This window comes from Triturus cristatus, chromosome 2_2 (assembly GCF_964204655.1).
Source record: "Triturus cristatus chromosome 2_2, aTriCri1.1, whole genome shotgun sequence".
In the NCBI taxonomy this organism is placed as follows: Eukaryota; Metazoa; Chordata; class Amphibia; order Caudata; family Salamandridae; genus Triturus; species Triturus cristatus.
The window spans coordinates 493,791,455-494,368,170 of NC_140582.1; the positions used below are offsets into that span (position 1 = coordinate 493,791,455).

General features: G+C 45.0%; 1 protein-coding gene and 1 pseudogene across 1 annotated transcript; both read right to left on the reverse strand.

Moving 5' to 3' along the window:
• Positions 1–143,504: 143,504 nt before the first annotated feature.
• Positions 143,505–373,275, reverse strand: LOC146862410 (FRAS1-related extracellular matrix protein 2-like). Its single transcript, XM_085641607.1, has 24 exons — positions 368,126–373,275; positions 363,973–364,062; positions 257,009–257,155; positions 248,483–248,713; positions 246,879–247,004; positions 239,555–239,806; positions 216,705–216,854; positions 215,185–215,394; positions 213,721–213,918; positions 207,530–207,694; positions 203,300–203,482; positions 200,364–200,494; positions 195,549–195,707; positions 190,247–190,550; positions 188,495–188,626; positions 181,859–182,190; positions 176,465–176,657; positions 174,231–174,335; positions 170,635–170,762; positions 163,734–163,868; positions 162,815–162,941; positions 159,154–159,341; positions 149,262–149,408; positions 143,505–146,603 (listed from the first exon to the last, which is right to left on the reverse strand). The coding sequence occupies exons 1-24, from the start codon at positions 373,143–373,145 to the stop codon at positions 146,073–146,075; spliced, it is 9,384 nt and encodes a 3,127-aa protein (XP_085497733.1). The 5' UTR covers positions 373,146–373,275; the 3' UTR covers positions 143,505–146,072.
• A 7,102-nt stretch (positions 373,276–380,377) lies between these two features.
• On the reverse strand, positions 380,378–382,627 carry LOC146862411 (FRAS1-related extracellular matrix protein 3 pseudogene; annotated as a pseudogene).
• Between the last annotated feature and the right edge of the window lie 194,089 nt (positions 382,628–576,716).

Below are 576,716 nucleotides of genomic sequence, written 5' to 3' on the forward strand. Positions count from 1 at the left end.
GACAGTCGTCTCCCACCTCCAGACTACGGCGGATCTCCTGCATTTGCTGGGATTTTCCATCCACGTGCCGAAGTCACACTTGAGTCCCTCTCAGGAGCTCCTCTTCATCGGAGCGGTTCTCGATTCGGCGCAGTTCCGGGTATATCCGCCGGAACAGCGGGTCCGGGATATTCAAGCCCTGATTCCCATCTTTCGGCCTCTATCCTGGGTTTCGGTCAGGCTAGTGTTGCGGCTTCTGGGGCTGATGGCCTCCTGCATCCTACTAGTGCATCACGCCAGGCGGCGCATGCAGGCTCTGCAGTGGGACCTGAAGTTTCAGTGGGCCCAGCATCACGGCAACCTGTCCGACCATGTCTTGATCTCGGAGGGCACTGCACGGCAGTTGCAGTGGTGGCTCACGGACCGCGATTGGGTCAAGGGCAAGAGCGTCTCCCTTCCCCAACCGGAGCATGTCGTAGTGACGGATGCGTCCCTCCTGGGATGGGGTGGCCATATGGGAGAGGCGGAGATCAGAGGCCTCTGGTCTCCGGCGGAGTCTCGTCTCCACATCAACCTGTTGGAGTTGAGAGCGATCCGACTTGCACTGAAAGCCTTCCTTCCCTCTGTCAGGGGAAGTGTCGTGCAGGTGTTCACAGACAACACCACCGCCATGTGGTATTGCAACAAACAGGGCGGGGTGGGGTCGTGGACCCTTTGTCAGGAGGCTCTGCGCCTCTGTACATGGCTGGAACACCAGGGCGTCACCCTAGTGGTTCAACATCTGGCGGGCTCTCTGAACGCCAGAGCAGACTAACTCAGCCGCCGGTGCATTATGGATCACGAATGGCGTCTGAACTCCGAAGTGGCGCAAGGTGTCTTTCAGCAGTGGGGAGAGCCTTGGTTAGATCTATTCGCCACCGAAGAGAACGCGCAATGTCAGCAGTTCTGCGCGTTGGAATTTCCAAGGCGGCACTCGCTCGGCGACGCTTTTCGTCACGAGTGGAGTTGCGGTCTGTTGTACGCCTTTCCGCCTATACCACTTCTGCCCAGAGTGCTGAAGATCAGGCACAACCGGGCCCAAGTCATCTTGGTGGCTCCGGATTGGGCACGAAGGTACTGGTATCCCGAGCTACTCAGTATGCTGACCGATCCCGTCTGCCCCTTCGGGAGGATCTTCTGTCGCAGCAGCAGGGGACGGTCCTCCACCCGAACCTGTCCAGCCTCCACCTCCATGCGTGGAGATTGAGCGGCGGCAGTTGATGCCATTTGACTTGCCTCCTGAAGTCTGCGATATCATTCTGGCAGCCAGGCGTCCCTCCAAAAAGACGGCATACGCCTGCCGGTGGAACAAATTTGTGGCATGGTGCACAGCAAAGGCTGTGGATCCCCTTTCCGCCCCTCTTTCTGAGGTTCTCCTCTTTCTTCTTTCTTTGGCCCGGCAGGGCTCTGCCCTGGGCACCTTGAAAGGTTATCTTGCTGCCATCTCTGCCTTCTTGCGGCTTCCTGATCAGCCTTCTCTTTTCAAGTCCCCTGTAGTTACACGCTTTCTAAAAGGCATTACTCACATGTTCCCTCCTGTCCCTTTTGTAATGCCTCAGTGGGACTTGAATCTTGTTCTCACATTTCTCATGTGCGCTCCCTTTGAGCCTCTTCATAATTGTCCTCTTCGTCTGCTGACGCTTAAGACTGCTTTTCTGGTAGCCATCACCTCGGCTAGACGGGTGAGTGAGCTCCAGGCTTTATCTTCAAAGCCTCCTTTTCTCTCTGTTCATCCGGACAAGGTTGTCCTTCGGCATCGTCCCTCCTTTCTTCCGAAAGTGGTGACTCCATTTCATCTTGGGCAGTCTGTCACCTTGCCCACCTTCTTTCCGCATCCTTCCAAAGAGGAAGAGAGGCTCCACCGTCTGGACCCAAAACGTGCGCTCTCCTTTTATCTGGACCGCACAAAGCAGTTCCGGGTGGACGACCAACTTTTCGTTGGATACGTGGGTGCTAAGAAGTTGAAAGCTGTGCACAAACGGACCATCTCTCGGTGAGTCGTTTTGTGCATCAAAATTTGTTATTCCTTGGCAAAAAAGGACCCTCCTGTTGGGCTGCGCGCCCATTCTACTCGGGCCACAGCGGCTACTACTGCTTTGGGACGGGGTGTCCCTTTGCAGGACATCTGTCAGGCGGCGACGTGGGCTTCGCTACACACGTTTGCCAGGCATTGCCTTGACAGCCAAGTCCGGAGGGATGGCTTCTTTGGCCGTTCTGTCCTCCAGGACTTTCTGGTGTGATCTTGGTTCGCAGACCCACCGCCGGGGATGGTATTGCTTGGGTATCTATTCTAAGGTGAGGAATCTAACTAACGTGTTTCTTTCAGATGAACAAGTTACTTACCTTCGGTAACGATGTATCTGTAAGAAACATTAGTTAGTTAGATTCCTCACCGACCCACCCATCCTCCCCGTTCTGCGAACTGACATCTAGGGTTAGGGTTATCCTTTTCAGGCCCCTAGATTTTATTTTTGGTACCAGTGTCGGTCTTTGCATGGCTCTGCGTTCCTGGCGCGGAAAGCTATGTACAAGAACTGACGTCAGCGCGCGAGGGCGGCGTCTAAGTACTCCGACGTCATTCCGGCGCACGACGCCGACGACGGACGCGGAGCCGCAGACGACGCCTAGCGACGCGCAAGGGGTATTGCTGACGAAAAATCTTCCGGATCCAGTCTGACGCCTGGGGATATTCTAAGGTGAGGAATCTAACTAACTAATGTTTCTTACAGATACATCGTTACCGAAGGTAAGTAACTTGTTCTTCTGCCACAGTGATTCAAGGGCTATTCAGCTTTTTCCAGAGAAGGATGGACAGCAAAGACCCAACCCGTGCCCCTGTGTCCCATCTCAATGCCTGCTGCAGTGTGGCGCGGGTTTGAACATTTATGCCTCCTCTGTCACTACAAGCTGAAAAGATTGTCCCCTTACTGCACACACACATCTGTTTACACACTGGCATACAAAACAATCACCCCCACACACTATAGACAACGCTAACCTCTAGATTGTCACACAAAGCTTGGCCCACCTCGTCTACACAAAAATGCAAAACTGTACCACATAACACTGCCCATCGCGTATAACCAGTACCCGCAAGCATATATCAACACGTTTCTCTACACATGACCCCTCTAAAGGCCTCAAAACACTCACTCCTGAGCTGGACACAAGTACGCTGCCCCTTTCCAGAGGAAAAGGACTGTCGTTCCCGCCCACACAAAACACTTCCACTTCCTCTGTTTTCAATCCTCTCTCGAAAACAACACCAATCTCTTATATCTGCATGCGTGTCTTTCATGTCTTTTTATATGGAGAGCGACAGGACGTTTGGGGCCGTTTGAAACACCCCAGCCGGTGCCTATTCTACACATACACACTAATCTCCCATCCTTCTGTCCAACAGGCGTCGTCGCTCCCCTCCGCCACCAGTCTGCTGCTCCTGGCTGGCCCCAGCATGAACACTCCTTCCCCCTCCTGCCTAAACCTGCTCTCCAGGTTGTGCTCTCGCAGTGTGTATTTACACCTCTCCGCCTCCCGCCCATTAACATTTTTCTCTTTTTAGCTCGTGCTCCTGCAGAGGACACGAACTTCGCTGTTGAGTCATCAGACTGTCAGGAAGCGCTGTCTCTCTTTGGAGCGCTCCCAAACCCGTTCCTAGACAGACGTGTATTTTAAGGTGCAATGCAATAGGTCTCGCATTTATACGAGTTTGAGCTATTGGCATTGTAAATGACAATGCTTTTTATTTAAGTTTGTTTTTTTTAAAACATAAATAAAAGGCGCTATCATTTACAATGCCAATAGCTCAAACTCGTATAAATGCGAGACCTATTGCATTGCAAATGCTTGTTATCTATTCTATCTCGAGACATCTAGTTCTCGCGATATCGTCTAGTTATTTCTAGGATGGCGGACGCGGGTTGCATTTGGTACTCTCAAACAGCGTTTATCAGGCATGGGCTGTAATACGTGCAATTGACTATACGGTAAGAAGATGTGTGAAACGATAGGAAGTTGCATATTTGCTCCGTGACTTAAACATAATTCAGGACTTTTTGTTTTATGGGGCTTATTGCCAGTCATGAGACTACTAAGTGGCATTAGACATATTTATTGTCTGAATGCAGCATGTTATACTACATATATATGCATATAGCTCTAATTGGGGTCGGTCTCTTTTCAGGTTCCTCCCTGACTAGTCACACCTTACTTAAGTGTGAATATAGACGCAGGATTGGAAAACAGTCAAAATTATAAATAACACTGATACACGATTGATCTGGGTGTGTGCTCATTACATTGATATTTCAGATGCACCATTGAGATATAATCTCTAGCCAGATGGTTCGCACTAGACGAGCGGGGATTGCTTGTGCTATTGCACGAGTGGGTATCACTCCTATTGAGGTTGATGCATTGGGAATTGGATACACGAGATAGTTCTTACCCTGAAGCAACCCTTATATTGAGGAGTGTGTGTTTGTGTATTGCATTTTTTGGATACTTTTGAGACTTTTTATACCATTCCTATATTTTCTCTGTTACCAGGGATGTATTATTGATGCATATTATGGTGGATGCACTGTGGATACTGGGTCTTGTCCGTTGGGTATTAGCTAATTATGTTTCTATTTATATAGGAATGCTATGAGCAACCCCTATGCTGAACGATATAATAGGGTTTTATTGTTGAACTATTCTCTTATATTTTACAAAACACCTTTGTATGGCATTGAACTAGGTTTACACATTTTTCTTACATAGTCGCATTCTTTTCACCAGATTTTCCGCGAATTTTGTTTATACATTATGGAGATGTCTTATTGACCTGATATCTTATTGTTGATATCGTGCATTGAAGTCTGGAAGCAATAAACCAACAATTAGGTGGGGTTTTTTTTATTATACACCCCGTATTTCTTCTTTCATCTTACTTTTTATGAGTATATGTCTTATACTCATATTGCACGTAGAGCTGGGACATCACATAGAATATTTAGGGTGCATTACTAGGTAAATTTATATATATCTTTTATCATTATAGGATTTTATAATGGGTCTTTATGACGAACTTCGATCTTTTTATCTTGTAACACACCACCACCTGTCTACTATATGCTTGTTCTTTCCCTTTGATCTCTTTCTCCTCTGGTTATTTGCACTTACTGTCGGACTGCTTTGGGTGATATACTTGGTCTATAGGATTTTGTATTTGAGCACTTTCACTATTATTCGGGTGTTTCTTTTTACTATCGGTGAGATCTTCTCTGCTCTGTTTTGTTTTAAGGTAACATTTGAGATGTTTGCTAGTATAAAACATTGTTTTCTTCAAGTTCTATGATATTACTTATGTACACATCTTTATGTCCACAGCCATGAGAAAGTCATTGTGCATATTATGCACGGACGAAACACGTGTTGGCTGCTTTGGATATTTGATGGCTGTTTTGGATATTGAATATGGGTTTCAAAACCAATAAAAAGAACATCTTTCAGAAGCTTTGACGATTATTTCATCCTAGCCGGTGGAACTGTGGAATATTTTGAATCCTCCAAGAACTTTTTTTGAATTGCCCATCTATTTATCAGGAATACTGGTCTTCCTACAATGTGCTGTGTCTAGACCTATTGTACTTTAAATAAGGGTGTGCGTTATTAGCTGGTCTCTCTTTTGATATTTGTACGGATGAGTTGATTTATCAACTTGCCAACGGCACTTCTGGGTAATAAGTGTTTACTGTCATATCGGCACCCCGTGATACTAATAGCATTTGTGAATTTAAAAACGCCATTGACTGATTCTATATGACATGTGTTTATATTTGATGTGCGGTTCTAAACCCATTTTGGGAACACTACTACCTTGTATGTAAATGAAGTGCTTAGTATTGGTTTGATATGGCCTCATGCCATCCTATTTACCTGGCTTTGCCTTCCTTCAGCTTTTCTGCGTGCACAGCAGCGCTTGTAAGTTGTTTGGATTATGAGGGTTATGAAGTGCTTACTATTGGCTTTGAAATGGCCTCATGTCATCCTTTTTCCCTGGCTTTGCCTTGCTTCAGCTTTTCTGGCTGAAGAGGGGTGAAACCCCGAAACCGGTCCTAGGATGCTTGTTTCCAGTCCAGGGAGGACCTGGCTTGGCAGTTTGGGCTGGACTGTTCCCATGAGGCACAGGGTCAAGACTGATTTGCATATGGCTGGGTTGAAACTGGAGTGGCATGGTGAGCAAAATAATTATGGATTTAGGCCCAGATCTCTGTACTGGGGTGAATGTATGACATTGTTCTGCATTCTGTCCATCAACTGTTTTTGCATTCAGCTTTTCTGCGTGCATAGCAGCGCTTGCAAGTTGCTTGGGTTATTCACGTTCAAGGTCTTTCTGTTTTTGTGAGGGATTGTTTGTGTGCTCTGAAAGGCTTTGTGAGCTTCGGCAAGATAAAGGCTGGAACATGAGATTTGGAGAAGGGAACGTGAGAGCTGCTTCCTGCCGTGGGAATGCTTGCTTGGAACCTGGGCAGGTCTGGTAAGATTCCTCTGGCCCAGGGGGGGAGGTCTTTCTCAAACCTTCTAGTGTATTTAAAGCTGAGGGTTGTGGACGTGGAAACTGGTAGTTTGGAATCTGAGCGAGGACGGACGCGTCTATCTCGGAGTGTGAACCCTGATTGCTGAGGCTCTCAATCACGGCTGTTGACTTTCCCATTCTGAGATGTGGTGTTTTGCACCAGGTGATGTATTGAGTTTTGGTTATTGCCATTGTGATGTGAGCCAGTGGCTGTCATCATTTGCTGTGTGAGTGTGTTTTCTTTGTGATGAGTGAGTCAAGGTGCATCTTCAAAGTGATCATTTGATGTGTATATATAGCTTTCTGATCTCTTGCAGGACGTCCAGTATGTTTGCTTGAGTCTTATCTCATATTATTTGCTGCTTGTTTATTAATCCGTATTATTCATGCATTTAGGTTATTATTGCTTGCATATAAACATATATTCACTGAAAAAAACATAGGTTTCAGGCCCGTTATAGTTAGAAATTAGAATTTAAAAAACCTTAGAAATTCACTGAAAAAATCATAGGTTTCAGGGGCGTTATAGTTAGTTGGACATTTCACTCGTACAAAACCATAGAAATTTCCCTGTTTATAGTTAGTTCAGCTAACTATAACTAGCGCCCCCGCCCCCGTTTGGTGCACCTCTCCATGTCCCTCCTGTCCTCTGTTATCCGAGTCCATGTCCCTACCCCAATTCCTCCTGCCTACCATGATCCAATGTACCATACTTGCGAACATTTTGAACTTGGTAAGAGGGAGATTTTGAAAAAAAACTGGGGTATTGATTTTCCCCTTTGAGTTACATTGAAAGAGAGGAGATTGTAGACAGGAGACAGATCAAATAATGCCTATTTGAGCTTAAAAACATTGGACGTTTCCTGGCTGAATCGGGTCTGTTGGCATGTATGGTTGTACTACCACTGCCTCTTCCTTCTGCCCACAATGGTCTATTATATTGCCACAGCCTCTCGTGCAAGTCCTGTATTGTTGGTTTGTTGCCCCTGCCCCCCTTTCCACTGCCCTCCATAGTCTGTTGTGCTGCCACTGCCCTTCCTGCCTGCCCAGTGTGGTCAGATTGTTGCCTCGGCGCACTCCTACCTGCCTTCAATTTTCAGAGTCCGTGCCCCTGGCCTCTGCCTCTCAACAGTATCCCAATGAACAACTAGATTGCTAACATTCTATATTTATTACAAAAGTGTGGAACGCCTGACGTCATCTTGATGTAATCAAAACTGTAATACCTAGAGCATTTCCTTTAGAAATTACATATATGAGAGGGTCTTATTTGCATCAAAATTATGGTTAGTGCTCTAAAAAACTAAAATGAGGACATATTTTCTGAGTTTTCAAATAGTGACAAAGAACATTTAAATTATTTGTAATCTTTGTTTTTTTATCCAGTTGACCACTTGATTAAATGTTGCACTTAGGGGAGAGGATGTGGTGTTACTTCCAGAGCTGCAGACTTTGCAACTGGGGAACCAGGTTGGAGTTTCTGCTTCAGCTCAACATTCTGTGATTCTGGTCAAATCACTTAATCTCCCCATGTCTGCAACCAAAATGAATTTGATCTTGTGTGATGCAACCAATGCTCATGTAAAGCACTCCAATACCTGACAGGTCTGCACTATATAAAACTGAAAATACACAAACAATAAGTGTGTTGGACACTTCTGTCATTGGGCTACATGTGGGCTACATCTGGGTGATATTTGTGCTGCATTTGGGCTCTTTTGTCTCTGGTGGCCATCTTGGGAGATTTATTTGTTATGAAGTTTCCTAATTTCCTCATTTACTGCAGTCTCCTCAGTAGGAAATGCTTTCAGTTTTTTACTTTGATTCCATAAAGAAGGTATTCAGATATGTCACACATTTGCCATAAATTCAGAATGTTAGCACTCTAGTTGCTTATTAGATCACTGTAGTAAAGCTACTGCTCACCAGGGAAGTCTGCTGCTGGTATTGAAAGTGCATGTTTCAGTCTGCATGTCAGAATTTTTTAATGAAATAGAAGAGGATTTGAGAAGTCACTCAATGTGCCCTAATTTTTCTTTCTGCAGCACTAATCATACTTTCTATGGCAAAATGAACCCCCTCATTTTGTTCCTTTTTAAATTAAATGTTTTAAGAGTTACCACTTTATTCCAATCAAGATGGCTTCAGGTGTGCAATACGTTTGTCATAAGTAGGACTGTTAGCGCTCTAGTTGTTCTTTAGAACACTCTGGGAAGCTGCAGTAGAACACAAAGGAATCAACTGACAGTCTCTGCCCTTGTTGGAAGTACATGTTTTACTGAGAATGTCAGACTTCGTTCTCACATGACTGAGAAAGATAATGTGAATGTACAGAAAATATGCTCTCAGTTTAGCTTATAGATCACCTTCCAAACCTCTGTGGGAAAAGCATGAGAAAATAGTTTTCTCTCAAACATGATTCATGATATCACAGCAGAAGGCTTTTTCACATGGTAAAATCACCTTAGAACACACCACAATTCCTAAAATGAGTATGGTACCATCAAAAATGATTTATAATGTAACTAAAGTCTTGAAACCTTCTATTAACTGCAAAGCTTTTTAATGAGGTGCTATCATGTGTATTGTTCCCAAGATGGCTGCCAACACTTCTTGGATGAAGTACTGACAGCCAATCAGATCTCATGATGGGATGTGTGGTTAGGCTCCGCCCAGATATATCTATCTTTTTAACTCTAATTTTCTCAGGAACTACTGAACAGATTTACACCATTTAAGCAAAAGGCACGAGTCTGAACTGAGGACTACCTCTTTGCCAAATTTGGTGTAATTCCGTTCAGCAGTTCTGGTTGTAGCTGCGTCAACAGGTCCTATGGGAAAATGCATGGGGAAAACTCGTTTTGGGACCCCCCTTTTTTCTCGGCCCCCGCTTGACGAATCACCGTGAAATTTTCAGGATAGGAGCGGACCGGAGCTGGCCAAAAGTTTGGAAAATTTCGTGAAGATTCGTCAATCGGCGCCAACATTGTTCTAAATAGAATGTTGCGGATTTCCTATGGAAAATAGGTCCTAACTATAACTACCTACTGGCAACTGCCAGTAGGTAGATTGTGAATAATTTTTAATTTGGAAAACTATATTCATTTTTTTGATATTACACAATAGTCGCGCGCCCTTCGCGCTTCCTGCATGATGGCTACGTGCATTCCGGTAGCCGTTTTGAAAAATTGCGCTGGGGTCACGACTTTGCCGGAATTTGTTAATTATAAATAAAACTTTTTTGAGTGTTTGTCTAAAATTAATTATACATTGTTTTGAAAGTATTATTTGTAATATAATTTTGACCAAAGTAAAGTTATGAAATTCGCGGTGTATGCGCGTACTGTGTGCAAACTCTCCATGCACGTGTTTCCAGGGGTCGCGCCGCGATCGTGCCGACATCGCACCGAAGTCGTGAATTCGGCGTAATTTGAAAGTTGAAAAAATGACTATAGGAAGTTAGAATATATTATACTGAACAGTTTTGCTAATATACTTATTAAAGGTTTATAGAATTTTCTATTTATAGTATATAATGATAAATAAATTTCGCGGGTGCGTGATGGGTGCGCGCACTATACGCAACGTCATGTCTGCAAGAGAAGAAAGGAATCTGATTGGTTTAAATCAATTCAATTATGAGAGAGGGAGGATCGATCCTTCTGATATTTCCCTTATTCTTTGAACTTCATAGAGAGAAGACCTGTTTGTTTATTCTCTATATAATAGTTTTTTGTGTTTCTTTATTGTGAATGCACTATGGCTTCAAATTTTGTAGAAGTGGATGCACTTGCAGTGCAGGAGGAGGAACAGAGACTGCAGCAGAAGAGAAAGAGAAGAGAGTATTATTTGGGCGTTTTTTAGTGTTCCGGAGGGACAGAAGAAAGTCAATGCTACTAAAGTAACATGCATAATTTGCCAAAGAGTGCTGTCCAGAGGGTCTGATAAAAAGTACTCTTGTGTAACCAGTAGCACGAAGAAACACATGGAAACCATCCATCCCGTGCACCTTGCAAGAGGAAATGAGGAGAAAGTTGGATGCTGATAGTCAACAGGACCCCGGTACACCCTCAACTTCTGCGACTCCACCTGCAGCAAGGTCTCGGGACCCCAATACACCTTCAACTTCTATGACTCCACCTGCAGCAAGGCCTCATGTTATTCCAGAGTTTTTAAATGCATCTGTCAGCTGCGTGAAGTGCGCCACTGAGCTCTGCTTTGGTGAACAATTTATAGACGTGATCTCTGCTGCTCTGAAAGCGCACAAATGTTCTTACGGAACCACATCTCCTGGTTAAAAAAAGAAAAATTATCAGTGATTGCATGAGTATGGACTGCATGGATAGTGCACATGTTATTGTAGCAGTGCATGTGTTAGGGCGTGAAGCATTGCATGAGTACATGGGTAATGACTGGATGATTAGAGTACTGCAAGGAGTGTGTACGGTGAATTTGCAAGTGCTTGGGTTTTGGCGGAGTGATTGGCTAAGTGTAGGGTACTGGCTAGGTGACTGGAGGTGTGCATGGGGAGTAACTGTGTTTGCTGGACTGCATGAGTAGTAATGAAGGTGTGAATGAGTAGCGTGTAGATGGTTAGAGGACTGCATGGATAGTGCACATGTTATAGTAGTAGTGCATATGTTAGGGCGTGAGGCATTGCATGAGTACATGGGTAGTGACTGGATAATTGGAGTTCTGCAATGTGAGTGCTTGGTGAATTTAGAAGTGCTTCGGTATTGGCGCAGTGATTACATAAGGACATGATACTGGCTGGATTATTGGAGGAGTGCACGGAAAGTGACAGTGTGATTGCTGCTCTGCATGGCTACTACCTGAGTTATTGCAGGAGTGAATTAGTAGTGTGGAGGGGGTTAAGGTACTATATAAATTGAACACATTTGACTGCAGCAGTGCTTTGGATAGACTGGAGAATTCCTAAACTGCATAGGTACTAACTGGGTATTTAGAAGACTGTATCAATAGTATGTAACTAGTTAGAGGATATAGATGTATACATTTGTTTTGTTGAGACATCTAAAGAAATTGATAAGTGCTTGGGTATTGACAGAGGTATTGAATTAGTACATGCTACTGGTAGATGACTCAAGAACTGCATTGTGAGTGACAGAGTGATTGGTGGACTGTATGGTTAGTACCTGAGGTATTTAAGACATTAATGAGCAGTGAGTAGGTGGTTACAGGTTTGTATGGATAGTGCACAGGTGAATGTACTAGTGGATGGATAGTGTTTGGATTACTTAATCTTACCTTTACAGTAGTAGATATCAAAATATTCTAAAAAGAATTTGCAGTTTCTTATAATTTATAGTTTAAAAACTTTCAAACTTTAGAATTAGGATCTGTAAAAGAGAAGAAAAAATTGTTCTAATATATAATATAATATAATTTTTAAAACACAACATAATTTTAGCATTATATAAAGTATTTATTTTGCCTTTTTTGCTGTTCTCAGAATATATTGAATATCACTATAGATAGTGATATCAATGTTACTCCTCACATAACAGCGGGCAAAAAAAAACAATCAAAATTGTTTTAAAAAAATCAAAAACATCTGTCAAATATTTTCAACATAGTCAACTATCTCTGTACATTGCATAAAAACATCCTCAATAACAGCATATAATACAAATCTCAAATATATAAAATGCTTCTTTCTAAGAGAATTTTGTCACTACAATATGAAAGAACAAACAATAATTCAATCAACAATTCTATATAATTTCCATATTCTCTAAATGATCTTTAAAATATTTGCTGTCAGAATATCCAAAAAAAACTGCTTAATCCATATTAATATCTTTCCTTTAGGCCAAATGATATTCCTGAAATCCTTCATACTGAAATTGTCCAAAGTAATCGTACCAATACATATTAACATATTCCTAATAGGCCGAATTATGTTCTTAGAACGTTGGCTTTAAAAATATTAGGTATGAATTTGGTAATTCGTTAAGTAAACGATATCTAAAAACCAAATGAGTGTCATTACAATATGTCCATCCTTTATTGCATTTTAAATACAGTGTAATGTCCAGATGTTGTAGAAGGACCATCATGGAAAATATTTGCTACTGCTACAAAAGTTCTTCCTGATATTGATAGTTAACTTGCTACAAAAGTTTTAATTAAAGTTTCCAATTTTCTTCCATCAGGTGTACAACATATCATTAAAATTATATATTGTCCAAATCTTTGTATAAATAATGTTGACAACATTTCTGATTTGCATTTGCTACACCATGTTTTGATTTGTTGCTTTAGCTAATTTGTTGAAAGACACTGTTTTACAGTCTGGTACTGTCAAATATATGAATCTTTCAGTGTCTGTTAGTGGTAGAATTAAATCTACAATTTTCACATTCATGTTCCCATTTATAACGAACTCCAAACAGATTTTAAATTTGTTTTCCTTCATCTTCCAATACTGCAAGCATATACATTAGAAATTCCTGAGCATCTTGTTGAGCATTCTGTATAAATTGCATAGAACCAGAACATATATCCAGAAGATTTCGAATATCAGAAACATTTTGGATTTTGCTTTTATCAGTTCTTAATTTTTCAAAAATAGAATGCAACAAGGAACAAAACCTTTTTTCACGATTCTCCTTAATTTGTTGTTGCAGATTTTCTACAAAAATATAACATTTACCACTACATTAGCATAGCAGTTGATACCTGAACTATTTTCAAATTGATATCCGACAATCTCTTCAATAGTGTCCTTTTTCTTTTTGGTTGGAATCTCAACATTATATTGATTTTTTTTTTTCTTCTCTAACTTCAGTACAGATATTCTCATATCTCCGTTTTCGACCTACTACACGCTTTTCATATACAGGATATTCACCTAAATTGGGAGCATACATTCTTCTTAACCGATTATACACAATTTGCATCTGCACTAATCTTTCTCTCATCAAAATCAATCAAATGCAATCTAGATAAAGTTCTGACTCGAGACAAAAAAACATATGCCATACCCTCTTTAAATACGGTACTTCCAATGTTTACCAAAGCACTGTCTACACTTAAACCTTGAGATTTATGAATAGTCACAGCATATGCCAAAGAAAGAGGAAACTGTTTTCTACGAGCATACAAATCTTTAACAAGCAAAAAAACGAGCAAAACAACTAGCAATTTGTTTTACTTCTTCAATGTGATCAAATTGGATTTTCAAACATTCAATTCCATCTTTTTTTGATAATAACAAAATCAACAACTTTTCCCATCGCTCCATTTACTAAACCTTTTTCCACATCCAAAGTATGCCGTAAAATTACCCGACAGTTTACACATGCATATAAATTCTTCTTCTAAACCAGAATCCAATTTTGTTTTCAATTTTTCCATCAAAATAATAGCAATTCCTTCATGCTTTATTTTATGAATGGCTTCCATTTTTATCAATTGTTCATTTTCCAGCTTTAAAAGTTCTTCATTGAATGTAGAAACTCTCGTAGTGTTGGCATTAGGCAGATTATAGATTTAATTTCTGCTATTTTTTTGTATATTTTTTCTGGAAGTATATTTTCATTTGGAAACAAGTTTGTAAGTAGCCGACTTTGCAAAGCTTCTTTGCCATGTTCTGTCAATACTCCAATTCTTATATCTTGAAGAATGGTCCCATAATCTACATCATTTGACCGTCGCATATTTTTAATAAGTTCTTTGTATTCAAAATATGACCAAATGTTAACATTTCCAACACTTCCCAAATACTTTCTGGTGTCTTCATGCACAAGCGTTTTAAATTCTGGTTGCCCTTTTACAGGAGTAAGTTGCAGTAGATCACCAAAAACTATCACATGTTTTCCTCCAAATAAGACATCGTATCCTGTTTTTAGAATTTGCTTCATTCTTAAATGCACGAAGGCAAGCATTAAGTTTGAGACCATGCTCACCTCATCAATAATCAGAAGTTTAATTTTTTTTAGTACTCTTGAAACTTCATAACAAGCTTCTCCAGATAGTTTGTGATATTCCAATTTATTTTCATGCTCTTCAGGTATCATTAGTAAACTATGCAATGTAATTCCTTTAATGTTGTGTGCTGCCAACCCAGTTGGAGCAGTTACAACACAAGACAAATGTGATTCAGTTGTTTTCTGTTGGTAACAGGTCAAAACTTTAATTAAGAAACGTATTCCTGTACCAGCTTGACCACTGATATACATTTGGATAGGTTGAAATGATGTGCATGTGCATTCTTTTTTTTCATGAAGAAAACCATGGTCGATCTGTTTCATTTGCTCATATATTTCTTTCTGTTAAATATTCAGTTGTTCTTCCAAGTTTCCCAAGTCCATAATGTCTTCTTGAGCGTGATGCATTGCTGTTTACACTTCAGTCATAGCAATTGCTGCTTCATTTTCAAGTTTTCAAGAATTGGTTGTCCCAGTGGACCTTGACTCAGTGAAGCAGAACTTTGACTGTCTTGAGAACTGTCTCTAGCAATCTCAGCTGCAATAATAGCCTCTTGATCAATTTCTTCATTCAACATTTTGAGATGATTTGCAAAGGCAGTGCATTCAATGCTATCTTTACATACATTGAAAGAATCTTCATAGCACAGAAAATCTCCAAGTAATTCCAGTTCTGTACGCCAAGGCTTGAAAAGTTGCAAAAGTGCTAAATAGTAAAATTCTCTTATCAGCAGTATCACAACTCAGTTTACTGTGATTAATCAGATTTCCTTTACTATGTTTCACCAATCATCCTTCTGAACCAATCAATGCATATTTTTCTTCATTTATGTTCTCTGTAGTATTTCTCTTAAAACGGTAATATTGCAGCACTTCATAGAGACATATGTTCTCAAGATGAGGACTTCTATTTGGATAGTAAGCATCCAACATGTTTGTTTTGACAATATCTGTGCTTTCTGGTTCATTTAATGCTAAATATTCGATTTCTTGTATAGATTTAAGTACTCTATTTCGCTTTGCATCAAGACCTAGACTAACCCAAATAATTCCTCTTGACTTTGAATATAAACTTGCAGAGGACAACCGATCTGAGCATTCGTACACTCCAATCTCTCGATGGGACAGAAAAACTAAACTATACAATTTCTTACTAAGACTCTTCTTGTGGGATATTTCTTCCCATATTTCTTTCAACTCCGTCTTTTCTGATTTTGTTATGTATGATATTATATACCGAGCAACAGCAATGGAATTATCCGCAACATACTGAATATCCATATTAGCATTCCACATCGAGAGAATAACTGGATTTTAATCATTGATATACTTCGATTCTTCATTTATTTTCAAATTGTAAGTATTTTTAGGTGATTTTCTAGTGATGGTATGTCTCACTGCTGACATGAAACTGTTTACTCTTTGGATATTACTGGACGTGGAAATCAAAAGACATTTAGTAGAAAACTTTTCCTTCGACTTGTATTTCCGTCGACAGTATTTGCCACATTGATGACTTTGGAATCGTAACACTTGTTGCCTTAAGGTGTTTTCTTCTGTTCTTTTAGGTATAGCACATGTAACATAATCTTCAATAAAAGATAAAACACCTCTAGCTTGATACTCCTTTCTCCCAAAAGAATCAATAACTTCTCCAAGAGGTTTCTTTTTGTTGCAGATAAGACATCATAGCTTCAAACCTATGATTGAAATATCTGCATATATTTACAGGATCCAAAGAACACAATTCTCCAGAAGTCTTGAATTCAATGTTTTTAATATTTGAATTTGCTTCTTGAAGAAATTGAAGTAAATCATCGCATGCATATTCAGCACAGCTTTGGGCAATAAACCACGTAGGAGTTCCTTAGCATGCATTTAAGTTCTTCATGATGATGATACCAACACTCATAAGTACCACGCTGACATGCCATCAAACTAATCAGTTGCGATTCTAAATGAACATCTCTCTGATGTACTTTTTCCATAAATTCCTTTGCAGAATCATTTCGAAGATGTACTTGTGTTTTTTATTTGTGGTTGACTGCAAATGAAAGTCCAAACAAATCACTCTCAAACAAAAGATGAAATATATATGGAATACATTGTTGAAATCTTAGATCTTCTGCATACAATCTTGTTGTCCGATATTCTGATGCAGGAATCTGTACTGATCGTTCATCATATCATCCACCTTTTCCAGTTGGGAACAGCTGGGGAAAACGAGCTTCCAAACCTTTTCCCCAAACACTCCTAGGACTCCCCTTCGCTTTCTTCATTTGGAATAATTCAATAGTATTTCCCATCACTTCTTTCGAATGTAAAGGATGTACACTATAATGTTCATAAATTTCTTCAGTTTTGGACATGTCCACTTTCTCAATTTGACCAATTGACATTTCTCTATCATCTCCTAAAAGTATTTCTTCTTCTTCCATATACACGTTTTTGTAGTAATCATTGTTTTTTGTAAGATACAATGTTGCCTTTTGCACTTTCCTGACATCCACTAATTCCTGCCAGATCTTCGTACTCTTAGTAGGAATACCATTAACTAAAATAATTAGTGGTTCAGTTTCTTCTTTCTCTACACCAACAGTTTCAATATTTTACTTTAAATCTAGAGGTAAATATACAACTCTTCCTCTTAATCCTCTCCGTAAATCTGTGGGAGGCAATTTACCTGTTTTAGGCTCCATACGAGCAATAGCCTGAAATGGGTGTACAGATTGAATCCGAATAGACTCCTACGTGTTTAAATCTATCAGTTCTGCAGGAATTGCTACCAACTCTAGATTATTATGGGCAGCTCTAGCAGGCATTTTATTATTGTCTAATTTGTTATAACAATATTTACAAATATGCTGATTAGTACCCAAATCAAAGCAATCCTCTACCAACAAATAAGTTGCAAATTCCTTCCACTTATCATTATTTTCTCTTTCACTTTTTAACTACAGATCAACAGTCCTAGTCTGATTATTATAGAGTTAGTCGACAACAAATACAAGTATAATTTGGTCTTTCACACGAAATTACCTTAAACTTTGAATTTGTTCTTCAAACTTCTCTGTACTACTATTTTCCACATTATCTTCAACACGTTCTTCTAGCAATGTCTCACTTTGTCTACTCTCTTCTTCAGGACCAAAGTAACAAAACTCTATTTCATCACTAACTTTTTTTTACATCTGATACTGACCCATGCAAAACAGCACTGTTAAATCATTTAAAAATATTGCTGGACTTTTTACGTAATACAATCTTCTGACTAACTTTCTCATTTGAGAATGATGTACTGCTAACATTCTAAAATGATGAAAAACACTTTGACATACTTTTCTAGAAAGGCAAGCCAGAGAATGACCTTGCAAACCAGTATTTTTTCTCACTCTGCAAGGATCTAGTCCTTGCAACATCTTAATCTTTTGTTTAACACTTTTTTTTAGTATAGACTCATAACAAATTATGTAAAATATGTATCTATGTATGTATGTATGGATTCCGGTCGTATACTGCATATACTACTACAATCCCAAGTATAGACTGGGGCTTTAGTACGTCTCCCTAGAACTTCATCAGCTATCACTTCTTCTACATTTCTGGGAACCATATTTTCTTTTTCAATTGGACAACCGTTTTTAACCTCATAAGCACGACCAGAGGTTATCAACTGCATGCAATAAAGTATTGGTTTGAAAATAACATTCTTCATTGAAAAAAGGCTCTGAACTTGAACTGTATTTCCATTCACCCAAAAAAATATCACAAAAGTTAGTTCTGTTAATTACTCTCTTATTTTTACTTTTGGTCTTCATAAAATGTATTGGCTTATCTAGTGATCGAATTCTGTTTAAAACTAAAATTAATAATTTCCTTTTTAAATCAAAAGTCTTCTCAACAATAGTTTCAATCTGTTTCTTCTTTTTTATAAAATGCTGATCTTTTTTTATATTTCTTCACATCTTTCCACAAATTAAAGACAACTCTGTTGTAAAACATTCTCTTTATTATTTCTTCAAACTGATTCCTTCTCCTTTTACCATACATTGTTTCTTCTCCTTTTTTCTTATTCTTCTTCTTTGTTGTTGAGCCATTCTTTCTACTTTGCACATTGTGCACACTGTTTTTAGCCTTTGAAAGCTTTTTAATAAATTCTTTTGTTTTCTTACCAGAAGACGTTTTCTTTTTTCTCACATGTTGTTCATCTAATTCTTGCTGTTGTGTTTTCTTCAAATAATAGTCCTTTTTTTTGTTGTTTCCTCTTTTCTGTTTTTCTAGCCATGGTACATTTTTCGTAATGATGTTGAACAATATCTGTTTGAAAAAATATATATATATAATCTCATTAAAATAGATCTATAAAATATACTATTATATTAGTATACAAACATGTTCTACATAAAATCCATTTAAACACTTTGTTTTCAAATCACTATCCATTTACTGCAGTACACAGGTACTAATTGGATAATTGTAGCACTGAATAAGTGAATAAGTAGAGTTTGTGTATAGTGGACTGCATCAATACTGGATCGATAATTGTAACACTGGGTATTAGTAGCTGGGTCGTTGCATGAGTACATAGCTACTAACTGGATGATTACAGTACTGCAGCAAAAGAGAATAGACTAATTATTAATGCTCGTGCTTTGCACAGTATGTTTTGCCTGAGGCATTCTACAGGTGTATGGACAGTGACTAGATAGTGAGAGTGCTGGTGGTTGACAGGAGGGTGAGTTTATAAGTGTTTGTGATTCTGCACAGTGATTAGATAAGGTCATTGTTCTGTCAGGATGATAGGAGTGGACCGAGAGTGACACTGTGCTTGCTGATCTGCATGGCTACTAGTTGGATTTTTGCAGGAGGGAATCAGTAGTGTGCATGGGGTTAGGGGACTGCATATATTTTGTTAATTTGACTGCAGCGCTGCATGTCTTAATGCCTGGGGCATTGTACAGGTGTATGGACACTGATTGGATAGTGAGAGTGCTTGTAGTTGACAGGAGGGTGAGTTTATAAGTGCTTGTGTTTTGGCACAGAGTCGATATGGACATGGTTCTGTCACGATGATAGGAGGAGTGGACAGGGAGTGACAGTGTGATTGCTGATCTGCATGGCTACTGCCTGGATTTTTGCTGGAGTGAATCAGTAGTGTGGATGGGGTTAGGGGACTGCATATATTTTGTACATTTGACTGTAGCACTGTGCGTCTTAATGTCTAACTACAACATTGGACAATATAGAACCACTAAATCACTACTTGTGTAATTACAAAATCACATATTCACTACCTTTGCAATCCTCTAATCGGTCTGTCGCCTCTCATTAATTTAGTAAATATACATACAACTATATGTCAGGTTGATAGCAGGAGTGGACAGAGAGTGACAGTGTGATTGGGGCACTGCATATGTACTATCTGGATTATTGCAGGAGTGAATCAGTAGGCTGCAGGGGGTTATGGGCCTGCATAGATTGTGCACATTTACCTACATACTAACTACGAAATTAGACATTATAGAACCACAAAAACACTTCTCATGCACTTATAAAATCACATATTCACTACTTTTGCATTCCTGTAATCTTTTGGGTACCTCTCATTAATTCAGTAAATTTAGATACAACTATACAAATACAATCTAAACAAATACATGGCTCATGACATACTATCTACTTAAAGAGACAACTACTACATACCATAACGAGTAACGTGGTTTTATCTTGAACTACATATTGCCAATTAAATCTAGAAATATGCAACATCATCAAACTGAACCTCTCAACAGACTTAATTAAGAAGAGTAATCAACAACACCTTTTTTAATGAGGGTTTCTAAAACCACACAAACAGTACAAACTAATAACAGAATTGTAATCATTAACACCTTATATGATCATCTTGCAAACACAGTTGCACCTCATTTTACCAAACTATCTGAAATAATGCCATTTTATTAAACTATACCTTTTTACTGAGAAGAAATATGCATGCCTATTAAACAGCACCTTATATGAACATTTTTGAAAATACACATTCTTTGTGCATATTTAACCAATTAATAATAAATAAGAAGCATCATTCAACTATACCTTTCAAGACACTTAATAATGTATATATATATTAGTGTACATACTATTTTTTTAAACAAAGTTCAAATACAATAGAAATTATCCCAAAATCTGTTGAATGAAAAATCTCACACACTCGGTCAAGGATTTTCTTTTAGTCACAGAGAATGTAGATGAGCACACTCTCCAATGTAAAACCAGTGATGGCAAACGTTCCCTCTAATTTTCCATACATATACACACAACCCACAAATGACATTGCTTCCCAGTGTTTTTCAAATTGAAAAATGAATTTCCATTGGTCATAGAGAATAATACTTTTCCTTAATGTCAGTTTCCATAGCAACAGGTCATACAACATTCAACTTAGCTGCCAGGTCACAAGTTCACCACACAATGTTGCAAATGACAACAGCAGGTGTGGTTGGCTTTGCAAAGCATGCTCTTATCCTTTCTGCTGTACCTTTCAAACATTTCTTAATAACCAATAAGAAACATGCTTTCTAAACAAAGTAAAATGCACCCTATATTTGAATGTAGAGTGTTCTTAAACAGCTAATCAAATCTCTACTTTCTCAAAAACAGCATGTTGTCCACCATTTTAGATAGATTTCATTCTACCACCTGCCTACCTCCGCTGCAGACATCTTCTGATTACCTGCAGAGATCCCTTCAAGATGCTTTCTGTGTGGATTATTGGACCCAGCTATGTTTTCTGGTGCAAACCGTATGCTGAAAGCAGAGGTATTGACAAAGACCTAGCTTTGCAAAATGTAGACATTAAATGGATTGGACAGAGAGGATTAAAGTGGCACCAATTGATGCCATTGATTAAATCATTTTTGCATCTCAAACCCCCTGACCTCATGATTGTGCACTGTGGTGGCAATGACCTAGGCACATTGACTGGGGTAGGTCTGGAAATGCTAATGAAGGACACCTTTGCAGAATTGATGTTGCTTTTCCCTCAAACTGCCTTTGTCTACTCTAACATAAGCCAAAGACAGAAATGGAAGTGGTCCAATCAATTTTGTCCACAGATTGAGAAAGCTAGAACAAATGTCAATAAAGCTATTTCTGCTTATCTCAGAGACCTTAGTATGGGGTCTATTTACAACAACAAGCTGTGTTTTGATATGGATGGCATCTATAGGAGTGATGGTCTACACTTCACAGATAAGGGAAACCGAGTCCTTCTCAACAACTTAAGACTCTGCATCGGCACTTACATGTAGCTACAAAAATCTCCCAATAAACACAAAGAGTCGTGCACCCAGTGTGATTGGTAGTCGCGCACACCTCGCGTTCACACCAGGGGGCCGCGCTGGGAGTCTCGCACCCCTCGTGTTCACACCAGGGGGTTGTGCTGGGAGTCACGCACCCCTCACGTTCATACCAGGGGGCCACGCTGGGAGTCACGCACCCCTCACGTTCACACCAGGGGCCGCGCTGAGCACCGCGCTGGGGACGCGACTCCAAATTTGTTATAAACAAATTCAGCTCCTACCACTAATTTTTATTTGCCCCGGGTACACCATCCCCCGGGGCCTAGTCACTTCATTGGGGACTGTGGGGGGAGCCCCTATGGCCCCACACTCCCGCCAGCTCCCCGCGTCCTGCGAGAGCCGGCATTGTTTTTCCAGCAGCTTCCCGTGTTAAAAAAGCAATTCTGCAAACCGGAGTTTGCTATGGTAGGGCGGGAGATTTACTCCCACCCTACAATAGCAAACAGCAGTGTCCCGGGGGTGGGCACCCCCGGACACTGCAGGAGCCGGCCCCCCTCCCAACATCTGAACAGCCCCAGTAGGTGGTGGTCCCTGGGGCTCGGGGGTCTGTTACGGACCCTCAAATTTAAATATTAGTGCCCCAGGGAGGTGGCGGTCCCCGGGGTGTGTGCCTCCCCACACAGGAATATATATATATTTGTTTTTTAAAAGCCCTGGGGGTGGCGCTACCCTGGGCTGTGGGGGGGGCAGTGTGCCCCCGTGATTATAATTAATGAATGCCCCGGGGGGTGGCGATCCCCAGGGCTGTGGGGGACCATGTGCCCTCCGCAAATATTTATGCAAAGCCCTGGGGGGGTGGCGGTCCCCGGGGCTGTGTGGGGGGCATTGTGACCCCCCCACACATTTTTTATTTTTACTGCACCCTACACCTAGCCCCCCCCCCACCCCTCCCGGAGGCTTCAATTAAACCAAGCGCTGATCAAGACAGACACATATATTACAGTTCATAGTTTTAAAGAAGAGATTACAGGATTGAACACAGTGCTGTCTAAAAAACTAGAGTATGTTTGTATAGGTTGTAGATGCACTTACTAGAAGATTTAAACACAGACTGTTGACTTATATTTAACAAGCATTGGCATAGCCAATAGGTCTCACCTTTGGGACCTTAAACGTGTTTAGCCATGCAACAGTTGATGTTGTTGCACCAAGGATATTTTGCTGGATAACTAAACACTTATAAGGTCCCAAATGCAAGACCTATTGGCTATGCCAATGCTTGTTTACTTATTTCTTGCAAGGACTTATGCACTAGGGTGCGCTTGAGATCTCTACGAGCTCCTTCTCTTGAGACTTCTCATAAGTTTCTTTATTGACTGGACAGCTACGTCACAGTATAGGAGCGTCAGCTAGAACGTAATCCTGCAAAAGCCAATTTGGAGAAGAGTTGCCGCGAGCGTTTATTTAGTAGCAAGTTAATTTGTTGTATGCTCTGACTATTGCTGTAATGCGCTCACCTTATGGCAAGCTAGAAATACAGTGCTAGTGTTCACAGCGTTGGATACCATAGCGCACTCCTGATTTAGCGGTGACATGCACATCTCTAGTTCAGCTGTGACTTTTGTGTGCATCAGACTCCTACCTTTGTCAGGACGTGCTATCTGCGCCACAGTGATTTGCACAAGTCAGTCGATTTAACTGAAATGTTTTAGTGTTGCAATGGTGAGTCAAGAAATTTGCTGTAAATGTTTGTATTGTAGTGGTATGCATGGTGATTGTATGTGTGGTAATGGCATTTACAATGTGCCCCTATGAATGTGCATTGTGACGACATGTGTGATAATGGGTTTTGTGATAGTGGGTCATGAGTGGTAGTATCCTAGATGTAAAGGCATGCGTGGTAAATGAATGAGTTTTTCCATCATACAACCCTCCCCTGTACTCAATGTTGCCCTCATTCCCCCTACCCACACAATCCTTTGTTTCAGCCTTTAATCCTCCATGCTGCATACCTGTACCTGCTATAAAAAATGCTTGTGTTTTTATTAACTTACCATTCCAACTCAGTTCATTAAACAAAAAGAAAAAATAGAGTGCCTGTGTCACTTTGTAGACAAGCACATGGTTCGTGTGCGCACTGACAAAAAGACAGAGACTGCATCATTGCACCTACAAAAAGACAAAGACACTGCATCATTGCACCTACAAAAAGACACTGCAACTTGCACCTTGTATTTTTCTGGGGTGGGGGTTCCACTTTAGCCATGCTGCACACCATCACTTAAAACATTGGCAAAGCCAGCAGGTTGGTTCAAATGCAAGACCTATTGCCTTTGCCAATCCTGGTTTTCTTATTTTGCGTCTCCCCGTCAGCTAGAAGCTGAGAGGTCAGCCTGCTCCCACTCTCTTCGGTGCCTCCGGGGACTGTGGGGGAACACCTGTGTCATCAGATACGTCACACAGTTCAGCAGACCGAACAGGTCAAGCACGTATTTTTGAGTCACGTCACATTGCATGCCCCTCCCTGTAGCGGTCTAGTTGTCATAGCGTCACGCTGACGTGACGCAGGCGGCCGTGCTGGCGCTGGGGTGCGCGCGCAGATTAGCGCGCCGGGCAGCCAGAGCGGGAGTGCCGGCCGACGCTCCTCGGTACATGTTAAATTGAATGCTAAATAAATATAGCGATAGCCCAACACGTGCCTCGTGTGATCATTGAGCAACTTTACAGTGGCGACGAGCGCGGGATACAGACCTGACCGACGCGGGAGCACAGGAGAGGGCAACACTCCACGTGGCCCCCACGAGGCGAAGGAAGACACGCAAACAGGGCACCAGGCCCAAAACGGAACACCAGACAGGCCTGCCTGGAGCGGTGGAGTCACGGGAAACGCCCTAGTCAACCACGTCGGACGATCCGAGGTACGGAGCAACCGAGGAGCGTGGCAGTGCCACAGTACAGCACACGAACTGCATATAGGCCACAGAGACGACGCTATCCACAAACGGCCAAGAGCACACGCGCCACCTTCACACATAGCCACGTACAGGGAGCGCTGCGCTGGCTACCAAGGAGGAGGAAGTGGGGTCTAGTAACAAGAGCCCCCAGAGAATCAAGCACACAGGGAACAACAACAACACCCCAGGCAGCCCCCCGAGCAAAGCCACCGACGGAACGAGCGCCAAGGAAGGGAAGATGAGTACCCCGGCAGGGTATGCGGTTGCACCCGTGCAATTCCTAACGAAACCCGGAGACCCACTGATGAAATGGGAGGACTGGAAGGAATACATAGACAATTTCATAGGGGTTCTGGAGGACGAAAATGAAGAGCAGTTCACTCCTCAGAGAAAAAAACGCATCCTGCTACTAAATCTGGGCCCAGAAGGACTGAGAATATACAAGAGTCTGGTACCAACGAAGAGAGAAGACACAGACGACGATGTGTATGCGCATGCAGTGGAGGCCCTAGATGAGCGATACCGCCCCACCATCTGCGTTTCAGTGGATAGATATAACTTCCAGCAAAGGAAACAAAGGGTGGGGGAATCCATCGAAGAGTATGTAGCAGCGTTGAGAAAGCTAGCAGCCCCGTGCAAGTACGCACTGTGGGAAGATGAATTCATAAAAGACCAGGTGATCATGCACACCACCAGTGCAAACGTGCAAGACAAGCTGTGGGCGAGTGGGGACACCACACTCAAGGAAGTAATGGTCATAGTGAAGAGGGCAGAACTCTCGAAGAGGTGCGCCGACGCTACCAAAAAAGAGGCGGTCACCCCAACCATGGTGAACAGGATACAGGAGGGAGATCACCGCAAGGACCAGAAAAACAAACAACCCATAGCCAAAGGGACTAGCAGATGGCAAGGGAAACAAGCGGACAGTGAGAACAAGAAAACGTGCTACAGATGTGGGAGTTGGTCCCACGAAGCCCACGACAGACGTTGCCCGGCGTTCCGAGCCAAATGCCTACACTGCGGTATCATGGGTCACTACGAGAAGGTGTGTCGGAAGAAACAACAGAAAGGAGTGGTGAAATATGTTGACCAAAGCGCAGAAGACCTGGAGGAAGCCGCAGAGGAAGAAGTGGTCACCGTCTTATGTATATACGATCAGGTATTGAGCGTGGACGCCGAGAGATCAACAAAACCCGTCCTAGAGATGTCCATGGGCGGCATCACCATTTCAGTAGTGGCAGACACCGGATCCCCATTTACCATTATACAGAGAGCAGTGTGGGAAGAACAGTTCCAATCCAAGTTGGGCCCTGAACTGGAGAAACTAGACATACGACCAGTTACCTATAATGGGGATCGCATTCCCATGCTGGGTTTCCGACGGCTACTGTTCGAGTTCAGAGGCCGATCCGCGTGGTGTAAACTGTATGTGGCCGAAAAAGGACCCTCTGTCCTAGGATGGTTAGACCAGGGCGACCTAGGCATAAAACTCGACCCAGGAGGAAAGGAACAAATTCTGCTCACAGAACAGGAGGAATGGCCGGACATGGACAGATGGAAGAAGAACTACCCAAAAGTGTTTGGGGGCACCGTAGGAAAAATGGAGAAATTTCAACATAAAATAGTGCTCAAGGACGGAGCCACGCCAGTGGCACATAAAGTGAGGAATGTGCCCATTGCAGTAAGGGAAGCCGTCCAGACAGAACTCCAAGATCTGGAGAAGAAGGGCATCATAGAACCCATTACATGTGCCGAATGGCTGGCGCCCTTGGTGGTCGTGAGGAAACCCAACGGGAAGGTCAGGCTCTGTGTGGACCTGAGAGAACTCAATAAAAACATTGTGGTGGAGAAATTTCCCCTTCCCAAGATAGAGGAGATGTTGGCAAAAACCAGAGGAGTTCAGTGGTACTCCACCATTGACCTTACATCAGCTTACCACCAGGTAGCTCTACACCCGGACAGTAAAAGCCTGACATCGTTCATCACCCCGTTCGGGTGCTACAGATTTTGTCGCATGCCGTTCGGGCTAGCCTCGGCGGCAGCTGTCTTTCAGAAGATGATGCACAAATTGTTCAGAGACTGCGAAGATGTACAGTACTTCCAGGACGACATCCTAGTGATGGGGAGAGATAGGAGAGATCATGACCGGAAACTAGAAAAGGTACTACGAACACTAGAAGCCAAAGGTCTCACGGCAGAATGGTCGAAATGTCGGTTGGGACTGCAATCGGTAACCTATTTAGGCCATGAGATTGGGCGACAGGGGATCACACCCAAGGCGGGGAACGTGAAAGCCATCGCGGAAGCACCGCCCCCCAAGAACAAGGAGGAGGTCAGATCGTTCCTGGGGATGGCGGAGTACTATAGAAAATTCGTGGTACATTTCGCATCCAAGACCTACAACATGAGGAGGTTGACGAGAGAGAGCACAGTGTTCCAGTGGACACCGGAAGCCCAAGTGGAATTCGAAGTGATCAAAAAGGGAATCCTAGAAGCCATACCACTCAAGGGGTACGACCCACACGGCGCCACCATACTCATCACCGACGCCAGCGACAAGGGGTTAGGCGCCGTACTCATGCAAGACCGTGGAAGAGGGGACACGGAGACAATCAGCTTCGCCTCCAGAGCACTGACGGAGACAGAAGGCAAGTACAGCGTCATCGAGAAGGAGATGTTAGCGGTAGTGTGGGCCATGACGAGATTCCGGCAGTTCCTATGGGGTACCCGATTCCTACTCAAGACGGACCACAAGCCGTTAGTGAAGGTATTAACATCGAGCGGGCACGCCAGTGCCACACCCCGGATATCGAAGATGTCCTTAAAACTGTTAGAATTCAGATATGATGTGGAGTACATTCCTGGAAACAAGAACCGAGTGGCGGACTACTTGAGTCGAGCGGCGGCCATGGAGCCGGGAGAAGAAGACCCAGCGGACAAAGGAGAGATGGTAGCTCTCATAGAGGACCAAGAGAAGATAATCAGCATACAAGAGTGGACGGAAGCCTATGAAGAAGACTCTGACCTTATGGAAGTAAAAGCGCACATCACACAAGGGTGGCCTGATAAGAAAAAGGTGAAACCCAGCCTCAAACCATTTTATGAAGTGAAAGAAGAACTGACAGTAGGAGACAAGGGCATATTCATCTACCGGGGAGACAGAGTAATTCCCCCCACGAATCTCATCAACAAGCTGCTGGACTTATTGCACGAAGGCCACCTTGGCATGGGGAAACTCCAGGCCAGATCGAAACAGAACTACTGGTGGCCAGGCATGGATGTAAGAGCAGAGAGGCATGTCAGGGAGTGCCCCCAATGTCAAGGGGCCGATAAAACACTGAGACCACTACGTCCAGCTCTTGGGAAATTCGACACTCCCTCAAACCCGTGGGAAGAGTTGTCAATAGATATTCTAGGACCGGTGCTGGATGACCAGAGCATACAGAAATACGTGTGTGTCCTCATCGACCGTTATTCTAAATGGCCCGAAATAAAGGTGAGCGAATCCATGGACACGGAGAACATCCTGGAGTTTCTATCGGAAACATTCACCCGAGAAGGAATTCCCAAGTCCATCTTAAGTGACAATGGACCACAGTTCACGTCGGAAAGATGGAAACAATTCATGGGAAGAAATGGCATCTCTGTAAAGCACACGGCCATATACCATCCGGCAGGCAACGGTCTGGCGGAACGATTTAACAGAGTGGTGATGGGGGCCATACAAGCGGCCATCACCTGTAATAAAGACTGGAAGAAAGCGTTGGAGAACATGATATGGGCCTACAGAATAACGCCCACAAGCACGGGGTATAGCCCGTTTCAAATTTTGAGAGGACGTGAACCCTTCACGCACGACAACAGAATCTGGAAGGAGAAGGTGGTGACCAGCGAATGGTCCCCGGCGGTAGTGAGAGCGAATCTGGAGAGAGCACAAGCCACCTACACCAACAACTACAACAAGAGGAGGAACGTGAAGGACACTCAGTTGGAGAGAGGAGAATGGGTGAGAGTAAAGCTGGCGACCCTACAAAGAAAGGGAGACAGCAAGTACAGCAAGCCGATGCAGGTTAAGGAAGTTTATGATCGAGCTGCCCTGCTCAGTGATGGAAACGTGTGGTCGCAGGACCGCATGGCCCGGTGCAACAAGATATTGAGATGGGAACAGTGGGATCCGGAAGGTGAGGACACGGAAGACGGGGATGAAGAGAACAAGGAAGGCGGAAGTGAACAAAGGGAAGAAGCAGGTACAGGCGAAGAGCAAGAAGGTGTGTTAAGGGGTGAGGCCCCAGTGGTAGAGATGGACAGGCCGAGAGGCTATATGAACAGCGAAGGAGCGATGAGTGGAGGAACAGAAATCGAGGAAACGCAGAGCCAAGGGGCTCGAGGGAACCTTGGTAAGGTGACCAGGAGTGGGAGACAAGTTGTAAGGCCTTCCAGGTTCCAAGACTTTGAACTAACCTGCGAACTGTAAGTGCCTGATTTTTGGTTTGGTAAAAGGGGGAGATATGTAGCGGTCTAGTTGTCATAGCGTCACGCTGACGTGACGCAGGCGGCCGTGCTGGCGCTGGGGTGCGCGCGCAGATTAGCGCGCCGGGCAGCCAGAGCGGGAGTGCCGGCCGACGCTCCTCGGTACATGTTAAATTGAATGCTAAATAAATATAGCGATAGCCCAACACGTGCCTCGTGTGATCATTGAGCAACTTTACACTCCCCTCCCTGCGTCTTATAGGCCTCACTGACTAGACTCTCCATTGAACACTTAAAAAGGCTTGCCGCAGTGGTTGCTGGGTAGCGGCGTTAGTTGCCCTCTGCTGCGACAGCTGCAGCTTTGGCTCGTTCCCGTGTTTATAGTAGAAGAGCGCGAAAATCAGAGGATGTATGGAGGGTGGCGGGGGTGGGGCTGCGCAACACAGATTTCATTGAACTGTGGTAGGATTGCAAGATCGGGGAATAAGCATGTGTCTGCTAGTTCCAGGCATACCTTGCAAGTGCAACATGATTGCTCTGCAGAACAGAAATGCATCTTCATACTTGCGTTATGTAATGCATTTCCGCTATGCCGATTGCACGAGATGTATGCGGAAATGTTGATTAGGGTGCCAGTTTAGGATCAGGAGGGGGGTGATAACACCAGCAGCCACGACGAACAGGTGATTTATAGACACGTTGGTGGGCATGCTTCCAATCTTGGGTTTTCATTTAGCAGTTGCGGCTTTGGTAGATTTCAATTGCACGGTATGACACTATGGCCTGAGCCAATCCTAGCTTTTTAGTCAAAACTCAAAGCCCCGTTGTCTAAAAGCCGGTTCTAACTGGGGGTGTCACTTGTAATAAGGGGTCGCTTAGCAGATATGACCCAATCATTGCTGTGAAATGGTCTCATGACACATGTGACACTTTCAACCACTTATTGTTTGTAGACAATAATTTGCAAACATTTTTCGGACTACAGTTGCAATCTTAGGTGCGAAACTACAAGTCCCACAATGCAATCTTCTGTTTACTTAAAGAGTTAGACCTTACTGAACACATTACATGGGTCCACTTGGCAGCTACTATGATTGGAATAATGACCCTGATAAATTAGATTTGTGCAGGTTAAGCACAGAACTAGATATAATGGTTTCCTATCCACATGGAGCTATCTGCTAATCTTGAGACAGGAAAATTTGGATCAAGCAGGAGGAGACATGGACAGGACGACAATAAGGTATAAGTAGAACAAGCATTTGCAATGCAATAGGTCTCGCATTTACGGGAGTTTGAGCTATTGGCATTGTAATTGACAATGCGTTTTATTTATGTTTTACAAACAAAAACTAGTGACACCACGACAATGTTACTGCTCCTGAGTTTCAAAAAGAGGCACAAGAATCCAGAGCAGACATGGCGAGTAAGTTGGCTGAAGAGGTGGGGGTGGCAAATGGTGTTCACGGGCGCTTTGATGTCCTCAGTGGCCGCGCGGCTCACTGAAAACATCAAAGCGCCCGCGAAATGTAAGTGATCGCAATCGCGATCACACTTCAAAGCGCGGCTGTGTGACAGGCGAAAGTGAAAGACAACGAGTGCTTTCAGGCTGCCAAATGGTGCGCGCGCCCGGCACACATGAGTGGTGAGCTGTTAAATTTTGTGGCACGATGTGGAAATATGCGGTGTGGATTGGGGATATGTAGTGTGTTGTGGAATTGTGTTGTGTATTCGATATATGTTGTTTCGTATGGAATTGTGCGGTATGTATTGGAAATGTGTGGAGTTGAATTGTGTGGCTTGGAACTGTGTGGCGTTGAGTGAAATTATGCTTATTGGAATTATGTGTCATGGTGTGGAGAGCATTTATGTGGATTGCTGGTATGTGGGATAAAGTACATTTATGTGGGGTGTGTTGTATTGAGTAGAGTGTTATTATGTGGAGTGTAATTATGCAGCGCTGAGTGGCATTGTGTGGAGTGTAATTATGTTGTGTGATGTAGAATTGTGTGGCATTAAATAGTGTGGTGTTGTGTGGGATTATGTGGCATGGTGTGGAGTAGCATTATATTGTCTGGAATTATGTGGCATGCTACAAAGTTGAATTTATTGTGTGCAATGGCCATAGGTCTCACTTTTGCGAGAGTTAGAGCTATTGGCGCTGTAAATGACAATGTGCTTTACCCATGTGTTATGGAGCGGAGTGCATGAATGTGGAGTGGAATTATGTGCGTTAGATTGAAATTGCTAATTGTGGAATTGTGTGATGCGTAAATGTGTGGTGTAGCGCAGATGTGTGTACTGGAATTACGTGCCATTGTGTGCAGTGGAATTATGTGGATAGTAATTATGTGGTTTTGAGTGTACTGGAATTATTTGTAGTGGGATTGTGCATTGGAAAGACTGGAAGGGCTGGGGCAGTATTAGTGAAATGGCAAACTCTGCTTTCACGTGCAACTCACTGCCACTGTAAAAGGTGAAAACAATGGCGCCTGTTAGTTAAAGTAAAAAAATCCATGTTACCACGTTGGATACACTGGAAGGGCTGGGGTCGTGTCAGTGGCACGCAAAGTCCTGCTTAAAGTGCAGCTCACTGCCACTGTAAAATACGAAAAATAAGGTGGCTTTTAAAGCTAGATATGCTATACATTTGTGTCTCCGCACAGACCGCACATATGGAGGGCCCATATTCTGTAATCAGTCGTTGCACATAATATATCTCTTAATGCAAATACTATATCTCTTACCACAGCTGTTTGCTGCATTCATGAACCACAAACTGTCCCGTGGCCAGTGACTCTCATAACGTGCATCGCTGAGGGCAAACCATCGGACTTTCATGTGCTAACTCTTGGAAGCTGCCTTTGCGCCTGACTAGATGTGTGTGTGTGTGCTATTTCCAAGTCACAAAATATAAACTTAGTCACTCATAAAAAATAATACATTCATATCATTAGCAAGTCGTGTTTCGGACCATGTTTCTGGAAGCACAGCTGTGTGTCCTCAAGGCCTCCCTGGTTGACACAGGCGCTCTTACAACCTTTCATCCTTAATGAAAGACTCAAAGTTGCATTTATTCAATTTATTTATGCCCTACTTTTAGGAACACATCCATTTCGTTTGTGTGCACAAATTGAATGCAAGCACGATTTCACATTCAGAAATAAAGTGAATAGAACAGCCCTGGGCACAGCAGTTTGAAACGAAAATGTTTCTCTTCCGGGCAGAGCTGGGAGAATTCAAACTGGAAAATACCCATTAAAGTGAAGCATCACTTTAACATATGGCCACTTTGGGTGATCGACGGTGTTTAGGGCCCATTGATGGTGGAGACATTATAGCGCCGATAAGATCTCTGCAGACCACAGAGCCGGCCAGCCTGCTTTGTTTCCGGATTGTCACTTTCATGTGCACAACACATGCTGTGGGCTTTCAACCACACCATTTGCACTGTGCCCGCCCCCACTCCCCCCTCCCACTCCCTCCTCGTCAACTTCAGTGCGCGCTTGTTTTGTTAGATATTCTTTTAATTTTTGGAAGGGGGATAAAAACCTCACTGGAAGTGCCTTTACATGATTCTGGTATAAATCCATTCAGAGCTTTTGAGAATGATTGTTTAGAAAGTGTTTCATTCAGGGCATGAAGAGGTTCAAATTTAGGGTTATCTGGACCTTTAATCCACGGATCCTCTGCAGATTTGCGAATCCACGGATGTGTGCAAATCTAGTTCATTAAATAAAAGCACAGCAATGAACAAGGTAGCTTTTTCTCCTGTCCTTCCATTGGAAATTTTCAAATCCAGGTGCCGATTTGTGAGTTGCTACACTCTGATTGGCTGTCCAGCACAGAAATATTTCTGCTGCACATGCATTACCCACTGAACACCGTGTTGGGAGCAGTTAAAACAAAAAGAGCATAAGTGGGTAGGATATGCCTATCCTAATCCCCAGGCCTGTGTGAGGGAGATTTCAAAAGGACCTCCCTGCATTAAAATGGATAATTAAAAAAAAAGCTTTTTCATCATAGGATTCGCGAAATCTGTGCACGTGTGGCTATCCCCTGGCGGGAGCGAGCAAGGACACCATATGTTTGTAATTAACTTGCAAACATATGGTGCCCCTGCTCGTTCCCACAAGGGAAACATGCGCAGGCCCCCTCCTGTCTCCCCTCCCCCTGCTGCCTCCTTTAGCGCGAATCGCGCGCAGCATGCATGTTTGAAGTGTTTTTTTTTTTTTTACTAGGGTTTCCTTTTCCAACTATTGCAGTTTTTCGTTCTGTCCATTTGTTTAAACTGACCATAATGAAGACTACCACTACGCAATTTTTACATGAATAGCTTTAATAAATGTTTTTGCCCGCGTACGCGTGTTTTCTTTTCTTTCATGGCGGTGAAATAAAGCCAAAGTGCCTTAAGCTTTTTCACTTCTTTGCGCGCGTGTTTGTTTTATTTGTACCGGTGGCACACGTTGAAAAATACAACAATGAAACTGTTAACATAAATTTAACATGATGTATTTGCCCTCACGCGTGTTTGTTTATTTTCTTTCATGGCGGTGAAATAAAGCTGAAGTGTGTGAAGCTTTTCTACTTTTTCATGCCTTACATCAGTCGGTATTGTTTCAAGACTACCTCCTGTGTCGCTTCTGTTTTAAAACATCCATATATGCGGTTTCACTGTTGAGGACGGTTCTGTAGCATCTCTTTGTCGCTTGCTTTGTTGTCCGAGATGTTTGGCCGTTTATTCCATTTATGTTGAAGATTGTTGAGTTTATACCCTTATTATAAGAGTTCCCCAGCATGTCCGTGGGTGGCAGAGGAGAGGACTGGTGGCACTGCTAGGAGAAACGTGTGGTACTGTCTTGAACTGACTTTTCAGCCCCCGCCTGCCTGCTGGGTATGCAGAATACTGAAGTACCAAAACATCCCGTGCCATCCATCCTGATCACGTGCGAGCCAAGCCTCCCCTGTCCGTGTTTTTAAATGCAGATGACGGCTTCGGTCTAGTCCCCTTGCACTCTGGGGAGTCAATTGCCTTAAAGCTGGCTTTTAAACAAAGTAATTAAAACAAATAGTCAGAGAAAAGGCAGCAATTTAAGAAAAATACAGACATTCCCATGGGTGATACGTTCGCCGATTAACCCTGCGAAGTAAAAGCTATTGTTATTTTCAAAACACACGGAAATGTAATTCACAATACGAGGTTGACAAGCTGTGACCAAAGTGACAACTCCGCACTTGTGTGGTCTAACAAGCGCGCACTGAAGCTGACGGAGTGGGAGGGGGAGTGGGGGCGGGCACGCAGGCTGCCAAATGGTGCGATGAATCACGGCTAAAGTGAAAGCAAACAAGTGGTTGCAGGACTCCAAATGGTGCGCGCGCCCGGACGGGTCACATGCACTGTAGTTGGAGGCCTGCAAAGCCACTGTTTGCACTTCCAAAACGCGCTTACTATAAGTCTCGCCAGAGCCAGCGCTAAAGCGCTGGTCAGGCGAGACCTAAAAAGGAGACATGTAGAATGCAAAGAGGTGGGGTTAATTAAATAGCATCATTTTTCCTAGGTTCATGTGTGAGTAACTTACCCAGTCCTGATTTTTATTTTTATTTCTGAGATTTGTAGTCCAGGAAACTCGACCATTCTGGATGGGACGAAGTAGGAAGACAAGAGCCATGACAACAGATATGTGAAGGAAACTGGGTCTGGGCGAGACATGAGAGGCAGAGAACATCGAGAAATGAGGAGCATTAGAAAGAATGGAGAGACGTGGATGTCTGGGAACAAAATGGGGACTGAGATGTTGCTAAAAGAGGAAGAAAGAAAGACGCTGTGGTTTGAGGTGGCTAGTCTACACGCAGTGTATAATTCTTAAAAATACACGAATATGAGTGTACAGAGAAGGAGGGGGTGGGAGGAGGAACGACTAGACTTGTTACTTGTCACCATAATTAGTGCACCTTCCACGCTCTGTGCGATAGTGTCTCTGGACTTGCTCGGCGCACAGAATATTGATTTTGATGCAAGTAGGGGGAGGGAGTAACAAGCAGCAGCTGTTTTGAAGCACTCGCTCTTGTGCTGGCATCCGCCTTGCGGGAGCGAGCAGCAGCGACGCGAGCGTCATTTGTTTTCAATTACCACGCGCGCCGCTGCTAGCTCTCGCAAGGTGGATGCCAGCACAAGCACGAATGTGCTTGAAAAGGAGCAGACTGATTTCTAAAGGTCACCTCCTAGGGTGAAAGCTAAAAAGTGAAAAAGTTAATCATGATAACTGGCAAAAGTTACCTGTATATTTATTTGTAGAGGAACGGTTTGACTTGTCTGTACAGCAGGTTATATGTAGGTAGTGTTACAATAAATTAGAAGATAATAAAATGAACAACACACAAATATTAGATTTTTTGTAAGATAATAAAATGCCTGCTAATGTAGAAATACATTGAAGGGCCAAAAACTGCACTTGCTACAACTACACAATCCATGCATTATGATGCCATTGGGGAAAACTGTGGAGCCAAATCTTGAATTAGAGATTGGACTTTTGAATGGACTCTCTGCTTCGGTGTTGGTTGTGCTGCTATTGAAGTCAAGGGTTCTTCAGCTTTGTGTTTCCTTCCTGCTGCACACTATAAACTCCTCTTATGAAATGTGCAAAAAATATAAAAGGGGGGAAAAAATTACCATATACAATTTTTTGCATACTACAGTCTTTGCAATACGTGGCCATTCTTGAAATCTCTGGAGCCATATCTGTTGTAGTAGAGTTTAGAGCAGACCAAGAAAGTGACTTTGTGGCCGGGAATTGTTGCTACTGCCACTGATTTAGATGGTCCTCCAGCTTCCTTCTGCTTGATCAGCAGTTGGAAACGTTTTCTATGATAACGTTTAAGATGATATAACATGAACGTCGTTCCACAGAAGTCCATAAAAAGTCTTCAGCCAAAATCTGCCACCTGCTCACAATAAACCTCTGGAACAGGAGATTCAAGAAGGAGTGGGTGTATACTTCCAATTCATTTTACTGAACAGTATATTTTCCAATGATATTCTTTACTTTCCCAGTCGTGATGTTTTCAGATTGTGCATTGCACCAGTTTGGCAACAGTTTTGAATTCCCTATGAGTTTGGGTAACAATGGGTATTTTGATGGGTATTTGGTAGTTATGTTTTATTAGTGAGTTCAGATGTTATGTTTTTTAAACTGTTCCTCTTTTATAAATGTGTAAAAATAAAGTTAAACCAATAGGTTACTAAAGAGCTAGACTCAAACTTTGTGTAAAATAAGTCTATATATCTGTTTTTCACTTTGTCATTTGTATTCGTGACTACAGATGTCATTGTGACCTCTGGTGTTGCTGTGAAGAAGGAAAATGCATTTTTGATATTTTTACAAATGAATACAAAGGGGAAAGTTAAATTAGTATCTTTCTAAATAGCTACACTGAAACCTTATGTAAAATGTCTATATATGTATTTTGCACTTTGTTAAAAACACCCGGTAGTCGCAGTCTGTCCTTGGCAATGGCACTCATAGAAACATACAGGCACTACCTGTGCAATCATCAAAGATGTCCTTTCTCCATCACTCTGCAAACGCGCCTCCAGGCATAGTACTAGCTGGGCGATGAAGTCTCATTGGCTATTGAGGGTATTTGGGGGCCAAGTATCCCTTTTGTTACCTCCAGCAAGTTCCACACAGTCAGTTTGCGAAGAGGTATTTGGAGGCCACACACCCTTTCCGCACCACTCTGCAAACACATCTCCTGGCATACTACTGGTTGGGGGATGAGTTTGTCTTGGATGCTAAAGGACCTTTGGGACCAAGAAGCCCTCCTGCTACTTTCTAGAAGTCCTACTCAGCGGGATTTCAGAGATCTGGTAAGAGCCCCACCGCCTTTTAACACCATTCTGCAAAGACCATTGTTACTTTAAAAACCATGGAAATTCACTGACAAAAATCAAAGGTTACAGGTAAGGTATAGTTGGGAATTAGCATTTGAAAAACCTTAGAAATTCACTGAAAAAAACAAAATTACAGGGCTTTTATTAGTTAGCAAATGGGATTAAAAAAACCTTAGCTATTCACTGAAAAAACCAAAGGCTACAGGGACGTTATTATTAGGCTAATATTTCACTTATACAAAGTCAGAGAAGTTCAGCAGTCATAGTTAGCTGAGCTAACTTTAACTTGCACCCCCACAATGCACTGCTTATGACCTCCCATATTACATCACTCATGACCTGGTCCGCGACATCACCGATGACATCTCAAATGACATTACTGATGACATCTGTGATTATGTCATCCACAGAATCTCTGATCAGCTACTCGCACCCCCATGTAACCTTTCATACACCCACTCCAATTTTGACATTACCATTCTGAAACCATTGACACACCCATAACACTACTTACATACCCACTCCATGATTCTTCAGTCTACACACACATCCCCTCACCCATACAGCTACTCACACACCTACTCACCCATAATCAAACACACAGCCACTTACTCACCTAAACAGTTATACACACACCAACTTTCTTATTCATACAGATACTAACACATACATACTCACCTATACAGTCACTGACCCTAGCACACACTCCTCCATACAGCCACTCTCATGATCACTCACTGACAGTCACGTATATACTCCAACACTCATGTATATTGCCTTTCACATGCAGTTACACACCCATATACCACTGACCTCCATCTATTCGTTAACCAACACAGCTATATGCACACTCACTCACCCATACAGCCCCTCTCAGATGTACTCATGAACCCATACAGTCAGTGATTCACCTACCAACTCACTCATCCATGCAGTCACTCATACACCCATATAGGTACTCAGACAACTAATCAATAACCCATATAGGCACTCCTGTACCTACTCACCAACCCATGCAGCCACTTACACACCATCTGACAGACTGTAACAGACATTCACACAGATTAGTCACTCACCCATACATTCACTGAGACATGTATAATCACTCACTTATGCAGTAAGTCACACACCCACTAAATCATCCATACAGGCCCTCATACACCCACTGATTCATCAATATACCTGAGATAAGGGTTATACCTTTTTTCAGTACTGTTTTTTTTTTATACCAGTGACCACTGTTTCACATAATGTTGGGACTCAACAGACCACTTGGTCTTGGCACATAGGTATTGTTTAGATGATGCCATACCATCCATTTCCAGTAGTGAATGGTCAGTAGAGTGGGGGGGGGTTCTCTTTTACACTGGATTAAACACCCGTGGGCTGAGTTGATTCATTTGGTTCTTTCTTTGAAAGCCTTTGTCAGGTATTATCATATCTTTTATTGCCACTGTCACTATCTTGCGTAATGGTGTGATTCAACAGTATGGTGTTTTATAGGTTTTGTAACCGTATTACCATGCCATTCATTACCATTGGTGGATGGTCTGTAAAGTGTATGGTATTTTCCTTTGCATTCTGGTATACAGCAGGGTTCGGGGTTTCAGATAAACTTGAGCTTCATTGATTCTTTTTGGGGTTTCTTTATAATCCTTGTCCGGTATTAACATACCATTTGATGTTACTTCTTCATTAGTGCTTCAAAGATTTTTGTTATTTTTGGCACAGTTTCCACAACCAGTTTCTAGAGTGACGCCACGTTCTGGCATGGAAGGTTTCACAGAAGAAACTGACGTCTGCGTGCTGGAGGGGACTTATATGGCTCCACTGACTTCATACCCGCAGTCGACGTCATCACGGAGCCATATGGCAACGTCCCCTGTTGCACAGAGCTACTACTGAAAAATTTCCAGATGCAGTCTGACGCCTGGGGAGAATTCAGAGTTAAGGAATCTGCGGCTAGATTGTCTCTACCAGATAATTTGTCACCGAAGGTAAGTAACTTGTTCAATGTGTACACCAGCACGCTGGTGACTCAATGTGTGTATCACATGAGTCCGTGGCAAGAAATCTTTCACCTTTGCCACTTGTTCCCAAAGCAGCTTGTGCAACCCTTTGAGTCTCTGAATCCATTCTGGTTCCAATAATGTAGATATATATTATAAGACTGGGCACATTAAACAAATCACACACAGTACGTGTGGGGAACCCTGGATCTGTATTTTCTAGTGCCAGTATCAGAGCCCTAAGTTCGGCATCTGCGCTGTGCAGTCAACAAGTGTCTGCGTGTAGGTTTTTTCACGGTGGAATTCTCCACCGAGCATGAGCCATTTCGGAATAGCGCACGCTGTTGAGTATTGATGCTTTGTCCCTACAGCCGGCAGGGCCGAACCATCAATGTATAAATGATGTATTCATGGTTGTCTAGAGGCATTATGTAATTATACAAAGGATATTCCTGTTCATACTGCAGAAAGTCTTGTGTTTGTAGTGTAGAATCAAACTTGTAGTCTACATCTGTTGCAGTGAGGGAGTTGGCCCATTGTATCCATTGTGGATGTAGTGCCTTAGCCTTTGGAATGCTTGCTCTGGCAATGGACTCTAGGTTCGGCAGTGAGGTAACAACCATGATGTGTTTTCCCTGAGCTAGGGCGTGCTGTCTCACCACAGCAGTCTGTACTACTGTCAGTATTTTTTCTATAGGTGAAAAGCGCATTTTAGCATTGGTATTTAAATGCGATTTTATATGCAATTAGTACTGTCACTTTCATTGAATATGTATACCCTGATGTTCCTGCGATGACGCGGATCACCAGGTTTGTTGTGATTACACGTGTGTGTTTTGAAACCATCATGTCAGCTTGTACAGAACGTAAGCTATTTGTATGTTTCTGAATTCAGTGTTTAATGGGAAAATCTGGATTTATTAGTTCGCGGAATGACAAAGGGAACAAGATGGCGGCCGCTTGTGTGGCTGTGTGAGTGGTTGCTTTCTTACTCCCGGTGACTCTCCCCGTCGGCACCCACCTGCAAGCCTCCAGTTGGATCGAGGATGAATTCTTACCTGAACGGTGAAATCAGTATACTAGTTTCGTAATTTTATGCGCAATACCCATTACGTGAAATACCGAGTGGCGAAGGAGAACTGCTGGGGTGAAGCGCTGACGGCTGCGGTCTACGCAGCAGTAGTGGCGGCAGTGATTGATGCGGATGAAGTGCCTGAAGCGGTGAAGCGAGGTAGCGGTGAAAAAAAGCGTTTACACAGGCAAGTTTGAGCTATGCTGTAATAGCATACGAACCAACGATAACAACCGCAACAGCGTATTGAATGGTTGAGTGAACAGTAAACTCTGAGCAAAAAAAAAAAAAAAACCCCGTACCACATCTGACTTGTGGAGCCAAAGACACGGAGATTAGTTGATAGTGGCTTATCACTGGCTGCTTGGGGCATTCTGCGGGGAGACATAGCCGCGATATCACTTGCTCTATACGGGGAGATTGTTTAGATATTTACGAGGTATCTACGAGGTACGCTCACCGCTTGTCACTGCTGAATTAATAAAGGTGGACAAAAAAAAAACGGCACTGCAAAATAAAAAAGGGGACGTGTAAAGATTGTAAATATACTATCAAATTTGCGATAAACGGTAGTGCGCTTGGGTATTGATCAGTTTTCTTTTTGCTGCGGCAGTGCCAATCATATCAGTAATCAGTATGGCAAGAGGAAGAGGCACAAAACCTCGCGGCGGGGGTGCAACCACTACTGTGAGACTCGCTAGTGGTTCCACTAAGGATGTCGATTTAGATAGCGTTATGGATCAGGGTAATTCTATACAGGAGGCAGCCTCTAGTGCTGGAGCTTCTACAAGCGCTGATATCCCTCTTCAGATGCCAAAGAAGAACCATAAGCAAACAGAGCTATCTGTGAAAGATCGAGTGGTCCCAGCTATCTTCAATAAGCGTGTATCAAATAAAAGCAAGACCGATATTGACCACTCAACACTGCAGTTTCAAGTCTTGGAGAAGAATGCAACTCCTGACCAGCATAAACTGCCTGATATTCAAATTCATAAGGCTGATGATGTAGCTTCGAATCTGGTCATATCGGTAGATAAAGGTGCTGAGGTTGATGTTGGATCAGATGGCAAGTTTTACTCCATGTCGGACTTGTCTGCGGTATCTGAATTGGATAATGATGAAAGTGATAAAGAAACGGAAACGGATGATGAGATAGAGGGGCTTAGCACTACAGGTGACTGGGCCAACGAGGAATGTGGGATTGAGCAGTTATTCAATCATGAAACTGTGAAAAAGTTACAAGGCCCTGATGAACACCCATCTAAGTTACTGTCCAGAGGGATTACCCAACCCAGTTGGGAGATTTCTGTCAGCAAGGATTCTGTGTCTACATCCGCATCTCCTGCTGAAGAATTACTATTATCAGTTAATTCGGATAGAACTGATGGCATGAATACTAGTGATCAAAGCTCTCCTGTAACTCTGGAATTAATCTATAAGAGCATAATGGATCACCGTGCCGACACAAAGTCTGAGAATCTTCGCATGCAGGGCGCAGTTCGCAAATTGCAAAATTCAGTATGAAAATTGGTAAAAACATCTACAGAAATTAACACGAGTTGCATTGGTCGAGGATCGGATCTCTGGAGCTGAAGATACCTTAGTTAAACAACAATCAGACATTCAGCTATTGGTTAAATCAAAACAAGATGTTGATTGGAAATTGTCGGATTTGGAGAACCGATCCAGACGTAATAATCTCCGAGTGCTAGGTGTGGAAGAATCAAAAGAAGGGCAGCATCCACGGAAATGTATTGTGGCTATGTTCAAAGAGGCTTTCCCGGAGCTTCAGGATTGGAATTGGGACAAAGAGATAGTGCGAGCGCACAGATATCCTTTTGTATTGCGTAAAAGGAAAGGAGATTCACGATCAGATACTAATAAATTTCCTAGGGCTATTCTTACCTGTATTAATATCTACTCCGCGAAGCAGTATACAACTTAGCTCGCCCTGATAAGAGACGAAAAGGTATTGGATCTGAGTTTTTTGTACGTACCGATTTCAGCCCAGATACTGTTCAGCTAAGATGGCGATTGCGCCAAACGATTCCATTATTTCAGTCTATGGGAGCGATGGCTTTTCTCCTCAATCCTGCTAAGCTAAAAGTAATATATAATGATCATACACGGTATTTCACCTCCGAAACTATGGCACAAGAGTTTTTGAAAACGCTGGATAAAATATAATTGTAATTAATCCTTTTTTTCTACTGTATTGTACTGTATGACACTATCCTAATGGTTATTTGAAATGCTGGAAGACAAGTAGCAGTGGCGAATCAATAAGAGTTAATGGAGCATTAATGTCTTGCTAGATTATCTTGCCCTCTTTCAGGATTGAATGAAATAATCCCCCTTTCCCTTTCTTTTTTTTTTTTTTTTTTCTTTTTTTTTGGAATCTCTGTGTGTATTACTTTGGTTAGTAAAGCTAATAGAACCTAGGATGTTTCATGTGGATCACTATTGCTTGGTTTGTAGGATATGAAAATCCAAGGATCGGCTCACTAGTTAAGAGGGCATTGTCTAGTATGGTATAGCAATCGGAATGTTATAAAATAGCTAAGTGTGATAATGATTAAAGGATAACTGATGTATACATGTATAGGGGCTGAATGTGTTCATCATCTGATTAGACACAATTATAAAATTAGCAGGTGGAAAAATATCTCAAATGTATTAGTTAGGGTAGCCCATTTTTTTTTTTTTTTTTTTTTGTGTTCTCTTTTTCTTTTCCACACAGTGTAAAGGGGGAAATAAACGCTAAGAAGAAGAAGTAAGAAAATAAGGGGGAGGGGGTGGTAAAGAAAGGGGAAGGGAAAAAGGAGGAAAAAGGAGGAAGAAAAGAAGGGGGAAAAAAAAGGGATATAAGGGGGAAGGAAAAGGAAGGAAAGAGAAAAAGCTCAAAGGAAATGAAGGGGAAAAGAGAGAGGAAGGGAAGGATTAAAGGGGAAAAAAGAAAAAGAAAGGTTGGTCTAGTCATAAAGTGTTTTGGTATGGGTGCTGTGCAGGGGGGATGCCTGGGGTGGGTCTTTGCAACCATTTTCTCCATCACAGAGGACAGGATCCTCAGTTCCCGCGGTCGGTGGTGGGGGGAGGGTGGGAAGGGGGGGGGGCACTTGGCGGGTGTTGGGAGGGGGCTTCAGGGGGGGATCCAGGGGGGAAAAATTGAAAATAATACATGAGTCTAGTATAGATATTTGTTTTCCGTTAGGTTTCTTTTCTAAAGTTAATCTGGTCTTTATGACTAGTGATAGAAGTACAGGCCTATTTTATGGCAGATAGGGGTCTTAGGATTGGTACATTGAATGTTAGGGGCCTAAATTCCTTAGATAAAAGACGTCAAGTGGCACAGGAGCTGAGGCTGCTATGCTGTGATATAATATGTCTCCAGGAGACCCACATTGTATGGGCAAATCGGCGATTGTTGGAAGAGCTGGGATTTGCTTTAATCGCTTGTACTAAATACACCTGTGCAGTGAGGGGGGTTGCAATACTGGCCAAAAATCATATAAGTACTACTGGCAGGATTCTAACTGATACAATGGGTCGATGGGCAATAGTAGAATGCATTATAGGTGGTATGACCTGTACAATTTGTGGACTATATGGCTCTAATAGTGATGAGGAGTCTGTTCTAGACTATTTGAATGTTGAGCTATCGACTTGGTCTATGCCCTTGATTTTTTGTGGGGATTTTAACATAAATCTGACATTAAATGGTTTCAAAGAGACTACTCAGTATAGGGGTAGAAAACCTCGTGTCTTTAAAGCTATACAATCAGTAATGCAGTTACATGGCTTAGTAGATGCCTGGTCCTTTCTGCGGGGGGCAGAGCCAGGATATACTTTTTACTCATCTTCTCATCAAAAGTTAGTTAGACTGGATTATTTCTTGGTTCCTCAATCTATCTTGCATCAAGCATCTTTCCAGGTATATCCACGAATTACATCTGATCATGGCCCAGTTGTTATATCTATAAAATGTTCTTTATCAGTTAGGAAGCCTAGGCCGTTTTCTTTTGATCGAAAGCTATTATTTGACCAGCTATTTGTAGAACAAATGAAGGAATGGATCACCAATTTTTTCAGAGTGAATCGAGAAAGCACCCAACCTGCTTTTGTTTGGGATGCTTTTAAGGCTGCTTTTAGGGGAGAAGTCTTGAGCTACGGGTTATACAATCAAAAGCAACAGGCGGCGAAATTTCAAGCCCTTTATAAGGCCTTGATTGGGGCTGAGGAATCGCTAATGCAGGGAGTCCGTCCTGGGAGTGATATAAGTCAATTTACAGCAGAGGTAGCTCGTTATAAAGCAAAAATCAATCTCCAGTGGTCTCAGGAAGCTGCGAAAAAGTTTATGATTAAACGACAGTTGCAATATGAGTATGGGGAGGCAAGTGGCAGGTGCCTCGCCCTAAAACTTAGAGCAAGAATAGCCGCCCAAAAAATTGATAATATCATAGATCAGAATGGAATCTTGGTTGAAGATGCAAGTGGTATTTTAGAAGTGTTTAGACAATTGTATAGTAACCTTTACCAAGGCGAGGCTCATGATGATGACAAAGTGAATAACCTTCTTCGACAATACTGCATATCGGAGCTTTCTCATGAAGAGGCAGCAAGATTAGACGCTCCAATCACACTCGAGGAATTAGAAACAGCGGTGAATGGGTTGACTAATGGAAAGGCGGCAGGTCCAGATAAAATACCACTGGAAGTCTATAAAAGGTTTTTTTGTGTATTGAAATTTGATTTCCTTGCTACAATTATAGCCGCCCAGAAGCAGGGTGCCCCTAAGTCTTGGGACGAAGCCGGAATTGTTGTGTTTCATAAAAAGGATAAGCCGAAAAATTTCCCTGGCTCGTACCGCCCAATATCACTTTTAAATGTAGATGGGAAAATCTATTCAAAGATATTGGCCGCTAGGCTATCATCAGTCATTACCCCATTAGTCTCTAATATTCAACATGGATTTATTCCACACCGGGGTACGACTAATCATGTTAATCGAGTAATTACACTCTTTGACTATGCTAATGTATCAAGAGAACCGCTATCTTTAATTTTGCTAGATACCGAGAAGGCCTTCGACCGAGTCTCATGGAATTTTTTATGGGAACTATTGAAGCTACGGGGTTTTGGCCAGGAGTTCATAGCTTCGATACAGACTTTATATCGCTAACCTGTGGCCCAAATTAGCACCATGGGACTCGAGTCGGAGGTTGTACAGATTCAACGCGGTACTAGGCAGGGGTGCCCATGCTCTCCTTTACTTTTTTCTTTATATATTGATCCGTTTTTGAAGATGCTTGATTTAAGTGTCAAGATACAGCCAGTAAATATTCAAAATTATCAGTTTAAAGTCCTAGCATATGCGGACGATGTAGCTATTGTTTCCCCTAGACCGCTGGCCGCAATGCAGGAAATTGAATACTTAGCTTCGGAATTCGGCGCAGCCTCCGGATACAAGTTGAATACAGCCAAAACTCAGATCTTGTGCACTAACTTACCGGATTACTCTGACTCGAGGGTTTACGAAGAGGTTAATTATTTGGGTGTCAAGATCAGAGCTTCATCGACAGATCTTGTTAAGGCAAATTGGGATGGTATTATAGTCGGTGTACAGAAACAATTAGATAGAGCCGAATGTTTACACCTCTCCCTTGTAGGGAGATGTAATTTACTTAAAATGATGATTCTCCCTAAAATTTTATACCCGTTTAGATGCTTACCTTTAGAAATCTCCCATATAAGTTTAATGCAATTACAATCTATCTGTATGCGTTTTTTATGGTCTAGGGGAAAGGCCCGGCGGGCTATGAGATATATGGTTTTGCCACGGTCGGTAGGAGGGTGGTCGGTACCGGATTTTACCTTGTACTGTTATGCATGTATGCTACAAAGAATGAATATACTTCTCATAGGGGTGGGATCCTTAGATATGGCGGAGTCTCCTTCTATTTATGAGATGCTCTTGGGTGTTAAAGCAAAAAATTGTCTCTTTTTAAATTTGGATTGGAGCTATTACAAGCGTACTAGATTTAAGGTCATAGGGGCAGCCTATAAAGTGTGGAAAGCCGTTAGGAAAATGTATCATTTTGGGAAAATTTCTTGGTATACACATCTAGCTGCTACAACTTTTTTCCCAACGGTGTTTTGGGACCGGGTGGTTTATAATTGGAGAATAAAAGGTATACGTTTGGTGGGCGATTTATATTCTACAGAGGGGCTGAAGTCATTCGATCAATTGTGTGAGCATTATCACTTGCCTAGGGCAGATTTTTACAAGTATTTACAAATCAGACAGTATTTAATGCAGCTGCCTGGTAATATAATGATTAATCCTTTGGTGGAAGCAAATCGGAAATCGGCAAGAATAGGCACTTTATATAGCTTAATGCTTGGCACTAAGTTGGATGATTTAGAAGAGCAAAATCAAAAATGGGGGATCAGATTGGGAAGATCCAACATAAATTTAGAGGTCTCTATTAATTTGGCAATCCAACTATTTTTATCTGCTAAATTGTCGGCTCAACACTTCAAATCACTCTTTAATTTATACTATACTCCAGATAAAACCTCAAAATGGAGTGGGGCTCATACAGGGGAATGCTTCCGATGTGGGCATTCTCCCGCAGATGATATACATATTTTTTTTTCTTGTTCTTCTTTAGCTAGACTTTTACATCAGGTGCAGCAGCTTTTAACAAAAATTGTTGGTGCTCCTATACAATTAACAGCTGTGCAGATTTTGTTGGGGTGGAAATGGGAACGGAGGTAGAAGGGATACCAAAGAAGCAGATATATCTAATATTTCTTGCTACTGCAGTTCTTAGGTTAAGTATAGCTTCGTACTGGCTCCAGAAAGAACCGCCCACATTCGAGGCATGGCGGGCTTAGTTCTATCAGGTTTATAATATGGAGTATAGTTTATATGCTATTAAAGGCCAGCGTAAGAGGAAACTGGGATGTCAAATTTGGGGCTCAGTTGAGCAATATTTGTCTTCAGATCTCTGAATATAAATTCTATTTAGTGTTTATAACCACGATGTTTTTTTTTTTTTTTTTTTTTGGTGTATGAAGTGGTGCCATTTTTTTTTAATTGTATATTATTCTGTCATTGTATATGCTATTTGTTTTTTAAAAGGACCATATACGTACGGTTTGTATGTACATTATGTTCTATATTGACTATCTCGAATGTACTGACTCATGTATTCTCAATAAAAAAAATTCAACAAAAAAAAAAAACAGCAGTCTGTACTACTGTCAGTATTTTTTCTATAGGTGAAAAGCGCATTTTAGCATTGGTATTTAAATGCGATTTTATATGCAATTAGTACTGTCACTTTCATTGAATATGTATACCCTGATGTTCCTGCGATGACGCGGATCACCAGGTTTGTTGTGATTACACGTGTGTGTTTTGAAACCATCATGTCAGCTTGTACAGAACGTAAGCTATTTGTATGTTTCTGAATTCAGTGTTTAATGGGAAAATCTGGATTTATTAGTTCGCGGAATGTTTAAACCCGCTCTGTGTAGTCTGGAATGTAAGTTCTGCCAAAATTTAGAAATCCCAATATAAATTGTTATCTCCAACGTTGTCGGAGGTTGAAGTGACGCAAAAGTGTTGTAAGGTTTTTTGCCTTCACTTGACAGCTGGTATCCCAGAAAAAGGCCATTGAGATGGGCAATTTTCTTTTTTTTTCTTTATATTCAATTCGTAGCCCATGTGAGCCTAGCACAAAACTATGCGATCTACTCTGGTCAAGTGCTCTGAAAGGTAATCCGTTAAGTAAATGTCATCGACATAGGACAATGCCTGGTCATTAAAATTTTGCAGTAGCTCTGTTACTCTGGCTGACAACAGCCCAGGATAGTCTTATACCCTTGGGGTAATCGATAGTCGCCTCTGAGTGCTGAGCTCGCTGAATTCTGTCATGTATCTGCTTCCAGGCGCTATGTTTTGGCAGACAAATCCATTTGACATATCAAGAATTGTTTTATATTTCTACCGCACTGTTGTTCCTTACTGCGGCACTGCATGCATTTTGTACTGCAAATGTGCGAGTAGCTGTGTTTGTGTCTGTAGTCTAATACTATATGATATGAATGATCAGGTTTCATTAGAGGAAACCAGGGCTTATTCATTAAGGTGTAACTTTCTATTAAACCTTGATATTCAAGTTGTTGGAATATTTCCCTAACTTGTGTTTTTAGTGTCCTGCTTTACTGGATATTGTGTTTGAGGTTTTGGGGTTGTCCTCAGTGGGGTTTCATGGTAAGGGGAACAGTCATCCCAACCCACATAGTTACGGAATAACGTAGGAGCTAGCTCCCACTCCTTGGCGAATGAATATTTTACAGATTCTGGAACGAGGTTGGAGAAAGCAGGTAAAATTACTGTTTCTCCATTTGGGCACTCCATTGCAAAATCAGGTGGCCAATCTTTTTCAGGCAAAAGAATATTTGTCCTCCCAAAACAGAACATTGATGTTTCTGGGTATGAGTCCTCAATATCCAGGGCATGCCTGGCTTTAAGTCCAGACACCTTCTTCTTCCGATCTGCACTCTGACTGTCTACCTCTTTCCGAACGACAAACGTGTATCAGTATCCTGACACCTGTCAGGCAGTCTAATAGTCTCACAGTTATGCAGCATATAGTGTTTTTCAGTGGTTTCCTGTTGAGGAGACCCACCCCGTGACCTTGTTTTGTCTCTGTTACTTATTCTACCACTTCTTCTTTGTGGAACAGTCGGGTGATTGCTTAGAGTTATCCTTTTGAGAATTACTCTTTAATTGTGGTTCCCAGTTCTTGCTCCCAAATTATCTCTACCTAGCGTAGCAAAGGTTTCTTCTATAATTTTGGGTAATTCACACTCCTGCTGTGTAGAGACAAGTCAAATACTGTATGCGTTGGCATATAGCAAATGCTGCTGCTTCCCCTTTTATGTTGCTTGACATAATGGTAGTTACTGTTGCAAAATTGCTCAATAGTTTTGTCTCCAAGTATAGGGCAGGTGCTGCCCCTTACTCATTTTGGATCTGTTTTTAGCACTTAAGGCAAAAGAGCCAATAAAAGGGTACCTTGTTTTCTGGTATATACTACAAATAGTGTTCAGTGTTTTTCCTGCGGCTCCCATATGGGGAACACCGCCTCAAGCTGACTTATTTTTGTGCAATCCAGAACGGAATCTCCTCCCATCTGACAGGAACGTTCCCCCTGACTGCATTTAGTGTTGGTGGGCTGATAACCCGAGTAGCCAATTGTGGTTCTACAACTTGAGAGGTCCATGCAGGGTTAAGTGTTAATGTTCCCATAACTAACTGTATAAGACATCTGTAAATTGTTACTAGATCTTTGTATAGTGTTTGCACCTCTGTTGCTTGTAATCTATCAATCTCAGGATGTGGTGTGTAGCCGGCTCGGACTGGCCATGTTGCTTCCTCATTGCTGAAAGGACCGAGTCTAACGTTTGCTGTTGTGTGTGGAAGGGCGCATTAAACCAATTTTTGTTCTTGGTACATGAGAAGTATTTATTTTTTTGTATGGTGTCTAATTGTCTGGTACTTCATTCTGTTCTGTTTGAACGCGTGAAGTGACAGTGTGGCGCTTTTTGCACCCGGGAATGTAACTCAGGGATAGAATACCTCTGCCCTAAATGCTTAACGAGCCTCAACCACGAAGACCACAACTCCACTTGTAGCTGCAAGACCATGTTTTAGTAATTTCTGAGTAACTGTATGTCTGCACTTCTCAGCGATGTTAAGTGCTGCTGTACCTTCATCCCCAGACATTACAAAAATGTACTCATGAATTACAGAATAACTCAATGGGAAATAGATACTTTGATAAGTTCAAGCTTGAACGACCTACAGCTAATACATTGGTTTACGTACTCAGCTGAGGAGGATAGTCCCTACCACCATGGACATCTCCAGTTAGGAGGTAAGTATGGGTCTATGAAAAAGCATGATAGAACAACTTAGATCCATTAAATAAGAACCAATTGAACCAACATTGGTGGCTCCATGTCGTGTAGTTCCGCACTTCCCAGTAGGAGATGTGTGTTTGTTGGATAAGATAAATGTAGGGATGGTTCCAGACTGATTCTGTGCACCCCCGCAGGATAAGTTGTCCTAGAGATCTGCTAACCTACAGTGCCACCATCTGCACCCCTAAACCTAGATGGGTAGCAAACTGTTTTGGCAACCACAGAATGACAACCCTGATCTCTCTCAGGGTTCCTGGTAACAGATCTAGTACCCTCTCGCTCAGTCTCTCGTGCTCTTTCTCTCAGAGAAATATACAAGGAAAAGAGTGGGACGTTTTCAATATTTATTGAACCAAAGTGATTCTTGTATACAATATATGTGCTGCAATGATTAATAGACAGAAGCAGATGAAAATGATTATCAATATCAGGACAGTGAACAGAATGAGAAGTGCCACTATCTATCTAAGACAATATATGCAGGTATGAAAAAATAAATCTATATATATATCTAACATACTCCTACTGTGTGTCCCCTAACATCAATGCCTAGGGTGTATTTATTTTTTAAGTACAGATGTATTAAGAAAGGATGTTTGATACCAAGCATCATAGGTTTTAGTAAAGCCATCATGTTACTGGGGAACTCGTAAGGACCAGTACATATACTGAAGATGGCTTTCCTGTTCACTTGCACTATCTAGTAATTGAACTAGGCAGCACAGAGGCATATCTGCTCATGCAGATATGTCCTTGCATGTAATATAATGCACCCTGCCTTAGGCCTACAAGGCCTGCTGTAGGGGTGGCTTACATATATAGCCTGCAGTGAGTTTGGCATGGCACACAGCGAGTGTGCAAGGTCTTGTTTTCACTCATGGTTTACACCATGAGATGCTGTCTGCAATGACAGCCTGCATGCAATTTGTAAAGGGGGGTCTTTTAGGGTGGCATAATACATGCTTCAGCCCTCAGGGTCCCTCTTTAGTACCCAGACCCTAGTTAATGGGGTACCACATAGTATGGACTTATAGGGGTGCTAAAGTGTAAGACAATCAGGTTACAATTAAACAATTTTTACCTTGTTAGTAAAAGAGCACTGGCACTGTGGCCTGGTTAGCAGGGACCCAGTGCACATCAATCGAAAAAATCAGTATCGGTGGCAAAAAGTGGGGGTGAGCATGACAAAAAGGGGTACTTTCCTACACAAGTCAACTGCACCCCTAAACGAAAGAGGATAAGACTAACCTTTCTCAAGAGAGTCTTCATTGTCTAAGTGGAAAGGCATCTGCATTGGCATGGTCAGTGCTAGGTTTGTGTTCCACTGTAAAGTCCATACCCTGTAGGGAGATGTACCACCTCAACAGTTTTGGATTTTACCCCTTCATTTGTATCAACCATCTGAGAGGCCTGTGGTCAGTTTGAAGGAAGCGAGTCCCAAACAGGTAAGGTATCAGCCTCTTCAGGAACCAAAACACAGCAAAAGCGTTTCTCTCAATGGCTCTTCAAAGTTGTTCCCTTGGAAGTAACCTGCTAATAAAAGTAACAGCCTGGTTCTGGACAACATCATCGCTGGTCTGGGATAGACTTGTCCCTATACCATGCTGAGAGGCATCAGTCTGCACAATAGACTGATTTTTATAATCTGCAGCTTTTAGTATGATGTAAAGGTGTGCTTGCAAGCCTGGGAGCTTCTTGCGGATATGGAAGATTTAGAAACTGCGATAGCCATTGGGAAATATATGCAGGGTGTATATAAGTTTCCAAATTCATTAGAGGCTTAAGGACAGAAAAGCGTATCGCTATATAAAATTAAATATTACTGTTTTTAAAATTTTAGGTATGAAGTTTTAAGGTTTATATGATGGTTTTTATTGTTGGGAATAAGCATTTTTAATGCATGAACTATTTTAAATACCATTGTATGATTTGTGGTTTAAAGACTTAATGGTCTAAATAAACTTTGTTTGAACTGAACTGCAGCTTTTAGAATGGTGTCAGCCAGACAAACTCATCAGGATCATCATGATGCTAGAAAAGTTCCACCTCTTGATATCCCCAGCTGCTGAATGCTGGGATAGCACAGTCAGTGGAGGTGGTCAAGTGAGGGAAGGGAGGACGGGAACGGGACAGCAGGGAGGGAGACCTAAAAGAGATGCAAAACACAATTACTTGCATTTCTCTACAACTTAACTTCCCTTCTCCTCTGTTGATCTTTTTCTCACTGTACCCTACTAGCATGAAATAAACGTCGAGTCACTTATTTTGTTCACTTGCATTCAACTGTGGAATACCAAAATAATACAACATACATTACTATGCAGTTAATGCCTGTAACCCACACTTTGGGAGATTCCGATTAATCACTCAACCTACCTATGCATCAACCACTTGTACATCACAGGGAGATTTTCTTATTCACTCTTCCCCTGTTATAGAAACAAAAGAAAAGGTTGCTGCTTCTCGAAGAAAAATTCACTGTTGCCTGTTAACGTTATTAAACTGGTTTGCCTCATCTGGTGAAGTAATTATACAGAGCACTATAACATAACATAGCACGAGTTATTTCACTCTTGCTTCTTATACGTTTTCAGTCTTGAAAGATTAACATGAAGTACTTTTACAGTCTTGTATTATTGAAATGAAATACTCTGTCTTGCGATATTGTATGACCTTTACAATACAAAAATAAAATGTGAACTGCAATTGAATATTTCTGTCCCTCCCTGCAAGATGCTGGCCTGACGCAGTATTGCCTACAAAATAACAAGGCTTCAAGGGAGTTGGAGTTCATTTGAAGCTTCACACAATTTGCCTATTCCATACTGCATCATGTAGGCATAGAAATACTGTAGGCTTCCCATGCAGCAGAATTGAGACATAAAACGCTGGTATGATGAAGAGCTTCAGGTTTATTCCAAAGAACAGAAGGACCCATCCAAGCCACAGCCAGTCTGGGTAACAGCTCCAGGCATTTGAACAAATACATTCTAAAACTCAATATAGAACATGGATACAGAAGGATGGTAACCATAGCTCCATGACATCAGGGACTAGCAAGTCACAGATGCCACACATACAAAAACACATAACGTTTGTTCAGGAACACTTTCGAAGGACATAACAAAAACCACCTGTTTTAAGGCCTTAAATGTCGTCCTAACCATGCACAGGACAGACATGGTGCTGAAAACAGCAGTGGAAGAATGACCAACAGTTGGGCAGGTAGGTAAAGGTGTTGGTAGGCACCATCTTCAGGGCTCCCCAAAGTCGGGGGCGGAGGATGGAGAGGTGCCTTCAGGTTTCGGATTTTCTTTACTGGAGCTGGATGCAGTCAGGGGGACCCTTCGTGATGAGGCTACTGGTGTCTTCGTGGAGTCCGGAATAGGTCAGCCACCGATGGTTTTGAGTTTAGGATTGCTATGGAGACTTCACATAGATTAGGGCTGTGGGTGCTGGGTGCAGAATGGAGCCACGGTTCCGGTTGGATCCGGATACCCTGTAGTTGGATTCTTCTGGACAGGGCTGCTGTCCACGGGAGATCTGGTCTTTGTTGAAGAGTAGGCAATCTTCCTCTGGGTTCTGGAAGTGTCTGGCCACAGGACAGGCGTCCTCTTCTTTGTAGGGACTTTAAAGCTGGAGACAGGCCGGTAGGGCTGGGATCGAGTCAGTAGTAGTCTTCAGGCTTTGCTGGCCAGTGTAGTCTCCTTCCATCATAGGTTGCAGGGATCTGAGGATCAAGGTGCAGGGGTGCCCCTAAATACTGAATTTAGGGGTGTTACAAGTACTGGCAGACGGTAGCCACAGGGCTACTTGCTTTGAGGGTGACTGCACCCTTTGCATCTCCCCTCCCTTTGGGGAGGGGGCATCCCCTATCTTGACTGGCTAAAATCCTTCCATTGAAGATGAATGAATGAATGAATGATTACGGTCTTATATAGCGCATAGCTACCCGGAGGCAGCCCAGCGCTTCAACTCGACTAGATCTCGGAAGAATCAGGCAAACAGGAAGGTTTTCAACCTCTTCCTAAACCTAAGGTGGTTAACTTCCATTCTGATAGGATCGGGAAGGTTGTTCCAAAGGGTGGCGGCTTGAAGGGAAAACGCCTGCCTCCCATTCGCACTCTCCTGGTTTTAGGGATTGCAAGCAGCTACTTGTTATCAGATCTTAGGGCGCGTCTAGGATGATATAAGTGGAACATTGATTGAGTCAAGGATGGTCCTATTTTATTAATTGCTTTATGGACCGTAATCAAAGCTTTAAACTCTACTCTCTGCTGGACAGGCAGCCAGTGGAGTTGACGCAACGCTGGCTTAGCCGAAGTCCGGCGAGGGACATTCAGCAGCATTCGAGCAGCGCAGTTCTGCACTGTCTGCAAGGTTTTAATAGTTGCTTGTGTAGTGCCTAAATACAAGTCATTCGAATAGTCCAGGCGTGAAAGAATCAACGCCTGCACTAGTATTCTCCTGGCCTCAAACGGAAGAAGCTTAATTATCTTCCTAAGTAGTCTAATGTTGGCATAGCAAGTTCCTGCCACCTTGCGAGCCTGAACACCAAAGTTTAGGGCTGGGTCCAACCAGACCCCTAAGCTCTTAATTTGTTTGAAGGCGGAAGGCCAAGATTAGACGGCCACCAGCCCTCTACCGTATTAGATGGTTTATACCCCAGCAACATCACCTCAGTTTTTGCTCCATTCAGCTTTAAGAACGATCGATCAATCCATTCTTGTACTTTGTTGAGACATAAGGAAAGATTCTCAAATGGAGCATCCTGGGAGGCCAGGGAGATAAGCTGCGTATCGTCTGCGTACGTTACCAGCTGTACTCCCCAGGGCAGCACCACCTCAGCCAAGGGCCTTATATAAATTTTAAATAGGGTAGGGCTGAGGGATGAACCCTGGGGAACACCGCACTGCGGACGCATTTGGGGAGAGCAGGCATCGTCCTCAAAGACCGCAAAGGTCCCATCAGACAGGAAAGAGCGCAGCCATTTTAGTGCGCCTCCCCCGACACCTACTTCCATCAGTCTGTGAATCAAGATGGAATGATTCACGGTGTCGAAGGCGGCACTAAGATCTAATAACAGAATGGCTGCGCTGTTTCCATTGTCCACAATCTTCCTAGCTTCCTCCACAACAGTAATTAGGGCTGTTTCCGTGCCCTGCTTAGCTCTAAATCCTGTCTGAGTGATATGGAGGGAATTGCTGTTTTCAAGGTAAGATCCCAGCAGACGTGCTTCTCCGCGAGCTTACTGATAGTTGGCAGGTCCACCTCGGTCCAGGGCACCTTAGGTGTGGTCCTGGTAGAGATGGCACATACCTCTCCTGACTACTAATTTTCCTGCCGACCTTGCTGTCAAAAGTGGGGTTTGGTCAGGGGGTGGGCAGCTCCACTAGCTGGCGAGGCCATGACTAGCATATCAAAGTGCAGGAAGCCTTTGAGGCTCACTGCCCTGAATGCTGTTCCTACTTGAGGGTAGGTGTGACACACCTCCACCCCAGCGGACTTTGTCCCTGACCCATGAGAGGACAAGGGCTCCCACCTCAGGGCGTCAGTAACAGGTCTGTGTATGGCAGGCTGGTGCAGATCAGGCAGCTGGACACAAGAGAGTTGGTCTATTTTCAGGGGGCATCTCTATGATACCCTCTGAGTGCATTTTGTAATAAATCCCGCACTGACATCAGTGTGGGCTTATTATTTTGAGACGTTTGATATCAAACTTCTTAGCTTTTAGTAAAGCCGTCATGAGCTGTGGAGTTCGTAATGACAAACTCCCAGCCCATGTGCGCAATATGGCTTCACTGCGCTTATGTCTAAGAATGGACTTAGACACTGTAGGGGCATATTGCTCATGCAGCTGTGTCCTCTCCTGTGATATAGTGCACTCTGCATTAGGGCTGTGAGGCCTACTAAAGGGGTGACTTACCAATGCCATAGGTGGTGTTTGTGGGCCTGGCACACAGGGAGATGTGCCATGTCAACTCTTAAGTTTTATCTGCACCAAAACCGAGTGGCAGGGTATTTGTGTTTGGTGAGGAGTCTCTGATTGGTGGCACAATACATGCTGCAGCTCTTAGAGAACCTCTCTGGTCACAAGGCCCTTGGTACTAGGGGTACCTTTTACAAGAGACTTGCATCTGGGCCAGAGGTGCGCCAATTGTGGAAACAAAAGTACAGTGTTGGGAAAGTACACTGGCACTGGGAACCTGATTGGCACGGATTCAGTGCACATTCACTCAAAATGCATCAGATATCGTGCAAACAGTGAGGAAACTGTGTTAAAAGGGGCACTTTACTACATTGCCTTGACTTGAGTCTGGGTTGTTGGAGCTTCCCAGTCCGGAATTGTCTTGATCTTGGGTTGTGAGGATTGAACTTGGACTCCACCTACAAGGTGACCCAGGTATACAACAGAGCCCTGCCCTATCAGGCACTTGCCTGCTTTGATAGTGAATCCCGCATTCTGCTGGCAGGGCCTCAAGGACCTTTCCAAGGTGGATAAGGTGGAACTATGGACCGCAATATCAAGATATGCTACACTAAATGACCCCAGCCAGAATTTGTTCACCAGTCTTTGGAAGAGGGCAGGGGCATTCTTTAAGTCGCACTAAACTGGTAATGCCCGTCTGGGGTGCAATAATGCAGACTTCTCTTTAGCTCCTGGGGTCAGTCCAATCCTCCAGTACCCTGATGTCAAATCAAAAGTACTGAGAAACGTGGCTGCCCCTAGCCTGTCAAAGTGCTCATTTGCTCTGCTCCAGGAATGGGGTGTGCATTTGTCTTGATGACCTCATTGAGTTCTCTGTGGTACACCCAAAGCCTCAGCTCTGGTTTTCCTCCCTTGGAATGAGGTGGAGTGACTAAGACCACTGGGCTGGCCTAGGGACTCTGAGGATTCAGTCACCTCTAGTTCCAGCATCTTGCTAACTTCAGCTGTGATGCTTCTTTGTCTTGGTCAGACTGCCTGTTAATTTTCTTTTTGACAGGTAGGCTGTCCCCAGAGTCCACATCATGTGTACATATGGTTGTCTGACCAGGGTTCAAGCAAAAGAGCCCAGCATACTGACTTAGGAATTGCCTGCAGTCACTCTGCTGTTGGACAGTGAGGGTGTCTGAGAACACAACTCCCTCAACAGGCCTATCCTGTGGATTATTGGAGAGGAGTTCAGGGGGAGATTCACACTCTGCTTCCTGATGCTTATCAGTTACCATCAGCATGATCACATCAGCCCTGTCATGATTGAGTTTAAGGCAGTTCACATGGATAACCCTCTTGTCTTGGGGAAGCTGGAAGTGCCAAGGTCCACTAAATACGTGTCCTACCCTTTTCTTTCTAGCGTAGGGTAGGGTCCACTCCATGTGTCCTGGAGGACCGTAGGTCCCACAAGCTCCAATACCCATGCTTTCCTCCCTGGTTGGAACTCCAACAGTGTAGCTTTTTGGTCAAAGCATTGTTGCTGGAGCTCCTGGCTTACCTCAGTTTTTATTGGCTTTCTCCATGTACTCAGCCATCCTGGGATTAAGGACGAGTACATAGTCTACTATGTCTAGTTTGGGTTCTTTGAAAGGCTTCACCCAGCCTTCCCTAACCAGATTTAGTGAGCCTCTCACTGGATGGCCAAACAGAAGCTCAAAGGGACTAAAGCCCACTCCTTTCCCTGGCACATCTCTGTAAGCAAAAAGCAGGCATGGCAAAAAGACACCCAATCTCCTGAGTTTTTCAAGGAGTCTCATGATTATACCTTTCATGACTTTGTTGAATCTCTGAACCAGACCTTTTGTTTGTGGGTGAAATGGGGTGGTATACATCACCCCACACTAAGCCCACATGGCTTTTAGGTAACCAGACAAAGTTACTACCTCTGTCTGACAACACTTCCTTAGGAAAGCGCACTCTGGTAAAAAGAATACTTATGAGGGACTAGGCAACTGTATGTGCAATCACAGTCCTAAGTCTAATTGCTTCAGGATACCTGGTTATTATCGAGAACGGTGGTCCCTAGACAAACAAAAATGAGGTGGGGAGAATGAATATAGACCCGGTCAGTGCTATATTTGTAAAACCTGTCCAGCCGAAAAGAGGTTTAATATTTAATGTTTTGATCAAACAAGGATAATACAGGAAACATTTCAAGTGGGACACACGCCTGCATCCTACTAAATCAGGAAAGACAAACGGTGGGGAACAGAAAAAGGCTGAGACAGAACTGTATGTTTGTTAGAAGCACACTTTTCAATATGACAAACAAATCACGAAGAAAACACCTATACACAAAAATTAAAGCAGTGCGTAAGGTGTTAAGAGTGTCGACGGTGTTTCGATCCATACAGAACATAAATGGACCATCATCAGGACATTTAGAAATAGCATGCCTGTGTATAATTGCCTGTAATATTCGTTGTCAGATCCAGCGTAGATCGAAATAAAAGAACAGCAAAGGGCACAATGGCGATCAACTGGACCACGAGGGAGCCAAGACTGTATTGTAAAGGAACCGGACCGCTTAGGGGCGTCTGTGACGATGGCGCAGAGTCTGGTCGGAGGACCCATACATTGATGGGAGAAGCTGATGCGCTCGGTGGCATGTAATAGAGATGGGAGGTGGGGGAGCCATGTAGGCAGTCTACGGAGTCCAGGATGGGAATGCCTAGGTCCGTATTCCTAAGTGGCCGACAACGTTTACTGGCGTTCGCAAAGCCAGGATACCTGGTGGCATGATCCACTACCACCAATAAGAATCTGTTTCCTGAGGCTGTCTGGGGGTCAAGGGCACCAGCAATCTTGATCCCTACCCCCTTAAAGGGAACCCCAATCACTGGTTGTGGAAATAAGGTGGCCTTTGGTTTGCTACTTGTCTTGCCGCTGGCTTGACAGGTAACACCAGAGGCTGCAAAACTCCTTTACTTTCAGGGACATTATTGGCCAGTAGAATGGGGTGAATAAACTACTCCAATTTTTTTTTCTGGCCAAGATCCCCGGCTAGGGGTATGGCATGTGCTAGAGAGAGTAAGAACTCTGTACTGCTGAGTCCCTACCACTCTCCTAGTGGCACCAGGTTCGTGGGTCTCTGGCCTCCATGTACAGGAATCCCTCCTCCCAATAGGTTTGGTTGGAGCCACTAACATCTCCCCCAGAGGGTCCCTCATGGGCCTAGAAGCTCTGCCGTATGAGGTCCAAGTTCCTGGGGGCAAGTACCTTCAAGGGCTGACAAGTCTTCTCCATGAGGAGAGGGGACCTAAGCTTTTGTCTCTTCAGAAGGTGGTTTCCCAGCCTTCTTGCTTTTCCCTTGGAGAGTCGGGCCACTATTCAAGGCTGCAACTCCTCTTTTTTCACCCTGAGCATGAGCTCTAGTTCTCACTCACACCCATTCAGGTATTCTCAGCATGGCTGCTTTGGATCTTAACTCTACCTAAGCACATGCGGAGGCCTCTAGGTCAATTCCTAGCAGACCTTGTACTGGGATTGCAGAGGACACCACCACTTTCTATTGTCCAATAACCTGTCCCCATTCTAAGGTCACCATTGCCCTAGGATGGACCCTGATGGTTATCAGCATTGATGACTTGGATAAGTTTGTCCAGTCAAGTGAAGGCTTGGGGATATCAGTTTTTCGGTCGCCATGATGACAATTACACCTGTATCCCTCAGTGCTTCTACTTCAACCCCATTGATATGTGGTTTTTGGCTGTGCATCTCTAGGTTACCGGGCCAGTCAGCCTGGGTGGTGCCGCCTGTCTGACATTTTTCCTCAGCTCTCCGTGGAGCCCCCTCCTGTGTTCCTTCTGAGGAACATGATTTTGGGGGTGATGGTGAGGAATTGGGATTTTCCCACCCCATCTCTGACACTGCCCAACTTCCTCCGGAGGACAGCTGCCTCACCGAGTTGGGTGAAGCTTAGTGGCTTGGATACTTCCCCAGCCTCTGGCCTCCTTTGCCCTCCGCCCTTGCTACAGAGGCGAGCTCTTTTCTGGCTGACATACTCGGGCGAGTTTCTGTGGTTTTGGATTTGCCACTTCCTTGTGTGGAAATGACTGATCACTTACTTGCCGTCCTCCATCTGGGCCAAACAGGTGTACAGATGGTTCTTCCTCATAGTGAAGCTCTATTTGAGTCTCTGTTATGGGCCTTGAGCTAAACCCTATAGAAGTGTCCAAGTAAATGCTCCCTCCGGTGCATTTGCTTACCTGGCTCCGTTATTCGGAGTACAAAGCTCCGATTCTAATATACCATCACTAATGGCATTCGGGATTAGACCACGTCCTCCTCCATAACCTGCTGCTTGGGCCTCTAAACACCACGTGGGGGGGCGAGGTGTGCTAGATCTTGACTCTTAGTAAGGCACATCGTGGTAGCTGATAGTCATAAGAGGGGTTATTTTTTTGCCCGTTTTTTCACCCTGTCCCTCCGGGTCGCCACATTACACGGGCCCCTGGTGGTTACCGAGCACGCTGTACATTACGGCGGCCAGCAACACTAGATGGGGACATATTATGTTCAGGTGTTTTGGGAGAAAGAATGTTGCCCTACTGTGTGTAACCAGAAATAGACGGGTAACATACACTACAGCTGCATGCAAGAGTGGAGAATGAGCCTTCCCGTGCTGACCCGGGGGACAATTTGCTAAGAGAGGACAGGATTAGAGCAAATACAACTGCTGACAATGCATGAATATCTGAAGAGCACGTATACGGTGACTCCCTTCACCTGTATCATTCCAGCACTCCAGGTGATTTTATATTAAGATGTATGTCAGTCACTAACATGTGGGTGATTGGATAAGCATGATCGAGCAGCTATGCACTTTTGAATTCGCAAGCACTTATGAGTTCTAAGGGAAACTGTTTCGTGGATGAAAGTTATTACAGTGGTATCCTTTCAACTTACTATTACATAAGAATGCTACACTGTTATTGGTGACTCCTGATTTTTGCCTGTCTATCTTGTTTTGTAAACTATTTTTGTATTATTACTGTGTGACTATGAAGGAGACATCCCCCACACTTTTCCATGATGCCCGTAGTATAATATGACTAGGGTAAGTGGCAGTATACATGTGCATGCATTATGAAGCTGCTAGTGACTTGGTGAGGGTGCCGTCTGAAGCAAATATCTTAGTGGTCCATAATAATTGCATTTTTTTTGGAAACTTTTTTTATTGGCATTGTGTAAATACCAAAACTTGGTATTATCAATAACTTCAATGGTACATACATGTTGTTTCTTTACATTACTTATCAAGTGTATGACAGCTACTTTTTACCGGCCACAGAGGTTATTTATGCTACACATATCATACTGTGGTATTTACTTCAGTCACTTACATCCAACGACAAGTCCAGACTTGGGGGTTCACAGATATGTCCACAGTAAGCGTTCCACTTACCCCATATCAGAGACCATTTCTTGGGGCATCCTCTATGGATATATACCGATTTTTCAGCCACCATTATATGGTCCATGTCACAACACCATTGGGGAAGGGCAGGGGCTTGTCGGGAACCCCAGCGTTGAGCTACTGTTATACCTAGTGTCACCCAGTCCTGAGTCACATGATTGAGATCTGTGGGTTCCCAGATGTTAAGAATGCACCTTTTTGGTTCTGGCAGAACCGTGACTTCCGTGACTTGCGAGATGGTACGCATAACTGCCTCCCAGTACCTTACAATCTTGCGGCATTGCCAAATCATACGTAGGAATGTGCCTGGGTCACCACATTGATGGAGGCAGAATGGTGTGTCTGACCTACCTATTTAATGAAGGAGCGTGCGTGTGTAGTATGTACGATGTCGAATTTTTAGTTGTATTAATTTGAATTTAGAAGATATCGCCACTTCTTTGGGGGACGCAAGTGCCTCCTGCTAGTCTGTGTCATCCAAGTCGCCCAGCTCCGATTCCCACCTGGCCTTTAGGGCTGCTACGGTGTTCGGTTGATTATTTATTATTTTTTGATATGTGTGGGAGATGGCCTTTTTTGCCAGATGGTCCGTCAGGAGTCTATCCTCCAACGGTGACGCCTCTGCGAGTTGTGTCCCTGGTGCAATCTTCTCAGTGAGTGCATTTCTGATCTGTATATAACGGAACATTTCCTTCTATGCTAGACAGTAAGTTTGTTGTAGTTGGGAAAATGTGAGTACCTCGCCTTTCTTCCACATATCATTGGTGTCCCATAGTGGTGTGGCTTGTGTTATGACCCCTTCCCAGCCCAGTGCTCGCTGCGCCTCGAACCATACTTGCACGGTATGTGCCGTAGGGCCTGTGAGAGCGGTCCTTTTGATCTTATTGTAGAGTGCTCCCATAATCCCCCCAGGCTCCAGAAGGTGTCTGTCCATGGAGTACGCAGGATCATCTTGAGGGGCATGAAGCCATTGATTAATGACGGTTAGTTGTGAGGCCCAGTAGTAGATTTTTATATTGGGGAGGGCAATACCGCCAACGTACCAGCTCTTTACTAGTATATTCGTGGCGATCCGGGTCGCTTTTCCGTCCCACAGCAGGGCGGTCACTTCAGCGTTTATCGCTGTGAAATAGGACGAGGGGACTGAAAACGGCGTATTCTGAAGAGCATACAAAAATCTGGAGAGTGCCATCATTTTAAAGAGGATCGCCCTCCACAGCAGTGCGAGTGGTAGGGAGCGCCAATATTTGACATCGCGTCTAAATCTCATTAGTGATTGTGTGAAATTTTCTGCCGTGAACTTTGCGCTGTCGTGCGTTACATAAATCCTCAAATATTTGAACCCTCTGCTTGTAATTTGAATTTCGATAACCTCTTGGGAGTCGCAGTGGGGGACCATATAATAAATATAGTAGCGATTTTCCCCAATTAATGGTGTATCCAGAGACCCGCTCGTATGAGATAAAAATATCCAGTAGACAGTTAATGGAGCGTGCTGGGGATGTTAGATATAGCAGTATATCATCTGCGTATAGGGAATGCCAGGTGCCCACTTCATGCCATGGACAACCGGGTCTTGGTGTATCCACACCACCAGGGGCTCCAGCACCAACGCAAAAAGGAGCGGGGACAGGGGGCATACCTGTCGCGTTCCTCTGCCCAGCGGGAAGTCAGTTGCAATATGGCCATTCACCGTCAAATGGGCCAATGGCTGCGTGTACAACAACTGTATCCAAGCACAAAACTTGGGACCGAAACACAAGTATCTGCGGACTGGAAAGAGAAAAGGCCATTCGACAAAGTCGAAACGCCATTCGTGCGTCTAGTGATAGGATAACTGCATCCTCCTCAACAGTGGACTTACACGCAATGAAACTGTGCAACCTTCGTGGATTAAGTGCAGTATTGCGATTGGGCATAAAGCTGAACTGATCCGGGTGAATCAATGTGGTTAAATATGGTTGCAGTCTCATGGCCAATATCTTCGCAAGTATTTTGGATTCTGCATTTATAAGGGAAATCGGCCTATAGGACATGCAGTCCTGCGGTGGTTTGTCTGGCTTGTGGATTGTCACTATCGTTGCGAGGCGTTGGTCTCTGGGCTGGATCCCTTTCTCTAAACTGTCATTGTACATATTAAATAAATGTGGTACAAGTTGAGTTGAAGCTTTCCTAAAAAATTCTACGGGAATCCCATTGGGTCCTAAAGCTTTTCCCGTGTGTAGTGCACCAATCGCTATGGCCATTTCATTGGAGGACAAATCGCCCTCTAGAGCCTCACATGCGACCGGGGACAATTTATGCATCCTTATGTCTTTAAGAAAGTCAAGATTTTCAAGGACAGTGTTGGTGGCCTTAGGCATGTATATCTTTCCGTAATGGGCTGCAAATGCCTCAGCTATTTGGTGTGGCTCTGTTACAACCGTACCATCTGCAAATTGGATCTGCGCTACCCATTTACTAGCCCGTTTTCGTTTATCAAGTCATGCTAAGAGTTTGCCTGCCTTATCATCCAGTTCATAAACAGTGTGCTGTGTTTTGGTAGGTCTAGTTTTAGCCTCCTGCCACATGGAAGCCTTATATTCTTGCTGCACTAAGTGTGCCTTGTGTTGCGACTCCTCATTCGCGTCTATGGCATGATTGGTCTCCGCCAGTGACACCCCCCGCTCTAAGCTGTCAATCTGTTGTTGCTGAGCCTGCTTGTGTCCTGTGATCTGGGAGATGGCCTGTCCAAGTAGCACCATTTTATATGCTTCCTATAACATCGTAGGGGATGAGACTGAGTGCTGGTTTTCAGCAAAATAGTGCTCGGTCGCCTGTAGGAGGCCTTTACTAATCTTGTGATTTTTGAGGTAGCCGGAATAAATCGGGAATAGTCGGCGTTGAACTCGAGAGGTGGATGTGTATGTAAGGAGCACCGGGGAATGAACGGAGATGCCCCTGGGTGAATGCGAGATCTCCGAGATTTTTTCTAAACCGTCAGCTATTGTAAATATGTAGTCTAATCTTGAGAGACTATTGTGGACCTCTGAATGGAATGTAAACATAGTCATTATTTTACTAAAAAAGATGATACTGTTAGTGATGGTGCACTGCTTTTAACAAAAGATTCACTGGCCTAACGTCATACATTTGGCAACCAGTCAGATGATAGCGTGACCTAGGTTAAGGGACCATGCTGCCATAGATCACACTTTTTACTGTAGTTAAGGAATAAATGGTGCACTAAGATTATACATTTTTTAAAATATATGAGTGAATATATTCAACACCTTACAGATTCGACGTAAAGGTGTGGGTCACACAGATTTAATTCTCTGTCCCTCTTGTACTTCTTTCTTAGGTTCTCTAACTCGAGTGAGGGACTAGGAGGGTTTTAATGGTTACCTTATTTGCATGGTTTGACTGTATTACATAGCCTTTGAACTCCTTTACCCTGAAGAAGACCTGAGACGTTTACAGGTTACCAAAGGGGTCGAACATTGTCTTAGGTTAGGTGATCTATTGTATTTCACATAATGACCAACAGTTCATGTTTTTAACCATACATTGGGTACTCACCAAAAAATGTAATCTTTGAGTTTACCCCTAGGTTTATTTTATACCTTTACAATTCCCCAAAAAACAAGACATTGACTTGAAAATCCCATGGCCAAAATTAACATCCCTCAGCTGTGGTGACATTGTTCCTACCCCAGTGTGAGAGGTCGTCCAATCATGAAGCATTCCGTGATCAGTTAAGGGTGAGACGACTTCTCAAAAATCTTTTGATGACCCTCTGATCAGATGAGTCTGAACTGCAATTTTACTTCAGCTTCCTCAAGTAGTTTACTTTGTTTGCTCTGTACGTCCGCCTTCCCAGTGGACTTGTTTTCCTAGCTCACCATGTAATTAGTTAGTCGGGGTGCTTTTCTTTATTTCTAATGAGCCATTGGCAGGCTTCTGACTTCCATTTCATTTTAACCATTCCACTTTCGGGTGGCACCTGGTGCGGTGTTATTTTTTCTTCCGAAACCGTCAAAGACTGATTGTAGTTCCAGCTCTCCAAGTGATTTTGTTTTGTGGCCCTCAGTTTTAATCCCTGATGGTATAGGGGTTTTTCTTCTTTCCGGGCTTCATGCAAGTAATCAATATTATGGTAAATTGTACGCTTTGTGCGGATGCACTATTGGCTTGTTCCGTGTGGAACATCTTCTGTATGCCTCATAGGTGTTCCTTGGAGATATATATATATATATATATATATATATATATATATATATATATATATATATATATATATATATATTCACTGAAAAAACCATAGGTTTCATACATGTTATAGTTAGCTGTACATTTCACTCGTAAAAAACCAATGAAATTCCCCCATTATAGTTAGTGCAGGCAACTATAACTCACGCGACCGCAATCCTCTGCTGATGCTAATACTGTATTTAGACACTTATTTGCCCATGTCTTCTTCCATTAAATTTTAGCTATACATATATTACACATTTTTTTTTTTCATAAAGACACATATGTCATCAGCAGAGGATTGCGGTCGCGTGAGTTATAGTTGCCTGCATTAACTATAACGGGGGAATTTCATTGGTTTTTTACGAGTGAAATGTACAGCTAACTATAACGTGTGTGAAACCTATGGTTTTTTCAGTGAATTTGTACGGTTTTTTAAATGCTAAGTTACTTTACGCCATTCGTGGCGTGCGCGCCCTGTTAACGCAGTTCGTTCCGTGCGCGCACGGTGCGCTTCGCGCACCGTGCGCGCACAGTGAGCACGCGGTGCGCTTCGCGCACCACGCACCCACTTTACGCAGTTAGTGCCGTGCACGCACGGTGGTCACGCGGTGCGCTGCGCGCACCACGTGCACACGTTACGCGGGATGGGCCATGTACACACGATGCGCTTCGCGCACCGTGCGCACATGGGGGACATATTATGCGCATCGTTGTGAAAGGTATTCATTTGTACTTTTCATTCAGTGATATGCCATGCACAAATGGTGCACTTCGGGCACCATTTGCACACAGGGTGGGGATAGTGTGGATAATTTTGTTTTTTTAAATAATTGTAACCGTACGCATACGGTAAGCGTAATCGGCGATTTTTCGAAAAAAAATAAAATTGTTTTTTTGGCCTTGGGGGTTGTTTGGGGACACCTATATCAATGCTGGGTGGTTAAGAACTGAATATACTGCCCCTTTAGATGTTTTTTGTCTTTGTTTTTGCTGCCCCCCTCAGAGTGCGAGAGAGAAAATGACGGCCGCCGCTTCCTGGTTTCGACCGATTCGAATGTTTACTTAGATCGAACAGCCAATCAGAATCGCGCTCGCGCATGTCACCGTACGCGTACGGTAAGCGCACCGTAAGCGCACCGTAAGCTGGCTCAGATATATATATTGATTTAAAGGCTATTTTCTCAGAATCTACTGAACAGATTTACACCAAACCTACAAAAGGCACTTCCTTGACCTGTAGACTACCTCTCTGCCAAATTTCAAGGAACTCGGTTCAGCCGTTCGGGCTGTAGCTGTGTCTAAAGGTCCTATGGAAAAATGCATGGGAAAAACGCGTTTTGGGACCCCCCTTTTATCTTAGCCCCCGCTTGACGAATCCCCCCGAGACTTTCAGGGTAGGAGCGGAGCGTAGCGCCCCACCTATTTTGAAAATTTCGCGAGGATTCGTCGACCGGCGCCAAAGTTATTCAAAATAGAATGTTGCGGTTTTCCTATGGAAACAGGGTCCTAACTATAACTACCTACTGGCGACCGCCAGTAGGTAATCTATATATATATATATATATATATATATATATATAACCACTCTTCGCTCACAAGTTTCTCCAGGAAAAAGAACGAACGTAGACCTCAATGGATGAATTAGAATAATGTATTCCTCCTCGCCTGCCATTACGCGTTTCAGCCGTCAAAGCGGCCTTGATCACATGACATATATATATATATATATATGTTTCTACATATATTTATACACTCACATATATATTACCTACTGGCAGTCGCCAGTAGGTAGTTATAGTTAGGACCTAGTTTCCATAGGAAACTCGTTTTATGTTTTCCCAATAACTTTGGCACCGGTTGACGAATCTTCGCGATATTTTCAAAACGTATGGCCCGTTACGGTCAGCTCCTATCTTGTAAGTTTTGGGGTAATTCGCCAAGCAGGGGCCGAGAAAAAAGGGGGGTCCCAAAACGTGTTTTCTCCATGGTATTTCCCATAGGAAACTTTAGACACGGCTACAGTCCGAACTGCGGAACGGAATTACACAAAATTTGGCAAGAAGGTAGCTCTTGGTTCAGAAAGAACTCTTTTTGTTAAATGGTGTAAATCCGTTCAGTAGTTCCTGAGAAATTCAAGAAAGAGGTGAAAAAATCAATTTCCCATAGGAAACTTTAGACACCGCTTATTTTTGTGATTTTCTCAGCAACTGCTGAATGGAATTACACTAAATTTGGCAAAAAGGTAGTGCTTGGTTTAGAAATCACTCTCTTTCTTAAATGCTGTAAATCCGATCAGTAGTTGCTGAGAAATTCAAAAAATAAAAGTTTTGATATCTGTGGCCACGGTGGCTCCGCGGACCCTGCCGACCACGAGCTGCATTCTAATTGGCTGTCAACACTTCAAACCAGGAAGTGTTGGCAGCCATCTTGTGCCTCGGTAGAACCGAGGCACAAGAAAACAGTAAAACAAACGTGCAAAACAAGAAAAGGGGGCAGTGTAGAAACTCCCTGACCCCCTAGGCCTGCTCAGGGAGTCCCACAAAAAAATAATGTAAAAGATAAATTGGCGAGGTGCGTGGAGGATCTGCAGATTTGGCCGCGAAAATCAAAAATAAGAATCGCGCGCTTCATTATTATTTAGCCCCCGGGTGGGCCAAGTCCCAGGGGCAGGTTAAAAAAGAATTGCGGGGGACCCCTGCAGCCCCAGGGACCGCCACCCCCTGGGGCTTTTCAGAAATATTTGCGGGGAGCACGCAGCTCCCCCCCACAGCCCTGGGACCGCCACCCCAGGGCTTTTATTAATTAAATAGCGGGGGCATACGGCCCCCCGCTGCCCCGGGGACCACCACCCCCTGGGGCTTTTTTAATAAAAAATAAATACACCTGTGTGGGGGGGCTTCAGCCTCACCACACTCACCAGGGACCGCCACCTCCTCGGGGCACTAATATTCAAATTTGGGGGTCCGTTATGGACCCCCGGGGACCACCATTCCCCGGGGCTTTGCATTAAGTGGGAGGGGGGCCGCGCAGCTCCCCTCCTGGAGGCAGTGATGGCCCTGGGGACCGCCACTCCTCTGGGCCGGCTCCTGCAGTGTCCCAGGGTGCCCACCCCCGGGACAATGCTGCTTGCAATGACAGGGCGGGAGCTTCGCGGCTCACGCCCTGTCATTGCAAACTGCTTTGCTTCATTGAAGCAAGAGCAGGGAAACCTGCTCTTGCTTCAATGAAGCAAAGGAGATTGCTTTTCCACAAGGGGAGCTGCATGTTAGCAGCTCCCCACGTGGAAAAGCAATGCCGGCTCCCGCAGGAGGCGGGGAGCCGGCAGGGACCATGGGGGCATTGGGGCTCCCCCCACAGTCACCAAAGGAGAAGGCCAGCCCTGGGGAATGGGGTCCCCGGGGCTAGAAGTGGCCCGGGAGGGGGGCCACGCTGCCCCCCTCCCCTGTGTATTTAAAAAAAAAAAGGAGAGGCCAGGCCTGGGGGATGGGGTCCCCGGGGCCATATTTGGCCTGAGGAGGTGGGCCACGCGGCCCCCCTCACATAAAATAAAGGATGGCCAGGCCCGATGGATGGGGTCTGCGGGGTCAGAAGTGGCCTGGGAGGGGGGCCACGCGGCACCCCTCCCACAAAACAAATTAATAAATAAAGGCGGGCCCCGGGAGATGGGGTCCCTGGGGCCAATAGAGGCCTTAGGGGGGCCATGCAGCCCCCCCTTCCTATAAAAAAACAATGTGTGGCCATGCCCTGGGGGATTGTATTGTATTGTATTGTATTGTAATTTGTAAAGCGCGATTGCTGCCCAAGGGCGTCCAAGCGCTAGAGTGCAGAGAACAGAGCTAGGGGGGTAACAGAGAATAAGATTTAGGTGGGCCTGGCAAATAGATAGGTCTTCAGTTGTTTACGGAATGAGAGTAGGTTAGAATTGGACCTGATTTGTAGCGGGAGTGTGTTCCACATCTTTGTGGCATTTAAGGAATACGACCTTCCTCCGGTCCTGGCTCTCCTTACTCTCGGGACTACGGCCAGGAAGGCCTCCGTAGACCGAAGGGTTCTGTTGGGATGGTATTGAGTAACCAATTTGTTAATGAGCGCTGGACCTGACTTCCAGAAAGCTCGGTGCGCGATACATAGTGCCTTAAAAGCCTCCCAGGGCTGGAATTGGCCATGGGAGGGGGGCCCACGTGGCCCCCCTCCCATTCAAATAAAAAAAAAGTGGGCCAGGCCCTGGGGGATGGGGTCCTCAGGGCACAAAAAAAAGGCAAGAGAAGGGGGGCCACACAGCCCACCTTCTTAAAACAACAAACATTTTAAAAAGCTGGCATAGCTGCTAGGCCCCACCCCCTCCCTGCAACACTCACCAAACGCGCCCCATGGCACGTTTAAAGTTTGGGAATTAATTCCCCTTGAATACTGAGGGTCCCTGGGGGCCAACTAGCCCATCAGGAACCTCCAGTATGCGCCAGGGAGCTGCGCTGCAGAGAGGTGTTCAGAGGCCACGCTCCTTTTTACACCTCTCTGCAACGCAGCTCTGCGGCGCTTACTGGAGGCACCTAGTGGGCTAGTTGGACCCCAGGGACCCTCAGGATTCAAGGGGACTTAATCCCCCAACTTAAAACGCACCACGGGGCTCGTTTGCACAGTGGTGAAGGGAGGGGGCGGGGCGTGAGGTGACATGTGTGCAAATGCGCCCTGTGGCGCTTTTTAAGTTGGGGAATTAATTCCTCTTCAATCCTGAGGGTCCCTGGGGTCCAACTAGCCCACCAGGTACCTCCAGTAAGCGCCACAGAGCTGCTTTGCAGAGAGGTGGCCCAGGCCACGCCCCTTTTTACACCTCTCTGCAATGCAGCTCTGTGGCGCTTACTGGAGGTACCTGGTGGGCTAGTTGGACCCCAGGGACCCTGAAGATTCAAGGGGACTTAATCCCCCAACTTAAAACGCGCCACAGGGCGCGTTTGCACACATGTCATATATACATACACACATACACACATATATACATATATATATATACATATTCACTGAAAAAACCATAAGTTTCAGGGACGTTATAGTTAGAAATTTGCATTTCGAAAACCTTATAAATTCACTGAAAAAACCATAGGTTTCAGGGACGTTATAGTTAGTTGGACATTTCACTCGTACAAAACCAGAGAAATTCACACGTTGTAGTTAGTGGAGCTAACTATAACTCGCGCCCCCGCAATGCACTGCTGATGATGTCATGACATGGTCAGTGACATCACTGATGACATCTCAAATGACATCACTCATGACATCATCCAGTGAATGTGTGTCTCTGTAAAGTTTAAATATATTTTATACATGTTAATGCCAAGGTGTATTGAAGAATGAGTTGGTGTATAAGTGTGTGGGTGGAGGATTTAATTTGTGTGTGACTGGCTGTAGGAGAGTAGGTTCTGCTTCACATGGGTACCCCCACTTTTTGCTGGTGTTTCACTGTTTTTCGACCTTAATCTGGCTGTGGCCCTGCTAATCAGGACCCCAGCCTAGCTGCTTCCTCTCTAAAATGGTTTCCATATACATTAGGTACATATCTAATTGGATTCTGGAGTATGGTATACTATGTACCTAGGGCATAGGTACCTCAGAGGCCTACCAGGGGCTGAAGCATGTATTATGTCACCCCTGGGAAGCATTCCAAAATGACACCACAGGTCTGCTACTGCAGCCTGGGTAAGGTGGTGCTTGCACCCCTTACAGTGGTACAGGCTACCTATATCCCTACCATTGCACACATATATAAAATCTATAAGTCACTCCTATGGCAGGCCTTAACAATCCTGAAGGCAGAGTGCTTGGTTTTTATGTGAGAGGGTGCCCCTGCATGAGCAGAGCCCCTCTGCAGTGTTCGGAGTACCTCCTCTGATGCTGTTTGTGGTGCAGCCTGACCATATACTCTCAAGTGCATTATAACCTCGCAGTAAATGCTAACTTTGGGATGGCTGCACGGAAATATGTCGTGTTTGGTGTCAAACGCTTTGGAATACTACCCCCCCCCCCCCGCCAGTTCTGGTGGCGGGGGTAGCATTCCACCCTTCTAGAGGGAGAGACATGTTCACACTGGTCTAACCCGGTAGGACTTTCTACAGCCCTGGCATCACAAAATGGATGCCTCTGCCACAGACACGGGTCTGGCCTCCTGCTGCTGACCGAAACTCCGGCAGGGAAGGCCTGGACAATAGGTTTCCTGTCCCAGGGAGGTGTAACCACCTCCCCAGACAGGCAGATGTGTATTGGGGCTGGGCGGGAGCACTTTCTGGTGCTTTGAAGTCCTGCACTGGGGGAACACTTGGTGTCCCTGTGCATAGTCCAGTTCAAGCCGGGTGCAGGGGCTACCTGCCCCTGCTCTGGCGTGAAACTGGACAAAGGAAATGGGTGTAACCACCCCTCTTTCCAAACCCTCCCATAGGTAGGTCCCTAGAGTATGTCCAACCCCCAAACTTTGTATAAGTATGGGAACCCATTCCTTGCGACTTGAGATTACCCTGGACGAATCTCTGCAATATATATCCTGGACCTTCGATGTTCTACTTTGCTTAGAAGACTGAAGAAATCTCCCTTGGGGTCAAGGAGTGACTCCCCTGCTTGGCAGGCACCAAAGAAGCAACTGTCTGGTCTGCATTTCTGAAGCTCCCGCCAGACGCCGAAGTCTCTGCATCCCCAGAGGAAGATTTCCAGACTTCACCAAGGCTATCCTGAGTCCACAGCAAAGCTGAGGCCCGTGGCTATTGTGGTTGATGTGGAACCGTGACCCCTGGACACCGTGAACTTTTGCAACACCATCATCTTCCTGGTCTTCCTCGAAGTTGTGCTTTGGGCTCTGAGTAGCCCCAGCCTTGAGCATCTCCTGCATCGAAGATTTCTGGCCTCTACTCCACGAGTGACCCGTGGGCCAGTTTCCAGTGCAACTGCTTGAGGCTCCTTCGTGATCGCTAGCCCATTGGCTAGTAGGTCCTCACAAAGGCAACTCCTCTTCTGCTTGGGCTTTCCTGGTTGCTCCAGACGTGCCCTGACTTACCGTTGCTGGCTGAGTCCCACAGACCTTGCTGGTCTGCACCGCCGTCCTTTCTCTGATTCCAAGTGACTTGCCGTTGCCAAGGCTTGTTGGGTCCAATCTGGTCGCCGACACCACAGCACTCGACAGACTTCATGGGAAAGCTCGAATCCAGCTCTTGGTTGTCATCGGCGCCTCCTGGACCTCGTGGCTGAAGAGTCAAGACACCCATCAACTCACCTGAAGCACCCGACATCTGTGGGAATTGGTCTCTCGTGCCCTTGGTCACTGGTAAGTGGCCCAGACTCTGTCCCCTCTGCTTTCAGGTTCCTTCCATCATAGATCCAGGCTTAGAGCACTTCAGACACTTCTCCTCTTCACGGCAGCAGTACTTCTTCGCCAGCTTCCATTGAAATCGACGACGCGACCCGACACCAAAAGACACCTATGCACCCGGCTTCCCTGGGTGAGGTAACACGAGTACTCCGGTGCTCCCGTTGGTGCTCGCCCTAGAACTTCCTAAGTCCAAAAGGGTTTGGTCCTGACTCATTTCTATGTGTCCCTAATCTTTAAATTTCCAACCACGACATTGCACATAGAAGCTAACGGGAACCCGCGGCTGTGTTCACACACTGCACAAGGCCCCCGTGGGTCCCCTGAGTCACTACCTTAGGTGGTTCCTTGGGGTCCCAATGATTCTACAGGTTCTAGGCCTTGTGTCTAGTTCATTCGTGGTTCTTATACCACTTTATTGGTATATGGTTTGGTACGCCCCTAGGGCCCAAACGTGTATTTGTGCTATTACTGTTGATTGCTAACTTGTAAATTAAGTACTTTGAACTCCCAGTCTCATAAAGAGACTAGAGGGGTGTGTTTTATCTTAAATACATATATTTTAAATATATACCTGGTATGGTTGCCCTTTCATTTGATCATTCAGGAGATTATAAACTGGTAAAACAAGCTGCTTTACATTCCTTCAAGACTTATCCTGAAGGCTGCTCGCCATAGCTACCACTAGGCTAGCTTTCAATAAAGGTTGTCTTTAACCTATTCACCATAAGGGGTTGTTTGGACTGATACAGGGTGCCCACTATAACTAGTGGACAGCATATATCAGGCCAACTTCTCACACTAACAGTATAAGTTAGTTATTAAATGTGTCTGACTGAATGCATGGGTTAGTGACTAAACTGTGTGAATGTCTGTATCAGTCTCTCAGTTGTTGTGTAAGCTGCTGCATGGGTTGATGATTAGGTACATGACTGTCTACATGGGTTACTTATTAGTTGCATGAGTATCTGTATGGGTGCCTCAGTGTTTGTGTGGGTGGGTGGGCGGTGTGTGACTTTCTGCCTACATGTGTGAGTGGATAATTTACTGGGTGTATGGGTTCAATAGTGCATGTGGAAATACCAGTATAGGTGAGTGAGCATGTCTATCAGTGTGTTGGTGAGTGAATGTATGTCTCATTGGTATATGTGTGAGGAACTACATATGTGAAAAGCAGTATTTGTGAGTGTTGGAGTATATAAATGACTATATGTGAGAGTGAGTAATTGTGAGAGTGGCTGTATAAATGTGTGTGCTTGTGTCAGTGATTGTATAAGGGCGTAAGAATATGTTAGTATCTGTACGAATAGGTTAGATGGTGAATGTATAACTATAGGTGAGTAAATGGCAGTGTTATTGATTCTTTACTTGACTAGCTAGGTGTGTCAACTCTATGGATGAGTGACGGTGTATGAGTGCATATAATAGTGCTGTATTGATGAGTGACTGCATATATGAGTAACTGTATGGGTGAATGAATGAATGTGTGTGTATAGCTAGGAATTAGTCAGTGGGTATATAGTAACTGCTATTGATTTGTCTATGGTTTCGAAAATGTTAGTCTGTATTTTAGAGTGGGTGTATCAAAGGTTATATTCTGTACTATGTTTCAGATGAGTGAGCTTGGGCGCTCCACTATGTCCCGGCACGTGGTTGGAGACACACCGGTGGCGGAAAGGTGAGCTGTGAGGGTTTTGTCCACAGTGTGGGCACTCACTGTCCCTCTCCATCTCTTCATTTCTCTCCCTCACACTTTCTCTCTCTCTCTTCCTCTCTCTCACACTGTTTCTCTCTCTCTCTTCCTCTCTCACTCTTCTTCTGTTTCTCTCTTCCTCACACTGTTTCTCTCTTTCTCTCTCTCTTCCTCTCTCTCACTGTTTCTCTCTCTCTTCCTCTCTCTCTTCCTCTCTCTCTCTTCCTCTGTTTCTCTCTTCCTCTTTCTCACAGTTTCTCTTTCTCTCTCTCTCTTCCTCTATCACTCTTTCTCTCTCTTCCTCTCACTCTTTCTCCCTCTCTTCCTCTTTCTCACACTGTTTCTCTCTTTCTCTCTCTTCCTCTCTCTCACTGTTTCTCTCTCTTCCTCTCTCTCTCACTCTTTCTCTCTCTCTCTCCTTTGATGGACGCATGACGCACAATCTTATCTTGCTTTTTGCCTAGCAGGCCTGCGATGATGTGTGGCCACCCTGCAATCAACACCCACCCTGAATTGTGAGCTCGGCTTGACTGTGTGTACGCAACGGCTGAGGAGGTTGCTTCGGCACGTGGTGGACCCTCTTACACAAACGCCGGTGGCGGACGGTGAGGAGAGAGGCTTGTTTCTGCAGCAGTGGGCAGTCACCTGGGAGTGGATAGTGTGCAGCAGCCTGGGTGCACAAGAGCAGGCAGACACCTCCGAGCAGTGGGAGTGGATGGGGTACAGCAGCCTGGGTGCACAGGAGCGGGCAGTCACCTCCAGGCACTGGAAGTGGATGGGGTGCAGCAGCCTGGGTGCACAGCAGTGGGCAGACACCTCTGGGCAGTGGATGGGGTACAGCAGCCTGGGTGCGCAGAGGCGGGCAGACACCTCTGGGCGGCAGGAGCCGATGGGGTGCAGCAGCCTGAGTGCACAGGGTGGACAGAAACCTCTCGGCGGCGAGAGTCGATGGGGTGCAGCAGCCTGGGTGCGCAGGGGCGTAACAGAGAATTACGCATGTGCAGTTGTATGTACTCCGCCATTACTGATTCTATACTATATTTCAAATGACTAAACTTGAGGGCTGCACTATGTCCCGGCATGTGGTTGGAGACACACCGGTGGCAGAAAGGTGAGCTGTGAGGATTTTTTCCACATTAACACTCACTCTCCCTCTCTTCCTTTCTCTCACACACTCTTTCTCTCTTTCTTCCTCTCTCTCTCATTCTTTCTTTCTCTGTCTCTTCCTCTGTCTCACTTTTTTCTCTCTCACCCTGTTTCTCTCTTTCTCTCTCTTCCTTGTATTTCACTTTCTCTCTCACTTTCTCTCTTCCTCTCTCTCTCTCTCTCACTATTTCTCTCTTTCTCTGTCTTCCTCTCTCTCTCACTCTTTCTTTCTTTCTCTCTCTCTCTTTCTCTCTCTCACTCTTTCTCTCTCTCTCCTTTGATGGACGCATGACGCACAATCGTATCTTTCTTTTTGTCTTGCAGACTGTGATTCACAAATTGTAGAGGATGACACGCCATGCCTATACCTAATTTTATTTTGTTGTTTTGTTTAAATAAAATGTTTTATATGTAAATCCACAGATGACTGAGATTCTTATTTGTCCAACCTCACATGCATGTTCTTAATTCTAATTGTGCGGCATCACCCAATTTGTTACGTTCCAGATTTCCTAAGGTTGCTCTCACATTTGATTGTGGGGGGTGGCGGTGAGGGGGGGGATGACAGACAAGGGGCTGGTGACGTAGGGTGTCGGAGCAGTGTTGGGTGACCGAGCTGCATGACCGTTGGCTCCATTACATCTGTTGTCATTCAGGTGTGGCTCTGGGCTGGGCTCCCTTTCATGTTGCAGGTTGTAGTCCGACTTTATACCAGCTCGGAGCAGGTGTAAACTTCCTACTACTAACACACCTTATCGCCTGTTTTGTACTCTCTTCGACAATCTTGCTGGTGGTTGAGAAACTTGCGAAGTGATGTGTTCGCTGCTTTTTGCATGGGTACGCATACTCTACATCCCATTCGCAATATTTGACGGGGTCATCTGTGACGATGCTTTTTGAGGCTGCTATCGCTGGTAAACTAGTGATATGGGCTGTTTGCTCCAGCTTCTGAATGGTGCGTTAAATTTATCACTATTTTGGTTGCGATAAAGTGCCGTTAACTCGGCGATGTGTCCTTCAGAATGTACCCCTCGGTGTTTGAAAGACCTAAGAAGTACTCGAGTGCCGCGCAAAAATTAAACGAGAAGAGGGCCGCGTCGGAACCCCTCCTGAGGACCCCGTCACCCGGGGCCTGGCCTCACCGTTTGGGACCGTGGGGGGAGCCGAAAATGCCCCCACGGCACCACTGGCTCCCCGCGTCCTGTGGGAGCCGGCATTGCTTTTCGACACGGGGAGCTGCTGACATGCAGCTCCCCGTGTGGAAAAGCAATCAGCTTTGGATTTTGGAAGCGAGAGCAGGTTTCCCTGCTCTCGCTTCCAAAATCCAATGCAAGTTTGCTATGACAGGGCGGGAGCAGCGCGGCTCCTGCTCTGTCATAGCAAACAGCAGTGTCCCGGGGGTGGGCACCCTGGGACACTGCAGGAGCCGGCCCTGGGGGTGGCGGTCCCCAGGGCCATCACGGGCTCCAGGAGGAGGTTCGCGCCCCCCCCCCCTGAACATGAGTGATGCCCCGGGGAGGTGGTGGTCCCTGGGGCTGCGGGGGCCCCAGGTGGCCCCTGCTATTATTTTTTAAGAAATGCCCCCGGGACCTAGCCCACCCGGGGGCCACATTAAGATAAAACGCAGGAACCCGCGCTTCATTGTTTTTAAACAATTCCGGCAGAATTCGTGACCCCAGCGCGTATTGTGCCAATTCATTTTTTTTTTTAGCCCTGGGGGTCCTTCTGGGAGCCCCTGAGCAGGCCTAGGGGGTTAGGGTGTTTCTATCCTGCCCCCTCCTCTTGTTTTATGTCTTTGTTTCTCTGTTTTCTGGTGACTCGCTTCTACCGAGTCACAAGATGGCTGCCAACACTTACTGGTTTGGAGTGTTGACAGCCAATTAGAATGAAGCTCGTGGTCGGGAGGGTTCGCAACTCCACCGCTGCCCTAGATATCTCAACTTTTATTTTGTTACATTTCTCAGCAACTACTGAACGGATTTACACCATTTAAAAAAAAAGGTTGCTTTCTGAACCAAGCACTACCTGTTTGCCAAATTTGGGGTAATTCCGTTCAGCAGTTTCGGCTGTAACCTTGCCCAAAGTTTCCTATGGGAAATTGATTTTTTTTACTCTTATTTTTTGAATTTCTCAAAAACTACTCAATGGATTTGCCCCATTTAAAAAAAAGGTTGCTTTCTGAACCAATCTCTACCTTTTTGCCAAATTTGAGGTAATTCCATTCAGCAGTTCGGGCTTCCTAACATTGAGAGAACTCGTTTTGGGACCCCTTTTTTTCTCAGCCCCCGCTTGACGAATCACCCCCAAACTTTAAGATAGGAGCTGACCTGGATAGACTTTTTTTTGGAGAATTTCGCGAAGATTCGTCAAACAACGCCAAAGTTATTAGCAAAGCAAAAAATGCTTTTCTTATGGAAACTAGGTTCTAACTATAACTACCTACTGGCGACCGCCAGTAGGTAATATACATATATATATATATACACTGAAAAACCATAGGTTTCAGGGGCGTTATAGTAAGCTGGACTTTTCACTCGTACAAAACCATTGAAATTCCCCCGTTATAGTTAGTTCAGCTAACTATAACTCGTGCGCCCGCAATGCACTGCTGATGACGTCACATATTACATCACTCATGACATGGTCAGTGACATCACTCATGACATCACTGATGACATCTCAAATGACATCACTTATGACATAATCCAGTGAATGTGTGTGTTTCTGAAAATTACATATGTTTTATATATGTCTATCTCAAGGTCGATGGAAGAATAAATGGGTATATAAGTGTCTAAATGGATAATTTGTTTTTGAAAAATTGATTGTATAACTGACTGATTAAGTGTATCTTAGTGAATACATGGCTTAGTGAGTAATGTTTAAATGTTTAAATGTGTAAATGTGTAAATATCTGTATCAGTCTCTCACTTTGTGTATAAGTAGCTGCATGGGTTGGTGAGTAGCTACATGAGTGTCTATATAGGTTATTAGTTGGTTTTTTGAGTATCAGTCTGAGTGTCTGTATGGTTCGGTGGGGGGTATTACGTAGTGCATAGGTGCATGAATGAGTGACTCACTGTATGTGTTGAAGACAGCATGTGTGCAGGACTGTATGGGTGGATGAGTGTGTGCATGGGTGTGTAAGTGAGTGAATGACTGTCTCAATAGTGTCTTTATGAGTAACTACATATGTTTTAAACTAGTATATGTGACTATTGGTGTATATAAGTGAGTATATGTGAGAGTGAGAGATTGAAAGAGTTCCTGTATGAATAAGTATGTGTTTCTATAAATGATTGTTTAAAAGACTAAGTATGTGTAAGTTTCTGTAGAAGTAAGTGTGGTGGTGTGTGTATAACTGTATATGCAAGTAAATGGATGTTTGATTCTTTATTAGCATGAGTGACTGTGTGTGAGTAACTCTATGGATGAGTGGCGATGTATAGGTGTGTAAGTACATATGATGAGTGAGTACATGTATGAGTGACTGTATAGGACTGTTGGTGAATGAGTGGATGTGTATGTGGATCTTAGAATTACTGAATAGGTTGTTGTAACTGGTATTGGTATGTCCATTGTTTTGAACATTGTAGTTTCTATTTTTGAATGTGTGCATCAAAGGTTATATTAGGGGAAGAGGAGGTCTGCCACTCTATCACAAGGATGATGTCATCAGTGATGTCATCAGTGATGTCATCAGTGATGTCATTAGTGATGTCATTTGAGATGTCATCAGTGATGTCATGAGTGATGTCACTGACCATGTCATGAGTGATGTAATATGTGACGTAATCCGCAGTGCATTGCGGGCACGCGAGTTATACTTGGCTGAACTAACTATAACGGGGGAATTTCAATGGTTTTCTACGAGTGAAAAGTCCAGCTAACTAGAACGCCCCTGAAACCTATGTTTTTTTCAGTGAATTTCTAAGGTTTTTTAAATGCTAATTCCTAACTATAACGTGCCAGAAACCTATGGTTTTTTTCAGTGAATTTCAAAGGTTTTTTAAATGCTAATTTCGAACTATGCCGACAGAGATAGGACATGTGAAGAAAGAAGAAAAAACGCACAGAAAGAAAAAAGAGAAATGCAGAAAGAAGCAACAGAAGTCCTCAAAGACGAAGAAAAGTGCAGGAAGAAGGATAACGTGCAGAAAGAACAAACAGAAGAGCAGAAAGAAGCCTTGTTGCAAAATCATCCTGTACCCTCAACTTTTTCAGACGGATACTGGTGGTAACTGAGTCTGACTAACCAGTCCTAGAGCCAGTGCTATGTTAAAAGACACTCAGAATACAGTGAAAACACCTACATACACTAGGGAACACTATGCGTTGGGGTCCCCCTGTGATCAGCATGACCTCCTCTGTAAGCCCCTAGTATATAATAGGGCAGGGGATTAAAACTACCTCTTAAAACGCGCCACAGGGCGTGTTTGCACACGTCACCTCAAGCCCCGTCCCCTCACTTCCCCACTGTGTAAACACGCCCTGTGGCCGTTTTAAGTTGGGAGATTAAGTCCCCTTGAATCCTGAGGGTCCCTAGGGTCCAACTAGACCACTAGGTACCTCCAGTAAGCGCCACAGAGCTGCTTTGCAGAGAGATGTAAAAAGGGGCACGGCCTAGACCACCTCTCTGCAACGCAGCGGCGTGGTGCTTACTGGAAGCACCTGGTGGGCTAGTTGGCCCCCAGGGTCCCTCAGGATTGAAGGGGAATTATTTCCCCAACTTAAAACGCGCCACAGGGCTTGTTTGCACATGTTAACTCAGGCCCCGTCCCCTCCCTTCACCACTTTGTAAACACGCCCTGTGGCCATTTTTAGTTGGGAGATTAAGTTAATTTGAATCCTGAGGGTCCCTAGGGTCCAACTAGCCCACTAGGTACCTCCAGTATGCGCCACAGAGCTGCGTTGCAGAGAGGTGTAAAAAGTGGCACGGCCTGGACCACCTCTCTGCAACTCAGCTCAGTGGCGCTTACTGGAAGCACCTGGTGGGCTAGTTAGCCCCCAGGGGCCCTCAGGATTGAAGGGGAATTATTTCCCCAACTTAAAACGCGCCACAGGGCTTGTTTGCACACGTCACCTCAGGCCCCGTCCCCTCCCTTCACCACTGTGTAAACACGCCCTGTGGCCGTTCTAAGTTGAGAGATTAAGTCCCCTTGAAGCCTAAGGGTCCCTAGGGTCAAACTAGCCCACTAGGTACCTCCAGTAAGCACCACAGAGCTGCGTTGCATAGAGGTGTAAAAAGGGGCGTGGCCTCAGAACACCTGTCTGCAACGCAGCTCCCTGGCAAACACTGGAGATACCTGTTGGGCTAGTTGGCCCTCAGGGACCCTCAGTATTGGAGGGGAATTAATTCCCCAACTTACAACTGGCCAGGGGGCGCGTTTGCAGAGTGCTGCAAGGAGGGGGCGTGGCCTCCAGCACGATGTCGGTCTTTTATTTATTTTATTTTTTTAAGAAGGAGGGCTGTGTGGCCCCCCATCTTTTTCTAATTTACTGGCCCTGGGGACCCCATCCCCCAGGGCCTGCACCCTAATTTTTTTTGTTGAAAATTTTTTATTTGGCCCTCCCAAGGCCTTAATCGGCCCCGGGGACCCCAACCCCCGGGTCATGGCCTTTTTTTTATTTAAATTCTTTAGGAGGGGGCTGCGTTGCCCCCCTCCTCAGGCCACTTATGGCTCCGGGGACCCCATCCCCCGGGGCCGGCCTTTGTTTTTTATTATTTTAAAAATATATATATTTATAGAAACACCTAGGACATGCTGGACAAACCGTATGTACCTATCACCATGACGATTTGTGTGATATCCATTAAAAGGCGACTATGCATAGAATTAATCCACATGGAATGTATTTACACAGCTAGTGAAGCTCTGACGTGTCTGACGCCCTACAGTGCCTAATCCCGGCGCCCCCGCCGGTGGGTACTCTCCAAGTAGACACCCTTGTCGTTTATTTATACAAACATGGGTAGCTATTGATGGGCACATTTAATATACACGCACACCAAGCCATTCAAAGGGGATTCGACAAAAATTCGACCAAACTATGCAAGAAACCCCCCTCACGGTTAATAAAAAACACATCCACCGCCGGATGTGTAATACTTTTTATTTTACTCTCTGGAAAGGAGACGAACCTCACTTGAGAGTCACGCGTGCTCCTGGCTGAGCCCAATGCTGTGTTACACCCACCAGTGCCCGCCGATTGCCTCACACCTCTGTGTTGTATTCCACCAGCTAGTGCGTATGCTATGACACTGTCTAGCCCCTGTGCACTGTAACACCACCCCGTGAATATGTCATGCCACACTTGCCTTCGCACGGGTTATATTGCCCCATCTAACGTGCCTTCCTCGATGTGTATGTTATAACGCACAGCGCTATGCCATACATATTACAATCTGGGATCCATATCTTTGTCACAGTGCATATGCAACGTTACACTCCCCAGCACATATTTTATATTACAACTTTAGAGACTAGTTATGTTACACAACACTGCCCTGTGCATATTACACTCCAAGGCGCATATCGCATAGCACGCGCTAGTGCCTGTGCTATCTCGCGCTCTCCAATGAATCTGTCACTGCGCACAATGTATTGCATATTATATTTCACGCCCCGGTTCATCTTATATCACACTTTTTGGTGCATAGTTTATACCATATACTACATCTAGTTTTCATTTTCAATCGTGCTCTCAGGACTATGTTCTATATAACACTGCGTCCACCTACCCTTTTCACGGGCATTACATTTTGCGATGGGGGTGGAGGGTCAGGGGGTGAGCCCGGAGTCACAGTCACAAACGTCCTCTTCTTCCTGAATAAAAGTGAGATTATGCTGTATACTTGTTCATATTTTAAGTAGTTCGCCAAGACACACATTTTAAAAACAATAAAGTTCCTAATACCCACCTTCTCTGAACAGTTAGCTTGCTGCCCCATCCACCTCCTCCCTATCCTCTGTTGTCTGAATCCATGGACTAGCCTCCTCCCTCCTGCCATGCATGGTCTGATGTGCTGCCACGGCCCTCCATTTAGCATGATGTACCAGTCCACTCCTCCTGCCCTCCATTGCCCAATTCTATGGCCCATCATTGACCTCCTGCTTAGCCTCTGTGCTTAGCTTGCTGCCCCTATTCTCCTTCCCCCTGACCTCCGATGTCTTTGTGCATGCCCCTGCTCCATCCTTTTTGCCCACTATGTTCCATGGACCTGCCACTCCTCTCTACTCTGAGTTTTCTGTTGAGCTGCCACTCCCCTCCCACCTGCCTAGCATTGTCAGATGACTGTAACCTGTCCCTGCCACCTCCACCCTGCCTGTCCACATGCCATGCCCCTATCCCCTTCCTCCTGTCCTCCATGGTCCATTTTACTGCCACACCCTTCTGCCCTCCCTGATCTGTTGTGCTTCAACTGCTCCTCCTGCCTACCCCGCGCGGTCTGTTGTGAGGCCCCTTCCCCTGAACTCTCTTGTCGGTACCCAGGTCCTGACCCTCCCTTCTATCCTCCATGGTCCTTTGTGCATGCCCCAGCACCCTCCTTCTTGCCCATCATAGCCATTGTGCTGCCACTAACCCTCCCGCTTGCCATGCATGGTCTTCTGTGCTGCCATGGCCCCTCCCACCTTCCCTGTTTGGTCAGCTAGCTGCCCCTGACCCCCTCCCACCTTCCCTCCATGGTCTGTGTGTATGCCACCATAGTCTCATTGTTGCTCTCCATGGTGTGTCTTGTTTCTAGTGCCCATCCTGCCTGACCTCCATGGTCATCTTGCTGCTCCTGCCCTGCCACCTTGCCACCAGCCCTCTGTTTCCATGTGCAGACCCCCTATTCCCTCCCTCCTGGCTTGTCTGTTCCATTGTAATGCCCCTGATCCGTCCCTCCTGCCCTTTATGGTCTGTTATGCTGCAGCTTTCTCTCCTGTCTGTCCATTATGGTCAGCTAGCTACCATTGCCTCTTTCCCATCTGTTCTCTGTTGTCCATGTGCATGGTCCTGTCCCCTCCCTATTGCTTTCTATGGATTGTTGTGTTGCACTCCCGTCCCGCATGCGCTGTGTGGTGTATTGTGCTGCTGCAAACCCTGATGCCTGCCCTGTAGGGTCAGTTCGGTGCACCTCTCCATGTCCCTCCTGTCCTCTGTTATCCGAGTCCATGTCCCTACTCCAATTCCTCCTGCCTACCATGATTCAATGTACCATACTTGCGAACATTTTGAACTTGGTAAGAGGGAGATTTTGAAAAAAAACTGGGGTATTGATTTTCCCCTGTGAGTTACATTGAAAAAGAGGAGATTGTAGACAGGAGACAGATCAAATAAAGCCCATTTGAGCTTAAAAACATTGGACGTTTCCTGGCTGAAACGGGTCTGTTGGCATGATTAGTTGTACTACCACTGCCTCTTCCTTCTGCCCACAATGGTCTATAATATTGCCATAGCCTCTCTTGCCAGTCCTGTATTGTTGGTTTGTTGCCCCTGCCCCCTTTCCACTGCCCTCCATAGTCTGTTGTGCTGCCACTGCCCTTCCTGCCTGCCCAGTGTGGTCAAATTGTTGCCTCTGCACTCTCCTACCTGCCTTCAATTTTCAGAGTCCGTGCCCCTGGCCTCTGCCTCTCAACAGTATCCCAATGAACAACTAGATTGCTAACTTTCTATGTTTATTACAAAAGTATGGAACGCCTCACGTCATCTTGATGTCATCAAAACTGTAATACCTAGAGTATTTCCTTTAGAAATGACATATATGAGAGGGTCTTATTTGCATCAAAATTATGGTTAGTGCTCTAAAAAACTAAAATGAGGACATATTTTATGAGTTTTCAAATAGCGATAAAGAACTTTAAAACTATTTGTAATCTTTATGTTTTTTTATCCAGTTGACCACTTGATTAAATGTTGCACCTTGGCGAGAGGATGTGGTGTTACTTCCAGAGCTGCAGACTTTGCAACTGGGGAACCAGGTTGGAGTTTCTGCTTTAGCTCAACATTCTGTGATTGTGGTCAAATCACTTAGGGGCATATAAACAACAACCGGCGATAATTATCGCTGAGCGCACTTAGCGCTCAGATAATTATCGCCGGCTAGCGCCAATTTTTATCGCTGAGATAGCGTGCTATTAGCAACGCTTATCTCATCAGCGATAAAAATCCTAGCGCTAACTGGCTAACGTGAGATTATCGCTGGAAACCCAGCGATAATCTCACGGTAGCTAGTTGATAGGGACTCACAAACTTAGCCATGATATCCACCTTCCATAGGATATCATGGCTAAGTCAGTCCTGAAGCAGGTGTTATGAAAGTAGCGATAACAGGTGTTATCGCTACTTTTCCTGACGCTATGCTTCATAGCGTGGGGCTTGATGATAGGAGAAATGTCGCTTAGCGACATTTCTCCTATCATGTCAGGTCAGGAACGCCCACTTTGCATCTCATTAGAGATGCAAAGCTGGGCGTTATACATTCCCACGCTAAAGCAAGGTTTCACGCGTTAGCGTGGCCTTGCTAATATAGCGATAAAATTATCGACGGTTTTCGTCCGAAAACGGCCGCTAAAGCGGCGATAATTTTTTATCGCCTCGTTGTAAATATGCCCCCTAATCTCCCCATGTCTACAACCAAAATGAATTTGATCTTGTGTGATGTAACCAATGCTCATGTAAAGCACTCCAATACCTGACAAGTCTGCACTATATAAAACTGCAAATACACAAAAAATAAGTGTTTTGCACACTTCTGTCATTGGGCTACATGTGGGCTACATCTGGGGGATATTTGTGCTGCATTTAGGCTCTTTTGTGTCTGGTGACCATCTTGGGAGATTTATTTGTTATGAAGTTTCCTAATTTCCTCATTTACTGCAGTCTCCTCAGTAGGAAATGCATTCAGTTTTTTACTTTGATTCCATCAAGAAGGTATTCAGATATGTCACACATTTGCCATAAATTCTGAATGTTAGCACTCTAGTTGCTCATTAGATCACTGTAGTAAAGCTACTGCTCACCATGGAAGTCTGCTGCTGGTATTAAAAGTGCATGTTTCAGTCTGCATATCAGAATTTTTTCATGAAATAGAAGAGGATTTGAGAAGTCTCTTAAAATGTGCCCTAATTTTTCTTTCTGCAGCACTAATCGTACTTTCTATGGCAAAATGAACCCCCTCATTTTGTTCCTTTTTAAATTAAATGTTTTAAGAAATACCACTTTATTCCAACCAAGATGGCTTCAGGTGTGCCATACTTTTGTCATAAGTAAGACTGTTAGCGCTCTAGTTGTTCGTTAGAACACTCTGGGACATTCTGTCATTGGGCTATACTTGGGCTACATCTGGGTGTTATTTGGGCTACATTTGGGCTCTTTTGTCTCTGGTGGCCATCTTGGGAGATTTATTTGTTATGAAGTTTCCTAATTTCCTCATTTACTGCAGTCTCCTCAGTAGGAAATACTTTCAGTTTTTTACTTGGTTCCATCAAGAAAGCATTCAGATGTGTTACACATTTGCCATAAATTCTGAATGTTAGCACTCTAGTTGCTCATTAGATCACTGTAGTAAAGCTACTGCTCACCAGGGAAGTCTGCTGCTGGTATTCAAAGTGCATGTTTCAGTCTGCATGTCAGAATTTTTTTATGACATAGAAGAGGATTTGAGAAGTCACTCAAAATGTGCCCTCATTTTTCTTTCTGCAGCACTAATCATACTTTCTATGGCAAAATGAACCCCCTCATTTTGTTCCTTTTTAAATTAAATGTTTTAAGAATTACCACTTTATTCCAACCAAGATGGCTTCAGGTGTGCCATACGTTTGTCATCAGTAGGACTGTTAGCGCTCTAGTTGTTCTTTAGAACACTCTGGGAAGCTGCAGTAGAACACAAAGGAATCAACTGACAGTCTCTGCCCTTGTTGGATGTACATGTTTTACTGAGAATGTCAGACTTCATTCTCACATGACTGAGAAAGATGATGTGAATTTACAGAAAATATGCTCTCAGTTGGCTTATAGATCACATTCCAAACCTCTGTGGGAAAAGCATGAGAAAATAGTTTTCTCTCAAACATGATTCATGATATCACAGCAGAAGGCTTTTTCACATGGTAAAATCACCTTAGAACACACCACAATTCCTAAAATGAGTATGGTACCATCAACAAATGATTTATAATGTAACTAAAGTCTTAAAACCTTCTATTAACTGAAATGCTTTTTAATGAGGTGCTATCATGTATATTGGTCCCAAGATGGCTGCCAACACTTCTTGGATGAAGTGCTGACAGCCAATCAGATCTCACGATGAGATGTGTGGTTAGGCTCCGCCCAGATATATATGTGATTTTACTTTTGATTTTCTCAGGAACTACTGAACGGATTTACACCATTTAAGCAAAAGGCACATGCCTGACCTGAGGAGTACCTCTTTGCCAAATTTCAATTAATTCTGTTCAGCCGTTCGGGCTGTACCTTTGACTAAAGGTCCTATGGGAAAATGCATGGGGAAAACGGGTTTCGGGACCCCCCTTTTTTCTCAGCCCCCGCTTGACGAATCACCCCGAGACTTTCAGGGTAGGAGCTGAGCGGAGCGCCCCATTAGTTTTGAAAATTTCACGAAGATAAGTCAACCGGCGCCAAGGTTATTCAAAATAGAATTTTCAGATTTCCTATGGGAACTCGGTCCTAACTATAACTATCTACTGGCGACCGCCAGTAGATATATATATATATATATATATATATATATATATATATATATATTACCTACTGGCGGTCGCCAGTAGGTAGTTATAGTTAGGACCTATTTTCCATAGGTCTGATGAAGTAGGACACCTGAAAGCATTGTTCATATTCTTGGACGATTATGATGCAAAGAATGTCACACCTTATTTTCTTTTACTTTTTGGCGATTTTAACATTCACGTATGTCATCTTAATTGTTACGGTTTTAGTAATCATGACTTTTGCCGCCAAGAGGCTATTCATTTAGAACACTCTAAGGGTGGGATATATATGGAGAGTATCATTTCTGCCCTTCATTTATATTCTCCGACTCAAGATTCTTTGTTTTGTGTTCCTACGTTCACTGGTCAGGGTCATTATAGTACGATTGACTATATCTTTATACCTTATCCTCTGAGGGACTTAATAGGTTCCTTTTGCGTTATACAAAACCTCCTAAGCGATCATAATCCGCTTACAATGGAAATCAAAGTAAATGCCTTGACAAAGGAAATCTCACTGCCTTTGATATCCAATACAAATTTAGTTTCTACTAGCCAGGATATACGCCTGAGATGGGATGTTATTACTCCGGCTGAATTCATTGAGAACTTATATAATAATAATAACGAGGATTTCAGTCTATGTCTGTCATCTGAGGCGCTACCAATGGAAGTTCTCAGTGCCTTCGATAGGATAACTAAACAAGTTGTGGGTAATCTCTCCACTCATGGGAGACCAAGGCCCAAGAAATGTAAAAGTTGGTTTGATCACGCTTGTTCTAGTGCTCATTTTGCTCTTATGTCGGCACTGAAAGAAAGTGACAAAGATTTAAAGAAGATTGCAGAGGCTAGAAGGTCGTACAAAAAATCAATTAAGGACAGGAAAACCCAGTTAAGAAATCTGGCATGGGATGAACTCTCAGACGCTAGTGTTCTGACAAATAGTACCCAGTTCTGGAAGGTGATTAATAGCCCACTTTTCAATGAGCTGGAGAACACCAATAAGGATTGTCTCATCCCACCAGAGAGATGGGTGGTCCACTTTAGTGGTCTTTATTCGGAAATTCATGATCCTGACCCAGTGAACTATGCGGATAGTAACTTTGCCTCAAAAATTCTTTTTAATGAAGAAGTTGTTCATAAGGCCATTAATACAATGGCAAAAGGTAAAGCCCCAGGCCCGGATGGCGTTCCGGCGGACCTTTATCGGGCTGACCCAGGGTTTTGGGCAAAACTTTTAACTATCGTTTTTAACGCTGCCTCTAAGGCTGGTGCCCCTAAATCATGGGGCAAAGCTGTTATCGTCCCATTATTTTAAAAAGGGTCAAGAGAAGACCCGGCATGTTACTGGCCTATTTCTCTTTTGGATTCCGCCATGAAAATAATGGGTAAAGTTGTCCTAGCTCGTCTAACAAATTGGTTGAAAGATAAATCTATAATTTCCGACCTACAATACGGGTTTAGACAAGGAAAGGGTACAGTGGGTCAATGCCTTAATTTGGACCTTATTATCAGGAAATACACGGTCGCGAAGCAGGGGGACCTTCATTTAGCATTCCTGGATTTGTCCACTGCTTTCGACCTTGTTAACCGTCAAAAATTATGGGCTTTATTAGCTGTTCTGGGGCTTGACCCAGTATTGATATCCTTTCTGGCCGTCATTCACGAGGACACTACCGCTGTCGTCCGCTACAGTAAAGACGGGAGTTTATCAGAGGCTTGGCAGGTAAAGCGTGGGGTTAGACAGGGATGTATTCTTGCCCCCTGCTTTTTTCGCTTTACATTAATAATCTGGGTGAGGTTTTAAGTTCGTTTAGTAAAGATATCCCTAGAGCCGGCTTAAAATTAATTCCCGCGTTATTATATGCTGACGACACTGTTTTATTGGCGAGAACCGCAAGAGGTTTGCAAGCGCTTTTAAACGGATTTAATGATTTTATGGTCTCTTTAGACTTATTAATAAATTTTAAAAAAATCACATTCCATGTCAATAGGTGCTGGGAGGGCTAAAAGGGTTAAATTCTACTGTAATGGGCAGGAACTTACAAAAGTGCAGTCCTTCCCATACTTGGGGATTTTATTCGATGACAGAAGTTCTTGGGTCATGCAACGCACCCAGAAAAAGAACATTCTTGCTAGAGCCACAGGAGCGTTGTTGGGCTTTGCAAAACGTCTGGGGTGTAAACCACTACCTGCACTCATGAAAATCTACAGAGCGAAGTGTGTATCAATGGCCCTATATGGTAGTGAGGTATTGGGTTATAAGGCCTCGCCAGAAATCCAAACAGTGGAAAATACCTTTTTTCGCAAACTGCTGTCCCTTCCTCCTTCTGCACCAATTTTTAATATACATGAAGATCTGGGGGCGGGTTATCTCACTGATAAAATCTCTGTGGCGCCGTTACTAGGGTGGCTTAGAGTGTGGGCCCAGCAACCCTCGAATTTAAGCCAACTTATTTTCCAAGATTGTTTGTCCCTTGATGAAGCTATGTCTATCCCTTGGTTTCGATACATCAAAAACAACCTGAAGTCACTCGGATGTCCTGAATTGTTTGATAGGCCATGTGCATTGAGTAAAACGAAAATAAAGGCCTTTAAGAGCCAATTCTTGAGCAAAGCCATGTCACTGAGGGAAGAAGAAGAACTGGGAAAGCCGGCAGTTAGGAGGTTTGTCATGCTAAGTACAGGTAGTGGGATTCAGTTTTACCTGACCTTTATAAACAAACCATTCCATCTGTTTTTGTTAATAAGGTTTAAGCATGGCATGGCATGCTTCCCTGGCTTTTGGCTTACCCTAAGGGTTTTTCAAAGAGGGAACCCTGGGGCCTTGCCCCTGTGATAATACCTCTGATCAAAATATGTTGCACATGGTTTTCTTTTGTAAATTTTACTCTTTACTCCGAAAAAAATATATTGTGCCTATCCTTAAGAATTATAACTTTGTACAAGTGAGGCCTGCACTGGTCTATCTGCAAATGCTTGAGACTCCGTTGGTATGTTTTGGAGTAGCCAGCTTCATTACAGGGGCTATTAGGCGCAGAAATAGGGTTCTATCTCATTAGTATTTCTCGCCAGGTCCTAGGAGCATTGTTTTTTAACTGTGGTACATGGAATGTTGAATTAGAAATGGTTTTATGGATTCATAATTAATTAGATTTATTTAAATTGACATACTTTTATTGTGTTTGGTGCCAATGTATTGTATTATATCTTTTGTGAATTTCTTGTACCTGCCCGTACAATGAATTATTGTATCGTGCTTTGATGGTTTTAAATTTTAACCGAATAAAGCAAATTTCTGACTCTGACTCTGACTCATAGGAAATCCGCAACATTCTATTCCCAATAAGTCTGGCGTCGGTTGACGAATCCTCGCGAAATTTTCCAAACTTTTGGCCAGCTCTGCTCCTACCCTGAAAGTTTTGCGGTGATCCGTCAAGCGGGGGCCGAGAAAAAAGGGGGGTCCCAAAACGCGTTTTCCCCATGCAATTTCCCATAGGATCTGTTGTCGCAGCTACAGCCCGAACCGCTGAACGGAATGGCACCAAATTTGGCAAAGAGGTAGTCCTCAGTTCGGACTCGTGCCTTTTGCATATATGGTGTGAATCTGTTCAGTAGTTCCTGAGAAAATTAGGGTAAAAAAGTTAGTGATATCTATGGCCGCGGAGGATCCGCGGACCGTACCCGCACTGTAAGCGCACCCTCCCCGAACCAAGCGCGCACCCTCCCGATCACATGCTGAATGCTAATTGGCTGTCGAGTGTCTCTCCACATTCAAAACCAGGAACTGTTGGCGGCCATTTTCTGCCTCGGTAGAAGCGAGGCTGAAGATGCAAGGGGAATAAGTGTGTAAAACATATAAAGGGGGCAGAGTGGAAATTCTCTGTCCCTCTAGAGGTGCTTAGGGGGTCCCAGAAGGACCCCCTGGGGCCCCCCTTTTTAAAAAAAAAAAAAAAAAACGGCGAAATGCGTGCACGGTGCGCGCATCCTATCGCGTTGGATGCACGGATTCTCTCGCGGTGGGTCCGCGGATCCACGGCAACGTTTTTTGAAAAACGACAAGACATTGGTTGTATGAGAACTTTCTACACTGAAAGGTAGGGTGTATATTTCTGTTTTTTAAAGGTATGATTGTTATTGGTTAACAAAAACAGATTGTAAGGAACATTATATATGATAAGCTGATATGTTGAAAAGTCAAGTCTTGTGTAGGAACATTGTGTGCTGAACTTGTGACCTGTGAGCTCAGTGCAGTGTTCCATGACCTGTTTCTATGGTAACAGGCAGAAGGCAGATTGGGGGCAGGGATGAAAATTTCAGTTGGAAAGGCTTTTGAGTTTATGTGTGAAGGATTGTGATTTGATGTTTACATGTATATGTGTGGAAAATGAAAGGGAAACTTTTCCATTCTTTGCTTTTGCTGAGAGGTGCAGAGTGCAGAGATTCTGTAAAAGAAAATATGGTGAGTGATTGATATACTTCTTAATCTACAAAAGAACTTGAATGAGGAGTTATTTAATTGTGAGGGGATGTATGTAGACTATTTTGATTTTAATCAGACTAATGTATTTTTCCTGCTAAAGTGTAGGGAGTACTTTTTTTCTCTACAACGTGTGTATGTAGAAACCATTCTGTGATAAGCATTTGTGTTTTTCATGTGTTTGTAAATAGATAACTGTGCTGTTTTTATATTTTGGTAGAATTAGAAACCAGTCATTGTTTATGAATTTGTGAAATGAGTTATGTTATGTTTCTATACTAAAATGTAGTACTACTTCTAGATGAAGAAATGTGTTTTGGTATAGTGCAAGGGATAGTGTTGTTTGTCTAAAATCACACAGTGAGTCTGTGTGCATTTGGGAACCACTGTGAGAGAAGCATTTAGTAATATCTTGTATTTTCTGACAGATAACTTTTTTTAAACCTGTCATGTTGTGAAGTTTTAGTAGCATTAGAAGCCAGTCTTTGCTTATGTGTTGATTAAATGAGTCATGCTTTGACACTAAAGTGTATTCGTGAATATGTACACTTGAACTGTAGTGAATGAGTTTTGGTAAACTCATAGGGATAGTGGTGCTTGTCTAGAATCACACTGAGCTAGTGTGTATTTGGGATCACTGTGAGAGAAGCATTTGGTAACAGCATGTATTTGCTGATAGATGACTGTTTTAAAATCTGTCATGTTGTGAAGTTTTAGTAGGATTAGAATCCAGTCTTTGCTTATGCGTTGATTAAATGAGTCATGCTTTGACACTGATGTGGTGTACTTAAATATGTAGATTGTGTGCAGTACCATTAACTCTTCCAGAGTAGTGAATGAGTTTTGGTAAACTCCTAGGATAGTGTTGCTTGTCTAAAATCACAATGTGAGTCTGTGTGCATTTGGGTAAGGATTGTGAGAGAAGCATTTGGTAACATCGTGTATTTGCTGACATATACCTGTTTTAAAACCGGTCATGTTGTGAAGTTTTAGTAGCATTAGAAGCCAGTCTTTGCTTATGCTTTGATTATATGAGTCAGGCTTTGACATAAAAGTGCAGTCCTGAAATAAGAAGATTGTGTGCAGTTCGCTTACCACTTCCACAGTAGTGAATGATTTTTGGTAAACTCCTAGGTAGAGTGGTTGTTGTCTAGAATCACACTGTGAGTCTGTGTGCATTTGAGAACCACTGTGAGAGAAGCATTTGGTAACATCGTGTATTTGCTGACAGATAACTAATTTAAAACCTCTCATGTTGTCAAGTTTTAGTAGCATTAGAAGCTAGTCTTTGCTTATGCATTGATAAAATGAGTCAGGGTTTGACACTAAGGTGCAGTACCATGTACTATCCTCTTCACTGTGACAGAAATGAAAATTTAAAAGTTTTACCCAAGCACCGTCCTAGAAGTAGTCTGATGATTTAGTCAGTTTCTAAGTACCAAATTGACTGCTTCAAATGTCTATGCAGTATGCATGTAGTGTTCTAACATACTATACACTTGTCTTTCACACCTTCAATTCCCTAGTCCTTATCCATACACTTCCAGGAAACATCCTGTCAATTCCTTTGCAGTCCTCTAGGGAGCCATTCAACAGCATGTACTAATTCATTCACTGTGCCAAAACCCAAACACTTATAAATTCACCAAGAGACTCTCTTTCCAGTACTCTAATGATTCAGTCACTGCCTAAGAATTCATGCACTGAGTCAGGTCTTAGCACATGGACTTTTTCAAACCCCTATCCACTATGCATGCAGTCCTCTAAGCACCTACACACTTGTCTTTCACACCTTCAATTCCCCAGTCAGTATCCGTTCACTTCCAGCAAACACCCTGTCACTCCATTTGCACTCCTCTAGTGACCCATTCAGCATCATGTACTAATCCATTCACTGCGCCAAATCCTAATAAATTCACCCAGGCACTCTCCTTGCAGTACTCTAATCATTCAGTCAGTACCTATGTACTCATCCAGTGACCCAGGCCTTAGTATATGGACTGCTTCAAACCCTTACACAGTATGCATGCAGTCCTCTAACTACCTACACAATTGTCTTTCTCACCTTCAATTCCCTAGTCAGTATCCATACACTTCCAGGAAATACCCTGTCACTCCCTTTGCAGTCCTCTAGTGACCCATTGAGCACCATGTACCAATCCATTCACTGTGCTAAAACCCAAACACTTATAAATGCACCAAGATACTATCTTTGCAGTACTCTAATGATTCAGTCAGTGCCTAAGTATTCATACACTGACCCAGGCCTTAGCACATGGACTGCTTCAAACCCCTATGCACTATGCATGCAGTCTTCTAATCACCTAGACACTTGTCTTTCACACTTTCAATTTCGTAGTCCTTATCCATACAGTCCAGCACTTGTCACTCCCTTTGCACTCCTCTAGTGACCCATTCAGCACCATGTACTAATTCATTCACTGTGCCAAAACCCAAACACTTATAAATTCACCAAGGTACTCTCCTTGCAGTACTCTAATCATTCAGTCAGTGCCTAAGTATTCATGCACTGAGCCAGGCCTTAGCACATGGACTGCTTCAAATGCCTATCCAGTATGCATGCAGTCCTCTAACCACCTACACAGTTGTCTTTCACACCTTCAATTCCCTAGTTAGTATTCATACACTTCTAGCAAACACCCTGTCACTCATCCAGTGTGTCTCCTTATAGTACTGTAATCATTTAGTCAGTTAGCATGTAGTCTTTTAGTGAGGTAGGCTTTAGGGCATGAACTGCTTCAAAGTAGTATGCACTATGCATATAGTGTTTTAACCATCGTCACACTTGTGGTTCAGGGCTATAGTTTCTTAGTCAGATTTTATATAAAATGTGTTTGTACAGTAATGGAATAGTATAAATTTGAAAGTTATTAATATACATTTATTTGTGATTCTTTTTTACAGATACAGAACAGGAGTGTTTCTCATCTGTTTGCACTCTTCTCGTGCAAGATTGTTTGGATGAAGGGTCCTTAGGTGTTTCATCATACTTGCTGTGCCGCACAAGTATTTTTTGTTAGGATCCCCTGGTAACAGAACTCTTTGGCAAATCTTGTGAATGAAGAAGGTGGCATTGGTCTTTGTTTGCCCCTTGGAAAAAGTTAAAAATTTCTTCACCACTGAAGAAAAACGTTGTGGGCGTGGTGCCTTCTGCAAAAAAAATTCCTCAGATTCGGTAAATATTTTAAAGCGGCAACATTTACAGTTTTTGTAAGTTAAACTTATACAATTTTGTTAGCTGTATGCATTTTATATATCTGTGATTTGTTTCTTGTGGTATTTTGTTGAGAATACCATATTGGTCTTTTTTTAACAATCTTTCTGATTTTCCAGGTCTCTCGTCGACATCCGTGGTTCCCACAGGAGTGTTCCGCCTTGTTGTTTTGTATTATTGTTGTTACATTTTGTTTATTAGTTTATTGTTTATATTTATGTTAATAAAAAAATAAAGTTTGAAAATAGTTTATCGTTTATATATTATTATAAAAAATAAAGTTTGGAAAAAAAATTAATAATGTTTTGGTTGTTCTCTTCACTGCTGTGTGACTCTTTCTTGTTCTTATTACTGTTATTTGATGGAGTCCACCATGGTGTTAAATTTTGGGGCACTTATCGCTGGAATACTGGTGATATCTGCAGTTTGCACCAACTTGTGAATAGTGTGTTAGATTTATCTCAACTTTACTTCCGTTAAAGTCCTGATAATGAAATGGAGAGTAGCCGTTCCCGTGCAAAAAGACACGAGGTGCACCTTTGCGATTTATTCTAAATACTTAAATTCTGAATTGTATTGCACTGAGGTATTGGCTGCACTTACAGTGTACACACAAAATCTATTAAGAAATGTCATTGTATTTATATTGATTGGGAATAGTGCGTCACGTGCTGGATCTTGACGAGATACACTGCTCAGTTCGTATATTGTTGTGCACACGAAAAAAATCACATCACAACTTTCACACCAATTGCAATGCGACACAAATTCCGGCGATAAGACACGTTAGCACCGGGAATTTTACACCTGCTTTCTGCTGGTGTTAAGCAGGACAACTACCTGCACCATGAAAGGGAACACAGCCAAGAGCCACACCAGAACACCCACAGGTGCCATAGAGTCAATGAGCATGATACAGTGATACCCATGAGGGCCAGAAGACTCATCTCAACAACTCCAGGACCGCCAATGCCCCCCAAACCCACATCTTAGTAAGTGTGTCCCTGTGGTCATTGTCTTAGCATGATAGGCACGAGCCCTGCAACATCACAGTGTGCTGTCACCTCAGCGTTGGCAGTGAGGCTGGATGTGGAGCTACGTACGCATCCTCCTGCATGCACAACTGGCGTGTGCTGGTCTGTCGTTCACAGGTCAGTGCAGGGGTGTGCCTATCCGTGAAGGGGAACGGAGTTTCTCGGACATGTTCGTGTACAGGAAGTCCGGTTAGTGTGTCTCTGTGCTCTGGTGTGGCCTGTTACAAGAGCCGCAGTAGTCGATGTTGTAAAGTGGCATGCACCACCTCCAAACGGCACTGTGATGTTGTAGTTGGAATGTAGCAGGACATGCGCAAATAGGCATTACTATGGCGTGCCGTATGAGTGCACGAGATACAACAGCTCACCGTACAAAAGTGTGGGGGCTCGTGGGAGGGAGGAGCAGCCGTTTGGCACCATAACACACAGTGAACTCGACCATGTGCCACATGCTGGGCATCTCATCCATGATGACCATGGTCTCTGACATCCCACAACACCAACAACTGGCCTTTGTACACATCCTGTATGAATGCAGCGTGGTTTTAACTTCTTTGCTCATTCAGTGGTGTACTGTTGGCAGGTTGTGTGAATTGTGCTCCTTGTTGGTGTGTTTCATTTTGGCCATTGTCAGTCTATATGTGCGTTGTACTTAATTGTGCATGTGCCATTCTGCCCATCTCCCCCACTCCCCCCACTCCCTGCTTCTTCCTCTTCCCAGTGCTGTTGTGTCTATAATTTTGTTGCTGCACACATAAATACATGTAAAGAATAAATTAGAATAGTTTATTGATTCTTTTAGGTTTCAAAACTTCCCTATTGGTTTCTTTTTAATTTTCCATATGAACCGTTTTTTTTAATATTCAACAACACATAGAAGTCAGAAGTGCAATGTATTCTATCAACACACTTTCTAGAACATTCTACAATACGTGCAGCTTAAAAGTTCATACATTTTTTTAAACTTAACGATATTTTTTGTAACATTTTCTTGAACATTTAACGACACGTGCAGGTTAAAAGTTGACGATTGTTTTAAGTTCGAACAGTGCCTTCTAAATGCAAGTAGCAGGTGTGGTTGAGCTGAGCAAATTTTATCCTATGATATGTACTCCACGTTGAAACTGTTTTTTCTTAACCAATCACAAAGATGCTTTTCCACAAAACTAATGTGCACCCTACTTTTAAAAAAGAATGCTTTTCATGAAATCTTCAGAGATAAGTTATTGATAGGAATTAGCATTTAAAAAACCTTTCAAATTCACTGAAAAAACCATAGGTTTCATGCACGTTATAGTTAGGAATTGGCATTTAAAAAACCTTTGAAATTCACTGAAAAAACCAAAGGTTTCAGGGGCGTTATAGTTAGGAATTGGCATTTAAAAAACCTTAGAAATTCACTGAAAAAAACCATAGGTTTCAGGGGTGTTATAGTTAGCTGGACATTTCCCTCGTACAAAACCCTAGAAATTCCCCTGTTATAGTTAGTTCAGCTAACTATAACTTGCGCCCCCGCAATGCACTGCTGATGACGTCACATATTACATCACTCATGACATGGTCAGTGACATCACTGATGACATCACTGATGACATCATCCATGTGATAAAATTAGTGCATCTTCTCACACCCTAATTTAACCTTTGATACACCGACTCAAAATTTCAGGCGGGTATTTTGAAAACCATAGATACTCCAATACCAATAACTAAATACCCAATCATTAACTCTTAGGTCTACATACACCTCCACTCACTCACCTGTACAGTCACTCCTACTTACAGTCACTCCGTACAAGACTATCATATGCATTTATACACCTATATAAACACACACACACCGCCAATCATCCATTGAGGTACTGACACACCTAGTCAGTCGTGCAAGTAATTAAACAGTCGAATTTACTCACCTATACAGTTAAACACACTCAAGTTCACTTACTCATAAAAATAGTACCACATTCTTACGCTCTTATACAATCATTGATACAAGCACACACTCATCCATACAGCCACTCTCACAATCACACACTCTCCATATACCCACTTATATACTCGTACAAACACATATATACTGCCTTTCACATATGTAGTTAGTCACACATGTACCACTGAGATATAAATTCAATCCCTAACACACCCATACATACACTCACCCAACCATACAGTTCATCACAGATGCACTCTTAAGACCATGCACCCATAGAATCACCCACTCACACATCTGTGCATAGTCACACACACCCTACCCACACAAACACTCAGGCACCCATACAGATACTCAGACAACCAATCAATAACCCATATAGACACTCATATAGGTATTCACAAAACCATGCAGCCACTTATACACCTACACACAGACACATACAGACAGTCACACAGTTTAGTCACTAGTCTGCAGTAAGATACATTTAATAACTCACTTATAGAGTCAGTTACGCACCTAGAAATTCATCCATTCACACATTTGTACACCCGCTCATTCTTCCACAGGTTCTTTCACTATAAATATATAGAACATATTTAAACTTTACAGAAACACACAGTCACTAGATGACGTCATCAGTGATGTCATCAGTGATGTCATTTGAGATGTCATTTGAGATGTCATCAGTGATGTCATCAGTGATGTCATCAGTGATGTCACTGACCATGTCATGAGTGATGTAATATGTGACGTCATCAGCAGTGCATTGCGGGGGCGCAAGTTATAGTTAGCTGAACTAACTATAACAGGGGAATTTCTAGGGTTATGTACGAGGGAAATGTCCAGCTAACTATAACACCCCTGAAACCTATGTTTTTTTCAGTGAATATATATATATATATATATGTATATATATAAATAATCTACTGGCGGTCCCCAGTAGATAGTTATAGTTAGGACCGAGTTTCCATAGGAAATCTGAAAATTCTATTTTGACTAACTTTGGCGCCGGTTGACGAATCCTCATGAAATTTTCAAAACTAATGGGGCGCTCCGTTCAGCTCCTACCCTGAAAGTCTCGTGGTGATTCGTCAAGCGGGGGCCGAGAAAAAAGGGGGATCCCAAAACGCGTTTTCCCCATGCATTTTTCCATAGGACCTTTAGTCGAAGGTACAGCCCGAACGGCTGAACAGAATTACTTGAGATTTGGCAGAGAGGTAGTCCTCAGGTCAGGGAAGTGGTGTCAATCTGTTAAGTAGTTCCCAAGAAAATAGCATTTAAAAGCATATAAATATCTATAAGCGCGCACCGTGCGCGCACCCTGACGTGCGCTAGTGTAATTCTGATTGGTGGTTACATGTTAGTCAACGTTCGAATCGGTCGAAATCAGGAAGTGTCGGCCGCCATTTTGTTTGTTTTCAGTGCGAGAGTGAAAAAGGAAGGTGGCGAACGTGAAAAGGGGGCAGGGTAGAGAGTTCCTGACCCCCTAGCCTTTGTCAGGGGGTCCCTGAAGGACCCCGAAGGCAGAAATTAAAAAAAAAAATTAAATTTAAATCACGGGGGTGCGCGCACCGCGCACGCACGGTGATACCCCCCCCAAAAAAATAATTGTTTAATACGTAGTTTATTGTAAAATAAATATATAAAAAAAATAATAATACATAAATAAATTAGCATTTAAAAAACCGTACGAATTCACTGAAAAAACCATAGGTTTCACACACGTTATAGTTAGGAATTAGCATTTAAAAAACCTTGTAAATTCACTTAACCCCTTCGACGCCGATGACGGAACGGTTCCGTCATGCACGTCGGTTGGGCTGTGCTTATGACGGAACCGTTCCGTCATGGCCCCGCCCGCGCTCAGAACCTTCAGCGTGGCGCGGAAATCCGCGCTGCGCTGAAGGGGTTAAAAAACCATAGGTTTCACACGTTATAGTTAGGTGGATATTTCACTCGTAAACGACCAATGAAATTCCCCCGTTATAGTTAGTTCAGATAACTATAACTCGCGCGACCGCCACTCTATCAAAAGGATGATGTCATCAGTGATGTCATGAGTGATGCCACTGACCATGTCATGAGTGATGTAATATGTGATGTCATCAGCAGTGGATTGCGGGCGCGCGCAAGCTTGCAGGAGTTAACTCCAGGGGTCATAGAACACGTTTTTGAGATGGTCTCAAAGACCAAGTTACCCGTAAATTTTACAAAATTGCCAATTAGACCCTTCAAACCATTGGCAGTTTGTGATATTGAAGCAGCATCATCTGCATACAGCTGAGCTGGGACAGGGTTGAATTAATCTTCGGTATCTCCTTCACTGATTAAAGCAGAAAGTCATTGAGACCATCCGTATATAAAAGAAACAAGATGGGGGCCAGTATGCAGCCTTGGCGAACAACCCTCGCAAGCTCACAATCGCCTCTGCTCCATACCTTACTGTTGCAGAAACCCCTGAGTGTAAGGCAGAGGTCTTCAAACTTTTGGATGCCGAGACCCCCCTGTCAACATTTTGAGGCGTAAGGACCCCCTCTTGACAAAAATGTCTAAACCTGTTGACTAAATTGCGTGGGATGAAAATGTAAATAAGGTTATGTGATGCCGCGTATTTTGGGATAGCATTGCTTCATTATTTTGATATTTGTTACACACAGTAACGCTGAGGAAAGATTTCACCCAATCAGTACCCATTTATAACCAAAATACAGCAATTATCATCAAAGATTTCAAGTCAACGTTTGTGAAGGGCCTTCCACTCTGCAGCAATACGTGCTGCCACATTAGAAGCTCACCTGGCCCTGACCGGAAGAAGCAGGGGTCCCTTAAAACCCTGGCGGTTTTGTGTAGAGTTAAGCCTTTTACCCATGCAGCTTTCCTCTCACCCCCTCCCTTCCATCCCTCTCTCCTCTCCTAACCCCGGATCCCTCTCTCACTTTGCAGGTCATTTTCTTTCACCCCTTTTTACAACTTCTGAACTCTCCCCATTCAACCTCTCACTTCACCTTTAATCACCTCTTGCCATTCTGTCCTTTCACTGCCCTCATCTCTAACAGTCTCTCACATTTATCTCATGGCCTCTCTGGCCCTGTCACCTCCCGTGCCCCTCAGTACTTCTCATTCACCTCGTCTCTTCATTCAAATTTTTGTCTATTTGTATCTTACACCTCTCCAGTCCCCCCATTCCTCTTTCACATCTCCCCTTTGTTCTAACAGAAGCCCTCACCTTTGGATCACACTCACTTCTTGCGTGTCCACACTTCTCTTCGGCAATTCACATTTCTCCTCATCCCTGACCTCTTCAATCAAATTCTCTCACTCCCTTGCTGTCCTCTCTCATTTTGGGTGCGGATGCAAGTTCAGAATGGGATGAATGAATGTATGATTACTGATGGGCTTGTTTGAGTGAGTTGCATATTGAGTAGTGAGGGGGACAGGTGAGTGAAGTGTCACATGAGTGCAGGATGAGTAGTGTACTCGTGTGACTGCAGGTTGAGGTATAGTGTGAGCAGGACAAGTGCATTTTGAGAGCAGAGTGATCACTGTGAGTGCAGGGTGAGCGGGTGAATGGTGCAAGTGCATGGTGATCAGTGTGAGTGCATTGTGATCGCTGTGAGTGCAAGGTGAGCGGGTGAATGGTGCAAGTGCATGGTGATCAGTGTGAGTGCATTGTGATCACTGTGAGTGCAGGGTGAGCGGGTGAATGGTGCAAGTGCATGGTGATCAGTGTGAGTGCATTGTGATCACTGTGAGTGCAGGGTGAGCGGGTGAATGGTGCAAGTGCATGGTGATCAGTGTGAGTGCATTGTGATCACTGTGAGTGCAGGGTGAGCGTGACAATGAAGGGCGAGAATGAGGAATGAGTTGTCTGAATGCAGGGTGCATTCCCAGACCCATGAAGTAACTCAGCATGTTATTGACGGGGCGTAGACTTTAAGATCTAAGTTAAACTATTGCGGCATTAATCGGGGATCGAGGGTGAAGAAAATAAATAATGTGCTGATCCTGCAACAAACTTCCAGTCCTATGGTTAGGGTTGCCAGCAGATTATTTTGGTGGCCCAGTCGGTACAAAAAAAAAAACAGTCACCTAAAGCGGTATTTTCAGCGCTTATCTGTGCATACTTCCCAGGGCCAGCTTTAGTGCTGGTGGTGCCCTGTGCGACCATGTTTGTTGGTGCCCCCCACAATGACCACCCCCACCACGGATTCTCTCACTAGCACCCTTTAACAGTGACCAAGTCTCCATAACCCCACACTCTCAGATGCATTGAATTAGTTATATAGTGCCACTCATACCAGTGTAGGGTGTCCGAGCACTTTGCATCACACACACAATACACAGAGACAATCAATCATAAGTGTGTAAATCAGTGTATAGGAAATGTTACATAAGCCAAAGGACTAAAAGTATAGGAGTCACATGTCATCCATACTGGTAGGCAGTATAGTTAAGAGTGCTTGGTGTGGAGAAACACAAACTCAGAGTCGAAAAAGAAACAGCATAGTTGGGAGTTTCCTTTAATAATAAGAATTGATTTCTAGCCAAATTAACCCTTTTTGCAACATTAATCAATGGTCTAATAATGTATACTTTGTAGTGTGTATGCTGTTCTAGGATGAAAGTTAATAGCTCACTATTCTCTATTAGGACTTTAAGTTATAAATTGCAAGTAACAAAAGGATGTCTCTTTTGAAAGCAGTAACCTGCTGATCTCTTCACATCATATGCACTCTGTAATCTACTTGGTACACGTTCTTTGCAGCAGGCATATTAACCCTCTGCACTAACATCACCCAAGTCAAAACCTCAACTATACAACATTCTGATCTCTCTCCAGGAAGATAATTAATCACACAAGTTATCTTGACATTTATGTGAGGCCTGGTAATTGCCGGGGAAAGAAACGCTGCAGCAGGTGCTTCAAAAGCACAATAAACTTTCACACACGGCGCCCCCAGGAAGCCAACTTTGTATTCCTTTCCATGAAATGCATTCTCACACTATGGCAGTGTATGTAAAATCCAAATGTAAGGAATAGGCACAGTGGGGACCCAGGGGGTACTGGAACCAGCAAAAAAACCTAAGCCTCTGTAAGCAGTTTACAAAGGCATGTTAAATGGTCTTTAAAGACCTGTGAAAAAACACAGGGGTGCCGGAGATAGGAATCCAGACACTGCCCAGCTGAGCCCCCAGCAGCTCAAGTTTCACTGCAGCAGCCCGGGCTGAGACACAGGACGGGGGAAGGGGGGGGGGGGCTGAAGCCCTTGGGCCTGGGCAGAAGTGTGACTGGGAAGGCGCGACCCCCTTTGCATCACTCCACGGCCCCCCTGGGGGTCGCGCCCCACAGTTTGAAGACCCCTGGTGTAAGGCATGAAGGAAATTAACCAAATCCAGAGAGAGCCCCATTTTGGTCAGAATGGCCCACAGCTTTGATCCATGAAAGACAGGTAGAGGGCCCTCCTCTTGTCTATGCTATATTTGCTGATAATCAGGTGAAAATTTAGACTCTGTTTCTTGTTCCTCCTGACCTTCCCTGATGCCATACTGGACAGCCCAAAGGGCTTTGGTGACTTCAGCCCAAACTTCAATCCTGTGCGGTATAATTCTGCCAACTACTTAGACAATGGAATTAAGCAAAGATTAGCAGGTAACATTGGGGATATTGCCTATTTCTGTTTTTTAAAACAGTTGTGATAACCACAGCATGCCATGAAGGTGGTCAGAACTCGACATTTTCCTTATAAATGTCTGTTGGAACCCCATCAGGACCAGGGGCCCTCCGTGGTGGACTGAGAGTGAATAGCAGTGTTACCTTCATGTAACTCAAACTTGATATCCAGCAGGAAGCTTAGGAGAAAAAAAGAGTAAACAGATCTGAAATGTTCCACATACTTGTCAACTGCAATATCAGTTCCCAAGCCTTCATATATGTCAACGCTGCTTTTATTTGAGTTAATTACTTTCAAGAAGGAACTTGGGTTTTTGTTCGAACAGGCTGCAACTCATTTTGCCCAGGTTTCTTCTTTGATAGCAAAATTCCTCTTCTTGGTCGCCATTTTGGAAGCAGACCTAGCCCTCATTATTTCAGCCTGGACTCTGGGGTTGGTGTTTAGGGCCATCCTCATTTGTATGTTGGCTTCCATGCATTCTTTGTCAAACCAGCTGGGATTGGCGACTCGTTAATTTTACTATCGAATAAATGCACCAACAGTTGTAGTTTTAGGATAGGATTCAGATAGAATACAGCTGTAAAACAGATCCAAATGATCTTTCACAATATTTAGAAACATGCTGGGACCATGAGCAGCCCATGATCTGCAAGGGCTGAACCAGTTCACCCCTGCCCATGCAGTCCTTTGGCAATATCTGGTAATCTAAATTCTAATTCATTGGGATTATGATCACTATAACTGCTGGCTTTGGGGCCCTCACATAAAACATACATACTTAGTGGTTGTGATATTAAGATATAATCAATAATAGCACCACTGCCCCTTCCAATAAAAGAGGCATATTCATTACCTCGGTCCCCCACACCGTCAACGGTATTGCGGGGGTTAAAACCCCTTCATTTTCCAGCTAACCTGTCCCCTCTGCTGTCCATCTCTCGCCTGAGCGACACTGAGTCGTCAAGCTGGAAGGGATCCCAAAGGGAACAAGCATTGGCATAGCCAATAGGTCTCGCCTTTGGGACCTTGTAAGTGTTTAGCAATGCAGCACATTATCCCTCACTGGCATGCCCACACACTGCGAGCCTTAAATAATATAGCACCACATACCTCGGAAGAGCGACGAGAAGTATGTTTTTTTGCCTCCGCTAGGCTCGACCTATTTGGGCAGACACATAAAATGGGGGTGGGTGTGTTTGGTGGGGAGAGGGTTGTGCCAGAATAAATCAAAACATTGCCTGATAATGTGGAGTCTTATGAGCACGCTGTTTCTGCGTGTCATGTGCCCAGGCATCACAGTGAACACTGAACATATGTGGACTGCATTACGTCACCCATCCGACTTTGTGTAACAGGGCCTATTGGCGTTTCATTTGTTAGGTGATTAAACAAATAATAACATTATCAATGTCTAAGCCATGTCAAAAGCCACCATATGTCTTATATGGGAATTGAAATAAAAAGAACCTGGATTTCACCGGTATACGATACATCGCGTTTTGAGTGAGGAGAAGTGTTTAGAGCGTTCGAGCACGCTAAACTGCCTTTGTGCTTGCTGCAGTGCCCAGTGGCACGTAACCCTGGCACTCACCCTCTTTGCAAGTTCCCCCAAATGTTGGTGCAAATTGGAAAATAAATCAAGAGAGAGAACGTAATTTGCCCAAGATCACACAATTTGGTCTAGTGGTTAAACTGGGAATAGAATTCAGATTTCCTGGTTTCTATAGCTACTAAACAGCATTCTTCTTGTGCGAGTAAGTGATGTAAGACATTTACAGTATCTGTGTCTGGGCAATGACCTAGTTCATAGCTGTGTAAAAAGGAATGAGGTGTTTAGTCAGTTTCTCACACCTTACGTAGTGTATGGCGGACATAATAGAAGACATGCCTCACCCACCCCCGTCCTTGTATAATAGGCACCTAGAAATTTAATTGAACCTTACCAAACTTTCTGCTAGGGACACCTAGTAACAGCCTGCGGTAATGCGCCATTTCCTTGTGAAAGGAATTTATTTACTTATTATGCTACTTCCGGCATAATTTGAAACGGGGAATAAAAATTGCATGCGCAATGCCAATAGCCTAAGATACAATGGATGGTATCAGTTCCTTTGGGTGAAGGGGAACACAGCCACTAATTATGTGGTGTTATAAAGAAGAGGGGTGGTCTCCTGGGATAGGTGAGTGTGTGAAGAAAGAGGAAGGTACTCCTAGGTTTTGTACGTAGTGCCCTCACACACCCTTTCGAGTGTATAGCATCATCATCGGGCAATGTTGCTCCTCGTGGGGGTGGCGCTGCAGTCCCTCACGGGCCCCAAGGGGCTCTCTAGCGGAGATCTTTTAGGAGTTTGCCACAGTGGTGAGTGCGGGTATGTGGGAAAAAGGTGTCAGTGAATGTGAATTAAAATGGAGCAGGAGGCCCTGTCAGTTTTATTCGTAGGACCCCTGCTTCAGAGTAAAAGTCAACGGGGATGGAGATGCACGTATGTGCCGTAGTGAGAGGGGAAATTAAAACAAATAAATTCCCACTTCTCTCAACCCGAGTGTCAATGTGATAAGGTGTAGTTTAAAAAAAGGGGGTCGACATGTTTCGCGCTACAGATTGGTCCCTAGGGGATCCTTAGCGCTTCATCAGGACCAGTTAAAGAAAGAACCCCGGGATCAGGAAAAGACACACTGTATCCCTAGAAAGACCTGATTATGGTAATGATTGGAAGGACCCGTTCTTATACTAAAGTCCTACTTCTCATCCTAAAAAGGAGACAAAAGAGAGGGGGGGGGGGGGGGAAAGAGAGAAAAAACACAGAAAGTTCAGAGCCCAGTTACATATTAGTTATATATGTTCCTTTAAAAAGAGAGCTCAAAGTCACAAGTGCACTGGTTGCGCCCAAGTGTCAGATGCATGGGACTGGTGAAGCGTCAGTGCGTCTTCGATGTGACATGCATAGCAAAGTGAAAAAAAGGGTGTAAGGTAGGTACTACCTGGGTAACGATGATTGGCAGTACCAACCACGTACTGTTGTGACGGAGGTGCATAGAATAGACGATGCTGCATAATAGACTGGTATGGTAACATCGTGCGTTGAGTAGTACAACTATGCCACCCAGTGCCATATATGTTGATAATAGGTGGCCACAGGTTTGGTGATACACACGGTGGGAAGAGGTAGTGGCGCTGGTTGCAATCACGACCCTGTGTGAGTCCGCTAGAAACGAGACTTACCTAGAGAACAAGGAACTAGATCCAGTGCAACTACGGTGCTCATGTGGGGTCTGGAGCTTAACTAAACCAGACCTGGAGTGAGATTCTCGACCCTGTGAGAATTAGAAGGAGGAGACATGCCTGGAGAGCAGGGAGCTTGGATCGAGTGCAATTGAAGGCCGCCATCATTTGGATAACCACTGAGGACCCCCCTTCACGCCGCGTAATGTCGTCACGGCCTCCACTTCCCGCGCTGCTTCCCGTATTTAGGGAAGTTCGTTTCCTGACCAGGTATGCTACCGGCAGTACCGCAGGACGGGTAGGTTTCCGGTTCCGTGAAGGAAGAAAAGAAGTAAGTAACTTTTTGTCCATTAAGAATGATGCTGGGCTGGTTCCCTCGTTATCCGCTGGGCCCTCCCGATGTAATCCAGTCCTGTGCTCTGTTTGTTTCTCTTAGCTTCACAGCGCGGCACTACCGACGGAGCCCTTCTCAGACGAGGGGAGGGTAGGCGGGATTTTCTGTCTCGAATTTTATCTCTATGTATAGCATTTCTGCATTCACATCGGCCTCGCCTAACTCCGGGTCCGGTCTAGTCACGCTCCAGACCCCACACGAGCACCTTCAATTGCACTCGATCCAAGCTCCCTGCTCTCCAGGCATGTCTCCTCCTTCTAATTCTCACAGGGTCGAGAATCTCACTCCAGGTCTGGTTTAGTTAAGCTCCAGACCCCACATGAGCACCGTAGTTGCACTGGATCTAGTTCCTTGTTCTCTAGGTAAGTCTCGTTTCTAGCGGACTCACACAGGGTCGTGATTGCAACCAGCGCCACTACCTCTTCCCACCGTGTGTATCACCAAACCTGTGGCCACCTATTATCAACATATATGGCACTGGGTGGCATAGTTGTACTACTCAACGCACGATGTTACCATACCAGTCTATTATGCAGCATAGTCTATTCTATGCACCTCCGTCACAACAGTACGTGGTTGGTACTGCCAATCATCGTTACCCAGGTAGTACCTACCTTACACCCTTTTTTTCACTTTGCTATGCATGTCACATCGAAGACGCACTGACGCTTCACCAGTCCCATGCATCTGACACTTGGGCGCAACCAGTGCACTTGTGACTTTGAGCTCTCTTTTTAAAGGAACATATATAACTAATATGTAACTGGGCTCTGAACTTTCTGTGTTTTTTCTCTCTTTCCCCCCCACACCCCCCCCCCACGCTCTCTTTTGTCTCCTTTGTAGGTTGAGAAGTAGGACTTTAGTATAAGAACGGGTCCATCCAATCATTACCATAATCAGGTCTTTCTAGGGATACAGTGTGTCTTTTCCTGATCCCTGGGTTCTTTCTTTAACTGGTCCTGATGAAGCGCTAAGGATCCCCTAGGGACCAATCTGTAGCGCGAAACATGTCGACCCCCTTTTTTTAAACTACACCTTATCACATTGACACTCGGGTTGAGAGAAGTGGGAATTTATTTGTTTTAATTTCCCCTCTCACTACGGCACATACGTGCATCTCCATCCCCGTTGACTTTTACTCTGAAGCAGGGGTCCTACGAATAAAACTGACAGGGCCTCCTGCTCCATTTTAATTCACATTCACTGACACCTTTTTCCCACATACCCGCACTCACCACTGTGGCAAACTCCTAAAAGATCTCCGCTAGAGAGCCCCTTGGGGCCCGTGAGGGACTGCAGCGCCACCCCCACGAGGAGCAACATTGCCCGATGATGATGCTATACACTCGAAAGGGTGTGTGAGGGCACTACGTACAAAACCTAGGAGTACCTTCCTCTTTCTTCACACACTCACCTATCCCAGGAGACCACCCCTCTTCTTTATAACACCACATAATTAGTGGCTGTGTTCCCCTTCACCCAAAGGAACTGATACCATCCATTGTATCTTAAGTTATAATTTTGGGAGCATTGGTTCAGGACCTTCTCTAATTGGCTCCTAGTCCCCCCTCTTCATTTTGTGATTTGCAATGCCAATAGCCCACATTTTGAGTAATGTGAAGAGTATTGCATTGCAAATGTTTCTTTTCTGAGCAGCCTCCTGTGCGGCTTCAGCAGTAAAGAGGTAATTGAGGAAGGAAGCAAAGAACAAACCTTGAATCTTCAGAGTCTAAGTTAAAAGGTCAGACCAAGTAAAAGGAAACCAGCAGTGACGACCGTAGAATCATTAAAAACAAGGAAGTAGTCCCTAAATGACAAGATAAGAGCCAAGATAACAGCCCAGTGCAACTAAACAGTAGTTAGTCAGTGCCGCTTCCTGCACAATGGAAGGAAAACTGAAATGATGTGACGGATCACAAGCCAACGATAAGCCAGCTAACAAGAGCAATGACAGAGGTAACAAATGGCAAGCAGCAGGAGAATGGCAGGCGAAATTACCATCGATATTGTGTTTAATATAGGTCTTGCAACAGCGCATGCTCTATCTTGGCTCGACCTAAAAAGGGGAGGCAACGTATTATGCACACCTGCCAAGTCACATGGTGCCACCGTGTAGCACACAATAGCACCTCCCATCGCACGGTCTCCCGGTGAGGAGCCAACATCACACGGTGGCAGGGAAAACAAGCAGAAAACCACTGTATATAGTGGTTTTCCAACTCGTTTTTGAGGCTTTGAACTGCTCACGTCCATTAAGGGGTGTGAAAATAAAACAACCTACCACATCGGCACCAGCCTCAGCAAGCATTTTTTTAGGGGTGGAGAGGGGTTTCAAAAGTGCCTTGTAGGTATTTCTCAGCACGAGGCCCCACCCCTTTCAAGGCCCCGTCCCCTCCTCACACCGTGCGTATGTTCTGCAAGTTGGCAGGTATGATATTATAGGACCATCTGAATGTCAAGGTAAAAAGTATTAAGAGCTCCATGAACACAGTTTAGATGCCACTGATGAGACCAGGAGAGAGGGATGTGGTGACCTTAGTTGGGATATTTTTTCAGGGAAACTAAAGGCTGCAATCGATGAAGGTATCAATCCCCTGCTGAAGCGCTTGTCCTCCTTAGAGCTGTCTATCTCAGAACTGTCTACACAAAGTGCTCAAAGTCACCGCTCACTACTAGGGTGTCAGTCAACATGTCTTTGACAACTCTAGCCTCAGCTCCCTCCCAACCTTTGAATTTGAACTCTGCTAACCATGCGAACCTCCTACCATGTGATGGCAATGATACAATACACATTACACAGCATCCCACTAATGTTCCCCATGATGGGGGATCCTGTGAAGATGCCAGCCAATGTTCAAGGCCCAGTCACTTGAGCCCCCAACCTAGGCAGGTCTCTTGGGCCCCACAAACATGCCTCTTTCTCCCTTCCGGAGCATGCTCCTATGTGGTTATCATGGCTAAAGTTTCCACCCTATCCACCAAAAATATGGACTCGCCCTTACAGCTTCAAAAATCAGATGTGCCACTGGCTTGCCAAGCACACTGACTTCAACATTGCAGAATATACAAACACTAGCTCTGTCATAAAGGGGCCTAGTTTGATCATCTTTTATAGGTTACTGAAGAAGGATGCAAATCACTTTGCAGAGGCATCTGGGGCCCTAGAGGCCTGGAGAGCATTTAGCATAAGCACCAAATAGAGCAGTGATGGCTTTTGGTTTTGTTGGAAACCTCTTATTTAGAGCACAGCTGATCCTAACTGCTAGGAATTCATTTAAGTGAATGAGGTCTTAGTAGGATGTTTTGTTTAGGCTTTGCTCTGTTTTGTGCAAGGCTGAGTTGAGTTTGGAGCAGGTCTGTTTATACTTGATTAGGAAGCCAAGGAATCAGGTGTGTGTGTGTGTGGGGGGGGGGGGGGGGTGGTATTGTTAGTTTCTAAGGCAAGACCTTTTTAAGTGAGATATAGAAATTGATGCCTGATTGCAGTTGTCTGAAATGGGGAGAGAAGGAGGACACATGACCTTGAAGCCCTCTGACAAGGTTGAACTTGAATAGGGTTTATTGGTGTATTCTCTTTCTGGTGGGTGGGGGTAATTAGGACAGGATGACGTAGAAAATTAGGAAATTGCTATCCATGTCTGTAGGATTGAGCCAAAGCTGTGGGCTGTGACCCTTCTATAGAAGGCAGGGGTCCAGGCAATATTTGAAGGGGAGTCAGGTTGAGATCATGTGAGAGGATGTTTAGAAACTCAGTGGCTGATTACATTTCTTGAAGGCCAATCCTGAAATGAAAGCTCTAGTGTAACATATTGCATCTGTGAAAAGGGCCCGATAGATGGGAGGTTGACAAAGAACGTGAGAAATGTTTAGCTGTTTCCTGTACGAAATAGAAAAGGAAGGGATTGAATCTGGTGGTGTGTGAAAGAGAGATTTTTATGTTGCAGGCTCTTATGTTGACAACTGTTAAGGGTTGAGATCGCACTGCAAACTATATGGCTAATGACTATTCCACCTATCACCTTTTGTCTTTATAAGTGTGACTAGTGTGCTCAGATGCGGGTCATAGGGATCTAACAATAACTCACTGTTGAGGCCTGTAGTATATTTGCGTTTTCTGCATGGTCTCCACAGATTTTGTGCCTTTCTCAGGACCTTCTTTTTGCTGGCTTTAGGACTTTGTGTACTTCACCAGTGCTACACAGTAGTTAAGTACCTGTGCTTCCCCTCTAAATCCTGTGTTGTTCATTGGAACTGCCTATTTAACTTCCCTATATTTCTATTATACATGGTGCCTTAAGTACACCTAATGTATGGAAAGTTAACTCTTATATGTGCACTGCAGTTTGTATTTCCTCACCCGCTTTTATGACAAAAATATATCTCTGCCAGGATTTCCTCTGCACTCCAGCTAGACTGCTGTTTAAATGTGCTGTAGTGATACATGGCAGGCCTTTGCATCATGGAAAAAGCGTATTATATAAAATATATTCATAAGTTACCCCGATGTGTGCCTAGTAAGCCCACAGGGCAGGGTGCTAATATATAAAAATAGGGCACATTACATAGTGAGGTTAGTGTGCCCTCGATGTGAAATGAAAGCCAAACGCTATTACACTATGTAGGCCTGGCTAGACCTTTCTCTAGTAGCCGTAGGTGGAATTAAAATCTATATTTTCACCTCTGCTTTAGAAAGGAATAGAAAAGTGTTTCAAAGTTATTTCCTACTTAGGCCCAAATTGATCAAACTTTGACACAGCGCAATGTAGCAAGACAACTTGTTGCGCTGTGTCAAAAGAGAAGGCAGGAATGGGCCATATCTATCAAGATATGGCACATTCCTGCTCTCTCCTTGCGCTGGCACACTTGTGGCTGTCTAGCACCAATGCCGGCTCCCTTGCACCATGAAGCAAGCGTGCCTGCATTGCAGGCAGGATTTTTCTGTGCAAGAAGGGACATCTTCCTGCACAAAAACAATCCTCGGAGGCATTTTTATCTTTCTAAGAATGCAGCACACTTAGAAAGAAGAAGCAACAAGGAGAAATAAATATATTTCTCCTAATTATGCATCTATCAGTAAGGCGTGCATTTTTTATGCATTCCCAGGTATATCAGTCTTGGTAAATCTGGGTATGCGCAAAAATACATGGATAGATGCACGAGAAAACCCACGCTTCAACCATGTAACGTCTTTCTCGCACAGGGTAAACCAAAGTAGCGACTTGCGCTGCCTTGGTAAATCTGACTTAAGAATTGCATTTCCCTTGCACCACCTTGTGTGTTGCAAGGGCAACACAATCCTATGGTCCCTACGATAAATCTGGGCCTGAGCTTTAAAAATCAGGGGGAAATTAGATTTTTGATAACTTAAGTGGTAAAGTAACTTTGTAAAAGTATACTTTAGCCTGAGCAAGAACTGGCTTTAAACTAGTACTGCGACACATCTCGAGAGCTGGACTATACATCTTTGGCTGGGAGACTTAAAGCCTAAGTGGCTTTCCTCTGTGTCTAGAAAAGGTCAGTGCTGTTCACTGCTGACCGGAGGGGGTTACTATCTGGGAGTGGACAGAAACAGCTGGCAGAACAAAGGGCAGCCTTAGTACGATCTCTTTTTTGACTTGGCGATGTGAAAGAGGGCTTCTCCTATTCACTTCTATTCAAAAGTCACTCTTAGACAGCCTGCCTCTAGCCACGGTAGGAGAGAAAGTCAGTTCCTCCCCTATCAGACTGATATAGCTAGAATATGTATCTTTGGCTGGGAGAGATAGCGACTCTGGCTCAGAGGACTATGGCTTGCCTCTGGAACCAGGGCAGGCCAAGTGGTGTTAACTGCTGACCATTTAGCAGGGATTAGCTTTCTGGTAGTGGACCTGAACAGCTGGCAGAATTAATTGCAGCATCTGATGGAGTTCTAGCCACAGATTCAGTACCTTAGAATATACCCCAGACATCACACTGGATCAGGAATCTTTTAGAGCACTACATCTGCGCACCGGTAGTTGGTGTCGATCAGCTCCTCATCGCCCACACTGGAAGTGACATGCATTGTGCCTATATAGGTGCCACTCCAGCGTGCTGACATCAGTTCTTTTTTTTCTGTGCCATCAGAGCTCTCTGTCCATTTTTGGACAACACTTATCTATGTTTTCTTGAATCTATTTGAGACTTTGTCTCCCAGTGTGTCAGGGATGTTCCCAGAATAACTGGTGGGGTTTAAACCCTGTGGTTCCGGTCATCCTGTCATGAACCCCAAGGCATTGAGTTAGCTCCTTTGACTTGGAGATGCCAAGTAGGGCTTCTTCCATTCATTTTCAGGACCCTCCAGTTACAGTAAGAGAGAACCAGTTTTGACCCTGTCAGGTAGGGGAGGATCAAGAAGCTGAACAGTGGCCTAGCTGGTGGCTGCTGGGTCTCACCATTTTGAAAACGGGGGTTTCCTGGGAAAGTTTGCAGTAAGGCAAAGAGTACGTTTTGCAAAAGGAGGTGGGGGAGTGTGACAACATTGAAAGAATTCTACATCCCAATCCTAACAATCACTAGCTATTGCACAGGATAAATCTGGCACCCCATCACCATCTCTGCAGTACTTTCCTGGACCTGGGAAGACTCCATCTAAATTAGACCCTGCTGGAAGAAGAATCCTGACCTCTGACTCCTGGCTCCCGCTGGAAGAAGAGAACTCACACAAGGAAAAAAAAGAGCACCTGAGTTGCGCTGGCACCCATGGACTGCAACTGCTCTTTGAGTGTAATCTGGTTAGCCTCCTGTTCACCTGATTCAGGGACACCAAAGGTACAAGATCTCCTCCTGACTCCAAAAGAGCCCAGCTGACTCAAGAGGACTAGACCTGCAGGAGACCTGGCTGGAGATAGACATGGTACTCTGGTACCTTCCCTGAGGAGCTAGGGCTGCAGGACTGACCAGAAGAAACATGTTCTGTAGTTGGTAACTTAGGGCCTTATTTAAAATCTGGCGGACAGGGACAACCTTCCTGGTGCATTCGAACTCTGCTTCATTGCCGTAATCCAGTTGTGTACGAGAAAAAAAATAACAAGGACCCAATTGGTAGAAAAAGCTGTCACTGCTTACCACGTCTGTTGTACAATGAGGCCTGCCAAGTAAAGGAGATGCTGAATAATGGGTTTAATAGTCGCACCAGTACCTAGTGAAATTGTTAATGTATACTTGAAGGCCAATATAAAACCCACAAAACCATAGAAATTCAGCAGTTATGATTATACTCATCTGAAGAATCTTTCAATCGTGCCTAAGGTAACTATAATTCTTGCCCCCGCCATGCACAGTTGTTGAAATGGACACTTTCTGGTTGCCTAAGGCAATGCTCTAGCCAGGCAGAACCTACTACTACCATCAGGGGTAGGTGATTACACTCACTGTATAACCTGCGCTCACCCTTGGCTAACTTGGTACTGAGCATTCAGGCTTATCAAAGAGGCAGTGTGTAAAGCATTGGCACAGCGTTCTCACACAATAAATACACTGAGCGTCACAAAAGAGACTTCACACTTGTGTGTAAATAGTTTGTATTCAACACACACATTAATTACCACAACATCATATATTTCTGGACATAAATCACATTTGGAAATATCACTAACAGGATTAGGCCCAAGCATGTTAAAATGACATCAGTGGTATGCACACTTGAGAAAGATCCTACTTTACTCCCCAGCACCCTTATGCGGTGTGAAACATTGTCAGAACTAGGCCGACCCTGGCAATTGTTACAATTCAATACTACACAGTAAGAGGGTGCACCCCAGATCACAATGATATAAAAAATGTGTACACACAGATAATTAGGCCACTTTTAAACAGCACCATGTGCCAAGGCTGCACGAGTAAAGCCCAATGTCAAATGTAGTACTCTTTAGGCAAGGAATCAACGTGTATATCAACACCACTGGGTGGTGTAACTGGTAACAGGCGATCCTCATGCAGTCACTCCACACACTCGCACAGCACCGATACGCGGTGCAACGGATATCAGATAGGTCCTTAAGAAGCACACGCACACAGCACCGTATTGCGGTGCAACTGATATCCGACAGGTCAATTGATAATACACATACGGAGTTGGTGACCCCGTGGCCCAAGCCCCCCTCCACTTTTCTGCTTACCCTGACTACCCTTCGCCCACGTGTTGGAGATAAAAACTCTCCCCCTTATACTAGGCCGATTGCAGCTGGAGTCACGTTCCCAGGGAAGAAGGTGGGCTAATTAGGTGGGAGCCTACAATTGGGGGTTTGGCCACCACTCTGGAAGTTCACACACAGGTTGTGGAGCAATAGAGGGCAGAGGGCGATAGTCGTTCAATCAAAGGATCCACACTGTGTCTTCCGGCACCAGCCCAGTTCTGCGAGGCACGGGGGGGGGGGGGGTCACGCAGTCTCTCGACCCGCTTCCAATCTCTCTTAAGCATTCCTCAGCCCAGTCAATTAAACTCACACCCATGCCGGTTCCGGGCAAAACTACCTAGCAACACAAAGTCGTCAGGGCCGGATGAGGAGAGGGCAGTTGATCCACCACACTGAGGACACCAAAGAAACAAACGATGAATGGGGGGCGTGAAGCAGGGGTGCCTCTCCAAAGGAAGTACCCCGTTAGACACACGTCAATCAAAGTAGCACCCAGGCAATCCGGGCACAATGAAACACAAATTCACTCCTCCACACTTCCCTGGAAAAGAGGCACAACATCTAGTGTGGATTAGTACGAGTCACAGCAGAGCGTTTCAGTCATGCGCAAGGAAGAGTTGCAAACTCAGCACTTCCCTAGAAATGAGGCACAACGTCTGGTGCACATTGATCTGAGTCGCACCAGACAGTTCCGGTCACAAAACAACGAAGAGTTGCAAATTCCATACCTCCCTGGAAATGAGGCACAATGCCTGGTGCGTGTTGATATTGGTCTCACAAGACAATCCCGGTCACACATACAGGCGCAAGTTTAGCTTTGTCGCACAAGGTAGAATGAGACACTACTATTGGTACATCTTCTCTACGAAGGTCACAATCTGTGAATCGGACACCGCACGCAATGAGCATTTAGTCACCGTGTCACACGAGAGAGATGCAGCCCTATCGATGAAGTGGGCCTCACTGGATCCCACAACAGGTGAATCTGCTCACCTCCAACAAGACGCTTATGCAGGTTGAGGCCCCCACAATGCAGGGGCCACACTCACTAGATGCAGGCAGTACATTTGGAGCTCCACACAAGGCAATCCTGTCTCCAGGCACAATACTTAGTTCCACACTCACGCTGCACTACCTGTTGGGATCCAGCAGACGATGTCGGTACTTAAGAGGGCATTGCTCTCTGGGTGTCACAAGTAGGTGGTCTTTGATGTCCCTGAGACCTCCACAAGAGAACAGCCCTTGGAGAGAACACTTCAGGTTGCCACACAGCAGCTCAGCCCAGCCACTATTCAGAAAGGGTGCACAGCCCCTTCCAGTGGCAGTAATCCTCATTGTGTACAACAGATTCCCCATGCAGTGTGCACCACGCAGTTCCATGATGTCCTGTCCCATGTCCCCACAAGTGTATCTCTTCCCTGAGGGGGTATGGTGACAATAGTTATACTGTAGTGTGCCTTTGAAGTTGGGGGTGGTTCAGGGGATTTCCCTTTGAACCACAGATGTAGCCTTTAATTTCAGTCTTGTCTGCCACGGGGCCGTGGAATGCAGATCTTAATTTTTAGTGGGTCCATAATCTGGCTTCCCAGAGGCCAAGTGTCAAAACCTCTCCCACCAATCTATCCAGCCAGGCCCTCAAATAGCAGAGGTCTGTCGTTCTAGTTGCATGCCTAAGTTTATAGCTGTCGCTGAGGAATGCACAGATGTGCTCCCCCAGCTTCCAGTGTGGACTGGAGTCAAGCTGAAAGGTACACAAAGAGTTTTAGAGCAAAGAAATGGCCACTTTCTAGAAGTAGCTTTAACCTGGACCAGTGTCCAGGAATACCAAGTGCACTAAACCAAGGTGACCAATGACGATGTACAGAAATTTTAAAATAGATTCATACTCATAATAAAATGTAATCACATATTTGACAAAAAAAATCCAAAAAGAAAGATTTCAAGAAGTCCATTAAATGTAGAAAATAACTGTCTGCTTTATTCTTGATAGTAGCAGATGCATTAAGATTAATGAAAAAAATGAAAATGCTTATAAACAGCAACAAAGTGATCACTGTGGATCCCAATGCATTTCGGACTATAACTCTAGCCCTTCTTCAGGGGAATCTGAAATAAGTCAAACTCAATTTTACAACATCATCGTATTATGTAATGGTGAACATTGAAAATATATGGCTCAATCAATAGAAGGCGACGGATGTGAAATTAATCTACAATGAAGATACAGTCAAAATACATTCAAAAAGAAATGCCATGACAACAGCAGAATTCAGAGAGACCAAATGAGTCCATCTGTATTTCATGCTCGATTCACTATTGCTCATATCCATGCAAAAACCAGCCGAAAACGACCATACACTGAAAGATATAATACTTACTCAACAAACGGAGCATACCTTTAAAACTCAAGTACATGCGCCAGCCTCATTCATGCCGAAAAACACAACATACTAATGTGAACAATCTAGTGTCACCAAAGCGTGCCAACGTGAATTACCATGCCGCCACCTGGTTTAAACCGAAAAACAAATCCCAACAGTGCAAAGAGTGATCTAAAATCCACAAGGCATCCCAGCATGAATAGTGAACGCATAAAAGTGAACCACATACCTCACATATATTTACGTCCATACTTAACATGAAAATGTGACAACCCCTACGACCGCGTTGTCCATAGAAATAGGACTAACTCGTGAAAATAAGTGAGTGAAATAGAAACGAGCGAAAATAAACTAACCAGGTGGACTATATAAATAAATGACTGTTCTAGTGGATATGATTCAAACAAAGCAGCTGCCAGACGGACGCGCTTGTGCCAGATCATGTAAATCACTTGAATGGCCATTACAAAAGACTCCAACCGACGGGTGGAAGTTGAGTAAAGAAAACCATTAAGGCTCCAACCGGCTGGTGGAGAACCGAGACATTTTGTTCATTAACCCTACTGTGAACAAGAGGCCCTTGATATTTGCAGACATACTAAAGAATTTGCACTTTGGCTGCCAACTCCCCCCTCCCGTCCTGAGGAAGACCCACCTTGACACACTTTACATTTGTGCTACTCACAGAGTCGAAACGTCGACATACCACATATGTCTACACAGCGCTAATGATCACAGTCTAACTTACCAATGGATCTTGTAGCATATGTGCAAAAATAATAAGGACAAACAGAAACTCTTTTCCCCTCTTTTTGATTGCACGTTTATTTGTCTTGTATATAGTGTACTGTCCACTTCACGAATCACTTCATGTAATTTTTTCATCATAGTCACTTATTCCCTATTGCAATTGAATTTGTAAATTGCGACAGCCATGAATATCTGATATTTGTTTCTGAATACATTATTGAATTCTAATTTAGGTGTGTGTTATGTTATTTTACTCTTCTTTCTCAAATCATCGGTATGTGTTGCAAGTAAGCGGTTGCTCCTTGAGTACTCTAAGCAATTGAAACCCCGGCAGAACCAATTGTTTTATTTAATACTATCAAGAATAAAGCAGACAGAATTCTTTCCTACATTTAATGGACTTCTTGAAATCTTTGGTGAATTGTTACTTTTTGAATATTTGTCATCAAATATGTGATTACATTGTATTATGAGTATGAATCCATTCTAAAATTTCTGTACATCGTCATTGGTGACCTTGGTTTAGTGCACTTGGTATTCCTGGACACTGGTCCAGGTTAAAGCTTCTTCCATCTTGAAATAGATGGCTATCATAGCCCCTAACTAGGTGCACATGTGAGCGAGTTTATCATTGTAGCAATTGTTAATGTTGTATTGAATTTGTCTAATTGAGTGCATTCTTGCTGCATATCGTTTTGTTCTTTAAACTCTTTCTAGAAGTGGCATTTCTCAGCTATTAATGACAAATCCACCTTTACCACAGGAGAGGGTTTGTCATTGCGAATCCAGTGATAGGAAACCTTATGAGGCAGCTCCACTTCAAACCACTATTGCAGCTTGAAATAATTTCAACCAATTCCCCCCCCTGTTAATCTATGGTAAGAGCAAACCTCATAGGTAGTGGAAACACACATGGGTATTCTTCACTACCTGGGCAGGGAACACCCATGTGTACCTGCCCTGTCTTTCGCCTACCACTTGTTTCATCCCTTAAGACTTACCACAGGGGTGCTCTAGTGGTAGTGAAAGGTTCCCTCAGAATTTGCCAGTGGTTTAGAAAGGCCAACCTGAGCATAAGTGCACACACAGGCCTGCAATGGCAGACATGACACATGTTTAAAAACACCATAGGTGCACGTGCGCACCAACAGGCCTGCAATGCAGGCTTGAGACATGTTTAAAAAAACATCAGGGAAGCACCACTCCTTAATTTGTATAGAAAGGGCGTGTGCACTTTCACACTGCATTTACTGTGAGAAAATGCCCAGAGCGCTGGTACATGTTTCACAGGCTATTCTAGTGGGTGGCACAATCCGTGCTGCATCCCACTATCAGCCAGTGCAGTAACTACTCTGGGTAAGTGGAGTACTTTTTTACAGGGCACTCACAGGTATAACACCTAAACCAATCAAGTAAGCACCACTTCCTAGCATGTGTAGGAAGGGCGCACGCACTTTCACACTGCATTACAGTGGGAAAGTGCCCAGAGTCCTAAGGCTACGAAACGACAATCAGCAAAATCCAGGAGAAATAAAACAAAAAGTTTTAGGGAAATCCCCTGAGAAGGGCCATCTCCACCAACTGTTTTTTCATCAATAATTTTATAGCAAATGTTGCACTGATATTATTAATTATGTCATAGAAGATGACAGGACTGATGTAATATGTGGGGCAATTAGCAGTGCATGGTGATGGTGCAAGTTATAACGCGTGGATTCTTCTGTGTTCAACATTGAGCAATAAAGACATGGAATATTTCCCGCTTTAAGTGCAGGCTCTATTTTGATAAAAGGAGGGTTTTTTTTTGTTTATTATAAGCGCTTGCGGTAGTACTCTACCCTGCACCACCTGTGATTAGGCAGCAAGCCAGGAACGGCAACTTGGTATTGTTATATATATATAGGTAGTTATAGATAGGACCATGTTTCCACAGGAAAAGCGTTTTTTGACTATCTTTGGTGCCAGTTGACGAATCTTCACAATTAATTTTTTTTAAGTGCGCTGACAATTCTAGTTGTGCATGGAAAGTTTCAGGTTGATCCGTCAAAAAAAGTGTTTCCCATGTTAATTCCCATAGAATCTTTTGACACGCGTAAAGCCCGAACCGCTGGACGGATTTACACCAAATTTGTCAGAAAGGCTGATTTTGTTCCAGAAATCACACTTTTTGTTATTTGGTGTTAATCTGTTCAGTAGTTTTGGAGATGTTAAAGCAAAACCAAATTGGTATATTTGGGCCGAGCCCTAAGCACAGATCTCATTGTGGGATCTGATTGGCAGCCAACACTTCAACCAGGAAGTGTTGGCAGCCATCTTGGTACCAATATTCATGATAGCACCCCATTGAAAGGCATTGTAGTGAATGGCAGGTTTTGAGGGTCACAAAAAGTTGACTGTAAAAAGGGTGATAACAGATTTTAGTTACAATATAAATCATTTGTTGATGGTACCATACTAATTTTAGGAATTGTGGTGTGTTCTAATGTGATTTTACCCTGTGAAAAAGCCTTCTGCTAGGATTTCATGAATCATGTTTGAGAGAAAACTGTTTTCTTATGATTTTCCCACAAAGTGTATGTGCTCCAGAAGCTAAAACGAGAGCATGTTTTCTGTAAATTCACACTATCTTTCTCAACTATATGAAAAGGTAGTCTGACATTCTCCGTAAATCACGTACTTCCAACAGGAGCAGCATGTCGGTTGATTCCCTTCTATTCTACTGCAGCCTCCCCAAGTGCTGTATAAAGAATGGCTAGAGCACTAACAGTGTTACTTATGACAAAAGTATGGCACGCCTGAAGCCATGTTGATGAAATCAAACTGGTAAAACTAAAAACATTTAATTTAGAAAGGAACAAGGGGGTTCAGTTTGTCATAGAAATTATGGTTACTGCTGTACAAAGAAAATTAGGACACAGTTTAAGTGAGTTTTCAGTGAGTTCTCAAATAACTTTCTCTCCTAGTTCATTAATAATTCTGACATGCAGACTGAGACATGCACTTTCAACACCAGCAGCAGACTGCAAGTTAACTCCCTGGCGATCCGCAGCTTTACTACAGTTTTCTAATGAGCAAGTAGAGTGCTAACATTCTGAATTTATGCCAAAAGTGTGGCACAACTGAGTGCTATCATGTTGGAGTCGAAGTGGAAAACTGAAAGCATTTTCTACTGAGGATACTGCAGTAAATGAAGAAATTAGGGAGATTCATAACAAATAAGTCTACCAAGAGGGCCACCAGAGATGAAAGAGCCCACAAATAGCCTAAATATCACCCAAATGTAGCCCAAGTATAGCCCAATTACACAAGTGTGCAAAACACTTAGGAGGATATTTACAAAGAAATGTCGGAGTGCGGAGCTGTGCCAAATTAGGCAGCGCCGTGCTCCAACATTTCCAAAATGCATGGATGTGCCGTATTTATAACGATATGTGCACCCCTGTGTTTTCCCTAGTGCTGGTGCTAAAATTAGCTGCCTAGCGCCAACTCAGGCACCCCTGCACCATAGTTCAAGGGTGCCTGCATTGCAGGGAATCATTGTTCATGTGCAGGAAAGTGTCCTTTTCTGCACATAAACAATCCATAATGGCGATGTGTTACTTCTATATGTGCTGCATTTTGCAGCACACATAGAAGTAGCAAATCATCATTATTTAATGATTGTTTAAACAATCCATAATGGTGATTTGTTACTTCTATATGTGCTGCATTTTGCAGTGCACATAGAAGTAGCAAATCATCATTATTTAATGATTGTTTGAGCGGGAAGGGACACCTTCCCGCACATAAACAATAATTAATGGCATTTTGCCATTCTATGTGTGCTGCAGAATAAGAAAAAAAGGGCAAGCCCTGGGGGTTGGGGTCACTGGGGCTGTAATAGGCCCAGTGAGGGGGGGGCACGCAGCCCCCCCCCCTCGCCATTATAAAAATACCTGGCCCCGGGGATGGCCCCCCTTCCTTTATCATTTAAAAATAAAAAGCTACTGGCACCTTGCCGGAGACACTGCCCCCTTTTTTGCACCACTCTGCAATTGTGCCTCCTGGTGCGCTGCTGGTTGGGGGATAGAGTCTCCTTTGCTGCCGAGGGTCCTTTGGGGCCAACAAGACCTCCTGGTAACTCCAGTAAGTCTTACACAGTGGGATTGCTAAAAGGTGGTCAGAGGGCACAACCCCTTTCTCCACCACTCTGCAAATGCGCCTCTAGGCACACTGCTGATGGGTGTATGAAATCCCTTTTGATGATGAAGGTCGTCGGGGGCCAACAAACCCTCCAGTTACCTCTACTAAGTCCCACAGAGCGCAATTGCTTAGAGGAATTCGGAGGCCACGCCCCCTTTCACCACCACTCACTAAACTCACCTCCTGGTGCATTGCTGGTTGGGGGATGAAGTCCCCTTAGCTTTAGAGTGTCCTTAGGGGGCAACAAACCTTCCTGTTACCTCCAGTAAGTCCCATACAGCAGAATTGCTGAGAGATCTTAGGAGGCCATGCCCTCTTTTTCCACCACTCTGCAGTCACACTTCCTGGTGCACCACTGGTTGGGGATTTAGTCCCCTCAGCTCCTGAGGGCCACAGGACTTTAGTGGTCTTCTTCCACCAAACAGTAGTGTGCCAGGAGGCGCTTTTGCAGAGTGGTGGAGAAAGTGTGGGGCTTACTGTGGGTAATAGGAGGGGTAGTTGGTCCCCAAGGACACTCCGGAGTAAAGTGGACTTCATCCTCCAACCAGTAGAGCGCCAGGAGGCGTGTTTGCAAAGTGGTGGAGAAAGGAGGCGTGGCTACCAAAGACCCCTCAGCAATCCTGCTGTGTGGGAGTAAACAGAAGAAACAGGAGTGGTAGTTGGCCCCCAAGGACCCTCAAGAGCCAATGGCACTTCATCCCCATCTAGTAGTGCACCAGGCAGCGCATTTGCAGAGAGGTGGAGAAAGGGGCCATGGCCACTGGCAAACCTCTCAGCATTCCCCCTGTGTAGCTTACTGAAGGTAACAGGATGGGAAGTTAGCCCCCCCAATGAGCCTCAATAGCCATGGGGACTTCATCCTCCTACTAGTAGTACACCAGGAGGCGTGTTTGCTGAGTGGTGGAGAAAGGGGGCATGGCCTCCAACCACCTCTCAGAAATCCTGCTGAGGGGGACTTACTGGAGATAACAGGATACCCTGAAACTTTCAACACAGCATCTGAACCAAAAAGGGGAAATTTTGTGAAAATTTTGTGGATATTTGTCAAGCGGCGCCAAAGTTATTGGTACAACAAAAAATGCTTTTCCTTTGGAAACTGGTCTTAACTATAACTACTGACTGGCGACTGCCAGTAGACATATATATCCACTAGCGGTCGCTAGTCGGTAGTTATAGTTAGGACCTAGTTTCCATAGGAAAAGCGTTTCTTGTTTTGCTAATAAATTTGGTGTAGTTAGACGAATCTTCACTAAATTTTCAAAACTTGTTCGTCACTCACTTCAGATGCTGTCTGGAAAGTGTTGGGGTGATTTGTCAAATGAGTTCCAATGAAAAAGGTGGGTCCCAAAATGCATTTCCCCCATGCAATTTCCCATAGGGATTTAGACATGACTACACCTTGAACCACCGAATGGAATTACACCAAATTTGGAAGAAAGCTAGATCTTGCTCCAGAAAAAGTGCTTTTTGTAATTTGGTGTACATCTCTTCAGTTGTTTTGGAGTTATTAAAGTAAAACATTTATGTACATCTAGAGACGCAGATCCACGCACCAACAGCAATGCTCTGATTGGCTGGCCACAATGTGAGAGAAAAGTTGCTGCCACCATTATTTTGTGAATCAGAACACAGTACCCGGGGGGGCATAATATATAAATAGGATATAAGGAACTGATAGAGAGTTCTGTGAGGGACCCCTCATGGGGAGCAAATAGTGGGGGGGAAAACATTTTGCACGCACAAGGACCTGTGAATCTACTGTGGCGATCAGAGTTGTCCTCGTGGTGCTCAATGTGGCCCCAGTAGGGCTCAGCGTGGCCCCCTTCTGAATCCTCAGCAGATCCAGGGATCCAGACCCTAATGAAAAAAACATACCCCCACTCATATGCACTCTCACATGCCCACACAACCACTCACACACCCACACACATCCATACACCCACTCACACACCCATACAGTCACACACAGACTCTCTCACATATCCATACAGTCACTGATACATTCACTCTAAGTCCCAGAACACCACTCACACACCCACTCACACACTCAATCACAGACCCACACAGGCACTCACTTACCCAGTCAGAGATCCAGAAAACCACTCACATACCCATTTACACACACATAAAGCCACTCACTCATTCATACAGCTACTCACACACCCATACAGTCACTGATACATCCACTCAGAGGCCCAGAGAACCACTCACACAAGCACTAACTCACACATACCCAGTTATACCCACACGTCCACTCACACATCCATAGAGCCACATACCGGCCCACATAGCAAGTGACACACCCACTCACAGACTCACAGAACCACTCACACACACACAAGCACTATCAAAACCCACTCATTCACCCACCATACACTCAAACAGCCAGTTACACATCCACACAACCACTCACACACCCATACAGCCACTTACAGACCCACACAGCCAGTCCTGCACCCACTCTCACTCCTACTCCCAGAAACAAATCACTTACATACCTACACATCCACTCACACACCTACACAACCACTCACACACCTGCACAACCACTGACACACCCATACAGTCACTGAAACATCTACTCAGCCAGAGAACCACTCACACACACCTCCTCACAGACCCACACATACACTCACACATACACTTACACAGCCATGTACATACCCATACAGCTACTCACACACTCACTCACAGACCCACACAGCCACTCGCACATCTGTACAGCAAAGCCATTGACACACCCACTCACACACCCATACAACCACTCTCACATCCATTCAGGAACCCAGAAAACCACTAACACACCCATACAGACACTCACACACCCATACAGTCACCGATACATCCACTCAGAGAACCACTCACACACCCAATCACAGACCCACACAGGCACTCAAACACCCACTTGCAGACCCAGAGAATCACTCGTACATCTACTAACAGACCCACACAGGCACATACATATTCATGCAGATAGTGACACCCACACAACCACTCACACACCCATCCAGAGACCCAGAAAACCACTTGCACACCCATTCACACAACCATATAGTGACTAACACGCCTGCTTATGTACCCAGAGAGCCAGTCATACATCTACTCACAGACCCACAGAGGTACTCACAGACCCACTCATACACCCACTCACACACTCACACCATGACATACACACTTATACAGCCAGTCACACACCTACTCACAGACCCACACAGTGGCTTACACACCCACTCTCTCTCTCACACACACACACACACACACACACACACACACACACACACACACACACACACTTACTCACATAACCACTCACACACTGACTCACACACCCATACAGCCACACACCCATTCAGAGACACAGTAAACCACGTTCACACTCATTCTCATACCAATACAGCCACTCACACACAGACCCAGAAACTTACAGACCCAGAAACCACTCACACACTCATTTACAGACTCACACAAGCACTAACTCACACACCCACCACACACATACCCATGTATACCCACACAACCACTCACACACCCATACAGCCACTTACAGACCCACATAGTCAGTGACACACCCACTCACACACCCACTTGCAGAACAGGCCACACACCCATTCACAGACACACACAAGCTCTAACAAAACCCACTCACACACCCACCATATACTCATACAGCCAGTTACACATCCACACAACCACTCACATACCTACTCACACCCCTATACAGCCACTTACAGACCCACACAGCCAGCCACACACCCTCTCTCATTTCCACTCACAGACTCAAATAAATCACTTATACCCACACATCCACTCACACACCCACCCAGCCACTCACACACCTACTCACACACACGTACAGCCATTTACACACCCACTCACCAGTCCAGAAAACATCTCACACACCCACATGGGTGCTAGACAGCTACTCACATACTCACACAGTCACTCTCACACCTACACAGTTACTTACACAGCTACTCACATCCCCCCACACAGGCAGTGATAGAATTATATAAATTATAATAGGATATGTCTATTAAATATGTTGTATTGTATTGAATGTGTGCTTTTGGTTGGCAACAACTCCACAGACCCATCATGGAACCACCTGGCATACATAGCCAGCAGACCCTATATTTGGCCGTGGACCCACAGTGGATCCACGGATTTGAGAGAGGAATTAGAAAACAAAATAAAAAAACAGTGTTTGGGAAAAGGGTTGGCTCTGAAAAGAGCCTTTGTGTTTATGGTGTGTAGATGATAATTATATTTGGCACAGGATGCAGTCTTTTATGTTGTTGAGGAACACCCTGTTGCCTGTGTCCGTGAAATGAACTCAGTTTTTCGATATAGTCTGTCCATGTTGAAGCATAAGTTGTTATGGTATATATCGCCCATGTTGTGGTCTCAGAGAAATGCAGAAACAACTTCTTTTTTTTGTCCTCATCTCACCAATAAGCTTCTGCAGATCTTAAAAAGCCGTCATTCTCCAGCTGGGCACCCTACGGCTTACTGCACTTACTTAGGTCAACCCGACTGGCCCCATTTGATGAAGAATTGGTGTAATCATAGGACCATGAGGAAAGCCAACACAAATTATATTATTCTCAAGTCTCGGCCCCAACTCGTTTGGGGCTGCCAGATGTTCATCGAGCTATCCCCAGTTTCATCCTGATCTAAGCGAGCCATGGCAAATGTAGCTTTAAACCAATCTTCTCTCTTCGGAGGGTGAGGGTCTTTCCACTTCATACAAATCTCTCTCCGGGCGAGGAACACCAGGTATAACAGCAACCCACTATAAGACTGTGGTGAATTCAGACTAAATTAACCATCATCCCCAAAAAGCACTAATGATAGATTAACCTCGATGTTGACTTTAAAAATGCCACAAAGAGTGTCTCCCACGCCTTTCCACAAAGTTCTTAATTCGAGACACTCGTAAAAGATATGGATGTCATTGGCGTTAGGTGTCATACACCTGGGGACATTTTGAGATAGGCGACGGAGCGAACTTGGCTATCCAGGCTGGCGTGTAATAAAGTCGATTGATTACAAAAAAGTGATTCTTCTTTAGACTGGCCGGTTTAATATATTTATAAAGTAATTTCAGGGAGGGCTCAAACAGGTCTACAATATTAAGCTCAAAGGGGGATTGGTTCCAGACCAAAGATTGTGGTGGGAGTTCCATGTCTTCTGCATCTAGAAACTTCTTATAACAAATAGAAATCTCTTTCTTTTTTGGCTGCACTGATTGAAGTAAAAGCTCTGTTTTCCACTCTCCCCTTATATCCCCCTTTTCTGCTTCAAACCAGGATTTAAGTTGTAAATACTTAAACTTAGAAAAGCCAGAGCGTATCTTAGCTCTTAATAGCTGCCAAGTGTGGATTCCTTCTGCGTCCAACAAGTCAGACCATATAATCATACCTGCTCTCTTAATTGGTACAGCCAAACTGTCTTTAAGACAAAGTGGTGTCCCAGGGGAGTCATCACCTCAGTTTTGGAAGAATTGGCTAAGTAGCCCGAGATAGAGCCAAATTCTTCCAGAAGGGAATAACCGCCCCCGGATTACTAGTTATAGTATTATATCGTCTACGTACAGGGCTAGCTTACATTGATAGAGTTGGGATTTGAAGGGATAAATTGAATCATCCAGTCTAATGGCTTGCGCTAATGGCTCTATATAGACATTAAACAGCAGAGGGGAAATAGGACAGCCCTGTCTTGTTCCCCTCAGGATATCAAAGCTGGAAGTCAGCATACCATTCAAAAGAATCTTTGCAGAGGCTCCCTGATAACATTTTCTCAGAGTTTGAATAAAAATGGGGCCAAAACCCATTGCCCCTAGTACCTCCCAGTGATACACCCAACAGACCCTATCATATGCCTTGGCCGCATCCAAGGCAACTACTGCCAAGGGGTCTGATCTTACCACGGCCAAGTCAATGTTGCCTATCAGCAGTTGTGTCTGCTCCTGGATAGATCTCCCTGTTACAAAGACATTCTGATCGATGTTAACCAGGTTAGGGACCAGTTTGGCCAATCTCCCCGCCAGAATACCCATAAAGATCTTATAATCAGCATTCAGCAGGGAGATCGGACGATAAGAATCAGCTTTTAGTGGGTCCTTTCCTGGCTTTAGTATCAGTACAATAGTTGCTTCCTTCCAGAATCTGGGGGCCTCGCCTGTTGGACTATATACTGAATTAAACAAGGTACCTAGTACCAGGATCAATTCATCTGATAGGAGTTTGTAAATCTCGTTCGGAAGTGCATCAATTCCTGATGCTTTATTATTTTGGGATTTCTTTATTTGATTTTTAATCTCTTCTGGAGTAATGGGGGCATCAAGTCGTGGCTAGCTTCAGTTAAAGTTGACAAAGATTTACCCCTTAACCAAGTTTGTATTTGGTCTAGGGAGGGGGCCAAGTTCTCTTTATAGAGGTCCGAAAAGAGAGAGAGGAGCCAGGTTTGCATGTCCTCTACACTGCTTGATTTTCCCCTATTGTTATTTATTATCAGTTCATTGATATTATTTTTTGAATGGTCAACTCTAGCTTTCCAGGCCAGTAAAGCACCGGCCTTCTCCCCATACTCAAAGTTTTGCATGCTCTTAATGAGCCATTGAGCCCTACACCACCTTATTGACTTGTTTTCTCTATCTGCAGACAAACTTGGGTTGACCACTGCCACTTCTGTCTTTGGAACATGTTGGAGAACGTCAAGGCAGCATGTGGGAAAAGTAACATTAATTTGGCAAAGGTATCCTTCATTAGGATTTCCAGTCCTGCCCCCACAATTGTGACTAGGTCATTACCACCACAGTGCACAATCAAGAGGTCTAGATGTTGGCAATCTACAATGCTTTCAACCAAAGGCAACAATTGATGCAACCTTAACCCTCTCTGACCAACCCAAGTAATGCCTAGATTAGGTAGACCTAGGTCCCTGTCAATGCCACTCTTTCTAGCACTTTCTGTGGCCCAAAATTATTGCCCAGAATCCAGACTGACCATTTTGGAGACAAGTAGGAGTAGCACACAGGAAAAGGCTGCAGCAAAATGAGGTAGTTTGAAGATGAAGGGCAGTTACAATGGAGGACAGCAAGTAAAATATAAAAGAATATATTTGATTGGATGGTGAAGATGTGCTGGGAACTAAAATTAGGTGGTGACTTTAAGAAAGAAAGTAACCAACTCTGTGATTGGCTTTGGAAAAATAAAATAAAAGTTTTGGGAAATGCTTGGATTTGCAAACAGTCAACCACACCTGCTACAGTTAATGTGAAGCTAGTATGCTGTTGAGAGAAAGTCTTGTGAACTTTTGAACTATTGGTAGACAGAAACTTTTGGAAACATGGTTACTATGGAAACAAAGCTAAAAGAGTGTGGGGGAAGGAAGCAAAAGAGACTGCAGTGTGAACAGAAAAGCATACTGGTGTAGAAACAGTGCTCAGTAGAGAGTGTATGTCTTGTAATTGACAATATTTTACAAACCAAAAGATAAATGAAAAACATTAACAACGGATTGTGAATGCTTTTAAGGGCTTTCGTGTGTATTCGCAGGTCCACTGCGCTCCACACTGAGGGGCCGTGCTGAGCACTACGGTGGATCCTCAGATCTGCAAAAAACTACCAAATTGGGCTTATCTACAGGAAATATGGAAAGGGTTACATAATAGAGACAAGTTAGAAGTGGTATAACAAAATTTAAAGATGAAAAGGAAGAGTGTGATGTTCTAAGTACAGGAGTATGAGTGAAATCACAGTGGGATAGGTAGCCATTTGTTCTGAGAGTGAAACAGGATTGCCAAATTTTAGATTTGAGATTTGCAGTGGAAAACAGATATTAACAGATATTAAAATAAAAGTTGGACAACAGCAAAGAGATTTTACAGGTATCTTAATTAGGTTGTACCATAAAAAAGTATATTTAAAAAAACAACTATGAACGTATATTAGCTGAAAGAAAATGTATAGATTCTAGACGCCACAGTAAAAAACAAAATTGAAGGGTGGTTGGATGAGAACATGAACTAAAAACATAGAGGCAGATTTTCCACTTTTTCATGCAGTGTAGCAGTGCAAATGCTGCTCTGTGCGAAAAGGACAGATGAGGAGAGCGCCAAATTTACTGAAATATGGCACTCTCCTCCCCTTTCCCTAGCGTCGGCGCTGAAATCAGCTGCTGTGCATTACTGAGACATCCTTGCACCATGGTGCAAGTGTGTCTCCGTGAGTCTAGCATTTTTAGTACAAAATTACTATGCATAGACTGACTTAAACCATTTTCCTTCTTTGTATGTGTGCTGTACAGTGCAGCACACGTACAAAGTCGGAAAAGGAAGAACGGAAAGCATTTTTCATTCCTTGCGCCTACTTCAAAAGTGTGCAGTTTTCGTACACTAAACCCTGTCTACTTTATTTAGTAAATTGGGTTTAGCTTCAAAAACCTTCTGTGGTTGCATTGGAATGCCCATGCTCTACTCATGGTACCCCTTGGCACTATGTAGTGCAAAGCAGTGCTTTGCATTACTTTCACGTTCCTTCCACATTATTTCCAGCGCTAAACAAGTTTATCGCTGAAAAGTAAATCAGAAAAAAATAGATTTTGCCCCAATTTGCATTAAAACACGGCATAAAATCCTAGTAAATCTCCCCCAAGTGAGCAGCAAAGGAGGAAGAGGAATTGCGATACTGAAAATAAAGTTATTTTACTAAGCCAGTATGAATACATGTTTTTGAAATTAGATTTGGGTGCTTGCTTATAGTATGTAATTTAATAGTATGTAATTTGCACCCACTCACACAGTCAAGCAGGAATATACACACCCAGTTATACCCTTACAAAAGCACTTATGTACTACCACTATAGCCAGACAGTGACTGATACATTCAGTCAAACACCCATAAAACCATTCACACATCCATTTACACATCCATTTACTCACCTATATCCACTTCCATAGTCATTCACATACCCATTCGAACAATGTAATACCCACTCACACACCTATTCAGCCATTCACGTGCCCATCACTCAGACAGTCTGTTACACACGCACCCATACACCCAGTTATACACCCAGTCACCCCTCTATACAGCCACTCACATACCTATTTACAAATTAATATAGCTACTCACACACCCAGCCAGACAGAGACACTTACACAGTGACTCACACACCCAGAGAACTCTTATGTATCCACTATTAACTGAGCCACTTGCACATACAGTTACACACCCAAACACCCACTAACACAGCCATCCATACAGCAACTTGGATACCTATTTAGACACCCATACAGTCCCTAACACACCTTGTCACACACCCACACAGTTACCTACATATCCAGTGACACACCCACAGAAGCACTGATACACTCACTCACATAACCACTCAACCACTCACACACCCAGTCACTCACCCATACAACTACTCATATACCCTTTTTTACACCCATACTCAGACACTTACAAAGCCTCTTACACACTGCCTCTCCTTCCACACCACCACCAGACATCACCACTCTGCCCAACTGGCCCTGGTCACTGTCCCACGGATTCACAAGACCACGGTTGGAAGAAGATACTTCTCCTACCTCGCTGTGAAGACCTGGAACTCCCTACCTCTGAACCTCAGGCAATCACCATTGCTGCTGCAATCTCGGAAGGCTCTCAAGACCTGGCTCTTCGAATAAGCCACAGACCCAGCCCCTCCACCCCCTTGATACCTTCAGGGGTGAGTAGTCACGCTTTATAAATCCTTGATTGATTGACTGACATGCCCACCTATATAGCTATTCACTTGCTTATATTATGTAATCTAATCGTATGTAATGTAAAGTTAAATGTATTCTATATTTGCTTTTAAGATATCTACTTGTGTTTAAAGAGGAATAGAAGGTATAACGGTGAGTTGAAAAAAAAATTAACAAGTATACTTGTTGACAGCATACATAAACTGGGCAACAGATGACATTTTTTGTGCCACTGGCAGATGGCATTTGTCACAGTGAGTCACTATGTCGTGCAGTTTTGGTGAATCAGCGGGGATGGTACCCATCTGATTGGGTCCCACAGATGGTCCAGCTGCTGCTGCTGATGATGATGCACCACCTTCCCTCTCTCTCATTATCTTGACATACGTCCTTGTATGTATGGTTTTCAGATATTTCCACATAGAGGATGTGCCGTGTGATACTTCTTCCCCGTACCTCTCGACAGTTTTTTGATGCAGATCTTGCATTGGACAATTTTTGCAACAACTTTCTGTTCTTCTGAAAGGAAGGAGAAATATTTCCAAACATCGGTATTTGATGTTTGATCTCACCCTTGATTCAAAAATAATTATTTGTGAGTGCTATTTCGTCTAGCACCATTATTAATGATATAGGTGTTTGGAACTGCTAGTTTGTTTTTCTCAACATCTCCTCCACCATCCTCCAGGTTGCATCTTGAGGAATGTCAGTGTATAGAGCTTCTACATCTAATGTTAGCAAGATTTTTTTCCTCGGTTTGAAATGTAAATCCTGGATCAAGTTGAAGTGCCTGTTATCGTTTAGGAACTAAGATATTTTCTGGATCTCTGGTCTTTGAAAGAAATCACAGAAATGTGATGAAGGTTCCAAAATGGAACCAATGCTGAAGATTATAGAATGTTCAAGGGATGGAATAGTACCTATGTACATTTGTGGGTGAATGCAGAAGTACGATATTCTGGAACTTTCAGCAATGATAAACTAACCTTCCTGTAGTGCAGCGCAGCAAGTCACCTTGCTGCGCTGCACTGCGTGATAGGTAAAGGGCAGGAATGCGCTGTATTTTTTTAAACTATGGCGCATTCCTGCCATTTCTTCTACGCTGGCGCCCTTTTGGCAACCTATTGCCAATGCTGGCACCCTTGTACTGAGGTGCAAGGGTGCCTCCGTTTCATGTAGGAAGGGGTACCTTCCTACACAAAAACAATCCTAAGAGGCATATTTGTCTATCTATGTGTTCTGCAGAATGCAGAACACATAGGTAGAGGAAGTTGTTATTCCTCTCCTGTGAAAGCGTATCTTTGACGCATTTCCATGGTTTACCAGTTCTGCTAAATTTGGGAATGTGCCAAAAACCATGGGAGTTGTGTGGAAACACTAACGTAAAATGCATGGAACACCTCCCTAACATAGAGTATGGCAATGCAGCGATTTGCGCTCCAGGGCTTTACTCCAGATTTTTAGAGCCACTCAAGGCAATGCAAAGTGGTCTTGCGTGGCTTCATAAATTGCATGTAAGGTTTGCATTGCGCATGTACCACATTGCGTGGTGCAAATGCAATGCAAACCGGCTCATAAATATGCACCCTAATTTCTAAAAGAATAGGTGCCATTGTTCAAAGTTTTTTTGTAACTCCACTGCCAGTACTGATTAATGTAGGTGTTGTATTGATTCTCCCTTATCCCTCTTTCAACCACCGCCATGAACTCTCTGCCTTTTTATCTTACTCTTGCAGGGTCGTTATCCCTACTTTCTGCTTTAGTCACTGTTTACCATCTTCCTCTTCCTGATGATGTAAAATAAAACCTGTTCCCCAAAAATGAGTTCAGGTGGACCCCACCTACACCCTCTGTCTCACAATGAACACTGTGAAAAGCATCCCATAAGGACCCCTTTGTTAATTGAATCGTAGATTTCAAATCTGATCTCATTTGTGGGGTCATATTGCAATTTTTGGTAATGGTTCACATTACTCAATAAATTGAGAGTTTCCATTCACTCCTACAATTAGGGTTGACGAGCTGTCTGAGTCAGACATCGCCGAAGCTCTCGAGAAGGGCATGGTGTTGGAGTTGGCTTTGAGATGAATGTTGAGGTCGGTGAGTAGTAAGACGATATTGGATCTGATGTTGAAGGGAGTGATGAACGCAGTGAGGAGGTTGCTGAAGGTGGTGCATGGTCCTGGTGGTCAGTAAGAGAGGGTGCCTGTGATGGTCGTAGGGTGGCTGACTTGTAGTCGAAAATGCATGTGCTCCACAAATGCAGTGGGTTTATCTGTAGAGCTGGTGCAGGTGATGGTTTATATGTGGATGATCGCAAGACTTCCTCAGGGTTCATGGTGCCTGCCTCCTCAGGCGATCGTGTAATGACAGGGGTGGATGACAAATTGAGCTAGGTTTACATGAGAAAAAGGATGTACAGAGAGTGTGTCGATAAGGTCCCAGACTTCGGTGGTGTGCTTGCAGAGAGATCTGGTGTTGAGGAGCCTGAATGCGATATGGGGTGAGGCGTGCGTCGCAAGTGGTGTGGGAGTGATGCTGCATGAGAAGCGTCAATGAGTGCATGAGAACAGTGAGTTGTGGAGCAGGGGTAACAGTTATGGTGATGTCTGGTGTTGAGTGCTTACAAGTCTGAGGAGGTGTAGCGGCAGCAGTCGGATGGACTGGTGTCCATGGTGCTGGGTGTGGTGCTGGTCTGAATGGGCTCTGACAGGCTTGCTTTTGGAGCACCCGCTGTGCCACACTGCCTTTAAGTAGGTCCTGGGAGGGGGAGGAGTGATGGGCTTGGAGGGGCCGGAATCATAGGCGGGAGAAGCCACGAGAAAGACGTGGAAGAAACAGGTAAGGTGGAGAGAGAGGCAGGAAAGCGCGGTAAGACGAAGCAGGGGAGTGCCTGGAGCGAGGGAGAAACATGCAAGAAAAGAAGAGAAAACAGTCACGGGCACAGAAACGAGACTGAGGACAAAACAGGCAAAAAAGATGAGACAGAACATAAAACGAGCACAAGAACGGGGAGAAGTGAGAGTGAAAGGGAGCATAGGTGAGAGTGAAAGTAAGCCAGATCGAGACTGCAAAGAATCAAAGAGGGAGTGAGAGCAAGAGAACAGTATAGAACAGCAAGAGGACAGCAAAGAAGAGTCAATAAAGTCAGGAGTGAGTGAGAGCAAGAGGGCAGCGGGGAGAGAGGAGGAGTGCAATGAGGCAGCACTTTGAGGCAGATGGCAGGGTACTAAAGGGCCTTAGACTGGTCAGAGGACCAGACCCGGTAAATAGAAGCTGGGGCCTAGGCACCCAGGGACCTATGTATGAGACTGTTTGCGTTACTCTTGCACCACACAACATCGTGCAAGAACGACGCAAACCGTGAGACAGATTTTTGAAGCCATGCAAAGCCACTTTGCGTGGCTATGAGTGGCTCCAAAAATCTGTAGTAACGCAGAGCAAATCACTGCATTGCGTTGCTCTGCCCTGGGAAGGCATTACATGCGCATTGCGTGGGTGTTCTCATTCAACTCCCATCGATTTTGACGCATGCTCAGATTTACAAGAACTTGTAAAACTCAGGATGTGCCAAAAAGATACACCTCCCTATGTGAGGTGTAATGAGGATAAACATCTTTATTTCTCCTCTTTACTATCTCTTTTTATGTGTGCTGCATTCTACAGCACACATCGAAAGAGGAATTTTTCTCTCTGGATTGTTTTTGTGCAGGAAAGTGCTCCTTCCTGAACAAAAACAATCCTGTTTGCTGCACAGGCACCCTTGCACCATGGTGCCAGGGTACCTGCATTGGCACTAGGCAGCCAAAACGCCGCCAGCACAGGGACAAGGACAGGCATGCATCTTATTCTTTTAAATGCAGCACATTCCTGCCCTTTCCCTGTAACGCAGCCCAGCAAGGTGAATTGCTGCACTACGTTGCATTACTTTGCCATAAATATGGCTCCTAGTCTTTTATTAAGGATGCTCAATTTCATCTTCTTTACTAAGGATGCTCAATTCCATCTCTATTAATGTGAAAGCAGTAAGATTCACCACCAGATTGTTGTCTAATTTTGCAATGCTTTCTGATCCCTGCCTTTACTCTGTGTTCTTATTGGTGATTCATGATTCCACTGGACCTGCAACCCGCCCTTGTTCTGCCTCTGTTTTCATCTCTACCGTGGTTACAACATTCTGCTCATTCTTGGGGAAGGAGCCGCTCCGTTGAAAAGGTATTCAGCAATGTTCAGCCTAACATATGTTACCACCTAAAGAGATTGATGCTTCATCCCTTTTACTTCCTTTCCTGGAACTGAAGGTCCAGGTCTTAATGTTTCATTTATTATTCAACATTCAAGGAGGACTGTTATCCAGGAAGTGTACAAATGCCACATTTTCAAGTGTGTATCTGTGCATCCATATGTTTGCCCTCAGTATTCATCCATATAATTGAAATGCTACGTTTGGTGAACAGGTTCAAGAGATACATTTTGGGCCTCATTTGTGTTAAATTCCTCATAAATGAGGCCCTTTGGGGCATATTTTTAAAAGCCACTATCACCACTACAACATCACTTTTAGTGACGTTGTGGTGTCGATAGGGGCTTTGCCTTATTTACAAGGCAGCGTTAAGCCATTTAACGTGGCTTAGCTCTGCCTTGTAAATAGGGCACCCTTTTACGCTGTACTTAACGTGAATGGGGAGGGCAATGGGTGTTGTGGTGGGCGTTCCACTGCAATACCCATTGATTTTGAAGCTGCCCCCTATTTACAATGGTGGCGTAAATAGGAGACAGCGCCAAAATTAAGACCAGGGAAAACCTGGTCTTACCCTGGCGAAACGAGGAGAAATGCTTTATTTCTCCTCGTTTTTGCTGTTTCCATGTGTGCTGCCTTGTGCAGCACACATGGAAGCAGCAAATTTCCATTGATTGTTTATGTGCTGGAAAGTGACCCTTCCTGCACATAAACAATAAAAAAAAATGAAGTTTTGCAACTTCTATGTGTGCTGCATAAATAGTTCTCAGAACCAAGGGACAGAATAATACTGGGAAATTTCCAAATACTCGATACTATGCTTGAAGGGTTACTTATTTTTTCTAGCTACTGTTTTATAGTTTCCCTATAATATTTTTCAAACTATTTTCTCTTTTTTGATCCCTTCACCGTGGCTGGCTCTTGCAAATAGCATAGTATCGAGTATTGGGAAATTTCCCAGTATTATTCTGTCCCTTGGTTCTGAGAGCTATTGTGACAATCTTACTGATTGACCTTGTCAATTACTGTGAATTGTGCATAATGAATGTTGAACTCACCATTTCTTACTGACCTAGACATTCACTATTTCATACTGATTTTGATAATCACAATAATTTGTGCACAATGGGTGTTGAACACACCTTTTCTCTTTCCTGTATATTTTCTGTGACGGATAAAGATTCCTTATCTCTTGTTACTGTGTGGCACCATGATGGGTGATGGTTTCTTTAGAGTTATGATGATCCTTCTGATAGTATGTATTTTTAATAAATTACAGCTCTGAAGTCGAGGTATGAATTACCGATCGACGAAACACATGTTGACTGTATTGAATCAAAAACTAATATATGCTGACTGCATAAATTGGAATGAGCATTGGCGGATTTCATGTGACCCGAACGTATGTTTCTGGATTAAAAGTGGACATTGATAACATTTCTGTTTACAACATTATTGACTTTTGGACTACATAAGTGTGCTCAGATTGGATTTTTGTTGTCTGTTTGCTCCCCTCTTGAGGGGTCAATTAAGGTTGGTAACCGATCCTTCCTTCCCTGGAAGCACCAATTGAAACCACTGCCCCCTTTACTGTCCCCAACACTCATTGAAGAGCGCCTATTGCTGTTCCTATATCTGGTTACCAACTCTTTTACCCAATTTAAAGTAGTTTTTCAAAGAACTAACCTAGTCACTCACATATGCCAGATTTTCACCCACTTAAGGCAATACAGAATGCTCCCTGTCTACTATCCAGATTCTTTAAATGTCTCTAATATAAACTAAAAAAGGTTTGTAAAAAAAGTGATGAGTGAGGTACTTGAATTATTCTCAGTCAATTGGCCATATCCCAGTCCAGATTTTTTTTCTCCATCATACCATCTCATATTAGACCCAGACATATGCAAATCAGCCTTGATCCTGCTCCAAAAGGAACACTCCAGTCCGAAATGTGAGGTCAGGTTGTCTCCGAACTGGAGCACAAGCAACCCAGATGAGGCTACTCTGTCTGGTGCAGCTTGGTTCCAGTGGCAAAGTGAGCAAAGACCCATGTCTTAGGGCATTGCACTTAAGTATACAAACAAGTGATGGTAGAATGCTTGAATTCTACTCAGCCACTGATAATCAATCAGGGCTGCATTCCAACCCATTGTTCTTTCTGCCCACCATGACACCTAAGTTTGGTCCCAGCCATATGCAAATCAATCTTGGTCCTGCTCCAACAGCAACAGTGTAACAAGGTGGCATTACAAGAGACCACACAGGAGTTGTAGATAGGTGTGTCTCCTTTATTGAACACCTCAGCCATCAGCTTCACAGCAACGGTCACTTTTGATAACGTTCCAAGTTCCCCAGCATACATCTGGGATTCTGTGATAGAACCTGGTGATGCACAGTTGACATCACAAGCCATCACAAATCTCCCTTCTTTATAAACACCAACACAACTAAATGAAAGATCTACCATAGCATAAACATTAAAAAACGGTGTAACCAGCACCCTTACAGAAAAACACGATAAAAGATTCATGTCATGGCATTTGTGCAAATGGCAAAGAGAAGCATACACTTTATTAACTGTTGACATATATATCTAGATAGACATGTATTCTATGAAATCTCTTACTCCTCTTTGCATCATCTGTAGGGGAACTTTTACTCTTTTCACCCATTTTGATATTATCTATTGTATACTTGCTTACTCCCTTTTTCGACCTATCAGAATTGAGAACCACTACACGATTATTGTTCCAAATCCTGGCATCATTAGTCTTTATTGCATTTGTAAACACCTTCATGACCTTTTGTGCCTTGGTACATACATCTGGAGTCCTGAGCACAACTGACTAGAGCTCCTATTTTGACCCAATCACCAACATGAACATCAATTTCCTTGCCACATTTCTTTGGGTCAAGATCTTTTTTCTTCTTATGTTGTAAATCAATCTTACAATTTCTCCAAACATTCACACTATGGCATCTCACACCTTTTCCACAGTCCATCCAACCAGGATAAAGCTGTATTTGGAGTCCTCCCTTTAAAAAGTTCAGACTTTTACCAGTGGAGAAATGTATGATCATACAATATGCAATGATCCTTGTTGTAGCTCATTACTCCACGCTCGTAAATTTTGTTCAGGATGATAGATAGAACTTCTCTTATGAAGAATACCAGAAGAAGTAAGGAATCCATTTCACTGAACAAATCTGAGGTCGATTGACTGAGAGAATACACTTCGAGAAACTCTCTCCAAAATACGTCTTCCAGAAATTTCATTATCCATGAGGAGGTAATATCTTGTACACAAACAACGTCCACCCACCTAGAATAAAGATCCAACAAAACTACTAAATAGGGTATATAGTGTTCACCTCTAAGTGGTCAAACTATGTTAATCACAACTTCTTCCCATGGATGATCAGGAAGTTGCTTGGGTACCTGTCTAAAGGTTAAAATCTTATCTATATATTGTTACATTCACATACAGCCCTTTCCACCTGCATATCCATACCTGCCTGCTAAACATCTGCATGTAATCTCTTCTTGTTCTCAACAATACTTAGAGGACCAAAGTGAGCCTGTGCTATAAGCCTACTTCTCAAACTTAGAGTGTGAACCAAACGAGTGTCCCTTAAAAATCTGCCTCTGTCAACAGACAATTCATCATTAATCATAATACATGGTTTATCTAACGTACTAAATGTATCCCCTTGGCAAGGTTTTTAAACATCCATTAATCACAAATCATTCACCATTTCTTCCTTCGACTCCTCCTCAGTAATAATCCCCAATGGGGCCTCAAACACATTCACTTCCTCTTCTACAAATTCATTCTGAACCTCCTCCAAGTCTGTATCATCAATAATTCATAATAATTAAGAAACACATTCTTGGCTCCAGGAATATACTCCACTTCAAAACAAAAGTCTACCCCATCTCTTTTTTGCAGTAGAACCACTCCCAGTCTTTTAGAACTAGCATTCATGACAATCATGGTCTCCTTACCAGGAACGAAGGCTTATAAACTTGGTGCATTCCTCAACTCAAGTTGCAGAGCTTTTTTCGATGCAACACCCTTCCCTGAAACATTATGCCCAGAGTAATTTATCTTGCACATACCAAACTTGCATCTATCCCTCCTAAGTGTCAAATCTGCCTCCAAGAGCCTCCTCAACACCTTATGTACAGGATCAGCATGTTCTTTCATAGTACTTCCATAAATTAACACATTGTCCTGATAACATGCACTCTGCTTACTCCTTTCATCACCTTAACATCACCCATTTGAATACTGAAGTAGCAAAAATAAGCCCAAAGGGCATTCTCTTAAATGTATAAGCTACTATAGGTGTTAAGAATGCTGTAAGTTCCTGCAAGCCAAAGTCCAGCTCCACCAGATGGCAGGCTGCAGTCAAGTCTAGAATGGAAAAATACTTTGAATTTGCTAATGTCGATATGATCTCATCTATGTTGGGTAAGTGAAATCATTCCACTAGGACTTTCCTATTGAGTGCTCTTAGGTCTACACGTAAGCAGATATCCCCCTGGGCTCCCTGGCAACCACTATGGGGGCTAGCCATTCAGTGGCCTTAATAGGTTCAATCACATCAAGGTTCATTAACTTGAGTAATTCTAAGTCAACACTGCTTTGAACTCTGATTGGAATACGCCTGGCGTTTGCTGTCACAGAATAGCTCCTTTTTTAAGCCGAATGTGATGTTTGTAACCTTCAGGCATACCAACTCATCAACAAATAACAGTTCAGATTTATTGACAACATCTGCTATATGTGGAACCACCTCTTGTACCTGGACCTGGGGTTAACATTAAAATTTAAGAAGACTCCCAATAATTTCTGATTTGGCCAACCTATCAAGTCATCCCCTTTCTTGTATATATACACATTACCAACAATGTACTTGCTGCCTAATTCTATACATGCATTGAAAGAATGAACATCTTAATAGGTTCACCAACATAACTCCCCAGGTTGCACATCCACGCTTCTCAACTTGACCTTGTCATGAAACATAAGAACAAATGTTCCGTTGGAGATTATAGTCAAATAAGAACATGAGTCCAATCTCATTAGGATCACAACACCATCCACTTTCACCACATCACTCGGATGATCATCACATTGACCTTTGATTCGAAATATGATCTCCTGCGACACCTCTTTCACTTCTTTTTTCCTTTCTCTTCTTCCTTTGTTCCTGTACCACATTACAAAATGATCATTCTTCCTACAACCACTACAATATGCATTATGTGCAGGACACTCTCTTTCATTAGCTCTGTGTCAACTCATACCACACCTAAAACATTCTCCAGGGAATTTAATTAACAAATCTTTACTCTCTTCCTTGCGTTTGACATCACAAACCCCCTCTTCCACCTTTTCAGGTTGAGATTGAAGTTTGTTGTTATCATTACTTTACTCACACATTTCAGCATATGCTCAACTCTTTTTGCTATTACCAACACCTCTTCCGAAGGTGGCTCATCTTTAAGCCACAACTCCTCTCTCATCTTCTTACCCTTGAAATTGAGTACAGATTGATCCAGAATCCTTTTGTCAGGTGCAGCTCCAAATTTACAAGTAGCAGGCAACTTTCGGAAACATGTCAAATAATCCTCAACTGATTCCCCTTTTCCTAGTTCTCTCAGGCCAAAATGGTATCTCTCCAAGATGGTAATCACACGGGGAAGATAATGTTGACCAGGTTGAAGTAAAAAGATTCATACTCATTGAGATTCATCTTCTCTTCCAGATCAGGCAACGTCTCTAAAACTTCTTGACCCGCTCCTCAAAGGCAAAACATCAACAAAGAGTACTTCGAGTACTTCCTTTACGCACTAAGATTTGTTCCACAAACCCTAGCCTAATGACTAAACAGCTATAGGTGGATCACCAGGGCTGCTCATGAAAACTGCCAGGTCAGGTCATCCCCAATCAGGAATACAAGATTTTCAATAAGAGGATCCTTAGACAGATGCATTTTTCTCTTCAATGTATGAACCAGTATTGAAGTGAATTCAAAAATAATTTCTTGGATGAGATTAACCTAAACCTCCATTGTCAGTGTGTATTGTGGTTTGAATTAAATAATAGCATACAGAAAGGTTAAACCTAGGTGATTAATATTTGTTGCTTGTTGATCAAACTCTTTTAGCCCCAACAGTGTTTCCCCAGAAACCAGCAGATACCATTTCACACTCACAAAAAACACTGAACCATAATAAGGGTATTTATGGAAATCGTTCCAGCTTTGAGAACTTGTGAAAAGAAATAATCTCTAAACAGGGTAAAACATTCAGTGGTTTCAGTTTATAAAAATACAACCATAACAAATAAATGATGTATGGTGCAAGATAAGAAATTCACCAGACATTTTTGTTACAAAATCAACTATATTGCAATTGTCTTGGAAATTATTTTGAGAATGCACAATGTACAAAAGTACAGAAAATATAGTCAACAGAATGGCGGGACAGTGGCAATAAGATTGTATTCCAGATTTCATAACTATCTGTTGTTGAGCACATTCAGGACGCATAGTATCTTTCAGAGAACGTTCCAGAGTCGTCCTGATTCCATTCACTTGGATTGGCATGTGCACATTTCATATGTTCACAAATCTGATTTAGTAAAATACACTGCTTGGCACTTTTGGCAATTCAGCTGTGCTACACAAATAACTAGGTGTTACTTTCCTGTGCTTCTAGTCAAATGTTCACTGTCAATCCGAGGTCTCACCAGCGTGCATTGAGATTCATGCACTAGAAGTGCTTTTTCTGAGATTCTATTAATACTTGAACCCTTGATTCTTCTGGTTCGACAGCCTCTTTTTCAGGAAAACATCACTGAATACATGCCAGGAGTGAGCTTGTCCTTTGAGCTTGCAGCCACTGAAGCCAAATACAGTTCTACATCCATCCTCATAACACATCCAACACTCCACTGTACATGCTGAATGGTGGGTTAGCAAAATAAGAGCAGTTCCTAAACATGAAAATAAATTCTGAGAAAAGGAAAATACTTTTCAAAATGAAAACGCTTTGTTCCACTGTTTAGATGAGGTGCATTGCTAATCATACAAGAGTTGTCTGGTACTTGTAGAGATTAGTGCAGACTCTATCTTAAAATTAATGGATACATTAGTAAGACTGCACCCCATGGCATGAATGGAACATGTTATATCTAGGAGTGTCTAAAATTATTATAATTCGACAATTTGTGAAGGTGACACACGTCGCTACTTCATGAATTTATGGAATATGTCGCCTTTGCAAAACTTTAACTGTCTGAAACATCAAGCAGAAAAAGATTCTGTACAAGGTACGTTTAGCAAAAACGTTATGGTAGGACTGTTCTCCAGCAGAAAAAGTAGAATAGTGAATTTTTAATCCCTCAAAATATTTTAGCAGGAATTCTCACAACAAAAGGCAATGTTACAATTTCAGTTACATTATTGGTAATTGTACAGTTGACATCTATGTTAGCACGCTGTTGCTCTCAGTGGGCTATCCTTTTTGTATAAAATTGTATTGTTTAAGAATACTTCAAATTACATTTTTTTCCTAAATAGTTTTGGATGAAGATCATCAAGAGAATCTCTGATCTTGAGTGTTCCTAATCTGGTTACGTTTTGGAACTTTTCACTGTTCAGAAACTCCAGTCATTTATAGCAGAACATATATCCGGTAGCTACTACATATTATATAATCTGCTTCGAGGCACAGGGACCAACTCCAAGTAAGAGATGATGCAAGAATAAAGTGTTCAGTACAGAAGGGTCAGACATGAAATAAACAACACAAAGTTGATTTTGCAGCATAAAAGGTGCATGAGAAGTGAGGCTAGTCGTAACAGTAGGAAAACAGGAAAGGCTTAAAAAATAGAGATCACTGCATCGTATCACGTTCAAAATAAATTAGTGATTATGATAATAGACATTAGAGAAGAGCAGAATGATGCCACTCTCAAAGGAACATCAGATACGTGTATGATACAGTCCCAAACAGAACGGATATATGTAATCCAGAGTCTTGCACACATGAAAACTCACATTCACAAACAGTACTTGAATGATTATTCCAACTAATACCAAGCAGGCACTGCTTTTCAAGTGTCACCAGGCAATATTCTGTTATAATACCTGTTGGTTATGAATTTGTGTCTTCTGATTGAAGTAACAATTCCTCCTATGATTTGCAGGATTGTCATTGTCAATATCATCTACGATCCCGTCTACCCAGGCCCATGCCATAATATAAAAAGATCAAACAAAGTACTAATCTGTACAAATAACAACGGACGGACCTGTCTTTCCCATAATACCTAAAAGCAACTGGGCGACCCTACAGAAGAGCCACCGGTATTGAGTGTGTGAAGCACATATTCTAGAAAGTTTCACACTTGGGCATGACATGGAATATAAAATATCTTACTGTATGATCTACCTACTGCCTTGCCAGCGCGCAGGTCTTGCACAATGAGTTATATAAATACATCATTCTCATTTTAATTGAATACTCACAACTTATTGGACACACCCTTTTTCCAAAATCAAAAACAAATACATGATGACCTATGATGTTGATGAAGAGGCCGCCAAACCCTTATCAGCACAAAGTCATTCAGTGGCTGAACAGAGCATCAGTCTTGGTTCACTGAATAAGGCATCTCTCGGCACAGGGCGATCTGAGGCAAAAGGGGGACAGTAGAGGAAAGAGATAGCCAAGGAGGCAGCACCAACATCTCTCGTTTTGGGACCCCTTTGCAAATCGACCAAGCACCTAGGTTCCAAATTTTATCAAGATTTGTTGCAGTAGGTACAAAACGAAGAATGAAATAACTGACACGTCGAGCGTCTAGACTTCTGAGCTGTCACTGCCGCTGTGCCTGGTTGTCATAGTCTCACTACTGCTGCAGTGGCTGTTGCCTGAGGACTTCTTCCCCTCAGATGACCGTCCTCTACGTTTCAGAAGTACCACAACAATGACCACAGTGCAGATGAGAAGCAGCAAGGCTGCGGCCCCGCCTATCACTGGTATCATGTTGTTCTCAGAGTCTCTGCCAATGGCCTCTAGTACAGGGCGCTGGTACTTTCCGCCCACCGGCAACAGCTCCTTCTGCCCTACACTGATTTTGTTGGTGCGGTCCAATGCTATGTGCTGAATGTTGGTGCCCCTGCTTTTTTCGGATCCAATATCCTGTGCGAGAGGTGGGGCTTCCAGGCTGTCTCTGCGGCTCCGCCTCAGAGCCAAGGAATTGGGGCTGCTGCCAGAGCTGGACACTGCATGGTGATACTCCAGGCTTCGTTTTCCAATGCCTCTATTGGCGTTCTCCCTTGAGCGGACTGTATAAATGGTATGGATATACCATTCTCTGCCCCCAGCCACCTAAGAAAAGAAAGGAAACTTCTAAATATGTGTACAAAAAATAACTTCAAACATTTGCACATATTTACATTGAAATCGTAGTGCAGAATACCCCATTAAACATCCATTTTTCAATAATTCAAACTTAATCATTCTCTTCCCTCACAAACAGCAAAATGAGGGGAACAGCATAGACTCAAGAGGTAAGTAACACTATCCCTACAGCATAGAGACTAAGGGCTAGGAGCTAAGCCAGCATTGTCCCTACATGGTATGGACAGTCTAATCACCCCATTCGCTGCCTTTCTGCAAGACGAATTAAAAGTTTACTGTACCAAAATCCTTGTATAAAACCTAACAAAACTGAATAAACTTGTTTACAATGCAATAGATTTTAGAGATAAAAATATTGAAAGAAGCGCATAGTTTTCGACATCAATGTCTTGACACTTTTTGGTCATTTTTATCAAGTATACATGATCAAAGCAGCTTAACATTTTAAAAAGTCGTTTGCCTTGCATGAAACAGAGTTTAAAAAAAAATCCCAGTAGCAACTTCTGTATGCCTAATCAACATATTTATGTCCCCAGTGTTTCATCACCACGTCAACACCACCGTGTCACAAATCCACCATTTACAAACAGTCGTTTTCAGAAAAATCCTACAGGCACATGCATCAAAGCTTTTTGCGATCGCAAACGGTGCGATTCGCAAAAATCGGCCATTTTCGATGAAACAACTTGCCACTCGCAATGTAAGAAATCGCAAATTTTTGCGATTTCTTAAATTGCGATTGCATTTAAGGGATCGCAAATTGCGATTCCTTAAATGCAATGCAAGATGCCTTTAAAAATAGCGATTTCGCTATTTGGGCCCACTATTTATCGTGGAAATCATACCACATGGTAAATAGCGAAAACTTTGAAAAATGCACTAAAGTGCATTTTTCAAAGTTGTAGGTTACACACACACACATGTCCTTGGGACATGTGTCTGCGCAACATATGTGCACGGATCAATTTCAGGGGTGCAACAGGGTGTCCTTTTGACCCCCTTGCACCCTTGAAATTGCATGCGCAATTTGCGAGTACCTATTGGTACTCGCAAATTGCGCTTGCAATTTCCCATTCATTCCTATGGGCCTGTTGGCAGTTCAGGCTGGACTGTTCCCATGAGGCACAGGTTCAGATTGATTTGCATATGGCCATGTCCGAACTGGGGTGGTGGAGTGAGCTAAAGAATGATGATGGATTAAACCCAGATCAGTTGACTGGGGGTGAGTGTTTGATTTGCTCAAACACTCCGTCCATCATCCCCTTTGGTATCACTTGGCAAAACCAGGCAGACTTCAGACTGGGACACAATTTGATCTACCTCATTATTATGCATGAGGTAGTCCACAAATCGTGACTCACTCCGTCTGGAGGCCTTCACAGATATGGTGGCCTGCTGGGACAAGCAGACCCCTATGCCTGTGCTAAATAAAGTAAACCTTTTCTTTCTTTTTAATCGAGCCCGTTTTCATAAAAGGAGTTTTTTTAAAGTTTTTTAAGTTTCTTTAAGAATTGTCACTGGTCCTATGGACCACTGTTTATTTCTAAACAAACTTTTTCCAACATTAGGGAATTGGTAACTTTTCAAAGGTCAACAATCTAAATTGCGGTTGCGAACCACTGATTAATTGCATTACGAATCATAATTTGGAAGGGAGGTCCTAAATACACTCCTCACGGTGAACCAAGCAGGAGTCCCACACCTACATTGTTTCAGTTGCTGGACACACCACATTGGAGTACATACATGTTTAGATCAGTGTGCTAAGCTTTCTTTTATAAAATCAGCAGAGCTCCAGGTGGTCCACAGGGGTACAAAGTTATGCATAAGGGCTGATCAGAGTTTTTGTTGAGTTGCTCTAACTCTCAACTCACATGTGCAGCCGATAAGAATTTGAACTGGTGATAAAGTACTCGGTAACTTGTGCACATGCACAATGGCAGAAACACAGTGATCCATGCAAGCGGCATAGTATCATAAGTCTCAGGGTGCAGTAATCTCCAATAAATTGCAGAAACTTTACAAAGGTGGCTACTGAATGTTTTCACATTCATTATGTCACCACCTTTTCTGCAATAATAACACTTTGAGAGATTGTTTGCATACCAAGGATACGCCAAATATTTAACAAAACGAATTGGAAAATGTTATCACTTTTTTTCCTGAATTTGTGGCATGGTTCAAATGAAGCCCGCCTTGACCACAAAAAAAAATACTCCATCGCTCCATGCTACGATGGAAATTAGTTGCAGCCTGTGGGGAGAACCCTTTAAATAGTTCAAATGGAAATATGAAAAATGAGCAACATTTTAAATTAGACCCAATCGTTTGCAAAGTCAAGTAAACTCTATATAAAAGTTGCACTAAAGTCTGAAACAGTTTGAATTTTTTTTTTTCAGATTGTGTGTTATGACCATCTTTAATGTTCATTATTTAGAAAGCTGTACAATTGGGAGCATAATTCCTAGATTAGTGCACTGAGCCCTGATTTTAATTTTGGCCTCGCTGGTGCTTCCTGCCCTTAGCAGGAGACCCATCCACTGAAGTCCCCGATGTCCATTGCTGGAACAAAATGAGCAGGAAGCAGCCCTGTACTGGTGCAACTGGTGCATGCACTTCGTTTACCTGGAAGAGCGGATCGGATGCCAGGCTGAACCCATCGGATCCAGGTTGGCTGGCAAGCGGCAGGGCATCGGGGCTGTCGATGGCGAGCTGAGCCTCAAAGGCGACATCACCAAACACTCTGGCTTGCGTCTCAGGTTGAGCCTTGTCCTGTTAAAAAATACACATGAATCAGTGAATGGTGGGAATGAACAAGTGCGCATCCATGTACCCTCCAATAAAAGGAAAACTGTTGTTGCATCACGAGAAAACCAACAGTGGCGTAGGCCAGTGTGTCTTTGGCCCAAGTGTAAAGAAGAAAATGAGCTGTTTGAACTGTGAAACACAGCCATAGTTATGTTTCAGCAAGGGCAACTCCTACATTTAAGCGGAGGAGCATCTCCCCACTGGTTAAAATGCCCCAGAATAAAAAATAAAATGATAATATATTTGATTTTTACCATTTTATTTTTCAAAAACTAGCATCTCAAGCTGAGCGTCAGGACGAGGTGGGCTGCTGCTGAGTGGCAGCAGCAGGGAGAACTGGTGGGCTGGTTGCGTCAGTTTAAAATGTGCATGTCTGGCTCGTCGTCTTGTGACGGGCAGCCAGACATGCGCATTTTAAACCTTTCAACCCAGCAATGGCAGCTGATACAATGAAGTTGTGGTGCGGGTGGAGGGAGCTCGGGTGGCGGGAGGGTTAATAATCTAAAAAAAAGACTTACCTGAAGCTGCCAGCTGCCTCGTGTCTCGGTGTTCCTCTTCTTCATGGTCCTAGCAGACACTGGGGCAGCATCATAGACTCCCTGTGCAATCCCCGCGCTGCTCTCATCCTAGTAGAGCAAGGCGGGGATTAGCCTGAGTGGGCTGGTTTGCCGCTCTGCTCAGGCACAGGGAGTCTGTGCTGTTTCTCCAACCTGGCTGTGCAATACTGCTGGGTAGGAGAAACCTAACTGCGCATGTCTGTTTGGCCGACCCAACCCTGCCGACTAAACAGACAGGCACACTTAGAAATGCACTCCACTCCTCCCTTCCATGGCCCAGCCCCGCTCCTCCCTACACACGCTGGCTCAGCTAACAAGTAAAAAATATAACAGTCATAAAATATTGTTTTATTTTTCAGCTGCTGGCTCTGAGCCAGTGGGGTGACGCTCCTCTGTCACTGCAGAGGTGTAACGCCCTGAACGTCTCAGGATCGTTTAACAGACACGATAATGAGGACGCAGCCACTTGTGAAGGGTTAGTTATTTTAATGAAGGCAAAAAGAATACAAAGAATAAACAAAAGTTATAGTCACTGGAATCCTCCAGGCTAAGTACGTTACCAGCCCACCGCACGGATGGTCCTAACCGTCCTCTGCATATACGCCGATCCCGGCGTATGCCAACAGAGGGCAGAAATGAAATGGCCGACAATGCCAATCGGTAGGCTGTGAGGGGCACGAAGAGTGTTGGGGAGAATCGAGGAGTCAGGGAAACACCCAGCCGGGGTCTCTACCTGAAGGGAGCTGCCGCTCAACCTCTTCCTCAGACTGCACCGGGACGCGGAGTCACCTCCTGGTGATGCGTCACCGATACCCCAATCAAAAGCAAGAAGACTGAACCGAGAGCAGCCGCTCGATCGATCCTGTGGACTTCCGAGTCTGTAACGCGGCAAACACCTCCTGGTGTGCGTTACAGCTGGCAGTCCCTGTATCTCTGGTCGGGCTGGGAGTTACGACTCCAACCAGCAAAAGCGCCACTGCGCTTTGACTCAGCCGAGTCAAAAAGCGAAGCTCAATGGTTGACCGGTAGAGCTTCCGGGTCCTTCACAGGTGACGATGGGGCAAGACACGGCCCAGGGAGTAACGACTCGACCTACCTCCGTTCTTGCCTTACTGGAGCACCACTCCGGAACACTGCTCTTCACGAAGCAGGTACGTCGGTGTAAACACAATATCCGACAGCGTTGTACCTCCCGGTTCCTCCCTTTATAGGGCGTGTTTTCCTTGAGTTATGTAACAGCTCTCCTGTTTACATAAGGGCGTGTTTTCCTTGAGTTATGTAACAGCTCTCCTGTTTACATAAGGGCGTGTTTTCCTTGAGTTATGTAACAGCTCTCCTGTTTACATAAGGGCGTGTTTGCCTTGAGTTATGTAACAGCTCTCCTGTTTACATAAGGGCGTGTTTTCTTCCCCTCGCATGACAGGAATTCTTGACAGTACATCCTCCCTCTCAGCGGCTCCCCACGGGTCCAGCGCTGGCAGGAAAACGCCGATGGAACAAGGAGACCAAGCGCGGAGCATGAACCCCTTCAGCCGGTTCCCATGATTGCTCCTCCGGGCCATAGCCTTTCCACGCAACCAGGTACCACAGCTTCCCCCTGCGCCATTTGGACGCCCGTATGCCCGATACTTCATACTCCACCTCCGACTCCACGCATACCGGCCTAGGTGTCCCAGACGGCTTGGAGGGTGCAGGTTTGAGCAATGATACATGAAAGACAGGGTGTATCCGCAATGACTGGGGCAAGCACACCTTCACGTTCACGGGACCCATACACTTGGCAATTCGATAGGGGCCCATGTACTTGGGATGGAACACACTGTTCTTTCGAAACCTCATGTTTCTTGTGGATATCCAGACGTAGTCTCCAGTGCGGTACAGTGGCCCGGGCCTTCTCTTCCTGTCTGCCGCAGCCTTGTATTTTCTCTTGGCCTCTATTAGGACAGCCCTTGAGCGCATCAACGTGTCTTTTATGTGTGCCACCCTGTCCGCTGTGGCGGGAATCTTGTCCTCTCTGAACGGATGTAGAAATGGCAAGAACCTGGGATGTTGGCCATAGTTGCTATAGAACGGAGATGACTGTGTGGAGCTGTGAGTGGCGTTGTTATAGGCTATCTCTGCAACCCATAGCAAGTCGACCCATTCTTCCCTGCCCTGGTCCACAAAACATCGCAGATACTGTTTGAGCGTTTGGTTCAGGCGCTCGGTTTGGCCGTCCGTTTGAGGGTGGTAGCTGGTGGACAGGGCGGTCTTAACATGCAGCGCAGTGCACCAAGTCTTCCAGAATTGCGCCGTAAACTGCGACCCCCGGTCCGACACGATCACCCCAGGTAATCCATGCAGTCGTACCACATTCTTTAGAAGTAGTGACGCCAATTCCCCGGCCGTAGGGACTCTCTTGCAGGGGATGAAGTGCCCCATTTTCGTCAAGTAATCCACCACCACCAGTATTGCCGTCATCCCCTGGTCTACCGGTAGGCCCACCACGAAGTCCAGTGATATGCTATCCCATGGTCTATCCGGGGTCGGAAGTGGATGTAAGAGCCCTTGGGTTCGGCCATGGTCGGCCTTCATGGTAGCACACGTAGGACACTCCTGTCCCCACCTCCTGACATCCACTCTCATGGTTGGCCACCAGAAATGCCGTCCCATGCTAGCCACCGTTTTTTCAAAGCCCAAATGACCTGCGCATGGAGAGTCATGGCACCAGATGAATGCTTGTTTCCTTAGCCTAGGCGTGGGTATCAATAGGCACCTGCCCTTCAGGGGTATCCCGTCCTTCAGCTGCCATTCTCTGTGACTGAGGAGCCACCTCCGCCATGCGAACGACCTGATCCCTCTCTTTATTCCCCTCAGGAAAGTATCCGGTTGGATAACCCCCAATACCATCCTCGGGGAAATGATGGAACGCTCGGTCGCAGGCAATGGTTCCTTAACTGCAGATTGACGGGACAGGGCGTCCGCCTTCCGGTTTTCCGTCCCCGGCCGATATGTGATGCGGAAGTTGAACCCCGCAAAGAAGATCATCCACCGCAGCTGCCTGGGAGAAAGGTGTCTTGCGGCCGTCATGAACTGTAGATTCCGATGGTCCGTGTACACCGATACCACATGTCTTGCCCCCATCAACCAATGCCTCCATTCGGTGAAGGCGTCCTTGATTGCGAGAAGCTCCTTCTCCGCAATATGGTAGTTGCGTTCGGCGTCGTTGAGTTTGCGGGACATGTACGCAACGGGATGAAGCACCCCTGTGTCGTGGTTGCGTTGGGACAAGATAGCCCCCAGCGCCACATCCGAAGCGTCCGCTTCCACCACGTAGGGGAGATCCGGATCGGGGTGAGCCAACACCGGCGCCTTACCAAAGGCGCTTTTCAGGGCCTCAAAGGCTGTGTTCGCTTCAGGGGACCAGACAAACTCCTTGGACTTCCTCAGTAGCTGTGTGATTGGGGCCACCAATCCTGAAAATCCATCTATAAACCGCCTGTAAAAGTTGGCGAAGCCAATGAAACTTTGGACGTCCTTCACGCTTTGGGGCACCGGCCATTCTTTCACCGCCTTGATCTTTCGTTCTGCCATCTCCTGTCCCTCTGGACTCAGCATCACTCCGAGGAATTCCACGGACGTGACGTGGAAGTCACACTTGCTGAGTTTACAAAACAGCTTGTTGTCCCTCAGCTTTTGGAGCACGGCTTTGACGTGGTGTACGTGCTCCTCCACACTGGACGAGTAGATGAGGATGTCGTCGATATATACGACCACGTAGATATCCAACTCCTCTCTGAATACCTCATTCAAAAAGTACTGAAAGGCTGCCGGGGCGTTGCACAGACCGAACGGCATGACGAGGTACTCAAAAAGGCCGAACCTGGTCTTAAAGGCGGTCTTCCACTCGTCTCCGTCCCTCATGCGCACCAGATGGTATGCCCCTTTCAAATCCAACTTGGTGTAGATACGAGCTTTCTTGACCTGTTCCAGAAGGACACTGATAAGAGGCAAGGGGTACCGATTCTTTATGGTTATCGCATTCAATGCCCTAAAGTCCACACAGGCTCTCAGCTCCCCATTAGCTTTCGGGATGAAGAAGAGTGGCGAGGCGGCCGGAGACTTGGACGGGCGGATGAATCCTAGCTTGAGGAGTTTATCCAGGTACCCCCGGAGATGCACGTTTTCAGGCTCCGTCAGGGCATACAGCCTGCCGCTGGGAACGCTGGCCCCTGGCACCAGGTCGATCTGGCAGTCAAACTGTCTATGTGGTGGTAGCACTTCCGCCTTCACCTCATCAAATACATCCTCAAAACTGTGATAAGCCTGGGGGAGAGCCACATCTTTTTCTGCCGCTGTAGCCACCGTCTGACTCCCGCTCTCATCTGCGTCAAGGGATTCCGTTCTTTTTCCACAATGCAGGATGCAATACGGTGACGTCATTTCGACGCGATGTGTTGGCCAATCCACAGAGGGGTTGTGTTTCTGTAGCCACGGCAATCCCAATATGACGCCATATTGGGGCGCTCGGATGATGTTAAAATCGATTTGTTCCAAATGGTTCCTCCCATATCTCATCGGAAGGACCCCCGTGTGCTGCCCGATGGGCCCCGTCACCAATCGCCTTCCGTCTACAGCATAGACGTCTTCGGGTACAGCTTTGGGAAGAAGCACTAGCCCTAGCCTGCATGCCTCGTTGTGGTCCATAAACATGCCAGTGGCCCCTGAATCCACCATGGCCACAACGGGTATCCACTGGTCATGCACTCCCACGTGCACCGTGAGAAACAGGTGTCGGTGTCCCTTAGTGACCGAGTTGGAAAGTGAAGGGATGGATGAGTGACTCCGAGATGCCCCTTCTTTGGTCTGGGAGTCCTCTAGTTTTCCGCCGGTATGTCCACCACGGCTGTTACCGACCGGTTGGCCCGATAACGTGACGTCTTCGGTTTGGCAGGGCATTCACGTACGTAGTGGCCTTTTTTGCCACAATATAGGCACAATCCTTGTTTACGGCGTGACTCTTTCTCCGTGGCTGTGAGGCTCGCTCGTATTGCGCCGATGTCCATGGGTTCTCCCTTGGATGCGGTGGAAGTTTCAGGACTTCCCACCGTCACATAGGATGGAAGGGATTTTCCTTTTCTCCCATGATCCCCTTTTCTTTCACTTAGCCTATGTTCCAGCCGTAATACCAGGTTGATAAGGCCCTCACATGTCTTGGGTTGAGGGTCAATATGAGCCACGGCGTCTTTGAGCTCATCGCACAGCCCGTGATGGAAGAGCGCCGTCTGTTTAGCAACAGGCCACTTGGTTTCCGCAACCAGCCGTCGGAACGCGTTGAGATACTGCACCAGGTCGTTGGATCCCTGTCTCAACTCAAGCATTTCACGGTCCGCCGTGTACGAGTCAGCCCTTCTGTCGAATACCTTCAGGAATTCCTCGCGAAAAGCACCCCAATCACATAAGATGGGGTCGTCCCTGCTCACCAGAGGTACGGCCCATTGTGCCGCGTTTCCAGCCAAATAGGAAATAAGGAAAGCCACACGAGCCTGACTCGTGGGGAACGCCTTTGGTTTGCACGATAAATGTAGCGCCACTTGTGTGAGGAATACCTGCACTGTGTTAGGATCCCCACTGTACCTCTCTGGTGTTGCCAAGGGGATGGCTACCGGCATTTCCACTACTACAGCAGGGGTCTGGTCCGTGAGGGAGGTGCTGGGCGTGAGCGGGTCCAAGTGGATAGCATCCAGTCTGGCTTTTACATCGGCTGTTTCTTGCCTAGAGGCAGCCAATTCAATTTGCACGGTCGCTAAAGCAGCCAGCACATCATCAAGTGTTGCCATGTCTGTTATCGACCGGGAGACAGTTAGTGTAGTAAGGTCGGATATTTTGTAACGCCCTGAACGTCTCAGGATCGTTTAACAGACACGATAATGAGGACGCAACCACTTGTGAAGGGTTAGTTATTTTAATGAAGGCAAAAAGAATACAAAGAATAAACAAAAGTTATAGTCACTGGAATCCTCCAGGCTAAGTACGTTACCAGCCCACCGCACGGATGGTCCTAACCGTCCTCTGCATATACGCCGATCCCGGCGTATGCCAACAGAGGGCAGAAATGAAATGGCCGACAATGCCAATCGGTAGGCTGTGAGGGGCACGAAGAGTGTTGGGGAGAATCGAGGAGTCAGGGAAACACCCAGCCGGGGTCTCTACCTGAAGGGAGCAGCCGCTCAACCTCTTCCTCAGACTGCACCGGGACGCGGAGTCACCTCCTGGTGATGCGTCACCGATACCCCAATCAAAAGCAAGAAGACTGAACCGAGAGCAGCCGCTCGATCGATCCTGTGGACTTCCGAGTCTGTAACGCGGCAAACACCTCCTGGTGTGCGTTACAGCTGGCAGTCCCTGTATCTCTGGTCGGGCTGGGAGTTACGACTCCAACCAGCAAAAGCGCCACTGCGCTTTGACTCAGCCGAGTCAAAAAGCGAAGCTCAATGGTTGACCGGTAGAGCTTTCGGGTCCTTCACAGGTGACGATGGGGCAAGACACGGCCCAGGGAGTAACGACTCGACCTACCTCCGTTCTTGCCTTACTGGAGCACCACTCCGGAACACTGCTCTTCACGAAGCAGGTACGTCGGTGTAAACACAATATCCGACAGCGTTGTACCTCCCGGTTCCTCCCTTTATAGGGCGTGTTTTCCTTGAGTTATGTAACAGCTCTCCTGTTTACATAAGGGCGTGTTTTCCTTGAGTTATGTAACAGCTCTCCTGTTTACATAAGGGCGTGTTTTCCTTGAGTTATGTAACAGCTCTCCTGTTTACATAAGGGCGTGTTTGCCTTGAGTTATGTAACAGCTCTCCTGTTTACATAAGGGCGTGTTTTCTTCCCCTCGCATGACAGGAATTCTTGACAAGAGGAGCAGCCGCTGCAACCAAGCTGTCTTAGACAGCTGGGTTGAGAGCAAGCAAAGGCCTCCAGTGCTCTTTAGAGCGCTAAGAGAGCCTGCTTTATCCAATCCTGGCGCTTCTCTCATGCTGGTCTACGGCATGAAAGCAGCACCAGGATTGGATAGGGGAGTTGTCTGGGGCTCACTTGTAGTAGAAAAAGACACCAGAGCATTAATGTGCCGGAGCGAAGACGTGCAGCAAGGTAAGTTAATTTTCATTTTTTTTTAATGTGCATTTATATTTGTAATGTGCATAAATCGCCGACATGCATTACATTACTTTTTTACAGTTTTAACTTTAAAACGATAATGTAATGCATGTCAGCAATTAAATGTCATTTTGCGCTGCCGTATGTATGCCCCCACCACCCATTTGCCTGCCCCATCACTCTCGCCTCTGGGCTTCTGTGCCAATGCAACGCCCTGATTGACAGCATATGTCTATAATAAAGTATTCTGCTTAATCCAGCCACTGTGGTATTCTAGGTCAGCAAAAACGTTCCAGATTAAAGTGTTGCACCGGAGAAAACACTAAGCACTTACAGCTGTGGATAATGTAATATTTCAGCGGATAGTAGTCAATTTTTGTTTACACCTACAGCACTTCATAAACTGTTCCTTTTACTAAGTAAACAATCGGACAACGTTCACCAATTAACTCACTGATCTTCAACCTGCTTCACATATCTACGCCCCAAACATGAGGTTGTATCGTGTTTGGTCCTCAAAACTGGCTGCTGGTGCCTAATATTCAATGCTTGGTCGCTTATAGGGCCTGATTACAAGATGAGGCGTTATGTATCACCCCTGATAAATTACCATACCACAGGGTACATTATTTATCAGGTGCGACAAATAACTCCAATTACAAGTTTATGGGTAATAACGTAGGGGCATATCAAGCACGGCGTTAAAATTATCACCGATTTAGCGGCAGAAAACTGCCGCTAAAGCGGCGATAATGGGCTTGATAATATGCCGCAGAGAATTCCAATAGTAGCCCATGTTGACACCAGAACATGGGCTCCTATGGGAATTCTTAAGGACATATTATCAAGCCCATTATCGCCGCTTTAGCAGCAGTTTTCTGCCGATAAAGCGGCGATAATTTTGACGCCGTTTCTTGATAATATGCCCCGTAGATTTTGGTGTTTAACGCACCAAAATCTGCATGCTACGGTAAATACCGTATATTTTCCCCTGTTAAATTCGGCAGTTGTGACCCACCGAAATTTTAAGAAAGTTTTGTCATTTAATGCATCCGATGATTATCGGATGTGTTAAAACACAACTCATAATTCCGTCCCGTGCATAAACAGGGGTGTGCGCACAGGACAGAATTAACCGCCCAACTTGTAATCAGGCCATAAATATTATTCCCTGATACCATCCAAAAAGCAATACTCAGACAGTGGAGGAGGTCACTGTATTGGAAACAGGCTGTCATCTTCTGGTCCCTTAATAAGAAACGCTAATATGTATTATGTACATTTATTTCACGGATAACAGTAGTATTAGAATCATAAATATCAATTAATAGAATAATATTTATCTTTGGTATGATGAATGTGTCCTGCACGTTACAGGCTATTGATTTACTGGAAAGGAGAAAACACAGAAGGCCTGCAAATAAAACCTATAGTTTCTCATGTGCCTTCCGAATCTATATACGTCGGTTGGGCTGGCAAATTTAGGGCCTAATTTAGAGATCGGCGCTCAGGTTACTCTATTGGATATAATGCACTTGTGATACGGCGGCCCGGGATATCTGTCACATTTGTGGCAGAGTAACTCGTCAGCCGAACTTTAAATGAGGCCCTTGGTACCTTAACCATTAAATCAACCAGCATTACCAGCTTTAGGGGTTCCTCTCAAACGGTGCAACCCTATCTGTACCAAAAACTGTGCTAAGTGGCATTCCTAGATTGGGTGCAACCGTTCATGTGTCACTTGCTTACTGAGTGCTTGCTCCATCTCTGTTCCTGCTCAGCAAACCAGTCAACACCGCTTTGCCTTCCATTGCTTCTGCTTCAGCGTTTAGCATCTGTATTGGTTTAAGGTCCCGCAGCAGATGCTGCTGTTGAAGGTCTCTCTGCTGACGGATGCGGAGATGTCTGAGGGCATCTCCTACTCTAAAATAGCTTTTGACTTTAGTGATAGCCTGGTCATGGTTGCATCTTTAATCCCATGTTCCTGCCAAGCCTACCACTGATTGCATACATACCAGGATTTTGAATCTGTAGAGCAGGGACGGGGAGTCAGCCAGGCACCCAAACTCCTTGTTGTCTGGGTTATACTTGGGGACATAACCGTCCGCCCCGGTGCAGAGGAATACTTTCTCGATGGTGCAAATAAATGACTTCCCCAAGTTCTGAACAGGATCCACCATGACTCGTCCATAAATGGAAGAACCTGTTGAAGTAAATACAACGTGCAGTTTCAGCTGTGTGATGTCATTACTTAAACGAACATGCTACATGTTTACACTGTAAAATTCGTTTTTTAGAATGATTTATCAGTTAGTTTGGACATTTTCAGTTCTCACTGAGGGCCTAATTTATGAGAAAGTCACACAGTGCAGCGCAGCAAGTCATCTTGCTGCGCTGCACTGCGTGACAGGGAAAGGGCAGGAATGCCCGTATTTAAGGCAATATGGAGCAGTCCAGTCTTTTCCTTGCACTGGCACCCTTTTGGAAGCCTAGAGCCAATACAGGCACCCTTGAACCATGGTGCAAGGGTATCTGTTCTGCATGCAAGATTGTTTTTGTTCAGGAGGGGGCACCTTCCTGCACAAAAACAATTCTGTGAGGCATATTCCTCTTTCTATGTCTACTGCAAAATGCAGCACACATAGAAAGAGGAAGAACCAAAGAGTAATAGAGATATTTCTCCTTGTTACACTACGCCTGGAAGGTGTAAGATTTGCTGGATCCCCAGGTTTACAAGCTCTTGTAAATCTGGAGATGCGTAAAAAAACCATGGGAATCCCACGCAAGGCCCATGGAACGCCTACCCAGGCAGAGTAACGCAACGCAGCGATTTGCGCTGCATTGCTTTACTCCAGATTTTTGAAGCCACTCAGAGCCACGTAAAGTGGCTTTCAAAATCTGACTTAGAGGTTTGCGTCATGCATGTAGCACGTTGCGTGGTTCAAGCCTGCCGCAACCCTCTCATAAATAAGCCCCAGAATGTAATACGACAGTAAATGGAAAAAACATAAGCAACATATGTGGATACGAATGAGGAAAATTATTGTATTAACCAAAATGGATTTTCATTCATGTGTGATTGAATAAACAGTGTTGTAATGATTCTAGATATGAGCATGTATTATTAAATGCGTTAAGAACTTGGAATAGAGGCATATATATTTCATTTAGTTTTGCAAAGGTAGAACACAACAGAATGGTTATTCACAACTGGTTTACAGAAATCTGAAGTAAAAATATATATAACTAGCAGTCATATTTCTGATTTGTAGTAAAAAAAAACCGGTGTAAATAGGCACCTACCTTCCTGTCATGCAAGTGACATGTCTTTGGATTATCTTACCCAGCCTGACCACAGAGTATCTTTGGGTAATAGATGTGTCCTACTTTTGCCTTAGGAGTGGCTTACACCTAAATTTGTAGGTTTAAGACGCTCTCGCTCATGGAAAAATCATTTGGTGCATTGTTCCTGCAGCAGTTACTTAGAGTGGAGCAGATTAAAAAGGATGTAGTACTGACTGTTATGTACTGAAATAGAACAGCATGTGCATGTTTGAACAATAAGTATACTTTCAGTGCATTTTATATGTACCTATTTTTAAAATGATTGGCATGTTTATTTCCCACAATAATTCTTAGGATCAGTCTGCAGAGTTTAGTGTTACTGGTAGCGCCTGATTGGTAGTATCGGTGATGGTGGTTATTTTGCTGAAGCTCTCCATACCATTAAAGGGTATCTACTCTTATATGAATGGGTTGTATGTATAGACTTTGGGGCAGATGTACATGCCCCCTGCGCCACCAGTTCCTCACTTTTTGTGACATACTGGTGGCGCATGTTACTGCTCCATATTTACAAGGCCACCAGTACTTCACTTTTTGTGACATACTGGTGGCGCATGTTACTGCTCCATATTTACAAGGACAGGAAAAGCCACACTGCGTGGCTTTTCCTGTCCTTGTAAATATGGCCCCTTTACACGCAGCACTTTGGGTGAAAGGGGCATTCCATGGGTGTTGCTATGGGTGTTCCCACGCAACACCCATGGAACAAGACACATTTTTAGATTTACAAGGAATCGTAAATCTGGAAATGCGTCTGAATGCTACGCCACCCTAGGGGTAGTGTAGCGATGTTCAACAAGGAGAAATGTTTTCATTTCTCCTCGTTTTTTCCTCTTTCAATGCGTGCTGCATTCTACAGCACACATTGAAAGAGGAAAATGCCTTTAGTGATTGTTTTTGTGCAGGAAGGTGTCCCTTCCTGCACAAAAACAATCTCCCCATGACGCAGGCATCCTTGCACCATGGTTCAAGGTTGCCAGCGCCGGTGCATGGCAGCAGTTTGAGCGCCAGCGCAGGGGAGAGCACAGGAATGCAACATATTATTGTAAATATATCGCATTCCTGTGCTATGGAAGTGCCAAAGCGTGGCGCAGTCAAAGGGCTTGCGTTGCCGCGCTGCGGCACTTCATTGTACATCTGCCTCTTGGTGTCCTTTTTTCTTCCTTAAGATGACATTTGGATTTCTCAGTGTAAGGACCCCATTTCCGACCTTCCTAAGTCTCAGCAGAATGTTTCAATGGGGCTCATTTGGCAGCTCGAGCGAAAACTCAAGTTTAGGTTTTCGGGATTTTCATGTAGAAAACATTTGAACCAGCACATTTTTTTGATGCACCAGGTGAACTTCAGTGCAGAGACCAATCGTGTGTGTCAATCAAGCGATTAGAAGAAATCTTACAAAATAACACGTGAAAGCTGTCTTCAAAAAACCCTCTGCGCCAATCAGTATGAAGCACTCTCCTAATGTACACTCCACTATCATAAGCCAACTGTCTATCCTTCAGTGTTCAAAGAAAGTGATTCTGCTCTCACACCACATCAGTGCTTGGGGCCAAATAAAACAGATTTTGTAACATACAGACAAGTATCTTTTGTTGTAGAGCGAAAACCCAATGTGACATGTCCAGGCTCCCAGACGGCTAGCAGCAAACATTGACCCCCTGGTATCACTGCAACCAAGGTGGGTCACTGTGAGCCCCTCAACAAGAAAGGATGTTATGGTGATACTAAAGAGCAACTTTGGAGTTGAAGGGCCGGAAGGGACTCTGCGAGGCCCAACCCACGATAAATGCGTACAGGGAAAACATATTTTTAAAGTCTTGTAGCACAAAAACCACAAGAGTAAAAAGTCGGCGATGTGTTTTTATAGGATTCAGAAGGCTAACAATGTTGCTTCAATTTACGTTTCCCTGGCTAGCACCCCAACTTAAAAAATGCATCTTTGCTGACTTTTAAATCATCTCGTGGTCTGGTGGATGCTCCATTTTCTGCTGTCAGAGCTCTTATGGTTTGGTTGCATCACCTGTAATATTTTGTTATACAAATAAAATCCAAGCATGGATGGAGTGTGTCGCACATTGATGCTCTCATTCATGGCTTACACTCACCACCTATCCCAGTTAAGACGACAGCGCGTTCCTGTGTTAAAAGAAGTATGGTGGCTGGTGTGTGTCAGAGTTTTGAGGGAAGCAGATGGTAGTAAGTATAAGCAATTAAGCAAATGAAATAATAATGGTGTGTGCGTGCCTGTGTACGCCAAACCATGCATTTAGACGGTGGAAAGTCTGATTTTTTCACCATTTCACTTCACAACTTAAAAAAAAATGTTTTTACCTTCAGTGAATGCCACATCAGTCCCTTCCCCAAATCCCATCGATCCGTCCGACAGCCAGAGTTCCTTCTTAGAGAGCAGAAACATTTGTGTGTTCAGGCTGAACTCTGCCGCCACTGGGTCGCTGACCTGAGAGGAAACAACGGTATGTCAATGATGACGTAGATCAAAATGGAGTAAAGCAGCCCGTGCCTGCTGGGGGGATGAGGCAGGCCACGCCCTATGCTGGGCTGGTGAACATTCTATTGAACCACTCCTTGCCCATTGGAGAGGGGGGAAGACAGCTACTGAGATGGACCATTCCCGAGGAAAGGAGCACACACCGAGAGCGAAGCATGGGCACATTATTTGTGCTGAACTGCATGATGGAGGGGGTGTCACACAGTCATGAACCAGACAATATGTTAATGTAACACGTGTTTGGAGTGAGTTTTTTAATTGTCTTGGAAGAATGGCTGCCAAAAATGTAGTATTGGATATAGTTGTAGTGCTCTTTACGCCTGTCCGAAGTCAGGAAGCCCAATCTCCTTAAAACGTGGGACATCTACAGAGCTGACTAGACATTAATATCTTACACAGGGTGATGGAGGAGATTGTTGGTAATGTATGCTCTCATGGTAATATTGAGGAGCATTGGCAAAGCCAAGAGTTCATAACCATGCAAGGATTATTAAAACAGCAAAGCAATGATTCTTGGATGATTTATGTTCCTGTTTGGTGCCGAAAAAGACATAAAAACAGTTTAAAGGTTTATTTTTTTAACAACAACAAACTCTGTACCTTGCTGGTAGATTTCAGAGATTCAGGTCACATGGGGCCCCCTAAAGTATCTGATAATGAGGCACAGACGTCTATGCTACAAAACCTATCCTTTTACAGAATATGCTTGGGTCCAATGAGTCTTCTGATCATGTTTCTTACCTGCTGGAATCTGATGTCAATGTCGAAGGTGATGGGTTCACGTGGGTTACAGATGACCAGTGAGCTGTACTCCTGGTTAGGTGCACTGCTGCATGGGATCAGCTTCACCGTGTATGTCCCAGAATAATCACGAACCTAATAGATTTCAACACAAAGTGTTAGGCTTAATAAAACATAGAAAATATAAAGTCTATATAGACTATTCATTAAGGATGAAATAAAGACCAGGAAACAACAACAGACATAGTGAAAGTAATTTGTTCCAAGACTGGGCAATATCCCACATCCTTTGAATTGTCTTTGTCTCATTCACACATGGGGAAACCAACATGGATCCACACTACACCTTTCTGCTTCGCAGTGTAGTTCTGTGTGCAACTGACACCAGCCAATGCAACTCTCTGACTGATACTTTCCACAGCTAAAGGTCAACATTTCTTGGTAAAGGGGAAGCCTGTCTAGTAAAGATCCATCTCAGTTCTGGTTCATGTCAGTGATCAACACAACATGCACTAGTCTCATTAGGCCCTGGGGACCCCATCCCTCAGGGACCTATGTACTTTAAAGGGGGAAGGGAGCATGTGGCCCCCCCTCCCCGAGCCTTATTAGGTCCTGAGGACCCCATCCACCAGGACAGTTTTTTTTAATGGGAAGGGGGTCACGTGGACCCACTTCTGTCGCCTAATCAGGATCTGGGGACCTCATCCCCCAGGGCTGTATCGCTTTTAATGGGGAGGGGGCACGCTAACCCCCTCCACGAGCCTATTATGGCCTGGGGACCCTATCTCCCTGGGCCTGCATTAATTAAAGGTGGGTGCCATGGTGCCCAACCACGGCACCCACCATACACAACGTTGGGGGCTGTGGGAGGAGCACCAGGGCAACTGCATCCTCAGCCGGCTCCCCAAATGCTGCACGAGCCAGCATTGCTCCCACCCGGAGGAAGCAGCTACTTATTTACAGATCTCAAGCATGCTCCCAGCCAGCAATAGCATTTTTAAAGCTCCCACCAACTGGGAGAAGCCTTTGTGTTTGTTTCCGTTTGGTGGGGGTTTTAAAAATGCTCCTGCCAGGTGGGAGCAAACACAAGTTTCCCTGCCCGTGCCGATGAGAGCAGGGAAACTTCTGTGTACCAGGGGTGGGCTCACCGGGGCCAGTATATGAGCCGGTCCAGTGGATGGGGTGGATGGGGTCCCTGGGGCCATTAATGGCTCAGGTAGAGAGGGGGGGGGCAGCGTGACCTCCCTCCCCTTAAATAATATAGCGGGCTCTGGGGGAATAGGTCCCTGGGGCCTAATATGACTTGGGGAAGGGGGGGGGCACGTGCCCCTCTCCCCTAATTAATTAAATTGTGCCTTGTGGGATTGAGTCCTCAGGGCCAAAAGTGGCTCTGGGAGGGGGGCCGCGAGCCCCCCCCCTTCAAAATACTTCAGTCTTCGGGAGATGGGGCACTGGGGCTGATAACGGCCTGGGGAGGGGGGCCACATGCCCCCCTCCCCCAAACAATATGCATGCATTGTCACCCCGGGTCCTTGCCCACCTCAGAGAGTTTTTAAAAGAACCACGTGAGCCTGTGCCTTTTTAAAAAATATTTTTTGGTCCCAGGTGGGGTCCCACCGCCAGGCGTAGGAGGTCAGGGTATCCCTACCCTGCCCCCTTATGTCTTTAAAAAATATATATTCTAGGACTCTGAAGTGAGTTCTAAGATGGCTGCCACCACTTCCTGGTTAAGGTGGTGGCAGCCAATCAGATCTCAGTTACAGATCTGTCGGATCCACGGAGGCTTCGCAACCCTAGATGGACAAAGATTCTAAGAATTAATTGCTCAAAAACTACTAAATAAATGTACACCCAATCACAAATAGCACTCTTTCTGGATCAAGATCTGGCTTTCTGCCAAATTGGGTGTAAATCAGTTCAGCTGTTTGGGCTGTAGCTGTGTCTAAAGTTCCTATGGAAAAATGAATGGGAAAATGTGTTTTGGGACCCCCTTTTTCTCTGCCCCTATTTGACAGATACCCCTGAAACTTTCATGTGCAAACTAGTCAAACAGTAGCACCTTTCTGGACATTTTCATGGAGATTCGCCACACTGGACCAAAGGTATTAGCAACACAAAAAATGCATTTCCTATGGAAATACAATCCTAACTATAACTACAAAGTGGAGACCGCCACTAAGTTATATATAGATATATATATGTATTTATGACAAGTGTATTAACCTTCTTGGCATTCTTTCCTGTTTTCATAAGATGGCTGAAATGAAAGGAAATTGTTCTGTACACATCTTTGATTAATTGTCCCTGCCACATCACAGAACTAGAATCCAGACCCTACAACCTCATCACCTAAGCACCTCACACATCTTATCATTTGTATGTAGGATTTTTACTAAAAGCTGTGAAAAATGTTGTTTTTTACTGCATCCTGTGAGCCTGTGATATTGTCACAAACCTAGCCTTCTCCTCCAAATATTTTCCTCTATCCAACCAAGACAAAATGATGGACTCTTATTATATAAAGATTGTATTGTGTAGACATTCTGGAGCATTCAACCCTATTGTCCACTGTATCCTCCTTGATCACCTAATGAGATCATGAGTGTGAACAAGCCAGTGCTAAGTTGTTTTGAATCTTTATTTACCAAATGCACAAAAGTCAAGATGACCCACATTACTCTTTAGTAACCTACATATTCTTTATTCCCCATTGGAGAGCCTTTACCTGTTTCTAGTCACCCACATTCTTGTTGACTACCAACCTGGGTATCACATGTATGCAAACAACACCCAAATACACATCAAAATAAAGAAATGATTTGGAAGTGACAGGCAAATCACAGATTGAATAAGCCACTCTTGCTTGGGGTACAGCATCTCCCTCATTTTCAAGAACTATGACCAGAGGTGCCATGCATAGATGTCAATTCGCTAAAACACTGGGGTAGTTGAAGTGAGATCAAACACCCTTTGGTCTCTAATGGCAACACAGTAATAGCTTTTTGACTCACTCCTTTGCAGGGTTTTCTTTTCTGTAGAGTAGTTATATGAAGGCAAGGAGTTGAAACTGGTGAAAGTAACAGTGTTGTTGGATCCCTGCATGCCTATTCTTCCCCCTGTTGAATGTATGCACACCAAACCCAGAAATAGCAAAGACACCAGCTACCTGCAATAAATGTCCATGGTAGTTTTCCACCCTGAACGTGTTCTACCAAAATCTGTAATTCAAGTGTCACCGTAGACACGGATTAGTCTTTCACCCATCAAAACAGCTCACACTGTGATGACCTTTTTCTACAGCGTATACCTCCTCTGAGGGAATTCTCTCACTACTACACTTCCAATGCAAAATGTCACTAGTCCTGGCTATTGTAATGTGCCCCCATTACTGTCTTAAGTAAATTTACACCTGTAAATTCACTCTGATGTTTGGTGTATCTCTGCAAATGTTTTAAACCTTTAAGGTTTACAAGAGTACTTCTGGAAATCTGTGACTGTAGCAACTTTCCAGTAGTAATCCTGGAAAACATTTGTGAATCCTCAGTTACTTAAATGTAATTGTATTTCCACATACATAATTGTATGTAGTGCTCATTTTGACATGCAAAAACATCCTGCATAAATACATTTGCACTTGCTAAAAAGTCTACATTGGGGAAATATTTTGCACATCCAAAAACCAAATTTGGGGTTCTGCCCTTTCACTCTCACCCTGGAAAATGATTTACTCTTGTCCTTGAGAATAATAAACCCCCATTTTCAGGTGTGGAATGGTCCAAGATAACATTTGTGAATACCCAAAAACAATTATGGTTGTGAGCATTCCTCAACTGTAAGAACCTTCCCTCTAAGGCACACCAGTCTCTTCCCAGTAAAGATTGATGCTATGTTATGTTATTTGCAGGGCCCCTGGAATTTTCTGATAGTGGCATTTTCCGCAGAGTTATGATTTTGCTCTTGTTACCACATAATCCATCATCTGTTGCCTAATCTTCAGATTTCAACAGAAAAAAGAGTTCCTAGCTCAAACTAATTAAAAGTTACTAAAAATGTAGCAACACATGTTGCTGCTCAGTAGAAATCATTCAGAGGCAAATTTCAGATCAATAATGAAATCGCAAGGGAAAGGACGGGAGACCACCAAGAAATTAGAAAAAGGGTTTTGTATTGCAGGTAGTTATAGCAGCACTACGGTACAATAAAGGTACAAATGACCAAAAAACACAAATGTGAGCACTGGGCGTGCTGGTGATAGTGAACGGCGCAGTGAGCACAATAAGTGAAGACAGCGTGAACGGCGATAAAATGATAATGACAATATGGTCAAAATATGATTATGTACAATCAAATTTAAACAAATTTGTAAATGACCACAGAAAAAAGCCAAAGTTCTTTGCTGGGGGTTGTCGACGGCGTTTCAGCCTGATTGATTCCAGGCCATCATCAGGACAATGGTCATAGTTAAACGTGTGCTGGGCGTAAATTTGGTACACGAATTCCAAGGGTAGAAATAGACCAAGATGTGAAACAATCGTAATTTCAAGTTGTCAATGAATGCTGAACATCAAGGAGGAATGAGGCCAGGGAAAAACCGGAATTCGGGAGCCTGGCGTGGGCATCAAATCAAGCCTCTGGTGAAGTGACAAAGGACTGAATCGCTGGGGATCGCATGATTCGGAAGACAGGAACAAATCCTATGGACGGACGAATCAAACGTCCATGCCGGCATGGACGTTTGATTCGTCCGTCCATAGGATTTGTTCCTGTCTTCCGAATCATGCGATCCCCAGCGATTCAGTCCTTTGTCACTTCACCAGAGGCTTGATTTGATGCCCACGCCAGGCTCCCGAATTCCGGTTTTTCCCTGGCCTCATTCCTCCTTGATGTTCAGCATTCATTGACAACTTGAAATTACGATTGTTTCACATCTTGGTCTATTTCTACCCTTGGAATTCGTGTACCAAATTTACGCCCAGCACACGTTTAACTATGACCATTGTCCTGATGATGGCCTGGAATCAATCAGGCTGAAACGCCGTCGACAACCCCCAGCAAAGAACTTTGGCTTTTTTCTGTGGTCATTTACAAATTTGTTTAAATTTGATTGTACATAATCATATTTTGACCATATTGTCATTATCATTTTATCGCCGTTCACGCTGTCTTCACTTATTGTGCTCACTGCGCCGTTCACTATCACCAGCACGCCCAGTGCTCACATTTGTGTTTTTTGGTCATTTGTACCTTTATTGTACCGTAGTGCTGCTATAACTACCTGCAATACAAAACCCTTTTTCTAATTTCTTGGTGGTCTCCCGTCCTTTCCCTTGCGATTTCATTATTGATCTGAAATTTGCCTCTGAATGATTTCCAGTTGAGACATTGTTGTCTTGTTAAACATTATCACCCGGTCTCTGCTGGGATAACGGGTCTACTCCTGTTGTTTGTTTCTTCGCTGCTCAGTAGAAGGCTCTTTGCAAAGGTTATCTGGTCATATTTCTGTTGTTTATTGCTTTATTTGGGTGTCAGACAATACTAATGGGGTGAAAGCTTTGCTCAGATAATGTTAACATGTGTAACAAATGACAAAATAATGAGGTAATACTATTATACAAGGGGCTGCATTATGCTGCATAACTTGCCTTTCCATGACACATAATTTAGTAAAGCCTACCATGTAATTCCTCCTCCTCCACATAATTCTAATGGTAGGATTATTGGTTATCAGCAGAGTGTACTAACACTGGACCTTCATGGTGCTATAAAACCAACCATCAGGGCCGGCTTAAGCACTGGTGGCGCCCTGTGCGACAATGTTTGTTGGCGCCCCCCACAGACTCCCTCACTACCACCCTTTCACAGTGCCCCCTCAAGTCTCCATAATCACTCTCTCTCACATGTATTTAATTAGTTGTATGGCACCTCCTATACCAGTGTAGGGTGTCAGAGCACTTTACATCACACACACACACTACACAGAGACAATCAATCATAGGTGTGTAAATCAGTGTATAGGAAATGTTACGTAAGCCAGAAGACTACAAGTTGTAGGAGTCACATGTCATCCATACTGGTAGACATTTTAGTTTAAGGGTGCTTGGTCTGGAGAAGCACAGACTCATAATTGAAAACATAACCCCGTGGTTTGGGGTTACATTTAATAATAGAGATTTTGTATTCTTACCAAAATGAACCCTTTTTGAAACATTAGAATAATGAAAGAGAGAGGAAAAATTATAATGCTCTAATCTATATCTTGCAGTTTGCATGCAGCTCTATGATAGTTATTATCTCACTGTTCCATGTTAAGATTTTAACATCTACACTGCCGGTAACAAAAGTATCTCTCTGTCAAAAGCACTGACTGATTTAAAATATATGCACTTTCTGATCAGCATGGTACACATTCTAGGCAGCAGGCATTTAGACCCTCTGTGCTACCATAAAATTAGTTAAAATTTCCACTAGACAAAACTTCTCTCTCCAGGAAGAATATGAATCACAGTAGTTATCTTGACATTTTTATTGCTGTATGAGAATTGCGGAGGCTAGCAATGCAGCAGCAGGTGCTTTTAAAGCTATAAAATCCTTCCACTGACAGCGCCCCCTTGAAGAGTCAGCACCCGGTGCGGTGGCACCGGTCGCACCGGCCCTGCACATGCTGCAGAAACCCACAATAAACAACCTTCACAGAACCTCTATTCATTTTCTCGATTTACAACATAATCTGCAGTTTTTAGAGGATCAAGTTATACCAAAGAATGTATTTAAGTTCCTTGAAGCCCCTGCTCTTCAGCACCCTCTTGCTTACACCAAACCAAACTACATGCTAATAAATATTTCAAAAAGAAGTGATGTACGGACGACCCTTCCCCCGCCGCTCCCGTCCATGTAAACCTACAGCAAAGTCCGAGACGAAGGTCCACTGCTGCACGGGCTGGTTGAAGGTCGGTTCGCTTCGCACAAGGCTCAATGTGAACGTGAGGCCGGGGTGATCCGCAGACATCACCATCGACGACAGCGAGGTCCCTGGGCCGGAAAGGAAGGGAGTACAGTACATCAGAGAAGGCATCAGCGTCAGTCAGTGCTCGTAGTCGCGAGACAACAATGAGTGGGAAAGAAACGGCCAAGAAATGGGGCATATTTACTAGAAACTGGCAGAGCGCTGTGTTACGCCAAAATTGGTAATACCGCGTCCTGTCGGTTTCAAAACGCAGGAATGCACTGTAGTTACAAGAATGAGGCGCACCCCTGCATTTTTCCTAGGGCTTAAGAAGCTGTCTACACATGGAAACAGCAAAATACGAGGAGAAATGAAACATTTCTCCTCGTATCGCCTGCTTAAGACCAGGGGGCATATGTACATCCGAATGGCGAAGCGTTGTGTTACATACAGCACAATTGGCCGAGCTCCGACATTTGGGAAACGCAGGGATGCGCCGTATTTACAATAATACGGCGCACCCCTGCATTTCCCCTAGTGCTGGTGCTAAATTTAGTTGCCTAGCGCCAAAGCAGGCACCCTTGCATCACAGTGCAAGGGTGCCTGTGTTGCAGGGAATGATTGTTCATGTGCAGGAAGGTGATCCTTCCTGCACACGAAAAATCATTAATGGTGATTTGTAACTATGTGTGCTGCAGAATGCAGCACCTATCGAAGTTGCAACTCATCATTTTCTAATGATTGTTCATGTGCAGGAAGGTGTTACTTCATGCACATGAACAATCACTAATGGCGATTTGCAGAATGCAGCAAAAAAAGGAGAAATTAACAATTTCTCCTTGTTGCTCCAGGTTAAGAACAGGTTTTCCCTGGTCTTACTTTGTCGCAACCCCACACCTTGTAAATATGGGGCAGTGTCAAAAAGCAATGGGTATTGCGGTGGAACACCCCCTGCTGCACCCATTGCACACCCTTTTCACCCTAAGTGCTGCATGAATAGAGGCATTATTTACAAGGCGGCGTTAAGCCACTTAACATGGCTTAACGCCACTTTGTTAATAAGGTGAAGGACTTAACGCCACCAGAACATCTGAAAAAATGACGTTCTGGTGCTGTTAACTCCTTGTAAATTTACCCCGAGGGGTATATTTACAAGCCTCTTTCACCACCGAAGCGTCCCTTTTTTGATGTTCCGGTGGCGTTGTGCCATTTCACATATTTACAAGGTGCCGCTAAGCCACTTAACGTGGCTTAATGCCACCCTGTAAATATACCCCTCTCTGCCGCAGTCCTCTGCAGCAAAGGGGCGTGCAATGGGGGTTGCAGTGGGCGTTCCAAAGCCACACCCATTGCTTTTTGAGGCTGCCTCAGATTTACCAGGCTGAGGCAGCGCCCAAAACGAGTACAAAGGAATACCTGGTCTTATTATGGCTATAAGAGGGAAAATTACTATTTTCTTCTCACGTTTTGCTCTTTCCATGTGTGCTGCAGTCTGCAGCACACATGGAAAGAGAAAATCACATTTAATGATTGTTTATATGCAAGAAGGTGTCCCTTGCAACATGGTAGCAGGGGTGACTGTGCTAGAACTACGCAGCTTTTTTAGTGCTCGGGAAACGCAGGGGCCTGCCTTCTTCTTGGAAATCCCTGTGTTTTGAAAAATGTCAGAGAGCGGCGTTGCCAAATTAGGCGCAACACTGCGGTCCAACATGTTTAAAAAGTAAATATGCCCCCGAGTTACCAAGGCCGGCCTCTCCGCTCCTATCTGTCCAACACACACTTTAATCTCTGAGAGAACTGGCGCAGCCTATCACAGAGGGTATCCGGACCTGTCGACCCCACAAACATCAGATATTTAAAAGAGCTTTCACTCACAAAACTTAATAGTGAGAACACTGGATTTCATTCTGTCCATGCAAAATCATTGTTAAATGTACGCATTTTACAACATTCTTATCCATTTTTTGTTGTTTAAAGTGATGTGGCTTTAATGTACTAAAAATTGTACTGGTACAACATTACAGCATGAAAAGTCAAAGAGCCCCATTTAAAAGTTTTTGGCGCAGGGTAGTGCCGCAAGGAATCTTGCTGTGCTGCCCTGCATCAAAAGAAAAGGGCAGGAATGCGTTGTATCTGTGCGATACAGCGCATTCATGTCCTCTTCCCCTGTGCTGGCGCACAATGGGGCTGCCATGTGCCAACGCAGGCGCCCATGTGCCATGGTGCAAGGGTGTCTGCGTTGCAGGGGTGATTGTTTTTGTGCAGGAAGAGACACCTTCCTGCAGAAATACAATCACAAGAGGTTTTTTCCTCTTTCTACGTGTGCTGCAGAATGCACCAATTGAAAGAGGAAAAAATTCGGAGAAATAAGGATATTTCTCCTCATTGCGCCTCCCCAATGACACCTCTGGGGTGGCGTTAGAATCTCACGCATTCCCAAGTTTACGATTCCTCTTAAATCTGGGAATGCTTCAGATTCCATGGGTGTAGCTTGGGAACACCCACAGCAACACCCATGGAACGCCCCTTTCATTCTGTTCTGCTTGAAAGGAAAATATATTTACAAGGTCATGAAAAGTCACGTAGGGTGACTTTACGTGGCCTTGTGAATATGGGAAGGCCCACTGCGCCGCCGGTGTGTCAATAGAAGTGACGCACCGGCGGCGCAAGGGGTTTGTAAATAAGCCCCTTAGTTTGCAAAAATACTTCTATTAGCAGGTGCTGTAACGTTATTACAGCTTCATTCTTTTATCACACATCATTTACTGTAAAAAAGGATATTGACGAGAAACTGACAGCATCATGCACAAAGGGATGGATTTACTGTCTTTAAGTTTTATCAAATTTGAACTGTTTAATCTTTTTTTAGATCTGAGTTCTGACAGTCTAGCTGTAAAACAGACCTTTTGCTAATGATATATAGAGTGGGCTTTGGGTACGCCCCTTTCATACATTGCCTTGCTTCGTTCAACCTCTTTCAGCCACAAGCTTTAAACTTTATTAGTCGCTTCTCAGCCAAGTTTAATATTCATCGCTCACCCAATACTTTTGGCGTTTAGATGTATCCTTCTGCCTCCATTCGAGTGCTTGCAATGAACCGCATCAACAATGTATTTACAACTATGGCCTTTTCTGTTCCCTTCTGCCAGATCCTTCTCTAATGTGCTAACAGAACATTCATTAATACATTTAACCCAGACCTATTGGCTTTGCCAACGCTTGTTCGTTTTTGCTCTGGAGCTGATGAAATTACTTTTGGTAGTCAGAAATGAGTGCTGGTGCCCAACACCTACAACCACCATCACAATAAAGTCCTGGATTGTTTATATTAGACTTGACAGATCTGTGTTTTGTTTTAGGAATTAAACAATGATCTCTTGTGCCTAGTGGTTAGGGCTCACACGCCTCTTTATAAAATATAAGTATTGTGCTTCCCTAACCTTGCCACACACAACTCATAAAAGCAACAAAAAGTGCAAAGTGTCCCAAAATAACTCTAGAAATAAACAACGAATATGTCTAAAAGTAGCCAATGCAGAAGAGATTTGCTTTACCTGGGTGTGACATTACAAACTGTCCACGGAACCTGATCTCTGTTTTGAAGTTCACCACCAGCCGCCCCTCTTCGTTGATCCGCATGCTGGTTGGGTAGAGGGATCCTGAAAAGCAAGAAGTGGAGAAGTAAAGCTGTTTAATTTGTGTACTGGTGAAAAAGTGATACAGCAAACCCTGCCAACGGAGGGTGTATGAGCGACACAGATTTAAAGTGTTGCCTATGCAAGAACTTTAAATTTCTTATAAATGTACGTGCCTATTCATAGAGTTCTTGGCACAGGTGAATCAGACATACATACACAATTGGCCTAATTTACGAGGTATTAAAAATAGTGACTTTATATATGTGTTTATACTGTTACAAAATGTTATCCCACAATGGTATAATATTGAGAGAGATCTCACTTAAGGGGTAGAGTGTGGATGTCACAGAGTGGGGTCTCCTTGAAAAGTATGATAATAGTTATAAACTCGAAAGTTTGTTGGCATTCTCAAACCTTTCTCTGACTCATTCTCATGGAACTAGCTGAAGATGTACTCCTGCCTTCAACAGGAGTAAATCTCTTTCCAGTGTGGAAAGAGGAAGGAAATGCGCCCCAAAAATTATACTGAACTGTAGGAGTTGCAAAAAGATATGCCCATGGATATAAAAATGGCCACTGGAAATTTGCAGACATTTCCCCATGCACAATTGATATAATTTAAAATTGCACATGCGGAAGGGCCTCCTCATAGATGCAACTGCGAATTCACAAACGTGTCCCAGGAGAATGTCGGGAAATGTGAGACTGCCACAGATGTCCAAGCATAACTTTGGACATCTTTCAGAATTCCTAAAATGAGTAAATCTACACCTATGTGAGGTTGTCCATTTACTATTTGTTTCCTGATTTTACCGTACAGTTTGGGATAGACATGTTACTATTTATCACAACACAAACAACGGTTGGAAATTTAGAGAGGGCTTGAATTTACGACAGAGCCCTTCACAATCTTCAGTGCCTCCAGCACAGAATATCTCCTGCACACATCATTATGCAGGAGACCAGCACATGCCAGGCATCAGTATACTCATTAGTGTGGTGGTAACAGATACTTATGGATGGAGATCACCCCTTTGTACCAACAAATACATATGAATTAAAGGAATAAGTGTACTTGTGCATGGGCAGACTGCAAAAAACACATTTCGAAAATCAGTGAAAACCAAGCACCATCAAATGGGGCATCCTAAGGACATTTGTGTGAATGTTACTCTAGTCTGTGAGTGCAGGAGGGATTTCACAGTTTGCTCTCAGTTGCTTTGTCCACTACCATTTTTATGAAGATGTTTGCTTCTTTTGTGGTTGTCTAACTTCCTCCCTTCTGTCCTGCAGCAATGTTATATTTCTATTCTTATTTTTTTCTCATTTGTGGTTTGAATCCCCCAGTGTGCTGGTAACTCATAGCATCACTGTCTGACATCTGTGTTTGCCCTTCTAAAGACACGTCTTCCAGAACTGAATACACTACCGATTCGCCATTAGTATTTTGTGTGATTAAAGCTGCAACATTTTCTTGCAATCTCCCTGAAGTTCTATGGAAAACTTTACAAAGGTTGCAAACTTTTTTTGCGATTTGCCGCTTATTTAAGAAAATCATGACTTTTGCAACAAAGCATGACCTGCATATCTACATTTAACATCAACAAAATAATATTCTGAAAAATATACTTTGCAGGAAAAATGTATGTTCAGCATGTTACGCCATGCATAGAAAAAACCCAGAAAATATAAACTTGCTGAGAAGATTTCGGCAAAGATTAGCCATAGTGCATCGAAAGACTTTGCAAAAGCTAAGCTTACAGAAAAATATTCTACGTACAGTTTACAGCTTGTATGTTTTGAACAGAGTAAACATTATCTTGCTAGGTGGGGAAATTATAGCAGTCACAGGCAAAGTTAAACCGGGAAACCTCACAGAAACTGCAATTTTTGAAAAAGGCAAAATCAGGAAGTCTGCAAAACTTTTCTAGAGAAAAAAACCTTTTGTATTCTTATTCTAAAATCAAGCTGTCAAATAATCACATATATTCTATAGACTTACAGTAAAAGCAGCTCATAACTGACTATTATTTGGGAATAGAAAATTGAAACTTTGAGCACATGTTTGAGCTTATTACCAAGCAGATCAAATTATTTAAAAATGAAAAGAGCCACAGCAAGTGGCTTCATGGATCGTTTTAAAAACATACCTTGCAGCTCTGACTCTGGTGGGCTGCCAATGCCGTCATTCCACAGGATGGCTGTGTCGTACACAAAAGTGAGTCTTAACTCAGACTGCAGGTCAAAGTGCTGCCAGCCGCCCACGGCTGCAGGAGAGTGGAAGACGTACGAGACGTAGAGCGGAACACGCAAGGTGACATAGGACTGCACCAGATTCAACACCTGCAAGTCAAGCGGCAACACATTAGTCTTTAGGGCCGGACAGGCCTTTGATTCCACAAGGCATTTCCCCGGTGGGTTGGAGCACGTGGCGACTCTGTCACTTTCCACAACTCCTCGAGGTCAATTGCAGCAGGCAGGGGGAGGTTTCAAGAGAGAAAGAAAGAGAGGGTGGAAGTGGGAAGGTAGAGAAAAAGCAATCAGAGAGGGAGAACAGAGAGAGGAGAGAAGCAGAGAGAGAATGGATAGAATGGAAAGGGAGAGAATGGCATGAAGATGAGGGGAACTGGTGCTTTCCTGAGCATTTTTGCCAGGGCTGCTTTTGGCTCCCCCCCGTTAGACCTTTTAGTCTTTCAAAGGTATGGATAACAGTGACCTGCCTTTAACTGCCAAACGAGCACCAAGAGAGTTTCTGTGTGACTGAAGGACACTTCTTCAAAAAATATCCTAGCGGGTTATTTAAAAAAAAATAAAGCTAATTTTCAGATTTTGGAACATTCTATGTTGCCAACCAATTGTTTTCACAGCCCACTACTTCTTCTTAGCCTAATTTTCTACTTTCGCTCCTCTATTCATTATGAATTGTATATGGCAGCAAGCCTGGATTTCTCATTACTGACATTATGGGGGTTCCCCCTTTTGAATAAAAAGAAGTGGCATCTACCTTACATGCACATAAAAAGACACAATAAAATATTGTTTCAAAATCTAAACCCAAATAAAATCTCATCTGTACATTTCTGTCATTATTATTCCAAATTCAACTTGAGCACTTCTCACGTTATACAAACTGAGTGGCATATTTACTAATGTTTTACGCAACTCCGGGCCGCAAGAAAAGTTGCTGCACTGCGAGAAAATGGAGAGAGCAGTAATGTGCCATAATTACTAAGATATGACGCTCTTTGGCTCCCGTGTAGCGCTGGTGCACTGTGTGTTGCCTACCACCAATGCAGCCACCCTTGCGCCATGCTGCACGCACTCATCAGGAAAGAGAATGATTTCGAGACAGGTACTATAATAACCCTGAATCCAGACAACACAAGCCTGAATGCGGTTATTAGTTTCCCAGGTGTGCCCCATTGAATGTATACAATTTAGTAAATTAACTCCCATCCTTTGGGGAAAGCTAGATTTTAATCCTATGAAACATACAGTTAAGGACCACCTTTGATGATATAGTGGACTTCAGTAAAACTTTGCTCACTCTACCTTCCAGTTACACAATATATTCTTGCCAAAAGTCTGAGCCCGTCTGAGTTATTCCGTCAAGCTAGATGCACCTATTTTTTAAATGAGCATTCGGGTACTTTTTTTTTATCAACCACATGTGCCTGGGCTTCTCTGGAGTGAAATATGTCTCACTGGAGAGTATAGACAGTGGCTAGGGAGTTTCAATATGCGTGTCCTTTAAAACCCTGGGGCACCATTGTGGGCTAAGACGTCCACGGTCTGACCGGATAGTACGCAGGTCACTAGTCCTGAAGCCTAGAGTGTGTGGCCATTTTTGGTGTCTCTGATAAGCGAGTGCCTCAAATAAGTGGCCGAAGAGTCCTGTCCATTGCCTGGAACAGTTAGGAGTGAAAAAGATTATGTTATGTAATGCTTATGGTGTTTGTAATGCTCATTCTTAGCAATTTGCATGACCATTTAGTGTTGATGGCTGTCAGAGTTTTCTCCAATACCACAGCTGGGAGTTTGTGTGGGCACGCATCTGTTTATGTATGTTGCTGTGTCTCGGATTATAAGCAGATATGAAAGCCTGGACCTTTTGGGCTGACTGATTGTTACGATGTGTTGTATCAACTGGAGAGTGATTTGCATAAATTCTGCAATCAACAGAGTGGTGGGAGAGGCATGTGTTTAGTTTGACTATAGTGTGTCCTGTGCATGTTCTGTGTGTAATGGGAAGGTCACCCAGAAGTGTCAGGATGTGATGCCGTGTTAAGTCTGTCTGGTGCGCATGCTTAGTGTGTCCTGAGACTTCACAATGGGGGATTCAGGAGTTGATTTCAGACTTATCAATGGAGAGTTTTGCATGCAAGTTGTGTTTGCGTGTATCTTCAGACTTTTACGTGAGTAGAGCGGAAGTAGGCAGCCTGACTGATATACTGTACGACAGTGGTTGGTGCATGGTAAGAGTAATGTGTGGTTAAGGCTCAGAGTTTACTGTCATTATATGTGATGTGTGCATGTTTCCAGAGCGAACGAGTAAGTTCTAACGTACTGAGAAACTGGAGTTCCTCTGCATGGGCCTGTGGCCACTTCTTGCATTGTGCAGGGAAGATGGCGCACTTTGAAGGGGGGTGATGCACATAGGCTGAATGTGCCTCAAAAATAAGGATCTGATTTGCAAAGGATTGTGCTCTTGACTTACTCCTGCAATTCAAGGAGTCACAGCTACACATATATAAAAGCTTTGTGAATCCTGGGTGGCCTCTTGAAATTTTGATTCTAATTGGTCAGGTTAATTCCAGAGCTGGGTTTATGAAGGACAAAAACCCTGCTGCGCTCTGACACAAGACCTAATTTCACTGCAGTTCATTTGACAGCATCTGTTGTGCAAGTTTATCGACGAATTAAAGGGACTTAGTCACGTTCTAAAGCAATAGGCATAAGGCGCAGGCCCCAGGGCCCAATTTTCGACACTGAAGGGATGGTTGTGTTAAAAGGCTCCTCCACTCTCCGTTCTGCTGTAAACTGGCAAGGATGGGTGGCGCGAGGGACTCTGAGCGGAGAGGACATCACTCTCAAGAGTGGTAAATAGAAATGTGTCCCGGTACCTCTATTCACAAGAAGCATTACGTCACACTTTTTAAAAAAACATCATCTGCTTCCTGACCATGAATGGACTCAGACCAGTGATCATGCCTCAGGTCCTCTCATCCTCATTAGAGTTATAACTCATCAGTATTGCTATTTCACAATGCTGACCATGTTAGAAATTGTGTATCTTGAAAACCTAAGCCAGACACAGTTCACTAAACCAACATTCACTTGGCTTTGCAAGTACCTTTCCGAGCATAAAGGTCACCTGTCCGCGAGCGGCCCTCGAGAGCCCCTTCAGACAAAGTGGCCTGGCTGGCTTTGTCAAAAATCCTGGTGCTGTGTTACAAAGACACGTCTAGGGTTGCATCCTGTTGGCTCTTGGTGGGGTGGAGGCCTCTCGAGATGTGTGCCGTCTGCTCTGCAGTACCACCTTTGGCGCCTTTCCCAGGCGGCAGGCTGCCTGTGTATGTTGGGGGTCCTGATGGGCTGTGTTACTGGAGTGCTTAAAATGACAACACACACGCCTCAGGAGGCTGCCTGTCTATGTTGGGGGTACTTATGGGCTGTGTTACTGGAGTGCTTAAAATGAGCGCACACAACACACACCCCTCAGCGTGCCAGGCTGTGGCATGAGAGCGGCTGGCCACACTGCTGTTCACTCGATGGGAAGCACGTGAAGGGCTTAGGGGCAGGGCTTGAGTCGGCGGTACACGCAGGTACACCGCGTCCCCCCACTCTTTTCACAGGGTGGATGCCGTCCCCCCTGCCAAGAACTCGGGCCCCATGGGGCGTGGATGAAAAAGGAAACTGTTCGTGTAAGCGGTATTGTCCTAATTGCAGTAATATGAAATGGCGTTAATTTGCCGTCCTGTGACTTTAAAACACAAACCGGCGAAGGACTGGGTTAATCGCGCAGCATTCACGGCGATTCTTTGCTATCTAGTGTGGGTATTCGATTCAGCTTCCTCTAGTAATGCAGAGCCCCCAGCTTTCCCAGAGTCTTGCGTGAATAGTTCCCTCAGTCCAGGTTTTTACTTTGTATACGATGTTTTTATTTGCGCATTTTCTAATGGGATAAGCAGGACTACAAGTTCCAGAATACAGAGTAAAAACTTGGACTGGACGTAGGAAACGTGCGCGCTCTGCTTTTCATGACGTCATGAGGTCATTTGCATATTGTCGGTCCCCCCACTTCTTTTTAGAGGACTTGTGCCCTGCTAAGGGGGCTGAGAGGAGTGGTTCACTTTCAAACCACTAGAATTATTTTCACAAGAAAAATAAATCTTTCAGTTGAAAAGTCAGCCAGATAAACAAAAACACCAGATCTTATTTACTCAGACTGAGGGGCACCTGCCAAAAATTGAGGGGAAAAGTCTAGCACTGGAAAATATTTTGGGTAACTGGTTAGGCATATGTTAATTTGGGATGACGGAGCTATGTATTTTCAGATATCTCATTCCAACAACGCATTATTTATCGTAGGTGATGGTCATGCCGGCGCAAGATGAGGCACCTTGCTCGGTATGACACATCAGACTAAAAAAATATATCCAGGCTTTTTATGATATTTATTTTCTTGATTGTACATTTCTAGTGAGCTGCTAGTATTTAGAAAGCATGCACTATACACCTTAGCGCAGACAGGAGAGGTGGATGTGCTCATAGACAACTGTCCCATGTGCCAAGGAGTGATCAGTGCAACAAGAGACTGGATGTTTGGCTGTGAGAGTGGGTAGCTTCTGAGGCCATCATAGGTGGCAGTGGTGTATGACATCAAAGTTTAGGAGATGAAGTTTGAAAGCGATCTTGTATGCTGGTAAGAACTGAAAGACCATCAGATCTCCATCAGGTGTCTTCCAGTGTTGAAAATATCACAGCCTGTTCACTGCTGTTTGACTTCATGTGTTTTTTTTTAGCAAAAATAGGCACATGGTAATTGTATTTGGCAAAAACTATGTTGCTGGAGCCTCTTTGTACAGTCTGACAGTATGTCTGGTGTGCTGTGAACCTCACCACCATGAGTCCATGACCTACCCTTTCCCTGGATCCCGGCCCTCTTGCCGTCACCTGCCTGATAGCGGTATGATGTCTGTAGTAAAACAATAACACACCCTGCACGCCTTGATTGCAGGAGAGGAGCCTGATGACGAGCCTTCTACACAGCTATGAATGTTGTATTAAACCATCTCTCGAAATAATGAAATCCTTCTGTTTTCAGCATGTTTGGGCACCCCAGTTTCAGAGTATGTTTCTAAAAGTTCCTCTCAATATGTATGGGTGTGGTATTTGTTTGCTTTGAACCCAGGGTTCAAAGTTTCCAAAGGAAAGATACCATCAGAGTGTCAATCTAGGCGGGGGTGCAATTCACCCCAAACCCTATACTAGGGCTGTAAAGAAGAAAGGGTCAAATGAATGCTTAACCTTGAGAAACTTACCTGGCCATCGGTGCCAATGCTGCCACTGCAGTCAGTCAGCAGCTCAGACATGTCATAGTAGCTGTTGAACTCCCACAGGCAGGCCTCGAGGTTGAGGTTTCGGTAGAAGCGTAAGGTGCGGGCAGTTCGCAGGGCTGTGTTATACTGATACGGGGACGTTTCACCGATCACTTCAGGGTTCTTGGTGTTGTCCGTAATGAAGCCATGCCTCGTCGGGATCTCATTGTAGTCGAGAAGGTTAGAGCACTTGTGGTTGCCCACACGAGTGCCATCAGGGCTCAGGGTCAACTCAAAGTTGGACATTGGTCGAGTAGAGATGACGGGCAGCATACCTAAAAAAACACAATTGAATTAATCTTGTGAGAGAATGACAAGGAATGCACATTTTTGGTGACATTTTCTAATCACTTTCTACAATGTAGAATAACCGTTGGCAGATGGGTAGGGCGCTTGCAACATGTGTTCTGGTGCTATCATAGAACGATAGAGACATTTGGGAGTTACCCTGTGTGTCATCATGACCAGACCTATGCAGCAGTGTTGAAACCAATGCACTAGTGGCTCAAGATCTGATGTGAACAGCATGACAGCCACTATCGATCTTTCTCTGTTTTTCTAATATTTTCGCCCATGCAAGCTCAATCATATAATGAGTAAAAACATAGGAGCATGTCAGCCGTTGTAATTTGTAGCACAAAATATATACATTCTTCATCAAAATTCAACCATCCAACACAGAGTACAGTATTAAATAACAGACAATCATGCAGTGCTGCATGGGGATCCACAATTTAGCTTCTGAGATGCCACACAAATTATGATTGTTTTGATCAGAGGCAGGACCACTTTGAGTGTTATTTATTAATCATGGAAGGTGGTTGCACAAAATGGGAGTCTACACTCCTTTCAAATTGTAGAATTTTACTTAATTCAGAGGTCCAGTGAGTGGTAAGAAAACACTCAAATTGAAGAGAGCTACAAGAAGGCCTTTCCAATGAATATGTGACTTAATAAAAGAAGCCTACAGCTATTATAGATAATTACTTCTAATAGATAGCACCACTGATTTTAATATAGGCAGTAGGACTCAATCATTACAATTGTTTTGAAGAGGACCCCCTGTCCTATTTTTAGCCTTTGCAGAGTCACTTAAAAACACCAATCTACACTTATACCCACACACCTGCATTCCACCAAACGACTTTTGAAAAGATTTACGGCAAAGAGCCCCCATTAAGGGCGCCCGTCGGACACTGCAGCGCAGGACCGGCATGGAGCAAAAGTCCAATGATGTGTGAGGGCATTTGTTCCTATAGAGTGATGCTCCTACCATACTCTGTGGAACTCATCTGACCTGTATAGACAAATCCTGTGATTAGAAACTGCATACCAATTTGGAATCTAATGAATAAAAGAAGCAACATATGAAGGTTTCAAAGGAGCAACGGAGTAAATCTCTCATGAAGTTATCTTGCTGATTTAAACGGTATACAGTTTGTTGTCTCTTTCTTGAAAGGTCATATTGTACATGATCCCTTTCACCTTCCTTCAGTCTTGCATGCCAGTTCTCGCTCCTTCTCTCTCCAGTATGATGAATCTTTCCTCTTCTCGAGAATCTTGTCCTTGGTTTGCAAGGCAATGCTTATCATCCCCGCTACTGAAAAGAAAATCTAGATCCATAGTCAGTAAAGAACTATTGTCCCTTTACTCTGCTATCAGCCGTTGGTCAATTTACTGAGCACATTGTAGCTAAACAACTAGCCAATCATTTAGAGGAATCAAATAGTCTCAACCCATAGCAATTCAGCATGACTACAGAACAGACTCTGCCTTAGCATTTGCCCTGGATGAATTCAAACTGAATCAGGGTGATTCTGTTGCCTCGGTAATCTGTTAACGACATTTGACACAGTAGACCATTTGACACAGTCGACCACTCCATCCGACTGAATCAGCGAGCTGAATTATGGACATCAGGCATAGGCCTTACATGGTTCTCCTCCTTCCTTGAAGATAGGACCTAATCTCTAGCTTTAGTCCCCTACAGATCCTCTTTTTAAAACATTAAACGTGGTTCTGCAGGGATTCTCTCTTTCACCAATCCTATTCAGTGCCTACATAACACCAATTTATGGCTGTTTTGCAGTCTCTCCGGCAGACAATACACAATATGGCTGGACCATATAGCTCCCACCTAAAACTCTAGCATTTTCGAGTGCCTACAGGGCGGTCAGGTCTGGATGTCACTAACTTTTTCTAAATGAGACACCAGCAAATCTGAAATTCCACTAGTTGGCATCTGGTCTACCTTGTAAGGAGCCCCCCACTGCCTTTTGAGAAAATGAAATCATTAGAAGTTATTTTTTACAAGGATCTTTCATTCAAGGATCTTTCATTCAATGCAAAGATTAATGTGCCAGTTTTGCAGATTCAGAAGTTTGAAAAAAATGCTATCTTTCCTACCCTCCATAACCATACTCGAGTAGTATCTGCATTAATACTATGCAGGACATACTACTGTAATATGTTATACCTTGGATCACGTAAGAGTAATCTAACCCAGCTACAGCAAATTAAGAATTTTACGGTCCATTAATTTGCCCACTTGAAAAGATATGAGCACATCTCACATGCCATAATTAAATTTCACTGGCTTCCGAACCAACAAGGAACTCTTTTTAAATCTTTGTCTCACACATAAGGTTTTTTTTACGACACTGATCACTCTTGTCAGCATGAAGGTTTTAGATGTAATTCTCCTATAAGAAACTTACGATCTAACTTTAAACTTTTGCCGACTATTACACATTGTAAAAATTCCCAGTGTGGATGGTGTTCCCTTCACCTGCTTGGTCCTCTAATATGAAACAACCTGCCACTGCTTCTCATAAATATTCCTTCTCTTTTTGCTTTCAGGAAATTCTGTTAAATTCTTCTTGGTTTTTGTCCCAGTATGGACTCTCTGGGGCCGATTCACAGAACTAATCTGAGACAAATCCTAAACTTACTACTTTTGGTATTCACAGAAGGCACTTACGATTTTTGGTATTCACAGAATGCACTTACGACTCCTAACTTTATGTCCGCACTCAGGCCGGAATTTCCGCTCCCGGACCATACTCTCCGCACCCGTGTAACATCTGTCTTTTTTTCCAACTTTAACTGCTGAAAGTTAACACTTGGCAGTGTCGATCTTTCTTCCTCCTTGCGATTATCTCTCACATTTGAAGTGTAGGAAAGTTTACAATGTTTATGTGGAGTACTCGTGCCAGACAAACTTAAACACACATGCAAACACACACCTCTCTCTTCACTTGATAAGGACCCAGGTAATGTCCGCAAGCGAGAACTATGGTTTCTTTAAAACAAAGAGTTTTTATGACAGACAGAGTCGGTAGAGACATGGTCACCATCTTCAGAGACGCCCTACAATGCAAGGAGCAACCCAATGGCCCTTTTTCCACACTCCAATGCCTAACCTTGGAACTACATGTGCAACACTACTCTCCTTTCAAATTTAATGTCAGCTATCATAAACCAAGTGAAGTGGTCTTTTTCGAGGAATACAGTAATCTTGCAAGTGACCAATCAGCACAAATCGACAAAGTGTTCTTTCTAGGTGATTTTAATCTTAACTGGGGCAATACAGAAGACATTGCAATCAACCAGCTTGCCACAATTCTCTCTGCAAACGATCTGATGAAACACACCCGATCTGATGAAACACACCCTTAAACCAAAACCCAATAAAGGCTCCATACTTGATCTAATAGTTTCCAAAGATGACCTGCTCCCAGCCGATGAATCCATTCCAGTACTCTGGTCCGATCACTTTCTTATTCCTTTCGTGTTACAACTCTCTCATGTCATGACCAGAGGCCAACCAAAAAGAGTGACCTCCTGGTTTTGTGACATCAAGAACATCAACATCAGCACACTCAGATAATATGCAATGAAGGTAAATCCCCCATTAATCCTGACACTGATGTCAATGTCTCCAGTACCCACTGCTTCTACAGTCTCTCTGTTTTGCTTGACAAAAAAGCCCCGCTCCAAAGCAAAAAGTAAAGGCCAATTCCAAATGCTCCTCGGTTTATTAAGGCCTTAAACGGGTAGAGAAAAATCTTGAGATCTCTATATAGGAAATGGAAACACACTCCTTCAACTAATAATCTGGCATGCCTTCCCAATGCAGGATCACTTTACCAAAAGCACATATTTCATGAAAAATCAAACTATTATAGATCCCTTCTTGACTCAGCCAAGAATCGACCAAAACAACTCTTGATTTGATTAAAACAGTCACCATCCCTCTTCCCTTGCCCGCTTCCATCAAACTTGATGACCCATTCAAGAAAGCAGAAGAGATTGTACATTTTTTTCATTCCACAGTGAAATTGCTACTATGCCAAGATGCACAACCTATCCCTATTGCAAAGCCAAGAACACCTGGCAAACCTCTGATGTTATCAGGGAGAATGTCCTACTTAAAAACAACATGAAAACCAAACCCTCAAATCACTTTGTGAACCCTATTCTGAGTAACATTTCTAAAGATGTTTACACACTCTGGACAAAACTCACAATCACTGGACAAAACTAGTAAATCTCTGTCTTAGCCAAGGATCTTTTCCTGATCCCCTCAAAACTCGTCAAGTCATGCCACTTCTCCATAAACCCTCAGCTGATGCGAATGAGCATCCTACCTTTTCCATGAAAGATGCATAGCGGAACAACTCACTCAACACATCAAAGACAATAACCTTTTGGGTGAATTCCAATCTGGCTTCAAACAAGGATGCAGCACCGAAACAGCCCTGCTTCAGGTTGTCGACGATGCTCTTCAAGTCCTTGACTTGGACAGCTCATGCCTTCTTATTCTCTGCAATATGTCGGCAGCTTTTGATACAGCTAATCACTGTAGGCTTCTAGACACACTAAAAAAATGGATGGGCATTGGCGGCTGATTGAATACTTCTTCATGGGTAGATCACAGAGAATCAAAATTGATGACTGACAATCTTCACTAAAGGCCGTTTATCAAGGAGTACAACAGCATTCTATATTTGCCCCTACGCTGATCAACATCTATATCGAACCTCTGGGTGTCCTACTAAGGAAGGCTGTGCCAAATCTCTGGGAGGCACTGTAGATAAAAGGCTCAACCTTCAAACCCAAATAAGCACCATGGTCAGGAATGTGCGATATCAACTACACCTTCTTTGGAGAATCTGCCTCTACATTCTTGAGCCAGACCTGAAATCTCTTGTTCGATCCCTTGTTCTCTCCAGAATCGATTAATGCAACTCTCTTCTGACAGGGCTCCCTAAGATCCACCTCACCTCTCTCCAATCAGTTTTACATTCAACGGTTTGAATCGTCTATGGGGCAAAAATAAACTACCATATTTCACCAATAATTGTCACTCTTCGCTGCCATAGAAGCATAGAAGCTAGAGCAAGATTGTCTGCATCGCCCACAAGGACTTGCATACAAACACTCCTCTCTACCTACCAAACAAACTTAAGCTTTCAGGAGGCACCAGACCATCAGGTAATGCAGAAGCTTTGTTGTTGGAGCCTTCGACCTTCACAATAGAAAGATTCATGGCATAATCTTTCTTGGGTAATCCGACTAGAATATGGAACTCCCAACCTCCAAAACTACGTACCACCACTTAATTTAAGACCTTCAAACCTGAGCTGCAAGCACTTATCCTACAAAGACACTTTGCCCAGCTGTCCCCTTAGCCAACACCCCCCCAGGATAATGTATCTTTCATAAGAGTGAGTCCTACTGCACTACTCCTGTCTCACCTTACCTAACCTTGCTGCTACCATTTTCACCACCCACCTCCACTATACTCTGTATAAAATGCTTTTGTAACAGCCGGAAAAAGCAAATATCCCTAAGTTTTGACCCGCCACTTGGTGCCTTTTATAATAATCGTAACTATTAACTGTTTGTAACTTTGTAATGAAACAGGCTTTTACTGTAAAGTGCTCTAACACGTTTGGGTAAGGTCCATGCTATATAAAAATGCATAAATAATTATGGTTTTATTATGGTTGAACAGTTATTGGCATGAGCATTGTGAATCTTAAGGGCATCTAACCGCGTTTTCCTTGTAAGCCCATTATCATGTTACGCCACTGCACTTCCTGCGATACTTAGTACAGTGCCTCCAGGAGTCACTGCATCATGAAAGTGCAATTAATATGTTTTTGAAAGTTTCATAAAATATTAAATATTAAATACCAAGATAATCAAAATGGGTGAATTAACATGACCATTAAGGATTGTTTTCTGTAAGTGTGCCTATGTCTGGATGACGGCCCAAGATCTAAAGTACGTCTTTCAAATAATACTGTGATCCTACAAAATTATGGGATGAAGGGGCGCGACTTGATGTTCTAATTTCAGACCATGTACAGTTTTATTGTGAATTTGCAATGCAATGGCCAAGTGTGAGAGATACATGATTTTTGGGGACCCATTTATAATTTACACTTTAAAACACTGTCGCCCTTGCTTTATTTCATGCTACCCAACATCGATATGTGCATATCAAGTTTTCCATGTTGAGTCCATTGTCTGGCTTTATTCTTTTTTAACCAATGTGAGCACACAGCTTACCATCCATGTGAGGCATCGTCACAGTCAGCTTTATCAGGTTGGGAAAATCAGGGTCATCAGGACCAGTGTAGCGAATTTTTGCTGAGAAGGGCTCGGCTCCCACAGTTCCTGGGATACGTGGCTGGCAGAGTCCTTGGAGAAGAGAATGGTTGTTAGAGGTTTTATACCTTGCCAGGACCAATACTACTCACAGAATTAAAGCTGGGGGAAAACATGATCCCAGAGGAAGATTTAGGGCCTGTGAATCTAACAGACTGCGAAACATGCTGCTGCTAAGTGAATGAACAGGCACTTCTATAGAATATCACACCCCAGGATGCTGTTTGTTGCTCTAGCTGCCTTTGGTTAATGAATTATATACTATTGCAATATCTGCGTGTTTTGACCTTCTCTTTGGTTTGTACATTTGATCATCTTCTGTAGTACAACTATCAGCCTTAAGGAGGAAAAGCACCACCACTGCTCTGGTCATTATGATGACTTTGGGACTCTGGCTACTCCTTTAGAGAAGCCTCCATTTCTGGGCTGAGACCATGGACGTTATTATGAAGCCTCCATTGTGAAGCCCGGTAACAACTCTACACCACCTCCTACCATCAGAGTTACTGACAGTAGATGTGCTAGTAAGTCCAGGAGCAAAGTTACCCCTAGAAATGAGTAATTCTTGTTACCTGTCCCATTGGAGTTAAAGAGTGATTTGTAATGAGGTCTGTTGTGTATATAGACATATATATTTAGCATGTCATTAAAAGGGCCAGAAGGGAAGGCTCCATGGCAGATTTTCAGGATATCCATATAAAATTAATTTACATACAAGAAATATGTATGGAACCGCTTTACATAGTCTGAGTTTATCCTGAAACTCTATCATGGAAACTGCACTCGTGGCCACCTATGTTTTATGTCACCTGATGTTATTCTTAAACTTAATGCATTGGTAGTTCATTAATTATTAACACAAGTAATGTTGGTACAAAACACTCCTCCTGATACCAAACTAGTGCTAGTGCAGGCAGAGCCAGCATCTAAGGGACTGAAGCACAAAATAGTTTTGCAAGCGCTAAACTAACTGTTGTATAGATTTGTGACTCGCGCTGTCTACAAAGTGGTTGTAAAAGGAGTGTTACTTCCTTGCTTATGAAGTGCAACAATATGTACCAATGGTTTGAAACTGCTATTGCGGTAGAAAACAGTTGATGCCATCCTGACATCCCAAAGGCGGTGGCATCCATTAGCGATGCAAAAGCCATCACTGAGATTCCACTTTGTGAATGTGCTCTAGGCATCGGGGGCGGAAGCAGTCCCTGCTCCCCTGAGATCCGTTTGCATCATGCCATTTATTTTATTCTGGTTGCAGCCACTCTGTCGTTGAGGGAAAGCAGCTGCCATCATGGTATTTTGCAAATGTAGGGATGGGGGGCTGGTATCCCTCACTGGCTTCCATCTCTCTATTTGTAGCTATTTGCAAAGATTCACTGAATCAATCCTGCCCCAATAATATACACGAGACAGCATTTCTCTGAATCCTTACAAATGGTCTTTTACACTGCAACAGTTAAGTTAAAAATTAACTCCTCTCTACGTAGCTTTGAGCAAAAACAGTAAATACATTTTGAGCTGATCATTGCTACATCTGACACTCAAGTTCTTCAATTATTGATAAATTACTACTTTGTCCCCACCCCTCCCCCGCGTGACTGATGATAGATTTGATGAAGCATGGAAAGACCGTATTACAACAAGGTATCTCACCCTCCTCCCGGCTGACTGTCATGATTGGACTGTGGAGCTCCAGACCCGCGTCGCCATTGGCGTTGACTGCGCGGGCTGCGCACTGCACGCGGGATCCAGCGTGGAAGTAGATGGAGTCCAGGGTGATGGACTTCGTGTTGGTAAAGAAGGTGTTGGAGTCCACTTCTCTCATAGGGCTGGTAACGCCATCGCTGCCGCTTGGAGCACTGATCAGCCAGCGGTATTGGGACAGTGTGTCGTTGATGTTCTCTGCAGCACAGATGGAGCCCGTTTTGTCGTAGTCTGAATATTTGGGGTTACAGGCCTGAAAGGAGGTAGGGACAATTAAATTCAATAAATGAAACAAAAACACAAAGCAACCGTATGTTTAAAATTCTGCCTTTAAATATGCTTTTTAATTAAGTTATGTAGTGGATGCTGTGACAGCCTTTGCCCTTACTGGCAAACACAGTTTGGTTATTTTCATTAAATGTATAGCATTAACACCAAATGAATCCAAGAGTTTTGGTGCTTTTGAGAATTACAGTTTGGCAAAGTTGCTGGGAGTCATATAGAAGGATAATCTTTGTTAATATTTGGTTGACTGGAAGATTGGGCCATAAAGCATTTGCCTGAAGTGGAAGGTTTTGTTCCAGCTATTTTTGTTATTTTTGGGGTAAATTGAATTAGATTTTTTAAATAGTGTGCAGATTTGGTTTTTGGACAGTGTGACTTGGGAATTAGAGATGTTCAGGGTGAATTTTCGGATTCCTGTCACCACTCTCGTCATCTCTTACGTTTTTGAGAGGCAGCCATTTGCCCAATTATCGCCCATAATGCATTGCTCTATGGTCTCTCCTATTGAGCTGCAGAATGATATTAGTGTTTTGAAGTTTAATGTACAAATGACAGCTTTGGGTTACTGGGTTTAGTTGGCATTCCATGTTTTGCCTGGAGTCACAATAGGTTGAGCGTTGTGACCTGCAATTGATGAGTGACATTTGCGAGGTCGATCTTTATTAGAGTAGAGGTATGGTTTTTGCGAGGGTTGTTTTTGGTGCACAGTAGAAATTCAGCGTTGTTCCTATTGATGCTAAGTCAGGATGAGCCTATCCGTTTTTGATGGATGGTTGCTACGTAACTTTTGAGGGTGGCAGATTTATGCGTGGGTGTCTCTGTGATTGTTGAAGAAGATATTGTCATTGGACTTTGCTGGGAACTTCATGAGAAATTTCTACATCAAATATTGTCAAAAATGAGTGAGCGCCCTGGGCCTTGTGGTCTGCATCAGTCTCTGACACTTCTGGGCAGTTGAGGTCAGCCTGTTATGCCAAGTATCATCAGTACATCTATGGCTAAATAGGAACCTTTACAGTCCAGACTGGTGGTCTAGGCAGAGCTATTATCATAGTGTAACTCAAGTGTACGGGATTAAACTGTGCTCTTTAGACACTCTCCCCCTAAGTTATATCCTAATCATTTGGCGAAGACACTCACATGGTGGAGAAACTGTTGTTAGGCCTACCAGGGGCACTTTATTTTGGCTATGCTGCACCCCTTAGCCTCTTTTGGAAGCCACCAGCTGCTACCACTATCTACTGCTTTGTGCCTTATGGGCTCCTTTTGGCACTTATTTTCCCTGTGCTCTCTCCCATGCCTATCTACACATGTGGAGGGGGGACTGGTTCGCCTACCAGGGCGCAAGGCCGCCGGGCTCTCTGCTGAGTTAATGGTCAAGCCACTGAATCTGGCTTCGCAGGGTGGGCATTGCTCAAGGAGGATTTTTCCCCCAATTGAGAAGGTATTGTCTGAGGTTATCATTGAGAGGCCATGCAGTAACTCCTGCTCCTTTTTAAATTGAAAGTAGGTAACTGTGCATTCCTTTTTAGGTCAAGCTTTCGACCTCTTGTATACTTTAGTATACTTCTTTGCAGGCTTAAAGCCCACCCGCTGCTTTTCATTTGTTTGCTTCAGTGTCCTTTAAAAATCCTTGCTTGCCAGTGTTCAATCATTCCTCTTTGTTTGTACTTTTTCATTTTCCTTTCCTCTCACGGAGCAGGGACCAAGTACTGTATCTTTACGCTTTGGTTCTTTATCTCTTGGTTTGGGGGAACTACTTTATTATTTCTTTCCTGCTCATTTTACACTGTGGGTGCTTCAGGCCTGTAGCTGCTTGCATTTTATTGCAGCATTCGTCCCTCCCAACTCGCCCAAGCTAAAAAAGACAAGCTGTTGTGCTCCGATCGGAGCTGCTGTTATGGACGTGCTCTGCAGGGGGTGCAGTCTTGTTAAAGAGAGATGGAAACGTGCTCAGCACGACAAACAAAATTACAAAGTTTTATTGGCTATAGTTAACTTTTGGTTTTATTTTGCCAAGTCTTCTTTTTTCACCTTGCCCACACACCTTCCTCTGTAACAAAACACAAGACTGGCAAACAGCACTGGCAGGCATGCGGGTAAAGAGTGAAAATAAGACTTCACAAAATAAATCAAAAAGTTAACTATAGACAATAAAACTTTTTAACAAAACACAAGACTGGCAAATGGAAAAGTTTTATTGTCTATAGTTAACTTTTTGATTTATTTTGCGAAGTCTTCTTTTCTCACGTAGCAGGCATTTGGGTCCCAGCCTCTGCTGTGGATCCATTCAGCACAGCCTCTCCACCCGGGCACATCAGTAGGCACTCCCAGCATGCAGCCTTCCTCTCCCAAACCATCATGGCAGCGACTGGAGGGCAGTAAAAACATGTCCTATCTTTCGCTGCAGCCAAATTCCCAACAACGCCGAATTAAATATCTGCTCTTTCACCTAGCTTTGTCCTGAGATCCACGCGCGTACTGCATTATAATCGGGGCCATCTTCGACGAAAAGAACAGGAACTTGCAAAACGCCCACCGTGCAACAGCTCTGTTTTACCAATTCCCCACTTCCTCCCTCAGCTCTGGGCCTGGCAGAGGTAGTGTGAGTGTGTGTCAATACACAGAGCCTTACATTAATCTATTTTCTGCTTCACTGAACCTTCTGCCCAGCACAAAGCTTTGGAGATAAGATACAAAATTTCTACCAGCTTCAGCTAAACGAGCTCCAAGTCTGTATCTGCACAGGCACTGCCGAGGGAGAAACATGCAAGGGGCTTATCCAAGCAACCATCTATTTTCTACCACTATCGTTTCACCTAACTTCTGTAAATAAGTTCTCTTTTTTCCTTTGTCTCTCTTCCGGGGGGCCCCTCCCTGCCTGCCCTCACAACATCCACATGCCGCACATGGGCTACTGTGTCCATCCCCACCCCCTGCCTTGTTTTGCTGTTTCGTGTTGCTGTTTGTTTGTTTTCTTATACGCTTTCACATAACTTTTGTTTTTGTAGGTACGGGGAGAGCTGAGTCCTGTTATCCACCCTCAACTGCCCTCCCATTATTCACCAACAACCTGCCCTTCCATTCACCACCCCCACCCAGTTGCCAAAGGCAATAGCTCGCCCATAAGTGAAACCTATTGGCTTTGCCATTGCTTGTTTCATTTCTATTTTTTTCCATCGAATATTTTATTGGTACCACCGAATTTACCAGTGATAGTGTTTTTTAAAGAAAACAAAAATGAGGTTGTGTTTGAGGGTGCACAACATCAGCGGTGCTTCTGTAAGCACAATGAAAGCAATACTTTTATACATGCTATCTATGCAGCTAGATTCAGCAGAATGCAAAGTGTGCTAACACTTCACTCTAGTTAACTCGAGTTGGGAAAGGGCCACACATGTTTTTAATCCATATAAAATACACTACAGGTCAGTGCATTCTCCTGGACAGGATGGCAAATAAAACTGCAGCATGATACTGGGATGTCCCATGAATCATTAAAATGTTTGAAGCTCACAGCACCACTGAAGTCCATGTACTTCTCGGTTATGATTTATGTCAATAGGGTGGGGGAGAATGGGGGGGGGGGTAAAAAATACAAAAGATTTCAAGTTCATCTTAAAATGTCCAGAGTGCAAGGATGTCTTGTGCTTCAGGCAAAATATATGTTTGCTGCTTGAGTGCTCCTCATTCACAAAAAAGGGACTTTTTGTCATGTCTCTTGTAAGTTGGTACCACATACTGGTGTAAAGGTGGGTGCTTTATCTCGCCCTATGGAGGGGACAGGCTGGTAGTGTGTACCATGAAGTGGTTCTGTCCATGGTACCATAATGTTCCCAGAGTGAGCACCTAGTCTTTGGTGCGGTGAAGGAACTGCTGAGCATGATTGGAAAACAGGAGAACAATCTTAGATACAAATAAAGCTGAAAGAGAGACAAAGAGAGAAAGGACAGAGAGAGAGAGAGAAGCTGGAATCTAATATTTCAGTTCCATGCAGCTGTAGTTGTCTTCTGAGCTGAAGAGGGGCCTGCTCCTGTTTCATACACAGAGCACTTGAGTCCAAAAGCAATTCCTTTCCGAGAAGCAGTGGGAATGCAGTGTGTGATTAAAGGGGCTACATGTTGTCATAACACATATGCCTCTGATAATTTAAAGGAGCAAAGAAATCTGAGCTCCAGCATTCCATTGAGATATTCTATAAAAAGCGAGTGTAAATATATACCAGCGACATATGGTCCACTCAGACTTAAAGGGATGTTTTTGGTTAATACACATTTAGATCCCCTATATGGAGTGTGGCCCCTGATTATTAAAACCATAATATCAATGGGACACAATATCGAAGACAGAATGTCAAAAATAAGATATTAACAGGTAAGTCTAGATTTTCTCTACCCAACTCTACATATATGTACCTATGTGGTTCATATGTCTTCAAAGTACGTATATGTGGAGTTAAGAGTAGTGAACCTATACTTCCCTGTATGCACTTTTCTTTCGATATTTTGTCCCTCGATAACCTTGTACCACGATATTGTTGATGTCGATATTCAGTAGTACAATCCCTATAAAGGCAATGGCTGTACCCATTGAATGGTTACTGTTGCGTAGGCTGATTAGTGACCATAGAGCCAAGTCAAGGCAGTCCCTGTTGCTACACAGATGACATGTAAATTTGAGTTCAATGACCCCTGGTAAGAGGCATTAACTGAGGGAAGAAAGGTGTGTTGGTTAGAAATATTAGGCACACTGGTGGAGTGAATGAAAAAGGGTGGCAGCTTATCGGGTACAAGACAGCTATATTGTCTTATTCATGTGTTATGGAGCCCGGCAGCATTGTCTCCACCTTCTGTGGTGATCATTGCCCCATCATTGTCACTGTGAACGCAATGCATTTTCCTTACTTTCAGAATGAAAGAAGGGTGTGCCCTCTCTCCCAACAATACATGACAGAAGAAGAACTCACCGTTACACACACAACAGGATAGCCTGTGGAAGGATGAGGGTTCTCCTTCGCTTTAGATGTGTCGTCGTACGAAAGCAGAGACACCACCTGGGGAACAGCTGGGAAGGTCACGTCGGCAACGCTGTCCATTTCTTCAATATATACTATCGCTTTATTCATCTAAAGGAGAGGAAATAGGAAACTGAGACTTTGCAGACTCACGGAAATATCAAAAAGCAAACCTTTTTTGGCCCAATTTCATGAAGAACATCAAACAAAGTGTGTTGCAGGTTCTAAGACCACTCCTATATCTTCTAGACCAACTGTGGTACGCCTCAAAATTTAGGAGATCATGCTTAATTGGTGATTTGTTTTAGCATGTGGTTGGAGATTCATAAGTGAGGAAAATAGTCACAAAAGCTGCAAAATCTAGTTTGTGAGCCTCATTAGGCATCACTTTGTGACCAATTCATATAATGTTACAAACACAGCAATCAATATTTCATACCTGATGCCCACATTAATTAAAATAATAACTCTGCATAGTGATTCTTTTTAGATTAGTAATAATACTGCAAAAATCATATACAAATGTGCAATATTTTTTTTCTTTATGTAACAGGATCCAAGCCTTCATCACAATGTTCGAGAGATATCTTTCCCTGTAAGCACACAAGGCACATCCTGGCTCTGACAAACAGGAGCACAGCATTACATGTCAGCTCAAGGATTACAGGTTTAGCTAAAAGCCTTATTTCGCACAGGTTACTGTTGAAGACTTATATATTACTGATTTATATGGCATCTGTATATATGGGTTCAATGTAAATTGAATACATAAGTGCACCACCTTAATTCCTTGTCAGGGACAAACTGGAAGAACCCTGGAAGGCCGGATTTGCAGCAGAGATAATAACAGAATGCAAGAATTAAGTTTACCGGTCGGTATTTCTGCTGCACACTCTGGCCATTATGAGTGCCTTGAACCATAGAATAACTGCTCACACCTAGATTTACCAATTGCTTTTGCAAGACGTTTTTCACCATTTCAGTGAAAAAAACACTGACATTTTCCACCTTCTCTGAGCAGGCGTGAAATGTCGGCATGACTGCTGTTTGGGATGCTAAATGGGGTGAGGGGGCAACAGTGACGGGCATACTTGTAATGTGTTTGGGGAGAACGTTAACTGCTCCACCTGAACCATAAACTGCAGCAGGCAGTGGGCAGGTCTGTGGAATGCTGCTTGCCCGGCTCCCGTAGCCTCGCTGAAAGGCCAGGTAACTTTGTGCCCAGAATTATCAGATCCTGAGATTTCAGCCCGGATTATTCCAGGTACACAAACACTCTTAACTGTGATTTATATTACTTCACCCAGAGTTACAGCTCATAGATTTAGGACACTTCACCAAAGGGGTAAACTCCCATATGCAGAATGCAGCGAACAGACCCCATAGAGGAACCAGACACAGAGGTACAATCACAACACACATCTAAATTATTAATTTCCTCCCCAATTAAGGTCATTTTGTGCAACAAGAATCTGCGGGCCCGATTCACAGAACTAACTTAAGACAAAATCCTAAACTTACTACCATTTTGGTATTCACAGAAGGCACTTACTCATTTTGGTATTCACAGAAGGCACTTACTCATTTCGGGATTCACAGAAGTTAGGAGTCCTAACTTTAGGACTCCTAAATGCCTTCTGTGAATACCGAAAGTCTTAAAATTAGGATTTTTCTCAGTTTAGTAGTAGTATAGTTAGGACTCCTAACTTTAGGACTCCGAAATGCCTTCTTTGAATACCGAAAGTCTTAAAATTAGGATTTTTCTCAATTTAATAGTAGTAAAGTTAGGACTCCTAACTTTAGGACTCCTAAATGCCTTCTGTGAATACCGAAAGCCTTAAAATTAGGATTTTTCTCAGTTTAGTAGTTGTATAGTTAGGACTCCAAACTTTAGGACACCTAAATGCCTTCTGTGAATACCGAAAGCCTTAAACTTAGGATTTTTCTCAATTTAGTAGTAGTAAAGTTAGGACTCCTAACTTTAGGACTCCTAAATGCCTTTTGTGAATACCGAAAGCCTTAAAATTAGGATTTTTCTCAGTTTAGTAGTAGTAAAGTTAGGAGTCCTAACTTTAGGACTCCTAAACTGAGAAAAATCCTAATTTTAAGACTTACGGTATTCACAGAAGGCATTTAGGAGTCCTAAAGTTAGGACTCCTAACTTCTGTGAATAACAAAGTGAGTAAGTGTCTTCTGTGAATACCAAAATGAGTAAGTGCCTTCTGTGAATACGAAAATGGTAGTAAGTTTAGGATTTTGTCTTAAATTAGTTCTGTGAATCGGGCCCTGTTAGTATTATTAGAACATTGGATTGTTGAGAGCTCAATTAAAGACAATGGAGTAGCACTGGGCTCATAATGGCTGGTATAAGCCCGGAGCTGCAACATTCTAATGTTTGTCTTCATGTTTCTCGCTTTTCAATTTAGAACATTCCACCCTCAGTGGGTGGAATGTTCTAATAGCCTTATAGCCCTTCTGCGTCGGGCTATACTGGTTGTTATAGGTCCTCTACCTCCATGCCTTTAGCAATTGGTATAGCCCTTGGCAACGGGCTATAAGGCTACATTAGAACACTGGAATGTTGAGAGCTCCATTGAAGACAATGAGCAGGAGTGACGTATATGAACTAGTATAGGCCCGCTGCTCTCAACATTTAAATGTGCTAATACACAGCCTCTGCCTTTCTCTTACCCCTCCCTCTCGAAAATATATTAATTATGCATAGGAAAAAGACAGGCAGAGGCTATGCAGGAGGACACACACATCCTTCACCCTTCCCTCCTCCTGTAGCTCAGTGGTACTAGAGCTTTAGGTGGAGGGAGGGGTTAATGCTGCTTAGCTCCTGTGACTACCTGGCTTGGATGAACTACAAAAAGCAGTTCAGCCATGCCGGGGAGAACCAGGGGCTGATTTCAGTCCCTTTTCACAGATTTTGCTGTGAATGTTCAAAAGCTAACAGATGTGGCCCTGCATGCATGCGTCTGTTAGCTGTAGAACATTCACAGCAACAGTTATGAACAAAGGCTTCAGAGCCAAGGGGATTTCAACCCCCATCGGGCTCCGTGAGGCCTTCGTGTTTCTAATTAGAAGATTCTACCCTGATGGGGTGGAATTTTCGAATAGCTTTCTAGTCCGCTGTAGCTGGGCTATAACTGGCATTGAATGCCCGCTCCCTTGTTAAAGGCCCCCGCATTCGGCTTTTAACGCTGGAGCGGGCCTTCAATGGCTGGTATAACTTGATATGGCAGGCTATAATGATATATTAGAGCACTGAAATGTTAAAAGCTCCACTGAAGACAATGGAGTAGCTCTGGGTTTATAATGGCTGGTATACGCCTTCTGCTCCAACATTCCAATGTTTTTCTTTGTGTTTGTCCCTTTTTAATTTAGAACATTCTAGCCTTGGTGGGTGGAATGTTCTAACAGCCTTAAAGCCTGTCTGCCTTAGGCTATACCAGTTGCTAAAGTCCCTCTCCCTCGTTATAGGCCCAAGCCACTGGTTCAGGGCTTTTAACAACCGGTATAGCCCTGGGCAGAAGGCTATAAGGCATAATGCTGCTCTGGGCTGAAGGCAGCAATGGAAGTATGGGTTCGGCTTAAGTTATGTTGGAACATTTGAAAGAAAGCCATGAACTAATTTTGGGCACAAGAGATTCTATCATTCACGATAAGCAACTTATGTTTTTACATCTTTAAGTGCAAAGAGCAACAGAATCATGACTTCTTCCACCACTTTTCCAGTTTAAGGACGCTATATGAGGAAATATGAGGTCTTGATTATCAATGAAAGCTGACATTTTCAGCATTAGGCACCACATGCTATTAGAGGCAAAATTTGCTTAAATTCTGAGTTTTGCTCGAGTATAATTCACTGTGTGTCAGGATTGTACATTCCTACTTAAACTGAAAAAGTAGAGAGGGATTAATGAAAGCAAATCATGGTTTATCCAAAATTATGCCAGTGCAAGAAAGACACCAGAGAAATCATGTTCAGAGGACTCGGGCTCCCAAGGACTTATTATGGGGCATATTAGCAAGGGCTGGCGATATAATTTTCACTGCTTTAGCATCCGTTTTTGGGCGATAAGCGGCGATAATTATATCGCAATATCATCAAGGACACGCTAGTGCGTGTTTCTGTGATGGAGAGCCCGTTTTTTCACAGCCTCGCCTCGCATCACTAATGAGATGCAAAGAAGGCGGGGCTGTGAAAACAACACATGAAAATATCGCGAAGGCAACTTCGCGATATTAACAAGGAGGTGAAGTGATAGAAAAAATCGCGCTATCTCGGACTTAACGCTGGAATTTAACGTCTGTTAAATTCCAGACTAAGGCATTCTAATAATGGTAGGTGGAATATGCTGATACGACCACAGAGTTGTATCAGCAATGTTATCACTGTTTTCCATGGAACATCGCTGGAAAACCAGCGATGTTCCATGGTAAACACCGCTATAAATATTATCGCCATAGCGCTCTGTATTGTGTATATAGCGTTATCATGGCGATAATTTTCAGTGATAGTCGGCGATAATATTTCTACCGCTATGTGGGGCCAGCAATAATTATCGCTGGCCCTTGTTAATATATCCCTATATTCTCAATGTAATGGCGTTAGATCTCGTTTATGGTTTGTCCATGATAGCTCAGTTCTGATTGGCCAGGTGGGCCATTCTGAGTTAATCTATTGGTTCAGGGTTCAAGCTACTCGTGGCTAAAAAGTGACAGGCCTAAAACCTGGTTATTGAAGCCAGCGGGCGTTACCTGCGTCTCGGCGACCATGTTCTCATCGGGCTTCAAGTGGACGGTGAAGGCTTCTCTCATCTCTCTCTCGCCGTCATACAGCACCTCGACCTCCACAAAATGCTCTGTTTCTCCTTCTTTAAACTCGATGTCTGTTTGGAAACAAAAGGCATAGCTGAGATGAAAAGGCCAGCGTCGGATCCCGGTTCGCTGGCGGAAGCGCGCGCTGGCGTCCACGCCCCGGCACTGGGGCTCGTTAGTCATCGCCTGCAATGGGACGTGAATGCAGGCGACAGCTGCAGGTACGGGCCCGCATTCCCCGAGAGCTGAGGTGGCCGAGGAGGTCTTTTCCGAGCTTCCTTTTCAGTCCTCAGACAGCTGCTTACCTCACGTGTGTGCTTTTCAGGGAGCCGGCAAGGGGATGGCATTGAGGAGACAGAGGTTTCACGGCTCATTAGCAAGACCGGAAGTGCCTCTGTTACGTTCTACTGCTTCCATTTCTGAATCGAAGTCGTAGTTCTTTTTAAAGTGAGATTCGTGCCCCACCTCTATACAAGTCCACGTGTACTTTTAAACCCGAACCAAATATTGCTGTACCACTGTACCTCCTATGGCGGGCCTCTGTCCAGAGTCCAATTAAAAGTTGGACTTGTGACCCAAACCAAAGAAACACCCAGTATGAGCAGGAGTAAGATGTTAGCGGCCTCCTGAGTGGCCGCTCTGGTCAAATACAGCTCCGCGCAGAGCGTCATATTCGCTCTACAAGGATCACACAGACTTTATTAGAAGACTGCGGTTATTGAAGGTGTATGTGCTGGTTCATGCACATGGGGGCACAGTGGGGTAGTACAGGACAGGAGGCACTTCAAATGGATGCAGTTAATATCTCTGGAATCAACAGATTATAACTTTCCTGAACTGGAAAAGTTTACAGCAGGGTTGAAGGCAGGCAGCCCAGACATTCGACGATTGGGAGTCTGTATTAGGAAAGTGATGGACTTTTAGGAGTGAGGCCTGTTTATGGAATCTCCAGGAGGTGCAAACCCTGAAAAAGCAAATAAAGCTTGAACTTATCATATGGGGACACTAAATCTTTATTACAAGACGCACACACATATTTGTGAGAAGGAGAGAGCGAAAATGTTGCTGGGAACCGCAGGATACTGTGTCCATAACTAGTAATCACTTAGCAAAAAGGTATCCTACCAGCCTTCCTCTAATGCTTTACTATAGCCTTAGCATCCTACCACCACAGGGACGGACTGGGAACCCAAAGCAGCCCAGGCAAATTTTGTCAGAGCAGCCCCTGTACGATGCGTAGAGAGCGAGTGAGCCTGACCACTAAAAGGAGAGTTTCGGGGGGTGATGGGGGGGGGAGGGGGGATGGAGGTTCCCCTCTAAGAAAATGTGGGGGAAAATTTGCCAAAATGGTGCATTCTACAACACATTTTTTATTATATTTTTAATAGTATTGGCTTGTGAAGCATAGTAAATGACCTTACAGTGCACCAGGATACCCAGTCATACCCACAGACATTCTTACATAGAACATAAAAAACAAGATGTCAAGTATGAAACATACATTTAAATATAAGTGCACACATTCACTGTTTAGCACAGTCAAGAAGCTGAAAACAGAACGAAACACCATTTCGAGAGATGTTAGCATCCTTCACCACAGTAAGTGGCACAGCACTGTTGGCCTCAGTGCCACAATATTTTTGGATGCCCCCCCAATTACCTCCTCCTCCATATATTCCCTCGCTATCACTCTCCAACAGTGCCCCTTATCTCTCCATAGCCCTCTCTCACACTTATTTCTTTTGTTTTATAGCGCCTCTAATACCAGTGTAGGTTGTTAGACCACTTTACATTGCGCACACACATACAGAGACAGTGAATCATACATGTGTGAATCAGTGTACAGAAAATGTTACATAAGACAAACGTGACTACAAGGTGCAGAACTCAAAAGTCATCCATACTGGTAGGCATTTTTTAAGTGTGCTTGGTCTGGAGAACACAAACTCAGGATTCAAAAGTAACATAGTGGTTGGCTTTACTAATAATACTTTATTTCTACCCAAACAAACCCTTTTTAACAACATTAGGATAATGAAGACTGAAAAAAAAAACTTTCTAACCTGTATCATGCAGTTTTCATGCAGCTCTTTGATGGGTGTTCATAGCTCACTGTGCCATACTACAATTGTAACTTATGAACTGCAAGTAACTAAAGGATCTTTATGACAAAAGCAGTAACCCACAGAGCTATCCCTATAAAATACAATTCTGTGATCTGCATGGTGCACGTTCTTTGCAGCAGGCATGTTAACCCTCTGTGCTACTTTAGATGAGGCAAAACGGCCACTAGACAAAACTATGATCCTCCCTCTGTAGCAGGAACACTAATCACCAGAGTTATCTTGACATTTTTATTGTTGTCTGAAAACTGCTGGAGCTGATATAAAAGGAACTCTGTAGCAGTACTTTTAAATCCATAACAATTTGCAAACACAGTGCCCCTAAGCTCAGAGATATACCAACCCACAGTAACACAACCGGCCCCCACGAACAAAACCAGCCCTCAGCCTCCTGGAGAAACACCAGATGTCCAGTACCGCAAGTATGGCCTTGTGCCACCAAAATCATTTGTCATATTTGTATTTTGAACCCTCAAACAACCTATTCGTGTCATGCTTCCTCATCGGGTTCCACCCTGATCTCTAAAAACCAGGGTGGGCTCATCTACATCCCATATAACAGTATAACAGTTATGGTCACAGCTTCAATCAGTCTTACTGTTCCAGTCACAAAGAAATGACAGCCAAAGACTGCTAAGCCAAGATGTGACAACCTGTTCGTTGCTCAGCTTTTCACAGGGATTAACTAGATCTCATGAGAGCTGAGGGGCCTCTCATTGCGTGCAGGGACTGGCGGGATGGACCGGCGCTTACCTTCAGACATAGGGTTGTAGTCCTCCCCGGAGGTGGCGGATCCGTCCTTGGTGTGAATCCTGACGATGGAGACTTTGGAGCTGTCTCCCAGGCGCAAGACGGGGATCTTCACCACAGCGATCTCTCCTGGCTCCTGTGGCTCTTTGATGCTGTACTTGATCTCGGAAAATTTGATGATTGGTTCTGTGGGAGACAGCAGAAGACATGTTGACATTTTACAAAGTTCAACATGAAGCCAGATATGCACTCTGGAGAAACCCTGGTGTGTCTCTCACACAAGTACAGTGTTAACTGCTTTCACACGTACAGCCCCAACTGAAGAGCAGGAACAGGACGCATTTCTTCATGGGTAACCCACACACACTATCTCAAGGGAGGCGTTTGGATGGAGAATTTAATACGCCCAACATTTCATGTAATGTGTGAGTTTGGGACCTAAAGAGGGAGAGTAGGTTGCTTATTTTTACAATAGTAAACTATAGCAATGACCTTGATTTAAAGCATTTAGGAGTGAGTTTAACCAAATCATGTTGGGTTTGAAATAATGCACTCAGCCGACATAAAAGTATTCTAGGGACCATGTCGCCTATTCATAAAAGTACATTTATCCTTTATAACCCTGCCAGGGTTCACCAAGGGATTCGTGGTAGGAGTGAATCATTTTCGGGTGGTCGAGATCTCAAGACACGAGTGCAGGGATCGAGTCAGCTGTAGTTTCTTCTCAAGAGATCAGCAAGGGGGCATTCCAAGGCATGGTTCGCCTTGAACTCTTGGGAGCGTCCACAAACATGTACACTTGTGGGTGATAATACATTCTGATCCAACCTATTTCCACCCTAGGAAGGGTTGCACGTTTACTTCACCCAAGCGCCGGTGCAACTCCTTTTTTAGCATCGGAAGGGGAATGGATCGCCACCAGACTCTCTGGGGGTTTAGGGGAAAGGCTTTCCCCGCGGGGAAAAATATTTTGGCCTGTTTGCCACACCCATATTAAGTATATATAAAACACCCCAAAAGGCTTTAGTCCATAAAAACGCCCAACAATGTTTCCTCGCATTGCAGATTCATCTGTGTTCAGCCCTCTTCATTATGTTGCTCGCTGTTGCTAATTACAGAGTAGCGAGGCTGCATTTTGCTTCTTTTGTTCCACATAAGTAAAATGTAAGAATGTTCCCACAGCTCTGCTTTAATTTTTTGCCTCAAGCTATAGAAAGTGTACCTTGGGATATAGGTCCTATTGCTGGGGACTTACTTGTCAAAATATCTATTTGTAGAAGAATCTGTGAGCTAATCTTATAATTAGCTTACAATAAATGGGAACCCAAAGGTCTGGGGTTTGCAATGAACGGGACATTATTTCTTGGGGGCAGTAGAGGGGCTGGCCTCTGGACAGACTTTATGAAGGTGTTGCACTCGGCGCACTCTGCATGCCGTTCAGGTGAGATGCCCCAATTTTACTTGAGGCCTTTTGATGCCCTTAATTTAAATTGCAACTGTCCAATCACAGGGTAGCTTAGTGGAAAACTCTGCTCTGCACTCTGATCTACACCACAAGAACTCTCATGCAGCAGGAACTTCTAGTACAATTTCCTGTTTCTGCGGCTGTCATGGCATAGTCCATAATACAGCACTTCTTACTGATCTGGACATAATGAAAAAGGCGATAATTACATCCAGGTCTGATGGTGCGTTCGGCTCTCATAACCTTCAAGCCACTTATTCAAAGACTAAGAAAGATTTTTTGGTGCCATAGTTTTTTTCTCTTTATAAAAGCTGTCCCCAGACTGGTACAGTCCCCGACTCCTGGGTGGTCAGTGCTCTATCTACTGCCTAAAAAAGGGCCTTGACCAGAGCCTAGCAGTTACAGGCTTATAGCCTTGCTTGACGTGAAGGTCAAGCAATATGCTAAGATGCTGCTAAGTGAATTAAATTATTAAACACTTGGAAGCAATTGTCTCACCTTGTTCCAGACTGGCTTTAGAGCCATTAGTATTATCACAGATAACGCAATCGCTCTTTCAATGCTGATTAATAAGACATGTTACTCAATCCGCTTAATATAAGCCGGGTACATAGATTTTAAAACAACATTTGATAGCATTGATATATCTATAATAAATTATAATGTTGGGCATTGACCTGCTGTATGCCATCTACCAATCATATGAGAGAACGTGGTTCAAGTTTAAAATCAGTGGTACACAGAGAATTTCTCTCCGGATCACCAATGGAGCTTTGAACCAGGAGTGTGCTTTGGAACCTCTGTTGTTCAACCCCAAGATGGCAGGCCTGAGAGAATTTAATAACTGGCTAGGCAGTTCGGGCTGGACTGTTCCCATGAGGCACAGGGTCAGACTGATTTGCATATGGCCATGTCTAAACTGGGGTGGCGGAGTGATCTAAAGAATGATGATGGATTAAACCCAGACCAGTTGACTGGGGGTGAGTGCTTGCAATGTTCAACACTCCGTCCATCATCCCCTTTGGTTTTGCTTTGTTCGCCCTAAGTTGGCAGGATATGCCCAGACGTGGGTCCCTTGCTCACTTTGCCACTGGATTCAAGATAGCCTGGCTGATGAGGTTATGAACCCGAAACCGGTCCCAGGATGCTTGTTTCCTGTCCAGGGAAGACATGGCTTCGCAGTTCGGGCTGGACTGTTCCCATGAGGCACGGGGTCAGACTGATTTGCATATGGCCATGTCTGAACTGGGGTGGCGGAGTGAGCTAAAGAATGATGATGGATTAAACCCAGATCAGTTGACGGGGGTGAGTGCTTACAATGTTCAACACTCCGTCCATCATCCCCTTTAGTTTTAAGAATTTAATAACTGCTCTGGTTTATGCCTCCCAAGTTTAAGTGGAATTTAGTCCTGATGCTCCAATAACCGGATGATACAGTCCAGCTGGATAAGACCAGCATTGGCTTGCAGCAGAATCGTGTGGCCCTTCATTTATACTGCGATCAGAACAAAATGACAATTAACATAGACAAAACAAAGGACTTAATATTTGTGAGAAAAGTACAAAAAAACAGGACTAATCTATGGCCACTGAGCATGTCTAAGTAAACTATCAAATGGCGACTCAGAGCAATTCAAACTGCTTAGAACTTTACTTTAATTACAGAAGTCAATTTACAAGAGCAGCTAAGGATAGAATTATGTTTAATTGGACAGGCATTGGGTTTAAGAGCCAGTGCTATCTGCACGTGGAGCCATAGTAAATGTTTTGAAATGAATTATGTAAAGTGGCTGCTATGGTGTGAGGTTTTGAGTGACACATTACGCTGCCACTCTCAGCGGTCTATCTTAATTAATGAACTCCCTGGGTTTACAGTTAGCGAGTGATTTTTTGGAACCAGTTCTGAACCACAACTCCATTAAAAAGCAATAGCCAAACACTTGTCAATCATATCACATCCTACTGACATGAATCGATTTTTTTGTGAAGAAGCACGATGGTCTTGTATTGGATTCATACTTGGAAAATAAATGAATGCCATATCTTTCTGATGTGTTACCAATGGCTGCCTAGAAAGTGATTTATAGGACAATAGCCATGATTTCTTCTCTTTAGGGGAGTGGAACCGATCTTGTCAACATCAGACTCTCACACAGCTGCATATTTTGCCACTCTACTATGGAGTCACTTATTCATGTTTCTTGCTGCTGCCGCCCAGCTCTTTTAAAGGAAAGGAGAATGTTTTGACTACCTGTTTTTGTTAGGCTAAGTAACGCACATGTGGTGCTGTTAGGTGCACAATTACAGCACGTGCACCTAGCAGCACCACATGTGCGTTACCTAGCCTAACAAAAACCGGTAGTATAAACATTCTCCTGTCCTTTAACAGGGCTGGGCAGCAGCAAGGAACATGAATAAGTGACACCCGTATTTTCTGAGTTAAATTGATGGCATCTGTTAATGGAGTGTTAACCTCACATTAAATGTGTAGCTGTCTGAACCCTAATGCGTCTCTTGAGCTGGAAGGCTGATGTTTTTATCTGAGTGAGCTAATTAATGTTTTAATACACAGCCATTTCATATACCTTTTAGACTTGGGTCTGCTGTTAAGTATTTTAAAGTTCTAATTTTTTGTTAAATGCATTTTCTCTTTTTTTATCATAAATATATTGCCCATTTTATTGTGATGTTTTATTAACTATTCAATACATTATTACATTACAGCGTGCATAAAATCTTATCACAGGCATTACTGTCTGAAAACTTACTGTCTTCCTCATCCTTGATCTTGATCAGAGTCTCGTTTTGCTCCCCAATGGATGCACCAAAGGGGGAGTCACTCTTCGGTGTGCCGAGGACTAGCCGCAGCTCCTCCTCCTCCTCATAGATCGAGTCGTCTCCAAGTGTCACCACGCAAGGCTTCTCGCTGTCACCTGCAGGCAAGAGGAAGGAGGCAGTGGGTCAAGCTCACTGTCAACACTTCCGCCATCGCAGCATCAGAGTATGGGAGTTTTCAAGATTGACTTCTGTAGACGTTGATTCACCAAAATGCCTGGGATAGGACACGTCACATGACACGCCTACTGAGCCCTGAGAATGTGACACGTGTGAAGGCATGTTCCAAGTGCCACCCCTCAAAAGTACGCTATTTTCTGCAGAGGCGCTAATGGAAGGGCAAGGTGTGGAAACTACAGAGACTAAGCAGGGCTTTTGGAATCCTGATTACTTTCTGTTCCTGTTGCTGCCTTCATGATCCCTGCGGCATCAAGGGCTGTGGCAGGGGTGGCAGCCATGGACGTCAATTCACCAAAATGGCAGGTGTAGCGGAAGTGACATCACACGCCTTTCACTCACACACATACACACAAATTCGCACATATACACTCACTCACACATAAACACACTCTCACCCACAAGTCTGCACACAAACTACATTTAAAAGCATTTTTACTTACCTCACCTGCCATGGAAGGGCATATTCCAGCTTTTTGTATTCCATTTGTATTACACTATTAGCGATTAATATATTTTATTTATTCACTATTGGTGTAATAAAAAAATGTACAGAAAATAAAGAGAGTGGAGCCCCAGCTGCTTCTTTGTTCCTGGCATTGAATTTGACACCTCTGAGGCCAGGGGTTGCAAAGGCAATGCTAGGTGTAGCAAAAGACAAACCAGGGGTCGCAGCTGCAACCCCTGGTGACCCCGAAATGACGTCCATGGTGGTAGCTGCTTCCGTATCTACCCTCAATTGATGTCCATGATGACTTCTGTAAAGTCATAGCAGCGATCATGTGTGTGAATTTGAGATATGTTATGTAGTTTGTTGGTGGAGAGGAGATTCCATACATATTTGGCCAATAACCTAATAAGAAATGAAATCTGATTTTCTCCTGGATTTTCATAAATTTGTCACTTGTTAGAAATGACGTATGGACGTGTGCTAAGAGAAGGTGATGTTCGGGTGCTTCACCCACAGTGAGCCTGCAATGAGCGGCAAGTTATGAAGCTGGTGTCGTGCATGAGGTGCGTGTTCAACAGTGGACATCCACACACCGCTTAGCCCCGGTTAGAAGAGCTTCTCTAGGGCGGTGGGAAGTTCAATAATAAACACCCTGCGATGGATCATGTTTGGACCTGAACTCTGGGACCTCCTCTATATCATAAGATCGTCAGTAGCGCCTGCATTAGGCGGAAGGAGAAGTGTCATCACATTTTGGCAGGCGTAGCATGGGTGTCCGATTCCCTTCTTTCATCCTTCTAATGGGGGTTACATTTGGTAACAAGACTTCAGTCCGGGTCATGGATCATTACAGAACCTTGAATGCACTGCGACAGATCTGGGTGAATACGTGCACAAGCACCAGCATGTATTTCCATCTCCAACATCAACAACACAGCGGAAAGGAAACTGAGGTCATCCAAAACGTAACACGCCCTTGGAAGGTCTAAAGGGAAATCGGGGACATGTTATGCAAAAAATATGATCATGCTACATTGTGTTCCAGTGACCAAATTGTTTGCTATGGAAGCAAGAGTTCTTAGTTTAAATCCTGGCTTCACTGCTTGATCACATTATGTGACCCTGGACAAATCACTTTATCTTAATGTTGCGCTACGACTTTTATCTGCCTAAAAGTAGGAGCCAATAGATAATGAATTGGACGCCTCTGCTGACAATCTACTTCCTTCCATAGGCAGGAGGAGGCCTACGCAGTACTGTCATGTCAGTTGTGTAATTTTCAACTTGCGTAAGTTACAAAAGACATTGTCACATGTTTTTCCTTTGTTTTCCTGAAAATAATGTATGTGCTGGAGAGCACGAGGCTTTATGTACAGTTCCTCCCTGGTGTATTTTAAAGCGATAAGAGGTTTAAATCTTCCACTTATTTTCTGCACTAAGGAGCCCCGCAACCAACATTTGGAGAAGGCCGGGCAGTGGCAAACATAGTGTGAAATGTATACAGTCGTGTGGTATTAAAAATAGGGTAATACCACAACATAACTTAGAATAGCCCAGCCTGTTATCACCACAAAAAAGTTGTGGCTAACACCACAACTCTAACATCCATAAAATTAACCAGGAGAACAAACTGCTTGTGCATGGTATTCCCTCTTTAAAGCTAAGATCACGGTAATACCACAAATACTGCGTGAAGTATCGTGATTACCAAAATATACTTCTCTGGCGAATTATCTGAGAAACTCTAAATAGGCCCCACTGTGTTATTTCATTCCAGAATTTTGAACACATATCCCATTTGCTACAGAGAAAGAAACAGGAGTGTGATTTAATAGATTTTTGAAATACGACTGTGACAAATTAAGGACCAGTCGTTCTAAAGGATTTTAAAATATTAAACCCTGTGATTCGCAAAACCACTGGGTTTGCGATCGCAACATTTCCTTTTGTAATATACAAAACCCATTTTACAAGTCTAAAAAGTTTTTCTAACTTGTAAAATTAATTTTGCGACCTTCACTGCATTATCATTTGGAAGGGGATGAAAGAGGAGGTTCCTTCCAAATTACAATTCGGTATGCAGTGTATCAGTGGCTTGCAGCCGCCATTCCCATTGCAAACCAGCAATCTGGATTTAAACCATAGCACATTTGACACCTCAAATGAGGCGGTAACTGATTTACAAACAGGAAGAGGTCTCACTGGGATCCCTTCCCTTTGGGAATTGTGGTGGCAGCCTCAAGGAGAGTAGCCACTTGTCCAGGGGACCACTGTGTGTTTCCTCTGATGTTTTTCCAAACTGAAAACTTTTCTTTTTTTTAAAGCAGCACCAGTTCCTTTAAAGAACACCAGCTACTTTAAAAAAAGAAGAGATTTTCTGTTTGGAAATGCAAACACAAGGATGGTGGTGTGCTGTCCCTTGCAGGCCATCATTCCTGCGTTTGTAGCCAATTGATACGGGGTGTAAATTGTGACCTACCTAGTAAATATTCATTAAGCAACCCAATCTGTGACTCCCTGTGAATGGTAACTTTGCGAATTGACACAACAGTACATCGGTCGGTTTGCAAACTCTGATACTTTTTGCAACCAGTATATTAGTACACCTGGCCCTGGATGTGACTCCAGGGGCGTAGCTATTAATGTTGAAGCAGTTTAAGTGGCACCAGTGACCAGAGATGTGATAGGCCCGCCGCACACAACATATCGCCATCTTTTACTACACCACCAGAGCCAGGAGGCCCATTTCCCTCATTTGCTTGAGGGCCACGGTCTCTGGACTCAGTCTTTTTACTACCAGGAGGCAGACTACCATTGGACTGGTAGCGTCTACCTTGTATGTGGAATACCCAAAGTGAACACTTTCAATTTCATTTGATCAGGATAGATTTAAACACATGATTCTCTCTTACCAAGAGAGAGGTCAACCTTCCCACCAACCGGTTGACCTTTGGGGTCACCAAACCCTTTTCTATATTATTCCCGTCAGTTTTATTTGCTGATTCTTCATGCCATTGGCCTTTTGGACGATGAAGACCATAAGCAGTCACCGGATAGTCAGGTGGAGACTGATGAGCAGGCACTGTCCCCGCTGTACCCCAAGGCTGAACAGTTGGGCAGCTTCACAGGTCGTTCATGCCACTGATAAAGGATCATATTTATAAGATAATGACGCAGCGCAGTGCTGCAAGCCAATTTGCTTTGCCGAGCTGTGTCATTAGGAAAGTGCACGGTGGTGACATATTTACAACAATACAATGCATTCCTGTGCTTTCCCCTGCACTGGCACACAATAGCCTGCCTAGCGCCAATGCAGGCACCCTTGCACCATGGTGCAAGGGTGCCTGCATTGCAGGGATAATTGTTTTTATGCAGGAAGGCACACCTTCCTGCACAAAAACAATCATTGATGGTGTTTTCCTCCTTTTATGTGTGCTGCAGATTGTAGCACACATAGAAAGTGAAAAAAACGAGGAGAAATAAAGGATTTCTCCTCGTTTTGCCACTGTAACGAAACCCCTGGGGAGGCATTAGAATCTGACGCGTTCCCAGGTTTACGAAACCTTGTAAATCTGGGAATGCGCCAGAATCCATGGGTGTTGCGTGGGAACATCCACAGCAACACCCATGGAACGCCCCTTTGACGCAGAGTAATGCGTAAAAAGGGATACATATTTACAAGCCATGAAAAGCCATGTAGGGTGACTTTACTTGGCCTTGTAGATATGGGCCAGGACACTGTAGCACGGAGCGTCAAAAAAAGTGACGCTTCGGTGGCACAAGGGACTTGTAAATATGCCCCGTAGGTTGGGGAACTATATATAGTCATTCAATCTTTTGGGCAAAGACTGGAACATACTTGTCTGGAGGCGCAGAGCTGGATATCTAAAGACGGTGTCCCACTACGGGAAAATATCCCCTGCTTGCTCAAAGTCAGATGACAAACGGCCCAGAGGGACAGAATTTCGGACACATCATTTGGAATGTGACCTGTACTTCATTGTGTGATGTGACTACAAAATGAACAGTTGTAGAACGTTGGAACGTCCTGGCTCATTAATACGTAGGAGCCAGGAGGCATTTTGTGAACTCCTACAGACGCCCGTGAATGCAGGGATGGAGGCCCAAGAGAGTCAGAAGACCTCCATCCCCGCATTCATACTCCATGCATCTGAACTGCCTTTTGAAAAGCAGCCCCTGTCCTTTAAAATGGAACTGCTGTTTTTTGAATAAATGTTCATATGCTGACATTGACGGAGCATGTGGTGGTACCCTAGACCACTCCAAGCTCTCCTTGAGGTAGCCTGCCACCATTCACAAAGTGAAAGATGTCCAGTGGGGCAGCTTCCATTTTCGAATGGGATACTACCCTATGTCTGTTCAATTATTTTTTACGCTCACAATTGTGGTCTAAAACTACTGAAACATAGTAGTCCGAATTGCAAAAGTATGGGGTTGCTCTTTTGTGCCACCTTCTTGTGATTTGGAATGAGTCCCAAAAGGCACTTTATAAGTCACAAACACATTTCTGGCTCACAAAGTACCTTTAGCACATTGTGACTCCTGATTTTGTGGTTGCAAAAGTTACGATTGGATTTGCACCCACAAACTCAGTTTGTACATCGGTCCTCTGGTTCCCAAGCTTAAAAATATGATCCCATAGACTCTTCAGGAGTAGTCTCAATAGTAAGAAATGCAACTGCAAAAAACACTGAAGCCTCTGGAAACTCGAACAAGCCTACCACTCAAGATACACCGTGACAATGATTACTAGACCTGCACCCGGGAAAACCAATATTTTTTTTGTGGTTGTTTCTCAGTTGCTAAATGCAGGTGGAATATGTCCACCTTAAAGCCTTCGTAATTGGGACCTGCATCCAGAAAAGAACCTGGTAATTCCGGTCTAACATATTAGTCCCCATACCAGGCCCAAACAACTACTGTTGCTCGGAAATGGAGGTGGAGGTACTGGCTGGAATCAATACTGTGGCCCCAGTAGCACCACCTCTAGTTCCCCGTCATTCTTTAATGAGGATCTTTGTGTGCAAAGTATTAATGAGCGTAACTTGCTATTGAATTACTCCTAACACATAGAAACTCAATGAAAATTAACATAATGAAAAGAACATTTAAAAGAAAGAACCTTCCTTTTCTGCATGAAGGCCCCTGAAATGGATTTTCGATGTGTTTTGGATGCAGCAACCTCATATTACAGGACAGGTCCATGAAATCTCTAGAACTGAGTCGCCATCGAACTGCGATATATACTTGCAATTATTTTGTTGGGTAGGTAGTAGGCTTGGCCAAGCACAAATAATCCAACTTTCTTGGTCAAAGCCAATCCTAATGCTCACCCAGGTGGAGACAAGCCATGATATAGTGTTCTTCAACACTGGCTGCTTCCTGCAGGGTTTGCTTGCCCTCTGCATGTCTCAGAATGCCCTGCTGAAATATGCTGTGTAGATGATTTCTTCCTCAGAAACACAGTGGACTTACCTGGTAGGAAAACCACCAGGGAGTCGTCGGTGTTGGGCCGCTCCTCGTAGTCCATCATGACTTGGGCCGAGCCCTGTCTTGTGTAGCAGCGGACGGTGGAGCGGTAGTTAATGTCTCCACTCCGGTAAATGATAGCAGTCACCTGGCCATCCTTCTCCTTCACAGTGTACTGCGGGTCCTTGAACTGAACTTTGGGCACTGGAAAAAAACACAAGAACATTTGTTTGTTATTTCACAAAATATGGCACAGCTCCCCAGGCCCAGACCACATTCCACTTCCATAAGAAGGTGAGAGCTCTTTTCTTCAGTTATCTCACTCCCCCATTTGCAGCCTTTAACCACCTATGCTGTCTGCTCTCGATCCCTAACACCATCTACTCGTACCAATAATTCAGGCAAATTCAGCCGTATATGGGATTTTATGTTAAGCACATTGAATTAACACCAACCATTTGAGTGATTAGGCATGCTATGAAATTGCAATATTTTCTGGTTTTAACTCACTAACGTCATTTAAACGAGCTATTTGGCAGTGCACAATTTCATGCTGTTACGAGGGCGTGAAGGCATGTGTTATCCTGCTTCGAGTGATACATGAACATGTGGACTAGAGAAGCCATTTTATCAGCATATGAGACCTCATTTAATTGTTGTTTTTTTTTACACATTATGTTCATAGTTAGGCATGTTGTATAAAACAGAATACAAATAAACTAAAAACACGTCATAACATACAAGACAGAATATTTCTCAATGGGATAGGAAAATGTAGTTTTTAGTGGGAGGATAATCCAGTTGTTCTTCTTATAGAAGACGATGGTGAAAATGTATTTTTACTGCACCACAAAACTAAATAAACTGATAAAAGCGGAGTTTAGCCGCAGCTCAAGGTAATGAAAACTTCGGTTAAGCCTGAAAGCAGGAAGCAAGGATGTTCAATCACAAGATGATTCACGGTGTGGACATTGAAACTGTGAAACAGTATCTCTTGAGAAGAAGTATTAGCAGCCACCAAATACATTTTAAATTCAGGTGGGATGAGGTCTTAGAAAGTGTGAAGACAGGGTTTGTTCTACTCGGTAGCCTTGCCGACAGAAAGTGATGTTTTGTAAGAAGGATGCCTGATACACAGGATGATTTTAAATTGAGTATATTTCAACCAGCAGGGGCAGACAAGCAGCCGTTCTCCCACTAAGACGAGTCTTCTCACCGACTGATAATTTCAGAACCCATGTAAAATTCTAGATTCTACAAGCGGAGGGCATAATCACTCGAAGACAAAATACAACATCTTTCATTGTAGGAACTAGGATTTATGAATCCTACTAAAAGTCTTTTTTTACCATACTGTGGATCACTGGAAGATATTATCCCACTTCTTATGCTTTAAATGCTAGACTATGTGTCTCTGTTAAACTACAGTAAGTGTGTGACAAAGGTTAATCATAAGACACGGCCACTTACAGTCCGATGTGGTATCATTGATGGTGATGGTGGTCTTGCTGGGCTCCCCGAGCACTGCATTCATAGGCATACGCAGGACGAGTTCAAAGGTCTCTAATCCTTCCAGGGACGGCTGCCCCAGGTCATCGAGGATAGTCACCCGGAAAGTCTGCATGTTGACCCCAGGCGCAAAGTCCAGGTTTCGGCTGATGCCCACATAATCCACACCAGCTGTGTGGAAAGAAAAAAGGACACATCTTTTTATCACAGTTCATGGTTTGCAATATATTATCACTTATTGGTTATGGCTTAAAACAAAAATTCATGCTAAGATGGCACCTTCCATAGGTCTAAAGCTTTTAGACGCTTGAATGCTCGAGGAACTGTGGGGAGAAAACTTGGCCCATCCATTCTGCGACCTGCTAGCAGACTGGACTAAGGAGGGGAACAGATTTTGCCAGCCCTGTCCTAGAGGGAGGTCATTTGAGCCAGTGGACATGGCTATGGCAGAGGATTGCGTCAGATATGGGAGGGGAAACCCCAACTGGAATTTACCCTGGAGCGGCTGAGTCTTGACAACATTAGCAGATAAGAAATGCAGCTAATTCAGGCAACCTCTACTACTATAAATAGAGTTGTAAAATAGGCTAAATGATATGATAAGCAAATAAAGTAGTCAAAAAAATCACTGCTTTCGAGCCCAATCTGACACTAGGCTGAATTAATCCAAAGAGCGGTAATAGTGTAACAGTGCAATACTCATTAGACATTTGGGAGGGGCTATACTTTTATTCCATGAGTCTTAAAAGACTTGACAAAAGTTGGATATGACAATGAACCACTCAAGCACTTGATCATCTGCACTGCTCAGTCAAATTGAAAAATTATTTCTATTTGCATGATCTGCCATCACCCAGACTCTGAAAAGTCTACCTGTGGAATCTGTCTGATCTAACTTCTCTTACCCAGTACCATCAACATCATTTGTCATCGGAACATAAGGGCCCCTGGCTCAAGTATCCCAGTTTCCAAAAAAAAAAGCTGTGATTCTAGGCTTCCAACCATTAGCACAAGGTCTTGCAGAGTATCACTAGTGCTTAATTTGAGCCAGTGGTTTCCGGTGCTCAGCACCGGCACTGTATCATCAACACCAGCGCTTTTCAGAGCATCAGTTAAGGACACATTCATGTATGGCATGCTTAAGGGATTTGCCCAGAATCACAGGATGTTGAAACGACGCCGAGACTCAAACCTGATTTCCCAGCTTTGAAGTGAGCAGCTCTGGCCATTATCCCACCTCCTCTACCCACTTTCGTGTTCGGTATTTGGTTCTGTTTTATGCAGCACTAACAGGAGAAATGGGCTGGTGCAAGCTGCCTCCTGACAAGAGACCCAGCACTTATTTGTTTACAAATTAACTACTGATCACCACTCTACTTTGGCCAGTTCATGCTTTGACCGTCATGGATTCCTATGGCTAGTAGTCTTTGTTGGCGAGCACTCTGAGGACCGCAGAGCATCCATGACTGAAAGGCTCTCACCTTCTGCTGACAATTCTTCTGTTTTCCGGGAGCGTACAGTGATAGTGGCTGTTTTGGATAGGTCAGTCCCTGTTCTCCATACTCGGACCTCCACGTAACCAGCACTTTCATCAACTTCATATTTGGTGTCACCAAAGTAGAAAGCAGGTTCTAGAAACATAAGAATTACAAAGCTGTCAGCTCAACACAAAATCCTGAAAGATACAAAATCCTTAAGACACACATGCTTTTTATTGTGAATCAAAAAAACGTCATAAGTCATCTTGGCCTACGACTGACGTATCTATAATTTACAATATGAAGTTATGAGCAAACACCTTTGAACCAAGCTTTTCCCCTGGTAGAACAAGCAGTTTATGAGAGCATGCCTCTTCATTAGTAGGGCAGGCCTTACCCTGGAGAAGATCCATTCATATCAGATCATAGGTGAATGTTTCTAATGACAAACCCTTTGCTTTAATGATGATGGAATATATACAAATATGTCCTCACAATCACCTTTCCGCTGCATTCTCCAACTTACTTCCCCACCCCCCATCTCTCACTCTGGCAAATGGCGTTTTCCAAATACAATTAGGAGTAACTAAATCTCAGAGTCACTATGATAAGATTTGGTAATCTCTTCCCGGCCACTGTGAAGGTCTGGTTAGTATTTCTTAGAAATATATCACCTGATACCTACTGTGTGCGTACTTGCCACATTGAGTCAGTGATCTGCAATGCACAAAGATAATTATTTAAATAGAGAATACCCTTGGACTACATAGTGGGGCCTATCCAATTAGACTTGCTTTCCGCATGGACATCAAGATGGTGTGGGGGGTTGATAAATTAATTGAGTTTAAACACCTTTTACACATAGGATTTTCACTTTTAGAGCGGTAATGCTATGGAACTACTTGGTTCTCCTACATGGTAATGATAAGAACAAGGTTTTATTGTATACATTAGAAGGTGCTAAAGCCACAAGAGCGGGTCTTCTTTAGGAAATAAATGGCTACTGCTCCGTATTCTTCTTTGCGTTCATTGTTTGATCACTAATAGGTACTGCACCCTTTTTGTCAATGAGAAGAAATTGAAATACAGTGAAGCTTAAGCTTTCTGCTTTGCAGTAAACTGAGCGTCAAGAACGGTCAAGGTCATGTACACGTCTCATCCAAGGAAAAGGCTTACAGAGTTAAGTTTTTTATGTGTGTCATTGTTTTCTTGTCAGTGCATGTCAAACCTAGTTGTTCCATTTGAACAAATGGGTAGACAAGCTCTGAAAACTGGTCAAAAGACTACAGTACAATGCAAAACTATTCAAGCCGGTAAATGGTCTAAGTGTAGGAAGGAAACAGCTCCAAGCCACGAAGTGAGAAATGTTGTGCTATGGTCAGTGTTCACTCTCGTACGAAGGATTCAATACAGAGAGGATGTCAGACTGTGATAATGCTCATTGCCTTTCATCCAATAAATAAAAATAATATGTAGTAGAACTACTTTCCACACATTCAGCGTGTATAAAAGGATCTAAACCGTAAAATTTCTCTTATTATGCAATGTAACAGTATACACAGAGGTGTGCAGTTCCTATTGTGGAAAAAGGTCAGAGGTGCCTGAGGTATAAAGTCGGTGATATGATTCTTCAGGAGCAAGCGCCCTCACACACCCCCAGGGGTGTCATGCTTCATCATAGGGCAGCTCCTCGTCGGGCCGACACTGCAATGCCCATCGGGCCCTGCAGCGGGGCTCTTTACCAGAGTTCTTTTGAGCTGCCGCAGTGAAGTGTGAGGTGCTACGTGGAAGTGGTATAATTGAGAAGAGTTGTGGATTAAAAATATCTTGAGGTGTTAGCAAAGCACAGATTTAATGTATGGAACCCTCGGTTATGCTAAAAACAGGTATAGGCCAGAGTGGATATAATTATCAAATTTGCTCTAAATACAGGTGTAGGTCAACATGTTTCTTGCCTTGAATAAAAATATCTTGAGGTGTTAGCAAAGCACAAATTTAATGTATGGAACCCTCGGTTATGCTAAAAACAGGTATAGGCCAGAGTGGATATAATTATCAAATTTGCTCTAAATACAGGTGTAGGTCAACATGTTTCTTGCCTTGAATACGGCAAAAATTGTCGAGACAATTTGTCAAGACTGTGAATAGTGAAAAACTAAACTACTCATGGGTAGGACGGTCAGAAGCACATGTGTTACCTAAAGCCGTACCATACCCCAATTCATTTGAGTATATAGTATACCTTGATGCAATTGATAAGTGAACCGACCTGGGGGAGATTAAAAAAGAAAGGGAGAAAACAACTATAGTATTCAGCAACAGTTCTTAGTGGTGAATCGATATGGTCAATCACAGATGTTATGCCCATCTGCCATTGACCATTTGCGTGGAGCTGGATTTGCACTGTATGCCCATATCCAATCACCACTAAGAACTGTTGCTGAACACTATCGTTATTTCCTTCTTCTGGATGGAAACATGAAAAGATGGATAGATGGATGCATGATAGTGTAAAGGAGGGAGAGATAGATGGAGGGAAGGTGGGATGAAGGGAGCTCATTTAGCCTGGGCACGGCTTATTTGTTTTGCTACCTGATGGCATTCGAGGCAAGGATCAAATTGGAGGGTATTTTAATTTTCTGACTACTCCCTTGCCCCGGCACCTATATATATATATTTTTTTTTTACAGATTAAGCCCTGTGTGTGTGCTGGTTCCATTCATCGGACAACCAATGGGTGAGAAGATGAGGAAAACCCAAGTTCCGCCTAGCAGGAGCCATCTCGCTCATCAAAGGCAGAAGATAAATGGGTCCCTTGACAACTTTATTCTTGTTTTCATGCTGCGAGTTATGTTAACAGGGCACTTATAAAACAAATACAGGTTTTGTTTTTGGCAGCATACGATCCTTTCTTTGGCAGTGTAACTTCTTCCGAAATTCACAGATTTCAGCGGCACGGTAGAAGAATGACCCGCATTGTGCTCGGCATTAGCATTTCCGGTCCCCCTCCGCTGCCATCTGCCAATGTGCACAGCATTAAAGAGGAGATCCGCGGCTCTGGCGGGCCCGGTTTCAGCCCTTGGCACCTGCCGCGCGCGAGCCACTTGAGAGCAGCCAAGGGCCTTTAGAGTGGATGGGAATCTCGTGTCCAGACTTTAACACCTCTTGCCGCCTGCAGGTATGGAGGCCTTGACTAGACACAACTGTGGGCCCCCGCCCAGATTTGCTGAACACTGGACACACGAAACTCTTCCCATGAGTGCAAAGGCCTACTACTTAATGAATATTCATGAGGCAGGCACGTGTTTTGTTTAACAAGAGCAACTCCTGGAAAGGGAGTTCTTCAAAGTGCTCAAGCTGCATAAGGCCGCTAAATTAAGTCACTCATGATAATAGGCAGGTAAGTGTGCTGGCATGCACGTGTCTTCCACTCACACCGAATGCTAGTGTCAACATGTGTTCTTGCAGCAGTGTCTCCATATCCAAGGATGTTCATTCCCTTAAGAACTGGTTATCTTCACTTGTGTTCCCTGTCTTCTGAGAACGATAGACTATTGGCCCCGAGGCTCCTTGGGGTCTCATTGGGGGATGTCCTTAGCGGTGCAGCCCCGATCCTCCCCCATTATAGTTGTCCTTCTCAGCAAGTGTTGATTTGAAATACTTTTTAAAGAAACAGCTGTTTTGTCTTCCTTGTAATTAACCTTTTTGTCAATAACATGGTGTCACTTCTCATTGGTTTTCTGCGTCATCCCACGGTGCATGTCTGGCCCGAATGCCCTGAGATGAATGCTGTGTGCAGTAAAACTTTATGTAGTGCTTAACAGACAGTTGGAAATGCAGTTTATGACCTGCTGCATTCAGAAGCCAGAACTCATCCGCTCAAGCTGTCACGGCGATGCTTTACGACTGCCCAGTGACAGGCTAGACTTTACTGTTGACTGTGCTTTGACTGTAGACGCAGCGTTTCTGGATCAGGTTTGCGCCTTGCTTTTTAGGTCTCGCCTGACCCAGCGCATGCGCTGGTCTGCAAGACTTATTGAGAGGGCTCCAAAAAGTGCTACCAGGCCAGCCTAAAGCTACAGTGCATGAGCGCGGGCGCGCACGCGCGCTTGACCGCAATTACTTTCACTTTTGCGGCCGCACGGCCGCTTTGATATTTGATCGCGATCATAGCCTAGCATAGCCAATAGGTCTCGCTTTTGGGACCTTATAAGTATTTAGTTATGCAACTGTTGCATGGCTAAACACTTATAAGGTCCCAAAGGAGAGACCTATTGGCTATGCCAATGCTTGTTCATTTTGTAAACTCGTGGGCCCAGATTTACAAATACCTTGGGGCATTTTTACTAACATTCTGCACTGGGTGTGTCACAAAAGTGATGCAAATCTGTTCAAAATGTTTATTTTGGATTCACTTTCCAGCGTAAAAGCCACTGGAAAGTTACCCCACAGTAACACAAAGCTGTGTTTTCCCTGCTTTGCATTACTTAGTGGAGGGGGGCTTCCCACGCAACCACCCATGGTTTTTGATGCACGGCTCTATCTACCACCAGTAATGCTTCTTTAAATCTGGTGTTTAAAAAGGAGAAATGCTTTTATTCCTTCTAGCATTTCCCACTACGCATGTGTGCTGCACTGTACAGCACACATCCAAAGAGGAGAAAAGGTTTAAAGTTAGTCTAAGCATAGTATTTTGCACAAGAGGGGCATCCTTTGAATACAATACCTATACTAGACATCACACACACATTACTTGTAACAATCCAGCTTTTTGTGTTATTACTTTTTTATTTTGCAATATGCACCCTGACGTCCAAAATTGACCCGAGGATGCATTTTGCACTAATAAAATAGCACTAAATGCTACAGGTCACAAACACGAGTCGCCAGCAGACACTTGCTCTCTTTTAGTTTGTTTTTCTTGCGCTCCTGTGGTAGGATTTTTGCCCCAAATAATTTTATCTACTAACACTGGTTTAATCATGTCATTTTGTTAATTTTCACAAGAGCAATGTGCAATTACGGAAAATAATCTGATTACTCCGGAGTAATTACAATTTCTCCTAGGCCTACGAATGTTTTCATTTCTCCTTGTTTTTAACACTGTACATGTGTGCTGCATTGTACAGCACATAAGTGGGACACGCGCTAAGGCATAGTTATTGTACTGGAACGGACATATTCTAGCACAACACCTATGCTTCCCACACACACACACTTGCACTATGGAGCAAGGATTTGTACGTTGAGGTTTGGCAGCCAAAAGTGCACAAGAGCAGGAGAGATTTCAGATCAAAGCCACAGCTTGGTAGAAAGGGCTCTGTTCTGCTCTCTCTTTTTTATGCCACATTGCTTGGTAACTTTACATGCTGTGCTCCTTTGCGTTACTTCTATGTACATCTAAGCTGAGGTTTGAATTAAAGTGTCATATCTATCTCATTGTGGAATTGTATGGCCGATTTGTGTGCTAACTTATTTTCATTAAAAAATAAATATATTTGGCTGAATTATGGATGATGCCATGGAAGAGCAGAATTATCATGTATGTTTTAAAACAAGGCATGTATTACATTCAAAATTGCTACAATGACACCATGGTAAGTGAAGGAACGTGCTTCATAGGCATGACCTTTAAAAAAAAAATCTCACATACCATAACATAAAGATATTAATTCTATTTTCCTACAAGAATGAACATCAGATTTACAAGAATGAACATCAGATTTCTCTTACTGGGTTTCAAACCTGTGACCCTACAGCATGGATGATTTCCTGTGCAGAAGTATGGTGCTGTGCCAATACATAAAAATGTGTTAAATGCCATAAATTTCCTTTCTTGTCATTTAGCATTAATTTTGACATCTCCGGTCATCTCTAAATGAGATTCTAAGTTGTCATTAAAACTGAAACTGTTGACTTTGTCACCCAATCGATGAACTTTCTGAAAGCATCGTTTTCCCACGCCTTGTGTGGTGCTGCCCTGTTCATGCATTTGACCACAGGAGCAATGGGACCATCTGATAGAGGAACTGTGGGTGCCACCCCCAATCCCTGATCTGATGACAGCAATCATATTTATGTGTCTCTTCTCCTGTTTTCAGTTATCGGGAGTGGTCCCCCAGAACTCTTGGCAAGACTTCAACTCTTAAAGGCACTGCTTTAAATGGGAAAAAAATAGTGCAAGTACTCATTTAAATAGGGTGAGTGGGAGGGGCTAGGGGCGGGGCTAAGAGCAAGGCATGCTGATACTTAGGGGCATATCAACAACAACCGGCGATAATTATCACTAAGCGCACTTAGCGCTAGGATAATTATCGCCGGCTAGCGTTGATTTTTATCGCTGAGATAGCGTGCTATTAGCAACGCTTATCTCAATAGCGATAAAAATCCTCACGCTAAGTGGCTAACGTGAGATTATCGCTGGAAACCCAGCGATAATCTCACGTTAGCTTGTTGATAGGGACAGACAAACTTAGCCATGATATCCTCCTTCCATAGGACATCATGGCTAAGTCAGAAAAATACCAGACGTAAAAAAGCAGCGTTAACCGCGGTTAGCGCTGCTTTTTGTGTCTCTAACAGGGTTAGCGATATTCTTGATGATAGGAGAAATGTCACTTAGCGACATTTCTCCTATTATTTTACTCTGGAACGCCCCCTTTGCATCTCATTAGAGATGCAAGGGGAAGCATAGAGTAAAAGGGTGCTAACATGCAAATTTGCATGTTAGCACCCTGTTGTTGATAGGGTGCTTGTTTTATCTCTGCTTTTTTGGCTTTTAAAGCCAAAAAAGCAGAGATGAAGCCCTTGTTGATATGCCCCTTAGTGACTTCAGTACTAGTTGCAGCAAGTAGCAAAACAAATGAAAAATGTGTTTCTTTAAACGAAACAGGTGAGCTCGTTACAGAAAACGAAAGCCAAGCACGTGATGTTTTCCATGTTTTATAATATTTGCAGTTTCCATACTGTTATTTGCTGTTGCTGGCACAATACTGTATATTCTGGAGTGTGCACAAACACACACACACACCACACACACACATAGAGAAAGAAACAAGCGGGCGTGCACACCCAAAGCATTCCATCCTTTAATATACCTCACAAGAGTGTCTTGATTCTCCCCCTCCTTTCTGTCACTTTGTTTCTCACACAAAAACGCCTACAGGCAAACAGACAAACATAACCAGACACTCACGCAAAAGAATCAGGTAAAATTAAAGCCATTTTAACCTCGTTACCTTCTTTGGCTTTCTAAATTGCGCTGTCAACGGACTGCCTCGATTCCTGTGTTTGCAAGACAGCATGATGGGGAACACCAGAGGTTATGCAAATGAGCCCATGCTGAATAGTTCAGCGGGGGCTCAGCTCACCAGTCACTGCTGCAGAACTGCCTTGGCTGTCAGACAGGTCACCAGCACTAGCAGGCAATGTGCCTACCGTTTCATGAGTACCGGTACTCTCCTTGGCAGCAGAGAAGTGCCGGTACTCAAAGTGATAAAAATAAGAAGTGCCGGTACTAAGTACCTGTGAGTACCGGCCCATTTAAAGCACTGCTTAAAGGCTATAAAGCTCGTTAGAAGAACTGGTGGAACTAAGCATCTGGGATTCCCGTTAAACCTGGAAAAAATGTTGGTTTTAAAAACAACTGTGTGCTCACTTTGATAAGACCGGGTCTTAACTCTCCACAATATCACAAAGCCTGAAATGTAGAGTCATGCTCATGACTTTTCTGACTACTTAATTACGAGTTTTCCATGGCTACCTTGCTTCAAGGTCAGTCACGGTCTTTAGTTACAACATTGGAATGCAGGGAGCTCAAATAACGACAATAGAATGCAGAGGATCAATCATTTATGGTATAGTTCCTCTTCTCCAAAATTCCAAAGCTTGTCTTTCTGTTTCTCTGTGTCTAACTTAGAGTATTTCACCTATGGTGGGTGGAAAGTTCTAATAGCGTTATATCCATCCTGCCTCGGACTATTCCTGTTGTGGTAGGTCTTCTTCATCATCGGCCCCCGGTGGTGCCTCGGGCCTATAATCCGATCATTCAACAACCAATAAAGCCCTCTGTAGTGGGCTATAAATTGAAGACACTTGTGAGAGGCAGTTCATTTAGAGGGAGACCAGGGTTGTATGTAAAGAAGTACTGCCATCTGACCTCAGAAAGCTTGGACGATGGTGTCGGAATCTGGCCTTCTCGCATAAAATGTAGCTCCATCAAAAGCAACTGCCGCATTGGCAAGCGGATTCAGAGGAAATTCAATGATCTGAATCATACATGTGGCAGAACAACAATAACTCCTAACTTTCCATATATTCCTGTAGCAGCTATATTGCAATCGTATAAGATTGGAAACTGTTTCTGAGTTTCACGTTACACATCAATTGGAGTTGGATTCCTATCCAGCCGCATTGATTCAGGAATAAGATGTCATGTATATCTCTGCATCGAAAAGAGTAACATATGGCACCCTAGATGTCAATTGCCGACTTATATGATCCCCTACCACTCACCTCTAAAGAATCTAGAAAGATCGGCCCTGATGAAGGTGGATACAACTTTTATTTCCACTGAAACGTGTGTTGACCTGGCTCCAGTGCATCCCAGCTGGCAACAAAATCACGGCTATTGATGAAGGGTTCTTTCCGTGACTCCAAAAGTGTATGCCTATTAAGACTGGGAATTGTATGTATGTGATGTGTGTATGTGAGTGTGGTGTTGTATGATAGGTCAGTATGAGAGTGGTAGAAGCATGGGATATGTTATTTTTCTCAATGTCTATGCAAACTTTATTGAGTTGATACATGTAAACAAACACGATATGAATGTCACAATTGTACAAATTTATATTTGCAAGTTTAAAAAGTTTTCACTTTTGTATAATTGAGTTTAAGAAAAACATTTTTTAAAGTTCTTCTTCATAGATGAAAACAAAAATGACATTAATAAAATTAACAAAAATACACAAATAGATGTCTGACTGACTTGAATAGCAGCGGGTAGCCCAAGGAGCTAAAATTAGCCACCAGTGAAAGTATATAGTTCAGGTGGTACATAGTTTTGTTCATTTCCCCCTTGCTCCCAGACCTCGAATACATTTTTTAGGCGGGTACCTTCCTTTTTGAGACCAGGGCTGTATGACCTACAGCCTTGTGAAAGGGGAAGCACCCATCTCATTGCCTCTGTACATGGCATGGATGACCTGTGTCTAGTGGCAATTGTGAAAAAGAGAAACGTCTACTTCATCAGCTTTGGTGACTTCATTAAAGCTGCACATAATGAGAATGCATCGGATGCATGCAGTTAGGCACTTCCTGTTTAGAGAATTGAGAAGGTGAAATGCATAGGATGAAGACGTATGCATCAACGCACTGCATTTCACAGCTGTCTGGTGCGATACTATAGGTTTCTTATGTGGTGGCGGTTATATCTGTGTGAACTGTATTGTCAAAGCCCTTAGTCTATGCTGGATGGTCTGCCACTGGTCACATGGAAGAAGATATCTTGTTTTTACACCTGTAATAATCATTGTGTGCACAAATATGCATTTTGCTTACAGCCAAAAACTCTCAGGGCTTACTACATTAATACAGAGTAACGAAATGTAAAAAGGAGGGAGTTTGCTGCCCTAATGTGCAATTTGCATTTGCATATGCGACAGGATTTTTAAGGTGTGTGACTGACTTGAGATCCAGACCCGCTTTCTTTGCTTAGTGCTGGTGTGCTGTAGAACAAACGCAAAGCACAGTGTGTCGAAATGAGACTGGGTGCCCGTGAAGGCTTTAGAGTGGCTGAGATATCCCGCAGGAGAGATGTCGGCTCCTCCCTATGTCTTACATCTCTAGCTCCGCTTGTGCGGCCATCTTCTCTAATGCCTGCGTTAACACCACATTCTGCTCCCACCGCCTGCAGTGGGTCAATTACACTAACCCATGGTGGGCCCTGAGAGGGCACCTGCCATGCTGTGCTGCCTATGAGAACAAGCTAGATCTGCGAAATCCTGCTTGAATGTATGCGCGGTGCCACAATCATCATATATTGATACTTATACCAACGTGGCACTGCACCACAGACTGCTCCAAAACACATGTGTACAGGGGGGAAAAAGAAAGCACAGAGAGGGCATAATCCTCAACTTAGGAGCCTGGGTAAGGATCCTGTAACAGAGAGGGCCATTCAGGATTTACCCCTTCATCTTTCTTGAGCCGTCAGTGCAGATACCATCACTTTAATTACAAAATACTTAACTACAAAGCACCTAAGACCTAAGGCTGGGGCATCAGGCAGGCCGGTATCCAGCCATCTCAGTAGCGGACTCTGTGCGCTGTTAATAGACGCATTGTTGTGGCAGGGCCCTCTTTGCTTCTTCTCGCCGACACTTCCTTCCCTTTTGGAGTGCTTACTTATGTACCTTTGCCTGACACTGCCCTTCAAAAGAGGTGCTCTGTCTGAGTACCGCTTAGGGGTGCCCCGTTACTCACCGCGACACTTGTCCACGCACTGGCGAACCTGTGTCCTGTGATAAGGTGTCTCTCTGCTCTGCCCAGACGCCTCAGCCCACCCTTTCTGTTCACTCTGCACGCTGTTTGCATCTCTTTCTTCAAAGTTCATTATGCCACAATGGAATCCTTTGTTCAGCCCTAAGCCCCGCGACAGCCTGCCTCGCCGCAACATAAAAAGGATGCGGAACCTGCTCTTATAACATCGTCTAATCAATTGAAAAGAGTTAGGGAACTACAAAAAAGCATAGTGTTCCCTTGTGCAGCACATCAAAGGGCGGCCATTTTCCACTCACGGCTCGCGTCAGTACCATTATGAGCGGTATTTACATAGAGGCGTCCTCGACATTACATGGCTGCCTGTGCGAAGGACGCTAATTACCTTTTGAGGTTTTCACAAACTATAGACGTTTCTCTTCGTTTCGAATCCCATTAGAGCAGAGCGGTTCTGCCATGAACTGAGATCGGCAGTGAAAAGAAGAGTTTGATGTTTGCGGTGCGAGGCACACCTGCCTTTGTACACACCAGCCAGAGAGGCAAAATGACAGACGCGCCATTTTGGAAGACAATGGCGCCGAGAGCTCTGCAAGAGCCCGAACTTGAGCACACAAGGACAGCCCACTCACGTGAAGGGCCTCAACAAACAGCGCGGGGGTGTCTCACACTGTGGCATGACGGTGCCATACTGAAGACACACCACAAGGGCAAAGGCCAGAGGTTCCCAAGTTACCGCATTGTCTGCTCGGTGGGAAAGTGATTTTAAAGGCAAATGAACAGGAAAAAGTGTTCCGAAGGAAGCATTCGAGGCGGGGGCTATTCACATCCACACGTGCAGAGCACAGGGGATTAGTGTACCACTGCTTCGGTCGCGAGGCCACCCAGTCTGTTTGCAAAAAGATAAACAGAATTAATACAAAGGACGCGTTCAGCAAAATTCTGAATTGTGCTTTCCATCTAAAGGCTCTGACAACCAATTTAAAAACAAATATTCAAAAATTCAGGCCTTCCTTAAAGACAAGAGCATTCTGTCCTGCTGTACTCAGAAGTTTACACCAAGATTGGTCCTGCTACTACAGGGTGTAGGAAGATTGGTGATGTGCTTCACATCACTGATGAGGAAGGTAGAATCACGTTGGTGGTGCGAGCCGCTGCAGGGCGTTTGGCAGCTTGGATCATAAAAGTGTCCTTAAATGAGCTTGGGTGTGGCCAGAGTGTCTCAAGGTCGAAAGCGAGGCTCCTTCTGCTGGGGACAACGCATGTTGAAGTCACTCACATGACCTTTGACTGTGACGCACGCTCAAACACCTTGACACCAATAATAAGAAGTTTACAATCTGGGACTCTACAAAAATGTTTCTTTGCCAGACATGAGGTATGAGAATGGACTTTTTTTAAATCAATTTTTTATTTAATTACTATGGAAGGCATTATGCACCTTGCTCTTCCGAAACTAAATTACATTCATACACGTTGTTGTCTGGAGCGTTTTCTGGTATATTACCAATTTTCTATTCATATTAAAAGGTTAACCAAGATCGTAAGTTTTAAAAACTATTAAGCAAATGTTTGCTTTAAGGAAAGTGGGAAATGGGAGCCATTAAGAGGCGGACATACACTGGTGTAAGGTGAGAAGTCTTTCAGACCTCAATAATCAAGTACGTGGCAGAATACATTGAGGTCTTACCAGTGGGTGTCCCCATCAAGGACTCAACAGGTATTCGAAAACGCAAATAAGAAGTGTGTGGCTTGAAGTCCTTTAGCAGCCTTATTGTAAACCAGAAGAACTCCTGTTTTAATACCACGCAGGCCTGGACTGGGAGCCAGAAGCAGCACTGGCTTCAGTACCAGCTTTTAACCCACCAACTAAAACAAGGCCCAGCCATTTATTTCACACCAACATTTTAAAGTGGAGGCCTAAAAAGCTGTTGTCCATATTTACGAAACCTTTGCGGTGTCCTTGCGTTAGTGAGAACAAATAATATATGCATACGATGCTGGAGATAAGATGGTGAACGTGGTACGACAATAGTGTCTTCGTCTACACATCAATGAACATTTTTTTGGAGAGATTATACATAATTTTCTTTTAATGAGGTTCTATTTACCATTTAGCACAATGACATGTTTTATGCATGTACTCTACCTCGAGAGGCGTCTCCTACCACCCTAAGCCTCCAAGGTGGTTCTATGGCATAGAACGTCAGCCTCACGAGGGTGCGTCACGTGTTTTATGTTTGACTCGCAGTGCGTTTTGTGTTACCCGGTATCAGTACTGCCTCGCTATTCACGTGCACTGAACACGCGCGCAACCTCCAGGGATGTGCTGTGTCTTTTGCTTGTCAAACCATTGAGTTATTTGTAATACTTTTATTGCACCCGTGTAACCACATCCTCATTTTTTTACACAGACCACTGAACAGATCATGTTATTAAATGTCGCCATTTTCGAACACATATAAGAACGCACTGAAATAAAATTGAGACTCCAGTTTTGTCTCAGTCCATTGTTAATTAATTTAATGTGACCTCTTGTGACAGACACTGGTTCTGCTGTTTTACATAGATCACATTTTGCGTTTTATATCTTATTTGAAAATCATGTGGTAGGAAAACTCTCTTTATTTGAATTATACAAGCCCTCGGGTTCCCTTGTGAAATATATGGTCTCCCTATCTTAATGCTTGGATATTGTTAATCGATCCAGCTCTTTTAAATTCACGTCCGACTCAAAACCTAACCGAAACGTGTTTCTCTCTCCCACACGTACTAGGAATGCCTTTCTTTCTGCTGAGCGCGGGCCAGCCCAGGAGGGCTGGACTTTCAGGTGTCCACATCGGGCCGTGTCTGTAGTTTTATGCTGGCGCAGGTTCCTCTTTCACGCGCCCTTCATGTCAGGCCCCCGTCCTCCTCAGGTGACAGCCCGAGCCCGCCTCGAGATGCAGGACAGATAAATCTCCCTCCTGATTACCGGCCCCTGGCACCAGCGCCTGTCAGCGGGGCCGGCTGCAGACGCAGCACGTCAAGCCATGAATGTCGAGCATTTAGACCACCGTGAGCCATGCGCCGCCGCGGTGTGACCTTTCAACCTCCAGGAAGGTCCGGACACGGACACCGTCGCTGAACACTGAACGTGCCCCTGGAAAACAATATCCGCAGCTGACAATTTCCCAAAACCAATAGAGGCAACATCATGTCCTATAGAATCAATTTTATCAATGTGTGAAAAGCTGCCTATCAGTGGCGATGTGGCGTAACGGTCAGAGCTGCCGACCTTGGACCTGGAGAACCAGGTTCGAGTCTGGGCACCGGCCCAACATCCTATGATTCTGGGCAAATCGCGTAATCTCCCCCTGCCTACCAAAAATGAGTGTATCTTGTGTAAGGTAACTGGTGCTCATGTAAAGTGCTCCAATACCTTCAGGTCGAGTCCGCGCTATATGAAACTGCACACAAAAAAACCGAGGCGGGTGGAGGAGCTGCAAAGTATTCAAATTGAGGTGACCAAAACACGCTGGAACATGTGGGCAACATGATCACATCAAAGCAGGCTTGCAAGGGTATGGCTCCCGGTGGATGTGAGGGTCAGGTTCAATGCCCACTGCACTCTCCTAGTGTCAGTGCTTAATTTATAAAAAAAATAAGTTCCAGGGCCCAAGATATTGGCCATGGGTCCACTGCAGCTGGCACAGCTCGCATTGTACTTTAAACTACAAGTTAAAGTCCTTGTTTATCATTTTTTAAGATAAATAGTTAAAAGCTCCACTAATGAACTTTGCTTAAAACTACACATAGAACGAACCATGCGGTTATTTCTCATTAAAGCGTGATGATGTTTACAAATAAGTGCTAGCGCCAAGCCCTTGGAAACACCAGCACGAATTAAGCACTGCCTATGTGAGAAAAGGACTTTTGTACCATCAAAAACTAGCACCTCCCTTGTGCATCTAAGGTGATCCTGTGCCCGGTAGAGCCACAGCTCAATACCAACAAACCATCAAATGGGGAAACACAGAGAAGCTGTGGAATGCTCTGCGTCCTAGCCTAAAGCCAGAGCAACATGACATTACTGCCAGAAAAAAACCCTAAAAACAAGCCGTTTGCAATCTCCTACAACTAAATTCCATGTATTTGAGGGATATATTGAATTGAAATTGCATTTATACAGTGCTCATGACTCTTCACGAGGAGTTAAATCGCTTTACACACTAGCCGGGAGCCCAAAGTTAGTGGTCAATCCATGGATATTGGAAATTGGCTTGTGCTCTCAAGGAAATCATTCCATGTATTCAGTGCTTAATTTGAGCCAGTGGTTTCTGGTGCAACACACGGCATTAATTGTCAACACCAGCACTTAAGACAGTCTGCCACATGGTGACACTGTTTGTCTAATCTAGAGATCAGCATAACAACAATTGTTTATTAATTCAATATACAATACAGCTTACTAATACTTGCCATTCAAGCTTTTATAGATTTGGGGGCCTGGAGTAGTCTGAATTGTCACACTGGTAGGTGTGTTATGGTTGTTAGTTGGGTTGGTACTGTCGTTAGCAGTGCTGGTTGGGTTAATGAGTAGTGCAAGCGGCAGTGGCCTCCTGACGTGGGCCCTGGTGCTTATTCTTTTTTATTTTTTTTAACAAATTAAGCATTGCATGTATTTACTCCAGTTTTTCTGTAGTGGATTCATGACTAAGGTGCGGTCACTAGAGGGGGTTGAATCAATCAATCAATCATGGCATTTGTCATTTGTAGAGCGCACTACATACCCTCGAGGGTCTCAAACCGCTGGGGGGGGGGGGGGGGGGAGGAGGGGGTTGCTACTGTTTGAAGAGCCAGGTCTTGAGAAGTCTTCTGAAGGTCAGAAGGTCTTCGGTCTGCCGTAGGCGGATGGGGAAGGTGTTCCATGTCTTGGCGGTGAGGTGGGAGAAAGATCTGCCGCCGGCGATCATTCTTTGGATGCGGGGGACGGTGGCGAGGGTGAGGTCTGCAGAGCGGAGCTGGCGGGTGGGGGTGTAGAGGCTGAGTCGGCTGTTGAGGTACGTTGATCCGGTGTTGTGGAGTGCCTTGTGTGCATGGGTGAGGAGTTTGAAGGTTATCCTCTTGTTGACAAGGAGCCAGTGTAGGTCTTTCAGGTGGGGTGTGACGTGGCTGCGGCGAGGGATGTCGAGTATCAGGCATGCGGAGGCGTTCTGGATGCGTTGAAACCATTTCAGGAGTTTGGCCGCGGCTCCTGCGTAGAGTGCGTTTCCGTAGTCCAGTGTACTGCTGACGAGGGCCTGGGTGACTGTCCTAGTTTCGGTGGGGAGCCAATTGAAGATCCTGGGAAGCATGCGGAGGGTGTTGAAGCAGGAGGAGGAGACGGCGTTGACCTGTTTCGTCATGGAGAGGGTAGAGTCGAGGATGATCCCTAGGTTGTGTGCATGGTCCGTGGGAGTTGGGGGTGTTCCTAGTCCGGTCAGCCACCAGGAATCGTCCCAGGCTGAGGGGGTGGAACAGAGGATGAGGACCTCCATCTTGTCCGAGTTCAGCTTCAGTCGGCTGATTCTCATCCATTCGGCGACGGCCTTCATTCCTTCGTGGAGGTTGGTTTTGGCGGTGTGGGGGTCCTTGTTGAGGGATAGGATCAGCTGGGTGTCGTCGACGTAGGAGATGATGTTGAGGTCATGCCGTCGTGCGATGTGGGCGAGTGGTGCCATGTAGACGTTGAACAACGTTGGGCTGAGGGATGAGCCTTGGGGTATGCCACAGATGATCTCGGTGGCTTTGGAGCTGAAGGGGGGGAGGCAGATGCTCTGTGTTCTGCCGGCGGGGAAGGAGGAGGTCCAGGGCTTTCTCTTGGATTCCAGCGTCGTAGAGGCGTGTTCGTAGTTTGCGGTGGCAGACCGTGCCGAAGGCGGCTGACAGGTCCAGGAGGATGAGGGCCGTGGTTTCTCCATTGTCTAGCAGGGTCCGGATGTCATCGGTGGCGGCGATGAGGGCAGTTTCGGTGCTGTGGTTGTTGTGGAACCCGGACTGGGTTGGGTCCAGGATGCTGTTCTCCTCGAGGAAGCTGGTCAGTTGTTTGTTGACGGCCTTTTCAATGATTTTCGCCGGGAACGGGAGCAGGGAGATGGGTCGGAAGTTCTTGAGGTCCTTGTGGTCCGCCTTGGGTTTTTTGAGTAAGGCGTTGATCTCTGCGTGCTTCCAGCTCTCCGGGAAGGTCGCTGTCTCGAAGGAGATGTTGATGGTTTTACGGAGATGGGGTGCGATGGTGCTGCTGGCTTTGTTGAAGATGTGGTGTGGGCAGGGGTCGTCCGGGGATACGGAGTGGACGGTGTTCATGATCTTGGATGGTGTCGTCGTCGTTGATGTTGGTCAATGAGATCAGGCGGTTGGTGCGGGTGGTGGTCGTGGGAGCGGGGGTCTCAGTGGTTCCCGGGGGGGTGGCGGTGTTGAAGCTGTAGTGGATGTCTGCGATCTTGCGATGGAAAAAGGTGGTCAGCGAGTCGCACAGGTCTTCTGAAGGTGGGATGTCGTTGGTGTTGGAGCTGGGGTTGGAGAGTTCCTTCACGATGTTGAAGAGCTCTTTGCTATTGTGTGCGTTGTTGTCTAGGCGGTCTTTGAAGGAGGTCCTTTTGGCGAATCTGATGAGGTGGTGGTGTCTGCGGGTGGCGTTCTTGTGGGCGGTGTAGATTTCACAGGTCCAGGTTTTTTCGAGTTTTCGGCAGGTTCGCTTGGAGGCCTGGAGGTCTTCGGTGAACCAGCTGGCTTTCTTGCTAGTGTGGGTGTTGGAGGGGTTCTTGAGGGGGGCGAGGGTGCTGGCGCAGTCGTTGATCCACTGTTTGAGGTTGCGGGTAGCGGTGTCGGGGTCAAGGGGATCTGCGGGTGGGTTCCGGGCGAGGGAGGTGGAAAACTGGTCTTTGGTGATTTTGCTCCAGCAGCGGCGCGGCATCTGTTGGGTGCGGTGGTGTGTGGTAGGTTTCCGGAAGGTGAAGTGGATGCAGCGGTGATCGGACCAGTGGAGCTCGGTGGTGTGGTGGAAGGAGACGTGGGAGCTTGTGGAGAAGATGGGTGGGTGTAGTGACGAGTTGTCTGAGACCGAAGTTGGCGAGGTTGTCAGTCAAGGTGGAGGAGTTGGTGTCGTTGTTGTTCTCGAGGTGGAAGTTCAGGTCCCCGAGGAGTATGTAGTCCGTGGAGGCGAGGGCATGTGTGCTGACGAGGCCGGTGATGGAGTCGCTGAACTGTGCTTGTGGTACCCGGGGGGTCTGTAGATGAGGGTTATGTGGGAAGTGAATAGTTGATGATCTAAGCATATCGAATTGGGGCTCAACTTTCATCAAATGGAATCTAATCCCTCCATCAGCACAATATAGGGCCCTTGCGAACTTATAGCACTCTGAAGTAACCGAAAGGCTATGGGTAGTGCAATATAAAACTCCTTAATAAATAAATAAACATGCAATTCACCCGACCCAGATTACTTCTCGGATGAACTACAACCGCTATGGAAAGCTGTCGCCAGTGTACTCCTACGCCAAGAGGAAAATAGACTGTGACTAAAATGAAAGCGTGGTGTGAAATTGTACTGGCGGACAGAACGAATGCAAAAGCCACAGGTTTGTAAGAAACCCACACAAGCTGTGATGGTCTAGATGTGTGTTCTTCACCAGCAGATGGCAGCACACGCCTTGGTAAGAGGACCCAAATAACGTCCTCCGTGAATAGTCCAATATTCATTCACGACTTAATATTTTTCTGTAGTACTCAAAAGTTGAGAACGGTGCATAACGGCAGTAGTTCAACAGTCAAGCATGCTTGTAGGACAAAGTGGCATTCCCCTCAAGATATAAAGCCCCGTCAAACGTGATAAATCGGTTTTCGAAACACATTTTCTTATTGCCTAATTAGGGCAGAACGCAAAGTTCTTTATTTATGGTCAGCATAAAAATGATCAGGTAAAGAAATAGAGCAGATCTCAATTTTTTCTCTCTAGTCTATCAATAATCAGACAAAATTTTCCTGCCCATAACAACACAAAAAGAAGCTTGAGGAACAACTTTGCCTCTATAGCCCTTCACAAGTGGGAGCATAGACTGTCCTTATTTCTAAATTCACACGGGCCTTTATTGTCTCGAGCAGAAAAGAGCTGCCCTCCCAAAGTGCTCCAAAGAGGAAATTACCATCAAGCAAACTGCATCCAGTCCAAAGGCGACTAAATGGTATATATCTGACTGGAAGAGACATCCTAGGGCAACTTTTTTTACAGTTTGTGCATTCTCGAAAATAGAACTAAAATCTAAAAAAATATTGATGTAAAAACCTAACCATTGACCTCTGAATATTACTAAAGGCCAGGGCAATGCGACCCTTAAAGGGGGCATATCTTTTAGTCTTAAGTCTCTTTCAGAGGAAAATGCACCAGGTCAGTCAGCATGATAAAATAAGGAGTAGGATAGCAAACGCTCAACAGAGTTTATGCACTTTATGCAACTTTGGGTGAAATTCTAGTGCTTCTTTCATGCAAATGTCAGAGGCACAACTGGGCCAGTGCTTCCTGCATTGGGTTCACCGGAGAGCTCTCTCCCTCCCTAAAGATTACTGTTCTCTGTTTATAGCACTGAGAAGCCCCTCTGCCCCGCTGAAGAGGCCAGAGAGGGGCTGCTCAAGGCACACCGGTGGGCTGAGTGGGAACTCGGCATACAAGCACCCTCTTGCACTGTGCTCACGTGTTTTCAGATCGTGCGATCCCACTCTTCTCCTTGCCCTTTCCAGGTGCCCCCATGAGGCACTGAGCACAAGCCCTTCACCACACTCAGTGGCCTGGGTGCTGGAAAAGTTGTCCGCGGGCCACATTTGGTGGTCATCTCATCCTGCCTGGCTGTGCAGAGGTCCAGCACCGGGCAGGCTTACTTACTACAAAGGGTGGTCCTGATGCACACACTTTGCCTCGGTGGACCCACCCCACAATATTCCCTGTGGATCAAAACCTTGTCTGACTCCTCAGTTCCCTACTCCAGTCCCAAGAGCTGCCCATCCTGCATGTGGAGCTCTCGAGCCACCGTAAATTTCACCAATTAGAGGCGAGCTATGTAACTTTTTAGGTAATGCATACAAGCTTGGCCAAAATGGGTAGCTAAAGAAGGTGTCCTGTGCAAAACTCTAAAATGCGAACACAGAGCTCAGAGGCTGAAGGGTTAATGTGTTGCTGAAGTGGTTTCTGTTGTATAGTGTTTTGATCATCTGATCATAGAAAGGTTTGGACAAGACACATTAGCATCCGCGGGGCCAACAGAACCTACTGTTTATAAAAGATGTGAGCAACCATTTATGAGACTCGTGTTGCGGAACAAAATAGAGGCTCACAAATTTGCATTTTTTTGCAAAGGATGGTAAGTCACCCGTTTCTGGAGATGGTATTTATGACCTTTAGGAGCAACCCTTTATGAGATACATGTTGCCAGACAAGACAGAAGACGTTGGGGGCTTTATTTATGAGGCCCTTACGACGCCGTTGCGTCACTTTTTGTGACGGTGCGTCTTTTAAAAAAAAACACACTGCGCCATATTTACAAAGTGATACATCCAGGCAGATGCGTCACTTTGTAAGCCCCTGCGCTACATTATAACTGCAACAGGTATAACGTATGCAGGGTGGGCGTTCCGGGGCAGAAAAGGCTAATTGAAGTGTTGCAGTAAAACCAATGAGATTTCACTGCGACACTTCTAGGACGCAGGCGTAAGGAGTGATGCAGGCCATTTCCCATGGGACTTGCAAAGACACATTGCTGGTGTTGCGTCTGTTTTCAGACACGCCCCAGCAATGTGCCACTTTTGCGCCTACAGATACGTCAGGAATACTGATGTATGCGTAAATCCTTGCAACATGGAGCGCCGTACAATAAATATGGCGCATCCATGGTGTCGCAAGGAGGGCGCACTGAAAAGTGTTGCATCACTGTTTTCACGCAGTAATGCAACACTTGTCATAAATGAGGCCCTTTATATCTTGGACTTTGGCGCAGGAAGACTGGTACAGAAGATGGATGAAGGGTGCAGACTTTTTTTCTGCATGTGCACTCAAATTGTCAGCATTACAGGGAGCTCACGTGAAGACCATTTCACGGCTCCCCGTCATTGTGAGAAAAAGGCTGCTAGATTTCCAGGCCAGGCAAGGTGAGATTCAGACATCCACTCAGGGGCATTGTTCACCGAGGCCAGCAAAGTCTGCAGGCGGCCCGAAAATCTGCTTTTCTTAGTTTTAATAACATTAGTATTTGAGCCACCCACCTGGCACGGGAAGCAGTGTGGGCATGGGGTGGTTACAGATTTTATGAATGGATTTTCTTACTCGAGGAAGGTAAAACAATCCAGCCTTCAGATCAGGACAGGAAAACAGCCCTTTTCATTTCACAGTCAGCAGCTTAATTCCTCCTTTATTCCTCCTTCCTGTCCTCAGTGCTGGATAAAAGGAAGGAACCCCTCAGACACCACTCATCCTCTTAAAAATAATTGCTTTTCGATGGTGCCCTTTAACTTAATTTGGTTGTACAAATAATCTTCATAGCAGTGGGCTGGCCACTTTCAAGTGCAGAGATTCAATTTCACCTGGAAGAACATGTGCACGTTTCATAGCTCTGAAGACCGATGGGTGGTTTAACACACACCCAACACCGCGCAGAGGTCCCATATAGTTGTGTATCAGTGTGTTTACAACAGCTTGCTTCCCTAATTACATGCCTTGTGATCATCTAACAGTATTTGTGAGACACACCATTGCACACACTTAGAACACAGAACACGTATACCATATAGTTGTGTATCAACGTGTTCGCAACAGCATGAATCTCTAATTACGCTCCATGTGCACAACATGCAGCTTTTGGTGTTATACAAAGCATTGAACAGGCATACAATACACCACAAAAGTCCCTTATAGTTGTGTATCAGTGTGTCCACATCAGCATGCACCCCTAAAAGCATGCCATGTGCTCATCTAACAGTATTTGTGAGACAGAGCATTGCACACACATCCAACACAATATAGAATATAGATATATCATATAGTTGTGCACCAGCGTGTCCGCAACCGCCTGCATCTCTAATTACACGCCATGAGCAAAACCTCTAACAGTACATGTTAGACAGAGTATTGCACATAGATCCACCACAGAACGGATATACCACGCAGCAGAGTATCACCCTGCTCACAACAGCACACATCTTTAATTAATTACATGCCATGTGCACACCATCGAAAAGTACATTAGACAGCTCACTACACTGTTGTATATAGTTGTGTAGCAACACATTCACAAAACACGCTTCTCCATTTACTACTTGCAATGTCTGCATTTAAAAAGTCCATGTGAGAACAGTGTAAGCACATCTAACACAGCACAGCTTTATCATATGACGTGGTATCAACATCTGGACGACCGCACTCTCCACTAGACGCACCATGCACAGACCACATGAAGACAGAATGTTTAATTTATACCCATCACCACACAAATGAGCCTGTAGTTGAATATTATGCAACACAGGAACCCTCATAAGCACAAATTGTCTTGCACACACATTTACTCTGCGGGCAATGAACATGCCTGCCATCCTAGAAGATGTCTAGGCGCTATGGGAGACCAAACACTGAGAACATGGCCCACCACTCATTGAAATTGACATATTCACCTAAGGAAGGACCCTTTCCCACTGATAGCCCATTTTCAGAATCCAAATCAGACTGTATTGTCTCTGACGGAAGCATGTGAACTTTTGGAAAGTAACCCCAGAACTATCGAAAGCTCTACAGCGGATGCCATTGTCAAACTCTGTGTTATACAAACGGAGTAACATAACAATGCATATACTGGCGCTGCCTTGGGCACACTCTATGCTGATCACACACCATATTGTCCATCTTGCAACTGACTGCCAGATAAAGGAATGACAACGTATGTTTTGCTGAGGATTGTGTTACCAATTGTGTTGTTGTATTAACTTTTGATTTTTTTCTTTGAAATTTACAATTTTAGTCAATAGGAAATATGTAATTCTGGGCTACTAATAGTAATGGTATATAATGTGGTTTTAATCCCAGATATGCTCTAAAATGGCCTGTAAAATATGAAATCACCATTTTTGAAATTGTATGGCCAAAAATAGCACACAGATTTGTTCTTTCAAATTTTCATATGCACGGCAGGAAAAGATCCATCATGAATCTGCTGCTCAAAGTTTTAAAAAGTGGGTGGTATAAATATTGTACGACATTTGCTGATGTCAAATATGCACTTGATGCTGAACAGCAGAAAACATTGGGTGGTAATTTTACACAAAGTATAAAAATGATGAAATATTCACTGGTTGTCACTCACCATCATTAGTGTCAGCTAGGATCACCACTTTGGTACTGGGGAATTCCGAACCAACCTGACCACCCATGGGCATGCTGAGCGTGACGTTGAAGATCTCGTCTTCCTCGTAAAGGGAGTCATCAATGATAATAATGCGGCACGTTTTGGATATCTCATCCTTATCAAAGCGAATGATGCTAGTGTGGTCCTCAGGACGGCTTATGTAGTCCGAGTATGATAATACTGATGACGGCACAGTTCCCGTAGCAGAACCTGTAAGAAAAAGCCAAAGACAGTGGTATTGATTGAGTTATAATACATGAGAGCCTGCAATACCTGTATAAAAGCCCATCTCTAATTTTCTTATTACAGGTGACTTGCGATGTCTCTAGTCGCCTGTAATAAAGAAATGGTTTAACTGCTCAAAGGCAATGGTGTGCCCATGTATTATAAGTACCAAAGTACCCCCTGCCATAAATGATGGGGATATTGCAAGTAACCTTGGTGCCGACATGACCTTATAAAGGAACTCTGCCTTTGACCCCATTACACTATATGGTCATGTAACAAACTCCTCTGTGTCTTGCAATATCCGTATAATGTATAGTAGCGGGCACTTTATCACATGTATAACTTTTAGGGAAAATAATCTCTTCTTTATCTCCAGTTACACAAGAATCCCTTCAGCGTGGGTACATACCAGGCTTGCACCAGCCCTTGGTTAGTTCAAGTCAAATGTTCACAACAATTCACACAAGTCAATAACTCTTACTGCACCCGGGTGCCCCAAGCTATGCTTGTGGCATAAGAGGAACTAAATGCAAAACTCCAGCTGGAAGGACTGCACATCACCACTTGGTGCACTTTGGATGTACCCTCCTACAACTCACAGTGGTTTAAGAGGAAATAGGTAATCAATCTCATTTAAAAAAAAAAAAAGATCTATCTGCCTTAAAATTACTGCTTCATGCATGAAAATTATTAGAATTAAATATTCTTTTCATAATGATAATTGACAATTTCAGATAAACAAATCTGAACATTGAACAGAAACTAACAGCAGATAAGGACCACTGGCCACCAGTGGCGGCTCACAGAGGGAGTGCTGCGGGGCGGCGGGGCGGGGGAGGGGAAGGTGGGGGGTAGTGGAGTCGGACATACAACGGCCAGGAGTACAGTAAGTAAATAAATAAATAAAACTATTTACCTTGCGCTTGCTGCATCGCCGAGTTGGCGCTTCTCTCATTAGTCGGCCTCATTGTCGAGGACATTACCACTTGTGTTCACTACTTATTGTGAATCTTTGCTACCCAGTCACTGTCCTGGAAAGTGACTGGCGGTGATACTAAGAGGATACCCAATCAGAGGAAAAACAAGTGGAAATGCTCACCATTTTAGGACGCGATTCCAGTATTTTAAGATTTTATTCACATGCGTCAATTCTCTGGCAGTCTATGGCCCTTATTACAAGCCAGGTGGGGCAGAATTACCGTATGGAATTCCACTCCACCTCTTCACATGTGGACAACATCTGACACTTGGTAATTTCGGCCTATAAACTCACATAAAGCTTTGGCTACAACAGCAGCCTAGCCTCACCCATCCTCGCTCCAACCTGACCCGTTTTTCTGGCACGGAGAGCATGCACTTGCCCCCTCCCCTATTACAATTATCCTTTCCTTACCCTTCCTACCCCCTAATCCCCTCCCTCCACCCCTACCTCAGAGAAGCTCCCCGTAAAGGGACGGCTCCTCCGTTTGAGCGGAGGAGCGTCGCCCCGCTTAAAATACCCCAAAGCCCTAGAGATGAAAAACAAAATGGTAATTAATTACCATTTTATTTTCCATTCCCCGTCCCAAGCCGAACATCAGGACAGGGGCAGGTGCGGGCTGCTGCTATGTGACAGCAGCAGGGTGGAAGGTGGTCTGGTATTGCACTGTTTAAAGTGCGCATGTCTTTTTGGCCAGCCATCTTGCGACGGCCAGCCACACATGCGCACTTTAAACATCTCTAACCCAGCTGTCTTAAGACAGCTTGGTTAGAGCAAGCCAAGGCCTCGAGAGCGATGTGGAGCGCTGAGTGAGGCCGCTCCCACCAATCCTAGTGCTGCTCTCATGCTGGGGAGAGCAGCGCCAAGGTTGGCCAAGGGAGTTCCAGCATGCGGTTCCCGTGTCGGCGAAAGAAGAGGTCCAGAGAGCAGACGTCGCCGAGTTTGGTACGTTTTATTTTTTAATACTGTTTTACGCGCATATGCGTGCGCTCTCCACTGTAGATGCCAGCTGCCACTTTTCCCTTACACATTTGTCCCCTGCTAGAGCAGGTGGTCAATGGTGGTAAATGTGTGTGTTAAACCCCTCGGGTTAGGGAATACCATTCAGAATTCTGCACGGCAATTCTGTGTCTAAACAGTTATTCCATGTTCCAAAGAGTTTAACTTGTAATAGGCGGAATTCTTCGTGGCGATACCTGCCGGTATCATTAATTCCTGCAGGTGGGACCCCCGCATGGAACTCCACCTGACTTCTAATCAGAGACTGCATTATCGTGTCTTTCTATATACTGTCTGCGATAAGTCTTGGCCAAAGACACCTCGGTTAGTTCCTCTGGCAATCAACGCTTTTAACTCATCTTAAAAGTAAACTCAAGTAAAATAGTAAGAATGTGAGGCTGGCGATGTTTGAGAGGTATGGAAAGGAAATATAGAAACTGTGTGAGGGCTAAACAGAGCTCATGCTGGGGCTGCATACAGGGGGGTCAGAGAGGAGAGGCTGAAGTCCACCCAGCACAACACCGGAGCCTAGGACAGAGCGAGGCCGCTGACAAGCCTCGTTATCCGCGGGACCGGTCTGATAAGGAACAGTCGGACATTGAAGCAGGGCGTGCTAGAGCACTCCGCGTGCCTTCCTTACCGCGATAACCGAAGGAAACGAGAAGAGAACAGAAGACTTTAAAAGAAAGCCTGACGCTGTACTTCAAAAAAGACTCTACTACATACGAGCCCCAGGTCCCTTTTTCCTGCTCACGGAGCATGCAGAATGTTGCTATCTCAGACCGCGATTAGCTGACAGACGTCTTCGACATGAAAAAGTATCCTTCCGCCACCCTTCACATGTCACTGGGCTTGGCTGAGGGCCAGGGCCTGCCTTAACGTTTGTTTCACTTACAGTGCACCCACACACTTATCTTTATTAAATCTGCGCTGTACCGAGGTTCACTGAGGACGCAGCAGGCGCCACTGACTCGCTTTCATGAGACCCGTGTGTCTGTACCTAGCCCTGAGACAAGCCCTCTTCGGCTGTGGTGAAACTTTAATCAAGAAGTTCGGCTCCTACGGCCTTTCAGGCAAACACGTCACAGAAAAGGACTGACATGCAGCATGAAAAGTTAAAACAAGAAAACGAAAAAAAAGTCAATAAGCAATTGTAGAGGGAATTTATAGGACGCCTCGGCCCAGGACAAGAATGTGAAGAGGCTGATGTGGGTTGATGGTCTTTCACAAAAATGGAAGGACACGGAGATTTATGGCAGTCCAATATACAATCTCCCGTATAATAGAACGCATTCAATAGGTATACTGTTCCGATGATGGCTTCAAGGTCATATTTAACACCCAGAACACCAAATGTCACTGGCAGCGTCTACTCATAGAAGCAAGAGCCCTCACCCGCCCGAAGGGGGCATGCGTCATCAGCGGGCCTGCTCCTCGTTGGGCTGGCGCTGCAGTGCCCAACGGACCCCTCCAACACCAGAAAAATTGGTAACCTCACCAAGTGACGCTCCTAACTGCAGGTTGATATTTGAGTGTTGGTGACCTGCCTCCTAAATAAAGAGAGTCCAGGGACGCGGGCGAGGGGTAGGTGAAGCAGCCTCCTGATTGCCCTCAGAAAATATACTGACACCGGGCCCGCCATGCACTCCAAGGGGCCCGTTCCTTTATTTAGGAGGCAGGTCACTAGTACGGAAATATCAACCTACACAAAGCAGTGTAGGTTGGTGGGGTTACCCATTTTTCTGATGTTCTTCACAGAGTTGGGGATTGCTTTCCATCACATAATCAGGATACCTACACAAACACTGAAGATTAGGTATTCTTTGATAGGTCCTGATGAAAGGGCACTTGATCTTATGGGACAGCAAAGGCTTGAAACATGTCGACCATAAATCTTTACTGATTTAATCTCATATTTGTATAGTACCAGAAACTGGTTACTCATAGTGAAACTGGAATCATCCTTTTTCCTAGTTTCTCACGCCTTTTTTTTCTTGACATATTCCCTACTAAACAGACTGCAAACTGTCTATAGTCCTTTTTTACTCACCTCCTTCCAATCTTTCTGCACTGGCACTGGGACTCACCGAAGACCCAGTCCTTCATAGGCGAATCAAAAGATCTCAAGCAAAGTGCCCCCTCTTGGGGACCGTTGGGCATTGCAGAGCCAGCCCAACAAGGAGCAGGCCCGACGATGAAGCATGCCACCCTCGGGTGGGTAAGGGTTCTTGCTTCTATGAGTAGACGCTTCTAGTGAAATTTGGTGTTCTGAGTTTTTAACATATTAACTTCAAGCCATCATCGGAAAAATATACTCCTTTGAATCTGAGGTTGATGTGCTGCCATGAATGTATGGAAAGTATGGAGCAGCTGCACGGTGGATGGGGGCGTGGGATGGGAGAGATGAGTTGCAGTGCCTGCATCCTGCTCCAGACCCGTTTGATCCTCGTGGAACTTCATTAGCTTCCACTAGCCATGCATATGCTATATAAAGTCTTGTGCACCACACACAGCTGCTGGTGCCCTCTTGTTCTGCAGCAGCTTTTGCTTCTGTTGGTCTATGTGCTTTCTCAATGTCTTTCTGGGCAGTTTCTCAATGTTGCTGCACTTGTGTTGGCTGTGGGTTCTTCCCAGCCATTTCTGCCATGCAGTGGGACTCTCTGCTGGTTTCTCTTCACTTGTTTTCAAGAAGAACATAAACCACGGCTGTTTACTGCTCCATCTTGTTCGTGCTTCTTTCGGGTTCCAGTCTTTTTCAGTGCTGGATCACTTTGTAGTAACTCTGTGCTCTATAAATGTCATATTCCTTCACTCACTCATTCATGCAGACTTTGTCACATTGAGCTGTATGATAACTTGTTTCAGTTGAAAATGGCACTGCAGCCAGATATAATATATGTCCTGGTTGACTCCTATTTAGTTACTGGGTCTGTTTTCAGTGGGGATTTAAAGAATGTCCCAATTTTGTGATACAACAAAAGTCTTTGGAGCCCATCTCCACTACAGGAAAGACACGGGCTGCAATCCTAAGGAGGTACCTTTTATTGGCATAAAAAGTCAAGATGGAGTAATAAACTTGGGGTCCACTTGTTTTCAATTTGCAATAAGAGAAAGCCTCTCAACAAAGATGCTGTTTGACATCTACTGCTGGGGTACACTGTATCCAACAGTAACATTTAGCTTCTGGTTTAACTGTAACCAATTTAACAGTCCACTGTAAATTACCTCTGTGTTAATGAAAGAGGCCGTCCAATGAATGATGTCACTGTGGGTCTCAAAACCCAAGCAGACATCATCAGATAAAGAGATATTTTGGAATGCATGTTGGTGGTGATTGTTAGTGATGCAAGAGTGGTTTCTCTAGAATGCATGGCCTTTACGGACTAGGATGATACTTTTGAAGATGAACATATACACCTAGAGGAAGCCATGGCCTGCCCTGTGCTGGGATCCTGATCCGTTCCAGAGGAGGAGCACCAATGGAAAGGTATTCTTTCACCTTATTGTTCATGGTTCCTCGACGGTTATAAGTGGCAACTCAGACAGCGCCATCGTTGCTGGTCCCTTTCTGCAGAGGCTTCTCTGAGCAAAAATACCAGTCTGAGTGAAATGCAGATGCGATAGATTTATGAGGTGGTCAACCACAAACATGTCCGCCCGCTGATTCCCATTTCATTTAAGGCATGGTGGTTTCTGCACTCAAACAGAGGTAGCTCTCCATCCTAACTGAGTTTTAATGAAACTTCCAGACACAACCTTTTATGCCAAATTTGCCAAATCTAAACATATTTTCCCTAAACCTTGGAGATCTGGGATTGAAGAATGTACGTATGAACAAATGGAAAGCTGCCTGTTTAATCTAACGTACACCTCTCTATACTGTCAAGTTAGCTTCATTGACAAATTCCTGCACCGCAGTAAAGTCTGCCTAACTTGAGGATTAAAAGTAAGTGTCTTAGCAGGTCTAGTCAGCCCTTCATCATTCAAAGATCGATCACAATATTATTGTTTGAATGAGTCAGAGTAAGATCATTCATTACATTTCTAGATTTAGATTATTAAAATTGGTTTACTTCCTACTCATTAGCTGGATCCATTTTTAAGGAGGTTGAACATTTTGGATTGAAACTTACCTTCATTTACAGGTCTGCATTTGTTCCTTCAGTCAAGCAAACACTGAAGTGAATCTGTGACTGACTGGGTGAGGTAGGGTGATAGTTGTACATGCTGAGAATTAGGTTTTGTGGCTGGATTCTTAAGGAGACGTGAAATTATGCAATAGATGAGAAGCTCAAGAGAATCTTATAAATTTGACCGAGTTTCTTGCCTGTAACACACTATGCTGCGCATGCCATTCACATGGAAGTTCCTAAACTGCAGCCTGGGCCATCATACTGCTGTGACCAACTTGCTAATTGAATACACTTATAAAACCAACATCTGTCACTGGAGGTGAACAGGGGTTGGACAACTGACTGTCCATGGACAGCCAAGAGCGTTGAATGGATCGTCTGAGTCCGCCTCGTGCTGTTTCTCATTTGAAATATTTATTTTCGGTGATTAAATAAATGGCAATTTATTTAACCCGGGCTGAGATGCGTCAGTGTTCAAAATATCCTCCGACAATCAGACAGAAAATCATTCTCACCTTTGACTCTTTAAAATGTGTCAAAGAACCAATCTTTGCACCGCCCACCTGCGTTATGGTATGTGCACTGATGTACATCAACGACCCGGTTGCATCCATATAGCTACCCACTCTTCTGCTCCACAGCACTCCAAAACCAAGTAGTGTTTGTAGAATAACATGGTGGGTTGTTACTCTGAATGCTAGGATGCTCAGCTGACTTGTTCCCAGGCCATTAGAAAGAAGAGAGGAAACTTCATGACACATGGATGATGTCTCAATCTTCGTTTGAGAAAGAAACTTCCTACATGCTTTGACCCACGTGTCTGTAAAGTGCCATAGTTACCAATGAGCTGAACTGAAGAAAGTAATGTAGAGAAAGGGTGATGGGTCGCACAGAGGAAATGAGCACATTGATATTAGCCTCAAAATTCCTGGACTGCTCCTACCTTGATGTGTGGAACAAATGACCATCAGTTCTTGGCTTACATCTCCCGACCTTAACACGGGGATCAAAAGTTCACCAATGTCCTCCTCAATTTTGTACTCCGCACTTGGAATGTAAACTGTGGATTCTGAAAAAGAGAGAAGATGTGTCAGGATTAGCCAAAGAGAAGCCGTTTCTAGACTATGGTTTAAATGAGCAAGACCATTCCAGGGGCACGCTGTGCTCCATTGTTACACACAGACAGAGTGCAGCACAAATGAAAGGCGCGTGTTCCAGACAAGTCAATCATTGCACATCAGCGCAACAGATTCTAATATCTCAATTCAAAGTGGGTTGATGTCCCTCTTTCTTCCATATACCTTCCTGCAATCCCTCTTTAGCTTTGTTCTTTACTTACAGGGCCTTTCCAGTTCGATTCTTATCCCTGGCTAAACCCTTATGTTTAACATGCTCTCAAACGACAGAATCACTTATTCTCATCACAAAATGCTATCACCTTATCAGATGCCTACATTAATTATATTTCTTTGATTTCTTGGGCCGCCCTTAAACACTTGTTAGGCTTAAATTAGTTCTAGGTCTCCCACGTCATACAGCTAATTAATTGGAATCCGTTTAATTGCAGAGGAAAGCAGCATAAATGCATCATTATTATTAATAGTAATGTTCACTGTATTCAAAATAATTAATCTTTGTAAGTGCTCTTTGCACACTAAGCTATGCACCACAAGTTTGGAGCAGAAATCTCCGCAGACAGATGTTCCGAGGAAAGGGTTCATTTTGAATGATCTCTCTGGAGTCATGGCAGTGGTGAGCAGAGAGGCAAATATCCCCTTTTGGAGTATGTGTTCCCTGGAGCCTGGGTTTCAGGGGGTCTGCTGAGCATAGACTGGGTCCCTGAGCGGAAGGAAAACATGAAGGGACCAGAAAACAGACGAGTCAGACAGTGGCAAGGGCAGTACACACGACTACATATAACAAACAAGCAAACAAACAAGCCTTTTGTGGTCCCGAGATGTTGCAAAGACTGTGGGAACAGGAGTAAGAAAAATGGGAACATCTTGAACATTTAAACTGGGCAGATGCAACTCAAGAATGATGCACAGAACAGTTAAAGTCAGGACAAAACTCAGTATGAGCAGACACACACAATGCACTTGAGGGGTCAGTGAGTCGGTGCACGGACGTGAGGTTGATGACAGTGGAGTCTTCAGTGAGAATAAATAGAAAAATGTAAAATAAATAAAATGGTTCCAAACAGTCTGCTCTCTTTGGTGCAAGATAACATTTCCCCCAAAGTTCTCCTTGAGTAATATACCAGGTGATTGATCTGCATATGGTTGACGACATTAAATGTGATTGTTCTATAATTATTTGGAGCACAAAATATTACCTTCATCTATTCCTCACACCCTATATTTCCTTCCCATTACGACACATTTTCTCTTGCTTTATGTGCATGAGCATTACAACAATCTGGTGAAGCACCAAGAAATTCGCATGCAGCAGAAATTTCGCAATTGTTGGAAGGAAAATTTGGAGAGTGTGAGGGTGCCCTATAAAAAGATCCTGTTATCAGGCTGCCTGGCAACGAGCGCTACTTACCATCACCCGGATCCACAATCTCAACGGTGGCCACTTCCGGGAACTCAAGCGCACCCATGACAGGGTCGGACAGGATGATCTCGAAGGTCTCGGAGGTCTCGTACTCGTTGTCCGTCATGATCCTTACCCGCCAGGTGGCCGTGGTCTGACCAGGGTTGAACTGAACCTGTTTCTGGGCCTTGCCTTTGTAATCCTTTTCTCTTTCCGCTGTGCCATCCTTTGTCCCGATACCTAAAAGTTTATTAAATTTTTCGTAAAAATTAAAGTGTATTATTTCTGATTTATTCACTCACACACAGAACTTTCCCATTTAGCACCTTCAATTTACATTTATATTTCTTTCCAAAGTTAGCGTTGATGTAAGAGACACCGATGTAATCTTTTTATTGTTTCACATTTGGAGCTACAGAGAAAAACATAATCTTTCCTTGAATTTCTTTCATGTCCTTCGTCCTTCCGTTGATTCAGCTTATGTTCTTTATTTTATCCTCCTTCACTCCCCTCCTGACCCATCAACCAATACTTACCTTTATTTCGTTTCAGCGCTCCATACTTTTTAGGTTTCACCTGCAATCTCTTGTATTTAATATATCTTAAAAGGGGTCTCTTTTCAATTCCCGTAGCCGAATTACTGTGTTCATTCGCCTTTTGTGTGAAACTTTTGTTGTTGTTAACTTCTCCTGGCTGCTCGCATTTACAATACTTCTACTAAATCTGTTCACGCTGCTTAAGCCCCATTCACTGTCAAGATCTCTTCCCATGGAAAAGGCAGACGGCTTCTAACAGTATGCTGGAATGCTTGCTTTCTACCACTTCCTTGTGGAATGCAGATGCTTTAGCCTTAGAACCTTGGTGGCATTTCCTATTCATGCCTCAGTATGTTTCTTTGAACTCTGAAGGCATTATCAGATTGATTTTTTCAATGTAATCTATTTGGTCATTATGATCAAATTCTAAATGTTGTAATAAACATTGCACATGTAAATTAACTTTATTTTTAAAGAGCTAGGCTATATTTTACTACTAAACAGGCAGTCACAAGTGCAGTTACATTTCAGACAACAGGGTCATGATTTGAATGGTGCAAAAGTTGTCAGAACTCCTCTTAACACATAATATTGCCATATTTGACTACTAAACTGGCAGTCACAAATGCTGTTACCTTGCAGTTAAAAGGGGCTTAATTTAAATTGTGCAGTAGATACAGTGGCACGGGGGCCAAAACCTCTAGGGACTCACAACAAACCCAGATTATTGCTAAAATGTAAAACTAAACCGGCAGCCACAAGTGCAGTTACCTTGCAGACAACAAGGTCATGGTTTCAATTGTGCAGCAGGTGCCGTGACACCAGGGCCCAAAAGCTCTAGGAGCCCCTCCAGACACCAAATATTGCAACATTTTAGTACCAAACAGGCAGTCACAAGTGCAGTTACCTTACAGGTAATAGGGTCATGATTTGAATAGTGCAGCAGGGGCAGTAGCACCTGGTCCAAAAGTTGTCAGATCTCCTCTAAACACATAATAGTGCTATTGCATCAATTCTATTATTTCTCTCTTTCATATCATTTTTCAAAATGCTGTTGCAGTACCTGCACTATACCACTAGTAACAGCACAATATATTGCCTTTTTGTACATAAACCAGTCATAGCACTTTAACAGACTTTCTGTAACTTATATTGTACAACTACTCAGCAAGCTACAACTTACAGCAAAAAGCAGCTGATTAAGAATCAAATAGGCAAAACCTGATGCATTTACCAATTAATGTTATCTTCTTACTGCAATATTTACAACACAATTTGTATTTTATTACTTTCTTACCCCTCCCTGTCTCTCAACCTCCCCTTCTTTACTACCTCGTTCTTAGGGTGGGTGGATGACATTCGCGTAACGTGCTTATGGTTAGTTATGAGAAATTTCAGCAGTGGCGGCTCCTCCGTTATGGCGGAGGAGCATCGCCCCACTGCTGAAAGCCAGCAGAGGCAAACGTGAAAAATAAAATGATAATAAAACAATTTTATTATCATTTTATTTTTCACTGAGCCGGAGCTAGCCGGGTCATCCTCCCTTTAGGGAGCAGTAATTGTATTCCCAGCACAAGAGAAGTGTCAGGATTGACATCTGGGAGCCTGTGCAGTGTGCACCAGCCCTGGACTGCTGGCGTCAAAGATTGGGAGAGAGGAGCAACGTGGCAGCTTCCAGAGCGGCAGGTAAGTACAATTTTATATTTTTTAAATTATGTCTTTTGTGTTATTTTTTTAATTTTTTTTCCTGCTGCCACCACTTTGCAATGTGAGCAGCTGGCACTAAATTTTCGAAAAATTGTGCAAATGTATGCATAAATATACAAAATGTGAAACCTGTATAGGGCATTATATTTTAGTGTAAAATTAATGCTTGCATGCATTTTCCACACAAGGCCATACTTTGAGTTTAAAAGACACCAGTGCTGCAAACAGCAGCCACTTGCATTTTGGTTGTTCGTGTTGTTCCTGGGCACTTTCGCTAAGTTGTTGCCACGAATGGCATTTAATTACTCAACAAGGCCTTACAGCGTAATTTCAGAAATTTCGTGTAACATGCGTAATGTAAAATTACCTAAATTATGGGAGATTACGCCAGTGTAATGGAAAATGTGTCCAAGGCATAATTTGGGGCTTTTGCATTCAATTGTTGGTACTAACAAGTACCCACCCCACAGCATATGCCTCTTCATACTACCACTACACTCAATGTGAGCACCCATAGGCCTAGATTTACTAAGCGTTGACGGGCACTCGCGTGGCGCTGCTCAGTGTTGTACCTCACCCATGGATCAATTTAATTGTGAGTAATTTGACGCAATACTTTGCGTCACCGTATGCCATGTGGGCATCCGGCCAGAATGTTAGCAGTAAACCCCGCACTCCATACGCCACAGCTAGTAGCGAACAGGGCGCGCTTGCTCGTCCACGGCTCACGAGCGTGTTGATGAAGCCAACCACGCTTCTCGCTTTCCTGGGGATCCTCGCGGAAGTCGTTTCCGGCTACAGATTTGTCTCCAGACCCTTCTGACAAACACTCATTTGAGCTTTCATTTTCCTTCACGCTTTGACAACCCAGAAGTGTTTCCTTTCCCAGCACAAGGATAATAACTCTTTGATATCAGTTCAGATCTCTCACCTGGCTCGGAGATAACTTGAAAAGACCCCGGGAGCTTCTAGGTGTGAAATCAGAGCCGGCGTAACCCCGTCTGCACTCACGCTGCGGCGCCATTTATAAACGCTCCATTAGCGACACCGGCCGTGTCCCCGGGTTAGGTGTCAGCCCGAAAAACCCGTGCTTAAAACGTGCCCTTGTTTGTTTGCTGTTTCTAGGATAAAGTTAGCCTACCAGTGTTCGTTTGGCACATCTTAGAAACAAGGAAGAAACAACTGCATCAAAATGAATGTTTATTGTACGTAACAGGAAAACACAACACTTGTTTTTCGAAAACACATGTTGTGCTTTCTTTCAAAATTATCATAAATTCAGTATGGGGTGCCTAAGTCAGGTGACTCTGTGCACTTTTCCCCAGAAAAAAATTAAAGGAACGGACAACAGCCGTTTGTTACATCGGTGCCAATTGGCCAGTATCAGAGACTCTACTAAACTGATGTCTCAGAGTCTCCCTAGGAACGAGGTAAATACCCAGACCTTGGTCCAGATCTCTGGGCACTAGATTCTAATAAGGCATTCTCATCTCAACTGGGCCTTAATGCCTAATAAAGATGATTTGCTTATGAGTTTGCCTGCAATGTGTCTGGACTCCTTTGAGCCAGGGCCAAGACTGTTTTCCATACAGCTGCCTGGTCCTGTAATAGAACAGATGAGCTCTAAAGCAATGGAATGCAATGCAACCCAGAGAGACTTCCAGTGGTTAAAATGTATTGCCACAGACATATCCACACATCACTTTTTAGTTGTCTGAGACAATGCAAGACTCTTCTGCAAAAAGATCTACAGTCGTCGTAGATGTTGATGTTGTACTTCCAAACCGCGTAAAAATTCACACTAGATTCGAGTAACTCAATGCATGTTGCATAAAATGTTAGCAGGACATTGGTAGAAGTCAGTGCTTAATTTGAGCCGGTGGTTTCCGGTGCTCAGCACCTGCACTTAATTGGTTTCTAGTGCTTGGCACCGGCACTTAATTGTCAACAACAATACAGGTATGACAGTCTGCCACATGGTGGCGCTGCTCATCGAAGTTAGAGATGAGCAGAACAATGGTTGTTTATGAATACAATATGCATTCAAAATGACAAATTCCTACCTCCCCAACAATTCCTTTAGTTTTGGGGACCTCGAATAATCGGAACTGTCGCACTTACCGTCATTGACAGCGATGAGGGGCGATGGGTGGTGTAAGCTGCCTTGGCCTCCTGGCCAGGGCCCTGGCACTTATTATTTCACAAATTAGTCACTGGTAGAAGTCTCATAGCACGCTTCTCAAGGGGCGTAAGGCCAGTAGTAATAAAGCATTTGCAGGCACAGGGCTTGCAAACACAGTGTTTTTGTACTATTCACTGAACCCCTTTTGCGATTCATCAAAGCCTATTCTAAATCGCAAAAGGGACTTTGAGACTCATTCCAAATCATAACTGTAGGGGCATGAAAATAGTGTTCCCTGTCATTTGCGATTCGCAATCAAATGTATCAATGGCTTGTGTTGCAATGGTAGTTTGCAAACCATTGAAAAGCTACCGACACCTCAAAGGAGATGGTAACGTATTTGCCGAGAGGGAGCTGTCTGCATCGGGAGTGCGTCACCCCTTGGGAATCATGTCTGATGGTCAAGGTGGGAGCACGCTGTGGTCCAGGGATCACTGCCCGCTCTGCCCGATGTGTTCCCACTTTGGAAACACTTTTTATGAAAGCGGCACCTGTTCCTTTTGGGCACGTGGGCTGCTTATCAAGATATGCTTCCCGCTTAGGGATGCAAATCTAGTGATGGTGGTCTGCTGTTCCTTGCAGGCCACCATCCCTGTGTTTTTAGCCAATAACAAAGGGTGGTTTATAGTGATCTGACTAATCAATAGTGATTAGGGAGGTCGTTCTGTGACCCCCCCTTCCCAATTCGAATTTTGCGATGAGGCCTATTAATACAGTCACACCACAGAACTACACGCAGACCCCAAAAAGCTGGTGAACAACTTGCGCCCACTATTTGTGAACTGCCTCTTGCTACGCCCCTGAGTCATATGTCAGTTGCATGGCTCTTCTATAATTCCGTCCAGGTTTATGGCTGTGGGTACTGTTCGCATGTAACATACATGTAAAATACTGGTTGTGGACGTCGTGACTCTCTTTACAATGTCTGCTGATTCTTTAGAAAACCCTTGACCACGAATATTTGCCATGCCACCTTCAGCGGTGTAAAGGGCACACAGCCGAAATATACAATGAAGGTATTAGCACATTTCATTTCAATAGAAGAAACATATTTACAATTTCTCTGGTCACAATTATTTTAATTCTTTAAATAGTTCACTACTGGTTGATGAGTTAGCTTATTTAGAATGTCTTGCCAGCCCCTTTTTTTACTGATGCAAGATCTTTACCGACATTGTGAGTTGTGGAATCTGAAACAACGTGGTACATAAACTTTGTGTAGCCATGGGGGCAAAGTAAACAGTGTTCAATCAATGACAACTTCTACCTGCACATAGGAGTTAGGTGCATAACTCAAAATCTGGACAGGTCGTGCAGCGCAGCTCCATTGTCAAAGCAAAGCATGGCATTTCTTGCCTTATATCCTTAAAGGTAAGGATTACTTGAAACATGGAACCCGTTTTTGCACGCCCCATGTCTACCCTATTCATGTGGTTCTCTCTCGGTCATGGCACTCGTCACTCCCCTTGCCACCACACAGAGCAGCACAGTTCAAACCCACCCTGTGAGCTGAGTAATTAGCTTGCTACCTCCAGCCAGGCCTTGGTGTGAGGTGCAGGGGTGTATGCATCTCAGTCATCAGTTCCATTCTCGCTGAAACTGCCCCGGCGACCAATCAGCGCTTCAGTGATTCTGATGTCAGATGTGGCCTACTGGCATGCTACAGGCAGGGTGGTAACTCTGCATGTGAAATGTACAATACCTTGTGGTAACATCACATGCGTATCATGCAATTACAAGTTAAACCCCAGGAAATGGAGAATTACCACGTGGGAGTGGATTGTCCGGTCATGAAACCACATGGAAATATGGTTTAATGCAAAGGATAACCACCTGCTCTGAGCAGGTGTTTAATGCATGCAGGGACCTCTCTCTTGGGGAGGGACGAGGGTGGAGTGGGGAGAAGTAAAGGGAAGGGACCGATAAGTACTCGCAGTAGGAAAGATTGAATGTTAGTAGGAAAGATTGAATGTTACTCCCTTCCAGAAAAACAAATCGCCAGATGAGGCTGTGCTGCTGCGGTGGCCGAAACCACATGCGGTTTTACTGGGTGGAATTACTACCCATTAAAACGGACCTGATGTTCCAACACCCAAGAAAAATGGGTGCGGCAATACAGGCCCATTCACTATCGGGTGGAGCGGAATTCCATATGGAAATTCGTCTCTGCCTTACTCATAATCAGGCCCATTGTGGGACAAATGGTTCCATACCCTGATTTTACCGGGTGTCGAATAGGACTGACAGCGGTGGTGGAGACAAATTAACAAGACAGCCGCATGGCGAGGTGGCCACTTACCTGCTCCCTGTGCCAGCAGGTGCCAGCACAGCAGTGCGAGGAATCAACTGAGGGCAAATCATTATAAATAAAGACATTCAACTTTGACCAAATATAAACAATATTTGATTCCCCAGAGAGTACACTGATCTCAAAATAGTCACCCCTGAAGTGCCTGTCTTTCAGCTGGTTTGTAGAACCCGCAGCAGATGTCCTGTAGAGACTCACCTGTGACAGAAGCCAAAATGCAATAAGAACAGGTCTGTCTTTTAATGTGAAGAGCGGACAAAATGTATGAATAAAAGCTCAAACTATTGGACAAAGAGGGTTATTCAGTGTTTCTGGGCCTCCGCCATTCATAGAGCAGGTAATGCTCGGATGGAAAGACCTATGTGGATTATCAGAGTGAGACAAGCAAACTTTATAGAGCTTTCCTAAAAGGAGGAAATCATGTATATGCCAAAACACGGAGATCATTTTAGGGGTGATGACCCAGAAACTGATGAGCCCATCGACTACCAGGGGTGCGTTTAAAAGACGGGATCTAATTGAGGAGCAAAGAGTGAAAGAGAAGGGCCTTGAAGTCCTGTAATAAGAAGAGCATTCCACCAGGAGAAGAGGCCATCGGTGGCCTGTTTGCTTTACACAGCGTCTCCCTGGTGCGTTACGCCATTTCGCTACCTTCATTGGGGAACAGATGAACTCCATTTCCTGGTCAGAAGTGGTCCCGTTTTCTTTAAGGAAAACGGGCTACATTTAAAAAAAAATTAAAATCTATGAATGAATTAAATGAATTCATAAAGTGCAAAGCAGCTGCTCCATAAAGGAGTATCCTGGAGCTAGACGACAGTAAGGTGCAACTAAGATGAGTAGATGGAAGAGGGACCGGCCGAGATTAGATCTCTCTGAAAAGGAGGGTCTTTGGAAGGCCCTTGAATGCATTCTCTGATGCGACTCATCTAATATGATCGGGTTGCTCGTTCCGTAGTTTCGGGGCCAAAAAAAGGAGAAGAAGCCCCCCCCCCCGCTCTAGTCTTTTTAATCTTGGGGATGCACAGCAGATTGTTGTTGGCTGGGTATAAAGTAATCACAGACACGGTGGTCTGCTGACGCAAACAGCTCACCATCTCTGTGCTGGCAGCATTTCCTAGTGGGTTGCAAATTGCGACCTACCCTGTTAATATTCATGAGGTCGGTCGAGATGCAATCCTGTTAAGAATCACTCATTTAAAAAGAAAACTTTCATAAATTTAGAATAGCAATGACCAAATAGCGATTAAGAAAAAAATCCTATTTGGAAATCGCGATTCTAAAGGTGCGTGCATCTGGCCCTAAGTGAGCTAAGACCAGTGTGTTTAGACACCTGGAAGCAAAAGGGAAGAACCACCAGAGACAAATGGCCTAGATTTATAAAGAATTGCGTCGGGCCCTTAGGGTGCAGCACAATTGAAGACTGCACCAATGGGCTTTTATAATAGTAACTGAAAAGATACAATGCTTTGTGTCGCTTAGTACCATATGAGCACTGGAGCAAGATCTTAGAAATAATCCCAAATGTTTCTAAAAACCTGACTGGTAATGATGTCCTATTGGGATACTCCAATCAAGACAAAAAGCTAAGTGTGAACTTAATTCAAGCAGAGGGATGAAGATAACAACTGATTTCAGGCCCCACTTTTAAGGCCCTTTGAAAGGAGCGGGTCACATCATCATCCATTTTTGGGGGATTTGTGTTTTTCAAATCACAATAAAGAAGCAGGAATGCAGACTATGGCTGCCCCGAAAAGCCCTTGGAAGAAAGAAATATATAAAATATGTGAACTGTTACTCACTGATGAAGGATGTCTCTCCCAGGTAGCCCCTGCGCTTGAGAGTCACTTCCAAGAACTTAGAGTCCTCGTCAACCAGATAGTAGTCTTTGTCCAGTGAAATCCAAGCCCAGTTCAGGCGGAAGGGCTGTCTCTTTAGCTTGTTTCCTCCTGCATTTAATAGGAAATAGAAAATCCCAGATCACTATTATTGTTTAGTGCAAGATGTCACTTGTATGCAGCTGATTGAGGCATGATTTATTGATGTTATGTTGTAATGCCAAAGATATTGAGAAATCTTCTTTCCAGGTGCAAACAACATGAAATGACATAGACAAACCGAGGCAGGTGAATCAAATGTATGGACGAGCATTGCCAAAACCTATAAATTGGATCATGGCAAGCTGGATTGAATGGTTATTTATTTATTTATTTGTTTAATTTGTATTGCAGCTATATGCCACAGAAATAAAAAAGCAATAAAAGAAAACATGCTGCTGCCTGACGTTGGTGGGAATATGCTTGCATTACTAAATGTAATTTAAAAAAAATATCACTATCAAAGGAGAGAGAGAGGACTAGGTAGCTAGTCCTTATCCCCGGGGTTTATATGTGAGATCAAAAAGGACTAGCCTATTTGTGAATTTACATAGACTCAAGACTGTAAGGCAGGGTACAAACCATTTTGTTTGTTCATGAAGCCCTCACCCACCAACCTAGTTGGTGGCATGCTTCATCATCGGGCCCACCCAGTGACACCGAGTGTGTCCCGGGTGTGCTTCGACGCCTGGATACAGCGGAGCAGGAATGTATCTGAGTGTGCAGTGTAGTGACGTGAAGGTGACGATTTAAAAGCTATGCAGAGATCCCAGTACCCGAGGGTACATTATATTTTAATAACTGGGTCACTGCTAGCATTAAAAAAGGCTGTTGGATGTTATAGGAATATTAATTAGGGTTTCCTACATCCAGGTGTGGTCTACATGTTTCAGCCAGGCCTTTATGATTAAAACTGGCTTTCCTCAGGACCAAAGTGTGTAGGTGCAAATTACTTAGATTTAAGTGATTGTGTAATTTTGAGAAATGTGTAGCACTCGCTAAGGTGCTTTACATGTGAGAGGGGGATTCCCTCTTAGAGCATTAGTTTGTTTGTTTCCAAACATGCCCCATGGAGTAGTCCGGCAGAGGAATGGACCAATACTTTTGGTCAGTGTCTGCGTTGAGCCTCCAGTCGTCTCTGCGGCCTCCGTCTATGTAAATTCACAAATAGGCTAGTCCTTTTTGATCTCACATTTAAAAACAATAAACATTTTATAATATTTAAGTACAGCAGTACATTTGTTTTCTAGCAGGCAGTTGTATTTAGAAATAGAACAAGTATATCAAGTATATAGCATTTTTTAAATATGTTTTTGTTTTGCATTTGTCTAGTGAAAGCTGTAATTGTCTTTAAGCCAGCCCAAAAACATAGCTCTGAATGTGAAGAAATAAACATGCTGTGAGGCACCTTAATAATGCTCTGCCTGCACAAAAGCAATCGGTGATTTTATAAGAATGACAAGGTTTGTGTCAAGGCAGATGTGCATAGGCCACCAAGCAGCGATCCCTCGTCAACATTAACTAGCCTTGGAAAGTCAATAGATATGGCCTTTGCAGGATGGTGTGATTTTAAAACACATTTTAAAGCAAGCATATGCTGCAGAAATGATGAGGGGAAAAAAAGAAAACATGTGCCATCTAATCGTGGCCATGTGTTTTTGACAAAATATTTAAATGTAAAAAATGTACTATCATATATCATTTTAATAGAGGAGTATGGGTGCTTCCTACCCAGTAGGCAGGTGTACTTAAAACTGGCATAGAATTCCTTTTTTCTTTTAACGCACATTGTAGAAAATTATTGTTAGCAGTGCCAACAAAAGGAAGTGTTGTTGACTTTCTATAACCTGAAGACATAATTGAAACTTTCAAGGAGGATGAAAAAATAATATAAAGGTAAAACATGGCGAAAAAAAGCTTTGGCAAAGACTATTATTGCCACAACACACGACAAATTGAATTGCACTTTTTGTAGTCAGATGTGGACATGTGACCAGGCAAAATGCCTGTCAATGGGAAGCTATTGGCTGAAGTGGGCTGACCCACTGCCTCAGGCTGTATGCTATGGTAGGCGTAAGTAAATTATGAATGACAGGTAAACAGATCAATGGATGAAGAGGTCTACCCAAAGCCCCTCTATGTATGTATTTATGTATGCATTGTTTATTTATGATTTTCTTTTTATTAAATTAGGCTAGCAAGAGAGCTAAAGCTGTCCCTAGCCAGACCAAAAAACAGAAGCCCAAAAGAGATATTGAAAGCTTACGCCAGAAATATGATAATGAATATACACTGCGAACAGCAATAAAATTAAATGAAAAGATATAAGGAGGGGGAGAAAGCATATATGTAATAGTAATATTTAGTCCTGCCTAAGACAGAGCACAACTGAAAGCTACTATAGATGGAACAGCATAGGTACACAAGCAAAGCCGAACAGTACATGGATTGAAAGCGCAGTTACTAGAGAGTCCACACCAACTACAAAGTCAATTAGTAGGAAACAAGGTGACGCCATGAGGTATGTCATGAAAAGGAATGTACCCTCCGAAGGCTCGAAAGTACAAATCACTGAACTTTTTACAGTCATAAGTGCAATTTATTAGAAATTCTAATGTGAGTTTCCCATTCTTAAACGTTTGAAATTCAGTTTGCACTTCCCACTTATTACTCACTAGGTTGACTACAATATCTACAGTAGCAAACTCAACTAAGTGGTAGGAAAATGGGCGTTTAGAGGGTAGCGGCTATTGGAATGTTGGGAAAAACCAAAGTCATAAGTTATGAGTTTTCACACAAACATTTTGAGTGAATTTACCGCTCATTATGCCGCTGCAAATTTAATTGCAAAATGGTTGGAATATGTCTGCATACAGGGAGGAAATTGCTCAACATAACTCCATATTTTTAGTGGACATGGGAGTAGGTGTTTCTTTATATAGAAAACATGTTTTCCATTAGGAGAAAAAAATGTGGAAAATGTCCAACTGTACAGATATATGCCATACTTACTTCTATGCATTATCTGTGATAGACCTGTGTAGGTTTCCGAGGTGTAAAAAACCATGGCGTTTTGTGAATCCTGAAAAGAATGGGGAGAACTATGGAAAGCGTAATTACTGAACTATGAGGTGTGGTATCCTTATTTTAGGGAAGATGATCCCATGTTCTGGGAGTGGAACCTTTGCAAGCTGCTGTAAAGAATTTGAACTGCATTAAGAGAATTGAGGGGGACAAATGACAGACCCAAAAGATCTCTCTTTGCCTCAGTCTAACGTGTCATGTCTAGTGTAGTTAAGAGCTCTTAAGCGAGTAGACCAAAGTTTCACTGGCTACAGCTGAAGAGTTTTCCGATTAGGCAGTAAAGGACATTAATATTTCTGTTTAAACAAGTATGAACACAATGCCTCAGTACAGGAGAACCCAGGCTCCTTAACAATATCCATCAAAAACCATAACAAAAACCCTCAAACATTATAATCCTGGAAAGCGTTTGTTTTTCATAAAACAAAATACAGTGCATGTGTCCCCTCATTTTAACATTGTTTGGTATTCGCAGCCTTTTCAGCTTTGTTCCCAGTAAAATAACAACCACCAATAGAACAATCGTGTCAGTTGTTGGTTGTGAGTGTCTTCTGCTGGACACATTCACACTTGAAGCAACGCGGGCACTACAGTCTGAGCTCTTACTTACAACTGCTGAATCTTCAAGTAGGAGCTCCTGTGTGACAGTGTACACAGCCCAGTGCTTAATTTGAGCTGGTGGTTTCCGGTGCTCAGCACCCGTACTTAATTGTCAGCAGTGTCACTTGTGACAGTCTGCCACAAGGTGGTGCTGTTTGGCTAATTCAGAGGTGACCACAACAACAGTTAATTAATAATTCAATATATATTTAAAATTACCATTGCCTGCTGACCAAGCCAGTCTTATAGCTTTGGGGGCCTGAAACAGTACTAATTGTCAAACTTGTAAGAGTGTGATGGTTCGTAGTTATGTTGTTACTCTCAATGCCACCATGGCAGGGGCAATGGTCGGTACAAGCTGCAGTGGCCTCTTGATGAGAGCCCTGGCATGATTTTTTTTTTTTTTTACAAATTAAGCACTGACACAGCCACAACTTCTGCTTGTGTCTACATTTAGGGTGAGAGGTTGTGCTGGAGCTCCCATTAGGTGAGGTAAAGCTGCAGCCTGAGGGTGCCATCTTGTGGTTGCACTACATCACTGATCAAAAACCCTGAATCTGCTTCTTTTCAGCGGTGATGGAGCACTCTGGCAACCAAAATACAATCTTGCCTGCAGCGCTGAAAATTCTTGCAGGTTTTTTGCGGTGAAGCAATAAACAATGAATATTGCCTCAGACGGAGTTTCTGTCTCACTGTATATATTCCCCGAATTTCCACAACATCAATATTGTATTTTTCCTCCGATTTAGAAAACAAACAGTCGGCGCATTTTTTGAACTCTGCATTGATATTTTTATCCCAGTCTGATAATCATATCAATTTGATTTTTAATGGCGCGAACTGGCACACTTCTAGTGCTGTCAGCCATTTTTCTGGATAACTTTTTTTTAAAATTTAATTGGTAGCAATTTATTTCGACATCTTTTTTAAAACTGGCTTTGATCAGTGTTATGCAAGGTATTGCATAGCAATGTTCAGCAAAGTAGCTACTTGTATTCGTCCTCAAAAGAAGATTTCTCTGTGTCGAAGTTTCCTCTAAGTTTATGAACTTATGTTCATGTTGTAGTTATGACAACACAAAAGTAGAAAATACATATCACAGGCCAACAATCAGCACTCGATAAGAAGGTGGCATGAGTGCCCCCGTTTCCCCTCCCCCTCACAGCGCTCTGTGACGGATGTCAAGGCAGATGATGGCTGCGCGCAGTTGCATGACGCAGCACGTTCCCGACTCCCTTATCCGCATCTGATCACTTGGCGCCATTTATTTTAAACCAAAGGTGAACTTTAAAAGCCAAAGCCTCATTAACCCGGACACCTGGGCCCGAAGACAGGTGAAATGCGTGTTATTTATGACTCATCTGTTTCCTGCAGCCAGTCAGTCAGCCCTGGGGCGCGTGTTTACAGTTCTCCTACTGTACGCGAGGCCAGGCGTAAGGGCACGCGAGAGGCCATTCATGCCTGCTGTGGATAATTTATTATTTGATACCGATCTTGGCAGCTACTGTATTCCTTGGTTTCATAATCGTCTCTCTGATCTGGCTGGAAACGAACAAAATTGAGCGGGTTCCACATGAGCGACGCAGAAATGCGAAATGGGACCCCCTTGGAAAGAGGAGATGACAGTGGGATTGGGTTGAGAGATGCAGCATCCTGGGTTATGCTTGCCAACCAAAACAGGCACTAGCCTTCCAGCAACAGACAACAGACTGATGAAACGCATCCTTCCAATAATCCACAAACCTTTAAACATACAGGCGTTCAGGAATGCCGTCATCGAGCTGTAGTGCACTTCCGATTGCACAAAGGACAGGAATGCAAAAACATTAGAAATCCACAGCACACATAGTATTACAGCATATATATATATATATATTCACTGAAAAAACCATAGGTTTCAGACATGTTATAGTTAGCGGAAATTTTACTGATAAAACACCAATGAAATTCCCCCGTTATAGTTAGTGCAGGCAACTATAACTCACGCGACCGCAATCCTCTGCTGATGCTAATACTGTATTTAGACACTTATTTGCCCATGTCTTCTTCCATAAATTTTTAGCTATACATATATTACAAATATTTTTTTTTCATAAAGACACATATGTCATCAGCAGAAGATTGCGGTCGCGTGAGTTATAGTTGCCTGCACTAACTATAACGGGGGAATTTCATTGGTTTTTTATCAGTAAAATTTCCGCTAACTATAACATGTCTGAAACCTATGGTTTTTTCAGTGAATTTGCAAGGTTTTTTAAACGCTAATTCCTAACTATAACGTGTGTGAAACCTATGGTTTTTTCAGTGAATTTGTACGGTTTTTTAAATGCTAAGTTACTTTACGCCATTCGTGGCGTGCACGCCCACTTAACGCAGTTTGTTCCGTGCGCGCACGGTGCGCTTCGCGCACCGTGCGCGCACAGTGAGCACGCGGTGCGCTTCGCGCACCGCGCGCCCACTTTACGCAGTTAGTGCCGTACACGCAAGGTGGGCACGCAGTGCGCTACGCGCACCGCGTGCCCACGTTACGCACCGTGCGCACATGGAGGACATATTATGCGCTTCCTTGTGATAGGTAATCTGTTAAATTTAATTTGTAAGTGATGACAATAATATGCCATGCACAGAGAGTGGTTTTTTTTTTTTATTAAAATTTTTAGCGTAAGCGCACCGTACGCGTACGGTAAGCGTAATCGGCGAAATTTTCAAAAAATAAAAATTTACCGTTTTTGGCCTTGGGGGATCTTTGAGGACTCAACTAACATGGTTATGTGCATGGGCGCTGTCTAAACAGCCCCTTTATATGTTTTTTGCCTTTGTTTACAGCCCCCCCTCAGAGTGCGAGAGAGAAAATGGCGGCCACCGCTTCCTGGTTTCGACCGATTCGAATGTTTACTTAGATGTAACAGCCAATCAGAATCGCGCTCGCGCACGCCACCGTACGCGTACGGTAAGCTTACGGTAAGCGTACCGTAAGCTGGCTCAGATATATATATTGATTTAAAGGCTATTTTCTCAGAATCTACTGAACAGATTTACACCAAACCTACAAAAGGCACTTCCTTGACCTGAGGACTACCTCTCTGCCAAATTTCTAGTAATTCTGTTCAGCCGTTCGGGCTGTAGCCCTGTCTAAAGGTCCTATGGAAAAATGCATGGGAAAAACGCGTTTTGGGACCCCCCTTTTATCTCAGCCCCCGCTTGACGAATCCCCCCGAGACTTTCAGGGTAGGAGCGGAGCGTAGCGCCCCACCTATTTTGAGAAATTCGCGAGGATTCGTCGACCGGCGCCAAAGTTATTCAAAATAGAATGTTGCGGATTTCCTATGGAAACAGGGTCCTAACTATAACTACCTACTGGCGACCGCCAGTAGGTAATTGTCAAGAATTCCTGTCATACAAGGGAAACACGCCCTTATGTAAACAGGAGAGCTGTTACAAAACTCAAGGAAAACACGCCCTATAAAGGGAGGAACCGGGAGGTACAAGGCTGTCGGATATTGTGTTTACACCGACGTACCTGCTTCGTGAAGAGCAGTGTTCCGGAGTGGTGCTCCAGTAAGGCAAGAACGGAGGTAGGTCGAGTCGTTACTCCCTGGGCCGTGTCTTGCCCCATCGTCACCTGTGAAGGACCCGGAAGCTCTACCGGTCAACCATTGAGCTTCGCTTTTTGACTCGGCTGAGTCCAAGCGCAGTGGCGCTTTTGCTGGTTGGAGTCGTAACTCCCAGCCCGACCAGAGACACAGGGACTGCCAGCTGTAACGCACACCAGGAGGTGTTTGCCGCGTTACAGACTCGGAAGTCCACAGGATCGATCGAGCGGCTGCTCTCGGTTCAGTCTTCTTGCTTGTGATTGGGGTATCGGTGACGCATCACCAGGAGGTGACTCCGCGTCCCGGTGCAGTCTGAGGAAGAGGTTGAGCGGCTGCTCCCTTCAGGTAGAGACCCCGGCTGGGTGTTTCCCTGACTCCTCGATTCTCCCCAACACTCTTCGTGCCCCTCACAGCCTACCGATTGGCATTGTCGGCCATTTCATTTCTGCCCTCTGTTGGCATACGCCGGGATCGGCGTATATGCAGAGGACGGTTAGGACCATCCGTGCTGTGGGCTGGTAACGTACTTAGCCTGGAGGATTCCAGTGACTATAACTTGTTTATTCTTTGTATTATATTTGCCTTCATTAAAACAACTAACCCTTCACTAGTGGTTGCGTCCTCATTGTCGTGTCTGTTAAACGATCCTGAGACGTTCAGGGCGTTACAGTAATATATATATATATCAAACAACAGCTTTGCTGTCTCCAACCTCCGCAAGGCGATGAAGAGAGCACGAACTCCTCTTTTGTCTGGCGAAATCAATGTTTATTTCTCACATGGAGCCAGTCATATATATATCACTTTCATTCAGTTTTTCTTCGGATTCAATCAGGTTCCTTCAGAAACGGACACAGACCCAAGATAAGTGCATAGAATGGATTCTTCTCTAGTCGCCATTAAGCGTTTCGGCTCTCACGAGCCTTGTTCCCAGCACACATAGTATTACAGCATGATTGTGTTGAACACCGTGTGAAAATAATCTTTTGTATATATATATATATATATATATATATATATATATATATATATATATATATATATATATATATATATATTCCCCCATTATAGTTAGTGCAGGCAACTATAACTCACGCGACCGCAATCCTCTGCTGATGACATATGTGTCTTTATGAAAAAAAAATATTTGTAATATATGTATAGCTAAAATTTAATGGAAGAAGACATGGGCAAATAAGTGTCTAAATACAGTATTAGCATCAGCAGAAGATTGCGGTCGCGTGAGTTAAAGTTGCCTGCACTAACTATAACGGGGGAATTTCATTGGTTTTTTATCAGTAAAATTTCCAGCTAACTATAACATGTGTGAAACCTATGGTTTTTTCACTGAATTTGCAAGGTTTTTTAAATGCTAATTCCTAACTATAACGTGTGTGAAACCTATGGTTTTTTCAGTGAATTTGTACGTTTTTTTAAATGCTAAGTTACTTTACGCCATTCGTGGCGTGCGCGCCCACTTAACGCAGTTCGTTCCGTGCGCGCACGGTGCGCTTCGCGCACCGTGCGTGCACAGTGAGCATGCGGTGCGCTTCGCGCACCGCGCGCCCACTTTACGCAGTTAGTGCCGTGCACGCACGGTGGGCACGCGGTGCGCTACGCGCACCGCGTGCCCACGTTACGCTAGATGGGCCATGTACGCACGATGCGCTTCGCGCACCGTGCGCACATGGAGGACATATGATGCGCTTCGTTGTGAAAGGTAATATTTAAATTTTTTAAATATGTAATATGCCTTGCACAAATAGTGCCCTTCGGGCACCATTTGCACATGGGGTGGGGAGAGTATGGATATATTTTTTTTTTTTATTAATTTTTACCGTACGCGTACGGTAAGCGTAATCGGTGAAATTATCGAAAAAATTAAAATTCCGTTTTTGGCCTTGGGGGATCTTTGAGGACTCCCTCAACATGGCTAGGTGCTTAGGAGCTGTCTGAACAGCCCCTTTACATGTTTTTTGGCCTTTGTTTTTTAACCCCCTCTCAGACTGCGAGAGAGAAAATGGCGGCCGCCACTTCCTGGTTTCGACCGATTCGAATGTTTACTAAGATCTAACAGCCAATCAGAATCGCGCTCGCGCACGGCAGCGTGCGCGTACGGTAAGCGCACCGTAAGCGCACCGTAAGCTGCCACAGATATATATTGATTTAAATGCTATTTTCTCAGGAACTACTGAACAGATTTACACCAGACCTACAAAAGGCACTTCCTTGACCTGTAGACTACCTCTCTGCCAAATTTCAAGGAACTCTGTTCAGCCGTTCGGGCTGTAGCTGTGTCTAAAGGTCCTATGGAAAAATGCATGGGAAAAACGCGTTTTGGGACCCCCTTTTATCTCAGCCCCCGCTTGACGAATCCCCCCAAGACTTTCAGGGTAGGAGCGGAGCGTAGCGCCCCATTAGTTTTGAAAATTTCGCGAGGATTCGTCGACCGGCGCCAAAGTTATTCAAAATAGAATGTTGCGGTTTTCCTATGGAAACAGGGTCCTAACTATAACTACCTTCTGGCGCCAGTAGGTAATATATATATATATAGAACTGGCCCTTGGTACGAAGTGACCCCGTGATAGGACCCCTGCTACCGCAGAGGGTGTCCATCACATATAGCAGAGCTCCCTCAATGAGGGATGTGCTTGTCAAAACTAGCCCTGAGGTTATTGACAATAGCAGTTGGATACAAACCATGAAAGGATTCTTTCGATGCAAAACATGTAAAGCATGCATCCACGGAGTAAACACGAATACATATCAAACACCATTCAGCGAACATAAGCATGTTATCTCAAAACTACTCACATGCAAAACTGAATTCGCAATATATGTATTGACATGCCCCTGTAACCTGCGCTATATTGGCAGCACTAAGTTACCCGTCTACAAACGTATCCTTCAGCACCTCAGGGCAATCACAAACCAAGATAACACCTACCCGGTTGCACGACATTTTAAAGAATGTCATCTATCTGACAATCGCATGGTAAAATACTTTGTAATTGACACTGTACCACCGAGCAGAAGGGGTGGCAATCGAGAGAACAAACTCAGAAAACTTGAAACTAGGTATATTCTACAATTAGATACCAAACACCCTTCTGGTCTTAACGCTACTGAAGACCTGTACACATGCTTGACTTAACCTAAGAAAGATAAGATTGGTCACCATTTGATTAGAACTGATATAATCAGAAAGATATTCCCCTCACAAACTTAGAATGTTCAGTCTTAAAACCAATTGATGACACTGGTGGCTAGTAAACAACAATTTTTTAACACACTGGTTTTAACTTTACTGTCCTATTAACTCACAAATGCAACACATCAATTATTTTTAGTGTCATTCCAAAAAAATTAGCGGTTATATATTTTGTACAATTATTTTAAGGTATTTATGAGATTTTTTTAAATCTTTTAACATATTTATTGTGGAATTTGCTCTCTAGTTCGCACCTATCTACATGTCTCATTACAGAGAGTAGGTCGACAGAGAAATGGTATATAATTTTTGATAAAGTATATTGTTTAATAAAGTATGTTTTATAAAGTATTTTTAATTAAGTAATTTTAAAAGGTACTTCAAGGTATTTTAACACCTTTTATCCGTTTTTTATATATTTATCAGCAAATTTGCACAAGTCTACGACTTTGACTGGCACACTCCTTATTAATGTCTGTCAGTATAATATATTCAGTCGTAGACTAGCCTTACTTTGTACAGATTATACAACTGCATTGATGCACACATCGGATTCCCGTTGAGATAGGACTTAACCGGTGTCTCTGTAAGATAAACACATCCACCTTACTATATTCTCGGTGCACTAGGGCATGAACACTGTTCCAACAAAACATAGTCAAATTAAATTGACCAAAGCATATAAGAATGAGGGGACATTACCATCTATCTTTTGACCCATCTACTGATCGTGCTGCTTTCATTTTCAACATATGTAACCAAGATAACCAAAGAATCTAAATGTAACGCTTTTTGCACAGTATACACTTCTAGGCTGTCCTTGCACATTTTTTGCACCCCACACTCAAGCCCTTTTTTCATTTAACAATGTTGGTTTTTTATTGTTATTGATTTTAAATGTGATCGTGACGTACTAATTAGATGATAAGATAACGTTGACGTTTTATAACAGCATACAAAGTTTCTAAACATATGACAATATTTATCAATATTTTATGAGAGTATTTTTAGTCATTTAGGTGGATATGACATTTTATCTAACCTTACCTGTTTGGTCATTTACGAATGCTATGTCTGTTGTTCATGTCTATGACGGGATTAGCGGAGTATGCTGATCACGTGGTCACGATCTCAATTGCACTGTCACTTTAAAAAGGTGTTCATTCTCTTAGTCCACTGTCATGTGATCAAGGCTCAGGCGAGCCGAAACGCGTTATGGCGACAGAGAAATAAAAACGATTATTGCACTACAAGTTGGGTCCGTGCCTCTCTCTCTCAGAGAATCGTAAGCGGGGAAAAGCTACGGAGGACGAAGCGTGATTTCATTGGTCGTTTGCCTGTCTCGCACGACCATTCACGGACCCCTTTCTCATCAACGGTCGACGGCACAGCGAGACTTCTCTTCCCGGGTGACCCGGAAGTTCAAACTCATCCCGCACAGGATACTCGCCGCTGGACCCCCCGCAACCCTGAAAATCAGCCCGGAACACCTGACGATCTTGGTAGGAGGCGAGTCGGAGGACTCGACGAATACGGAAGGTAGCAGGTAGGCGCTTAACTGGGTATTGCGGGGTGAGGAGGCATGCAAATACTCCATTAAACACAGCCACAAATAAAACTGGTTTAACCGGAGTATCTACGTATTATTGGTCTCATGTCGGCCGACGTGGCAAGAGCACGGGAGGCTGCAGCTACAGAGATGTTCTCGGACGCACTCCCATCAACGAGCAATACGACAGAACCTAGAGTAAATAAAATCATCGTTAACAACTCAATAAGGGACATATTCAAAAAATTGGAGAAAAAAATGAAAGCAGAGATGACCAAGTGGTGGGAGTCTAAGTCATTACAAGGATATATTGACGTCAATAGGATCCCACGTGGCCTGAGGATATTAACGGCACCCAGTTACGAAGAACCTAACCCCGATTTAATGAAGGAATGGGCTGAGTGCAATCTTGAATCTTCAAGGAAACTAACCCTTATCCTAATTAAATACGCGGATATTGACAGAGCCAAGCTACTGGGGGAAATTGATGCCATAAATGAAGAGCTGGAAAAGTATGAAGATAAGGATGAACAAAACAAATTAAGAAATGAAATGATGGTCCGCTTATCAAAAGAGGAGGAAAAAATCAAATCAAGAAAGGCTTACAAATTTCAAAGAGACAGAACTGACTATGAGATGGGCCAAATTTTTACCTTTGCCAAACGATATGATGCACTGAGGAAATCAAAATTCCGCAATTTGCAAGCGCCAACAGTCCCAAACGCAACCGAAAACCGCGAGCCTAACACCATCCAATCAGAAGGCAGCTCTGGGACTGGCAGCGAGTCAGAATCGGAAATGCGCTCAGCCGCAATGATGGGAGCCAAGTCGAAGCCATCCCCTGGTGAGGAACTGAATTTTTTATGTCAAGAGCGCAGACAAACTCTGCGCCCAAGACCCCAGGCAAATCCAGCTACAACAACTTCAAACGGAGACAGAGGCGCAAGGCAAACCGGAAACGAGCAAAGACAAGGCAAAAGGAGGGGACGGGGATACTGGCGAAACAAACAATAATGGATGAGCAGGTTGAAAATACCATAGTGAACTTATCCAATATTGAACTCACGACACAAGAAAAAAATATTCTAAGATTGGGACTTTCATTTGCTCCGCGCAACAACTTTGATTATGCTAGAACAAGAATTGATGTATACAAAGGAGTACGCAAATTAAAGCTAAAAAAGCATTTCCTTATGAACACACCCAACCAAACAACTTTGGGGGAGATTCCCACTCCAGAGGGACAACGGGTAACAAATTCTTTAACCCAATCAGATGCACCTCTTTTACAAGTTATACAGGATCTCAGCAATGAAAGCAACTCAACGAACCCAACACTTAAAGCCAGCCCATTCAAACCCAAATCCTCCTATAACCCAATCATGATCAGAGACTCTGTTGATATCTTCCATGAAGCAGTGACCACCCAATTGAAGGAATTGAATACGAAAATACAATCCAAAACAAAGCATTATAATAAAGCTGATTGGCAATACAAGCAATTAACATACAAACTACAAAAAAACAACAAGGAGATCGTCATTCGCAACAGTGACAAAGGTGGAAATATTGTCATCTGGCCAATGAGTGCATACAACAAGGAAGCATACAAACAACTGAATGATCGCACTTGTTACATAAGAACTACTATCAGTGACATGAAGATCACTTACAAAAACTTCCACCTCAAGCTCAACAAATGGAAAAATGCCAGTCTGATTAACAATGATGAATTCAAATTCCTAAAAAATGACAGTCCTACTACACCAACTATATACTTCATACCGAAGATTCACAAAGACTACAACAACCCGCCTGGTAGGCCTATCATCAGTGCCAGAAATAGTCTGACGGAACACACTACCAAATACATCGACTACTATCTGCAGGAGTTCGTACAGAAATTACCGTCTTATGTAAAAGACACCAGTGACTTCCTCAGAAAAATCATGAACTTTGGGTGGCAGGAGAATTATTTACTAATTGCATTAGACGTAACTTCTTTATATACTAGCATAGAGCACACAGATGGCTTAGCAGCGATCCAACATTATCTCGCACAAAGATCGAAGCAACATCTAGAACATAATTGCATGCTGGTTGAAATGACAGAATTCTGTTTACGAAATAACATTTTCATGTTTAACAGTCAACTTTACCAGCAAACTAGAGGCGTTGCTATGGGGGCCAGCTTCTCACCGAGCTACGCATGCCTGCATATGGGCAGATGGGAGGAGCTGGTCCTCAAGCAAGAACACCATGAAGTTGTCAATAGTAATGTCAAAGTATGGCTAAGATATATTGATGATCTTTTTGTTATATGGGAAGGTACTAGCCAGCTAGCTTATGACTTCATTGAAAGTATCAATGCCAACAGCATGAATTTACACTTTACTGCCACAGTCAGTGCCACAGAGATTGAATTTTTAGACACCCAGGTATATATAAAGAATGGCAAAATTGAAACTCGTCTTTTCAGAAAGAGAACGGCAGGCAATTCTACACTTCATGCGTCAAGTGCGCATCCTAAACATCTAATTAATAGCATCCCCTATGGGGAAATGCTAAGGATTAGACGCATTTGTAGCAACAATGATGATTTAGTGGTAGCACAAGAGGCGAGCAAACTTCGCTTCCAGCAACGAGGCTATCAAAATCAAGTCATTGACAATGCCATCAAAAAATCCATGGCATTTTGTAGAGATGAAGCCATAAAGGACAAAAATCCAGTTAACGTCCTGCCCAATGCTAATTCCTCAAACTCTATGAGCACCAAGACTGAGGATAACAGTGTGTTCCGCTTAATAGTGCAATACAACCAACAGCACAAAGCATTAAACAAAATTATTCAGCAGAACTGGCCCTTGGTACGAAGTGACCCCGTGATAGGACCCCTGCTACCGCAGAGGGTGTCCATCACATATAGCAGAGCTCCCTCAATGAGGGATGTGCTTGTCAAAACTAGCCCTGAGGTTATTGACAATAGCAGTTGGATACAAACCATGAAAGGATTCTTTCGATGCAAAACATGTAAAGCATGCATCCACGGAGTAAACACGAATACATATCAAACACCATTCAGCGAACATAAGCATGTTATCTCAAAACTACTCACATGCAAAACTGAATTCGCAATATATGTATTGACATGCCCCTGTAACCTGCGCTATATTGGCAGCACTAAGTTACCCGTCTACAAACGTATCCTTCAGCACCTCAGGGCAATCACAAACCAAGATAACACCTACCCGGTTGCACGACATTTTAAAGAATGTCATCTATCTGACAATCGCATGGTAAAATACTTTGTAATTGACACTGTACCACCGAGCAGAAGGGGTGGCAATCGAGAGAACAAACTCAGAAAACTTGAAACTAGGTATATTCTACAATTAGATACCAAACACCCTTCTGGTCTTAACGCTACTGAAGACCTGTACACATGCTTGACTTAACCTAAGAAAGATAAGATTGGTCACCATTTGATTAGAACTGATATAATCAGAAAGATATTCCCCTCACAAACTTAGAATGTTCAGTCTTAAAACCAATTGATGACACTGGTGGCTAGTAAACAACAATTTTTTAACACACTGGTTTTAACTTTACTGTCCTATTAACTCACAAATGCAACACATCAATTATTTTTAGTGTCATTCCAAAAAAATTAGCGGTTATATATTTTGTACAATTATTTTAAGGTATTTATGAGATTTTTTTAAATCTTTTAACATATTTATTGTGGAATTTGCTCTCTAGTTCGCACCTATCTACATGTCTCATTACAGAGAGTAGGTCGACAGAGAAATGGTATATAATTTTTGATAAAGTATATTGTTTAATAAAGTATGTTTTATAAAGTATTTTTAATTAAGTAATTTTAAAAGGTACTTCAAGGTATTTTAACACCTTTTATCCGTTTTTTATATATTTATCAGCAAATTTGCACAAGTCTACGACTTTGACTGGCACACTCCTTATTAATGTCTGTCAGTATAATATATTCAGTCGTAGACTAGCCTTACTTTGTACAGATTATACAACTGCATTGATGCACACATCGGATTCCCGTTGAGATAGGACTTAACCGGTGTCTCTGTAAGATAAACACATCCACCTTACTATATTCTCGGTGCACTAGGGCATGAACACTGTTCCAACAAAACATAGTCAAATTAAATTGACCAAAGCATATAAGAATGAGGGGACATTACCATCTATCTTTTGACCCATCTACTGATCGTGCTGCTTTCATTTTCAACATATGTAACCAAGATAACCAAAGAATCTAAATGTAACGCTTTTTGCACAGTATACACTTCTAGGCTGTCCTTGCACATTTTTTGCACCCCACACTCAAGCACTTTTTTCATTTAACAATGTTGGTTTTTTATTGTTATTGATTTTAAATGTGATCGTGACGTACTAATTAGATGATAAGATAACGTTGACGTTTTATAACAGCATACAAAGTTTCTAAACATATGACAATATTTATCAATATTTTATGAGAGTATTTTTAGTCATTTAGGTGGATATGACATTTTATCTAACCTTACCTGTTTGGTCATTTACGAATGCTATGTCTGTTGTTCATGTCTATGACGGGATTAGCGGAGTATGCTGATCACGTGGTCACGATCTCAATTGCACTGTCACTTTAAAAAGGTGTTCATTCTCTTAGTCCACTGTCATGTGATCAAGGCTCAGGCGAGCCGAAACGCGTTATGGCGACAGAGAAATAAAAACGATTATTGCACTACAAGTTGGGTCCGTGCCTCTCTCTCTCAGAGAATCGTAAGCGGGGAAAAGCTACGGAGGACGAAGCGTGATATATATATATATATATATATATATATATATATATATATATTATATATATCCAAAGCAACCCCCCCATTCCAAAAGGAAGAAGGCATGCACACGAGGACTACAAGGGTAAAGGGTTCTTTAATTCATAGGGCCTCCTCCGACCCAGCGACTGGAGAGATGCGTTTCGGCGGTCACAGCAGCTTTCTCAATCTGTATATATATATATCAAAACTCAAGCTCCAGTCTCCATCAGACACGGACACCGACAAAGGGATACGAATCACACATTTGAAATCGCCGTTTATTTTTTAACGAGTTGTTACGCGTTTCGGCATTTCCTGTCTTGCTCACACAATAAACGTAATTTCCACATTGACCATTTAAAATAAAAGGCTCTTGGTCACATAGTGTACTGCTCCTATAACCATAGAAGACAGACTCGACATATTACATTTCTCGGTGGTTCGTGTTAGAAATTATTTGTAAAAAGACACACACGATTATTTGTCTCATGCTTAAAAGTATTCATGAATTGTCATAATGTCAGAGATCACTCCTCTCTCCATGTGAATTCTATATCTCATTATGTCATACTGTATTTGATTATTAAGGGCAAGTGCACCATTGATTCAACAGTTAAAAATATCACTGCAATACATGCTGCCCTCAATTTAAAACACAGTTAACCATATAGCACACTACCACATATATATAGTGATGGAAAATCTAAAAAATTATTAGACACATTCAAAATTAATAATTCTTGATAATCTACAACTGGCGGGTAAAACACATTTTAACTATATATATATATATATATTCACTTAAAAAACCATAGGTTTCACACATGTTATAGTTAGGTGGATATTTCACACGTAAAAAACCAATGAAATTCCCCCGTTATAGTTAGTTGAGATAACTATAACTCGTGCGCCCGCAATCCTCTGCTCATGACGACACATATTACATCACTCATGACATGGTCAGTGGCATCACTCATGACATCACTGATGACATCATCCTTGTGATAGAGTGGCGGTCGCGCGAGTTATAGTTATCTCAACTAACTATAACGGGGAATTTCATTGGTTTTTTATGAGTGAAATATCCACCTAACTATAACGTGTGTGAAACCTATGGATTTTTAAGTGAATTTGCAAGGTTTTTTAAATGCTAATTCCTAGCTATAACGTGTGTGAAACCTATGGTTTTTTCAGTGAATTTGTACGTTTTTTTGAATGCTAAGTTATGTATGTATTATAATTTTTTTATATATGTATTTTTCAATAAACTACTTATGATTTTTTTTTTTTTAATGGTTTTAAAAAAAAAAAATGTTAATGTTTTTTTCTGCCTTCGGGATCCTTCAGGGACCCCCTGACCAAGGCTAGGGGGTCAGGAACTCTCTACCCTGCCCCCTTTTCACGTTCGCCACCTTCCTTTTCCACTCTCGCACTGAAAACAAACAAAATGGCGGCCAACACTTCCTGATTTTGACCGATTTGAACGTTGACTGACATGTAACAACCAATCAGAATTACGCTCGTGCACGTTAGGGTGCGCGCACGGTGCGCGCACGGTGCGCGGCTATAGATATGTATGTGCTTTTAACTGCAATTTTCTCAGGAACTACTGAACAGATTGACTCCATTTATGCAAAAGGCACATCCCTGACCTGAGGACTACCTCTCTGCCAAATTTCAAGTAATTCTGTTTAGCCGTTCGGGCTGTACCCTTGACTAAAGGTCCTATGGGAAAATGCATGGGGACAACACGATTTGGGACCCCCCTTTTTTCTCGGCTCCCGCTAGACGAATCCCCCCGCGACTTTCAGGGTAGGAGCTGAGCGGAGCGCCCCATTAGTTTTGAAAATTTCGCAAAGATTCGTCAACCGGCGCCAAAGTTATTCAAAATAGAATTTTGAGATTTCCTTTGGAAACACGGTCCTAACTATAAGAATCTACTGGCGACCGCCAGTAGATAATATATATATATATTTTTTTGACATTAAGAAAGGTGTGAAGCCGAAACGCATCTGTCTGGTGCTGTGGTCATGTTGGCAATAAATATCTGAAGAAATAACATCCCTAGTGTGCGCCTCAATTTATGATCAGGAAATGATCGCCGTTTGAAAAAAGAATATACATATATTTATTTATATATATTTATTTAGATAGATAGATATGCACACACAATAAACATATATTGCCCACTGGGTAGTTATAGTTAGGATCGTGTTTCCATTAGAAATGCATTTTTTTGTGTCATTAATAACTTTGATGTCATTTGACAAATCTCCGCTAAACTTTCCCCAAAAGTGCACTTTTTTGCCTAGTTTGGGCATGGCAAGTTTCAGGGTGATTCATCAAGGGGGGGGGGGGGCGAGAAAAAGGGGGGGCCTAAAAAACACGTTTTCCCCATTCATTTTCCTATAGGATCTTTAGATATAGCTACAGCCTAAAACGTTGAACGGGTTTACACTATATTTGGCAGAAAGCTAGATCTAGGTCCATAAAGAGTGCTTTGTGTGTCTTGGTGTAATTTTTTTGCAATTAATGCTAAAAAACTCTGTATATCTATGGCCTCAGAGGCTCAGCGGATCCTGACAGATCTCACACTGAGATCTGATTGGCTGCCACCACCTAAACCAGGAAGTGGTGACAGCCCTCTTAGGACTCGGTCCTGAGTCCTAAGAACAAAATGAAAGAGGGGCAAAAGGGGGCAGGGTAGGAATACCCTGAGCCCCTAGGCCTGGTGGAGGGGTCCCATAGGTACCCCACCTCGGGACTAAAGCTTTAAAAAAAAAAATGCAGCAAGTTCACAGAGGGTCCAAGAGTCTGCGGCAAAATAATAAAATAAAAAAACCGTGGTCTTCCTGGGCTTTTTTTCTTAAGCCCCCTGGATGGGCCAGTTCCAACGGAGGATCAAATGTTTATATTTTGGGTGAGGGGGCCCCCTCCCCAGACTGATTTTGGCCCCGGGGACCCCATCAACTGGGGCCCGGCACTATTTTCTGGTGAAGAGGCATACACAGGCCCAGTCTCTGGACCATATTTGGTCCCAGGGACCTCATTCCTCGGTAACCGGCCACATTGTAAAGGGGGGGAGAGGTGCGGACAGCCCCCCTCCCCGGGCCGATTTAAGGCCTGGGGACCCTATCCCATGGGGCCCGGCTGTATTTGTAAAGGGGGAGGGATCATGCACCCCCTAGGCAGATTTTTGCCCCGGGACCCAGATGTATGAGGAAACGTGGAGGCATGTTCGCAGTCCTCCCTCCCCGGGCCGAATTCGGCCCTGGGGACCCCATCCTCTGAGGCCTTGCCCTGCGTTTTAAGGGAAGGAAGGCCATGCAGCACCCTTCTGAGCCTCTAGAGCAGGCTTCTCCCAAGAGTAGCTCGTGAGCTATTGGGAGCTCTCCAGCTACCTGCAAGTAGCTCTCCTGTGTGCAGCCCAACCTACTAAATTAAAAGCTTGTGCTTGGTTGAATTAATATATGTATAGCAAAATTGAAAAGCCCATATTTGAGATGTAAATATTTTTCAGAGCTCATAAGCTGATGTATGAAGGAACATTTTTGAGTTTCCCAAAATATATTTAAAGCTGTTATTTGAATGAGGAAAAGCAAACGGTGATGCGGAGATTTTTTACCAGTATTATTAATATGGTGCCCGAGGCATTGAACCTCTGGCTGTTATGTACTACCCATGAAGAGGCACTCCACATTGATAAAGCATTTTAAGCCACTGCTAGCAACACGTGTCTGATGCACTGAAGTGATCACTGCTGGTAATCTTTGCATATTGTAAACACAAATGTAATCTTGTTTGATGTGGTAACTATTACATCTCTAATAATATTACTAGCTCAGGAGGATTTTCATAGAACATAAATAGCTCTTGTTACAGAAGAGGTTGGAGACCCCTGCGCTGGAGGCCCCGGGGGCCTAATTTCCCAGGGCCATGAACTCTAGCAAAAAGGAAGGGGGACATGCGACCTCCCTCCCTGTGTCTTTAATGGCCCTGTGGAATCCAACCCCGGGACCAGCTCAGCAGCTATGTCCCAGGGTGCCCACCCCCATGAAGCAGATGTTTCCCTGTCCGCGCTGGTGTGGGCAGGGAAACCTGTGTTTGTTCTCGCTTAGTGGGAGCATTTTAAACTTTTCTGCCAAGCGGGAGCTAACACCAAGCCCATTTCCAATGCTGGCTCCTGCTGGATGCAGGGAGCTGGTTGGGGCTGCACGGCTCTCCCGGTGGCCTCCAACGTTACTGTGCCGGGCTCCAGAGGATGGGGTCCCGTGGGGCAACATCTGCAAGGGGGAGGGGGAATTCAAATGCCTCCCCCTAATTTCAATGCTGGGCTCCAGGGAATGCAGTCCCTGAGGCTGAAATTGGCCCGGAGAGGGGGCTTGCCCCACCCCCAAATAGTAAGGCCGGGCCCAGGAGATGGTGTCCTGGAGGCCAGAATCGGCCCTGGTAGAGGGACCACGTGCCTCTCTTCCCTATTGATAATACAAGGCCCCAGGGGATGGGGTCTGCGGTATCCATAACGGCCCGGGAAGGGCGGGTCTTGTGCCCCCTTCGCAACAATAACACAGGGCCTGGGGGGTGGGGTTCCTGGGGGCTGAATTTGGCCCAGAAAGGGGGGCCGCATGCCCCCTCCCCTTAATATTCAAACCAGGCGATGGGTTCTCCAGGGCCCATAACCACCAGTGGAGGGAGGTTGCGTGCCCCCCTTCCCATTAATAATGGCAGGTCTTGGGAAATGGGGTCCTGCGGCCCAAACCGTTTAGGGGAGAGGGGTCCATGCCCCCCTTTCCCTGAAAATGTCACTGGGCCCCAGGGGATGTGGTCTTCGGAGCCCAAATCATCCTGGTGAGGGGAAGTGAATGTGCTCCCCCCCTAAATATCACGCTGGGCTCCAGGGGATGGGCATGTGGCCAACACCCCCTGTGCACTGCTGATGGCCATGTGCAGTGGGGGTTGAGTGCCTTGGGGGGGGCTGGCTACAGGGCCTGGCCGCAGGCCAACTCCCTAATGCTCACAGCTGAAGGCTGTACCCAGCAGCCCTGTGCTTTGTGGGATGGCTGCCTTGATGGGGGTTGGGCACAGGGTCTGGCCACAGGCCAGGCCTTTTGGCCAACCCCCCACCGCGTGCGGCCAAAGGCCGTGCGCAGCATTGGGTTAGCTGCATGTGGGCAGTTGGCTGCTGCAGCCAACTCCCGGCTGCGCATGGCCGGAAGCTGCGCTTGGTGTGCTGTTGGAATTACGTATTGTAGCACAATATTAGTTCATGTTAAAAAAAAACTACAAATTCACTGAAAAAAACAAAGGTTAACGTAACGTTATAGTTAGGTGAAATGTTCAGTAACAACATAATGTTTTAAACTCTAAAAACCACAGAAATTCACCAGTTATAGTTAGAGTTATCTCAAGTAACTTTAACTTGTGCCCTAAGGTAACTATAACTCACGCCCTAGCCAGGTACTGCTAATTACCCCACATATTACATCACTCATGACATCTTTTATCATATCATTGATAATATCACTGCAACATTTGTAGCGAAATTATTGATAAGAAATATTATTGGAGAAACTAACGCTTGGTGCCCAGAAAATCATTAATATTGTTTTTTTCATCAATTCATTGAATTTTATACAACTTTCATCAAAATTAGGGTAATATGTTGTTTATCTGCTGAGCGCCTATATCAAGGCCTTCATGAATGGAAGAATCGGGGTCTAGCGGACTGGCAACTGAATCATCCAACAAAAGAAGCTGGACTGCACCGCTGCTTCAAACATGGCTCTGGCCGACGCTACGCCACAACCCACATCCATGTTGCAGGTGTAGTTTTCCCAGCACCAGCAATACAATGGGGCCTCTGTTCCAGGGGTGAGACTCGCGCACGTTCTCAGAGTCATGCTCGTTATAGAAGTGTGGTACGATAGTGACCACGGAAAGTTTCTTGGACAGGAAATTAGTAGATATATTCTGAAAATTGAGGACACAAAAGGCAGGGAAAAGTCTGACAGAATGCTTGACCTTGACCAAAGTTCCCACATATTGTTGTGTGTAGCCAGGATGATGCTAATGGAACCAGGCGCGCCTTGTTTGACATCATGGCATGGTTTGGTCAGAATACAATGAAAATTCTGGCTTAGTGATCCGCGAGCACACAGTGTGGAATAGGAGCAGCAGGACACGATGGGTGGGCCTAATGAAGTGACCCATGCAGCGATCACTCTCTTTCAGCAGATGCCCTTTCACCCGGACAAGCCCCTCAGAGTACAGGGGAGGGCCGCAGTCCAACACTACGACAGTTGACATGCAGTCGCGCAGACTCATGAGCACGAATAACTTCAATGAAAAGGAAAGAAACAACAACATGCTGAAGCCCAAACACAAACCCGTTTGCAGAAGAATAATCTTTAAAGCCCTAAGAAATACATTCCCAAAGGAAAATAATAAAGTCTGGCAAAATTGAAGATAAAGTGCCACTGATCCAGACAGGGACTGTTGTTAAAAAGTCAAAGTATGAACAAGGTCTGTATCTGAAAGGCTTTGGGTGGGGTAGGACAAATAACCTGCAAGGCAATCATTCCTGTTAGAGCTCAGCCTGAACCTCAGCTTAAAATACAGACAACTGCAATCCATGCATCAAACAACAGACGCACTGCACCACCCGCTACCGCAAGATGGAGGCCACCGTTTCACTCATCCTAGTTCGCCTGCCACATACTGGGAGAAAGAAAGAAACAATGGAACCAGGGTGCATTGAATTAGACATCTGTTCTCCCTTTCTGGTGAGTCATGGGGTGCATAATCGAAACTTTGCCAATATGTTCTTTACTTCTCAGAGAAATCACAATTTCTGTTCTCCGCAGCAAATCAATAGTACTGTCAGGGAGGGCCACCAGGGGTTTCTTGTAGCAAGAAAGCAGAGGGTAGCTATATAAACCTGCTTATTATTACTGATTTGATGCCATGTGTGACCCTGTAACAAGTGAGCCTATTTTCAACACCAATGACAGAAGTATGGTTATGAGGCAAACGAGCAGTATCCACTCACAGGAGGTAATGGTCCGGTGTGCCTGAAACCGCATGGCTGGTTTATCAAGTTACAAACTTGCTACATTTTATGTAACAAACAAAATCAGTCTGTTACTTTTCGAAAACTGAGCAGAAAGGGATATTTCAACTCTATTCGATCCTTCAAATATTGCTTTTAAATGGCATGGCGAACCTAACAAAGCAATGTATCCTTCTAGCCTCTTTGACCACAACATAGAACTTGGAACCTGAGGTATAAAACTTATAAATGGTTGCAAACCCTATGATTTTCTAAGTCATAGGATTTGCAGAGGTTAAAAAGCATTTTTGTATTTACTAAACACATTTATTATTTTGGAAAAGCGTTTCAGAATCAGTAAATGGTTTTAGAACTGGATTTCAAATAGCTATTTGGAACTGGTGCGTTGTGAGCAGTATTTTTGATGTATCAAAAGTTTGCAACTGCAATTCAGGTGGCAAACCATTGATCAGTTTCTGCTGACTTTCAGGTGATGTGGCAACTGTTTAGCAAAGGGAAAATGATCCTCTCCCAGTGAAACTGTCAGTGAATCTTAAAAAAAAACACAGCCCCATTTCCTTTAAGGAAAATGGGATGCATTTAAAAACAATCTATATTTAAACACAATCACAGACATGGAGGTCAAGTGAGCCTTGCAGGCCAATATCCCTATGGCCAATCATTGAGGGTCGCAAATTGTGACCTACCTAATGAATAATAATTAGACATGCCGTTCTGCTGCCCCCTATGATTTCATATTTTGAGAATGGACCTGTTTGTACATATATTCACAGAATAAGATTGCATACGCAAAACATTGGTACACAATTTGTGACCACTTTTTGTAAATGTAATCTTTGTGCTTCAGGCTCTTAATATATTATTTGTTTACAAAGTAAGGAAGAAAAGCTCAATTTTGAATACAGCAGCGTGTAAAAAACGAATACAATCCTATCTGGCAGGCTCATCGCTGGGTAACATTTGAAGCACATGATTAAGCTGTCAGGCTTCTTTACTTTTTCAATTTCAGTGGGCCCGATGCCAATTTCCCATCCCGCCCACCTGCCAGTAACACGCATTGAGTTGCGCTGGCAGACAGTATGGTAAGTCTTCACCTCGCGTTGATTGCACCACCAGCGTCTCGTGTGCTGAAAAAATCTTCTTGATGGTGTTTACATAAGAGGTCTTTGTAAGGAAGACATCCTTTCTGGGCTCTGAAGAAGCTCTGTCTGAAAGCGTCTGGCGGCATGGACAACACCACCCCTCTCATCTCCCTTTTGCTCTTGTCTTTAAAGTTGTAATCTGAAGTACATCTGGGGTTTAGTGAGCATACATGTCAAGTGTGTCGTCAGAGCTCCAGGATGAATGGGGAGGAACCCTTGGCACAACAAGGTAACCATTCTACCAGCTGCCTCAACACACTGTCAGTGTTGAATGGATGCCAATTCTCGTTTACAATTAAGGCAGAAAGAGGCCTTGGTGCACGTCTCCAGGTTTTTACTTGTTGAACGTAGCACCGGGTGCAGAACCTGATATATGTACCTGTCACCGCTTACGCCTCGCCTTAACCCTCAAGACACTGTACCAGGGTTATGTTCCTCTTCTTTCATGTCCTGGTGAGTCTATCAAACCTTCCGCTCCAGTGTTAAATGGGCTGTCTTAGAAGGCACTACAGAACACACAGAACCCTTGAGTTGTGGTAACAATGATCCCTCAACATCTGGGCACCTCTAGCACGAGACAAATGCTCCTTAATGTGCATGTGCTCTGAATACAATGATAGCTGATATTGTTGCATGTCCAGCTGATGATACCAACCACGTCAAAATGAACGATTGTATTAGATCACTACGTGTCATCCCATTGTAACATGGCTGCCAAATTGCAACAAGGCAACCACTCAATTTTTCACTATTCAGATCTTCTGCTTCTGATTGCACCTGCTTTGGGCTTCAGCATATCAGGCCCAGGGCCTCAAATAGATATACTGCTGTTCATGTTGTGTAAAGTTTACTCTGTCCTGTGTACTACTGGAGCTGCATGGGCCAGCTTCTGTTAGCCGTTCATCTTCTATTTTCCTAGTCTCGAGGGCATCCTTATCATTGGCATGGACGTTGCGACATCATCAGCTCCATCATGTCTGCATCCAGGGTTTACAGTGGTCTTACTCTACATAGTGTGACGATAAGTCTAAGGTTTGTTGCAAATTCACTCCTGATCCGTCTCTTCAATAGTCATGAGAGCACACATCTCTTGCACTGAACATGATTGATTAATGTATCTTTATATCTCACAATCATGTTGCCGGAGGCAGCAAGCACATAGATAGGCTACAGTATCTGTACCATGACGTGGCATAGGATATGCATGAGAAAAGACCCAGCAATGGCTGAGGTGGAGCGAGACCCCATATAAGCTTCAGAGGGTGAAGAAGGGAATACCTTATTTAAGGCCACCGTTTATTGCATATGCTGCATTGAAACATTATTGGAATATTGGCACGTGAAACCACTTCGCAGAAGCAGCAGAAGAATTGCTTGTGACTTCACAATTTCATTGCTAGGCATAGTTAGACCTCAGTGCACTGCTCAAGAGAGTTTTAGAGGTGCTAGCAATCGCCCCACTCTCCCTGAGACTGTATGTTTGAGTGGAGTTCCCCATGGATCTCATGACCTGGTCAGAATGCTGTGCAACCCCCAGCCTATAATCTGATTTATTGGGGCTGATTTGCCTCCACTGATGTACCTGTCTGTCTCTCCTGCAGACCCATGTAGATAGGAAGTCCTGCACTGGAACCTCCCTGCTTACTGTGGAGAACTCCTTGTGACCTAACTAGCGGGAGGCCAGCCAGTTGATCGAGGGCCAAAAACATCCTTATGGGTGGAGCAAATAAATGAACACAGGAAGTGTATTAAATATGGAGTATTAGTTGGGGAGGGGTGAGAACCCACCTCAAATAAAAATCACAATCCTTGTCATGCTTAACCACAAATGTCACTAAATACGCAAGTTTAACCCTAGCTTGGCACAAAGCAGTCATCTGTTACTTAAAGGCAATGTAAAGTATTTATGCAGTACTGAAACTGTATTAGAATGGCAATGGGGAGGCAGGCCTAGGTGAGAGATGCATCTGTCAGTGATCGAGTAGGCACCTTGTGAAGTCAGGAAAAGGTGAGGTACGGTCACAAGGCTACCGTTTCAAAATCAGGAAGGGCTGGATTAAATCCCTCAGGCCATCCTGCTCAGGAGAGGAACACCCCTCTGCTCATCCAGGGACTTTTTTTTGCACTGTCTGGGAGTACTACACATAAACTCCAGAAGGACCATCAGTGGTCAGGTGACACTGGATATTGGCAGTAAAGCTTTTCAGGTTTAGGAAGAAAAATTAGCACTTTCTAAAAATGTAATTTCTAAAATAGCAATATAAAATCCAACTTTACCATTAAGTTGGATTTTAAATTCTATCAAAATGCATATTTTGAGTATTTTTCTAGCTACTCTCAAACTGAATTTAGCCCTTATTAAATGTAATAGAATAAACCAATTTTAATCTCTGGGAGTGCCAGCCTCACCAAAGTGAAAACTACTTTGAGAGTTTTTCACAATCAAGACATGTAAACCGTTAAATATAGATGATATACTTTTTAAATACCCTGCCATATGGATATTTATGGACTACCTTAGGGGTGGCTTATAAGTATTAAAAAGGAAGGTTTAGGCCTTGCAAAGGTTTATTATGCCGGTTTTAAAAGGCAGTTTTAAACTGCAGACTTAGGCTGCAATGGAAGGCCTAACATGTTTTACAGTGCTACTTTAGTGGATGGCACAATGAGTGATGAAGCCCACTGGTAGCATTTAATTTACAGGCCCTGGGTACTTGTAAGATAACATACTAGGAACATATATAAGTAAATGAAATGTGCCAATCATGTGTATGCCAATGTTACCGTGTTTAAAAGGGAGAGCACAAGCACTTTGCCACTGATTAGCCGAGGTAAAGTGACAGAGTCCTATGGCCAACAAAAACAGGTTCAGCAACTGAAGGCAACCATTTGGGGTGACCCTGTAGAAAGGGCAAATTTCCTACAGGAAGTAAATATATATGGGGTAATTTAGGTGTTGTTGATTGTTTCAGTTGTTAAAAAAAACATTTCAAGTGCTCAAAGTTTTTGGCGAGAGGAGCCATCACATTTGCAGATGAATGCCAGGTTTGCTGAATAAGAAGGCTGCCTAATCTTGATTCCCCCTTTATCTATGTATGCCTCTTTCTTCCAGCATGCTACACTTCCTGTCTTATCTCTTGCAGGTTCTTTTTAATCCTTGCGTTCTACCTTTGCCTCTGATCCCCCTCTGTCTTCCTTCTTCTTTTACCCTTTGCTAAAGACCGATGAAGAAAAACAGCTCCTTATCCCTAAAAATGAGTGTTGACACCCACCACCTGAAACCAGCCACACAAGTTAAACAGTGATGTTATGTGAGCCGACAAACCTGCCCTATCTGAACCTACCCCAAACAAACCTAACCTATGTATAACACAACCTGGCCATGCGGAAAGCATAGCATAAACATAACATCTCTATGTATGTACTTCTGAAGCCACAAGTTTTCATAAATTTGCTGTTATTCAATATGTAACTAGAAATAATAGAGCAATACAAAGCTTTACCTTTGGATTGCCTGAGGTTTTAGCTTTTTTCATCACATAGAGTTAAAAAGAAATAGGTTGGGCCTCAAACCCAAAGCCTTCCAGAAGCTTTATTGTGCAAGCTTTAATAAAATGGCCTCCATGAGGAGTTTTCAGAATATTTCTTTCTCACCTACATATAGAAAGATATCATGCAAATTGTTCATTGTAATTTGTAGATGTGCTTTCAAACGTGCGCTTTTAAAATTTAAATATTACAAACTGATACTGTAACTAAAGAATCCTAAATAATATTGCCGAAAAAATAACCCGATTTACACTGTAAACTGGAAATATGTAGAGAAGATAAAATTAGGTCAAGTTCTTATTGGTCACTCAACACCAATTATATCCATTGCTTAACTTTAGAGGGGAGACAGGCTTTGTTTTCGGCTTACGAGCTGATCTACGCTTCGCTGCTTTCGTTTTACTCCATCAGCGATTGAAATATCGATCTTTGTATTAGCGAGGACAGCGATATCATTAGTTCGGCTGTTTCCAAGAGTCTATTAGTCGATTCATCAGCAGCACCACAGAGGTACAGGGCAACTTCCCATACTATGTCAAATAAAGAAGACCCCCTTGGGTATCTTAGATAGCATGCATCCACTCATCCACATTCATTCACAAGAGTCAGGTATTAGCACCAATAGGAGTCCAAAAATAGGTAGTGTATGTAGAATAATCAGTATATTTATTTATAATCATTAAAATCGTTAAAAAACATTAAAAACACTTGATCACAAAAAATCAATAAGGGAGGCAAAAAAACTGAAAGGGAAGTACACAAGCAGCCAAATCTTGTAATGTAAACCTATCAGGCACTTGGGGAAACAACAATCAAAAACTGACAAGATCAAGGGTACATATTTCATCAATGTGTCACGTTTTTCTTGTATGATTATATCCCAAGGTATTAATCTTTGTGCCTTAGTGGACCTAGTTCTTTATCGGTGTCCAAAAGCGTTGTGTGGATCCTTCCCATACAGTCTGTACAACAAAGCGACGCGTTTCGGTGGTGTCTAGTAATTCCCCACCTTCTTCAGGCTAGCACAAATGCTTGTAACACAACTCCCTCAACAGATAAATTCTAATAAGGGATGTACTCGTGAGTTAAGATTGTCACTACTTCATTAGTGACATCTATCAGCCGCCGAGTCTATTGTGGCATTCAGTTCTCAATAGAAAAGGGGGGGTAATCTCCTCCCTTGTATATTCTTTCGAAATGGCACCAGTATTATGTACAGGATAAAATTGTCAAGGCGTGCCGTCCGCCGTGAATTTTCTTATATGTTGTTTTCAGGATGTGAGGCCCACAGAGGCTATGGGGCTCCTTAAATGCCCAGCTGTCGTCTGGAGGAACACCGCATCTAATTGTTTATCTTCTAGCAGTGCTGGTTATCGGGACTGAAAAAGTCTCACGACTTGCCTCTGTTCTCCATGCGATTGTTCCGTTCCAACTTCCCATACTGGCAATACTCAGGATCATGAAATCCATGCAGGGAATCTGACGAAAACCGCGTGTGCAAGGCGTGTAACTACTCAGCACCCAGACACAACGAAGAGTTCTGATGTATTGATCATACATGTCTCACAAAACCAGAAATCACCTGAGACATGGTGCCTACTTAATCAACCGCAGAAGGAGTTGGTTTAACAGAATCCGCCTTTCAGGTCTCAATAACCGTCCATTTATTGAATTCCCTTAACTAAATGGAAGCCTCAGCTACACAATCACACAAGTGAACTGGCAAGTAAAAGGATAAAAGAAAATTCTTAGGAGAAAACTTTATAAATAGGTCTCATGGGCAAACAGTGGTCCAAGCGATGCTAGGGAATGCATGCCACACTTCTAAAGTCTTCCCAGTGCCGCAAGCCTATGCGTGCACCTGGGACTCATATAAACCATCACACTGCTTCACCCCGTCTGAATGGCTGGAAGTGTGATTTAGAATGAGAGTGAGCGACAGGAGGGAAGCCAAGCAGGGCATTCCTGTTTGCTCTGAGTCAACCTCTGACTGTCGCTACTCCTTCCTGGGCACTTCATTTTCTTTCATCTTTTGCGAATTTACCTGCTTAGCTTGAAAACGACTGCTGGCAACAAACCTCCTCTGCTGATTGAGGCCACACTGTCTAGAAGTAATAGAGCAATACAAATTCTATAAAACCTGCAATGCCCCCGCTGCAAGAACATGAGAGGGTCCGTATTGCTAAATCAAATACACTGGATCAAAGGTGGTTTCTCCAAGATTCTTTGAGCTGTAGTCGTGAAAGAGTGAGGAAGCACCCTCAGGTACATGGAAACATTCCTTGTGAAGAAAAACCTTCTTTAACATCAATCCCAGTGCCTTTGTTCCTTCTTGGATGACTGAAAGAGGGCACACGCACACCAACATGTCAGCAGATTAGTTATTTTAGAATGTATTTCAAGATTGACAGGTCTCCTTTCGTTAGACAATAGTTGGAATGATAAGTCTTTTGAGAACTTGAGGCCATATTGGGTGTTTGTATATAAAATCTCTCTAGTTTCCATTTGCCAGTCATGAAGCATCTTGGTCACAGCAAGACGTATTCTACCTCTGACAGCCATGTCTGCAACTGATACCGTTGACAAGAGCATCTCCATATCCTCAAGTCACTGATAGTTTTTGAAAAGTGCAGGAAAGCTGTGTGACCCAAAAACTTCATGGAGAAGATTTTTACTTTTTGATTGAGACACTTTGCTGAGATAGAGACAGGTTGCAACACTTAAGAGCACTTTAAAATCCAGTTTCCATGTCTCAGGATTGGTTCTCTGAACAGAGTGGGTTTTCTAGGAGAAAACTCTCCAAAACTAGTAATCCAAGGGACGGTAGTGCAAGAAAGTTTAGGGGGGCGACCGAGACTCCATAAGAACCCTGCAAATGCAAAACAGTGAAGCCAATCTGCAAAACATTTAATGTTTGCTAGGCAAGTGAAGTTCATTCTAGCTGGCGTGCAGAACATGTTTTAAACTTGTCATGGTACACCAGTGAGCAACACTAACTTCTGTCTTTTAGTGCCTTGTGTTCAGCAGCCACGGCCCATGCAGGTAAGAGCGGTGGGGCGATGGGGCTGGGTGGGAGGCAGATTTTGACAGACGACCATGAGGGGAAATTAATTATTTATTTAATTTTCCTTCGTGGTCGTCTGCCGAATTCCCTCCAACCCGACCCCACCGCTCTTGCCAGCACTGACTGCAGCTGGTGTTAAGCACCAGAGTACCAAATCTGCTTCAGGGCAGAGCCTGCTAGCATCCATGTGTCTCCTTTTCAGGCCTGGAGCGTGCACTGCATACCGCTAGGGTGGTCTACATGTATCAGACCCAGGAGTCTTGTAAGATTAACTACGGTTATGATATCTATTGCATTATATGCGGCTCCTTTCCCAAATCCTTCCCCTCTGGTCTGACGTCGATGCTCTCCTATGGTCAACTGACGAAGAGCTGACACCGGGCTCAAAAGTACCTCATTCTTTACTCCTCCCAAACCATAGGCCAAACTCAAGGATCATGATGCAGAGACTGCGTAGAGGCGTTCTTAATCATTCAATATCGTGACGCCTCGTTGGTGACCACAGGTCGATGTAATGAACAACTGCTTCAAAACGAGGCAGGAAAACGATGTCTGACCCTAATGTTTAGGCATTTACCACATGCAGTGAATGCTGACTCCGCGCCGTGTGGTATTTTCCGGGTGCAGTAAGTACCTCCTATTTTGAGTTTTCCTCCGGAAACTGAATAATTAACGCAGGCGTGGTGGCTTCTGCACAGAAGTATGCATGCATTAGAATTTACTGTACATTTTTCAACAGTAAATTTACCCTTTGACCTCCCAGTAAATTCCTAGGGGAAAGTGTTAGGGTGCTAGTTTCACAGCAATACTTGGAATTCCAATATCTGTGAAAACCGGATTTTCCCACGGATAGAAACTTACCGGCCCACTTGCAATCAGCATTTTAATGGGAGTGACTAATAGTTTTCAAACCAACTCGTGATTACGACTTCACGTGTCCCCATTATGTTTGGATAATGATATATTTCTTTGCAAAAGGGGACAACAGTTCAACTGCCACTTAAATAATAAAACCGATAAAAAGAGAAAAATAATATGTGCTCCCTGGTCACTGAAATGTTAACACAAATGAGAGAGAATCGTAATCAATTAAAAGTAATGGAAATAATGTATTTTCTGATTTGAAGTTAAAATAATTCTGGTGGACGTCATTCAATTCGACCTTCTGAATAACCCCTTCAACATAATCATTTGTCCTTGAAATTCAGCCTGTGTTTCTGTAAAAACATGCATCACCGATCCATATATGTGAAGGGGAGACTTTAATCCTAAGGAAAATGGAGCTTACACAAAAGGTTTAATTCAGTAAGTGAAGCGTGATGACCTTGGGCTGTCCTCAACAATGAAGTACGTCATGTGATGGAAAAATGGCGGCTGAGTGACTCAGAAGAGGTCTTTTTTTGCATCTCGGCTTTGAGGAACTGTGTGTATGTGTAGAAACGTGAGGCTCGTGTAAGCCCCACACAAGTGATTCGCTGCCTGGACACAAACATTTCAATGAAAATATAAATGGTAGCACTTTAAAAAACAAGTAAACTTCACTTAAAACCGCCAGCTACTGACACCTATATTTTGGCGCTTATGTCTCAGAACTACTTTCTCGTCACTTGTTGTGCCCCAAGAGCACTTCTCTGCTCACTCATGCGTGATACAAATACGACACTCCGTCATCAAGCCACGCCCTCGCGGTATATGTAACGTGCAGGGCCGGACTGGCCGTAGCGGGCACCGGGCAATCCCCCGGTGCGCCGCACGGGTGGGGGCTGGTTTTGGGCCCCTGGGGGCCGTTTTTGGTACAGGGCCGTTTTTGCAGCATAGCTACAAAATCGGCCATGTAACAAAATCGGCCGAAAACCGGCCCTGGCAAAGAGCTGGCGGCACCCCCAACCCACCCCCGCGGGGGGTGGGCGGCCAAGCACTTTGCCAGGGCTGGTTTTGGTTCCCAGTCCGGCCCTGGTAACGTGCCACCATCTTGAAATTGTGCTGTCGCAAGTGCATCCATAAGTCAGCAGAATTTAACAAAAAAGAACTGGAGTATATTTTGTTGCTTTCCCCATATGTGGCTTTCCTAAAAAATTAACAAAATCTACTTGTGCAATTTAGGGTTCGGCAGTGCAATGTATATGTAGTATAAGTTGTCTCATGAAAATGTAGGCCTTGTACCAACTCGTGCATTCACTTATAGGGGCGAAAGTGATGTAATTGTTATGTGGAGTAGTGTGGCTCAATGGTTAGAGTGGCAGACCCTGATGCAGAGGTCTGGCCTGGGACCAGGGTTCAATTCCCCGCCTCGGCGGGTCTTGGGCTCAAAATTCCACGGACCTGACAATTCTCGCCTCGGTACCTATTCCAATCATGGAGTGCAACTCTGGGCAATAGCTTGCTTAATCCCCACAACGCTAAGGATGCTTGGCCTCCACCTTGGGGGTGCCAAGGAGTGGACGCCTCACAGGGAAAGCCAGGATGGGTTCCACAGTGGCATTCGTACAAGCGCCTTGAGACCCTTGCGGGTGAGTAGTGCGCTATACAAGTATCAATTTACATTTTACTACCACAGCCTACACGTCATGCACCACAGAACCATGTGGCACCTAGCCGAATGCCTTACCCTTTCTGCTACCCCCTAAGCTAGAATACTGGCATTACAATAACAAAACAAAGTGTAGGCACACAAAATGGACGCCTCGGTAGGACATGCATGTGGCATCACTTTCCCCCAAGTGCACCATTGCACATTACATTTGCACTAGCTTGTGATGCCTTTAACAAGATGTGAAATTGTCAAAACAAAGAATTGAAGTGCACTGTCCTGTACTTTCTTGCTGCCCCTCACCCCAATCCGTTTCTTTTTTGTGTGCAAGCGGAATTCTGCCTCTCTGCGCAGAGAGGAGTGTGGTCTGGTGATCCAAGAAATTAGAGCAAGGTCTGCGGACTCCATCCCCCCCCACTCTTCAATATGGCCACCGCGGGGCAGAAAACGCAGGGACCACCCTGGGCAGTCTAATGTCTAGCTATGCCACTTCTGCACAGCTCCGAAGCACACTTTGTGCTTGGGAAAACTGGCACACTTTTACATTTCAGTCATTGGCTACAGCAGTAAATGATCGCAGTGAATTGTCGATGCTCCACCCACTAGTGTCTCTTCAGAGGTCCTAGTTGTCCCCAGTAAGTCTGCTCCTATCAGTATCAGCTACCAGGGCCCACAAGGAGGCCTCTGTAAGTCCCCTCACAAACCAGGGATTGGTAGTGCTGGTCCTGATCCCCCCAGTTATTCCCAGTGCCTGATTGGACCCTGCAGTCAAAATTTCGGGGGCTGCCTCGCAAATTATCTCTGAATACTTTTTTAATTTTACCAACCAACAATTTTAACAAACCAATTTTATTACACAAACCTAATCATTAACAATTATTGTTATTAAATAAAAATTACTTAAAAATAAATAAATTAATAAACCAACAAAACTTTAAATATTCACTTTCCTCAATTTGTTTGTGGTGACATTTTTCAGGATATCGTGGAAGTCTACCTTTTGCAAGACATCGTATTCAGTGGAGTCTTTAATGTAAAGTTTTCGTTTTTTTGAGTTGATTCATTTTTTCCTCTATTTTGGAAACAATTTAAGAAAGCTTGATTGTAATTTTCTTTCAAGATCAAATCAAAATTATTTTGATCCCTTGTCACGGGCCCCTTGGCCGGTGCCTACTTTGCCTATTTGGTAATCTGGAACTGGTTATTCCTCATTTTACTCAGTCATTCCTCCAGCAGGGGGAGCCTCCTGATGAAACACCACATATCTGCAGGGTTACAACAGATCTTTGAGTCCAAATTCTGCCATGAATGCCTATTATCTGGCACAGCATGATTATCGGGGATCTCAGAATGAGGCCTCAAGAGGCTTGCCAGGGGTTAGGGGCCCCACTGCCACCACCATGGAGCTCCGCCTTCTGAGCTGGAAAAGGGCGTCTCTCATTTGGAAGGTACAAGACTCCCCAGATTAACTTCAGCTTGGGCAGAAGAGAGGGGGAAACTGGTCCCAGGTGTGATATCTTTTAAATGCGGTTGTTAACACAAGGGCACTTCATAAGAAAGTGTTCTTGTTATAACTTTAAGACGATGGTTTTCTTTTCTTCATACACTCCAATTTTATTATATTGCACTTTTGTGCGATTTTCAGGAGCCTTGGTAAAGGTCTGTGATTGGACTATCGCGGGCTAAGATTCGATGCCCATTGCCAATAATCAAGGTCTGTTAGCTCAGCAGCCCAGTCACCCAATCCAGGAATCTGTGTTCAGCCTCATAGTCACATGTTTAAATTATGAGGCGCCACTCAGCCTTTCATCTTTACAAGGTTGTTAAAATTAGTACTACTGAGTGGGGTAGCAATAAACAACTCTAATTCAGCACAATTCGAGGCCGCGTCAGGTGTACTAAGCGCTATGTAAATACAATTACAAATATGCCCCAGGAGATAAATGTGTGCTTTAGAAATAGGCAGCATATTGTGCTATGTTGATGGTGCTGGTTGGTCTCAGTGACCCTCTGGACTACAGGTCAGAAAAAGGAAGCACCTCTCCCTTGCCCACCACTGACAAGAGGACCTGCAAGTAGGGGTTCGCTCTAAATGTGTTTAGTCTTCGTTGTAGCATGGCACTGGCTATCAGGAGCAGGGAAGTGCTAGAAAATCTTTATTGTATCAAAACCTTCTGAAACTTGAGGAGTTGCACATAGAATTGCACAGTTTGAGGAGTCTGCTTGAGACCAAATCAAAGAAAATAGATACTGGTGGGAACAGTGCATCATTTTCTTACATTTTTATATCACAGATAATTAGAATGTTTGCACATGGGCCACTATTTTACCAGATGCAAACTACTCTTTAGGGTCAACGTGTCAAAGCTGGCATTAGAACACCATTTTCGGGGGTGCCAAGTTCAGTAAGGTAGCTGCCTAACAAGATCACACTTACATACATACATTGCACGTTTGCTGGTCCCGATTTTGGGGTGTCGAACCTCGTGGGCTCCTAGTCCCCCCCTCACCAATGTTAGAGTTTGAAGAAGTCCCATTCATTCTTTGACAAGGATGACCTTCCCATTGAGATGCACGATGTTTAATGCTCATCAAAAATGGTGTTTTGTTATTCCAAATTCTGGCATGTAGGTAGTTTTCTGATTTCTTGAGAGCTTATTTGAGTAAAAATCAATACGTAGCTACACATGCACACGCACACACACACGCAGCCTATTCAAATATAGCGCACTATATAAAAAGCAGCTGTTTGGCCTATAAAAATGTACCATGCATCTGTGCAAAGCCTAAAATAAAGTGCAAGAATTTTAACAGACTGAGCACCCGAGAGGGGCATCAATGGAAATATGCCCCCCCCCCACCCCCACAAATAAGAAACAAAGATCACAAGGCTTGTACGTGTACCCACTCTCTTCACAATTTGATACCTGTTGATTAGACAATGGCGCTGAAAGATCCCTGTTCAGAGCAAGTGCATTTGATATGAAAGAGCAGGCCGGATAAAAGGAGGCATGAGGGGGTTTAATAAAGCATTCACCCTAAGTCGCCTTCTTACGGGTTTTAAATCCTCGCGGTAAAAGAATGTATGGCGCACCGCTAACATGACCCTTTAGGAACATATCAAAGAAACATTCACAACTGTGGCAAACTAGCATTGAGTTTCAAATGGTTAAGAATGTCTCTGAAAAGTTTAACACTGCCCTCTAAAGAGACGTGATATCCCCATGTAACCGAGTCCGCAACAGCTGCACGAACACAGTGAGCTGTCTCTCCAGATATGTTGTGACTGAGCTCCTATGCACTGCTAGGGCAGGGGTAATGAGCGCAGCCCCGGCTCCTGGGGTCTTGCTGAAAGGCTCTCTAATCCCTCAGAAAAAGTGCGTTTTGTGTTCATTCGCCGAGATGCGGTGAAGCCAAATAAAAAAAAAATGGTACGTTTGTTTCTGAGATATTATAAAATATAAAAGAAACGTTTCAGGAGCCTGTTGGTATAAAAAACACAAACATATTTTCTGCAGTGTGTGCAGTAAATGTAGAGGTGAGTGAGGCAAACAGATTTACTGGGAGAGCCGACCCAAAGGTCTGGCTCGGCTCGGAGGGCCCGATTCACAGAACTAACTTAAGACAAAATCGTAAACTTACTACCATTTACTCATTTTGGTATTCACAGAGGGCACTTACTCATTTTGGTATTCACAGAAGGCACTTACTCATTTTGGTATTCACAGAGGCACTTACTCATTGATGAGTAAGTGCCCTCTGTGAATACCAAAATGAGTAAGTGCCTTCTGTGAATACCAAAATGGTAGTAAGTTTAGGATTTTGTCTTAAGTTAGTTCTGTGAATTAGGCCCTTAGAGCCCATGCACCAGCTAGAGTCCTGAAAATGTTTGCTATGCAAGTCCCACAATAAACATCACGGAAAATATGGTAAAGCACCTTCAAAATTCAGGAAAGTGTATTTCCTTAACACATGTAGCTCTGACATTAATAAATCATATTATATCACCTAGCCAAGAAATACTTCTTAAAACTTAGAGTATTTAAACATGAACCATTAGTGGACCAAGAGGCCAGACAATTGTCATGGAAACACTATACATCACTCAGATTATTATACAGCAAAATGATAGTCTTTTAAATCAAGCACAATAGGTTTTTGTAGTTGTCTGAACTCACAGATTTGAAAATGCCTTCATACACGATAATGAAGAAAAACCATTTTGTGTGATATAAGATATTTACAGGAGATCACACAATTTAATCGGGGAAAACTGTGATTTATCCAAGTTTCACTTTGTACAAATCAGCAGTAATGGGCATTTTTCTGCACTTTTTATATAGCGTGAACTCGACCCAAAGGTATTGGAGCACTTAACCTGAGAGTTAATATTACACAATGTCACATTCATTGTTTATAGGCAAGGGGAGATTAAGTAATTTGCCCAGAAACACAAGATGTTGAGCTAATGCCAGTGCTTAAATGGGCCGGTACTCACAGGTACCGAGTACCAACACTTCTTATGTTTACCGATCAGAGTACTGGTACTTCTTCTCTCCCAAGGGGAGTACCGGTACTTAAGAAATGTAAGCTCATTACTGCTAGTGCTGCGGAGCTCGAGGCCGTTAGAGTGAAGCAGATCTGTAGGGCACTCTTACAGCCAAAGCGCCTCTCGTGTGTGGCAGCCCGTGCTGAGACAGCTTCCCGGGCACACACACAGCCGCACCCGAGTACTTCACAGGTCTTTAACCCCTTCGCTGCTGCGGACATTCCGCTGCAGCGCTGGGGGGGGCAGGGGGGCAGCGCGGTGGGCCTGTGCTCATGACGGAGCCGCTCCGTCATGAGCCACAGTTGAGCTGTGCTCATGACGGAACGGTTCCGTCATGACTCCGCCCATTTGCGTTGTCGCCCCGCACAGGCGGGGAAACAGCGCCGCGCAGGCGGAGCGGCCGCCAACAGGATTGTCATGACGGAACCGTTCCGTCATGAGCACACGCCAACCGTGGCTCATGACGGAACGGTTCCGTCATGAGCGGGGAAGGGGTTAAAAGACCATTTGATTGTTAACGAGGCTTTGTTATTCTTTCACCCTTCTTAGAGCCCTTGCATCTCCACTCTGCCTATTGCTGGAAGAATTAGCCCCCCCCCCAAAATATTTATGTAGACCCCCCCCACCGAAATTTGGCTCTAATTGCGCCTCTGCAAGGGATGTCCCTATTTTGGAAATTTCACGTCCTGCTGTGTTTGATAGAGAAGGGCCCATTAAGGCCCTACTCTGTCAATCACATTCACACTGTCGCTTGCTGTGCAGTAACCATCCCAAGTGAACCTTTGTTTGGGGGGGGGTGTATGTTTGAGTGTGAGAGAGAAAGCGAGTTCAGAGAGAGGAAGAGAATCTGGACACTCTAAGGAGGTAGTTTTAAAGAAATGTGTGGAATGCTTTTGTGTGGGCATGTCTGCCTGTTTCTGTGTGTATTAGAAGTATTGTACCAAAAGCAACCAAGTAGGAACAGTACGACAGTGAGAAGCTGCAAACATTGCAAAACAAGGAAACCTTGACATATCTAGTTAGGTCTTTAGTTTGTGTAATGAGTTAACACGTTTTGTTTATATTGATAATTTTCCCACATGTTTTGGTATGTCCTGCAACTGGCGTAGTACTCATTATTAATGCTGCTACTCCAAAATCTCTTTTGTTCTGAGGCGCACTGATAATTAGCCTGCATAGTGCTGTTGATGGCTTGATTGCATTCATTTAAAAGTTCCTTCTATTGTGATTTAGGGCCTGCTCCCAGCAGGTATTCACACCACTCGCTATCATCACATGCAGCTGTTAATTCGTATATATGGGAAGTTTGAAACTACTATCAAATGAAATGCACGGGCAAAATGAATACTCCATAGAAATGTCTTAGTATCATCATGTCTTGCCGCGCCTCTAACCCCGCCCACTAGCCACGCCCCCAGCTCAATTTAATGAATACCTATACTTATTTTTTCCTGATTAAAGCACTGGCTAATGCCAACACTCAAACCTGGCCGGCAGTTCTGGCCATAATGCTAAATCCTTGGTAGAAGGAGGCAGGCAGACAGAAACCACACGGAAGCACGGCTCACTATGGGCTCGAGGTTACAAGAGGACCTCGAGCTGAGCCAGAGCCAGGCTTCAGGCTCGAGCCTGGCTCGAGCTTTCAGTGGCTCACCCACCTCTAAGTAAATGTAATCAAGGCTGGGGAAACGGAGCTTGGCCTGGCTGAGATACAGCTGTCAAAGTCTTGATGGTCCACAACTGTGCCTTATCTGTCTGTTATATGGTGTCTATATGAGAATGTTTTATGACAAAACTCGGCTGGTATAATCCTTCTCCCATCTGTTGAGATCTAAAGACAAACGAACGGTCAGAAATTTGAATCCCAGTTGGGTTAATTCAGCCTTTTATCCTTAAGGACACACTGAAACGACACATAACTTAGATGGATAAAAGGGACACAAATTATTTACATTGCTTGGACACTGTGGTAGACCTTTCCTTTATACATTAAATAAACAAACATTATTATTAGAGGTCAAGTGGCTTAAAATCTATCCACAATTTCTGATTTCTATAGTAGTTTATTTTTGCACCAATAGGAAACATATTTTCCTCTGCTGGTCATTAAAGTTAAAAAGAGTGTCTATACCTTTTCACCTACATGTTAGGAAGCACAATTAAAATCAAATGCAATCTTTTTTTTTAATGTACTTTTTCTATTGCACACATATTACTGTCACGTTTATGTGGCAGCATGTTTTCCTTTTCTTTTAAGTCTTATTTTGATTTGTGTGGCATATACTTGCAAAAAAAAATATATTTTTTAATCTGTGTTACCAGCTTGCTAAGGCCAGACCTATTACCTTTGCCAATGCTTGTTTCATAGTTGCACTTCTTTTTTGGAACACTAAGGCTCCTGTTCTCTCATACTACCAATTGACCAGCAAACAACCTCAATGACACAGCAAACAGAAAAAATTGAGAAGCCACATTTATAGCTTTCTCCCTGATCAGATGCTACCGGAGGCCTATGTTGAGGATTTTCACCACAAAATAATGGCAAAACGAATGATTCCAAGATCAAAAGAATTAAAGGCAATATATTTTTTTAATGTCACTCTGCTGGTCAATAACTTAGACCTTTCCACCTGCTAGGGACTCACCAGCTAACATGCGTGAAGATGTGACAATGCCTAAACATCCTATAAAGAAAGACTACGGGTGATGCAATCTTTGAAGGCGTCACTGATACATAGATAATTGGTGTATATCGGTGCTTAATTTGTAAAAGAAAGAGTGCCAGTGCCCGCAGCTCTGATTAGGAGCGCAGTGGCTTGAGCAATTAAACACCTGTGCACCGAAGGCTGGAAGTCCTAAATCCACCCCGTGCCTCTTTAATATGCCACTAGACACTCTTTGTCCCTGTCTCTCACTCGTGCAGGCTCCTGCTTTCTCCCTTTTTGACGGTTTTGCTGTATTTTCCATCCTCAGTCTTTCCAATCTGTATGTTTTTCTCTCTGTTGCGCGTTGTAAATAAGTGCTGGTCCCTAAAGATAAGTGCTGGTGGCCTCCACTGGCAAACACAGACTCAAATTAAGCACTGGTTTATATATGGTATACATGTAAAGCCGGACACCAACTTGAGGCAAGAAAGGCATATACCACTGAAATAAATACATACCTTAAACGTATAGATTAGAATATTTCATAAATATCAATGAATGGCCTTTTCTTGTGCATTGGGCGATCTGTGGTGAACACAGGTGCCACGTCCTCCAGCCTCTGCTTGCCAACAAATGCTGTCCATGGGGAAAGCACAAACGTCGCTTGTAGCGATAAGTACTTCCTTTCAAAGAACAGTAAAGTGTAGCTGCCTCCTCGGGGGACTGAACCAGCTCTCTGAAGACAATGCGAGCTCTGCAGGGCCTGACTAAAGGCCAGCGGCCACCACAGGCTCTCAGCAGGGCAATTTTCCAACACGACTTCCCTTTGGCTCAGGCTGTGTGGTGGTTGCCGCTGCCAGAGGACTTCCATCTTAATGCACTGTGAATCGGATATGCCATGAGACCGCTGGGGTGAGCACTTCCGGGTAAAGTATATCATTGCAGGCCCTGCTTTTTCAGATAGGTATTAGCTGTGTATGTGGAAAATCGCCAGTATATGGATTCCTTGCTTCTACCCAGAGGTGCAGAAGCAAAGACTCCGCAAACCATAAATATAATGCGATGCCAATGGAAGTTGAGTTTTGTCATACTTTTTACAAAACCTTTTTTTTGTCCTTAAAAAGAACGCATTGCTGTAATAGTCAATGGGAAATAAGGGAACAGCTTTGTATCTCGAGGTGCTCTTTGTGAAAGGCCAGAATGTTGTCGCTCACAATGAAGTTAGCAGGTGTTCTTAAGTGGGGTGATCCACTGCCATGCAATGCTGCCTGCTGTAGTGGGCGGAATAAAAACTTGAAGGACACAAAAATAGACCAATAGATGAAGACTGCTGGCTGACAGCCCCTATAGATAAGTATATTATGCACATCATTTTAGTGAAATGTAAAGGTCTTGACTAACGCAAGACCTAAAAAACATTTCCCAACCATATATTTCAGCATCCCTATCATTTAGAAATCTGTTTATTGAATTTTAAAGTTTGCAGCAAGAAGATTATACAATGCAGTGCAGAATGGCAAAGAGCATAATTACAGCTGATACACAGTAAGGACTCGTAGCATGCCACGTATAAGCATAACACTTTACGCCAATTGAGGAGCAATCAGTATGGGCTAAAGTTGTGACCCGTGAGTCTGTAATGACCACTACCATCACGCGTGTTGTTGCAGTCACTGTGTCAATTGAGAGTAGCAAGTCACCGCCTTATTCACTATAGACGCGTGCTGCCCAGTGTACCCCCAGATCAATAATCAAACAGCCTTGCGCACCCATACTGCAACTGGGGAACTGGCCTGCTTGCCACAGAACAACGAAAACAACATCTAACAGCAGCTCTCCTGTCTCAATTCCAGGCGTCCTTCTCCCTCAAACCCCCCCTCCCGTCGAGTCCCCCCCCGGCTCCCACCCCAGGAACGTCATGTGTAGGAACATCCGGGCTGCGACGCGCAGGAATGCCAGAATCCAAGCAAATCAGCCCCAGCGCTGCGGCACCCCGTCAGATCGGACCACCTCCCCGCAGCTAACCCGGGTCCTGCAGCTCACCCTCGACCCCAGCCAGAGTCACCCCATCAGATTGTAGCAGGACCTGCAGCATCTCTCCCCATTGGGATGCGATCGGTGTCATCCGGAGACCCAGCGTCTCCTCTCTCCGAAGTGCCACCTCCTCCGCCTTGGCACAGACTAGAAAAGAGCCGCGCCACGCCCGTACGTGTGGCGCAGCGTCTGCTTTCCAGCGTTTAGTGATGAGTCGCTTTGCCACTATGATCCCCAGGTCTATAAAACGAGATGCTACCTTGACCGGGGGTGACCTATGAAAGAGGTGCAACAGGTAAGTAGGCCACTCAGGAGGGATCTCCCGTCCCGTACACCGACGGAGTATCCCGTGTATCGCCTGCCAGTATGTACTCAGTTCCGGGCAGCCCCACAGCATGTGAAGCAGATCAGCATCAGCTTCCGCACAACGGGGGCAGCTGGCATCCACACGGTGGAAATACCTATTAATGGCGGCAGGCGTTAGGTAGGCCCTATGCAAGACGAAGAATTGTATTTGACGAAATCTCATATTTCGAGGTACCCTCCTCGGCCCCTGCAACACCCTGTCCCATTCCTTGTCTGTCATGGGGCGGGCGAGGTCTCCCTCCCATTTCTCGCGTAGTGCACCCAGACCCGGCACAGCATGCGCGCGCAGTGCCGCAGCAAACCACCTGATCAGGTGTCCCCCGCGGCCCAAGACATGGAGGTACTGCATCACCAAGTGTTGTTCTGGCTCTTCCCGTAGGTCTCCCCAGTGCCCCGTGAGCGTCTCTACCAGGGCCCGATGGCGGAGGAACTGGCCCTGTGCCAGTCCCGTCTCCTCCGCAAGGGTCGCGAATGACAACAATTCCCCCTCACGGTAGAGATCCTCCAATGTGTGGATATCCACCGCATGCCAGTCCCTCAGCTCCGCGGCCCCAAGTGTGTCTCGGCCGCAAGGGGAACCCTCCAGGGGCATAGCCGGGGCATAAGGGGTCCTGGTACTGGTGAGCCGGAGGCTTCTGCGGTAGTATTTACACGCCACCGCCAGCAGCGCCGGTGCTGGCCGGGAAGCCCCCGTCGTCGGGTGAAAGATCCGCAGAAGCTCCGCCACCGCCATCGGAGGACTCTCCGCTGTTGCAGTATCCTCCCGACATCTGTCCGCCAGCCACCGGGCTATCCATTGCAACTCCGCCGCCAAATAGTAGTGTTCAAGACAGGGCATTGCGAGCCCGCCCTGGCCAACGGGAAGGCATAGCTTGGGCAACGCAACCCTATGGCGTGCCGCTCCCCAGACGAAATCCCGGAGGGAGCGCATGAGGCCTGCGAAGAAAGATGCCGGCAGGTACAGCGGCAGATTGGCAAAGTAGTACAACAACCGAGGTAGCACTACCATTCAGCATCCCTATCATACCATGTGTTTGGCATAACACCTACTTGGTGACGTGACAAAAAATGTGCCAGAATAAGAGGTGACCGTCCCTCTGTATGCTTGCAAACTCTTCTAACATCAATTGCTGATACACTGATTCGGAGGATGGAAAATTGACATTGTGCTGTTTAAAGAGTGCAGAGGTGCTTCCAGGCTTTGTTTTTGCACACTGATGCCATATGTACTAAGAGTTAGTTGCAAAACTACTGCTCGCAATTTGCGACCAGTATTTTCGCATCAGTGTGGTAATTTGCACTGTGGTAAACAACCTATGTACTAATAGGTCAGTTCACAAATTATTGATCCAAAGTGGGGTGCAATTCAACCTATCTCATGGATATTAATGAGGTAGGTCTCTAATTGCGGCCCAGTAGGAATCGCAAACATCACAGGAATGGTACCCTGCAGAGGTCAGCAGACCACCATATCTGTGATTGCTTTTAAATAAAGCATTTTCTTTAAATGTAACCCACTTTCCTTAACGGAAAACAGGATGCATTCAAAAAGAAAAACATGAAAAGTGTATGTTTATTTTTTTAAGGGTAGGCAGTAGTCCCTTACCTACTCTTAAAAAATGTTTTTGCCAACATTCACAAAGGGTAAAGGGGTCCCTTGGTGACCTCCTCCTGTTTGTGAATTGCTTACCACCTACTTTGAAGAGGTGCTAAAAGATTATTGTTTTTCTACCAGAATTCAGTCACAAAACATTCATACGTAACAATCTGATTCAGTATTTGGAAGGGATGCCCTAAACCCGCCCGTTCAAAATACCAAATCGGTATTGGGTCGCAAACCCAAATTACGATTCAGTAACTTGCTGCTGAATCCCAATTTCAGGGTTGCACATAATAAAATGCATGTGCTGTTTGCGACCGCAAAAATGCTTCGTACATCTGGCCTTGAAACTATTTCACATTAGGAATGTTATCTAATCTGGCAAGTTAAAGTATTTACAATTCGTCTTAGAATGATAACTGCTGTATTTCTTTGACAGATGGGAATCTTGACATAACACTTTGTCGAACTGTTTATTGTACAACCTTTTCTTCAACTTAATACAAATTTCATAGGCAATCCATTTAAGTTTTGAAACTGACATGGAAAAATCCTTTAGTGACATTTCCACTGGACACATGCCCACTCGCCTCCATCTCGGTCCCTTCTTCTTTACAGCTGGCAGCTTTCGTTCGCAGTTTGCACAGATCAAGTCTGTGTGAAACTATTTTGCGCACGCCTGACCCTGCTTTCATCCTCTGGGCACAAGTGCGAACCAGGCCCCGGTGGAAGGTCATGGAAGCCACAGGGCACGTGCTGGATCACCTCTAGGAAATAAGCGAGCGGCTCACTAATTGGGAGTTCCTTCACTGGAACCTACAAGGAGCAGCCAGCATAGACACCGCCCACTTTCCATCACCTGCCCAGGAAGGGGTGAGAGGAAAACAGCAGGAAACATTAGGAAGTTTGCACAGCTGCCAACAGGTTGTAATCTTTAGTGGCTACTCGAACTGTGCGGTCTCCTGCTTTCTCCCTTTAAGCACGGACACTTATTTAAAGAAACCGTGTAACATATAAATGTTGCAAAACTCTACGTATAAAACATATCAATACAATATCAATGACAATAAAGGACTACACCATAACTTTTTGTAATCATGAAAAGGGGACAATGTAAAAAAAAAAAGCCCCCTTTACATTTTGTTTGATTTTTAGCATATACATTTCAAAATCATCAGCCCAGTTGTCCACTTGTTCTCTTTCACTAGAGCGCTGCAAGTATGCTGTGCTTTGTAAATATAGAATGTCTTTTCTTAGGCAACGCGCCGTGCCAAAAGTGCCCTTAATAAGGGCACGGCCATGTGCATCAGAAAATATCAACAGAGAGGTCGGGGGTCTCGGGGGTGGGTGGGCTGCAAGCGGCTTACGAGCCTCGGGCGTCTATTTGTACAGTGCACCCCTGAGTGCCAGCTGCTGGGCAAGGCAGGGTGCCCAGCAGTGCCAGCTGGTACCGCCAGGGGTGGGAGCTTGTGGGGGACAGATGTCCAGATCTGGAGGGATGCTCCCGGGCCCGGGTTCAGCATGGGTCTGAGAGGGTGTGGGGAACGCCGTGCACCGTTACTAAAAGATTGGGACAGGGCACCAGGAAATGGGGAAGCAGCTGGTTCTCACCAACTTGCTGTCAGTACGACTCAAAATTCATCCTGAAGACTTATTTGGCTTGTCTATGAAACTGTCATCTGCATCAAACTATGACTCATACTATTATTGATGCAAATCAGTGCACATAAGGTACCAAGCATGTATCCAAATGTATAACATAGCGTGTTTCAATTGTCTTCTGATTGTCATATATATATATATACATATATATGTTCATTGCAAAGAAAACACAGCTAAAAACTGAGTGCCCTGTGTCACAAAGGTAAACTTACATTTTCATGTAAGTTTATGTTTGTTTGCTATTCACAAAGGTATTTTACTAGTAGTAGCTTATGACTGCAGAGTCTCGGCGCTTAAAAAGATTGGACCGTCCTATCTTTTTGTGTGCAGAGACTCCGCAGTCGTGAAGATACAATTAGTAAAATTAATTTGTAAATAGCAAACAATTGTAAACTCACACAAAAGCGAGTTTACCTTTTTGTGTTAAAATGTGACAATTCACTGAAATTCACAAATGATGAGTACCAATGCATACACACATGCCATAACTCGCCACACCCACGGTGTTGATATCTTGATTACCTTTTTTCTTTGTTTCTGTACCGTTTACAATTTGGTGTTTTGGACATGGTGGCCACTGCAAGTTATGGCACGTGTTGTGTGCACTTGTGAATTTCAGTGTTTCATTGCGCTTGAGCTACAACTATAATTCAGTCTTTAATTGTGTTTTTCCAGTGAGTTTCATTGTTTTTCTATGATTTCATTCATTCCCAACCCCTGCTGCGCTTGGCCTCTGGCAAGGTGCAGCAAATGTTGAATACAAGGCCTGGCCTGTGGTCGGTATGTTGGCTTTTGACTTTGCCCAGCCAGGTTTGCACAACGGGACTGGCAAAAAAACATGTGGCCAAACCCTGTGCCCACAGTGCATTGCCTTCAGCCATGAGCATCGAGGGTTGGGTGCCGGGCATATCCAGCGGCCAACCCCTCTGCCCAATCCCCAGCTATCAGCCAACCGCACATCTTTTGTCCAGGGCCTGTGCCCAGCCCCAGGGTGTAGGATCTGTCTCCTGTGAGTATGGGGTTTGGCCGCAGGGTTTGGTCTAGAGCCAGACTCTTCTTTCTTTATGTTTTTACATTTGTTTTTGGATCCTCAGTCTCAAAATAAGAACTGTAGACCCTAGCCAAGCTTCATCGGCTGGTGCCACGGATCCGGAGCCAGTGACTGAAGCTTTCACAGGTCTGCGGCACTGTGGAACCAAGGCGCTCGCTGAGATCAGCAGTTCCAGCTGCCTGGATCTGTGGACCCAGAGGCAAAATAGTGGTTTTAAAACTTTTGTTTAATCGCTAGGGAGTCTCTTTGGACTCCCTTCCAACATGGGCCTGGGGTGTCAGGATGTGCTCAACCTGCCTTTTTATGCCCTTTCATTTTTTAGGACTGTAATGGCCGCAGCAATGTTTTTTTCTGATGTTGCTGTAAGATTCAACATTGATCCACGGTACCAAAATGGACAGCGGGAGAAAAAGCTCTCTTGACACAATCGGTTCTTAGTATTTTACTGGCCCGAGGATCCTCTGCGAGCTAACGATCCCGCTATCTCTAACATATGACCTCTTCTTGCCCAACCTGAGCACCTTTTTTAAGTGCTAATTTCTCAAAAATCTCTGAAGAGATTTACACCAAATCAGGAGAAGCACAACCCTTCAGTAACGTTCTATCCACATGCCAAATTTGGTGTAATTCTGTTCAGCCGTTTCCTGTATCGCTGAGCAAAGAATCTTATGGCAATTAAAATAGGAAATTGCACTTTGGGGCTTCTCTTTTTTGGCCCCTGCTTGCCAGACCTACAAAAAACTTGCCGTGAAGGACCAAAAGTGGATATACTCTGACCCAACCATAAGTACAAATGTGCTACATAGATAAGATACATTAGGGGTAACAGTGTAATATGGTACAATTGTGAATCGAGGGGTTCTGTTGACATCATAAATCAAGTGGTCAAAGGCAGAGAGATTTATACACTACACCAAAACCCCAAGATGGCATTATAGGACCATATTACATGTTAACCATTATGTATTTTTTAATATTTGAGGCATATTTTGGGGGAAATAGCTCGAAAAATTGTTTCTTGCAAAGCGCAGGTAACAATTGCCACTGATAGCAACTCGAATATTTAGGTTGTATTTACCTTTCATGAATAAATTATTGATAAAACAATAGACAATAATGTAGGCTGGTGGATTTGTTTGATTTTGTGGCTGCCGCGTTTACCTCATAATTATTTACGGCAATATTGAGCCATATTACCTAATTAGAGAATTGAATGTGACAAACAGTGAGATGATTAAGTGTAATTTTGAGATGTAAAATAGTCCTTCATGCATTTCAATGACTGCACTTCGTTGAACATGGAAGGATACAGGAAATAGCCACTAGCATGAGATCATAGAGTCGTACTCCTCGTAGTACTCCTCCGGTAGAGCTAATGCCCCACTCAATGTATAAATTAAAGAACTGTTCAAATACGTCTTAAAGACTGCTGTGCTGTTAAGCTAGACCTAAAAACTGATTTCACCTTCTACATTTGATAGCGTAGTTTCCATTACCGCATAGTATTCTTCTCCCTTACATCAGTGCCACACAAGTTCCTCCCCACGTTTACAGGAAGAAATTATGCAGTAAGAAACCTGGGACCAAAACACAGTTTTTGCAGAACCTGTGGTTTAAAATCGGGCAAAATTACTGCTGAACTGTAATTGAGGATGTAGCAGCAAACAAACTATGTATACGAATGAATGCTTCTCTGAATTTAGGGTCTTGCAGACTTTGATTTATTATGGTCAACCCAAAACAGGGACAGGGTGAAATGTGCACACCCGAGAAAGAACAGCTTGAGACCTCTCTGACATCCTGCAAAAGGCCTCGGTTCCGCAGGGTAGTACCAATCCACCGAGCTTCGAACAAACAAAATACATAGGTGGGCCAAGAAAACGAGATAACGACTGCTTACACCTGCAGCCCCCAGGAGACAATGTAAGAACCTTCTAGAAGACTCTTCAAGAGGGAGCTCTCAGATTAATGTTAAAATGACACCGGGGTCTCCAGGCTGCATGGGAAGAAAAGCCCGCTCCCCTCTACAATTTCACCAGACAGATGCACTATTGTTTTCATGCTAAATAGAGCCTTTAAAGATTTACTCCATTGAGGGGCTCTGTTCACTGAGAGCGCCCATTCACAAATGCGGTGAATGAGAGTGACGCAGGACTACGCAGCACTGTCGGTGCTTGCAGTCCAGCGCCTCTAATCACCAGTCCAGCCACAGTAAACAGCAAGAAAAGACTCCATTACATTCGGTTCCCCACAGTATTTTGGGGTTCGGAGTTTTCTTCTCCACCGGCCCGGGTGACTTCCTGTTACCTGCCGAGTGTGGAGGGGGGTGTAAGCAGATATGACGGTTGGTAATGATAGTGCGCAGTGATATGCAGCAGGGCCGCGGAACCAAACCCTCATTCATCTAAATTGCCCGAGTCCATAATGACTTCAAGTGACCACTTTAGCGATAATGAGCAGTTAAGCGCCTGATGCTATTTAATTAGCTTTTAATTGCCAGGGTCGTCATGGTTCAGATCATTTTCACATAGTCAATTCATCCCCTCTCACAAAAGGGGTATTAGAAGAACATGGCGCAGTCGGCTGGCATCCTGTCGAGCCTTCCTCTTAGCTCCACTTCATGCCGCGGGAGTGTGGCTTGAGAGCCTTTCCAAACGCTAAGCAACACACAGCTTTGAACGGATATGAGACCCTGCCTCCCAAATATGTGGGGCATCTTGAGTTGGGGCACATTTTGCACGCCCGCAGGCACCATTTACATTTTGCCATAAAGTTATTTACAGCAGCGGTTCTCAACCTATGGTCCTAGGAACCCTGTGGGTCAGCCATGCCTAGTCCGGTTGCAACTACTTGGGAAATTAAATAATATTAGCAGATTAATAAAGTATAAATACATTAAAAGCAAAATTGAAAACAGAAAATATTAAAGCTCTATTAATGCCAAGTAATGTGAAAATGGAAGTAAAAAATTATGGGGTATATTTATAAAGAAATGACGGATCGCAGAGCTGCGGCAAATTTTGCAGCGCCGTTCTCCGTCATTTCCAAAACGCAGGGATGCGCCGTATTCACAAGAATTTTCCGAGCGCCATCGTTAAAATTAGCTGCCTAGCGACTCACAGGCACTATGGTGAAAGGGTGCCTGTGTTGCAGGCATGATTGCTTATGTGCAGGAAGGTGCTCCTTCCTGCACATAAACAATCAATAATGGAAATGTGCTACTTCTATGTGTGCGGCAGAATGTTGCACTATACAAAAAGTTAAAACAAGGAGAAATAAAAGTATTTCTCCTCGTAGCACCAATCTAACGCCTGCTTTTGCTTGGCATTAGTTTTTGGCACTGCCTCAGATTTACACATCCTTGTAAATCTGGTGGCATCTTTTGTTGGGAATGTTTAGGTTCCAAATGCCAGTAACTTTAAGGTACCGCTCAAAACAAGGTGCTTTCTCTGAGAGTGGCATTAGATGACTGCCTAATCTAATTTGGAGGGCACAGCTTGGGGGTCCCCTCTAACTCTAAAAATCCCGAAACAATAATCATATAACCAACAGCAGACCCCTTCCACCCAATGTGACTCGTTACCATAGCATAGTTCCTACTCTTTCCACTTTTTGTTTGCTAGCTGACCTAAGTCTGCTCAACAAGTAGCTCCTCTACCTTGCAGTGTCCTCAGGGGAGGGTCTCAGCTCTCAGAATTTGTTGCCAACCCTACCTCATCGATCCCTTGGTGGGTTATTGGTCAGGCTAATGAGACGTCTCTATAGTCACAGATCTGACTCAGGGCTGGACCCCCAACTTCCAAGAAGTCCTCAATCCCAGTGGTCTTTTGCTAGCACACTTAAGCCTGCAGATCAAGTTTCCGTCTTAGTGTCTTCCTAGGAGGATTTCAGCTCTCCCAGTTTGTGGCCAACCCTGCTCCAGCGTACGTTTGGTGGGTTATTTGTTGGGCTGATCTGACGTCTCTCTGTCTGTGCCTGCTCTTCAATATGGTGGTCTGGTTAGCTTCCCCCCAGGAGCATATCAATCTAATTTTGCCTCCCAACATATACACGAGGCAGTATCCCCAGCAGTATTTTATTCTTTCCATATTTTGTCCGTTAGTGACTTAAACCCTTGCCTCTTCAGGAGTGTTACCAAGTACATATCTTGAAAAATTGGGATTCTGGGGCCCTCTAAACTGAGAGGGGGGCCTATACAGTGAGATCTTCCCTCTTCTGAGCAGGAACGACAATCTGATCTTTCAGAACATAGCAGTGAACTCTTGTCTGGTTGAGGTTTATGGGGACTCTTCAGTGGACCCACCCGGTGTGTTCTGTCAGGTTTCATTTGCTCACGGCATGGGTACTCAATAGGACCCTAAAGAAGGAGAGAACAAAGTCCTACAGGCAATCTTCAAATGTCAAGACAGGTACTCCACAAATTCAAATGTTGTTGAGGTGGTACCTTTTTCTAAGTCTTCTAATTGACCTTCGACTTATACATTTTGTTCCTGTAGTAGTAATATCTTCTACTTGATATATTCATGCTCCTCTTCCTGTGCATCTATGTTCTCTTCCCTTGAGAAGAGAACCCCCACCCACCCAAGTCATTCTTTTTCAGGTCTGATTCGTTCTTGGTTGATGTCTGCACATAGGCCCACAATGTCTTCTCTGAGGCCTGAAAATAGAGATTACAAGGATTGACGTGTAACAGGTGTCTCTTCTAGCTTTAAATCACCCTTTTTATTTGTGTGGCGTCAGGATGGACCCTGCTTGGCTTTCTGGTTTCTCTCATTGTCTGCTTGGGTGTTCTTCGTCCATATTCCCTTGAAGCCATTTTTTTCTTTGAATCTGTTACTGGGGTTAACACAGCTGTTGATGATATAGGTTAGGCTCCACCTCGCAAATAAGAGGAGTGGGTGTGACTTGGGGCCCACATGGTCCACATTGCCAGGGCGAGGTGGCAAATACTCCACACATGGTTGCACTCACTTGAGGGCTTTTTTCCCAGAGGGCTGAAGGAATCCCAAAGCCTTAAGGGTCTTTCGCCTACTCCAGCAGCTCTCTGCAGATCCCTGGTTGTCCCCAATATGGATGTAGATAGAGGGCAACTCTGTGGAGACAGACCAGCTCTGCTCATGTCAAAGCTTCACCTTTGTTAGTTCCTATGATTGCGAACAGCATAGAATAGATCGCACAGGCAGTTGGCTAGCATGCAACACTAAGGGGCACTTAAAGTCATTTGACTCACTTTTGGAGAAAGGGTTAAGGCAAAAACACAGTTCAGGCACCACGTGCCCTCTTGAGGCTCCTAATCTGCCACAGGCCACCTCTTGCCTATGCCCCAAAGTTAATCAGCTCTATGTGGGGTGGCATGAGGGGGCACCACAGGATTCAGTTTATGTTGTACCTCTAGGACATCATTGGTGCCTCCCGCAATCCTCTCATCCCCTGAGGGTATTGGATCTTCCCTTCTGGGCGATGACTGCTTATTGGAGGTGGAGGGCCAAATTGTTCTCCTGCCGGTCACCACTCTTATAATTTAATCTCCGGTCACGTCCACCGGGCCATAAACTTCAACCCAAAGGATGCTCTTCACCCAACAGTGGGCTGGGCCAGTCCAGAGCCCTCTGATCAGGGCTGACATACCAGCAGGATGCCCCAGCGATAATGGATGTCTGTATCGCCCGGCTCCACGGTGTGGAGCGACAGTGCACTTTGCCCCTCTGCCCCCCATCTTGGCTCTTCCTGCTATCGCTTAGCTCCCCCTGCTGCTATCTTGGCTCCACCAACTTGTTTAATTGTTGTGTATCCACACACTATTTCTGCGCTCCTCGAACATCTGTACCTCCCTAGAAGAACTGGGGCATTTTAAAGTCTGTCTTTTGGCAGCTCTAGTGCTAAGTAGACTGCTGTGGAGCTGGCCTGCCATAGCCTGTCTTTAACCCCGAGACTGTGCTCATTGGTCTCAAGTCGTGTAATGTGAAATGATGCTCAGCGCTGTGGTAGCAATCACAGTAGTAAAATCCAGCTATTAATATTAGTGCTAGTAATAATGGTAAAAATAAGTTTGTCCGGGTAGTCAGGCTTTTTTTTGCACGAATTCCCAATTTGCAAATTCCCGCTGTGTATCTAGAAATGTGAAGGGGATGTCCACATCTATGTTTAGTGCTCAGGGGTTTGTGATCTAGTTTTGTGCACAGATGCCCTCATTACCAATGGGCCAATAACTGCGATATGTGTGCTGCTAAATTATAAGTTTTGTGGATTTTGTCACACACGGTACTGGCAACGATAAAAAAATATATACAGCTGACACGTTTCAGCAGTTCAAACATACTCAATCCCTGGACATGTGGATTTTGGTGCAACCAGCATCAAACTCCACGTTAAATCCCATTTTAGGGTCATAACTTGTAATAGACGATTATCATCACACACGACAAAATAAAGCTTTATCATGCGCAGTAAAATACCTCAGTGTTTTATCGCACATAAAACTGGGCCACTCGTAATAAAGGCCTCAGTCATATATCTGCCCCTACCTCTTTGATGCACACTCTATGAATGACTTTTCTCCAATGAACTTTTTGTGAGACAATTTTCAATATCTGATAGTTACAACAAATATTTGGGGAGGTGCCACCTACAGTATAAACATTATTGTATCTTGGATAACCTCTGGCTTACAGCTCCTTTGAAGCTGAGATACATTGATGTCTCCAGCGCATATCCCAATGTAAATTCTACATGTGAGCAGAGCAGAGGAATCTATGGCACCCGCTCACGCCTGCCAGACAAAAGTCTATGGCGGGCATATTTAGCACCCCTTGTAAAAGGAAGCCAGCTGCCACTGGCAGGGAGAAGGCCAAAGCCTACTTACCCGAGGTTTTAAATATAGGAGCTGTTTCTGAGGCACGTACGATCAGCCAGGCATATTTGTCACATCTTTTGGCAACAAGCCTGTACGGACACAGGATCCTTCGGACTCCGCCCCACAATTAGCACTTATTCTTTTAGCAAGTTTATAGTTACAGCCTATATTCATTTCAGTATTTCATATTCAATCAAGACTCAACCTCTTAGTCCCCGGCATGTTACCCCTTCAACCTCTAACACTACTGCATCTCTACAATTACCATGATCTTTGGTATTTTCCCAAATAGATCTGCTATGTGCCGATTAGAACATTAACCGCCACACCCACTAGCCACCATTTGCCTTCCCTGATGTCAAAGTCTGCCCGCTGTGGTATCTCAGGTCATAACAGTTGCCAAAGAGTTTGCAGAACATCCACGTCCGTCTAAAAAAACAAAATTTACAAAAAATTGAAAAATTGAGATAATAAATATACTGCACAAATGGGATATATATATTCAAACTATTTAAATCAGCTCTACTTTGTAATATAATTTGATTTTATACATAATCCTCGTCTCATTGTCGACCTATACTCTTCTAAAACCACTACCTTTTTCCAAGAGTCATTGTGACTTGTTGCTACCAGTTTTTCATGTATCTCTTTGCCTCCAAGTTCTCTACTCCGTTTGTGTTCAATTGTCGAAGGGAGTCAAAGCTCTGTGAAAGGCTCTACTTTTTTTGTTTTCTCTTCTTCACTTCATGCCTTGACCCAAACACACTTCCTCATCAATCTTTTTCATCCAATTTCTTATGCTCTAGTCTTCCTCTCCACATCCCCAGCAAGGTTTTCTCTAGGGGTACGTTTTTATGACACCCATGAAGTTGGCCAAAGTATCCCAAATGTCACTGATTCATCATGAAACATAGTAAAAACTCTTGGCCCACCTCCCGCTGGTGACTTCCTTCTCAAGCATACAGCATAGAAGGGAAATCCTGGAGCAGGAGATGGTTTGAGCCTACTGCCTTCCTATGGTCCCCAGCTAAGAGGTACCAAGGACGGCCAAATATATGATGGTGCGAGGGGCAAGAGAGATCTTGTAGGTGTGGGGGCCAGGTTACACATCAGGGGCAGATCATCAAGCCATATCTGCAGATCCATAGCGTGTTAGTGGTGTGTTGAGAGTCAGAGGCTTATACTTTGACTTAGGTAGGATCAGGAATTTAGATTAAGGGAAAGGAGATGGGGTCCACCCATTGTTTTTCACAACCCATATCTGTAAAAGGCCTACTAAAACTGGTCCACTTTTTTTTAGATGCCCCAAGAACTAAATACTTATCAAATCTTATAAATTGTGGGTGTTCACCAATCTAATTCACAAACCTTGCTTAATGGTTTGGTATGAATTTAACACAGAGATTAATTCTAGAGTAACTCAACCTTAAGACTGTAAGTCATATTTTGGTCTGAAGTATTAACATTTGTGACACTTTCCCTGAATAGCCAAGCAACTTTTCTTTCAGACTTCTTCGCCTCGTTGCAGCCCAATTCTCACTCAGTCTCCATCTTGCATTGTGCATTTGAAGGTCACCTGCTGGACCCTTGGGATGACCCCCTCTGTTTCCTGAAGAGGACCAGTACTAGAGATCACAATCTGCAGGCTTATCCCAGCGTGGTATATATACATGCTACCTCTGCAGTGGCCTGTGTGTGAGTACTGGGGGATTTACTACATTGGATAAGCAGTGGTAAGCAGGAGTAAAATCAAACTTTCTTGGCGTTCTGCTCTATGCATATGAACCCTACCTAGTGCATTCAGTCTTGGTAAAAACGGTGCTGGGCACAACATCTGTGGGAGACTAATGCAATAAGGTTATTTTGTTTGCAAGGCACAGTTTTGGCACAAGACACATCTTCACGCAGCTAAAACAAACTGCACAGCACTCAATGCATAATCATAATATCATAGAAGCAAAGAAAGTACTGACAAGCATAATGTGGGCCTTTAACAGTCAGTAAAGACATAGCCGCTCCCTCTGGTTGCTGCTTCATTGTAGTGGTCTAGGCAATGGAAACAAGTCTGCAGGGACCTCCCAGGATATCATTTATATCTCTGGAGGTCTAGTACATTAAATTCATGCAGGTGTTGTCCTGGCTACCGTGTGCCACTCAATCCTAGACCCCGCTGAATTAATGTGAAACCGTAGCCTGTGCGGTCCCTTGCTCCTGTAGGATAGGACACCTAGGCTAAAAAGGAGTCCCTCTGACCATAAATCAGGGTTCAACAGAGGAGAAGTATATTTTGCACAGTGACCTTTAAGGCACAACCAGATACACGTGGCCGGATTTGTTGTCTGCGGATGGCGTGGTTGCCTTTTAGAAAAGTTACTGCCTTCCTTGTTGCCCAAGTGACAGTCCCCACCGGCCGGGGCTATAAACAGTGCAGAGGAGTGATCCTCTGAGAGCCTTGGGAAGTCTGAGACTCCAGCACTGACATGGCTCTGGCCAGCAAGAAGGACACTGCCATCTGGGAGGGACGAGAATAGCCAGCTCCCCTGGAAACAGCCCTCCCAAGAAAGTGCGATAAATCTTCTCGTTTGTCACCACCAGCCAGCCAGAGGCAGACCTGGGCTTCCCTGGCGGATCAGGGTGGCATGGCTGGCATTGCTAGCAAGAACCTGTGAAGGATGCTGAGAATTTCCTGGCTAGCTACATTGGCTAAAGGGACACTTCAATGATCCATACATTTAACATACTTGGAATGCCTCAGAAGACAATAACTGTGCATTAGAAACTGGACTGGGTTGCACGCTGCCGATACCTTTAAAGGAATCCTGTGTAATCAATTTTAATGCCCTTTGCACAGAACCTGGGCTATTTTCACCCCAACATGGTGGCCTTGCTAATTAAAAGTCTGCATGGAGACAATCTACTTTCCATCCTTTTTGATTCTTCATTAATAGGAAATGGTACAACCAGGATTTACTGTCCCCTCTGTAGTGCCTTTCCGTTATGCACCCTTTGTCGTAAATACGTAAAATGCTGCATCTTCAGCTTCACAAAGAAGCTCTTCTTTTTGCTCACAGACCCGTGCTTAAAAGTCTCTTTTATTGTCAGGTTTTTCTACTTTTTGACGTGCAAACCTCTTCTCTTGGTTTTCAGTCCAGCGTGTTTTTTTTTTTGCGCGGTGTTTATTTGTAGAGCACGTGTAATAAAAAAGACCTCATATCATTTCATATACTATAAAGTTTTACATTACGGTAGAAAATGCCGTAAACTTTGCACTACTATTGCTACATTTAAATAGTTTGATTTGGAGCAAAGATATGTTCTCTATTTTTCAAGGGCGAATGACATAAATGTTAGAGGCAAAATAAGTATGCACCACTGCTGCTAATGAAAACAGCAAAATATGCTAAATGGATTTGCTCTGCCTTGTTTGCAGTGGTGCAAATTCAGCATAAGCCGGTACATGTTGCATTACAGCAGGTCGCATGAACATGAGGCTGACCGGCAGTGGCAACCGGTGGAGGCGAGTGAGGGTTTGATGGTACTCAATCCCCATAGATGTGTGGCTTTGTTGTGAGTGCGAATCAGTGGGAGACCCAGCATTTTACATATGCTCTGCAGTCATGAAACAGGTATATATCTGCATTCGCCCGCCATGCTTCAGTTATACCTTCTAACAATTATGTTTTGTGGTACTTGGAAGTTGTATAGGATATCACAAGCATGATCAAATAAAATAAAAAACAAGTCTGTGCGCAACGTCGTGCATTATGTTTGGGGCTCCGGGTTTTATGGTACTTGTTTTAACATTTCCGTCTGTATTTAGCCATATTTATTTTTTAGTCATCTTATTGGTACATATCCATATTTATGTGTTTTAAGAATAAATGGAGTTGTAAAATGGTATATTTCCACATTTATTTAATTAATAAACATGTTATTTAACCCCTTCCCCGCTCATGACGGAGCGGTTCCGTCATGTCACGGCCGTTGGCGGCCGCTCCGCCTACGCGGCGCTGTTTCCACGCCTGTGCGGGGGGACAACGCAACTGGGCGGAGTCATGACGGAACCGCTCCGTCATGAGCACAGCTCAACCGTGGCTCATGACGGAGTGGCTCCGTCATGAGCACAGCGCCACCGCGCTGCCCCCCCGCACCCCCCAGCGCTGCGGCGGAATTCCCGCCGCAGCGAAGGGGTTAATTGATAAACATGCACATATACTTTGATGCTTGTTGCATTTTAGCACATTAAGGAGCCACATACAACAAAACACTACACCTACAAGTAAGTATTGACATTAAATACAGATATAGGTTAATATATGCCAGTTTTTTAAGAAATCTCGTCCTGCTTTTTACCTTCCCGTCTATCTGCTCAGCTGTTGGCCTGCAATTCACAAAGGACAGCGTGGAAAGTCAATCAGCGTGGAAAGTTCTATATTTTCCCACTTTAAAAAAAATACAGACAAGAAACACATTGTTTTCTGTCTGAAATTTTACCTATAAAAATCAGTGAAAACAGAAAACTGGGAGCCTTAATTATGTTTAAGGATCAGCCCTTCACCACCCGGCCCACACACATCGACCAACAACACAATCAGACTCTACCTTTCAATGAGCTCTTCTATTCACATAGCCTGTTGAATTCTCTGGCGCTCTGAAGACACAGAAGCTCAATGTGGAGCACTTTATCTATATAAACTAATAAATAACATTTACAGTAATCTACATTAGATGTGTACAAGCCTCTTTTTGACAACCATTTTCTTACAATTTTCTTTTTGCTTTTGACACTTGTTTGCATTAAATGTACAATATGAACTCTGTGGAGAGTAATATTTTAGGTTGAACATTCATACCATGGTGTAACAATATTTTAGTTCCATAATCCAGCCCTTCCAATCATGAATAAGCCTATCTGTTCTCTTTCCTCCAAACTCCTGTCCATGCAGACTCCTGCCCGGTACCCTTTCTGAGGCGTCCATTGAGGAGGTACCACTAGGAGATGTCATCACTGAGGAGAAGACACAAAGGAGATGTCAACACTGAGGAGATCTCATCGCTGAGGAGAAGACACAGATGAGCTGTCACCACTGACAAGATGCTACTGAAGAGATGACACTGAGGAGATGATACTGAGGAGATGACACTGAGGGGATGACAATGAGGGGATGACACTGAGGAGATGATACTGAGGAGATGACACTGAGGAGATGATACTGAGGAGATGACACTGAGGAGATGACACTGAGGGGATGACAATGAGGGGATGACACTGAGGAGATGATACTGAGGAGATGACATCACTGAGGAGATGATACTGGGGAGAGGCAATCACTAAGGATATGCTAACACTGAGGAGATTCCACTGAGGAGCAGTAGCAGCTGCCTCTGTACGGGGGTTGTGGGATGGGGGAGGGAGTGGGAAAGGCTTGATTTTAAATGGCCGCTCAGGCAGTAACTGGGGAGGCTGGCCATGTTCTCCACTAAGCTGTGCAACAGCCCAGTGGAGAACGTTCCAAGCGCGCATTACTGTTTGGACGGCCCCAGAGGGACGACCAAGTTGTCATGCGCACTTAGGGAGGGAGTGCAAACCACTCCTGCTCCCTCTGACGTTGGGGAGCCTAGCCCTGCCCAACCTGGCTGGAGTCGGAGTCCTGCAAAGAAAAATAAAATGATAATAACTTCTTATTATCATTTTCTTTTTCTTTTGCACTGCTTAACGAGCAGTGGAGCGATGCTCCTCCGCCTTAGCGGAGGAACCGCCACTGCTGAGGAGATGCCATACCGGAGGAGATGTCATCACTGAGGTGATACCACTATTGAGGCGATGCCACTGAAGAGATGTCATCACTGAGGAGATGCCACCACTGAGGAGATGCTATTAATGAAATGCCATCGCGGAGGAGATGCCGTTAGCACTGAGCTTGGGACTGGCACTATTGTTGTGTCGGTAACAGCCCCCATCATGCTTGTTTCACGGACACATTTGTGATTCGATGCAAATCCAAACGCAAGAGGGGAGTCCCTCTGTGCTTCACTGTCTCTGTCTCGAGCTGTCTGCTCCTCGATGTACACGCCCTGCTACAATACTCAGGCCCGTCTCCCCAGAGGTTTAGTATTCCCAGGCGGTCGTCCCTCTCCATGGCTTGGATGAGCGCCTCCATTGTGGGGCTTTTCACATAGACTGCCACAAAAAAGGTCAGACTGCAGAATCCTGCGGCTGGAAAATGCCAGACTGGGGAGAAATGTTCTCACACTGGGGCCTGGTGCCTGGTGCCCAGAGTTCATACAAGACTCAACTCCTTCTTGGAAAAGCTCGGGTGTTTAATGTATTTTGCGCAGTTATCGTAGGTCTTCGTTTCAGAAATAAGATTATGGTGCTGGAACAATCCATGTCACGAAAACTTCGAGAAAGGGGGTCCGTCTACTTTTGCATCACAGAGAAGCATGTTGTACATATAGGAATTACAGGATACACTGATCCATTTCAGATTAAAATGAGCAGATTCATAAACAGTTGGGCTACAGGCCCCTCTAAAACATGTCCTCTCACCCCCTCGCACTTCCTCGTGCACAGACGTAAAGAAACAAACACTTCCTCGTAAATAGATGTTAAGAAAAAAACACTTCCTAATGCACTGATGTAAAGATACAAACACTTCGGATCACTGACAGAATATCGGAACTAATAAAATCGTCTGGACAGAACATCATGACAAAAATGTCGAGGACTAAAATATCTAGAAGGTAAGTACAAGTAGGTAAGTATAGATTTACTATTCTTAACTCTACTTTTATGTACCTTAAAAGATATATAAAAATATTGCCATGGTACATGTATGTGGTTATATATAGTAAAATTTTACTTACCTATAGAAACTTACCTTCATAATATTTTTATGTTCTTTACACAAAATTTTGACCCATGATATTTATGGTTTGTTATTATGTATAAACATCGAATCAAGCACCTCTTTTTGAACAATTTTAAAGAAAGAGGCACTTGCTTTTGGACAGATGTAAAGAAACACGCTCTTCCTCGAGCATAGATGAAAAAAAGACAGAGTGGAGGTAGAAACATAGCTGTCCTGGAGGTACATCCTACATCTGTCTAGCTTTACTCCAGCTCTGTCTGCCTTACTGGGGTAGGATCATTTCTCATTTCATTTCCTAGCTGGCCCCATTCTTGTTTCTGTCAGAAACTATTCTGCAAAGAAAGGCCTCCTTTACAGCACTACAAATCGGTGCTCAGGGTATATGCCCTGCTTCCTTCCTGCTAGTCTCCATGGACTCACAAACACCCAACACATTATGTATCCTTCTGACAGGTGTGCTGAAGTGCATCCTTCTAACAAATGCCAAGTAGTGCAACCTTCTACCAGGTGTGATGTAGTGCAACGTTATAACAGTGCAACCTTCTACCAGGTGTGATGTAGTGCAACGTTATAACAGTGCAACCTCTACCAGGTGTGATGTAGTGCAACGTTATAACAGTGCAGCCTTCTACCAGGTGTGATGTAGTGCAACGTTATAACAGTGCAAACTTCTACCAGGTGTGATGTAGTGCAACGTTATAACAGTGCAACCTTCAACCAGGTGTGATGTAGTGCAACGTTATAACAGTGCAGCCTTCAACCAGGTGTGATGTAGTGCAACGTTATAACAGTGCAGCCTTCTACCAGGTGTGATGTAGTGCAACGTTATAACAGTGCAAACTTCTACAAGGTGTGATGTAGTGCAACGTTATCACAGTGCAGCCTTCTACCAGGTGTGATGTAGTGCAACGTTATAACAGTGCAGCCTTCTACCAGGTGTGATGTAGTGCAACGTTATACCAGTGCAACCTTCTACCAGGTGTGATGTAGTGCAACGTTATAACAGTGCAGCCTTCTACCAGGTGTGATGTAGTGCAACGTTATAACAGTGCAACCTTCTACCAGGTGTGATGTAGTGCAACGTTATAACAGTGCAACCTTCTACCAGGTGTGATGTAGTGCAACGTTATAACAGTGCAACCTTCTACCAGGTGTGATGTAGGTGCATCCTTTTAACAGGTGCCATGTAGTGCATACCTCTAACAGGTGTCATGTAGTGCATTCTTCTGACAGGTGTCATGATATGTGCATCCTTTTCAACAGGTGTCACGGAGTGCATCCTTCTAGCAGGTGTCATGTAGTGCAGCCTTCTAACAAGAGTCATGTAGTGCGTTCTTCTGACAGGTGTCATATAGTGCACACTTTTAACTGTGTAACCTTTTAATAGGTGTCATGTAGTACATTTTTGTAACAAGTTGCATGTAGTGCATCTTTCTACCAGATGTCATTTAGTGCATTCTTCGAACAGGTGTCCTGTAATGTATCCTTCTAACACGTGTCCTATAGTGCACCCTTCTAAAAGGTGTTCTTTAGTGCAGCCTTCTAACAGCTGTCATTTAGTGCATTCTTCTAACAGGTGTCATGTAGTGCAGCCTGCTAACAGGTGTCATGTAGTGCAGCCTTCTATCAGGTGTCATGTAGTGCAGCCTGCTAACAGGTGTCATGTAGTGCAGCCTTCTATCAGGTGTCATGTAGTGCAGCCTGCTAACACGTGTCCTATAGTGCACCCTTCTAAAAGGTGTTCTTTAGTGCAGCCTTCTAACAGCTGTCATTTAGTGCATTCTTCTAACAGGTGTCATGTAGTGCAGCCTGCTAACAGGTGTCATGTAGTGCAGCCTTCTATCAGGTGTCATGTAGTGCAGCCTGCTAACAGGTGTCATGTAGTGCAGCCTTCTATCAGGTGTCATGTAGTGCAGCCTGCTAACACGTGTCCTATAGTGCACCCTTCTAAAAGGTGTTCTTTAGTGCAGCCTTCTAACAGCTGTCATTTAGTGCATTCTTCTAACAGGTGTCATGTAGTGCAGCCTGCTAACAGGTGTCATGTAGTGCAGCCTTCTAACAAGAGTCATGTAGTGCGTTCTTCTGACAGGTGTCATATAGTGCACACTTTTAACTGTGTAACCTTTTAATAGGTGTCATGTAGTACATTTTTGTAACAAGTTGCATGTAGTGCATCTTTCTACCAGATGTCATTTAGTGCATTCTTCGAACAGGTGTCCTGTAATGTATCCTTCTAACACGTGTCCTATAGTGCACCCTTCTAAAAGGTGTTCTTTAGTGCAGCCTTCTAACAGCTGTCATTTAGTGCATTCTTCTAACAGGTGTCATGTAGTGCAGCCTGCTAACAGGTGTCATGTAGTGCAGCCTTCTATCAGGTGTCATGTAGTGCAGCCTGCTAACAGGTGTCATGTAGTGCAGCCTTCTATCAGGTGTCATGTAGTGCAGCCTGCTAACACGTGTCCTATAGTGCACCCTTCTAAAAGGTGTTCTTTAGTGCAGCCTTCTAACAGCTGTCATTTAGTGCATTCTTCTAACAGGTGTCATGTAGTGCAGCCTTCTATCAGGTGTCATGTAGTGCAGCCTTCTATCAGGTGTCATGTAGGGCAGCCTACTAAAAGGTGTCATGTAGTGCAGCCTTCTATCAGGTGTCATGTAGTGCAGCCTGCTAACACGTGTCCTATAGTGCACCCTTCTAAAAGGTGTTCTTTAGTGCAGCCTTCTAACAGCTGTCATTTAGTGCATTCTTCTAACAGGTGTCATGTAGTGCAGCCTGCTAACAGGTGTCATGTAGTGCAGCCTTCTATCAGGTGTCATGTAGGGCAGCCTACTAAAAGGTGTCATGTAGTGCAGCCTTCTATCAGGTGTCATGTAGTGCAGCCTGCTAACACGTGTCCTATAGTGCACCCTTCTAAAAGGTGTTCTTTAGTGCAGCCTTCTAACAGCTGTCATTTAGTGCATTCTTCTAACAGGTGTCATGTAGTGCAGCCTGCTAACAGGTGTCATGTAGTGCAGCCTTCTATCAGGTGTCATGTAGTGCAGCCTGCTAACACGTGTCCTATAGTGCACCCTTTTAAAAGGTGTTCTTTAGTGCAGCCTTCTAACAGCTGTCATTTAGTGCATTCTTCTAACAGGTGTCATGTAGTGCAGCCTGCTAACAGGTGTCATGTAGTGCAGCCTTCTATCAGGTGTCATGTAGTGCAGCCTGCTAACAGGTGTCATGTAGTGCAGCCTTCTATCAGGTGTCATGTAGTGCAGCCTGCTAACACGTGTCCTATAGTGCACCCTTTTAAAAGGTGTTCTTTAGTGCAGCCTTCTAACAGCTGTCATTTAGTGCATTCTTCTAACAGGTGTCATGTAGTGCAGCCTGCTATCAGGTGTCATGTAGTGCAGCCTTCTATCAGGTGTCATGTAGGGCAGCCTACTAAAAGGTGTCCTGTACTGTATCCTTCTAACAGGTGTTATGTATTTCGTCCTTGTAACAGGTTGCATGTAATGTATTTTTCTAACAGGTGTCATGTAATGCACCCTTTTGAAGTTAAAAACTACCTACTATTCTTTTCCTTTTCGCAAGAGCATCGCCTCAATACTTCATCTTACAAGGCTGGAGAGGCAGTGAGGCTCTTATGAATCCAGAAACCGTATGGCCTGCTTAAGCACCAAAAGAAACTTAAATTCATGATTAAGCAGATGGCAACTCATAGGGCATTTAGAGAAGGGTGCATACCACAAGTAAAAATCCACAAAAGAAGAATTTTTTAATCTTTCCAAGTCTGTATTTTTTTTTATGGTACCTGTTAGTTCTAGTGCTAGCGTTCAATTTTGTGATGCCCTCTATAACGAAAGTCAAGTATTCACCTTTCCTGGTCAATGATATCAAAGGAAGTGTGATGAACTAAAACTAAGTTATGACATTCATTAACAGTGACCTGAATGGTTTAAAATCACCCTCGGGAACTTCATTATAATTTCGGGTAAGATCGCTCCTTAATTGGAAAACTTAAACAATGGAAATGTGTATTAGGGAACCAAATATTATTATTGCTGTAGTTAATAATAGAAAAACTCTGTAAATGGAGGAAGTGAGCCTTGAGCACAATAAAGTGCACCTGCTGCTCAGAGGGGAGGTCATAATGTAATCTGATGTTGCAGGACAATTCAACAAAGACTTGTGAAAATAATAGGCCAGTATGCCAGGGTGTACACATGCGCCTTAGTTCCTTAATACCTATAAAATCGCCCTGCACAGTGTCCTGGTGTGTGGATAGTACTGATGTTTGAAAGCACCAGGACTGTGGAGGAAAACACGTGCTCCCGTCTGAACTCACGTGGAGAGTCACTCGGTGTGAGGGAGCTTACCTCCTGCCTTGAAGCCGCAAACTCCCAACACCATTTCAGGTTTAATCATAGCGCGCGCTGTCATCCTGCCGGCATGCACATGGGCGGCCATCAGGAAACTAATCCTCTTAAATAACCAGAGGTCCGCATAACCTTTTCAGGGATATGTGGGAAATGCAAACATTGATTAGACATAATGCTAATTTAGCAGTGGGTGGTAAAGATAAATGCCAGCCAGTGCATAACCTGACCACGAAATTACCTCTTCTAAACTACGCCCATGGAATAAATAATTCCGCTAGTCAAGTCTCCACTGGAGAATCCTTCCACGGAGGATGTAACACTTCTCAACAAATCAGTTGCATTCCTGATAAACTCAGTGCTTAATTTGAACAGGTGTTTGCAGGTGGGGTCCACCTGCACCCATTTTTGGAGACTGGCACTCATTTGTCCCTAACAGGATTTGATCCAGAGTGCCGCTCTTCCCTAGTCTGTACGCAACACCCGTAGTAAACAAGACTCTTAATAAACAGCACAGCCAAGACAGCTTATGTTCCTACTTTGTGATTTCACAAGATTTTAAATCAACATATTTCACTGTGTCCACCCTGCTGGGTGACAGAAACTTGCAAAGACCAGGCCATGAGAGCCCCCTTCCGTGGAACGTCCCATGGCCCTAAAGACTGCCATGAACAGAAGGCTTCTCCTTGTATGGATCTTGGTGGTGAAAAGCAAAACTGACCAGGCAATTATGTAGTGCAAAAAATGCATATTATTACAGTAAATAACAATTGTCCATAGATAGACTCAAATTGATATAATAATACAGCTGACAAAATAATTTAGGTTCATGCTTTTATAACCAATAATGCAAATGATCGATTTTGTTAACCGAATTAAGGAATCTATTTGCTACTATTTATGGATGAGCACTATTTATAATACAACTATCTAACACATTGCAAGCAAGCTAACATTTACAATGATCATGAGCCGTGTTCTAATGATCTAATAAGGGTAGCAGTCGGAAATATTTAACACAAATGTAGATAATCTACCCTTTTAATCCTAAAAAGTTCCCTGGTAGTTTGTAGTATTCGAATTTTGTATGACATTGTACACACAGTGAGTTGAACAGGCGGTGGGGTCCATTTTCAGGACATTGATAGTTGGGAGTCTGGTAGAAGTCATCTCTCATAGTCAATTGAAAGGACTTTAAGATGGATAATTTGCACGAGATCCTACTCTTCGCGGGTCTGGTAGGCAACATCACACACTCTTCCGGCGATTGAGTTATAATGGTCGCCCTTGGGGCGTATGCCGTACTGATGAGAACCTCAGGCTAGAAAGATCTTTTCTCTTCGAAGGGTGCATAAAACAACAGCAATTTGAACAGGATGCTGGTTGACTTTAAAGCGGTCGTGACTGGGCGCCCAACAGGACGCTTCTAAGCAGGTCAAAGTAATGCCATTGAGCCTGGACAAAGGGCTGTAATGATACGAGGGCCCAGAGGGGAAAGCCAAGCTTCTCTTGGCTCACCCCACACAATTATCCCCCACGCTCTGAGAAAGGGACTCTGTGGCAGGTCCCAGCTAGTTAGCAAATCAAAGGCTCCCGCCATTCATGCTCCTCAATGCAGACACTGTCAGGTCCAATCGGTTTCAAACAGCGGCGCAGCAATAGATGAATGATACTGCAACGATTGACAAAAAGCTCTCTCCACACGCGTCTATATTATGAAACCAATTGGGAGTGTGCGTGGAATATTGAAGCATGGTCTAAAACTAGGCTATCCGGGCTAGTTATCAACAAAAGGAGGTGTCTGAAAACAGGGCCGGCTTCAGCGCTGGTGGTGCCCAGTGCGACAAGTTTTTTTGTGCCCCCCAATGGCCTCCTTCTCCACGGATTCCCTCACTACCACACTCCACCAGTGCCCTTAATCTCCCCACAGCTCCTCTCACACATGCATTTAATTTGTTTTAAAGCGTTGGTTGGGGTTGGCTTTAGTATTAAGAATGCACTTCTACTCAAACGAACCCCTTTTCAGCAACATTAGGACTAGATAATGAAAGACGGGGGAAAAACATAACGTCCTAGTCTGTACTAAGCAGTTTGCATGCAACTCTTTGATGACAGTTCATAAATCACTATGACATATTAGGATTGCAACTTATGAACTGCAAGTAACAAAAGGATCTTTGTGACAAAAGGAGTAACCCACTGAGCTATCCACATAAAATACAGTTCTGTGAACTGCAAAGTACATGTTCTTTCTCAGTACTTTATGAAGAGTCATACTGCCATTAGACAAAACTCCATCCCTCTCCAGCAGGAACATTAATCACCAGAGTTATCTCAACATGTTCATTGTTGCCAGAAATCTGCTGGACACACAGGAAACTCTATAGCAGGTGCTTGTAAACAGATAGTTATTTGTAAACACGGTGCCCCCAAGGTCAGCGCCAGGTGCGGCTGTACTGGTTGCACGGCCCTAGAGCCAGCCCTCTCTGAAAAGCACAATGTTGCTGCTGTGTGTTCACCAGGGTGTGGAGTTAGTGCAAGAATTATGGCTGTCCTATGGGAAGTTCCATTTTGCCATCCCCTCTCTTGCAATAGGACCACATTTGCTGCTTGTAGAGGTAATCTAGTGCCCTCTGTTGACGGGGCAAACATCAACCACCTCCAAATGCCTTACCCCAGGACCAGTGCAACATATTACATTGAACTTTCAGCAAGACACCAATGCACGATGCATTACTGACATGCCGAGCATCGATTGCATTTTGCAACAAACTTCAGCACTGTTACCATTCAAGTATTTGCAATACATATTTATGTAAAATACATTATAAATTACTTATTCATGACATGAAAGCACATTTTTAGTTCGAATTTCACCTCTCAACACAGAACAGAACATTTATGCCTTCCAATGCATGGCAATGGTTTTCGTTCTATGAATGGGAAAGTTTACCCTACATCAATAGTAAAACCAAACCAGGGTCATCAAACCAGTGCTACCATGTGCCATCTTAGACTTCCAAAACCTATGCGGCCCATATTAGTGTGCCTTCTCCAGGTCTTGGACTCTACCCCAGTTGCTAGATGTGACATGGTCTTTGCTCAGATAGTGAGCGCTGTTGCAGACTGTCGGCATCTGTGTTGATGCTCTGCTTCCTCAGCACGAGGATGGAGGTTCAGTGGTCATGGTACAGTTGCACCGTGTTGCGACTTCGAGTCCCCAATGCTTGAGACATTTGTCACCGGATGATCTCTCACCACAGACCACACAGGAGCCAGTTGTACGTGGCCACGAGGCATAGTTGCACTCTTGAGGTCTCTTGATGGAATGAAGGGCGAGGTTCGAGATGTTGTGTACCACGCACCAAGCCATTGAGGGCGGCAGGCCTAGTCAGTGGCAGCTCCTTCGCTAAGGCAGAGGAGCGTCGCCCCACTGAACAAAAGGAAAAAAATAATAATAATAACTATTGTTATTATCATTTTAGTTTTCCTATTGTGTCAGTGGCTTGTGGGGCGGGGCTGGCCAGAGCAGGGGGATTTGGCTTACACTCCCTAAGTGTGCAGGACTGCTTGGTCGGCCCTCTTGGGCTGGCCAAACAGTCCTGTGCACTTTGCAGCTTCCCCACCAGGCTGCATTACACAGCCTCGTGAGAAACATGCCCAGCCTCCCATTCCCCCGTATGAGCGACGAACCACAGCGCTCAGACCAATCACAACGCTGCTTTGCAGCATTGTAATTGGCTCAGGGGAGCTTGAGAGCCTGGGTGCTTCCTGCTGCAGGCCAGGACTGCTGGAAGAAGGAAGATGACGGAGGACGGAGGAGAGGCGACAGACGGCCGTTACAGGTGTTTTTTTGTTTTTTTTGTCGCCCCATTACCCGGGTCGGGGAGCAGCCGCTACTGGGCCTAGTATCTCATGAATCTAGACCCCCAGTATTTTCCCTGATAAAAACATAGAAACAGTTGCGTATTTTTCTTCATCAAAGCCAGATTTAGGAATGAATAAGGGCAGTATCAGTTCAGATATAAGACCCTCAAACTTGGGATGCTCTTGTTTCAAATACATGACCCTCAAAGTTGCCAATTTCTTGACCCAAGATTGATATCCCAAAAAAACAAATACACATTATAAAATACCCTTTACACAGCACCGAGCTCACAGGCATTAGGGCAATCACATTTCAATAGGTCAGATCCCTACATCCATATGTAACAGAATATTCTGCCAGAACATCCTTTTAAGGACAGTCTAAAAAAGTGTTACACAAACAATAACTTTTTAAGATTATCACACTGGGGAGTTCGGAAGTATCTATATCCCTGATTGTCTGCAAAACCTCCTGGTATAAACTCCGCACCCCAGCCAGACCACCCCGGCAGAGAGGTGACATGGCAGTGCTCAACAAAAGTGACAAAAAGAACACAAATAAATAAACATGCAGGAATGGGCCCATTACTTCCACAAGTAAAATAGTAAAAGAGCTCCTACTGAGCCACTCTTATATATAACTTAAGGTGAGTATGTTAATAAAAAGTACATCATAGAACAGACACTTGGCTACTCAAGGGCCTTCAGAGGGTAATTTAATGCCATATATGGAGTACGAACCTGACACTGAAAGGATATGCTTTGGAATGAAGGAGGTATGCTTGGTAAAGTGAGGAGTACATGTAGGTCATTCGATGGACTAAAGGATATTGAACTCAAAGAGAAAATGATGAGTAAATAGCAACTGATAACAGGACAATGAAACAACAGAGAAATTAAAAACAATTAACTAACATTGGGGCACTCAAGTAGAAGGTGGGTAGTTAATCAATTAGCATTACTGGGCCAATTAATGAGTTGTACTCAAACAATCAATGAACTCATACTAGGGCTATCAAACAACAGTAAACAGGCAAAACAAAAAGTTAGTATTGAAAAATCATTGAATACACTTAAAGTAATTAGTGAGCGTGTGGTTAGCAATCAAAGTGTTAATCATTCCCATCAATTTTGTGAAAGAGCGAGTGTTGTTTAGTGGGCTGATTCACTGGCCGCAGCGAGTCATCTGTTGCTCTCAATGTTTTCACATTTTTGTGGGCAACCGCTGCCTACATATACTGTCAGTTCCGCCACCAGTCCACATTGACGCACCAGTCCCAGTTCTTCTCCAGCTGATGAGAGGAGACTTATTGTGTAAAGTACCAATACATACAGCGGGCCTTGTGTCAGTCTATTGCGTGCTTGCTTCTCATCCTATGGCGCTCTTTAATCTTCTTGTGTTTGTCCCTTTGCTGGATCATAGCTACCTTTACATCCTTTTGATTAGATGACTTGCATCCTTCCAGTGCATACACTCAGGAAACAACTTTTTCCTTTTTCATTGAGCACTCCATGGGAGTGGATATGTTTTCCTGTCTCTTCCCTGTGTGCTGCTTCCCCTATCACATACCCAGCCCTCCACACCCTCCGCATTGCTCCTCCTACCCCAATTCATCTGTTGCTTCCACTGGCCCTCTGTGTCCTGCTTGCCTTTTTTAGGTCTCGCCTGAGACAGCGCTTTAGCGTTGCTCTGGCGAGACTTATAGTAAGCGAGTTTTGGAAGTGTAAAAAGTGGCTTTTAAGGCCTCCAAATACAGTGCATGTGCGTCGGCCGGGCGCGCGCACCATTTGGAGGCCTGAAAGCACTCGTTTGCTTTCACTTTCGCGGGCCGCACGGCAGTAAAGATCGGCAGTAAAGATTGCAATCTCTTTGTTCCCAGCATCAGTGAGTTCCGAGGACTGCAGAGGAGATGCAAGTCTTTGTGACACATAGCAGCGGTGATGCATTGGTTCTGTTTAAGCCAGACTTTTCTCTTTCTGTACACAGGTGAATAACGTACAGACAGAACCCCCTCCCCCTTTCACACCACCAGATTCTCAAAGTGCAGCGCACTACCTGTATCTCGCTGTGATTGGGCTCTGCTCACCAGTGGATGGGGCGCCCCCACCCCCATCTCCCGGCCCCCCCCCCCCTCCTTAATCCGCAAGCCTCTGACCCCAACTCTCACCAGAGCCCCTCCGCTTCTGGTCCATGTACTTGTTGTTGAAAAACATGTCATGTGCGCTGCCCACCGACACACACAGCGTGGGAAAAGAAAGAAACATGCAAAGACGACAGACCCGCTCTGTTACAAATACACACGTTTATTATACGCACACAGCAATTGTGCCTCACGCACGTTCGTACCCACGTGGCCTCTCCCCACACTCCCGTCGACACAGACAGCGCCTCACAGAGCAGCACACCGCACAAAACGGCCCCAAGCCAGGGAGGCGCTAAACGGAAACAACTATGTATATGACATATACCTATACAATGTGTTCATGCAGCCTTATAAACATACAGACATCTATTTTATGGACAAACTAGCTGCATAGATAGATACTTATGTATGGAAATAGACCAACCAACCAAGAAAGAGAAAGGCGCATCCACCGACCCTACAGCCGACTCTTCCAGAGGCGGCCGCCCAGACGACAGGCACACAGGACCGACAGCCAGGCAGGCAGGCGGATAGACAGAGAGATAAAGTATGACTGTGCCAGCGCGGGCACACCACTCGCAGGACGCTGTTTATGTAATTTATATTGCGCTTGTCTCCCTGTGCGTGTTTGCCGCCCCACCACCCCTCCCAGATCGCTGTTTTTTTTCTACCTTCAGCACGTGCACATCGCTCACGAGACGCTGGGAATGTGCACGTCTGATTTGAATTTGCTGTTATTATGGGGATGAGATGGAGGCTTGGCGCTAGGGCTGCTCCGGTGCTATCGCTGCTCCTATGTCTCCCTTCACCAACAGAGGTATCCTTTGCCCTCCATACCCTCTCTCTGAGGGCACTGCTGCTGAGCACACATCGGGAGCAGGGCTGGCGTCCCTCCCGGCCTTGCCCAGCAGCATCTAGCTACCAACGGCCGCCTTGGGCGCCTCCTCCCGCACACAGTCCATGGTGCTCAAGTACACCCCTGGTAAGAAACATACAAGGGCTTCCTTTCTCCTAAGGCTCAGTGTCTTGCCGTGAACGTACAGAGCAGAGTCCCTGCTCTGATTAGTGTTTCTTGTTCTGTGGTGGCGCTGCATTGTTCAGCCTTCACATTGAGCCCCTTAAGACCCTAGCCATGAATAACAGCTTCAAAGTTCACCAGCACCACGCACGCTAAGGGTTTTGATTTACGTTTTCTATTGTACTTGTTTTTTATGCTCTTTTGTTTATCGGAACTGCTGAGCCGACTTTGAGCCTAGCCCTTTTTGGGGGGTTTGCTTTGAGGCGGTTGCAGCTAATAGCAGATGGGATGGCCTGCAGACATCTGCGTTTAGTTTGTTTGCAATGCCTTTTCCATGGCTGACCCATACGCGACAATATGCGCACCGTTAAACATTCAAGTCAGCGGTGTAGCTGCTAAAGGGGGCATGGTGCTGTGCCCTTAACGTGAGGAACGACTGCTGCCCGGGCTCTACGACTAGTTTACTTTTATACGTTGAACACTGTTGGAGCTGCCCAATGCCGGTAGATTACTGAGGGGTGTGCATCTATACTATTCCAATTACCATGCTTATATTAAGTTCTCTTCGTGTGACTGTCAGTGAGGGAGCGTGTGCGTCCTATCGACATACATTTCTTGATGTAATATTGTAGTCGAGTAGCGTGTTGTAACACAACACATTAGGGATGGTGAAGTTATGCGTACTGTTATAGTAGTATGTGATTATTATAAGTCTGTGTGACGTTACTGTGCGCTATGTATTGGCACTCACTAGTTTAAGCTAAACTTTTACCTTTTACAATGTAATGCAGTAGTGTTGCTCCAAGTAGGGAGTATGCATACAGTGTTTTTGGTTGAGCCTAGAGTCAGATTTTCCCTGACACGTCATATAAACTTGTGGGCATCAGGGGCGTTCTTGAGTTGTGTGTAACACCCCACCCCTGTATCACAACCCCCTCATTCTCTCAGCTACGTGCATTCAAGCCCAGTGTCTGGTGTCACCATTAACCACTCTCCACAGCATGAAGGCCCAGATACACTCCTGCCATTCAGGAAAGCCTGACTCATGGCTGCTTGCCCCAGCCCTGACGGCTTGTCGGACGTGATAGGCTGGCAAGAAATCTCTCTGCCGAATGCCAGCCGAGCTCAAACATTTTAAAAGCGCTTGGGGAAGGCGTGCACCAAGAGAGGTGGTGCGTGCTTACTTCCCACTCCTACGTTATACCAATGTGACTCCTCAAATCTCTGTTACCAGCTCTGATGACTCTGACTTTTATCCTTCTGAGGTCAAGCAGTGAAAACCATTGAATTAATCAATTGCATCACTTATTGAAGGCTCGAAAGAACTCACAAAGCGTACCCCTGGCTCCACCTCTTAACAAACTTCGACCCTGGGCGGGCAGCTCGCTATCTCCCGGCATGGATTAAAAAATGTTAGGTCTGCTGCAGAAGCTGGGCGTTGAGTTCCCGTCAGCTTCACCTCCTCTCTCTTTGAATTGTTCCTGGCCAGTTGTGGCAGACTGCCAAAGATGTGACTTAAATGTTCCACTCTGCCTTAACTTACTGACAGTACACAATAGATTGAATATTAGCCTTGGCCCAGTTACAGGTGTATTCTTCAGTTCATTTTCTACCAGGTCTCACACAACACACAGTGAGTTTTCAGTAAGCATAAGTGTGTCGATATGAAGTATCTTTCAGACCTTTATAACTGATGCATGATGTCTGATGCTTGTGGATGTCTGATGCTTGTGGATGTTTGATTCCTGATGTCTGATGCTTGTGGATGTCTGATGCTTGTGGCTGTCTGATGCCTGATGTCTGATGCCTGTGGATGTCTGACGCATGATGTCTGACACCTGATGTCTGACACCTGATGTCTGACGCATGATGTCTGATGCATGATGTCTGATGCCTGATGTCTGATGTCTGATGTCTGATGTCTGATGCCTGATGTCTGATGCCTGATGTCTGATGCCTGATGTCTGATGCTTGTGTATGTCTCATGCATGATGTCTGATGCCTGATGCATGATGCCTGATGCCTGATGCTTGTGGATGTCTGATGCTTGTGGATGTCTGATGCCTGATGTCTGATGGCTGATGCCTGATGTCTAATGTCTGATGCTTGTAGATGTCTGATACTTGTGGATGTCGGATGCCTGATGTCTGATGCCTGATGTCTTATGCCTGATGTGTGATACCTGATGTCTGATTCCTGATGTCTGATGCTTGTGGATGTCTGATGCCTGATGACTGATGTCTGATGCTTGTGGATGTCTGATGCCTGATGTCTCATGACTGATGTCTGATGCTTGTGGATGTCTTATGCCTGATGTCTTATGCTTGTGGATGTCTGATGCCTGCTGTTTGATGCTTGTGGATGTCTGATGCCTGATGACTGATGCCTGATGCTTGTGGATGTCTGATTCCTGATGCCTGATGCTTGTGGATGTCTGATGCCTGATGACTGATGTCTGATGTTTGTGGATGTCTGATGCCTGATGTTTCATGACTGATGTCTGATGCTTGTGGATGTCTTATGCCTGATGTCTGATGCTTGTGGATGTCTGATGCCTGATGTTTGATGCTTGTGGATGTCTGATGCCTGATGACTGATGCCTGATGCTTGTGGATGTCTGATTCCTGATGCCTGATGCTTGTGGATGTCTGATACCTGATGACTGATGTATGATGCTTGTGGATGTCTGATGCCTGATGTCTCATGACTGATGTCTGATGCTTGTGGATGTCTTATGCCTGATGTCTGATGCGTGTGGATGTCTGATGCCTGATGCTTGTGAATAAATTAAAGGCATTGTCATTTACAATACCAATAGCTCCAAATCTCGCAGTTGCGAGACCTATTGCATTGCAAATGCTTGTTTTTTTTGTATTTCTACTGCCAGCTCCTCTGTTGCTCTCCTTGCACGGCCCTCTTCACTGTTGCTCCCCACTGCTCAGTTGTATCCAGTTCCTGCGCCCGCTCCACTGTTTCTCCACTGCCCTTCCAGTCCCACTTTTAGTATTTTTCTTTCATTTTCGGGGGCTGGTCAGCAGTATTTTGTTACTAAGCCCCTCTTTTCTTGTGCTTTAGTGTCCTTTTAACTTACTGCTCCAGCGTTGGTATCCGCCATCTTAAAACGTGTAAATGAAAAGTAAAAAAAAAGAAAAACCAATGCCAGCAGCGCGTCTTCACACTTACAGGCCCATGGGTGGTGACGTATGCGTGGGTATAGATCATGATGCTGGGACTGGTCGTAATTTTTTTTAAGGGTCCTGCAGTGTCATGCTGCTTAGTGCACATGTGTGGTGACAAATTCCAGCTTCAGTCATCACGCTCGGGGCTGCCATTTCATTTATTTTATATTTATGTTTTGCCTCTACTGCTACCATGAGCCACAACCTTTTTTTCTTTTTGCTTATGCTGTTTAGCATTGGTGACAAGCATTCTCGAGGCCAAAAGGTCAGCTAACACCTTTCAAAGACAAAACAGCGACTTTGCAAATGCTTGTGCTGTTTACAGAACAATTCAGAGACTAGAATGACATACAAAAGAAGAAAAGGGATTTTATTGTTTGTATGCGCCAAAAACAGTGCTTGCCTCAAAGATACTACACTAGAACCCATTCACAAATATTTAGTGGAAAGTTGATAACCTAAAATTCGGGATGCCTATGATTTTTGTAGGTATGAGACTCTGAAATCGCAAATCCTCCCAGAAGTAGGCATGGAAATCAATACAAATTGTGTATTTTCATGATCACTCCTCGCCATCAAACTTACTGCTGATGATAATCAGCAGGCACGCGTTTACCAGATGTGTACATGAACACAAAAAAGTCTTTAAATTCATTTTCCCAACACAAAAATACATCTACATTTGAAGAAACCATTTCCCATTACATCCCTCTGACTTTGAGGGTATTTCCTTCTATTCCGTCTGCTACTCCGAAAACACAACCCTGCTTTTCGCAGGAATGTGTTTCAAGAGAGGGAAATGCCATGCAACATTTTTGTGAATGCCCATCAAATGTAGAAGTTTGTTGCAACCAGGGAATTTTATTAACCTTAAATGTTTTACTTCTGGAAATTCACAGTGCAGGCAGATTTTCAACAGTACCAAGTCCCCTCCTTAGCTATATTACATCTCTACAGATTTAGATTCAGTGAATCAGGATCTTGGAATCTGAGGCCAACTATTGCTTTTTGTAACACAATCTGAATTTAGATGTGCAGACATTATTGTATGCGAGGCCCAAAATGTATAGAGACACTTACGAAAGTTTAGGTGATCTGTGTGCCCCGCCCAAGCCTTTACTGCAGAAAAATCAGCCTGAAAGTAAAGTGATCACCTCTATCTGAAGGGCTTACAGAATTATTTCAAACAATTATAAATGTGACTATACATGTACTGCGTGCTCAAATACAGGCAGGACTTAAGGACAGACTCCTTAGTCTGCGACAGGGAGAGACCAGCAATCATGAAACACCAGGGACTACCACCAGAGATAAGCGCATTGTACTTATCCTGCTGTTAGAAATAGGTTAGGCATGTAAAGTAATATTTCAGGCGCACCTATACATGCCTTTCGTGAAAGTGGCGCCATGTTAGCTCTAAGAGGAGGCCATTTTTGTCCCAATGTTGGTACTAACAAAGGGCACAAGTTGTGAGATAGGAACTCAGAATGCTTTTCAAGACAGAGGTTCACGCTTGTCATGGCAGGCATATAATAACTTGAAGGCACCAATCCCAGGGGACAAAAAATGCAGCATTCTCAGTAGCCATAGAATAATATTTGAGAAGCCAAACACAGCAGACAATGGGGCCTGATGGCCCATCAGTCCTGGGGCTTTCTGGCAGCCATCTCGAGCACGCCCGCATCATTAATGAGCAGGGCAGGCTATTTTCCTTTTTGAGAAAAGATAGACCCACTGACAGTGAGCAAACGCCGGTCTGGAAATACAAGCAATCACCCCTGATGCTCCTGCATTCCAGAGGTCAGAGCAGGTAAAAGGCATTACTTGTTACGGCAGGTACACTCAGCCAACACACTGCAAGGCAGGGGGGAGGGAAAGACAACAAGGTCTGCAGCACAGGAAACAGAAACCTGTGCCACACCCTGCCAGGTGACCAGTGCCGGATTAAATCCTATGGAGGCCCCTAGGCAGTCGAACTTTCGGGGGGCCCCCTCGCAAATTATCTCCTGATACGTTTTTAACTTTATCAACCAACAATTTGAATAAACCAATTTTATTACACAAAACTAAACATTAACAATAATTAATGTTATTAAGCAATTTTTTTATGTTTTTTTAATAAACCAAGAAAACTTTAAATATTCAATGGGTAGATTACATTAATACAGTGTTTTCTCTATAAAGTCTTTAATGTAGAGTTTTTGTTTCTTTGGGTTGATTAATTATTATTCTATCTTTTGGAAACAATTTAAGAAAGCTTGATTGTAAATTTCTTTCAAGATCAAATCAATGTAATTTTGATCCGTTGTCGCAGGGTCCCTAAAAAGAGTGGGTTCCATAGCCCAGTGCGTATTTTGTCTATTTGGTAATCCGGAACTGCAGGTGGCCCAGGCCAATCAATAACTGACACACAGACCTCACACAATAGATATTTTTAATTTTGATTCAGGCAAGAAGTGCTATATTAAAGAAAATGGTGATAGGGCAAAAGTCCCATACAACAGACCCTTACTACTTTACACTTACAGACTTACTACTGTAGAGATATCCTATATATTAGATGATGCTCAGACTACTTGGAATACTTGGATTTATTCTATAGGCTCAGTGGTATAGGATCATCAACTCCTGCAAAACGTGTTGCACGTGAAGAGAATAGGAAAATTAAATGGGATTTAAAATGTAATATTTCAGAAATGGTGAATTGATTTTCTGCTGGTTTTGGTTAGCTAAAGATGGGTCCAGATGTGTTTTCAGGGTCTCTAGAAAATGAAAATAAAGCAACAGGATAACTATACTGACCCAGCAACCCCACCAAGCATATTCTGGCCTCAAGTCCCAGGGCAACACGACTGCCCTGGTCCTAATAGGGCGGTCGGAAGACTGCCGCCGTGCCCCTGTTAGTCTGGCCGTTCGTGGACAGCCAGACTCATAATAAGCCCCTAAGAAAGCTTGATCTAGGTCAGGGCTACGTTTATGCAGTCTTAACCTATTTTAGGGTCCCAAAAAATAAATTATATCACGGTCATGCCAAATGAATTAACACACATTTTTAAAATGCTCAGCTTTAAGGGAACATTTCAAGACTGCATAAAACGTTTATAAACCTTAAAAGTCTTGTCCATCCCAAAATACCAATTATATTGAATATTCATGGGAAAACCTATTCACACACAATTGATAACTGCATTTTTCCAGGATATGCTTGATAGTAGTGAAAGTTGTTTCAGAACTTGGTGATCATGCTAGACAAGATCTTCTATGGCCTAATGGAATTTCTTACTGGGAGCAAGCCAGATTTGCCATGTTATCTCAAGGAGCATTTACCTCACGCCAGGTGCACAGAGTCTCAGTGCCAAGTATTAGGCACCCAATGGGCTGCTTATCGTGTTTTTGGACCCTGTTCTATAGAGACTTTGAAACTGATGCTTATCCTAATGTATAGCAAGTCTACATTGGGAAGCCGACTAAATTCAGACTGCCATGCAGCATTAATTCTTAAACCTGCATTTACTTGCTGCTACAGTGTTGCAGTTTGGATTTTTTTTTAGATCTTTCTGTGCCTTTACAACTTCGGACCATTGATTGGTCCCCAATGTTTTACAAAGCAATCTGGTCTTCACTTGACCGTTCCTAGATTATAGTGGTCCTTAAAGAACAGCCCATCTCCATATAGGATTTGTAATGGGTCGCTCATCACTGGTATGCTTATGATTCAGAGAAGAAGACCAACCAACAGCCTGAGGAGTGGATACCCTATCTCGGCTCATTGCTCAAAGGACCAACATCCTCGGGACTCTCAAATGGATTGTATTACTCAAAGCAGAACTGCTAGAGGTAATAAAACACTGTTGTATATGTCCTGGGCTGCAATGAGCAAGGATGCTATGAGTGGGAGCTGGATAAACTGGCAACTGAAACATTTTCCAACAACCAAGAATCCTCAACTCAGTTTAAAGGAATGAAGAGATGTCTCTACCAAGTCCACCTCCTAAGGAGAATGAAGCCCTGATACCCCACCCATTCTACATGCAGGCTGCATTACAGCCTGCGTGGAGAACAACCCCTGGCCCCCATTCCCTGGTTGAGTGTCGAACCAGGACGCAAAAACCAATCACAACGCTGCAGCATTGTGATTGGTCAGGGGAGCCTGGGTGCTTACCAACCACAACGCTACATTGCAGAATTGTGATTGGTCAGGGGAGCCTTTTCTGAGCTTCATGTGCCTCAGTCTGATGAGGAGAGCAGGAGCAGAGATTGGGACCTGCGCAGCAAGGTAAGTGTTGCTTATATATATATGTATATATATATATGTATATATATATTTTTTTTTTTACGGTTCCCTCCCGCCTACCCCTCCTCCTGCCCCCCTGCGCGCCGCACCCACCCCACCACCCACGAATAATGCCGGCCGTCACTGCTCCACCAACCAGCACTGCCAAGTGGATATCCACTTGGTAGTGGATATCCAGAAGGTCTAGTGGCACACACAAGAATCTCAACAAACGTATACACATCCAGCAAACAACTATGAATCGAGCTATTGAAGGAGTCTAATATCGCACAACTAAACTGGCGACCTTTCTACCCAGCTTCTATATCAAAATACTGCCCCTCCTTCAGAACAATCTGGATGTTTCATTTTTATCCCAGATCCACCTCTGCCCACAACCATTACTGCACCCATATAGCACACAATCTATCCGTCATACAAGCCCAGTAGTTTTTTTGTTTTTTTTACTGCTGGCCTTTTCTATGACTCATATACGGCAGAGTGATGTCACGGGTGAGACAAACAGTAAAATGGAAGTTCTTCTGTAAAATACTAAGAAACCTCACCATGCCTAATATCAAGAGAGTGAAATGACGCTCTTCTTACCTAACCTAACCTATTACAGGTATTGAAAGCCATTTCACACTATAAGGCGAACCCCTAGATTTATAATCGTGGCTCCCTTCCCTCTGAACAAAACTCCGTGTACATGACATAAATACATTTTCAAGATCCACGAAGGTCCTAGTTACAGCCCTGCTTCTAAGCATAATTGTTGGCTAAATATTTTAGAGCCTTTGTAAGTTTTACATTTTGTGGTGCTGGAAAAATACATTTTGGCAAAAGCAACATTTTTCACATTGTTCACTGGGATAAAGAGCAAAATCTAAAATCAATTTACAATAATTCCATAGATTTTATTATACCTTTGGTACTTGTCTTTAATTTCATTGATCGATTTTGGAATTCGATGATGTTTTTGCTGGAATAAAAGCCATATAAATTTCAACGTATCTTGAATTTTGTTTATTAGGGAAAGGGCACCTCTGTATCCTTTATTTTACCGTACAATTGTGTCTTAAAACTTTTAGTTTCCAAGCTGTATGAGCCTGAACTCGTGATTTTTACAGACTCACTTTGCCCTGTGACTCTTTTCGACCACGAGCCGTACATACAGCATTCTTCACGAGTTCTAACTGAGGAGGTTGCCGCAGCTTGGCTTAGTGGCGCAGTTACATTTGTTCGCACCATTACAGCTCCGGAAAGCAAAGCTCGCCCGCCCCTCCCTTCTCGTCATCACTCGAGGCGATTCCCTTCCTTCTGTGGTCTGAATGCTCTGCGGCCAAGAGGTGTTTGGGCTAGTCGGGGCCTCTCCTGGGCCTCCTCACGAGCCTTTAGCCCCCTCCCCCCCCCACCCGTCAGCTGGCGCTCATCACTCATTAAGGAGCTCTAACTCCAAAGGCGCCCATCATCAGGGCCATGCGGATTAGGACCGCCAAAGGCCAAGGGTTTTCATAACTGTGAGAAAGGCCCACGCCAGCCGCTGGCACGTAGTTGCCTACTCCATCACAGGACACCAGAGGAGGCTTCAATGCGCGCCTTTGTGCTGTGCCACTGGAACCTGCCACTTACGACTCCTTGGCGGGAAAAATGGCCAATTTGCTATGCCAGCATTTTTATCATCCTGACCAATGCTTTTGATTGTCCACGAATAAACTGCTGATTCTGGGTCCATCCTGTGTCACTTATTGTGTAGTATAACTATTTAATAACGTGAATTGTCTGTCCAACTCTCCCGTCATTGGACACTTATTAGTTCACCTCACGACTAACTCATGTTCTATTTTATGTTATTCTCTTGCTTGTTCTTTTACTTACTCTATGGGGTATATTCACAAGAACGTGTGCTAACTACCGCAAGAGTAGCTTAACGCAACTCTCAACATCGCAGCCCATCGCGGTAAAATAACCCCGTGACAACGTGGAATTCACAACAAGGCGGTACCATGCGATAGTCTGCCTAAACCGCGGACAATGTCCGCGATACAACCACCCCGATGGAGATAAAAACACAAACCACAACACAAAAAACCTGCGATGGGTCAAAGTGCGATGAGGAAATCAGCGATAAGCAGCGCCAGGCCTGCAACACACAACTGACAGGAGGGAAAATTCACCATAAAAGTAGAAAAAACACCCAAACACAAACTGACCAACACCCATGCACCGTGGAGGCAGCCAGAGCATGCGTAGAGGACGAGCGCAACCTCACAAGCACCCCGGGGTACCAGCCCGGGACCTCGGGGACAGGGAAGGGCAAGGACAAGAAGAAGAGGAAGATGAAGTTCAGTCTGCAGGTGAACAGGATCATAGTCACAGAGGTGATGGAACACCATCAACAACTGTTCGTCACCCCCAACGTGTCATTGGGCACCAAAACTGGAATATGGCAGGACATCGTGGACAAGGTGAATGCCGTCGGAGAGCACAAGAGGACAATGGACGAGGTCAAGAGGCAATGGAATGACATCAAGAGAAAGACCAAGGAGAAACTCGCAGCCAACCAGAAGGCAGCAATGCAGACTGGAGGTGGGGGCCCAGCGCCACAGCTCGTGCTGGAGGACATGGAGGAGCTGGTGACGAGAGTCATCAGTGTGGATATTGTGGCTGGAGTCGGGGGACCGGACACTGCTCGACAGGACACGACTGCAACAGGGTGAGTGACCACCAGGTACTGAGGGGACGGGTGGAGATGGCCACGATGGCACACATGCACAATCAAGCAGAGCACAGTGCACACCCTCAATGACTCTGGGTCATCGCCCAGATCTATAGACTGTCACAATGTACAATGCCATGCTGTCTGAATGTCAACATGTACCATGCGGCTACATACATGTGGACACATTGCAATACACCATCTCACCTTCACATTGCAGGGCCACCGTCATCACCCCTGCAGAGCAGTCCCAGCCACTCTTCACTGATGATGAGGAGGACAACCCCAGCATCGACGCACAAGCCTGCCAAAACTTCATTGACATCATCCGCGACTCACCTCCAGGATCAGGGCTGACCAGCTGCATCAAGGAGACCCCACCCACCATCCAAACCACCCAGCAGGAGGCACCCATGGCCCCAGCAGTCTCCCAAGACCCCAGGAACAACACACACCCTTCCAACGCCTTGTGCTGGAGGCCCAGAGGGAGATGGCTGAGCAGTTGCGGATGGGGTTCGACCTCATGGCCACCAAACTGGACACCATCCATGGGTGTCTAGGCCCGCTCCATGGTCTCCAACAAGCCCTGACTGACATCGCTGGAGTCCTGACGCAGAGAAAAAAACACCTGTCTGCTCAGAGGGGCACCAGCGATACCAGCCGTGAGCTGGCACACATGCGGAGGCTCATGGAGGACATGGTGCGGATGGAGGCGGAAAGGATGGCAGCCACCGCTATACATCAACGAAATGTAGCTGGGATCTACCATGCCCTGCAGATCATCATCATGGCATTGCTGCCACAAGACGTGGCGCAGATGAATGCTGCTGCCCCTACACCATCCACATCTCCGCACCCTGCTGTGCCATTGCCTCACAGTGCGGCAGACGTATCCACTCCGGCAACTGATGTGTCAGTGGCACACAGTGCCACAGCCGGTACTGCAACACCCACAGGTGGGGCAGAGCACACATCCGGGGACGAGGACGTGGATGGGTTTGTGATCAGGCGGCACTAGCATTCATTTCCCCGATACACTCCGATGCACTCACCTTGGACAGCGACATGGACTGCCAAATCCTGTTTGTTGACCAATGACATGGCGACCAGACTGCGGACTGTACCCTTTCTCTTCCGCAGTACTTGTCATCCCCGGATGGACTCTCGCTGGCCCTCCACGGGCCCATATTGTGTAGTGTGCTTCGGCATTGCCCTGTACCGCTCCAGCTGCAGTACTGCACTGGATGTGCACTAAACATCCAGTGACAAACTGCTGTGTCATGTCTTTCATCATTCATGTATGAATGTGTGGCTGGATGTAGGGACAGTGATTTCCCTTGCGTCAATGATGCTCATCCTGTGGGATGCCAGTCAGAGGGTGCTACATAGCAAATTGTGTACCGGGTCCCGTGAACACTACAACAGGGACACACGCATCAGTCACTACCATGTCCGGACATGGACTGAACCACGCCCAGAGCCCATGACTCATATTTGAAGGCCCTGCGCTGGTCCGACGTACGGCAGGCCAGACCTCTCCGCTTACGCTCTGAGGGGGGGGCCCTCATTACTACCCGTCGCTGGCTTACACGCTGGTGGTGTGCAGGTCACTGGTCTAGTTGTCCGCATGTCACTGCCACTACCTGAGGGCAGGTCTGCACGCACACCACACCCATCTGGCACAGGCGTCGCAGGCCATGTGACTCCGCCAACATAAGGGGCCGACGACGTCACATTCTCCTCTGCCAGTGGTGACTGGATGACGGATGCTCCACGGTTCTCAATCATAAAGGGCCCATGAGTTGTTGCGCACAGGGTTAGTGGCACCCCAGGTGTTGCGGCCGTCATGGGCCTACCACCACGTGGCACTGACTGGCGTTGCACAGGGTTAGTGGCACCCAGACCATTGCGGCTGGCACAGGCACCCCGCCACAGGACGGTGACTTTGGGTGCACTGAGTCAGTGGCACCTTAAGCTGCTGAGCGGGTGTGCAGCCTGCGATGATGCCCCGTCCCGGCGGTCCGGACAGCTCAGGTTTTGTGTGCCTTGCTGGACCGCAGTGTAGGCCAGAGCCAGCAGGCAGCACGGGCATACCACCACATGGTGTCGCTTCCGGGATCCCAGACTTAGTGGTACCCATTGGGCTGAGCGGGTGTGCAGCCTGCAATGATGCCGGGTGCACTGGTATGTCCTATGCCATGGAGTGATCAAGACCTAGCGCCAAACGTTAGACCTGTTGGCCTGCGGAGTGGGGCTACATGGTGTTGTGGGCGCCATGTCTGCGGGCCCCGGGCTTGTGGCTTGCAGCGGCACGTGGTGGGACCTCCTGTCCACACACCGGTGGCGGAAGATGAGCAGTGAGGCCTGGGTGCGCAGGGGCGGGCATGCTCCGATGGGCGGCGGGAGGGGCTGGGGTGCCTCTGCCTGGGTGTGCATGGGCGGGCGTGCTCTGATGGGCGGCGGGAGGGGCTGGGGTGCCTCTGTCTGGGTGTGCATGGGCAGGCATGCTCCGATGGGCGGCGGGAGGGGCTGGGGTGCCTCTGCCCGGGTGTGCATGGGCAGGCAGGCGATGTTGTCTTGTGCAATTGTGTGTACTGTGCCAATCATGTATCTGGACTCTGTTTCAGATGACGGATCTGTCTCACATGTGTGACCTGGTGTACTGCTATACATACGGGCAAGTGGTTAGAGACACACTGGTGGCAGCAGGTTAGCAGTGTGGCCTTGGTGCGCAGGGGCGGCACTCTCTCTCCCTCTCTCTTCTTCTCTTTCTCTCTCTCTCGCCCTCTCATCTTCTCTCTCTCTCTCCCTCTCTTTTTCTCTCTCTCCCCTCTCTTCTTCTCTCTCTCTCTACCCTCTCTTCTTCTTTCTCTCTCTGTTGTTGCCCTTTAGGCCCTCTGGGCTGCGTGTTCAGTTGCCCGGGTGCATCTATTGCCCTTCTGATGTGGCTGTGGGCTGTGCTCCCTTTTGTAGTGCAGGCTGTGGTCCGACTTTGCACCAGGTCAGAGCAGGTGTTATTTTCCTGCTGCTAACGTGCCTTATCGCCTGTTTTGTGTTCTTATTGCAGTTCTGGCTGGTCTTTGTGAATGTTGTGGAGTGGTGTTGTCGCGGCTTTTCGCACGGGAACGCCTACTCTGCATCTCATTAGCGATAGTTGCGAGTGTCATTGGTGGCAATGTTTTTGCGGCTGCTATCGCAGGTAAACTGGTGCTGTGGGCTGTTAACACCAGCTTGTGAATGGCGCCATCGATTTCTCGCAACTTTGGCTGCGATAAAGTGCTGTTAACTCGGCGATGGCTCCGTGGGAATATCCCCTTCTATCTTTTCCCTTTCTCATCAATTTATGTTTTGCACTATCGCGATTTACTCTTTCTAATCTATGTATTATTTTTCTTTATTCCGTTTATTCTTACTGTGTCCTTGTTATATGCCACATTGTTTCTTTCATGTTTCCCTCTTTTTCCTTCTCACTGGAGCTTTCCTTCCCTTAGTATTTACTCTTCCCTCCCCCTTCATTTGCTACTTTTAGTTTCTCTTTTTCCAGTTAACCGGTTGCCATGTATGAAACACCATACTGTAATATGCACATTGTCACTATCACTAAACATACTTACAATACACTGTGTGTGCCAAATGGCTGCAATATGTTAATTTGTACTTGAGTAGTCCACGATTGGTAGAATACTCAAGCAGGGGGTGCAGCAATAGTGATTTGCATGCTTTAACACAACCCAGAAACAATTGGTCTAGAACACTGCATAACTCTGATGGAATTTCCCCACAAACTGACTACCTCACCAGCCCTCTATAATCATACTCCCACAAAACACACCCACGACTCTTTATCCCAGCACTGCTAGCCCAAATTTCTCTGTACACAGTTCGAGTGAGGGTTATTCATCATTTATGAAAGCATAAATGCTATTCTGTTGTCGAGTGAACCTTCAAAATGAGCCATCTTTGTTCACAACTGGGCTCTATAAGGCTAGGCGAGTAACAAGCCTACGATAATATCAAAAATAAAATGAAGCACATTTTGTTCTCTGAGGCTAGGAATATAACTAAAGACAGAGTAGTAAAGGGCTGCACACCTAGTGCAGGGCATTGCCAGAGAACACATAGGTTCTTTCAAGCAAGTTCCTACTCTTGCCCTGTCTGTGAAGGTAGGCAAGAACATGGATTGCCACAGAGAAGGTTCTCACTTTTTGCAAGTCATAGTATTCATTTTTACCTTAGCAAGGTCATACCCAAGAGGACTGAACTGTGTTGACTGGGAGCTCAGAGGCTTCGGGCATCATTATAAGTGCCCTGGTAACCTGCCTGTTACCTCAGTCCCCCAAAGATGCTAATACCAAGGGTAATAGGAACTCCGGATGTGCAAAGTTAATGAGAATTACAAGTGAGACGTCACCATAGACATGCGGATTTGCCAGAGAAATTAGCAATTCCCTGGCCATTCCTAATTTCACATCCAGAATTTCACAAAGAGATTTTGGCTGCTTTGATTTACCATGGACCTTACAATTCCAATGAGGTTGGGAACTCCAGTTACCAGCTCCATCAGATGTATGTAGGCACTCGTAGTACAGGCCTACAATGAAAACTCCATCTATTAATCCAGGAACAGCTCAGTCCCCACTAGGATTAAGGTAAATCGTGCTGATTGGATAAGTGGCATTCTGTGGATAGGCAGAGCCAAAGTAGTATTGGAAAGCAGGACTCTCAGAGCCAAAGGAGTGGTCAGACCCCAGCCAGGAGCAAGGAAAGCTCTCATGGGCTTCGAACCTGTGCAAAATTACAGTAGGCATAGCATGGTCCTGGTGCACATGTATGCAGTACAGGCCCTCGATCAGTCTGTACACACAGATTAGAGGAGCGTGTGCTTTCTGTATGGAGCTCATATATGAATGGAATGTCTCTAGACAAGGACAAAAGAGTCAGCCATTTGTGTCAAGAAGCAGAAATGGGATAAAGGCCTGATTTAGAATTTGTCTGATGGAATTTATGTCCACAATTGCACTGGTTTGCCTCTTTGGCAAGCTGTACAAAAGGGGGTGGTGATGGACGGAGCATCAGAACCAATCAAACACTCACACCCAGTCAGCAGATCTGGGTTTGATCCATCACCGTTCTTTGGCCCACTCTGCCACCCCAGTTCAGACATGGCCATATGCAAATCAGTCTGACCCTGTGCCTCATGGGAACAGTCCAGCCCGAACTGCCAAGCCATGCCTTCCCTGGACCGGAAACAAGCTTCCTAGGACCGGTTTCTGGCATTTCAGCCGTCGTCAGCCAGGCTTGCTTTTGTACCGCGTTGTTCGCCATAAGTTGGCAGGGTATGCTCAGACGTGAGTCCCTTGCTCACTTTGCCACTGGATTCAAGCAAGCCTGGCTGAAGACGGCTGAAATGCCAGAAACCGGTCCTAGGAAGCTTGTTTCCGGTCCAGGTAAGGCATGGCTTGGCAGTTCGGGCTGGACTGTTCCCAAGAGGCACAGGGTCAGACTGATTTGCATATGGCCATGTCTGAACTGGGGTGGCAGAGTGGGCTAAAGAACGGTGATGGATCAAACCCAGATCTGTTGACTGGGTGTGAGTGTTTGATTGGTTCTGATGCTCCGTCCATCACCACCCCCTTTTGTACCGCTTTGTTCGCCATAAGTTGGCAGGGTATGCTCAGACGTGAGTCCCTTGCTCACTTTGCCACTGGATTCAAGCAAGCCTGGCTGAAGACGGCTGAAATGCCAGAAACCGGTCCTAGGAAGCTTGTTTCCGGTCCAGGGAAGGCATGGCTTGGCAGTTCGGGCTGGACTGTTCCCATGAGGCACAGGGTCAGACTGATTTGCATATGGCCATGTCTGAACTGGGGTGGCAGAGTGGGCTAAAGAACGGTGATGGATCAAACCCAGATCTGTTGATTGGTGTGAGTGTTTGATTGGTTCTGATGCTCCGTCCATCACCACCCCCTTTTGTACCGCTTTGTTCGCCATAAGTTGGCAGGGTATGCTCAGACGTGAGTCCCTTGCTCACTTTGCCACTGGATTCAAGCAAGCCTGGCTGAAGACGGCTGAAATGCCAGAAACCGGTCCTAGGAAGCTTGTTTCCGGTCCAGGGAAGGCATGGCTTGGCAGTTCGGGCTGGACTGTTCCCATGAGGCACAGGGTCAGACTGATTTGCATATGGCCATGTCTGAACTGGGGTGGCAGAGTGGGCTAAAGAACGGTGATGGATCAAACCCAGATCTGTTGATTGGTGTGAGTGTTTGATTGGTTCTGATGCTCCGTCCATCACCACCCCCTTTTGTACCACTTTGTTCGCCATAAGTTGGCAGGGTATGCTCAGACGTGAGTCCCTTGCTCACTTTGCCACTGGATTCAAGCAAGCCTGGCTGAAGACGGCTGAAATGCCAGAAACCGGTCCTAGGAAGCTTGTTGCCGGTCCAGGGAAGGCATGGCTTGGCAGTTCGGGCTGGACTGTTCCCATGAGGCACAGGGTCAGACTGATTTGCATATGGCCATGTCTGAACTGGGGTGGCAGAGTGGGCTAAAGAACGGTGATGGATCAAACCCAGATCTGTTGACTGGGTGTGAGTGTTTGATTGGTTCTGATGCTCCGTCCATCACCACCGCCTTTTGTACCGCTGTGTTCGCCATAAGTTGGCAGGGTATGCTCAGACGTGAGTCCCTTGCTCACTTTGCCACTGGATTCAAGCAAGCCTGGCTGAAGACGGCTGAAATGCCAGAATTCGGTCCTAGGAAGCTTGTTTCCGGTCCAGGGAAGGCATGGCTTGGCAGTTCGGGCTGGACTGTTCCCATGAGGCACAGGGTCAGACTGATTTGCATATGGCCATGTCTGAACTGGGGAGGCAGAGTGGGCTAAAGAACGGTGATGGATCAAACCCAGATCTGTTGACTGGGTGTGAGTGTTTGATTGGTTCTGATGCTCCGTCCATCACCACCCCCTTTTGTACCGCTTTGTTCGCCATAAGTTGGCATGGTATGCTCAGACGTGAGTCCCTTGCTCACTTTGCCACTGGATTCAAGCAAGCCTGGCTGAAGACGGCTGAAATGCCAGAATCCGGTCCTAGGAAGCTTGTTTCCGGTCCAGGGAAGGCATGGCTTGGCAGTTCGGGCTGGACTGTTCCCATGAGGCACAGGGTCAGACTGATTTGCATATGGCCATGTCTGAACTGGGGTGGCAGAGTGGACTAAAGAACGGTGATGGATCAAACCCAGATCTGTTGACTGGGTGTGAGTGTTTGATTGGTTCTGATGCTCCGTCCATCACCACCCCCTTTTGTACCGCTTTGTTCGCCATAAGTTGGCAGGGTATGCTCAGACGTGAGTCCCTTGCTCACTTTGCCACTGGATTCAAGCAAGCCTGGCTGAAGACGGCTAAAATGCCAGAAACCGGTCCTAGGAAGCTTGTTTCCGGTCCAGGGAAGGCATGGCTTGGCAGTTCGGGCTGGACTGTTCCCATGAGGCACAGGGTCAGACTGATTTGCATATGGCCATGTCTGAACTGGGGTGGCAGAGTGGGCTAAAGAACGGTGATGGATCAAACCCAGATCTGTTGACTGGGTGTGAGTGTTTGATTGGTTCTGATGCTCCGTCCATCACCACCCCCTTTTGTACCGCTTTGTTCGCCATAAGTTGGCAGGGTATGCTCAGACGTGAGTCCCTTGCTCACTTTGCCACTGGATTCAAGCAAGCCTGGCTGAAGACGGCTGAAATGCCAGAAACCGGTCCTAGGAAGCTTGTTTCCGGTCCAGGGAAGTCATGGCTTGGCAGTTCAGGCTGGACTGTTCCCATGAGGCACAGGGTCAGACTGATTTGCATATGGCCATGTCTGAACTGGGGTGGCAGAGTGGGCTAAAGAACGGTGATGGATCAAACCCAGATCTGTTGACTGGGTGTGAGTGTTTGATTGGTTCTGATGCTCCGTCCATCACCACCCCCTTTTGTACCGCTTTGTTCGCCATAAGTTGGCAGGGTATGCTCAGACGTGAGTCCCTTGCTCACTTTGCCACTGGATTCAATCAAGCCTGGCTGAAGACGGCTGAAATGCCAGAAACCGGTCCTAGGAAGCTTGTTTCCGGTCCAGTGAAGGCATGGCTTGGCAGTTCTGGCTGGACTGTTCCCATGAGGCACAGGGTCAGACTGATTTGCATATGGCCATGTCTGAACTGGGGTGGCAGAGTGGGCTAAAGAACGGTGATGGATCAAACCCAGATCTGTTGACTGGGTGTGAGTGTTTGATTGGTTCTGATGCTCCGTCCATCACCACCCCCTTTTGTACCGCTTTGTTCGCCATAAGTTGGCAGGGTATGCTCAGACGTGAGTCCCTTGCTCACTTTGCCACTGGATTCAAGCAAGCCTGGCTGAAGACGGCTGAAATGCCAGAAACTGGTCCTAGGAAGCTTGTTTCCTGTCCAGGGAAGGCATGGCTTGGCAGTTCGGGCTGGACTGTTCCCATGAGGCACAGGGTCAGACTGATTTGCATATGGCCATGTCTGAACTGGGGTGGCAGAGTGGGCTAAAGAACGGTGATGGATCAAACCCAGATCTGTTGACTGGGTGTGAGTGTTTGATTGGTTCTGATGCTCCGTACATCACCACCCCCTTTTGTACCTCTTTGGCAAGCTGGTAGAGGAAAGTCTGACATATTTCCAGTGGTGGCCGTTAATGTTACCAAGGTGGGTCACTTACAACCGTGCATTCACACCCACCCAAACACATTCACAACACTCATTCACAAATACCCATACATTTTTACATACATACACGTATCAAACTAAAAAAACACATAAAACTTACTTTCACTGTCGAGAGGGAAACCTCAAAGGTCCCAGGAGGATCTGGACTGCTGCCTTCCCTTATTGGCTGAGGTTGGCCAATGAGGAAAGGCAGCAGTCCTTCACTCGCCACAGAGGGGTATGGAGTCAGTGAGACTGCTGACCCCACCCTGCTCTGTGACGAGGTGTCACTGTTTGACACTTGGCCCTGGGCATTTCAGGACTTAAAACTTAAGTGCTCAGGTCCAAGGCAATCAATGATGCTCCCCCTCATCACAAGGGGGAGGCCTCGAAGCACTTTTGCCAGAATTAGGATGCCACGCCCACAGGGCTGTGGAACCCTCAGCCTGGCAAAGTTCCGCTCAGGCAGCCAAGAGCATGTCCATTAAGCGCATGTCCAGCTCCTGGCTGCCTGACCTGAACAAGAAGAGTGTGTTAGGCTGACCTTTGTTCAATCTGACAGACACTCTTCTTGCCATGAAAAAGATGGGGGACGTGGCCCCTCAGCCCATATGGATGGGACGAGGCTGCATATTTGAGTTCTCCATGTTGTCAGAAATATTTTTGTGAAAGCTGCTGTATTCGTTGTTGTAGATAGAACTTTTTTTTATCAATGTTGGTCTCCGACAGAGGAGGGGAGGTACAGTCTCAGTAATCATGTGCCTAGCATCTGTAATGTTATGTTATGTTATGTTATTTATTCTTTTGTATAGCGCAACGGTTACTCAAAAAGAGTGTCCCGGCGCTTTTAGGTAAGGGAAACAGATTTCAGAATAACACAACACAACTAAAAACAGGATAAAAGATAAACAAAAAGAAAACAAACAACTGGGAGACCTATTGAGAAAACAGCCAGGTTTTGAGACCTCTTCTAAAATCAAGGAGAGTGACCGCCCCCCTCAAAGGGAGCGGTAGTGCGTTCCACATCTGTGGGGCCAACAGACTGAAAGAGCGGCCCCCCAGGCGAGCCCTCTTCACACGCGGAACAGCCGCCAAGAGTAGAGATTCTGACCTCAACGCGCGAGTCGGATGGTAAAAGGTCAGTCTCTTTTGAAGATGTTTAGCTCCCACCGCATGGAGCGCCTTGTAGGCCAGGGTCAAAGCCTTAAAGGCAATCCGTTTGCGGATGGGTAGCCAGTGTAACGCCACCAACAACCCAGAGGCGCTGGCCCGTCTACTTAGGCCAAAAATGGCCCTGGCCGCCGCGTTCTGTACAACTTGAAGCCTTTGTAGCAGATACTCTGGCAGGCCCAGGTTAAGAATGTTGGCATAATCCAACCTGGAGCCTATCAGAGCCTGCACCGTCAGCCTCCTGTGCTCCTCAGATAAGAGAGGCAGGAACCTCCGCAGCATTTTAACAGGCCGAAGCAAGTGCCGGTTACCCCCAAGATCTGGGCTTTCATCGTCAGCCCCTTGTCCATCTTAACCCCCAAGTTTTTAGCCATGGGAGAAGAGCCGGACGGAGGGAACATGTCGATGGGCCACCAGGCCTGCCAGCTAGGCTCCGTCTCGCACCCAAAGAAGAGTACCTCCGATTTGTCGGAATTGCACTTGAGGCTGTTCCGTTGGAACCATGCGAACACAGCCCCAAGGCAATTCTGGATACTCTCCCCGTCAAAGTCAGCCCCTCTCTCGCAAGAGAAGAGGAGCTGGGTGTCGTCGGCATACGACACGATCCGGGCACCAAATGACTCCGCCACCAGTAGGGCGACTGAAATTATGCGATTGTGTGGCCGAGGTGTTTTTCGCATTATTATTGATTTGCTGCATTTGTCACATAATCCATCATCTGCTGAATAATCTGCAGATTTTAACAATAAAAATGTTTCTACCTCAAACATTAAAAAAGTTATGAAAAATGCAGCAATGCGGGTTGCCGCACAGTAGAAGGTCCTTTGCAAAGGTTGACTAGCCACCTTGCTGTTGCTTATTGCTATATTTGGGTGTTAAACTGGTACTAATGAGGTGCAACCAATACCCAGGCAGTGCAAGTGTAAACATTGCAAAATAATGAAGAAATAATATGACAAAATGTGCTGCATTATGCTGCATAATTTGGCTTTGCTTGCTGCATAATTTACTCATCCCTGCCGCATAATTTGGCCCTCACCTGCCACATAATTCCAGTGGCCCTGGTAATATACTAGGTTGCATTTGGAAATACCAGGAAGCGTTATCGGTTTTTGATTTAAGAAGTCAGAGAGAATTAAATATAATTTTACAAACCACTGCGGAGATTTAAACACTGATTACATACCCACTTCCCAAGGTACCCTTTCAACCTAATGGTCGTTGTTTAACGTCTATACATGTATATTTCACCCACCTAAAGATCCATTTTGGTAATGTGGGGAAAAGGCTACTGTGAGAGGTGTAGGTCTGGGCTTTCTGTAGGTCTGACCTAGTGAAGACTGAATGAAGATGGTGTGTACGCCCAGCAGGATCAAGGAAGTCTCATGGTATGTGTCACAGTACAATCCGAGTTTCTTAATTAGCTTCTCCATACATCTTGCAATCTTTAAAGTCTTACATATTGGCACTTATTTTTGTAACTATGTCAGTTACAGCCATGCGCTTTATGAACTTTATAACATAACATAACATACCAACCCCTCCAGAACCACATTCACGAGATGGAACAACAAAACCGTATAATGAGCAGCGATCAAGAATTCACCCCACATCTTTCACCTGTGTAATAACACGGATTTTCTGAGACCCTGTACACAAGCCTGTTGCCAACCATTCACGAGTGCGATACAACACAAATGACTACAACAAACCTGTATAAACATCACCCACCGCCCCACTATTCAGAGGCGTGTTTAGCCTCCTCTTGGCCTACTCGATTGCCCACACAAAGCGAAAATGTGCCCACTAAGCACCACATTCATTCGTAATCGGCAAATAAATGAATAGTCATTGGCCCTTTGGCCGCATCCGTTACAGTGGATGGGATTAAAGACAGGGCAGTAAAATAACTGGTTTAGGAAATCCAAGTTCTTCCTGCCAATTTCCTCCCAGTTGGCTCCTGCCCAGCTCTCCTCCTTTCATCCCCAGCAGATGAGTTTCAACCCAAGACCATTCTCCGCCTGCCACAGCTTGGCCAATTGACGGCTCTATTGGCTCCTAAAGGCAAGGCCCTTTCCAGCTGTATGGTTGCCAAGGGTTACGCTGTGAGAACTCTGCGCTATGCCCCGTGCATTCTAAGGGTATCAGGCATCGAGCGTCCAATTTATGGGGACTCAGTGGGACAGAATCTGAACTCAAGGCCCACTTGTGACAGGCATTTTCCTTGTGTTCCATTGAATTGGAACCCCTGTCATGCACACAATACAGCATCCAACTATTAGATTATTTACAAGGACTTTTAAGTAGGGGCTAATGATCTGCAGACAGTGGATCAGCAGCTGAAACCAGTCCTTACAGTCAATGCAAAAAAGTACAATTCAATGTCTCAAACTGACTCTACCAAAGGCATGATATCATGAGAAATTGGTAGTGCGCTGCACGGCCCAGCGGCTTCCAGGCGCTACCTCACAAAGGATTAATGCTGATGCTGCTCACAGGCAAAGAACACACTTTAAGTCTGTTTGTATCATTGAGCCCAGCCATGACACTACAGGTATGGCCACTACTTTACACTAAGTAGGGGATAAGTTCCTTCAACACTCACTTGTGGCCACAGAGCCCTGGATTCATGAGGGAATGTAAATGGCACTCACACTGCTAACAACGCTGGCAGAGTAGGAGCAGGCACTCCTTTGTACCAACCAACCTGGCCCACCCCGAGTACTCTGGCACACACTCTGGAGTCAGGGCACAAAGCGACAGAAGAGACATAGCAGCCTGACCAATCCAGGCAGGCCCGCCGCAGGTGATCTGACGCAGCATGGAAAGCTATGACTGCTTCGTAGCAGACCCAAACTCCTGCGGACTGCCGCCCTTGCTCTCCATATCCCACTTGTTCATCGATTAGGCAGGAAAATGGAGGAAGAGCTCTAAAGGTACCAGGGTCGGCTCTAGGGTGGTGCGACCGGTGCCACCATACCGGGTGCTGACTTCGCATGAGGGCGCCTGTTTGCTAATTTATATTGTGCTTAAAAGCACCTGCTGCTGCGTTCCTGGCCTCCATCAATTTTCAGGCAACAATTAAAATGTTAAGAACACTCCGGTGATTAATGTTCTTTCTGGCGTAATCAGAATTTTTTGTCTAGGAGAAGTTTTGACTGGTGGAATTTTTGCTTCATTGGAAGGTAGCGCAGAGGGTTAATATGCTTGCTGCAAATAACAGGTCAAAGTTGGGGTCTTCAGTTGGGTGCAGTTGGTTCCAGTGGCAGAGTGAGCACAGGACCCACTATCCGGGCCACGTCTGGGCATACCCCACTTAGCATGATATAAATGATCCCAGGTCATAATTTTCACACAGAAATGTCCAAATGAAAAATATGACAACCATTGCAAAGTTTTCCATACACATCTGCAAAGGTTGCAAAAAAACGTTGGCAAATTCACACAGCTCTAATTAAAAACAGTCGGAGAAACGGGCTTTGCAGAAGGGCCTGGCTGCCCTAATCAGTGTTCACATTGTATATATTGTTTATTTGAGTGTTGGTATGTACGTCTGTACGAAGCATGTCCACTTTGGTGTAAGACTGGGTCTACAGTTGAGTACACTTTCATGAAAAGGACATCAAATAAATAGCCATGCTTCAAGCTCTCTTCCAGCTGATTGCTTTAATGCATACCAAGACTATACTTCACATTCACAAGACCATAGAGAGTGTGATGTTTTCCTAGAATCTTTTCTGAAATGTCTATTTTCAATGGAATGTGATTCCAGCGCTGTGATAGGTCAAATCAACCTGTGACCTCATTCAAAACAAGCACTGGCAAAGCCAATAGGTCTGGCATTGACTGTCCGCATTTTGGCTTTGACAATGCTTGTTTTGTCATGGCTTTAGTTAAACTTTATTGTTAAGGGAGCTGCCAGGTCATCGCCAATATATTTTTTTTAAAGCAAATATATATATATATATATATATATATATTATACATATATATGTTAGTAAAATAAAAGGTCTTGGCTTAGGTCAGGCCAAAAAACTCACACCTGAACTATGCTGGCTTTCCAGTAAGGCTAATGAAGTCAGAAGAGACAAGAAATTAGACTTTCTATCTCGTTAGTACTTGCATCTCTATCATGCAACAGTTCTATCGTCTGCTTCTGATGCATCGTCACGTGGGCACTATCTGGTGAGGTTTATGTCCAGGTTAAAGGAGAGCAGTAAAAATCTGTCAAGAAATCCCAAAGAACATAACTTTCATCAGAAATAGAAAAAGGCTGATTTAGAGATACACAAGACTGTAAAAATTCCACTTTTTTTCTTAACTCTGCCGATGGCCGTTGTTAAATCCACAAGAAAAGGTGGTGGTAAACCTACATGATGGAAGTTTTTATGAGGAATTTTCCAAATGCCAGAAACTTTGCAACAACTTTTTTTCACTCACACGGCATGAGTATACAGCTGCACAAGTGCATATTCAGTGACAGAAAGTGGGCTCAAATTTGTCGGCCTTGCGATTGGGCCACAGAAAACCCATCTGTATTTCTCTCACTAGCAGTAGGGAGACTGATGCCATTTGATAGAGTTCTTCTTTAAGATGCAGAAACACCTCGACACAAGGTCTGCGGGAGGAGCCCTCCATTGATGATAGCACACCTATGAATTAGATGCTGCACACATATGTGGAAATTCTATCAACGGAAAGTCCACAAGCGAAATCGACAACACTGGCCCATACTGTGCCTGAGGGGTTACTACCAGCCTGTCACAGTGGCAGAGATGTCTAAATGTGGTGGACTGTCCTTTGCCAGTGACCGGTGGCATAACACAACATTATAGGGCCCCATTGCAGAATGTGAGGAGGGTCCCCATCAGGCCCGGTTCTAGCTGGTGGGCCGGGTGGGCCAGGCACACCCAAACGTGAGCCTGGCCCACCCAAACAGGAGCCTTGGCCCTCGCAGTGAGGGCTTGAAGGCAGGCGCGCAACGGCATTGGGCTCAAAGGGCTGTCTGTGTGTGTGTACGCCCGGGCCGAGACAGCTTCCCCGGCGCACACACACAGAGACAGACAGTTTTTGAGATTATCGCAGCCGCACCGAGTACTTCACAGGTCTTTAAAAGACCATTTACATGTTAACGAGGCTTTGTTTATTTTTTCACCCCTTCATCTCCACATGGCGAAAGGCGACAAATCCTTTCTTTGGCACTGGTAACTCTTGCCTACTGTCCTGCTGCGTGGATATTTCTTTTTCTATGCAGCGCAGGAAAAAATAAGTTTGTTTATTCCTATTCCCCTTTCCTGACCCCGGCAGCAGCTTATCACATCAGGCTGCGACACAAAGTTTGACTAATGGAGTAGGTAGGAGAATGTGTTACTATATATTTTTCTTTTTAAAATCTGCACAGGCCCAGCAGGGCACATACTTCGTGTGCGCTTCATTTAAACAGTTTTCATCATTATCATGGCTGATGCAGGACAACAATAAGACACTAAAAGATGCCCAGATAACGCTGGAGAGCAATCCTTTTTCTGTTAGTAGCTTTTAAATGCAGATGAACTGTATTTTGTGTGGAAGCTCAGTGGGTTGCTGCCTTTGTCACAGAGATCCTTGTGTTACTTGCAGTTCAGAAGTTACAATACTAACATAGGACAGTGACCAATGAGCTGTCACCAAAGAGCTGCATACAAACATGAATGGTTTTGTGATATAGTTAGAATTTCCCCAGTCTTTCATTATTCTAATGTTGCTAAAATTAGTATGTTTGGGCAGATATACATTTTTGTCAGTAAAGCTGACCCCCATGGAATACTCTTTAAATCCTAAGGTTGTGTTTCTCCTGACCAAATCGTCTCAAAATATACTGCCCACCAGTATGGATGACATGTGATTTCTACACCTTGTAATCCTCATTGGCTTATCTGACATTCCCTACAGACTGATTTACATACTTGTATGATTCATTGTCTCTGTGTAATGTGTGCGTAGTGTAAAGTACTGACACACACTACACTGATATGAGTAGAGATGAGGGGCACTGGTGGAGGGTGGTAGTGGGAGGTTGGTAGTGAGGGAGTCTGAGGAGGAGGTCATGAGGGGGAGGGGCTACAGAGAGATGAGGGGCACTGGTGGATGGTGGCAGTTAGGGAATCCGAAGAGGAGGTCATGAGGGGGAGGGGCTATGGGGGGATGAGGGGCACTTGTGGCGTGTGGCAGTGAGGGAATCTGAGGAGGAGGTCAATAGGGGGGGCCATGGAGGGATGAGGGGCACTGTTGGAATGTGGTAGTAAAGGTATTTACGTAGAAAGAGGTTATTGGTGTGACGCCAAAAAAGACTTTTGCATCAGCGCTAAAGCCAACCCTGTCATGGCCTTTCTGTTTTTGTTTATTTAATTAGCAGTCGGGTCATAAGGGCTACTGTGGAACATACTTTAAAGTGTGTGCTAATTAGATTTACTGCTATATTCAATGTTTTAAGTTTGAAGGGGATTTGAAGGTGATAAATGAAAGTGGAGCCCGATGGTGGCTGATATGGGGCGGGGGCCCAAGGTCAGCTGTGAGAAAAGGTGCACTGGAGAGGAGTAGTGGATAATCAAGCCTGTAAGGGAGTGCGTTGCAGAGTCTGGGGTCAGGTGGAGGTAGTAATGAAGAGGGATTCTGCTTGAAGGCTCGCACAGAGGGAGCCTGTAAGGGAGTGCGTTGCAGAGTCTGGGGTCAGGTGGAGGTAGTAATGAAGAGGGATTCTCCCTGAAGACTCGCACAGAGGGAGCACGAGAAGTGTCAGTTGCCTGATACTCCCACCTCAGAAACGTCCTCTTCCCATCAAAGGAACATTACATGGAAAAAATACTTTTTGAGAGTGATAATATTTAGAAAGAGATTTGGAAAAGAGTGCGTTTTACTGGGCCTTGTAAGACTAAGAAGAGATAAAGGAGGGCCCGGAAGCAAGCCTGCCCAGACATCTATGCGACAAATCGAGCCCGCAGTGGCCCACCCAAATGCACCCTTGGCCCACCCAAATAAAAATTCCTGGAGCCGGGCCTGGTCCCCATCATGTATTCATCGACCTTGGGTTGAATGGGGAGGACCTTGATCATTGGGGGAGAGGGACTCTGAATGTTTGGGGCCACCCCTGCGCCGCCGGGGGCTCCAGGGGCCTGCGTTAAGCCATGACGCGAGGGTGCAGGATTTGTCATCAGCGGAAGTGAAATATCCGCCAGATGAACTCTCAGTCAGTCGTTACACTGGGAAGACGAGCCATCTCCACAGAAGAGAACCAGCGTAGTTTGCCCTAAAGTTGTTGGATGTCCCACTGAGAGTGACAGAGGGTGAGTTGTAGATTGGTGCAGGCGTGCTCTCCGGTACAGTGTGAGAATGCGAAGTCTAACACGTGCCTCTGCACAGCAAACACACAATATTCTCCATTACCCTGTCAGCACTGCCGTCTGTCTCTATGGAGCTCGAGCCAGCATTCGTCGCGAGGAGGACGGAAGGCAGCCAGGAGCCCAGCGCCGGTAAGTGGCCCGTGGGAGCCACTGCAGGCGCTTCCAGGCCCCGCTCCTTCATTAGCCTCCGAGCCGAGGTGGCACGCACTATCTCCCTTAAGTGCTTTGAGACCCAGCCCCACCCTGCACTCCTTGTGTGGTATGTGTGCCGTATGTGTCCTTGAGTGCCTCCCACCCCCAGCTGTCAATCTCCACAGACGTAGCCTTCAGAGGGGCTGTCAGAGCCTGGCAGCGACGGCCTGTGCCCCCTTCAAAGGGAACCCCGAAACAATGGCAGCTGTCTGCAGTGGGTAAAAGAACCACGGCTGCCCGAGCCCCCCTTCCCCCACCCTGGAGCAAGCAGAAGAAATGCCAGGCTAATCAGCTAATCCCACAAGAACACGCATCGCAGGAACACGAAATTAATCCACCAAAAACGATTCCTTGTCAGCCAGAATCGTGGCAAAGTTGCTCTTTTGATGATAGGGGAGAGTAAATGCAAATACACGTATGCTAAAGCAGCAATACGCTGGAAACTTGCCTCTTAAAAAGAGTATTTTCAAAATTACTAAAACGGAATAGAGAGTGTCCCTTTCGAGCCACTCATGTGCAAATGCAGATTTGAATATAGAGGGTTACACGGGCAGCTACACACTGTCAATTTTACCAGGCAAGCTTTACAGGGACAAGATGTGCTCAAGATCAAGCAATCAAAGTTCTTTGCATGCAGCTGTATTAATTTCCAAGACTCCTGGAGGTGTCAGGGTGTGCACATGCAGCACTGGTATTAAATAATTAATGAATGCTTTTGTGTTGTTGTCTCAGTAAGGTAACTTGGTGGGTTGATAACTTGCTGCAGAGATCTCTGTGTTACTTACAGACTGTAGCTTTAATTCTTAGCATCAACATAAGACTCCCTTCATTTAAAATTTTAAGCAGCATTCTCATAAAAAATATAAATTAAAAACGAACTATAATTACCACTGGGTTGGGGCACGCTAAGTCCAACCATTTAATCATTTATAACTGGCTGGTATCCTTATTCAGTATTAAGCAAGTAAAGAAAACACAGTAAACAATCAAAGGTGTGCTCTCAGAGTATATTATGTCTAGTGTGAACATGTAACTAGACATAACAAAAAAGAGTGTGACGTCAATAAAACACAACTAAAACTCAAAACTTCTCTCGAATAATCAAGACAAACGGCCACAATGAAAGGCTGATGCTCCCTTCGTTTGCAGCACATGCGGTACTTCCTTCGTTTATAATTTGTTTAGTTCATTAAACAAATAAATAAAAAAGTGATGAATTAACTTGGAAAAATTCTAACATCCCTGTCTTTGCAGCTAGACCAGCCCAGTATTGCCTCCGCAGACTCTCCCGCTCAGATCGCACTGGCCCCGACTACCCTTAAAAACACTTAAATGTGAGTTTGATTTTCTGTTTTCCTATTTGGTGAAACAGTGTTATCCTGGGGAAACAGTCTCTCACTTTTCTCGCACCTGTCAAAGCTACTAAACTTGAGAGGGCTTAAAAACGAGGCCGCCCCAATATTATACCCCGTACTATCGCTTCCTATTGGCTTACTAGCCCATTAGATTTTTTACTTCATTGTTATCCAATAATGACAGGATAAACCCCTACATTCAGTGACAACAAACGATCATCGAATAAAACAAATTATATTCGTTTCAGGTAAAAGAAGCAGCATCGAAGGTTACAATGCACAATTTCGAATATAGAAATGGTTTTATTTTGCCTACCAGCGTTCCTTTTTCTAAACCCCACCCAGGCATGAATTACAAATGATGTTATTGCAGCCCCGAAGTCTCCAAAAATGCACACACAGACCAATGAAGCATCCCAGAAGGCAGTAAAACACCCCAGAATGCCGACTCCAGCTTGTAAACAGGAGCAGGGAGATTCCAGGGTGGGATTTTGGCAGGTGCCCCCTGAGCTCTCCAGCCGAGAACATACATTGCTTGATGGCTTGGGGTATTTTGGCAGCTGCAGTAAAAAGCAGGAGTGTACAGAGAAGGACAGGCGCTGCTAAGATTAAAGAGGGGCTGCAGGGCAAGACAAGTGGAGGCAGAACTTGTTTCTGCCCCCTACACTCAGTTTACCAGCAATCCCAGGAGCACCTCAGAAGTGAGAACTGACCGCAATCACAGCTGCCTTCAACCAAAGATGTGCCTTGGAGCCGATGCTGATCAGCTTGAGAACTGAACCATTATTTTTACCCAGAGACTCTATTTGTCTAATAGAGGTGCCAAAGATACCATGTCATTTTTAGAGCACTCCTACTAGACAGCGCATGTCTTATTGTGAGGCCTATTGTGGCTTACCGTGAACGTAGAGGGGTTTGAAGCTCCCCCCCATTGCGTATGTATGTATGTATGTATAAAATATTTATAGAGCGCACTGCAACCCTACGGGCATCCTGGCGCTGGCGGCACAGTGACAGGGAAGGAGAACGAGGGATTATGTTCTAGGAAAGAGCCAGGTCTTGAGCTGCCTGCGGAATAATGTCAATTCCTGAACCTGTCTGAGCGTACCATTAGTTAGCGTTACTTGTCACTTTCATTTGCCTGCTTCTTATTCGTGTCTCACCCTTTTGTTTGCCAATCCCATGGAGCATTGCATCTTTACCATATGAATGTTTTACCTGGTGTCTATGCTCAATGTAATGGAACTATTTGTTTTCCTTTTAAGCACTCAAGGAGTATATGTGTTTGAGCCATCTCCCTTGTGCATTTTTCTGTCTTCTTGAGCTGCTGCCTTTGTGCTTCTATGTGTTGCATCTGCCCAGCGATACCGTGTTGCTTCTGTGTCCTCCTGCCCTCCCCTGTGTTGTTTCTGTATCTCCCACTCTCTCCTTGTTGCTTTAGTGTCCCCCTTCCCTTCTGTATTTAGGAATCTTAATGCATGAACATAGGAATGGTATTTTTCTCTGGGAAAGGTGACAATCCTAACCTTGTTGCATCTGTGTCCTCCGCTCCTCTGTGTTGCTTCTGTGTCCCTCCACCCTCCCCTGTGTTGCTTAAGCTCCCTCTGTTGCCACCCACTCGAAACAGTAACTAAAAAAGAAAAAAGTAGTCGTGTCAATTTGTAGGCACGCGCAAGTGCGGTGTGCACACCTACAAACTGATGTGGAGGCTGCATAAAATATTTTGTTTTTCTTTAGCCATAGTATGCAGGATAGAGGATGTAGTGCTGCATGGCTAAACACTTTTGGCAAAGTCAATAGGTCACAAAGGTGAGACCTATTGGCTTTGCCAATGTGACCTGTTGACTTTGCCAATCCTTGTTATTATATTATTTGGAGGAAGTCTGAAATCCTGGGATTGAAAGCAGGCCCCGAGTCATAGTGAGAGCTATCTTTATGGTGAAGGGATACGCTTGTGCTCGAATTTCTTGAATTGAATAGGACCGAACAGAGCATTTACAAGACATTCTTTCCCCCAAATGTATAGAGAAAAAGGCTGAAGTGTTTGAGACAGTTTTCAAGATGAGTGTATGAAATAACCCCATGTGGGTCTGCCAGGTGACCCAGGATCATTCTCCCTCTACAGCTCAGAAAACAAGCATGTGCCCAGCACATATGTTTATGTCAGTGGAGAAATAGTGCCTTCTGGATCATCAACTCCTAGTTAGTTTCTGCAGTAGAGGAACTAAAGTGCATGCAAATGCTGCAGCCAGATCTAGGCACTTAGGAGAAGATTCACTTGTATGCGATAGATTCAACTCAGATCTTTTGACTGGGGGTGAGTGGTTGAAAAGTTTCAGCACTCCGTCCATCATCTTGCTGTGTTTGCTAAATTCTCCCTAAGTGGCCAAAGGTATGCCCAGACGTGGGTCCCTTGCTCGCTATGCCACTGGATTCAAGCTAGCCTGACTGATATGGGGTGATACCCCGAAATTGCTCCTAGGATGCTTGTTTCTGGTCCAGGGAGGACCTGGTCTGGCAGTTCGGGCTGGACTGTTCCCATGAGAAGCAGGGTCAAGACTGATTTGCATATGGCTGGGTCCAAACTGGAGTGGGATAGTGAGCAAATGAACAATGTATTCAACCCAGATCTCTTGACTGGGGGTGAGTGGTTGAAAAGTTTCAGCACTCCGTCCATCATCTTGTTGTGCTTGCAGTGGAGAAATAGAGCATTCTGGATCATGAGCTTCTAGGTAGTTACTGTAGTAGGGGAACTAAAGTGCATTCACATGCTGCTTCCGGATCTTGGCACGTAGGAGAAGATTCACTTCTATGCTGAGACCTCAGAAGTGCACTGACAGGTATGAGGTTGCTCGGGAGCCAAGGAGGTGTACAACCAGTATAAGTGGTAGGTTGGTATATTATGTTATTCGTAGTTGTATAGTGTACAATCTACCATTAGTTTGGCCTCATAGTACTGTCTGCTTGCTCAAGCTGTCTCACCACAACATACAACATGGTTTGGGAGCTGCCACCTCTAATGCATGCACCAAAATGGCGACTCTGCATTGAAGAACAAACCAAGGGAATTATTGAGACTATGGTGGATGCAGGCCGTCTGCCAAAACCTGTAGATGTCCTTTCCAGCCTATCTACAGAGTCCTTTAAACTCAAAATAGCACAGACTTGAGTTGGCCATGGCAAAGGAGTCAGCATGGGTATACACAAATACTTTGGGTAAAGTTGGATCCACACATTCTTCAGAGAATCTGGCACTAGTTGGTGGTTCTGCTTCCAGTTGTATCCATATAGTGCACAACAGGTGAACCCTTTAAAGGTGCTGTCATCCAGTGCAATCCCACCTACTTTTCTGACAGTACTGACATGCGAAACAGTAGCAATTAGTTTTGGGGGGCAAGGGATAAAGTGATTGTAGTGAAAATGAAAAAAGGGACTTTTATATTGCCTATGGCGTGCTTATGTTTTCTCTGGAGCTGTTGCGGCAAAATCTTACTCTTTGATTTAACTTAATATGTGCAATTTTACTTCTGCTGAGATGTCACCACTGTTTATCGGTTAACACCAAAAAACGAATATGGTAATAATAATAAAAGTGTAAAAAAATATAAGGAAAATAGTTTGAGCTGCAAGTCCTTCAGCAAGGCTTCCATATATAATGCGCTAAGACAAATTTATAGGAAATTACAAGAATCAACCTACGGAATGTGACTGTGTGTACAGATTTGGTGGTTATCAATATTAATGAAATGACAGTGAATGACAGTAATTTTTCAATCTTCTTATTGCTGTGCTTCGTAGGCGATGGTAGGCTTGACTGGAAACAAGGAATAAGGATAAGCTAATACCTTCGCTTTCAAGGCCATACCTGAACATCCCTCAGAGAAAGTAGTGGTGAATGTTTGCAAAGTCTTAGATCTTAAAAAGGAACTATGTGCACCAGAAAACAAATGCACTAGGGGTTTATGAAACTAAGATTTTGTTTCACACAAGTTTGCAAAACTGAGGTGAAATTTCACAAAATTCACTTTGTGGTATCATTGGTAAAAATCAAATTTGAGGACATACTTGGCATTCCAACTTCATGCAGGATACTGGCAAGAGACTGGTTTAAGGAGAAAACATCTGCCACAGTAGGTCAAAATTGTGCACATATCGCAGGCATAATAAAGATTTTGTAACGGTCTAACTTGGAGCATAGTTGTACCCATTTTGCTGGTCAAAGAAAACGTACATTTACAGCCATGTACAGCATTCTTCTTTGGGCTGACATGGTGGTGAATAGAAGATTGTATAATCTGAGCAACTTTTTTGTGGATTGGGCCTAAGTAACAGAGCTTGAGTGGCAAGAGCAGAGTACAGCCTGTCATCTACAAGGGACATACTGTGAAATCAGGGAGCAATGTTAGGTCTGGGTAAATGTGGACATCAGTGGAAATGTTCAAGGTGAAGCAGCAGCAGGGATATTGGAATCATGTGGAGGAATGCTAAAGTGGCACTTTGGAACAATAGCTTGATAGAAACTGGTGGCCGTATAACCAGTTTGCATCCGAGGCTACATTAACATGATAGGAGCTTCATGCACACTATGTACCACAATGTTCTGCTGCCCCCTTGGGCTAGGTGTATGATATATCTAGACCTCTAGCAAAACACAACACAATATAGAACACTTTGTAAAGTTCTTACCGTTGTCTTCAATCGAGAAGTGGAAGATGTCACTTGTTGCATTGTCGCCATCCTTCAAGACGTAGCAGATCTTCATGTCATCAACGTCAGCTGGGGAGAAGCGAAATAGCAAGGATTAGAGGTCTGGAAAGAACCCCATGTTCTTTTAGAGTCCTCATACTCTATAGATAAGAAGGTATGCATTGCTTAATCTGTAAAAATTAAGTGGCAGTGCTCCTGCTAGCAGGCCACTGTAGCGTGCACCACACATTGCCCCTGCCATGCTGCCAATGAGAGTAACATCACAACTACTAACCCTCACACTCTTGCAAGTGTGACAGTTTGAACTATTTTAGGCCCCCAAAGCTATAAGAATGGCTTGGGCAGAAGGTAATAGTCCTTTATAATGTATATTGAATTCATAATTAACTGTTGTTGTGGTCACCTCTAAATTAGCCAGACAGTGCCACCTTGAGGCAGACTGTCACAAGCACCGTTGTTGACAATTAAGGGCTGGTGCTGAGCGCCAGAAAACACAAGCTAAAATTAAGCACTGGAGGTATGTGTTTTAAAACCCACAACTTATCCTTCGAATGGGCACGAATGAAACAAAAGTACCTGTCTGATGACACGTTAAAATTCGGAGCTAAGCGGTTGATGGCCCCAGCAGGCAGGTAGCCTCATATGTGAACTGGAGTTTATAAGGGAGCGCAGTGCTGCTATGACTACTTTTGTCAGAAATGTAGGACACCATGAGATTCGACTTGAGCGGGAATCTGTGCATTTGGTATTTTAAGGAATGTTCAAATTTAGTTGAGCCCAAGGCTAGGGTTCACCAGTACATAGGCAGCTTTAGCCCTGATACTCCTAGGTAGCGAATGTGGGATTTACCTCAGTGGTAATTGAAAAGCACCAGACCTAATTCATAGAACATACATGTGATGAGATGTGGGTGCTAGGAACCTGGGCTGCCCCATGTCAAAGGTGAGTAATTCATTTGGTCCATTTGTTCCCTCTGCTTTCTGGTATATGTAGCGAATAAAGAAGACAATCAGCTAAAATCCACTGGTGGTAAACCATCTTGGAGAAAAAGGAAGCTTTTTGACTTATTCATTTTGACTTGGGTCAAAGGTCTGATAAAGGTAATGGAAACGCTCATTACTGACCAAGAAGAATTCCATGTTTCCAATTTGTTGAGACAGAAGTCTAGAACTTTCTTGTGTCACCAGTCCTCCTAGATCCAACGAATAGTGTTTTCTTCATAGGACGGACAGGAGAGAATGGGAAATAAAGACAATCTTTGCGCGTTGATGGAACTGCTAGCGGGAAGTCACAATGAGCCAGATATTAAAAGTGAGCAGCATTCATTTGAGTGATGAATGATTGGGTAAATGAGTGCGTGAATTGTGGGTAGGTAAGATTGTGGATAAGTGACTGGGCGAGTATTGCATGAAAGGTCGAGTGAGTGGTTTGATACGTCCAGGTTAATGGGCAAGAGTTATGTGAATGGCTAATCAGTGAGTGAGCAAATCTTTTAGGTGTGTGTGTGAGTACATGGGAGTGAATAAACGAGTGAGCAATCAAGTAAGTGGGTTTGTGTGAGGAGAGCAGGGATGAGTGGTGGCTGAGTCAATGACTGGTAAATGGATGGATGAGTAGATAAATGAGTGCATAATTCAGGCGAGTGGGTAAGTGAGCAGGTGGAATAGCAAATCAAAGTAGATGGGTCAGCGAGTGGATGAGAGAGTTGATATATAAGCGTGTGAGTGGTGGAGTGAACAGGTGACATTGTGTTGAAATGGTGGGTGTGGGGACTACATGAAAGATAGTAAATCTCCGATTGAGTAAACAAGTGTGCTGGTTTGGGCCAATGAGTGAGAGATTGGTTTATAGTTGATTGAGTGGGCGGACGGGTGACATTTTGAATGTCAGTTTGATCAAATGAACCCTCAAACAGCAAATCGAAAACTACTTCGCTATGTGATATTTTATTCTACGAATCTGTTGCTTCTCCAAAGCACATTGTCCATGGAGCTGCTGACTGTAGTCACAGTAGTGCACCACAATCCTTCTACATCTGTCTCTGCTGTGACTTTTGCAAACCTACACATTTTGGGTGAGCATAAATTTCACTTGGGATTTGGCGATCCAGAATTGTGCTCCATATGGGACTCCTGAAGCAACCCCTGGGACACATCCCGGCACCTAAATAATGACAGCAGAGATTTAGGCACCAAACTTTAACAGAGGAGCTTGCTCTGGGAAAGAATTAAAAGTCTCACGCCTTCACAGTACCCGCACTTATTCTTTAACCAGCGCAGTGGATGCAGAAGCTGCCATCACCCACTTCCAGCTGCCTTTACATTGCTTTTGTGCATTTGGAGCACTCGAGCAGTGCCTGGCTGTATTTCATCACAATTGCAGTTTGATGTTGGTCTATTGTTAATGCACAAAAGCAGTTTTAAGGCAAGCGGGAGTGGATAAATCAAGTCACCCAAAACTCCCCTTTAGTGTGGGCAGCGGGGGCACAATTGACCCTGTGGCCTAAAACAGTTTCACTAACAAGCTTGCGATGCACGAGGAGGCAGAATAGACAACATCAAAATATGCTGTTCCAGAATTCTAGCAACGCAAAGATTGCCCATCCTTTGCCTAAACTCGGGGCCACATTTACCGCTGCATTTCTTATTTTCTCTCTCTAACGCTGATTTATGGTAATAAGTGAGCCGCACGTGCAGCAGCACCCCCTGCAGATGAGGATCGGGGGCTTGCATTCTGCAAACATGAGGCACCCAGCGATCGAAAGTCGCCCCATGAGTGTGAGCAGTTCCGGTCAGGTAGGGGAAGACCAGCTCGTCCCGCCTTTCAGTTTCCGCTCACGTGCTTGCGATTGTGCATTTTTCCTCTTTATAAATGTCATCTGTGTCAAAGAAAGCCTCTGGGCTTCAAGAAATCTTAAACTTTTTAAGCTTAAAGAGATCACCTCTGGCGGATGCATTAAGATGGCATTAGATAAAGTTTAAACCTATGTTTTTGTGGAAGTCAGGGAGAAAGGCCAAGAATGGGTTCTAAGCAATTGGAAGCAAAAAAAAAAAAAAAACTGGTCAAAACTAATAAATGGTCACATTTGATAAATCATTTGTTAAATAAGAAACTGTGTTAATTTAGCTGGATACTTTGCACATGTTCGAGCTGTGTCTGTCATAGATGCAAATCAAAATGATGCCACTATCATGGACTGGCTTTCCTGTAAATATGTCTATAATTTAAATAAAGTCAGTTGACCCCGCCCCCCCCCACCGCCCCCAAGAAAACATGTAACTTTAAATTACCAGACGTCAAATACAAAAACAACATCGGGACTGTATGGGCTGTTCACACCTGGCATGGGACAATCTGAGATACCTGTACCCCAATGACATTTAATACAACACTTGCACGACTTGACACTTATAATGCAAAATACTGGAGTTCAAAGGAAGCCTGTACCTTATGGAAGTGCCTTCAGTTTACCTACACTTAAGCAGATGAAATATAGGAGCATGCATCTGCAGGGATTGCACTGGAAAGGTAAATATCCTTTCAGACAGTGCTGCATGGGTGAATGTCACTAATGACTGAGTGGGTGATTGAATAATTGAGATCTGAGTGGATTGGTGAGTGAGAGAACAAGAGAGAGGATTAGGGGCAATGAGTGGGATCAAGATTTGAGTTGAGTAAGGGCATATGTAAGCAAATGTGTGAATGGCCTAGTTAAGATCAATATGTGTGGAAGCTCCTGCACATATTACAGTTATGAGCTTTGTGACGTAAAAGCTGCTGAAATTTATCAGGGTGAAAAATGGCCAGTACATACTGGAAAATACACATTTTGCTGTGTTAGGCACTGAAATTCGCATTTTATTCCTCAAAGATTTCGAATTGAGATATATCTATTGCACTAGTTAAACTCCAACTTGGCTGAGTTGGTTTTCATTACCAGGTCGCTCATAATGATGACCCCAGTGATGGAGGTCCAAGTCACTACAGACCCTGCAGTCCAGGGTTGCATGTGCCTGCTGAACGTACGCGGTGACACGCCTGGCAGCTACAAGTGCAAAGGTAGAGGAGAGTGTACCAACAAGGCAGAAGAGAAGGCAGTGAGATGGAAGAGGAGAGCACATATATAACTCACCCTGTGTGAAGGTGCTGATGCTGTCGTTTCCCTGTGCCGTGTTGATGATGGACCCATGCTCAGGCCCTTCGCTGATTTTGTACTTGAGCATCTTGTGGGGGCTGTCTCGGTCCTCGGCCCTTAAGGCTTTGCTGGTGATCATAAAGCCCAGGTGGCCTGTGTGCAGGATTCGTAGGGTTGGCGCGCCTTTGTTCACCACGATCTGGGGCACCCCATTGTCTAAGGAGTTAATTAGAATACGCATCATCTGTGGCTGGCGGGTCTCAAAGACGGTGTCGGGGAAAACATAGAAGTCCGGGTGGGTGCCATCGGTGACAGTGAAGGAGAAGCTGTCCTCGCTAGATTCTGTGCCATCATGGCGATAGCTGACTAGGTTCTCGTTCATGTCCTGTTTTGTGAAGCTAGTTACTGGGTGACTGTTGTTGTACAGGATCTGGCCATGGACAGGGACCTGGGTGATGGTGAATCGTAATAGCTTATCTGGGGTATCCCGGTCTTCCACAGTAAGCTCAAAGGGAGTGATTAACTTGTTCTCACCCTCATTGACCACCAGGCTGTGAACAGTAAGCACTGGCTTCTTGTTGTCCACGTCAGTGATAGACACTCTAAAGGTGCGGAACACTGGATTGTAGCCATCGGTTACCTCAAACTCAAAGCTGTCCATCTTCATCTCATCATCCGATGTGTGTATATAGTAGACTTTGTTGCCAGCCAACTGCAGCTGGGTGAAGGAGGTGATGGGCACCCCTGGACGATCAGTGCTTTCCAGATGACCCCGGCTTGGGGCTCGGGTGATGCTGAATCGCAGGTTCTCATCTGGGCTGTTGAGGTCACTGGTGCTGAGGAGATCTGTGGTGAGTGTCACCTTACCACCTTCTTTCAGGGTGACCCCCTTATTGATCACATCTGGGAACACCATGTCAATGCTCCCAATGCTGATATAGAAGTATCTGTCTATCAAAGGGTTAGTGCCGTCAGTTACATCAAACTTGATCAGGTCTCGGATCCCCTCTTGGCCAGTATGAGAATACTGGATTAAGCCCTTGTCGATGTCATCTTGAGTGAAATTCATGCCAATGGTGATGTTGCTTAAGATTGTCTCTTCTTTGTTCAGACGCTGGAGGAGACCCTGACTGGGACCAAAACGGATAATGTAGGTGAGTGACGGATCCTCTGAATCCAGATCAGTGGCTTTCAGAACCTTGTTGGTGATGATTTTGGACTCCCCAATTTCAACTTCGAGACCATCATTGATGGTCATCCTTGGTGTCTCATCGTCCACTGGGATGACCATGATGAGCACCTTCTGGTCCACAGTGTGCTTGCCATCGGTGAGGCGGATTTCAAAGCTGTCCTCCTTGGTTTCAGAGTCGCGATGCTCATAAACTATGTTGGACCCTTCCTTGATTTCCTCAAGGGTGAAGTTGTTCACAGGCACTGTACCAGTGGTGAGCTGCTGGACAATCCTGCCATGCTTCGGGGGTTTGAGTATCAGGAAAGAGAGCTCGTCGAGCGGTTGGTCAGCATCAGCCCCGTTGAGGATGGGTGTGTCCACCACCAGGCTCATACCTTCCATCACAATGAACTCACGGACAAAAATTTCAGGCTTTTCATCATTGGTTGGAATTATCACTATTGGGAAAAAGTGTCTGGGGGAGAAATTGACACCATCAGAACAGCGGAAGGTGAATCTGTCCTCAGTGGGCTCAACTCCTTTGTGGATACTTTGCACATAGCCGATGTGGCCAGAGCGGACGTCTCTTATGGAAAATGCACTGATTGCTGTACCAGCCCTAGACTTTTCAGACCCTGGGGCAGGTGAAATGTTCTCAACATAGCCTGAGGTAGGTTGGACAATAATGGTACACAGTATGTCATCCTTGGGTGTATCCACATCCTCGGCATCCAGATTCTGTAGTGTGAATAAATTCTTATCCCCTTCTAAGACTGTGAACTGTGTCCCGACAGTCACCTCAGGGGCCACACTATCCACCGGGAGGACGGTCACTTGCACACGGACTCCCTGCACCTTATTTCCCCCTATCACCCACTCATCAGATAGATCAGAGATAGTGAGGTTGAATGAATCGTGCTGTTTTTGCAAGCCGATCTCTCCTTTAGTGTGAGAATAAACTACTAACCCACTGATAATGTCTTGCTGGGTGAACCTCTCTGAGGGCACACCATTGACAAGGATGTCACCCATCCTGGGGGGCTCTTCCACAATAAAAGTCAACATAAGGTCATCAGTGTCTGGGTCGGTGCCCTGTATAACACTGCTGGTGATCTCAGTTTCGCCATTCTCCAGCACATCGATAGCGGAGCCAAGCAAGCCTGAAGGTAACATGATGGTGGGCACCTCATCATCCACTGGCTTGACAACGATCCGGACAGTGATAGGTACCTCATGTACCCCATCGCCTACCACCAGCTGTATGGAGTCCTTTGTTGATTCATCCCCACTGTGCTTGTAGGACACTCGTCCATTAGCAATGTCATCCAAGACGAAGGACTCCCCCACAGACATGACTACTGCCATGTACTGCAGATGTCCATGTTTTGGAACCTGTGCGATAGTGAATACAATGTTATCCAGGTCTGTGTCCCGGTCAGTAGCATCCAGTTCATTACTGGAAATTATAAAAGTGTTCCTCTCCAGGACTGTGAAACCAGTGTTTGTGATCTGGGGTGGCTTGTTGTCAACAGGCTGCAGGAAGATGGTGAAGGTTCCCTCCACTGAGTTGCCAGCAGTATCCTCTACAGTGAAGGAGAACTGGACCACCTTGGGGGTGATGCCCAGCTCTTGGTCTGGGGGCTTGTACGCTATCTTGTGGTGGTTGACCTGGGCTTGTGTGAACTCCTTGACAGCTATCTCAGGGGATTCAGTTAACACAATATCTCCAGTGATGACTGGATGGTTCTCGTCAGTGTCAGTGGGGGGTGTCACAATGGTGTACTTCAAGTCTCTGTCATCAGAGTCCAGGTCAGTGTAGCGTAGGAACTTCTTCCTGAAGTGAGTTAGGTCATACTCTTTGACGGTCATCTCCAAGATGGTGCCCGGGAACAGCTCTGGTGGGATATCATCCACAGGAAGCACTCTGATGATAAAGGTGTGCTCTCCAGACTGGTTTGGGGGGTCATTGTCATCCTGGACCCGGAAGACGAATTGGTCCATGACTATGCTAGTGCTGTGGGGCCCAATGTGACGGTAAAAGAGATTGCCATCCAGGATGTCCTGCTGGAGCCACTCAGTGACCACTTTTTCATAGACACCTTCTTCTGACAGATGGCGCCAGGGGGAGTCAGGATCGGCCGGTGGCTCCTCTGCCTGCCTCAGCACCAGCTCCCCTATTCGGGAGAAGGGCTCCTCCAACACAAATTTAATGGTGGAGTCTTCGGAGTCAATGTCAGTGGCACTTAGAATGAAGGGTGAGATCTGCTGCGCCTCATTTTTGGACAGCACCAACCCAGTGTTGGCATTCAAGATGGGTGGCTCATCGTCCGTGGGTGCAATAGTGACAGGAAATAGGAACTCAACTTCATGCCTTCCATCCGACATGCGGAAGACTATGTTGTCACTATACGTGTCACTGCCGTCATGCTGGTAGACCACGGCCCCAGCATCTAGGTCCTGGGGGGTGAAGTACCTTCGGCCTGGGGCACCAGCTACCATCAGCTGCCCATGCTTGAGGCCATTGATGACTGTAATTCGTACGTCGTCCAAGTTGTCTTCGTCACTGATTTCCAGGTTGTGGGCACTAGATAGTTGACGGGATTGGCCCTCAAAGAGCAGTTGACCTGTGTTGCGGGTCGCCACGGGCGCCAGAGTGTTCATGGGCTTTACCACGATCATGAAGGCGAAGGGGTCTGAGGCCGCGCCCTCTGTGTCCAGCACCTCTAGCTCCAGCTGGATTATCCTCTCCGAGTCAGAGTCTGTGGGTGGGGGCTGGTAGGCGATCTTCAGCTCTGCCACATCCCGCTGGTGGAAGGAGGTGATGGGCCGGCTTTGGTCATCGGTGCTGAGGATGTAGCCCGAGTGGCGGGGGTCCAGTGGGGAGGTTATGTTAAAGATGAGGTCAGCGGGGTCAGACTCCACATCTTCGGCAGCCAGCATGTCCGGCGTGAGGGCAGTCAGTACAAACTGGTCCACCTCCATCATCATCATGGCCAAGAAGCTGGGCTTGGGGGGTAGGTTCTCAGCACCTTCCTTGATGCGAACCAATATCTGGAAGTGCTCCTGCCTGGGGACCGTCCCGGGAGGGCCCTGCACCACCACCAGCATTGGGATGTAGTCCCGGTTGGGGGAGCTGGTAGTGGCCAGGTGCTGGTAGCGGTAGCCAGCCCTGGTGAAGTCTTCGCAGTCCATGATGCCATTGCTGGAGGAGGTAAAGTTGAGAAGCTTCCCGTACCGGGGCAGCCCACCCTGACCCGGCAGTGGCGTCAACTTGCAGGTCTCGCTGCTGCTGTCGTAGGCGAAGTCCAGCACCTTCTTGTCAATGGGGTTGCTGATCCCGTTGAGCTTCTCCACCAGCAGGGGCACGTTGCGGGTGACCAGCTGCAGCTGCTGGAAGACCACCTCCACCTCCAGCAGCAGGGGCAGCAGCACCGTCTCGTGCTGGGAGTCTGTCCGCAGCTGCAGCCGCACGCGGTCCCGGGCTGGGCTGCGGGCGCCGAAGTGGGTGTAGCGCACCTCCTCCGGTCCGAAGTCACAGGGGAAGCGCCGGGGGGTGAGGACGCCGGGGCGTGGGGCCGGGGGGTCGCCCTCCAGCACGGTCAGTGTGCACTTGTCTCCTGGCGGCGCCTGGATCACCAGGTCCCGCAGAGGGTCCAGGAAGGCAGTCCGGCCGAAGGGCACGCGGAGCCCGTGGTTGCCCACCTGCAGCTGGCCGTGCGGGGGTCGGGGCCCGTGCAGAACGGGGTGCTGGGGGTCGGGCTGCGCCCCCGCGAGTGCCAGGCTGCCGAGCACCGCTAGCAGGGCGAGCCCCGTGAAGCAGGGAGTCCTACGAGCCCCCGCCGCCATCCTCTGCTCTGGGTGCTGCTGCTGCTTGTAATCCGTGCCCGGGGTGGTGGAGGGGCGCCGTGCTCAGGTGTGCTCTGCTCTCCCCAGAGAAGCACATGGGCAGAGTGTGGCCGGGGCCCCCCAGCGGCAGGTAATACTGCGGGGGTGGGGCGGAAGCCCCTGCCGGCCCACCCCTCCCAAGTATCCAGTGCGGGAGTGCCCGTGCTTGGACCCGCCCCCAGACCACCAGCACGCCCCAAGGCTGACAGTGTGCCCGCCCCAGACTGATCAGCGGGCAACTGACAGCCGAGGACAGCAGGGACCCAGGGTCCCTTCCCCAGTCTGATCTGACAGGTGCGATCTCAGCCCGCCCATGAAAGGGGGATCCCCGGGGCCTCTCTGCTGAGAGTGCCCCCAGAACCCCCACAGCCTGAAGTGCTCGCTTTCATATCACGGGCTGCTCCCAGGTGTCCCACTCATTCCTTCAGAAGAGACTTAAAAAAAAACCTTCATGCACCGAGTTAGTAAAATGACCCAAGGTGCCCAAACTTCAGAGCGCTTATGTCGCAGTCCAGACTGTCATTTCAGCTTTTAATGGAGTCCTACTTAAAAGTGACTTTACACATCGACATCGCCCCGCTCTGGGATCGCTACACACGCCATCCCAGCTATTTCGGGAGCTCTCCTCGCAGCAGGTGCTGCTGCTGTACTCAGCACTGGCCGCCCTCTCACATGCATGATCTCAGTCACACACTGAATCCATACAGGAAAAATTCGCGCATCTAGCACTCCGAAGGGTCGTCGACACGAGCCTTCCCGCTTTTACAATGCACGTGTGCGGGTGGCAAACGAGTACTTCGAGTAGAACATACAATGTAATCGCAACTTTTCTATTCATAGCGCCTAAAATCCTATTCATAAATAATTCCCGAGGAGATAAGACGAGCGCTTCGGGAAAGAAGAGCATCTAACTGCAGCATGCACAAAACTTCCCGGTATCCTGGATAGCGCCAATCACACCGCTTAGGCTGCATCTGAACGCTACAGAAGGACAGGATAGGAAAGCAGGTTGGAGGAGAGTTAAGAATGTGCAGATGACGCTGTTGGTGGGGGGTCACATTATTTGGTTGTTTGGACCGTGTGTCACTGCAAAATGCTGAAGGGGAACGAAAAAGGAGGGGTCTTGTGAGAGAGGGAACGGAAAAGCAAGGGAGGGTATAGACCACCCTGTGGAGATCCAAGGAAGAGAAGGTTAACCCATTCCGACACTACGTGTGATTGCGATCACGTCACTGTACGCCCACGTTCCTTGATTATATTTTTTTGAATCTGTGCACGTTTTGAATTGGAGCGGGAGGGGTGGTGGGCTCCACTGTCACTACTCGACTGCCTTTCAGACGCAGTCGTGCTCCCACGACTCATCTCTCTGAAGGCTGGGAGGAGGTCAGTCACCTCCCGCCCTCTGCCCTCGGGCTATCCCTTCCGTCAGAAAGTGCCGGGCACTTTCCCTGTAGTTCTAGACCCCCGCCACGTCTCACATTCCCGGGCGTCCTGATCTCAAGATCCCCGTCTGTGCCTCCACCTGCCCCCGGCCAGTGCTCACAGTGAAGCTTAAAACCCTCCCTCGTGCTGTGGTAAACACACACTGCAGACGTGCACGGCTGGGACACGCATGCGACAGGGGGTGCCAGGCAAAGCTCGTGAATTCTGCACAACCAATGCTACGGCTCGACAGTGGCAATTATCCTACCTGGAAACTCGCTTGAAGTTCGGAAATATGTAATTAAGACCGTCACGAATTCCTTTCTTGCTTTGATCGGGAAGTTTTCTCAACAGTTACGCCCCGTCAGCCTTGTTTCCCCCTTTATTGTTTATTAGACAATTATCTCAATCCAGATTTTAAGTGTCTCTAAGTGCACCGTGACTTTGCTTTATAATTAGTTTGTCAAACATTTCTGCTCTCAGTTGTGTGTCACGGTTTTGTTCCTGCTTTTTATTGTTTTCCTGTAGCCCCCCTGGCGCGTCATGGCTACTGCACAGCTCTTTTAGAAATGAGGTTGCACGCGATGAAAGAGACAGCAGGGCAGAATGTGGCTGCATTGTTGAGGAAACTTGTCGTTCTGAATTTATAGTTATAAGCAGGGCCACTGAAATTATAAGATTGTGAAATGTTTCCCATAATTACGGATCTTGCACATTTTCCACTTAATTCACAAATGTTATGTATGCTAGGAAACTTAACAAAATAGTGTTTCTCGCATAAACAGATCAAACGTAGATACCTGGCAGCAAACTGAATGGTACGCAGTTCATAATAATTCGCAAAAGTGAACCAGTGACTCTTCAAATGTCAATCACTTTTTCTTCAGGCACAAAGGATATATGTTTCCCTCAAATAGTGATAATATGCCTATGCATGGACTGGGGAACGCATTTATCTCCAGCAGGAAACAAAACCCTACTCAGTTCAAATAAATAAAATAATCATTCCTTTGTTGTTACCACCATGTTTTGTTTTCCTGATGATGTCAGTTCATTCTTATGTCCCAGTGTTCCATAGCAGCAATTATTTCAAAAGGAGTACTCGGAATTTAGAATTTAACATAGTGCGTCCATTTTTAAGGTATGATTGAGTGAGTCTTACCCCACGGATAGACAATATACAAATATCTTCTCTAGGGTTGTTTCTTTAAGGATTGAGGGGTTCTTAAATGATTCAGTGCAAGAAAACAAAGCAAACCTGCCTCTGAACCACTGGAAGTAGTTTTGAAAACATACCTTCAATGCCCAAAATAAAAGCGGTGCACAATTTATGGTTCACGCAAATAATCTTATTGCTGGACAGAGACAGGGCAGTGTTAAATGGTACTCCTGTGCATGCTGGCAACACAAACTCGTGAATTTTGATGAACAGCTATTTAAACAGAATGATCCATATTCTGAAAGGTAAATTTACACATGTAAGTCTACTCCTGCACTGCATGTGAGCCTACACTTTTTACTATTTACAATTCTTGAGTGTAGAATTTGACCTAAGTGTAGGCTTATATGTCTCCACCTCCCCTAGTTCAGGGAGTAGAGACATCTAAGACTGAACATAAAAGTGTAAAGTTACTACTAAAAACTTTTCAAGCATAATTTGGAGCCCTTCAACACCGTGGCGGACATCTCCCTTTGGGAAAGTATAGGTAAAATTAATAAGGTTTCTGAATAAAAAACAAACATATTTTAATCTAAAACACATTAAAATAGTCCCTTTTACCCAGGAACTAATAAAATAAAGTGACAGAGCATATAATTCTTAACTACATTTATAAATATACATTTTTAAGTGGAATAAAATCAAATCACCCTCACTACCATTTTCATTCCTAATTAATATTCAGTACATTTAATGAAACACTTTTGTACTCTGACAAACCTTGATGAAGCTTTCCATTAAAAAAAGTTCATCCACTTAGGCCCTTTCTGGAAAGTTTCGGGATGATCTGTCTAGTGGAAGAAGAGAAAAAGGGGGTCTCAAAATGCTAATCACCCATGCAATTTCCATAGGGAAAATTAGACAACGAAAGAGAAAGCAGATCTGAACAGAATTACATAAAATTTGGTAGAAAGCTAGGTATTTATCCAGAAAGCATGCTTTTTGTGATTTGGTGTAATTCTATTCAGCCATTTTAGAGAAATTAAGGTCCATAATGTATAGATATCTGTTGCCACAGGACTCTCGTGAGAGACCCTTAGGACCTCACGAGAAAATAAAGTGTTCTGATTTGCTGGTCTTGTGGGACTACCACAGGAACGACTGATATGATTGGCGGCCGCAACATGAAGAAAAATGTTGCGCCCGCCATTACAGGACAAAGGGGCTCGGTCCATGGGTCTTGAATCTAAATGATAAATGGTATGCTAGTGGGTAGGGTAGGGAACCCTCTTGCAGTTATTGGGGATCCTAGAGGGATCCCCCAAGGGAGACAATAAAAAATAAAACATCTATTTCCAATGGCTGGACCCACAGAAAGTCCACAAGAGCACACAGACAGCCATGCTGGTTCTCGCTGGAGTGCAGCGAGACCGAATAAAAAACAAACAAACATAAAAGCACACTAAGGTGGTCAAGAACGCACTCTGCACACCCTAAGCCCTGTACAGAAGACTTCATAGACAGCCCACTCCTTTCACAGATAAAAGCCCATTAGGTGGCAAAGTTCCTACTAAGCACACCCTCACTAAGGTGGCAAAGCGCTTACTATACACACATTAAGCACTGCACAGAAGACCTCATGGAATGCCCTTCCTTTTCAAACATCCACACTCCATTAGCTGTTCAAGCTCCTACTAGGCACACCCATTATCCTATACCAAGCTATTTGTGAGGAGGCAATTGCACAGGCACAATCAATGAGATGTGAGTACACAGGCCCCTACAACACACAGACTACCGCCTGTACAGAAGTCTTCAAGCAGTGCTCACTCCCTTCTGACTTCCACGCCCCCTTAGGTGTGCAAAGGCCCTTCTACACACCATCACTAAGGTGGCAAAGCATCTACTATGCACAGCCAAGCCCTGTATGGAAGATCTAACAGAGAGCCCACTTCCTCCAGACAGCTATGCCCCATTAGGCCCTTGTACAGCAGTGTTCACAGCCAGCCGAGTTACTGAAGTTCGGTTTGGTGTGAAACTGGCATTATAAATGATCGTGATTGAATCTTAGATGTCTTTTTGAGGGGGGTGTTAGGCGGTAATAAATGCTTTTTTTAGTGTGTAATTGGTAAAGCGAGACTCTTGGGATACTGGTTAAATACTAATAAAAATGGGTTGTTTATCCAGCTTGGCACAGCAGAAGTTTTGCAGACCTAAATACAAAAATATAGAAAACATTAAAAAAAAAAAAAGAAAATTCTATACTTGGGTTAAAGGGTGGCTCTGAAAAGAGATATTGTGTTAATAATCTGTTGTACACACTTATAGGTGGGACTGGATGCATTCCTTGATGTTGCTAAGGATGAGCATGTTCCCTTCTGCTGTGAAATGGACTCCATCTCTATGATAGACAGTTGGCATGTCGAAGTGGATATTATGATTTGGGAAAAAGGGGGTGGTGATGGACAGAGTTTCTGAATGATGCAGAATACTCTTACCAAGTCAAGAGATCATGGTTTTAATCCATCACCGTTTTTTAGCTCACTGCACCATCCCAGCTCAGAACCTGGCTACATGCAAATTAGTCTGTACCTGTCCCAGTGCATGATGGGAACAGGGCAAACCAAACTACCAAGCCAATTCTTATACTGGGAAGGAAACAAGCTTCCGGGGACCGGTTTCTGGCATCACAGCCTTCGTCGGCCCGGCTTGCCTGAATCCTGATGGTGCAATGAGCAAGGGACTCACGTCTGAGCATACCCTCCCACACTGAGTGTGGATAAAATCGATTTGGGAAAAAGGGGGTGGTGATGGACAGAGTTTCTGAATGATGCAGAATACTCTTACCAAGTCAAGAGATCATGGTTTTAATCCATCACCGTTTTTTAGCTCACTGCACCATCCCAGCTCAGAACCTGGCTACATGCAAATTAGTCTGTACCTGTCCCAGTGCATGATGGGAACAGGGCAAACCAAACTACCAAGCCAATTCTTATATTGGGAAGGAAACAAGCTTCCGGGGACCGGTTTCTGGCATCACAGCCTTCGTCGGCCCGGCTTGCCTGAATCCTGATGGTGCAATGAGCAAGGGACTCACGTCTGAGCATACCCTCCCACACTGAGTGTGGATAAAATCGATTTGGGAAAAAGGGGGTGGTGATGGACAGAGTTTCTGAATGATGCAGAATACTCTTACCAAGTCAAGAGATCATGGTTTTAATCCATCACCGTTTTTTAGCTCACTGCACCATCCCAGCTCAGAACCTGGCTACATGCAAATTAGTCTGTACCTGTCCCAGTGCATGATGGGAACAGGGCAAACCAAACTACCAAGCCAATTCTTATACTGGGAAGGAAACAAGCTTCCGGGGACCGGTTTCTGGCATCACAGCCTTCGTCGGCCCGGCTTGCCTGAATCCTGATGGTGCAATGAGCAAGGGACTCACGTCTGAGCATACCCTCCCACACTGAGTGTGGATAAAATCGATTTGGGAAAAAGGGGGTGGTGATGGACAGAGTTTCTGAATGATGCAGAATACTCTTACCAAGTCAAGAGATCATGGTTTTAATCCATCACCGTTTTTTAGCTCACTGCACCATCCCAGCTCAGAACCTGGCTACATGCAAATTAGTCTGTACCTGTCCCAGTGCATGATGGGAACAGGGCAAACCAAACTACCAAGCCAATTCTTATACTGGGAAGGAAACAAGCTTCCGGGGACCGGTTTCTGGCATCACAGCCTTCGTCGGCCCGGCTTGCCTGAATCCTGATGGTGCAATGAGCAAGGGACTCACGTCTGAGCATACCCTCCCACACTGAGTGTGGATAAAATCGATTTGGGAAAAAGGGGGTGGTGATGGACAGAGTTTCTGAATGATGCAGAATACTCTTACCAAGTCAAGAGATCATGGTTTTAATCCATCACCGTTTTTTAGCTCACTGCACCATCCCAGCTCAGAACCTGGCTACATGCAAATTAGTCTGTACCTGTCCCAGTGCATGATGGGAACAGGGCAAACCAAACTACCAAGCCAATTCTTATACTGGGAAGGAAACAAGCTTCCGGGGACCGGTTTCTGGCATCACAGCCTTCGTCGGCCCGGCTTGCCTGAATCCTGATGGTGCAATGAGCAAGGGACTCACGTCTGAGCATACCCTCCCACACTGAGTGTGGATAAAATCGATTTGGGAAAAAGGGGGTGGTGATGGACAGAGTTTCTGAATGATGCAGAATACTCTTACCAAGTCAAGAGATCATGGTTTTAATCCATCACCGTTTTTTAGCTCACTGCACCATCCCAGCTCAGAACCTGGCTACATGCAAATTAGTCTGTACCTGTCCCAGTGCATGATGGGAACAGGGCAAACCAAACTACCAAGCCAATTCTTATACTGGGAAGGAAACAAGCTTCCGGGGACCGGTTTCTGGCATCACAGCCTTCGTCGGCCCGGCTTGCCTGAATCCTGATGGTGCAATGAGCAAGGGACTCACGTCTGAGCATACCCTCCCACACTGAGTGTGGATAAAATCGATTTGGGAAAAAGGGGGTGGTGATGGACAGAGTTTCTGAATGATGCAGAATACTCTTACCAAGTCAAGAGATCATGGTTTTAATCCATCACCTTGGGGGTGATGCCCAGCTCTTGGTCTGGGGGCTTGTACGCTATCTTGTGGTGGTTGACCTGGGCTTGTGTGAACTCCTTGACAGCTATCTCAGGGGATTCAGTTAACACAATATCTCCAGTGATGACTGGATGGTTCTCGTCAGTGTCAGTGGGGGGTGTCACAATGGTGTACTTCAAGTCTCTGTCATCAGAGTCCAGGTCAGTGTAGCGTAGGAACTTCTTCCTGAAGTGAGTTAGGTCATACTCTTTGACGGTCATCTCCAAGATGGTGCCCGGGAACAGCTCTGGTGGGATATCATCCACAGGAAGCACTCTGATGATAAAGGTGTGCTCTCCAGACTGGTTTGGGGGGTCATTGTCATCCTGGACCCGGAAGACGAATTGGTCCATGACTATGCTAGTGCTGTGGGGCCCAATGTGACGGTAAAAGAGATTGCCATCCAGGATGTCCTGCTGGAGCCACTCAGTGACCACTTTTTCATAGACACCTTCTTCTGACAGATGGCGCCAGGGGGAGTCAGGATCGGCCGGTGGCTCCTCTGCCTGCCTCAGCACCAGCTCCCCTATTCGGGAGAAGGGCTCCTCCAACACAAATTTAATGGTGGAGTCTTCGGAGTCAATGTCAGTGGCACTTAGAATGAAGGGTGAGATCTGCTGCGCCTCATTTTTGGACAGCACCAACCCAGTGTTGGCATTCAAGATGGGTGGCTCATCGTCCGTGGGTGCAATAGTGAAAGGAAATAGGAACTCAACTTCATGCCTTCCATCCGACATGCGGAAGACTATGTTGTCACTATACGTGTCACTGCCGTCATGCTGGTAGACCACGGCCCCAGCATCTAGGTCCTGGGGGGTGAAGTACCTTCGGCCTGGGGCCCCAGCTACCATCAGCTGCCCATGCTTGAGGCCATTGATGACTGTAATTCGTACGTCGTCCAAGTTGTCTTCGTCACTGATTTCCAGGTTGTGGGCACTAGATAGTTGACGGGATTGGCCCTCAAAGAGCAGTTGGCCTGTGTTGCGGGTCGCCACGGGCGCCAGAGTGTTCATGGGCTTTACTACGATCATGAAGGCGAAGGGGTCTGAGGCCGCGCCCTCTGTGTCCAGCACCTCTAGCTCCAGCTGGATTATCCTCTCCGAGTCAGAGTCTGTGGGTGGGGGCTGGTAGGCGATCTTCAGCTCTGCCACATCCCGCTGGTGGAAGGAGGTGATGGGCCGGCTTTGGTCATCGGTGCTGAGGATGTAGCCCGAGTGGCGGGGGTCCAGTGGGGAGGTTATGTTAAAGATGAGGTCAGCGGGGTCAGACTCCACATCTTCGGCAGCCAGCATGTCCGGCGTGAGGGCAGTCAGTACAAACTGGTCCACCTCCATCATCATCATGGCCAAGAAGCTGGGCTTGGGGGGTAGGTTCTCAGCACCTTCCTTGATGCGGACCAATATCTGGAAGTGCTCCTGCCTGGGGACCGTCCCGGGAGGGCCCTGCACCACCACCAGCATTGGGATGTAGTCCCGGTTGGGGGAGCTGGTTGTGGCCAGGTGCTGGTAGCGGTAGCCAGCCCTGGTGAAGTCTTCGCAGTCCATGATGCCATTGCTGGTGGAGGTAAAGTTGAGAAGCTTCCCGTACCGGGGCAGCCCACCCTGACCCGGCAGTGGCGTCAACTTGCAGGTCTCGCTGCTGCTGTCGTAGGCGAAGTCCAGCACCTTCTTGTCAATGGGGTTGCTGATCCCGTTGAGCTTCTCCACCAGCAGGGGCACGTTGCGGGTGACCAGCTGCAGCTGCTGGAAGACCACCTCCACCTCCAGCAGCAGGGGCAGCAGCACCGTCTCGTGCTGGGAGTCTGTCCGCAGCTGCAGCCGCACGCGGTCCCGGGCTGGGCTGCGGGCGCCGAAGTGGGTGTAGCGCACCTCCTCCGGTCCGAAGTCACAGGGGAAGCGCCGGGGGGTGAGGACGCCGGGGCGCGGGGCCGGGGGGTCGCCCTCCAGCACGGTCAGTGTGCACTTGTCTCCTGGCGGCGCCTGGATCACCAGGTCCCGCAGAGGGTCCAGGAAGGCAGTCCGGCCGAAGGGCACGCGGAGCCCGTGGTTGCCCACCTGCAGCTGGCCGTGCGGGGGTCGGGGCCCGTGCAGAACGGGGTGCTGGGGGTCGGGCTGCGCCCCCGCGAGTGCCAGGCTGCAGAGCACCGCTAGCAGGGCGAGCCCCGTGAAGCAGGGAGTCCTACGAGCCCCCGCCGCCATCCTCTGTTCTGGGTGCTGCTGCTTGTAATCCGTGCCCGGGGTGGTGGAGGGGCGCCGTGCTCAGGTGTGCTCTGCTCTCCCCAGAGAAGCACATGGGCAGAGTGTGGCCGGGGCCCCCCAGCGGCAGGTAATACTGCGGGGGTGGGGCGGAAGCCCCTGCCGGCCCACCCCTCCCAAGTATCCAGTGCGGGAGTGCCCGTGCTTGGACCCGCCCCCAGACCACCAGCACGCCCCAAGGCTGACAGTGTGCCCGCCCCAGACTGATCAGCGGGCAACTGACAGCCGAGGACAGCAGGGACCCAGGGTCCCTTCCCCAGTCTGACCTGACAGGTGCGATCTCAGCCCGCCCATGAAAGGGGGATCCCCGGGGCCTCTCTGCTGAGAGTGCCCCCAGAACCCCCACAGCCTGAAGTGCTCGCTTTCATATCACGGGCTGCTCCCAGGTGTCCCACTCATTCCTTCAGAAGAGACTTTAAAAAAAAACCTTCATGCACCGAGTTAGTAAAATGAACCAAGGAGTCCAAACTTCAGAGAGCTTATGTCGCAGTCCGGACTGTCATTTCAGCTTTTAACGGAGACTGGTGCAGGTAAGCACAGTGGAGCGGGGCGGGGGGGAAGTGGACAGACGACTGAATAGGTTTTATTTAATTTGACCTATTCCATCATCTGTCGACTTACCACCCAAACCACCTGCCCCGCCTCACCATGCTTACCTGCGGTGGCGGCCGCCAGTTATTGTGGTATACTTAGTCCACCCCATGTTCATGGAGAAATGTTGAAATTGCTTTATTGACATGTTTCTGGGATTTCTCAATCTTTGGGCAAAATTGGCTTGACCTCTGCCATTTCTGCCTTTGACATTTGTTTGCATAGACAAAGGCAGTGCATAAAGAAACACACACACAGACACACACATACACACACAGAACATCCAAACACCCGCTCACACACAGAAATACTTGGAGAACACTAAAATACACTCACCCAAGACCCACACATCCAAGATCTACACACACACACATACACACACTCAACACTCAGAGACACACCCACACACAATCTTTGCCTTCCAAACAAGCTACCCAACCAAGGAGACTTTGGAGGCCAGCTTTTCATAAAGACCAAGCTCCATATCTGGCCAGGAGAGAACACATGCAGTCTTGGCTTTGAAGCTGTTAGTGGCTCCTTCAAACCAGGATCTAGGAAAAATCCATCCATCCGTCCGTCCTTCCATCCAACCCTTTATGATCTTAGAGGCTCATTTACAGACATATGTGAACAGTAAGCTCAACAAACATTGGTATAGCCAATAGGTGTCGCCTTTGGGACCTTATAAGTATTTCATTATGCAGCACCATATCCTTGGTGCAACATCAACTGTTGCATGGCTTAACACTTATAATGTCCCAAACGTGAGACCATTGGCTATGCCAATGCTTGTTAACTGGAGAGATGGCTTGAACCTGCGAGTGACCCCCAGACATCTGTAGGAGCTGGTTATCTAGCTGAGCTACCTACCAGTCCGAACAGTAACAGGGCCCCCACCGGAAACAAAACCCTGCCGAGCCCCGTCTCGAGTTCAGTTAGGGGGCACCGTATTATGTAAGGCCCAAAGAGTCGACGTGAGTGAGGCCAGGGGGCATAGTTGCTAAGGATTTAATGTTCTTATGTGTCACATTTCTATGCCATAAGTGTGACTCTTTGAGTGACTCTTTATCATGACTACAATAAAACAAAAAGGCGTTGGTATCGGACAGTCACGCCTGTAGGTTTGTTACTCGGTTGATCTTAGCGTTCTGGTGTTTTTAAACACGTTCTTCATCTTGTAATGGGAAATGTCACACGTGGAGTTTTATGCCTCACACACCAGGCAGCAGCCCTTGTGCGGACCCGCGCTCTGGGCAGAAGGGCCTGGGAGTGGGCAGCATTTGTGTGAATGGAAGAACGAGAGGGAAGTGCAGTCTGGCGTCCGTTTTTGGGCAAATGCACAACTCCACTTCACCAAACTAATACCATCTGCATGACAAGGGCACAGCCCACCCTGCTTTGTCAATCATCACAGAGAGCAGCAGAGACCGCAAAAAAGTCATCACGGAAACACCCTGCCTAACCTCTGATTTAGTACAGGGCCTTTAATGCATGGCTTCAGATGGCTGCGTCCACTCGTTTCAACTGAAAAAACAGACTACAACGCCCAGAATGCACAGGGCTGTAAAAGTGGAATTCTCCTGACCCGAAGAAACAGGGGAACCTACAATAAAATATATATATTGTAGGTGCACCTCGTGTTGTCCAAAACAAATAGCACACACATCGGAAATACGCACCACAACAGCTATCCACAGTTAAGATGGAAGAAAGTGCAGTACAGATGCTACACAATTGTAAGCAACCCAGTTTATTCTCAGTAGACACCGTTCAGTAAATGGACTCAAACTGGTGGTTATCTCTGCTCCTACAAGCACTGTCTGTCTTACCTGTTAAAGAAATGTGCCAAATATAAACCGGACATTGCGTCTGTGACATGAAGCAGCTGGGATTCCAAGGGGCAGATTGACAGGCCGGCTCGCGCTCACCTCACCACTGCTTGAAATCTATACTTGCCTTGGACACGATTCTTAATCTATTGATTTTAGGATTTTACCAGCCGCGGCCTGTGGAGGGAGTTCCGTGGGGCGGAAAGGCGGGGCGGGGGAGGGGCAGGGTGGGGGGTACTAAAAACCGGAATATGGATAATTGGAGGTAAGTAAACAATTAAATTATCCATGTTCCGGTTTTTAGTAACCCCCACCCTGCCCCTCCCACGCTCCACCTTTCCGCCACACGGAACTCCCTTCATGGGCCGCGGCTGGATTTTACCAAGACGCTTTGAATGGGGTTCTTGGCGACAAGAGTTGCAGCCTGGGGATTAAACCCCTGGCAACCATTTTACGGGACGCCAGCTGGGAGTCACGAGCGGCGTGGGGGCGCGAGAGCGGGCTGCAAAGCCAGCGAAAGCAGGAAGGGATGAAGAGAGGTCTAAGGTGCCAGTATGAGAAAATGGCATGGGACGCTTGCAGGCGCTGGAGTGAACTGACAGAAGCAAACTTGCAGCTAGGAGAAAGAAAGAGAAATCCATGAGACTGGGGCATTCTAAAACAAGTGCCGAGCTCGAGGCATCCTCCGCTATTGCGAGATAAGAGTGCAATAAATCGGCAGAGCGGACAGACATGTCGCTGGCACCTTCTACGTTTTGAAGCTACAGTATTTACCTTGCGGGAGTGAGCAGCGGCGCCATCTGTTTGCAAAGTGCGGGCGCGATAATTGCAAACAGATGGCGCTGCTGCTCGCTCCCGCAAGGTGTATGCCGTACATGCACGAGCGCTCATTGGAAACAGTGCAGTACATGCACGAGTTTTCCAAAAAGTGCAGACCGATTTCAAGAGGTCACTCCTAAGCAGCGCTTGTGCGCTGATTAGGCGAGACCTAAAAAGCAGCTTCGACTGCTATTCGTGACTGGAAAAATCGGCATACTTAATTGTTAGGGTAACTGTCTGGAGTGAGTGCAAAATTACTGCACCACTCAGAATCAGAAATTAGGCGTAAACTGTTTTGGTGCCAAATTTCCGATTTTGCGTGGCACTCGCAATGAGGGTCTAAGGTGGCAAATGGAGTGAAGGGGGATGACAGGTACGTAGGTGTTCGCTCAGCTCTCTTGGTGATTTGTTGATAACTTTCTGGCAGAGTCAATCAAACCCATGTGTTAGCGCTAAAATAAATACGCATGCAATGTATATCAGGCTGACATGACTGCTCTTTTGGTTTAAATCACGATGAGTCCAGTTTTATCGAAGCACCACTGACCACCAGATAGAATGTGATGGTAAATGCCTGTGCAAAGCACTGCACAGCTGGATTAACTAATGTAATTGAATGGAAATCCCATTTATGAACAATTAATACCTACCCAAATTGGTTCCTTAAAATCAACTCAATGCGTTTGAGTTTTTCAGCTCAGCAAAATGCGCGCGATTACAGCTTTATTCTCCAATCCGACGTGCCGCAGCCGGAAAACTGCATGCACCATGGTGTAAAGAAATGCTCCGTGTTCCCCTAGGATACCTGCCTCCGGCTTACCCTTTGCCTTGTAGATCCGTGAGAGAGGCGTGCGCGAGGCGCCAGGCGAGCAGACCTCCTGTCTCAATAGAGCTTTTCCTGCTTCCAGGTAGCAGTTAACCTCTTTTTTGTTCAAATCTAGCGCCACCTAGTGGTCTGTTCTATAACTCGTTTCATGATCGGTTCCTTGCTTGGGGTGCAGGAAACAAGCGCCGGTGAAGAACGGATCTATAGTGTGCCTGCCCCCTCTGGGGACAGTGCCCCGGAGGTCAGCATGACCCCAAGCACAGCCGCCAGTTTGTGTGAATGGATCGAACGAACATTGAAGACGGACATCATTTGCAGCCAGCCTGGGTAGGAGACCAGGAGGCAGAGGTTTTCTTAAATAGCGCCTTGGGAAAAACCGCATTGGCGCACCTTCTACTCCTCCCCACTAGTCAACCCCCTTAAAGTTCTGCCTTTTCTAACCACTGTATATGATAGGTTTACAATGACACATTAATAGTGGTGCTTTTGTGCTATGTATGCTTTCTGCCGAAATTAGAAAAGCTTTCTGTGCTGTCTGACCCAGTGGTATGTTGTGCATGTTATGCTTGCATAGCGCCAGGGCACCCTCCTGGGGTGTATACGAGTCAGTCTTGACCCTGCTCTAACGGGAACAGTCCAGTCCGATTTCCCGGCCTTCCGGAACAAGATCTATCTGGATGATGTAGCCTTGGAAGGGCGAAGACGGGCCGTGGGTAGCTGGTTTTCCGGTTGAGGGAGGACCTGGCCTGGCAGCTGGGGCTGGACTGTTCACATCTGAGCTGGGTCAAGGGTGACTGATTTGAGAATGGCTGGTCCACACTGAGGTGGCTTGGCGTGCAAAATAACAATGGACTGGGATGAGGCCTAAGTAATTACCAGTGGCTGAGATTAATCCTAGCATTCCAGCCATTACTGTTTTGTATACTTTAGACAGCATACACAGATCAGCCCCTCAAAAGTAAAAAACATGTGTAATAAATACTTTGTATTATTAGTCTTAGGATTTTGGTTGTTAGGCCACGTTTTATTGTTCACCACATAAAACCTCCTGTGTATTAAATATATCAGACACTTGTTAGTCTTAGCTGTTGGATTATTTATTTATGTGATTTTACATTTATTTGTACTTCCTTTTTTTGTACACGTTTGTATGTCATTATCAAAACTATTGTTTTATATGCTGAAGCTCAAAATACTTACCCATCATTTTTCTATACCCTCAATTTCTACATTAATTATATTCATGAATTGATTTGGCTTGATTGGATCCTGAATGACCATTCTAAAAAGTGGTAAAAAATAATTTCAATAATTCTTTCAGGGGTATCTTGTTCACACTATTTATCCATCTCCGAGAGAAGATTGGGTTACCCTTTTGTTTTCTAGTCCCCTCTAAACCTAAGCACGCTGGGCCTGAGCCCAGTTCACCCATTTCCAATAAACCCATCTAGTTTATCAAACTATATATTTATGCTATGTTACCTTCGCACAAGCATTTATATTGAAAGGGATTCTGTTCTTCTAATTTCAAAGCTTTCATAGGCTATTGAATGTGCTCGAACACCAACATTTGTTTTATTCAGTGAGGTGTCTAATATTTCCATTTCATTTATTTTCAAAAGTACCTATTAACAGGGACTTCTTCCCAGGCCTGTGTTTAAGACAATTGTTTTTCTGTAGGATGAGGGTGTATTCTTACCCTGTGTTGTATTTGACGATAAAGCCAAAAGAAAAAAAACATGAAACTTTCTATTTTTCAGTTAAGAGTGAGCCCCTTCTAACAGACAGGTCTTTTTAGAACTTTTAGTTTGCCTTCTATAGCAACTTTTTCGGGGCCCCCCAGAGCAGTAAGGGGACACAGGACTCCACTTGTGTAAATTGTAGCCTTTTAAGTCTGGTGTTCTGGGGACACCTTACTGTTGGACCCTAAACTGAACCAGGTGCACCCCTTTAGTACATAACCTGCTAATAGAGGGTTGAAGTGATTCAAGGCTTACTCAGGAAGTGGTGTGGGGTAGGGACTCAGAGAACTCAGCAGAGAGAATAATAAGTCAGTAGTTGTAGGAAATTAGGATCTGCTTTCATGGTTAACCCCACTTTTTGATGGTGTCAGTATGTTTTTTGACCAGTCTGACTGGGATCCTACTTATCAGGACCCCAGTCACTATGCTTCCTCCCTAAATTTGACATGATAAGTACTTCTGTACCTCCATACTTGGCTACTGGTGTACCCCTAAAAAGTCCATAGTATTTGGTACTGAGGTACCCAGCGTATATGTACACTAGGTGTCTCCCATGGGCTGCAGCATGTATTATGTCACCCATGAGAGACCATTCAAACTATGACTACAGGTCTGCAATTGCAGCCTATGTAAGCTGGTGCTAGCACCACATACAACAGATATACGTTTCCTTATATCTGAGGTCACTACACTTAAAACCTATAAGTCACCCCTAAGGCAGGCCTGTCAATCGTGAAGGTAGGGTGCTGGGTTATATGTGTGTGGGTGCCCCTGCATGAGCAGGACACCCCTACAACCTCTAGAGTCAATTCTCCAGGCTTTGTAAGTACTGTCAGCCATTTTGATACATAAAGTGGCCATCCATCACTACGCAATGGCTAACTACGAAGTGGCTGTGCCCAGGGCACAAGTCCTAGAAAAAGAAGTGGGGGGACGCTCCAAGTTAGGTGCTGTCACCGGAAGTGACGTCACGGCAGGAAGTGACGTCACGAAATGTGGTCCCCTCTAATTAACAAAGGTTACAAGGCAATGGGGGCAGGTTCAAAGGGCAAAGCAGAATGTTTAGGTTGGAATTCGTCGCCGTATTGACACTCAAAGGAGCGGGGAAATTAAAGCTGCGCTTGTTCGGTGCGTATTTATTGCCCACAGTAAATTTGCCGGTCTCCATCTGAAATGCATGAATACATACTGACCTTTTCTAATATATGGCCACGAGCACCCGTCTGTCATACTGAACGGCTCCATCAACGTGAAACAACTTAATGACCTCTGTTCGTCCTCTCTCGACAATAGGAGGTGAGGTTTGGTGAGTGCTGAACGCGCTTGCAGGTGCAGACTCGGGTACCGGCTCCATCTTTTGGGCAGGGGGGACGGCGTCCACCCGGTAAAAACCCAGTAAAATAAGTGGGGGGACGCCGTCCACCCGCGTGGTACCCCGACTCGAGCCCTGGCTGTGCCGAACCTGGGCATGTTTGGTATCAAACATGTTGGAATCATACCCCAACACCATTACCAGTGTTGGACGTATGATTCCATGCACTTAGAAGTGCATGGAACTCTCCTGGGTAGCCCCCAGTAGTCCCTGTAACAGCCTTCCAGGGTCTGCCAGCAAGCTAGTGCTGCTGCCGACCCCAGACACTATTTTGCCCTCCTGCTGCTGAGATGAGCTCGAGCAGTGGAGAGTAGGACAATAGGTTTCCTGTCACAGGGACGTGTGACCACCTCCCAGACAGGACTTAGTGTATTGGGCTGGGGTGGGGGCACTTGCCAGCGCCAGCAGACTGCTTTGAAGGGAACATTTGGTGCCCTGTGCACATCAAGGACACCCAAAGTAATCTTCCTTGGAGTGAAGGAGTTACTCCCCTGCATCTGCAGGCACTGCAACAAAGCTGACCGGTCTGCTGCTCCTGCCGTCCCACGAACATCAAACGGCTCCGCATCACAGGTGGTAATTGTGCAACTCTCTCAAGGCTGAACCTTTCCACTCTGAAATTTTGAGGCCAGTATCCCTCGTCGTAACCACTGGGTCTGAACTCCTGTGCACAGCATTGACTTGCCGTTGCCAAGGCTTGTTGGTGCTGCACTCCAGAGATCTTCGGGCTGCCAGAAGCTCCATTCTCCAGCATCTCTTCCTGCCAAGATCAGCGTCCTCCCCACATCCTCTGCACCGTGGGCCTTCATCCTTGGTGAGCTGCTTGAGGTCCTCTTGCAATTTCTGTGCCTTTGGCCTGTGGGCCCTCTCAAGGGTTTGCTCCTGCTTCAGTAGGCTCTCATGCTTGCTTGGGGCCTGCTCTGACTCTCTTGCTTGTGGTGAACCCCTTGGACCTTGCTGGTCCCAACATTGCTCCTTCTTCGCTTTCCACGCCTTTTGCAGCTGCCAATGCTTGTTGGTGCTCTTACCAGACACCGCCCCCCTGGTTCTTGACTTAGGACATGGGGCAGCTTGTGCATGGCTCCTGGCCTTCCTCAGCATCGCTTGTTCCTCACAGCTGGAGCGACAAGGTCCCCATCATTGCTCCTGCATCATCCGACATCAGTGGGCATTACTCTTCCGAACCTCCTGGTCACCTCCAAGTAGCATAGACTCGGTCCTCTCTGCTTGCAGGTTCTTCTCTGCAAGAATCCACTATGGGATTCCACCAGACTCTTGCACAGTCTTCACCAGCGGCATCTTTACTGAAGTCCTCCATTGTGGTTTACTGCGTTTTCTGACGTCACTTCATACCTATGCACCCGGCTTCCCTGCTGTAGTTATCCTGTTCCTGGGGTATTCACGGGTGGGGTGATTCTCCAACCTTCTGTCTTCCACAGGGTTTCTTCACGGTCCACTGGGAAGGGTCCTTCTTCTTCAAAACTGCAACCCGACTTTCTCATTGACCTCTATGGAGTATGCAGCTGTGCCTCCACTCTGCACACAGCCTCCTTGGGGTTCCTGGGTACTTACTTGGGTCCCCAGCTCTTCTGAGTCTCCTGGTCCACGTCCTGACTTCGGTCTCAGTTCGCATTCCACTTTTTTAGTATATGGTCTGGACTCACCCTGGAGATCCCTGTGTATTGTGCTTCCTTACCTATTCGCAATTGAAATATTGTGCATTTGTGTTTATATCTCTGGGTAGGAGATATATCAATGTGTTAGTGACTGTTGTGTAATAAATAGAACTATTTTTTATATGTACACTGTGTGGTTCGTTTTCGTTTAATCTACAGTACATGATTAGATCTGGTTAAGCAAGCCTCTTAACAGTCCTTCCCGATAAGCCTGAAGGCTGCTTTCCACAGATACCACTTAGAGAGCTTACTAACGTTGTCTAAGACCACTAAAATAATCATAAGGTTTGTCTAGATTAGTGCAAGGTGCTTCACAGTAATAAGTGTGCACCATATACTAAGGCAGCCTCCTACATTGATGTGCAGTGGTTGGGTTTTAAGCCTGCACAGTTTAACCAGCTAATCTAGGTGTGGTTAGAGGAAAAACCATCACTAGCATTAGGCACATATACATACTTTTTGTAAATAGTAAGTTCTACTGAACTTTTTGGATTGTTAGTTGAGGGTCTAGCACAACCCTTTCTACAATTCTTCAGAAGTTTAGTTTTCACTAGGGTAGGGAGGCGCAACACCATCATACACCTACTGTACCATGTCTTTAGTTGGGGAAGCCAGTGGGTCCCAATCTTCTAGATACAGTGGTCTTAAGTTCCAGGAACTCAGGACCCAGACTGCATCAAGGAAGTTCAAGACCGGTAGCTACCCTAACACTAAGCAACTCTTAGAGCTACTTCTGAAGTATGACCTCCAGAATCCTGATAGGCCAAAAGGGCAGGACAATGTGGGCGGGTAGCTCCAGAAGATGAGTCAGGTGTGGTTCACCCCAATGACACTAATTCTGAGCATGACCAGGAAGAGTCTGATGACTCCACACTGGTGAACTCTGATCCCCCAGGGAATAGTACAGATAGTACAGAGGGAGTCAATATAGTAAAGTACAGTAAACAACAGGATGTGGGTCCGGCGAGATGACCCGACCGACCCTGTTGAATGTGGAGGAGCAAGCTCCTTAAACAGGCTTGACAGAAATCCTCCTCTCTGGTACGGTTACAACAAATAATATCAGGGGGTTATAAGACATGATTAGCAATATAACTATGCATAATGCCATTGTGTGAGGCCAATAGTGGTTTGAGATACCTTAGTCGCAACTAACAAAGAAGCATAAAGGGTGAGCAGTCTCCCTAGCAAGTCTAAAGCAGGGTAGCCTTCTTAAAAAGTCATAGCTACAAAGAATGTTCAAGGCGAAAAATGTCATGTCCTAGTGCCATATGACCAGCAAGTGGGCTTTCTTATGACAAGTAGTGAAGGAAGTTGAGTCAGGTGATGTCAGTAATGTCACAATTTTCGGTCTCCCTACCTGACACAGTTTGATTCTCTCTCCTCACTCGTCTAGTCTCCTCACAACAACAGAGACCAAATTTCCTCAGTTGAGTCTTCCTCATGTTCTCAAAGTGATTCCAGTTCTAACAGCTTGTTTACTTTAATGAGTAATATTCAAGGGTTGTTTGCCACTTAGGTGGAACAGTAAGTGAAAAGGGTATACTGATCTTGCTTGTAAATTGTTTTGACTACAAATATCAGTCATGTCTTTCAAAAATGTGCCTAGCCAAGGTGGTCACGGATACAGCTTGAAACAGCGTAATAGGTGTCCCTTTATAACAGATTGGTTCAGAGATATGGGTTGCCATCAGAATGTCTTCTTTGACTTTGAAGATATATCAAAACTCGACTTGTTCTTTCTTTGATAAGCAGGATAGACTCTTTGTGTTCTGTCTATGTCTATGGTCGATCCCGCTGAGCACTGAAGAAGTCTAAAGACAAATCATTGCATAATGCGTTTGAGTTCAGTTTTCAAATGGATTCTGGAATACTTCGGATACATATATTATTTTTTCAAGATTGATTTTTGCTGTAATTTATTTTATTGACTCAAACCAGCTCATCACGTTCATGGGCTCCCTCCACCACCACGATTTCTAGCTGATCAGCCTTCTGAAACATATGGCCTAATTCTAAGAGTGATTTAGCAAACTCTTGATGTAAGCTTGCCATCTCTTTCTTACATTTTGCCAACAATAGGCAGATGTCACATCTAATGGAAGGAGAATCCAAAGCCTTTGTGGGCCCCAGCTAGGAGTGATATTCCTCAGCTTGAGTGAGATCCCACCAGTTTTGCCGCCAGGTTTCAGTGTGGCCAACATTTCTTTAAGGAGCGCCCTTTGGTGGAATTGTTGTAGGCTGCTGCCATGATAGAATTCCTAACTTATTGCCTAAGTTACCCTGTTGCGTTCAGCCTGTGTTGTTTGATTTTGTTTGAAAGAATGCAGAAAGTTTTCTTGGTGTGGCCTTGTAGCGGTTGTTATCTGACTTGTTGAAAGTTCTTTGGAGAAGGAGTGCTTGCTTATTAGGAAGATGACAGGACTTCTGTAATCCACCATCTCGCTGAGTTAAGCCTTGTGACAGAAAGTGAGATGTGATCCTTGGACTATGACCCTAGATGTCTGCCACTCAGGTGCTTTAAGCGGACTCAACTCAGTCTGGTGCATCACCATGGTTCTTCCATTTTACAATGCTCCCTTGATCCGAGGCCTTCTACGCAGAGTGGTCGGCATTCAATCCCTAGCAACAGTCACTGGGACCTCAGTGGCGCTGGTAGATGGCAAAATGGCAGCACCAGTCTTTCTCTCATGTATTAGCCACCCTGCTGCTTGTGAAGATTCCTTTCATAGTCAGTAAAGTACACACTTCATGTCTATAATGCATGGGTGATTACATGGGATGGAACTTATGCCAGGGAACCTCAACATTTTGTGGAGTGGAGCCAATTTCTGTCAATCAAGCAGTGGCCTCATGTCTATGTCAGGTAGTTTGTTATTCAGCTACCCATAACATTGTGATACACTGATGCTTTTTCTTATGGCTTGTTGTCGGAAAATATCCCTTTTTACGTGGTCACCCCCACCTTTTGCTAGATTTTATTGCTGGCTTTTGGACTCTGCATACTGTGACACTGCTGTCAGTTGCTCAGTGCATGTACTCTGACACCTAAAAATATGTTAAAATTGTCCATACTCCTAATTGGCATAATTAACTTACCTGTAAGTCCCTATAGTATGTTACAAAGTGTTGTGAGGGCCTGTAAGTTAAATGTCACCAGTGCAATGCAGCACATATCGTGCCACTACTAGCGTGACAGTGCAAACCAAAACTGCAGGACTACTACTGTAGCCTGTTTGTGTAGTTTTAAAATTGCAAATTCAACCTGCCAATATAACTCCTTTACATAGGCTTACACCCTCCTTTTAGATATTAATAAATCACCCCTAGGTAGGCCTTAGTGCCCAATAGCCAGGGTGCATGGTATTTAAAAATAGGACATGTAAAAGTTTCATGTAAAATATGTATTTACAGTAACAAGGCCCCAAAAGCTATTTTCACTGTAGCAGTGTTAACTTTCCATAGGAAAGCATTAGCACATAATACTAGATTTAAAAAATGTTATCTCTGCCTATGAACCAGCAAAAAAGTTTCTTCCTTTGACTGTTTAAAACATTTATTACAAGCCCAGTTCATTGAAAATATCGAATTTGTACTACAAAATGTACAAACCGAACTTGAAAAAAGTCTAATTTTGCCTCCTAAAAGCCTCTAGAAGCCCATTTAAATGAGCTTCCAACTGTCTGCAAGGAGCTGAATAGCTCCTTGAGGTGTGATCTTGCTACCAGACTCGAGACAGAGGCCGTGGCTGCTCACGGGACTGGTTAATCCTGATCATCAATACGGCCAAGCACCTCTCAGATGCCATACTAATCAAAATAAAAACAAGTGTACACCATCTACTAACAGAGATCAAACTGTTAGTACAGTATAGTACAGAGGGAGTCAATATAGTAAAGTACTGTAAACAACAGGAGGTGCGTCCGACGAGATGACCCGACCGACCCTGTTGAATGTGGAGGAGCAAGCTCCTTAAACAGGCTTGACAGAAATCCTCCTCTCTGGTACGGTTACAACAAATAATATCAGGGGGTTATAAGACATGATTAGCAATAGTAGTTTGAGATACCTTAGTCGCAGCTAACAAAGAAGCATGAAGGGTGAGCAGTCTCCCTAGCAAGTCTAAAGCAGGGTAGCCTTCTTAAAAAATCATAGCTACAAAGAATGTTCAAGACGAAAACTGTCATGTCCTAGTGCCATATGACCAGCAAGTGGGCTTTCTTATGACAAGTAGTGAAGGAAGATGAGTCAGGTGATGTCAGTAATGTCACAATTTTCTGTCTCCCTACGTGACACAGTTTGATTCTCTCTCCGCACTCGTCTAGTCTCCTCACAACAACAGAGATCAAATTTCCTCAGTTGAGTCTTCCTCATGTTCTCAAAGTGATTCCAGTTCTAACAGCTTGTTTACTTTAATGAGTAATATTCAAGGGTTGTTTGCCACTTAGGTGGAACAGTAAGTGAAAAGGGTATACTGATCTTGCTTGTAAATAGTTTTGACTACAAATATCAGTCATGTCTTTCAAAAATGTGCCTAGCCAAGGTGGTCACGGATACAACTTGAAACAGCGTAATAGGTCTCCCTTTATAACAGATTGGTTCAGAGATATGGGTTGCCATCAGAATGTCTTCTTTGACTTTGAAGATATTTCAAAACTCAACTTGTTCTTTCTTTGATAAGCAGGATAGACTCTTTGTGTTCTGTCTATGTCTATGGTCGATCCAGCTGAGCACTGAAGAAGTCTAAAGACAAATCACTGCATAATGCGTTTGAGTTCAGTTTTGGAATGGATTCTGGAATACTTCGGATACATATATTATTTTTTCAAGATTGATTTTTGCTGTCATTGATTTTATTGACTCAAACATGGTATTACATTCAAATTAATCTATTCTAGCTTCCAGCTCATCACGTTCATGGGCTCCCTCCACCACCACGATTTCTAGCTGATCAGCCTTCTGAAACATATGGCCTAATTCTAAGAGTGATTTAGCAAACTCTTGATGTAAGCTTGCCATCTCTTTCTTACATTTTGCCAACAATAGGCAGATGTCACATCTAATGGAAGGAGCATCCAAAGCCTTTGTGGGCCCCAGCTAGGAGCGATATTCCTCAGCTTGAGTGAGATCCCACCAGTTTTGCCACCAGGCTTCAGTTTGGCCAACATTTCTTTAAGGAGCGCCCTTTGGTGGAATTGTTGTAGGCTGCTGACATGACAGAATTCCTAAATTATTGCCTAAGTGACCCTGTTGCGTTCAGCCTGTGTTGTTTGATTTTGTATGAAAGAATGCGGAAAGTTTTCTTGGTGTGGCCTTGTAGCGGTTGTTATCTGACTTGTTGAAAGTTCTTTGGAGAAGGAGTGCTTGCTTATTAGGAAGATGACAGGACTTCTGTAATCCACCATCTCGCTGAGTTAAGCCTTGTGACAGAAAGTGAGATGTGATCCTTGGACTATGACCCTAGATGTCTGCCACTCAGGTGCTTTAAGTGGACTCAACTCAGTCTGGTGCATCACCATGGTTCTTCCATTTTACAATGCTCCCTTGATCCGAGGCCTCCTACGCAGAGTGGTCGGCATTCTATCCCTAGCAACAGTCACTGGGACCTCAGTGGCGCTGGTAGATGGCAAAATGGCAGCACCAGTCTTTCTCTCATGTATTAGCCACCCTGCTGCTTGTGAAGATTCCTTTCATAGTCAGTAAAGTACACACTTCATGTCTATAATGCATGGGTAATTACATGGGATGGAACTTATGCCAGGGATCCTCAGCATTTTGTGGAGTGGAGCCAATTGCTGTCAATCAAGCATTGGCCTCATGTCTATGTCAGGTAGTTTGTTATTCAGCTACCCATAACATTGTGATACACTGATGCTTTTTCTTATGGCTTGTTGTTGGAAAATATCCCTTTTTACGTGGTCACCCCCACCTTTTGCTAGATGGTATTGCTGGCTTTTGGACTCTGCATACTGTGACACTGCTGTCAGTTGCTCAGTGCATGTACTCTGACACCTAAAAATATGTTAAAATTGTCCATACTCCTAATTGGCATATTTAACTTACCTGTGAGTCCCTATAGTATGTTACAAAGTGTTGTGAGGGCCTGTAAGTTAAATGTCACCAGTGCAATGCAGCACATATCGTGCCACTACTAGCGTGACAGTGCAAACCAAAACTGCAGGACTACTACTGTAGCCTGTTTGTGTAGTTTTAAAATTGCAAATTCAACCAGCCAATATAACTCCTTTACATAGGCTTACACCCTCCTTTTAAATATTAATAAATCACCCCTAGGTAGGCCTTAGTGCCCAATAGCCAGGGTGCATGGTATTTAAAAATAGGACATGTAAAAGTTTCATGTAAAATATGTATTTACAGTAACAAGGCCCCAAAAGCTATTTTCACTGTAGCAGTGTTAACTTTCCATAGGAAAGCATTAGCACATAATACTAGATTTAAATAATGTTATCTCTGCCTATGAACCAGCTAAAAAGTTTCATTCTTTGACTGTTTAAAACATTTATTACAAGCCCAGTTCATTGAATATATCGAATTTGTACTACAAAATGTACAAACCGAACTTGAAAAAAGTCTAATTTTGCCTCCTAAAAGCCTCTAGAAGCCCATTTAAATGAGCTTCCAACTGTCTGCAAGGAGCTGAATAGCTCCTTGAGGTGTGATCTTGCTACCAGACTCGAGACAGAGGCCGTGGCTGCTCACGGGACTGGTTAATCCTGATCATCAATACGGCCAAGCACCTCTCAGATGCCATACTAATCAAAATAAAAACAAGTGTACACCATCTACTAACAGAGATCAAACTGTTAGTACAGTATAGTACAGAGGGAGTCAATATAGTAAAGTACTGTAAACAACAGGAGGTGCGTCCGACGAGATGACCCGACCAACCCTGTTGAATGTGGAGGAGCAAGCTCCTTAAACAGGCGTGACAGAAATCCTCCTCTCTGGTACGGTTACAACAAATAATATCAGGGGGTTATAAGACATGATTAGCAATAGCAGTTTGAGATACCTTAGTCGCAGCTAACAAAGAAGCATGAAGGGTGAGCAGTCTCCCTAGCAAGTCTAAAGCAGGGTAGCCTTCTTAAAAAGTCATAGCTACAAAGAATGTTCAAGACGAAAACTGTCATGTCCTAGTGCCATATGACCAGCAAGTGGGCTTTCTTATGACAAGTAGTGAAGGAAGTTGAGTCAGGTGATGTCAGTAATGTCACAATTTTCTGTCTCCCTACGTGACAGTTTGATTCTCTCTCCGCACTCGTCTAGTCTCTTCACAACAACAGAGACCAAATTTCCTCAGTTGAGTCTTACTCATGTTCTCAAAGTGATTCCAGTTCTAACAGCTTGTTTACTTCAATGAGTAATATTCAAGGGTTGTTTGCCACTTAGGTGGAACAGTAAGTGAAAAGGGTATACTGATCTTGCTTGTAAATTGTTTTGACTACAAATATCAGTCATGTCTTTCAAAAATGTGCCTAGCCAAGGTGGTCACGGATACAGCTTGAAACAGCGTAATAGGTGTCCCTTTATAACAGATTGGTTCAGAGATATGGGTTGCCATCAGAATGTCTTCGTTGACTTTGAAGATATATCAAAACTCAACTTGTTCTTTCTTTGATAAGCAGGATAGACTCTTTGTGTTCTGTCTATGTCTATGGTCGATCCCGCTGAGCACTAAAGAAGTCTAAAGACAAATCATTGCATAATGCGTTTGAGTTCAGTTTTGGAATGGATTCTGAAATACTTCGGATACATATATTATTTTTTCAAGATTGATTTTTGCTGTCATTGATTTTATTGACTCAAACATGCTATTACATTCGAATTAATCTATTCTAGCTTCCAGCTCATCACGTTCATGGGCTCCCTCCACCACCACGATTTCTAGCTGATCAGCCTTCTGAAACATATGGCCTAATTCTAAGAGTGATTTAGCAAACTCTTGATGTAAGCTTGCCATCTCTTTCTTACATTTTGCCAACAATAGGCAGGCCTTAGTGCCCAATAGCCAGGGTGCATGGTATTTAAAAATAGGACATGTAAAAGTTTCATGTAAAATATGTATTTACAGTAACAAGGCCCCAAAAGCTATTTTCACTGTAGCAGTGTTAACTTTCCATAGGAAAGCATTAGCACATAATACTAGATTTAAATAATGTTATCTCTGTCTATGAACCAGCTAAAAAGTTTCATTCTTTAACTGTTTAAAACATTTATTACAAGCCCAGTTCATTGAAAATATCGAATTTGTACTACAAAATGTACAAACCGAACTTGAAAAAAGTCTAATTTTGCCTCCTAAAAGCCTCTAGAAGCCCATTTAAATGAGCTTCCAACTGTCTGCAAGGAGCTGAATAGCTCCTTGAGGTGTGATCTTGCTACCAGACTCGAGACAGAGGCCGTGGCTGCTCACGGGACTGGTTAATCCTGATCATCAATACGGCCAAGCACCTCTCAGATGCCATACTAATCAAAATAAAAACAAGTGAAGACCATCTACTAACAGAGATCATACTGGCTCTCTACAAAAAGAAGCTTGAGGAGGTCAATAAAGACATAACCGAACACAAAGATTACCTCATGCAAAGTAAAATCGCTAAACTACAAAAAGACCTGAAAAAATTTAGCCATGCGAAGATATACCCATATATAAAAGATGACTACAAGGGTCAAGTGTAGTCAGACACGGGATCGTCATGGAGCGGACAGTCTGGATCATCAGACTCAGAACAAGAGGACTGGTCAAGCGATGATTCCAACAGAAGCTGGCAAAACAAACCGAGAAGACCACGGAGAGGTGGCTACAATCAGAGATATGGACATCCACAGCCAGGGACAAGCATGATGAGGGATTAGTCGTGAAACTCACAGACACCACCCTCACCACAGATGAGATTGCCGTCCTGGAGAAGGTACTCAAATTTGTTCCAACTACTTTTCTAGACAAATTCCAATTACGATGTGAATTGGGAGAGTTCTTCAGAAAGATAAGGCCGAAGACTTTCTTTCTCAACAAAGAAAGACCCCCTAATGATGACAGCTACACTGACCTGAGACTCAAGTCAACCTTCTTTCCACCATCATCCATGATGCCCCCAGAGGTACTCGCATTTGAAGAAGCAGTAGTAAAAGAGGTTGAAGAACTCCAACCAAAGAGGGACACATTCAACAACTTAAATAGCAAGGAGCGAACCACCCTAGACAAACTGAAGAACAGGATGGAGATAATCATAAAACCTGCTGACAAAGGTGGCGCAACGGTGATCCAAAGTACAAACGCCTATAGAACTGCATGCCTCGCCCTCTTGGCTGACAAGAAGTTCTACAAAATGATCACCCGAGACCCCACACAACGAATCAGAAAAACTATCTCCACATTAACAACAGACGCCCTTGAGAAGGAGTGGATCACCAAAAAAGAACACGGCTTTCTCAATCAAGAAGATCCACGGATAACACTTTTTTACACAATTCCCAAAATTCATAAAGGGAAAACACCCCCTCCAGGCAGACCCATTGTCTCGGGGATTGGATTGATTCTTGAACCCTTGTCTAAGTATACGGACTGGTTTTTACGCCCACTGGTCAAACGTATAACATCATACCTACAAGACACCAAACATCTGCTCAACCTCTTGACTAACATCGAATATGACCCCATGGAAAATATCTTGGTATGTCTAGATGTTGAAGCACTGTATACCAGTATACCCCAGACTGAAAGTATTGAAGTCATAGAAGATCTTCTCAAAAAAGAAGATTGGCAGTGGACAGCACCTATTGAGTGGATCATTACCCTGATACGTCTGGCGCTTACAGAGAACTTTTTTAAGTTTGAAAACCAAATGTACCTACAAGTCCATGGTACATCCATGGGCAGTACATTTGCTCCTAGCATCGCATGCCTGTATATGAGCCACTTTGAGGACCAATATATATGGACAACAAACCCGTACACCAACAACATCTGTAAATGGTACCGATATATTGACGATATCCTGTTAATTTGGAGAGGCGATGATCAGAGTCTAAAACAGTTCTCAGGCTGGATCAATGGGTTAAACCCACATTTACACTTCACATTGAACATGGACAGAAGAAAAATCTCCTTCTTAGACATCAATGTAACTGCCAGGGGTGGCACTCTAAATAGTTCCCTGTATACCAAACACACGGATAGGAACAGTTTACTCAGATTCGACAGCGCACACCCACGGGCCCTCAGAGAGAACCTCCCGGGAGGACAATTCTTACGAATACAGAGAAACTGTTCAGATCTCCAAGATTACAAGAAAGAAGCACAGAATCTAACAGAGAAACTAAAACAGAAAGATTACCCTGTGAAAATCATCGAAACAGGGCACAAAATACCCCGAGAGAGGCCCTCCTTGAGACTCATAAGAGGACACAACCAGAACAAATGATTTGTGTCACAACATTCAACTCATCCTCCAATGATGTGAAGAAAATAATTAACAAAAAGTGGCCTATACTAACATCCAACAAACTCACATATGAGAAACCAATGTTCTCATTCAGAAGAAGTAAGAACTGAAAAGACACTTTAGTCCACACAGACACATTTAAACCGAAATGCGAACAACTGACATTGTGGAACAATCCTCCAGTCACAGACCATTTGCCTTGTGGATCATGTGTGGTATGCCAATTCACCGAACACACCAAAAGCCTTGATCTAGGTCTAAATACACGTTGGGAACTTAGATCCCACACGAATTGCAATTCGGATTTGGTAATTTATCTCATCAAATGCCCTTGTGATTTAACCTACGTGGCCATGGCAAGTCGGAAAGTGAAGATTCGTATTAGCGAACACAGGAGCACAATCAGATGTGTCATCACAGCCACCAAACTAACAGCACACTACAAGGAGCAACAACATAAAGACACAGACATACGGTGGACAGTGATTGAGAAGGTCAAGGGTAGTGGCAAACTGCAGAAAAGACTCCTAGACAGGGAACAACGCTGGGTGAACCGTTTGAAAACCCATGAGGGTGGCCTAAATGACTGTATCCTGTGGAATCAGCTTAACAAATGAAGCGTTATTCAATTCCTTATTCTACATTAAATGAGGGTCGCAACATCCTACATTCCGAGACCTTATAGATCAGTGCGAACTAAGCCCTTTTGATAGCTCCAAGTTTACACATTACCCAAGAGGTCAGCATCTCACAGTAGATAGACCCCATATGTGTCCTACATAGACTCACATCACAGAGACAAAGGACGCTATCCGAGCTTTCCACACAATTGTGTAGGTCCAAGAGTTGTACCTAGTCACAGAAAATTTCCTTAAAAACTCTTGCCATCCCTTTGGACTGTATTCACCCCATAGCTCTTTAAACAACAACAGGCAGTGACATAAGAATGTTATCATATTACCGCCCTTACGTTGTTTTCCATATTCCTCACATCTTCAATTAGAGATACCTCTGCCTACCTATGACATACAAACGTCATTGCGCCTTTGTTGCCATACAGCGCGATGTTTAGACGTGCGCTCATGGCTCTAGTCACTCCTCAAATGTCATTTCAGGCAGTGACATTAAACTTGTCCAATTTCTGCCTAGATATTATGTTCGATATTCCTCACATTTCCAAATAGTGATATCCCCTCCTCCCCATGACGTATTTACGTCATTGCACCTTTGTTGCCATGCAGCGCGATAGTTCAACGTGCGCTCATGGTTTGTTTACTCTTCAAACATCATCCCAGTCCGGTCCGTAACGCTCCCGCACGGATTTTGAACTACTTGCTAAAAAGAACTACAATCCCCAATACACTCAGCCTACGTCAAGCGACTCCAATGTGAGGTCGCACTGATGTCATTTCCGGTCCAAGTAGCGAGGGCGGTACACCGGCACTCCGGTTCCTTTCACGCGCTACTCTTAGGTTTATAATATTCCAACTCAGTGATCACAATGCAAAAGCAAAGGACCGGGACCAGACTAGGTTTGAGGAGCGGGGTGAGACCTTAAAGTCAAGTAAGTGGATAAACGGAACACGCCTACACTTAGAGTGTCCCCCCACGCTAGCGATTTGTTTTTAATCGGTCCACGCCAGCATTCAACTTAGAGTTTTTTGTTTTCTCCTCCCACTTACAATCTCACTCAGACCTTCACTTGATGGTCATTTCAGGACCACCCACAGTATCCTCCGGTCCTGTGTGATGCTTCAAGCCTCCCCAAATTGGGTAAGGTACAGTATGGATGAGGTAGAATGCATGTGATAGCTGGATGCATGATGTGTGTATGTACGCAGGTTTTAAATTTTACTGGCACAATGTTTAGAGGTATAACGCTGAATTCTGTACATAGAGACTGGCACCTGGTGTAGACACTCGGATGTATATGAAGACTAACACGAAGGTAGTGTTAACATGCGAATAAAATCACCACTTCACGAATATCTGTCACATAGAAACAGTATGTTGCAGAAGTAGAGATGAGTGGCACAAGAGGGGATGAGACTGATGATACGGTCATGCACAGAACCTTTTGTATGCTTACATGTCTGGTCTCCACTAAGCACCCAAAATGGGTTTAAGCATTACAGTAATTCTGTATGAACGTTATGTTAATGTTATATGTTGTCTGTCCCTGTCCTTTATTTCACAGATGGAGGATTACAGAAAACAGAACCGTTGTCTGTCACACACCAAGAGGAGCAGCTACTCTGCCCTCTCTTCACGTATAGGATAGGGACTTCCCTTCCCATTATTCTCACAGAGGGGGTAACTCCTTGCCCTGAAGAAAGTCCAGGACCTTTATGGCCCCCCAGGACTGAAACATGTCGGCACCAGGGTCTTAGGACCAGAACACTCCTACGGACCCGTTTTTTAAGATTATTTAGTAACACAGACAGACCCAAGAATAAAGGGAAACCAGGAGTCTGCCTGAGGTTTTTTAATCTTCAACTCCCCTGGTCTTCATTTATCTAAAGAGCTCCCAACACTGTGGTTGAGCCCACCCCGACTTTTAGGAGTCGGGGTGACCCGATGATGAAGCATGACACCACTAGGGTGTGTGAGGGTAATTAAAATAAAAAGTGTTTCTCCCCCACATTCATGGTTGAGTTAGGTACAACCTTTCACTAGAGAGGCCCCCCTTCCTCTTCCTTTTTTTCACCCCCCTCTTCCTTTTTATTGCTTCTCGTGTAGAGTTAGCTAGCTTACACCATTGACCACGAGTTGGTCCATTGGTGTACTGTTTTGTGATAATTATGCTACCCAGGGAGGACGTACTCCGATTGAGAAACCTCTCAAACCCTCCAGGTACGGGATACTCCCCAATACCTTGTTATGCTGATATATTTTATTGCCACCATGAAGGTATAAAAATAGGAGTTGGGTAGACCTGAATGGCTCATGTCATTATTAAAGCATTACATGTACAGCCATTGGCTACCCTTTCCATTTTTACTAGAGCTTTTTCCTTGCGACTCGACCACATGTAGTTTGTACAAAATAGAGGTCTGTGTCCTCAACAAGGGCCCAAAAATGAGAACTCAACCAAACAAAATAAATGTGTGAGTACAGGAAAAAATAGAGTGATCTCCTGCTCAATATTATTGCTGAATATTGAATTGATTAAACATTTACACAGTGACTGGTCTTTAATCCTTCTGTCTGTATATAATAAGAACACATAAAAGAATGGCCGCCTTTAACATTTACTAGTGTCCCATGAAAACGCTCTGTGAATTTCACACGTGGTTTATTTTATTGCCCGCTTTTTCTATCCTTTTGGCCGTTTTTCTTCTCTTAACTTTTTGTTCACTTTACACACATGTCAAGTGCTTGTTCACCGCCCAAGGAAGAGTTGTTCTGCCACAAAGCGGCTGTTGTTTCAACAGCAACTATGAAGCTGTATTTGATCGTACATTGGCACATTGAAGTATATAATTGATAGCAGACTGGTGAAATAATTCAGCGGCACAGAAAATAGTTTCGTATTGCAGTGGTTGCTAATTTAGAGTGTATTCAACTAACTCTTGCCACAAGAGAATGATGAATTTAAAATGTGTTTCTATTTTAAAGAGAAAGGGTAAAATGCCCTCATCAGTCCGGTTGCCCTTTGTTGGCGCAGTAAGAACACAGTGCCCTGCTTCATGCCTGCCTTTCAAAAGCGGTGTAATTTGCTTAAGTGTCAAAATGTTAATGCGCACAAATGGACCGTTGAAGTGTTAAGCAGGGTGCTCCGACACTGGCACTTTTATGTATCCGACGATGGTTGATATTTCGGACTCATTGCCATGGAGACCGGCTGCTGCGTTCCACGTGAGCAGGGCCCCCGTTTACAGGCCCTACGTTACGTTGATGGACCGTACCACAACACTCAGTCATGGGGGAGCCAAGCTTCATGGATTCAGAAGTCAGGCAAGTCTCCCACAGATGCAACTTATTTTACGGCTCAGTGGAGTCTGCTCGGCTAGAGCTTAAACTGAGCAAAATCAGAAATTCTTATGGTGCAGTAGACAGTAGTAGGGTCAGGTAGTCCCTGGACAAGACCAGAACAACAAAATGCACAACAACTGTTGGATGCTACAGCAAACCAGCGTCAGGTATCAAGTTATCATTGCATAAACCGACACTGTGTTATATTGCAACAAAGTACCCGTGACATAACTAGGCAAGTACAATGAAAAATGCCTTAATCACCAACACAAACTGGAATTTACCATACGCAAACATTGTGTCACTTTTTAGTGCAGGCTCAACTAGCGCCAAAAATGAAACATTAGCAGAGCCTATAAAGGTATGCACAAACACCCCACTCCTCCCATCAAAGTACACTTAAGATCATAACATAACATGCCCACACATACACAGATTGCTGGTAATGGCACAAGAGAAGGCTGCGTATGGAACATATGTACATAATGTGGGTCACTGTTTGAGATGCTATAGGACATTACCAAACAAAGGTATTGAATAAGCTGTCAATGATGCCCTCCTTAAACAGATTGGGCCATATGTAGGTAGCTAAATACCGGTCGGTAACGGCCGAAATTCGGTAAATATCCCGTTACCGACTGGTATTTAGGCATTTGAGATGTAGGAGGCATGATTTAAGGAATCGGTAATTTACCGAATCGGTAAAGGATCGGTAAAATACCGAATCGGTAAAATACAGATTCGGTAAATTACCGAATCCTTAAATCATATGTAGGGAGCACTCAAGTGAGTGAATTTCAGTAGTAAGGATTCGGTATTTACCACCAACTACAGGTTGATGATAAATAAGGAATACCTTTCAAAAAGCTATATTTTGCTGATTTAAAAGTGCCATGTGGCAGACATACATGCCCTTAGGGCATGTATCTGCGCCACATGTGCACACATGCACGAATCAGGGGTGCAACAGGGTGTCAATGTGACACCCTGCCACCCATGAATATGCTTCCCCTATTACCGATTCGGTATTTACCGAATCGGTATTAGTAAATGGCTTCCCATTCATTCCTATGGGCCTCCAGGCCCATAGGAATGAATGAGAAGGGATGCATTATTACCGATTCGGTAAATACCTATTCATAAATACCGAAAATTACAGAATCGGTAATAATTACCGAATGTTTACCTACATACTATTTATCGATTCATAAATACCGAATCGGTAAAATTCGGTATTGATGAATCGGTAAATATAATTTATCTACATATGGCCCATTGTGCCATCCCTTGAGCCATCAGCAAGTTGGCCCCATGCAATGAAACGTCTAGCAGTGCAACCTCTCCTGCCCTCAGGCTCCTTCCAGAGCCCACTTGCAGTGGGACTGGTGACTCGCAAGCTCAAATTTCAGTATTTCTAACACATGTGTTGTAGTGTTGGCCATTGTTAGAGAGCCCCTGAGATGGCCCATACCAGGGCGCCATGTGTAAATAGTAAAAAAGGTGGCTATTATGTTGTAGCCAATTTCCATCCTATCATGACATATTTGCAAACATATCACATTTTTACCACCAGCTGATATTTACAGGAAACCTATGCTCTTCATTAATCAATGCAGCAATGAGTGATGCAAAGTCCTGGTTCAATGTAAAAGCCAAGGTCCCACATGATTCTTCCAGACACAGCACACATAACCAACGGGTTACATGTGATGCCTATAGACGAAGGTGACTGGCAGATATGTTTGACACGCAAGTGCACATCACCTGAAATCAGATGTCAACTCCTATTCCCCATTCTGACATATGTGCATTGATGTGCTGATGGCACACAACCAATCTGTGACTGAACGTGAAAAAGCATAGAACATGGATGATGGCACACAAGAAGACACGCAGCATCACAATGAGGATTTTAGCATTCTCAAATCCATTTTGAGGTGCATGGACCTTTCTGGCAGTGGGTTGTCATTCAGACCTTATATAGTAAGTGTCCTGATTATGACCTGTTACACTTTACACAATCTAGCAGTACAAGGTGGAATGCCCCCTAAGGAGTACCCAGACATGGACATTGCAGAAACAGGTTGATGACATGCACATACAAACCATAACACAGAGATTTACAGACTGGCAGGATAAGGAGTCATAAGATCATACAGAACACCTTTAACTGTGAGTCGGTGAACAAATTGCCAATGCATTCAGCATTATAGACAGGCCACCATCCCTAGGGTTATGCCGGTGCATAAAAATGTAATTGAAATGTGAGCACTGACAACTTCTCGGTGAGGTTCTCAAATATGTAGACCTCAGGCATGCAAGTGGTACCAATTTAACCTTGAATCTACATTTGAGGAATAAATATTGATTGGAAATAGAGACAATATAAATTAAATGGATGTTAAGTGTCAGTGTCTAACCAGGAGTCCCCGTCTTTCAGAGTGTGGAAGCTTGTCTCATCACCTACACAAACTATGCCTATTTGTCAGTGGCTCCCTGTCATCACTGGACACACCCCACATGGCTGGTGATGGTTGGGATGGAGGCTTGGGTGGCCCTGCCCTGAGACTTGATGGTTGCTGAGGTTCCAACACCCTAGTGATTCACTTCAATGACATGAGCTGGATATGTGTGCATTTACGCAAAGGCTATGCCTCACAGTGAGCCCATGACTTGTCTGCCATGAGCAAGACTGCTGGTCTTCCCGCTCTATGCCCGAAGACACTCATTGATGGCTGCAGTCTTAATGCCATCTGACAAAGTGACAAGGACATTTTACAGCCAACCATATGTCCTGAGTGGGCCTCTCCGTGTCATCCAGCACAGTATTTTTCATTGAGACTTCCTTGAATTAATGACTATGCATTTGTATAGCGCATGGCTACCAGAAGGCCTCCCAGCGCTTGGAGCAGAGTCATCCAAAGGACATTGAGTGGTCTTCAGGGAAACAGGAAGGTTTTAAGAAGCTTTCAAAAGGACAAGTAGTTGTCCTCAAGACGAATGTGATTAGGTAACTGGTTCCACAATTTTGCTGCATTGTTGGAAAACAAGCGTCCCCCACTCCAGGACCCTTTTATCCTGGGCACAACTGCCAGGTGATTATTTCCAGAGCGTAAGGGTCTATTGGGGTGATAAGACGTGATAATGGATCGTAGAATTGGAGGAGCCTTGGAAAACACAGTCTTATGGACGATACATAATGCTTTAAACTGAAATCTTTCCGTGACTAGAAGCCAGTGGAGGGTGACAATAAGCCGCCTTGCAGATTCCCGATTGGGGGCCTGCATGAGGAGGCGTGCGGCACAGTTTTGTACCGTCTGCAATTTCTTCATCGTTGAGCGTGGGGCTCCTAGGCAGAGAATGTTGGCATAATCAAGTTGTGAGAGAATCAACGCTTGAACCAGCAATTTCCTAGCATGGAAGGGGAGCAGGGGGAGGATTTTTCTAATAATCTTCAAAATCCCATAGCAGGTACCTGCCACCTTTCGTGCTTGCTCCTTGAAGTTCAAATCCTGATCAAGCTAAACCTCAAGACTTTTGATCTGATCTTTGGGGGGAGGCATTAAGCTCAAGCACCTAGGCTAGAGTGAACTGGTATCCAGGGGGGAGGGTTTACCCAAGAACAACAGCTCAGTTTTTGCCCCATTGAGTCTCAGATATGAGCTTTCCATCCAGGAGGAAACCCTTTCAAGACAACCTGCCAGATTGGTTTCTGCTTTATCAGATTGGTTTAGGGAGACAATCAGCTGGGTGTCGTCAGCATAGGTGACAATCTGAATGCCAAAGGGTTTCACAATTTCAGCGAAGGGGCTCATATAAACATTAAAAAGCCTGGGGCTCAGGAAGAGCCCTGAGGAACCCCACATCTCAAAGGCATCCTTTCAGAGATAAAGTTATCCTCAAAGACTTGAAATGATCTATCATCCAAGAAGGACTCTAGCCACCTAAGTGCCGTTCCTGTAACTCCTACCTCTCTGAATCTTAAAATTAGTAGATGACGATTGACTGTGTCGAAGGCCGCACTTGATGTCCATTAGGGTATATCCTCCAACCTGATCATGAAAGTGTTGTGGTACTTTGCCGACATCTTCAATCCCAAAAACAATCTGACAATGGATTATTTTAGGGTCAAATTTAATGAGATGATGGCATGTTTTTGTGGCTGTACTCACTCCTGTTAATTAATTGTGGGGTGCACCATTCCCAGTAACATGCATTGATGGTGTCTTTATTGCGAATCTTCCCAGTTGTTTGTTTCAGAAGTGATTTTGTGAAGTTCTCCAAGAGCAACATCACAATCTGGATCGGTCATTAGACCTGACTGTGGTGTTCTGTTGTCATGGACCTATGGCATCAGAGTGCCGTGCTCATGGGGGTTCTGTTCCGAATGTAATTGATGTGGTCAGTTGGAAATTGCGGTCCTCTGCGCAGGACCTGTTCCGTGCTCTCCCACCATTATACTTAAATAAAGAAGTATCTACTTACCATTCTGGCTGCCGGTCCTACCTTACATTTTGGCGACGATTTGACGAACCTGTCATGGCCTCTGCTTTCCTGCTGTTCCTGCCGAAGTCTCTGTCACCTGAGGCTTCCTTTCTCCGTTCCAGCCACTGGAGCTTGTTTTGGACAATTTCTATACTTGGCGGTAAGGCATGTCGATGGGGAGAGCACGGTGTCACCCTGAGCTTTCTGCTATTTCCGCCAGGGTTTTTTACTAATTTCTAACCGCAAACCGTCTTTGTAGCAGTGCGCGAGCGCTCTTACTCCACGAGCACAAGTATTCCGCTCGAGCGCTCTGCCGTCTTCATGTTGATGTACGTCACCCCTTGTGCCGTCACAGCTGTTAGTTTCCATGGTTACTAAGTTGACCTCAGCTGTTTGAATGCGCATTTGTTTAGCGCGTCAATTTCAACGCCGTCACAATTGCTCGTTTCCATGGTTACTGACTAAGTTGATCTCAGCTGTTTGGATGTGCATTTGTTTAGCGCATCAATTTCAACATGATCTTCACCGGTCTGGTTACTTTCTGCACACGCACTGCCTTAATTTGTTACCTTAGAGTGTGCGTGCACTGGCCTACTCTAATTGCTACTGTGTTAGCAACCATTTCCTTGCCACGGTGACACACACACCTATTACAATTTGTTGATTGCCCTTGTGTGTCATTTGTTTTCTACTCGGTGATACACACACCTTTTCATCATCTTCTTGGCACGGTGACACGCTCACCTAATTACAATCGTATCATCCATCTTGCGTGTCATTTCCTTCTTCGGTGATGTGCACACCCTTTCAACAACTGTCTAAAACATTCTTATAAGTACATTACATACTTCCAAAGATCTTACAATTTTTTTTATTCACCATTATCCATCTTCTATTCGTGGGTGCACCTGCAGGTCCATTATTGCTCGGTGACACGCAGACCTTCATAAGCAACAACTTCTTTACATGGTGACACGCACACCTACTTGCAAGTTGTACCTTGTGTGTCACTTTTAATTAAGTCCACCCTTTTTTAGTTGCCTAGGGTTATGCCGGTGCATAAAAATGTAATTGAAATGTGAGCACTGGCAACTTCTCGGTGAGGTTCTCAAATATGTAGACCTCAGGCATGCAAGTGGTACCAATTTAACCTTGAATCTACATTTGAGGAATAAATATTGATTGGAAATAGAGACAATATAAATTAAATGGATGTTAAGTGTCAGTGTCTAACCAGGAGTCCCCGTCTTTCAGAGTGTGGAAGCTTGTCTCATCACCTACACAAACTATGCCTATTTGTCAGTGGCTCCCTGTCATCACTGGACACACCCCACATGGCTGGTGATGGTTGGGGTGGAGGCTTGGGTGGCCCTGCCCTGAGACTTGATGGTTGCTGAGGTTCCAACACCCTAGTGATTCACTTCAATGACATGAGCTGGATATGTGTGCATTTACGCAAAGGCTATGCCTCACAGTGAGCCCATGACTTGTCTGCCATGAGCAAGACTGCTGGTCTTCCCGCTCTATGCCCGAAGACACTCATTGATGGCAGCAGTCTTAATGCCATCTGACAAAGTGACAAGGACATTTTACAGCCAATCATATGTCCTGAGTGGGCCTCTCCGTGTCATCCAGCACAGTATTTTTCATTGAGACTTCCTTGAATTAATGACTATGCATTTGTATAGCACATGGCTACCAGAAGGCCTCCCAGCGCTTGGAGCAGAGTCATCCAAAGGACATTGAGTGGTCTTCAGGGAAACAGGAAGGTTTTAAGAAGCTTTCAAAAGGACAAGTAGTTGTCCTCAAGACGAATGTGATTAGGTAACTGGTTCCACAATTTTGCTGCATTGTTGCAAGTTGTACCTTGTGTGTCACTTTTAATTAAGTCCACCCTTTTTTAGTTGCTGTGTCTGTGACACGTTATATATATTTTTTCAAGTATTTTTAATTATTTTGTTTTCTTCTCAAGTCTACAAAATGTGTGCACAAACATTTTGATTAACTCCACCATTACCATTTTTACCTTCTCAAGGCGCACCACCTATGAAATGGCCAGAATGGAAGGAGTACTTTCTTAATTATATTAGTGCCATTGAGGAAGAAGGTACCAATGAATTTTCTCCAGCAAGGAAAAAAAATACTTCTACATAATTTGGGACCTGAGGGTTTATGAGTTTTTAATCAAATGGAAAAGAAACCCAGAGTTGGTGCAGAACAAAATGTATTCTTAAATGCCTTAGAAGATTTAGATAATTATTACCAGCCCAATGTTTGTGCTGCAATAGACAGATTTAATTTTTTCCAAAGGAAGCAAGGCAAATCAGAACCTATTGAGGATTACGTTTCAGCTCTTAAAAAATTAGCCATATCTTGTAAATTTGGTTCTCTTCATGATGATCTTGTAAGAGATCAAGTTAAAATGCACACTAACGACTCAAATCTTCAAGACCGTCTTAGGGCTGTTGGTGATGCACCTCTTAAGGATGTCATTACTAGTGCTAAAAAAAGCGAAATGTCTAAGAGGTGTGCCAAAGCCATAGTGCATCCATCCACTTCTTCTGATGTTGGTAATAGTAACAGTACTGTTGTTTGTAAAGTTTCTAATAAGGGCAAAAACAAGGATAGTGAGCCTTTCAAAAAAACGTTTAAAGACTTTCCTAAATGGAAAAACATGTTTTGTTACAGGTGTGGTAGCAAAGAGCATCTTGCTATGGATAAAGGATGTCTTTATTGTGGTATCAGTGGCTATTTTTCCAAAGTGTGCAGTCACAAAATTAAAAAACCCGACATGGTAAAATTAGTTACTGAACAATCTGAATCCGAACAATTGGACAATCATAATCCCAATTCTGGAAGTGTATTATGCATTGATGCTCCTGTGCTTAATCTAGATGGTTGTTCCAAATCTAAACCGGTTTGTGAAATACTAATTGGTGGTGTCAGAATTACGATTGTTGCAGACTCCGGTTCCCGGTGCACGATCATTAACCAAAAATTATGGAAAAATGAATTTGTACTAACCCTGGGTGTTGATTTAACCATTTCTGATATACACCTTGTTACCTTTACAGGAGAGAAAATACCTATGTTGGGTTTCAGAAACCTTAATTTCGAGTTCAAAGGTAGAAGTACCAATAGTAAATTGTATGTAGCTGAAGTCGGACATTCCGTTATGGGGTGAGTAGACCAAAAATCCTTAGGAATAATCCTTAACCCCAATGAAATTGACCAAGTCCTTTTGCTTGACACTGTTGAACACAAAATGGTAGAAGAACTTAAAAACAAGTATCCCAGTGTATCTCAGGAACTGTGGGCAAACTCAAGGATTTTGTTCATCGTATTGTGCTCAAAAAGGATGTTGAACCTGTTTGTCACAAGGCTCACAATATACCCTTAAGTGTGAAACAAGAAGTAGCACAGGAACTAGAAGGGTTAATAAGGAAAGGTTTAATTGAACCAGAGGAATGTTCGGAATGGCTTGCCCCTCTAGTTGAAGCTCGTAAAGCCAATGGTAAAATCATACTTTGCATTGATTTAAGAGACCTAAATAAGAGAATTGTAATGGACAAGTTTCCCCTACCTCTTTGTGAAAGAAACAAGCATAATGTTAAGCAATGATCCCTTCTTAGTCAGGAGACTGGAAAATCGTGAGGGCAACAGAAAAGTTGCCTCACTGCAAGTTAGTGTAAGGAGTGAAGGGCTAGGACAATGTGCCATTGAAAGGAGTAAAGTACAGGGCAAGCAGTTTTGAAGGTTAAAGCTGTGGAACAGTTATTGGTGAGAAGAAAACTCTCAGAAAAAAAGTGTTTTCCATTTGGAACAGATTTTATACTTGCAGTTATATCCTTTATATTTGTTTAAAGATCTGCAGTCAAATAATAGTAGCAAAACATATGATGCACCTATATTAGAATGGATTGCTTGCACCCCTACAAAATTCTTGCAGGAATCATATTTAAATGCTTAACCACCTAAATGTTATGTAAGAGTAGCCAGATGACCAAGTTAAACAAAATAAATGGAGCCTTTCCTTGAGTCTCCCTTCCTGATGCATTGCTACACGGTGTCCACACACATTTTCCCCATGCTTTCTTCCTACTCCCTTACCACCACCTGCTGTCTCCCCTCCTCCTACCCACGAAACTTCTCTTTTCAATGCTTATTCAATCTCTGCTCTTGCCTTTTGTCTGTCTCTTACACCTGTTTCTCTGCCATATATTTTCTTTATCCAGTCCCCCCTTTTCTCCCTTTTCCCCTCTGTCTTGTCTGTCTTACTCTCCCTCGTCCTGTCTCTTCCTTGTCTATGTTTGTCTCCTCCTTTGCTCAGTTGCCTTTCTTCATTCTCTTCCTCTTGTCTTTCTAGAGTTTCTTTTGTCTCTTCTTTTCCCATTTTTTACTTCTCACCCCGTCCTGTTTCTGCATCACTCTATCCGTCTACCGCTCTTCCTTTTTCTCTCTCTTTTTTCAGAACTGTTGTTGAAAGGAGCAGGCCTACCCCTTTCCTCTCTGGCCAACATGACAGGCTCAATGAAGATTAGCGTTGGTGAGATCCGCAGCCAGAATACCCGTGGCTGTTGAAGTGTGCCTTATGGCGGGGTACACAGTCGGCCTGCTCCAAGGCACACTGGAGAAAACAGGATGGGCAGACAGATTGTGCATACGACAGATTGTGCATACAACAGTCTGCGCATCAAGCCTCCTCTTCATATAATAAGGCAGTGGGAATTGGCGGTTGTGTGCAGAATAACGATGCAAGACACGATTAACGTGCACACTGTTCAATCATAGCGGCAAGTGACAACACTGCTCTCTGGTGATTGCAGCGCAAGCTCTTCTGCGCAATCACACGCTGCAGCCACCAGTGAGGTGACCTATGATTCAACCACAAACAGACCTGGAGGCAGTAATACCTGCATGCTGTAAGGCCCCTGTGAGTACTGGCATTCCTCGTGTCTAATGAAATGCTTTGTACTCACAGGAAGAAAACTGAAAAGTGCCGGTACACTGTACTGGTGAGTACTGGCTTATTTAAAGCACTGCCCATGTCCAAGGCCAGAGCCTGTAACACTCTCCCTCTACACATGGAAGCACTTCTTTTCTGTGCTGTGTCCTTTCCCCTACCTCACCACCAAAAGTGACGCACATCTAGTTATTTTCTGAAGTGCCACCATCATAACCAGTGTACAATCTATGGAGAAAACTTACTTGTTTTTGCTTCACTCTCCCAAAGATCTGCACGCACCACCACAAGGAGAGTCGAGAGTCAATGTCTCACACTCACATGATCTGCCCCGGCCCGGCACACGAGGTCCAACCGACTCACTTAGTCAGAGTGACAAGTGAAACAAGTCGCTCACTCATTGCCCAAAACTGGGAATTGGTTCTGTTCCTGTTAATTCCTGGAGGCATGCACACACCACCACATGTGTGGTGCGCCCTAAATGTCAGCAGGGCAGTAATTGGTAGCGCTTTTGCGCGCTACCAGATTGACGGCCCTGGGACCCAAAGAAGCTTGTTACATATATTGCATCCTCGGGTGGTGCGTGCAGTGCGGTTGCACTTACACACACTGGCCAATCAGCAATCATGCTGCGCGCTTCGTTGTCCATTCGCTCACGGCTGGCTGCCAATGATGATAGTGTCATGGTGATGCCCACACTTCTGAGGCACCACCCCAGCTTATTAAAATACGCACAACGGGCCAATAACCGCCCAAAAAGTAGCTGGCCACAATTTGGTTTTTTTCTCACACAAATGGGATACATTTCACCCATTTATGCGGGAAATAGCCCAATCTGGCAACACTGCTTCTGAGGCACCGCCCCAGCTTATTAAAATGAGCACAATGGGCCAATAAACGTCCAAAAAGTAGCCGCCCGCAATTTGGGTTTTTTCTTGCACAAATGGGAAAAAAGTCGCCCATGTGTGTGGGAAATAGCCCAATCTGGCAACACTGGCGTCGTTGTCTCCTCTAGCGTCCTCCTTCTCATCCTGATTAGGGGAAGGAAGACCAGCAACTAGTATGCTGACTCCACTCTTTCTGATACCCTCGGGGGTTCCACGGCCAATTCATTACAAGTGCACCACTGCTAGGAGAGAGAGCAAGAGTGTCTTATCTTAGTAAGAATGGTGCTGTTCTTCTCTCTCCCATTAACGCAACACAGCTACTTACTTTTGTTGCAGCACTGTGTTGTGTAAAAATGCAATACATTTGAACTCTCTTCTCATGTGTAAAGGCAGGTTTGTGCTTCTTCACACGGCACAGGACAGAAATAAAGAGCCTACTAGTTTCCTGTTCAAAGTCCATTGTTTCTTGCTTTGCCCTGACCTACTTCTACCACTGGACGTAAGCTGTTTTACCCGGTGCACTACAGTTCAGTATCCAGTTGACTGTTTCCGGGTATGCTTTTTGAAAAGCAACATTTATTTTTAGATCTCTACCTTCCTTGTCCAAAGCAGTCTCCTCTCATAGAGAAAAAAAACAGATTCTGACTTGGAAGAGGAACCAAATCTGATTTGATGCAATCTAGAACTGCACTCAGGAACACAGATGAGTCTCATTTGATCCAAACTCCATAGTCAAAGAAAGAACCTCAGATGCATAATTGTTCTGCTCTTGATCATTCCTTGTTAGAAATAACCCATATATGTGTGATCTCCTTCTACGTACAACCATGCAATGGCTGGAACACCTTCTCAAAGAAAATAAGGATAATTAGCAGACACACAGAGGTTAGAAAAGCAATACAAACAGGGCTGTTTCTTAAAACACAATTCAACAGGCCTCAGGATGAAAGATATACTGGTTTGTATACATCAATTTTCATCCTAGCTCTCACACTCTTCTCATCTCACCTCAAGCATAAGGCACTACTAAAGGCCTGTAGTGAGATGATCTTCCCACATGACACCAAATCATACATCTTATAGGATATTTCTTGGCCAACGCTCCTACAATCACACATACCAAATGGAGTAGCTACTTTCTCAATCATTTTTTACACGTGGAGGTGCAATTCACTGTGGAGTGGCCTTGGTTCCTCAGAGGTGGCAGCATGGTCCTCTGGTCAATAGCACATTTGGAATGTTGTGTCTGATGGATCGGGTAGTACAACATTTTTTATACCCCCCAAATCTGCATGCTTATACTAATTAGAATAATCTATTAATTATAATACTATTAATGTGTTTGCATGAAGTTTAATCAACCTTATTAATATACGAAATATACGTGGGATTTGCATTTTGCATGGCTGAATAATTATTATTATTAACATATGTACGCATACTAACAGTAGAAAATAGAATATTGCATGGTATATGTTGCTTTTGTGATGTTTTCGTAATGTCGCACCAGAGGACATCAATGGGTGAATATGAACGCTTTAAATGTCGCTATACGCTAGATAATTACAGGCACATAGGGGAATTAGTGAGGGTTTAACAGTTTTTTCATTATTTTTATGTATTCATTACTCTTTTGTGTTTGTTTTGCTTAAGTTGTCCTTTGGGCCTAAAACCAAGATGGCCGCCAAACTAACTCGACGCGATGGCCACCATTCCACGAGGTTTCGAACGAAGTGCGCATGTGTTACAACATGTACCAGTGGCCTCGACATGACCCCGCTCTCGTTGTACCCAAGCAAGGTCGCGATGGGAGGCCTGCCAAGTATCTTGACAAAGGATGTTTTCAAAAACCGGAACCATCAAGAAAGATGACCTAACCTCTTGAACTGTGTGAAACCTCACCGGACGATCCTAACCAACAAATGGATGAAGCCCAAATTCTGTAAAATGTATCTTCTAGACCTTACTTTCATTATAAAATGACGGTAGAATAGAGAGGAAAAAACGTCTTCCTTATAATTTCTTTTGCTGACGGAGACGACGGTGACGCTGTGTTCCTGAATCTTTGACAGACTGAAATGCTGCCCATTTCTTTGATGAACTAAGGACTTCCTAAAATCTGTGGGCACTGATAGATGCTTGCACGGCTCTGGTCCTTGTCTATTCATGGGACTGTAGCGTGCTGCATGAAGAACTTTCGAATTCTGACTGATTGACGACAAAATTTGATGACTTAGAGGACGACCAATAGCCAGATTAGGTAAATATGGTGTTCTGTGATTCTGCGTAATGACTAATAAATTCACTAGATGGAATTAAATTCTTGCATTAATTAGATAAACAAACTATTGATTAACAAGCAAATGTGTTTTGGTTGTTTATTGAGAGAGGATAGATCAGGATCTTGAGTGTGTTTAGCAGAACTAAATTACCCTACCAATCCAACTAAATGATCCATCGATTACGTAGGAGGAGTATCTTAATGATTCAGGTTTACAATGTGTAGATATAAGGTTTAATGTACAGATGTGTAAATAATTTTCTCTCTATAGGTTATAAGGTATTCCTCTCATGTCAGCGCTTGGAACATTCATCTCTCCTGTAAGTGCAGACCAGTGAGAAGTGAAGTGTGAATGTTGGTGTTATGGGCCCCACCAATGATTGTAAGAGTGAATGTGTTAATGTGATATTTGGTCTGTAACAAAGGGAGGATATTATGTACCGGGTTTTGTCTTGATTCCCGATACCCAGGTTTCCGCGCTGCAACAGTTTTTCTGGTAGCAAGATGATGGTTTTTATTGTTTTGGTTTGGTGATTATTGCTTGTAAATTGCTTATTGATTATTGATTGGTATTGGTCTATGTCTTAACACTCTATGTTGAGTCGCGTCAAGTTCTATGTTGTTTGACGGCTTCTGGGATGTAGGAAGTCGGAAGTTTGTAACGGTTCCGTAGTAGAGCAGAGGTAAGCGCTGCTCTCGGGAAAGACGGAATTGTTGTTGCCCTGTAGGTACACGGGGAAAACGTGTAACGATTGGAGTTGCACGACGCATTGTCTGGGTTTGATTCGGTAACATCGTCGTGTGTTGCCATTAGGGACATTTTCTGTATGAGAGAAGTGCATGGTAGCGAAGGTCACCTGTGAAACTTTGTTCTTAGGTACCAGGAGTCCAAAAGGAGCTCTGGCAACGCTTATCACTGGGAAGGTAATGGGTGTTCCCTATGCTTGTTAGAAGGATAAAGTAGAGGGAAGTGGTACTTTGTTAACGTATGTTATAGTTCTGTAGTAGAACAGACTGTTCGCTGTTCTCGGGAAAGACAGAATTCTGTGTGAATGTACTACATTTTCCTTATGAAAGTGCATGAATGAAATAGCATTCAAGTTAAATGTGAAACTCTTATTTTATTTCTCAGGAGCATTGGGTCTCCAACTAGGTGTCTTAATTCTGGAGAAACAGTTAGCTAATGCTTGTTAGGAGGGTGAAGTAGAGGGATGTGCTACTTTATCAACGGAAGTAACGATTCCGTAGTAGGGCAGAGGTAAGCGCTGCTCTCGGGAAAGACGGAATTATTGTGAGAAAGGTCATTAACTATTCTTTGGTTAGCGAAGCAGATAATGGTGGTGTTTTTATGTCGTTACTAACAGATTTGTAAATAAAAAGAACATAAGAAAAGTTACCGATAAATTTTGTAAAGGAGGGGTCAGCAGGAGCTGCGACAGGGAGAAAGCTGATGTCAGAAAAGCCGCGCTGGGATTGGCTAGTCAGTAAGAAGCGCAGACGCCCTGATTGATGTATTAGTGCATGCCGCGCTAGGATTGGTGAATTGAAGGGTGATGTAAACGCCGTTGATTGGTGCATTGGTGTGAGACGCGCTGAGATTGAAGAATTGAAGAAGTGACGTTGACGCTCCAGATTGGTGCGTTAATGTGAGTCGTGTTACGATTGGTTAAAATAATAGAACAGTCGTAAGGAAAAGACTAGCGATACACGAAAGACAAAATGATGTATTACGATCCACCTGAAAAGGAGAAAAAGTCCTGGTTTGGGAAAATCAAGAAATGGTTTAAAAAGGACAAATCGATTGTGACTAGGGAAGGACAATTGCTTCCCCCACCGAAAACCCCAGCATCCTTCATGGTTGCGAAATACGGATATCATACTTGTATTTGGTTGGATAATTGGGTGACGTATACGAAAAATGATGGAGTTTTGGCATTTCCAGAGCATGGTTCATTTAATTTAGCGGTTTTGAGGAATTTGAGAGAGAAAATGATGAATCTAGAACCAAGACCTAGACCAACACAGTTTGAAGCACTGACAGAATGGGAAGATGAGATGCATGACAGAGAAAGACAGAGAAGTTGCGGAAGGTATAGATACATATTTGGAAGATATGAGCATGACACTCATGATGAAAGAATGAGAAGGTGGCGGAATGCAAGCATGACTGATGGGTTGTTTCCTGTAAGAAACGTTGAAGAAATTGGAGGGAAAAAATGTATGGAAAAGAGACATAATATAGAACTAAGAGGGTATGGAGTGAATGAATCGGAGGACGATGTTCTTGGTGACATGTTTTATAAAAATCCACCTCCGTATCAACCAGAATCTGAAATGTTAACACCAAGTGCCTCAATGAGAGAAACTTTGCGAATCATTAAGACAGAACCATTACCTCAAGAATTAGGGAAGAATAATTCCATGAGAGAGGTAGAGAGAAAATCAGATGATAAAACGAGTAGTGAAAGTTCGTCAGAATTAGCAAAAACAACTTTAGAATTAACTGAAAAGATAAGAGAATTGACCAAAAATTTAGAAGCTGTAACTGTTCCAGTGACTATAGGCCCTGTGATGCCTATTTTTGACAAACAGAAAGATAGTGAACATTGTTTAATTATAACAGTAATAAACAGACTGAGAAGCCAATGCAGAGCCTAAATGAAAATCCATGGAGACAGACAATGAGTATAGTTGAGCCAAATGCTTCGAACAACCCATTTTTAGGTTCAAATATAGCAGAAAGACATACTATGGCAATGGAATCAGTATTAGAGACTCAAAGGGACTTAGAACGAAGTAATGTAGAGAAACCAGTAGGCCCATCTTCAGAAGAATTGAGTGAATGATTGAGAAGTTTGCAGAGAAAAGACAAAGAATCCCAATCAATAGATGTGGCCAAACTACGAATGGTACTGGAAGAATTAATAGTAGGAACTATTCCTACAGAGAAGTTAAAAACCTACCAGGATGAGGAGTTACTGTTCTTGTGTAAAAGCATAACTTGGAGAGCAAAAAATCTGCATGAAAGATTAAAAGAAGTAGCAAATGAGATGGGTATAGATATTGAAAAGGTAAAGGTCCTACAGAAACCATATCGAATAGATTTTACTGAAAAAGATATTGAAAATTTGAATACCACAGGACGGATAAGTCAGATTAAGGAAATAATTATCTTGCTGAGAAAATGGGGAGATGTGGATAAATGGAGAAGCAGATGGTATCGAAAACGAGATGATGCCTCAGATAAAACTTTTGCAGCTTTCCCTGTTAGAGAAAAGGAAAAGGTACTAACAGAACGCCCCATGAGAGAAATTCCAGGAGGGGGATATGTACATGTTCCATGGACTAGACAAGATATTTTGTCCTTTACAAATGATTTCCCTCGACTACGCGAAAAGCCCGTCGAGTGGTATAGGCAAGTGGACAGATTTGTGAAATTATCTAAAGTATCATGGATCGATCTAAACAGCCTGTTTGACATAATAGTGCCAGCAGATTTATGGACAGAGTGCAAACTAATGATAAATTGGCCCACACAAGAATACCCTAGGGATCCAAAGACAGGAGCCCCAGACCCCGAGGTAATGAAGAAATACAAACAGGTTATTGCCTTTTTGAAAAATAAAGCACCTCCCAAAGAAACTGATTGGGTAAAAATTGACAGAACTCATCAGGAAAGTAAGGAGTCGGTACAAGCCTATTACGAAAGATTGATTTTGGCCTTTAAACAGTTCAGTGGTGATGGAAATTTGAGTGAAAAAGATTTGAGTCATTTTGTATACAGATTTGTATATGGTTTACGTCCAGAAATTAGTGAAATGATTAAGCAACATACTGTAGATTCGCAAAATAAGAAAATAGATGAAGTATTGAGACACGCAAAATATTTCAGTGATGAGATTGAAGCCAAACAGTGTAAATTAAAAGAAAAGGCTATGTGGGCACAAGTAAAAGTGGCAGAAAGACAGGAAGCCCAATTAGCGGGACAAGCAAATACAGGCCCCAGAAAATTCACTCCTGGGAAAGGTAAGGGAAATTTTACCATAGAAGAGGCCAAAAATAAATTCCCATGTCATAATTTCGGTAGAGTAGGGCATTGGAAATCCGAGTGTAAATTTCCCCCAAGTACTAATAATGAAAATGCATCATTGAATCCACAGGTGCAGAATGAGGTGAGTGGTCAACCGCAGCAACAGCAGCAGGTTGTTACCCAACAGAATCAGGTGCCAAAACCGCCTTTTCCACAAAGCAAAAATTCACAGAAATACAGTAATGAGACAGGATTATACAACAAAGAACAGTTAACTAAGCTGCCGCACGCTAGCGCTGTTTCGCAGTATTGGCTACAACGCGATGCGAGCGATTCAGAAGAAGGTTATTGACGGTGCCGAAGGGAGGAAGAAGAGTGCGTACTTGGCGCAACTCTAGAAGTAGACCAGACAGGCCCATTTGTGGATGGGGAGATAAATAATGAAAATATTACTTTCCTAGTCGATACTGGTGCTACTCGATCAACTGCTAGGTCAGCTGATGTTAAGAATCTTCCTCTCTCGGATGAAACAATCCAAGTAGTTGGTGTATCCAATAGACAGATTAAAACTTATTTTACAGAACCAGTGAAAGTTAGTATAGGGAAATTCTCTGAAATGCACCGCTTTGTCGTGTGCGACACCAGTCCTGTAAACTTGTTAGGTAGAGATCTGCTGTGCAAAATGAATTGCACTATTTTCTGTACCCCTGATGATATAGCTTTTGAGACCCCTGATGAAGATGTACTGTATAAGATGGCTATGGCAAACAGGCAAACTGAGGTTACTGAAGCCTATGCTGTATTTAACCCTGATGAATTACCCAAAGAATTGAAACAGACTGTAAAGGCAGAAGTCTGGGATTTCACGGGAGAAGATGTGGGACTAATGAGAAATGTGGACCCAGTAAAAATAACGGTGAAGGAAGGAGTAAGCTATCCAAATGTCCCTCAATATAAACTTACACCTGAAATGGTTGAAGGAGTTACTCCAATAATTGAGAAAATGATAAAACAAGGCATTTTGAGAGAAATAATGAGAAGTCCATGTAAATCCCTGATCATGGGACTGAAAAAGCCTAATGGAAAGTTCAGGATAGTGCAAGATTTGAGAAAGATAAACAAAATCGTTGTATCATGTTGTCCCATTGTACCAAATCCATCTGTGATTTTGTATCAGATTCCCCATGATGCAGAATGGTATACAGTAATTGATCTATGCCATGCTTTCTTTTCCATTCCATTGCACCATGACAGCCAACAAATGTTTGCGTTTCGTTTTGGCGAGCGTATTTTGGGTTGGTGCCGAATTCCACAAGGGTATACAGAAAGCCCCTCGATCTTTAATTAGATATTGAAGAAATCCTTAGAAAGTTTAGAGATGCCCGAGAATTCAGTGTTAGTACAATATATCGACGACCTTCTTGTGGCGTCGAAGACCCGCGAAGCCTGTGTAATGGACACTATAGCCTTGCTGAATCATCTAGCAGATGGAGGACTTAAAGTGTCGCCCTCAAAATTGCAATTTTGCAAAAAAGAAGTACATTATTTAGGTCATAACATCGAAAAGGGACTGAGGAAAATAACGATAGACAGAATCAGGATCATAAAAGGAATGAGACCCCCCATGACGCAAAGAGAGGTGAGAATGTTTCTTGGAATGGTTGGATATTGTCGCCAATGGATAAGCAATTTCTCCCTGATTGCAAAACCCTTGATACGCCTGACAAGAAGTGATGTGAGGGATCCCATTGATTTGAACAAAGAAGAAATGGCAGCATTTAAACGATTGAGAGATGGTTTGTGTGAAGCGCCAGCATTAGGAATGCCTGATTATGAGAAAGAGTTCGAGTTGTATTGCAGTGAGAGGAATGAATGTGCACTTTCTGTGTTAATACAGAAGCATGGAAAACTGAGAAGACCAATTGCATACTTTTCATCAATGCTAGACCCAGTAGCTATAGCCTTACCTGGGTGCTTGAAAGCAGTGGCTGCTACCTGTCGAAGTTTAGAACAGAGTGAAGGAATCGTGATGGGATATCCTGTGAAAGTGCTTGTACCTCATGATGTGGCAATCCTTTTAACAAGGAGTCACACTCAGTACATGACACATAGTTGTCTGACTAAGTACGAGAAAGTCATATTAGGTGCAACGAATGTGAGCCTTGAGAGATGCTTGAATGTGAATCCTTCAACGTTGCTGCCTGATGCTGAGAATGTGGAAGTCAGAGATGAAGCAGATCATGATTGTTTGGATGTACTCGATTTTTGTACCAAACCACGTCCGGACATAAAAGATGTACCATTGCCAGAAAGTGATTTTGTGATGTTTGTAGATGGTTCCTGCCTGAGAACAGATGATGGAATGTTGAGTGCAGCATATGCAGTATGCATGGTTGCAGCAGTAATGGAAGCATCCTACCTGAAAGGAGTAAAATCAGCCCAAGTAGCTGAACTTGTTGCTTTGACTAGAGCATGCAAGATTGGGAAGAGTGTGAGAGTGACTGTAATCACTGACAGTCGGTACGGGTTTGGTGTGGTGGATGACTTCGTCCAAATATGGCTACAGAGAGGATTTCTGACATCAAGTGGAACTCCCATTAAGAATGCTGAAGTGGTTGGAAAATTGCTTGAGGCGATACAGCTGCCTAAGCAGTTGGCTGTTGTGAAGTGTGCTGCACATAAACAGACTGGTGATTACATTGCCATCGGTAAATACGCCAATGATATGGCCCAATACTGTGCACGTAATCAGAATTCAATTAACAGGGCAAAGGAGAAAGAAGTGACTTCTTGCACCTTAATGTTTACTAACATTGTGGGTACCTGGGAGGACGTAAGGCAGTTGCAGGAAGAAGCAGGAGATGAGGAAATGAAGCAATGGGTAAAAGCAGGATGTGCACCAAGGGAGAAGGACCATGTGTGGGTCTATTGGGATAGAAGACCATTTATGCCTGATAGCATGATGTCTGCCATGGCACGGATGTATCATGGTCAGGGACACATAGGGAGAGATGCCATGATCAGGTCATTTAAACAGACCTGGTACAATGCAAAATTTAGACTTGTAGCAGAAAGTCTTTCTCAGAGATGCCTTATATGTCAGCAATACAATCCTGGAAGAAAGACAGTGGTGAGTCTAGGAACAATAGGTCGAGAAGGAGGACCTTTTACCAGAATGCAAGTAGATTTCATTGAAATGCCGACTTGTAACAGGTTGAGGTATGTTCTAGTTATGGTCTGTTTGTTTTCTAGATGGGTGGAAGCATTCCCCACGAGAAGAAATGATGGAATCACAGTGGCAAAATTGCTATTTAGAGAATGTATTCCTAGATTCGGGTTCCCAGTAACAATTGAATCAGACCAAGGAAGACATTTCCATAATGAGATCATAAAATTGATTTGTGAACCACTGAATGTACAGCAAAACTACATTGTGCCTATCGACCAGAGGCTTAAGGTGTGGTGGAACAAATGAATGGTACTATCAAAAACAGGATAGGGAAAATGTGTTGAGCCACGGGTATGAAATGGCCTGATGTCTTGCCTCTAGTACTCATGACTATTAGATCAATTCCAGACAGAACTACAGGGTTGAGCCCCCATGAAATTATCATGGGTAAAGCGATGCGTCATGTGTTCATACCAGTCAACAAGCTGTTGCCTATAACTGATGACATGGTGTTGGATTACTGTAAAAGCCTGGCTGACGCAGTTCATTCTGTGTTTCATCAGGTGGGAGCGGATGCCACCACCCTTGAAAAGAAGCCAGCTCATGATCTGAGCCCAGGGGACTGGGTCAGAATCAAAGTACACAGAAGAAGAAACTGTTTGGTTCCAAGGTAGGGAAAACCACGACAAGTGATTTTAACTACAACGACAGCTGTGAAGTGTGCTGGAATCAAGAACTGGATTCATGCAAGTCACACATTGAGAATTCCAAATCCAGTGGATAGCACAGAAAGAGAATATTTTGATGAAACAGAATCTAGTACTGAATCAGATGAGGAAGAAACAGGAACGAAAGAAAACCCTGAAAGGGGGGAATCAGAGTCAGCTTTAACTTTTGTCCCAATAAGTATTTCCCTGTGGAGAAGATTACAGATTTCTGATACCAGCTCAGACTCAGAGACTGAACAAGGAACTCTACATTTGAGAAAAGAAAAAGATAGTGAAAAGCGAATTAAAGAAATTGCTGAGAAAGTAGTTCCAGATGAAAAATAGAGAGAAATTCCACCTGAAACAACAAAATTAGATGGACAGGTGACAGATACAGAGAGAAAGGGAAAGATTCTTGCGGAAGAACCCCGAGGAGGTGTAGGGAACTCCAACATCCAGTTAGAGGAAGGGACAAGTAGTCAGCAGGAAGACTGCATGCAGGAGACTCGAGGAGGGACAGAAGTAGGGAAAATGAAAGAAGTGGTGGAAAGAAAAGCTGTCGAAAGTAAAAAGCAAGTTGAAACAGAGTCGGAGGAAAGCGAAGATGAAGTACCAGAAGGTAGAGTCTTAAGAAAGAGAGCTTGGAGAACTGAAAAGAATGATAAAGGAAGTAAACTGAAAAGATCAGCAAAAGATGAAGTCTCGTCAAACAAAATAAAAAGACTGAGCTATCGGCTGACACGAGTAAATTCATCAAGAGCTGAACAGGTGAATGAAGTGACTAGTCAAGAAAAATCAAAAGACGAAGAAATAATTGTAAAGTAAAAGAGCGAGAAAACCTAACCAGAAGTATAAGTCGCCGGAATGGACGTATGTGGCCCTGCCTGAAATAAAAAGAAGAGGCGGATAGCCAAGGAAACCCAGAGGTGACTGTACCAGAAGTGGTTGAGGAAGACGAGGAATCGGAAATCCTGAGAGTTATCCTATCAGATATTGGAGAAGAGACGGATGTTCAGGACATTCTGTATTCGGATCACGAAGGAAAAGTGAAGGATGATGAAATGCCAAACTGAATAAAACAAGAAAGCTGCTAATGGAAAGACAATAAAAAACGGGAAAAGAAAAAAACTGGTAGAACAAAGTAGGTGCTTAGAGCCTTGGGTTAGACAAACTAGTTGTGAAGTAGAAGAGGCTAAGTCAAAAGACACTGTTCATTTTTACAAAAATGTCAAACACAGATAGTAGAAAAGGTAGATGTATATTTTTGAAGAGATGGTGTAAAATGTGTTGTTGTTGTACAGGATTACTAATGCTTACGTGGAGTATACTAGCTCTGATGATCTCATTTAAGGTTACCATAGACACAATAGAAGGACATAGTGAAAACAAAACTAATGTAGAGAAGATTCAAAAGGTAGTTCCGACTAAAATAGATAGAAATTATTTGCATAAAGACAGGTCTATAACTGATTTCTCTAACAATGTATTTTCGAAATTACTGTATGAATATGTAAAGACAATGGGCGTGAGGGACTGCTATGTCTGTATGCAGTTACCTGCATCTGTTTCGGAGGGAGTGACTTATCACCACCTTCCAGTAACGTATGGAATAACATGTAGTGTAATAGCTAGTTTTTTTGACCAAACAGGGAAGTTAGAATATTATTTTTCAGATGTAGATAACATATTTTCACAAGTACCATCAATTAACAAGTTAAATAAGGTAAAACCTGCAAGGGTATTAGGTGAATTTTTCTTAGAGACTAAAGAACTAACATTAGAATGTATATTTAGAAATAATTTGACTTGCAGTCTAAAGAAAGAAGAAAAGACGTTTTTAGATATGGTTGAAGAAAGGAGATTAAAAATGCAGAGGAAGGCATCTGAGGGAAAAGTGGAAAAGACGGTTTGGGAAGTAGAAATGGAAAAACACCTGAAGGGAGAAGCTAGTCCAACTATGGCTTTAGATTGGCCTCAGAAAGGAAAATTGTGTATTAGAAGAAATCAGACTGCATATGATAATTACTTTGTAGGTAACAGTGAGTGCCATGATACATACCGAATCATGGGTGGATGGGGATTTAAAGGAGGAAATGATCCAGATTTTCCTGGGTTATACTTTATCTGCGGGAGCAGGGCATATTATCGTTTGCCAGACCATTGGTATGGCACATGTTATGTAGGCCTGGTTTTCCCAAAGATTTTTCATATGGGAAGAGGAGAAGATGGTGTACATAAGTTAGGTAGTTATTTAGCACGTAGAAAGAGAGAATCTTGGTCAGAAATTGTAGGTGACATCTTTGGAGCATTGATACCAGCAGTGGGAATATCTCTGAATGCGAACAAAATTAGAAAGTTATCAACAGTAGTGGATCGCTTGTCAACAAGCACCGCTGGAGGATTTTTATTGGTTAATACTGAAATGGTTGCCATGCGTGCCATGGTAATGCAAGATCGACTTGCCCTTGATATATTATTGGTAAAAGAGGGTGGAGTCTGTGGAATGCTGAAAGTTCAACATTGTTGTACTTACATTCCAGACGAAAGTAAAGATATGAAAATTTATATTAAAAATATAACTGAACTGCATGATGAAATTGCACCACTGGAGGTTGAAGGTGTTTGGGAAAAGATTGGTAAGAAAATATCTTCTATTAAAAATTTCTTAGTAAACATAGGTAGTACCTTCTTAGGTAAAATCTTATTTCCATTAACGTGTGTGATTTTCTTAGTATTAATATTAAGATTAGGATGTCTCTGTCATAAAAAGAAGAAAATTCAGAAAAAGTTAAAAAGGGAAAATTTAAGAAGAAAAGATAAGAAACAAGAGAGAGAATTTGAAGAAATAGAATTAGAAGAGGTCAAGGAAAGTATGTATAAAACAGCCAAAAGAGAAGATATTGGGGAAACAGAGATGTGAATAAAAGCAAGAACTCATTTCGACTCCATGAAAAGTGATTCAAAATTTTAATGGTGTGGTGATAAAATCACCAAAGGGGGGATTGATGGAGCGGGTAGTAGAAAATGTTGTATACCCCCCCTAATCTACATGCTTATACTAATTAGAATAATCTATTAATTATAATACTATTAATGTGTTTGCATGAAGTTTAATCAACCTCATTAATATACGAAATATACGTGGGATTTGCATTTTGCATGGCTGAATAATTATTATTATTAACATATGTACGCATACTAACAGTAGAAAATAGAATATTGCATGGTATATGTTGCTTTTGTGATGTTTTCGTACTGTCGCACCAGATGACATCAATGGGTGAATATGAACACTTTAAATGTCGCTATACGCTAGATAATTACAAGCACATAGGGGAATTAGTGAGGGTTTAACAGTTTATTCATTATTTTTATGTATTCATTACTCTTTTGTGTTTGTTTCGCTTAAGTTGTCCTTTGGGCCTAAAACCAAGATGGCCGCCAAACTAACTCGACGCGATGGCCAACATTCCACGAGGTTTCGAACGAAATGCGCATGTGTTACAACATGTACCAGTGGCCTCGACATGACCCCGCTCTCGTTGTACCCAAGCAAGGTCGCGATGGGAGGCCTGCCAAGTATCTTGACAAAGGATGTTTTAAAAAACCGGAACCATCAAGAAAGATGACCTAACCTCTTGAACTGTGTGAAACCTCACCGGACCATCCTAACCAACCAATGGATGAAGCCCAAATTCTGTAAAATGTATCTTCTAGACCTTACTTTCATTATAAAATGACGGTAGAATAGAGAGGAAAAAACGTCTTCCTTATAATTTCTTTTGCTGACGGAGACGACGGTGACGCTGTGTTCCTGAATCTTTGACAGACTGAAATGCTGCCCATTTCTTTGATGAACTAAGGACTTCCTAAAATCTGTGGGCACTGATAGATGCTTGCACGGCTCTGGTCCTTGTCTATTCATGGGACTGTAGCGTGCTGCATGAAGAACTTTCGAATTCTGACTGATTGACGACAAAATTTGATGACTTAGAGGACGACCAATAGCCAGATTAGGTAAATATGGTGTTCTGTGATTCTGCGTAATGACTAATAAATTCACCAGATGGAATTAAATTCTTGCATTAATTAGATAAACAAAATATTGATTAACAAGCAAATGTGTTTTGGTCGTTTATTGAGATAGGACAGATCAGGATCTTGAGTGTGTTTAGCAGAACTAAACTACCCTACCAATCAAACTAAATGATCCATTGATTACGTGGGAGGAGTATCTTAATGTTTCAGGTTTACAATGTGTAGATATAAGGTTTAATGTACAGATGTGTAAATAATTTTCTCCCTATAGGTAATAAGGTATTCCTTTCATGTCAGCGCTTGGAACATTCATCTCTCCTGTAAGTGCAGACCAGTGAGAAGTGAAGTGTGAATATTGGTGTTATGGACCCCACCAATGATTGTAAGAGTGAATGTGTTAATGTGACATTTGGTCTGTGACAAAGGGAGGATATTAGGTACGGGGTTTTGTCTTGATTCCCGATACCCAGGTTTCCGCGCTGCAACATGTCCCTCAGGTGTTTTTCCTCTCATGGGAAAGTCCTCCAGCTCTGCAAGCAGTGAGGGGTGTCTGATTGGTTTCCTCAGGTTGGCAAGCACAAATTTTCATTTCTGTGACTGCCCATGAGGGTTTTAATTGGCATTTGTTTGCTCCATGTGCAGTCAAGGGCACAAGACTGGCAAGTCTGAAGATGGAGACCAGATGAATAGAGCATCAGAAACCTGCCATACAGATTCAACTCCATTTTCTTGTCATGATGGATGTGGTCATCCTATAATTTCCATCCCGAGATGGTCATCATTCTCTGTCCAAGAAGTACTGCAACCAATATCTTGTGATATTATGTCCAGTCTAACTTCTACATAAGGAGACTTTTGTCTGAGGAGGATGTGCCTCAACACTTTAAAATACCATATTTTTTATCATGTTCATTGGCCATTGATTCTTGTCGCTTAATTTTGATTTTTTTCCACAGTTGAATATCTTCTTGGGTCCTTTTGCCTAGAATGCTATTTGTACAGCTCATGCACTACCCTGTCTCAGGGTAGATTTAGTGCCATGCTTCCCAACTCCAGTAAATCTCTACATCTTCAGTTAAAAACAATCAGTATCGTCAAGTAGTTTTTTTCTGTTCATTGCAGCTTTATTCTCCAAAGTGGGATGCTCTTACGGCAGCACTTGACTCCTTTCAAATTCATGTGCAAGTAAAGAATGCACCAAGTTTATTGAGAAGGATTGCCCTTCCATTGGGCAGTCACGAAGGGACAAGAGAGATCTTCACTGTGTCCCTGCCTTAACACCACCCAGAGTGCGTTGGGTCATCATTGGGGTAGGAAAGTGCTATACAAATACTGCAGTATAATACAATACTTCCATACAGACATAGAGAGGATAAAAGGCAAGGCACTGACAACCCTGATAATGGTTAACCAGCACAATGATGATCATGATGATACCATTTGTAAAAAGCCCTACTACCAATGGTATCCATGTCCATTATTTCTCTAGTGAGATAGAGCTTAGGTGTCAGCAAATAGAATAGGTGTCAGCAAATAGAAAGATCTTTCTCCTTATCTTCTGCATTTCATTCTTGGTGCCACAACATCCTTACTCTCCGCTGATCTAAGTTGCCTACTGGGGACATTCCAGCTGAACTTGGAGTTAATCGATGCCAACTCAGTCCCATGTAAAACGATGTGCACCATGCAGAGTGCCTTAAACATGGATTGTTTACAGTCTGGCAACCAGTGTAATTCCTTGAGTGCCTCTAAAATATATGTTGATGCTTTGGGATTCCTACAAATATTCTAACAGCTGCATTTTGTTTGACCTTATAGGCAGTTCTGCCGACACTTCCAAGTTCAATAACTGACTGTTTCCCTGAAAGATATTTCACTGCTGCTTTTTTCTGCCTTCGGGGTCCTTCAGGGACCCCCTGACCAATGCTAGGGGGTCAGGAACTCTCTACCCTGCCCCCTTTTCACGTTCGCCACCTTCCTTTTCCACTCTCGCACTGAAAACAAACAAAATGGCGGCCGACACTTCCTGATTTCGACCGATTCGAACGTTGACTGACATGTAACAACCAATCAGAATTACGCACACGCACGTTAGGGTGCGCGCACGGTGCGCGCACGGTGCGCGGCTATAGATATGTATGTGCTTTTAACTGCAATTTTCTCAGGAACTACTGAACAGATTGACCCCATATATGCAAAAGGCACATCCCTGACCTGAGGACTACCTCTCTGCCGAATTTCAAGTAATTCTGTTCAGCCGTTCGGGCTGTACCTTCAACTAAAGGTCCTATGGGAAAATGCATGGGGAAAACGCGTTTTGGGACCCCCCTTCTTTCTCAGCCCCCGCTTGACGAATCCCCCCGAGACTTTCAGGGTAGGAGCTGAGCGGAGCGCCCCATTAGTTTTGAAAATTTCGCGAAGATTCGTCAACCGGCACCAAAGTTATTCAAAATAGAATTGTGAGATTTCCTATGGAAACTAGGTTGTAACTATAACTATCTACTGGTGCGCGCACGGTGTAAAACCTGAAAAAAACCAAAACAAAATAAAAACATAACTTAGCATTTAAAAAACCGTACAAATTCACTGAAAAAACCATAGGTTTCACACACGTTATAGTTACGAATTAGCAGTTAAAAAACCTTGCAAATTCACTTAAAAAACCATAGGTTTCACACATGTTATAGTTAGCTGGACATTTCACTCGTAAAAAACCAATGAAATTCCCCCGTTATAGTTACTGCAGGCAACTATAACTCACGCGACCGCAATCCTCTGCTGATGACGTCAGATATTACATCACTGATGACATATGTGTCTTTCTGAAAAATAAATATTTGTAATATATGTATAGCTAAAGATTAATGCAAGAAGACATGGGTAAATAAGTGTCTAAATACAGTGATGTAATATCTAACGTCATCAGCAGAGGATTGTGCCCATATAACGCTCCCTATTGTGTGTTGACATTGTCAGCAATGTCCCTGATTGCGCCTGCCACAACAGTTTAATGGTGCGCCGCAGCGTAAACAGCGATAGTGTGCCCTATCTGTAATATGGCCCCAGAAGCCCTGCAATGCCAACTCAGCCTTCCATCCTTTAGGTGAGTAAACTAAGTACCACAAATTGTGTAATAGTAAAATATGTTAATTTCAGTGCTTATAAATGGCAGAAGTCCAATATGAAGTGCATGAAAATAAGTTACTATTATTAATATTATTTTAGCAACATACTCTGATTTTTTTTTATCTCTGCTTGCTTGTCAGTGTTGTATTTGTTGTGGGAAGCATTTTGCTGTCATGCATAAGTGAGCAGTGTGATGGCGGAGGAGGTGTGAGAGATAGGTGCACAAACTATATTTATAGTTAGGACTATAGCTTATAGGCAGCTACAGAGCCCCATCCTACCCAGAGGGCCAGTGAGATACTGTGGGAAAATACACCATAAAAGTGGCAGCATCCACACAGTGGCGTAACGAAACTTGAGGGCTCCCCCTGCAGGGTACGTGGAGGGGCCCCAACCGAACTTAATCTGGAGCTCTCCAGCTGAAGTGCGGTGCTGAGGGGGCCCCCTGGAGGTTGGGGGCCCCCCGCATCGCGGGGAATGCGGGGGCCTGTGTTATGCCCCTGCATCCACACACCTTTTTTAAAGGCAGCGATACTGCCTACTGCTTTAGAAATGCACCTCATGAAATAGGTAGGAGGTGGAAGAGCAATCAAGGTTGGCAACCTGGGCAAAAGCTCGTCTTTGAAGGTCTTGGGTGGTAACTACTGCTCAGTGTCGTTTAAGGATTTGTGACCCTCGGCAAGGCATGTTTTGGGGCCCCATGTTCACAACTACTTTACATTTATTACCTGTTTTCTTTTAATTCACGAACACAATTATGCCAAACGATATTAAATCATATGTTATATTTTTCAGATAAAGGAGTCACAAAAACTTTTGAAATATACATTGTCTGGGACCCCAAAATCCTTAAAATGGCTTTGGGGAGAAAGAGACAGAGTCTGAGGTAGAAGGTGACACAGAGAGGGGAAAACGTTGAGATAGATAAATAACGGTGATATATAGAGAAAAACAAATTTTACGGAGTGGGGTGGAAGGGTCGGGGGGGGGTCCAGTTTCCCACTTTGCCCATGCCCTAAAACAACTCTGCTACCGCTGCTGGGCCAGACCTTTAAACGGGGGTTTATGACCTAGGCTATTCTCATGCTCAAGAAGGTTCCCAAAGGTGGACAAGCCTTTGTAATGTCATTGCTTCCACCCGAGACAGACTCCCACCCTGCACATGCGAAAGTTAGAGATTCAGCACCTGGTAGGTTGCTGCCCTGACTGTGCAAGAGCGAATCAACCTGCCCTGTGATACCCGTCTGTAACCACCCTTGTGTGGGTGGATGCGAGAGAACGCTCATGCTCCTCCCACGGAACGTATCCCTGATGTAAAGTAACCCAGGGCAGCACTTGCGCGCCCTTGCGTTGCGTCACTAAGCCACGCAAAACTACTTTGCATGGCTTAGTAAATTCCAGATGAGGTCTTGCGTTGCATTCGATGGCTGACGTCCTCAGTAAACCTGTGCCTCAATGAGTGCTCTTCGGGACGTTTCAAGTGCTGCCTCCAAGTCAAGTCCTTTTTAGGTCTCGCCTGAGCCAGCGCTTTGTCGCTGCTCTGGCGAGAGCTTTAGTAAGCGGGATTTGGAAGTGCAGACTAGTGGCTTTTCAGGCCTCCAAATACAGTGCATGTGCGCCGGGCGCGCGCACCATTTGTCAGCCTGCCTGATCACTTTCGCGGCCGCTTTGATGTTCTCAGTGAGCCGCGCGGCCAATGAGAACATCAAGCGGCCGCGAAAGTGCTCACCATTCGCCACCCCCTCCCTTATCCCACTTCCTGCTTGTTGTAAGGTGATGCGTTATTAGATTACGCCGCGTGCCAAAAGACACAGCTACCTACTGACCGCCTATTGTAGGCTTCCATAAGAAGTGAAGCAGCTCCTTTCAGAATTGCATTTGTAGGTGACAGTGGAACTTTTAGCTAATCGCCTACTCTTATTTAACTGCACTTTCTGCAAAGCCAAGCTTGTTACAATATTGCGGTGACTTCTCACCCACCCGGGTCGAACTGCACCATCATAACGCACAGTATCTATTGCTTATATTATGTTTGTTTTGTGGCTTCCCCCCTCCCTCGTCGCCCTCCCGCCACCCTCCAAGCTCACACACAGGTGTGGGATTCTCAGGGCTAAGAGACCTTGCACTGTGCCCCCCCCCCTCGACCCCCAAGCTCTACCTCCGCTGCCTGCCTCTGAACTCCAGCTGCGGCATGTAAAGGTTGTTAACCTTTTCCCCCTTGTTTCTTTGTTCCTTTAGTTTTATTTCTCTATTATAGGTCTGACCGAAGAAACAGAGGTCAGATAAAGAAGCAGGGTCTTTTAATTGAGGAGCCCACTGCTACCCTCTGCCAACAAACACGAGTCAGCAACATCTAAGCCACAATGTGCTGCATCTGGGTTCTGATCTTTTGCAGGCGCTACATAGGAAGTCTCGTCTGATGGAAATCTGCTCATTCTCTTGCTCAAACGATTAAAAACGCCTTTAAGGAACAACACATCCAAAAGCAAAGGTCTTTACTCATCTTACCTCAACCCTAACCTACAACTGTATTTCTATATATACGTGTATTAAAATGAATTTACTATCATGTAAAGCTCTCTAATACCTGCGGGTCAAGTTTGCGCTATATAAAAGTCCCCCACCTCAAAAAAAAAGCATTTGCAATGCAATAGGTCTTGCATTTACCAGAGTTTGACCTATTGGCATTGTAAATGATAAATAAAAGGCATTGTAATTTACAATGCCAATAGCTCAAACTTGCGTAAGTGCGAGACCTATTGCATTGCAAATGCTTGTTAAGGAATCCCTTCAGAGGCTCCACCTGTGATCTGAGAGTACTGGCTGGGGGGGGGGGGGGGGGGGTGTCTATTTCTGTACCGATGCTGAAGGCTTCATACCTCATGAGCGGTGCAGTCTGCGCTGTCGAAGGAAGCGCTCCGTTCAAAGTCTCCAGACAACTGCTCCTTTCACTCAATAAAGCTCACATTTCAAGTTGTCCTCCGTGTCGAATCGGGATTACCAGTGATAATTGGGGAAGTCAGGCCGCAGCTAACTTGTTTATTCACACGCTACCATTTACCCTTTCCTGGGGGCGACGCTGCCCTATCCACCTGCATTATCAAAGCTCTCCGAAAAGCCCCCGCTGCACGTGAACGGAGGCCTGCCCTCAGTGTGTGCTCCTCTGTCGCCGCGAGGTGCGCGTAGAGCCATTGTTTGGTGCGTCATGGATATTAATGATATTTCTTTGCAACACCCTCGCGGGGGAGATTACACGCGGCTTCAGTGTTTAATTTGTGTTGATCCAACAATAGTAAAATAGCTGCGAGTGATAGAAAGGGGGGGGGGGGTCGTTTGCTGGGCTCCTCAAGCGCCGCTGAGTGTACGTCAATCCAATAAGGGTTTACCACAGCAAATATTCACTGTAAGGGCCATGGTTTCCGTTTACTGTTGGGCTGCACGTTCACCGCTGCTGCAGCTTGCTTCAAACAAAGGTGTCATTCATCCTATACAGATTCCTTGCATGATGCATCCCGTGTTTTAAATGGCTGGGGCTGTCCATTACTGAGCAGTTGAACTTCTTTCATTTGAAAGGGAGAGTACCTGCACTTCTCAGCACTACTGCAATACATCTAATGGGACTTCTCAAGAGAAAACTGGCACTATAAAGAGTGAGTACCTGCACTTCTATATTTTCATTTAAAGCACTGTAGTTGCACCCTATATGCTGCTAATATAGCTGATTTATGAAAAAGAAGTATGCCACTACTAAGGTAGTGTAAACCATGGGCTTCAGTTAATAAGCACCTCAAAGGTTGCTGAAGTGATATCTTATGTCCTTCGAAGTTCGAACCTGTGATATCCAGGAAGTGATGTCAAAGGAAGTGTGGGAAGCAATCATTACATTCCACCTGAGTAACTCTATACTTATACTATTACACTTGGTTGTAAATTAACTACTTTTGGCTATTCATCATTTTCCAAGCATTGGGCCATAAAGCCCTCAACGACGCGAACTTTACGGTCCAATGGACTTTAATATACAGCTAGATAACCCCCCTGACAACTTAGCAATTAAAGTGTCTGACTCTCTCGCCAACATTGACCTCTCAACAATGCTAACGGGTCCCACACATATAGCTGGCCATAGTATGGATGCTATATTGTCCCATACTATAGTAGAACTAGGAAAGTCTACGGAAGTCCCCTGGTCAGACCACTTCAGATGGCCTTTTCTATGGTCCTGTCCCCCCAAAAAACTTTGAGAATTGAGCCCCCTCACAAGAACCATGCCTGGAGCAAAGTGGACAAATCCCTATTAAAGGACACCCATGACGCAACCAAACCGACACTGAAGGGTAATCTAATATTAGATGAGGCCAGATGGAATGTTTGGCTCTCTGAGGCTGCCTCTAATACTGCCCGATAGCAAACGCGAAGACCACAGGACATCTACAGTCTGCCCGCCGATTCATGATGAACTTGTGGAAGAAAGGAAGAGTTGTAAAAGGCTGGAACACCTCTGGAAAAGACACTATAAGTAACTTGACAAGAGCAAGTGCAAAGTGGCTCTGAGCGCATATCATACTAACTTAAAAGCAGCAGGCCGTACCTTCTGTGCCAGCACAATCGAAAAAGCAAATATTAATGTGAAGAAAATTAAAAAAAATTATCTCAAATTTTACTGATCCGAACACATGGCCCCTCCACTTGAGACAAGTAAACTCCTATGTTCTCAGCTGAGCACTTTTTTGGGGGATAAAATACAAAGAATACAGGATAACCTCATCACGTCGCAAAACCCCACTCCCATGAGCAGCAAATGCCCTCCTATGCTTAAAGCACAGGGCAAACTTCTGCAATTTATCCCCCTGATGAATAACGAACTGGAGGACTCCTTTTCTAGGAGTAAATCTGGTTCCCCGCTGGATCCTTCTTCCCCCCAAGTTGTGAGGATGTTTGGGTTTTGATCAACAATGAGCTTTTTTACACTTCCATGTATTCACGGATAGTGCCCCCGACATGGAAAAAGGCGAGCGATATTAGAGAAACCTAATGCCGACTGCAAAATTCTTACTAACTTTAGTCCCATATCTTTGCTGCCTGGGGTCTCTAAGATATTAGAAAAAACAGTTAACACCCAGCTATTGTCATTTCTGGAAGACTTCAGCCTTCTCCACCCATCTCAATCAGGCTTTAGAGCCCTCCATAGTACGGAGACTGCACTCATGGAGATTAATGATACCGTAAAATTTACAGTGGATGTGGGTCAAAATGCCACACTAATCTTGTTAGATCTCTCAACGGCATTCAATATGATCTCACATGAGATCCTACTTCAACGCCTTGCCTACATCGGGGCAGAGGGTAGGGCGTTAGCCTGGCTAGGTTCCTTCTTAGAGCATAGGGAATAACCAGTCTGGTTTTAACCATTCTTCTCCGAAGCCAAAGCCATCAAATGTGGAGTACCACAGGGCTCGGCTCTGAGCCCTACACTTTTTAAAATGTTTATGTTCCCTCTGGCCTATCTAATTGGATTCTTTGGTATTCAGGTGGTCTCCTATGCAGATAGCACACAACTACTGCTGACCTACAACAATAACGACTGCAAAGCTAAAATCAAATTTGTTGCTTGCATGGCAGCAGTGATGGGCTGGCTCAAAATGAGTTACTTACAATGTAACCCTGAAAAACACAGAGGTCCTTCTATTTGGGAAATGATCCCCTCCCTTGCTGGTCAGGGACCTGGCCTTCCAGCTGTTTCGTGCCCCCTCCCCCTGACTTGGCCAGAAATCTAAGGGTCCTACTTGATACACACCTATCCTTCAAACCCCAAATCGCTGCTGCGGTCAAAACTGCATGCTGGATACTGAGGATGCTGAGGAAATTCCTCAAACTTCTTCCTTGGGAAGCTCAGAAGTCCTTGGTACAGGCTCTGATTCTATCAAGGCTGGACTACGCCAATGTCTTATACATAGGCCTCCCAGATCATCTCACCCGCAGACTGCAAAAAGTCCAGACCATGGCAGTGCTCTTGTTATTCAATCTCCCTAAATACACCCAGTCACTCAATACCGTACCAGTTGCATTGGCTAGTAGTAAAAGAGAGGGTCATTTATAAAGCTCTAACTATAGCACACTCAGCATTTTATAAAACTGGCCCATCATATCTGCATGGAAAACTGACCACCAGCTACTGCCTGCAAAGATCCCTGCGTTCACAATCGGCCTGTTTACTGTCCATTCGCTTCACCAAAAAGTAAAGGTGGGGAGGCTCTGCTTGCTCGGTGCTGGCTGCCAAACATTGGACCGATCTCCCCCTCCCCCTCAGATTCATACTGGACAAAAAACTATTGTGCAGGCAACTAACATCTCATTTATTTAATATTTAAAGTCTAGAATGTTCATCGACCTCCTCTGATGGCCGTCTACTTCAAGCGCCGGGACACTCTAGCAGTAGCTGTGCACTCTAGAAATCTTTTCATTCATTCATTCATCATTTGTATGTGTAAATTGACTGTGAAGTGTATACTTACATGTCTCCACCCCAGAATTCAGGCAGTGAAGCCTAATTTATGAGTGTAAAGTTACTCCTCATAACGTTTCATATGTAGACGCCAATCTCCTCCACCATAGCGGACATCTCCCTACAGTAAAGTATAGGGAAAATTAAAAACGTTTATTAAAAAAAAAGAAAGCACAAATTAAATAATTATATATATATATATATATATATATGAATAAACAAATGCCCAAGCATATCCAGATGCACTCGTCTTCTGTTGATTTATAAGCAAGGCGGACAGCCGTTTCGCACCAGAAAGTTTGTGGAGCGCCCAACGCGTTTCAAAGTTCATTTAACTTCTTCATCGGGGGCATAGCATGGAAACATTAGGAGGAGCCAGCCTGCAATTAATTGAGGGTAACTACACTATCCAGCATGCACCTGGGCACTAAGCCACACCCACTCAGGGCGGGACAATATATAATTGCAGGCTGGCCTTGCTAATAAATCAACAGAAGACGAGTGCATCTGGATATGCTTGGGCATTTGTTTATTCATATATATATATATATATATATATATTCACTGAAAAAACCATAGGTTTCAGGGGTGTTATAGTTAGCTGGACTTTTCACTTGTACAAAACCATTGAAATTCCCCCGTTATAGTTAGTTCAGCTAACTATAACTCGCGCGCCCGCAATGCACTGCTGATGACGTCACATATTACATCACTCATGACATGGTCAGTGACATCACTCATGACATCACTGATGACATCTCAAATGACATCACTGATGACATCACTGATGACATCATCCAGTGAATGTGTGTGTTTCTGAAAATTAAATAGGTTTTATATATGTATATCTCAAGGTCGATGGAAGAATAAATGGGTATATAAGTGTCTAAATGGATGATTTGTTTTTGAAAAATTGATTGTGTAACTGACTGATTAAGTGTTTCATAGTGAATACATGGCTTAGTGAGTAATGTTTAAATATGTAAATATCTGTATCAGTCTCTCACTTTGTGTATAAGTGGCTGCATGGGTTGGTGAGTAGCTACATGGGTGTTTATATAGGTTATTAGTTGGTTTTATGAGTATCAGTCTGAGTGTCTGCATGGTTCGGTGGGGGTATTACGTAGTGCATAGGTGCATGAATGAATGACTCACTCTTTGTATGTGTTGAAGACAGCATGTGTGCAGGACTCTATGGGTGGATGAGTGAGTGTATGGGTGTGTTAGTGAGTGAATGACTGTCTCAATAGTGTCTTTATGAGTAACTACATATGTTTTAAACTAGTATATGTGACTATTGGTGTATATAAGCGAGTATATGTGACAGTGAGAGATTGAAAGAGTTCCTATATGAATAAGTATGTGTTTCTATAAGTGATTGTTTAAAAGACTAAGTATGTGTAAGTTTCCGTAGAAGTAAGTGTGGTGGTGTGTGTATAACTGTATATGCAAGTAAATGTATGTTTGATTCTTTATTAGCATGAGTGACTATGTGTGTGAGTACCTCTATGGATGAGTGGCATTGTGTAACAGGATGTATAGGTGTATGAGTACATATGATGAGTGAGTACATGTATGAGTGACTGTATAGGACTGTTGGTGAATGAGTGGATGTGTATGTGGATCTTAGAATTACTGTATAGGTTGTTGTAACTGGTATTGGTATGTCCATTGTTTTTAAAATTTTAATTTCTATTTTTGAATGTGTGTATCAAAGGTTATATTAGGGGAAGAGGAGGTCTGCCACTCTATCACAAGGATGATGTCATCAGTGATGTCATCAGTGATGTCATTTGAGATGTCATCAGTGATGTCATGAGTGATGTCACTGACCATGTCATGAGTGATGTAATATGTGACGTCATCAGCAGTGCATTGCGGGCGCGCGAGTTATAGTTAGCTGAACTAACTATAACGGGGGAATTTCAATGGTTTTGTACAAGTGAAAAGTCCAGCTAACTATAACACCCCTGAAACCTATGGTTTTTTCAGTGAATTTCTGAGGTTTTTTAAATGCTAATTCCTAACTATAACGTGCCTGAAACCTATGGTTTTTTCTGTGAATTTCAAAGGTTTTTTAAATGCTAATTTCTAACTATGCCTACAGAGATAGGACATGTGAAGAAAGAAGAAAAAATGCACAGAAAGAAACAAAAGAAGTGCAGAAAGAAGCAACAGAAGTCCTCAAATACGAAGATAAGTGCAGGAAGAAGGATAACGTGCAGAAAGAACAAAAAGAAGAGCAGAAAGAAGCCTTGTTGCAAAATCATCCTGTACCCTCAACTTTTTCAGACGGATACTGGTGGTAACTGAGTCTGACTAACCAGTCCTAGAGCCAGTGCTATGTTAAAAGACACTTAGAATACAGTGAAAACACCTACATACACTAGGGAACATTATGCGTTGGGGTCCCCCTGTGATTAGCATGACCTCCTCTGTAAGCCCCTAGTGTATAATAGGGCATGGGGATTAAAACTACCTCTTAAAACAGGCCACAGGGCGTTTTTGCACACGTTAACTCAGGCCTCGTCCCCTCCCTTCACCACTGTGTAAACACGCCCTGTGTCCATTTTTAGTTGGGAGATTAAGTTCATTTGAATCCTGAGGGTCCCTAGGGTCCAACTAGCCCACTAGGTACCTCCAGTAAGTGCCACAGAGCTGCGTTGCAGAGAGGTGTAAAAAGTGGCACGGCCTGGACCACCTCTCTGCAATGCAGCTCAGTGGCGCTTACTGGATGCACTTGGTGGGCTAGTTAGCCCCCAGGGGCCCTCAGTATTGAAGGGAAATTATATCCCCAATTTAAAACGTGCCATAGTGCGTGTTTGCACACGTCACCTCAGGCCCCGTCCCCTCCCTTCACCACTGTGTAAACGCGCCCTGTGGCTGTTCTAAGTTGAGAGATTAAGTCCCCCTGAATCCTAAGGGTCCCTAGGGTCAAACTAGACCACTAGGTACCTCCAGTAAGCGCCACAGAGCTGCGTTGCAGAGAGGTGTAAAAAGGGGCTTGGCCTCAGAACACCTGGCTGCAGCGCAGCTCCCTGGCGCATACTGGAGATGCCTGTTGGGGGCGCGTTTGCAGAGTGCTGCACGGAGGGGGCATGGCCTCCGGCACGATGCCAGTCTTTTATTTATTTTAGTTTTTTAAGAAGGGGGGCTGTTTGGTTCCCCTTCTTATTCTAATTTATTGGCCCTGATGACCCCATCCCCCAGGGCCAGTCTCCTAATTATATTTTTTTGACCCTAATCCCCAGGGCAGGCCACTGTTTTTTATTATTTTAAAAAAATATATATTTATAGACACACCTAGGACATGCTGGACAAACCGTACGTACCTATCACCATGACGATTTGCGTGATATTCATTAAAAGGCGACTATGCATGCAATGAATCCACGTGGAATGTATTTACACCACTAGTGAAGCTCTGACATGTCTGATGCCCTACCGTGCCTAATCCTGGTAGACACCCTTGTCGTTTATTTATACAAACATGGGTAGCTATTGACGGGCACATTTAATACACATGCACACCAAGCCATTCAAAGGGGATTCGACAAAAATTCGACCAAAACTATGCAAGAAACCCCCCTCACGGTTAATAAAACACACATCCACTGCCGGATGTGTAATACTTTTTATTTTACTCTCTGGAAAGGGGACGAACATCACTTGAGAGTCACAGCGTGCTCCTGACAGAGCCCAATGCTGTGTTACACCCACCATTGCCTGCCGAGTGCCACACACCTCTGTGTTGTATTCCACTAGCTAGTGCATATGCTATGACACTCTCTAGCCCATGTGCACTGTAACACCACCCCGTGAATATGTCATGCCACACTTGTCTTCGCACGGGTTATATTGCCCCATCTAACGTGCCTTTCTCGATGCCTATGTTATAACGCACAGTGCTATGCCATACATATTACAATCTGGGATCCATATCTTTGTCACAGTGCATATGCAACGTTACACTCCCCAGCACATATTTTATATTACAACTTTAGAGACTAGTTAGGTTACACAACACTGCCCTGTGCATATTACACTCCAAGGCGCATATCGCATAGCACGCGCTAGTGCCTGTGCTATCTCGCGCTCTCCCATGAATCTGTCATTGCGCACAATGTATTGCATATTATATTTCACGCCCGGTTCATCTTATATCACACTTTTTGGTGCATAGTTTATACCATACACTATATCTAGTTTTCATTTTCAATCGTGCTCTCAGGACTATGTTCTATATAACACTGTGTTCACCTACCCTTTTCACGGGCATTACATTTTGCGATAGGGGGTGGAGGGTCAGGGGGTGTTTCTGCCAAGTGAGCCCGGAGTCACAGTCACAAACGTCCTCTTCTTCCTGAATAAAAGTGAGATTATGCTGCATACTTGTTCATATTTTAAGTAGTTCGCACAGACACAATGTTTTAAAAACAATAAAGTTCCTAATACCCGCCTTCTCTGAACAGTTAGCTTGCTGCCCCATCCCCTTCCTCCCTATCCTCTGTTGTGTGAATCCATGGACTAGCCTCCTCCCTCCTGCCATGCATGGTCTGATGTGCTGCCGCTGCCCTCAATTTAGTATGATGTACCAGTCCACTCCTCCTGCCCTCCATTGCCCAATTCTATGCCCCATCATTGACCTCCTGCTTAAACTCTGTGCTTAGCTTGCTGCCCCTATTCTCCTTCCCCCTGCCCTCCGATGTCTTTGTGCATGCCCCTGCTCCATCCTTTTTGCCCACCATGTCCCATGGACCTGCCACTCCTATCTACTCTGAGTGTTCTGTTGAGCTGCCACTCCCCTCCCACCTGCCTAGCATTGTCAGATGACTGTAACCTGTCCCTGCCACCTCCACCCTGCCTGTCCACATGCCATGCCCCTATCCTCTTCCTCCTGTCCTACATGGTCCATTGTACTGCCACACCCTTCTGCCCTCCCTGGTCTGTTGTGCTGCAACTGCTCCTCCTGCCTGCCCCGTGTGGTCTGTTGTGAGGTCCCTTCCCCTGAACTTTCTTGTCTGTGCACAGGTCCTGACCCTTCCTTCTATCCTCCATCGTCCTTTGTGCATGCCCCTCCACCCTCCTTCTTGCCCATCATAGCCATTGTGCTGCCACTAACCCTCCCACTTGCCATGCATGGTCTTCTGTGCTGCCATGGCCCCTCCCACCTTCCCTGTGTGGTCAGTTAGCTGCCCCTGACCCCCTCCCACCTTCCCTCCATGGTCTGTGTGTATGCCATCACAGTCTCACTGTTGCTCTTCATGGTGTGTCTTGCTTCTAGTGCCCATCCTGCCTGACCTCCATGGCTATCTTGCTGCTCCTGCCCTGCCCCCTTGCCCCCAGCCCTACTCCCTCCCTCCTGGCTTGTCTGTTCCATTGTAATGCCCCTGATCCGTCCCTCCTGCCCTTTATGGTCTGTTATACTGCAGCTTTCTCTCCTGTCTGTCCATTATGGTCAGCTAGCTACCATTGCCTCTTGCCCCTCTGTTCTCTGTTGTCCATGTGCATGGTCCTGTCCCCTCCCTCTTGCTTTCTATGGATTGTTGTGCTGCACTCCCGTCCTGCATGCCCTGTGTGGTGTATTGTGCTGCTGCAAACCCTGATGCCTGCCCTGCAGGGTCAGTTTGGTGCACCTCTCCATGTCCCTCCTGTCCTCTGTTATCCAAGTCCATGTCCCTATCCCATTTCCTTCCATGATCCAATGTACCATAATTGCGAACATTTTGAACTTGGTAAGAGGGAGATTTTGGAAAAAAACTGGGGTATTGATTTTCCCCGTTTGAGTTACATTGAAAAAGAGGATATTGTAGACAGGAGACAGATCAAATAAAGCCCATTTGAGCTTAAAAACATTGGACGTTTCCTGGCTGAATCGGGTCTGTTGGCATGTATGGTTGTACTACCATTGCCTCTTCCTTCTGCCCACAATGGTCTATTACATTGCCACAGCCTTGAAGGAGGGTAGATTTTGTATCACAGGGGGCCCCTGGCCCGTTCTGTCCACACCTGAAGTATGAGACCCTTGTCCTTGCCCTGCCAGCTGCATTTGTAGGCCGTATTAAATTGACCAGCGGGTCCTGTGTTGCTATATAATTATCCTGAGACATCCTTACCACTCAGCCAGCATAAAACCCCTGTGTAGGCCCTTCTGTTCAATATGTAGGCCTCTTTGTTAAATTGACCATAGCTCTGCAATTTTAGTGTATAGCAGTCTGAAGGCAGGTCTGCGAGGCCTTCTGATCCAAACTAGTAGCCCCCACCCTACCCGAGTGCTCCGTGCTCGGTATCAAAGTTCAACATCCCCCTGAAGCTGTCGACATACAGTAGGCTGCATCCTGGACTGGTACTTGCTTCCTGGGCAGGTTTCCCGCTTTTAAGGAAGTGGCAACCGCAGAGCGTCAAGTTAGGAGAACTGAGCAGATTTTATACATGAATATATTGAATTCCCGTACAATACCCATTATTTTCTGCTTGCTCTATGGAACTTACGATAAGCGATTGGCCTGAGAGACTGACCTTTTCACCCAGTCCATTGTCAGCATTAAGTGGGTAAATGACGAAATGTCTGGTAAAATCTGCAGACGAAGCTTTTGGGTAGCATACGTAGGTAGATGTAGCGTGCAAAGGAGCCCACAAAATGATATAAAAAGGGAGCACCCACAGATATCGACGGACTACCTCGCCGTCTGTATGTAGGTTAACAGGCAGTGCAGGTTTTCCCCAAGAGCTGGGAGCTCTTGTCTTCCTTTGCTTAAAATGTCTTGCTCTGCTTTGCTTGAAGTATCTTATTCTATTTTACCTATATGAAATGTCATGTTATGTTTAACCATTGTTCTCTTTACTTTTGCATTTAAAAGATTTTGTATTGTAATTGCAGGAATGCTTGCTCTAAGAGTAAACGTGAGTGTTCCTAGGTAACATTTTCCTTGGTGTAACTTGTTTCTCATGATGCATTTATAGATGTGTTTTCTCTCTCTCTCTGTCAGTACATTAATTGAGATACAGAGAATATTATGACAGCTGTATGATTATCTGGATTCTGTATTTTGTACTTTATGTCTCTATTCTGCGGTTTCTTTGAAGTTGCATCTTCTCATTAAACTGCCATTGTATTCTGCCTCCAATTCCATGTCTCATATGTCTGTTTTCTTCATTTTTGGAGCAAGCGTTCCTAGGCACCCCGGCTCAAATTAAGGTGCCCCTTTTGTCCCTGACTCACTCTCCTGCTCAGTTCTGTGGTGGCTCCCGGGGATCTGGGGACCGCCCCTAGCTTCCTTGACCCGTAATAGATCTTCCCTCCAACAGCCTCTCTTGCAAGTCCTGTATTGTTGGTTTGTTGCCCCTGCCCCCCTTTCCACTGCCCTCCATAGTCTGTTGTGCTTCCACGGCCCTCCTGCCTGCTCAGTGTGGTTAAATTGTTGCCTTTGCACCCTCCTACCTGCCTTCAATTTTCAGAGTCCGTGCCCCTGGCCTCTGCCTCTCAACAGTATCCTAATGAACAACTAGATTGCTAACATTCTATATTTATTACAAAAGTGTGGAACGCCTGACATCATCTTGATGTAATCAAAACTGTAATACCTAGAGCATTTCCTTTAGAAATTACATATATGAGAGGGTCTTATTGGCATCAAAATTATGGTTAGTGCTCTAAAAGACTAAAATAAGGACATATTTTCTGAGTTTTCAAATAGCGACAAAGCACTTTTAAATTATTTGTTATCTTTATGTTTTTTTATCCAGTTGACCACTTGATTAAATGTTGCACTTAGGGGAGAGGATGTGGTGTTACTTCCAGAACTGCAGACTTTGCAACTGGGGAACCAGGTTGAAGTTTCTGCTTCAGCTCGACATTCTGTGATTCTGGTCAAATCACTTAGTCTCCCCATGTCTACAACCAAAATGAATTTGTTCTTGTGTGATGTAACCAATGCTCATGTAAAGCACTCCAATACCTGACAAGTCTGCACTATATAACACTGCAAAAACACAAAATAATAAGTGTTTTGCACACTTCTGTCATTGGGCTATATTTGGGCTACATCTGGGTGATTTTGGGCTACATTTGGGCTCTTTTGTCTCCGGTGGCCATCTTGGGAAGTTTCCTAATTTCCTCATGTACTGCAGTCTCCTCAGTAGGAAATGCTTTCAGTTTTTTACTTTGATTCCATCATGAAGGTATTCAGATATGTCACACATTTGCCATAAATTCTGAATGTTAGCACTCTAGTTGCTCATTAGATCACTGTAGTAAAACTACTGCACCATGGAAGTCTGCTCCTGGTATTAAAAGTGCATGTTTCAGTCTGCATGTCAGAATTTTTTAATGAAATAGAAGAGGATTTGAGAAGTCACTCAAAATGTGCCCTCATTTTCTTTCTTCAGCATTAATCATAATTTCTATGGCAAAATGAACCTCCTCATTGTGTTCCTTTTTAAATTAAATGTTTTAAGTGTTACCAGTTTATTCCAATCAAGATGGCTTCAGGTGTGCCTTACTTTTGTCATAATGAAGACAGTAAGCGCTCTAGTTGTTTTTAAGAACATTCTGGGACATTCTGTCATTGGGCTATACTTGGGCTACATCTGGGTGATATTTGGGCTACATTTGGGCTCTTTTGTCTCTGGTGGCCATCTTGGGAGACTTATTTGTTATGAAGTTTCCTAATTTCCTCATTTACTGCAGTCTCCTCAGTAGGAAATACTTTCAGTTTTTTACTTTGATTCCATCAAGAAGGCATTCAGATGTGTCACACATTTGCCATAAATTCAGAATGTTAGCACTCTTTTTGCTCATTAGATCACTGTAGTAAAGCTACTGCTCACCAGGGAAAACTGCTGCTGGTATTGAAAGTGCATGTTTCAGTCTGCATGTCAGAATTTTTTAATGAAATAGAAGAGGATTTGAGAAGTCACTCAAAATGTGCCCTAATTTTTCTTTCTGCAGCACTAATCATACTTTTTATGGAAAAATGAACCCCCTCATTTTGTTCCTTTTTAAATTAAATGTTTTAAGAGTTACCACTTTAATCCAAGCAAGATGGCTTAAGGTGTGCCATACGTTTATCATAAGTAGGACTGTTAGCGCTCTAGTAGTTCTTTGGAACACTCTGGGAAGCTGCAGTAGAACACAAAGGAATCAACTGACAGTCTCTGCCCTTGTTGGATGTACATGTTTTACTGAGAATGTCAGACTTCATTCTCACATGACTGAGAAAGATAATGTGAATTTACAGAAAATAAGCTCTCAGTTTAGCCTATAGATCACCTTCCAAACCTCTGTGGTAAAAGCATGAGAAAATATTTTTCTCTCAATCATGATATCCCAGCAGAAGGCTTTTTCACATGGTGAAATCACCTTAGAACATACCACAATTCCTAAAATGAGTATGGTACCATCAACAAATGATTTATAATGTAACTAAAGTCTTAAAACCTTCTATTAACTGCAATGCTTTTTAATGAGGTGCTATCATGTATATTGGTCCCAAGATGGCTGCCAACACTTCTTGGATGAAGTGCTGACAGCCAATCAGATCTCAGGATGAGATGTGTGGTTAGGCTCCGCCCACATATATATATGCTTTTAAATGCTATTTTCTCAGGAAATACTGAACAGATTTACACCAGACCTGCAAAAGGCACTTCCTTGACCTTATGGCTACCTCTCTGCCAAATTTCAAGTAATTCTGTTCAGCCGTTCGGGCTGTAGCTGTGTCTAAAGGTCCTATGGAAAAATGCATGGGGAAAACGCGTTTTGGGACCCCCCTTTTTTCTCGGCCCCTGCTTGACGAATCCCCCCGAGACTTTCAGGGTAGGAGCGGAGCGTAGCGCCCCACCTATTTTGAAAATTTTGCGAGGATTCGTTGACCGGCGCCAAAGTTATTCCAAATAGAATGTTGCGGATTTCCTATGGAAACAGGGTCCTAACTATATCTACCTACTGGCGACCGCCAGTAGGTAATATATATATATATTCATATTTTTTTTCACCATGTTCAACCCAATCCTGGTTGTATCACGGGAGCTGTTACAATATATTTATTGCCAACACACCGAAAGCACTGAACAGATGCATTTCGGCGCCATCACCTTTCTCAGTGTCAGTGCGACCGAGCTCTTAGCAGTATTTGAACAAACTTACAATTCATTGGATCATACAAAATGTAAACACTGAGGATGGATGACAGTGAGCCTCGTCAGAATGAATGTCATGGTGGTATTCTTGCAAATCAAATACATCCCGAAATTCACTTGAAAAATAAACATAAAACCATCACTACTGGGTCAATTCATATTATGCACTAATTTCATATCATAACAATAATTCTGCATGTGCGACCCTGAACCACTGCTATCATAGATTTCATTGCAATATTTCCAAATGATCATGCCCTGAATGGGCAGGTACTACATGTTAATACCACCCCAATTTCTTAGGCATGGGACTATCAATGTCACCATGTAGTAATACTCTGCATTATTCATGCATGTGTGACCCTGAACTTGCGTTTTACACATTACACTGCAATTTTTACAATTGATTACACCCTAAATGGGCAGATATTGCAAGAAACAGCCACACATATTTCTTATGTGTGGGCCTAAAAAACAGGGGTTGCCACCCCAGTGATAATGCTCTATACAGCGTGGTTTGGACAGGTTTCTTTCCAAGTCCTAGTGGGAAAGACTGTTAAATACCTCATGTTCTGTCTTCCCATTGGATTGCTAATATTCTAGCCCTGTAAGGGCAATGCCTGTGGCTGGGACTGTCCCTCAACCTATTTACTCTAATTTGTGGGTTATGTAGCGGTGAAAAGCAATCCTACAAACATAAACCCATGTGAGTGATTGACCTCTCATTCTATCAGAAGGTGGGATGCAGTGTCCCGTATGTTCATATCACCAAACCAATTCAACCTATGTGTACCCATAACTCCTTGTCATTGTTGAGTTCTGCTGGGGCCTTCGTTTTTAACTCCACTATGTATCTCGATTCGAGTATCCTTAAACTTCTGATTATGTCACCTCCCTCCTCTCATCCTTCTGAACCTGGTCCAAACAGAAGAATTTAAGAAGGTCCCGATTGCTATTGTTATCAGTTTCAAAATGAAGGGCTACCGGATAAATTTGGTCCTTGTTAGTGATAGCCTGCATATGTTCGAACACCCTCTTTTTGGCAGGGTGCGTGGTGCTCCCTACATATTGTTTCCCACAGGGGCAGGTCAGGCAGTAAATGGTAAATTCGAAGTTACTGTTAAGTAACTTCATGATTCTCTTAAGTTTCCCCCTCCCTGGCATGGCCAAATCTCATACTTTACTGCTGTATTTACAGGCTTTACACTTCACACAGGAGAAAAATACTGTTATTGGGTCCTTCTTAGAGGAACCTGCCTTAAAATGACTATGTACTAGGTGGGCCTTAATTGAGAAACCCCTCCTGTAAGAAATCTGTGGGAATTATGTTAAATGCGCTGCAATTACATTTTCCGTTTGGAGAATATGGCAATTTCTTTTGACTATCTGATATATTCTGGGGTAACTGGAGGAAAAATCTGTGATCATTCTTACTGTCTGCCCATTCTTTCTCTCTTTTTCACGTTCCCTCTGATCTTTCTCTAACAGTAGTTGTTGCCTTTGTATCTCTTGTATCTTCCTAACAACTTCATTCAGGACTCCCTGTGTATACCTTCTGGTTCTGAACTTGTGTAGAGCAAGATTTTATCATATTCTGGCTTAGTAGAGTGTTAGAAGGTGGTTCTGACACTATGGGCCACCAGGATTTTTCAGTTTTTGAGCACCTAATTGTTGAGCTTTTACTGTGGGGGAGCCTCATAAGGTGGGACTCACCCACAGTGAACTCAGGATGTAAGAGACTGCATGGGGATTTTACTGGTGTCCCCCTGGCTTGACCAGGCCACTGCACAGCAGCTGGAGTAAGGGACACCGGGCTGGTTACATGCAGACACATGTGTACATGCGTGTGCACACGTGTACAGGCTGCGCAGGGGAGATTCCTAGCGTGCGCAGTCCAGGAGCAGTTACAAAGTAAATGATGTGACAGGACTTATGCAGTATTGGGTGTTGACATGGAATAGGCTTTAAACACCGGAAAGAAACAGGCCAGGGAAAGTCAGTGTGTCTTACTGTTTTTTTACTTCATTATTCCCCTATGGGAATGTGGAGCCCATGGGCTAGATTAATTTCCATTAGGGCTACAGATTCCAGACACGCGCTTAAGTCCACTGTAGCGGATGTGAAAAGAAGTATTCTGCAGAGTCCAAAGTTATATTTGTACTGCTTTTGGGTCATCCAGAACTGTCATATTTCTCTGATCCATCCATCACCAGACCCAGGCTGAGGGCTGACCTTAGCTGGATGGATTGATAACCTTTCTTCCACAAGCGAGGGCCTCCTCTCCATGAAGAGATGATGGGGTGCCACTCGCTGTTGCTGACTTTGCCTTGGAGTTTGCTCTTGCCCTGTTGTTGCTCACTCATCAAGGGGTGGGCTGCGTTGCCTGTGGAGGGGCTGCTGTGAAGTTTGAGAGGCCGGGACTGCGAGGACCAGGGTGCTGCCTGATTGTCTAACTTTGCACACCTGGAGACTCTTCCCGGCTCCGCCCTCTTCTTGGACCCCTCCTCTGGCATATCTATTTCGTTTTACCGTGCCAGCGGACCGCGCCCGGGGCGAAGACCGGGCAAAGAGCGGGCCGTTTGTGGCCGTTCGTGGACGAGTGTGGACGGGACGGGCCATCCCTTTGATACTATTTATGCTCATGGTGTCTGCTAACTTGTAAGCTGTTTATGTGTGATACCTGTTAGGTTGTTTATTGCCCCTTGCGCAGTCATATTTATTTAGCTACTGCTCTATCCATTACTTTGTAACGTTGCAGATCACGTGTAATCTGTTGTGTTAGGGTCTACGGTTATTGTATATATTATTCCCCCTGCTCCTAGTCCACCCTCTTTTGAAGATGGCCTCTTTAAGATCAGGTAGAAAGATTATGCAGGGAAATATGGGGGGTTGTATTTCTGGGACCCTAGACAATTTCATTACTAGAGCTGCCCGGGTTCTCGAACAGGAAATCACTCTAACTGAAAAGCGTTTGTCACTAGAAATATCAGCTAAGAGATCGTCACTCGGCAACATTATGTTAGCCACTTCTCCCGAATGTAGGATTGACCCTGTAGCCCCTGACATGTTGTATACTATTGAGTCGGGGCTACGGAATTCCTCTACATGTAGTCCATTAGATGTTTTACCTGGTATCGTTAATATCACTGAAGGTATTTGCTACTCGTATCTCCCAATACAACCCCCACCCCTCTTCCATCTGAGAATCCTCGGTTAGTCACCCCGTCACTGGTAAACAAGCATAAGCCGATTATTAGGAAAAGGAAGCATGTGGGTGTGCCACCTAGGAGCAAACGTAGTAAAGCTTCACACAAACCCCAGCTTGCAAAGGTTTGCCTTGATCTTCCTTCTCACTTACCCCCTGTTGTAGAGAGCCCTTTAACTTTGCCTTGTCCCGAAACTTTATCTAAGTCTAACTCCCAACCCACTTGTTTTCTTGAAACCATAGAACAATTGCTTAAGTCTTTCTTCTTACCCCTCCAGGAGAGAGTGAAGAAACTTTCTACTACCATTGGGAAATTAGAGAGTTTGGTTTTAACAAATACATCGCACCTGGAGAAAATAATCACGTCCCGTGCTGACCCTAAGATCCTAACTAATGCAGACGTTTTTGTTCAAACGGGTCTAGCTCCAACAGTACCTACTCCCATGGTTGTAACCTCCCTCCCTCCACCAAATCATATCGAACCGATTATGGTAGTAGCTCATATACCCCTCACCGCTATTCCACATACCCAACCAGCTAGTAACCATGTTGTTAGTAAAAGTAAGGACAATTATGTCCCTAGACAGTCATTCTCCTTGGGTGAACATTCGCCTTCAAACCTTCCTTGTATTAACCTTCCCGAAGAGTCTATACCCTATACTGTTATCTTGATAGGAGTTCCTAGGCTTGCCCAGGGAACGTTTGAGTCACACACCGAGTTGAAGAATAAAGTAACATACTGGTTAAATAAAAATAGATCATTACCACCAAGAACCAGTGCTGAAATTTTGACTGTACGTAGAATAGCTTGGGTGGGCACCAGGGCTAAAAATGTGGAGGGTGATTGTGTCATTATTAATTTTCGGAATCCTAAGGCGGTGAGTTATATATGTTCTATGCCTAACACTTTGAGTGTTTCTGGTATTTGTTCTGTGGACCTTTCCTATTTTTATCCCCGTGACTCTTGTATTATACCGAGTTCATCATCTACTAGATGGGAAAGAGTGACTAGGGGTCATAGATGTTTGTCAAGACCACCTTCCCATCTCCCCTTGTTTAACCATTTTGCGCCCCTAAATTCCTTGGAGGAGGTTGATTGACTTTCGATTTCTTCAACCCTTACGGGCCACGCGTATTCGATCAATGTGGGCCCTAGTAGGTGCCCTAGCGTGGGGCAGGGTGTCTGGGGTGGGTATGGGAGAGCCTCCTGGGGCTTGGATGCTTCCTATTTCACCTCTGCTCGTCTTTCTCCTAATATATCCTGTAGTAACTCCATCTGCTTTCTCCTGATCAGGATTGCTTGAAAATACCCCAGGCTAATGACTCTGTTATTTCCGATTTTTCTTATTTAGAGTCGGTGACCAGTATTGCTACCCTGCCCCCAAATAGTTCATGGCCCTTATTATCCGCCCCCAGTTTATCTGATCCTGTGTGTGGGGGTGACGGTTTTATTGAATCTCCTTACGCTGACCTGGATTCTTCACTAGGATAGCCTCTTGGAATATCGCTGGCCTAAAGGGACGAACATCTTCAGAAGATTGGATAGATTTCATAGATAACTATGATATCTTACTATTCCAAGAGAGTTGGGCCCCTGAACCGATATTTAGGGAAGGCTTTCTTAACTTTTTTAAACCAGCAATAAAGGGCAACAAGGGCAGAGCCTCTGGGGGTCTGGTAATCTGGGTCAAGCAGTCCATTAGTTATACACCAGTGGAAATTCTGGTTAATAACCCTGATCTGTTGGGAATCAAGCTAACAAAGGAGAAACAACGGGAAATCATCGTTATCAACATCTATGCTCGAGGACTTCCTGGTGGGCGCAGTCCGGTTATTTTAGAGGAGCTGGATACTTATCTTGACTATATTGGGAGGGACAAATTTATACTTATAGGGGGGATCTAAATTGTACTTTCGAACCCCTGTTAAGTGACGGCGAGGATCTGAGGTTTGAGGAGGACGCTGTGTGGAATATTCCATCACTGTCACTAACTAATATCAAAAAGGCCACCGAAGCGGCCCTACATTGGGCAGGGCTGTGTTTGGAGTGGGGCCTAAGAGCAGCTAACGGTCGTACGATATCTGACAAGGCTGGTAAATCCACATTTGATAATGGGGTTAGCCGAAGTAGAATTGACTACATTTTGGTCAAAATGGAGTACTGGTCGCTCTTGGAAGATATGGCTGTTGTGGACCGTCCCGAGAGTGATAATAACCCATTGTCTCTTAGCATAAAACTTCCCGGTGGATTTGATAGATCCCCTGCAGCCTCGTGTATTACTGCTGAGGCTTTCCTAACTAATGATAGAAGAAGGGTGAAATGGAGTAGGGTCGTGGAGGACCCCTTCATACTCAATGGCATATTATCAGAAGTGTCATCCACCTTGATTGCTATAGCGAATTTACCTTCAAGTGAGGATGGCATCCACCGGATAACTGACTTACACGAGCAGTGTTTTCTTAAATTAAAGACCCACCTTACCTTACCATCTAAGCCAGGAAAATTAAAAACTCCCAGTGTCTCTAGGAAATGGTATAATAAAAAATGTAGGGAAGCTCACAGTGAGCTAATTAAAGCCATAAAGTACCGGGTGACCATCGATATTAAAATAGCGCGACAGGGGTATAAAAAGGCCCAGTGGGAGGCGAAGAGGGAATGGGACGATGCCCATTGGTCCAACTTGTTAGAGGCTTGTCATACGTCCAATCAGACTAAGTTTTGGGAAGTTGTGAAATGGGGCCGAAACCCAGATTCTCAAACACCCGCTAACCATGTTTCAGCAGAAGCATGGGTGGATTTTTACTCAACCCAGTTTAGGGACTGTGAGAAGTTGGCCTGGTATATGATGCTCACTAGTTAAAGTGATCACCTTGTACCATGCCAAGCAACCCTTATGGTGTGGTTGTAAGTCAACCTTTTCGGACTAGCTGCCCTAGTGGTAGCGTAGGCTAAGCAGTCTTTGAGGCTAAACTCGTGAAGCGTGTTAAGCCAGCTGTTTTACCAAATGCAACCCCCTTTTATACCAATGAAAGGACACCACACAGATATATATTCAAAATATATATGTATTTATTTCTCAAAGTAACCCCTAGTCTCTTTATGAGCACAGGAGCACAAATCGTCAAACAAGATTACAGTAGAATACACAGAAGTTGCACTTTATATGGATAGGCCCTGGTGGCCACTCGAACCATATACTAAAATAGTGGTATAAGTACCACGAACAGAAAAGGGAAAAGGCCTAGGGCCTCTAGAATCGCTGGGCCTACAAGGAGCTAACTTCAGTTAGGGACCAGGAGGTCCACGGGTGGCGTGTGCAGAGCAAATAGTCACACGCGTGCTCCCATAGGTTTCAATGGGTGCGTAAAAAGTACAAAGTTACTGCAAGGAGGATCTTCCGGATGGACTAGGAACTCAAGATTTGGAACACAGGCACTAGAGATGTAATACTACACTTGGGCACAGGTGTGCCAGCTTTACCTCACCCACAGGAAGCGGGTGCATAGGCCTCGAAGTGCGTCGGGTTTCTTCTATCTGTTCCGTGGAGCCTGAAGATAAAGATGCTGCAGGCGGTCGGTCCGGGAGGGATGCAGTGGACCCAAGGGTGGATCGGAGATGTTGAAGACCTGTAAGCAGAGGGGACAGTGTTCACAGTCACTAGCCAGTGACCAGCGTGGCACCAGGTGGGTACCAGGCAATGTCGGGTGCAAACAGGAAGAAAGGTGTAGCTTGTCTCTGCAGCCACGTGATCCCTGGAGGTCGACGACGTCCAGGAGTCAGTTCACGAGCTGTCCCACGCAGGCTCTCGCTGTCGGCGGTGTCGGCGACTCGATCGAAGCAAACAAGCCTTGGCAAAAGCAATTGTTGCAGGAGATGAAATAAGCTGATGGTTCTGACCAGCAAGGTCAGAAGGACTGCTCCTTTGGAGGGGAGCAAGGGCCAGTCTGGAGCAGCCAGACCAGCGGTGTATTTCTTGAAGTTCGTCGCCAAGATGGCTACTAGCCAGCGGCCAGCAACCGGTTAGGCGCGTCGAGTGGCAAAATGCAGAAGGGCCCCACGCAGATCGTGGAGATGCTGGAGGGCTCACCTTTGGTGCAGATGCTGCTCGGGTGTTGGGCTTCTCAGATCCCAAAGCACAACTTGGAGGGAGCCTCGGTTGTTGCACTTGTCAGCTTGTCGTAGTCGTTCCAAGATGGCTGGCTCCACGTGTCTCGGTGCCTCCACGGGTCTCCTCTTTTCAGGGACTGTGGATCGGGCGGTGAGAGGTCTGGAGGTCCAGGTCTTGTCAGTCTCTGGGCTCGGGCTCCGGCGGGAGGCGGCAGCAAAGCAGACGTTGATTCGCTGGATGGTGCTTGCGTTAGCAAGGTGGTCACTCCCTGACCACAGGGGAGATTGGCTTCAGTCCTCTGTGCAGCAGAGCGTCGAAGTTCCCGTCTTCTTCTTAGTGTTAAGTTGATTCCAGGATGTCTGAAGTCTTAGGACACAGCTCCTACCTTTAAGCGGATTCTAGGGGCCGGACTACCTGCTAGGTCCCTCCCTATGGGTGGGACCAGGATGGGGGGTGGTTACACCCCCAATCCTTTGTCCAGCTCGCCCCAGGCCCGGGACTGGTGTGCCCCAGGACCGGTTTGAACTGGCATATGCACCGAGGCTCCTTGTGAGCCACAGGCATGTCTGGTTTCTTTCAAGCCCTACCTGACCAATACACAAAATCCTGTCTGGGGTGGTGCACGCACCTCCCCTGGCAGGAAACCCTTTGTCCACACCTCCCAAGCTGGAAGGACTCCCAGCAGCAGGAGGGCAGACTTGTGTCTGTGGTGGCAGCATCCATTTTGTGGATCTGAGGCTATGTCTGATTTTACCCGGGTTTCAGGTACTGTACATGTCGTGTCCCTCTAGAAGGGTGGAATGCTAACCCCGTCACCAGAATTGGCGAGGGGTTAGTATTCCAATTCGTATGACACCTTACTCGACATGTTTTGATAAAGCCAAACCAAAGTTAGCATTTAACCGCGAGGTTCATAATGCACTTAAGAGTATATGGTATGACGATATCTGGAAACAGTAGAAGGAAGTTGTTCCGACCACTGCAGACAGGCTCAGCTCATGCCAGAGCACCATCTCACATGGAACCAAGCACTCTGCCTTCAGGATTGTTAAGGCCTGCCATAGGAGTGACTTATAGGTTACCAGGTGTCCCATTTAAGGTTAGGTATAGGTATACTACACCTAAGTAAGAGGTGATTACACCAACTTACCCCAGCTGAGTGATCAGCCAGTTGTGTCAGATTGTTAGGCCAAGCCTGGGGTGGCATAATACATGCTTCAGCCCCTGGCAGGCCTTGGGTACACCAATGCCCTGGGTACCTAGTGTACACTGGTACAGGGGCTGACAGGGTGATCCACTTCCAATTGGTTATGCACCTAGGGTGCATAGTTTTAATTTAGTAGAGAGAACAGCAGGCTGGGGGTCTGATTGGCAGGCCCACAGCCTCAATATGTCAAAAACCAGTGAAGCAAAAAGCAAAAATTTGGGGTGACCATAGGATAGCAGACCCTACTCTCCTACACAACCCCCCCCCCAAACGCTGGGACATTAAACTAGCCTTGACCAGTCTCGTCTTCATGTCCTAAGTGGGAGTACCTGGAGAGACCATCTGCATTCCCATGGTCAGTACCTGGCCGGTGCTCCACTGTAAAGTCCATCCCCTGTAGGGAAATGGACCACCTAAGCAGTTTGGGGTTTTCACCCTTCATCTGATTTAGCCACAAGAGGGGCTTATGGTCGGTCTGAATCTTGAAGTGAGTGCCAAACAAGTATGGCCTCAGCTTCTTCAGGGCCCACACCACAGCAAAGGCCTCCCTCTCAATAGCTGACCAATTCTTCTCTCTGGGGGTCAACCTTCTGCTAATAAAAGCAATGGGTTGGTCTTGACCATCTACATTAAGTTGTGACAGCACAGCTCCCACACCCAACTCAGAAGCATCTGTTTGGACAATAAACTCTTTGGAGTAGTCAGGACTTTTCAGGATAGGTGCAGAGCACATGGCCTCCTTCAGGTCATCAAATGCCTTTTGACAGCTTACTGTCCACTGAACCTTTTTGGGCATCTTCTTGGATGTCAGATCATTAAGAGGAGTCACAATGGACCCATAGTTCTTAACAAACTTCCTGTAGTACCCAGTCAAGCCCAAGAAAGCTCGAACTTGAGTCTGGGTGGTTGGAGGGGACCAGTCCTTGATGGATTGTATCTTACTCTCCAGTGGTTGAACTTGGCCTCCACCCACAAGGTGGCCCAAATATACAACCTTACTCTGCCCTATCTGGCACTTAGTAGCCTTGATAGTGAGGCCTGCCCTTTGCAGAGCCTCAAGAGCCTTCTTCAGGTGGATCAGGTGATCCTCCCAGGTGGAGCTAAAGACAGCAATGTCATCAAGATATGCTGCGCAAAAGTCATCCAACCCAGTAAGGACTTGGTTCACCAGCCTTTGGAAGGTGGCAGGTGCATTCTTCAGACCAAAGGGCATCACCACAAACTGGTAGTGCCCACCTGGGGTTGAGAATGCTGTTTTGGCCTTAGACTCCTCAGCTAATCTGATTTGCCAATAGCCAGCTGTTAAGTCAAATGTGCTCAAAAACTTTGCAGAAGCTAGTTTGTCTATGAGCTCATCTGCCCTTGGAATAGGGTGTGCATCTGTCCTGGTGACAGCATTGAGTCCTCTGTAATCCACACAGAACCTCATCTATCTCTTGCCATCTTTGGTGTGAGGTTTGGGGACCAGAACCACTGGGCTAGCCCAGGGGCTCTCTGAGGGTTCAATGACACCTAATTCCAGCATTTTATGTACCTCAGCCTTTATACAGTCCCTGACGTGGTCAGGTTGTCTGTAAAGCTTGTTCTTTACAGGCAGACTGTCACCAGTGTCCACCACATGGGTACACCAGTCAGTTTGACTAGGTATCAAGGAAAACATATGTGAAAATGATTGTAGAACCTGTCTACATTCAGTCTGCTGATGGGCAGTGAGGTTGCCTCCAAGGGTCACTCCTTCAACTGAGCCATCTTCAGGGTTCTGAGACAACAGGTCTGGGAGAGGGTCACTCTCTTCCTCCTGTCCCTCATCTGTAGCCATGAGCAAGCCGATGTCTGCCCTGTCAACATATGCTTTAAGCCTGTTAACATGGAGTACCCTGTGGGGACTCCTGGGAGTTCCTAGGTCGACCAAGTAGGTGACCTCTCCCTTTTTTTCCAGGATTGTATGGGGTCCAGACCATTTGTCTTGGAGTGCTGCTGGGGCCACTGGCTCCAACACCCATACCTTCTGTCCTGGCTGAAACTCAACCAAGACAGCCTTTTGGTCATGCCAAGCCTTCTGTAAGGCCTGGCTTGCCTCAAGGTTTTTGGATGCCTTCTCCATATACTCAGCCATCCTGGAGCGGAGACCAAGTACATAGTCCACTATGTCTAGCTTAGGCTTTTTGAGAGGTAACTCCCATCCTTCCTTCACCAAACACAGTGGGCCTCTCACAGGGTGCCCAAACAACAATTCAAAGGGGCTGTAGCCAACTCCTTTTTGTGGGACCTCTCTGTAAGCAAACAGAAGGCAGGGTAGAAGGATGTCCCATCTTCGCCTGAGCTTTTCAGGTAATCCTTTGATCATACCCTTTAGGGTCTTGTTGAATCTCTCAACAAGCCCATTGCATTGTGGGTGATAAGGGGTGGTGAACTTGTAGTTGACACCACATTCCTTCCACATAGCTGTCAAGTATCCTGACATAAAGTTGGTATCTCTGTCAGATACTACCTCCTTAGGAAACCCCACTCTGGAGAATACTCCCAGCAGGGCCCTGGCCACAACAGGAGCTGTAGTGGTCCTAAGGGGAATTGCCTCTGGATACCTGGTGGCATGATCCACTACCACCAGTATAAATCTGTGCCCAGATGCAGTGGGAGGATCCATGGGACCCACTATGTCTATTCCCACTCTTTCAAAGGGGACCCCCACCACAGGTAGTGGTATTAGGGGGGCCTTTGTTGTGCCACCTGATTTGCCACTGGCTTGGCAGGTAACACAGGAGCGACAAAACTCCTTTGTATCTTCATTCATGTGAGGCCAGTGAAAGTGAGGGACAAGTCTGTCCCAAGTCTTGTTCTGGCCTAAGTGTCCTGCTAAAGGAATGTCATGGGCCAAGGTAAGAAGGAAGCCCCTAAATTGCAGAGGTATAACCAACCTCCTGGTAGCACCAGGCTTGGGGTCTCTAGCCTCTGAATAAAGGAGCCCTTCATCCCAATACACTTTATGGGTACCTTGAGCATTCCCAGCAGCCTCAGCAGCAGCCAGCTGTCTGAGGGGTTCAAGAGAGGGACAGGATAACTGAGCCTGCCTCAAGTCAGCCCTTGAAGGTCCCCCTGTCCCCAGAAACTCAACCTGATCAGGTTCAAGCTCTTCAGGGACAGTTCCTTCAGGGTCCTCTAGATCCGCTTCCTGGGAAGGCTGATCATCACTCTGAGGCAGGGGGGAAGGCACAGCCTTGACCCTCCTGTTCTTCTTCTTGGTAGGTGCTTGGTCCATTGTTCCAGGATCCAAGACCTGAGGTTCAGTGAGGCACTTTTTGGCCTGTGACCTGGTCACAGCAAGGACATGTGATGATATACCTAACATCTCTGCATGAGTCCTGTACTCCACTTCTGACCATAGAGAACTCTCTAGGTCATTGCCCAACAAACATTCTACTGGGAGGTCTGCACTAACCACAACCCTTTTGAGGCCAGTTACCCCTCCCCATGAGAAGTTAACAACTGCCACACTATGTGAAGTAGTGGCATTGCTGGCATTGGTCACCAGGTAGTTCTCACCTGGTACGTACTGTCCAGGGTCCACAAAGCCTGGTGTCACCATAGTGACACTGGCACATGTGTCCCTGTAGGCTTGAGCCACTTTGTCATTAATTAAAGGAGTCTGTCTGTACTTGCCCAGGTTACTGGGGCTCACAGTCAGGGACAAATCAATGTCCCCATCACAGATCAAGACTGCCTGTGTCAGGGTTCTGTCTAAGTCAGAATCTCCTTCAGTTCCCATAGTGATTCCCACTACACCCTTTGTCTGGGGACCAACACTGCTAACAGTAGTACTGGGAGCAGGTGCCTTAGGGGCAACAGTGTTGGGGGCTCCACCCTTTTTGCAATCACTAGTCCAGTGAGTTGTATTTTTGCAATGATTGCACCAGGGTTTCTTTTGACCTTCTTTCTTCTTTTTGGACTGTTGTTGGGACCCACCCTCCTTAGCAGTAGTTTGGGGCCCTGTTGAAGACTTCTGGTCTTTAGATTTCTGATCTCCACCCTTTTGGTCTGTTTTCTTCTGATCACCCCCTTGGCCCTGGTTCTGGTTCTTTTGCTTAACCCTGGTTCTGACCCATTTGTCTGCCTTCTTTCCCAATTCTTGGGGAGAGGTCAGATCAGAGTCAACCAAGTGTTGATGCAGTTGCTGGTTTTGACAGTTATTTAAAATCTGTTCTCTCATCATCAAATTATACAATCCTGTAAAATCAGATACCTTACTTCCCAGCAACCAACCCTCCAAAGCCTTAGTGGCACATTCAACATATTCAGACCAGTCCTGAGTCTGTGTCTTTTGGGTGTCTCTGAACATTAACCTGTACTGTTCAGTGGTTAAGCCTAACCCATCTACCAGAACACTCTTCAGGACTCTGTAATTTCTGACATCCTCTTCTCTAACAGTGAGGAGTCTGTCTCTGCCTCTTCCTTCAAAGGAGAGCCAGAGGATTGCTGCCCACTGGTCTTCAGGAACCTGCTGTACTTTGCAGGCTCTCTCAAGAGCAGTTATCCATTTGTGGATGTCATCCCCACTTTTGTAGGGGGGCACAACCTTAGACAGGTTCCTATTATCAAAGACCCTATCTTTGTCCTTAGGGACAATGCTGCCACCAGTGGGTATAGACCCACTCTCTCTAGGTTGCCTAGCCTTGTTCAGTTTTTCTTCCATCAGGGCTACCTCTAGCTCCTGCTTCCTGATCCTCAGCTGGGCTTCCTGCATCCTGGCCTCATGTTCCCTCCTCTGAGGGGTGGTCATCCTTTTCCTGGAGTGACCTTGAGAGCCTCTAGAGCCATGGGAAGCATTGGAGTCACCTGAGCGATTCCTTTGCCTCCCAAGCCCTGTGTTAAGTCCACTGGGGAGATCCAATGGGGTAAACCCACTGTCAATCCCCAATAGCCTTAGTTTAGCTGGGCCAAGTATAATACTTGGCACTGGGCTAGTTCTCCCTTCATCATCACTACTTTCTGTATCCTCACCACTTTCCTCCCCTGTAGTATGATTCTCATCTAAGGGATGGCTATTGGAACTGGGTACCTCTGTAGCATCTTCAGAAGGGGGGCCTCCTGTTCCTGACCCTAAGGGGCCTAACTGGGAGGCTTTCCTGAGTTCTCTCTGATTCTCATCATTCTGTAAGAGTTCTCTGAGCTCAGCAGAGGTAGGGTTCTTGGGCTGTTTAAGGCCTCTAAGAGTTGCCAAATGCCTGAGCTCATTCTGATTAAGGGTAGCAAAGCTGGATGGTGCCCTCTGGGGGTCACTCTCAACAGAGATGGGTACAGTGGACCCCTCTGCCCCGGCCATTTCTCTTAAGTGTGGGTGGATGTGTTGCAATCTACCTACACTTGTGTTTACCTACTAAACCTATCTAGTAGTTGTAGTCAGGGTGTGCTACTCCCTTTGCTCTACAACAACTAAGTTCAGTAGAACTTATGTATATCTAATCTTGTTTTATATGTACCTACAGGTACCTATGTGATCTTTCAATTGGTAACCAAGAGATTACAATGGTAAAACACAGCAAGATCAAATCCAACCGCTGCTCACCAATGTGAGAAGTTGGCCTGGTATATGATGCTCACTAGTTAAAGTGATCACCTTGTACCATGCCAAGCAACCCTTATGGTGTGGTTGTAAGTCAACCTTTTCGGACTAGCTGCCCTAGTGGTAGCGTAGGCTAAGCAGTCTTTGAGGCTAAACTCGTGAAGCGTGTTAAGCCAGCTGTTTTACCAAATGCAACCCCCTTTTATACCAATGAAAGGACACCACACAGATATATATTCAAAATATATATGTATTTATTTCTCAAAGTAACCCCTAGTCTCTTTATGAGCACAGGAGCACAAATCGTCAAACAAGATTACAGTAGAATACACAGAAGTTGCACTTTATATGGATAGGCCCTGGTGGCCACTCGAACCATATACTAAAATAGTGGTATAAGTACCACGAACAGAAAAGGGAAAAGGCCTAGGGCCTCTAGAATCGCTGGGCCTACAAGGAGCTAACTTCAGTTAGGGACCAGGAGGTCCACGGGTGGCGTGTGCAGAGCAAATAGTCACACGCGTGCTCCCATAGGTTTCAATGGGTGCGTAAAAAGTACAAAGTTACTGCAAGGAGGATCTTCCGGATGGACTAGGAACTCAAGATTTGGAACACAGGCACTAGAGATGTAATACTACACTTGGGCACAGGTGTGCCAGCTTTACCTCACCCACAGGAAGCGGGTGCATAGGCCTCGAAGTGCGTTGGGTTTCTTCTATCTGTTCCGTGGAGCCTGAAGATAAAGATGCTGCAGGCGGTCGGTCCGGGAGGGATGCAGTGGACCCAAGGGTGGATCGGAGATGTTGAAGACCTGTAAGCAGAGGGGACAGTGTTCACAGTCACTAGCCAGTGACCAGCGTGGCACCAGGTGGGTACCAGGCAATGTCGGGTGCAAACAGGAAGAAAGGTGTAGCTTGTCTCTGCAGCCACGTGATCCCTGGAGGTCGACGACGTCCAGGAGTCAGTTCACGAGCTGTCCCACGCAGGCTCTCGCTGTCGGCGGTGTCGGCGACTCGATCGAAGCAAACAAGCCTTGGCAAAAGCAATTGTTGCAGGAGATGAAATAAGCTGATGGTTCTGACCAGCAAGGTCAGAAGGACTGCTCCTTTGGAGGGGAGCAAGGGCCAGTCTGGAGCAGCCAGACCAGCGGTGTATTTCTTGAAGTTCGTCGCCAAGATGGCTACTAGCCAGCGGCCAGCAACCGGTTAGGCGCGTCGAGTGGCAAAATGCAGAAGGGCCCCACGCAGATCGTGGAGATGCTGGAGGGCTCACCTTTGGTGCAGATGCTGCTCGGGTGTTGGGCTTCTCAGATCCCAAAGCACAACTTGGAGGGAGCCTCGGTTGTTGCACTTGTCAGCTTGTCGTAGTCGTTCCAAGATGGCTGGCTCCACGTGTCTCGGTGCCTCCACGGGTCTCCTCTTTTCAGGGACTGTGGATCGGGTGGTGAGAGGTCTGGAGGTCCAGGTCTTGTCAGTCTCTGGGCTCGGGCTCCGGCGGGAGGCGGCGGCAAAGCAGACGTTGATTCGCTGGATGGTGCTTGCGTTAGCAAGGTGGTCACTCCCTGACCACAGGGGAGATTGGCTTCAGTCCTCTGTGCAGCAGAGCGTCGAAGTTCCCGTCTTCTTCTTAGTGTTAAGTTGATTCCAGGATGTCTGAAGTCTTAGGACACAGCTCCTACCTTTAAGCGGATTCTAGGGGCCGGACTACCTGCTAGGTCCCTCCCTATGGGTGGGACCAGGACGGGGGGTAGTTACACCCCCAATCCTTTATCCAGCTCGCCCCAGGCCCGGGACTGGTGTGCCCCAGGACCGGTTTGAACTGGCATATGCACCGAGGCTCCTTGTGAGCCACAGGCATGTCTGGTTTCTTTCAAGCCCTACCTGACCAATACACAAAATCCTGTCTGGGGTGGTGCACGCACCTCCCCTGGCAGGAAACCCTTTGTCCACACCTCCCAAGCTGGAAGGACTCCCAGCAGCAGGAGGGCAGACTTGTGTCTGTGGTGGCAGCATCCATTTTGTGGATCTGAGGCTATGTCTGATTTTACCCGGGTTTCAGGTACTGTACATGTCGTGTCCCTCTAGAAGGGTGGAATGCTAACCCCGTCACCAGAATTGGCGAGGGGTTAGTATTCCAATTCGTATGACACCTTACTCGACATGTTTTGATAAAGCCAAACCAAAGTTAGCATTTAACCGCAAGGTTCATAATGCACTTAAGAGTATATGGTATGACGATATCTGGAAACAGTAGAAGGAAGTTGTTCCGACCACTGCAGACAGGCTCAGCTCATGCCAGAGCACCATCTCACATGGAACCAAGCACTCTGCCTTCAGGATTGTTAAGGCCTGCCATAGGAGTGACTTATAGGTTACCAGGTGTCCCATTTAAGGTTAGGTATAGGTATACTACACCTAAGTAAGAGGTTATTACACCAACTTACCCCAGCTGAGTGATCAGCCAGTTGTGTCAGATTGTTAGGCCAAGCCTGGGGTGGCATAATACATGCTTCAGCCCCTGGCAGGCCTTGGGTACACCAATGCCCTGGGTACCTAGTGTACACTGGTACAGGGGCTGACAGGGTGATCCACTTCCAATTGGTTATGCACCTAGGGTGCATAGTTTTAATTTAGTAGAGAGAACAGCAGGCTGGGGGTCTGATTGGCAGGCCCACAGCCTCAATATGTCAAAAACCAGTGAAGCAAAAAGCAAAAATTTGGGGTGACCATAGGATAGCAGACCCTACTCTCCTACAGGGACCTAGACCCAAAATCTCCTGACGAACAAGGAATATATGTGCCCTTGTCGCTCTCCCCCTGTCACCCTTTGGTGTTTACGAATGAAGAATCCAAGATTGCACTCTGTTCGGTTCAAGCTGGGAAAGCTCCTGGGATGGACTGCATCCCGGCAGATCTATTCAAAATTGACCTTCTTCTTTGGATACCTTATGTTACCCAGCTTGCAAATGCTATTGCTAAGGGGGCTAGGATCCCTGAGTCTTGGATGGGGGCGGAAATTCTTCCAATTTTTAAAAAGGGGGACCGTTCGGCCCCCGGAAATTACCGCCCCATCAGTCTCATTGATTCCCTCCAAAAAATAGTAGCTAGAATGGTTCTCACCAGGGTTCAGGGGTGGATGGAGTCGGAGAGTATTCTCTCTCCGATGCAGGCTGGCTTCAGGTCAGGTACCAGCACCATCGACCAGGTCTTCAGATTTATTCTGATATACTGGAAGGTGGTGCTGTTGGGCGGTGGGTCTATCTACGCCGCCTTTGTGGACCTGAAGTCCGCCTTTGATTTGGTGCCCAGGGCAAAATTATGGGCTGTCCTGGGAACCTTAGGTATCCCGCAAGAACTCCTTGAGCTCTTGGTGAGACTACATGAGGGTAATTTTGCGAGAGTGAGGTGGGGAGGCCAAGGGCAGGTGACGGACAGCTTCCCCGTCACACGGGGTGTCCGACAGGGGTGCGTTTTAGCACCAACCCTTTTTTTATTGTTTATTGATCAAGTGGTGAAGTTCTTTGTGGACACTCCTACTGATGCACCAACCCTGGGCGGGACTAAATTTCCCTTGCACATCTTTGCAGATGATACACTAATCTTATCGAAGACGCTTAAGGGCCTTCAAACGGCCTTAAACAAATTCGAGGATTTCTGTAAATTTAATGATCTGCAAATAAATGTGAGCAAGACTAAATTCATGGTTTTAGCAACAAAACGCTCAATTAAGAGTCATGTGAATATGAATGGGGTGGGTCTGGAACAGGTCGAGGTCATGACTTATCTAGGAGTAACCCTAGACTCTCGGTTAAGTTGGAAACCTCAGATCGATACTCTTCGTTTAAAATTTGCACGCCTCACGGGCTGTTTGATCTAGGAGCAAAAAATGTCTCTTACTAAAAGGGTAACACCAGCACTTAAAATCTATGACGCAAAAATTAGTTCGGCTATTTCGTATGGGGCTGACCTCTGGGGTTTTTCAGATCTATCCCCTCTGGTAACAGTCCAAAACAAATTTCTGCGCAACCTGGTTGGTTTACCGCAATCCACTCCAATAAAACCTCTTTTGTTGGATATGGGTTGCAAATCAATCAAAGAGTTGGCACGGTACCGGTTGGCTGCGTTATGGAGACGGATCTGGACATCACCAGACCTAAGTCTCTTTGCTACCGAACTTGCGGAAGTAAGATTAATCCTGGGTTCTAGAAATATTCCCTGGTTCCGTGAAGTGAAAAGAATCCTGGATGAAATGGGTCTTATTCATCTGTGGGATTCTCCGGGGAGTTCTGCTTTTCCGTCCAAGCAAGATTTTAAGTCACTATATTGGGCATCAGTTAGACATCAATCTGCCGTGTGCTCAAGCGGCGCCTCCCTCACTGGCAGATTTCTGGTGCACAAACTAGATCCCCATTTAGAGAACTATTGGGATGTCATCACCAAGGGTCTGGATAAAAAATTATATCACCAGTTTAGAGTAGGCTGCTTACCAGTAAAGTCTTTCTCCAAAAAATGGGTTGGTAGCTTGAATGAGTATTGTCCATGGTGTGACGATCAAAAAGAGAGTGTTGGTCATTTCTTCTTTGCTTGTCCTGCTTATAATGCACCCAGGCATAAATGGATTAGGCCCATCTTCCAAGGGATGAATATTAGAGGAATGACAGAGGCATTGTGGGCTTTAAGAACCAACACCTCAGATTTGGTTGTAATAGGGGTAGCAAAATACCTAGGGTGGGCCTGGGCTATTAGAGCCAGATATTTTTAATTATCCTGGCCTTTTCTCTTTTTAAATATGGGTTTTATCTTATTCATACTGCGTCTTTAAACACTGTTTAATCCTCTTTTTTATAAGAATGTGTTTTCTGCTAAGCACTAATATGATGTTTTAAATAATTGTTGTTTGACTGATCAATTGTAATACTTTTTATGTATTTGTCTTTTATGATTCAAAAATCGAAATAAAGACGTATGAAACTGAAACTGATGATGGGTGGGGCTACAGGCTTATCCATCACTAGGTGCCACGCACCAGGCTGCACCAAGGAGGGAAGGCAGTGAGGGGGGAAGGAGTTGGGTTTCAGAGGCCATGTGGCCAGAGACACTGGACGACGCCATTTTGAACAAACCCAGAGGCTGAACAAGACGGAGGGAGCAGGGGCAGGGAAGTGATGTTTCGCTGTTTGATAGGACCAACAGAGACTTCCTGCCAGCCCCCTACTCAACTTTTAAAAAGTGCTTGCACAGGAAGAGAAGCTCTCTCTGGGGTGTGGTCTGCTGAGTGTGAGAAGGTGGCCTGATATATGCTGCCCACTAGTTCTAGTGGGGACCTCGTATCAGTCCAAACAACCCCTTATGGTGAATGGTTAAAGACAACCTTATGTGAAAGCTATCTTAGTGGTAGCTATGGAGAGCAGCCTTCAGGCTAAGTCTTGAAGGAATGTAAAGCAGCTTGTTTTACCAGTCTATAATCTCTTGAATGATAAATGAAAAGACACCAAACCAGGTATATATTCAAAATATATGTATTTAAGATAACACACACCCCTCTAGTCTCTTTATGAGACTGGAGTTTGAAGTACTTCAGTTACAGGTGTATCAGCATCAGTAAAAGCACAAATACACGTTTGGGCCCTAGGGGCGTACCAAACCATATACTAAAATAGTGGTATAAGAACCACGACTGAAATAGGCAAGGTGCCTATTACCTCTAGAATCGCTGGGACCCCAAGGAACCACCCAAGGTAGTGACACAGGGGACCCACGGGAGCCGTATGCAGTGTGGAAATACAACCGCGGGTTCCTATTACTTTCTATGGGGCATGTCGCGGTTGGAATTTTAAAGATTAGGGACACTTCAAATCGAACTAGGACCAAACCCTTTTGGACTTAGACATTTCTAGGGCTAGCACCCTCTAGGATGTAAGGAACCTGAAAGCAGAGGGGACAGAGTCTGGGTCACTTGCCAGTGACCTAGGGCAGGATGGACCAGTGACCGCAGATGTCGGGTGTTTCAGGTGAGTTGATGGGTGTCTTGACTCTTCAGCCACGAGGTCCAGGAGGCATTGACGAAGTCCACGAGCCGGATTTGAGCTGTCCCACAAAGTCTGTCGAGTGCTGCGGTGTTGGTGACTAGGAAGGACCCAACAAGGCTTGGCAACGGCAAGTCTCAGGAAATCAGAGAAAGGACTGCGGTGCAGACCAGCAAAGTCTGATGGACTCACCCAGCAAGGGTAAGTAAGAGCAAGTCTGGAGCAACCAGAAAAGCACAAGTAGAAGTAGAGTTGCCTTCGTGGGGACCTGCTAGCCAATGGGCTAGTGATCGCAAAGGAGCCTCAAGCAGTCACACTTGGAGCTGGCCCAAGGGTCACTCGTGGAGTGGAGGCCAACAATCTTCAGTGCAAAAGGTGCTTAAGGCTGAGGCTACTCAAAGCCCAAAGCACAACTTCGAGAATGACCAGGAAGGTGTTGTTGCTGCAAAAGTTCACGGTGTCCAGGGGTCACGGTTACACGTTACCCACGATAGCCACGGGCCTCAGCTTTGCTGTGGACTCAGGGTAGCCTCGGCGAAGTCTGGAAATCTACCTCTGGTAATGCAGAGAACTTGGCATCCAGAGGGAGCTTCAGCAATGCCGACCAGTCAGTTGCTTCTTTGGTGCCTGCCAAGCAAGGGAGTCACTCCTTGACCCCAATGGAGATTTCTTCCGTCTTCTAGTCGTGATAGAAAGTTGAAGGTCCAGGATATATGTTTCAGAGGTTCGTCCAGGGTAATCTAAAGTCCTATGGACTGGATTCCTATACTTATACTAAGTTTAGGGGATGGACTAACTCTAAGGCTCCACCTATGGGTGGGCCTGGGGTGGGGGTGGTTACAGACCTTCCCCTATGTCCAGTTTTGCGCCAGAGCAGGGGCTGAGTGCCCCTGCAACTGGTTTGAACTGGGATATGCACAGGGACACCTTGTGTGCCCCAGGCAGTGTCTCAAAAGCATTCTGTGAATGCACCCACCCTGCCCCAATACACATCAGCCTGTCTGGGGAGGTGGTTACACCTCCCTGTGACAGGAAACCTATTGTCCAGGCCTCCCCTGCCGGAGTTTCGGTCAGCCGCAGGAGGCCAGACCCGTGTCTGTGGCAGTGGCATCCATTTTGTGATGCCAGGGCGTTGAAAGGATTTAACCGGGTTAAGCCAGTGTGAACATGTCTCTCCCTCTAGAAGGGTGGAATGCTACCCCCGCCACCAGAACTGGTGGGGGGGGGGGGGGTAGTATTCCAAAGCGTTTGACACCAAACACAACTGTTTTGATGCAGCCATCCCAAAGTTAGCATTTACCGCGAGGTTATAATGCACTTAAGAGTATATGGTATGGCTGTATCACAGAACAGCCATAAGGAAGTATTTCCGAATGCTGCAGAGGGGCTCAGCTCATGCTTGGGCACCCTCTCACATAAAACCAAGCACTCTGCCTTTAGGATTGTCAAGGCCTGCCATAGGAGTGGCTTATAGGTTTATATGTGTCTGTATAAGGTAGTGATATAGGTAGCCTATACCACAGTAAGGGGTGCAAGCATACCCTTACCCAGGTTGCAGTAGCAGACCTGTGGTGTCATTTTGGAGTGCTTCCCAGGGGTGGCATAATACATGCTGCAGCCGCTGGTAGGCCTCTGAGGTACCTATGCCCTAGGTACATAGTGTACCATATACTAGGGGCTTATAAGGCACTCCAGAATCCAATTAGATATGTACCTAATATACATGGAAACCATTTTAGAGAGGAAGCAGCTAGGCTGTGGTCCTGATTAGCAGGGCCACAGCCAGACTAAGGTCGAAAAATAGTGAAACACCAGCAAAAAGTGGGGGTACCCATGTGAAGCAGATCCTACTGTCCTACACTGAGGCTGAAGGTGCTGGAGCCTGGCCCAATGGGCAGTTGGAAGGAGAGACCCCCTGACTTTCCCCAGGACCCTATCAGCACCAGAAGAAGAGCCCAGGACCGGTGCGCAGAATCAGTGTCCTCTGCGCAGGGAGAAGAGAGGCCAAGGAGGAGAGCTAGGGGAAAGGCTGGCGCAGGGAGCCAGTGAAGACAGCTCCCTGCTGAATCCACCCTCTTGGAGACCCGGAGTGCGAAGTAGAGTGCTCCCAGTGGCTGAGAGGCACCGCCAGGAGCAAGAAGACGCAGAAATGGAGAAGATCGGACCCCTGGGGGCTGAGATATGCCCCCCAGAAGGTACGCGACCTTTGACCTCCAAGAAGACCGATGACGAAGCGCGTGGGGCTCCGCCGCCGGTCTCAGAGATGCCCTCGGGGTGGGTCAGGTCCCGGGGGCTGCCCCCAGAAGAAGGGAAAATGGGGAGCGCCGTCGCGCTCCCCGTGGAAGTGCCCAAGAGGGGGCCAGGAGCCCACCCTGGCCCCCACTGAAGATGGAGGCGGGGGAGTGCCATCGCGTCCCCCCTGCGAAGATGTAAGCCGGGGAGCCCCGTCGTGCTCCCCGTGAAGGTGCCCCCGCGGGGTGCCAGGAGCCCACCCTGGCCCCCGCCAAAAAATGAAGACGGGGAGCGCCGTCACGCTCCCCGTGTAGGATGGCAGGGGGGCGGGACCCGGGATCCCATTCCCGGGCCCCGAAGCCGGGGAGCGGCGTCGCGCATCCCGTGAAGATGAGGAGGGGCCCGGGACCCCATCCCCGGGCCCCAAAGTGAAGGCGGGCATGGGGAGAGTGCCGTTGGACTCCCCCGAAGAACGGACCATCCCGCGGGAAGCTCCGTGGGGGCAGCCGGGGGTGGGCTCCTCAGGCTGCCCTCCACCAAAAAAGGCAGGGAAGCAGTGTTGGGGCATCGCGGGGCCCGGGTGGGACCGAGCCCCTGAAAATCCACCGATCGGCCGGCGGTGGGCTTCCTGAGCCGGTAAGCTTACCTGGGGTCCGGGTGGGACCGGGCCCCCCAACGAGACCAAGGAAGGCGGCAAAGCACCAGTGCGGCTCTCCCCGGCACAGTGGGAGAGCCGCTCATATATTATTCAAGGAAGGAGCCTGAAGCGCCCTAGAATGCCTTGCAAGGCATTAGGAAATCCACTGTTTTGGATGCTGGTGGCCCCCAGGGGAGTGGGATCACCCTCATTTGTTGAAGGAGGGGAGGGGGGGAGCTGCAGGAGCAACACAGCCTCCCCCAGCCCAAAGAAGAAAAGTCCCACCCTAGGTGTCCTGGGGACTAGAAAGAATAACCCCTCAAGGGCTCAGCTAGTATTTGAACATCTCCTGGGTTGGAACTTTTGTTCATCAGCTGGAGGTGTGTGGAAAAGTGCGCCAAGGGCTGAGTTGGGGATGTCTAAAGAAGGGCATCCCCTGGAGGCGAAGAGGTGCAATTGCACTGAAATGTATTTACTAATGGATATTTCTTTTAGAGGGACTGAGGTTCACGTGTTCAATGTTAAGTACTGGTGTAAGGTGATGTCAAAAGCAAAGTGGGGTTATGTGGCTAGGGTGTCTGGCTGTATTTATAATCCTGTGATTTCATCTGTGATGCCTTTAGGGCTGCAATTGCAATACATTCTAAAGATCCACAAATGTGCTGAGTACTGTCATTCTAAAGTGTGCGGAAACATGTATTCTTGCTGCTGCGCTTAGGTGAAGACCCCAGACTGCTAGCCCTTAAGATATAGAGGTGCATACTTTATGGTCAGTAGGAGATACTCAGTCAGGGTCATGTGTCACCAAGACAGGTGTACCCCTTTTTAATGCTTGTTGAGCTAGTGGGGTGGGTCGCCACTGGGAAGGTGCCAGTGCGCAGGGCCCTCGCTCCAGGTTACGTTAAACTAACTGCATTGGGGGCAAGATGATGTGCATACATAGGAGTGGTGGTACTAGACCCCACCCTCCTTGCGGGAGGGGGGGGAGAGGTTATGCAATGTCACAAAGTAATTCCAACAGCTTATGTATATTTGTAAATTGGTGCATAGTATTGCGTAGTGTGGGTGTTTAATAAATGTACTCTTACTTTTATAAAGCAAAGTACAGACTGGACAATCAATTATTGAGTGTTATTTCTGCACACCTGCAAATGGCGATTACTAGCCCACACCACCTCCCTTGAGTAAGCCTCAGACTGCTCTGCAACGCTACCCTCTGAGATTCAGGCGCTACAATTGGGTGTTTGGTTCCCAGTGAAGGACAAATGTAGTCATTTTATTTGTGCAGGCCTCACAGATGCTGCCTCGTAGAGCAATTGTGTTTTACACACAACAGTTCCTCATATGAGATATTGCTGATAAGACTTCGTGGATGGTGGCTGCGTGCGTGAAATACAGAATTACCCGTAGTCTGATGAACAGATCATCAATATAGTGTGCCAACAATAAAAATGTTTTGTTTGCAGAAAGGCTTTACCAGCAATGTCAAGGGACCGCCATGGGCATGTGCTTCACTCCTGAGTTAAGCAAACACGTTTGTGGGAATGAACACTGGGTGGACATCGTGGCCCTGTGGGCATACTATCTTTATGATCTGTTTATCATTTGCCGGGGGACACATTTGGCAGTGGAGGAATGTGTTACAACAATCTGAATTTGCCGTGCACTGGATGTATCAGTGGAACTAATGTAGCGTATCTGGACCTGATGGTCTATGTTGAGAATAACAACTTACTGACAACACTTTACCGAAAACCGACTGCGGGTAATTCTGTATTGCATTCTGTGACTCTGCCAGGCCCTGGGGAATGGGGTCCACGGGGCCGAAATTGTCCCGTGGAGGGGGGCCGCGGGTAATGTACCCTCCTTTGGTAAGAAGGACAAGGGAAAAACTCCAGTGAAATTGCCTCCTGCTTTTTATGAAAAGGGGCATTGATTTTAGGAACAAAAGAAGAGACCCTGACTAACACCACCCTGTCAGGAAAGACTTTGCAGAAAGGAAACTTACAAGACAAAGCCCACAGATCCCATAACCTCCTGGCTGAAGTCATCACTGTTAGAAATATCATTTTAAGAGTTAGCAACTGCAAGCCAACTTCTTCCAAAGGCTAATATAGAGTCTTAGTCAATGACTCCAAAGCCAAACTCAAATCTCAGACAGGAACATGGATAAATAGCCTATTGGACAAATCTTTTATGAGTCTAGGGGCCAATTCACTGAACTAATCTGAGATAAAATCCTAAACTTACTACTTTTGGTAGTACAAAAGGCATTTAAGTAGTAGTAAAGTTAGGAATCCTAACTTTACTACTACTAAATGCCTTCTGTGAATACCAAAAGTGTTTAGGATTTTATCTCAGAATAGTTCTGTGAATCGACCCCCTAGTCACTAAGTCCAACATCCGCCAGATTTTTCCATGGGCCTCTAAATGCCTGGATCGCTGCCACGATCAACCCAAGTATGACCCTTCCTGCAAAAACTCCATAATCATGATCAAAATGACTGAAGTAGTATCTAATCCTTTTACTCACGCCACTGTGAAAAAGAACCCCAGTGCCTATCATAGGCTCTATGAGTTGACCTTTTTCTGGAATTCTGTAATGTAGTCCCCTTAGTGTCTGAACTTTCTGACTTTTCAATTCCCTCCTCTCAACTTCCAAGCTGTCATGTGGAGCTTCCATAAAGACTCCATCCTCAAGCTTGTTAAGACCAGTGGAGATGGAACCAGAGGAAGAGACCACACCTTCCTCCCCATCAACAGAGGGAACCAACTGGTTCGAGGCCAATGAGGGGCAATCAGAACCACATTTCCACATTCTTTCCTTACGCGTACAAGAAAATACCTGATATAAGAAAATGGAGAAAATGCATACAAGAAGCCCTTCGCCATTGATATGAAAGTGCTTTTATTGTCCCAGCCTGATTGTCCTGCTCCCTTGAACAGAATCTCTGAACTTTGGTATTGAAACTTGGGGCAAAAAGATTCTCTGCTGGGGACCCCATTGAGGAATCAAGAGATAAATACTTTCAGATCTAGAGAAAATTCCAGGAAAGATGGAATCTCCCTGCTGAAAATAATCTCCTGCCACATTGGACGTCCACTGAATATGAATCGCCCTCAGAGTCAGAAGGGAACCCTGGGCCCAAGAAAGCATCCTGCTCAGGCTTCTGGAACATGTCCCATCCTGCCTGTTCTCTTAAGCTTTGGCCATGACATTCTCTGTACTCACTAAGACCGCTTTTCCCTGAAGATGAGAGATGAAGATGAGAAGAGCCCATCTTACTGCCTCAAACTCCCTCCATTTTGAGGACCAGAACCCCTGTGCCATGTTTCCCACTCTGATAGATTGGCATCCGTGGTAACACTTTCTGGAGCACCCCTTTGAACAGAATCTAACCACCATGGCAAATCTTCTTTTCCTTGCTGGGTGAGGTAAATAGAACATGTCGGGTTCTGAAAAAACTCGAATTCCAGTTGAGAAGAATCCAAGTGACAAGTTTGTTGAGATGGAAGTGCTCGCATGGAACCAGTAAAACCATAGATAGCTAGATCTCCCTGATCCCTGAGCCACAGAACCACCTTTGGCTGCTTGCGCGCTATCATGTCCATCGTGTACATCATAAAGCTTGGCGATCCAACCAGGTGGCAGCAGAACCCTTCCTTAGACAGTGAGAAGTCGTGCCTCAATCAAGATGAGATCCTGCACTGTGTTTTAACTGAACTTTTCTCAATTTACGAGAAAACCATGAGACTGAAGAACCTCTAGCCCCCTGTTCATATGAGACAATAGCAATCATTCTGAACGAGCCTGGATCAACTCAGTTGTCGAGGTATGGATGATCAAAAATATCTTCGAAGTGAAACAGGGCTACCAAGAGCAACACAACTTTGGTGAAATCCTTGGGGGATGACTTGAGCACAAAAGGAAGAACTTATAACTGGTAGTGAAAGTTCTCCAGAGCAAACCGTAAATATATTTGGTGTGATCTCTTTATGGGCACATGGAGATAAGCATCCTCCTGATCACTGGATGTCAACCAGTCTCCTGGTCTTAACAAAGGGATAACTGTCTGCAGAGTCACCATATGAAAGAGAAAAGTCTAAATAAAAGAATTGACCTATTTTAAATCCAGAACCAGTCTGTATCGACCAACACTTCCTGAACCAGGAAGAAGATTGAATATGCCCCTGTACCTCTTTTCTTTGAAGGCACACTGACAGTCGCTCTTTTCTTGAGGAACAATTCCATTCCTTGTAACAGGGCCAGACACTTGGGTCCTGATGTTGAAAGATGGGTTATACTCACTCTTGTCCTTGGAGGCTGCTGCCAAAAGGTTTATTCCATTACCTTTGTCTATTATGGCCAGCACCCACTTGTGTGTGACATCCCGGCGCCAATACTCTGAAAAGTGCTGCAGTCTCCCTCCAACTGAAAGAATTCTGGAGGGACCATAATTGTCTGTACCTTTTCTTAGTTGGACCCTTCTTCTTAGAATCCTGCTTAGGAGAAAACCGCATGGACTGGTACTTCTGCTTGCGAGCGCTATACGATTTGAAATCAAGATGGGTAGAAGATCTAACTTTGTTATTCCACAATCTCCTATAATCAGACCTTATCTTGTAAGGAAGAGTGTGCTTACAGTCCTTGAAAACTTTTGATATCATTGAATTCAAATGTTTTCCAAATAGAATCTTGACTTGTAACAGAATTTTCAGAAAAACATTCTTTTCTACTTCTTCAGTTTTCCACACCCTCATCCAGTTCCATGGGCCCTTACCCCTGGCCACCACTAAGGCTTCTGAAGACACCACAGTTGCCTTAACCAGCAGATGTGCTCGCTTTTTTATGCCAGCCAAAAGTTCTGAGCACTCTGGACCTTTCTGTATTATCACTGCTAGCTTCTCAAAGTCTTTGATAAACAACTGAGCAGTATATGCTGCATACAAACTGGCCTTGAGTACCAAATTGTCTGCAGCAAATGCTTTTTTAATGCTAGCATCTATTTTCTTACCAGAAGGGTCAGCGGGGGAACAGTCCTCAGGAATAATAGTAGTTTTACCTCCTTTTGGGGTAATAGAAGTCAAGCTGTGCAACTTAAACAATTCAGAGCAAAAGATTTGAAGATTGAACGTGGGGTTCCACAGGGGTCTGCTTTATCTCCTAACATTTACATCCAACCTCTTATTAAAGAACTTGTGGAAAGAGGTTGGAGGATATACAATTATGCTGATGACTGTTAGATTATATGTCAACTGTACTCGCCAGAATGTGTACAAAATAATTTCAGAAATATGATGTGTTTTATTAGCTGTTGGATGAAGCACAATACCCTTAAATAAAATGCAGACAAAATATAAATTGTGAAATGTAAAACCTCATCTTATGTGCAAATTCGTTTTTGGCGTGCTGAAGTGTGGTTGCTTCCCTCCAAAACCAGTGGTAAAACGTTTAGTATGTGCGGATCAACATCTAGCTTTTACACCACACATCACTGCAGTGGTCTCCAAACGCATTTTTATGTTTACCTTGAATGCCACAAAGACTGTCATGGCAGCCGTGATTGGCGCCAGATTGGATTATCCCAACAATATCTATCTTGGCCTCCCTGAAGGTGACTTTGAGATACTGTAACTGGTTCAGAGTGCCAGGTAGGTCTTCAAAATCCATTGTAGAATACGGATCACTCAATAGAACCTACACTGGCTACCAATCAAACCGCAAATTACTTTTAAAATCTGCTGATTAATCTTTAAGTCCCTTAGAGGGATGGCCCCAGGCTGATGGTAAGATTGAATACTCTGTTACTCCCCCTAAAAGGACTCTTTGCATCTACCAATTTAATAGCAGTGCCTAGTTTAAAGAATACTAGAGCAGTGGGGCACAGTTTCTCTGTGCTGGCCCTCAAGCTGTGAGACGCCTTACCAATTGAGAGCCGCCTGATTGGGGAATTGTTTCCTTTCTGAAAGGCATTAAAGACATGACTTTTCAGGCAGGCCTTCAGTTAAAAAACCCAGAGATTTTATGTCACAAACTCCTTGACGCAAGTATTAAAACAAGTATTAAAAGCCCATCTCATGACCATGCTTATACTAATTATTCTGCAATGCTTAAACAAGATATGTTGTATTACTGTAATGTCTTCATTGTTATTTTTTTGTATGCTTTAACACTCATGCCAGTAAGGGGCTTCACTATGTGACTCATATGTTTGTGCTGACTCTGATAACTCATTCATTGTTTTTCTTTGGCAGCAATTGTCCGTTCTGGAGCATTCTCAAATGACCTGCTGACCCTGACGACTCATTTGTTTGTGCTGACTCTGGTGACGTCATTGCTGTTTCCCTTTAGTTTGAAATCTTTTTATTGAGTTATCAACAACCAGATGCAATGGATATTGAGGCCTGTAACATAGGGCGAGAATTGTCATATCGCTACACAAAGCATCAAGGAAAACAAAAATACAATAAAAACTCCCAAGCCGCTCCCTGCACCCCCCCTTCCCTCCCCCCTCCCGTCTCCTCCATCGTTGAGCGTGCTTAAGCAGGAAAGTGAAAATCTGGATCGGCCCCTGTCTGGTTTAGTAGTGACATTAGTCTGCACTGTAGCTCAGCGCAGGCCAACGGAGAAGCCTTAAGCATTTCGGGCATGATAATTCACGGAACTCAGTGCATAGCAAGGATACAAAGGGTTGCCACATTTCAGCAAAGGAAGCCCCATCGCCCTGAAAAGAGAAGGAAATGCGCTTCATGCCAAGGATGTACCAAAGGCGGTGTAGCCATCCCTGTATCGTCGGTGTTGTATCAGTGCCCCAGTGTGTGAATATGTTTTGTAGAGCCGCCCCTAGTGCTATACCCATTTGCTTGCCCTTACGGGACTTAAGAGGAAAGGTGAGCCTATCGGACACTCCCAGGACCACATATGCAGGAAAGCGCAAGAGTGTCGTGTCAAAATGACCATCGATCTCATCTAGCACTTGCGACCAATAAGAAGTGAGATTTAGGCAGTCCCAAAGTAGGTGCAAGAGAGTGCCTTCCGCGTCACACCCTCTCCAGCATGTAGGGAAGCGATCAGGGTCACTCTTATGGAGCCTAGAGGGCGTAAGATACCAATATGTCATGATTTTGGTAGCTGTTTCAATGCTGGATGTGTTTCGCACTGAGTGTCGTGCTCTATAGTAGATGTCAGACCATTCTTTAGGCGTCAGAGCCTGCCCTAATTCAGCCTTCCACCTTTTTTGGCCCGCGGACTTGGACAACGGTTCTGGAGGACGCAAGATGTGGTAAAGTTCTGTGATTAGTTGCTTTGTAGATTGTTTTGACAGCAGCCAGCGCTCGTACCAAGTGAGAAACCTCCCTGCTCCTGGGCAGATTTGGAGTTGTAGGACCCAGTGTCGTATTTGTAAGTAATGGTAGTGTTCCGTTTCGGGCATGCGAGAATCTGACTTAAAGTTTGCAAAGGATCGAGGTCAAAGAAGTGCCATACCGACCTCCAGCCAGCTATGTCCCACAAGTGAAATGCCTGCCCATCGAGGCCAGGGGAGAAATCCGGATTCTCCGTAATGGGGGTGAGAGGTGAGGGGAAAGTGGTCAGCCCGCTGCGAAGTGCAGTGGCATCCCAGGCTTTCAATGAGGCACGCGTCACCGGGGAACCGTACAGCCCAGCGGGCCTAGAGGCCTTGCGAAGAAATGGGACCTTCCAGAGGACCTTCTTTGCTAGTGCATATTCCATAAAGAGCCAGCTCTTTTCGGATTCTGGTTGAGCCCATTACAAAAGAGTCTGCAACTGTGTCGCTTTGTAATAGCGATCTAAATCCGGAATCCCCAACCCTCCTTCCACGTGTGGCCGAAAACCCAGGGCCCTATTGAGCCGCGGTCGCTTATCCGCTCATATGAAGGCGTTGAATTCGGATTGAAGCAGTTTAATACCGCCCCGGGGGGGGGGGGGGGTTCTACTGGGAGTGTTTGAAAGAGATAGAGGACTTTAGGGAGCATGTTCATTTTGAGAGATGCAATCCTGCCCAACCACTAGAGATTGATCGTCCGCCAACGTTTGAGCTCTTGTCTCGTCTGTTACAGCAGTCTGGAATAGTTCAAAGACGTTGTCTCTGCAATGGATAAAGGCAGAGAGATCCCCAGATAGGGGAAGGCCTTTTGGTCCCACCGAATAGGACATGCTTGAGTCAGAGCAGTAACAGTGGTCGGCATTAGAGAGAAGCCCAGTGCTTGGGATTTGGTCACATTGACCTTAATTGACATTGACCTTAAATCTACTGTTTCCCTTTAGTAGCAGAAGTATGTCTGGAACATGCTCAAATGGCCTGCTGACCCTGATGACTCATCTGTTTGTGCTGACTTCGATTACTTCATTGTTGTTTCCCTTCGGCAGCAGGTGTAAGTACTGGAACATGTTTGAGGGCACCGCCTTCTGTGTCCTTTCAGCTGTGTCTGCTATTCATTTGTTTATTTAAAAAAATATATCTTTTATTGATTTTGTTGAATACAAATATAACATATGAAATCAATCATGTGCTGAAACAATCATACAACAACATTACTGAAAAAACAGTTGCAAAAAGTGTTGCGGTTGGGCAAGGTATAGAATGCAAAAGTGGTGTGTACAGCTACTTCATCTTGTTAAGGAAGCTGTGTCTGCTATTCATGCTAGGAGCTGCCACATCAAGGAGCCAAATGTTCAAGAGGTTTTATCAATTTCATATAGCTGTTCCAGTCTTCCTATATCAAGGCTGCATGTGTTTCCTGACACCATCCCCTCTAACTGTGTGCTTTCAGTCCGCACTCACCTTCTTCAGACGAGTTACCGCTTTCTGGCTCTCGAAATGACAAATTGGGAAAAAACATCACTCCAGTAAGGTGGTGAGTGGAGGGACACATTTAGTTGTTGGTGAAAGGAGATCAGCTAACCATAGCATGAGAGACACATTAGGAGCTAACTCATGGTTCCTCCACAGTAGAGATTTGTCTTTAGATACAGAGGCTTGTTTTGGGAACTTCCAGTGTACATTAAAAAGAATAGTTACAGCCTTTTATTCAGGAATATCAAGAACGTTGTGTTATTTAACATAAGGAGCTGTAATTCTGTTCTTTACTGCCTTTGTGGAAACAACCAGCGTTTTCTTGTGTGGTATGTAAAAACAATTCTTTGTGAAAGAAGAACTGAGAATTGTTGACTAACCTTTTCCTTCCAGATCTCCTTCCCTGTAGTACCCACCCTAACTTCCCTTTCCCCCGTTTGGTCTCATTAATACTCTTGTGAAATATAAAACTCAGAATTGGTGCTGCTAGAGAGGGGGCATCTTGAGAGCATCACTTCTGAGAAACCAGGCCTGACTTTTTACCGATTTAAATAAACTTTATTCGACAATTAAGTCATGAAAGTATCATACATTGGCCAGCTACATACACATGCTAAAACATAAGTTAAGACAATACATAACATATTTCCATAGACACATGATTTTCGGACTTACACCTGTACTAAACATCAATTTAAATAAACAACGATGATATCTAGTGAAACAGTTAATAAAGAAAAAACTTCCTAGTTTAATTTGAATTAAACAGATAAATCCGAAATTAAAAGATGTAAGATACATTATACATGACTTCAAACAAGCGCTACTAAATTGGCACTTTTGATATTTGTCTGTCTGGAACGTATTATCCAGGCCCACTTTATGTACTTTGCCATTGCAATTGCAATTAGTGGGCTTGGATCAGAACACAAGATTCTTAATGCCTCTACATGTCTTCGGGTGCCTAAGAGGCGACAGACAGGTAATACCCATTTTTTCCGTGGGAGCTCATAAAGGGGACAAAAGAAAACAAAATGGCTCAAAGATTCGATCTTGTCCCTACATTTTGGACATTTGTCCGAGGACCCTTTTGACCATTTAGAGGTAAATGAGGTAATAGGGAGAGTGCCTATCCTAAACTGAAAATAAAGTTTGCGATCAGTTGGTGTTTCTATCAAATCCCAATAACGTTCCTGACTGGGATGAGCCTTGATCTCCAGGTATCTAGCTGTTAGCTGGGAAGTACACCCCTTTGCAGCAGATTCCATGGCAATAAATTCCCAGTACTTGGTTTTGACAATTTCCTTTGAGGGAAAAACAGCATTTAGGGGATCATCCCAAAGGTCGTTCCAACCCAATCTGTAGAGTAACACCTTAATGGACCTCAACCAGTCTATTCTATGGAAGTGATCTTTCTCCATTATTTCTTTTAGGCCCAGCGCATAATGCTTTAGCTCCTCAGTTGACCAGATCCTACGCCAATAAAGCAATGGTCGCAAATTGGCAGTGTCTTGTATGGTTTTCAGACCTAGGTCCCAGAAAAGGGGTAACAAAGGAGTACTTTGCGGTACGCCAACGACTTTCCTTATAAACTCGCTCTCCATGGCGTTCAATCGTTTTGGGTTACTACCATATCCCCATAGCTCAGAACCATATAAGGATGAGCTACGTACCTTCATCGTATAGACCTCAAGGAGTGGGGCTATTGGCTGGGTCTGCGAGGTTTTGAATCTTTTTAGAAGGAAACCTGTCTGCTGTTTAAACTTCAAAATAGAAGAGTCTATTTGGCTTTTCCAGTACATATTCTTCTGTAATGTTACTCCCAAATAGGTGAAAGCATCCACCTGTTCCAGGGGGGAGCCATTCATTACAATTACGCTACTGAAGGGTTTATACGATCTACACGGGTTCGGGCCATTCAAAACCATAAACTTGGTCTTGGAGACGTTAATCTCCAGACCACGTAGCAAGCAGAATTCTTCAAAGCGCCGGAGGGTCAGCTGTAGGCCACTCGGAGTTTTCGAAATCAGCAGAGTGTCGTCCGCGAACATGAGGACAGGAATGCGGGTACCGGACATTGCTGGAGCATCTGAGGGGACCCGGGAGAGGAACTCGGCCACCCCGTTCACGAAGAGCGAGAACAAGGTCGGTGCCAAGACACAGCCTTGCCGCACTCCTCGCTCCACGGGGAAAGACTCCGTAACCTCGCCCTGCTTTCCCCACCGGACCCGAGCAAAATTGCCCTCATGTAGGCGGACGACCAATGCCAATAACTCCGGAGCCATCCCCAAACCCTCCAACACTTGCCACAGCTTGTCACGTGGGACTAAGTCGAAGGCCGCCCGCAGGTCGACGAACACAGCATACAAAACCCCTTTTTCCAGGACCACTGTCCTCCAATAGAGGACAATAAACCTAAAGACCTGGTCTATAGTGCTGGTTTTAGGGCGAAACCCCGCCTGCAATGGACTTAGCACATTACTGGATTCCATCCAGGTCTGGATTTTGCCCAAGACCAGCCTACCCAAAATCTTTTGTAAAGCATCTATCAGGCTAATGGGTCTATAATTACAAGCCAACGATTTATCCCCTTTTTTATATATTGGGACGATTTCCGCACCTTTCCAAGAGTACGGGATCGGCATTCCCTGTGCAATAGCATTTGCTAGGTGCATGATATATAATGACCACCTCTCTCTTTTATACAAAAAAACGTCGGCCGGGATACAGTCCATGCCGGGCGCACGACCCTGGGTGACCTTATCGAGCGCAATGTCAACATCCCCGACACTGAACACAGGGATATCATAAAACGGCCTTACCTGAGAAGGCTTACTAGCTTCCTCAGGGCCTATCGAGTATTGAGACTTAAAAAAATCTACCCAAGAACTCTGTGGTACATGATTATGAGGGCTGTCAACTATTTCGCCCTTTTTCCATTTAAAAATGTTCCAGAATTTTTTCTGGTCTTTATAAGCACATGCTGCTTTTAAGTCTTGCCACTCACATTCGTTCCAATCCTTTTTTGCTTTCCATAGGGCTTTTTTATGAATATTACGAGCAGATTTAATCTTGCTCGGATCTTTTGATATTAGAGCAAGTCCCAGCTCGGTGCGAGCTTGTTTACAGGAGGCGTTATACCAACCCTCCTGTTTGCTTCTTGGAGCTTTCAGCACTACGGGGGGTTTGCAGAAACAAGATTTTAGTTTTCCAACTAGCTTCCCATGGATTTCCTCAAATGTTACTGAGGGTTGTCCTAAATTACCTACTGCCGTAATTGACGACAGTGCCTCTTCAACGTGGGACTCTATACTATCCAACAAATCTGGGTGTTCTACTACGTAGCGCCATTTAAGGTGGCGTTCGTTATTTGATAGAACTACCGCTGGACCATTCTTATCGGGAATTTGATCTTTGCTAGCTCCCATTCTAAAATCAAACGCGGCTACTAGGGGATTGTGATCGCTTTCAATCCGTGTCTCAACCACCATGTCCACTAACATATGCCACATCCTCAAATGGACTAAGAGGTAATCTATATTACTTGCCCTTGTACCATTGCTATACGTTTTCTTACACATCCTATCTGACTTGGTTCTGCCATTGGCTGCCCTCAGCTGGTTACCCAGGCAGAACCCTTTCAGGTACAGGGCCGCCTCAGTCCATTTGCCGACTGTCTTTGCCTCAAGCTGTGGGACACCCCATTTTGCATCCTCTTCCTCTGTCAGGAGCATGTCTTGAGACCCGAGTGGCTCAAAGGTCGTATTAAAGTCTCCAGCGATAAGTGGGAGCACATCAAAGGGGCTAGATTCTACAATGGTGTTTAATGCAGATATCACCTCAGATTTTTTCCCACCTGGTAAACCCCTTGCATATACATTAAAAATGTCAATTTTAAGGTTTTGCGGACTGGTCAGCCTAATTCCCAATATATCGGGGTTCTGTGTTTGGATAATTTGAACTTTGCATTCCAGGTTCTGTTTAACCCAGATGATCAGGCCTCCTGATGCCCGTCCCCTGGGCTTTTTCTCTGCCGGGACAAAAAAGTTCAAATATCCCAGCATGAACACCGGGTCCACTGACCATGTCTCTTGAAAAAGACAGATGTCATGCTTACTAATAAAATCCACCCAAAGGGGAGATGATAGCTTAGAGTTTATACCCGCCACATTCCAAGATAAAAACAATACGTGGCTTGCAAAGTTGGATCCCCCTTCCATACTCCCTGTGATTGATATAGGGGAAGGGACTATATCTTGACCAAGACAAGGCCTGGGGTTAATGCCTAAGATTTCGTTCTGACATTCAACAGGGATGCCTTGTACACTGGTCCCTATCATATTTACTTGTACAAGGGATGTATTAACATCACTACCATTAAGCGGATCACTATCACACATACCCTCATCTGCCGTTAAGAGTACATTTGTTTTACCACATTTACCTAATGTTAATAAGGATACACATGGTATAACATCGTTAGAGTGTATACTACCATTAAACAGTCAGTCACAGTCCGCTAACCCAGAGAGTACATCGAATCTGTTAATCGATCTTATATCCTCAAAAAAGGTTCCATTAGTCAAGGGGCCCCTGCGTGTATTCCCACCTGTAAGCTGTGGCTTGGATACATAAAAGTAAGACAGTGGCATTGTACTTATCATAGAAGAAGAAGCGGAAGCGTTTTGGGGCCAGGAACAAATGTATTCCACACACCGCCTATCCCTAAAATTAATAACAACACAATCCCCCTTGGATGATTTGGTATTTCTGCCCACCCAGTTTACACGCCTTGCATATAAGATCTCGGCACTCATCTGGGCCGGCAGTGGTCGTTTGGCATTAAGCCAATGCGTGCATTTGTTCTTTAAATCCCAATAGGATTCCCTTGCCCCCTTCGCCAGGTTGGGAACCCCAGTTAAAATCACCACGTAGGGGGCAGCTTCAGGGGGTAGATGTAGATCAATTAGGCCTGAAGAGGCCTGTGCTCCAGACTGAATGATTGGAAACTGCCTGTCAGTTCCTACTCTACTTTCCCTAGGGCTAGTTGGTATCGGGTGTGGGGAAAGATGTTCATCTACTATCCTAGTGTCCACTACTGGGGTCTGGTCAGACTCATGGGGGATAGGTCGATTATCTAGTGTAGAGTTAACCAAATTACTAGCAGTAGGTTTGGTCACAATCCGTTGGCCTGTTATACCAGAATGCTCTTTTAACGAGCTCAGGTGTTGTTTGCCACCCCGAGAATTACCCGATGCAAGTGAGAGTTCCATACATACGAGTCTACTCTCAATGGAGCCTAATCTTTCGTAGATGGGATCACATAATTTCTTAACAATACTTTCCATTTTAACCCAAAAAGATACTGTATCAGTTACTTCCACATCCACCGTCCCCAACGATGGTAATAGATGTGACCTTGATTCAGTTGTTTGGGGTTTGGGGTGTGAGGCAATAGCCTTCGATGGAACTGGGGCTAGGGATTGACCAGCCTTAGTATTAACGATCTTCCCAGCGGCTTTCTTTTGGTTACCCCTACAGTTTTTTTTCAGGGTGGTGGCTGGCTGTTGCTTGCCGGTAGCCGCATTTATGTTGCTGGTTGAGCGAGTCTTAACACCTAACAAAGGTTCAGAAGTGGAGACCCCATTACCCATGTTAACATTATCAACATTATCGTCCGTTATTTCAATCAAAGACATGGGGCAAATCATTGACTCGTTAGTTTGTTCTTCCATCACGAGCGATACTGGGCTCGAAGAATCCAACCTTACAGGCTGACCACAGGGAGGTGATTTTGAGTTGACCATACTCCCCAAAGAAGACCTCTTGTCACAGAGAATGTCTAATGAAAGTCTTTTCTCAGTTAATTCAATGTCCTTAGCAAGGGCTGTCTGCACTCTCACCAAGAAGTTGTCCAATGTTCCCATTAGGGCACCCCCAGTCGATTGCAAGGTAGGACCATCCCTTTTCTGCGTTTTATCCATTTTTGTCATCTGGTCACCACGTTTTAAAACAAAGCCCCTCTGAGTTACGAAGGTGCTGTAATTAGCTTGCACTTACCAGGCTCCCAGATTTGCAAGCAGCAGGTGTTAGAGAGGGGTCCCGTTCCGTTCTCTGGCGTTCTCGGACGGGCTCAGACGGGCCCGCCCTTGGCCCGGGCTTCGCCCGGCGCGCGCCCGCGTGCGTCCCGCGAAGCGGGGGCCGTGAGGAGTGTTATAGCGTCAGGGCGGGAGGGCGGGAGTACGGGAAGAGGACACAGCTGTGTTCAGTCACGAGGCTGCTGGTCCTCGCAGTCCCGCATTACACTCGCTTCCTCGGGTGACAGCCTCCAGTGAGGATTTCAGGCGACTCCTCCGCTGCTCTGCCTTGGATAGACCCCTCCGTTAAAAGCACGTTATTAAAATCAGTGTCAAACTCCTTCCACGAACGGCTCCCGCGAAGCGGGGGCCGTGAGGAGTGTTATAGCGTCAGGGCGGGAGGGCGGGAGTACGGGAAGAGGACACAGCTGTGTTCAGTCACGGGGCTGCTGGTCCTCGCAGTCCCGCATTACACTCGCTTCCTCGGGTGACAGCCTCCAGTGAGGATTTCAGGCGACTCCTCCGCTGCTCTGCCTTGGATAGACCCCTCCGTTAAAAGCACGTTATTAAAATCAGTGTCAAACTCCTTCCACGAACGGCACCCGCGAAGCGGGGGCCGTGAGGAGTGTTATAGCGTCAGGGCGGGAGGGCGGGAGTACGGGAAGAGGACACAGCTGTGTTCAGTCACGGGGCTGCTGGTCCTCGCAGTCCCGCATTACACTCGCTTCTTCGGGTGACAGCCTCCAGTGAGGATTTCAGGCGACTCCTCCGCTGCTCTGCCTTGGATAGACCCCTCCGTTAAAAGCACGTTATTAAAATCAGTGTCAAACTCCTTCCACGAACGGCACCCGCGAAGCGGGGGCCGTGAGGAGTGTTATAGCGTCAGGGCGGGAGGGCGGGAGTACGGGAAGAGGACACAGCTGTGTTCAGTCACGGGGCTGCTGGTCCTCGCAGTCCCGCATTACACTCGCTTCCTCGGGTGACAGCCTCCAATGAGGATTTCAGGCGACTCCTCCGCTGCTCTGCCTTGGATAGACCCCTCCGTTAAAAGCACGTTATTAAAATCAGTGTCAAACTCCTTACACGAACGGCACCCCTCCAGATACAAACAAACAGCATCCCAGGGGGGGAATTCACGCTCTTTGTCCCTCTCTCGCCTCCACTATCAGCCGTTTTTAGATTCGGGAGATAGAAATCCGAGAAATCCGCAAGGTAAAAGCTGCAATGGGAGCTGCAGAACGCCAACCAATCTCCACCACACAGAAAGGAGAAGTCCAAGGGATAACTAGGAGCTCAGTGTAAAAAAAAAATACTTGGTTCCAAGTCTTTTTCACCAACTTCCTCCTTATAGTCCTCCAAAAAAGGGGGTTAAAGCCTTATCACTCCTTATTACTCCTTAAGACAGCTTATTTTTCGTCATGCAGAAACAGCCTGCCCCAGGTCTACCTCAAAAATACAGTCAGAAATTCCCTGCAAGCTATCCAGGACTCCAACTCCCAGAAGTCACCACTGTGCAAAAAAATGTTTTTGCTTTTTTTTTTTACTTTACTTTATAGAATACTCGTGCCAGTGGGCTTCGTACAAGTATAATTCTTACTGTAGCCCTCCAAGGTATAACCGATTGCCCAGCAGCAGGCTGAAGTCCTTCTCCCCCGTTTTACAGCAGCTGTTGCAGCAACCTCTTCATCTCAGCACTCCAATCCAGCACTCCACGCGCTCCTCTCAACGAGCCTGCACGAGACAAAATCTCCCCGGCTCCTCTGCTCACCCGCAGTCACCGCTATTGGCAAGAGAATTCCTCAAGGTGAGAGGAAACAAACGAAACCAGGCGCGAAGGTGAGCGCGAAATCGCCAGATAGCAGCTTCCCTCTACTCCATCCCCGTGTGTGCCTGACTTTTTACCCCTCCCAATGGCTATTTCTTAATCTGTTAATGTCAATATACCTATTAGTGAATGATGCACTTTATAAATGATATATAACATAATATACTAGTACCCCAAATCAAACCCACTTTAACATTGTGTGGAAGAACATCGTCCCCTTCCAGCATGTATAATTTCTACAGGAATTGTGGAACTATCACCTGATCCACCTCCCTCCAATCTGACATGACCATGTTCCTATATGCACCATTAAACGCCATTGCCATGGCACATGGTTTGACATATTGTGGAAACTGAGCTTCATCTTCATTCTCTACTCAAAAAGGAGTAAACCCCAGACTATGTCTAACAAAAGATAGGGTATCCTACATTTCTTCTCTCCTTAGAATATATTTCCTGCAGACGTGGAAGAATTGTCAGAATCCAAGGATGAAGAATCCATGCCTTCACTCTTGTGTGAAAGTCTACTGCTCATTTTAGATTTTGAAGAGGCCAGGGATTTGGATACTGCTGCCTCTATCATATCCTGAACTTTTGACTGAGACATGAAGGACGGCAAGGAACAAGACACATTCCCACCACCAGCAGGATATTTAGCTGAAACAGGGCTTTCATCATCTGAAGAGCAGTATATTACGTGCTTCCTCTTTGCAGTTTGCTTACCCGACATCGTGGAACCATCAGAAGCCAGACTCTCTAGCCTCTGAAATAACTACACTGGGACAAACACATAACCCAAGAGGTTCACCCCTGGAGAAATGCTCACTAATTGGAGACAAATACCCATCCTCCAATCAAACAAATATACATTAAGGCAGGAAGCTAAATTGTGTTCCCAAATGGGACCAACCTTGGGAAAGCTCAGCTCTCTTCAGCATGAACTGGAAGAAGAGAGCTGGGAACAGTGTCCACTAAGTTGGGTCCTGTTATAATATTATTCATCTTAGAGGCTTACTCCGAATTTTCTCTTCGTGAAGCACTTGTATCTTGTCTCAAAGTTTTATTCTCTCTCTAACCATCACTAAGTCCTTCTGATTTATCTCTTCGATTTCCCCGAAGATCTTCATGTTACAGCCCTCTGCCATTCTGCTCAGGTGAATGAATAAACATGGGAACTTCACTCTGTTAAGGTAGCTCTCAGAGATTAATAGCTCATCTTTCATAGGAGCAGAATGGTGCTAAACTCCCAATGCCCCATCAGACCTCTCCTCGTCTCCCAAATAACTGTAAGGAATCCAAGAACACTAAGGGGGGAAAGGGGATGGGGATTGAGAAGGGACTTCCTCTGCCTTTTCTTCAGGGTTCCTTTGTAACTCCCTCAATTGGTATCGCTAAGACTTATTAATTTGTTGAAGGGATTACTGAATAACTGTAATAAACGTTAAATTCACAATTAACATGCATTCAAAAAGATATAACATTGTAATATTATAAATAAACAATATCTCTCCTATATATTACTTAATTCTGGCATACCCAAAAAGACATTGGCATTTGCCTATTTTCTATGAGAGGATAATTGTAAGCATTATCCATTGGTTCATTTCTTAATGTAGTTTTCTTCCCTCAAATCTTAATTCTTGAAAATTAATTCAGTATTATTTATGGGGGATTTGATAAGTCTCTAGGTGAAGAGAGTCTTGTGGAATTTAGAACTGTGCAGTCTTTACAACAAGACAACTAACAACTGGTGATAAACAGCCCAACTACAGAAGTACTGAAAAAATGCATCAAAAATATATTTCGTTTGAGTTACTTAACTAAATGAATATTTACGTCATAGCACACTCCAGTTTTACAAATACCTGAATAGTAAGTGGTGAAAACACTGTAGAGACGTTTCTCAGTAGACACTAACAACAACGTTTGTGTTAAGTAGTTTCTGATGAGAATTTCTTCTTTCTGTTGTCTAAAGTGAGAAATTACCTGACCCATCAGGAGGAAATGCAACTAAGGACGGATGACAGGGAACCAAGAATGGATGCCAGGGAACAACACTATGATGCCTCTGGGGAAAGCGCACAAGTGGAAAAGGAACACTGCTAGCCTATGACTTTGATGATGTGCAACATTTTCAGGTTTGGGTGATTCTTCTGCGAAATTCCGCTTTCTGCACAAGGTGCTCCAACTGAGCAAATATGCTATGGGAATTGATTGTATCTTAAACTGATGTGTTCAATATCCAATTAATCAGGTGAATTACTTCAGAAGTTTCAGAAACGTTCTTTACCTGAAACCTGACTCTGTTTGACAAATCATCACAAAACTTTCCACAGAACAAATATTCTTCCTTCTCAGCTTCTTCCTGGACCATTATGGGGTGATCTGTGAAGTGGGGGCTGAGAAAAAGGGGAGTTCCAAAACACATTTTTCCCATTTATTTTTCCTTGGGAAATTTTGAACACAGCCCAAACAGCAGATTGGGTTTACACCAAATTTTGATTCAGAAAGCGGGCTTTTGTGATTTGGTGTCAAACATCAATCTGGATTTATGAAGCACGGCAAATCAACCACGAGGATCTCAAGGTGCTGGAGATGCTAGCTGCTTCGTGGTGCTCTGTTCATTCGAGTAACCATGTTGTTGGTCCTTTTCTGAATTGCTGGATGTAAATCCGTTCAGTAGTTTTGAGAAATTAAGCCTGAAAAACATTGTATCTTTCACACCGTGTGAGATCCGCAGACCCGACAGATATCAAGATGAAATCTAATAGGCTGCCACCACATCAACAATGACGTGGCGGCAGCCATCTTAGGACGTGGTACTGAGTCCTGAATCCTGAAAAATGGGCAAAAAATAGATATAAGAGGCAGGGTAGGGATACTACCCTGCCCCCTAGTCTCTGTGGTGGTTTCCCAGAGCGGCCCCTGGCACTCAAAAAAGTTTTTAAAAAAAAAATGTTTTGCAGAGCATTCACGGTTAATCCGCAGTAAAGTGAAAAAAATAAACCACAGGATCCTGAACTTTGAAATAATAAACCCCCCCGATGTGGGCAGGGCCTGCACGAGAGCAGCACAAATATTTTTCCGTGAGGGGTGCACAGCCTCCATCGCTGAGCCGCTCCGATGCCCCGGGGGCCCCACCCCCCAGGGCCAATATTTGAAAAACAGGGGTGGGAGCGCACCATCCCTCCCCTAGCCACAAGGAGGACTCCGGGACCACATTCCCCCAGGGTCAATATCTTTTTTTTTAAAGTGAAGGGGGCCTATGACCCCCTCCTCAACCCTATCGTAGGCCCAGGGGACCCATCTCCTGGGGCCATTTTTGATTGAATGACATGTGGCATCCCTCCCAGAGCGATTCTATGGTACAGGGACCCATCCCCTGGGCTCTGCTTCATGATGGTGTCCCGGGAGTTCCAATTCCCAGAATGCCCAAGAGTGGGGGCAGGGAAAGTGCAATGTACACCCACCTGGCAAGAGCAAAAAGCTGCTCCCGCTGGGTGGGAGCACAGAATTTATTCATGCCTGCATTCTTGGGCAGGGAAAAACACAGAATTGCTCCCTCCCAGTGGGAGCAAAATAAAGCTGCTTGTATGGGTTGGGTGCATGGCTGGCTCCCACTGCACCCGGAATGGGTGCAAGCAGGGGAGCCAGCAGAGCTGCAGGAATATTGGGGCTCCCTCCTTCAGTCCTCAATGTGAAATATGCTGTAGAGTACCTCATGTGAGCACTGGGGCACACTAGAAGAATTTGATTTTAATGCCTGCTCCTATGTGGCCCCGTGAAATGGGGCCACTTTGTAGGAGGCCGGCTCTGTATATACTTTACCAAAATGAGGTATAGTGTGCAGAGAGTCCAGTGGGACCCCAAAGGTAGGCAGAGTTAAAAGCAGATAGCACCTTACTCTCTATTTGAGGTAGTGTGGGCGAGCAGTTAGAATTTATCAGAGGGTAGTGTTAAGCATTTGTTGTACACACTCAATCAGCAAATGATGTCACACATTCAAAGACTGAACTCAGACCAATTTGATTTGTATAAAAATATTATTTTGTTGCATGTATTTTCTAGAACCAAGCAAGCCTGGCACAGGTAAGTTTAAATGGTACTTTGCAAGGCAGGTTGAGCAATACAAGCAAGCTGAATGAAAATGTCTTTGTTACAGGTTTGTAAATCTTTTCAATACAGTGGAAATTACTGTTAGATTACTTTTGATTACTTTTCAGATTACTTTATGGCTTACTTTTTCTACTCAGTGTGATATGCCTAGACATCAGACTGTGACATTTTCTAGAGAAAAGAGAAGTAAATCAGTTTTTAGTTATTTGCAGTTTTTAAAGTTCTCATACAAAACCAACTCCACACTTAAAACAGTTTTCAAGGAAAAACAGTCAATGTATTCCTATGGAGAAAATGTGGTTATCAGTTAACAGGTAAGTACTTGGTTGTGGGAGTTGGTATTCTGGGGTAAGAACCAGGTATCCCCCAGGGTCAAGGATGCACTCTCAAAGCATCCTCAGCGGCACCAGGGCGGCCGGGTGCAGAGTGCTGAGGCCCAATGCTGTCCAATAGGGAATAGGGGGCCTCCGGATGGTGGCTGCGCACGAGCAGGCAACAAGGTTGTGGGAGCAAAGCTCCTGGTGTTGGGCTCAGGGCAAAGGGGGATCTGAGTTAGCACCCCAAGTACACCCACAGCGGTGCAGGGGCGGCTTGGTGCAGGGTGCTGTTTTGGCATTGGGTGCCCTGTTGATTTCAATGGGGATTCTCCGGTTGCAACAAAGACTGCCGGCTCGGGGACGAAGATCTTCTGGAGGTGACCACCAGTTGGAGAGGTAAGTTGGGATGCCTGGGGATGCTGGGACACCATCGGTTGGGCCACCCAAGGCCGTGGGACATCGGGTGCAGGGGTGTCTTTAGGCAAAGTGTTTTCACACCAGCTCTGTTCGCGGTCGGGGGGTTCCTCCAGAAAGAGGCTGCAGGCTTCGCTTGGACATTCGAGGCAAGTCAGAGGTCACCAGATCTCAGGTCAGGATTACTGGGGAGCCTTCCTCGTGGTGTTGGGCCACTCGAATTTGGGGCGTAGGCATCGGGTGCAGAGTGGTGCAGAGTCATGGTTTTGGCTGGGGCTAGAGTCCGTGGGTGAGCAAATCTGGTGCTCACAGGAAACAAAGTCTATGACTTGGAAGGCAGGGCAGGTCCTCTGAGTTCTTGAGGTTGCTGGCTGAAGGAAATACCAGGATTTAGCTGCAGCAGGTTCGAGGTGGGGACATGCCGGTAGGGCTGGGGACACGTCATTGGGCATCCTCCTCTTCTTAGTTTCAGCACGGGTTCTTCAGTCCTTCTTCTTGTCAATTCTTGTCTGAGGAGATAAGGTTCAGGGTTGCCCCTAAATACTAGATTTAGGGGTGTTACAGGTAAGTAAAAGGTAGGGCCCAACGGGTCCCTTCCTTGGGGTAGGTACACCCCCTATTATGCCACCCTCCAGTGGTAGGGGGCATATACCTCACTCTGGTTGGCTGGGTCCCCCATCTGCAAGATGGCGGGGACTGAGAGTTGTGCTTCACCTCGCCTCCCCCACCTGAGGGGTGGGGTTGGCAAAGGTGGGCACACCTCCCTTCCTCACTGGGTTTTCCCACTGATTCTCCCGCCCAAAGTGGGGGTCAGGACTGTTGGGGGCCAGTTGCTGGAAGCAGCAATGACCTGGGGAAGCTCACAAAGGCAGCAAGCCTTTGACGCTTCCCCTTCGAGGACACTGCCCATCCTGGGGGTGGAGGCTTGACACCTCGTCCCAGGATTGTTTCAGACCCCAAGAGCAGCAGGCTATCAACCCTGGGGTCTAGAAACATGTCTGGTGGTGGCAGCTGGTGAGCACCCACTCAGCCTGGAAACTAGCATTAGGTCATTTTTCATGGGGCATCTCTAAGATGCCCTCCGTGTGCATTTATCCTTACATCCCACACTGGCATCTGTGTGGGTTTAATGTGCTGAGAAGTTTGATACCAAACTTCCCAGTTTTCAGTAAAGCCATTATGATGCTCTGGAGCTCGTAATGACAAACTCCCAGCACCATATACTCTTAATGACATTACTGCACTTACAATGTCTAAGAATTTGCTTAGACACTGTAGGGGTAGAGGGCTCATGCATCTGTACCCTCACTACTGGTATGGTGCACCCAGCTAGAGAGGTGGCTGACCTATGCCAGGGCAGTGGGTTGTAGGCATGGCACACAGGGATGGGCACCATGTAGACACTTCACTTTGTTCTGCACCAAAACACGCAGCCTGCAATGACAGTGTGTGTGTAAAGGTACAGGGCCTCTAAGGGTGGCACAATAAGTGCTGCAGGCCTTAGAGGCCTTCCGTACCCCAGTGCACTTGGTACCTGTGGCACCATTTACAAGGGACTGACCTGTGGCCAAAGAGTGCCAATTGGGTTTTGTTTTTAATGCAGTTTAGGGAAAGAACATAGGCCCTGGGTACCTGTTTGGCAGGACCCCAGGGTACACACAGTCAAAGTACATCAGTAGTTTAGCAAAAAGTGGGGGCAACCATGCAAAAAAAAGGCACTCTCTTACACACTTGCAATGAGGCGGTGGTGCACTGGTGTAGTGTAGTTCCTATATCCCTAATAGGCTCTGCGAATTGGAATAATATACACTATAGTTTTGACATAGGACTGAGGTCAGTATGTCTCTATCGAGTACATTAAACTTAATTACTTGTGTGTGCCAGCTAACTCAGAGGTCACTAGAAACTTCTCGAATATACAAGAAGGGATTCGTTTCTGACAATTGCATAAACATGACAACTCTGTTTCGCTTAGAGTCGGAACAGTCTCAGAACCGTGGAAACAATAGATAACAGTTTCATCCAGTCAATCGTGCATGCTTCGTTTCTACAGAGTTGCACAGAATTAGAGAGACGGGCGTTTCAATAAAAAGGGGTTTATTGAACAGTCTTATTTCTCATGCAAGAGATATGAACTGCTACAATCGTAAGACAGGATGCGAAGTACAATATGTACAGAGTTAGCAGTAAGATAAACTAATACTGCAATAGCATGGTTTGTAACCATGACATATATTCATAAAAGACATACAGAAATAACACAGGCTAAAATGTGAATACTTATATGATGCTTCTAATTAGTTCTACCCCAGTGTACCTAACCTAAGTGTAGTACGAGGTAAGAAGTAAGTGCTGTTTTCTAAAGTATAGCTAGCTATAGTTTTAGTTTTGCCAAGAGTTGCCAAAAGTTTCTCTAAGTTCTAGTCTGCTCCATACCTTAGAACGTGTGAGGTTGGAATCTCTTTCCGGGACTCGATATCTAACACCCCGCAAGGGGAGTCAGAAAAACTGGAGCTGGATTCTCTGCGAGGAGGATGACAGCGTCTGGTCAGTGCATCAGGCGGGAACTCGATCTCCTTCCGAACTTGGTGTAGCGAACCGCAAGTAGGCAGTCGAACTGGACCGTACAGGAACCGTGGTTTGCCAGGGCAAGTGCAGGTATATTTATACCTTGAAGGTGTTTAGGAATGCCTGTATTGACGTAAAAGTCGGGCATCGGAACGTCATGAATGAACACTTAAGGAATAGATGTTCAAGCATACTAAATGAGTTCTTGGAGAAATCAATATCCAAGCAAGGGAAATTCCTAAAGGCTTAAGAGTCTGGTTTTCCAAGAACTCGTTCTGACGTGGATTGACGGATGTAGGAGACCATGCCTGTATTTGGTTAGCACGGACAATGCTTAAATAAGGGATGGATTTTCTATGCCTAAATAAGGGCAATATGAATTGAACCTATATACGGAATCTAAATCTACACACAACAGTGGGGGCCCTGGGTCTCTTCCTACGGCCTCCAATGAAAAACGAATCTGTGGCAGTCCCATGTGGGAACGACACACCCACAAAAAACAAAAGAAAATGGAAAACCTTCTATTGATCTGCCCTAAGATCCCTTTGAACTTGATTAATTAACTTATTTCCTTTTTGTAATGAAACTATATTTTGAATAAACCTCCAACGTTGATAACTTCAGAATTTTGTTGTGTGCAGTTTTATTGGTAGCTATAGACTAAGCCTTTGCGGGACTCGTATAGTCCTGTTCCCGGTAACAACCATTTTGATTTACTAATTAGAGTTTCGACATTCCCAACCATAGGAGCTACCCTCTTACTAGGGGTGATGACTTGTTAAACCTGGCATAAATGTATTTTTATACCACAGGTGAAGAATCAATCCATTAGATATATATTTATATCTGCTTTTACAGTAGCTGATGTGAACAAAATTATATGAAACTGCGTATTTGCATCAAATGGAAAATATTATTTTGGATACTATCTTGTTTTACTGGTCCTGCATGAAGCATTGCTTAGGCCTGCAATATCATTTCCCTCTCCATTTTCTGTTTTTTCTTTCCATTTTCTTTCCTTCCTTCTTTTTTGTCTTATTCCTCTCTTGTTTCCCGTTTTTCTTCCTTTCTTATGTTTGTCCTACACCGTTTTTTATAAAAAGAATCTTTATATTATGTTTTTTCACAAACAAGCAGCACGTAGAAGGATACATAGATCATTCAAAACCATGTTTGCTGCTGCATACAGATACACAGGATGTGTTGAGTGGCAGTGTCTGACTTAAATCAGTGAACACTCAGCTTGTTAATTGCATAGTTCCATCGATAAACCCTCATGGATCCCTGTCGTTCCTAGGACTCCCCTTTTCTGAAGCTCCCTCAAATCAGCACTCTCAGAGGGACCCTCTCCGTCACTTTCCATCTCCCATTACTTCTCAAACGTTCAGGAGCAGCCTTGACACCTCTGCCTACCTGCACCACTCCATAATGGATTTCCATTCTCTCAGCGTTGGCATCTGTGCACAACCCCAGTACCTTATCACACGCTCCTTGTGCAACTAGTTCTATGTTGCAGAGCAAAGGTGTGCACCTGTTTAGTGCTACCTCCCCCCAGAAACCCAGGCAGACCAGCCAAAAAGTGAGTTCCAGGACCTCCTCCAGCAACCCTGAGAGCCTGCGTTAAACCCCCTCCCAGAAGGCCCACCCTTTTGGGCATTCCCACAGCTTGTGGATCAGCATTTCCTGCTGTCCACAGCCCCCCAGGCAATGGTCCATGTCACTCATCCCAATAACGTGGAGCCTCGTGTGTGTTAAATATGCCCGGTGTAGCCGTTTTAACTGAATGAGACAGAACCCCACTCATATGGCAACCTCCCCAGGGTATTTACAGGCCGGCCCCCACTATTCATACTCCAACCTACCCATGTCTCCTTCCCACCTCTCTGACAACCTCTGTAGCGAGCCCTAGCTATTGCTGAGGTGTGTGGAATGCAGCTGAGAGGTAGCATGTCTGCAGAGCGGTCGGCCAGTGCCCAATACTCTAGTTGGCTCTCATCCACCAGATCCTGAGGGAAGGGGACCTGCTGTGTCAAGATGGACCTAACCTGTACCTAACTTAACAATTGCCCCCGGACATATCACAGCGGCTTTGCAAGCCTGCAAACGTCACACACCCAGTGTATCCCCAGAGATCACTCACATTTAAGATGCCAATAATATCCCAGCGTCGGTGGCCCAACACTCTTTGCAGCTCCGCTAGCTCAATCGAGTCCCATAGCAGTGTCTTCAGTGTCAGTCGAGCTGCCCATCCCAGCCTTCACATCGCACGTCTCCATGCCTCAACCACCGAGGCAGTCGGTTTCAGGAGTGTCATCTTTTTCCCTGCACCGTAGAGCCACCGCTTGACTCCATGGGGCTCCAATGCCCACCTGTCGTTAACCAAGGCGGGCTCCCTCTGTTACGCAAAGGTCCAGTCATTGACCAGCAGTACGCAAATTACCCTGTAGTGTAGTTGAAGATTTAGCAGGGCAATACCCCCATCCACTGGATGCCTTGTCAGTGTCCCAAGAGCGATCCATGGGGCACCCTCATCCCAAAACATTGAATTTTGCACTACATAAAGGAACTTAGGAAGATACATCATTTTATGCAGGGCTGCCCTTCCCAGCAGAGATAGGGGAAGCCTACATCAGTGTTACAGATACCTGGGAAAATTCCGCAATATCGTTTTTATCATAAAAGAAGTTGTGGTCGTTCATCATGTAGATTCCCATCTAAGTGAACCCGAGGTCAGACCACACCGACTGTATGGGCCATTCATCCTGAGGCGGCCAGCGAGACAACAGGCACACTATGGATTTTCCCCAATTGATAGTTATGCCAGAGAAGAAACCGAGGGTTTGTTGGACCTCCATGACACTCACTAGAGATGGGTCCGTATCTCTGAGATATAGCAATACATCGTCCGCGTATAGGGAGATCACATCCTCCCAATTACCATCCTATCAAAGGCCCCACAACAGTGCATCCTGCTGAACCCACTTTGCCAGTGGCTCCATCGCGAAGAGTAACTGAGAAAGGGGGCAGCCCTGCTGGGTGCCCATGCTCAGGTCAAATTCTTCCAACAACATACCATTCAGCCGCACTGTTGCCATCGGCCTGTGATACAGGAGGCTCACTCATGCCCGGTATGCAGGCCCAAAGCCCATAAGGTCTAGGGGAGCCATCAGATAGGAATCAAACACCTTCTCTGTATCAATGCTGGTTCCAGCACTTGGAGTCACCTTGAGAGACAACCAAAGAGCCGCCAGAGATTGTGACATATAGATCTGTGCAGCATGAATCTTTATTTATCTGGTGCCACCACACTGTCTATCATGGGCAATAAACGGTTTGCTAAAACTTATGCAAGAAGTTTAGTCTTCATGTTCAGAAGGGAAACCGCCTATACAAGGCACAGTCCTCCAAGGGCTTCCCAGGGAAGAACACCCCATGTCTGAGCCTCACAGTGGCTTGCTCTTGACAAATTGCGGGGGGGAATCCATTGGGATTCGGAGCCTTCCACTTCTGATTGGTGTCAGGGCTCCTGTGATTTTTCCCTCTGTGATCACTGCCTCAAGCAAGTTTCTAGCTTCCCTATTCAATTTAGAAACTGGCAGATCATGCATGAAGCTATGCATGTCCTTTTCCACCTCCTGAGAGAGGCGTGAGGTATAAAGATGACTGAGATAGCAAGGAAAGGTCTGTGCTATGGCAGTGGGCATTTCTGCTCTCTGGTCCTGTGGCGTGCATACCGTCAGGACCCATAGTTGGCCCTCCTCCTTCCTGGCCAACCAGCCCAGCATCTTCCCCACCATGTTTATCTGTCTCGTAGATTCTACTCTGCCGTGCCCTATATAGTGTCCTTGCCCCCCGATGGACCATTCATCAATATTTCTCCCTGAGCTGAGCCAGACACTGTACTTGCTCGACACACCCCCATCTCTTCCCCAACACATTCGATATTAGCTGGCCTTGCATAATCGTCTTGTATGCTTCCCAAAGTACCATTACCGAGGATAATGACCCCTTGTTCTCCTGGAAATACTGGCCAGACACCCCCAAGATACGGTGTTCAGTATCCCAGTCCGTCAGCTTCCAAGGATCCAGGCACCAGCCAGACCCAGCACAGGACCAGTGAGCCCTGAGCTGCATGATGATCATGTACGCAATGCCCCTCGTCAAGTAAGTTGTATTTCTGTATATGTCGTTTTGGGACACAAGCACCAGAAAGTAATTGAGTCATGCCAGCAAGCACCAGAGCCATCAAAAAGTAACAAAGTTGTGGGTCATCCCTGGGTGCCCCCCCCTTCCGCACCAATCGGGCCATTTCTCTGTGAAGGGTCAGGTTGAGGTTCCCTCACCAGTACCAATGCCTCTGGGCAGTTGGTGATCTATTTCCCCATTCCCTCCAGTCTAGACCCCTGGAGGCTGGGTGGAAAGTACCAGGAGGCCACTATCCGATGCTTCCCGTTCCAGGTGCCGCACACCACTCCTAACAACTAGACGGGTCTGCCTTCATTTTCATTATGCGGGGTGGTAATTGATCTACAGATCAAGATTCCAACCCCCATAGCCCCGGCAGAATAGCCCGCATGTACTAGAGATTTATACTTGCCCCTCCCCAATAAGTCACAATGGGAAACCCTCAGGTGCATTTCCTGCACCAGGATCAAATTTGGTGCTTGTCGTGTTAAGTACTGCAGTACCACCCCTCTCTTCAATTGGTTATCTAGCCAATTCACATTCCTGGAGAGGATTCTGAGGGAGGTGCCCCTTTCTAGTGGTTGAGAACCCATCTATACCATTGTCTGTGAGTGATCTGAGTGTTCCAGTTTTTCCCTTTTGCCACTTTGTCTCCATTCTATATATAGTCGCTGAAGCTCCCTTCAGTTGTATCATCCCAACCCCCCTCCCTGCCACTTTGTGCTAGGAGTATCAAATGACCCACACCCCCCAATGCTTGAGGCGCCTGTCAACCCCCCCAACCTTTTGCATTGCTTACCACCATATCCAAATAGTCCATCAGGATTTCAGCGTGGCTAGCCCTGCTGGTACAAGTTCCATCCGGAGCAGAGCAACTCCGCTCAGCCACCACCCCTCATCCTCTGAGTCCCCCAGGAGTCCCCTTGATGGCTCCGCATCAGTTGGCCCATCAGATGATCTTAACCGCTTTCATGGGGATGAGCCTCGGGTGGTCCACTTCCTCAACATCTTCACTGGAGCCAGTTCTTCTGTTTTCCGGCATCCCCAGGCCATTATCCAGAATTTCCCACTGGTTCACTTATGAATTCTGGATGCCCCTTTATAGCTTTGCGACCACCTTGTCTCTCTTTGTCCGTGCCTCAGATTTAGTGGGGGTCACGCATGACCTCCGTCACAGACGGTGTCGCAGCCACCCAGTCTGCCTTTCAGTGGAGTGCTCTCCTGCTCGGGCCTGATGCATCAGGTGGCCCTGCCTCTCCAGCCATTCCCACACCTCCTTCACCTCCATGAAGAAATGAACTGCAGTGCCCACCACCACCTGGAGACAGGCTGGAGACAGCAGGTTAAGGTGCTGCAAATATTTCTTAATGGCCAAAAGGGTCTCCTGTTTACATTGTACTGAAGTAGTGTAGTCTGGGTTGATGTTCACTGGGTTGTCCTTGATATGCCAGGGCCCATGAGTGCGCGCCAATTATAGAATATTGTCACATGGGGCAACTATTGGTCTGGGTGGCACTCCAGGCTCCAGGGGCAGACCTGGAGCTGTGCCCACTCCACAGAGAACACTGTTGTCACCTTACACCCCAACACCCCAAGGACAGCCATTATTCCACAGAGAGTTCCATCTGCCCTCTCTGGGACCCCCACTAAATGTATATTGTTGCGGCAAGAGCACCCCTTAGGATCTTCCACCTGATAAAACTTCCACCTCCCACTGTAGCCTGGTCCGCCAGTCCTCACGGTCCATCACAGTCGATTGAATCTGGGCCATAGTCTACTCTACATCCACGATCCTATCAGCCAATTTGGTGTAGTCCATCCTCAGGAAACCAACATCAATGACCACTGCCTCTATTTTATATTCCAATGCATCCTTTGTGTCCTGGATGGCTACCAGGGTCGTTGCCGTGTGGTCCTCCAGGTCCATTTCAACCCCCACCCGTGTGCAGCCTTAAGCGGCCATTGCCCCCTTGACTGGCACTGGGCCCTCCTGTTTATTGCGAACCATCGTAGGTGCTAGAAGGTTCAGGCCTACGATCATCCACTAAATCCTCCTCCAGCGGCAGAACGTCCACACAGCCCCTAACCGTCACCCTTGTAGGGTCCTGCTTCTTGGGCCAGATGGGTGGGCCTCACCGCCAAACTTCCTCCAGCCCCAAACTTCCTTCAGCCCCAGAGAGGGCCCGATACACCTCTGGGCCCACAGCAACACCACCAGGGATCTGAACCTCCTTTATCTCCCAGGGGCCCACATCTTGCCCCTGACGCACCAGAGGGGACGGGGGTATCTTATCGCATGGGCCTGGGCCGGATCCAGCAGTGCTCTTGACTAATGACCTTTGTTTGTGCCCTCCCTTAGGGGCCTTTCCTGCCAACTGCTAGGCCAAGGATCCCCAAGGAGCAGAGTTGCATCAGCCAACCCTTTGTACCACTGGTTGGGGCTGTACCCACCCTTGCTGGGCTCGCTTTCTCAGGTTGTTGGGTGATCTTGTAAGCTGTCCTACTGCATCGCTGCTGGGCCTAGTGCACCATGCCAGTCGTGACTGCCATGTCTCCAAATTCGGGTCCCAGAAGCCTAGGCCCGGCTCCTCAATCTCTACCTCCAAGCCCGATCTGGGCAACAGAGCTCCTCACAGCCACTACCCCTAAACCCCCAGGTCCCGATCAGCTTTATAGGGGGCACAAGGCCAGGCAGAATGCTCAGGATGCTCACACCAACAGGCCAGCGGTGTCGAAGACTCCGGGCTATGCATCCGACTCTATTGCCACGCCCTCATCCTACGGCGTTGAGCCCTAATTGGGTACCATTATGATGTAAACTTGCATTGCATATATGTTGAATAACAACAAATTCAATGAAGAAATAAATTATTATAAGTATGTGATAGGGTTTCTCAGCTTGCAACCAATTTCAGAGTGTAGTCAGCAAAACCAGAGATGAGGTGCAGTTGAACATGTGCTGTTGGCTGCAAATTACTTTTTTTTATTACTGGTTGATCCATGGTCCATTAGTTCATGGAAGTGGTGGGTAGGTCATTCCAAGGTGGATGTTGTCGGAGGGTGTGATGTAATGTTATATTGACTGGTCCTTTTCAGCATCTATGGAAGTTGAAGAAATCCTTTCTTCTATCTCTTCTGCAGCAATGGGTTCAAGATGGCTGCTGAGTCCAGTATATGAGTGACCTTTTTAGGACATTGTTTTCGTCTGTGAACAAGGTTAGGGTGTTGATAGAGTATTGACAGAGTATTTACCAGAACTGGATGAAACGTAGCTGGAGTGGTTGGAGGGGTTTTGGCCCTGTGCGACTGGGTGAATGCTGGTTAGGTGATGGCAAACAGGGAAGGTGACGGAGGGTGTAATCTTAATAACAAGCTTGTGGGACTCTCCAAACTACCTGCTAATTAGAGCCAGCTTGATTGGCTAGGTATGAGAGTGCATGTGTTTTCTTGCTCTTTCTCATTTTCTGCTTAGCCCCTCAAATCCTGCTGTCTATTGCTTCCCCTACACCCGCCCACACCCGCTCCTCCGCCACTCCTCCATTGCTCCGATGCCCATCACAGTCCTTGAAAATCTTTTTTTTAATTTTAGGTTTTGGGAGGGTCCAGTAGCTTCCATTTGCTGTGAGGCCACTATGCATTCCAGAAAGCGCATTTGCATGCTTTTATTGCTCCCTCACCTGCTGCCTACTTTGCTCACCCCTTCTTTGCTCCCACACCATGTACCATCACTGAAATATTTGTTTTAATTTTATATTGTAGGGTCCAACAGCTGTCATTTGCTACTGAGCTGCACTGCTATCCAAAAATTATTTTGCTCGAATGAAATTCCATATATTTTTTTATGATCTAAGTGACATCTGCCATCTTGCATTGGTAAATACAATAGGAAAATTATTCCCTGGTCACTCTGTAGGTGCACAGTTGTGTGGTGATGCAGGCCCGCTCATCTGTCATCATGCATGCACGCACCTACAGAATAATGTGGCTGCTAGCAGCTGCTGTGTCATGATGCCTTTTTCTCTTCTCTCTCTTTTTTAACGATGTTGCAGAGCATCGGCAATAAGAATTGACAAAGCCAATGGGTTAGCAAGGTGAGATCTATGGCTTGGCCATTATTTGTTTCAACCGCAGCTTGTTTTCACTATAGCAATGCATTTGAATGGATTACTTGATCATGGAGAGTAACTTCCTCTAGGTCCTTTTTTAGACAACCTGATTGAGCAGAACTATTGGGTTGATGCCAGCATTGTGAAGGGGGAACTGTGGCAGTAAGCCCTCAATTACAAATAAAAGATTCTTCATCCAGGTTGGTGGTAAACATGAGTTTATTAGGAGCGTCAGATACAGAGATCTCATGCAACAGAACGCCAGGTCCAACTGCCCTTCACAACACTCTAAATTCCAACCCAGCTATCACCCACATTCTGATGCCCTACATCATCACTTAGATACCAAGGTTGATAGAAATGAAAGAAGTGCAAAACATCACATGAACCCCTCAATGTTATCAAGGGAAAGGGAACTGCCCATGGATCGCACTCTTGGGCTGCCTTCTTAATGCATAGATAAAGTTTGCAAAGCAGAGATCGATGGATAATAAGCTGGCAATTTATTCAGTACATGGTTATTGTTGAGCAGGTGACGATAATGTTCAAGCGTGCCAGTGTAGACTGTAACATAATTAAGCCTGGGCGGTAAACTCAGCTTGCGGTGTTTGTGGAGTTTCCCGCTCTCTGCATTACGCCTAGCTTGCGCTTGTCAACATCAAGTTGGCGAGCGTGGAAAATCAACCTCCTGGCGAGATTTCTCAACGCGGGCGGTCGTATTTCTCATTGCGAGTGGTCGCGTGTGCTCGCTACCGCTCACGTTGAGAAACCGTCCATTCACTTTGAGAAAGCTGCCACGCGAGTAAAAAATCTACTCGAGCGGCAGAAAGGAAGCAGTCCTCAGTTGTGCTGTGCATGGTGCAGTTTGTGATGATTGCACAGTGCGAACAAACACCCGGCGCTGAAAATGACTGCAAACTGCATTTATCTAATGCACTCCGCCACTTGCGGAGCTCTGCGTTGCGCGGCAGAGTTTTTTTTGCACTTCGCGTAGTTGAACTCTGCGAACTCCGCCCAGGCTTAAACATAATACCAGCTTTAGGTGGCCCACATCTCCAACTCTTTCTTTGCAGTTCATTTCCTGTTTCTCAGCTATTCTGTCATTCGTAATCATTAGAGTTGAGTATAAGACAATCTCTCTAAGATGGCCACCATTTACACCATCGTTCTCTTTCTGTGTCACCACTCTTTTTGTTATGATTCTGGGTAACATCTTGGAAAAACAAAGGCGCTTATGGGAGATCGAGTCTCCTGGCATGGACAGTATTTTAGTGAAGATTGGACAACTTCTTCATTGTCTCTATCGATGTCTATCTAGGCTATGTTTTGAAAAGCATACATTATGTACAGCAACGTCTGTCATTTTGAATGACCTCTTGGTGGTGTTGTATCAGTGCCTTCACTAATTGTGTGCGTTGTAGTAGAGTAGGACTGAGAACGATTTAATATGTCTCTGTTTTTAGGAAAGTGAGAGAAGGGGAAAAAAAGTCAGTCATTGCCATGACTCAATACTTTGAAAACATTACTTAACATATTCTATTTAATATTGGTCCTAACCTGTCAAGGCATAGTTCTTGTGCAACTAAGGAAGTAAAAGTGTGCTGGACAGGAGGAGGCCACAGGGCGCTCCTTCTCACAGAGGTCCGCAGGATGATAGGAGCAGGGCACCAACCAGCCTTCCGGCTTACCTCGTCGGAAGGGGCACGTGGGTTCTCCACTCCTCCCAGCTGCAATGCATTGTTGTGTTAACGTTAGAGCAGTGTTGTCCGTTAACGTCGATTCACCAAAAGGCCTGGGGTAGCGGAAGTGACATCACTGGCATTTAAACTTTATGTTCACTAACAGACACACATAAACACACTCACCTGCACGCATGCACACAACATGCATTTGAAAGCATTTTGAATTTACCTTTGCTGCCAGGGAGGGTCATATTCCATTTTTATTACACTAATGGTGAATAATATTGTATTATTCACCATTAGTGTAATAAAACAAATGACAAAAAACAAGCAGATTGGCGCCCCAACCGATGCGCATAAGGACGAGCTGTCCCTGTGCTCCTGGCACAAATGTTGCGACCTCCAAGGCCATGGGTCGCAAATGCAGTGCCAGGGGTCGCATGGGGCAAGCCAGGGGGCACAGTTGCGACCCCATGGCGACCTCTAAATGACGTCTATGGTGCTGTCTGGTCATCCTCATGTTGAGCTGGATAAGGCTGTAGCCTGCAGCTCGAGTTATAGCAAAGAAGAACCGAGCCCTCTCATTGGATGCAAGCTGCAGCTCGGAGGTGCATCGGTACCCACTGCCCCTTTTCTTCACAATTGACACCCTTGGCAGCACCCTTTAAATGCCACACGCTGTTCAGGTAAGCCGGCGAGGAAAAACAGGTTGCCAGTCTGCTGCCCGAAAATGAACACAATACAATGATACATGTTTAGATACATGCAGCATTGACCATTATGGACCCGTGTCGGAAAGCCAATCCAAGGAGTAACTGACTTTACAATCTGTTGTGTGTTATACAAATATACCGGGCCTACTATTCTGCACCCATCTTCACAGAATAAGCCCTGCTTTTATCAGTTTGATACCCTTTGACATTCACAACCTAAAAGCATGTGCTTGGAAATCCAGTGTTATGGCTGTTCATCTGGTTACTGTGCTTCCATGTACAATAGTCAACATTTGTCACAATTTCCCAGTTGCCCTGAGTCCCAGAGTTGGCCTGACAATTCTCTAGGCATCTTATCATCAAAAATGCTCCATGAGTTAATGCAATGGGCACATTTCTCAAAGGTTTCTTGGGGAAATTCAGAAAGTTGATAATATGTTTACCAGATTGTTGGCCATCCTGGAATTTCGCAAATAATTCTTGGTTTGGCAGATTCTAAGTAGAGCTCATATGCATAACCATTTCCACACTTGGGAATGTACCAAAGGTGAACATTTGCGCACAAAATGTGATGGTGTAATGTATTTGCACTTTTAAACTGCTGTTCATCGCCAGTCTGACTTTGGAATTCGTTTTATCTTGCCTTTGACAGGAGTAAATTTGCAACACTTTTTAGGATGGGAAACTACCTACAAAGGCTTGTGGGTGGTCAACATATAGTGGGACACCCTCCCAGTAAAGCCCACAATATTGAAACTACATTTGCTTACACAGGTCTTTATTCTTTAAAAAAAAGGTAAGAAAGAAATGTACACATCTAAGCTTATGCCTAGATCTGTATTAAAATTCTGTTTTTTTTGTAATTTACCAGTAACTCGAAGAATGCTTCTGGGAAGCTGTGGCAGTCACAGATTCTCCAAAGTAGGGTTTGTATTCTTTGTGCATTTCAAATTGCGTGCATGTGGCAAGTGTAAAGTTGATAACGGGTAAATGCTACAGCCAATTTGAATTGCACTTGCAAATTTCTTTTTTTTAATTGCAATATGGGGAAAACAGTTTCCACAGAGAAACCATTTATCCTACATCCTTATCATAAATAGACCATATCTAGAGAGGCAGTTTGCCAGCAAGAATTTGCGAACGTCCAAACTCACAAATTTGTGTGTGCACTCCAGTTTGGGCAGTCTTCCCTGGAATGTCCACGGCATGTCTATAGCATGTCCCTTGAAGCACATTTCTTCACACGTAATGCTACACTTCCACCCTCATTAAGAGTATAACAGAGGGGTCCAGGAGGGGATACCCCTTCACCATTTTAGGAGATGCCTGATGTTTTCAGACTTGTCTGGGCCAGAAACTCAAGACAACTTAGAGCTTAGATGAGCTGTGATGTCACCACAGGTATGTTTGACCATAATGTTCTGACCCTTTATTTTTAGGTCATTTTGCTGCTTTTTAAGATCATCCCTGTTCAGGAGGATTTCAAATATTACCACACCTTAGCCTCCATCGTACATTGGTTCAGATCTTGGCCATTCTAAGGCCAAAGAATCTTGTCTTATCCTTGTCTACCGCTACTGTTAGCACTTCAAGTTCCTAGTTTGAGCTTGCATGGCCTACTGGTCTATGTGACTGTCATTGTAATTCATGCGTGGCAAAGAGTCTCAAATTGCTGTTGGGGCTTTGAGGCCGAGCATGGAGCTGGATGCTGTTCTCTGTTTTGGGCACTGCTCTTTTCTCAAAATGTGGAGGGTACCCTCACAATCTTTCAACATACTCTATGATGTCTGCAGTGCTCTGAAACATGATCTCTGGATGTTCACACATATGCAGTGCTTGCGCCTCAAGCATGTATGCTGTAATATCACATGCATTGTTAGTGCATTGCTGACATCGCATGCAGCGAAACGCAGAAACATCCATAGAGCAGGGCAAAACTCTTCTTTGTGATGATGTTTTAATGCTGATGATCTCGGATGTATCTGAATTTCTCTGTCGATTTACTGTGAACACCATAATATACAGAGTTTAGGGCCTGATTTAGAGTTCAGCAGACGGTTTACTCCGTCACAAACGTGATGGATATCCAGTCCGCCATATTACTATGGTATTGGATATAATGGATTTTTAATACAGCGGATGGGATATCTGACACGTTGATGATGGAGTAACCTATGCGCCAAACTCTAAATCAGGCCCTTAGTCATTCATTGACTGTGACCTTGCAGAAATGGATTGCGGCTACTTATCGACTCTCTGTGAAATAATTTTAGCTCCCACCATTCTTCCTAGCACTCTCCACGGAGAAAGTTGGTCTGTTTTTTATTCCTACTACTTCACCACCAAGACTTCTTTGTTTGCCATTTGCAACATTGTTCACATTGAACCGGTTGACGTTTGGACCTGCGCATCTAAGTTGTTGGTCAAAATCGCTCTAAGGCATAGCATTAGGAAGAACTGAGGGGATTTACAGAGATCTTCCAATTTCCTTGCTTGGTGCTGTACTCGTTAAGGGAGGTATCCATTATTAAGGTTGTTGTAGTGGTTCATTAAATATAAATAATATTTAGCCCTAGTATTTTATTATTATATATCCGTACCCTCCCTCTACTGTCGTGGGCACTTCTGCTGCTATCATTGCAGACCCGAGGTAATGTGAGCTGGACCAATAAAGCAGGGTCTCGGCTTTTTGTGGAGGAAAACGACTCTGGAGTGTAAACCAGTGGCGTCGGAGGGAGAATGAGACCCGCCCCGCTGAAATCTGACCATGGAAGGAATCTGAGAGAGCGCTAGAGGGATCCGCCGGATCAACTCTCAGGAGATGCCTCTGGGTCTCGTGTCAGATGATGACAGACACATCACTGCCCGAGTGATTTATGAGCCCTCATTCTTTTCATCTGACCAGGCACCAGGCTTGGTGTCTTGATGCCCCGCAGCAGGTGCAAAACCTGCAGCGCTACAGGGTCAATGTGCCAAAATATGCTAATTGGCCTGGTAGCTGCTGCTCTTTGTGTACATAGTGTCTGATTAGTGCATGTTTTCCTATTTATTTACTCAAAGGGCCACCTTTGCTAAAGATCGCACAATGGAAAGCGAAGCAAGATCGCACAAATCAGCGCAAGCAGCAGAGGGAAACCAAAAGTTCCCCAAACAGTTTTTTACTAAGACGCTTTTAGTTCATGCAAAGTGGGAATGCCTGTTGTGGGATAGTGGAAAACAAGCATTTCTAAAGCAAATTGGTCTCGCATTTAAGAGAGTTAGAGGTATTAGCGATGTAAATGACAATGTCTTTTACCTATGTGATTTGGATTGGAGTGTAGTGGATGTATGTGGTGTGGAGTGGAATTACATGGGTTGGATTGGAATTGTTAGTTGTGGAATTGTGTTGAGTGGATTTCTGTAAGGAAATTATGTGGCATGAAGTGTAGTGGAAATATGTGGATAGTAATTATGCGGTAATGAGTGTACTGGAAGTATGTGGAGTGGGACTGTGTTTTATAGAGTGGAATGGCATTTTGTGTTGTGGAGTAGTATGTTGTGGAGTTTAGTTATGGGGTGTGCTGTTAACTTTTGTGGCATGATGTGGAATTCTGTAGTGCGGATTGAATGTATGTAGTGTGTTGTGTAATTGTGTTGTTGAGTTGAAATATGTGGTTTGTAGTCCAACTATGTGGTGTGGAACGGAAATGTATAGAGTTGAATTCCGTGCCTTGGAAGTGTGTAGCGTTGAGTTACATTATGCTGACTGAAACTATGTGGCGTGCCCAAAGTAAGGTGGCATAGCGGGAAAAAGAGCGAGAGGTTGAAATACTATCCCGAGCAATTGGCATTGGTTAGATTTATTGCAAGCAGACCTCCTATCACATTTAGTGTGTTTGAAATATTTTCTGTGGCCCATGTTTACATTTGCATGCAGTCAGTGGAACCTTTGCAATGAAACATGATATGTAACTTCCACTATGCAGCCTCAAAATTACTTTTTTAGTACTGAAGCACATAGCATATTACAGCAAATGTTTACCAAATGTGTTTGCTGCGCACACAGGCCGTCTTTTCTTGTTGTTTTTTTTTTCACCGTAACCAACTGCTCTGTTGCTCTCCTATCTGTCCTACCCCCATTCTTCCCATCTGTCCTCATACTTTAACCACTGTGTGCTCAACGCTGATCCCCTGTCTGTCGCCCCTCCCCATAGCGTTTTTTTCTGCATTTTTTATCTTCAATTTAATTTTTGGAGGTCCCTGCATCTGTAATTTGTGGAAGGGTGCTCCTTTCCTAATGACAAAACACACAAGATGATGGACGGAATGTTGCACATTGGCAAAACATTCACCCCCAGTCACAGATCTGGGTTTAATCCATTGTTATTTTGCTCACCACGCCACCCCAGTTCAGACATGGCCATATGCAAATCAGTCTTGACCCTGTGCCTCATGGGAACAATCCAGCCCGAACTGCCAAGCCATGTCTTTCCTGGACCAGAATCAAGCAAAAAAACGATGGATTTAGGCCCAGATCTATGTACTGGGGTGAATGTATGACATTGTTCTGCATTCTGTCCATCAAATGTTGTTTTTGCATTTGTCACCCCGAGTGGGACAGGTATGCTCAGACGTGAGTCCCGTGCTCTCCATGCCACTGGAATCAAGCCACCCTGGCTGAAGAGGGGTGAAGCCCCGAAACCGGTCCTAGGATGCTTGGTTCCAGTCCAGGGAGGACCTGGCTTGGCAGTTCGGGCTGGACTGTTCCCATGAGGCACAGGGTCAAGACTGATTTGCATATGGATGGGTTCAAACTGGAATGGCATGGTAGGTGAGGAGAGCGACCCTTGACCTTCTGGTAGGTCGCTTCCCCCGCTGCAGCTCCTTCTGCACCCCCGCTGTCACTGTCTCTGCTGCCGCCGGAGAATTCGAGGCCCTCCACCACCCGCAGGCTTCCACCTGCGCCTCATCCCTGGTGGCCAGTGGTGGCTTTAGGTTCGTTCCCACTTGCTGCCTGTTGCTTTGTGCCTGCATCCGTCTGTGCCCCCTGCCCCCCGCTCGCCGCTCTGCTCTGTGCCTTTACCCTTGTGCTGTTTCTTTGCCTCTGTGACCCTTGATTTTGTGCCTGTAACTGTCTGTGCCCCCTGCCCCCCGCTCGCTGCTCTGCACCCCTTTTATTCTGTACCCCTCGCCGTCCTTCATACCCTTGTGCTGACTTTTGTGCCTCTGTGACCCTGACTTGTACCCCTTTTGCTCTTTTGTGCCCTGCGCCAGTCTCTGGTCCCCTGTCCCCGCCGCTGCCTGCCCTGCGGCCCCGCCCCCTCCGCGCCCATTCGTCACACCCGTCCCTCGCCTCCCGCCTCCCAGCTGCTCCTCCCCCCCCACCTCCCCAGATATGGCGGCCGCTGCGCGGCCGCACCGCTGGCACGCCTAAGGCGTGCCTAAGGCAAACCCGTCTGCGCCCGTCCGCGCCTGAACCGTGCCCAGCGCCAGAATCCCTGGCCCCCGCAGCAGCCACGAGGACTGCCTCCGCTACGACGCCAAAACCCTCGTTGCTCTCAACCTAGGAAGGACCCACACCTGCTGCAAGGCTGCCCTGTCACTGTCTCTGCTGCCGCCGGAGAATATGAGGCCCTCCACCACCCGCAGGCTTCCAGCTGCGCCTCATCCCTGGTGGCCAGTGGTGGCTTTAGGTTCGTTCCCACTTGCTGCCTGTTGCTTTGTGCCTGCATCCGTCTGTGCCCCCTGCCCCCCGCTCGCCGCTCTGCTCTGTGCCTTTACCCTTGTGCTGTTTCTTTGCCTCTGTGACCCTTGATTTTGTGCCTGTAACTGTCTGTGCCCCCTGCCCCCGCTCGCTGCTCTGCGCCCCTTTTATTCTGTACCCCTCGCCGTCCTTCATACCCTTGCGCTGACTTTTGTGCCTCTGTGACCCTGATTTGTACCCCTTTTGCTCTTCTGTGCCCCGCCCCAGTCTCCGGTCCCCTGTCCCCGCCGCTGCCTCCCCTGCGGCCCCGCCCCCTCCGCGCCCATTCGTCACACCCGTCCCTCGCCTCCCGCCTCCCAGCTGCTCCTCCCTCCCCACCTCCCCATATATGGCGGCCGCTGCACGGCCGCACCGCTGGCACGCCTAAGGCGTGCCTAAGGCAAACCCGTCTGCACCCGTCCGCGCCTGGACCGTGCCCAGCGCCAGAATCCCTGGCCCCCGCAGCAGCTACGAGGACTGCCTCCGCTACGATGCCAAAACCCTCGTCGCTCTCAACCTAGGAAGGACCCACACCTGCTGCAAGGCTGCCCTGAGGCGCACCCACGGCCCCTTCACCTGCCGGAACTGCAGCTTCTCCTGCCACGAAAGCGCCAAAGCAACCACCACAACGGAAGCCAACCAGCTTAGATGCATCCTGATAAACACCCGCTCCGCACACAAACACGCCGTCGAACTCTGGGACCTACTCGACACCACATCACCGGACGTCACCTTCCTGACCGAGACCTGGATGAACGAAGCCTCCTCGCCAGACATTGCCATAGCCATCTCAGACAGGTACAAGATCACCCGCAGAGACCGCACCAACAGGGCCGGAGGAGGAATCGCCATCGTCCACAAAAACACCATCAGGATCTCAACAAACACCAACGACACCCACAGCACCGCCGAACACATGCACTTCCAGATCCACACGGACCCAAAGACCACCCTAAGAGGCACCCTCGTCTACAGACCACCAGGACCCCGGCCTCAATTCTGTGACTCCATCGCTGACCTCATCAGCATGCACGCGCTGACCTCCACCGACTACATCCTCTTCGGAGACTTGAACTATCACCTGGAGAACAACAACGACAGCAACTCCTCCACCCTGGTCGACAATCACGCCAACCTCGGACTAAAACAGCTTGTCACGACGCCGACCCACATCGCCGGCCACACGCTAGACGCCATCTTCTCCTCCAGCCCCCACGTCACCTTCAGCTACGCCTCCGAACTCACCTGGACAGACCACCACTGCATCCACTTCTCCTTCCGAAAACCCCTCGCACACCACCACACCCTACACACCCCCCGCCGCTGCTGGGGCAAAGTCACTGAAGAACAACTACAGACAAGCCTCGAACTCAACCCTCCGATGAACCCCACCAACCCAGATGAAGGTGCACTCGCCCTCGAACGCTGAATGAACGACTGTGCCAACACCGTCACCCCGCTGAAAAAACCCACCAGCAGAGACACCAGCAGAAGAGTACGCTGGTTCACCCCGGAACTCCTCGACTCCAAATGCACCTGCCGGAAACTGGAAAACATATGGCACAGCGACAAGACGCCAGACAGCCGCACTGCCCACAATGACGCCATCCGCAACCACCACCACCTCATCAGTACCGTCAAAGAACCTCCTTCACAGACCGCCTTGGCAACAACGCACACAACAGCAAGGAGCTCTTCACCATCGTGAAGGAACTCTCCAACCCCAGCTCCAACACCAACGACATCCCACCATCGCAAGCCATGTGCGACTCCATCATCACCTTCTTCCACTGGAAATTCACCGACATCCATGACAGCTTCTGACTCCGGACGACCCCTGCCGACCACACCGCACCAAACCCACCGCACCCCACTGCCCATGACACCTTGACAACCTGGGCCAACGTGAGCATCGAGGACACAATCAAGACCATGGGAACAATCCACTCCGGTTCCCCATCCGACCCTCTTCTGCACCACATCTTCAACAAAGCCGGCAATTCCATCGCACCCCACCTGCACAAAATCATCAACCTCTCCTTCGAGACCGCCACCTTCCCTGAGAACTGGAAGCACGCAGAGATCAACACCCTGCTGAAGAAACCCAAAGCGGACCTGAGCGACCTCAAGAACTTCCGCCCCATCTCCCTGCTTCCGTTCCCAGCAAAGGTCATCGAGAAGATAGTAAACACCCAGCTCACCCGGCACCTCGAAGACAACAACATCCTCGACCCGTCTCAGTCAGGATTCCGCAGCAACCATAGCACCGAGACCGCCCTCATCACTGCCACAGACGACATCAGGATCCTGCTGGACAACGGCGAGATGGCGGCCCTCATCCTCCTGGACCTCTCCGCCGCCTTCGACACCGTCTGCCACCGCACACTACGAACGCGCCTCCACGACGCAGGGATCCGAGACAAGGCCCTGGACTGGACCACCTCCTTCCTCTCCGGCAGAACTCAGAGCGTCCGCCTCCCCCAGTTCCGATCCGATGCCTCCGAGATCATCTGCGGCATCCCTCAAGGATCCTCCCTCAGCCCGACGCTGTTCAACGTCTACATGGCACCACTAGCACGCATCGCCCGACAGCACGACCTCAACATAATCTCCTACGCCGACGACACTCAGCTGATCCTCTTCCTCACCAAGGACCCCCTCACCGCCCAATGCAACCTCCACCAGGGAATGAAGGCCGTCGCCGACTGGATGGAGGACAGCCGCCTCAAACTGAACACAGACAAGACGGAAGTCCTCATCCTCGGGTCCAACCCCTCCGCATGGGACGACTCTAGGTGGCCCATGTCACTGGGGTCCCCCCTGGCCCCCACCGACCACGCACGCAACCTGGGAGTCATCCTCGACTCAAAACTCTCTATGACCAAACAAGTCAACGCAGTCTCCTCCACCTGTTTCAACGCCCTCCGCATGCTCCGCAAGATCTACAGATGGATCCCGACAAACACGAGGAAAACAGTCACCCAGGCCCTAGTCAGCAGCAGACTCGACTACGGAAACGCCCTCTATGCCGGAGCCTCGTCCAAGCTCATCAACAGACTACAGAGGATCCAGAATGCCTCTGCACGCCTGATCCTCGACGTCCCACGCCGTGACCACATCACCCCCCACCTAAGGAACCTGCACTGGCTCTCCGTCGACAAAAGAATCTACTTCAAGCTCCTGACCCATGCACACAAGGCCCTCCACAACACCGGCCCAGCCTATCTCAATAGTCGACTCTCCTTCTACGTACCCAACAGGAAACTGTGCTCCGCCGACCACGCCCTGGCCACGATCTCTCGCATCTGGAGAACTACTTCCAGAGGCAGATCCTTCTCCCATCGCGTGGCCAAGACCTGGAACACCCTCCCCCTCTACCTGCGACAGACCGAAGACCTGCTGACCTTCAGGAGACAACTCAAGACCTGGCTCTTCGACCAATAGCAGCAGCACCTCCCCCCCCCCCCCCCCCAGCGCCTTGAAACCCTCTCGGGTATGTAGTGCGTTTTCCAAATTTTGTGATTGATTGATGGTGAGAAAAAAACGATGGATTTAGGTCCAGATCTCTGTACTGGGGTGAATGTATGACATTGTTCTGCATTCTGTCCATCAACTATTGTTTTTGCATTTGTCACCCCGAGTGGGACGGGTATGCTCAGACATGAGTCCCGTGCTCTCCATCCCACTGGAATCAAGCTATCCTGGCTGAAGAGGGGTGAAACCCCGAAACTGGTCCTAGGATACTTGGTTCCAGTCCAGGGAGGACCTGGCTTGGCAGTTCGGGCTGGACTGTTCCCATGAGGCACAGGGCCAAGACTGATTTGCATATGGCTGGGTTCAAACTGGAATGGCATGGTGAGCAAAAAAACGATGGATTTAGGCCCAGATCTCTGTACTGGGGTGAATGTATGGCATTGTTCTGCATTCTGTCCATCAACTGTTGTTTTTACCTTTCCAAATGAGGCACTTTTGCACATTTTATCATTTTTAAATTACCACTGCAAGATGTGCTTCCACCTTCTTGAAACAGCAATTTTTAAAAAAGCTGCCGTACCGGCATACCGTACAAGTGCAAATGTCCATATGTCATGAAGCATGTGTGATGCTCTTGAGGAACTTCGATTTCCGATCGAATCGACCCGCCATTTTGTGCTCCGCCGCCATTTTGTGTTGCCATCACTCAGGCAGCACGGCGAACAAAGTCTATTCTGCTTTTTCTGCAGCTTCATGTTAAAAACAGCCTTTCTGCCTCTATTTGCAAAGCCGGTGTTAGGACTGGCCGAGTACACTAATCCCCGTCTGGTTTTCTAATCCCCGTCTCAACTATCTGTTGGTTCACACTATTCTTTTCTGATTTTATATTATCGTCTGGCCTTCACTGTCTTCTGCTAGCATTCTCTCGTTTCACAACTGTCCTCCAATACACACAAACGTAGCTCGCCACCTGCAAGTTAGTTACGAATCCGTTAATAAATTAGTTTGAGGAAGGGTGACAAACATAGTTGGGGGAGAGGTTTCATCGAGTCATCTGACACTTTGTTTTCCAAACTCTCCTATTGGTTCTGTCCTGTTTTCCAACTTTCCTTATTGGCTCTTTCTTGTATGCTCTGGGTGTATATTTGGTTAATGTATACGTTTCTATATGGTATATAAGACTGTGCGCCACAGAGTGAAGTGGCAGTCTCCTGAGAACCTACCTTGTGTACTTCTGGGATAACTGTACTAGCTGCAGCTTATAAAACCTGGTCTTCTAACGCCGATAGAGTGTCCCGTGTCTCTGTGTAGCTAAGCAGGTGAATCCAGGAGATTAAGGCGTACCCTGCGCCGCCAGGCCCAAAAGGTTCTGGTTCTTCAACTGGCGCCCAACGTGGGGCGGCTTCAATGGTACCGGTTCTGCCCGAAGGTCGTGAGGAACCCCGCAAGAAAATTCCGGAGGGTTCGCGAGCCACGTTAAGCGACCCCTGTATGTCGAAAATGGTCCGAAGGTCTTTTGCAGCGTGGTTACTCCTTCCTGACGGCTACTAACGACCGCTGCCCTGCCTTGGCCCTTCTTTTGATGATGTATGGTAAGGCGAGACGATAGACGGGCCTCTGTTGGTGTGAGAAGACGTCCTTAGTTAAGTATCTTCGTGGGTCGCGCCCACAATTTTTGTCCTTTGTTTTCTTAGTATTTGTGGTCCTTAGATTCGACGATTGCAATAGCCGAAGCCGAGGGTAAGTGCATTTGTGTTGCGTAAACTAAGTTTTACCCCCTTGAAGTTTGTGAACAGTCCGGTGAAATCACGAGATGCCTGGTCTGACTAAGTTTGGAAGAATTTGTTGCTTTGGTTGTAATAGGGATTCCCGACTTGAGGACTCTTGTCCGATTCCTTCGGTTGGAACTCCCACATATGAGCTCTATTCGAAATATGGTATTGGCCCCATCGCCTTTAACGAGGCATGGACCCGATACACGAAAAAAGATGGTGTTCTAAAATGGCCAGAAAATGGTAGTTTTGATCCCGATGTGCTAGATAATTTAGAAACAGTTCTATTCAAAAGAAAAGCCCGGCCGGCAATGTTTGACTCTTTCCGCCTTTGGCATAAGGAAGCCAAACAGAAAGAAATTAAGCAAGCAAAACGAGATAGAAAAGCACAGGGTATGACAATTTTACAGGCTGCCCAACAATTCAAAGATGATGAATTGATAATGCGACTAAAATTTCAGAAAGACAGCATCGCATGGCGATAGATAAATGCTATCCAGTGTTGCCTGTTTCCCCTTCTGAAAACAAGAAAGAAATAGAAGAAGATCCCCTAATGTCCCATTTATTGAGGTTGCCTCCGCCCTATGCACAAAGTGCCAATGCACCCCAATTGTTACAGCCTGTTCAGCCGCCAGCGGTACCTCTGCCTGTTCCGGCTCTTCCGCATTTGCCTCCTCCAGTATTACCGCCTTTGCCGGTTTTACCGTAAACTTCCACTTCTTTGCCCTCATCTCCTGATCTTAGATCTCCTTTGCCTTCTGCTCCTCCTGCAATAATCAGTTCTCCTCCTGTCAGTTCTCCTGATACTTTGTCTCCAATTCTTATGTCCAATTCTCCGTCTGTGCGTAAGCGTCTCACAGACACTGTCACTGGTATTCTATCTCCTTTCTTTGGAGCTTTAAATGTGTCTCCGGCTTTTGTTCGAAGACAGTCTCGTAGTCAGTTCCCAGATTTTGAAGAACGAGAAAGGTTATACTCTCTCGCACGTAAATGGATCAAAAAGGGTCCTCAATACAGTGTGCTTGATATTATGCCTACCTTCTCACAATGGAATGCGCCTACGCAAAGATATGTTTTTAATGCAATGTGCGATACTCTCATTAAAGAATGGGAAGACGTGAATTCGAGTCCGATCCCACAAGATCTGTTAGATGTTCAGACTGATTTTGATAAAGGTCTTATTGTGGGTTCTAAGGTTGAGAAAGCTGTAAGGACACTTATTTCTTATAGATACTTGTTGCTCTCTCAGGCTTTCCTTGATTCTGATCCGTCGGTCAAATTGACACTGAAAAATTATCCCATGAGAGAGGTTCCTCCAGTATGGAAGGAAGAGGTTGCGGGAGTAGGTGCTAATCCAGCTATTCCTGCACATTTTCAACATATATGGGTACATGTCCCCTGGAAGAGATCTGAAGTTTTGGCCCTTAAGCAGACTCTACCGGATCCTCGCAAAAACCCTGCAGGTTATTATAAAGAATTATCACAGACAGTTGATGCTTGCATCATGAACCTAGCTGATATCGATATGTTAATGGGAAATGTAGTTCCACAGACAATATGGGCAAAGATTCGTAAAGAGGATCACGCCCAGGAACTAGGTGCTACTTGGGATATTATAACTACCACAGACAGAGACCAAGTGGGTGGTGCAAAGCCTGAAGCATTGATTTCAGAACTCCCTGGTAGGATTATTACATTAATGAAAACTATGATGCCTGCATTGAGAGTTAATTGGGATAAATTAGCAGCATGCAAACAAAAGAAAGATGAAAGTGTCTCTGATTTCTTTACTCGTTTCGAGGAGACATTTACTGATCATAGTGGTCAAGATATGGCTACAGAAGGTGGACAGCGATTATTTGTGGACAAATTCGTATTTAATTTGCTTCCCGAGCTGTCATACAAATTGAAAGATTCTGAAAGTTCATGGGCTGTTTCTTCTTCTGCCCAGATATTGGCTCCTGCACAGTATTATGAAAACAGAGATAAAGAAGAAAAAGAGAAGCAAGAGAAAAAGACGAAAGAACTAAAAACAAAGGTTCTCTTGCAACAAGCTTAACCTCCTCGCTATGCTCAGCCTCAGTTACAACAGCCTCCGCAGTTTCAGAGGTTGTATCAAAAGCCTGAGCCATACATTCCGCGACCTTTGTTAGGACCTAATCAATGTGCCTATTGTAGAGAGGAAGGTCATTTTAAGAGTAGTTGTCCGGTTTTATTGCAGCGCAATGGAACATTATCTGCTCCACGAGGTCGTGCTGGCCTCCAGTCAGCAAATAGAGGTAGAGGTCGAGGTGTGTTGTCTCAAGAACAGCGTGTCCTTCCTTCTCCTAATACCATGAACTACTTTGATCAGCAGAATGTTAGGTCTACTCAGTACTACAATGAAGACCATTATATTGAAAACGGAAATGAAAGTCTTCATGCTAACTAGGACAGCCATGGACAAAGTAAGGGAGTTGTGTCGGTTCCAGTAAATCAGAATCAACCTTATGTTAACGTCACTACAATGGGTGTATCAGAGCCATTTCTTCTAGATACTGGGGCGATGAGAAGTTCTATCATTCATTCTAAACTCCCTGGGGCACCTTTGTCTGGCTTAACGAATGTTTCTGTAGGATTTTCTGGCGCCCCTGTTCGTAATCCAGTTTCTTGCCCTTTGCCTATTTCAATTGGCCCTTACGATTTGGAAGCTCCACTCCTGTTGACGAATGGTTGTGGTGAGAATCTATTGGGTCTAGACCTATTGAAAAGAATGCATGCTACGATATATTGTTCTCCTTCTGGTGTACATCTTACTTTAGGACAGAAATTGATATCCCCAATGTATTTGTCCAAAGATCAGTTCCCACCTGAATTGCTCTCTCTTCCAGCAACACTTTGGGCCACGGGTCCGAATGATGTGGGTTGTCTTGAGATTCCACCTTATGTTGTCACTCTCAAGCCCAATGTTGAATTGCCGCGCATCCCGCAGTATAGAATTTCCACTGAAGGTAAAAAAGCGCTTTTAGAAATCATTCATGATTTAATTCAAAAGGGTGTGGTTGAGGAAACAAGAGGTAACACATGCAATAGTCCTATTCTTCCTGTTCTTAAACGTACTGATCCTTCTCAGCCACCTGTATATCGTTTCGTAATTGATCTGCGGGAGGTAAACAAAATTGTTGTACCACAATTTCCTGTTGTTCCAGATATCACTGCTCTGTTGACGATGATACCTTCCACAGCAACTTGGTTCTCTGTTATTGATCTAAAGAATGCATTCTTTAGTATTCCCATTTCAGAAGAGAGTAGGGACATTTTTGGCTTCTCTCTTGGAGGCCGAAGCTTCTGGTTTAAGCGCGCACCTCAGGGCTATTGTGAAAGTCCCTCCATTTACAGCCAAGCTTTAAAATGTCATCTTGATACTTTTCATTTGCCGTCTGGTGCAGCTCTTATCCAATACATGGATGACTTGTTAGTCGCTGCTGATTCAGAAGATATTTGCAAAAATGTCACTGTTGCATTGTTACGCCATTTGTTTAATTTGAATCATAAGGTTTCACCTTCCAAATTACAATATGTCTGTCGAGAGGTTACCTACTTGGGTCATCTCATATCAAAGGAGGGACGGCGATTAACACCAGAACGAATTCAGGCGATTACGCAAATGTCTGTGCCATCCACACAAAGGGAGGTACGTGCCTTTCTGGGTATCACCTCTTATTGTAGGCAGTGGATCCCTAACTTCTCTCTGTTGGCCAAGCCTTTGTTGGCACTCACTTTGAAAGATACACCTCAGCCCCTTCCATGGACTGATGAGTGCCAAAAGAGTTTTACCGACTTACGTACTGCTCTGTGTTCTGCTCCTGTATTGGGTACTCCTGATTACAGTAAGCCTTTTACACTCTATGTTCACGAGAGAGAAGGTTGTGCGTTGTCAGTTTTAACACAGCAATTTGGGGACAAACAGCGGCCATGAGCCTATTTTTCGGCTACATTAGATCCTGTAGCTAAAGCATTGCCTAGTTGTCTCAAAGCGACAGCGGCAGCAGCAATTTCTATTCGACATTCTGCTGGAATAGTGTTGGATAACACTCTCATTGTCATGGTACCACATGCAGTGGATACCTTACTAAACAGAACAAAAACGCAGCATCTTACGAGTGCTCGTTTAACCGGATACGAGCTGACACTTTTGGCTAGTCACGTACACATCATGCGATGTAATACCCTGAATCCAGCTACTCTGTTGCCCCTTCCAGATGAGAAAAGTGTTGAGGAGCAACATGACTGTTTCTTCCGTACTGAGGAAGAGACAAAAGGAAGAATTGATTTGAAAGACACACTGCTAGAGAATCCGGATGGAACTCTATGGGTAGATGGTTTTTGCTTTAAAATGCCTAATGGAGATACAGTTTCAGCCTATGCTGTAACTACTTTGCATACAATTGTGGAAACAGCACGCATCAGACACAATTCAGCTCAAGCAGCAGAATTGATAGCTTTAACGAGAGCATGTGTATTGTCAAAAGGGAAGAGAGTGAACGTGTACACCGACAGTCAGTGTGCTTTTGGTGTAGCGTTCAACTTTGGGTGTCTTTGGAAGGAAAGGGGTTTTCTGACTTCACATGGCACTAAAATACAACATGGTCAGTTAGTGACTGATCTCCTTGAATCACTTGCCTTACCCACCCAAATAGCAATTGTGAAGTGTAGTGCACACAAAAGGATTACAGATGATGTTGGCCGAGGAAATGCAGATGAAGTAGCGAAAAAGACAGCGAGAGATGTAACAAGTCGAATGTATGTGGCAGGTCCTGCGAATTGGGTTAGAGAGAGAGGAATGTATGAGGATACAGTGGAAAGTGTAAGAGTGATTCAGAAAGAGGCTTCAGAGAAAGAGTTAAGCAAGTGGAAAGAAAGTACAGGAATGTTGGATGAGATGGGTTGTTGGGTGGAATTATCTGAACACCAACGTTGGCTGTTACCAGATGCCTATGTACTTCCAGTGGTTACTATGGCGCATGGTCCAGCCCACTTAAGTGCAAAAGGTATATGCAAACTTCTGGCTCCAGTGTGGCAAAATGAACAAATCCCAAAATGCGCAGACAATATAGTGAAACATTGTATTGTTTGTTTTATGTATAATCCAGGAAAGGGAACCCCAACTCCAGCAGGTCACTTTGTTCCTCCAACATAACCATTTGAGGTGTTGCAAATCGATTATATTCATATGGAGCGATGCAACAACCTCAAATACGTTCTGGTGGTAGTATGTGCCTTTTCAAGATGGATAGAAGCATACCCTTTAAAATACAACACAGCCTTATCCACAGCTAAAGTTCTTTTAAAAGAGTTCTTCCCCAGGTTTGGTTTTCCGCGCATTGTCTGGAGTGACAATGGGAGCGAATTTGTTGGCCAAGTCATGCAAAAGGTTTGTGCAGGTCTTGGTATCAAGCAAAAGTTCCATGCGGCAAATCATCCACAGTCAGCGGGTGTAGTAGAATGCTACAACGGAACCTTAAAGTTAAAACTAGCGAAAGTTCTGGCTAGTACAGGACTCAATTGGTCCGTTGCTTTGCCATTGGCTCTGCTGTCCACCAGAACTGCAGTACACTCTCGTTTGGGACTTAGCCCTTCCCAAGTGGTTTTTGGACGTCCGGCTAACGTATGGGGAGTCCCTCGCCCTAAGAAATACTCAGACTTGCCATATCCAATGTTGATTGACTACTTGCATGATCTTACGACTAAATTGCGTGTTCTCCATCAACAGGTTCAGAGTGCTTTACCAGAGGCTTCCACCGACCCAGGTCATTCCATCCGACCAGGTGACTGGGTCTGTACCAAGAATTTCCAAAAGACGAGAAATTTGGAACTGAGGTGGAGAGAGCCCCGAATAGTTTTGCTCACCACGAGAACAGCAGTTAAGGTCGAAGGAAAGAAAAATTGGATTCACGGCATGTATTGTAAGAAAGTGCCTTTGCCTTTACCTTACGATCAATGGGTGCGCAGGGGCATTGGTGACTTTGAAAGTGAAAAGGTTCCACGATTCATGCCCTTTAGTGATGCACGCCTGAATGGGACACTGTCTGAGAAAGAGGACGACGACATTCTGCAGAAGGCAATACCAGCACATCGTCGCTTGAATACGACTAATCCTCGAACATTGTTCCAAGATCAGACCACACCTGGAAAAGAACACTACAATCTAAGACCTAGAACAAAGAACTCTCAAAATTTCTCTCTTGTGTAGTATTCTGTCCCGGTTGCAGGGTCACGGTAGGAGTCTTGATTGCGACCTGAGTAGTGGCAATAGGCCTACAGGACTTGCAGTGTCATAGGACGGCAGACAATCGTGATTGAGTGATCGAGGAAGATTGCCGTGAGCATCCATTAGAAAGATGGAAACTACACTAGGGAAAAGAGAAAGAAAGGATGAAATAAAGAAAGAATCCTGTAAATTAATGTACAGTCATTTTAATATAACCTTATGTATTATTATATTATTGTGTATTGCTTTGGCGTTTATAGGTTGGATTATTTATGCTCTGCAGCAAAAAGTTGTCTCTCCTTCTTCCTCTTCGTCTTCTTCTACTATCTCTCCACATCTCTTTCATACCCTTCCTCAACATGAACTCATTAGAAGAACTGAATATTATAACAATTCCTTTGTCCAATTGTTACACCAGCACCAGTTAGTGGTCAATACGACTGACTGTTGGGTGTGTGGACTTATGCCACATACCACAGAGAAAGAAATGCCATATTTAGTTGTTCCGTTTTCTTATGAGGGTTCTGCTTGGGCTTATTTTGTCATCTTCTCCAATGCCTACCAAAGCAAGTTCAAACGATCTATTAGTTCGTATATTGGTGGTCCAGATTTTAGTCATAGCTCATTAATTAAGGGAATGTTAGCTATGGCTAAAATCATGGAAAATAGTAAGATTTCCGTTGATGAAAGAAAAGCATATACAAACTGGAATGTCACCCATTACGTCACTAGCCATAATGATAAGGTCAAACAAAGAAAATCTCCACCAATTTGGACGATTCCTCATCAGGGAAATTTCTGTCTGCAAATTAACTGTCCCTCTTCTGACACTATACAAAGAAATAGCTGTTCCCACACGTATGTTTACTCCTCTCAAAACTCGCCTCCTCTAGTGCCGTCTCAGGGCACATATTTCATTTGTTATAATAGGGCTTATACGTGGTTGCCAACAGGTTTCTCTGGTACTTGCCATATAGCTTTCCTTCTTCCCCCTACTTACACCGCTTCCGCAAATCATGATCGAAACAGATACGGCAGAGGGATTATTGATTCGAAGGACACAGCAGGACAAGAGGGAGGAGATTTCCTCAAAGGATTTCTTCCCTTCTGGGGTCCAATGGCTAACAGCAGAAATATAACTGGTTCGTGTCGTAGAAACTACAATAGACATCACTGTAGGAGCCTTAAGTAATATCACGGCAGAACTACAGGCGGATCGTCTCATGACCTTACAGAATCGAGTTGCCTTAGAATTTGTTCTTGCAGATCGTGGTGGAGTGTGCAAATTGATCGGGTCAAGTTGCTGTATTTTCATACCAAATGACGCTCCGACAGTATACCAAGCTATCTCCAAGCTGCACATAATCTCTGAGTCTATTCATTAGGACGAAGGAGATTGGCCTTTTACGGAGTGGTTTTGGGGACTACTGTCCAAATGGGGTTGGAAAGCGTTGAAATTTCTTGGAATAATTTTGACCATTATTTTCTCCTGTTGTCTTTGTATGCACTGTGGCCCCGCCATCTGTGACCTATGTGCTACTATGTGCATCCCTAAACCCAAACCACAAGTAACAGAAAATATAAGAATGATGTTACAGCAACAGCTCGATGACCTTATGGCTATCGACATTGACTCAGATTAACATGAGTCTATCTTGCATGAGTTCTGGCAAAAGGAGGGTCTGAGGAACTTCGATTTCCGATCGCGATCGAATCGACCCGCCATTTTGTGCTCCGCCTCCATTTTGTGTTGCCATCACTCAGGCAGCACGGCGAACAAAGTCTATTCTGCTTTTTCTGCAGCTTCATGTTAAAAACAGCCTTTCTGCCTCTATTTGCAAAGCCGGTGTTAGGACTGGCCGAGTACACTAATCCCCGTCTGGTTTTCTAATCCCCGTCTCAACTATCTGTTGGTTCACACTATTCTTTTCTGATTTTATCTTATCGTCTGGCCTTCACTGTCTTCTGCTAGCATTCTCTCGTTTCACAACTGTCCTCCAATACACACAAACGTATCTCGCCACCTGCAAGTTAGTTACGAATCCATTAATAAATTAGTTTGAGGGAGGGGTGACAAACACAGTTGGAGGAGAGGTTTCATCGAGTCATCTGACACTTTGTTTTCCAAACTCTCCTATTGGTTCTGTCCTGTTTTCCAACTTTCCTTATTGGCTCTTTCTTGTATGCTCTGGGTGTATATTTGGTTAATGTATATGTTTCTATATGGTATATAAGACTGTGCGCCACAGAGTGAAGTGGCAGTCTCCTGAGAACCTACCTTGTGTACTTCTGGGATAACTGTACTAGCTGCAGCTAATAAAACCTGATCTTCTAATGCCGATAGAGTGTCCCGTGTCTCTGTGTAGCTAAGCAGGTGAATCCAGGAGATTAAGGCGTACCCTGCGCCGCCAGGCCCAAAAGTTTCTGGTTCTTCAGTCTAATGATGTTTGGCCACATATACATCATCATGCTGCTTTTTTTGCTGATGCAGTTTAGCATCAACAATAACCATTTTATTTTTTTACTCTTGAATGCTGGTTTGCTTCCGTAAAATACATTGTGAAAACGGTACATGGGTAAAAAAGGGACAGGAAATATGTTCCTCTTGAACTTGAGAGCACTAAACTCATGGTGAAACACAATAAAAAAACACGGATATTTTTGCAGCTGTTTTGACACTTAGCCCTTGCCCTGTTAAAGCGTGGATCAGTTGCATTTTAGCATAACCACCATAATGCAATAGTGAAATGTGCAAGGACAACAGTGAGAGGAGCATGTTCTTGGAGTGTCCTTTGCAAGCAGCAATGGTAGTTTGTGCTGTGTGTCTGCAGTTTCCTAAACTGTTCCTGGATCACAGTATGATATTGCTATTGAATAACTTCCACCTCACAACGTGGCGAAATCATGCATCAAATGTACTGCGGCCCGCATCAACTTCCTATGTGAAATATGATTGGTGAAATGTGTGCGAAGTGAGCATGCAACAGATGCTTTGGCAACAGTTGCGTGTGCAGTGCATTCATTTTGGATGGAATTACCCAAATCATACCAGCTATGCAATGTTGTGGGCATTTACAGTGTCTTACAACTCTGGTATGAATTTCTTGTGCCCTGTAGTATGAATAGTGATTGCACACTGGATATAGTGTAAATAGGCTAAGGCTGCAGTGGGTGCTATGACAGGAATGATTGCAGTGTAATTCAACCTGGAGTTAAGTATGCAGTGTAAACATTGCGGGGCATTCAGCTGAATGCTACTACACGGTGTGCAATGGATGAAGTGTGGAAACTGTGGGAAACACTGTATGGAGCTTGAGGTGACATCATGGCAATTAGTGTGATAGCAAATTGCATGCCGTGAGAGTGTGCACCGGAACCATATTCATCATAACCTGTTTTGCCCCGCAGTGAATGCAGTGCGGGAGCATGCAGTGTAGCAGTGTGCCGGATCCTTAACCATATGAAGCCCTTCTACCAGGTGTATGTAGTGAGTGCCTCTTGATCTTTGGGCCATTCCTCCTGTTGGGTGTCCATACCTGATGGGAAAAGAGTATCCAGGTCAATGCTACATATTACTTTTTTAGTACTGAAGCACATAGCATATTACAGCAAATATCTACCAAATTTGTTTGCTGCGCACACAGGCCTTCTTTTCTTGTTGTTTTTTTTTCACCGTAACCAACTGCTCTGTTGCTCTCCTATCTGTCCTACCCCCATTCTTCCCATCTGTCCTCAGCTTTTACTTGAACCACTGTGTGCTCAACGCTGATCCCCTGTCTGTCGCCCCTCCCCATAGTGTTTTTTTCTGCATTTTTTATCTTCAATCTAACTTTTGGAGGTCCCAGCGTCTGTAATTTGCGGAAGGGTGCTCCTTTCCAAATGACAAAACACACAAGATGATGGACGGAATGTTACACATTGGCAAAACATTCACCCCCAGTCACAGATCTGGGTTTAATCCATTGTTATTTTGCTCACCACGCCACCCCAGTTCAGACATGGCTATATGAAAATCAGTCTTGACCCTGTGCCTCATGGGAACAGTCCAGCCCGAACTGCCAAGCCATGTCTTTCCTGGACCAGAATCAAGCAAAAAAACGATGTATTTAGGCCCAGATCTATGTACTGGGGTGAATGTATGACATTGTTCTGCATTCTGTCCATCAAATGTTGTTTTTGCATTTGTCACCCCGAGTGGGACGGGTATGCTCAGACGTGAGTCCCGTGCTCTCCATGCCACTGGAATCAAGCTATCCTGGCTGAAGAGGGGTGAAACCCCGAAACCGGTCCTAGGATGCTTGGTTTCAGTCCAGGGAGGACCTGGCTTGGCAGTTCGGGCTGGACTGTTCCCATGAGGCACAGAGTCAAGACTGATTTGCATATGGCTGGGTTCAAACTGGAATGGCATGGTGAGCAAAAAAACGATGGATTTAGGCCCAGATCTCTGTACTGGGGTGAATGTATGACATTGTTCTGCATTCTGTCCATCAACTGTTGTTTTTACCTTTCCAAATGAGGCACTTTTGCACATTTTATCATTTTTAAATTACCACTGCAAGATGTGCTTTCACCTTCTTGAAACAGCAATTTTTAAAAAAAGCTGCCGTACCGGCATACCGTACAAGTGCAAATGTCCATATATCATGAAGCATGTGTGATGGTCTAATGATGTTTGCCCACATATACATCATCATGCTGCTTTTTTTGCTGATGCAGTTTAGCATCAACAATACCAATTTTATTTTTTTACTCTATGAATGCTAGTTTGCTTTCGTACAATACATTGTGAAAACGGTACATGGGTAACAAAAGCGACAGGAAATATGTTCCTCTTGAACTTGAGAGCACTAAACTCATGGTGAAACACAATAAAAAAAACACGGATATTTTTGCAGCTGTTTTGACACTTAGCCCTTGCCCTGTTAAAGCGTGGATCAGTTGCATTTTAGCATAACCACCATAATGCAATAGTGAAATGTGCAAGGACAACAGTGAGAGGAGCATGTTCTTGGAGTGTCCTTTGCAAGCAGCAATGGTAGTTTGTGCTGTGTGTCTGCAGTTTCCTAAACTGTTCCTAGATCACAGTATGATATTGCTATTGAATAACTTCTACCTCACAACGTGGCGAAATCATGCATCAAATGTACTGCGGCCCGCTTCAACTTCCTGTGTGAAATATGATTGGTGAAATGTGTGCGAAGTGAGCATGCAACAGATGCTTTGGCAACAGTTGCGTGTGCAGTGCATTCATTTTGGATGGAATTACCCAAATCATACCAGCTATGCAATGTTGTGGGCATTTACAGTGTCTTACAACTCTGGTATGAATTTCTTGTCCCCTGTAGTATGAATAGTGATTGCACACTGGGTATAGTGTAAATAGGCTAAGGCTGCAGTGGGTGCTATGACAGGAATGATTGCAGTGTAATTCAACCTGGAGTTAAGTATGCAGTGTAAACATTGCGGGGCATTCAGCTGAATGCTACTACACGGTGTGCAATGGATGAAGTGTGGAAACTGTGGGAAACACTGTATGGAGCTTGAGGTGACATCATGGTAATTAGTGTGATAGCAAATTGCATGCCGTGTGAGTGTGCACCGGAACCATATTCATCATAACCTGTTTTGCCCCGCAGTGAATGCAGTCCGGGAGCATGCAGTGTAGCAGTGTGCCGGATCCTTAACCATATGAAGCCCTTCTACCAGGTGTATGTAGTGAGTGCCTCTTGATCTTTGGGCCATCCTACCTGTGGGGTGTCCATACCTGATGGGAAAAGAGTATCCAGGTCAATGCTACATATTTTTGAGAGAGCCTCCCTCGACTGTTTGCCTTTCCTTTTCCAAAAATTGAGCTTTCATACAAATGGCTTTGCCAACTTTGATCCAGAGAAAAGAAATGTTTCTGCAAGCCGTGTTAACAGCAGCAATCATTCGCGCATGCCAAGGTTTGAGTAGATCTGTATTATTTTTTCTTCCTTTCCATTAACCCCTTCGGTGCTCATGACGGAATGGTTCCGTCATGACCCACGGTTGAGCTGTGCTCATGACGGAACCATTCCGTCATGACCACACCCGCGCAAGATTCCGTCAGCACAGCGGCGGAATCTGCGCAGCATCGAAGGGGTTAATTGTAGCGGAGCGTACTTCGACAACTACCGGCGTGCACAGCTTAAGGCCATCTTGTCCCAGGTGAACCCCAACCTGACCCTGCGCCTGTGCAAGGCTAACACCCGGGATGTCGGGTGCAGGTGAACCCCCAGCAGGAAACCCGAGAGCGAAGAGAGTTCTGGGGGGCCACCTGCAGAGGAGAGGGGTAGCTCCAAAGAGGGAAGCTGCACAGACCGGCAAGAGGAGTCTAGCTTAGAGGAAGAGAAGCGAGACCAGAAAACTGAAGGGGACACAGCCGCAGAGCCGAGCAGCAAGAAACCACTGCCTCCCCTGACAAGGGCAGACTGTGTTTCCAGATGAGGAGCTCCATAAAATATATAGTGCTTCTTAAGAACACGTACCGTGTAACAAGAGAAGTAAAGGGGCCAGTAACCATGGAAAGTGAGAAATGACGACATAGCCGTCATAAGGAGGGACTAACAAGCCTCAAAATGAATCAGAAGACAGCAGTTACGGAGGACAAAGACACAAGCCAATGGGTGGAGAGTGGGCGGAGCTTCCACAAAGCTTCACTCTGTACTGAATACAGCATGCCTCGCAAAGCGAGCAGCGCATGCGCGCTGCCACTGTAGGCTCGTCCTAACAATGGGCCAGATGTATGAAGCATTTTACAGGTTGGGCCGTTAGCGACCAGTAAAATGCATTTTGCCATTTACAGAAGGAAAAATGCGTCTCGGTAACTTGTTACCAAATTGCATTTTGCTTTTGCGATTCGATATTAGGAAAAGGGAGTGTTTAGGGCGTCCCTTCCTAATACGGAATAGCACTGGTATGTATGAATGTTTTGTGACTGAGAATATGGTCGCAAAACATTCGCAGTTACCACCAACTTCATGTTGGTGGTAGCCCATTTGTAAACGGGAAGTGGTACCCAAGGGACCCCTTCCCCTTTGTGAATGTGGGTGCCAACATATTTTAGGAGCAGGCAGTGGTCCCAAGGAGCACTGCTTATGCATAAAAAATAACAAGGTAGCTTTTCCATTTTTATTTTTGAAATGCATCCCATTTTCCTTTGAGGAAAACTGGCTGCATTAGAAAAGAATATTGCTTTGTTTAAAAGGCAATCACAGATATGTTGGTCTGCTGTTGCCAGCAGGCCACCATCCATGTGATTGTAGCCATTCGCAATGGGTTGCAAATTGTGACCTGCCTCATGAATATTGAGGAGGCAGGTCATTTGCGACCCACTGCAAATTGCTAGCAGTATCGAACACACTGTTGTACATCGCAGTTTGCAATTTCCTAATAGGGAATAGCTAAAATTTGCTATTATGAAATCGCAAATATCTGTACATCTGGCCCCATGATCTTGCTTTGCACCAAATCTTAACACCCAGTGATCACCTGGCATACCTATGCATAACATGAGTGCTTTAGATCGAAGCACACATCTTATATTGATTTACACGTAGGAATTTGTACTGGAGGGCATGCCTGCTGTACAAACCCCATGCTGGAAACTGCAGTCTTCCTTACCGCCACAGTGCAAGGCTGAGGGTCAGGCACCAGAGACATTGTTAATGCAAGCACCGCCAATGACATCATCAATGGGTGACTTCCGCTCAATCTCGAGCAGTGCTTTTTTTTGTTAATTGTGCAATGTGGCTCTGCAATGTTTTATGCAGTGCTCTGCTGCACAAAGGACAGTACATCTAGGACAGTGTACAACTAACTGTTGTGTAATGCCTTAATAAATAGCTTTAGGTTTATGATGCTCTTAATTTAGACAAAGCATAAAGGAGGCATGGTTCCTGGAGATGGGATTATATTTTGTGTAAATTAGGCAGCAGCGAGAGATTCTGCAGACGCAATACAATAGGAGGTGGAGGTGCAGGCGGTTTTATGCTATAATATGGAAAATAAAACTCTGTAGGTAAGGTCAAGCTCGGCAAACAGACAATAAGCAAATTCCTCGATTTTCATTGCATATGAGAACTCTCAAAATTCTGAAGAATTAGTACCTAGAAATAGATGCCTTCTGTAGATATATATCATCATCATCATAAGCTTTTATTCGATATGCAAGATATCTTATAAGCACAATTAGAATACAATCATTACAGTGTACAAAAAAGCATTGCTACAAGAAGCCAGTATAAAATTCATTAAAAAAGATAAAAGGACATGAATTGCCCGTTACTAAATTAGCTAAAAAAGGAATTAAACAGCTACTGACAATCTCTTACAACGAATAAGCCAAAACTGCTTTAAAAATTTTGCTGTTCCACACACTATAGGGGGGGAAGTGTCCGTGGTTAGGATACGCAAGGCTACTAGGGGGCTACGTGTGCCCATATTTCGACAAAGAGGTTTCAACCAGAAACTCCTAGGCCTTGCATAATCCGGGCATTCAAATAGGACATGCGCCCACTATCCTGTACACTGGGTTGCAGCAGGATTGGGAGGGTGCGCCTCTGAGGAGCGTAGCGGAGCAGGCGCCGGGAGCTGTACTGGGGTACGGTGACCTTCTCGAGGCCCTCGGTGCCCTTCATTCCACCTTGGTTCACGGCGCCCGGGTGTTGGGGAGCAAGCTCAATGGAGTGACATCAGCGTTGGAACAGTTGCCGCCCGCCTATCCCCAGGTACACTGGGACTTCTTACGCCGCGCACGAGGGGACAGTGTAGTGGCCGCCCCTGTGAATAGTGCACGCCTGGACTCTCCGGACAGTATATTAACGTGCGATCAGCTGGCTGTGGATCTGGTCTGATCCGGAGGTTTCGGACATGAGTGGGGGGTGGTGGCCTTGTCCCGTGCGCGGCCTCCGACGACTCAGGCGCCATCCAAGCAACGGTCGCCTACTCTGCCTGATTCCGCCTTCCTGGGCCTGGTGTGCGATGTAAATCCTGGCTCAGCACTGGGAAAGACGACCCTCCATAGAGCTGATTGTGTCGACCTTCAGAGCCCTCTACCCCACTTGTGTGTGTCGCTTCCTGATCTTTATTGGACGCTTTTCTTCCTGGTAACACTGGACATGGCACTGGGACGAGGGGTATGCATGGGTGGGTTTGCAAAGAGTGGCCAAGGATGAGGCTGACCCTTCAGAGATGGTCATTTACTAGGCGGGCGGGCTCGGGCGTTGTGTGCTCTCACGGCATACCTGTTAGTGTACCAAGTGCGTAATGCTCCTTACTTCACTTTGACAGGGTCGATTTCGTGTTCTGTATTGTATGCTTTGCGGGAAAACGTATGGTGCGGGAGGGAGAAGCCGGGGGCGTGTTTTACAGGCCCTCCTCCAGTTTATTAATACTCTCTCTACCCCCCCCGTCTGGTGGGGGTTCTTTTCCTACTCTTTTTCTCTGTTTCTTCTATATTTCGGGTCTGGTTCAGGGGCGACAGGCACACTGCTGGGGGGGGGCCGTACTCTTCTGCAGAGGTGCAGGGTGGGGGGTTGGGGGGGGGATTCTTTAGTCTTTAACCCCTTTTTTCTATGGCCTCCTTTTCTTCTCTTATTCTTCTCTGTCTTTTTCTGGGATCAGCATGGTAGAACTCCTTTGTTGTTAATCACTGCTGTTTCCTGAGTGCCAAAATTTCCGTGGAGTTTCCTGTGTCTTGGGGCAGGGGGGTCGCAGGCGCAAATGGCCGTGTCAACCCTTCACATCCTGAACTTCCTGTTTCAGCGCCATTGCCTAGATAGACTGCTGTTTATTGTTTACGTTCATCATTCTGCCTGCCATTTTTCGCTGCTGGGAAACTGTTAGGCGCCTGATCCTTCCATCCTCTTCTATTATAAAATGTAAACCTTTATTATCTTTTTCTCCTACTTGGGCCGTTCAGAGACTGAGAGTATGCTAACGTCGAGATTTTGCACCCCGAGGTGCTGACTGTGATAAACTTGCTTTCTGTTATCCTGACTGTTTAGCGGCCGGCCCCGGGGGTTGTAGGCCCATGCGTGTAATTGATTGAAATATCAATAAAGGTTTTAAAAAAAAAAAAAAATAGGACATGCGCAATGGACTCAACCCTACTCAGGCAACATGCACAGTTTGGAGAAGTACGGGCCGCTGATGTCCAATTCGATACCACAGCACCTAGGGGGAGGGATCCAACTCTAAATTTAAAATAAAGGGCTCGGTCAAAGGGGAGGGTGATCAGGTCCAGGTAGGGTTCAAAAGCCACAATGTCTTTGATTTGTAAAAAGGCGACAGTGGACTTGCAGTGGTTAGGGTTTGTAATTAGACGCTCCGCAGTCCATTTCCAGTAAAGCGCCTTGACAACTTCTTTTGGAGGGGCTGAACGTGATGACCAACAGCCTCCTAGACCGATCTTCTCCAGAAGCTTTTTAGTTTCTCTTAACCATCTTATCTTAGCCCAACCCCCCTGACTCATTATTTCCCCCAGGGCATCAGCATAGGATTTTAGTTCTTCACCCCTCCAGATTCGTGTCCATAGCAGGAGCGGGCAAAGCTGGGCCTGATCTTTGATGTTTTTACAACCCGTGTCCAACCACACTGGTACAGATGGTGTGCTCAGTGGAATGGAGATAATGGATTTCAGTAGCTTGCTCTCCGCTGTCACTAGGGCGTCCAATCGGCAGTGGCCCCACAGTTCTGCCCCATACAAGGCTGATGTCACTACTTTGGCCTTGTAGATATCGATTACTGGGGTAAGTGATCTCCTAGGTGAGGCCCTGAACTCCCTCATGAGAGCTCCTCCTACTCTCCTATGGTTGAGGACCATTTTGTCAATATGATTTGCCCAAGACATCCTATCCGTAATCCGAATACCGAGGTAATCGAATTCGGCTACTTTCTCTAAGGGAATCGAGTTAAGTGTAGGTGGACGGCCCAGTTTCTTAGGAGGATTTAGGACTAGGTATTTTGTTTTGTCCACATTTATTATTAAGCCTTTTGCAGCACAGAACTCCTGGAATCGCGTTAGCAATTTCTGGAGGCCTTGTGGGGTCTTCGTGATCAGGAGCGTGTCATCCGCAAAAAGCAGGGTGGGGATACGGACTCCTCCGAGACAGGGGGCGTCGGCTGGTTCTTGTTGGAGATGTTTTACCACCCCATTCACATATAGTGAAAATAGGGTGGGTGCCATGACACAGCCCTGTCTTACGCCCCTGGACACTAGTATCTTCTCAGTGAGCTCTCCATTTTTACCCCAACGGACCTGTGCAAAGGTATGGGCATGAAGGCTAATGAGAAGGGACAAGATGTAAGGGGGTAATCCCAACTCATAAAGCACCCTCCAGAGCTCTTCCCGGGGGACTAGGTCAAAGGCAGTCTTCAGGTCTATAAAGGCCAAATAAAGACTACCCTTGCCTAGTTCCACCACCTTCCACCCCAATAGTGCCAGCCTAAACACCTGCTCTATTGTCCCCATACCAGCCCGAAAACCTGCCTGAAAGTCTGATAGGATTTTATTCTCCTCCACCCAATAGAGAATCCTTCCAAGGATAGCTTTACCAGCTATCTTTTGGGTGGAGTCTATCAGACTTATGGGGCGATAGTTCCCCGGTGTTTCCCTGCACCCTTTTTTATAAATCGGGACCACCACCGCCCCTTTCCAGGATTCTGGCACAGCCCCTCCCATCATGATATCGTTTAGGAGAGCTGCTATGACCCTTGCCCATTCCGCTGGGTATGCCCTCATAAGGTCCCCCGGAAGGCCGTCTGGGCCCGCTGCCTTGCGAGGCGCTACCCACCCTATAACCCCCTCAATCTCTAAGGGAGTGAAGAGATCATAGGCATGAGGTTCAATTGCTCGTGTAAGGTCCATCCCCACGTTCAGTTCCCCATCTGGGGGGAGGTATAGGGTCCCAAAGTGTTTTACCCAGCTTTGAGGCGGGATGTTGCAGGGTCTCACAGATGCATCAGGTTTATTCCGTGTGCTTATGAGATTCCAAAAGGCCCTTGAATCCCTGATTTTACTAGCCTGGAGCAGGTCTTCCCAGAATTTGTCTTCCCACTCCCTCCTGGCAAATTTAAGGGACTTATTATAGGTCTTCCTTGCTTTCTGTATCACACTACGGGACTTGAGTTTAACCGCCTCAACTAACTTGGCCTTGTGAACCCTACATGTTTGGGTATACCAACCATCAACTGTTTTTTTTAATTCTTTGTTGCCCGACTTGTTAGGGTATAAGGTAAACACGTTAGTTAAGGCTTCTACCAGGGAGACAAAAAGCCCACTCGCTCTACCCACCCCTTGTAAGGAGGTTCCGAGGGTTGTTACCGCATGGTTTAAATGGGATTGAATTTCCCCTACCTTTACCTCGGATAAAACCAATTTCGCCCATTTTATTCGTCTACCACAAAGGGAGACTTCAGACTCATCCGGGGGTGCGGCTACCAGGTTAATGTTGTCCTTCCTTAAGGGGCGCCACCACTGGACCATACTTAAGGAGAGTGAATTGTGGTCACTTTCAGTCGAGGGGACCACCTGCATGTCCCTTACATAAGACCATAAGTATACATCTATTAGGAAATAATCTAGCCTAGAGGTGTGTCCTGGTCTATTGTACGTGTGGGCACCCCCCCTATCCGAGGATGTCCTCCCATTAGCTGCCCTTAAGTCGAATTCGAGGCTCAGGGAGTATATCTGGAGCGCCACTTCTGTCCACCTTCTGATCGGTGGGATTTCCAGTACCGGGATCCCCAACCTGGTATCCTCCTCGTCTTGGTCGAGGGAGACGTCCGAGCCCAAGGGCTCGAACGTACAGTTCATATCACCTGCAACCAATGTACGAGTCTTATATGGAGTATTATTTAGCAAGGTCTCGAGGAGAGATATTACAGGAGACTTTCTCCCGCCCTTGGTTCCCCGGGCATAAACATTAAAAACATTTAAGACAATTCTTCCCCTTTGATCTATTAGGGTGATGTTTTGTATGTCAGGGGAACCTGTGGGAGACTCCACTACTCTGCAGTCTAAAGAAGCCGCGACCCAGATGAGAAGGCCACCCGAAGGTCGCCCTCTCCCTGTTTCCGAGACTTGCGCAGGGGAGGAATAGGAAGAAAAACCCACCCTATGGACCGGCACCAAGCTCCATGTCTCTTGGAAAAGGCACAGGGAGTGCTCATCAACCCAAGCAGTAAAGTCCGGTAGAGCCAGTTTTCTTGCAATCCCTGCGACATTCCAGCTGAAAACCTTAAAGACTAGGTGCGTCACAGCTGAAGTGTCGCTGGGCGCCAGAATGTCCCTGTCTATGGACCTCCTCGGAGGTATCTGAGGGGAACAGGGATCTTGTGGGGTGGCTATAGAGACTCCTATCCCACTTGCAAGGTTTGCCTGGGTGGGTGATACTCCTGCTGGCTCTACTCTACTCCCAGTTTCCAGTCAGCAAGGCCCTGGTGCCCACAATTGGTTCTCCCTAGTACCCCCCGAGACCCCAGCCCAGTTTTGACCAAAAATGGGGGAACTTAAACTTCCTCCAGTTGGGCTAACAATTTGCCTGGGGTAAAAATAAGAAAGATCTACCACTTTAACCCCCGGAGCCCCCATACTTTTAATAGAAGTGCAAATCGATGGTACTACTCTTGGGTCTTGGAAATTTATGATTATGCAATCCCCCTCCTGCGTTTTTTTCCCCTGCCCTAACCAACCCACTCTGCGGACACTTAGAATAATACCATCCACACCCAACGGGATTGGCTTGTTTGCCTTCAGCCAGTGGATACACTTGTTCTTGAGTGATTGGTGGTTTTCCAACTGGCCTTCCTTTAAAGGGGGCACATTAACCATGACAGCAACAAAAGGTTGACAGTCTGGTGGGAGGTTTACTGGGGGGATCCGTCGTACTGGATTACTAGGGGCCGGTGAGGGGGTAGATGGGGCAGTAGGTTAAGATACAGACCTAGGGGCTTTCCCTGTCGCTAACCCGTTGGATTTGCTGCGTGCCCCAGGTTTTTGGGAGTCTTCCGTTTTGCCACTAACTATCTGTGGCTGCTTTTGTGGAAGAAACTTAGGCTTATTTTTGTCAGGCTCTAAGTGTGTTGATGGACCCTTATGTTTTGGCCCTGCTTTGGGACGGGGAGGAGATTTAAGAGCTGGAATTAATGGACTATTAGGAACAACTTTGTTTAGACATATTGGGGGCTTAGGGACTCTCTGAGATGGTGGTTCATTCCCCTTTGCACCTAAGTCCTTATTTTCAGTCACTCTGGTTATTTGTTTAAATGTTGTTTTGAGTGAGTGAAACCCGTCAAGGGTTAATTGCTCTAATTTGTCTATCCTCTCCCCTAGACCCTTGACTTGTGTTAGTAACGGTTTCAAGAGGCTGTATACCTTCTCAAAGATATTTTCAACTGTTACTGAGTCAGAGAGCTTTGAGACCTTGGCGGTGTTAGCGTCTGGGTGTAGCCCCTTGGGAGAGATCAGAACATCCCCTTCTATGTCAATTTCATTCACTATAGGCATACCCCTTATGGTTCTCGTACCGGATCCAGAAGGCTTTCTTACTCTTTGGTAAAGAGCGGCCTGTCTCACTAGCCAACCCTTTTTGCGTTTTCGTGGCTTTCTGCTTAAGGGCCTAATCTCCTGCCTAGTATCGGGAGTTTGGGTGTTAGGGGAAGCCCTAACTGACTCCCCTTCTGATATAACTATGGAGGGAGTGAGCGGTTTTGGGGGCTCAGGATCACTGATGACTTCGCTTGGGAGATTAGGTGATAATGGTGTGGACAGCTTACTAAGGCCACCGTCTTCCACTATAACTATAGGGAGAAGAGCGGCCAGATTTTCCAGCCTACCTATATTTTGCTCTATACCAGCCAACTGGGGGGGGTCTGTGAAAACACCAGGCACACTAGGTGGGGAAACAGATTGAACCCGGACACTGGCCGGTGTAAGCGACTGAGCGGCGACCCCCAAGGATGAACGTCTTGAGGGGAGGTAAACCTCAGATAAACGCCGCTCAGACATAGCAATCTCCTTTTCAATCACCGCCGTCACCCTGGTGATAAAGCGGTCCATAGTTCCTATAACAGGGCTTGCGGCATTTGTCCCCCTTTCGCCTTCACTCCTAAGAAGCTTTCCAGAACGAGTAGACATGGTTTCGGGAAACAGAACAGGGACACACACCGGGCGTATGTACTCACTGTTGATAGAAAGGAAAGGGACGTGGCCCAGCCCAGCCTTGACAGCCCCTGACTGCCCGCCCTTTGCTCGGGCTTCGCTCGTCGTCCCGCTCGCGTCCCGCAGAGCGCCTGACAGAGCGTTAAATCAGAGAGTGTTGCAGGCGAGGGGCGTGGCTGGTGGTGGGTGCGTCCGCCAGTGAGAGCAGGGACTCCTGGATCTTCGAGTCCCTGCTACAACGCCAACGCCAGTTCGATGTTACCCCCCCAGCGCCTCCAGAACCCAGCGCCTAGAAGCAGCTTTCACCTTCCTGAATCCGCGAAGCAGGTGTGCAAGGTAAACTGGACAACAAGCACCCTGGTCCTCGCAGTCCCGGCGATTTTAGCCTCTGAATGGCCTCTGAAATGGCGTCCCCTTCGCGCTGGTGGTTCAATCAGGCAAGAGAGCGACTCCGAAGTGTCCCGCTGTCCAAGCGGGGCTTCGCCGGGGCATCCTCCTGCTGGCTCTCTGCTTCGGTCACACTGCCTCTTCACACGGGACCCCCCTGGCACGGCAACCTCACTTTCTCCAGCCACCCGGCAACGCGCGGGGCTCTCCCTCTACTTTCTGATTGTTCTGATTGTGACAGAGCAGCCTATCAGTCTATACCAAGCACACAATCAGGCTAAATACGTCCGATATCACAGGCTAGGGGGATAAAGCACACACGAGAGCTGAAACACTTACAGTTCTGCAGCAGATGTCAGAGGGATTGCCCAGCCCGGCCTCGAACGGTCCTTGACGGGCAAGGACGGGCCCGCCCTTGGCCCGGGCTTCGCCCGGGCGCTGCCCGCGCGCGTCCCGCGCGCGTCCCGCGCCGCGGGGCACTCAACAGGCTTAAATGCAGCCCGGGCGCAACGATGACATCAACGAAGTGCGCCCGGGGCAAAGGACACTGGGAGTTGTGGTCTCCTAACGCCGTTTCCCTCACGGCGATGATGGCAGCAGTGGCGGCGAGTATCGAGGGCAAGCAGGTGAGCCCGTAGTAACAAGCCGTTCCCCTCACGGCAGGCTTAGAGGCAAAGATGGTTCACCAGGTCAATAGCGCGTCCCGCGCCGCGGGGCGCTCAACAGGCTTAAATGCAGCCCGGGCGCAACGATGACATCAACGAAGTGCGCCCGGGGCAAAGGACACTGGGAGTTGTGGTCTCCTAACGCCGTTTCCCTCACGGCGATGATGGCAGCAGTGGCGGCGAGTATCGAGGGCAAGCAGGTGAGCCCGTAGTAACAAGCCGTTCCCCTCACGGCAGGCTTAGAGGCAAAGATGGTTCACCAGGTCAATAGCGCGTCCTGCGCCGCGGGGCGCTCAACAGGCTTAAATGCAGCCCGGGCGCAAGGATGACATCAACGAAGTGCGCCCGGGGCAAAGGACACTGGGAGTTGTGGTCTCCTAACGCCGTTTCCCTCACGGCGATGATGGCAGCAGTGGCGGCGAGTATCGAGGGCAAGCAGGTGAGCCCGTAGTAACAAGCCGTTCCCATCACGGCAGGCTTAGAGGCAAAGATGGTTCACCAGGTCAATAGCGTGTCCCGCGCCGCGGGGCGCTCAACAGGCTTAAATGCAGCCCGGGCGCAACGATGACATCAACGAAGTGCGCCCGGGGCAAAGGACACTGGGAGTTGTGGTCTCCTAACGCCGTTTCCCTCACGGCGATGATGGCAGCAGTGGCGGAGAGTATCGAGGGCAAGCAGGTGAGCCCGTAGTAACAAGCCGTTCCCCTCACGGCAGGCTTAGAGGCAAAGATGGTTCACCAGGTCAATAGCGCGTCCCTCGATTTTCATTGCATATGAGAACTCTCAAAATTCTGAAGAATTAGTACCTAGAAATAGATGCCTTCTGTAGATATATATATATTCACAAGTTCATGCTTTGAATATGTTTAAGAATGCAAAATTCATTTACACGTTGTTAAAAAACAAAAGAGAATGTTGGAGCGAGTTTCCTTGTTTTCACCCTGGTTTGATCTAGATGGGGCGTTCAGGCAGGACAGAATAAATTAACATGTTACACATATTGTAGGATCTGATTCATAAAGCATTTTCTACGAGCTTCAGGTTTAGGAGTAATTAACTCATGAATTTGTTATTAATCAAGCCTTTTTGCTGAATTGAGAAATATCCAGACACCTGTATTTCTTAAAGGTTTGTGTTTTAGTCAAAGCTGTTTTTTTTTTCGAGGAGTAGGAAGTGCATAGAAAAAGCTTTTCAAATGAGCCATATGCTTATGTTAATCAATTAGTTATTGAGAGCACATCAGTAAACATCGATGGAGGCTTAAAAAATGTATAGGAAAATCTAGTCTATTAGTCTTTTCTATCCTAAGAGTCAAAGACATTAGAAAATATAAGAATGGTGATACTTATTATGTTGAAAACATAAGTATAAAAAAAGGTGCAGGGTGAGCAGTGGTTAAAAGAAAAAGGTATTCAATTCAATATAAATACCCCTACATTTTTTGATAGTTGACAGTTTTATAAACACAAAATTGCATAGCAAAGTCTGTTGAACAAAGACAGTGTTGTGGCACCTACAATCCAATTTATGAAGAGTTTATAAGAGCAGTTATTCGACTCTGATGGCAAAAATCACTATTACAAAGGAAAACATAAGAACAGGTCAGATTGTAAAATATCTCACATTGTCAAGAACAGCATCTAGTGGTTGTCTGCATCTCCATCACAATCAGTTGAGCAAAACAAACAATGGGGCAACATATAGTGCCGACACCTCAGATTCATATGTAACGTTGTACTGACAGAATATGTGACAGCAAGATGCCCGTACAAAGGGAACAACAGAGACTTCTAAACAATTGAAGTACATGTTGTTCATACAGATTGCTATGAAAGCCAGTCCACCTATGCTATTTACAAAAAAGTGTTCCCTAAAGTAGCAGTGATTGAAACGTTACAGCAGATAGCCATTGCACCACTAGTGAGGTAGCCAAGGTACTAAAGGGCCATAAAGGCATACCTTTGTGAGCACAGTAACAGGTTCGAGACCCTGGAAAAAAGTATTCAGTATATATTAATTTTGGGGAAATAATTTATTGTGCCATTTCAACGCCAAGGCATGCGTGGTAAAGGTATACTCATGGTATACCTTTACCATGCATACTATCGAGTACATTAAACTTAATTATTTGTGTGTGCCAGCTAACTCAGAGGTCACTAGAAACTTCTCGAATATACAAGAAGGGATTAGTTTCTGACAACCGCATAAACATGACAACTTTGTTTCCCTTAGAGTCGGAACAATCTCAGAACCGTGGCAACAATAGATAACAGTTTCACTCAGTCAATCGTGCATACTTCGTTTTTACAGAGTTGCACAGAAATAGAGAGACGGGCGTTTCAATAAAAAGGGGTTTATTGAACAGTCTTATTTCTCATGCAAGAGATATGAACTGCTACAATTGTAAGACAGGATGCAAAGTACAATACGTACAGGGTTAGCAGTAAGATAAAATAATACTGCAATAGCATGGTTTGTAGCTATGACATATATTCATAAAATACATACATAAATAACACAGGCTAAAATATGAATACTCATCTGTTGCTCCTAAATAGTTCTACCCCAGTGTACCTAACCTAAGTGTAGTCCGAGGTAAGAAGTAGGTGCTGTTTTCTAAAGTATAGCTTGCTATAGTTTTAGTTTTGCCAAGAGTTGCCAAAAGTTTCTCTAAGTTCTAGTCTGCTCCATACCTTAGAATGTGTGAGGTTGGAATCTCTTTCCAGGACTCGATATCTAACACCCCGTAAGGGGAGTCAGAAACACTGGAGCTGGATTCTCTTCGAGGAAGATGACAGCGTCTGGTCAGTGCATCAGGCGGGAACTCGATCTCCTTCCGAACTCGCCGTGGGGAACCGCAAGTTGGCAGTCGAACTGGACCGTACCGGATCCGTGGTTTGCCAGGGCAAGTGCAGGTATATTTATACTTTGAAGGAATTCCTGTATTGACGTAAAAGTCGGGCATCGGAACGTCATGAATGAACCCCTAAAGAATACATGTTCATGCATAATAAATAAGTTCTTGGAGAAATCAATATCCAAGCAAGGGAAATTTCTAAAGGCTTAAGAGTCTGGTTTTCCAAGAACTCGTTGGGACGTGGATTGACGGATGTAGGAGACCATGCCTGTATTTGGTTAGCATGGACAATGCCTAAATAAGGGCTGGATTTTCTGTGCCTAAATAAGGGCAATATGAATTGTACCTATATAAGGGCATAAATCAGGAAACCTATATACGGAATCTAAATATACACACAACAGTTTCACTTAGTGATTTTTAATCAGGACCACATTGATCATTTCCATTCTAACTACTTTTCAGTCTCCTGCATGGTTTCTTTCTCCATCTGTTGCTAAATCCTCCTCATTGTTCTCTCTCTGCTTTTTCAAACTGTCTTCCTAATCAGGATAGACCTACCCCAACTCCTCCTTCCGCCGCTTAACTCTTACTTTCCATGCCTCTCTTCTTTTCCTTAACCTTTACCTCCTCCTTACTCTTCTCATCACGGTGAACCACCATCACTCCATTCTCACTCTTCTCTTGCACCACTACTCCATTTCCCCTCATTCCAATATCTCCTTTACTTTCATGACATTTTTGATCCATTTCATTCAATCATCCTCTATCTCGTAACTATTTCTACATCTTATTAGAACATTGGAATGTTGAGAGCTCCATATAAAACAATGGAGTGCTCTGGCTTCTAATGGCTGGTAGAAGCCTGGACCTCCAACATTCCAAAGTTTGTTCATAGCTGTTGCTGTGAACAAAAAGCCCCATGGAGCCCGAGCTCCGTGAGGCCTTTGTTTTACCAATTAGAACATTGCGCCCTTAGGGGCATAATGTTCTAATAGCATTAGAGCCTTCCGTAGTGAGCGCTACCGGCCATTAAAGGCCCCCTCCCTTGTCAAACGCTCGAGCGGACCTTTAATGGCCAGTAGATACCACTAAGGCGGGCTCTAAGGCTAGAATATCATTAACTCCTTACTCCATACTCATTGTTGCTCTTCTCCCACCCATTCTTTAAATTTCTTCTCCCTTCCTGCTGTTAGTTTAGGGCCAGTTTAGAAAAAAACTATAGCGATCTTAAACCAGTTATCTGCCTTTCATTTCACCTTTACCATATCATTACAATTGACCCACAGCGTAATGCCCAGAGGGTGTTCAGGGACTGGAGGCTTGGAGGAGCTTAAAGAGTTCCTCAGTGGTGCTTCAGGGGGTGGGTAGGGGCCAAACTGTGCTTGTACATGTAGCCCCTACCCTGCCACCACCTCTTATCTGGTACACCAGGTACAGATTCTCACTCAGTGAAACCGGATTAGTTCTGTGTGACTGTGTCCAGAGTTTTGTGGGGGCTCCCCTTGCGAGCCACCACATTGAAAAAAGGTGTGGGTGCCCCAACTGGGCACTGGGGCACCCACTATAGTTTAAAATTAAATAAATAAATAAAAGGAATAATAAATGAACGGCACCTCCACTAATTTATTATTCACTGCTCTGTGTGAGGGGTGCCCCATAAAGCCCTGTGGAGGATTTTTTATTATATTTATTTGAGCTTGGTGGTGCCCCTAGAAGATGTAGAGGCACAACCAGGTGTTTTTTTTTTTAAATATGGGGCAGAATGAAGAAGGCTGTGAGAGGCATGGTATTGGCATTACCTATGCTAATAAAGTATTAATTTATGTTACAAAAAAACCCTGAAAATTCACTGAAAGAGCAAAAGGTTAAATTGATGTTATAGTTAAGTATGCTCAGAATATCTAACATTGCATAAAAAAAACCTTAGAAATCCACTTAAAGAAACAAAGGTTAAAGGGACGTTGTAGTTAGGTGAAAACATCAATTAAAGCATACCATTTTAAATTAACAAAACCACTGAAATTCATCAGTTACAGTTACTTTAGGGTGCGAGGTATAGTTGGTTGAGATAACCATAAGTGGTGAATTTCTGTGCTTTTGTTTGGGTAAAACGGTATACTTTAACTGGCACGCATTCTCCAAAGACTGTTCCGGTGCTTTGCCAGTAACCCCGGGGAGCCGACCTACCCCCTCGCTGCCCACAGGCTCTGAAATTCACCAATTAAGGTTATATCAAGTAACTATAACTTGCGCTCTTGCCATGCACTGCTTATGACTTCACATATAAGCTCATGAATTACAACACTCAGGACATGTTCTATGATCTCATTGAGAACATGACTGATGACATCTGAAATTACATAATTAATGACATCATGGTGCATGGCCTATGTACCGTGGGTGGCTGACTCCCCCTCCCTCTACTCCCTGGCACGCACTGCAATGGTCGCGCATGGTGTGGGGTTGGCCTCAGGACCTGTGTCATGCATGACTTTTTGTCAGGCCCCACTTAACCGTCTACCCCAAAACTTTCCAGGAAAGAGCTGAGGTGGGTGAACCTTTGTTTTGTGACAGTTTAGCAAAGGACACCAATGTTATTCTAAAGTTAATAAAACAAAATATCCATTTGCTATGGAAAACTAAAACTACACAGTTGGGAATGCCTCCATATAGTATAAAACATACATATTGTGGGTGTGAGTGTGATATATATATTATATACATATTAAGCTAACTATAACTCACGCCCCCCGCAGTGCACTCATCAGTGATGTCATGAGTGATGTCACTGACCATGTCATGAGTGATGTAATATGTGAGGTTATAAGTAGTGCATTGCGGTGGTGTGAGTTATAGTTAGCTCAGTTAACTATAACTGCGGAATTTCTCTGGTTTTGCATGAGTGAAACCTGAGCTTAACTATAGCGTTTCTGTAACCTTTGTTTTTTTCAGTGAATATATATATATATATTTTTTCTTTTTCCAGGAACATAGGTGCAATTACCTTCACAATATTATTGTTTTCGATATTTTATCATGATATTTTGCAGTCAATATTCTGGTGGAAAGGGGGGGAATGGGTACTGGGGCTCCAACTCTTGGGAAGTAACCTCATTCAGATCCTAGTGGCGCTCACATTTAGGCCAATAAGGCAACGCATTCGAATTCTTATGTTTGGGGCACACCAATTCAGAGTTGCTTTTCAAAAATCTACAGGGGTTTTCACTGTTTGTCATTGCGTCCACATAACAGTTTCTGTTGTTTCTATAAATGTATTCACTTTTGCCTGTTCTCTAGCGGATATTTCCCCTGACGCTTTTGCTGATCGCTGCACAATGCCTTAACCCTGCAAAGAGAAATGGGCAGACGTACTACACAGATTCTCCATCATCATCACCCCTGCTTTCTGCTCCCTCCTCTTAATTTACCGGTGAGAGTGGAACTCCTTTTGATCTTTCTGCAGTCATGAAGACGAAGGATGGTGAACTCTGGAAGACCGCAGACAGGTAATCCAGCCGCCTAGGGTTACACTGTTATTGCTCTGGTCTTCCAGTTGGAGTACATGCCTTAAAAGTGCTAGCTATTGGTATTTCATTATGAATGCGTATTTATAGGACCAATAGTCTCAGAGCAGGATTAGACTCATTAATCCTGGAACTCAACCTTGGATTAAAGGTAATAGATAAGACCATCAGTTTGAGAGCCACAGGCACACCTTTGTTCCACTGCTGCTCCTGTCCCTTTGGCTGCACCTGGATCCTCAGCCCACAGCACCTGCATTCTTCTTGGAGAAGCAGCAGCTGCTTTATTAGTGGGAATCTTCAGAAGTATTTCATCCTTCTTCCATTTTGAACCGATTAGCCTCTCTGTGGATGCCACTCAATGTTCGAGGCGCTCTGACAGTCCAGTTTAACAGTCAGTAACACTTGACCGCTCCCAATCTATAGCTTTTGGTCATGGAGGTCAAGCAGGGGTAGACCTAGGTCCACCCTGCCATAGCCAAGTGCTATCCATCGCATGACCCTCGCTACCCCTGTGTAAGTCCTAAAGACTCATGAAGGCAGTAGCTGGAACAGAAGGAAACAGGGCTCTGTGAGTCATGTTTACCTTTTGCAGTTTCCACTCCTTGTCTCTACCGGAGCCTTATACTAGGAGATAGTAGGCTGTTGCAGGATTAAAGGTAGGTCAATCCACTGATGTTTTGAGGGTAAAGAGGTCCCTGATTTCACTGCCACCATCCCTAGAATATGGGTGAATCCATGTCCATGCTTTCGGCGCTGTTGGTTAAGCATACTTGTTATCGATGTAAGTTATATTACTATCTGCACCTCATATATCTCAGAGAACACGGGTATGCAAAAGGTCACAGACCTGCACTTTGCTGGTCAAAGTCTGTTGCCTGCCCTAGGAAAGAACTCTGGCAATGCTACAACACATATTCAAGAATCCTTAATTTAAAAAACTTGTAATACGATCAGGTTATCGCTGGGAAATATTTTGCACACCAGGGTTCTCATGCCCGAATTAACTGATCACAAGCAAAAACTCTCATGTTTACTTGTAGCTGCCTCATACTATTGGAAAATGGAACCTGGAGTTGTAGGAAACAGCTTTATGGCCACAGAGTCCTTCATATGCAGTGTGCCATCAACTAGAGCCGTGTAACATATGGTTGAATACATATTATGATAAAATTAGCTTGGTTTATATTTATCGCTTCACAACACACTTTTATCGTTTCGAATCGAAATTTGCCAATTGCTGACAGATTGAAAGGCTAATCCGGGATACGAACTCGTGACACGCAGGTCATCAGTTAGTGAGGCGCAACCGTTTCAACCGCTGATTCATCGTGTCAGAGTACTTTCTGCGTCGTGAGTCTCGTGCCTTCTGTCATATACACGACCCAACCCTAATTCACAGCAGGCGATTTCCATTTATGTTTTAGCAGTGATTTCATATGAAATAACTAATTAAATAACTAGAGATGTTTCTTTTACTGTCACATTTACCTCAGGCATAAAATGCTAAACATATGCAAATCAGATAATACCAATATTTTCTTTCTTTCTTTTTTCCATTTAAGGAAACAGCACTATAACACGCAGTGGTATCTCCGTGTCTTTAATACAGTCTTACCAATTATACTGACAGCCGTAGGCTTGGGGGGTCAGGGGAGGGGGAGGGGTCAGTCCGTATTTTTCAGACGGGCATCATAGCACCGGGTTAACAACTTAGAAGTTGAAGAACTAATAGATTACCTTCCTCCATTTCAGCATGCCCAGGGTGCAGGCTGCCACTCTGGCGCTTATAGACATGCTGCCAACAGCTGTAGTGAGGCTGGGAGTAAGTACAGGACATACTCCAGCAGCACAGATGTGGTAGCTTAGAGTGAGGATGGAGCATGCTCCTATAGTGCTTCAGAACATGTACCCTACAGGATAAAGTAGGTATATGGCATTCTTCAGTCCTCAGACGTGCACAGATGCTCAGCACATGCGAGCTTCAAAGCAAGCTCCCACCAGCACTACACATTGAGAAGCAGCCATAGTCTCATTCCAGCACTGAGAGTAAGACATGCAGTTCACAGGTGCTGCAGCTGGGAGGAGCATGTTCTAACCTCCTGCAGTTCATGTCCTACCCTCCCTCACAGCTTTGGCTAGGAGGAGGGGCTTTCTCCTATCAGAGATAGTACATGTTCATGCAGCACACACAAGGGGATATGCTCCTGTAGTGTCCACTGTTGCTCAGGTCAGGAGAGAGTTCATTGGAGCAAGGTATACTTATATGGTGCACAGGCAATGTAGTTTGGACTGAAAAGCTGGGCATGCTCTTTCACTGAAGAGGTATACTCAGCACTTGCTCAATGCATGATGAAGTTAGGGGCGGTTCACGAGTGCTACAGCCATTCAAAACTGAGAACTCTGTACTGCCATCACCTCTAGCGACCGCTGAACCTGGAAGTGACTCCTTCACCCTCTGGGTGCTTAAAAATGTCTCCCTATTGTAGAACTTCTGTAAATAGTTCTGAAGGCAGTACCACATGAAACCTCCTTTTATGTTGTCGTCACTGAGAGCATGCTCCTGCAGCCCCAAACAAATATACTCCCCTTCTATGGGTCTGTGTACACTTTCTGAAATGTATTAATACATGTATAAATCAGTGGTAAACGTAGTTCCTATGGCTACCTAAGCAGAGTTATTGTTGTCAAGTACCCTGCCCTGTTTGAATCCTCTTTCAATGCATCGCAAAGTACGCTGACTGGCACTGGACCTGAGGCAAATTGGTAGGATGGTGCAAGCCATGCTCTTCTCTTCCTGGTGGAAGACTCTCGATAAGAGGATTGGGCCAGTGGGTAAGTCTGGAGGTTTATTTGGCCTAGGGCTGAAGCTCAAGGTGCACCTCCGATCTAGGCACCTGCTATTCTTTGACGTGTGATAAACATAAAATTACTGCTCCAGGCCTCAGGGCTGGAAACGGCCAGTGTTGGGCAGGATCTTTTGCATGTTGTATACCCAGATTTTTCTCTAACTGTTTTTGCTGGCTTGTAGAACTCTATGGACTTTAGCCCTGCTAATCAGTTGTAAAGTGCCTATGCTACCCCTTTCAACATGATGAAATTGGCATCTCTCTGATGGGCATATTTAACTTACATACAAGTCCCCAGTATATTGTGCCACAGTGTACCCAAGGCCTGCAAGTTAAATGTCACTAGTGGAATGCAGCACATATTGCACCATTCACTATAGTGGCAAAGTAAACATGACTGCAGGCATGCCACCAGTAGCATGACTATGCAGGCTTAAACTTCAAAGCTGACCTGTCAAATTAACTCCCTTTAGCAGGCTTAAACCCTACCTTTAAATATGAATGTCATCCCTAATTGACCTTACATTCCCATAAGGCCGGGTGCATGGTATAAATGTTAAACATGTCCTTACTGTGAAAAAGCCCACAGCGATATTTTTACTGTAGTAGGGGTAGCTGTTCCATAGGAAAGCATTGGGATGCACAATTACATTTAATTGTGACTACCACCACTTTGGAAACAGCTAGAGTTCATATTTGGAGTTTTAAAAATATGTATTACGAGCCCAATTCATTTGTAAAGTCAGATAGGTAATACATATTTTTGAACAGGTACTTTAAAACAAGTTATCTGTTGCCGTCCTAAAAGATCTAGAAGCTCATTTGTATGAGCTTCCAACTGTCACCCAGGAACTGAATGAGGTGTGAACTTGTTCCCAGAGCTGAGGTAAATACTTTTGGTGTAGGGTGGTGATCTGTTTTTCGGGCAGGATGACCATCTGGGCTTTGTTCAGTAACCTAATTAATTTAAAAGAGGCCTACCCTGTCACAGGTAGATGTAGCTAATGCCTGTGCCTGCCCCCTTCCTTTTTCTACCTAGCCACACAGGCACCACACCCAGCAGCTGAGGATATGCCCCTAGAACTAGTTTTGAGTGACCACAGAGGAGAGGTTGCTCTTTTTCCTTGGCCACACCTCTAATGTGGGCACAAGAGGTCTGCAACTCTGCACAGGAGAAGACAGGTTCTGTCATGTTCGGTTTGGACAGAGAGGGACACTGAGGGATGGATTACAATAAAATACATAGGAAGTGCGGCAAAAGAGGGTAAAGTTACCCTGAGAACTTTAACCCCAATGGTTAGGGAGTGGCCAGGAATTTCTCCCATCTACACACTGGCCCTGGGCATAAATGTGGCACCTACATTTCCCTCCTCAGATCCCTTCTGGTGCCAGTGGAAGAACTGAAATGGACTGGATCTGCTGTCTGTGACCCCCGACAAGCCTTTTCAGACTGAACCTGCTATCGCTCTTGTACTCGGGACAAAGAAGTGGACTGCGGTGGTCATAAGAGTGACCTCCTATTTGGGCTATAGGGCCACAACAAGCTTCATGCAACCTTTTTCTGCATTCTCAGCTCATCAGTTCCAATTTGACCTGCCTTAGACCCTGCTTCTGGCCTGTGCAAGAATGAGTCTTCATCCCCCCCCCACCCCAAGTGCTCTCGCCAAGGTCTGGACACTTGGCTTGTGAAAAGTGTACACCTCCTAAAGTGTCCTGAAACTTAGGACTTAAAAACTTTCTGCCAGCTTTTTGCCCTAAGAGCTGGCTTAGGACCAACCCACCAAGCTGATCCACTGGACTACAGCATTTTCTCCACTTCACAAAGCATAATTTCTTGGAGCATTATTAGATACATTTCAAAAGCAGGCACAGATGTCTGTTATCCCATAAACACCTTCCCCGTATTCGCAGAAGTGTGCACTCATGCACCATTCCAAACCACACCTCATTAATATTTATGAGACTGTCTTCACTGAGCACAATCCATTGTTCATTAAAGGATACGTGCAACCTTTGCTGCACAAAGGGAGAAGCTGGTTGCACAACTCACCAATGTGTCTGCAATGTGCTTTGACTAGTTTACTGTCATTAATATCAGGAAAGATTGTGCTAGGGCAGTACCTTTACTCAGGCACGCATGTTCAGACATTCCTTTAAGTTCAGAAGATGTGAGGTTTTGAAAGCATGAAGAATGGGAACATGGAAGCTATGCTAGATCCCCCTTCCGGGTTGAGAGCCAGACTTCTGGTGCCTTACGATTCAGTGACTCTAAAAGGTCAGTGCAGGCACTGTATAGGTGCCTGGCAACATCTTCTAGTTGCTTACATCACTTCAGTCAGTAAGCTATAAATGCCCCATGTGTGATATAATTAGTGTATGCTGATTCATGAAGTCTTATACTGTTTCTCCTCTCTGTCTCTGTCTCTGTCTCTGTCTCTGTCTCTGTCTCTCTCTCTCTCTCTCTCTGTCTCTGTCTCTCTCTCTTTCTCTTCCTCTCTCTCTCTCTCTCCCTCCCTCTTTCTCTCTCTCTCTCTCTCTCTCTCTCTCTCTCTCTCTCTCTCTCTGTCTCTCTCTCTCTCTCTGTCTCTCTCTCCCTCTCTCTCTCTCCTTTCCTCTTTCTCTCTCTCTCTCTTTCTCTCTCTCTCTCTCTTTCTCTCTCTCCCTCTCTCTCTCTCCCTCCCTCTTTCTCTCTCTCTCTCTCTCGCTCTCTTTCTCAAAGTTATCAGAGCTGTGATTCCTAGTATGTTGTTGGTGTTATTCCAAACCCATGTTTCTGGTCTTTTCCCTCCCCCCCTTTTTCCTGGGTTCCTAACCGATGAACTATCATTAAGCACCTTGGTTGGAAAAGGTAACAATTGGGATTGTCAGCTAAAATCCTTCTCTAGAATTACACTATTATTCTTAAATCTTGACACCTTCTTCATAAATTTGCTTTACAGCATTTTACGTAGACAGACACATACATACAGTTCTATATATTTATTCAGAGTCCAAAGCTCTCAAATGAGGTTCATCCATAGTAAACTATCCTTCTAATCTGAAGGCTCTTTAGTCAACTAAAATGATTTTTACTGTGTAGAATGGATAAACAAATGAAAGATTTTTAATGCTCCAAATGTGGACTTGGGTGATCCACAGAATATTTTTAGATATTCTGTCCAGTAAAGAGTCATAAAGAGTTTAGTGCTCTGCTAAGAAACTAACGTACCATGGTGATTCTAAACATTGCACAGCTGTGGGTCCATCACAGACAAGTGGTGTCTGCCTTTGGTATGGCTTCTAAATTTCTTGTAAATGTATGTGGGATATGCAGTTCCTAAAGAAGAATGAGTGTCTATGTGGGTCAATGACTCTTCTGTAGGGTATAACATGGACGTGACCCTGCAAGAATCAAATGCCCTCACACACCTGGATAGGTGTCATGCTTCATCAGAGGGTGTTTGCTCCCCATCGGGCCAGCGCTGCAATGCCCGAAGGGCACCCTCAATGGGGGCTCTTTGCCAGAGATCTTCTTGTATGCCATTTGGTGAAGTGCGGGTATGGGGCTTAAGGAGTAGATTTGTTGTTGCGGTGTGAAGGTGTGAGGCTAAAAATAGGGAAAGAGGTACTTCTCAGGAAAATCTTTAATGAACAAGTTCTCTTTCCTATATTAAAATGTGTGGTGTTATCTATTAGACTTTAGTTATCTTAGATAGCTATAGGTCAACATGTTTCTAGCTTCCGAGTAGTCATAACAATGAACTGGTAGCTATTCATCAGGACCAAAATCAACCTAATCTACTTAGTGATTGGAGTTTTAATGTATGGGTTCATTGATTTTCTCCCAATCACACATACCTTGGTTTCGGTATTGATTTATGATTTATTTAGAGATGACCTGTAGTTCAAAGAGACATAGTACACAGTAAAAATCCGATTCAATATTTCCAAATAATTATTTCCAATGTTGATTCTGATTTGCAAATCGTGAAACACATGCTTATTTTGTTACACCAAACGCATGCTTATTTGTTTGCATCAATCACATGCTTTGTGCCAAAGTATATCACCTGTACATATAAAATAGGGATGGGCTGCCTGGAGCCAAAATCGGCCTGAGGAGGGGGTCGCATGGTCCCCCTCCGCTTCTATGATCTTAAGTCCTTGGGGGAGGTAAATGAATTGTTGATCTATCTGAGCACAATATGTCATAACTGTGATGAGTGTGTTCTTTCTTGAGCTCTCATGGTGAGAGCACAGTCCGTGGTTCTCCTGTTAAATTCCTATGAGTATGCAAAAGTGCAAGAACACCTGGAGGCATCTCCCGTTTGCCCTGACCCCATCCACCTCAGTAGTATAGAAATGTCTTCCCGCTTTTGCCAGTTTGATGGACAGCTTACCCAAAGGCCCCGCAGCATGTTTCCCACCGATTTTAGTGACACGTTCTTGAAGCCGAAGAACATGAGTGCATCTCCACCAAACAAAGAATCACTTGCTTACTTACTAGTGGAAGGGCCCTTGTTTGGTGGAGATTTACCTCTTTGTAGTTTTGTTGTCTTCTCTAAAGGTTATCAGATTTCTGGATGAAGATGCAGAGGAACAATCACATTGCTGAAAGACACACAAGGTCACTGGAGACATTTCCTCATGGTCCACTACACAGTTGTAGTGTAGAATATGCACTACACATCTACCCAACGAGGTAGCACTTACTAATTAACCAGTAGAAAGTACTCCAGTTGGGTAGACATTTTGTGTAAAACTGTGGGCTCTAGATGGATAAAGCAGCAGGTGAGGTTCCGTTCTGGCCCAGTCACTCACACAGCTGCTGACACACCCACACAGACACTCAGGCACTGGCTCATACACCCATCCAGCCACTCTCAGACCCAAACAGCCACTCACACGCCCATAGAGTCACACACACCAACACCCACAAAACCATTCACATACCCATTCAAAGACCCATACAGTCACTCACACACCCACATAACCTCTCACACACCTACTCACAGACCCCTACACCCACTCACAAACCCACAAAACTACTCACACACCCACTTACAGATCCATTCAGCCACTCACATACCCATACCGCCAATCACACACCTATTCACAGACCCAACTCATCTCCTCACAATCCCACTCACACACACAGCTGCTCATGCACCCACTCACAGACCCATACTGCCACTCACACACCCACTCAGTGACTCAGAAATCCACTCACAAACTCTCAAATCTACTCATACACCCACCCATTTACCCATATAGACACACACACACCCACTCACAGACCTATACATCCACTCATACACCCAATCACCCACTGATATAACTACTTACACACCCACTCACAGACCCAATTCAGCCACCCACACACCTACTCACTGACCCATACAGCTACTCACACACCCATACAGCCACACCCACACCCACAAAACCACTCACACATCCACTCACAGACCCATACAACCATTCACACACCCACTCACTGACCTATACAGCCACTCACACACCCACTCTCAAAGGTTACAGTTAGGAAATAAAATGTAAAAACCTTAGAAATTTACTGAAAAAAACAAAGGTTACAGGGACATTATAGTTAGGCCCAGATTTCACACTCACAAAACCATAGAAATGCAGCAGTCAAAGTTACCTGAGCTAACTATCTCTTATGCCCTTGCAATGCACTGCTTATGACCTCGCACATTACATCACTCATGACATGGTCAGTGATATCCCTGATGACATCACTGATGGCATCTCAAATTACATTAACTGATGACATCATCCATAGAACCACTCACATACCCATACAACCACTCATACACACACTCACACATCAATACAACCACTCACACACCCACATAACCAATCACACACCCATGCCCACACCCATTCACAGATCCCTACTACTGCTCAAACACCCACTCACACACCCATAAAACCAGTCACACAGCCACGTATAGACCCATACAACCACTCACACACCACACAACCACTAAAACGCCCACAAAACCAGTCACAGACCCATACAACCACTCATGAGATAGGCTTAGCAATAACTCACTCCTAATAAGATATCAGGCACCGCATCCGAAATACTTGCTCAGGTTACAGGATTCCACTGCGCAGCCTCACAGGAGAGGGTGAAGCGCTTTCCGTATATCTTATATGGTTGCCATCTTAGGGTCAGGCCGATTAAAATTAAAGATCGCCGGAACATTCGATCGGTATCTGAACACCTACTCAATACTCAGTTCACCGACCGTGATTGCTGACTGACGTCTGTAGCCTGTGATTGCTCTTTAAACTGCTCCAGCAATATGGTGGCAAGATGCAATGCCGCAGGGCAGAACGGGTCCTCGAGCAGCAGCACCTCAAGGATCTTGGCAGCTGAAGGGGGGGAGGTATGGTGTTCTACTTATTTTGGTTAGAGAACACTAACTCAACAATGAGAGCTCGGATGCGGTGAATGGGACGAAAGAGATTCCCTCAGTGGCTGCTGTGGTGGGTCTTTGGCTTCAGCATCAGCCTGGACTCAGGAGGTTCCACTCCGCTCTCAAGTCAGAGGCAGTTTCCGTGGAGCATTGTCATCGCAGAAAGGTAATCCGGTAGGTTTCTTGCCAAATTCCCTTGTTTGCAGGGGTGAAGTACGGCACGTTGCGTTGCAGACGAGTTACTTAATGCTGGGAAGTCGAGTAGAAGGGTGGATAGGGGCAGGGATAGTCACAAAAGAGTGATCCCTAGCCCCGGAGCTTCTTTGGCGAGCTCCCCCACGGCAGCCATCTTGCGGCATCTCCCACTCACACACCCGCACAACCACTCACACACATACTCACACACCCATAAAACCAATCACACACCACTCACACAGCTACTCACACATCTATACAACCACATACACACTCATATAACCACTCACAGACCTACTCACATACCCCTATAACCACTCAAAACACACTCCACACCCAGAAAACCACTCACAAACCCATTCATACACTCATACATTCACTCCCACACCCACTGATAGACCGCTACAGGCACTCACACACCCACTCACACACCCATACAGCCACTCAGACACTCACTCACACTCTGATACAGTCACACAGCCACTCAGATGACATATGTTAGGAACAGTATCACTCATTATTAGTACAAAAAGAATAGTAATTTAACTTATGCACTAGCTTAGTATACATCTTTAAATCTCAGAAACGTTTAAACAACACTTACTCTCACTGGATGATGTCATCAGTGATGTCACTGACCACGTTATGAGAGATGAAATATGTGAGGTCATAAGCAGGGCATTTCGGGGGCATAAGTTATATGTAACTTTAACTGATGAATGTATATGGTTTTCTGCATGTGAAATCTGATCCTAACTCTAACGTCCCTGTAACCATCATGAAACAAATGAAAAGTTGGCTCCTAGCGGGCAGGAGTATTTTTCAAGCTCTCGCCCACTGGGAGTGGACTTGGTGTTTGCTCCTGCTTGGTGGGAGATTTAAAATTGCTTCCACAAAGCAAGAGCAAACATAGGTTTTCCTGACTGCACCAGCGCGGGCATGGAAACCACTTTGTCCCCGGGGTGGGCTCCCTGAGATGTAGCCTGAGCCGGCCCTGGGGTATGGAGTCCAAAGGGCCATTAATGACTCAGGGAGGCGGGCTTTTTAAGTGATAAGCACTTGCCTGTCCTAGTGGTCCTAATCATATCTTCAGGTAGTAGATATTCGTGCTCAGTTAATAGCGAAGTTACCCTCCCAGCCTAAAAACCTAATTCCGTCACTTATAACACAAGCATTAAAGCCCCCTAATATGACAGTTTGCTAACTTTTGTTTTTAAATAAGAAGAAATCTCCCATGAAAAGCATGGAGTGGTTTGTAAGTTTGAACTATAGCACGTGAAACACGGATGCAAATGTATATCGTATTTCTTACTACATATTTATAATTATGCTTCTTTCTTTTTTTGTCTCTCCTTTTCACTTGTATGTAATGTTCATCTGAATTTATTGTTTACTTCTATTTTGTTTTCTTTATGTGACATATATGCGTACATGAATGGAATTCTTGTAATTCTGCAACTAATAATACTTAAACAGTATTAAAAAAGCCCCAGACATGTGCGCCATTGAGGGGCGAAACACTTGCTGGTCTAAGTTCTCTGCTGCCTCTCAATTTTCATCTGCATTAAAATAAATGCATTTGATGATTAGTACATAATCTCTGACCACTATTTAACTCAAGGAATATCAAACCCCATGTTTGTTATTATTCATAATGCTTACTCTACCACACTTAAAATATATTTCATCCTTCTGGACATAGGAGTATTGTCCTCATAGGGTAAGCAATCAATACTGTCAGCAGCCAAAACTAGTCAGCGTAACTCCAGAACTATTACCTCCCTTCCTTGAGAACCGTAGCATTATTGTAAAGGCTGTTACCCCTTGGAGAGGGATGCATTCCAGTTTCACAGCGTTTAAATATATCATCACTTATTATGCTGTCTGTGGGTGTGTGAAGGCTTGCTTGCATGTCTGTGTATATTTGTGTATGACTGCATGTGTGTGTGTGAGTATGCATATGTGATGGTCTGAATGTGGAGTGCACATCCATTCTATAAAATTGGCTCTAACATAATGATGACAATTCTTGGAATGTTGTGGATGTCCATGACCTTATACTGCCCATTACAGGTATGACGTTAGCCTTGGACATTCTGGGCATCCATAGTATAATATAAAATTGTGGGCGCTGGGGACCCCAAAACATTTGACACCCCAATATTTTACCTCAACAGAATGCCTACAATTTGATGAATCAGAGACAGTGTTAAACCTCAATTTTATTAGGCAATGTGGGCCAGATGTACAACCCGCCAATTAGTGAGTTGCAAATTGCGTTGCATTTGCGACTCGCAATTTGCGACTCGCTAATTGGGATGCACAACAGTGTCTGAGACACTGTTTGCAATTCCTAATGGGGTCGCAAATTGCATGTCTCTTGCATATTAATGAGGCTGTCGCAATTTGCGACCCCATTGGGAATGGCTGGAACTCCCAGGGATGGTGGCTTGCTGGGGAGAGCAGACCTCCATGTCTGGAACTGCTTTTAAAGAAAGCATTTTTTTTTAAATGCAGCCCATTTTCCTTGAAGGAAAACAAGCTGCATTTAAAAAATAAAAATACAACTTATTATTTTCAGATTTTAGGAGCGGGCAGTGGTTCCTGGGACCAGTGCCTGCCCTTAAAAAGTATTTGTGCATGCATTCACAAAGGGAAAGGGGTTCCCTGGGGACCCCTTCCCGCTTGTTAGGGCTTTTCTGAGAAGGGTGGTAAACTGCGAGTGTTTTGCAACCACAATTGCGGTCGCAAAACATTCATACTATAGCGTTGGAGTTGCTATTAGGAAGGGACTCTCTTGGAATGCCCCTTCCTAATAACAAAGCGGTACAAAAGGGGGTGGTGATGGACGGAGCATCAGAACCAATCAAACACTCACACCCAGTCAACAGATCTGGGTTTGATCCATCACCGTTCTTTAGCCCGCTCTGCCACCCCAGTTCAGACATGGCCATATGCAAATCAGTCTGACCCTGTGCCTCATGGGAACAGTCCAGCCCGAACTGCCAAGCCATGCCTTCCCTGGACCGGAAACAAGCTTCCTAGGACCGGTTTCTGGCATTTCAGCCGTCTTCAGCCAGGCTTGCTTGAATCCAGTGGCAAAGTGAGCAGGGGACTCACGTCTGAGCATACCCTGCCAACTTATGGCGAACAAAGTGGTACAAAAGGGGGTGGTGATGGACGGAGCATCAGAACCAATCAAACACTCACACCCAGTCAACAGATCTGGGTTTGATCCATCACCGTTCTTTATCCCACTCTGCCACCCCAGTTCAGACATGGCCATATGCAAATCAGTCTGACCCTGTGCCTCATGGGAACAGTCCAGCCCGAACTGCCAAGCCATGCCTTCCCTGGACCGGAAACAAGCTTCCTAGGACCGGTTTCTGGCATTTCAGCCGTCTTCAGCCAGGCTTGCTTGAATCCAGTGGCAAAGTGAGCAAGAGACTCACGTCTGAGCATACCCTGCCAACTTATGGCGAACAAAGTGGTACAAAAGGGGGTGGTGATGGACGCTCGCAAAATAGGATTAGTACATGGGCCACAGTTTTTTTGCGGGCGCCATTGGGTCTAAAACCCATTTGCGCCTGCAAAAACCATTGTACATCTGGCCCTTTGCCGCCGAGTTAAGGCGCTGCCCAACCCATCAAAACTCAGAAAAACAATCAATCAAGTAAAGGGTCCACTCAATAAATGAGTTATAGATCAGTGGGATAGTTAACGGGTTTAATTACAAAAATTCAAGAATAAGTGGTACAGAGTCAATGCCATGAAAGCTCTCAGCAAATTCAACACTACAGGGCGGTACAAAGTCAATGTTTTCTAAGTCCCACGTGAGGAACAAAATCAAGAGACAATCGAGAAGCACCCCAAGTAACATCTAAGTTTTCAGGAAAGTCTTCTTACTCACTCCCAGAATCAAGGATTTGTATACATTATTTTATACATTACATGTGCAAATGAAATTAACAGAACAGCAGGATCACTGTGGTGCGATGGAAAAAGTTACTTCTTCAGCAAATGAGAGCATAAGTCTTATTGAACGTCAAATTGCCTTAGCTCATAAGCACTATCTAACTACATGAATAATTATTCTAACCCCTCTATGCTGATGCCATCTGGAGATAGTGAAACAAACTAGATACCGGAACAATAATGTGTTATATCAATAAATAATGCAAAAAAAACAGTTGATGGACAGAATGCAGAACAATGCCATACATTCACCACAGTACAGAGATCTGGGCCTAAATCCATCGTTTGTTTTGCTCACCATGCCATTCCAGTTTGAACCCAGTCATATGCAAATCAGTCTTGACCCTGTGCCTCATGGGAACAGTCCAGCCCGAACTGCCAAGCCAGGTCCTCCCTGGACTGGAACCAAGCATCCTAGGACCGGTTTTGGGGTTTCACCCCTCTTCAGCCAGGATAGCTTGATTCCAGTGGCATGGAGAGCACAGGACTCATGTCTGAGCATATCCGTCCCACTCGGGGTGACAAATGCCAAAACAACAGTTGATGGACAGAATGTAGAACAATGTCATACATTCACCCCAGTACAGAGAACTGGGCCTAAATCCATCGTTTTTTTCCTCAACATGCCATTCCAGTTTGAACCCAGCCATATGCAAATCAGTCTTGACCCTGTGCCGCATGGGAACAGTCCAGCCCGAACTGCCAAGCCAGGTCCTCCCTGGACTGGAACCAAGCATCCTAGGACCGGTTGCGGGGTGTCACCCCTCTTCAGCCAGGATAGCTTGATTCCAGTGGCATGGAGAGCACGGGACTCACGTCTGAGCATACCCGTCCCACTCGGGGTGACAAATGTAAAAACAACAGTTGATGGACAGAATGCAGAACAATGTCATACATTCACCCCAGTACAGAGATCTGGGCCTAAATCCATCGTTTTTTTGCTCACCATGCCATTCCAGTTTGAACCCAGCCATATGCAAATCAGTCTTGACCCTGTGCCTCATGGGAGCAGTCCAGTCCAGTCCGAACTGCCAAGCCAGGTCCTCCCTGGACTGGAACCAAGCATCCTAAGACCGGTTTCGGGGTTTCACCCCTCTTCAGCCAGGATAGCTTGATTCCAGTGTCATGGAGAGCACGGGATTCACGTCTGAGCATACCCGTCCCACTTGGGGTGACAAATGCAAAAACAACAGTTGATGGACAGAATGTAGAACAATGTCATACATTCACCCCAGTACAGAGATCTGGGCCTAAATCCATCGTTTTTTTGCTCACCATGCCCTTCCAGTTTGAACCCAGCCATATGCAAATCAGTCTTCACCCTGTGCCTCATGGGAACAGTGCAGCCCGAACTGCCAAGCCAGGTCCTCCCTGGACTGGAACCAAGCAACCTAGGACCAGTTTCGGGGTTTCACATTCACCAGTTATAGTTAGCAGAGCTAACTATAACTTTCACCCCGCCATGCGCTGCTTATGACCTCACATGTTCTATAACAGCATTTATGACATCACTGATGACATCTCAAATGAATGACATCCCTACAGCCAACCCTTGCCGAAGGTGGTGTTCTGTCCTAGAAGACCTAGAAATAAAGCAAACAAAAAAGTCGGGGGGGGCATGGATACCTTGACCCCGCTAAGCCTGGTGGTGAGGTCCCAGAGGGACTCCCCTGTTGTCAAAAAAGTTTTTTGAAAAAAATATTTTGCAGGAAATTCACAGAGGATCCATGACTCTGCACAATTCAACCTCCCCCGGCCCCCCTGGGTGGGTCATGGCCTGGGGGGAATGTGATCATTTGTTTTTAGGGTACGTGTGCACGGCTCCCCTCCCCAAGCCTCTAAGAGGCCCCAGAGACCCCATCCTGCAGGGCTGTCATATTAATTAAGGGAGGGAGGCGCATGCCCCCCTCCCTGTGCCTACAAAGACCCCAGAGACTGCAAACCCCCTGAGGTTAACATATTTATGAAGGGCAAGGGGTGCATTGCCCCCCCTCCTTGGGCCTCTAAGAGCCCCAAGGTACACCTTCCCCTGGGGTTGATAACTTAATAAAGGGGAGGGGGCCATGGTGGCCCCCTCCCCAGCTTCTAAGAGATCCTGAGTGCCACATCCCCATGGCTGTCACATTGAAAATGGGAGGGAAGCCATGTGGCTCTCTCCCAGAGTTATTTTATGGCCCCAGTGACCTCATCACTGAGACCAGCTCAGGGATTGTGTCCCAGGCCCCCGACTCCCATGGCACAATTTTTTCCCTGCCCGAGAGTGCGGGCAGGAAAAAAGTTCTCCTACCTAGGGTGAGCAAAAAGTAGCTCCAAACCTTTCCCTTCCTGTGCTCTCGGGCAGGGAAAACAGACAATTGCTCCTGCCCAGCGGGAGCAAAAGATAGCTACTCCTGAGGGGCAGGGGCAATGCTGGCTACTGCTGCACTGGTAAGCCAATGGGGCTGCTGTGCCCTGGACCTCCCCTCACAGCCCCCAACAAGGGACCTCCTGTGTAGTGCCATGAGTGGGCAGAAGGGCACCCCACTTAAAAAAAGTAATGCTGGCTCCTGCAGAAGCAGGGAGGTGGCGAGGGCCCTGGGGCTCCCCCTGCAGCCCCAAAGAAAAGAAGATGTCTGTGGAGCCCCGGATGGGCACCCTGTTAATAAAAATAAATGCAGGCTCCTGCGCAGCCCATTGAGGCAACTGCAGGGAGCCGGTAGGGCCCCTGGAGCATGCCCTGCAGCCCGCTATGCAAAAAACCTCTGGGTGTCCTGGGTAGGACTGGAGTGCCCAGAAAAAAACAAAAACAGGCAAAAGTGAATAATAAATGAGCTGCCACACCTGCTCATTTATTATTCACTGCTCCTTCAAAGGAGCGCTCCATAATACCTTGCAAGGGCTATTTACATTTCTTATATCTTTGGTGATGTTCTTAGAAGGGGCAGGGGCACCACTATTTGTTTTTAAATTGTTGTTGGGGGCTGCAGGGAGTTCTGCAGTCCCCCGACACATTAGAAAAAAATTAGTAAGTCTCCTGGGTTGCTGAATCTATGAACGTAGGAGAACTTACCATATCTTTAAAGCACTTCCCAGGCTAGAGCTTTTGCTCTACAGCTGGGAGTGGCGCATTCTCTAGGGGCTGGTTCTATGGCCACCTTTTATTTGGGCTCAAGATGTATAAAAAAACTAAAGGCTCTCCTGCGGTTGGTTTTATGGTTGCATTTTTGTGGTTTAAAAATGTTAAATGTTCCTACCCATCTGCGGTGGAGAGACAGCACATCGGAGAGAGACTTGCCTCCTGTGTCGGTTACTGCCCTTCCCGGTAACTGAGCCCTTTGGATTCTTGCTCAAACTGGCGTCTCTAACTGCAAGGGGAAAAATTGTGGCAGCCACGAGCTCCAGCTGCTAAGGAGACTCTATTGCTCTGCTGTCGCGGTGCCTGCCTGTAGGCTGCCGTGGCCCCCCGGTGGGTGCCAAACACTGTCCGGCTGAGTGCTGGTGAAGATCGCTGCAGCTCCGGCTCGTTTTGTGAACTCTGCGAGGGAACCGGCCGGGGACACGCGGCCGATGCCGAGGATCGGCCGCAGGAGTGCCGGCGGCCGCTGCGCTGCTGTGCGGCGCTAACCGATACACAACCTGTGAGCCTTGTATGAACGGCGGACCTGCTCCAGCGCGGGCGGACGGCGGCGGCCCCAGTGATTCGGAGCTGCGGGGGGTGTACAGCTCCCTGGTTGCGGGACTGCGAGAGGCTCGGCGGCTGATGGTGGTGGGCGGGCCGCGTGGGGAGGCCTAGGCGGGTGGCACCCTAGTACAGCGGCGGCGCATCTGGGCGGCCTTTCCAGCCCGAACATATCTGCCAGCATACGCTGGCCTGCATTGGACTGAGAGCTGAGTCCGCTGGCTTATCCTGCCTGATACCGGGTGAAAGAAGGGCTCCACGTTTGTGCCGCATCTGCTGCTGGGCCTACTGGTATAGCCTGGTGGACTTCTTTCATGCTGAGCGGCCTGTCTCGGCCGGATCGAGTTGTCGCCTGAACGGAAGAGCTTGCAGGTGGGAGCAACGCGCATAGTGCCGCAAGCGTATAAGCGGAGTTAACTCCCGAATTGACTGTGAGGTGGTGTGGACAGCTGGGAGACACGTTGGCAGGCCCAGTTTTGAATGCATGGTGCTGCGCGAGGCATGTTGTGAAAGTGGTCATTGGTCTGAACTGAGGCGCTCCTGTTGTTGGGGATAGGGCCTGCGCCCTGTGGACCTTGTGCCCTTGTGAAGTGCTGCCTTGCTCCGAACGGCACTGAGTTACTTGTTTCATCTCCCTGCAGTGCAGGCGGTGTCCTGGAGTGTTTGGATTGCCTAGCTGAGAGTGGTTGCGGACGGTGGTTCGCGGCGGAGCTAGCAGGACTGAGCCAATATTAGCGCGATAGGCAAGCCGGACAAACATTTACAGTCGAAACTAAAGTTTGAGGCCAAGCGCCAGAAAACAAAGCAAATGCCAGCGGCATCGGACACTGAGACGAACCTGGAGGCCGGGGGCAGCTCTAAACTGGTGAAATTGATGCTGGCAATGCAACAGAGCTTACGCACCATAGATAGTAAAATCGACAATCTCAACTTCCGTATGGACACTATGACAGCGAAGTTGGATAAGCATGGAGTGCGTCTGACGGAGGCGGAGCAGCGCATCTCATCCGCGGAAGACAAGGTGGAAAGCGTCACAAAGTCATGTACTGAGGTGGAGAAAATACTGGAGGTTATCAGGGCCAAAAATGAAGACTTAGAGGCGAGGTCCCGTCGCAATAATTTGCGCATAACGGGGTGCCTGAATCGACGAACACGGGCAAACTGGAGCTCTATGTTGAAGACATGCTAAAAGATATGCTGGGACCGAAAACTTCTCCAGTGTGCTGACAGTTGAAAGAGCTCACAGATCACTCGCCCACGCCCTGTCCCAGGGGCACCTCCGCGCCCGATAATTGCACGACTCCTCAACTATCGTGAAAGAGATGTGGCACTCCGTCTTGCGAGCGAAAAGGGCACTACGAAATACCAGGGGATAGAGGTGGCGCTGTTTCCAGATTTCACAGCAGCGGTACAGCAGGCCCTGCGGGAATTTCACCAGGTCAAGAAAAAGTTGCAAGATATGAAGATCCAATATGCCATGCTGTACCCCACTCGTCTCAAGATCATGTACGGCAGCAAACCACGCATCTGCTCGACACCAAAGGATGCTTTGCAATTTGTAAAACAGTTGGAGCGCCAGGAAGCCTCTAGACTGGCTAGAGAAGATGCGGACAATGAAGATTGAACGGCAGCTGCACAGTTGTAAAATGACTCTGTTCGCTATTACTATGGCTGAGCACATTGTGGTTGGGTTTCGTACTCTTTTGCCCATTCTTCGTCTGACATGGAATGACTATTTCCGGGGACAATGTGGTGAGGTTGATCCTTTCTTGTTGATTGCTGCAAGGGGCTGTACTAGTGGAGATGTAGACATCTTTAATTGAATATTTTCAGGGGTGCGCGGGTGCGTGTGCAGAGACGGCAGATGACTACCTGTAAATGTGTCTGAACTGTTAACTGGGCTGTTGAGCATTGAAAAGGCCCGGTGGCGCTATCGGCTACTGCTCCTCTGTTTGTTCCATCTCTGCTATTAACACGCCCTTAAGCGCTTGGATTGTATCGGTGTCATTATGGAGTGTGAGAACACTGTAATTGGTAATTATGCTTTGCTTCCTCTGCAAATGGGCAGTGATGTGTCTATAGGCACTCTCTATATTATGACTCAGCTGTGAGGCATCTAGTCTGTCTCTGAATGAGTTTGGTTATGGCACATAGAAGTACGATGGGTTAGGAGACACGATCGATCTGCCCTGACCCCCCCTGGCTCCAACAAGGGGGTCATAGGGCGGCAGGTGTCCTCTAAGAGGGTAATACCCAAACGGTTCATGTGGGAACTTGTAGGATGGGTGGGGATTCGCAACTCACTGCGGGGTGGAGGGATACTTCTGTTCTTGTTTATTCTGTTGGTGATGGGGCTCCTTAGCATGATTGGGAAACTTAGGTGGATGGGGGGACTGGTTGGGGGAATATTTCTTTGCTGTGGTGTGCAGTGCAGAATGCATGAAAGTCAACGATGTGTGCTGAATAGTGCGGATGCAGTGCTTCTCGCTGCTGATCAGAGAACGTTTAGTACAGATGTCACCGGAGGGTGGTAGTGTGACGTGGGTAACGTGGAATGTCAGAGGTCTCAACAATCCAAAGAAAACGAGGCAGCTGATAAAGTGGCCTCTAGGTGGGCGGGGGTGAAATTAGCATCGTCCTATTCCTCCTACGCGAGGGGAGTTATGATTTTGTTTAAAAAAATCTATCCTTTGTGCCATCACATGTGGATATAGATGATGAGGGTCGATATATCATAGCCCAGGGGAAGTTGTGTGGTATGATGTTGACTATTTTAAATCTTTATGGCCCCCAATGTCGATGATCCTACTTTCTTTGAGGCACTGTGGAACAAGGTCTATAGGCTACAACCGGCTGCTATAATTTGCAGAGGAGATTTCAATGTGGTGTTGAATCCGGAACTGGACCGTACACCAGTGCGGACCCTTCAGTTAAAAAGGCTGCGCAGGCTGTACAAGCTGGTATGCACAATTTATCCCTCATTGACATTTGGCGATTGCGACGTCCGGGGGCGCGGGAGGGTACGTGTCACTCCTATGTGCACAAATCGTGGTCTAGGTTGGACTATTGGTTGACTACACATGACATAAGCTCCCTCGTCAACAGGGCAGTCCACTTGCCCGGGACGCTCTCAGATCACTCTCCATCGCTATTCACAATACTGATCCCTATGTACACACCACCGCAGTTCCAGTGGCGACTGCAGTCTTCTGCCCTGCAAGATCAGGTGTTCCGGGAGGGGGTGCGGGACGCTATTGAACAATACTTTGAGGTCAACACTGGCTCAGTGACTCGTTTGGGCATCCTGTGGAAAGCGTTCAAGGTGACCATACGAGGAGTATGTATTGGTCTGCAGGCGGGGGTGCTTAAATCGCTCCGAGGGGTCTATGAAGACCCTTGAACACGACTTACAGGGCCTCGAGTGTCAGTATGACAGTGCACCAGATGACGCCACATTAGCGACCATTCGTTCGAAAATCACTGAGTACAATGAGCTGGCGGACATGGAGGTGAAGCATATGTCCCGCCGCTGGGCAGCCCGATACTATGGAGAAGGGGGCAGACCGAGGCAGGCCTTGGCAGCTAAAATCACGGAACCATGGGCAAAAAACAGTACAGTGCAATCTATTGTTGAAGCGGAGCAGAGTTATCGTGACACTGCAGGTATCTTAGATGCCTTCAGACATTATTATACAGATATGTATAGCAGTAGGCAGACCGCTGATGACCTTGAAATAGCCCTAGTATGGTTATCCAAAAGGCAGCAAGACTTTTTAATGCGCCCGTTGACCATAGACGAGCTACGAGATGATATCCTTGCTCTGCCGAATGGTAAAGCTACTGGCACTTACGGGCTCCCGGCAGAGTTTTATAAAGAGTATATTGATATACTGGTACCGCATCTTCACGCCTATGAACAACAAACGCTGCCAGACACACTTCGTGAGGCCCTAATTATCGCCCTATTAAAACCTGGTAAAGATTCTGAGAAGTGCGATTCATATAGGCCTTTGTCCCTAATGAACACGGATGTTAAGATCTTAGCAAAAGTGCTGGCAAATAGGTTGCAGTTATTATTGCCTGTAATGGTGTTGCCTGATCAATCGGGATTTATCCCTCCCCATTCCACAGCTCATAACCTGCGGACGCTTTTTGCAGTGATGCATCTTCTAGAACCAACATTGCCTGCGGCGGCGGTCCTGCTGGACGCCGTGAAGGCATTTGACTCTATCTCTTGGAGGTATATGCTGGCGGTGTTGCATCGGATGGGGGTGCCGTTTATATACACTAACTGGATCAAACTGTTATACACAGCTCCAGTGGCTCGTGTGCGTATTAATGGTAGGACATCTGACACGTTTCCACTTGGACGCGGCAGGGTTGTTCCCTGTCGCCTCTCCTGTTCGCGGTGGTGCTGGAACCCCTGGCCTGTATAGTGCATCAGCGGCATGCTCAAGCGGCGCTCCACTTTCATCAACGGGCAATAGCAGTGTCCATGTATGCAGACGATATGGTCTTGTACGTGCGCGAGCCGGAGGTCTACTTGGAGCATCTCATTCGGGAATATCTTAGATTTGAGTGGCATTCTGGCCTGGGTATCAATTGGAACAAATCAGTTGTGATCTCTTTGACGGAATCCACGAAACGTGTAGCATTGGAGTACCCGGTGGAATGGTGTGACGAGCCCGTCAAATATCTGGGAGTCTGGGTTCACAAAGACCCGCAGGTTGTTATTCGCACAAACTATGGACCTGCGATTGTCCGACTTGAGGAGCAGGTCACTAGATGGCTACAGCTGCCGCTGACATTTGCCGACAGAGTGGCTTTAATCAAAATGGTGGTCCCACCGAAATTTTTATATATGTTTGTGAACATACCCATTATACTGCGCCAACATTTTTTTACTACATTACGTGGGATATTGATAACCTTAATCTGGGGTGGGAATAAACCCCGCGTCAAATGGGAGGTGTTGACGTTGACGTATGAAAAGGCTGGGTTCCGAGTGCCCGACATGCAGTTGTACTATCTCTGTGTGCAGGCACAATACGCCTCTTATTGGCAGTGCGTGCCACCATACACGCCACATGTGGTGGTGAAGGCGGGGGCGGTCCACCCGATACCATTTAAGGCAATGATCGTTAATGACACCACAGTCTTCGAGAAAGACGTGGTAGATACGGTACAACGTATGAGTCGTGCTTGGAGAGAGCTCGGAAGACATGCTCAGCGTTTAATACTTTATGTACCGGCAATGCCGTTATTGCACCATGGGAAAATATCAGTAACGAGTGGAGTGGGTTCCATAAAGATTTTGCAGAAGGCGGGAATGCACACTATGAGGGATGTGTATGTTGGGGGCACCTTTATTACCCTTCAAGCCTTCTTAAATGCTGGCGACAGGTCTGTTATGTCGACCTTTATATACAGTAGGCTTCGGGCTGTGATTAAAGCCTTATATCCTGGTTTTCCTGCAGATCCCCGGCTTTGGCGGCTTTGCAACTGCTCTACCTCACAAAGTCTAAAATGATTTCTCGGTTATACAATGCATCACAGGCTGATGAGGTGGAGATAAGTGTGGGCCCAATGGGTAAATGGAATGCTATACTATCGCAGCCACTAACTGAAGATGAATGGGAAACCTGTTGTAAATTGACTGGTCTATTCACTTGTGGTAAATAATTTAATTACCGGGACTTAATTTGATGCGGAAAATCTATAATAATAGCTCAGTAAAATAAGAGGCAGAATCCGTGGTATTAGAGGTTCGGAACGGGCTTTATTCCTATACAAAGGAACATAATTCGAATTATGGGCCTTCTATTCCATCACCACGAGAGTTCAGGAAGGAAGGGACAATACATTATTGACAGGTAATCATTTTATAGAAAAGGCATTGCAGTGAAACAGATGCAGGAGGCGTAACAGTTGATATCAGAGATAAAAGCATACATACGTAACTAAAGTGGGTGTAACTAGGCGTAACTAAAGAACGTCATTAGATATGATGTCATAAATGGGTGGTTCCATGAAAGAATTTCGCAATGTCAGCAAAAATACTTGGCAGAGATGCGCGCGCAGCAGCATGACGTGTGATTGACGTGTAACTAGAGGATGAAAGGGACTTGACATTTAGCTCTACATGTGGAGACAAAAGTCTGGGGTTATGTCAACCTAATCCCAAATCATATCTAGTATCCTATGTTTAAAGAACTGTGTTATCCAAAAAGAGAGGTCTCTTAGGATAGAATCTTATTCTAAACTGACTATACTGACTGTTAGTGCGTGTACAAGCGTCTAAGTGTCTACACTAGATGCGAGGGGGTAGGAATATTCCATGGTAACAGGGCTATGAATTACTTGCATGAGGGCAGCGAGGCCTGGTCCTTTGCACGGTAGCTGGAGGAATGTTTACCTAAACTACTAGACAGGAATGCATCGGACGAGGAGCGGAGCAGAGCAGATAATCTTGAAGGTGAAATACAGTTTTTGGCAGGCAGATAGGCCGAGTCAGACACCGTTAGCAGCGCAGGGAGTAAGACAAAGTTCATGGTCACAGATGCAGGCTCAGACTGGAGCTTTCAGAGGCAGAAGGCAAGAAAAGGCTTAATGGCAGAATCAGGGCCTACTCGTCTGGACTGTAAAATGGGATAAATGAACCATATAAAGCCGGTGGCCTTTCATACTTAGGAATAGAATATCCGGCCCATTCATGGCGGATCTGAAAGAGGACATGCTGACGGTGGACGCACATGTGTTTGCGTCTTCATAACTGGAACTGGAGGGAGCATACATGTACTTGTGATTTATACATGAAACCGTTGGGGTCCAAGATAGGGGACATAACTGACCACAAAAATCCATATTTCCACATTCCCTCCTTGTCCCCAACTTGCCCTTAGGAGATATCAATCTTCATCAATCCATCGATCTGTTCATATAACATCATTTGTTCTTCTTTCTTCTTCCGGGATTTTGAACGAAAACTTGGATGTGGGATACACGAGGTGGCACATAGACCACAAATCGCTGGCCCACATTGTAGACATAAGCAGCAACTGAATAGTATGAGAAAGCCAATACCCAGGAAGGAGAGCATTCTCCATCCCCAGGCTGACAACACGCCCCAGAACCAACTGGACCAAGTCCAGGTGCCTGGACTCTGGTGTATCTGGCTTACAATCTTATGAAGGCGGGTTATGGCTTTATATACTGACGGTGAATTTTCTGGTATGAAAATGCAACAACTTGATCCGATGACCCTACAAGCTCCGCCCCTATCGGCCAGGATGACGTCAAGGACAAGACGATTTTGAAGCACAACAATCCGCATAGCAGACTGCTCTTCTGTTAAATTGCCTAAGGCGGAAATAGTTTCGTTCACTACTGCTTCAAGGGTTCTGGTTAATCTACGTATCAACTTACTATTAGTGACTGTACCTATATAGGGAAAGAAACTTTTATTGAAATCTGTGTATTTTTCCCATGCTGTTTCAGTGTAATCGACTATTGGGAGAGCTCTCTGCTGTCTATTGTGTACTAAATGAGTATTTCTATGATAATCAGGAGGAGCTAGGAAAACAGGTGGTAGAAGGAATGCTATGTAACAGGTACCATCCCAATCTAAAGGTAGGTGTATATATGCGGTCTGTCCACATATAAAGTAGGAATGACGAGAAGCTCTAAATGTAGAATTGCCCTGATCACTGAATTTTATCACAGTGGTGCATTTACTATGGCCCATGTGTATGGAGCCATTCTTTCTTACGCATAGTTCCCCTTTAACTGGGAATACAGACATGGCGGACAAGATTGGTGTAGCTTCAGATTCAACGTTCAGGATCATGAGGTTAAGTGTAAAATTACCTAATCCATATACCTCATTTTCTAGATCAGTTCCTGTTCTTTTGGGAAGTCCCTCCTTGTTAGGGTAGCAGACTTTAAGCAAAACTAAGTTCAGGTTTCCCCATACCCAGTTGTCTTGATAAACTGCTGAGTTTGTATCTAAGGAATTAATTAAACTAAACCATGCCCCACAGGAGCCATTGTGTGTGAATGGATATGGAAAGAGAGGCAGAATTCCCTTATAGTTCTGATAGGGAGGGAGTCGGCCACATATCCAACAATTTGTAGCATTGCTAGTCTGATGGGAATGATGTAACATACTAATAAAAGTGTTGTTGCGCAGCGCAAATCTATATGACAACTCATGCGGGGGTAATTCACTAAAAGAATGTTCAGCAGTAACATTGTAAACATGTTTAAAAATAGGATAATACGTGTGCAACAATATACTTGCAGCGATTATTAGAAGACATAAGAAAAACAAAACTAATAACGTCACTGTGCAATGACTACGCAGTGATTTACAGTACGCATGTTTCTTGAGCTGCATTTGATTATTTCTTTCTCTATTCCGGTCCAGAGGATACATGTCAGAGACAAATTCAACCGATTCACCTTGGAGAGGACTTAAACAATCAAATTGTCTGACTGACTGGACCTCAATTTTAGTCTGTATAGTTCTGAGTTCGTTTGCTCAACCAAAGGGAGCTTTGAGTCTGTCTTTGAAGAAACACAGGGTTTAGTCTCTATATCGGATGGTAGTCCATGAAATTTCTTGATATGACTCGAATGTATCCAGCCTTTGCGACCTTCGATCTTCACGGCTGTCCTCGGGGTGAGCAGAACAAGTTGAGGCGATTTCCACCTCGGATCCAGCTGAGTCTTCCGGTCAAAATTCCGCACTAACACCAAGTCCCCGGGAACTACGTCGTGGGGTTTCACCTCGGTGTTGTCGGGAAAGGCTGCAGCTACCTGTGAACGACAAGATTGTAGTGCAGACATCAAGGAAGCCAGGTAATCTGTCAGCATATTACAGTCAACGTCAGTGATTTTACGAGGTATAGGCGTCCCCCACATATTTGGTGGTCTACCGAAGATCACCTCATAAGGGGATAGCCCTGTTCGAGAATGTGCTACCATTCTCATGTAAAAGAGTGCAACTGGTAAGGCTACTACCCAGTCGACACCTTTCTCTCTACATATTTTGGACAATCTAATTTTCAGAGTTTGATTATGTCGTTCCACGAGACCTGTTGCCTCGGGGTGTCGGACACAGTGAAATCTCAATTGATAACCTAACAAAAGTGAAACGTGTTTCATTAGTTCGGATGAGAACGGCTGGCCGTTATCTGAGTAGACAGCACGTGGTAAACCGTACCGTGGGAAGAATTCTCGAACCAACTGTTTGGCAGTAGTCGGGGCAGTGTAATCTGAAACCGGGTATGCCTCTGTCCAACGGGAAAGAGCACAAACAACTACAAGAACATATTTGAATCCTCGACATCGTTCCATCTGGATATAATCCATCTGGAGGACTTCAAAAGGGTGATCAGGAGGCTGAAATCCACCCTGTTCTACAGGAATGCTTTTACCTGGGTTAAACTGACAACAGATCATACAGGTACGAACCTTTTGTTTAGCTGCTGCTCGTAAATGTTTGTTGAACCAAATGTGTTGAATGCTGTCTAGCATAGCTTTTTCTCCTAAGTGGGCTGGACTATGTATTGTATTAATGATAACTTGGACCATTGAGTCGGGAAGAAACCATATAGATTTTTCCTTCGTCATCCATCCCTGATCGGTTTGGATCCCTCCTAATTCAGTCCATTTCTTTATTTCTTCTGGTGTAGCATGTGTCTGTATGTCAATTACGTCAAGAGCGGGATCCTTAACCATCATGCAGTGTGTTGGTGTAGGAACTATTGTCTTTGTCATGTCAGATGTGTGAGTTTGAGCAGTCTGTTTAGCTGTTCTGTCAGCTAGATCATTGCCTTGGGAAATGATATCAGTAACTTTCGTATGAGCTTTACATTTCATAATAGATATTGCAGTGGGTAGATGTATTGCATCTAATAAGGCATGAATGAGGGGTCCGTGCTGAATGTGGGCACCGTGAGAAGTTAAATAACCTCTCTCTCGCCACAGCACGCCGAAGTCATGTACAACTCCGAATGCATAACGTGAATCAGTGTATATGTTGACTTTTTTATTTGTGGCTTGAATACAGGCTTGTGTCAGAGCGATGAGCTCTGCTGCTTGAGCTGACAAGGTATTAATACAATTTGTTTCAATAATTTCAGTGTCTGTTGTGACTGCATACGCGGCCACTAGCTCTCCTGTACTTGTTCTCATACATGAACCATCTACATACAACGTCAGGTCTGGGTTTGACAATGGGACGTCTGTCAAGTCTTGTCTGGGTTTCGTCGTGATAGTAATAACTTCAATACAATCATGTGCTAGTGGGTCTGTTCCGTTTACTGGCAAAAGTGTGGCAGGATTCAATGTACTACAACGTCTGATTTCTATGTGTGGCTGAAACAATGTCAGTTCATAACCGGTGAGTCTCGCTATAGTCAAGTGTTGTGTTTGTGTGCGGTTCAAGAGAACTTCTACTGCGTGTGGTACTTGTACTGTCAATTGATGTCCTAACACTATGGCATCGCTTTGTCTGATTGCTAAAGCTGTCGCTGCCACTGATTTCAGGCACGCAGGCAGAGCCTGAGCTACGGGATCTAGTGTACTAGAAAAATAAGCACATGGTTTGCGTGATCCTGCTTGTTCCTGTGTGAGTACTGACAAGGCAGTACCTTCGCGTTCTGTAACAAAGAGTGTAAACGGTTTACTGTAACATGGTGTTGCTAGGACAGGTGCTTGACATAAAGCTTTCTTTAAACTTTCAAAGGCGTGTGTATGTTCTTGAGTCCAAGGAAGGACAGTCGATGTGGCTGCCTCCTGTGTTGTCAACTGAATGAGTGGTTTTGCTAGAAATGCATACTGAGGGATCCACTGCCTACAATATGAAGTGAGGCCTATAAAAGCCCGCACCTCCTTTTGTGTCTTGGGTAGTGACATGTTATCAATTAATTGTATGCGGTCGGGTGTAAGCTGCCTTCCCTCCTTGGACAGCGAGTGCCCAAGGTAAACAACTCGCTGGACACAGAATTGCAGCTTAGTAGGGGACACCTTGTGCCCCTTTTCGGCCAAAAATTGTAAAACCGTCAGTGAAGCTTTTTCACATTCAGGTTCGCTTCTAGCGGTGATCAGCAGATCATCGACATATTGAAGCAGGGCAGTGTTGACTGGCATGTGGATACTGTCAAGTTCTCGTTTCAGTGCTTGGCTATAGATGCTGGGGCTTTCTGTGAATCCTTGAGGTGCGCGTGTGAATTTAAAGCTTCGTCCATTTAAACTAAATCCGAACAAGTATTGGCTTTTCGGATCTATTGGGACGCTGAAAAAGGCATTCTTGAGATCAATTACAGTAAAGAATGTTGCTTCGGAATCAATGGCTGTCAGTAATGAAGAAATGTCTGGAACTACGGGGTATTGTGGTACAATACATTTATTTAATTCGCGCAGATCAATAACCAATCGATATACTGGCGGGGCTTTTGGATCAGTTCGTTTAAGAATCGGAATTATCGGGGAATTACATACATTGGAGCCGGTTTCCACAACCACTCCTTGGGTAATAAGCTCGTCAATGATTTGCAGTAAAGCCACTACAGCATCTGGTGGTAACTTGTATTGTCGCATTCGTGGTAGTACCACTCCTGTCTTTAGTGTGACTCGATATGGTGTAATGTTCATGCAACCAACATCTGTA

What these genes read in the sequence shown, in the direction of transcription:
- LOC146862410 (XM_085641607.1), bottom strand. Translation starts at nt 373,145, where the DNA reads ATGGCGGCGGGGGCTCGTAGGACTCCCTGCTTCACGGGGCTCGCCCTG. An exon ending in CTACAACCCTATGTCTGAAG is followed by an intron (nt 200,495 to 203,299) that starts GTAAGCGCCGGT and finishes GTTTCCAAACAG; the next exon opens with ACATCGAGTTTAAAGAAGGA. An exon ending in CCTTCGTCTCGGACTTTGCT is followed by an intron (nt 163,869 to 170,634) that starts GTAGGTTTACAT and finishes GAAATCTATTAG; the next exon opens with GTTCGTGATTATTCTGGGAC.